The sequence below is a fragment of the Stegodyphus dumicola genome, chromosome X2 (assembly GCF_044657685.1).
Source record: "Stegodyphus dumicola isolate Sdum_Otavi_A_Nest chromosome X2, ASM4465768v1".
NCBI lineage: Eukaryota > Metazoa > Arthropoda > Arachnida > Araneae > Eresidae > Stegodyphus > Stegodyphus dumicola.
In genome coordinates this window covers 89,573,370-90,150,085 of record NC_140781.1, presented here as the reverse complement: position 1 = coordinate 90,150,085, position 576,716 = coordinate 89,573,370, and the positions used below count along the sequence as shown (strand labels likewise).

The 576,716-nt window shown below is 34.6% G+C and overlaps 2 protein-coding genes and 2 long non-coding RNA genes across 9 annotated transcripts in view; 3 read left to right on the top strand and 1 right to left on the bottom strand.

The window, feature by feature from the left end:
* The window catches only part of LOC146992817 (uncharacterized), a 13,502-nt gene extending 4,388 nt beyond the window's left edge, over positions 1-9,114 (bottom strand). The window contains exons 1-3 of the long non-coding RNA XR_015039104.1: positions 8,736-9,114; positions 4,479-4,596; positions 28-145 (exon numbers count right to left, since the gene is read on the bottom strand). This is a non-coding gene — a long non-coding RNA (uncharacterized LOC146992817). The remainder of the gene's footprint in view (positions 1-27; positions 146-4,478; positions 4,597-8,735) is intronic.
* An 85,331-nt stretch (positions 9,115-94,445) lies between these two features.
* Positions 94,446-96,430, top strand: LOC146992816 (uncharacterized). Its single transcript, XR_015038933.1, has 2 exons — positions 94,446-94,702; positions 95,565-96,430. It is a non-coding gene; the product is annotated as an uncharacterized LOC146992816 (long non-coding RNA).
* Positions 96,431-98,756: 2,326 nt separating this feature from the next.
* LOC118196228 (beta-1,4-mannosylglycolipid beta-1,3-N-acetylglucosaminyltransferase brn-like) lies at positions 98,757-143,018 on the top strand. Of its 2 annotated transcripts, none has more exons than XM_085809200.1 (4): positions 98,757-99,224; positions 109,938-115,311; positions 116,988-127,368; positions 140,857-143,018. In XM_085809200.1, the coding sequence occupies exon 2, from the start codon at positions 109,977-109,979 to the stop codon at positions 111,180-111,182; it is 1,206 nt and encodes a 401-aa protein (XP_085665326.1). In that variant the 5' UTR covers positions 98,757-99,224; positions 109,938-109,976; the 3' UTR covers positions 111,183-115,311; positions 116,988-127,368; positions 140,857-143,018. The 2 variants fall into 2 exon arrangements, with proteins under 2 accessions (XP_085665326.1, XP_085665325.1); XM_085809199.1 differs by lacking the exon at positions 98,757-99,224 and adding an exon at positions 108,796-108,900.
* A 76,057-nt stretch (positions 143,019-219,075) lies between these two features.
* On the top strand, positions 219,076-548,778 carry LOC118199650 (retinoic acid receptor RXR-alpha-B-like). Of its 5 annotated transcripts, none has more exons than XM_085809907.1 (8): positions 219,076-219,211; positions 483,952-484,091; positions 497,202-497,305; positions 503,015-503,172; positions 508,213-508,373; positions 516,820-516,982; positions 520,475-520,699; positions 542,929-548,778. In XM_085809907.1, exons 1-8 carry the CDS (start codon positions 219,193-219,195, stop codon positions 543,177-543,179), a joined length of 1,221 nt encoding a protein of 406 aa, XP_085666033.1. In that variant the 5' UTR covers positions 219,076-219,192; the 3' UTR covers positions 543,180-548,778. The 5 variants fall into 5 exon arrangements, with proteins under 5 accessions (XP_085666033.1, XP_085666032.1, XP_085666034.1 ...); XM_085809906.1 differs by lacking the exon at positions 219,076-219,211 and adding an exon at positions 259,152-259,430; XM_085809908.1 differs by lacking the exon at positions 219,076-219,211 and adding an exon at positions 330,133-330,160.
* Positions 548,779-576,716: the final 27,938 nt, after the last annotated feature.

Below are 576,716 nucleotides of genomic sequence, written 5' to 3'. Positions count from 1 at the left end.
ATAAAGTTGATATAAAACAAGAATTACCAGCCACAGATGTCTTTTTGCTCTGCATTATTTCTCCACTGTTTAATCATCGTTCTTTTTCTTTCACAGTAATCATGTTCTGCAATCCAAGAGTGCACAAAAATGATGACAAATTACACTAGAAGAGGCCACGGGGGAAAAAAGGAACCATTATATTTTAACTACTTTGATATTAAAGAATAATTAAACGAAATATATAATATTGTTTCTTAATATATAAAACTTCAAAAGTAGCCTTCTTTGTTTTGAACTCCAGCAATGTGCAACATTCTTACTAAAATCATGAATGGAGTTGATAGAAAAGCAAATGATTTTCCTAATACGACAGAAGTACAGTAAGCGAAAGGGGTTTTTAATGTATGGATATAACATGAATAACGAAAGAAAAAAAATTTACAGAGTTATTACGGATACACAGAATAAAAGGGATAATGATCTTCGAGAAGAGTAAATAATTTCAGTGCTGGTAGAAAGATGGCACCAAAAGACAATAAGCAGGCAATTTTAAATCACAAATAAAGAAAATAAACTTTACTGTTAGCTTTGAAGCAGGTGTTATATATTAAACTATCTTAATTCACACACAGAATTAGTCACATAACAGATCAAAATAGAGTAAGAATCAAACTCACAATATATTAACATTGAAAGAGCTACACATATATACTTTTAGAGATTTTTTTTAAAAAAGGGCACAAAAACACCATTCTAAAAACAGATTTCGAAGACCATCTTGGAAACAAAAGTCATATACCATAAAAGAAATATTTCATTCAGAATTTTAACGTGAGAACCGTTTCTAATTTTAAGTTCTTTACTTACGTACTCTCATCCACGAGAGAGGACAGCTTAGTCCGATGTACAAAAAATTATCCTGAAATATTACCAGGTCACTTTAATGAAATTATAGCAATATTTCACTCAGGGAAAGAACATATTGTTTAGCTGCCCGGGTTTGAGCTCAGCTTTAACACAGCACGCCAAAACACATCAAATGCCATTGAATGATAGAGCATTTTGAAATGTTGCAAAAAATTTAAATGCAATTTCGTGGAAGAGCTATTGCAATTACCTACATACTAAAATTTTGACCACAAATTCAAGAAAACTAAGATACTAATTTTTCTTTCGAAGGAATCAAAGTCATATACTAATGTAGGGATGCTCAACTTATTGTACTATAAATCCTAAACATAGGAATGACATTTTGTCAGCTATGTGAGATGTCCAATACCGAGAAATTCCGTAAATTGTAGAATAGAACCTGCGTCTGAAAATAGACGAAAGGTAAAACATAATTCAAATACTTTACTTTTAGCCTTGAAGTAGGTATTTTATATTAAACTGTCTTAATTCACATACAGAAGTAGTAATATAATAGCTCAAAATATTGTAAGAACCAAACACGCATTATATAAACATTAAAAATCTATATACATTTATTAGTGTTACGAGGGTTTATTCTGAAATATTATAAGGTCACTTTCAAAGAAACGATAGAAATTTTCACTCAGGGAAGGGACACTCTGTCTGGCTGCCCGGGTTCCATCCCAGCTTCTGTTACAAAAGTTTCATAGAAGAATTTTAAAAATCCAGAACTGAAACTTATGAAGAAATTATTGAACATACCTGGTTCTATGATTTAGCCATTCTTACAGACATAATAACTAAATCATAAACTTGAGGGGGGGAGAACTAAACTAAAGTCTTTGAATTAAAGTATATTACAAATTCATTTTAAGTCAAAATTAACTTTGTGAAAATATTTTACAAATATAAGGAACATACATTTTTACCATAATGTAATGTACGTTTTGCCACTTTGAAAATCTGGAGAACTGAAACACTCATTTGTAAAATCTCATCGAGCTTAAATTAGTTTCTAAATTAGATGTTTTGAGTGCATTTAAAATTAGGCCAACTACTTCATTCACTTCAAACCCATTGCATAATACTCTAGTATTTAAGACAAATGGTAAAAGATTGCAAATATGTGAAATAACAATTCTATTTATCTAGTAATCGAAATAACTTATTTTTATCCTAATTAAGATCAAGAATATCACAAAAAGCCAAGCCATTTGAATAGTCTTAGATAAAAAAAATCATGAACTATTAAACTTTTAAAAAGATAAATTCCTCTTTCCGATCTACTTAAAAATGTGAGAGAGGATTTTCAACAATGAACTTGTTAAAATCAATGTTTAGATACAGGATGACAAATCAACATCCCAACGACTGCAAGGATTTAGCCATAACATTGCATGTACCAAAGGGGAAAAAAACTCGCAGAAAAAATGCAGTGTTAAATTTCACATTAAAATATGATTTCCCTGTATTTAACTTTCATCTTGCTGAATTCTTTGTATATAATACAAAGATTATACCTTTTCTTTAACATATTATATCACACATTTTTATACTTTGTGTAATGCATTTATAACTGAAATATTAAAAGTTCACTAGATAATTGTAGCTAGCTAAAATTTTATAAACTCAAAATTGGCTCTCATTAAGTTAAATTTGCGCTTAACTGCACTAAGGGAAGGAATGCAATTTTATTTCTTTGTCTGTAATTGGTTTCATTTTCATATAAAAAGAGTTAAAAATAGGGTTATCTAATTTTGCTACCTAGGCAACAAAATTTAAACACACATTTTCATTAAAAATTGCAGAATAACAGATTTTGTTTCCCTGAAGACGTAACACCTTGCTATTCCAGCTATGATACAGACTGCATACTGTCAGAGAGAAATTCCTTTCTTACACAGGGAATCCATATACTTTAATGTGTTTTGACACAAGTACTGTTTATGACTAATCCATGGTCCAGGAGTAAAATACTTCATAGTAAATCCATCTAAATTTTTATTATTTCCGGTCATCTGTATAGACTGTTTATTTATCACGACTGAACTCCCAAACTGCATTCTACATACCTCATATGATTCTTCAAGTCACGTTTCGTAGCCTATCGTTTAGAACACAGCAGTTAATTACTGAGCGCAGACCTGTAAAGCGTGATTTCGCGTATAGCAGTACCTTAAAGCAATCCATTTCATTTGTCCACTGCTAGAATTTCATTCATATGTGGTTCAACATTCATCCATCAACACCGGAAAGAATTTATCTCCTACTTTAAACAGTTTCCATCGACTGAAAATGAAGTCCAAAAAATCTTACAAATCTCAAAAGCAAAGGATGCCCAAGAATTTTCACATATGGAAGATAGAGAAGTCAAACAATGAATCAGAAAATTACAAAAGAAGAATTGGGTGCTTATAAAACCCCTTGATAATAAAAGCGCTCATTACGAAGAAGAGCTTTTAACTGAAGAGAAGATGAAGGAATTGTTAAACAACAGAAAAGCAATGCCTGATCTTCTAGCGGAGATTGATGCAATTAAAGAAAAAACCGGACACTTTAAAAGAGCTACTGGGAAACATGTGCTCTTTACAGCAACACGGTTACAGTTGCATCAGTCATTCTTATAAGCAAGAGACATCAGCTTTTTCAAAAAAATAATTTTGTCATGTATTTGCCAAAGCAATGGAAAGAAGTGCAAAAGAAACTTTCAGAGTGCTTTACAAAACAAAGTTGAAAGTTAATCTGCAGAATCTTACTTCTATAATAATAAAACATCTCTGATTTGATTTCAAGATGAATTTTTATTTATCGAATCAATTTTAAATAGATCTTTGCAAATTGGTTCATAAAACTTCACAATATGCCAAAATAGTTCAGATTAAAGAAAACATATAATAAAGTATGCTTAAAACAACTAAAAAAAAGCACATTTTGAGCATCCCTTAAGAGAAGACAATTCGGTTCCACTAACTTTCTTTACGAGTACTCATTAAATTTTTATTTACATTTCTTTTTTGTCCAACATTTAACTTTCAATGGTTTTAAGATAAACAGCACCTGACAGAGAGACTCTAAATTTGGAAAAATCTGAAACCAAATTGGTTTATACACAGGCAGTGCAATTACACTGGCCTGTTGGGAACAGAAGACCCCGTTGGACAGGGAAAATATTAGGCCAGAGAGAGAGAGAGGAAAATGTTTAGCCTCCTCCTCGTAATGCAAAAGGAGGCCACTTGGGAGAACATTAAACTACAGCAGTAATTCTGAAACCACTACAAAGCAACAAAACTCTAATAATTCTCAGACTTCTGATAATTACAGTGTGATTAACAGTTCAACCTCACTTCGAATATTACAATACAATATAAAGAAAGAAACAATTCAGACACTTCAATATGGAATTCAAAACCAAAGAAATTAATGCATAAATGCTACCCTAAGCATTAAAATATAATGTGAAGCTTTTATGTAAAATAAATAACTAGTAAAACGCCAATGCAAAGCAAACATGTGAAAAGGGACGTACAAATTATAACATTAAAGCATTTCTAGTTAAAATAAAGTTGATATAAAACAAGAATTACCAGCCACAGATGTCTTTTTGCTCTGCATTATTTCTCCATTCTTTCCATCATCGTTCATTTTCTTTCACGGTATCATGTTCTGCAATCCAAGAGTGCAAGAAAATGATGACAAATTACACTAGAAGAGGCCACGGGGGAAAAAAGGAACCATTATATTTTAACTACTTTGATATTAAAGAATAATTAAACGAAATATATAATATTGTTTCTTAATATATAAAACTTCAAAAGTAGCCTTCTTTGTTTTGAACTCCAGCAATGTGCAACATTCTTACTAAAATCATGAATGGAGTTGATAGAAAAGCAAATGATTTTCCTAATACGACAGAAGTACAGTAAGCGAAAGGGGTTTTTAATGTATGGATATAACATGAATAACGAAAGAAAAAAAATTTACAGAGTTATTACGGATACACAGAATAAAAGGGATAATGATCTTCGAGAAGAGTAAATAATTTCAGTGCTGGTAGAAAGATGGCACCAAAAGACAATAAGCAGGCAATTTTAAATCACAAATAAAGAAAATAAACTTTACTGTTAGCTTTGAAGCAGGTGTTATATATTAAACTATCTTAATTCACACACAGAATTAGTCACATAACAGATCAAAATAGAGTAAGAATCAAACTCACAATATATTAACATTGAAAGAGCTACACATATATACTTTTAGAGATTTTTTTTAAAAAAGGGCACAAAAACACCATTCTAAAAACAGATTTCGAAGACCATCTTGGAAACAAAAGTCATATACCATAAAAGAAATATTTCATTCAGAATTTTAACGTGAGAACCGTTTCTAATTTTAAGCTCCTTACTTACGTACTCTCATCCACGAGAGAGGACAGCTTAGTCCGATGTACAAAAAATTATCCTGAAATATTACCAGGTCACTTTAATGAAATTATAGCAATATTTCACTCAGGGAAAGAACATATTGTTTAGCTGCCCGGGTTTGAGCTCAGCTTTAACACAGCACGCCAAAACACATCAAATGCCATTGAATGATAGAGCATTTTGAAATGTTGCAAAAAATTTAAATGCAATTTCGTGGAAGAGCTATTGCAATTACCTACATACTAAAATTTTGACCACAAATTCAAGAAAACTAAGATACTAATTTTTCTTTCGAAGGAATCAAAGTCATATACTAATGTAGGGATGCTCAACTTATTGTACTATAAATCCTAAACATAGGAATGACATTTTGTCAGCTATGTGAGATGTCCAATACCGAGAAATTCCGTAAATCGTAGAATAGAACCTGCGTCTGAAAATAGACGAAAGGTAAAACATAATTCAAATACTTTACTTTTAGCCTTGAAGTAGGTATTTTATATTAAACTGTCTTAATTCACATACAGAAGTAGTAATATAATAGCTCAAAATATTGTAAGAACCAAACACGCATTATATAAACATTAAAAATCTATATACATTTATTAGTGTTACGAGGGTTTATTCTGAAATATTATAAGGTCACTTTCAAAGAAACGATAGAAATTTTCACTCAGGGAAGGGACACTCTGTCAGGCTGCCCGGCTGTTACAAAAGTTTCATAGAAGAATTTTAAAAATCCAGAAACGAAACTTATGAAGAAATTATTGAACATACCTGGTTCTATGATTTAGCCATTCTTACAGGCATAATAACTAAATCTTAAACTTGAGGGGGGGGACAACTAATCTAAAGTCTTTGAATTAAAGGGTATTATAAATTCATTTTAAATCAAAATTAATTTTGTGAAAATATTTTACAAATATAAGGAATATACATTTTTACCATAAGGTAATGTACGTTTTGCCACTTTGAAAATCTGGAGAACTGAAACACTCATTTGTAAAATCTCATCGAGCTTAAATTAGTTTCTAAATTAGATGTTTTGAGTGCATTTAAAATTAGGCCAACAACTTCATTCACTTCAATCATGACTGCAGTAGATAGAAAAGCAAATGATTTTCCTAATACGACAGAAGTACAGAAAGAGTAAGGGGTTTTTAATGTAGGGGTACAACATGAATAATGAAAGAAACAAATGCAGACATTTATTACGGATACACAGAATAAAAGGGATAATGATCTTCGAGAAGAGTAAATAATTTCAGTGCTGGTAGAAAGACGGCACAAAAAGACAATAAGCAAGCAATTTTAAATCACAAATAAACAAAATAAACTTTACTGTTAGCTTTGAAGCAGGTGTTATATATTAAACTATCTTAATTCACACACAGAATTAGTGACATAACAGATCAAAATAGAGTAAGAATCAAAATTGCAATGTATTAACATTAATAGAGCTATACATATATACTTTTAAAGATTTTTTTTTTAAAAAAGGGCACAAAAACACCACTCTAAAAACAGATTTTGAAGAACATCTTGGAAACAAAAGTCATATACCATAAAAGAAATATTTCATTCAGAATTTTAACGTAAGAACCGTTTCTAATTTTAAGTTCTTTACTTAGGTACTCTCATCAATGAGAGAGGACAGCTTAGTCTGATGTACAAAAAATTATCCTGAAATATTACCAGGTCACTTGAATGAAATTATAGCAATATTTCACTCAGGGAAAGAACATATTGTTTAGCTGCCCGGGTTTGAGCTCAGCTTTAATACAGCAAGCCAAAACACATCAAATGCCATTGAATGATACAACATTTTAAAACGTTGCAAAAATTCTAAATGCAGTTTCATGCAAGAGTTATTACAATTAACGAAATCTGTAAATGTTGACCAAAAATTGAAGATAACTAAGTTACACTTTTTTCTTTCAAATGAATCAAAGTTACATGCCAATGTAGGAATGCTCAACCTATTGTACTATAGAACCTAAAAATTAGAATGAAATTTCGTCTGCTATCTAAGATGTCCAATATTGAGAAATTCCACAAATGGTAGAATAGAAGCTGTGTCTGAATACTGACAACAGGTAAAACATGAATTACAAAAAGTGTTTCTTTAAGCTTACAGTAGTTTGAAGCTCAAGTTTATATTTATAACAATAAGCCAGCCAACTATCATTATTATCACATCACGCAAGAAAAATGCTGACTTCGCAGACAATTTTAATGAACAGTGCATCTTACCCAGAAGCTATCACGCATAAAAATCGAAAACTCTCGCACCATACCATTTCATAATAGTCTGTTCAATGTACCGACATATGAACTTTATGCTGACTATGGAACTGTAATGCTACATTCTGAAGTTTTAGTAATGTATCAATGATGCTTAAATCTTCTGTTACAGACGCTTCATAAAATTTTTAGAATCTCGAAATGAGAAATTATTGGCCATACCTAGTTGTATGGTTTAGCAATTATTACATACCATGGAGTATAAAGCATTATACTCTGTGTTACATACATAATAACCAAAACAAATAAATAATCTTAAACTTCAGTAGGGCGGGTAATCTATTACTGAATTTTTTTAAAAAGTGGTAAATGCAATTTAAATAAAAATTAATTTTGTAGAAAATATGACATAATTTCGACAAATAAGAGGAATGTTAAGTTTTAACTATGAAGGAATGCAATTTTTTCCATTTCAGAAATTTGGAGAACTATATTAAGAAATATAAGAAAACTGAAACATTCTTAAAATCTTGTCGAGCTTAAAAATAATTCGGCAATTACATCTTTGAGTGTCTTGAAATTTAGGCAACTGCTTCATTTATTTTAAATTCATTTGATAATACTAATATTTTCAAAATATGGCAACTAATTGCAAAGGGGTGTGAAAAGTTCTTTCTGATCTAGAAATAGAAGTAATTAATTTTCAGTCTGATATACAATTAGAAACAAACGTATCACAAATTGCGTTTCTGCTACTTGTAGATCAGAAAAAATATCCACTGTTAAAGGAAACTTTTGAATAGATAAAACTTCTCTATATAAATTCAACATTCTGAAACTGGTTTTTCAACAATGAACTTGTTAAAATCAAAGTTCAGATACAGCTGGATAACAAAGAAGATAAGCCTTTTCATTTTTTTTAATGATTCAAAATTATACATTAATGTAAGGATACCCAACCCATAGTTCTGGAGACACAGGCACCTCTGGTCGGTCCCTAAATGGTATCTACGTATGCAATAAATTTATATCTTTCACTTGCTGAAATTAACAAATGCAAAGTAACTATTGGCAAAATGGAATCATAGAGGAAAGGGTTAACAGATATTTACAATATTTTCCACAGTTACCATCAGTAAACTAATCGACCAACTAAAGCAAAGAACATCTACCTACATTTCTGTTTCCTTGGTTGGTTCTACGGCTGGTAGTTTGCCATGTCCTATGAGGCAGCTGGCTGTAAATAAAAAAAATAACCGCTTTTGCGCTACTTAGAATAAATATAAAAAAAAACGAAAATGCGGGCTTTAGCCCAAAAAATAGTTATTAAACGAAATAATCGATTGCTTGCTAGTTGCGGTTGTTCTTCTTTGTGAAGCTTGGCCAAAATCCAAAGGAGCATTGTCCCTGAAGGACTATGTGATAAAACAACAGTACCTAGAGCCATCGAATTTTGAATGACGTAATCCTTCTACGAATACGGCATGTGGAAGACCAAATTTGAAATTTGAAATTTGTTTTATTATCGATTTCATATTTGTAAAACGTTAACGAATTTTTGAGTAACAAACTCAACGATTTAAAAGCGAGCAATGGCAACACTCTTCAGAGGAAAAAAAAAAATCCCTTAATTCTGCAACGCTATTGGCTGCTTAGAAATTCCAAAATTCATAAAATTTTGCTTGGATTACCATATTGAGCTTTTTATCAATTACTTGGCAAATAAAAAAATCCAAACCAAATTAATCGTGTTGCTCATTATCAGTCTAATAGTTGAGTCTAAGATTATTTTGAACTAAAATGATATAAACGTAACTTACAAAGCATAAAAGAGGTAATAAAATAAAGTAAACGAAAATTAAGGTTTAAGCAAGCAAATAACGAAAAATTGCATTCAAGTGTAATTAATTTTCAAAAATCTTGTTGTTTTTTCACATTTACATAAAATAAAGTTTTCGTTTTTTTTTTTTTTTTTTTTTTTTTTTTTTTAAGAAGTACATCTAGTAAAATATTCAAGTAGAATCTCATTTATCCAAATTATTGGGACAAAACCAATTCAGATAAAACATTTTTCCAAATCAACTATTATTAATATTATTTTCATAAAAATAGATATGCAAATAAATTATTGAACATGCTATTTTTGAATTTACTGACATTTCGAGTACATTTTTCGCAAATTAAATTTCAAATTTTTAAGCAACATTATCTTTGATAGCACTGTAGGAAATTTTAATTATTCTAATTTCAATTATTTTTAAATTTATGAAAAAAAGATGCCACATATATGATGAACAAAATGAAGTTAAGACTGCTCAATTAAAATGCATTAATACTTAGAAAAGAGTGCATTTTATAAAGGTGTGCTTAACAAAAGTCGTTAAAATTTTCAATGACCAAGTTCTGAAATCCTCTTCTTAATATATTGTTAACAGATACCTGAGAAGTATGCACAGTTGATTTCCAGATTAACAAATTTAAAAAAAAAAAAAAAAAAAAAAAAAACTCCAAATAATAAACAACTGGTTTCACTTATGAATTTTAACAATTAAAGGGGGTTGTTAGAACAATGTTCACTTCATTATCTCACCACCAGATGGCTGCACTATGCAGGAAGCAGTTTATTCACAGTTTCAAGGATGGCTTGCCTACTAGTGTGGAAATGTAGAAAATAATAATAAATTATAAAGGATTGATTAATTATAAAGTAAAAAATATTGTTTGATTGTAAATATTACAAATTAATGTGTAAAGTGTTTTTTGTAATTTTTCAGTTTGTTTAATGGTTTCAAGTTCCTAATTTTTTACTCTGTGTTTTCAACTGCAACTTTGAACTGAAGTAAGAGAGTGTCTCTGAGTGTGGAGTTTGAGGGCGTTGCGATAACTGACACAGGTGGTCGCACTTTTGTAGCGCTTCGGAAAAAACGTAAATTTTTGCAATAAATTCATATCACCTGGAGTAAATATACTTTCATTCCACCGCGTCTGGCATGAGGGGCTTATTTATAAACTTATAAATCTCCCTATGGATAGAAAGCTGATTCAGCTAATTATGTCTTTCATCACTAATAGGAAATTCACTGTGGCTATTGGAAAGGACATCTCCAGTTTACGCACCATGAATGCAGGCGTCCCACAGGGGTCCATTTTAGGGCCCGTCCTGTATTTATTTTATGTTCATGACTTCCCTAGGGCTCACATTGGCAGAAATTTCTTTCTTGGGTACTATGCCGACGATACGGCATTAGCCGTAAAGTCCGCAAACGCACACCATGCAACAAGAAATTACAGGAGCTTCTACCAGTGGTAGAAAAGTGGTGTACGACTTGGAGAATTGCTATTAATGCCAGCAAGTCGCAATTATTATTGATAAGGAGGAAAAATACACAGTTGACTATTAATAGCAAGCTCTTCTGATTCTCTGAAGAGATTCCTAGAGTTAGTAAGGCGAAATATTTAGGAGTAATGCTAAATGAAAGATTAAAATGGGGAGATCATATAACAGAGGTCATAAGAAAACTTTTCACTGTTGTAAATAGTCTCATCCCTATATTGGGTAATTATTTTAGCTTAGACCTCAGGAAAAAGAGGCTAGTATATATCACGCCAATTAGGCCATTGATGACTTATGCGTCGCCGGCCTGGTGCACGGCTACCAAAGAGGATATAAAAGGACTTCAAATCATGCAAAACAAAGTCTTAAGGCTTATCACCCATGCTCACTTTTTTGTGAGCAATGCTACACTGCACTGTGACTTAAAACTAGACACTCTAGAACAGCACCTGAATAAGATCAACAGGAAATTCTTCACGAAAGCTCTGAACTGTGACCATATGAGTAATTTTGATATCTTTACCTACGAAATATTGAATGAGGACGCCAAACTGCGCCCACTTGCGGCCCAACTTATCAGGGACCTGAACTTTTCCACCTAGTGCCCACCTGTAAATTATGTACCCAATGTGTTTATTAGCATTCTTAATTTTTTATCTTACTCATTTATTGTACTGTGTATTTCTTAAATTCACTAGTTTTATTCACATTCTACACTCATTTTATGACTCCCAGTTAGTCACGCCTTTACCGGGCCGGGTACTTGCTAGTGAGCTCTTGCGTTGCTGGTCTTCCTATTCTTTATCCGTCTTTGCTCCTCCTTACTGCGGACATTATGTGAAGATAGTTCTATGTTATCGTGCCCATCTGGCATAAATTTGATTGAGCCAGATAAACTACTGATCTCAGTGGTATTCTGGCTATAAGTTATCAGTCAGTTAAATATACTTTTTTCCTTTTCAGGATTGTCTTTTGTGCGGCAGGAAAGGTTTTAACCCCGATGATTGTTGGCTAATATACCTTACAACAGTGATTTCATAGCTGATATCGAAACTAAGGGCCAGTAAGTTGCTATTCTTTCAAACCAAATTAATTGCTCTATTAAATTAGTGGTTGTTATACCACCCTGACCAGTATTTGTAGAATTTTTTTTTTCCGTTTTTCGGCTTTTTTAGATTATTTTATCCTTTTATTTGTGTGGATTTTTAAATATGCCACACCCAAACAACGGGACCTGCTTATCAGTAACGCATCATTCATCAGCTCCCCTTCCAGGCCCCTCTAAATGCCTCACACTAGAAGAGAGGATTTTCTTGTGCAATTCTGGGATTTTTTTAAGTGAAAATAGGTCGACGTGTACATGGATAAAGTGTATGTGCAAATCTTAGAAACGCGGCAAGCAGTGGGCGATTCTGCACTTTCTCCCAATTTCGCATCTAATCTTCGTCATGATTAAGCACTTTTGTTCCATAAAAGTTCTAGCATAAGCGTAATTCGGCTAGCATATTGTTGGAAAAAAATGTTGAGTAATAAAAAAAACATGCCTTTACTTCGTGAAATTAAAATGGCGTCTAAAACAAAACTAGCAGGTTGCTGTAGCAGGGTTGGTCGCCAAATTTTAACCATAAAATCGCCAAGTTACCATAATCCAATGATTAACCAAAAATTGTTCTCTAAATGTCCTAAAGGCACTTGTTTCCAGAAAGCTATTTAAAAACAGACAATCTCGGAAACAAGGGCCATTGGGACTTAATAACAGGTCCAATTTTAAAATCAAATCAATATATTTGCTCTTATGTGAATAATTTTTAAACATAGAATATCACTACTTATAAATCACCTCCATATGAACGATCAAAATCCGAATGAATATTGACAGCTTCACAATCAGAAGACTGGAGACCATTCAATTATCAATTGCTTTCCTGTACAATAGTACAAAACCTACTGGTTTTGTACTATTTGATACAGGTTTCTGTAGTTTAACTTTTTTGTTTGGTGGTTTTTCATTTTTTACAAGTTTTGATACAGACAGAAACACACTTCCTTGTAATAGAATTAAAAAATAATCGGAGTGCACTGTAATCAATTTTATTTGTTACACAAAATGCAACAGAACATCCAGAATCAAATTCATCTATGATTAATAATGTGATTAAATGAAAATCATAAGGGTTCGTACCTGTTCAATAAGTGCTGTTCCGGTTTGACTAGAAACTTTCACTATGCCGATGTTCCGGTTTGATTAGAAACAAACTTTTCTCCGCCTCAGAATGGCAACAGTGAGAACTTGACTTTCGATTTGTTATGACGCAGCTAGAACGCTGCTCATGAGATGTAACATTAGATTCGATTCTATATTCTAGATTAGATTAATTTTAGTATTTTAATAAATCCTTTAAGCTAGATTGAGTATTTGATCATAGAATTGTAGCTGAACCACCGCTTGCAGAAATTTAGACGTGGCATTTAGATACGTCATTAGATTCATAGTTAGATGCGTAGGCAGCGACATTCGTGATTCGAATAGTGTACATTAGTGCGTACATAAACATTTTTTGATGCTATATGCCGGGAAGTCGGCTAAAATTCGAAAATATGGATTCGTAAGTATGGATTAGCACGGTGTGAAGTGTGCGAAGCCTGCAAAAAACAGGTAGGATAAGTTTTCTATTTTAAAGTAATTATGGAAGATCCTGTGGCTAAGCTTAAATCGAAACGCAAAGTATTAAGGACAGCAGTGTCCAAGGTACTAAAGAAAATTGAGACAGAATTAAGCAAAGATGACGTTAGTATAAATGTAATAGAAGAAACTTTAGACATATTAAACGAAAAGGCGAACATTCTCAGTGATTTAAACACTCAAATAGAACAGGAGTTGAAGGTCCCAGAGGATGAATTTGAACTTGAAGTTTCATCCGCTCTAGAATATGAAGAAAAAATCCAACTGTGGCAATTTAGAGGAAGAAAACAATTGAGAAAATTACACAAACTCGAAAATTCGGATCCTAATGAAACCGCTATAGATTCCAAACTTGAAAATAATAAAATTATTCGCCTTCCAAAATTGACTATCGCTAAATTTTTTGGTGATTCTAGTAATTGGCAGGAATTTTGGAGTCAATTCGAGGCAGCTATCCATAACAATGACTCATTATCGAAAGTAAGTAAGTTCAGTTACTTAAAGTCAGTACTAGGTGGGGTAGCTTATAATGCCGTTTCCGGACTCTCGCTTACAAATGAGAACTACGATTCAGCTATACAACTGTTAATTAACAGGTTTGGGAGAAAAAATTTGGTAATAAATGCTCACATGAATAAACTGTTAAATCTTTCCCCTGTTAGAAATGTAAGGGATATAGAAAATCTTAGGAATTTATATGATCAGTGTGAAACTCAAATTAGATTCTTAAAGTCAATGAACGTCGTATCAGAAACTTACGGTAGTTTACTTTGCCCATTATTGCTAAAATTAATTCCATCAGAGATAACATTAGAATACGGTCGCAGTAGAAACAATGATCAAACATGGAATGTTAACGAATTAATGGAATTTATTTGTAAAGAAATAGAAAGCCGCGAAAGAGCTACGCAGTTAAATTAAAGTAGAGAAACAAAAACAAAACACGGAGCGGAAATGATTCATAACTGGAGGCATAAATCAAACGATCGTCTCCACGCCGCTCACGATAATGTAAACAACAAGCGCAGTAAACAGTTTGTAAGAAGTTCGCCTAAAACGTATGAATATGTTGCTCCAGTCGCTAGCAGTAAATGCATATATTGTGACGAACTACACGATTCGGAGCGCTGCGAAATTAAAACCGTGGAGGAGCAAAGAAATATTTTAAAATCTCAAGCCCGATGTTTTTTGTGTTTAAAATCTCAGCATAAAATTAAGCAGTGTAAGGAAAGAAAAATGTACGAAATATGTAATAAAAAACACAATAGGTCTATTTGTTTCCAACTCGAAAGCAAATCGGAGAAAAAAAAGGTCGTGTCGACAATTCCATCCAGTAAAGAAGATGTTCAGATTAGTCAATTAAAAACCGAAACTTTCCGCAGTGCATTGCTACAAACGTGTACTGTGATGATACGTCCATTTTCTGAGAAGGATAATTTAGAACCAGTTCGTATTCTATTGGACAATGGATCGATGAGAAGTTTTATAATTCGGGACATTTCAGAGACGTGTAAATTACCTGTTATTCGAAAGAAGACTTTGTCCACATTTGCCTTTGGGGTTAACCAGGCAACAGAACAAACTTACAATGTTGTGAAAGTTAAACTAGAAAACAGAAGTAAACCATCCCTAAGTATAGAAATTAAAGCTTTGGAAACTAACCAAAATATGTGCAACTAATTTGCCTTTCCCTGATATCCCAGTTTCCAAAATTAACAAAGAGTTAATAGGATTACAATTAGCTGATTCTTGTCAATTCAGTGATAAAAATATTACTGTTTTGATCGGAGCAGATTACTATCATGAAGTAATAACTGGTAGACTTAAACGTTTTAAAAATAAACGTATAGCTTCCGAAACAATATTTGGATGGTGCCTTCAAGGCCGGACTGATTCTAACGGTAAATTGTTAAACATGGACATTATTGTTGACGACAAATTGGTCTCAACACATTTAAAGCAGTTTTGGGAATTAGAAACATTGGGAATAGAACAAGGGAAGGAAATTAGTAAAATAGACAATGACATTTTAGAGAAATTTAACAGAACAATCAAATTTAAAGAAAAGCGATATGAGGTTAAACTCCCTTGGAATGAACATTCGTCTGAATTAAAAACGAGTTACGTAAATGCAGAAGTTCGCTTTAATAAACTGGTTAAAAGGTTAAGAAATGATCCACTGCTTCATCAGCAGTATCACTCAGTTATAGAAATGAACAGAATGAAAAAAATGGATTAATGAACTGTCAGCTATTCAGGATGTAAAAATTCCGTGACATTACTTCCGAAAGACTAACTAGTCTGAATTGAGAGATATTCAAATGCATTGCTTTACCGACGCAAGTCAGAAGGTGTAGCCTTGGCTACTAATGTTTAAAATTAATTTATGACTAGGAACAGCATGAATTATAAACAAATAGCTAAGTTATTGCATTTTATTTTTCGGCTATCGAAATGCGACGCTACGAGCAACGTTTTGAAACCAAAACCTAGCAATCATGAATCAGAACTAGAACTAGTTGCCATTCAGCATAAAGAAATTTAAACATAAATATGAACTACTTATTGCCATTCAGCATAAAAGAAATATAAATATGAATATTAACAAAATATTAAAGTTAATTTTATAAAATAATTAAACACATGAACAAATATATGAAATAAAAAATAATTATTTCTCATGCAATAACAGGGCCACTACACTACTCCCCCACCAGTAACTAAGTTACGTTACGAAGATGGAGAAATAGGTAGTAACTAGTATTGCAGTGTTAACCACTATCAAAATAATTTAGTCAGTCCTTGAACCTAACAGGTAAACGTATAGTTCTGCCTATGCGAGAATGTTTTTGATTCACATGGGAATTTGAGTCCGGTCTCTGCAAGTTACTGTAGTCAGGTTGTATCAACTTGGAATTTTCCTCTGCTAAAATATATGCTGATTTCAAGCTATCCAGGGATACATTAACATGTTTTCCTTTTATGCTAATAGTAAAATATTTGTCCTTGCGATCAATAACAGGAAATGGTCCTTCATAAGGAGGTTCCAGAGGTTTTTTTACCCGATCTATTCTCTGAAACACATGAGAACAAGTTTTTAAGTCTTTATGTACAAATATCTGTTCAGATGAATTTTTACGAATTAGTCTCGGTCCGACAACTTCCATCTGTTCCTGGAGGTTATTAGCAAAAGTCTCGGATGCTCTCTGGATACTTGGTTCGCTGAAAAACTCTCCAGGAAGTCTGAGACTCTGGCCATAAACTACTTGCGCAATACAATGATTGGTATCTTCTTGAATAGCAGTACGCAAACCCAAAAGTACTGCTGGTAACGTGTCCGTCCAAGATATGTTGTTGTGGGCTTTTAATGCTGTTTTTAATGTTCGATGAAGGCGCTTAACTTTGCCATTACATGAGGGGTGGTAGGCAGTAGTGTGTTGTAAATTGATGCCACAGATTTTGGACAAAGCTCGTAATGTATCACTTTTAAGTTGGGATCCACGATCACTAATGAGTTTACTTGGCGTTCCGAAACGCGCAATCCAGTTGCTATAAAAGGCTCTTGCGACGTTCTCAGCGGAAATATTTTCTAAAGGAATTGCTTCCAACCAATTCGAAAATCTATCTATGCAAGTAAGACAATAAATATTCCCTTTAGATGGTGGAAGTGGTCCTATGAGATCGATATGGATGACAGAAAATCTTCCTGGTGGTACTTCAAACTCACCTAATTTTGTTTTGGTATGCCGACTGATTTTAGCTTTTTGGCAAGGAATGCAGGTTCTTGTCCACAACTGTACATCTTTTTTTATGTTAGGCCAAATGAATTTTGATGTCATTAATTTCATAGTCGATTTTATTCCTGGATGTGATAAACCATGAATTCGTTGAAAGACGTGTTTTCTGAAAGCCTGAGGAATATACGGCTGAATATGTTTAGTTGATGTATCACACCACAAATATTTCCCCGAAGGTAGAGAACATTGCTTGAAATTCAAGGAAGTAGTGGTTTGCAAACTCTTCAGTTCTTCATCTTGAGTTTGTTCATCAGCTATTTTATCATAATCTATCGATGAAATTTCATTAACTCTAGATAATGTATCCGCCACAATATTATTCTCACCTTTTACATATTTGATATCAGTCGAAAACTGGGAGATGTATTGAAGTTGGCGAGCCTGTCTAGGTGCTGCTTTGTCAAGTTTTTGACGAAAGCCGAATATTAAGGGCTTGTGATCTGTATAAATTGTAAATACTCTTCCTTCTAGATAATGCTTAAAGTGAAAAATATATGCTTAATAGTTCTCTATCATAGGTGCTATATTTTTGCTGATTATCACTTAATTTTTTAGAAAAAAAATGCTATTGGCTTCCACGAGGAGTTTTCATATTGTTGCAACACTGAGCCAATCGCCGTATCTGAAGCATCTGTAAATAACGCCAGAGGTAGTTCAGAATTGCGAAAAGACAACAGTGCCGTGTTCACCAGGTCATTCTTGCACGTTTCAAACTGTTTCTCAGCTTCTTCAGTCCATTCGATTTTACGCTTGTCCCCCTTTTTAGTTCCCTTGAGATACGCATGTAACAATGCTTGATTCTTCGCTGCATCCTTTATATAACGACGATAAAAGTTAAGTATTCCAAGAAAAGTTCTAAGTTCATGAATTGTTTCTGGTCGTTTGTAGTTAGTAATAGCTTGAACTCTTTCTGGCAAAGGACGGGAACCCTTAGGTGTAATAAGGTAGGCTAGAAACTCGATTTGTGGAACAGCAAATACAGATTTTGAAACATTAATTCTTAACCCAAATGTATGTAATTTTTCGAAAACTAATTTAAGGTGATTTTCGTGTTCTTCATGGGTACAGGATGCAATGAGTATATCGTCTAAATAAGGAAAAACGAATTCTAATCCTCTAAAGACTTCGTGAATAAATCTTTGGAACGTTGCAGGAGCATTTTTTAAACCGAAACTCATTACATTAAATTCGTATAAACCGAAAGGAGTGATGATAGCCGTTTTACATTTGTCTTCTTCTGCAATGGGAATTTGAAAATAAGCTTTGAATAAATCAATTTTAAAAAAAATATTTGTACCTCTTAAAATATGATGAAAATCTTCAATGCGAGGAATTGGGTATCGATCAGGTATCGTCTGCGCATTCAATCGTCGGTAGTCTCCGCAAGGAGGATATGAACCATCCTTTTTCGTAACAAGGTACAAGGGGCTTGACCACTGGGAGTTTGATGGACGAATTATTCCATTGTCAAGCATAAATTAAAATTCCTCTTTAGCTATAGCTAAGCGTTTTGGATCGAGCTGTCGTGCCTTTGAATAAACGGGTTGACCATCAGTCGTAATAAAATGTGTAACACCATGTTTAATTTGTGTAGGAAAAAGGTTAGGTTTAGAAATTTCGGGATATTTCGACCGTAAATCGAAAATTTTTATGGATTTATTTAATGTGGTTACTGAGTAATCACTGGAAATAGCAGCGACATCACACTGGACACAAAGCTGTGTTACGCCATCAATTAATTTTTTCTTATTTATATCGATAAGCAATTTATATTTGTGAAGAAAGTCAGCTCCTAAAATACCTTTTGTGACATTAGCAATTATGAATGGAAACTGAAAATCACGACGTAATCCCAAATCAAGAGTTAGCGTTTTTATGCCATAAGTGGAAATATCTGTGCCATTAGCTGCATACAGTTTGTATTCAGTTTTACATTTATTCTGTGAAGTAGCAGGAATTATGCTTACGTCAGCTCCGCTATCAATAAGAAAGTGCAAATTTGATCTTCGGTCACGAACGAATAAACGAAATTTGCGACAATCCTTCATATTTTCTGCAGCAGCGTTTGCCGCTGAACCTACTGCAGATTCGAGTTTTCCTGGTTTTTGGAATCGTTTTTTACCCAAGCACACGGAGGCTGGCATTTCTCTGGAATACATTTTGCTCCAAATCGAAAGTGATAGAAACAAAAGTTGCCAGTAGGGTCATATCGTTTACGAGATCGGCTTCGAGATCGTGAACGTGAATTACGTAAATCCGAGTCCCTGCGTCTTGAGCGAATGGTTATTTGATCAATTTTTTGTTCAAGAAAGGTAATTCTTTGCAACAAATCATTTGCGGGAACGGAAGGAGCATTAGCACTAAATACTTCTGGTTTCCGATTCATATCACTAATTTTATCTGCCATAGACGCTAATTGGTTACATCTTCATCACTAACTAATAATATATTTTTTATTGAGTCAGGTAGCTTCTCCAGCCATAAAGTTTTGATTAGATTTTTAGACACATCTGTAGTAGCAACTGATCTCAACTTCTGCAAAAGTTGGCTTGGTTTCATGTCTCCAAGTTCGATACCAGTAATCAAACGTTTAATCCGTACATTTTCACTTTCTTTGAATAAATGTAATAACCTAATTTTAGCATCCGAATATTTTGTGGCACTATCGTTCGTTACAATGTACCAAATATTTTCGACGAACTTAGGTTCAAACTGTGAAACTAAATAATTAAATTTCGTTTCTTCTGAAACGATATTATTAATTTTGAACTGAGCTTCAACTTGAAAAAACCATATTTCCGGTTTATCAGTCCAAAAAGGAGGTATTTTTACACTCACCTTATGAAGCTCCGGTGACTGCATCGTATCTTTCATAGCAGTTTCAGAAGAGTCATTTGTTGACATTTCGAAAATTAATCACCACGATGTAGCCTTGGCTACTAATGTTTAAAATTAATTTATGACTAGGAACAGCATGAATTATAAACAAATAGCTAAGTTATTGCATTTTATTTTTCGGCTATCGAAATGCGACGCTTCGAGCAACGTTTTGAAACCAAAACCTAGCAATCATGAATCAGAACTAGAACTAGTTGCCATTCAGCATAAAGAAATTTAAATATAAATAAACTAATTATTGCCATTCAGCACAAAAGAAATATAAATATGAATATTAACAAAATATTAAAGTAATTTTATAAAATAATTAAACACATGAACAAATATATGAAATAAAAAATAATTATTTCTCATGCAATAACTGGGCCACTACAAAGGCATATGGAGCTGTGATATATCTGCGATACGTCACGACGGACAGTGAAATAGGAAGTAGTTTTGTCATTTCCAAAACAAGAGTAGCTCCACTGAAGAAGCTGTCCCTTCCAAGATTAGAGCTGATGGGGGCGCTCATCGGAGCAAGATTAGCGTCGAATGTGAAAGAACAGTTAGAGAAAAGATTCCAGATGAATGTATATTTTTGGTCAGGCTCTTCTGTTACGTTACATTGGATAAAGGGCGATTTAAATAAATGGAAGCCATTCATCCAACATCGAGTAATGGAAATACGAGATAAAACATCCCCTGAGTCCTGGAATTATTGCTCTGGAGATGAAAATCCGGCTGATATGCTGACCAGAGGAACAAAGACAAATTCCACGAAAGGAATAACGTTGTCTGAACTACGAAATAGTGACATGTGGTGGCATGGACCTAAGTGGCTATTACAGAGCATCGATTCGTGGCCTAAACTTGCAGAATCAGTAAGAGATTTCAAGGATCCTGAAGAGCTTGAACTTCGAAGGGGAGCTGTAGTGAACTCAACAGTCACAGGTGAAAATTCCATTGAGAACGAATTCATTAAAATGTATTCGTCATTCAGCAAATTGATTAGAACTACTGCGTGGTGTTTAAGGTTTGCGAACAACTGTAGAACCAATCCATCATTAATAAAAAAAAGATTTTGAGTGCTTCTGAACTACAGAATGAACAACAAAAGTGCTAGTCAAATGTGTACAACATTCTGAACTTCAACCTGAAATTAAGTGCCTGCAATCAAAACGATCAGTTCCAAGTAATAGTAAGGTTTATTCCTTAAATGTACTTCTTGATGAAGATGATCTTTTACGAGTTGGTGGGAGACTACGTTTCTCCAATCTTTCAGAAGACCAGAAACATCAACTTCTTTTACCCAAAAGACATTATTTCACTGAATTACTCATATATTATTATCACAAAAAATCTCTTCATTCGGGCGTTCAAACAACACTTTCTCTTATTAGACAATTATACTGGATACCTTCCGGACAAGATAGAGTTAGACGCGTTATAAGTAAATGCATGACGTGCTTTCAAACAAGGAACCAAACCATAAACCAAACGATGGGAGACTTACCTAGAGATAGAGTTGTAATAACTAGACCATTCGAAAAAATAGGACTGGACTTTGCAGGTCCAGTTATCAGCATATAAGCAAAATGTACACTGCTAGGACAACAGCTTAAGTTTGGCCAATGACAATCCAGATAAGGGTCACCATTAACTCCGCCCACATGAGTGATGTCACATTGCTGACGTTTGTTTACATTCTGTTATTCGGCGTTAAGAAGTGCGTTGTGACGCGAAGGTGCGTGGTGAATTCTTCGACTCGCGTTTGTTTACTTCGGCGAAGTGCAACGTGTTAAAGTGCGGGTTTTCTTCCCGTATTGTGGTGTTTAATTTGTGCTTTAAATAAAGCTAGTAACAGAGTGTCTTGTTCTCCTGGTTTTGTTTTTTTTCAGTGAAGTTTCAGGTAGGAGAATTTTCCTTTTCATTTTCCTTTTGCGCTCTGACACAAGTGTGATGAAGCAGGATGGAATGGAGCTCTGACCTGGACTGTCAGTACAAACCGCCCATATCGTCAGAGCGTTTATTAAAAATTTGTCATGAAAAAGGAATAAGGAATTACACTGTTTTTCTTAAAGGTATAGAGAAGAATATTAACGTAAACAATCCTAAAATTTTGAAAGATGAGATATCTAGCAAAGTGGCTTTAGTTAAAAATATTGACTTCATTAAAATTATAAGAGATGGAAGGCTTCTAATAAATACCTCGGTGGCTGAATGTGCATGGCAAGTTTTAAACATATTTGAATTGCATAATGTTAAGGTCTCCTCGATGCTTGCCGTGTCTGAATTGACAAGCAAATTTCTTCTATCATCCATTCCAGTAGAAGTTGAGCTCTCTGAGCTAGGTAACGAGTTGAATCATAATAATGAGATTGAAGTATTGAATTTAAGAAGATTTTTAGCGAAAAGTTCTGACAGTAATAAGAAATCTTCAGAAAGAGTACTTGTTACGATTGCAGGACACCACTTGCCAGAATATGTAAAAATATGGTTGACAAGACATAGGATCACAAGGTTCTACGATAATCCAAGGCAATGTCCTCAATGTCTGAGGTTTGGTCACTGCATTAAAAGCTGCAGAGGATTAGTCAGATGCAGCAAATGTAGCGAAAATCACACCAGGGCACAGTGCCAAAGCGAGCAGATCAAGTGTGCATTGTGCAGTAACTCACATGAAGCATCCTCGAAGAATTGTCCCAAATACATCGAAGAGGACAATATTCTCAAATATAGTGCTGACCATCATGTTCCCGTAGTAGAAGCAAGGCAGGCTGTAGCAAGCAAAAATTCCTATGCGAAGTTGGCAGGAGCTCACGTGACTACTCCTGCAAAGGAAGATTTTCTGAAAGTCATGACTCCAATAATAGCTGCTCTGCAAGGATCTTTTGAAAGTGCGTTAAAACAGCAGGCTGACTACTTCGAAAAAATCTTAGCAGGATTGGATCAAAAATATGAAAGCATGTTCAGCAAGCTCGATACAAAGTAGAGCGAGATATCAGAATGCACTAGAGATAAGCATATTGGGAAAAGAGCTCTTGAGTCTGACAGTGACCTGGCCTTGGATAAGCATAATACGGAAGTAGAAGTAGCAAGAAGTAAGGGCAAGAAGCCCCATTCTAAATCGGAACCTATAACAAGGGAAGCCTGCATTCAAAGCACGTTTGACATGAGCATACCAAAAAAGTCTGGCCAAGGTTAGAAACCGAGACTATACTCATGAAATAATTATTTTTTTTCTTCCTGCTTCTCTTTTTGCTTCCTTTTCTCATCTAGTTCGATGGGACCTACGTTTTGTTCATGGAATGCAAGAAGTATCTCCAACAAAAGAAACTTTAGTATTAGCAGGAAAGAATTCTTCTGCGACGTGTTAATTATTCAGGAGACCTGGCTTTCTAATTTAGACGATTTTTGCTTACCCGAAAAAGTTATTTTTCGCAAAGATAGATTAAGCACCTACCAAGGCGGGGGTCTAATGATTGCCATCAAGAAACAGTGCGCAGGCTTATTTGTACAAGATAGCAGTTATGATTTAGCGGGAGGGGAAATTATGAGAGTAGATTTCCGTGCAAATAGTTACGATATTTCAGTGATCAATGTCTACCTTCCCAATGGCCAGTTCAGCGTGAAAGAGTGGGATAAAGTTCTGGCTACGTTGCCCGGCAAGTTTATTATTTTAGGAGACTTCAACTGTCACAACCCGGCTTGGGGGTCAAGCAGGCTGTCAACAGGGGGTAACGTGCTTTTGGAGTGGTGTAACAACAACAACCTTTGCATTCTAAATACAGGGAAGCCCACTCATGTAAGCCCTGGAGGAATTGAATCGTGCATTGACATCGCTTTGTGCTCTGCCGAGCTTTATGGACAATTGAAATGGGAAGTTTCTCCTGATTCCTTTAGCAGTGACCACTACCCTATAAAAATTAATTTTGCAAATGATAACAACGCCTCAGCTGCTGGCAACCAGAGAATAATCGTTCGCCATGACTGGAAGAAGTTCGCTACAGAAAGCAGTAACAGATTCAGGGCTTTGTGCCCTGAAGAAAGGAACCTGGAAAATTTCAACCGCATCTTGAGCGCCACGAAAAAGGAGAACCTCAAAAAAACTGAGATTCAACGCAAAAACAGCCCGTGGTGGGACACAGAATGTAACTTCATTCTTGACCAGAAAAGGAAATGTCTTAGACTCGCTAAAGCTCATGTTTCAAGAGCCTACGGGATCTCTTACAAGAAATGGAATGCTTACCTTAAGAGGGTCATTAATATTAAGAGAAGGCTTCATTGGGAAAAAATTTGTAGTCATTCCAGAAAAAACGGCAATTTATTTAGGATAGTTAAAAATATTCAGAATAACAAAAGTCAGGTCCAGTTCTCTAACAATATCTTAAAGTACCAGAATGGCCACGCCTGGTCACCTGAAGAGCAAAGTGTAGTTTTTGCTAAGTATTATTCAAGATTCACTATTCAAAAGTTCATTCCCCTGGATTTCAGTGACGAAGAGAGTAGCTGTATTAATAACCCGTTCTCAGGTTTTGAGCTCGATAAAGCTATCAGGAGCCTCAAAAACTCTGCTGCGGGACAAGATGACCTTACAAGATATGCTATTACAGTTTTAGCTGATGATTGCAAGTATGCACTCCTCGAGGCCTACAACAAGTCATGGAATCTGGGTCTTATCCCTAAGAATTGGAAAGAAGCTATTGTTATTCCGTTTTTGAAACCTGGGGGTGACAGTGCGCTGGTTTCTAGCTACAGACCTGTTTCTTTAACGCAAATTCTTGCCAAAGTCATGGAAAGGATGATTCTCAATAGATTACTTCCGAGGATCCAGCAAAGTAAAAGACACTCTAAAATGCATTACGGCTTTATTCCAAATAGAAGTTGCCTGGTCTTGCTTAACAAATTGTTCAGTAGTATCCTGCACCACAGGAAGCAAAGGAAAGTTGTTCAACTGGTGGCTCTTGATCTCAAAGCTGCATTTGATTCAGTTTGGCATGATGGCCTGCTCTATAAAATCATGCAATTCGGAGTTAAAGGGAATAGTATCCTGTGGATTGCCAATTTCTTAAACCAGAGAACTATTAGAGTAAAGTGGAGAGGGGTTCTTTCAAGAAGCTATGATATTATCAGCGGTGTTCCTCAGGGCTGCATTTTGTCTCCCATTTTTTTCACAATTTTCATGCACGATATCTATGAAATTATCCCGGCTAATGTTGACTGCTACGTGTATGCGGACGACATATTCCTCTACAGTGGAGATGTCTCACCCTCCAAGGTAGTCAGTAATTTGCAGCGTGCGCTGTTTAAAGTGCATAGATGGGCTAAAGAGTGGAACTTGTGCATTTCTCCAGAGAAAAGTAAATCGATTATTTTCGGCGGGACAAGGAGTAGTGAAGAGAATCTTTTGAAGCTTGATGGTGTTAGCATCCCTACGGAAGATCATATTAAAATTCTGGGCATGTGGTTTGACAGTAAATTGAGCTGGAACGTCCATGTTAATAAAATAGTACCGAAGCTGGAAAGAATGCTGAATGCTTTTAAATTTATCGCGAGCCCCAGGTGGGGTGCTAGAAAAGTGGATCTCGTCAATATTGCAAATGCTACAATAAGAGGAAGAATAGAATACGGCAGCTGTCTCCTTTTGTCTACCTCTCAACAAAATAAGAAAAAGCTCGAAATAGTTTATAATCACGCTTTAAGACTTGCTATAGGGGCGCCTATCAGCACTCCTCTCCCGCTGTTATATGTTGAAGCAGGGGTGTTTGCTTTAGATACAAGAAGATGCATCACCGCAATGAAGTTCCTAATAAAAAATATCACTCTGTCAGCAGCCTCTCCTATTGCGGATAATCTGAAAAATTGTTTGCAAAGCTGCAAGTACAAGTGGAGCAAATTACGGAAGCCCATTAGCCAGTGTGTTAAAGATAAGCTAAGCAATCTCGATCTAGATCTCAGTAATTGCATTACTTTTAACAATGAACTAGATTTTTCTGAAGAAGTTAAGTGCTGTTTCAAAACAAATGAGTATGAGTTCCAGAATAAAAATCTTTCGGATGTGGAGATACAGCAATTTTTCCGTTCCATTATTAATGATTATGTGAATCAAGGGTTTAAAATCTATGCTACAGACGCTTCCAAGTCCGATACAGGGGTTGGCATTGCGGCTGTAGATCGTACCACAGCAATAGTCAGTCAGCGCATTGACAATAGAAACTCCATCTTTTCAGCTGAGGCTTGGGCCATTTGTAAGCTTCTTGAGATACTGAATCCTCGAGATAAGATCGCTATCCTTACAGATAGCAATTCTGTCGTCAGCGCGTTGAGCTGTGTTCATAGGAGATCCAACTCTCTCATTCTTAAGCTCTTCGAGCGGATTAAGTCTTTTCATTACCTCACAGTAATCTGGGTTCCTGGCCATAAGGGCATAGGGTTCAATGAAAGAGTGGATAAAGTTGCGAAAAGAAGAAATATGAATAACTTGGGGGATATTTCAGCAGAGGATGCGTGTAGGTTCATCGAGAATACTATTAAGAAAGAGCAAGTCGACAGCTGGCGGACTTCTTACACCGGCCGCAGATTCAGCTACTGTAATGTTCACTGTGAGTGGAGTAAGGGTTTAAACATCGACAGGAAAATGGAAGTTGCAATCAGTAAAACAAGATTGCAAATGTTGGACACGACTCGACTGTTGCACAGGTATCGTAGAGCGAATTCGCCATTTTGTGACTCATGTTATACGATTGACAGTACTGAACATGCAATTATTCACTGCACAAAGTACGATAGCGCCAGAAACATTATGCTCAAGAAAATGAAAATCAGCAATATTGACCTCTTAGCTGATCTTTTAAATCACTGTAATAAGAAATCTTGGAGGTATTATTTTTTAGGCAAATTTGTCATCAAATACATCTTAAAGAATTCCTAAGCACTTTTAGTGTACGGGTTTGATTTTCGGACTGACGTTCCCCCCTGAATTGGAGGGAATGCGTCCTAGTGGTATAACTTGTAAATAATGCTATTTTGAGTTGGAGCATAAGGCGCCAAAGGGAAGCCAAGCTTCAAGAAGAAGAAGAAGAAGTGCGTTGTTTGAATGAAAAACATTTTTACTTTGCGACGTAAATTTGTTCTAGTGACACTATTTTTAAAATTTTCTTTAAAGTATTATTTCCTTACTGTTCCAGAAAGAATATAAATTTATGTCTCAAACATTAAAAAATTTCTCACTATATGCGTGAGTGTGTATACACACGCATGCTCACATACATATATTTTCAATATATAATTAATCATATGTGAATTATATCTATCAATATGTGTGTGTTTTATGCACATAAATATGAGTGAGTGTGTGTGTATGCGTGTATTCATTTTTCAGAATGTCAGATTTCCTAGCAAATAGTCTACAAAGCTTTTTTCTCTTAATTTTTCCCATCTTCATATTCAGTTTTTTTTTTAAATAATTAAGATTAATGTATTCATATTTAATATTTCTTCACAACTTGATTTATCAATTAAAAATGCATTTATTTAATTTTCGATAAAGTGAGATGTTAATTCCAGTAGTATATGATTTTTAATAGTAGAATAATTTCTTTAAAGAAGCTTTTGTTTGTTTTTATTTTTTAATTCCTTTATATGTGGTGTGGTGTATTTAATTATGGGAAAGCACACTAGGGCTATCTGCCTAAGGGGAGGGATGCCTTTCGTGGAGGACTTTCTAAGGGAAACTGGCTCGTATACACGTTAGACATGGGGAAAACCACGAAAACGCCCATGCAGCCAGCCCGTTCGCGGGATTCGAACCTCGGACCGAACTACCAGTGTTCAGCGTCTTTACCGCTCGGCCGCTGGTGGGCTTTAATTCCTTTATAAGAAAATTACTTAATAATATTAGAAATAATTAATCTGTTACTCCTTACACATGTCTGATATATGTTAAGAGAAAATTTTCATTCAATAGCTTTATAAATTTATTTTAAGCAGTATTTTAATTTAATGAGAACTACTGTTGATAAGTGAATTTCCATTGCTTTCTTTATACATTTAGTTTAAAATTCAGTTTTCAGTGCATGTAATTATTTTCCTTCGTGGCCCTCGAGCCCAACAGCGCGAGCGGTAAAGTCGCTGAAAATTGGTAGTTCGGTCCGAGGTTTGAATCCCGTGAGTGGGCTGGCAGCATGGGCGTTTTCGTGGTTTTCCTCATGTGTAACATGTATACGAGCCAGTTTCCCTTAGAAAGTCCTCCACGAAGGCATCCCTCCCCTTTGGCAGTTAGCCTTCGAGGCTTTCCTGTAATCAACTAACCTAACCTTCATGGCCCTCCCCACACAGCCCAACAGCGGCTGAGTGGTAAAGTGACTGGAACGCTGATAGTTTGATCTGAGTTTGATTTCAGTTGGACAGGCTGGCTACATGAGCACTTACCTGGTTTTCCTATGCGTAACATGGATATGAGAGTTTTCCCTTAGAAAATCCTCCACAAAGACATCCCTCCCACATAGACCTTGTATGCTTTCCATAATCAAACAAACTAAACCAACCCTCCAAGAAGAACAGCTCCTCAAAAGAAATTCTTCATATCTGTCAAGCAAATGACATTCGTTAATGTAATAAACTGTAATCATACATACTAAATCAAACTTGGAAGTTGTTATTAATTATGCTTACAAAGTACTTAATACCAGATTTTGTTGATTAATTTGCATTTTTAGAAATAGTTGAATAAATTTCTGACCTTTAATAAATACAGTGAACACTCTCTACGATGACCACCAGCAGTTCTACATGATTTTAATTTTGTGTAAATCTTGTCATTTCAAAAAGAAGATGTTCAGTACCAGAATTTGTATATTGAGGAGAAGTAGTGTTTCAGAAGTGATCACAAAGAAAAAGTTTATTGTGTTAAAATGATAATCTGTTCCTAACTTTTTTCAGGGTTTGATTTGGTTTATGTGATTTATAGCAATTTATAGCTTGAGGGCTATCTGCCTAAGCAGAGGGATGCCTTCATGAAGGACTTTCTAAGGGAAAACTGGCTCGTATACACGTTACACATGGGGAAAACCATGAAAACATCCATGCAGCCAGCCTGTTCGCGGGATTCGAACCTCAGACCGAACTACCAGTGTTCAGCGACTTAACCGCTTGACGCTGGTAGGCCCCTTTTTTTGTAGGGAAGGAAGTGTAGGACATAACATATCTAAATAGTCCATGTTAAGATTTAATCTAGGAAATGAATAATGTTGAAGCTGAAATTAAAATTATATAAATTTGAATATCATGTAGTGTTAATTTCAAATTTCGTTTCTTGTGATGTGATTTTTTTTTAATGTAAAGATCAGGCTCTAGTTTATTGATATATATATATAAACTTTAAATATAGTATGAAGTCTTATATTTGAGTATAATACTGAAAAAGGTTCGACATATGAGAAAATAAATATATGTTTTCTTCACATGTTATGGAATATTCATCCTTGACTTAAGGGAACATGAAGTTACACAGTTTTAAATTAAAGTTTACAGAAAAATGTATGATAGTCACAAGTTTGACAAAAGATCCTTTGCTCAAATGATAAAAGGCTTTGGGGAACATAGATGCTAATTAGAAATGTGTGCTAAATATGAGGCAATTGGCATCCACAAAATTGCAGTGTATTAATTTTAATACTGTTTTAGGTTCTTACATTATCTCTTTGACCGGCCAAGTAGCATGATTTAGTGCCCTTGATTTAGTGATTTTTTTGCCCTCGGTTTGGTTTGGTTTATTTAATTATGCAAAGCACTCGAGTGGTATCTGCTTAACAGGAGGGATGCTTGTATGGAAGACTTTCAAAGGGAAACTGGCTCTTAAACACATTACACTTGAGGAAAACCATGAAAGCACCCATGCATTCGGCAAAATTGGAACCCTGGGCTAAATATCTAGTATTCAGTGACTTTACCAGTCAGGTGCTGGTGGTCTGGCCTCGGTTCTATTAAACTAAAATTCATCTATATTTATAAACGGCCCATCAAAAAAATGCACACACTTTAATAATAAAAGAAAATTCGGTTAATCTTCGGATTATGGTAACTTGGTGAGAATTTGGCGACCAACTCTGCTACAGCAACCTGCTAGTTTTTTTTTTTTTTTTTTTAACTCAACATTTTTTTCCAACAATCTGCTAGCCGAATTACGCTTATGCTAGAACTTTTATGGAACAAAAGTGCTTAATCATGACGAAGATTAGGTGCGAAATTGGGAAAAAGTGCAGAATCGCTTGCCGCGTTTTTAAGAATTGCACATACACGGTATCCATGTACACGTCGACCTATTTTCACTTAAAAAAACATCCCAGAATTACACAAAAATGGCATTGACTTTATCCATGTACACTGCTAAAGTCCTAGCTAGTAACATTTATCACCTTACCAAAATGTCGCCAAACTACCTGTTACCATATTCTAAAGATTAGCCAAAAATTCTTGTGCTTTAGTATTGAACTTAATTATAATTAAATCATACATATCAGATGCTATGCTAGGTTTAATAAAAAATATTTATGAATATGTACCTGTACAGTTACTTAGATTGCTCAGTCACAGCGGTAGCCATTAACAGCTAGAGTTATAGCACAATACTGAGCAGCTATTTGAACAATGTTTAGTCGATGTGTCTGAGGCGACTGCTGCACATTCTGCCATAATTTTTTGATGAAGGACCTCTAGCCTAACCGATTTCTTGTACTACACAACATCCCTCAGAGTCCTCCAAATCCATTTTGATTCACTGTCATGTATTACAGTCAAAAGTCGTTAATTCGGACACCCATAATCCGGAATGATCTATAATCCGGACCTCAAAGCTACAAACTTTCTGCGCATGCGTCGCGTTCACGCATGCGCACAGGCGTTTACGAGAGCGCGTAAGACCCTTACGGCTGCGAATATGTTTGTGCGCATGCGCGTTTAATGTGTAACGGAGTTATACGCTAAGCTAAAGTTATCTAATTCAGTTAATGTTGCAGATTGCGTTGTTCCTTAATCTTCGAAATCGATCCGGCTTATTTTTTGCAGACTGTTAGAGCAATTTTATAAAAGTAAGCTTGAACTTTCGATTATGTCAAATAGAATTTCCGATATATATTTATTACAAAGCGAAAGTATATTTTGAAATCCGAAATCTGTTTATCAATTTCACGCTGCTCTGCGGCAGAGGGGGGGGCAGAAACGTCATTATTAGATTATGATAGATTAGAAAGATTATGTCAAATAGAATTTCCGATATATATTTACTAATATGTAATTTGTATCTACAAAGCGAAAGTATGTTTTGAAATCCGAAATCTGTTTATCAATTTCACGCCGCGGATTGGAAGTTGATCTGTCAGCACTATCCTTGTCTTCAGGGCAGATGACAAGGAGATTTTATTTTATTTGGTTTATAATTCCGTACTAAGTGTAGTATTTCATTTCGATGTACTCCGTCTTTGATATGATTTAAATCAAGTTCCTCGTCATTATAATTCTCTTCCGATAGTGAAGAAAGTGACCCAGAGGTTATTGAAAACGAAAACATTTCGATTGACAAATTAGTCGGTATTCTCAACACAGCAATTATAGGACTTGAACAGCGGAACTTTGTAACTAAACAAGAAATTATGTCTGTTTAATAGAATTAAAGAGAAAGTATTATCACATGAAACGAAGCAACTTACATTGAAAGAAATGTTTAATAAAGTAAACAAATAAATATTAAGCTTTTTCTTTTTGTAAATTTTGATACCCTTTAGATCATAATTGTTCTTTATTTCATAAATTACGGTTTCATATTTTTAATTTTGTAATTTCTGCATGCCATCTTACCAGATTTAAACTGATGATCTATAATCCGGAAAAATCGATAATCCGGAATCGCCGAAGTCCCGACGAGTCCGGATTAACGACATTTGACTGTACATATATTCGAGAGTACGAACATGTTAAGGAAATATCATACTACATATTATAAAGATAATTCAACTTAGAAACCAATATATAGATATCATCTATTAAAGTTTCTATGTATTTTTCTGACAGATCCTGTATGTGAAGTTGTACGTTTCATTAGTTTCACCTATTAATTTAGGTATTTATTGTACGGAATATCTATGAAACTGAACTGATAAATTTTCATATCTGTTCATTTGTTTGCTTTTCATATATTTTTTAATAGTTTTATTTTTTATGTTGCTTTACATGACGTCAATTTAAACATAAGAAAGCAGAGAAGAAAAGAAATTCACACTGAAACTAAATTTAAAATTAGTCTGAAGATTACTGATGTAAAATGAATAGTGTCTAATTTATCAAAATTACATAAGAGGGCAAATAAATAATTAGCATGTTCAGATATTTATTATAAGCAAAAATTTTATATTCTTAACAGTAAAAATGCACATATTACAATGCAATTAATTTATTACTTGCAACCACCCCAGTAGAACTCGTCAAATTTTTAAAATGTGTCAAACTCTAGCAACCATGCTCATAACAATCCTTTAATAGAACAATGTTGCCATTTTTGTATACATTCTTTGTGTTGTATTTCAAGTTTCAACATTTTTTATGAACAAATTGTGATATTTTTTGCCTTAATTTTAAAATATGCTCTTTGGAATTTATCAACAATGGAAAAAACTACAGTGGAAACTCTACAGGAATACAAAATTTCTAAAAGAAAGAAAAAGGAAATGCATTTGGTAGATAGCCGATGCTGCTGAAGTTTGTGTAATGCCGAGTCTCAGAAATTATTTAATTTTTTTTCCAAGCAAAAACAAACCGCTTGGGGAAAAGAATAGGGCAAACCAATTACAGAAAGATTTGGAGATGAACATGCTTTATTTCCTAATTTAATAATTAAAATTTATATTTCAAATTCTAAAGTATGTTTTCTTTTCATAATTTGATAATCTTAGCCAACTTATGATAGATATCAATAATTTGGGTATCTATTTAAGAAAAGTTGTGAAAACCATCAACTTGCACCCAATGAATAATTTTTACATTTTCACGTGTTAAATCCAAATTGAGCTAAGGTGGTTGTGTTAATCTGTAAGTATCATTAATTTTACAGGCAATACACTGTATTCTTTAATATACTGTAATATTTAGTTCGTGCTGAAATTATGTAGTGGCAATAATTTTACTTAAGAGAGAAATTTTTCAATATTACAAGTTTACATTTTGGTTAATTTTTTTATGTGATAAAAAGCAGCATGTTAAAATTTGGAGTTCTTAAATTTTGTAATAGTACTAAGTATTATATTTTAAACTACTCGATGACTAATCCAGAAATAAATAATTTAATTCTGTATACTCGAAGAAAATCATTTCTGACTAGCATAAAAATCAGAATTTTGAAACAGTAGTAGAAAAATCATTAAAAATACTTAGTTTTAAAACTCGAATGCAATAAAAACAGGTTAGCATGGAATGTCTGAATAAAAGATAACTTGTTATCATTATGTATATGTTACCGTGAAAGACCGAAATTGGAGAATGTCAACATTCACCAACTGCGTTGGTGAAAGATCGAATATTGCACTACATTCTTGTACTTTCAGACCCTCACCGGTGTATGTCGACAATCACAGATATGCTCTGGTGTAGGTCAAAAAGAGAGGAGTATATGTACATGCTGTCATTGCAAAAGGAAGTGTTCCATAAATAAATGCAGTTGTAAAAGCAAGGACCTCTTATGCAATTCAAAGGGTAATAATAGTTTATGTTGTTGCAATAAATAAGATTGGAATCACATAATTCATAAAGTTTTTAACTTCTATTATTTTCCTTTCTCATTTTGAATGTACTGTGTGTTTTAAGTTCTTATTTTAAGTCTCAAGTGCGTTTTTTCGAGACTGAATTACGGAAGAAAATATAATATTCTTATATGTTCAACATTCACCATTGGCACATGGTGAATGTCGACATTTACCGGTGTAAGTCAGAAATAAGAGTATTTGCAAAATATTTCGGACATACACCAAGCGACTATGTGAATGTTGACATTCACCGGTGAATGTCGACATTCTCCAGATTTCGGTGTTTCACCGTAACATATATACAGTCATTCTTATGTAAAATAAATGTTACACGATTTCTTAGACCCCTGCTTTTCAAACTTTATCTATTAATCTGAGAATTTGATTATTTCAGTGTAGTAAATAAATAAGTTTTAATAAATGTGTTATAGACGTCAATATGTTTGTTTTTTGTAACATATACTTTGAACATTTTAATTAAATAATTTTTCATCAATAATGTGTGCATATATTTTACTTATGATGAAGAGAAATTAACATTTAAAAAAGGAATTATAGACTGAAAGTATTTTGTAAAAGAAGATATTGGAAAAGGAAATTATTGCAATTCATAGAACTTGTAAATGAATAAATGTAATAATTAGTATCATATTGTTCTTATTTATTAAGAATGGATATTAAATTATTGATAATAGAATGGACTTATAAATGTGAAGCACTTATGCGAACAATAATACTAATTCATAACATTCTGATCTTGATTTCAGTACTTAATGTAAAGCATTATTGACAGCTTAGTGGAACTCATATTAAATAGTTACAGTGCAATCTTAAGTCCAATGTATTTATTACAAGATAATGAAATTATAGTCTCGATTTTAATTCAAAACTCTTTTCACAATCTTTAAAAGCCCAATTTTAACCGGTACTTTTCTGTTATCGGGACTGGATTCAGACATGTAATGTATGTATCCATGAGTGGTTTGGTTTTCATTTTAGTTTAGTATGGCAAAGTACACTAGGTCTATCTGCCTGTGGGAAGGGATGCCTTTGTGGAGGACTTTCTAAAGGAAACTGGCTGGTATACACTTTACAAATGGAGAAAACCACGAAAACGCGCATGAAGCCAAAGAATTTGCCTGGATTCGAATTCAGAGTTCAAAAGATTTTACCACTCTGCCACTGGTGCGCCTATGCACGTGTGTATAAGTGTGTGTGCATACACACACGTAACCATGAATACATCCATCCATCCATACAAAATCTGGTTCCGAAAATAAAATAGTACCTTTTAACCATATATCTTACAGTTTTAATTAATTTTATGTACTGTCATCAATAATACATCTTATTAGATACATCAATGCATCTTATTATCATTAATTTCTTACTAACCATTCAATTTCAATTGCCATGAGTTAATGCATGACTCATACATATATAATATATAAGTTGTTTCAATATCAAGATCACAATATAAGTTACATAGCATATTTACAATAATTATTTATTACTCATACATGTAATGTATAAAATCAGGCAATAAATTGTAAAAAAATACTTGCAATGAAATTGGAAATAAATGAAAATATAATAATCTGCATGTCATTACAATTTTTAAATGCACAAACTTCACAGTTACAAATACATACTAATGTAAGAAAATCAGGTTGATCTTTACAATATGGTAACTGGTAGTTTGGCGACATTTTGGAGGCGATAAAGGTTACTACCTGGGACTTTGGTAATAATGTGAGCAGTACTCAGTTCCGATTACGCATTATTTTGCGTGAGGGAAATGAGAGATCATGGGATATGTCATGTGATATTAATGGACGAATTACGGTTCTTTAATCGGAAAAGGGGGGAAATCGGGAAAAAATGTGGAAATTTTGTATTTAGCTTTATTCTGTGTTGTGTGAAACAGTGTTGTGTAATTTTTGGATCCCATGGCCCTAACTAAAGTGAATTCGAAATGGGTATTTAGACATTGTGATAAAGAGAAGTTTGCTTTTTATTTAGCGGAGGAAGTATGGAGGAAAAATTCCCAGAAAAAAATCTTTCAATAATTTTATTGAATGAATTAGAAAAGTGTATCCGCCACGTAATCAAGATTCTGAAGAAGATTAGGTAAGTTAGTATTTTTAATTATTTGAGGATATTATTTTTATGCATTGTTCTAAATGTAAGGTGGAAAGGAATTTGGTATTATTGGGAAATTGTTATTAGCAATGATTTAGTTTAAAGTAATTAGGATTGTAAGGTAATTTTTATTAATTTAATGTATGTGCTCATTTACATTTTAAGTAGTGTTTTTGAATTTAATTATATTTTAATGAAATGATAGTTATTTTGTGAATTTTATGTTTGTAGGAATTTGGTATACGTTTTAGTTGAAGTAAACGTGCATGGAAATAATTTAAATATCTGACACTAAGTATTTGTAATGGTTGCGGTATGAATTCGTTGGTGATGTGTATAATGTAATAGATGATTTAGAGGTAAAAGTTTTTGGATATTTTATTTATTTTATATGTGGAAATGTTCATATTTGGAAAGGGTAAATACTTTTTCGCGATCAGGTAATTTCATATATGTTCTTTTTACCGGGTTTAAAGATTGAGAAAATTGTCATGTATTTTCGTGAAGTTTTTCTAATTTATGAGAAAAAAGCAGTGTACATGGATATAGTGAAGAGTGTGCGCAATGCCATTTTTGTGCAATTCTGGGATGTTTTTTTAAGTAAAAATAAGTCGGCGTGTACATGGTTTATGTGTATGTGTTATTTTGAAAAACGCGTAAGGAGTATGGTATTGTGCACGTTTTCCCAATTTTGCAGTGAATATTTGTCATGATTAAGCAGTTTTGTTTGATAAAATTTCTAGCAAATGTGTAATTCGGCTAGTAGATTGTTGGAAGAAGTGTTCAGTAGATAAGAAGAAAAGAAACATGTCTTTACTTCGTGAAGACAAAATGGCGGCGGGGAAAAAAAAATAGAGGGTTGCTGTAGGAGAGTTGGTTGCCAAATTTTCGCCAAAAAATCGCCAAGTTATCATAATGTAAAGATCAACCGAAAATCAATATTAAATGCTTTTTCTCAAAAGAAAAAAAAAATTTGCCTGTTCAAGACATATTTTATCAAGTCCAACCATCAGTGGAATCCCAGGTAATCAGTCTTTAATATGACAAAATGTAAAATTTGAAATACAACTTTAAGTTATTTTTTTTAATCCATTCAGTTTTGGCTTATGTAAGTTTCACTGTATTTAACTAGATGTAAAGAACTGTAAAGACACATTCACACATTTCACTTGAAGGTATGTTTCCAGGAAATAAAAGTATACTTATTGGAATCAATTCAACTTTACACCTTAGAACACACTCTTGAAATAGCATAACATATCTTTCTAAATTCAGTTCTTGTTAAATTAGCATTCAGTTCAGAATTATTTAGCATTTGCAGTTTTATAACTAAATTAGATTTCAGTAGGTCTATTACACTAAGCACTTACAGTTATTCACTATTATTTTCTTAACATTTCAACAAAACAATGAACTTCCTTTCTAAGAATGCATACTGAACAATGAAAATTCTAAATATTATATATGCTTTATCAGAACTATAATGTCAGTTAATAGTGATTTTTTTTAAATTGAATTTGATTAATTCAAGCAATTCACTTGAAGGTATGTTTCCTGGAAATAAAAGTATACTTATTCAATTCAGCGTTACACCTTAGAACAGGTAATGATACCTCATTGTTAGGCATTTTCGATAGTCTTGAAATATCATTACTGGTAGTATATCTTACTAAATTTTGTTCAGCATCATTTAGCATTTGCAGTTTTATAGCTAAATTAGATTTCAGTAGGTCTATTACACTAAGCACTTACAGTTATTCAGTATTATTTTCTTTACATTTTAGAAAAACAATGAACTTCCTTTCTACGATTCCAAATATGATATATGCTTTACCAGAACCATAATTTGTCAGTTAATAGTGATTTAATCTTCACAGATAAGCATATCCAACAGTCTTGAAATATCAGAGCTGGTAGCATATCTTAAATATATTCAGTTCTTATTAAATAACATGTTCATCGTTTAACTTCAGTAGTTTCACAGCTAAATTACATTCCAGTATGTTCATTAGAGTGGACACACTTTTTCATCTTTTATACTCTTTACATTCTAATAATGAAATGAAGTTTATTTCTAAGAAAGCATATTGAATCCTGTAAAGCATATTGATTTCTTAATCAAAGCACAATTAATGCTGTAAATATTCAGATAGATATACGTGAAATGTATTTTAAGGATTTCTTGACACACACTATGTCAATTCATTGCAATAGTTACTGGTGGCATTTTGATTCAAAATATTTACTGCATTAATTACTGACACAAAATAGCACTTGGATTCACTAACTTAACATTAACTTCACTTGGTTTAATTCCCGCAGGTACATTTTATATAGTAGATGATTTAAGTCATTATCACTTAAAAGTTTCTGATTATCAATATGCAGAATAATTTGTAAACCACACTTTACATGCATCTTCCAGCTATCAGTAACTTCTATCTGACTAGACCTAATTTTGTATTGGAACAGTAGAATAATCCTTAATATTCCGAAACAAACATTAAATCGGTTATATACAGATATATACGCATATATATACACTTTTATTCCGAAAAACTAAATGTACATTCAAAAAACGCACTTCTTCTTCTTCTTCTTCTTGAAGTTTGGCTTCCCTTTGGCGCCTTATGCTCCAACTCAAAATAGAATTATTTACAAGTTATACCACTAGGACGCATTCCCTCCAATTCAGGGGGGAACGTCAGTCCGAAAATCAAACCCGTACACAAAAGTGCTTAAGAATTCTTTAAGATGTATTTGATGACAAATTTGCCTAAAAAATAATACCTCCAAGATTTCTTATTACAATGATTTAAAAGATCAGCTAAGAGGTCAATATTGCTGATTTTCATTTTCTTGAGCATAATGTTTCTGGCGCTATCGTACTTTGTGCAGTGAATAATTGCATGTTCAGTACTGTCAATCGTATAACATGAGTCTATGGTTGGATTTACTATATGTTTTACCACCAATCCTCGAATTCCATATCACAGATTTATGTTCCTACTGCATTGATATAAATATTAACGAGACATAGTGCACAATAAAAATTAAGCTTTATTTCGGAACTTCGCGCACACTGCCCGACAGCCTGCCTGTTTCGCTCTGCTCGCTACTCGTAAGAAACTTCTCCTCTAGGGTTGCCACACTTATCGGAGGGCGCAAGGCGCGCTCCTTATCGCCATCACCACAGAGTTTCCCCCCAGTTCCTTTAATGGCTATTCAAAGGAACGACATAGGTTATGAAATTATCTCAGAGGATCCGTACTGTCGGGTATTTTTTACATGATTACAAAATTAGAATATAAAATTAGAAAAGATCAAAATGCAATTCAATATATAACAAGGTATTGACACATATAATAAACATGAAATAACAAGAAATATGTTTTAAGATATGAATTTTAAAAAAATGTTTTAAATTGTTATTTAAGAAGCAAGTTTCTTAGGGAAGTGAACATGTCTTCCCGATCTGGTGACAGTTTGTGTCTTAGAGAGTTCGTTTGCAGATTTATTCTGCTGAACTGTCTTTAAGTCTTTATTTGTTTTCAGTTCAGGCAAATTAGAGTCCGAAAGCAAATAGGCTGGTTTCACACGGTCTATAGACACAGTAGATTTCAGACCGTTAATATCAATTGTGAAAGTTTTGTTCGTTCTAGAAAGGACTTTATGCGGACCTGTATATGGTTGGCACAGAGGTGGCTTTACTCGATCGACACGTAAGTATACATGCGTACATGACTTTAAGGTAGCACTTACGTAACACTTTTCTTGGCAATGTGCAGATGTTGCTATTGGATTCAATTTTTGCATTCTATGCCGAAGATTCGTGATAAATTGTGTGTCATACGGAGATATCTTAGATGACGTTATCATATCACTAGGCAGCTTGAGAGTTGTGCCGTACACCAGTTCAGCACAAGATGACTGTAGATCTTCCTTTACGGCTGTACGAATACCAAGCATAACAACTGGTAGTGTTTCGGTCCAGTTATTGGTTTCGTGAGCCTTGAGAGAAGATTTTAAATGTCGATGAAATCGTTCAACAATGCCGTTGGACATTGGATGATAGGCTGTTGTTGTGATTCTGTTCGTACCCAAAATGCGCGTAAATTCTGCAAAAAGTGCGGATCTCATTTGAGAACCTTGGTCTGTTGTTATGATCGATGGGCAGCCAAAACGAGATATCCAACAGTTGAAGATGGCTCTGCAAATGGTTTCCGTTTTCATATCCGGGATGGGAATGGCTTCAGGCCATCTGGAGAATCTATCTATGAGAGTTAAAAGGTACACGTTGTCTTCTGATGGAGGTAACGGTCCAACGATATCCATATGGATTTCTGAAAAACGTGCATCAGGAAGAGAGAATGTGCCCAGTGGTGCTTTAGTATGCCTAGTAATTTTCGATTTTTGGCAAGATTCACAGGATTTCACCCAATTTTTGATATGACGTTTCATATCGGGCCATACATAACGAGAACAAATAAGCTTCGTAGTAGCTGCAATTCCTGGATGTGACAGATTGTGCAGATGATTAAAGATGAGTCTGCGAAAGGAATTCGGAACAAATGGGCGAGGAATGTCCGTTGATATGTCACAAAGAATATTACCATCAGAATATTGGCACGGTTTAAATTCCAGTTTCAAAGATGATGTGTTGTTTTTGAGAAGGTTTTGTACCTCCGGATCATGCCGTTGAGCTTCCGAAAATTTTTTAAAATCCAAAAATGGAGATTTTGTTATGGAATCAATTTCGATTCTTGAAAGAGCGTCAGCAACGACGTTTTTTGAACCTTGCACATGCCTAATATCAGTAGAGTACTGAGAAATAAAATCTAAATGGCGCATTTGTCGAGGTGAACATTTATGAGGGTTCTGTTTAAAAGCGTATATTAACGGTTTTTGATCCGTATAAATTATAAAATTTCTACCCTCTAACATGTGTCGGAATTTCTTAATTGCAGAATAAATAGAAAATAATTCCCTATCGTACGCAGACCATTTCTGTTGACTTTTATTGAGTTTCATAGAGAAAAATGCTATAGGTTCCCATGTTTGTTGAGACAACTGCATAAGTGTGCCGCCTATTGCGACGTCTGAGGCATCTACCCAGATGCTTAGCTGGGCTCCGGCAATAGGGTGTCTCAAAAGGGTAGCCTGAGCAATGGCATTTTTGGCAGCAATAAAGGCTTGTTCAGCGTTCTCGTTCCAATTTAATTTAATTTAATTGTTCCAATTTAATCCAATTTAATTGGAAACGAAATTTGAAATTAACACTACATGATATTCAAATTTATATAATTTTAATTTCAGCTTCAACATTATTCATTTCCTAGATTAAATCTTAACATGGACTATTTAGATATGTTATGTCCTACACTTCCTTCCCTACAAAAAAAGGGGCCTACCAGCGTCAAGCGGTTAAGTCGCTGAACACTGGTAGTTCGGTCTGAGGTTCGAATCCCGCGAACAGGCTGGCTGCATGGATGTTTTCATGGTTTTCCCCATGTGTAACGTGTATACGAGCCAGTTTCCCTTAGAAAGTCCTTCATGAAGGCATCCCTCTGCTTAGGCAGATAGCCCTCAAGCTATAAATTGCTATAAATCACATAAACCAAATCAAACCCTGAAAAAAGTTAGGAACAGATTATCATTTTAACACAATAAACTTTTTCTTTGTGATCACTTCTGAAACACTACTTCTCCTCAATATACAAATTCTGGTACTGAACATCTTCTTTTTGAAATGACAAGATTTACACAAAATTAAAATCATGTAGAACTGCTGGTGGTCATCGTAGAGAGTGTTCACTGTATTTATTAAAGGTCAGAAATTTATTCAACTATTTCTAAAAATGCAAATTAATCAACAAAATCTGGTATTAAGTACTTTGTAAGCATAATTAATAACAACTTCCAAGTTTGATTTAGTATGTATGATTACAGTTTATTACATTAACGAATGTCATTTGCTTGACAGATATGAAGAATTTCTTTTGAGGAGCTGTTCTTCTTGGAGGGTTGGTTTAGTTTGTTTGATTATGGAAAGCATACAAGGTCTATGTGGGAGGGATGTCTTTGTGGAGGATTTTCTAAGGGAAAACTCTCATATCCATGTTACGCATAGGAAAACCAGGTAAGTGCTCATGTAGCCAGCCTGTCCAACTGAAATCAAACTCAGATCAAACTATCAGCGTTCCAGTCACTTTACCACTCAGCCGCTGTTGGGCTGTGTGGGGAGGGCCATGAAGGTTAGGTTAGTTGATTACAGGAAAGCCTCGAAGGCTAACTGCCAAAGGGGAGGGATGCCTTCGTGGAGGACTTTCTAAGGGAAACTGGCTCGTATACATGTTACACATGAGGAAAACCACGAAAACGCCCATGCTGCCAGCCCACTCACGGGATTCAAACCTCGGACCGAACTACCAATTTTCAGCGACTTTACCGCTCGCGCTGTTGGGCTCGAGGGCCACGAAGGAAAATAATTACATGCACTGAAAACTGAATTTTAAACTAAATGTATAAAGAAAGCAATGGAAATTCACTTATCAACAGTAGTTCTCATTAAATTAAAATACTGCTTAAAATAAATTTATAAAGCTATTGAATGAAAATTTTCTCTTAACATATATCAGACATGTGTAAGGAGTAACAGATTAATTATTTCTAATATTATTAAGTAATTTTCTTATAAAGGAATTAAAGCCCACCAGCGGCCGAGCGGTAAAGACGCTGAACACTGGTAGTTCGGTCCGAGGTTCGAATCCCGCGAACGGGCTGGCTGCATGGGCGTTTTCGTGGTTTTCCCCATGTCTAACGTGTATACGAGCCAGTTTCCCTTAGAAAGTCCTCCACGAAAGGCATCCCTCCCCTTAGGCAGATAGCCCTAGTGTGCTTTCCCATAATTAAATACACCACACCACATATAAAGGAATTAAAAAATAAAAACAAACAAAAGCTTCTTTAAAGAAATTATTCTACTATTAAAAATCATATACTACTGGAATTAACATCTCACTTTATCGAAAATTAAATAAATGCATTTTTAATTGATAAATCAAGTTGTGAAGAAATATTAAATATGAATACATTAATCTTAATTATTTAAAAAAAAAACTGAATATGAAGATGGGAAAAATTAAGAGAAAAAAGCTTTGTAGACTATTTGCTAGGAAATCTGACATTCTGAAAAATGAATACACGCATACACACACACTCACTCATATTTATGTGCATAAAACACACACATATTGATAGATATAATTCACATATGATTAATTATATATTGAAAATATATGTATGTGAGCATGCGTGTGTATACACACTCACGCATATAGTGAGAAATTTTTTAATGTTTGAGACATAAATTTATATTCTTTCTGGAACAGTAAGGAAATAATACTTTAAAGAAAATTTTAAAAATAGTGTCACTAGAACAAATTTACGTCGCAAAGTAAAAATGTTTTTCATTCAAACAACGCACTTCTTCTTCTTCTTCTTGAAGCTTGGCTTCCCTTTGGCGCCTTATGCTCCAACTCAAAATAGCATTATTTACAAGTTATACCACTAGGACGCATTCCCTCCAATTCAGGGGGGAACGTCAGTCCGAAAATCAAACCCGTACACTAAAAGTGCTTAGGAATTCTTTAAGATGTATTTGATGACAAATTTGCCTAAAAAATAATACCTCCAAGATTTCTTATTACAGTGATTTAAAAGATCAGCTAAGAGGTCAATATTGCTGATTTTCATTTTCTTGAGCATAATGTTTCTGGCGCTATCGTACTTTGTGCAGTGAATAATTGCATGTTCAGTACTGTCAATCGTATAACATGAGTCACAAAATGGCGAATTCGCTCTACGATACCTGTGCAACAGTCGAGTCGTGTCCAACATTTGCAATCTTGTTTTACTGATTGCAACTTCCATTTTCCTGTCGATGTTTAAACCCTTACTCCACTCACAGTGAACATTACAGTAGCTGAATCTGCGGCCGGTGTAAGAAGTCCGCCAGCTGTCGACTTGCTCTTTCTTAATAGTATTCTCGATGAACCTACACGCATCCTCTGCTGAAATATCCCCCAAGTTATTCATATTTCTTCTTTTCGCAACTTTATCCACTCTTTCATTGAACCCTATGCCCTTATGGCCAGGAACCCAGATTACTGTGAGGTAATGAAAAGACTTAATCCGCTCGAAGAGCTTAAGAATGAGAGAGTTGGATCTCCTATGAACACAGCTCAACGCGCTGACGACAGAATTGCTATCTGTAAGGATAGCGATCTTATCTCGAGGATTCAGTATCTCAAGAAGCTTACAAATGGCCCAAGCCTCAGCTGAAAAGATGGAGTTTCTATTGTCAATGCGCTGACTGACTATTGCTGTGGTACGATCTACAGCCGCAATGCCAACCCCTGTATCGGACTTGGAAGCGTCTGTAGCATAGATTTTAAACCCTTGATTCACATAATCATTAATAATGGAACGGAAAAATTGCTGTATCTCCACATCCGAAAGATTTTTATTCTGGAACTCATACTCATTTGTTTTGAAACAGCACTTAACTTCTTCAGAAAAATCTAGTTCATTGTTAAAAGTAATGCAATTACTGAGATCTAGATCGAGATTGCTTAGCTTATCTTTAACACACTGGCTAATGGGCTTCCGTAATTTGCTCCACTTGTACTTGCAGCTTTGCAAACAATTTTTCAGATTATCCGCAATAGGAGAGGCTGCTGACAGAGTGATATTTTTTATTAGGAACTTCATTGCGGTGATGCATCTTCTTGTATCTAAAGCAAACACCCCTGCTTCAACATATAACAGCGGGAGAGGAGTGCTGATAGGCGCCCCTATAGCAAGTCTTAAAGCGTGATTATAAACTATTTCGAGCTTTTTCTTATTTTGTTGAGAGGTAGACAAAAGGAGACAGCTGCCGTATTCTATTCTTCCTCTTATTGTAGCATTTGCAATATTGACGAGATCCACTTTTCTAGCACCCCACCTGGGGCTCGCGATAAATTTAAAAGCATTCAGCATTCTTTCCAGCTTCGGTACTATTTTATTAACATGGACGTTCCAGCTCAATTTACTGTCAAACCACATGCCCAGAATTTTAATATGATCTTCCGTAGGGATGCTAACACCATCAAGCTTCAAAAGATTCTCTTCACTACTCCTTGTCCCGCCGAAAATAATCGATTTACTTTTCTCTGGAGAAATGCACAAGTTCCACTCTTTAGCCCATCTATGCACTTTAAACAGCGCACGCTGCAAATTACTGACTACCTTGGAGGGTGAGACATCTCCACTGTAGAGGAATATGTCGTCCGCATACACGTAGCAGTCAACATTAGCCGGGATAATTTCATAGATATCGTGCATGAAAATTGTGAAAAAAATGGGAGACAAAATGCAGCCCTGAGGAACACCGCTGATAATATCATAGCTTCTTGAAAGAACCCCTCTCCACTTTACTCTAATAGTTCTCTGGTTTAAGAAATTGGCAATCCACAGGATACTATTCCCTTTAACTCCGAATTGCATGATTTTATAGAGCAGGCCATCATGCCAAACTGAATCAAATGCAGCTTTGAGATCAAGAGCCACCAGTTGAACAACTTTCCTTTGCTTCCTGTGGTGCAGGATACTACTGAACAATTTGTTAAGCAAGACCAGGCAACTTCTATTTGGAATAAAGCCGTAATGCATTTTAGAGTGTCTTTTACTTTGCTGGATCCTCGGAAGTAATCTATTGAGAATCATCCTTTCCATGACTTTGGTAAGAATTTGCGTTAAAGAAATAGGTCTGTAGCTAGAAACCAGCGCACTGTCACCCCCAGGTTTCAAAAACGGAATAACAATAGCTTCTTTCCAATTCTTAGGGATAAGACCCAGATTCCATGACTTGTTGTAGGCCTCGAGGAGTGCATACTTGCAATCATCAGCTAAAACTGTAATAGCATATCTTGTAAGGTCATCTTGTCCCGCAGCAGAGTTTTTGAGGCTCCTGATAGCTTTATCGAGCTCAAAACCTGAGAAGGGGTTATTAATACAGCTACTCTCTTCGTAACTGAAATCCAGGGGAATGAACTTTTGAATAGTGAATCTTGAATAATACTTAGCAAAAACTACACTTTGCTCTTCAGGTGACCAGGCGTGGCCATTCTGGTACTTTAAGATATTGTTAGAGAACTGGACCTGACTTTTGTTATTCTGAATATTTTTAACTATCCTAAATAAATTGCCGTTTTTTCTGGAATGACTACAAATTTTTTCCCAATGAAGCCTTCTCTTAATATTAATGACCCTCTTAAGGTAAGCATTCCATTTCTTGTAAGAGATCCAGTAGGCTCTTGAAAGATGAGCTTTAGCGAGTCTAAGACATTTCCTTTTCTGGCCAAGAATGAAGTTACATTCTTTGTCCCACCACGGGCTGTTTTTGCGTTGAATCTCAATTTTTTTGAGGTTCTCCTTTTTCGTGTCGCTCAAGATGCGGTTGAAATTTTCCAGGTTCCTTTCTTCAGGGCACAAAGCCCTGAATCTGTTACTGCTTTCTGTAGCGAACTTCTTCCAGTCATGGCGAACGATTATTCTCTGGTTGCCAGCAGCTGAGGCGTTGTTATCATTTGCAAAATTAATTTTTATAGGGTAGTGGTCACTGCTAAAGGAATCGGGAGAAACTTCCCATTTCAATTGTCCATAAAGCTCGGCAGAGCACAAAGCGATGTCAATGCACGATTCAATTCCTCCAGGGCTTACATGAGTGGGCTTCCCTGTATTTAGAATGCAAAGGTTGTTGTTGTTACACCACTCCAAAAGCACTTTACCCCCTGTTGACAGCCTGCTTGACCCCCAAGCCGGGTTGTGACAGTTGAAGTCTCCTAAAATAATAAACTTGCCGGGAACGTAGCCAGAACTTTATCCCACTCTTTCACGCTGAACTGGCCATTGGGAAGGTAGACATTGATCACTGAAATATCGTAACTATTTGCACGGAAATCTACTCTTATAATTTCCCCTCCCGCTAAATCATAACTGCTATCTTGTACAAATAAGCTTGCCCACTGTTTCTTGATGGCAATCATTAGACCCCCGCCTTGGTAGGTGCTTAATCTATCTTTGCGAAAAATAACTTTTTCGGGTAAGCAAAAATCGTCTAAATTAGAAAGCCAGGTGTCCTGAATAATTAACACGTCGCAGAAGAATTCTTTCCTGCTAATAATAAAGTTTCTTTTGTTGGAGATACTTCTTGCATTCCATGAACAAAACGTAGGTCCCATCGAACTAGATGAGAAAAGGAAGCAAAAAGAGAAGCAGGAAGAAAAAAAATAATTATTTCATGAGTATAGTCTCGGTTTCTAACCTTGGCCAGACTTTTTTGGTATGCTCATGTCAAACTTGCTTTGAATGCAGGCTTCCCTTGTTATAGGTTCCGATTTAGAATGGGGCTTCTTGCCCTTACTTCTTGCTACTTCTACTTCCGTATTATGCTTCTCCAAGTCCAGGTCACTGTCAGACTCAAGAGCTCTTTTCCCAATATGCTTATCTCTAGTGCATTCTGATATCTCGCTCTACTTTGTATCGAGCTTGCTGAACATGCTTTCATATTTTTGATCCAATCCTGCTAAGATTTTTTCGAAGTAGTCAGCCTGCTGTTTTAACGCACTTTCAAAAGATCCTTGCAGCGTAGCTATTATTGGAGTCATGACTTTCAGAAAATCTTCCTTTGCAGGAGTAGTCACGTGAGCTCCTGCCAGCTTCGCATAGGAATTTTTGCTTGCTACAGCCTGCCTTGCTTCTACTACGGGAACATGATGGTCAGCACTATATTTGAGAATATTGCCCTCTTCGATGTATTTGGGACAATTCTTCGAGGATGCTTCATGTGAGTTACTGCACAATGCACACTTGATCTGCTCGCTTTGGCACTGTGCCCTGGTGTGATTTTCGCTACATTTGCTGCATCTGACTAATCCTCTGCAGCTTTTAATCCCGTGACCAAACCTCAGACATTGAGGACATTGCCTTGGATTATCGTAGAACCTTGTGATCCTATGTCTTGTCAACCATATTTTTACATATTCTGGCAAGTAGTGTCTGCAATCGTAACAAGTACTCTTTCTGAAGGTTTCTTATTACTGTCAGAACGTTTCGCTAAAAATCTTAAATTCAATACTTCAATCTCATTATTATGATTCAACTCGTTAGCTAGCTCAGAGAGCTCAACTTCTACTGGAATGGATGATAGAAGAAATTTGCTTGTCAATTCAGACACGGCAAGCATCGAGGAGACCTTAACATTATGCAATTCAAATATGTTTAAAACTTGCCATGCACATTCAGCCACCGAGGTATTTATTAGAAGCCTTCCATCTCTTATAATTTTAATGAAGTCAATATTTTTAACTAAAGCCACTTTGCTAGATATCTCATCTTTCAAAATTTTAGGATTGTTTACGTTAATATTCTTCTCTATACCTTTAAGAAAAACAGTGTAATTCCTTATTCCTTTTTCATGACAAATTTTTAATAAACGCTCTGACGATATGGGCGGTTTGTACTGACAGTCCAGGTCAGAGCTCCATTCCATCCTGCTTCATCACACTTGTGTCAGAGCGCAAAAGGAAAATGTAAAGGAAAATTCTCCTACCTGAAACTTCACTGAAAAAAAAAACAAAACCAGGAGAACAAGACACTCTGTTACTAGCTTTATTTAAAGCACAAATTAAACACCACAATACGGGAAGAAAACCCGCACTTTAACACGTTGCACTTCGCCGAAGTAAACAAACGCGAGTCGAAGAATTCACCACGCAGCTTCGCGTTCTCTACCTCACCAAAACGCACTTTAAGTAACTCTGAAAACGCAAGTAACTCTGAACAGTAGAATGTAAACAAACGTCAGAAATATAACGTCACTCATATGGGCGGAGTTAATGAAACCCTCATCTGGACTGTCATTGGCCAAATTCAAGCCGTTGTCCTAGCAGTGTACATTCTTCGGAACTCTGCACCCTTCCAATCCGTTGTGTCAGATGCTCTGGTCACCATTGGGCACGTGAGTGTACCAAAGATGTACCTGCCACTTGCTGCAACTGCTGTGGAGATCATCCTGCTTCATATAAATCTTGTCCCCGCTACCCAGGTAACAAACGGGCTCGTGGTAAAAATTCCGCGCCTAAGACTAGGGCAGCTGCTCAGACAGCCCCCCCGCAGGGTTCTTCTAAGCCCCCAGCAACTGCTGAGACAAGACGTCCCATGCCTGCTCCCCCAAGCAACGTCAATTCACCATCTTATGCACAGATGGTGAAGAACACCACCGAGCACGGATTCAACTCCACGAATCCAAGACTGCCGGCTGCAGAAGCCCCAGCAGTGTCAGCCACAGCAGAGTGTAGCAATGATTCCGACGATGTCTTTTCATCTACACTAAAATGCTTAATTGAAATCTCCCGCGACCCAGCGGTAGACAAGCATATTCTGCTCCTTGCCTTCAAAAAAGCAATGCCTAAACTCAGGCAAGCAGATGCTTTAATGAGGGCATTTTATATTTATGAAAGCTATGTTGAGCTTTCAACCTAATTAGGCTTTTTCAGACCCATGACTTCTGTTTTTCAGTGATGAACCTCTAATAACGGCTTAAAATTCAATTTTATGAATAACAGTTCAAACACCACCAGAGAACTGACCATTTGCACATGAAATGCCAATGGATTAACATCGAAAATTCACGAAGTTCGTGATTTTGTAGTAGAGCACGATATTGACGTGTTTTTAGTCCAAGAGACTCACCTTACCCCAGGGAATACTCCCAAAATTGGGAATTATGACATTTATTGTACTGACAGGGTGTCACAGGGCAGAAATCCCTGTGGGGGCACTTGTATCTATGTGAAGCGTTCGTTAAAGCACCACATAATACCGTCCCCTGATTTAAATTTTTTGGAAGCGACAATCATCAAAATTTTCCTTCAAAATTCCTCCCCGCTGACAATAGTCTCAGCTTATCTACCTCCACTGTCTAGAGCACGTGGAAGGCCAGCTTTTCCTGTCAGTGATTTTGATAAACTTTTGAATATTTCAAATCACCTAATAATTGCTGGTGATCTAAATTCACGCCATGCCGCATGGTTTTGTTCTAATAGGAACAGGTATGGTATTAGTCTAAATTCATGGTGCCAGAGTAACCATGTACAGATCATAGCTCCTACCCTCCCGACTTTTTACCCTGTTAGAGGGTCCCCTGCAGTTCTTGATCTGGCTGCCTTTTATAATATATTTTTTCGGCACTACCCCGTTTTGATAACCCTAGATATTCAAAATCGATACTCAAAATTAGAGGAGCAAGTCTCAACAAATTGGGACGACTTTAGATTTATTTTGGAAAAAACTTCACTCCCTCCCATCAAAATTTCCAGCAATTCGGACTTTGACAGGCATATCAAAAATCTGGAGTCTTTACTGAAAGAAGCGAGAGCTGCGGCTTCAAAACCACGCAAACACCCAGGTGCTAGGCTCCCACCTGAGACTAAATTCAAAATTAAGCAGCGAAATTACTTGCGAAGAATTTGGCAAAGGTCACGAGATCTCAATATCCGTGCCCAATTTCGCAAGATACAGAACGAGATAAGGATCGAAACCCGCTTACTAAAACAAGTGGAGTGGAAAACATACATTGAGTCCCTAACGACTGAAGACAAATCGATTTGGCGCGCAGCCGCCCGATTACGCAAACATAAAACATACATTCCGCCCCTTCAAACGGCCGATGGCGCACAGATGGCCTACACTGACTCAGAAAAGGCGAATGTCATAGCTGACAGCCTTGCAACTCAATTCACAACAAACCACGACTCCTACTGTAACCGCCCGGTTACACAGGGGCGCATACAAGCACGGGTTAAAGATTTTTTAACACAACCTATCACAACTGAACTCAGGCCAACGGACCCTACTGAAGTCATGGTTTTCATAGATAAATTGAAACCTGACAAGGCACCTGGCATAGATTCTATTTCGAATCGCATGATCAAAAACTTCCCCCTATGTTTATGGTATGGATCACGGTACTCATAAATTTAATGCTCAGGAGAAGCTATTTCCCTGACTGCTGGAAAATTGCAGCAGTCGTCCCCATTCCAAAACCGGGACAAAAATTTAAACCTGCCCGTCAATTATAGACCCATAAGTCTGTTATCTTCTCTCTCTAAGATCTATGAATTTGTCTTACTTAATCGCCTGAATGAATTCTGTCGGGATCAAAATTTACTAATCCCGGAACAATTCGGCTTCCGACCTAAACACTCCACGGTACACCAGTTACTCCGTGTAGTGGAATTCATTCATGAAGGCTTTCGTAAGCGAGAGAAAACTGGAATTGTCTATCTGGACGTTGCCAAAGCCTTTGACAGGACTTGGCATGACGGGATTATTTACAAGTTCATGCGGCTTGGTTTTTCGGCCCATCTCATTAAAATTATTAACTCGTACTTGACCGGACGCAGTTTCCGCGTGCGAGTTAACCACGAATTCTCCTCTCCCCGCCCAATCTATGCTGGGGTGGCTCAAGGTAGCCTCCTCGCCCCTGCAATCTTTAACCTTTATGTAAATGATATTCTTAAGGCCCCAAATATCGATCTTGCGTTATACGCAGACGATACAGCCATCATTTCACAACACTCCAACACCCTCCAGGTAATCTCACAATTGCAGAGTTATCTTTCGACCTTAGAACTCTGGCTCGGTCTGTATAAAATCAAAATTAATGTCGCAAAATGTGCTGCCACTATGTTCATCCGAAGAAACATCCCAAGTTTACCTAATTTAATGCTCTTCGGTGAACCCATTCCCTGGGTCTCTTCTTACAAATATCTAGGTGTTTTACTAGACTCAAAATTAACTTGGCAGCCTCACATCCGCAAAATCATAGCGGGTGCGACAGCTGTAAAAATCGCCCTACGCCCCCTTTTAGCTAGTCATAGCGACCTGTCAACTGATAACAAAATCTTGCTCTACAAATCAATGATTAGGCCGGTTCTTACGTATGCGTGTCCCGTATGGGGCCCATGTGCACTGACTAACAGAAAACATGTCCAAATTTTTCAATCTAAAATGCTTCGGCAAATTATAAAAGCTCCGTGGTTTGTACGGAACGAAGAGATTCATAACGACCTCAAAATTATGCCCATTAATCGCTATATACAGCGACTTTCGGAAAAATTTTTCAAAAATATTCAACGTGTTGCAAATCCTGTGCTTCATATGCTACCCGTATACGATCCTGCTCTTGCTTCTTCCCGGAAAAGACCCAGAGCGGTTCTTAACAGGGAATATTCAGCTCTGCCATTTAAACGGGCTAGATATGAGCACACTGATAGCCACGTGAATAACTACCTCTCGTTCCTTAACCCCGCCCGCCTCTAAAGTTCTTTAATGCATACGGCATTAACTCGAGGAACCTCCTTTAACGTTTCTTTGATAAGAAACATCACAGTCAAATAGGACTGATTTAAAATACTTTAACCTATCAAATGAAATAAAACTGAAAAAGATTGTTAAATTATAGCTTCTCTCTTCCTTTAAAAAGGACTTTCTTAGGCGCTTAACAGCGTCCTTTTTGGCCTTTAAAAACCGCATTGAATAGCGGTCAAAAATGAAACTTCTCCCTCCCAGCTGATCACTGGCAGAACTACTTTTTCGACCTGTAAACAGGTTCCCCCTTCCCTCCCACCTCGAAGAACGCGCATCGGAATTCCCCTGCGTATTCTTCATCTGACGTATGCAAAGAAAATGATTATCAAGGTTCAAGGAAACATCACCTTTTATTTTTCTAGTCAAAATTTTTATGGCTGCCCCTATCTAAATTATTCTGGCCCTTTTTCGGCGCAAAATTAAGACCTTCTGAGTTTTTTGCCTTTTTTTTTGATTCAGTGTGAAGGCACTTACTCCAAGTCATTCGGCTTATCAAAATTTTACCCTATTTGACAATCCCCTCTTTCGGATGATTTAATTTCCTTTGAAGATGTGGAGGTAAAGGCGTAATTGGATGTGAACTCCGTAAATTACACTTCCTTGATCCTTGATCCTAGCAGTGTACATTTTGCTTATATGCCTCCCAGAGCAGGGAATTACGAAGGCACTATGAATTTCTCGTCGTTTGACCCAATTTCTAGTCCAAACGCATTTTTCCCCCTTCTGTAGCAGTAGCTAAGTTCAAAATTGTAGCTGTATCTATAGTAGCAATTTAAAATAGTCATCCATTATTTTGACTATTTGACAATATCGTAAGCTTTGTTTACAAATCGTAGACAGTGTGACGCTTTAGAGGGCGGGAACACTTCCTTTCGTAGTGATTGGCTGAGTGAATTCCTGTACTAACGAGAAAATCGTTCCGTGTGGACAGGCGAGCTTAAGGCTCCTCTAAAGCAAAGAATCTCTAAAGATTACCTTTTGTATGGCATGTGTTTTCCCCCCTTTTTAAGTTTACAGAAGAAAAGAATTAAGAAATTTATTTCATTTAAATTTTGTCTTCGTATGGCTCGCTGTTTAAATTAAAAGTAGAAATTGGACAGGATTTCTATAATTCGCCCAAAGTTCCAACTAACATCCTTTTGCTCATAAAAGTCCAGAAATGTATGAAAATAAAACATTTTGAGTTATTTCAAAGTAAAAAATTTACTATCTCCTCAAACTGCGCTGTTTAAATTCCACCCTGCGCTGATGTTTCACTGCATAGCCGTGGCTCTTCGGTACAGCGGCGCAGAGGCGAAACAGGTTTACATTGCGTCTATGGAAGCTTTCATTCTTCTCCTTAGAGATTCTTTGTCTAAAGCCTTAGGGGAGCTATCTCGCGTATTTCCAAACCCTACCCGTCACCTTTTACGTCACGAAAATATCGACTAGTTTCACCTGGCCAAGACGGCCTACCCCATTTTTGACTACAACGGCGCGCTTTCCAAAGAATTGTGCTGAATAGGTGCTTTAATTGTAAGATTTGAGCACTTTAAATTATTATGAGTGGAAACTTACGCAAAATCTTTAGTGAACGGTTATTGTTTATCGCCGTAGTGTATTTGAGGAAAGAGGAGAATAATTCACTGCTGATGTACATTAACAGTATGAAAAGTCTGGAAGGTGATACTCGGCAATAAATGTAATGCATTTATCGCAAAATTCAGCGACGACAGTAAAACAAACGAGATTGTTCGAAAAACTTATCCACATCTGAAACCACTATACAAAAATTGTATGTGTGCCAATACAGGAATTTTAATAAAAAAACACTTGCAGAAAACTTCAGATCAAGGAATATGAAAGAATTGGAGTGCTTCTATGTGAACTAAATAAAAACAAGAAGAATTTCAATAAAGTTCGTCTATAAAGATATATGAGGAACTTCATAATTATCGAAATACTTCATTGCTTTTGTGAAAAACTGAAATTTACTAAATTACCTAACTTTATAACATTAAATATCTTAGTAACTGTAGTATTATGCTCTGTTTTATGAAAGCTTAACTACTTTTTTCATTTGTTATACATTAAAATATTTTCTGATTTATTTATTAAATGTGTAATCAATTATCAGGATTACTAAATGTGTTAAGAATTTCCATACATGCTTGCGCAGTGTGATTGCATGTTTGTGTAATGAACTTTGATTTTCATGAACAAAAAAGAAATACAATCTCCAAATAAGTACTTTTTTGTTTTCCAGTTCCTGTGTTTAGCTGTAAAAGTAAATTCGCTTCAAGTATGTGTCTGTGCACTTTTGACGGTGTAAATACTGAAATGTGTGTACAGTAAAAACTCAAAAAATAGGAAAGCTCTTGAAATTTTGGGTAGTCAAGCATACAAAAAATGAAATACTGTAGAAAAGCAAGTGAATGGAAGAATAGACTACTAGTCTAAAATCATAAAAACAGTTCATCTTATTTGTATCAACTTGACTATCAAAAGCCAATATTTAATATGCATGATTTTGAAAAAAAATGTATGCTGCTGATCTTTGGAATATGATAACGGGTGATTTTTGCAATGGTTGTTAAGTGGATTAAGATTGCAAGTTGAGACTTTAAATATGAATAATAGTAATCTGAAAATTTGAAGTAGTAATTTTATATCCAACTATCTCTTCCAAATAACGTCCATGTTTTAAGTAATTAAAATATATATTTTAACCACTTGTTATTAATTTTATAAAGTAAATTCTATGATTTAAATTTTATTTACTTTCATCTATTTTAATGTTTGCCATTATAAATTTCACACTACTTTTTTAAGATTTCATAGTTGCTAATTAAACTTCCTTTACAATTTATTTAGTTATTTTATAGTACATACATATATATTTTATGTAAGAAAGGGATTTATGTGCATTAGATATACAGTAAAAATCATTTAATACAAAACTGAGGAGACTGAAATACTTTTTGTGGAATATTGAAAAAAAAAATATATTCAACAAAATTAAGTTTATTAGAGTACATTTTATTTGCAGTGATATGTATGTATTTAATAAAAATCCATGAAACGAAAAAGCATCCTCAAGAATTTAATAAAATTTAATACAAAATTTTCAAGATTTTTGAAAAACAAAATATTGAGTTTTGGGAAAATAATCTGATATTTTTCTTTGCATTGCCTTTTTTAGCATCAAATTAAAGCACCTCTCTTTCATTTCACACCCTGCTCAATTCTCGCCTGCGATGCGGGTGTTTTCTATATTTTGTTCTTTCCCAGAAAGGATATCTTTTCGTATTAAGCGATTTTTGTTTCGTGTGAAAAGAAACAAAATGCATGAAATTACATAGTACAGTCAAAAGTCGTTAATTCGGACTCGTCGGGACCTCGGCGATTCCGAATTATCGATTTTTCCGGATTATAGATCATCAGTTTAAATCTGGTAAGATGGCATGCAGAAATTGCAAAATTAAAAATATGAAACCGTAATTTATGAAATAAAGAACAATTATGATCTAAAGGGTATCAGGTTCAATGTTCCTTCTAATTTTCTTCGGGAACATACAAGGACCTGACTCGGAACAGAGAGCTTACTAAAGCTATGTTCACTAATTGTGGTAAGTAGACAGGATACAGACGAAGGGTATACAAAACCCTTTATTTTTCTCTATATACAATAACTTCCGTACTTCGGAATACAATGACCCGCCACTCGGGGTCTAACGTAAAAGTATAAAAATAAAACTAAACTCTCATTTAACTCTAGAATAATACACGTGGAAGATTGGCCTTATAATAACAGGAAGCGTATGTAGCACAGAGACTGTGAACACTACAATACGTTTAATTTATCAAGAGGATTAAAACCTCTGGCCTGGAAGGCAAACAGCAACTGCGTAACTTCTAAGGTAAGCGGCCTGCGTTGACTTACTGCTTCCTCTCTTTCGCTTGGCAAAAAGGCCACACTTAAATACTTGGCGTTCACCAGACAAACTTTGCATAAAATCCTTCACGCTTATAATTCTGGCCGGAAGTAGAAAATAAGAAGTGATAGTAAAGATTTAAAATAAAATAAACGTTAGTAAAACTTAAGATCCTTACATACTTCCCGCCAGAGTTAATTAGTTTGAAACTGAGGTCTAAAACGACCTTGTTGAAAACTTTTAGCTCTAGAATCTAACGCGAGGCCAACCTTTTACAAACACACTTCGCTAGAAACTAGAAATTTAAAAGAAAGAAATTTGTTACAATAGCAGCTCCCAGGATATACAACAATCTTTTTTTCATCTGTACTGCATCTAACCAGGAGCTTTTATTCAATTCTGGTTCCTTCCAGAGATCTGGAAGGAAAACTAGTTTAATGAAATGTTACACAATGACATGGCAAGTAACATATACAATTATACTGCTCTTAACATTCTTATTTCATTCATGACTATTTTAATTATCTCTCCCCGTGCTCTCTGACATGTGTTGTAAAAGAACACCAAACACGAATGTGTTTCTGTCTGCGTGTGCCACACTTCCTCCTACAATCAAAACACTAACGTGTTAAAATTCAACATAACGAGACCTCTTAACACACCCTAATTTCAACTCTAAACCCTGAGGTACTATTCTAAAAGTGGCTAACTCTAAAGTGTAGCGTCAGAGAGCCTAACTACATCATTCAACCTTTAACACATATTCGCCATGATTTAGTCTTTACAGTCACACGAATAACCAATTTTTAACATTACTTTCACTTTTACCATATCACGGTATTTCTTAACATTTAAAATAACAGAATATATCAACATGCCGTTAATTTTACAGATTTGAAAACATACATTAGTAGTACATTGTTAACTTCTATTCTTTTCAAAGCAAGTGCCAATTCTTTCTACATTGAAATAATACATTTCAAAAAGTCTTTCAGACTAAAACTTCTCTCTGGCTAGAATGTTTTAAATAAAATTTATACAATAACTTTTTACAATATTTAAGTCTTTACACAACGCTATTATACATCAACTTTAGTTTTACGCGCGAGTAATTGAAAAACATAATAAGAAAATCGGTCACAACTCATTTCTCGGCCTTTTGGCGATAAAGGTAGACCTCGCATGAGGTAAAACTTCTTGAAATCTGCCACTTGCAGTAAGAATGAAAGATTAACTTAAGTTTGCAAAGTAACATAAAATTTTACTTATCTTTGTAATATTCGGACATCCTTTTCTGGGCCCAGTCTTTAAAGGTACTGCAGATAGTAGCTTGATTTATCCTCCTTCTTGTACGGGCTCGCCCTTCAGTGCTTTCCTCTGGAAGCTTCCGTTTTTCACCACTTCGGCCACCCTTGAACACCTTCCTTTTCTCCTCTGCTTGTGGTCTTGGCCGTTTGATGGCAGCTGGTCTTGGCGGAACCGGGAAACTTCTGTCGTGTTCCTGCTTGGACCTCGTTGTTGGCCGTTCAAATTTTCCTTGTACTTTTTCCTCCGCCGCTGATGGCCCTTCCGCAGTTCGACGACTTTTGCTGCGGAGAGTTCTGTCGGATGAGTAGATCTTCCGTTTTAAAGCCGGGTCATAGTTGCCGTCATTTCTCCTGGTCCTCTTCACATACGTCGTCCTTCTCCCTTCTTCATTCTGGGGGTGTTCGTGAACTCTGTTTTCTGGACGGTGGAACGGCTTCTTTTTATTGTTACCTTCAATTTTTCCGCGGGGCAATTTTCTTTTCACTTGCTTCTGTCTCTCATTGGCTTGCCCTTGTACTTGTCGTTTTTCCACCTCTGGAACTTGTACCTGCGGTGTCTGCCGTGCCGGATCCTGCAAAAGATCTGAAAGGATTTGCATTTTATTACGATCGAAATAGGGCTTGATTTGATCAATGTTTGCGGAACAGGTTTCACCATTTCTCGCTTTTAACACTACAACAGCGTGAGTTATTTTTTCTATAACATATGGTCCTTCAAATCGTGGAAAAAATTTGGCAGTTTTATCTTCTGGTGCTGAAGAAAGTGAATGCTTAATTTTTAATACTTCATCCCCTACTTTATAAGTTACTCCCCGTCGTTTCAAGTCGTAATACAGTTTTTGTTTTCTCTGTGCTACTTCCGTATTCTTTTTTGCTTCTTTAATTAGTTTTTCTATATCACCCATTTTAAATTCTGGGGCTCTTTGTTGCACATAAAATAATTTATCTAACGGTGTTATAACCTTTCTGCCTAGAAATAACTCAGCAGGAGTTTTGCCCGTTGTATCATGTTTTGCGGTCCTAAGGGCGAAAGCAAATTCATTGACATAGTTATCCCAGCTTTTATGAAAATTTTTAACATAACTACGGATAATTTTCACTATATTTCTATTGACCCGTTCCGCTATATTTGATTGCGGCCGATACGGGACCATTTTTAAATGACGTATGCCCAGTTTTTGGCACATGTCTTCAAATATATTACTTACAAATTGAGGACCATTATCCGATATAACTTTTAGGGGCGCCCCGTATTTTTAAATATATTTATTTAAAATAGAATCGGTAACTAATTTCGCGGAGGCTCGTTTTAAGGGAACAATTTCGGTCCATTTACTAAAATGATCAACCATAACAAGGAGATAGCGACTTTTATTTAACTGACTTTTTGGGAAATGGCCCAATAAATCGATGCCAATTATTTCATTTGGAAATTCGGATTTAATACTATTTAGAAACCCGGCCGGGCGGAAATTAATATAATTAACTGCTTGACATGTTGGGCAGGACTGGATATACGCCCTTGTTAACTTTTGCAGTTCAGGAAAGTAGACTGCCTCGCGTACGCGTTGGATAGTTTTTCGAATACCAGCATGAGAAGCTAAAGGGCTGTCATGGAGCTCCTGCAGGATATTTAATCTAAGACTAGCTGGGATAACAGGTCGAAATTCGTTGTTGGAATTCGTAGTTTTTGTATAGAATAATAGACCATCTATTAGTTCGTAATGGGCCGCCCTATTTCTTATCGCCACACTATCTTGGTGTCTAAAATTTTCAGGATCCTTCAGATACTCATAAATGCTTCCAAACTCAGGATCCTTACCCAGTTCAGTTATTACAGTTTCTCGGGAATTTATTGTACATGCTGTGAGCATTGCCACCTTTACGGCATTACCTTGTTCGTCAATTTTAATTCTTGATAGGGCATCTGCTACGATATTTTCCTTTCCGGGGGTATGCTTGATTACCAGATTATATTCTTGCAGCTTGAGTACCCATCTTATTAACCTTGGGGATAAATTTTTCCCTGAGTACAATCTAGTTACCGCCGCATGATCAGAGTATACTGTTATCGGTGCCTTTCCAAAATAGACTCGGAACTTTTGCACTGCTAACAAAACTGCAAGTGCCTCTCTCTCGGTCGCGGAATAGTTTCTTTGTGTTTGATTTAAAGTTCGGCTAAAAAATGCCACGGGCTGCTGATTTTGCGAAAGTAGCGCTCCTACCGCATAATCCGAAGCATCCGCTGAAATTTCTAAATTTTCATCCTTTTCAGGAAATTTCAACACAGGGGCTTGCGTTAATGCTTGTTTTAATTTTTCGAAAGCACTATTGGCTTCGGCCGTCCACGAGAATCTTGCCTTTTTCCTTTTTAATTTTAACAATGGCTCAGCGATAGCCGCAAAATCTTTTATAAAGGACCTATAATATGAACAAAGTCCTAGAAAAGAAGAGAGCTTCTTTGCCGTGTTCGGAGTCGGATACTTTTGTACAGCGATTATTTTTGATTCATCTGTCTCGATCCCTTTTTGAGATATTTTGTAACCTAAATATTTTAATTCAGGGGCTGCAAATTTGCACTTTTCGACATTAACTTTTAGACCGGCCTCATTTAATAAAGAAAACACCTGTCTTAAATCCTGTACGTGTTGGTCGAGATTATCACTAGTAATAATGATATCGTCTAAATAGATAAATGTGGACTTTCCAAGAACAGGTCTTAACACAATGTCCATGCATCGCTGAAATGTTGCCGGGGCCCCTGAAAGGCCAAACGGCATACGCAAAAATGCATAAGTGCCAGACTTAGTTATAAAAGCAGTCTTAGGCACGTCCTCAGGCCTCACCCCTATTTGAAAATAACCAGTCGTTAAGTCTAAAGTCGTCATAAATTTGGTTGATTTTATGTTCCTTAAAATTTCTTCTATGATCGGTAACGGATATACCGAATATTTCGTTATGGAATTTAATTTACGGTAATCAATAGCGAATCTCTACCTTTTTGGATGCTCCAAAGGATAATCATTATTTTTCTTACATAAAACCACCGGGCTAGCATAACTACTTGAGATGGGCGTTATGATTTTTTTACGTAGCATATCGGTAATATGCCATTCTATAATTTTTTCCTTATTCTTATCATACCGGTATGGTTTTTGACGAACTGGCAATGCATCTCCGGTGTCAATACTATGGTTAGTAACCTGAGTAAATCCTGGAATATCACTAAATAACGAAGCAAATACACTTACCACTTGTCGGATTCTATCTTGCTCGTCATTAGGCAGGTGGTCAAGATTTACCATCGGCGGTTCAGCCTTTTCAGTACGAACTGGTCTCATTGTCAGCTTAAGGGACGCTTCATTAAAATCCAGTGTTGCTTGTCCGTCTGAAAGAAAATCTATCCCTAAGATTAAATGTGCTTGCAGATTCTTTACTATAAAAAACATCACCTTTATTTGTTCGTCCTTGATACGGATATACAAAGGTACTTTACCTACGCACTTACATTTTTCTCCTTGCGCCGCTAACACTGTTGTATTATCCGCATTATATATGTGGTATTTGCGAAAATACTTCCTAAAAAACTGTTCTGCCACACAGGAACACTGCGCGCCGGTATCCAGGAGTGCGGTGGCTGGTATATTATTCACCAAGACTTCAATCTTCGGAAGAGTCAAATTTTTCACCATTACTGTATTTAACTTGTAGGAAGAGGGGTTTTCGTGGCCTTCGGATTTCCGCACCCTCTCGTCAGCAGAAATCCGTTTTAGTTTAAATTATTTTTCCTTTCCGTGCTTTCCTTCTTTTTCCCCTGGCCTTGAGACTTTTTTCCTGGGTTGCTATTGAACTGTCGACGTTCGCCGGCTGTTTTTGAATGCTCGGGTTTCCTTGCCCACTGATTCGCTTTTTCTCCGTAGCCATGTGCTTGAGTTTGCTGTAGTCTTGGCGTACCAAATTGGTTTCGCTGTTCATATTGGCTTCTTCTTTCGACGTTCGCCGTTCTTCTACTTTCAAACTGGATTGCTAGCTCAAATAACTTTTCCAGTGTAGTCGGATTTCTTAATTCAATAAAGTCTTGCACTTGGGGCAGTAACCTCGGCAAAATCACTTGAATTATTTCAGGATCCGAATGGTTTCCATACAAGAGCTTGAAAACGTGAATTTTTCTTAAAATAAAGCTCGAGAGGATTTCGATTCTTTGTTGATATATGCTGAAAAGTTCCGTTTCTAATTTCGCACGATCCCTTACAACAGGGAAGGCTTTTAGTAGGGCAATCTTGAAATTTTCGTAAGTATAGGTGGGACTTCCTGCTTGACCCAAGAGACTTCTGCCTATACATTTGAACCAGTTAAGCGCTTGGCCCCTCAAAGCGCTGGTAGCTAAGGTAACTTTTTGAAACTCGTGCACGGGGTAGAGCATGAAGTGGTCATCCAATTTTTCCAAAAAACTGGTTACCGGTGAGTTTCCGTTAAACGTTGCTTCTGGTTTCATCGAAGCGCGCATGGTCTGGACGATGTAACCGAATCTTTCCAGGGCGGCAGCTGGCATTTCTGGATTCTGAGCCGTTTCTGCAGGCAGCACAGGTTCTTCTTGAAACTCGGCCATGGTTATTCTTCTTCGTTGGGCGCCACTATCAGGTTCAATGTTCCTTCTAACCTTCTTCGGGAACATACAAGGACCTGACTCGGAACAGAGAGCTTACTAAAGCTATGTTCACTAATTGTGGTAAGTAGACAGGATACAGACGAAGGGTATACAAAACCCTTTATTTTTCTCTATATACAATAACTTCCGTACTTCGGAATACAATGACCCGTCACTCGGGGTCTAACGTAAAAGTATAAAAATAAAACTAAACTCTCATTTAACTCTAGAATAATACACGTGGAAGATTGGCCTTATAATAACAGGAAGCGTATGTAGCACAGAGACTGTGAACACTACAATACGTTTAATTTATCAAGAGGATTAAAACCTCTGGCCTGGAAGGCAAACAGCAACTGCGTAACTTCTAAGGTAAGCGGCCTGCGTTGACTTACTGCTTCCTCTCTTTCTTGCTTGGCAAAAAGGCCACACTTAAATACTTGGCGTTCGCCAGACAAACTTTGCATAAAATCCTTCACGCTTATAATTCTGGCCGGAAGTAGAAAATAAGAAGTGATAGTAAAGATTTAAAATAAAATAAACGTTAGTAAAACTTAAGATCCTTACAAGGGTATCAAAATTTACAAAGAGAAAAAGCTTAATATTTATTTGTTTACTTTATTAAACATTTCTTTCAATGTAAGTTATTTAAGTTGCTTCGTTTCATGTGATAATACTGTCTCTTTAATTCTATTAAACAGACGTAATTTCTTGTTCAGTTACAAAGTTCCGCTGTTTAAGTCCTATAATTGCTGTGTCGAGAATACCGACTAATTTGTCAATAGAAATTTTTTCGTTTTCAATAACCTCTGTTACTTTCTTTGCTATCGGAAACGAATTATAATGACGAGGAATTTGATTTAAATCATATCAAAGACAGAGTACATCGAGATGAAATACTACATTTAGTAAGGAATTATAAGCCAAATAAAATAAAAACATCTGCCCTGAAGATAAGGATAGTGCTGACAGATCAACTTCCAATTCATTGTGTGCCGCGGCGTTACCCCTGCCGAGGAGCGTGAAATTGATAAACAGATTTCGGATTTCGAAGCATACTTTCGCTTTAGATCCTTTACATATTAGCAAATATATATCGGAAATTCTATTTGATATAATTGAAAGTTCAAGCTTACTTTTATAAAATTACTCTAACAGTCTGCAAAAAATAATAAGCCGGATCCAATTCGAAGATTAAGGAACAACGCAATCTGCAACATTAACTGAATTAGATAATTTTATCTTAGCTTATACCGTCCGTTATACATTAAACGCGCATGCATAAACGTTTTATGCGCATGCGCACACGCATATTCGCATCCGTAAAGGTCTTACGCGCACACGTAAACACCTATGCGGGTGCGACAATGCGACGCATGCGCAGAACGTTTGTAGCTTTGAGGTCCGGATTATGGGTGTCCGAAATAACGACTTTTGACTGTGGTTTGTCGGAACCGTTGCATTATTTCGTGTTAACTAATATTTCGTTTTAAACGTATTCCACTGTATACAGATGTGTTTGGACTATGTATATAGAAATTATTTTTTAAAAGGAAAATTTATAATCCTTCTAAAAATTGATCAGTAAATATATAAAGAAAGAAATTTAGAACCAATTTTTCACAAAGAATAAAAATTCAAATTGATAAAATCCTGTAAACGTAAAATATCAAATATTCTTTTTAGACTAGTACAATCTTTTTACATTGGAAAATATTTTTAATGATTTGACTTCCCCCACCCCCATTTTCCTTTGCAACTGCTGTTTGATAAGAGGTTCTAGTAAAGTTTTGTGTTAACATTATTCTGAACTTTCAAAGATTTTCCACTGTAGGATTTTAATTTTTTTTAACATTTTTAAGGACATGTTTTCATTTTTTTTAAGATTCTTTTTAGATTATAAAAATATTTTAAAATTGGAAGATATTTTTAATGATTTTCCTTCGCTTTGAGGAGGACCAGAATTTTCGGGTGAACTATTAAGATAAAAAAATATACTGAAATGTTTCATCAGCTGATTCTGGATACAGAAAAGCAAGGATTTTGTTTTAGAAGGGAAAATGTAATTAAATTTGACATACCTCCTCTTGACGATATTATTATGTTGAAGTTGGTTGGATTCCTCGTTTTTCTTGTTCTTTTATACTATTTTTTTTCCTTTTTATAATTCAGCTGAGAAACAAAACAGGCAAAAAAAATGGGTTGGCGTCAGGAAACTGATTGGTCTAAAGCAAAGCTTCTTAAACTTTTTTCCAGTCGTGACCCTTTTTTATGACGGATTTTTTTCATGACACCAAAATATTTACGAAAAGTTTGTGGGACCCCATGAGCATTGCGAAAACCCGACATGTGCATGAGTGAAACTGTCAATTTTTTCACTTGTACTGTAAGATAGTGTTGCAGTTTTAGGTCATTAACTTTAATTTCTAATTTTAAGACATAGAACAATGTGAAAATTTTTATTAAGTACCAGATGAAATGACAACGTCACGTGAAACAAGTAAAATGAACATTTATACTATAAAAAAAATGCAACGAAACATTTTTGTTTTTCTCTTTGTATTTGTCTTATCTTTATCTATTTTCAGATACATTGTGTAAAAATATTGGGTAATTGTAAAATTACTATATTAAGCTAAAGAAATACCAAAACTACTAAAATTTTTTGCGACTCGCTGCTATAGATGGGGGTTGCGATCCAGAGTTTAAGAAAGTCTGGTCTATAATAACGTTACAATATTTGACTTTGTTAGAACATTTGATAACTGAGGCCACAGCCAGTGTGGTTATGGCAGGTGAGGAAAATTTTGGAATTAGAAATATCAAGTAGCAACATTTTTGGAATTTAGAAGTGGAAAAGTTTTTTGTTTAGAATTTAGGACCCACAGAGATTGCATAGCACAGCAAAATGTACATGCTGAAGCTAGGACTTTAGTGCATGGTTATATTCTTATAAGGAGTGTATGCCTGAATGCAAAGATGCATTTTGAGTCATCATCACTAGGTCACCAGCCTACACAGCATTGTGTAATACGTCATTCATGTAAATAAGGAATAAAATTGATTGCACTTTAGTTAAATAACCTAACTCATTCCTTGTAAGTATTATGCGAGAGTACTGTAATTGTTGAATAAGAATACACTTGCTTTCTGTTCATCTGAAATGGGATAGATCTGATAGCATATTCTGGCAGAAGCTTGAAGGAACGGATCATTTTGTATTTAATTAGATAAACAAAATACACAAGCCATGGACATAACATATTAAACCGTAATTCACTTTTTACATTGTCACATAAGTCACACTTTCCCGTACTTTTGAAAATAATTTATTGCCTGCTGTTCTGTTGAAGACAAGTCTGAAATCTTTTTTTTTTTTTTTTTTTTTTTTTTTTTTGTTTTTTCAAAATGCAATTGATAACTTGTATTCTTTTTTACAAAATTTAAACCTGGGAGTCATGATCAAAATAAAAGATATATAGAATTTGAAGAGAATTTTGGATGTTTTTAAACATTTGCCAGGAATTTTAAATTAAACATTTCCATATTTTAATTTCGATTTTTATTGCTTTCCACTTGATTTGTGTGTTATACTTGATTTCCAAACAGCTCGAATTCAAAGCAATTGCATACGTGCAGCGAAGATGTAGTTTTTTTCGGCTATCTTAGTGTCTTGCATGCAAATTGTAATTGCAATACACATCATTTATAAACTATGTTTCTTATTTCTAATCAAATTTGTTGTCAAGTAAGCACATAACATTTCCTAAGTATTGAAAAATTTAGTAGTGTCTCGAAGGATAATAAAAACATTTTTTTTAGTTGCAATTTTGTTCATGATGGTTAAATGGCCCAAAATAGATACCCAATGTTTACAAGAGAAATGGGATGGATGGACCAACATCAAATAAAGAGAAAAACTATTAATGAAAATGCAAACAAAAATGCATCCACTGGCTCTCTTTCTACTTTAAAAAAAATTGAGTAAATATCAAGAAGAGTTTATTTTATACTATATTATTTACATGTTGTTCGATTCCCACGAACGGGCTGGCTGCATGGGTGTTTTCGTGGTTTTCCCCATGTGTAACGTGCATACGAGCCAGTTTCCCTTAGAAAGTCCTCCACGAAGGCATCCCTCCCCTTAGGCAGATAGCCCTAGTGTGCTTTGCCATTATTAAATACATCACACCATTATTTACATGTTGCATTATCAATGGGAAATGAACATCCATTGTGTGTTAAATGCAGTGAAAACTTAGCACATGGAAAGCATGAAACTGAAATTAAAACCACATTTAGGAACAGTAGCCGGTACAACTGATGCCAAACGGAATATATTCGCTGGGTTACCTTTTACGCCTCATTTTCAAAACAAGTCACAGCCATTTCTTATCAGACTGATTGTTTCTTTCAATACTGGCATACAATTACATACAGTCAAAAGTCGTTAATCCGGAATGATCTATAATCCGGACCTGAAAGCTACAAACTATGCGCATGCGCCAATGCATATCGTGTTCACGCATGCACGAAATACCTTTACGCATGCGCATAATACGTTTACACATGCACGTTTAATGTATAACAGACGGTATAAGCTAAGCTAAAATTATCTAATTATCTATTTCAGTTAATGTTACAGATTGCGTTGTTCCTTAATCTTCGCATTGGATCCAGCTTATTATTTTTTGCAGACTGTTATAGCAATTTTATAAAAGTAAGCTTGAACTTTCGATTATGTCAAATAGAATTTCCGATTCTGGAGCTGCCAGAGGATCTATCTACAAAGCAAAAGCATGTTTCGATCCATTAAACAAAAAGTGAAATTGCTGCAAAAAAAGGATAGAGGCATATCCTTTGTTTTTCTAACCATTCCGAAATCTGTTTATCAATTTCACGCTGCTCTGCGGGGGGGGGGAATAGCGGCGCACAATGAACTGGAAGTTGATCTGTCAGCACTATCCTTATCTTCAGAGCAGATGTTTTTATTTTATTCGGCTTATAATTCCTTACTAAATGTAGTATTTCATCTCGATGTACTCCGTCTTTGATATGATTTAAATCAAATTCCTCGTCATTATAAATATCACGAATATACATCAAAAAGTTTTCTGGTTGCAATTTTCTAATTTCGGCTATGCGTAATGTATGCTTTACGCATGCGCGCGTTCAAAGAAATGTTTAATAAAGTAAACAAATAAATATTAAGCTTTTTTGTAAATTTTATACCCTTTAGATCATAATTGCTCTTTATTTCACAAATGACGGTTTCATATTTTTAATTTTATAATTTCTGCATGCCATTTTACCAGATTTAAATTGATGATCTATAATCCGGAAAAACAGATAATCCGGAATCGCCGAAGTCCGGATTAAAAAGCACTGCTGTTTTACATAATTTCTGAGTAAGCTATTCGTACGAATTGAAATAATTCTTGCATTTAAACTTGTATTCAAAATTAAGATTTAAGTTGGAATTAATGTAGATAATTGCTGAGAGAATTAGATTTTTGTAATGTAGTTTACGTGAGATGAGGTCACGTGATTCGAACTGGCGAATCAGGATGTTGAACCATGAAAGCAAAGTAAATTCTTAACATCTTTTTACAAATTTATTGTCTTTATTTATTGGCTTTTTACAAAATTTTAAACCATATTAAAATATTTATGCCTTCAAAATAAAAAATTCTTAGAACTAACGTTTGTTAACATTTTTGGTACTATTCGGTTTCGACGCCGTAAAAAATCGCCAAAGTATTGTTGATGCCAATGCTGCCAAAAATAATTGCGGTAACCCTAATAATTGCGGCAAAAAATGAAGTATAATAGTAAATAACTATCTAAGATTGATGTTTTAATTTAGATGAAGGGTTAATTTCATATACTTTTCATTATTATAATTTATATGAAAAAGGCTAACATGACTGAATGGCAGCATAAGAGTAAATAACTATTTTAGATGATTATTATAATTTATATATGTGGCGTTCCGACAGATACTTCAACTTCTATTCATGAGATGGCGCCACGTGTAAAATCCAGTTATTAATCGGAGCAGCAAAGCGACGTCATTACTCACTCAGACTTCTCGTCAGACAACTGTACGCGACGGTAGCATGAACTGTGTTCCGAGCTCTGCGTTGATCTCTGCAGTGTAATTTAAATTGTAATTTAGTACTTAATATATTCTTTTGTTATAGGAGATTGTCTACTCTTATTTTCTTTAATTATATCATGCATTAAGCACCCACGACCACCAAAAGTGGTGACCTTTTGACTGAGCACGCTACTGACAATGGATTTTCAACGACCCTAAGCCACGTGTATCTAAGGCATTCTGAAGAACTGACTAAAAATAACAACGAATATAGACATTAAACGTATGCTACAACGTACCCTTTCAATTATTTCTAGAAGTATTGATATATAATGCTTGTGTTTTTTTCAAAGTCGTGCATATCATCGCAAGGAGCTTCAGCAAATCATCAATGTGATCTGTTCCGTTCCGCTGACTTCGCCAGTCGTGCAATAATTCTTCGATCATTCAACTTTTGTGACAAATGTGCTACATCAGTAAATTTTGTGCAACGTGCTACGGCAAAATTCTTCCCTCAGTGTTCGAAAGTAGTGAATTTTTTCCCATGTGCTACAGGAGTGATTTCCTTTTTTCCTTCGAAAGTGCCTTAGCAGTGTGAAGTGGTGATTTTGTGTGTGCGCAATACAAAATGAACGCATCATTTTTTTTCTCAAATAGGGGTTTCTTTTCAAATGCATTTCGGTAAAATATTATTTGTGTGTGTAATTGCTGACCCTGTCTTATTTGTGTGTGTATCGTTACGTAAATTTTTTCTGCATGGTTAAAATATTTATTGTTATCATGGTAAAATATAAATAGTGTATCCTCATGCTACGATATTTTTGCTGTTAAGTGTTTATTAATTAAAGTGAAAATTATCCATCAGTATGCCCGACGATATTCCACCAGAGCCACAAATCACACGCGTTGCGGTGAAGCCACCGCCTTTCTGGAAAAATAATCCTTCATTGTGGTTCGCTCAGATCGAAGCACAATTTTCTATCGCTCGCATTAGTGAGGATTCTACAAAATTCAACCATGTAGTTGCAGCAATTGAGTCTGATATTCTGAATTCAGTGCATGACTTAATTCTCAAACCACCTGATTGTGATAAATACTCCAAACTGAAACAGCGGCTCATTGAAATCTATTCAGAAAGTGAATCTTCAAAAATACGTACTTTACTACAAGGACTTGAACTTGGAGATCAGCGACCTTCATACTTGCTGTCACGAATGCGTGATCTGGCAGGAAGCCATTTTAGTGACGACTTGTTGAAGTCACTATGGCTTTCGCGTCTCCCTAATAACATACAAATAATTCTTGCTGCTTCCAATGAAGATCTAACCCGTTTAGCAGCAATGGCTGACAAAATTAATCAACTTGTTACTCCAGCTTATGTCAGTGCTGCTAATGCTGCACCTTCCAGTTCATCCCTCGAACAACAAGTGGCTGAATTGACCAAAAAAGTATCTGAACTCTTTACAAGTCTTCATGCTTCACGGAGATACAATCGATCAAATCAGGGCCCACGTAATAAATTTCGTGCCCGAAGCAGGAGTCGATCTCGTCACAATACTCGAACGCAGTACAAAGAACCCACAAGTGGCATATGTTTTTATCATATGAATTTTGGCGCTCAAGCTCGCAAGTGTGCCGCTCCATGCACTTTTGAGCAAGCGGGAAACTAAATGGGCGGTCTTCTGCTGGCCAACAGAATGTCCGCCACATCGACAGAATAGTACTGGCTGATCGTTCAACTCAGTTATGTTTTCTAGTAGATACTGGAGCTGACATATCAGAGCTCCCGAGAACTAAAACAAATGCTCACCAACTTAATAAACTTGTACTGTATGCAGCCAATGGTACCCAAATTGCAACCTATTGCACCAAACTATTGACACTTCATTTAAACTTGCGCCGGACTTTCAACTGGCCTTTTATTATTGCGGATGTAACTCAAGCAATTATTGGTGTCGACTTCTTGACACATTTCCACCTTCTAGTGGATGTCAAGAATAATTGCTTAATTGATGCTACAACCCAGCTGACATCACAGGGCCAAGCTTCTCACATATCGAACGTACCTACCAACATAAGTGTTGTATCGGGCAGCACACGGCTTCATCGGTTATTAGCAGAATTCCCTGACATTTTAAACCCATCCAAATCAGGTCAGCATACTCATCAGCCAGAAGTGTATCATCACATTGAAACACATGGCCCACCTGTATTTTCCAAGCCTCGTCGTCTTTCTCCAGAGATGCTAAAAGCTGCTCGCAAAGAATTTGAATTCATGCTAGCACAGGGAACCATTCGCCCATCTAAAAGTCCATGGGCCAGTCCACTTCACATGGTTAAAAAGTCTAATGGTGACTGGCGGCCTTGTGGAGATTATCGACGACTTAATGCCGTCACAGTCCCTGACAGATATCCAGTCCCACATATCCAAGACTGTACCCATCTTTTTCATAGAACAAACATATTTTCTACCCTCGATCTTGCCAGAGCATATCATCAGATCCCAGTGCATGCTGAAGATGTGCCCAAGACCGCAGTGACTACACCATTTGGTCTCTTTGAGTACTTATATATGCCATTTGGCCTTCGCAATGCTGGCCAAACATTTCAGCGTTTCATACATCAAGTACTGTCTGGCCTCGATTTCTGCATCCCATATTTTGATGATATCCTGGTTGCATCTACAGATGCGGAAGAACATTTTCAACATCTGCGTCAGATTTTCACTCGCCTTAAAGATCATGGATTAAAACTAAATCCATCCAAATGTGTACTTGGTCAACCCTTAGTTTCCTTTCTTGGATGTCTTATCACCCAGAATGGAGTTAAGCCTTTACCGGAAAGAGTTAAAGCAATTAACGACCTACCTCAGCCCAAAACCATCTTTGAACTGAAGCGTTTTCTAGCAATGTTAAATTTCTACCGACGCTTTCTGCCAAATGCCGCAAAAACACAAGCCTGCCTACATGAGTTTCTGAAGAATAGCAAAAAAAAAAAAAAAAACGATCAACGAGCTGTCCCTTGGACTGAATCTGCATCTGCAGCATTCGTGCAATGCAAACACGATCTGGCAAATGCAGCCACACTTTCTTATCACTCACCTAGTGATCAGCTCTCTATAATGGTAGATGCATCTGACACGGCCATAGGAGCAGTGCTTCAAGCCCATACCACTAAAGGACTTTCCCCAATGGCATTCTTCTCCAGAAAACTTACTACTGCAGAAAGGAAATACAGCACATATGACAGGGAGCTACTTGCTGTGTACTGTGCTGTTAAATACTTCCGGCACAACTTGGAAGGACACGACTTCATCATTTTCACCGATCATCGACCATTAACCTTCGCTTTTAGGAAAAACTCTGACTCATGTTCTCCTCGTCAGCTTCGACATCTGGATTTCATCGCCCAGTTTAGTACAGATATCAGATATGTCTCTGGTACTGATAATTGTGTCGCTGATGCCTTGTCTCGGGTAAACAATATCAACCTCACTACCCCAGATTTCTCTAAAATTGCAAAAGCTCAATTGCATGATGAGGAACTCAAGAACCTAATCTCAAATCCACAAACTTCCCTTCAGTTACAACCGCTGCACATTGATCCAACGCTTAAAATTTACTGTGACATAAAGAACAATAGAATACGTCCCTATATTCCTGTCAGTTTTAGACGTGAAGTGTTTAATGCCTTGCACAATTTGGCACATCCTGGAATCCGTGCCACCAAAAAGCTGATCGCAGACAGATTTGTCTGGCCAGCAATGAATCAAGACATCACAGAATGGACTCGTTCATGTATTAGATGTCAACGGTGTAAAGTATCCCGTCACACTCACAGCCCCATTCAACAATTTAACCTTCCAGCAAGACGCTTTGATCATGTGCACTTAGACTTGGTTGGCCCATTGCCTCCTTCAAATGGTTACGCTTACCTCCTCACTTGTATTGATCGGTACAGAAGATGGCCTGAAGCCATTCCTATTGAAAATATATCCGCTGAAACTGTAGCTCGAGCATTCATCTCCCAGTGGCTTTCAAGATTTGGCATGCCTACCACCATCACTACTGACCAAGGCCGACAATTTCAATGTCACTTGTTCGCATCCCTCACCTCTCTTCTTGGCATTCGCCATATTCGCCCAACACCATACCATCCATCTGGAAATGGGATGGTGGAACGCTTTCACCGATCTCTCAAACAAGGTCTGAAGTGCCACAGTAGCACACACTGGACAGAAGCCTTACCCCTAGTTTTGCTTGGTCTTCGCACAGCATTCAAAGAAGACATTGGTAGCACTTGTGCCGAAATGTTATATGGTGCAACCCTCCGTCTGCCAGGTGAATTCTTTCACCCAGAATCTACTCCAGTTATTGACCCTCCAACATTCCTTCAACGTTTACGTGAGACCATGAGCAATATCTCGCCAACCCCAGCATCTTCGCATAACCAGCAAGCTATTTTGTACATCCTGCGCTTGAGACATCTTCACATGTATTCGTGCGCAACGATGCAATTAAGCCAAATTTAACACCTTCATATGATGGTCCATTCAAAGTTGTCAAACGAACACCGAAACATTTCACCATCATCTGCAATGGCAAACAATCAGTGATTGGAATCGATCGTCTCAAACCAGCATTTCTAATGCAATATCCAACAACTTCCTCATCAACATCACTCCCGGAAGAAAGCTTATATCCCGTTAAAGAGCAACCTAAAACTACCAGATCTGGAAGAAAGGTTAAATTTAACCCAAAGTACTTATAACGTACAGATGGTACTTGGGGGAGGGAGTACTGTGGCGTTCCGACAGATACTTCAACTTCTATTCATGAGATGGCGCCACGTGTAAAATCCAGTTATTAATCGGAGCAGCAAAGCGACGTCATTACTCACTCAGACTTCTCGTCAGACAACTGTACGCGACGGTAGCATGAACTGTGTTCCGAGCTCTGCGTTGATCTCTGCAATGTAATTTAAATTGTAATTTAGTACTTAATATATTCTTTTGTTATAGGAGATTGTCTACTCTTATTTTCTTTAATTATATCATGCATTAAGCACACACGACCACCAAATATATAAATTGCTAAACATAACTGAATGGATGCGTACATCGCTATTTCGCTACTGACGCTAAAGGATAATTTCATCTCGTTGGTTGTTCAAACGTAATTTTCTATAATGAATGATGCCTTTTCTTTGAAAATACTCAGAATCGGAATTCAGAAGTGCAGAATCGCTCACTTATTTGTTTTTATTGTTATTTTACAAGGGTAAAAATAATTGAATTTTTGTCAATTTTATTTTACTTTTTAAATGAAAATAGGTCAATGTGTACATACATAAAGTCAAGGGGGTGTGCAGTGCCATTTTTGGGCAATTCTGGGATTTTTTTTAAGTGAAAATAGGTCGATGTGCAATTCTTAAAAACGCGTCAAGCAGTGAGTGATTCTGCACTTTACCCAAACTTCTATTGCCAACTTTTCATCATGGGCAATTCCCAAATTGTTAAATCCATAGGATATCAAAAAGGATTTAAAAATTAAACTAGTATTTCAATGGCATCTTAAGAAATACAAAACTATATAAACTTACACAATCTGAAACCAGCACATAAGCTAGATTTGATGCGCTGTTTAAATGGGTGCGTTTGCTAGATTTGGCGCTTTTGCACATACATTTTCGCTACAATTTTTTTGCGGCCCTCAAAACAGAAGAGTACAACATTTTTTATATGTATACTGTATGTTGTCGCCAACAAAGTCTGCTTGGTGCGATTTGTGCCGGCGAAACAGAAAAGTAGCTCAGAAACTAAACATAAAGATTTAGTAAATAAATCTGAAGAATTTTTTGTAAGGAATGAGCTGAGAGCATGAAAAATTAAAATGTATTTTTGGAAAAATATACAACAGTTCCTGAGAAGGCTTTACAGGTATCCTTAAAAGTTTCATATTTATTTGCAAAAAATTTAAAACCTTATACAATTGGAGAATCGCTCCTTCTTCCTTCAGCAATTAAAATGACATCATTTATGCAAGCAGAAAAATAGCAATGATTTAAAAACAATAGCATTATGAAAAGATATCGTTTCTCACCAAATTTCTGTCATATCAGACACTATAGAATACAAAATCCTGTCTTTACTATACAACTTGGTGAAACTACTGACATTACTAAAATGTCTCAATTCATTGTTTATCTGAGATACGTTTTTGAAGACAATGCAGTAGAATATTTTTTATGTTATAATATTTGGGAAGGAAAAACAACTGGAGAGAAAATATTTGAAATTATTAACAGATATTTTGAAACAAGTAATCTTACCTAGACACAGTTTGTACAGATGATGCTGCAGCATTAACAGGTAATTAATTATAAAGGACTAAGAGGGTTAATAATGAAAATTGCTACCCATATAATATTTCATCATTGTGAAGAATTGTACATGATATTGCAGGATTATTACTGCAATTAATTAGATTAAAAGGCAAGATCCTAAACAGTTGTCACTTTTTAATACGATGTAATGAGATAAGTGCTGTGTATGAGACATTATTACCGAAGTCAGTTGGCTTTCACACAGAAAAATACTGAATCATATTTTCGATTTGAGAAATATAGTTTACGTATTTTTGGAAGATGAGAAACATACATCAGCAAGTTCATTCATTAATAATGATTAGTTAGGAAAACTCAGTTTCATAACAAACATTTTAATAATGAGCACCAATATTGAAGCTTTTAAAACTAAGCTAATAGTTTGGCAAGGAGAATTGAACAAAAACAACAGAAACATGTTTTCAGAATTTACTAAAGAAAATAATACAGATTTCTTGTTTAAAACAACATATGATAAAATTGACAGAAAACTTTTTGAAAAATTTTCATATGAGGAATTAGGTTGGATCTGTGACCCAATTTTAAAATTTTTTTTATTTATTTATTTGGTATTTTCAATTCCAATGTATCTCTAAATGAAAAAGAACAATTAATTGATATTTTAAGTGACGGATTACTGTGTGTTCAAGTAAAGTCTCTAACTTGCAAAAAATTTTAGTTATCTATTGGAAACGAATATGCTGATTTAAAAGGAATGAAACTAAATTATTACGTTTCTCACATAAAATTGTATAATAAACCTTTAGCTTATATTTAAAACTTCCAAAAGGCTTATGTTATATTTTTCTGTTATATAAGCATTGAAAGCGGATTTCTCACTGAAATAGAAATAATTTTTCTATTGATTAACATGGAGAACGTTTTTATTGAAATACTTTCTTTTCTGTGCCATTTAATTGCATCTACTACAAATTAAAGATTAAAGAACTGTTTTTAAAACATTTTGAATTCTTTGTCATATTGATGTACGAAGCACTAGATTAGTGAGTTTTTATTACATTATTGATAAATATAGTTTTTAAGCAAACAAAAAGTTTTCAACGGAGTTAAATATTTGTCAAATATAAACGTGTTTTCAAAGCGTAAATAAATAAAAAGAGAACCCAGTTAGAACATTCATATCTCTAATTACTCTAACAAAATAATTTGCTTTAATTTAATCTTTATAATACAATATATTTTATAATGATAAGACAAAATACAATGTGAAAAGTTATGTGAAGATTACGATAGTATTCGTATAATCCTATAACCAGATAATAATATTAAAATAAATTTCATCTGAATGAAGTTCTCTTATTACAGAAACAGTTAAATTATGCAAGTACATAAACGAATGCACTTTCAAACTATATGCAAAGAATTCTTTGCTATACGTGTCATACTGTTTACAAAAGGAAGCCCAAGTTCTGTTTACGTTACTTTTCGCCTTGCAGCGCATGCTCAAGAATTACCATCCAGGCGAAACTAGTCGATTTTTCCATGACGTCAAAAATTCGAAAAGTGGGGTAGGGTAGAGCTACTTAGTAGCCTTAGGGTAGGGTAAGGCTTAGCGAAGGAGGTTAGAATAGTTCAAATGATCTTCATAAAATCCTATAAATGTAGAACAAGGATAATTTAAAATGTAAAAATTAACACGTTGACTGCCGCGTGCATTTTACGTGATTTGCGCATGACGCCAACTTGAAATTTTTATTATGCGATATATATTATGTCGAAATATTATCTACAGAGCATAATGTTATATAATTGTGCTTCATGCTGGGGGTCACCAGCGACCTCCAAACATCTGTAGACCATTTTTGTGATTTATAATTTAAATTTTTACGATTTATTATTCTTCAAACCATTATAGTAACAATGGTACTATTTAAAAATTTATCAGTATCAATATTTATTTTAATTATGTATTTTACTATTGGTCGCGTTGCCAATGGCACCCACGGCGCTGTAGCCAAGTCAAGTGCAGGTCACCGGTGACCCCCACGCCAGTCAACATGTTAAAATAAACCATCACAAGAAAAACCAAAAAGTAGTATAAAAGAACAAGAAAGGTGAGGAATCCAACCAACTTTAACATAATATCGTCAAGAGGAGGTATGTCGAATGTAATTACATTTCCCCTTCTAAAACAAAATCCTTGCTTTTCTGTATCCAGAATCAGCTGATGAACCATTTCAATATATTTTTTATCTTAATAGTTCACCAAAAAATTCTAGTCCTCCTCAAAGCGAAGGAAAATCATTGAAAATATCTTCCGATTTAAAAATATTTTTCTAGTCTAAAAAGAATCGAAAAAGAAAGAAAGAAAACATGCCCTTAAAAATGTAGAAAAAATTTAAAATCCTGCAGTGGAAAATCTTTTAAAGTTCAAAATAATTTTAACACAAAACTTCACTAGAACCTCTTATCAAACAGCAGTAGCAAAGGAAAATGGGGGGGGGAGTAAAATCATTAAAAATATCTTCCAATTTAAAAAGATTTTACTAGTCTAAACAGGATTTTATCAAGTTAATTTGAATTTCAATTTTTATTCTTTCTGAAAAATTGGTTCTAAATTTCTTTCTTTATATATTTACTGATCAATTTTTAGCAGCATAATGCACAAAAATTTTTGGAAGGATTATAAATTTTCCTTTTAAAAAATTATTTGTACATACATAGTCCAAACACATCTGTATACAGTGGAATACGTTTAATGTGAAAACGCTTAAGGCGAAATATCGGTTATAAATAATGCAACGGTCCCAACAAACTACTATGTATTTTCATGCAATTTCTTTCTCTTAACACGAAACAGAAATCGCTTAACACGAAAAGATAATTCTTTCTGGAAATGAACAAAATACAGAAAACACTGGCATCGCTGGCGAGATTTAAGCGGCGCGTGAAATGAAAGAGGTGGTTTCACATGTTTCATAGAAAAGAGGCTAATTTGGCTTTGAAATACCCTCGGAATAGCCTGTGACACGAGCCAGTTTTGTTTATCTACGGTACTTTCGCCTTCAACGTCTACAAACACCACACAAACATCTCATCTCTCATCAGTTAGCTATGGAATTCAGTGATGAGTACATGGCAGTGTGAGTAAAAATTAGCGAGTTTGGCTCATATGTTGCACTGCATAGAATTCAGCGACTCCAAGGATGAATGAAAATTATTTTCATTACATACAATTCTCAAAAGTATCAGATTCTTCGGCGCCGAAAGAAATGGAGAAATAGGATATTGAAACTGAGCTGACACTTAATGAAATGTTTGAGAAAGTTTATTAATGAACTGTCTACTGTACTATCGGAAGAATTCGTTGCAGTAGTTTATCATAATGTGTGTACAGCCTCAATTATGGCAGACAAAGTTATTTTGGAGTTTGTTCAAAGCTAAAAAATTATCATTGATGCAGATTCTGATGACGAAAATAAAATGAATAATGCAGTTCCTGTTCCCACCTCATCCGAAACGAGGAACATCATAAAAAGTATGGACAGTTATTCAGACGCACATTCCAATGGTGAAATGAATAACAAAATGTGTGACATTGAACAATTTGATGCTAAAAAAGACTGCAAAGAAAAATATCAGATTATTTTCCCAAAACTCAATAAATGTTTTGTTTTTCAAAAACTTGAAAATTTTGTATTAAATTCCATTAAGTTCTTGTGGATGTTTTAGTTTCATTGGTTTTTATTAAATACATGCATATATACATATCTATGTAAATAAAATGTACTCCAATAAGCTTAATTTTGTTGAAAATATGCTTTTTTTTTTCTTTTCAATATTCTTTAACACGAAAAAATATTTCAGTCCCCTCAGTTTTATGTTAAATGATTTTCACTGTATATCTGTTGCACATAAATCCCTTTCTTACATAAAATATAAATGTATGTATAGAATAACTAAATAAATTGTAAAGGAAGTTTAATTAGCAACTATGAAATCTTAAAAAAGTACATAGTATGAAATTTATAATGGCAAACATTAAAAATAGATGAAAGTAAATAAAATTTAAATTATAGAATGCACTTTATAAAATTAATAATAAGTGGTTAAAAATATATTTTTTAATTACTTCAAACATGGAAGTTATTTGGCAGAGATTGTTGGATATAAAATTACTACTTCAAATTTTCAGATTACTATTATTCATATTTAAAGTCTCAACTTGCAGTTCTTAATCCACATAAGAACCATTGTAAAAAGCACCCGTTATCATATTCCAAAGATCAGCAGCATACATTCTTTTCAAAATCGTGCATAATATTAAATATTGGCTTTTGATAGTCAAGTTGATACAAAAAAGATGAATTGTTTTTATGATTTTAGACTAGTAGTTTATTCTTCCATTCACTTATTACAATATTTCATTTTTTATATGCTCGGCTATCCAAAACTTCAAGAGCTTTCCGGATATTTTTTTGGTTGAGTTTTTACTATACATACATTTCAGCATTTACATCGTCACAAATGCACAGACACATACTTGAAGTGAATTTACTTTTACAGCTAAACACAGGAACTGGAAAACAAAAAAGTACTTATTCGGAGATTGTATTTCTTTTTCGTTCATGAAAATCAAAGTTCATTACACAAACATGCATTCACACTGCACAAGCATGTATGGAAATTCTTAATACATTTAGTAATCCTGATAATTGATTACGCATTTAGTAAATAAATCAGAAAATATTTTAATGTATAACAAATGAATAAAGTAGTTAAGCTTTTATAAAACAGAGCATAATACCACAGTTACAAAGATATTTAATGTTATAAAGTTAGGTAATTTAGTAAATTTCAGTTGTTCACCAAAGCAATGAAGTTCCTTGTATATCTTTATAAATGAACTTTATTGCTGTTTTAAGCAATTAAACAACTGTTCAAGTTATTTTAATAATTTTGAAATATATACACTTAAAGAAACAATAAAATGTATTAATCTATTTGTCAACCTTGATTTTGGCACGAAAGTCTGCAGAATGTTTCGTAGTTTTTAAGCACATAGAGGCACTGCAATTCTTTCTTATTCCTTGATCTGAAGTTTTCTGCAATTGTTTTTTTTTTTTTTTTTTTTTTTTTTTTTTTTTTAATATTTAAAATTTAAATCGCTGTATTGGCACACATACAATTTTTGTATAGTGGCTTCAGATGTGGATAAGTTTTTCGAACACTTTCGTTTGTTTTACTGGCGTCGCTGAATTTTGCGATGAAATGCAGCACATTTATTGCCTAGTGTCACTTTCCAGATTTTTCATTCTGTTAATGTATACATCAGCAGTGAATTATTCTCCTCTTTCCTCAAATACACTACGGCGATAAACAATAACCATTCACTAAAGATTTTGCGTAAATTCCCACTCATAATAATTTAAATTGCGAAAATCTCACAATTAGCACCTAAACACGCTATTCAGCAGCACAATTCTTTCGAAAGCGCGCCGTAGTAGTCAAAAGTGGGGTAGGCATCTTGCCAGGTGAAACTAGTCGATATTTCCGTGACGTCAAAAATTCGAAAAGTGGGGTAGGGTTTGGAAATACGCGGTAGGGTGGCTAAGGCAAAGAATCTCTAAGAAGAATCTCTAAGCATTCTTTATACCAGGCTAAGGCTCCTATATACCAGCAAGGTTCTTTAATATACTAAGGTTAGGCCAGGAACGGAAAAAGCGTGCCATTGGTTGCTGGTAGTGACGTCACCCGGGAGACAAGACGCATCGGCCGACGCGTCTGCTACATGATTTTGGTAATGGAAAAAATGTAAACTAAAGCAAAATGATCATTTTATATGTGGTAGATATACCGGAAATACCGGGTATATACTTTCCGATTAAGTATTTTGTTAAAAAAAATGTTTATTTTATGCACAGAATTCGTACGAATGCTGAAAATAATTGTAAACATTAAATTCTTTTCGTAAAGGAAAGCATTAGAAAATGAAAAACGATATTTAAGTTAATTAAGGGAAATAAATATTGTAAAGCAAGGTATTTTTCAATATTTTTCGTAGTATTGTTTGCACTAAATAAATCTTGTTGAACAGAACACATGATGGCATAACTGCTAAGACCATGGTAGAAACATAATCAAAAAGTATTATTCTATTTATTTTCATTGCCCATGCACTTTCCATGAGAAATATATGATCGTGATTTTCAGTTCAAATTACATATCTCAAGCAAAAATATATATAAAAAGATTTGACTTAACAAATTCATATTTAAATACCATAAAATTCTACAAATTTCTTAATATCCGTCATTATACTTTTAAATAGTATACTTATCACATTCTTTTTAAAGTGAAAAGTCACTTCATACTGATTCACTTCAGATTTTAGCAGAAGTGCGTATATTTTCAGTATAATCTAAAAGTACTCTTATAATCCCTTACACTCCCAAGATTTCTATATAACATTTATCCTGACGTGATTATTTGCTATAGTAAATAATCTTCGATATTGGCATCCTATTCTTCCTTTCATACATTAAAAATGGAACAATTAAAATACATTTTCTTACACATATACACACAATAATAATAATAATAAACTTGCCTTACATCTTAGTTTCGGCCCACCAGCGGCCGAGCGCTGAACACTGGGTAGTTCGGTTCGAATCCCGCGAACGGGCTGGCTGCATGGGTGTTTTCGTGATTTTCCTCATGCGTAACGTGTATACGAGCCAGTTTCCCTGAGAAAGTCCTCCACGAAGGCATCACACCTATTACGCAGATAGCCCTAGTGTGCTTTGCCATAATTAAATACACCACCACATCTTAATTTCAATTCAGTCTGTACACAAATATTTTTAATTACTAATGTATTTTTATTAGCTTGTTTCTTAAAATACTTTTGTTATACTCGAAATATGTGTTCAATATTGAATTATTTTTCTTTCTCTTATAATTAAAAACAAGTTATATGGAATCAAAATTAAAACATATGCAGCAGTTAAATAACACTGAACAGAATATCTTACTTTCTCTTTCGCTATTTGTATTCTAGCATTATACACAGATTTGTTTTCCTTCAGGTTCAAGCATGTGTAAGTTATATCAATAAAATTACATCACACATACCTGTATGCATCAGTTAAATAACACTGAAGGAAATATGTCACTCACTCATTCGATGTTTGCAGCATAGTGTGGTCGAGAAATTGTCCTTTCCTCACGGTGAGGCATGTATTAGTTTACTTAGTTCGCAAAGCTTAACCCAGACGCTGCTTCAATACATAGAGTTACGTTTGGGATGTAAAGAAAGTAACCAAAACATGTGAATGAAGTTGGATACGCAAATTTATTAACTAATCATTTAGGTACTCAGTATTGGTAAACATGACACTGAGTTTAAATATCTCACTACGATGTAAGTCTCATACACAAAATGAAGATTATGATAAAAAATGATTTAAAATGAGAAATTTTTCAATTTAAATGTAAAATAGCAGTAAAATGAAAAATAAATGTAAAATTACATCACAGTTATGTATGAAAACTACATAAATTCATTAAAAGAATAGTTATTTTATCTGATTGTAAAAAGTGTTTTCCGCCAAAAAAAGTATTAACGTGTATAATTCTGACACAACGCTATAGCACAATTTGCCACTTCCGCTTAGGTATAATAGCAAATTAACAACACAAATCAAATCAAACTGTTGATGCAACGAAAGTAAACAAACGCCAAGAACTAACTCTGTCACCCACATGACGTCATGCGTATGTGGCATAACTTTCTCCCTGCACTGCGCATTGCTCTTGGGCCCCCCCTGATATACCAGGCTGAATCATCAGGCATTCGCGCATGTTCCTAAAACGTACTCGCTGTACCTCCTGCTGTGAGAGCTGCTTCGCTGCTATTGGTTAGAAGAATTTAGACGTAACATAGAGCTTTCGACGTCATTTGTTTTGTCACGTGGTAAAGCTTCTCGTACTCCAGCCATACTTGTTCGGATTAGAGCGGTTATGTTTTAATCCTTTAAAAAAATCAGTTAAGTCAGAGGTTATTTTATGTACAACTGAATTAATTCATATGTTAGTATATATTTTCACTTTATGCAATACACTCTTGAGAAATACCGGATCATTACAAAGGAAGGAAAATGGGTTACTTGCTTGAGAGGGTTATATCCATATAGCATTTTGCTAATGGAATGTTGGAAAAACAATATTTAACATAGTTTATTAATCTTTTATCGTGATACAACCATATTTTTAAGAACAAGATTACAAAGTTTACAATTATACACCTAAATTTATCTCAGTTTTCACTCTGAGATGGAATCCCAGGAAAAATATTGTTAATGATGGACTAGATCAAAGTAGTTATATAGAGAAAGCACACGTGGGATCTTTGCCTTTACTGAATAACATTTGCCAGTCAATTTACAGCAAAATATATATGCCTACATTGCCTACTGTCCATTAAATTAAATATAACCTTTGAATCGCTCTTAATATTCTTGTTTTAAAAGTAACTTGTCAGTTAATTTTATCAGTAACTTTTAGTATGCATTAGGTAGTAAGGAATATACTTTTTAGACACATAAACATTGCTTGGATTATCCTAAATTTTCATTTATATTTTAAAATACACAGTGTCATTTCCATTATCTATTTCTACTTCATTACTTTTTTTTTTTTTTTTAAAAGATGGGGATGATCTAGTGTGACAAATTGCATTTTGAATGTATTTTAAATTTACCATTAATATTTTAAACTACATTTTGCACCAATATTTCTGTTTGCTCTCCCATTAAGGGAAACAAATATAATAATATAAGTTATTAAATTAAAATTCCTATATTTAAATTAAAATTCCTGTGTTTAATTCCATCTTTAACAACAGCCATAAAATATATGGAATTTACATTCTTACCACAGATGTGGTAAGTCATGAACTCATTGGCAACTTTGAAGAGCATTTGCAAACTTGTTGGTGAGTTAGGAGAGGGATGTTTGTTTGCATATCTTTAAATTTATTTCAACGATGCATCCACCACCACCTATTGTTTTACATTTTTCTTCTTCAATACAAGACACGCACAATTCTAGGCTTTTTTTCACCGTTGTTTTCCCTATAAATCTTTTTAATAAAAAAAAATAAAAAATAAAAAAAAAATTGCAAAATTTTGGCACCAGAATTCTAAAATGAGAAAGGAAAGAGAGGCATGTGATGCCTTTTATGTTGTATGCATGCAGAAAGCAACATCGGCAAAGATTTTACCAGAGACAACAGAAACTGCGGTATGTGGTCCACCCGAATGCTGAAGTACTGAAATTCCCATAGGAGGGATCATAATCTGCAACCACACTGGTGAAAATATCTGGAGAAGTGCTGTCTGGGAGAATGCTATGTGTATACTTGGGTTGCCATATAAATGATTTTTAGTGACATGTGTAGCCACATAAATTTTTCTTCGCATCATGGTTTAGACCATCAATACTTTTTCACAGCATTCTGGTGAGGTTCAGAAAATTAGAAAGTACCAAAATTCATCATTTTAGAATTATTTTGAGTAAGTTATACACTTTGTGAACTGTGATGAACAAAAATTAATAAGCTGTGCTTCCCTCAAACCAATTTCCTTTCTTCCACATAATGATTTATTTGCATATATCAGAACTTTACCATTGCAATATGCTTTTGGAATGATTATTATTTCAATCTATGAGATTTTTATTTTACCACCAAAGAAAATGCACAGACATCATTGCTGGGAAATAACTACCTCTAAAAATCTGACATGTATTAATAATAAATAGATACCTTTGTCACAATTTGAATTATCATTTTTAAAGCACATATGCTTTATATTTAATTATGTTAAAAAAAAAAAAAAAAAAAAAAAGCACTATCCTACTTGATCTGGTTTTCCTACCTGAGTTGGTGAATGAACTCACTACTTTGACTCATTGATTAAGATAACATAATCTGTATGTATGGCTGTTACAGTTATATTATTCTTCAGTTCAGAACTAAGTAAGTGCTACATAGCAATAGTTTTTTTTAAAGTGACCATTGTTTCAGCTAACTTTGGTAGAAAAAATAAGCAGCCCTTAGATGCTTTGCCATGTTCAAGTAACCTAACCAAACCCTCGTTAGAACATTATAAGTAACTACAGCTATAGTTGTGCATAGAACTTTGCAAATAGAAGGATAAATAATATAAATGAATTTTTTCCAGATGAATCTTAATACATCAACACCATCAAGGATCACATCCATGGTCTGCATCAAAAAAATGCCACGTTATGTCATGCATTATGCATCCCCATACAGGTCTGAAACCAAGTGTAATCGTATGGTCCATTACATTCCAGTTGCCTTCACGTTTAATGCTCATTGGTGGCCAGGGCAACCTGTATGAGTGCAATGGGCAGCAAGACATAGGAGCGTCAAAATTTTTAGAATTTTGGCAGGAACTGGAAGGCATAATTTGCAAGCAGCAGTTATTCTATTTAGGTGATAAAATATCTAGCTCTGGCTTCGCTAGCAGCCAAGCAGTAAAGTAGTTGAATACTGATAATTCGACCTGGGTTTACATTCTAGCGAACAGGTTGGCTGCACGTGTGTTTTCATAGTTTTCTGCATATATGAAATATGTATAAGCTAACTTCTCTTTGAAAGTACCTCTACCCTTAGCCAAGTTACTATACTGTAATCAAATAAATTAAACACCCCCCCCCCCAAAAAAAACAGCCTCCATGTTTAATGTGCAGTTGAACAGGCGCCATTGTTTAGGGCTACTGTAAATGATTTATCAGATTTAAAAATTCTAATATTGAAAATATTATGCATATTATAATGATTGAATCCAAGTAAAGAATGAGAAATTATCCAAATTTTCTTTACGTACAACAAATGTTTTGCTGTGTATGTTATGTGAGCACCAGCTACATTATGTACAAAAATACCATGTGAGCACCAGGTGCATTTTGTACATAACATATTAACAGTACATTATGTACAAAAATGCACTCTTTAATGTTTGCCCAATCGAAGACTTCAAATGTGATAGATGATGCAGTATGGAAACTCGTACAAAAAATGTGAAATCAATAGCCATTTGGAAGTGTGCTATGTGATCAACGTTCATAAAATGTATGTAGCATGCGAGGTAATTTTTTAGTTTCTAGTTCATTTCCAAAAATTGATTATTGTATGTATACCATTTATGAAAAAGGCAGTGTTTTTAAAATCTGATGAATCATTTATTATTATTCTGAGGTTTTCGAAGCTCACTGCTGTCTATCTTTAGAGGTTGTCTAGAACTAGTGATCAACAAGGAATGTATGGCACATAACAGAGAACAAATCCTAAATTCCCACCATTTTTTTTATTGATCTATTAATCCCTTGATCTATGATTTCATCAGATCTGTTATCTACTGAATATATCAGGCCTATGATTATAAAAAAACTAATGTACCACAGTCTACCCATGGCTACATCAGCTGAAAACTGGTAATAACTGAAATCTACTTTTCTCACATATTCTAGGTGCACATCCAGTATCTGTTTATCTTCATGCAATGGCTGTACGAGGTGGTATACTCCAAGTTTAACTGTTTTTTAAACCATGTACTTTAAGTCTAACTGATTTGTTTACACATGTACAGTTAAACCATGTATTAAAATTTATTTGTATAATAAATATGGCTTTATCTCCCGTCTTCAATAATGTTATGCTTTTAAGGGCCATCAGTGTTTTAAGATTACAACAGTTATTTATATTAATGTTAACCCCCCAAAATATTAAATCATTGTGGAAATCTACAAATTAGACAAACTGCAATTATCATTTTCTTCTAATATTTAATCTAAAGCAACGGTTCTCAACCTTTTGACTAACGCGTACCATCTAAACAAAAATTGAAAACCTTTAATATCACCACCACTCCTGAACAAAGCTCCCTATGTTGTTTAGATTCATCCACACTCATTCTGCAAATAAATTGAGGAAATTTTTATATTTTTCTCTATTAACAGTCAAATGGTAACTGCGTTAAGTGATAATATCAGTAGAACATATTCGCTGTACTGATGATTTTCATACTCTTTCTCAAATGTACACATAACTACTAATAATTTATTCATAGTAAATCATTAATAGAAAATTTTACTCTTTGATGAAACACATTTTACTTATCTTTTATGCACTTTTGTAACATACATGTTAAACGTCAGTTTACATATTTTCTAATTAATATTTTTTTCACTTAAATCATCATTTCCTAGAAACCGGTATTGCTGTTTGTTATTAATTTTTCATTAAAATGCTTTCATAAGTTTTTTTTCCCTTCTCAGAATTTTACTTCATGTAATGAATAAGCATTATTTCCATTAAGTTGGAAAATTTGGATCTAGGAAAATATAAAGTTTGTCCAGTTTTGTCTGACATCATTCTAAATCTCAAAACAAATCTATAGCACATTACTTTAGAGACAATTTTGATTAAAAAATCTGTGCAAAATAACATTAACAAGAGAAGTTATCCTAGCTGTATCTAAGCAAATGTTCTGTGATACATATTTATGTAGGTATAATATATTTATGATATATTTTATTATAAAGATTAAGAGTTTTACTAAACATACATCACTTAACCTAGCTTCATATTTAAAGACACAAAACATTTGTACACTGATCTCAGGCAGGTCATGGCTGGCTTGGTCTTTCATGTATTTTCTATTCAGTAAAGCAGGTATGAGACAAATATCATTTAGTAGCTTCCATGAGAGCATCTCTCAAGTAAAATACTGGTCAAAATTAATTAATTAGCTTTTAAAGGTACATTAAAAGCATGATGTTATGAAGAAGAGAAAAGTTTCACAAAGCAGAAAAAAAAATTTAAATTCCAAATTAGCAGGAAATCCAGCCTTAGTCCTACGAAGCTTTATTATAGCACTATTATATTTATTGTTTTAAACTCTAATTCATTTACTCAGAAAAACCATTCTATTAAGAAATTTTATATAACCATCAAAAATATATTGTTTTTATATGACTACTTCATTTTAGACAACATATTACTTTATGAAGCCAAATAATAGATATACAAGACTTAGTTGAATATCAATTGTGTAGATCTTTTGAAATTTTAATATATAATTAGGTGCTTTTATTAGTGTTGGAAACATGATTTTGTAAGTAATTATTTTCTTCTCAGAAGACATGCTGTATTTTTGTCTTAAATCTGGCTGGTATTTTCTAGGGAAGATAATCTTTTAGAAGACTTTTGCTTACATTTTTGTTTGATTTATCCCTTAGAAAATTTCATGAATATCATGATGTTGACTGAGCAATGCTACTAAGGCATTAGTTTTATATCATTATGCACAATGGCAAATGGTATGAGAGCGACTAAATGGCTAGTCAATAAGACAGTGATTATTTCTGGTGTTTTTTTATTAAACACGATCTGTAGCTTTCATAAGTATAATAAAATCTGAGATAGAGTTAGTAATTCATCATGAATCAACTTGACTGCTTTATGTAATCTTAAACAATGCCTAAGACCTATGGAAAAGCCACTTTAATAAGGGAGTGTACCAAGTGTCTTTCTAAATTTACAGCTGATATCACTCAAAACAGTTTTATGTATCTTATCATGCACATAAATTATGTCATGATGGAAAATATTTTCCCAACATGATGATAATGTAAGTCGAGCCTCCAGCAATGCACACTTCACATTATCAGATATACCCCATTAAATAGAGAGTTCCTGATTTCGAAGCAGAGAACCACTGTACACATATATAGCAATTCTGTAACTGTCTAGTAGTGGGTGGTTTTACTATACTTTACCTTGTTATAATGATGCTATTAATTATATCTTCAAAGATATCCCTAATTAATATATATTCAAATATTAATTTGATCCAAGACACTCTGATATTTATTAGTAACAAAGTGTCATACACATATTATGCGAATATAATTATTTTGGCTTTGTATATATTGTTAATGTTTACTTCAGGACAGTTTGGCTATGTTGTAATTGTAAGTCACTTTGTTTTTTATTTGCAATCTACTGGTGGTTGAGAAAAGTATAAAAGAAAATCATCTAATATGAATGTGTTGTCAACTTCATTGATCGCTGCATGAAGTCTTTAGGCGCTATCTATCCTGCATCAATAATTTTTTATACAGAAATATGCAATAGTTTTATAAACTATGTAAAGTACTTACTCTTGAAGTCTCTTAGATAACTGTTAATCAATAATACACTAATAGCCATTAAAATTGCTATAGCATGAAGGAAAGCAAATAATAATAATAAAAAAAATATTTGTTGTGCATAAATAGTATGGCATGAAGATAAAATGATTAAATTTGTAAGCAGCTTGGGGGTTTACAAGGGTGCGAAATCAGTCGAAACAACTGCTCCACCTGGCAGCTAAAAACAGCCCTTATCCAGTTAGGCACTGAGTAGAATTTCACTTGAATGACAGAAATCAGCATCTCATTCCATTCTGATTCAAGTCCATGCCACACTTCATCAATCGTATTAGATGGAGAGGGTTGCTAGGCCAGTCCTCAGCAAACCATGAGCAGGTATTTTCAATGGGTGACAGATCTGGAGATCGTATAGGCCAGGGCAGCAATCAAATGCACTGCATACCGAGGAAGGTCAGAACACAATGTGCAACATGTGGTCTTGAATTATCCTGTTAGAAGATTGCATTTGGCAGGCCTCAAAGATAGGGCACAACCCTTGGATGTAAGATGTCACAAATGTACCGATCTGGCATTCAAATTACCATCGATCCGAACTAAAGATGTGTGTGCCATGTGCTCAGTGGCTGCCTATACCATCACATTAGGGTTCCTATGCTGATACTGAATGCAACCAGGCGATGTGTGGTCTCCTTGGAGCCTCTAGACACTTATACGACCATCAGAATAATGCACACAGAAACGGGACTCGTCTGAAAAGACGACATTGTACCCCTCCTATATCCAGCTTTGTTGTTGGACACACCACAGTAGCCATCTTTCTCTGTGCTGCATTGTTAAGGAAAGCTAAAGTAATGGACACTGTGCTGATAGTCCATGCTGATGCAAACGTTGACACACCGTACGAGCAGATACTGGGCATGCTGCAAATATACCCGTTTTCTGACTAATGGTCTGTGATGTGGTTGTAAATTTGGAGGACTGACCTCACAATATGCCTGTCCTTTCGGGTATTAATCATGGTACGGCAATGAGATCCTGCATGCCGTTCAATATAATCTTCAGCATTCCATACATGCCATATTCGCTTAACAGTGGTTGGATGTCGACTAGTGGAACGGGCGATATCACAGAATGATAATCCACACACTCTATAGGCAACAATCCTGGCTCTATTGAATTCTGACCCTTGCTGGTAAGCATTTCTTCTTATTATTCAAGGCATACCATGATATTCTGAGCACATTCCAACCTTGCAAAGTGCTTTCCGAATGACAAATCCACTACACAACTTTTTGAAATTATTAATTCACCATGCCAAACTTTGCTTAGAAATACCATAATGACTGTTTCCAAGTTTTTGAATGCTTATTTTTTCCCTGTGATTCACATAAATTAGTATGCAACTGAATACCCACATCCAAAACTGAAACAATGTTTTTTGATACATTACTTGTGACAAAGTAGTGTTCTAGTTTGCCTTTTTGTACCTTTTTAAAAGACAGACGTCATCAGAAGTTGCTCAATATTTTTAAATAATCGAAAACAATATTCTTTTTCAGAATATCGATTATTACTGCAAATATTAACAGTCCTCCATTTTTTAATTTTAGTTCCAGAAAATATTAACATATCAATGAAATATTAAAAGATTAAACTGTTCTTCTGTCAAAAATTTTCAAAAATACAAAACCAATCTTGTTTTATTAAAAAATAAATAAAAAATCCCTTCATGCCAAGCCTCAACTCCCTCAAAATTGAATCTCTAATGTTAAATCAAAATTCTCTTACATTATATCACAACCTCTGATATTTGAAAATCTAAAGTACAATAATAAATACTTTTATGCTCCGGTAACGAAATTTCTTTTGCATAATTATATATTTTGTTTGCCGAAATTTGTCTTCCTAGTAAACATATCTTATGCCGTCCAAATAAAATACTTCAAGCATTATGTCTGAAAAGGTTTGTGTTCTATATTCTTTACCAGCTGTACCTTTTAGCGGTTTATTATTAATTCAGAATTGTGTATGCATACAAAATTTATTACGTCTTATACAGCAAACTACAAATTACACTTTCACAACAGTTCAGAATCCATGCAATCGGCTTGTCACGTGACCAAACAAGTGATGTTTTTTACGTAGCAAGTCGGTCAGCCAATAGTGATTCAGCATTGTCACAGCAGGGGGTACGGCCAACACCTCCTAGAACTAACTCAAGGCCACGGCGCGCAGTTCGTGACGTCACTGCAGTAGGGATACTTTCGTCCTCGCCAACTTTAAGGGTGCCTTCTTAAATATCCATTTGACAGGCTTATATAAAAACTGAAATTTTTATATTTAATTCTCATCGTTTATAAATCTGGAAAATACCTTGCTTTCATTAGAATGTGAAGAACCGAGATTTTTATTTTTAGAATGTTTTCGATACGAATAACTAGAAATTTTAATTCCATTAAAAGTTATTACTGATGTTACTAAATTTAATCGCTGAGAAACTCTTGTTAACGAAAGAAACTTCACACTTAATGAATCGGAATTTTATTTGTACGCAATAATTAAACAGAAAGACAATTTAAGACATGAAGGCAGGATATAGATCCTAAAAAATTGAGATAAATTCTAACTGATTTAAATTATGAAGCTAATTTACCTGGAATCATGTAGCAACATAAAATCATTAGTTGAAAACAAATATAATTAATCAGAGATATTTACTGGTCAAGGGTCGTATTAATTATACTTACAACAATTTATGCCTTGACTAATAAACATCTTTGATAAGTATAAGTAATATATCTTATTTTTGACATATGTTGCCGAATAATAATAAATACTCATGTTTGAAACAAATAACGCTAAGCTTGCAACGATTTAAATAAGTTTTTATAATTATTTGAGACATTAGGTGCACAGAGAGAATTGCATATTATTTTGCATTTTAAATGGCAAATATCAAATCTCTGATAGTGGTCTGATATAGATCTAAATAGCTAACCTCTGATCTTTACAGGGAAATTTTATAACATGGTTTAGCAGTATTGTGTGGAAGGCAAATGTAACTAATCCTAAACTGGGATATTGAACACAACAAATGAAAAACAGAACTAGCATTGCATTATTACTGCCGAATAAAATTACTAACATATAATGCCCTTAGAATGCACTAAATTATACATTACAATTCGAAACAATTTATACAGAAATACTTTAGATAATATGTATATGCTTATTTTCAATCAGTCAATGAAAAAGAGGAAGGATTGTTCCAATAGAGGAAAAGAAGAAAATCATCGAAATTGTCTTTGCAGTCAATTCAGAATTATTCAAAACTGTCTGTAAACGGGGAACGATAAATGTTGCTTTTTTTTTTTTTTTTTTTTTTTTCACAGACTGCATTTTATCAAATAAAAATGTATGGCATAATATTTCATAAAGACTACATTTCTATCTTTAGAAAGAATTTAAATTGTAGTCTTTATGAAAGATCATGCCATACATTTTTATTTCCATACGTATGTATATGCATGCGTATATATGTATGACAATATATTCGATTTCTTTGCAAAAAAAAAAAAAAAAAAAAATTGCTTCGACATACTGCTATACAAAATATACAATTTAAAATAATATATTTGGGGTGAAGAAAGAGAATTTTAGGATTTTTAACATATATATATATATATGAAGTAATTAAATTTAAAAATCAAAACACAATAAAAAATTTCATGAACTTTAACATATACACATAGAAAAGTTGCATTGATATTGCACTATACAAGTAAATGAAGAGGGAATACATAATGAATACCTTTGACAAAAAATAAATGAAACTCAGAATTTCGTAAATTTTAATGCGTGCAAATATATAGAAATGCATACATTCCCTGTAGCAGGTAAAAATTCATATTTTGGTTTGTTTATTCTACTAAAATAATATAAGTTAATGTTTATTCACGACTAATAGAAAGAAAATCATACTTATCTATTAATTGTATAAAGTGAAACAGGAACTAGTTTTGAAGAATAATGTCTAATTAGATAGAAAATTCTTTTGTCAAATAAAGTGTTGCATAAATTTAATTATTTACGTACAAAAAATACGAAACACTTGCATGCAAAGATTGTTATAATCGGATTTAATTATCTAAACTAGAATTAAATACAAGATTTTGTAAAACTTCATATTTAATGATTTATGTTATATTAAGTGAATTTTAAGAATATCAGGCATGAACTCACAAAAATTTAAATAGCGTATTTTTTCGCATTAACATCAGAAACAAAATTGGTATTAGTTACAGAGATATTATCAAGATTTTTCAAGGTCTTCGGATTTTAATAAATACGCTGTTCCTGTGACAAATGTATCGAGATATTTAAATGCAAGCATTTTGCAACATACAAAATGTATTTACCATTTTGAATTTTTATTAATCCTACATTTAATCTAATCCTACTTTTAAGTCACACATTTGTTTAATTTACTGAACTTGGTAAATGATGCTATTTACTACAAATTGACTAGCATGACGATAAAGAATGCCATCTGCTATAGATTGAACGATTAGCATGATGATAAACAGTACTATCTGCTATAAATTAAATTAATAGTATGATTAAGTCATCATACTTATATAATCACTATTAGACTTACAATAAGATTAAATATGTTTACTTTCTATAAATGTATGTACTCGCTTTAGTTTATGATAATTATAACATACTTAACACAGGAGCACTTTTTAAAGCACAGATAAGTGTAAACTTATTCATTAAAGAAAAAAAAAAAAAAAAAAAAAAAAAAAAACGCAACTTACCTTCGAAAATTTTTTTGGCTTGAAAATGCTTGTATGAATCGCCTTTATCCATTTATTTAAGAATTCTTTCTCTTTTGGAAAAGAGAAAACCTGTACATTTGGACCATTTGGATAGTTCCCTTTACAGTTAGGTACACAGCATGTGTAAACCATATCAAAAATTTGAAAAACAAATAATAAAGTGGAATACTTATAATATAGAAATATCTGAAAAAAGAAAGAAAATGTCGACTGTTCTTATGGAGGATTTCTGACCAAGTGACCGTCGAAACTGAGGAAATCCACCTACTACAGTCATGGATGGGGAGAGTTAAATGAAATACAATCCCTACTGACACTGACGTCACACCTCCTCCTGGGAAACGCGCCGTGGCCTTAAGTTAGTTCTAGGAGGTGTTGGTACGGCGAGTACGTTTTAGGAATATGCGGCATTCGCGCTCCCAAGTGGGAGATTTAATGGCGGCTGTGTAGTTACAGTGCAACAATTTTTTGTGTTTTTTTTTGTGTAAAATGGGCGGATGTACAGCTATTAATTGTTCAAATCATTCACGGAAAGGTCATACATTGGTAAAATTTCCTAAAAATGAAGAAAGAAGAAAAATATGGGTAAATAATTGCCGAAGAGACAATTGGAAACCTGGTCCAGGCGCTGAACTTTGCTTAGTAAGTATAATGTTAATTACGCCTTCATTTAGAGTTTATATCTTCTCTGATGTTTATAATGTGCAAGTAAAGTGAAATTCTTGTGTACAATAACCTGAGTATCTGCTAATTTCTGTAATAATAGCTATAATTAAATTAGTCTAGGGTTAATGTACCCGTCGCCAAACATCGCCAATGTAGATGTTTTGAATGTGGAAAAGAAATTTCTCTTCTAATATAAAGCGCGGATTTTATTTTCCTGTGCTAATTGTGGAATTTATACTAATGTAACATGAAAATCATAAGCATATTGAAATTTATTAAAAAATAATAATAATTTGGAAAGTCAAGATAAAATCTGAATGTTTGCTAAAGATATATGTAACATTATACTATAGTTGCAATATCGTTGGAATGATATATAATTTTTTTCTTTATTTTATAATCAATATTGTTAAAAAGTTAGATGAGTTGTTTATGCACGGTGCCCACTACTGTTTCTTGGTTAAAATAACTTCCAGAATTTTGACATTGACATCTGAAGTCAATAGGAGAATAAATTGAATAGTGTGAGATAAAATATATATAATCTGACTTCAATAATTGCAAGGATTGTGCAAGTTTATTTATAATCACAGTATTATACAATTTAGCAATGGAGTAAAGGTTTAGAATGAATGCAGAACATTCAAATTAGTATTTTCTTGTTTCTAATATATAGAAATATAGTCTATTTTCCAGTATAAAAGTTTTACTTAAAAGTATGGGAAAGCAGATTTGTTTCATGCATGATCTTTATAATACTGGTATGAAATGAATGAATTTTAATCTGTAAACAATTTTTTGTTAATATTGAAATGCGTTTCTTTGGGTACATTTTTAGGCACTTGTGGATCATGTCAGACAACATGCAGTAGAAAAAAGATGTCCGTGTGCATAAATTTTCCCATTGTGTTACTTCGTTTTATCTAAATTTCAAGGATACTTCTTTTCATTTTTATATGGCATGTTATCAGTATAAAGGCTAGTGAAAATAAATTGGTATGTGTATCTCTTTTTGAAGTGTAATGCTTAAATAAAAAGATGGTGTGTGTTTCTTCATTTAAACAAAATTTCAAGGATAGTATTTTTCAGTGTTTGTTATTTCTCAATGTAAAGGGTAACAAGGGGAAAAAAAAAACTGGTATGGTATATCTGTTTTTTAAGCATGATAATTTTATTTATTTCTTTAGTGATGCATATATAGAGAGAGAAGGTGTTTGGGCCAACTGAAGTTATAATAAATCTAATTTTACTAGATCTCTCCCTCCCCTCAGGTGTAGAAAATTTTCAAGTGCAGAAAGTTTATTTGCAGAATTAATTCATTTCTGATAAACTTATTATCATTAATTTTTTATATAACATGTTATTAAGTTACACATTTGACTACTGTGTAATAAAATTGTATTTAGGGCAAAAAAAATAACTATAATTTTGCATCTGGTGACTAATATCATATGCTTCTAAGAATATTACTTTAACTTTTTCCATAATTTTTGTATTTCAGGAACATGAAACTGTTATTTTGATATACTTAAATAATAAAAGTGTGTATCTGAATCAATTAATGGATACAAATATTTTACAGTTATTTTTAGAAGATATTTGCCATATCGCTTCTAATAATTCATAAAGTATGTTAAAATATAGGTAAATAATTTGGTGCAGAATTCAAATTTAGGGTTTAAAATATAGTGAATCATAAGACTAAATGATTTTTATTGTCATGATTTGCCTGGGCTTAAGAATGTACTTTTCGCCCGGTGGAAATTGTCATCAAACTGTCCTGAACAGGCTTTTTGTTGATAATAACTTCCAGGCTTATCAGTACCTCCTTTTGAGTGGAGGGTATGCAAATATAGTACCCAATTTAAATTACATTGTGATTGTAATAATATTGTGGTATTAAATAAGTGATTATAATTACACTTTAGGTAATTGCATTGTAATTATATTACATTGTATCTGTGAACTCTTAATTTCATTACTTTATGCAATTATGTTGTAAGTGCATAATCTAATTGCAATAATATAATCTATTCGCAATTACAAAATAATTATAAATGCAGTTACATCTTAAATAGAAGCCATTTTAATACTTTTAAATTTTCGCAAGATAACTTCCCATTAAGGTTCATTTGGAGGAAACTATGCAAATACTAAAAAAGAAGTTATGCAATTTACATATTTTGTACAGTACTTTCTTGTTATAATGCTGTTCAATATATCTTCAATACTTTTGTAAATTTAACGACATTCTTTGCAATCACTGTGGTGCTTTAAAAAGAAGTTTCTTAGTTATGCTTTCTAATAAGAATGGGTTTAAAATTAAGTGTTATGTATAATAACTAGCAGTTAAAAAAACTTGACTGCATGAAAATGCTGTTGCTGTGTAAAATAAAAAATAAGCTTTCTTTTATGCTTTGAAATGAATTACATGTGGTTAAGTCGTCCTTTTACAATTTAAGAATGTGGTTAACACACATTCTTAAATTGGACAGGTTTTATCTAAATTATTAGTATAAAATATATAAACTATGAATTATTTTGTAACATAACTCAAATTACAAAATTCATTCTATATATGTTCAAAGTTATTATCTTTTATGGAATAACTGTTTTTTAATTTAGGTAAAAATTGGATTTTTAGAAGTATTACAAATACAATGCAACACAAAGGTGATCTGATTGAAGAGGAAGGACTTTTTATTACGGTTTCTAGTTCGTATTTATATTACATTTGATGAAAAGCATCCAAAACACAGAATGCTGTACTTTCTTCTTCCATATATGTTATGAAATATTTCACACATTTAAAAGAAAGTGTTTCTTCAGAATCTTGCACAATTATTTCCATATACCTCAGACTTAAATGACAACATATTCTTAAGTTATTTTTTTAGTATGAATTTACAGTGTTTTTAAGGAAATTTTTGTTAAAATGTCATTTAGATAAATTTATTTGCACACTCTACGCTTTAACTATTTCCCCATTTGACACTATTGAAAGTTTTTATTCAATTTTAGTCTGCTAACGAAACTGAAACATCTAAAGAATAAGTTATTTTGAATATGTTTACAAAATATACACGAAATTTTTATTTAAGTGAAAACGTCTATATACTATTCGAGAATTAATAAATTATCCGAAAAGTTTATATGCGCTGAATGCCGCGCGTCTATAAAATAAATCATTAAAAAAACAACAGACATTCAGCCAGCGTGTGCGATAAACGCGCCAAAATTGGCAGCGCGTTCACTCCCTCGCCAAGAGAGAAAAGTTGGTGATTCAGCCTGGTTTAGAGGAGCCTTAACTAAGGCCCGTCTACACGTAGCGATTTTCTCGGCCGACAATATCTGAGATATTAAAGAACCTTGATCTGAGATAGCTCGCGTATTTCCAAACCCTACCCTAAGGCTATTATAAAGGGTTATAGCTAAATAAAGAACCAAAAAAAAAAAAAAAAAAAAAAATTTTAATGGAATTTTTTACTCTATTAAATCTATGAATCCCACAGTCATCTGAGCATTGAAGTAATTTTTATAGCAATCTGCACTTCATTCTAAAAGCATTATAATTTAAAGGTGTATATCTTGAATCAGTATTTAAAATCATAAAGTGTTTAGCAGCTTTTTCTGGAAACACACACAAAATAACATTTTTAACAAATTTGCTACAGTAATAGACGTTTGATTTCATGTGAACAAAATTCAAATAACATATTAAAAATAAAAAACAAAAATTAAAGATTAAACCTTATCCTAAATTAATGGAGGTTGAGGGAAAGCTCTTGTCAAAAAATACATTTTGAGATAAATAACATTATGCGTGTATTTAAAAGAAAAAATTGAAAATTCAATAAAGGAATTCAAAAAGAAAGCATTTTTAACAAAAAATACAAATTTGAAATATGATATGTGAAAATGTTTTAGAAACTTTTAAAATAACTTGAATCATACGAGAAATTTGGCAATTTAAAAAAAAAAATACGAGAAAGAATCTGTACTGCAGACAAAAGAAGGGGGAAAAGCCACACATCTTTATAGGAGTGCAGAAAAAAGCTGAAATTCGGATTCTCTAGAATGTTAAATTTTAGCGGACAGCGCTAAAGAGCCAAAGTTGCCGCTCCACACCTAAATTGCAACCCTAAAGCTTAGATTCAAAATGGCTGACGAGTCAGCCTGTATCTCTAGTAGGTCTACCAAAGAATCTCTAATTCTTTGCCTTAGCCTTAGTTATTCACACCGTCGGTGCGATTAGCCACTGCGCCGAAGTGACATATGAATTATTTTCCAACATTGTCAAAGAACTGAAGTGAAGAGACAGTTTACTGTCTTTTGATTAGTTCTGTAAAAGTAATGTCAAATTGTGTAACCTGTACACGGTACTTATCGTATTGATACTGCTTACTCCTTACTTACTTTCGGTGCAGTCGAGTAATAGTATGAATCATCGAGTCGCGTTGCGTATGACTTCAATCATATTTTGTACATATAGTGTAGTGTACGTATTATATAAATTTTGCCCGTTTACTGTACTTTGAACTATTTTCATCTTGTTATTTAGATCTATTTATGTTGACTATTATTAAATAGATAATAATGATTGCGGCGGCGGCGTTTGCAATACCGAAGCGCCTATTATTTAAAAAATTCAACTTCTATTAATAAAAATATTGTTAATTTATTTGTTTTTAAATAGTACACCCGCAGTAACACTGAACGCAACTGATAACCAATTAATTCAAACGACACTAAATTTGGTTGATGGTTGCTATTTAAATTTGTTTTATCATGCGCAAAACTACTTCCTGGTAGGTAACTTGGCTCTAGTGTAGAATCTAGGAGGCAGGATATGTTGTGGGGTGAAAAGGCATTGTCAGCGGAAGGAGTTCCAAACTTCAAGATAGTTCTCAGAATTTTGATTTTGACCGCCCGTAAACGAGGATTAATATTCAGACTCTATTATGTATATATTTTGAAATGTTTTTTAATTCGGAATTCTGGTATTTTTTAAATTTGAAAACATGTTATCTACACACGAAATTTTCTTTCCATCATTACTGTTATAAAATGAAAAGTAATGAAAACATCCATCATACCAAGCTATAGCAACCCTCATGTTATTAATTTGAGTGAAAGTATATAGAGATGTGCCAGTAAGTTTTTTTTTTTTTTTTTCATATGTATTACAGAAGGGCAGAATATTGCATGAACTGAAGTGATTTTTGTATCAAAAATTCTATTTTAGTTCCCTTCTGTAACATTTTTAACAGGGTCTGCCTATTAGTGATTCAGCTAAGTGTGCAACCATTGCATTAGTAACCTGATTTCAAATATAAATAAATATAAAAGTACTCATTTGATTCTGACAAGATTTGATATTTAGGGATAAAAATATGTTAGAACAATGCTATACCTAAATCAGTACTTTGTGATTATCTGCACCCCATCTTAAAATGTTGCCCATCAGGCTAAGACATAAAGCCATTTGCAAAAATGCCATCACACTAAGAATTACATAAAATAGCAACTAATTAAAAATGTAAGAAACATCCATGATAAAATACTGATTTATTTATTTATATAATTTTTTTGTGTTGCTCTTCCCATGTACACAGCAATCTGTTTCAGCTTAAAATGTCAGAGATTTGCAGAAACATAGGTAAAATTATATTTTAGGGTACCCCTTGGCGATTTTTGGTGGTACATGGATACTGAATTTGTGCAAGTCTTTGACTTGTTATTTTGGTTTGCGTAGCAGCGATTGGTGCTTGATGATGATTCTTCACACCCAGGATTTGGCGATTGGGTCCTCTAAAAATGCCAGTTGCCCTTTAAAAGGGGGAGTATATAAGGTATTTCTCCCGCCTTCTTAGCATGCTTTCGTAGTGTAGTGGTCTGCATGCTGGGCGTATATTACAGAGGTCCGTGGTTCAATTCCCGGCGAGGGCATTGCTCATTTTTCATCTTTCCTGCTTCGAAAAATACCTAATGTCTCTACAAGTTTTAGGAATGTTAATCAGAAGATTCAACTATGGAGGTGACAAAAAGAAGGAAATTATTGAAGAGTGCAATGTTGGCATGGATTTTTTTGCCAAAAATCGCTGCTACACGAAGCCAAAATAACAAGACAAAGAATTGCACAAACTTGGTATCCATGTACACATTGACCTATTTTCACTCAAAAAAATATCAGAGAATTGCATAGACTATGCTTTGCACACTTCCTTGAGTTTGTCCATGTACACATCAATATATTTTCACTTAAAAAGTCAAAGGAGCACCCAGTTCTGCAGTAGAGGCAAACAAAAAATACATAATCCCAATAAACTACATTTTAAACCAAACAATAAAATAACATAAAGGAAAAACTTGTTATGCATTTAAACATTACACAAAGCAAATAAAAAAGAAAAAACTTGTTATGCATTTAAACATTACACAAAGCAAATATCCACTTACCTCTGTGGCACACAAAATTCCTTAACAGCATCCAAAAACTTTCTGAAATTATCTGAAGTAGAATCCATGTATCGGCGTCGCCACATAGATTCACAAAAAATAAGAGTAAAAAATATCCTATGTATTCCAAACTGTTCGGAAAATGGCTACTAAGTAAACCTTCATATACACACCAGTCATTAAATGCACTTTTCCCCTTTCATTTCAAATCGTACTGAAATTTCAGATTAATCTTACTACATTTAGCCATTCTAACGTCTAAACAATGAAACAAGCAATGTACTTCCTAACCACACACACAGACTACAAAAGCCATTACAAAACATCCCATGATTCAAAATTCCCCAGAATAATGCAAACAATTATATCATAATAGGGTTTCCATAACATTCAATTACTTAGGTTACCATAAATGAAACAACTTGGCAAGAAACGAAACAACAGCTTCGCGATAATACAAGGGATACCGTAAAGTCAACTCTAACTGAAACACGGCATAACTTAGTACTATGTACATTATTTTCCCCATGTACACAGCATTCTGTTTTTGCTTAATAAAATTAAAGAATTCCATAAATTCAATGTCAGTGCACAAAATTTAATGCATTAACCGCTTGCCTAATTATCCCGAGTTATCTCAGGTTCGTATATATATTGTAGTTAATTATTATCCCGAGAAAACTCGGGTGAAGAAGAATTTGTTAATATGATTTCTTTTATCACGGTTTTACTCAGTCTGGAGGAAATGAAAGGAAATATTCAGCTTTGATTGGCAGTTTGCCAAATTTTGTTGGTTGCACGGTTCTTTTGGAGAGACTGGTCATATGTTTCCCTATTGTGTAGTATACGTTGACTTGTGGATTAGTAATGTATAAAGAAGGATGCATGCGTTGAAAAAATAAAATAATGGCAATGATGCAAGATAGCGAAAGCGATGATTTTTCAGATAGTGATTGTGAAGAGGTGGAAAAAATATCAAATCCAACGACACAGTGTACTCTGTGCTCCTGTGAAAGAAATTCCAATGGTAATCCAGGAAGAAAAGATACCAGTGTAGAATGTCAGGTATCACTCTGTGTTGTCCCTTGTTTCAAAAACTATCATACAAAAATCAATATTTAACTTTTTTCGTTTGCCCGGGATAGTAAATTAATATTAAAAATAAATGCTTTTACACTTTCAAAAAATAAAAAATTCAACTTAAAACCTACATATTTTGATGGTACTTACGTATTAAAGCAACCAGGCCAAAATTCGCATAAATTGCCAAATTTGGCGACCCTACTTACGGCAACCCTACGTGGTATACGTAGTTATGTAAAAAGAGCATGTGGAGATTCACAAAATTTTCCTGCATTTTCGTGCACATTTTTGTAATTTATGAGAAAATAGCAGTGTACATGGATAAAGTCAAGAGTGTGCGCAATGCCATTTTTGTGCAATTCTGGGATGTTTTTTTAAGTAAAAATAAGTCGACGTGTACATGGTTATGGCGAATACAGTTTTCAATCAGTGCTAAAAGCAATAGCCAAAAGATTTGCTCCGAAAAAATAATTCTGCAACTTATTAAAATTCGAAACCGGAAGGGTTTAATTGCTATTTTATATTTTAAAACAAAATAATATAAAAAAACTGTATTAAAAATTATCTGTAATTAATAAATGTACATTTTCTTTCTATTCATACTTTTTTACTCAAACTTAGAAATAGCGCCAACCTGGTTGCGATAATTCGTAAGTACCTTTGATTTGTTTTGTTTTGTTGTATTTAATAATAAAATTAAAAAAATGTGATGATTTTTTGCAATTTTTTTCAAAAAAATTTGTAAGGGAAGCGGTTAAATTCGTTCATTTACGAAGTACATCTTCATCAAAGGTGAAGGTTTGCATTCTCTACTGCTAGGCAAAATACCATATTTCTGTAGAAAAGCAATGCTTTCCTTTTCATCAATTAGCAGCCTCCACAGTCCCATTATGATTTCTTACAAGAAAAAAAAATCCATTTAGTACAACTAAAACAAGCACGAAGGGCCACTGCTCATCTACTGTGTGTGTGCGAATCATACTTGATAAGAGAAATTAAACTTAAATTTTTATTAGTTGGCCTGCTAGAGAATCTCTTTTTTGTTTCCATATTGTGCGTATTGCATATTCATAAAGTTAAGTAAGCAAAATCTATTTTACTTTACTGTAAAGAACATGAAAATAGTCTCTGTGCTCCAGTTTACCACAAAAAATTTCTACTATTAATAAGCATGTTTTCTGTCCTTTTATAGAATTTGTGCCTTTTCTTCTGTCAGTTTGACATTTCCTATTCATTCTAGGAATCGGAGCACAATGTTATGATTACCCAGTCCATCTTCCACTATTGGAACATTTTCTTTGTTATCATTCTCATGGTCTTGATCCTGAATTTCTTTTATTCTTTGCATTCTCGGTAATAGTTTCATTTAATGAGGTTTGAATTATTATTTTCAGTCAGCACTGATGGAGTCTTCAACTTCAGTGGAGTTCATACTGATAAACTGAAGCATGTTCTTAAGAAGTTCATAATTTCTCCAATTTCATATGTCTAGTATTCAAACCAGCTTTCCAGAAATAGTTCAGTATTATGATCATTGACATACTGCTTCACTCTTTATTGGCAAAATAAAAATTTTTCAAAACTGTTTGACTGTTCTAATATTGTCTGCTCTGATTCTAGGGCATATATTAATGAAGTATTTCATCCCTTCTATAATAGATTTTAAAAATGAGAATCTTTTTTTGATCCATGGGTTGAAAGACGTGTCACAGGCAGGAACTTGATTTAATGACATTTTCAACCTGAGAATGAGTATTTGTACAACAGAAGCAGAGTTTTTCTTTCCTTTACTCACACTTCTTAATCTCGCTGATAAAGTTCTTCTGGGGGGGGGAAGGATAACATCATCCTTTATTGTCGGACCACTAATTCATTGGTCATTGCTTGATGTTTTTAATATTTCTGAGATTCTTAAACTTTTCTGTTAGTAATAGTTTCTTCTACTATGACCCTGACATATTAGCACTTATCCAGAACATTACTCAGGTGTTCAGCTCTTGACCACCAACATACTTTTCTGCTTTAGAGCTATATGTTTTATCAGATGTTAGTTGATAAAATTTTCCAGCTTCAACACCCTTGAAGATATCATCAGACAAACTCAATCAGTTTAATTTCATATCCCAATATACAGTCTTTCCAGCATGTTTTGCCTTTTCTTCTATATAGCCAGCCATCTGTATGAACATTTGAACTCATGGTTCTTGTAATAGTTACTCATCTTTGGTCTTCAGCACTTCATGTTAAGAGGGAATCTTCAAGGTGCTTGAAGCATTGTGTGATCAAGTCTTTGAAGCATTAAATTTGTTCATAAATTCGTCCTTAAGCCTTTGAAGCATTATGTGATCAACATCTTCTTTATTAAATAACCATTTTTTGTTTAATCTTTCCTTTTCAAAGCATGCAGAATTTTTGTCCTTGTTTTTCAAGATTGTTGAATTATTGTCAACTCTTGGTTGATTTGCTTAAACTATACTTCTAACAAGCCATCTTCAATATCATTGAAAACATTGCCCTTACTTGCTTACAATTCCACCATTCACTTGTGGCAGTAAAACTAAAGATAATAGTAAACTGAAAGCTAAGCTAGTAGTCAAAGACTACACATATTAATTTAACATAGCAGTTTGATTGGAAACTTACACCTCCGTGATATTAACTTCAGCGGCAAGAATGTGAAGTTGAGATTTGGAATTCGTACAGCTGCTAGACATAACAACATGCACACTCAATTACAAAAACATGCTTTGACTACCCTTTTATCTAGTTCAGTTTAAATACTTTCTTGTTCACCCTAACTCATTTACATCGTGGTGATGAAATGCGAGAGAAATAAGAAAAGACAGAAAAAACTTGTTTGTTTCAACTGTAATGCATTTCTATTAGTGTGTAATTTTTTTAGTAGACTGTCTATGTTTTAACCAACTTAGATTGTAACATTTTCATAACTGTGGCTTGCGTTTTGACCTTATAATTGGAAAAGAGGTCAAGACCAACTTATTTCAATTCGTAAAAGAGGTTGGGTTGATCTTTAGATTATGGTAACTTGGCGAAAATTTGGCGACCAACTCTCCTACAGCAACCCTCCATTTTTTTTTTTTTTCCTGCCGCCATTTTGTCTTCACGAAGTAAAGACATGTTTCTTTTCTTTTTGTCTACTCAACACTTCTTCCGACAATCTACTAGCCGAATTACACTTATGCTAGAAATTTTATCTAACAAAACTGCTTAATCATGACAAATATTCACTGCAAAATTGGGGAAAAGTGCACAATACCATACTCCTTACGTGTTTTTCAAAATAACACATACACATAAACCATGTACACGTCGACTTATTTTTACTTAAAAAAACATCCCAGAATTGCACAAAAATGGCATTGCGCACACTCTTCACTATATCCATGTACACAGCTTTTTTCTCATAAATTAGAAAAATTTCACGAAAATACATGACAATTTTCTGAATCTTTAAACCCGGTAAAAGAACATATATGAAATTACCTGACCGCGAAAAAGTATTTACCCTTTCCAAATATGAACATTTCCACATATAAAATATATAAAATATCCAAAAACTTTTACCTCTAAATCATCTGCTATATTATAAACGTCACCAATGAATTCATACCGCAAGCATTACAAATACTTAGTATCAAATATTTAAATTATTTCCATGCACGTTTACTTCAACTAAAACGTATACCAAATTCCTACAAACATAAAATTCACAAAATAACTATCATTTAATTAAAATATCACTAAACCATGTACACGTCGACTTATTTTTACTTAAAAAAAAATCCCAGAATTGCACAAAAATGGCATTGCGCACACTCTTCACCATATCCATGTACACTCCTTTTTTCTCATAAATTAGAAAAATTTCACGAAAATGCATGACAATTTTCTGAATCTTTAAACCCGTTAAAAAGAACATATATGAAATTACCTAATTACGAAAAAGTATATACCCTTTCTAAATATGAACATTTCCACGTATAAAATAAATAAAATATCCAAAAACTTTTACCTCTAAATTATCTATTATATTATTAACGTCGCCAACGAATTCATACCGCAAACATTACAAATACTTAGTGTCAAATATTTAAATTATTTCCATGCACGTTTACTTCAACTAAAACGTAAACCAAATTCCTAAAAACATAAAATTCACAAAATAACTATTATTTAATTAAAATATAATTAAATTCAAAAACACTACTTAAAATATAAATAAGCACATACATTAAATTAATAAAAATTAGCTTACAATCCTAATTACTTTAAACTAAATCATTGCTAATAACAATTTTCCCAATAATACCAAATTACTTTACTTCCACTTACATTTAGAACAATGCATAAAAATAATATCCTCATATAATTAAAAATACTAACTTACCTAATCTTCTTCAGAATCTTGATTATGTGTCCGATAAACTTTTCTTATTTCCTCCGCTAAATAAAAAGCAAGCGTATGTGCGCCTGTTTTAGGATCTTTAAAACCATACTTATAGTTCACAGCAAGGTACCAGGTAAAATAAATAACTTAATAAAACATCTTTACTTCTATCACGCACAACCTTAAAGAAACACTTATTACTACCCCTTTCAATCCCACTAAATACCCATTTCGAATTCACTTTAGTTAGGACCATGGGATCCAAAAATTAACGAACGCTGTTTCACACAACACAGAATAAAGCCAAATACAAAATTTCCAGATTTTTTCCCGATTTCCCCCCTTTTCCGATTAAAGAACCGTAATTCGTCCATTAATATCACATGACATATCCCATGATCTCTCATTTCCCTCACACAAAATAATGCGTAATCAGAACTGAGTACTGCTCACATTATTACCAAAGTCCTAGGTAGTAACCTTTATCGCCTCCAAAATGTCGCCAAACTACCAGTTACCATATTCTAAAGATCAGCCAGAGGTTGGTATTTTGTTACTTAACTTGATTTAGTTTTTAAAGTAATATACTGATATTTTAATAATGTGAAATTTAATGTATTTCATCCATGTTTCACATTTGATATTATTATCTGGGTTTCATGTACTTGCTCATCTCAGCATTAATCATTATATTATTTCATTTGATTTTGTAACTGTCTTATTGTTTTTAAATTGTGTTTGTTGTGTACTTGTTTATGTGTATAACTTGTATTTGACAAATCATAACCTTCCAGAAAATCTACCATCACACTGTAACTGAAAATTTTAGGATACCTTTCTTATGTATACAAGTCAAAAACTTTGGTTCATTATAGTTAAACTCACTAAAAGTGGAATTGATGCTTATTAAAAAAAATTACAACAAATTTCGGTACTTTGGGATTGCCCCCGCCTTTTCAATGCTGGGCAGAAAGGGGAATGTTTTCAGTGTATGTTTGATATTACAATTAAGAATAGCCAACTCATGCAAGGGTAATCATGCATATGGATTTCTACTTTTTGTATTTAACCATCATTCCGCTGAATATAATATACCGGCTGTAAAAGTGTAAATATTGGCCATAATTTTTTTCTCTTTTTAATTGAATTTCCTGTTTCTCATAAAATGCTTCTTTATAAATAGAACAATATCTACAAGCCATAAAAATGAGTTTTCTTCCCCAAAGTCACCAATGAGTTGGCAACTTTTTGTTGGGGTGCGGGTAATTTAAAAGTACCCCTGTTTATCTTTTTGAAAGTATATGCTTGACTCAGTTATGTAAATAAAAGTGTTTTTTTTTTTTTTTAATACATGCTTCTCAAGCATATGTCAGGAATTGCTGTATCCATTGGTCCTGTTTAACCACTAAGAGTATTTTTTAGTGAAGCCATGTCAGACTTAGTATCGCAAGTGGGCCAAATAGTCATCAATGTACAAGAATGCAGGATACAAGAAACAAAAAGTCGTTTTCATAGTTAATGATGTAGTAAGTCAAAAAGTGGATCAATACATAAAATTTTACCTAATATTGTAGTTTGTAAAAAATGCAGGAGGAACTCGAGGAAATATGAATAGCAGGTTATGGATATTTGTAGTTTCTTTCTTGATACCTGGCATCTTTTACTGTAGCCAATTTTCAGATTCCTCCAGACATGCTCTCTCACACTTGAGATTTTCAGATCTCCCTGAGGACTTATTTCTTTTCATTACCAAGAAAAGTTGTTCCCACTGATACATATGTACCAACGAACATGGAAATCATGTACGATACAAATTTGCAGCTTTCTAAGAATCACTTAGGCAAATGTTTGTAAAATTTGGAGATACTCATTTCACTGAAATCGCTTTCGCTTGAGTCACATAGAATTTCTTCTAATTCCCTTTGTAAATGGGCTGACACTTTTTGAATTTTAGTTGAGGAAGTATTTCTGTAAAGGCAAAGTTCTGTAAAAATTTAAAAAAAGACTCTCTCAAGAGTCTTTTTAGCATTTGAGGTTGTATATACTCCTCAATCTTTGGTAGAATTTCAATTTTTATTAATAAATTATAATTATATATTTTTTGTTATTTTTAAGGTATTGAGAGAGGACTGCAGAACAATGAGGCAAGGTCACAGAACAATAAAACATTGAAATTGCTCAAGTGTTGAGAACATTTTAAACAATTAAACACAATGAATTTTAGGTATTGCTTGTTGTATTCATTGCAAAATAATATCATAAATTCGTATATTTTATTTATCACAAATGGTATTTTTCAGCAGTTCAAAAGATATTAATTTAAACTCATTTATATGATTAAAAATTTTCTGTGTAAAAAGACTACTAGGTTGATACATTCTTAAAGAAGAATATATTTTATAATTTCAATTTCATGCACTTAATATTTTTTATAATTTTTTTGGATACAAATTATTTGATCCCCTTTGTGAGGCCAAACAGCAACCAAGCGCTAAAGTCGCTGAACACTGGTAATTTGTTCAGGGTTCGAATCTTGGAAAATGGGCTGGCTGCATGGGCATTTTCCTGATTTTTCCCATGTGTAACGTGTATGTGAGCCAGTTTTCCTTGTAAAGTCCCTATAAAGGCGTCCCTTCCCTTAGCCAGGTATCTCTCAAGTGCTTTGCCGTAATTAAGTAAACCAACCCTTTTGTGAGACAGCATGGTCATCTCTGGTAAGATCACATCTATGCAAGTTACATTTATTTTGTATAGAATTCTTGTATATTATGCTAGGAATATAACAGGTAAAAAAAGCTCTAATATCTGTTTGGTGTATCTAAAATTTGCCATCAACAAAATTCAGCCTGTACTCACCTAATTCATTAAATTAAACCATTGTTTTATACTTCTTATAAATTTACAAAGATCAGTTCTATTTTCTTGTTAAGGAGGTAAGAGTAGCACACCGTGGATTAAAAGATGTCTCTTTCTCTCATTTTTATATGTATCTGATATTCTTAGTTCTTCATAAGCATTTAAATTTGCTTTGTCACTTAAATTTCAGTCTTTCTTCATTCTTGCATATGCATTTGGCAGTTTTGGGCTGAAAATTGTGATTCTTTGTAAACTGAGTGTATGTAGTATGTAATCATTCATTTGTTTAAAAATTTACTACTAATGTTCCCACTTTATAATATTATGTAAATTTTTTACACGTATGTGTGTGTGTGTCAATATATATATATATAATATATTTATCAGAACATTTTCATCTTTCAGGTATTCTATTGTTTGATTCGGGAGACATATTACAGAAAGATGCATATACTACCATCTTATTTTGGGCGATTTATTTACATGAAGAGTAAAATAAAATATTTAATTCTTGCATGTATAATAATCTTTGTGGTTGACTACTTTGGATTACTCCTGCATCTTCTTGAAATTGATTATAGTAGGTTCACATATCCATTAGATATTTCTATGGAGGAAACATTAGCAGAAATAAGAAGAAATAACAAATTTTTGTATCATCCTATTAATGAGTATAATTATAACTATAAAATAAAGAATGAGCAAAAGTGTTTACAATTGAAACATGATAAATATGATGATGTGCTTATATTATATATTATTAAATCAGCTTTACTTAACCAGAGGCGAAGAGATGGAATTCGCAAAACATGGGGCTGGGAAAACAGATTTTCTGATGTTACCATTCGCAGAATATTTATGCTTGGTGTGTCTGAGGATAAAGTTATTCAAGATGAAATTGATGAAGAGTATGTAAGGTTTAAAGATATAGTTCAGGCTGATTTTCTTGATACATATTACAACAATACAATAAAAACGATGCTAGCATTCAAATGGGTCATTCATAATTGCCCTAGAGCGCAGTTTATTGTATTTGCTGATGATGATATGTATATTTCAACAAAAAATTTGCTGAAATTCATACGTAATCCTTTTAATAAGCGTGTAGGCTTCAGGCGTAGGCGTAATGTGTTGGATAAATTTCTTCAAAATATGACACAGTCTGATAGGCTGATAACTCTTGACTTACTTCATAGAAGTCGTAATATAAATAAAAATTTTACTTTTCGAAAAATGTTTGAACTTGATCCTGTATTAAGTGCATTTGATGGAAGGCTTTTTGCTGGATATGTGTTTTCATCATCACCTATGAGACATAAATCAAGCAAATGGTTTGTAACATTAGCAGAATATCCATATTCAAAGTACCCTCCATATGTGACAGCTGGCACGTATGTATTATCTTATCCTGCATTAGAAGATATGTATTATACTAGTCTTTTTACAAAGCACTTCAAGTTTGATGATGTTTACCTTGGCATAATAGCAAAGAAATGCAATATAGTTCCTCTTCATAATGAGCATTTTTATTTTTGGAGAAAACCATACAGTAAAAATGCATATGCAAATGTAGTAGCATCACATGGATTTTCAGACCCAGAAGAACTGAAACAGATTTGGGAAGAACAGAGAAGTTTAGGTCATGCTTGAATGTTTAATTAACATCTTTCAATGCTCGTATATTTCGTAAAATATTTATCATGTTAAAGAAGTAATAAATGCATCATAGTTTTAAAATTAAGCATGTTCCTAAACTAGAGGAGAGAGCCTTCTAAAAGCAGCTTTTTGGTCTTTCATCTGTATGTTTGATTTATTTGTACAATCTTAACTGAAGTTTGATTAGTATATAGTTCCCTGAATTGATTTGCTTAATTACATGAATCATACTATTGCATAATTTACACATATGAGCTTTAATATGTATACACACACACTGTGTCCGAACAAGTCCTTGCTTGGCCTTTGCTTTTAGAACTGTTTGTCATAGAGATATACTTCCAGCTACAAAGGTGTTTTATATGATGCAAATATTCATGGTTTTCCTTTCTTAAATTTAAAAAAAAAAAAAAAAAATAAGTTTTGTAAAAATTACAAAATCTTAATTTTATATATTCTCACAGTCTCCTGGAAAATGTTAAAAGTCTATTTCTTTGTGATTTAGTAGTATATAACATTGTTTAATTTATAATTAACAATTATTTGGTGTGGATTGTGAAATGAAATGTTGATTGGGAACTGCAGCATATAAATCGGCAGGACCGTGCAGTTTTTGAGAATTCTATCTGGAACTAATATTATTCATTATGAGTGTGCAGACAACTCTGTGATCCTTGCGACATGGCTGCAACGATCACCTGACTTAAGCCCACTAGAAATTTTTCTCTGGCCTTTATGGAAGTTTATGAAAAGGAATCGATGGTCAGGTTCAGATTGTCATCTGAACTGTATACATTACAAAGTTCGAAATCCGGACTCGTTGGGACTTTGGCCATTCCGGATTTGGGATTTTTCCGGATATTAGATCATCACTTTAAATCTGGTGTAAGATGGCATGCAGAAATTATACAGTTAAAAATATGAAATCGTAATTTATGAAATAAAGAACAATTATGATCTAAAGGGTATCAAAATTTACAAAAAAAAAGCTTAATATTAATTATATATAAATAAGCTTAATATTATTATTAACCTTAATATAAACATTTCTTTCAATGTAAGTTGTTTAAGTTGCTTCCACAAGAAATTCAAAAAGTTTGTTTTTCTTTATCTTATGCCATATACAGTTGATTTTCCTCACATGATTTTGAGATGGATTGTAGATCCTTTAGCAGCTCCAGAATTGGAAACTCTTTTTGACATAATTGTCACACTTAAAAGCGGTGTAACAGCAGGGTGCCAGTGTCAAGGACCGTACCACTTGTCGAACATGTAGGTTGTTTCGAATGCTGTCATGAGTAACTAACATAAGGTATAATATTTTTTAATAAATTATGACCATATTTTTTAGTAATGGAATAATTAGATATTCTAGCAGAAATAAAGTGTGCGCCGAGTTCCAATAAAGACCTGAAAATGCCATCTGGGAGAGCTGAGACCCTGAGTCCTAGAGATACATATAATACATACAATACAGATAATGCGATACAACTGGTGCACATAAATCATAGCATAAGTCATAAAATACAGTACAGGTAAAGTAATTCAAATTAAACAATACGAGTATTAAGTATAGCCATAGGCCGTTTACAATTATTTGGGTCATTTGCATACTAATCGTAGACCCTTATAACAGGGTTGTTGATACTTGCGAGGTTAGCATAAAAATTCTAAGCAAGCCGGCAATAAAAATATTTCAGTTCTTTAATGCCTAATTCATCATGAAGTTTTTAATTTCGAACGTACCAGGGCGAGTTGCTGATCTGTCTTAGGACACAATTTTGCGCCTGCTGCAACTTTTTTCTATATGATTTGTATGAATATGCCCAAACCGGGCAGGCATAACATAGTATGGGACGCAATACTGTTTTATAAATAAACAACTTGTTATCTATTGAAAGTACACTGTTTCAAGAAATTAAGGGGTGAAGTGTAGCTTTACTAACTCGAAACGTTTTAAGGATAGATGTTATGAGTAGATACCATGAGAGAGTTTTACTGAGGATCACCCCAAGATAAAGGACTTGCTTGGCCCATGGGATATCTTCTACGTAAAGTTACAGGTTTTTATTGAATTTGTTCTTGGTAAAAAGGATTGCTTGAGTTCTTATCTACATTAACCTTGATCTTCCATTTTTTCAGTTAAGTCTCATGTATGTTTACGTAGTCTTGTAGTCGTTGTAGTGCTGGGCTAATGAATGCACTTTGTGAGAGGATCGCAGTGTCGTCTGCATACATTGCAAGTGTTATGTTCTGTGTGGTGGGAATGTCGTTTACGTAAATATTGAATAAAGTGGGTCCAAGCAGACTTCCCTGGGCGACCCCAGCAAATATTGCCCTACGTCTTGATAGTGTGTTTGACACGCGAACGACAAAGTGTTTACCGGTTAGGTAGGATTTGACTATGCTTGTGATGTAACCTGGAAAGCCCAGGTTGTGTACTTTGTAAATGAGTGCAACATAATTGAAAGTTCAAGCTTAGTTTTTATAAAATTGCCGTAATAATAACAGTCTAAAAAATAATAAGCTGGATCAAAGATCAAATTAGAAAATTAGAGAGCAGCGCAGTTTGAACTGAACATTAACTGAAATACTTTAGAACTAGTAAAGATAATTTTAGTCTAGTTTAATAGCGTTCATTATACATTATTGGCTTGTGTATCACAAGATTGGCGGTGAAAGCCAAGTTGTTTCGCTAAATTTTTTCTTGCTCCTATTGCATACTGAATTAAGCCTGAATTGTATTAGTTTAGTTATTTACTATACCTACGGTTATTTCTTGCACATGCTTAAAACTAATCTGAGTCTTGAATAAATAAACTCTGACATATACTTAGGGCTTTATCTAGGGCTGGCGCAAGATACCGCTTGGTGCAGTCTCTACGGGTCCTAAATTCTGCTACAAAGCGCCTTCCTAAGTTCTAAATGTTCACTGCAGCTAAACTTTGGATCCCAGTGCTTTCCCTAAATCATAAAAACTCCTCATCCCTTAATTTTGCCGCTTGGTGCTTCCCCAAATTAAAAAATTTTTGCCTTCCCTAAATTCTGCCATCCGGTGCTGACATATTCTGCTGGCGCTTCTGGGTTTATTGTGAATAAACATATCAGTTATTCTTAATTAAAGTAGCACTAAATGTAATCTTTTGGCATATGAGCTTCATTAACAAAATCTATTTTTAGCATATGAAAAGAAATTTTTGTTGAATTTTCCCTCGTCAACATTTCTTAGAGCATTTAAAAATCTATAATCATCGCCAAGCGTAATGTTAGCATAAAAGGTGCCATACTCTTGTTATTCAATTCCTAATATAAAAAAAAAAAGTTCAGTCATCGCTGCATGAGTTATTACTGAAGCTGTCATGTATTGATCAACATGCAGTGATGAAAGCAATTTATAATAAATAATAACTCAACAGGTCGCCGTCAGGGATGTAAAATAGGTGAATGTTTGGGTTTGAGATGTATGCCAAGCAGCTACTCAGCTACGGAGCCAAATTATTAATCTCATAAATTTATGCTTACATGATTGTTTTTCCATAACGAGGTATTTTATTTAGTGCGTAAGTAAAATTAAGAATCGGAATTTTTAAGTGAAAAATCTCTACATGTTTTATTATGGAAAGAAAAATCAAATGTGCATGCATAAAGCATTAAAAAAAAAAAAAATTGTTTGTGGCTGTAAGGTTCAGATTTTAGATCATTCCGGATAATGGACGTCCAGATTTTGGACTTTATACTGTATTAACTATGCGTGTGTGTAATACCAAATATATTAAGAGAGTTCAAAAGCGTTTTGTTTTAAGAACACAGTTCTTGGTAGTAGTTGAGCGCAGACATTTCAAACTAATATTAGTCAGTCGAGCATTGCAACCTTTATTATTTCACCTTAGAATTTGTCATTTTATGATTTCCTGTTGAATTGTAAGGATGGCTGTTTCTTAAAATTACCATTAACTGTTTTGCAGTTTTATGAATTAATAATTTTCCAGTTTTGTTATTGTGTACTACCAAATGCAGAGTATTATAAGACTGTTTTTTTTGTTTGTTTTGCAGTTATTGATGATGATTGTGGTATCTTATTTTATGATAGGCTGAGGGAGTTTTTCCCATCATTTTCTGAAATGTAAGTTTCGATTTTTGAGTATTAAAAAAAATCTTTGCTTCATTATTTTTTTCTTCCTTTTTGAAATAATAAATAGATTGATTCTTTCATTTAGAAAAATGTTTTGCAGTATACTTTTGCAATTTGCATTCTATACTAAAAGTTAAGCTCTGTCTAAAAATTTTTTATTGATCAAAGCTTTTTGAAATAGTCTGCATATCAGTGCTCATTGCTTAATCTATTAAAATCAAAGACTTTTTCCTAAACTCATTGCATCTGTATTGTTTCTTTCTATTCTTCTTTTAAAGAACTGTTTTGCAGTGGACTTTTGCCATTTGCACCACATGCTAAAAGTTAAGATCTCTTTAAAAATTTTGTATTGATCAAAGTTAGTTCGATAGTTTGCATATCAGTGCACATCACTTAATCTATTAAAATCAATGACTTTTTCCTAAACTCATTGCAATATTATTTTTCCTTCTTGTTACATAGAATATGCAGATTGATTCTTTCGTTTAGCGCACCATTCTTCAAACCAGGGGTGTGGTCATGAAAAACGTTTTGGGGTCACAAGGTTTCTGAAAACTGCATATCAGGGATCCAGACATAATATGAAATACTTATTCCTAAGAATTTGGGATCGCAATACAACTTGAGAACCTAAAAAGGGGTCGTGATTCTAAAAAGTTTGGGAATCTCTGATTTAGAGAACTAGTTCGCTGTTGACTTTTCCCATTTGCATTCTATGCTATAAATTAAAATCTCTTTAAAAATTTTACATTGATCAAAGCTTTCCACAAGAGTTTGCATATCAATGCTTGCCGCCAGAAACCTTTTTCTAAACTGCTATGTTATTTTTAGTTACATGTAAATTTAAATATTTCAATTTGTTGACAGCACATAAGAATTCTAAAAAATTGCCTGAAACTTTGAAATTAAATATCCCTATCAATTTTTATTATATGCAGGTTACATTTTGTAGATCATAAGTGGAACATTTTTCTAAATAATCATAAATGTAACATTTTTCTAAGTATAAAAATCGGAAGAGCATATAAAAGTAAATTTTTTTAAAATTTTTAAAAATTGATTTTTTAAAATTTAAAAATAGCAAAACATGAATATTTGCATAATTTAAAACGTGGTACTTACGTATTAACGCAACCACCATAGTAGAAGTCGCCAAATTTTCATAATGTGCCAAAATCTGTCAACTATGCTGATAACAATCAAGCAATGCCGCCATTTTCTTATGCTGTCTATTTTATTGTATTTCATTTTCCGGTGCTTTTCATAAACAAATCATAATACCTTTTTGCCTTAAACTTCATTGTAAAATATGAGCTTGGAGAATTTCCCAGCAATGAAAGAAACTGCTGTAAAATTTTTGCAAGAATACAGAATTTTTTTGAAATTTTTAGAGGAAAAACAATCAAATGCATTTCCTTGATATCCACTGTTCCAGAGGATTGCACAAAACCAAGGCTTCACAATTCTGTGTGTTTTTTTTTTATAATTTTTTTATTTATTTATTTTTATGTGAAACCAGATCACTATACTTCAAGAGGAGAAAAGTGCAAAAAATTTACAGAAAAAGTTGGAGGAGAAATTTTTTAATGTATAATGTAATTCTTATTTAATAATTCAAATTTATATTTTGAATTGCTAAAGTATGTTTTCTTTTTATATGTTGATAGTTTTTACCGACTTATGATAAACGTTGACAGTTTGGGAATCTTTCTAAGAAAAAGGCTCGAAAATCTCCAACTTGCATCTGATAAGTAACTTTTACCTTTTCTTCTGTAAAAAATAACATAATGCACTTATGTAGTTGTATGAATAGGTAAGTACCAAACATTTTTGTAATTCAAAGTATATAACTAGAGTCAACAGTTACGAAAATTAAGGCTGGGTAAGGACATTTGTAGATGCAGTGTATGTCCTTGAATATTACATAACTTTATAATCTATCAATGTTTTATGCATTACATAAAGCCATTATATTAGTACTTTAATAGCCATAATATTGTATGGATTTGTGATAACCTGAGTTGGTTAGGGATTTTGCAAAGGAAGTATCTTAACTTTTATGAAATGTTATGTTTTCCTGTATTGAATCATGTACCCTTCATTCATTCTGTAAAATTATGATAAGAGAGCATTAGAATTATGAAAGTAAATATAATAATTGTGGAATTATGAATGAATCACAAAGTAACAGCTTTGGATACTGCTTATCTTTTCATCTCTGTAAAATAAAACTATTTTAAAATACATTAATTTATTTAAGGAATTTGTTCATTAGTTCTATCTGGTGTTATGTGCTTATATTTTTATACTACATGATGCAAATTATCTGGACACCCCTAGGAAGTAAGAGATTTAACCATTGACATGGCACTGTATGCTCAAGTAGATATAAAAAGAGGTAGTAATGTTCAGACACATCATAGCAAATTTTAAAACCCGATATGGGTGAGAAACATAGCTTCAGAGAGTTGAAATAATCAGCTGCTTTTGTTATGGAAAATGCGTTTGTGAAATTTTGATAGTGTTAAAGATGACATATTCAGCTTTGCATGCTCTTACTACAAATTAAAAAGCTTCAGAAGTTACATCTGTTCAATCAAGACAAAGTCAAACACATAGTTTGACTGATAAAAGCCTTAGCTTTGTAGAGAAGTGAAATAAAACTGCATGGAATCAGCTAAAGACATTCTACAAATGCTGATGGTTGTAATATCAATAAAATGGCAATTCCTAGAAAGCTACAGAATTGAAGCTTTCATAAGAGAATAGCTGCACATAAACAGTGCAGCTAATGGCAGGTATCATATAGCTTGGTGTATAGCTGGATTAACTATTAAACAAAATAAGCATATGCTTAGGGTGTCAAGAGAAAGAGGGCACAGCAGAAATTTCTCATTGTTATTTTATTAGGAAATATATGATGTAAAACAGTTAATACTGCAGCTAAACTGAGAGGGGAATAATATTTTCGAAGTAATTCTTTCACTTTCTCCCAAATTTGTATTAATTAGCAAAGATTGGGTAAAAAGCTTATGGTAGTACTTTTAGGAAATTAGGAAGGACTTTATCCTTTGAAAAAACGGTGAAGTTGTTCCTCTTAGTTTGACTTTCAAAAGTTAAAACTTTTATGATTTTGATCCACATGCAGTATTTTCTGTTTTTTGCTAGTCAATAAGTTGTCAGGTATAGCTGTTAGAACAATGTTTCTCCGACCTGTTTTGTCCCATGCACCGCTTTCACTATTGCTGGAAGATCATCCTTTCTAAAGCTCAAAAAATACATTTATTTAGATTTAGATTATTTTCTAATGCCTTTTATAAATTAAATAGAAAAAAGAATAGAAAATGTTGATAAATACCAAAACTTGAAGTAGTTTTTTTTATATTCATAAACTAAAAATAAATACTTACAGCTGAATTAAAAGGCTGAATATATTCCGCCCCAGTTGAAAAATTGTCTTAGAACTTGAAAGTAGAACAACAAAGAAGTGAACAACCTTCAGTTTTGAACTGGAAGAAATAACAACTAAGAAACTGTTGTTGATTGTAATATTTATTTATTTATTCATTTTTTAGTTGCAATACTTTTAAATGACATAAGAAATGGCACTATGCTTGGATTTGTACTTTTGTGTGGTAAACCATTTCATTTAAGCTATTAAAGGCAGCAAAAATGCTTTAAAAATAATTTTTGAATTGTAAAATGATGAATTTAAATGTTAGTGCATCTAATGAAAGAATTTTGTGTCGCCGTTAATCTAGTATTTTAGATTATTTCAGTTTTTAAATAATAATGAAACAATAATGATTACTGGTATACAATAAAAGTTTAGGCTCAAGAAGCTTACTTTTTTCTTCATTAGTTCTGAATGATAATCTCTAGAATCATTTGTTATCTTTCTTCATGTTAGGAATTTTTAAAATGTCAGGCACAATTTTGCTGAATATTTTGGTGGTGTTACAGTATTTATTGTATTGATGTTATAATTCAACGCTCACCAGAGTTGTTTTTTTTCTTTCAATAGTTTCTGTTTAGAGCAAAGGTAAATTTTGATTCAGTTGATAATTGTGCACTGTGTGCATTTTTTTTAATAATTATATATACAAGGCTGATGGTCGCATCTTTTATTGGTGATAGAATATGGCAAATGTAACTAACTATTTAATGGAGAGTGAAAAGTCATTTTAATCATGGCTATTTATAAGAAATAATTTTTGGTGTTTCCAAGAATTGTTTAAACGAATGGCCAATAACTGCAACAAACATATCATAATGACGAAGGGATTCAAAGATGCCCTTCATGTCACATACTTCTGCAACAGTGGCGCTTACTTTGGTAACAGGGTGTTCAAGAGGCTCAATCAGTATCTCATGAATGAGATCCGTCATTCTTGTGATGTGTGTATTGCAGTTGCTGGTCATTCATTTCAACAATTCTTGTTAATGCCCATGATTAAAATTTTTCTTTTTCCATATTCTTCATACTTACTGAGTTTTCATGTTCATATTTTACATTACACTGTGCATTGTGTAACTTTTGCCCATGTTCTCTTTCACCTTATAGTTGTAACCATCAATCTTATTTCAGCCTTACTCACACACATGTTTGAATACAGCTGATGCCGAACTTTGGTAAGTCTGCTTTGAAAAAAAATCATTGAGCTGACCACAACACAAATAAAATTAGTTCTTTTACTTCTTTTTCCTCATTTTCAACTCTGCAGCAAAGAGGAAAATCTGACTCCCAGTGAATAAAAATCTACTTATAAATTCATAATTCTTTATTGAGTACTTTGTTGAATTTTACAGGGATGGTTAATTTACTACCACAAGCATTCTGGCATGATTTATTTGCAAATATAAATCAGTAGTACTGTTTATCAAGTTTACATGCATTTTGTATGTCTTGTACTGATGATATTCCTACACAGAAACCTTATGTACTTGTCCACTGCTGGCTCAATGGATAAGATCCATAAAGACTTGGCAGTTCGATCAGGCTTTAAATCCCAATGAACCAACAGGCAGCATAGGCGTTTTCATGGATTTCCCTATGTATAAAATGAATATGCACCAATTTTCCTTAGAAAACCCTTCATGAAACATTCTTCCCTTTAGGCACATACAAGGCAAAAATTGGTCCCTTTAGGCATTAAGGCAAAAATGTAGTCCCCATATTTTTGCCTTAATTAAACGTCTTATTTTAAACATATATTTACCATTGAAAATTATGCTATCTACAGCAATGCTAATAGTTTAACAAGTGAAGTATGAGACACAAAATGAAAATATAATAAATTAATATGTGATGCATAGTTTTGAAATTTATATCAGGTAGTAAAAATATGAACACAATCCTGATGCTAAACTTTAAAACTTTTAAAAATGGGGAGCCATTCATAAACCCTAAATCCTGGTAGCTGCGATTCCTTTGCTTTTTTTTTTTTTTTTTGAAATTGTTTATTTCTTTGCATTTGAATTGTAAGTTTTCGTGATAATTTCATTAGGATTTAGAAAAACGAAACTCCAGATATCAAAATTGAAGTTTAGGAAAGCATTTTTGGTTTAGACTTATTATTAAAATATAAGTAATGCAGAGGTTTATATTTAATATCATTGCATCATTTTGATGTTTCCAATATAAAATGTTGCATTTAAGTATATTTTGTCAGGAGGTAAAAATATACTTCAATAAAAAGAAATGATTTTTATATTGGTTTCTTAAACAAAATTAAATAGTGCTCAAAATATTTTTTTTTAATTTTTATTGTCAGCACAAAATAATTTAAATGATTGAAATATTTATGTTTTTGTATTTAAAAAAAATCAGTTTTTTGGAAGCTACGAAATTTTTATTTTTATTTTTTCCCAGTTTCGTGTACTTATATTTAGGAAAATTTTATGCTCATTATTAGAAATACAATACAAAAAGTATGGCTATTGTATAACAAAAATTATCGAAACATTAGAATGAAATATTTAATTTTAATATTGAAGATCACATTCAGGCACCGTACGCAGATTGACGTGTACCTAATTAACATTTGTACATGACCTAAAAATAAAATATCAGTTTAGAAAAGATTTTTTGATTTTAATATATTTAATCACGAGCATTGCTGTGCATATCATTGGGAAAAGTATTGATTGGTATAAACTTTTTTCGGCGAATTTTTTTACAGAAGTGCACAGAATTTGTGTTTCAGAATGCAGTAAGCAAGCTTGAGTATAAGCATATGCCAACTTGTAACATTACTTGCATAGATTAAAAAGTTTGGAGTAATACATTTTTTTGTGTGACTTAGGTTATGATACTAGAATAATAAAACTTCATTAAAGCATTAATGAAGTATTTTTAGCATTTGAGAACTTACAAATTATTTGTGTGAAAATTCTTTCAGTATACCAATTGTAACAAAATTATAAACGATTGTTAGATACCCTACTTTGTCAAATTTTATAATATTGTAAAACGCCAAAGCAAACGCAATAAAAGTAAGACGGCATGGTCAAAGAAATTCTTCGAAATTCAGTTGTGTTACCAATAACATCTTCGACAAACGAGTGTGGGAAACGGATACGGAATATATAAAGACGCTCGAATTTTTAGTACTACCAAAAAAAAAAAAAAAAAATTAACACTGTTGTTGAGACTTGCTATCATTTCTAATGGCAGAACTACCTGCCAGCATTTCTTTCTTGGCTGAGAAAATTCCCATTACCTTCAGCTTTTCGAGTATGTAATGGGGATTTTAATTTTTTGAACTAAAAATAGCTTTGCTACAGACACATGGGTCTATCCTGGATTTAGATGGTTACATTTATGAAAAGCTGAAGCATCTGTCCTGCAAATCATTGTCTGCCCTTCTAGCTGTGTACAGCCCACCGTGGAAACAGCATAACTTTTCTCAGTACATGGAAAAAAGCTGCTGTCATGCTCATAGTCAAAGTACAGAAATACCTGAAACATCCTTCGAAACATATGCTGATCGTACTAAGAAGTTGTGTTTCCATGCTTTGGGGAAAAGTGCAAACTGCTGCATTGGAGCATTCTTGCTACATTTCAGAGTAGTTTCCTTAGAGGTGGAATGAACACTAATGCTGAAGAAATGCTGCGTAAAGTGATCTTTCGGGAACTTCCATCTTTATCAAAAAAAAAAAAAACCTTTGCCAGGTTTTTTTTTTTTTTTTTTAATGTAAACTGTCACAATATATATATATAAAATAAAAGGAAGAAAAATTGTGGTGATACATATCAATAAAATTTGTTTCTACCTGTTTATGATTTCATCGTAAACTTGTGAAGAATTTCCTAAAAATATTCGAATATCCATAATTTTTACTGCTAAATATTTAATAATTATACATTAACTGAAATGTGTTTATAGAACAAAGGAAATGCAGAAAGATATTGCAGGTGATGTATTATGTGTCATAGGAACATGACAATAATAATAGTACAATTTCACTGAAGGGAAAAAAAAAAAAAAAAATGGCGTTTTAAAGTTTTCAGCGTTTTAAAAGGGAAATGGACATCTTTACAGTAAAATCATGGATGAAAGTTTTACTGTGACTCAACTTGGGAAGAAACTGGAAATTTATAGTGGAGGTGGGGTCCCTTTCTTCATTAAACAGCTGCGCTGAAGTGCGAAACGCTACCCCTCAAATGTACTTGTAAATTGGCGGATGACTCAGAACAGTAAACCGAAACTTGATCTTATTCTAATACCATTTCTGTAGTCTATGGCGAGAACAAACAGAAGTTTTTCTTTAAAACTAAATTTAAAAGTGATCTCAAATATAATTAATTCTTCATTATAAAGGTAAGTTATTGATTTGTAATATTACATAAACTAAATTCTTATAATTTTAAACTTGCTAAATATTCAATTCAGCTAAACTTTTAATCCATTTATCTGAAAAATCCAAACTTATCACCATTAACAATGCAAATGTCTACTAATATTAATAACGTATTGTTATATTAACATGAAATATTTTTATGATAAGTAAGAAATATAAATATAATATATGTGTTCGTACATTAAGAAACATAGTAACAGGCCAAAAATTAAAAACAAAATTTTTTAAACACGTCATGCGTTATAATGCAGGATCGATCAACCAATTAATCGGCTCGACAATCGAAAATCAATCTACTTGAATAAAGCTCAACATCTAAAAAGCGTTTCTATTAATATGCAAGATATACGAAACAAGTTTGAAGACATTATGAAAGAAGCTGAATTTATTGCAAATAAATGGGGCATAGAAACTAAATTTTAAAAAATAAAGAACCTAAAACACTCATTGTTAACAAATACGGAAATTATTAATAATATTTCAAAAATAAAGAAGACTTTGCTAATGCACTGCAAGTACAACTTTTGTTATTTATAAATACTTTCAGAACAGAAATCCAAAATTTGAAATCCGTTAAGGATTAAGCTAAATTAGCAATGTTAAAATATTACGGCATGACAAGCAGTTATTCGGGAGTGTGCAATTCACTTATATTGTATTTATCATTACCTGTAACCACAGCCACGAGTGACAGGCCATTTTCAATACTGAAACAAAAACGTATTTAAGAAACACTATGACACAAGATCTGTTCTCAAACCTATCACTATTGAGCGTTCAAGCTGAGATGACTGAGAAAAGGGATTTCCAAGTATTAATAAATAATTTTGCGCAAATGAAGGTTAGGAGACGCAAATTTTAAAATAATTTTTGTCTTTATGATGAAGTTTGGCTACCAATGTTATAAATTACATCTATTGAGGGAGGAAAAAATTAGAAAAGAAGAGCAGTACGGACTGAGGAAAATTAAATGGAAACAGTAAAAATGTTTAGCATTCATATTTTTTATAAAAATCATGTATTCCAGTAGTTTAGTGTACCAAAAGGTTTTTTTTAAAAAGGCAAGAAAACTTTACCATACATATTTTCTACAAAAACTGTATGTTCAAATAGTTTTCTTTATCAAGGTTATGATAAATATGTTTTATATTTATCAAATGTATTATTTACATTATAAGAGTTCTTATTTATTACTTGTATATTATTGCATAAATCATGTTCGTAAGTTGAGTAAATCACAGAGATACAGTAATGTAATAGCTTTTCTGTGCGTTTATCAATTATCTTGTCTGTCAGTTTATAATATAATTAATTATTTATAAGTTTGCTAAATTAAGCGGAAAAACTTAGATAGGCGCAGATTTTGTATAAAAATTTAAAACATTAGTATGTAAAACTTCTTGGATTTTATATAAAATTTCCTCAAATCTAGGTTTTCTTCCTTTTTTTTAATGCTATACGTCGACATGTTCCTTTTTTTATATACACTGACTACCAATTAGTATTTGGACACCTATGCAAATGACGATATCTGCGGTCCTAAGGTACGTCACGGACTCCGCCGGTATAAATCGTGTAGGAAACAGCATCGGCTTTAGTCGCATGCAAGATGCCTGGCAGTTCGGAGCTCTCTGATTTCGAGAGAGGTATAATTATCGGGTATCACAAATGTGGCCGATCCTTAAGGGACATATCTAGCGATCTGAAGTACCCAAAATCGACAATGGCCTATGTGATTAAGAAGTGGAAGGTGAGCGGTGATTGTCGGAATGTGCTCCGAGTCGGCAGACCAACGAAACTGGGAGATAGAGACGGACGAGTGCTGTCCAGAGAAATTCGGAAGAACCGCACCCAACCGATGGCCCTCATCCACAAGGAGTTTCAACAGGCATCCTGGAGTATTGTTTCAATGAATACCATCCGTAAGGAAGCACATCTGCTTAGTTTCCATGGTCGTGCTGCTGCCCATAAGCCTTTGATCACAAAGTCCAACCGCGCTGCTCGGTTAATGTGGTGCAAAGCACATCGAAATTGGACCGTAGATCAGTGGAAACGGGTTCTTTGGAGTGACGAATCAAGGTTCACCCTTTACCGTTCGGATGGCAGGGTCTGGGTGTGGCGTCTACCTGGAGAACGTCTCCTGCCAGAATGCATTGTGCCAACAGTCAAGTTCGGCGGAGGTGGAATTATGGTCTGGGTGTGTTTCTCCTGGTATGGGCTGGGACCGTTGGTCCCCATTCATGGTAAGCTCAACTCCGATGCCTACTTCACTATTTTGGATGACAATGTACTTCCTACGTTGTGGCAGTTTTACGGGTTGGACCCCTGTTACTTTCAGGACGACAGTGCCAGTTGTCATGTTTCGGGGTTAACCAAGGCTTGGTATGGTGCCAATGGAGTTCATCGAATGGACTGGTCTGCCCAGAGTACAGACCTGAACCCTATCGAGAACCTCTGGGACGAGTTGCATCGCCGAATTCAGGGGTGCACTACCCGTGCAAAATAGGTGAAGGAACTTCTATGTCTTCTCCAAGCCGAGTGGAAGAAAATACCACTAGCTGTCATACAAAGACTTGGGGAAAGTATGCCCCGGAGGGTCCACACTGTAATTACCTCTCGTGGAGGCTCTACCAACTATTGATTTTGAATAAAGTTAGTTTTTCTTTTCTATCACAGGTGTCCAAATACTTATTGGTAGTCAGTGTAGACTTATTCATTTATTATCAGTATGCATCTCAGTAAAAGGAGAGAAAAATCTGTTTCTCGCACTTACACAAAAAGTCTTTAAGTAACTAGATTAAAATCATATGACGTCAAATACCCAGACTAAAGCAAATTTGCATTTCACCAGTTGGTCAAGGGAAATTATTTTCCTTTTTATTCTTTCTTCAGGCCCACCAGCGGCCGAGCGGTAAAGTCGCTGAACACTGGTAGTTCGGTCCGAGGTTCGAATCCCATGAACGGGCTGGCTGCATAGGCGTTTTCGTGATTTTCCCCATGTGTAACGTGTATACGAGCCAGTTTCCCTTAGAAAGTCCTCGGCGAAGGCATCCCTTCCCTTAGGCAGGCAGCCTTAGTGTGCTTTGTCATAATTAAATAAACCAAACTATTCTTTCTTCATGCTACGTACCTTTTAACTGTTTCCTACGAACGTGCTTTTACTTTTTCACAATTGATCCAGATGTCATAAAAACATTGGCTCCTGGAATCCTTGATTTTTTTTAAACTTTTCGCGTTTTTTTAAATTTTTTATTTATTTATTTTTTATTTTTAAGCATATTAAATTTATTGGGAAAGGGGCCCAGGAAATTTTTTTGCATAGGGGGCCCAAGAGTTCTAGTTACGCCATTGCTTTGGTCCTAAAGACTGGTAGGAAAATGGTTGTATATTATCGAGAAAACTAACTTCGTTACTCATAAAAATTTTTAGAAATGCTTTGCATGTAATTAATTTATGTTTATTTTCAGCTGAGTAAAGTAAGAAATTATTTATGTAAAAATGTTTGAATTCTTAAATCTGTTGTGGCTTGAACGAATACAGAAATTTTAAGTACTGATCAATGCCATTTTATTTGTTTTTTGTTGTTTTGAGAATGGTAACAAAAAAGATTATTCAGTTTTGTTGTTTTTGGAATGGCAACAAAAAGATTATTCATGTTATTGTTCTAAGAATTGTTTACATTTGCTAAAAACGATAATAAAGATTATTTTTTATTTAAAATGTGGATTAACGTTATTTGAAGAAACGGAGTTGTTCACTTTCACGCCTGTCGAATTAATTTCTACCTTTTCGTTGCCCTGCGTTGGCAACACGCTTTTGAGATTTGTCGTTCGTAGAATTCGGTCGCTAAAAAGCGTAGCTGACCTGTAACTGTTGTAATTATTATTTTATGCTTATCTGTACTCCTGAATTATTACTAAATGTTTACGTGTGAATGTTATATCATTAAATGTCTTCAGTTCGATTTAAATACACCAAGATTCGTTGAATTTATTAAGGATAATTTAAACCGAAACTGCGTCATCCATGTCGGCGCCATTCTAATACGAGGTAAACAGGAGTTCTAATTATAAGGATTAATTTGGAGTCGGGAGCCAATAACTGGTGACTTGGAATTTTGATTTTAAAGTGAATATGTCTGAAGACGATAAAACTGTTAAAGATCCTGCACACCAACTGTGTAAGGTAAGTGTCAAAATTTCTCCATTTTGGTTGGATAGCCCAGATTTTTTTTTTTCCCTCCCCGTTGAGGCTCAGTTTAAGATAAATAAAATTGTTTCGGAAGAAAGGAAATTTAACTTCTTAGTATCACAGTTAGAACCCAAATATGTTGAGAACATCTGGGATATCGTAACAAGTAATTCCGCTACTAAATATTCAGAATCCAAAAGAAGGCTTCTGGATTTATTTAAGGAAAGCGAAAATACTCAAATTAAAAATCTTACGGGAATCGATTTAGACAACTTGAAATTGTCAGTTATTATAAAAATTAAAATCTGTTGCGATATCGGATGTGTACGAAAATTTAATTAAAACGCTATGGTTAGAAAACTTGCCGGATTCTATGCGTAATATAATACTTTGTAAGGATTATGTTAATTTTATTAACAGTTAAATTTTAAGTCAAAGTTCCTTTCCTGTCAAATTCTTAACTTCAACTTACTACCTCCGGCCAGAACGTAGTTTTTGGAATTTGCTGAATATTTAATGAGAAGAAGCGATAGTTAAACCACGAAGTTACTTACTGAGCAGGAGAGAGAGAAACAGAGTTTCTGAACTACGCGCGTCTGCCTTTTTGGCCGCTCTCTCTCTCAAAGCTGTTTTACGCTCGGCCGTACTCAGGCCCTTGCTAAGCTTCGTAGTAAAATAAGTTAAGGGGCCAACTCTCATTGAACCTTGATAGCTTTGGCTATACTTAGTTAGTTAATCTTGGTTTTAGTTTAATTCTTAGTCTTTTAAGTTCAAGTTCAAAGTGCGGACTTTATTTGTTCACTCCCAGGCGGAGTTTTGTTAAATCTTATAGAAATAATAAAGGGTTATTTACCCTTCTCTCTTGTTGTTTCCTGTCTTCGAGCTCTAGCGATTATTCGCTTATCAGTTCCTAGGTTCCTCACTTCCAACATTAACTTAGAATTTCAAGTGAGGGACCTTACAATTGGCGCCCGAAAATAATTCTAAACGGACCATGTCGTTAGAGTCCGGGAAGTTTACGTTGACCCCTTCGACCTTTCAGGTCCCTACAACATCCACGAATCCAGTAGAAGGGTTTGGAATCCTCGTGGAAACGCTGCATGCAGCCATGAAACCAACAGCCACTTTCGATGGCAAGGGCTCAGTCCTGACATTTTTGGAGCAACTAGACCTACATTTCGCCTTACACCCTGTGAATCAGCTACAAAATTGATCATCGCTACGACAGCCTTAAAAGGTCAAGCCCTTAGCTGGCAGAAGAGTATAGGAAAGTTCTTGTTGAGAGACCCAGGATCTGAATCATATAACTGGGAAAATTTTAAATCTGCATTAATAAAACCATTTCCAGTTGTTAAAGATCGTGCGAAGCTTGAATCAGAATTGTATAGTAAATACCAAGGCGGTTTCGAGGATTTGACACAGTTCATTTTAAGAAAAGTTCATATTTTTAATCTATTATACGGGAAAAGGCCCGATAAAGAAATGATCGAACTAATTCTACCGCGTCTTCTACCGTCAGCGCAAGATTTTCTCGAAGTGCGTAATCCGCAAACATTGGAAATTCTGTTCCAGCTTGCAATGAAATTTCAAAGTAGAAGAAACGCAGAGAAAGCGCGTGCAAGTCCGTTTGGCCAGTACTCAAGATTTACTCTCCAAAAGAAACCACAAGTTCAGTACAAGGCATATCGGCAGACGGGAAAAAGTGAAAAGTTTAATAGCAAGAGCGCAGATAAATCTAAGGGCGGTGGATATAAAAATCAGCGAAAAGAGGCGGCAGGAAACCAGACTTTAAACGCAAACCGGTGATCGAGAAGGGGCAACGGTCACCGAGTGGGACAGAAGACCTCTCAGAAATTTGTCTAAATACAGTCGTAGTACAAAATCTTGCTATGCCGGAGGTACAGATTTTGGTAAATAATGTACCAACCACTGCACTCCTGGACACATGGGGCACAGTGTTCATTCCTATCGGAAAATTTTTTCAAAAAACATTTTCGTCGTTACAGACTGTTTAAAGCCACGGGACAGAAAGTAATTGCCGCCCAAGGCAAACAGTGCGAATGTTTGGGGAAAACCGCACTGCATGTTCAGATTAAAAACGAGGTCCTAAAAATTAATTTTTTAGTCGTGAAAAATTTACTCACATCAGTGATATTGGGGATCGATTTTTTTACGCGCATCCGGCGCAAATCTTTAATTTTCAGAATTCTACGTTTCAGGTGCACATGGACCCGGTACAAGAAGGTGAAGTTTCCATGCCGGAATTGAAACTAGAACATTTGAATTTGGAAGAGAAAAAGAAAATTGAAGGATTGGTTAGAAAATTTAATTCTTTGTTTAACGAAAAACCTGGGTTTTGTCAGGTAGTTAGTCATTCCATAGACAGGGGGAATGCCCCTCCAGTCAGGTCAAAACCTTACCGGTACGATAAAGTAAAAGAAGAAATTTTGGAAACCCATATAAAAACTATGTTAAAGAATAAAATAATTGTACCAAGCACGAGCCCTTACGCAAGTCCGGTGGCCTTTGTAGAAAAAAGAACGGGCTACCGCCTGAACACCCGGACGCGTATAGGTTTGCAGTTGATTATCGTAAGTTAAACAGTATAACAAAATATCCCACATATCCCCTACCAATAATTGATGAAATCATCAGAAACATTCGCTCGACTAAATTAGTGACAACCCTAGACCTCACGTCGGGTTACTTTCAATTAGCCGTGAAGCCGGAGGATGTCCAGAAGATCGCGTTTATAACAAAGTCAGGCGTCTATGCCTTTTTAAGAATGCCCTTTGGTTTGAGCGGAGCGCCAGCTACGTTCCATAAAGCTATGGACATAGTCTTAAAGCCAGTTGTAGGTAAAAGTACAATAATGTATCTTGATATCATAGTTACCAGTGAAACATTAGAGGAACATTTGAAACATCTGGAAGAAGTTTTTTCTTTACTTAACGAGGCCGGTTTCAAAATAAATAAAAGTTTGCGGCGAAGGAATTACGATACCTCGGGTACAAAATCTCGAATAAGGGAATAGAGACTGATGATTCAAAAATTAAGGCAATTAAAAGTTATCCTCCCCCAAATACGGCTAAGAAATTGTCTTCATTTTTGGGCTTATGTTCGTATTATAGAATGTTCATAAAAGACTTTGCGAAAATAGTTGAGCCTCTTCTAGTGCTAAAAAGAAAGAAAAGTAGATTTTCTTGGACAGCCGAAGCGAACACCGCGTTTGAACATCTAAAGAATGCCCTAATCAATGCCCCAGTCCTTAAATTCCCAGAAGGCGAGCAAGGTCTAGAAATTTCAGCGGATGCATCCGATTATGCAGTTGGAGCGGTGCTCACCCAAAATGGGCAACTTATAGCTTTCTTTTCGAAAACCTTGAATGCTACGCAAAGGAACTATTCCGCTACTGAGGGAGAAACGCTCGCTGTGTTATTAGCAGTTCAGAAGTTTCGTGTCTACTTCGGAAGTTCACCGATAACGGTCTACTCATATCATGCGGCAGTGGGTCGCTTGTATTCAGGAAAAAATTTATCGCCTCGCTTGATACGTTGGACTTTAAAATTACAAGAGTTCAACTTAATTATAAAACACACTCCGGGAAAGAAAAACTTGGTCGCCGATGCCCTTTCGCGAATAAAAATTGATGAAGAGGGAAACACTATCAAGTGTGCCATGCTCACCTCAAGAGTTATTGAGTCCCGTGAAACAATAATCGAAGAATTAAAAAAAGGACCCAGAGTTTAAAGATATTTACGCATACTTGGAAGACCCTGAAAAATTTGAACATATAGATTTAATAGCTATTCGCAATAGGGCACAGCATTACGAAATAATCGACAAATTGTTATTTTACACAAAAGTAACTGATGAAAATCAGGAATACCGACCAGTAATCCCAGCGAGTCTACGTCTAAGTATCTTAGAGGAGTTGCACGATCTACCTTCTGCAGCAAATTTCGGGATACGAAAAACACTAAAGAGGGTACGCGAAGCGGTTTATTTTCCGCAATTACAGAAAGTTGTTACGGCGTATGTTAAGTCGTGTCATATGTGCCAATTAATAAACGATGTTAATTACAGCCCGGCCGGGTATTTAAAAAACATAAAGACCACTTTTCCAAACGAAATATTTGGAATAGATTTGCTAGGACCCTACCCTAGGACAAAAATAAATAAAAACAGATATCTTTAACAATCGTTGACTATTTTTCAAAATGGGTAGAAATAGTCCCTCTTAAACGAGCTTCAGCTAAAATAGTCGCAAATTCGTTCTTAAATAAATATATATTAAAATACGGTGCCCCACTAAAAGTAATATCAGATAACGGAAAACAGTTTGTTAGTAGTATATTTAAAAATTTGTGCACAGGACTTGGCATACGCCATCTAAAAATGGTACCATATAGATCGCAGTCGAATATAGCGGAATGCGTAAATAAGAATATTGTGAAAATTATCAGGGGATATGTAAGGCTACAAGCGCCATACCAGTAAGGCTACAAGCGCACAGAAAAGGAGAAAGTTAGCGCCGACAGATCAACGAGTCACAATCGATGAGGCTGCAAAAACTCAAGTGCCATCAACCACACGAGGGAGGCCTGCTAACAAGGTTCCAGGAAAGGAGAAAATTCAACGACGAATTAAAACTAAAAGTACAGCACAGTTTCCAGCATCAACAACTACAAGGCAGACCCAAGGAGGACTAGCGTGCAGACCGAAAAGCCAGAAAAGACCTGTAGACACAACCGTGCCGGAGCAACAAGTTAGAAGGGCCAAGAGAAGATGCAAAGACCCTGAAGGACGGAGAGCCCCACCGGAGTAAAAACGGAAATTGGCATTCCAGAATCCACAACCTGCCCGCAAGAGTCCCAGATTCCTACATAAAGGGGAAAAATGGAAAGCACTGGAACTAAATGGAACGGAACATCAAGAAGAAGAGTGGAGGTTATCAGGTTTTCTACATTTGATCAGTTCTGTAAAGACAGGATGCAGAAGTACAGAAAAAGATAAGTGAAAATTTCTTTGCTAATTTTTCCTTGAAGTTCAAATTATATCATATTGTTATAAGTTGCTAAATATGTTGAGAAAACTTAAATCGCAGATAGCGATATCTTGATTGTAAATGTTCGTAAGCATAGATTTTTATGTTAGTAATTTGGCGAGAAGCTACTAGCGTTAAATACTTTTTGTTAAGAACTCGCAAGTTGCGAGAAGTAAATTCTGAATAAATTTAGTCGGAAGACTATTGGAATACAAAAATATGTTAACGTAAAGTTAAGATTTCGTGTAAATTTTGGTAAAGTGTAATTAAGCAACTATGACTGTTGATGTAAAATGAATTCAAAAGTGATGTGTAAATATTTAAACGATCATGTTCATGTAGAAATGTTTGATCGTCGTGTTGAAATATCGTAAAGATTAAAAGTACATAGAAAATAAATTTTTATTTCTGTATATGGGAGTTACGGAAGAATGGAATATTGATATATATGTGTTTAATGTTAGGCTCTCCAGTTAACACGTTTAAAAGTAAAATATAAGCTTTTGCTTACTACAGTAGGAAACAGTTTTCGTGTAGGGAGTCTTGGCAGGTCTAGTGTGTCAAATTTAACAAAGTTAGGTGTTGTATAGCGGTATTTTGTTCGCGGTAACACAACATAGAAGACCCTAAGTACATTTCAGTACATTTGCTGGAGAGCATGGATGAAATAAATCTGTAGTATGAATAAAAGTGCATAAGGACCAAATGATGAATTAAAAGCGTAAAGCTAGGATTTAAAGTAAAGTTTTGTAAAATGCATTACTAATGACATTTCCTTCCAGATATGGAAGGATCAAGACCTGAAATAAGTCTAGCTGAATAAAGAATCTATATAGGAAGAAGATGTATGTCAAGATATAATGTCCAGAAAGGACACATTGTAAATTTTATTTTTCCTAGCTTTAGTCTAGCTTTTAGAATTGTTGTAAAGTTGGCCCTAAAAACGAAACTTTAAAGTCATTTAGTTAATGTAAAAGTTGGAAGAGTGTAGTTAATGTCAGTTTTCAGACTTTAAAGTCTTAAACAAGGTCGTTTTGAGACCTTATTTTTCGAGTATTTAAAGTCTGGTCGGAAGCTATGTAAGGATTATGTTAATTTTATTAAAAGTTAAATTTTAAGTTAAAGTTCCTTTCCTGTCAAATTCTTAACTTCAACTTACTACTTCCGTCCAGAACGTAGTTTTGGAATTTGCTGAATATTTAATGAGAAGAAGCGGTAGTTAAACCACGAAGTTACTTACTGAGCAGGAGAGAGAGAAACAGAGTTTCTGAACTACGCGCGTCTGCCTTTTTGGCCGCTCTCTCTCTCAAAGCTGTTTTACGCTCGGCCGTACTCAGGTCCTTGCTAAGCTTCGTAGTAAAATAAGTTAAGGGGCCAACTCTCATTGAACCTTGATAGCTTTGGCTATACTTAGTTAGTTAATCTTAGTTTAAGTTTAATTCTTAGTCTTTTAAGTTCAAGTCCAAAGTGCGGACTTTATTTGTTCACTCCCAGGCGGAGTTTTGTTAAATCTTATAGAAATAATAAAGGGTTATTTACCCTTCTCTCTTGTTGTTTCCTGTCTTCGAGCTCTAGCGATTATTCGCTTATCAGTTCCTAGGTTCCTCACTTCCAACAGTAACTTAGAATTTCAAGTGAGGGACCTTACAACTTGTTGGTGATCATGGCTGACAAAATTCAAGATATGACGCCTTCTAAAGAGATTTGTGGTGTATCAACAGCTAGTAATTTCTCGAATAAAGAACTCTTAATGAAAACTCAATCCCTTGAACAGCGAATTACCGAAATGATTGTTCATTATACAAAGAGACCACGATTTAAAAACAACGCTCGGTCCCGCAGACTATCTAGCAGTACTTCTAGGAAAAGATCCTAGAGGATGTAAAGGAATCGAGACAACATCGTTGTAGATACGTTATCTAGAATTGAAGACATTTCTTTGATCGACTATGACAAAATTGCAGATGAACAAATTATGGATAAAGAATTGCAAAATTTGAAGACATCAGCAATTTCCCTGAACTTCAAGCAGTATCCGCTACCTTCTGGGAAGGAAGGCTTTGTGGTGTGAAACTTCAACGAATAATATCAGACCATATATCCCTGATAGTTATCGCAAGAAAATGTTTCATCAAATGCATAATTAGCCCATCCTGGCATTAAGTCATCTGTAAAACTCTTATCGTCAAAATTTATTTGGCTAAGTATCCGTAAAGATGTACAGCTTTGGACTCGATCTTGCATTTCTTGCCAAAAAAGTAAAATTGATCGGCACACAAAATCAAGTGTCGGTGATTTTCAACTGCCCTCAGAAAGATTTTGTGACGTGCATATTGATCTCATTGGACCCCTACCACCATCAAATGGGAATATTTACTGTCTCACTTGCACTAACCGGTACTCTAACTGGATGGAAGAGATTCCACTTAACAACGTTTTAGCAGACACAGTTGCCAAAGCATTTTATTCTAACTGGATTTCAAGATTTGGAACGCCATGTCGCCTAGTCACAGATCGTGGAGCATAGTTTAGTTCAGAGTTGTTCAACAACCTATCAAAAATGTGTGGAATAAAATTGCAACATACAGCGGCTTACCACCCCCGAGCAAATGGGAAGATCGAGCGCCTCTATAGATCTCTCAAGACCGCACTTATAGCACACAATATCCTGGCCTGGAGCGAAACACTTCCAACTGTTCTTCATGGATTACGCACAGCTATGCAAGAAGACTGCATACACCATTGCTCAAATGGTTTATGGACAAAATATAGGATTACCCGGAGAATTTTTCCACGATAGCACAACTCCTACACCACCTGATATTTTTGTGAAACAGCGAAAAAAAAACTATGGAACAAATTGCACCAAGAAAAAATATTCGTCCCTAAAGACTTGAAAACAACATCACATGTGTTTATTCAGAAAGATAGAGTTAGAAAGCAATTAGAACCTTCTTACGATGGTCCTTTTTAAGTGAAACAGAAAAGAAAAATATTTTATAGTAAAAATCAGTCACAAAGATGTTACAGTGTCTATTGATAGATTAAAGCCTGCATATTTCTTGCAAACACTAGATGTTACTACGAACTAACCAACAACGTCAATAAGACAACCTGTCAAACCTCCAACAGACTTACCTCCTAAAATTAACAAGTTTCCTGCAAAACAGTTGCGTATAGGAAGGAGAATAAAACCCCTGTGCGATTTCGGGATTAGCATTTACATGTATCAATAATATTTTTTATAAATAGTGTTTTAAAGTTAATAATATACTCTACCGTAACTTAGTTGCTGGGAAGGGAGTACTGTTGTGGCTTAAACGTATACAGAAATTTTAAATACTGATTAATATCATTTTATTTGTTTTTTGCAGTTTTGAGAATGGCAACAAAAAGATTGTTCACTTTTGTTGTTCTTGGAATTGTTTACATTTGAGAAAAACGATAATAAAGATTATTTTTGATTTAAAATGTGGATTAACGTTATTTGAAGAAACGGAGTTCTAATTATAAAGATTAATTTGGAGTCAGGAGCCAATAAATACTAAAAGTATTTTGCATGCTTGAAATATTTGCTTTGAATGAAAGAGTAGTCTATGTTACTTATGAATTGTACTAAAAGAAAGTAAAGATTAATTTAGAATGAATGTAAAGTAAAATGTTAGGCTCTCCAGCCAAGTTAATTTTCACTAGTGTTAGCACCTCAGGCGGAGATTTGATTGTAGGGTGTCTGTCTAAGATCTAGTTGATTTAATTCTAACAAGGCCAACTTATACTCAAGGCCTGCCAGACTGAACGAAATTCCGTTTCCCAGTTTTTAGTGGCTTTCGCGAAATTTATCACTAGGTGGCGCTCGCATTCTGCTACACTTTTGCTATAATTTCACTATTTGTAACGTGGCTCGTTATTACCAAAAAGTGTATTTTATTAAAAAGTATCGCTGTTTACTGATAGTAACATATTGTTGCGTGCCATACTGCAATTCCGACCACAGGAAAACCAAAAATGTGTCTTTCCATAAATTTCCCGGAGAGGAATCTCTGTGAAAGAAAGATGGATCAAGATCATATCTCGAAAACGTAAAGTTACTGCTGTTTAACATTTAGCAAATGCAAGTAATGGAAAATTGAGTGTTGTTCAAAATATGTTATTTGTATTTAAATTTTTTAAAATTTCATTTGTTAACAAAATCCACTGTGATAAGCTGAAAGTGATAATTTTATTTGATTATTTCGCACGGTTCTACCTACAATCTTATAAATGTAGAAAGAAATAAACTTATGAAAATGACGAACTTTTCGAATTATAACTGCTACATACCTTAAAATTATCGGTAGTTTAAAATTTTATATTTTCATCAATTTATTAGTTTCTTTCAGTGTTCTAATTTATTTCCTAGTATCCTAGCCTTACATAATGACATACATTTAGGATTACTTAACTTTAAGAATAATTGAAAGTAATTGGATAAATTTGTCAAGTAAAACTGATTTATCGATATATATATATACCGCTAAATTTGTATATTCTTTTTCCGAAAAATTTATTGAAAGAGTAAAATTAAGTAATAAATGTATGTACGTGTTTCATTTACACATTCTAAAATGATGATCGAAAATAAGTATTCTGAATATGAAATATGAAATTATGTAACGTATACATAAAAAAGAATTTAAATAATTTGTGAGCTCATATGTTATCAAATTATATTTTATATATATATGCCTATGTATGCATACAAACACATACTGATAGGACTTTACAGTAAAGACAACGAGAAAAGTCTTTAGTTACAAGCATTTTTGCATAATTTTTATTTCTAAACCATTATTAAAGTTAGGTATACAAGTATATAATTTGTTGGAGCTGTGGTCGTATAATTGGCATCTCAAATTTTACATCCATCATCTGATAGTCATTAAGAAATTATATATTGTTTGGTGAGTATATTTTGGAATTTTAGATTTCTTTCAAAAGAACAATCATTAAACTTAATTTATAAAACTCTAAGTATTGTAGTTAAATTATCTTTTGACTAAAAGTTACCAGCGGCTAAAATATTTTTCATATTTCTCTTTTATGAAAAGCAGCATAAGTTTGTTTCAACTAAAATTACTGCTGCTCTTAATGAAAACTGCCATCTGGTGAATAACCTTGGTGCATATAATAGTGGTGGAACAAAAATGATATATAATATTTACCAAGTTACCAATATAAAGATGTCAATTTACTTGTAAAAATTTTAGGTTCTTTTAAATTTTGCTGTTTTGTTTAAATCTTTGATTTAAAAGAAAATTTAGATATTTTATTACATGCTTTCGATGATATCGAATTACTTGATATTCATTATTTTAAGTTTCAAAATTTTATATATGATTAATGTTATGTAGGTATGATATGCATATAGATTTGAACTAAATCGTGCATGTTTTCGGGTTGTATCTATTCTGTCAAAGATTTAAAACACATGCCTGTACATAATGAACAATACTTACATTAATCTCTTTAAATGAAATTAATTGTATTAATGTACTTATTAAAGTGAACAGCAGCTGTCTATTAATGTACTTTATTTAAATGAAATTATTGTAGTAACATTGATTCTATAGTGTTTGTGCATCTGATACTGTTATTTTCAAAACTTTGTGTGCAACTCTATTCTGATTAATGTGGAATAGGAATGGTATACATGGATTTCTATCAACTAACTGCATGTACTTAATGTATCAAGGTTTTAGATGGCACTCATGTGCATGTGTGTTTAATAGTGATAATATTGCTTTGTGAAATTCAGTAATTTTATTTCTTGTATACGTTATTCTTGATATTGAACTACATCAGTATCTCACACGACCAGCCATAAAATTTTGTGTGCGTCATTCTGATTAATGTGGTATGTGGGTAAAAATGCCTAGCTGTTGTATATATTTAAGGGCTATACTTAATAAGCTTGCTTTTTTCCTAACTTTATAATCATATATGATTAAAATTGCGTATATACCTCATTGCACTTAGTTCTAAAATTCCACGTTCTGCTTATTTAAATCTAAAATATTTGTGCATCTGACACTGTTATTTTCAAAACTTTGTGGGCTACTCTATTCTAATTAATGTGGAATAGGAATGGTATACATGGATTTATGTCAACTAGCTGCATGTACTTAATGTATCAAGGCTTTAGATGGCACTCATGTGTATGTGTGTTTAATAGTGATAATGTTGCTTTGAGAAATTCAGTAATTTTTTTTCATGTACACATTATTCTTGTATTACGACATCATTCTATTACTACATCAGTATTTCACACTACCAGACATAAAATATTATACACGTCATTCTGATTAATGTGGTATATTGGCAAAAATGCCTAGCTGCTGTATATTTAAGGGGTACATTTAATAAGCTTGCCTTTTTGCCTAACTTTATATGCCTCTTTATCTAAAATTATGTATATACCTCATTCTACTTAGTATTGTGGGTATGTGTGATGGATATATTATTTATATTCAGCCATTGAAAGTTTTCAAATTTTATCCTTGATATACAGAACTAAAATTTTTCTTAAGTATATATTATGAGAGTTATTATGTTGCTTTGTTGTGCTGTTAAAATATATTTTATAATGCATGTGTCTCTTTTTCTTTATAAAAAACTGAGATCAATAGCTTTCTCAAAAATTTCATTTTTCATTGGAAAAAATTCAAGATTTTCTAACACTGAAAATGTAAATTGCGGCATACACTTAATTAAATTTCTAATTTTTTAATGTTAACATTAATGAAATATAAAATACAAATGAAACTCGAAGAGAAACCCACTTGTGTAATATTAAAATTAACCAAAAAAGCAACTTTAGGTTGGAGTTTCATTCAAAATCTATGCCAAAATAAGATTGCTTTTTTTTTTTTTTTTTTTTTCACTAACAATTTTAATCTTGCTTTGAATATCTGCAATGTTGCAAATACTGCACAGAGGTCTAAATCAGCGTTATTTAAACGTATATTATTTAAGATTTCCTAAAACAGTTATTTGATAATAATTTTAAAAAATTCTTCAGTGCATAAAATTTAATCACTTTAAGTAATATTTTTACTCCTATGTCATGGAAACAGATGTACAAATTTTAGATCATGATCATGATCATAATGTATTAATATGTAATAGAGGCTACTAAATTATTTTTTGGCCCAGGACAACCGATAGAAATATTTTGAAAATTTTACACCGAAGTAGTATATGTTCTGAAGCTATCTGCTAACTTCTTACTATATAAATAATTGAAGAATAAGGTACCGTATTTATGCGAATCTAATGCGCATCCCCATTTTAAAACTTTAAATAATAAAAAAATTGTTTGTCGGCGAATGTAATGCGCACCAATAGTATGAGGAATTTATTGAATCTTTAGTTGCAAACAGTGCCAATTTCTGTTGCCGCCACAAGCGAATATTGCTCTCAGCTACGTTGAACTCTCTCCCTGCCTTTCTATTGCCATTTTTTTCACCATAAAGAATTACTTTACGTTTGAAAGTAGCGTCATATGACATTCTTCTCTGTTTGCCCTCCATTTCGTGACTACGTACTCTGCAGTTTGTATCCTCTATGCAATAATGTGTCAACGATAAATGTAACGGTAAATGTAGTCGAGAAATACAGTAATCCATTGTTACAATTTAAATTTGGTTGACGTCATCGGCGAACTTTGCACTCGAATCTAATGCGCCATCGAATCTAATGCGCACCCCAATTTTGAATACTTCATTTGGCCAAAAACGATGCGCATTAGATTCGCGTAAATACGGTATATGCTTTAAATTACTTTTAAATTAGAATAAATAGCTGTAATGCATACAATTCAGAATAGCGCATGTCTAGATGCAAGCAAGAATTAAAATCGAGGTCAAATAGCTGATGTTTATATATGGAAGAAAAAGTGGGTTAGCTTAAAATTTCATGTTTTTCTTCTAATTAAAAGTATTTTTATTAAAAAGAAACCAACAATATCTGACTATTACGGATTAATCGTTTTTAAACTTTGCCATATTACAAGACAGAATTCGTTTTTGGTGCATTTCCGCTCACTGTAAACACTGCAAAGTGTAGCAGAAGAGTAGCGCCATCTTGCGGTTAGTAGGAACATCACGAAGGCCACCGAAAACACAAAAGAATATTTTCACACTGGCAGGCCTTGAGTATAAGTTGGCTTTGATCCTAAACAAGTAAATGTGGGGAGTCAGTAAGTGTTGTACTCGTTGTACATAAAGCACGCTCGCATTTTACAGTACACAATGCTGGAGAGCAAGGAGGATTCTTAATGTGGGTAGAAAGATTGAAATGAGTAAATGTAGGAAAGGTTGAACTGTTTTAAAAAAAAATGTTGAAAGTGTGGTAGTGTAATCTATGTTTAAGCACATACTAAAATATTTTCTTTCCAGATACTTGGAAGGAGAGAGGACAAGAAATGCTAAAGAAGATATTGTAATTATGTGCCACATTGTCCATCTGTAAAACCTTAAATTTAGTTAAGATGTAGATTAAGATTGTGAAGATGAACTCACATGTAGATTTAGAATTTACACTCATGTCCATAAATTAAGGATAATGCAAAATCAGGGAAAAGAAGAGTTAGAAGCAAAACAAATTTGACTTATTTCTAAAGCTTATTTATTAAACAAAAGGTAAAGAGCCAAAAAAAAAAAAAAAAAAATGCTATATGTTTGATATTATTAAAAAAATTAGCGATTTTTTCTCTCTGGAGCAAATTACAAAAAACACCTATTTACAAAAAACCAATATTACATGGTTGGTATGATTGTTAATACATTGTATGTCTCCCAGACGATGCAATACAGTCCGTACAACGCCTAGGCATGCTGAGTATCAAATTATCGATCTGATCTTGGGGGATATTACACCACTCAAAAGGCAATGTTCTCCGAAGTTCCGGTAGACATGTAGGAGGAGGTTGACGGGCTGCAACTCGTCGGCCAAGCATGTCCAACATGTGCTCTACTGGATTCAAGTCCGGTGAGAATGCTGGCCAGTCCATACGGGTGATATCCTCCGATTGAAGGCATTCGCTTACGATGTTTGCACGGTGGGGACGGGCGTTGTCATCCATAAACAAAAATTGTGCGCCCGTGGCGCCCCGAAACAAACGTACATGTTGTTCCTGAATGACGACCCTATAGATTTGGCTTGTCATGGTTCCAATTTGAACATGCAGGTCAGTTATGGAACCCACAATAATTCCACTCCAAACGAGCACTCCTGCACCACCGTAACGGTGTCGTTCAATGATGTTTTCTTGGTGGTAACGGGTACCTGGAGCTCTCTATATGAAAGTCCGGCGAGAATCAGACTGCAAGCTAAACCTGGACTCGTCGGAAAACATCACACAAGCCCACTGTTGCGGTGTCCACAATGCATGCTCTCTACTCCAGGCTAACCGCAGGCGACAGTGAGTTGCAGTAAGTGGAACGCATCTGACAAGTCTACGAGCATATAGACCAATCTGCCCTAAGCGTCTGTACACGGTCTGTCTTGAAATTGTCGTACCAATGGCTGAAGAGAGCTGACGAGACAGGTCTGAGGCTGTGCTCCGCCTGTTTCTTTTGGCAGTAACTGCCAAATACCGGTCCTCATTTGGCGTTGAGACTCTGGGGCGACTTGTGCTGTAACGTCTACTCACATTACCATCATCTTGGAATCGTTGCCAAAGCCTGGAGATGACATTCTGGGCAATTCCAAGTTCATCTGATACTTCCAGTTGGGTGCGCCCACATTCAAGACGGCCGATAATTCTACCACGTAAAAAATCATCCAAATGCGTCCTTTGTGTCATAACTATTCGGTTATTGCACTGAAATGCTTATAAAGCGCCTGCGAACAATTTTACTTCTTTGCCTGTATTCCTTATATATCACTCTCTTACACTCTCGTCATTGTGACGTACCATTGGTGTCATCTGGTTACTTCCTGAAATTTGCATATGGTTCTTGAAGATGTGTGTAGTGATTTTATAGGTGATATATTTTTTTTAGAGTTCGATTTCCGCGTGACTCCGAATTATCCTTAATTTATGGACATGAGTGTAAATATCTTATCCAGGCCTTTTTATGCGAGAGTTAAATTCTGGCGAGGGAAGGTGTAGGGTTTTCCTTATTTTGCATAACAAATTTATTTGAAGTTTGATAGCTGTACTGAACTTCTCAACTTCGCCTCACATTCTCTCGCCAGGATGTAAATTTAAAGTTAAATGAAGTGCGTGTTTAAACGGGTGAATCTCTTAGTTTACTCAGAGCGTGTTTTCGCTAGCCAGCACACGTTACGTTGTTGTTTCGCTGTTACGCTCTTGGCCATATCAGATTTATCATCATACCTGTTAGGTTTTTGTAAGTCCACCTGTTAGGCGTAACTTAAGTGCTATCTAGCACTATTTATTTTGGGTTGGACTTAAATCATATTCTACGTTTTTAGTTAAATCATATTCTACGTTTTTAGTTTTCACCGCAAGTTTGACGGTGCCTATGTAACGCACGAAGACCGTGCCTTTCTATTAACTACTTTGAATTAATAAAGAGTTATTTTCACCCTTCTTCTGAGTTGGTAGTTTCTTCACGCCTGTACGAGAATTCGCCAGGTCATTTTAGGATCTAATCTAGTTTATGTTGAACTAGAGAGAACGACCCTATAACCTTTAGTATGCATAAGGTAGTTAGGAAAACATTTTTTAGACATAAACATTGCTTGTATTACCCTAAATTTTCATTTGTATTTTAAAATACACAGTGCCATTTCCATTATCTATTTCTGCTTCATTACCTTTAAAAAGAGAAAAGAAAAGAAAAAAAGATGGGGATTATCTTAAACTGTGACAAATTGTATTTTGAATGTATCTTAAATTTACCATTTAATATTTTAGACAACATTTTGTACAATATTTATGTTTGATGATGAATGCTCTTCCATTAATGGAAACATAGCAATAAGTTTTTGTGTTTAAACATATTAAGTTATTAAATTAAAATTCCTGTGTTTAATTAAATTTATGTTTTAATTCCATCTTTAACAACAGCTAAAAGATATATGAATTTAGATTCTTGCCACAGACCCACTGAAAAGTCATAAACTCATTGGCAACTTTGAAGAGCATTTACAAACTCACTGGCGCGTTAGGAGAGGAATGTTTGTTTGCATATCTTTAAATTTATTTCAACGATGCATCCACCACCGCCTATTGAATGTAAAAACATTGTCTTGTACGGAAAAAGAAGAATGTAAGAACATTCTGCTTTTCCCTACAAGACACGCATAATTGTACGCTTTTTTTCACCCTTTTTCTCCTTATAAATCTTTTCACTCAAATGCAAGAAATCAGAAAATTGCAGAATTTAGGCACTAGAATCCTAAAAGGAGAAAGGAAAGAGAAGCATATGATGCTTTTTATGCATGTAGAAAGCTACGTCGCCAAAGATTTCACCAGAGACAATTGAAACTGCAGTACGTCGTTCACCCCAATGCTAAAGGGCTGAAATTCCCATAGGATGGGTCATAATCTGCAACCACACTGGTGAAAATACATGTATCTGGTGAAGTGCAAAGTTGTCTGTTAGAATGCTATGTGTATACTTGGGTTGCCACATAAATCCTTTTTAGTGACAGGTGTAGCCACATAAATTCTTCTTCGTAACATGGTGTAGACCATCAGTACTTTTTCATAGCATTTTGGTGAGATTCAGATAGTTAGTACCGAAATTCATCATTTTAGAATTATTTAGAGTAAGTTATGCACTTTGTGAACTGTGATGGACAAAAATTAATATACTGTGCTTAACACAAACCAATCTCCTTTTTTCCACATAATGATTTATCTGCATATATCAGAACTTTACTAATATAGTATGCTTTAGGAATGATTACAATTTCATTCTCTGAGATTTTTGGTATCCAATAACATAGCAGACTGAAACTAGGAAAAACGAACAGTTTTCTGTTTTCATTATTTAGCAAATCAAAGTGACCCATATTTCTAAAATGAGAACATGGCTAACAAAAATGTAATATAAAATTAAATACACAATTAACAGGAGTCAGTTATGGTTATACATAACTGTTACAATCAAATATTTATTGGCACTTAACCACCAAAGAAAACATGCAGGCATCATTGCTGGGAAAGAGCTATCTCTGAAAATCTGAGATGTAATAGATAATCAATAGGTACACTGCGAAAAAAAAAAAAAAAAAAAGCACAATTATCGACAATATCTGTCGTTGTACTGGGCCGATTGACAAAATTCAACTTGCGTTTTTCATATCTCGAAAGCGCGACTTAGGATATGTATTAGATTTATATAATGGTTGGAAAGAAAATGAGTTGCCATACATTAAGAAGTTCGCCAAGTGAATTATTTTTGGTGCAAACGAAAAAAAATACGCCAAGATAAATTTGTGGATTTCTCCGTAAATTTCGCACTAAATTTTACAAAATATTTAGGCATAATTTGAATCGGAGAATGGAAAAAATTAGTATGTTATTTCAGAAAAAGTCCGATTTTGTGTCAAAATACCTATGTTAGAACAATGCTATATATAAATCTAATATAATGTATATCTTAAGTCGCGCTTTCGAGACATAAAAAGGCTTTTTTTTGGGGGGAGGAGGCGTTGTGTACCTTTGTCATAATTTGAATTATTATTTTTAAAGCACATTGATACTTTATTATTTTAAAAGGAAAAAAAAGCTGAACTCACTAGTTTGACTCATTGATTAAGATAACATACATCTGTATGTATGGCTGTTACAGTTATATTATTCTTCAGCTCAGAACTAGGGAAGTGCTACATAGCAACTAATTTTCATATATACTGTTCAATGTTATCTGCGTCAAGGAGTTTTTTAAAGTGACCATTTTGCTTCAGCTACCTTTGGTAGAAAAAATAAGCGGCCCTCGTGTGTTTTGCATAGAACTTTGAAAATAGAAGGATAAATAATATAAATTCATTTTTTCTAGATGAATCTTATTACATAACACCATCAAGGATCACATTCATGTCTGCATCAACAAAATGCCACATTATGTCATGCATTATGCATCCCCATACAGGTCTGAAACCAAGTGTAATCGTATGGTCCATTACATTCCAGTTGCCTTCACGTTTAATGCTCATCGGTGGCCAGGGCAACCTGTATGAGTGCAATGGGCAGCAAGACATAGGAGCGTCAAAATTTTTAGAATTTTGGCAGGAACTGGAAGGCATAATTTGCAAGCAGCAGTTATTGCATTAGGTGATAAAGTGTCTAGCTCTGGCTTCGCTAGCAGCCAAGCGGTAAAGTAGTTGAATACTGATAATTCAACCTGGGGGTTCAAATCCTGGCGAACGAGTTGGCTGCACGTGTGTTTTCGCAGTTTTCCCATGCATGAAATAGATATAAGCCAATTTCTCCATGAAAGTATCTACACCCATAGCCAAGTTACTATGCTGTAATCAAATAATTTTTTTAAAAAATGCCCTTATGTTTAATGTGCAGTTGAACAGTCACCACTGTTTAGGGCTACTGTAAATGATTTATCAGATTTAAAAATTCTAATATTGAAAGTATTACACATATTATAATGATTGAATTCAAGTAAAGAATGAGAAATTATCCAAATTTTCTTTACGTATAACAAATGTTTTGCTGTGTATATTATGTGAGCTCCGGGTATGTATAAAAATGTACTCCTTAGCGTTTGCCCAATGGAAGACTTCAAACGTGTTATATGATGCAGTCTGGAAACTCAGGGTACAAAAAATGTGAAATCAATAACCATTCGGAAGTGGTCTATGCCATCAATGAGACATACATAAAACATTTAATTTTTTAGTTTCTGGTTCATTTCCTTAAACTTATTATTGTATGGTTTACTACTAATAAAAAAGGCAGTGTTTTAAAATCTGATGAATCATTTATTATTGCTTTGAGGTTTTTGAAGCTCATTGCTATCATTATCTTGAGAGGTTGTTTAGAACTAGTGATCAATAAGCAATGTCTGGCACATAACAGAGAACAACTAAATTCCCACCATTTTTTTATTGATCTATTTTTCCCTTGATGTATGATTTCATCAGATCTGTTACTTACTGAATATACCAGGAAAACTAGCACACTACAAGCTACCCATGGCCTACACCAGCTAAACGCTGGTAATAAATGAAATCTCCTTTTCTCACATATTCCAGGTGCACATCCAGTATCTGTTTATCTTTATACAGCAGTTTTATGCAATAGCTGTATGAGGTAGTATATTCGAAGTCTAACTATTTTTTAAACCATGTACTTTAAATCTGATTTGTTTACACGTGTACAGTTTATCCATGTATTAAAAGTTATTTGTATAATGAATGTGGCTTTATCAACTCTCTTCTGTGATGTTACACTTTTAATGGCCGTCAGTATTTTATGATTACAGCAGTTATTATTATTAATGTTAACCAAAAAATGAAATCACCGTGGAAATCTACAAATTAGAAAAACTTCAATTATCGTTTTCTTCTAATATTTGATCTAAAGAAATGTCCCTGCATTGTTTAGATTCATCCACACTCATTCTGAAAACTAATTGAGGTAATTTTTACATATGTGTCTGTTAACAGCCAAATAGTAAGTGCGTTAAGTGTTAATATCAGTCGAACATGTTCGCTGCACTGATGCTTTTCTCAAATGTACACATAACTACTAATAATTTATTCATAGTAAATCGTTAATAGAAGGTTTTACTCTTTGATGAAAGACATTTTACCTCACTTGTCAGCTTTTATGCACTTTTGAAACATACATGTGCATGTCAATTTACATATTTCCTAATTAATATTTCTTTCACTTTATTCATCATTTCCTGAAAACTAGTATTGCTGTTTGATGTTTGTTATTAATTTTTCATAAAATTGTTATGATTTTGTTATAATTTTTTGTTATTAATTTTTCATTCAGAATTTTGTTTTCTTCTCAGAATTTTACTTCACATGATGATATAAATAAGCTTTATTTCCATCAAATTGGAAAATTTGGATGTAGGAAATTATAAATTTTGCCCAGTTTTGTCTGACGTAATTCTAAATCTCAAAACAGAGCTATAGCACATTACTTCAGAGACAACTTTGATTAAAAATCTGTGCAAAATAACATCAACAAGAGAAGTTATCCTAGCTGTATCTAATCAAATGTTCTATGATATACATTTATGTAGGTATAGTATATTTATGATATATTTTATTATAAATATAAAGATTAAGAGTTTTACTAAACATGCATCACTATTACCTAGCTCCATAGTTAAAGCCACAAAACATTTGTAAGCTGATCTCGGGCAAGTCCATGGCTGGCTTGGCCTTGCATGTATTTTCTAATTGGAAAAGCAAATATGAGGCTTAGCAAATATCATTTAGTAAGAGAGCATCTCTCAAGCAAAATACTTGTCAGAATGAAATAATTAACTTTTAAAGATACATTAAAAGTATGATCTTATGACGAAGAGAAAAGTTCCACAAAACAAAAAACAAAACAAAAAATTTCGAAGGTACAAATTAGCAGGAAATCCAGCCTTAGTCCTACCAAGCTTTATTACAGTTACACAACATATGGTTGCGTGCGTACGGGTTCGTAATAAATTGAATGCACAAATCCGATGAAAAGTCAAATTTAGTTTTGTCACAAGAAATAAAACAAAATGTTGAAATGTTTCCTCACAGATATTCGTACAATATCAAAATATCACACAGTAGTTATATTTTAAACTACTAAAACGTTAAATAGAACTGAATCCAAAGTACAGAGAAAGCTAATCCGATCTCACCGCGAATTCGCTACAAGTAATCAACAACAGTTATCTAAACAACTGAACTGAGATGTTTTCCTCCGGCTTTTAGAAGCTTTTTGATCATGCATAAGAAGAGTCTGGTATTTTCTCGAGGTTCCTGGAAAGCAAAAGAGTACAATTACGAGCTATTTATTTATTAAATTTTAAATGCGTGTGTTCCTGTATTTTACTTTTTCGGTGTAGCTTTCTCTTAAAACTCGTCACGCGCTGCATTGCACGGGGAAATAAAGAATTTTAATTACAATTCTACTAAACATAGCTAAATAGATACAGGAACCGTAACAATATTATTTTATGAAGCCAAATAATAGATACGTAAGACTATGTTGAACATCAATTGTGTAAATCATGTTTTGAAATTTTATATATAATTAGGTGCTTTATTAGTGTTGGAAACAAGATTTTGTAACTATTTTCTTTTCACAAGACATGCTGTATATTTGTCAAAAGCCTGGCTGGTATTTTCTAGGGAAGATAATCTTTTTAAAAGACGTTTGCTTACACTTCTGTTTGTTTTAGCCCTTACAAAATTTCATGAATATCATGATGTTCACTGAGCAATGCAGCTAAGGCATTAATTTTATATCATTACGCGCAATGGCAAATGGTGTGAGGACGACTAAATGGTTAGTCAATAAGACAATGATTATTTCTGGTGCTTTTTATTAAATCAGATCTGTAGCTTTCATAAGTATAATAAAATCTGAGATAGAGTTAATAATTCATCACAAATCAGCCTGACTGCTTTATGTAATCTTAAGCAATGCCTGAGAACTATAGAGCAGCCTCTTTAACAAGGAAGTGCTGAGTGTCTTTCTAATTTTACAACTAATATCACTCAAAACAGTTTTATGTACCTTATCATGCACATGAAGTATGTCATGATGCAAAATGTTTTCCCAAGATGATGAAAATATAAGTCGAGCCTCCAGCAATGGAATCTTCATATTATCAGATATACCCCATTAATAGACAGTTCCTAACTTTCCATGTCTTCGAAGCTTTGATGCTTCGATGCTTCGTCGGTATACTGGCCTGAAGCAGGTGATAGTGATCCCTACTCTTGCCAGTTATTGAAAGAGTCCCATTAGGGCCTGACTTTATAAGGTATTTCTCCCACTTCCCTAGCGTGCCTTCGTGGTGTAACGGTAGCATGCTGGTCAGGTATTCCAGAGGTCCGTGGTTAGATTCCTGGCGAAGGCGATTGCTCATTTTTCAGCTTGCCTGCTTCAAAAAAAAAAAAAAATGCCTAATTTCTCTACAACTTGTGATACAACCGTAAAGAATAGTCTCCAAAAGAGATAAGTACCTGACGGTCTTCGAAGCAGAAAATCATTGTGCACATATTTAGCGATCCTGTAACTGTCCAGTGGTGGGTTGTTTTACTATACTTCACTTTGTTGTAATAAACATACAAGATGCCATTAATTATATCTTCATAGATATCCCGGCCACTAGGATAATAAAAAACTGCATCTCCTTATCATAGTGTCGAAATTAATTTTCCATTTGCTAAAATATTACTTTGATCCAAGACACTGTGATATTTATTAGTAACAAAATGAAGTGCCATGCACATATTTCATGTGAATATAATTATTTTCGCTTGTCAATGTTTACTTCAGAACATTTTGACTATTTTGTAAGTCACTACGTTTTTTAATTGCAGACTACTGGTATTTGGAAAAAGTATAAAAGAAAATTATCTAATATGAATGTGTGATCAAGTCCATTGATGGCTGCATGAAGTCTTCAGGAGCTATCTACCCTGAATTAATAATTTTTATACAGAAAAATTCAATAGCTTTATGAACTTTGAACTATGTAAAGTACTCTTGAAGACTCTTAGATAAATGTTAATCAATAACACACTACTGGCCATTAAAATTGCAACACCATGAAGGAAAGCAAATACGAAAAGAAAAAAAAATATATTTATCGTATGTAAAACAGTATGGCATGAAGACAAAAAGATTAAATTTGTAATTTGTTTACAGGGTGTGAAATTAGTAGAAACAGCTGCCATACCTGGCAGTTAAAACGACTCTTATCCGGTTAGGCACTGAGTCGAACTCGGCTTGGATGACAGAAACGAGCAACTCATTCCATGCTGCTTCATGTCTATGCCACATTTCATCAAATGTATTAGCTGGAGAGGGGTGGTGGGCCAGTCCTCAGCAAACCATGACCAGGTGTTTTCAATGGGTGACAGATCTGGAGGCCGTACAGGCCAGGGCAGCAATTAAATACTCTGTGTATCGAGTAAAGTCAGAACACAACGTGCAATTTGTGGTCTTGCATTATCTTCTTGGAAGATTGCGTTTGACAGGCCTCAAAAATAGTGCACAACCACTGAATGTAAAATGTCAGAAATGTACCGATCTGCGTTCAAATTACCGTCGATCCGAACTAGAGATGTGCGTGCCGTGGATGGCTATCCAAACCATCACACTTGATGCAGGGTTCCTATGCTGATATCGAATGCAACCAGGTGACGTGCGGTCTCCTCGATGCTTCCAGCCTCTATCGAATTTCGACACTTGCTGGTAAGCATTTCTTCTTATTACTCGAGGCATAACACGATATTCTGAGCAAATTCAATTCTTACAAAGCGCTTTCCGAATGATAAATCCACTGCACAACGTTTTGAAATTATTAATTCATTATGCCAAACTCTTCCTAGAAATATCATAATGACTGTGTACAAGTTTTTGAATGCTTATTTTTTTCTGTTATTCGCATAACTTAGTATGCAACTGAATGCCCACTTTCAAAACTGAAACAATACTTTTTCATACGTTATTGGTGACAATGACAAAGTAACGTTCTAGTTTGTCTTTTTGTACCTTTTTAAAAGACGGACATCATCAAAACTTTCTCTATAGTTTTAAATAATCAAAAAGATATTCTTTTTCAGAATTTCAGTTATTACTGCGTAGAGACATTGGGTATATTTTTGAAGGATAAAAAACATGCAACGCCTTCGCCGGGAATCGAACCAAGGGCCTCTGGAATACCAGCCCCGCGTGCAAAACCATTACACCACGAAGGCGAGAGAAATACCTTATATACTTCCCCTTTAAAACGGCGACTGGGGTTTTTTAGGGGACCCAATCGCCAAATCCTGGGTGGGAAGAAATCATCATTCACCACTCTTTTTAGTTCGGGCGCCACTGTAGAGACATTAGGATTTCTTGGAGCAGGCATGGGGAAAAATGTGCAACGCCAGTAGATAGAAAATGGGCGTTCTGCATCAAGTGGATCAGGGGGCGTGGTCAATGACATCACAGAGGGCGGGGCCAAAGGCAACGTCATCACACTAGGAGGCGTGGTTTCGAGTGGAGTTGAGTTGTTGGTAGACTGCTGGTTGAGTTGTAGACCTCCTGCTTTTCATTTAAAGTTAGTTTTTTTAATTTGGCAACGGAGTCATGGCGTCCTCTAGGGATGAAAAATGAAAATAATCTGTTTAGGAATTGCTCATGGCGTCCTCTACGGACGAAAAAAGAAAATAATTTATTTTAGAAATTTCTATTTTTTTAAAAAAAATGTTCTATGATTCAAAATATAGAATTGAACTCTCAAACAAAATATCTCACCAGCTCAGTAGTTTGAAGATTTTGACCACTAAGCTGATGTGATACATTCAGATTCAGGTAAAAAAGCCTATTTAAGAAAATGGAATTTGAATCGACTCATCAATTTATTCTGATACTTTTATCCTTTCTAGTTTTTCATGAAACTTTAACTTATTTCTCAGGTTTTCTGTTTCATAATAACATATTCATTTACTGTCATATTTTTTTTAATACTTAACGTTTCTAATTTGTAATATTTTATTTAATTTCCACATACTATATTTTCATACCTTTCATAAATTTCAGAATACCTGATTTTTAACTTATACGTTATATTTCACAAACGTTCCCGCACATGCTGTTTATTTGTTACATTACTTAATTTTAGATGCAATTTCACACTTTTTTTAACGTTATAATGTTCAATATATTCTGAATTTTAACTTCATTTACTTTTTTTAAACCATTCTAGTATTCTATACACACTTTAACTTAGTGGTATGAAATTGTATTTAAAAAGAAACGTTTATTTTTCATGATCTTAGTTCTTTTACTAAATTTTCTACAGAATTTCTAATTTCTTTCACGTGTTTAACAATATCTTCCTTACATTACCGAATATTTTTAAAAAAAACTTAAGTCTATAACTGTTAATTGCTTTTCTTACGTTCATGATTTCCCTTCTGTGTTTATATTTCTTAATTCTAGCTTAATTTATTTATTATAATGTTTTTATTTCTGTCTCATCACTCGTAATTCCAACATTTTATCCCTTTTTATTCATTTTAACGATATGGATTGTTTTCATTTACTCCATATTCAAATATTTCCTTACAATTTTTATAATACTTGTTTTATTCCTAGATCATAATAGAACATCTACAGGTTTTACTCAGAAATTTCCATTCACAACTTTACAGTTTAATACCATTTATATCTAAATGTATTTCTTTCTCATATAGTTTTATGGTCTTCAAAGTTTCTAACATCATATTTAGTTTTAAATCCCGATTACCTTTAAGTGTGTTGATAATTTTCATTTCTAATTTTACAACCACGTTCAGTGTTTCATCCACACATACCAAAATATTTCTTACATTTTCTGATATTTAGTCTATGTCATATTTCAGTACTTCAAATGAATTTACACTGCTCACACTATTATTTTTTCATGTTTTAGCGACACTAACTATACTAATTTTACTATTTTTCCTGCACTAATTGCATCTATGTCAGCACTCATGATAAACTAGCAATTGTTTTGCATCACATGCATAAAGAAATTCTTAAAACCAACTTTTTCAATATCGTACTCAAATTACTGTTTTCCAGATAGGAATTACCAGTATCCTTTGGTTTTACTCTGTTACATCTTTTTAAATTTTAACATCTTACTTTTAATTCTAACATACATCTTTTAAACAGTTTTTTCTTTTAATGATAGCCTTACCTTATTTGTTCAAATTAATTCTTTCATTCACCTTCTTTACTACCTTTCAGTACCTTCATAATTCACTATGCAAACGCAATGTCTTTCACTGACATTCTGTTTAATAATACCACAAGTTTCCTTAATTGACAAAAAGCGAATTATTTCTCATTTCAAAATAGAACTACTATATTTTTGCACAAACATTTCCTTTATCCATTCAAGCCACCCCTTAACCTGCAACTGATGTAGCGATAGGAAAGGAGATACTTATCATATGCTCTTTCGACATTTGAGGTTTCTAGAACTTCTTTGACAAGTATATCAATACCATCAGAAAATATACTTAACACTTTTACCCAGTTTAAAGGCAACATACTGTTATAAGAATGGTTTTAGTTAAATTTATAACACAAATAAACGCATTTTGTGCTAAATAGGCATAAACATTTAGATTCACAGTATTTCTTTTTAATCCGATGTAAGACTTGAATTTCATTCATGATACGGATTGTCTCTTGATTTTTTTTTTTTTTTTTGTTGTTGTTTACCTTACACTAATAGGAAATTTTTATTTTACAAGTTCAGCTTTTAATGAAATAGAAATAAAAACTACGATACACCTGCTGATTTTAAGAAAAGGAACTTTGATATATTTCTGGAAATCTAAATGCTTTTAGAGTTTTCTTTCAATAACGTTGATTTTCATTACTTTACTAACTTCAATAATTCTCTTATTAGCTAATATGAATGAAAGAAGATTGTCAAAAATGTGACACAGTATAATTCTTACGAACATATGTACCTTTACCAGCATACAGATATTACCGATTGAAATGAAGAAAGATACAGATATTTTACTCCAATCTACATTAAATTTAAAAAAAATATTTAAACTTTCAAAGAATAAACGAAAACTCAATAGATATTGTCATGTTTGTATATATGAGATAAAAGTTTTATGAATGGTATTTAAAGTAATGCTTAGAACTTCATAAATGCGAACATTCACTATGTTAATACACATATCATCAGTTATTTACATTAATCAATGTAATATTAATCATTACATGTACTATATGCATATATATTTAAAGTTTAATTGTCTTACAATTGAATAATTAACTATTGAGAGAAAGAGGTTCATATCTTACACTATTTAATTCACATGGAACAAATTTTTCCATCAACCACATTGAACCAAGTTTATTAAATTCGCCAAAGCTCTTTTATTTCTGCATTTTCACACTCACGACACATTTTAAATGTAACTATTGATTACCATTTCAAACACCGATATCATAACTCAGTGTAAAACTACATCATAACTCATTTTTTCCCTACTAACTACAATTTTATATATTCAAGAAGTACATCTAAGACATGATCATTTTCTATGTTCTAGCAAATCGATTCAATTGCGAACATACTATTAAGACTTGCGATTTTAGAAGACTTGCATGTATTAACGATGTCAACGTTTCTTCGTTTTTATGATTCACATCAAATCATGTCGCATTCGAATGTGGTGTAAGAGATCACTTTTTCTTTTAAACACTTGTAAACAATGGATGCAATTTATAAGAAGAGAAGTATCATGCTGTTTCAAAACATCATCATCAGCATATTTCTGTTTCTTTTGACACCGGCAAAATTTAAAAAAAAAAAAAAAAAAAAAGGTTCGTGAGATTTTCTTCAAATTCTGTTTTACTTGAAAAAATGTCCGAACATTCAATACGATGTAAAGATTCATATTGTTTTAAATTCTTATGCTCACTAAATATTTTTTATCACGATTTACTCTTAAAAGTAACTTTATAAGTTTTCATATCCTTTTTACATGAAAAGAACTTGTGATTATTCACTACAAAATTCTAAGACGAGAAGCTTCGCGACTTTTCAAACTACAAACTTAAATTTCTTAGGACATTCACTACATCTGATGTTTCTTTCATGAGATTTCAAATATCTCTTCAGATTACTCGTATTCAAGAAACCTTACAAATATATCACATAAGTTCAGCGAATAATCGCTTCATAAACTCTTAAATTTTCATCACGAGTGAATCACTTGAAGCATATACTGCACTGTAAACATACAATACTTAAAAAAATTGTTATAAAAAATAAAAATACATTCATTTCACCAAGAAGCTTTTCTATTTAAATACATTTATTTATTTCCAAAGAACAAGTTTCTGTATTATACATAAAATATACTTAGAATTTTCTTTCATTAGTTAATATCAAATTAACAACAATATCCATTTACTGATATTTGATATACATGTTTGCTTTAAAATTAAAACTAAAATTTCAATATATTTCTATTAAAAAAAACAATTTAAATGCGAAGGTTGTATTGTAAATCATCCTTCACAAACAAGACATGATTGCATTATAATAAGTGTTGAGGATAGAATTAAATATATTGGGGAAGATATATTTTTATGTATTAATTTTAAAAATATAAGAGATTCTTTAAGGCAGAAAAAAATGTTTCATTTATTTTGTAATAGGTTTTTTGAATCGAAATGTTATGAAGATTAAAAAATGCACTAATATAAGTACAGCTATTCTATTTAAATTTCTGCCTTTGGTTGATGTTATGACTATTTTTTTCCTTATGTTTTTTTTAATAGAAATATATTGAAATTTTAGTTTTAATTTTAAAGCAAACATGTATATCAAATATCAGTAAATGGATATTGTTGTTAATTTGATATTAACTAATGAAAGAAAATTCTAAGTATATTTTATGTATAATACAGAAACTTGTTCTTTGGAAATAAATAAATGTATTTAAATAGAAAAGCTTCTTGGTGAAATGAATGTATTTTTATTTTTTATAACAATTTTTTTAAGTATTGTATGTTTACAGTGCAGTATATGCTTCAAGTGATTCACTCGTGTTGAAAATTTAAGAGTTTATGAAGCGATTATTCGCTGAACTTATGTGATATATTTGTAAGGTTTCTTGAATACGAGTAATCTCAAGAGATATTTGAAATCTCATGAAAGAAACATCAGATGTAGTGTATGTCCTAAGAAATTTAAGTTTGTAGTTTGAAAAGTCGCGAAGCTTCTCGTCTTAGAATTTTGTAGTGAATAATCACAAGTTCTTTTCATGTAAATAGGATATGAAAATTTATAAAGTTACTTTTAAGAGTAAATCGTGATAAAAAATATTTAGTGAGCATAAGAATTTAAAACAATATGAATCTTTACATCGTATTGAATGTTCGGACATTTTTTCAAGTAAAACAGAATTTGAAGAAAATGTCACGAACCTTTTTTTTTTTTTTTTTTTTAAAATTTTGCCGGTGTCAAAAGAAACAGAAATATGCTGATGATGATGTTTTGAAACAGCATGATACTTCTCTTCTTATAAATTGCATCCATTGTTTACAAGTGTTTAAAAGAAAAAGTGATCTCTTACACCACATTCGAATGCGACATGATTTGATGTGAATCATAAAAACGAAGAAACGTTGACATCGTTAATACATGCAAGTCTTCTAAAATCGCAAGTCTTAATAGTATGTTCGCAATTGAATCGATTTGCTAGAACATAGAAAATGATCATGTCTTAGATGTACTTCTTGAATATATAAAATTGTAGTTAGTAGGGAAAAAATGAGTTATGATGTAGTTTTACACTGAGTTATGATATCGGTGTTTGAAATGGCAATCAATAGTTACATTTAAAATGTGTCGTGAGTGTGAAAATGCAGAAATAAAAGAGCTTTGGCGAATTTAATAAACTTGGTTCAATGTGGTTGATGGAAAAATTTGTTCCATGTGAATTAAATAGTGTAAGATATGAACCTCTTTCTCTCAATAGTTAATTATTCAATTGTAAGACAATTAAACTTTAAATATATATGCATATAGTACATGTAATGATTAATATTACATTGATTAATGTAAATAACTGATGATATGTGTATTAACATAGTGAATGTTCGCATTTATGAAGTTCTAAGCATTACTTTAAATACCATTCATAAAACTTTTATCTCATATATACAAACATGACAATATCTATTGAGTTTTCGTTTATTCTTTGAAAGTTTAAATATTTTTTTTAAATTTAATGTAGATTGGAGTAAAATATCTGTATCTTTCTTCATTTCAATCGGTAATATCTGTATGCTGGTAAAGGTACATATGTTCGTAAGAATTATACTGTGTCACATTTTTGACAATCTTCTTTCATTCATATTAGCTAATAAGAGAATTATTGAAGTTAGTAAAGTAATGAAAATCAACGTTATTGAAAGAAAACTCTAAAAGCATTTAGATTTCCAGAAATATATCAAAGTTCCTTTTCTTAAAATCAGCAGGTGTATCGTAGTTTTTATTTCTATTTCATTAAAAGCTGAACTTGTAAAATAAAAATTTCCTATTAGTGTAAGGTAAACAACAACAAAAAAAAAAAAAAAATCAAGAGACAATCCGTATCATGAATGAAATTCAAGTCTTACATCGGATTAAAAAGAAATACTGTGAATCTAAATGTTTATGCCTATTTAGCACAAAATGCGTTTATTTGTGTTATAAATTTAACTAAAACCATTCTTATAACAGTATGTTGCCTTTAAACTGGGTAAAAGTGTTAAGTATATTTTCTGATGGTATTGATATACTTGTCAAAGAAGTTCTAGAAACCTCAAATGTCGAAAGAGCATATGATAAGTATCTCCTTTCCTATCGCTACATCAGTTGCAGGTTAAGGGGTGGCTTGAATGGATAAAGGAAATGTTTGTGCAAAAATATAGTAGTTCTATTTTGAAATGAGAAATAATTCGCTTTTTGTCAATTAAGGAAACTTGTGGTATTATTAAACAGAATGTCAGTGAAAGACATTGCGTTTGCATAGTGAATTATGAAGGTACTGAAAGGTAGTAAAGAAGGTGAATGAAAGAATTAATTTGAACAAATAAGGTAAGGCTATCATTAAAAGAAAAAACTGTTTAAAAGATGTGTGTTAGAATTAAAAGTAAGATGTTAAAATTTAAAAAGATGTAACAGAGTAAAACCAAAGGATACTGGTAATTCCTATCTGGAAAACAGTAATTTGAGTACGATATTGAAAAAGTTGGTTTTAAGAATTTCTTTATGCATGTGATGCAAAACAATTGCTAGTTTATCATGAGTGCTGACATAGATGCAATTAGTGCAGGAAAAATAGTAAAATTAGTATAGTTAGTGTCGCTAAAACATGAAAAAATAATAGTGTGAGCAGTGTAAATTCATTTGAAGTACTGAAATATGACATAGACTAAATATCAGAAAATGTAAGAAATATTTTGGTATGTGTGGATGAAACACTGAACGTGGTTGTAAAATTAGAAATGAAAATTATCAACACACTTAAAGGTAATCGGGATTTAAAACTAAATATGATGTTAGAAACTTTGAAGACCATAAAACTATATGAGAAAGAAATACATTTAGATATAAATGGTATTAAACTGTAAAGTTGTGAATGGAAATTTCTGAGTAAAACCTGTAGATGTTCTATTATGATCTAGGAATAAAACAAGTATTATAAAAATTGTAAGGAAATATTTGAATATGGAGTAAATGAAAACAATCCATATCGTTAAAATGAATAAAAAGGGATAAAATGTTGGAATTACGAGTGATGAGACAGAAATAAAAACATTATAATAAATAAATTAAGCTAGAATTAAGAAATATAAACACAGAAGGGAAATCATGAACGTAAGAAAAGCAATTAACAGTTATAGACTTAAGTTTTTTTTAAAAATATTCGGTAATGTAAGGAAGATATTGTTAAACACGTGAAAGAAATTAGAAATTCTGTAGAAAATTTAGTAAAAGAACTAAGATCATGAAAAATAAACGTTTCTTTTTAAATACAATTTCATACCACTAAGTTAAAGTGTGTATAGAATACTAGAATGGTTTAAAAAAAGTAAATGAAGTTAAAATTCAGAATATATTGAACATTATAACGTTAAAAAAAGTGTGAAATTGCATCTAAAATTAAGTAATGTAACAAATAAACAGCATGTGCGGGAACGTTTGTGAAATATAACGTATAAGTTAAAAATCAGGTATTCTGAAATTTATGAAAGGTATGAAAAAAATAGTATGTGGAAATTAAATAAAATATTACAAATTAGAAACGTTAAGTATTAAAAAAAATATGACAGTAAATGAATATGTTATTATGAAACAGAAAACCTGAGAAATAAGTTAAAGTTTCATGAAAAACTAGAAAGGATAAAAGTATCAGAATAAATTGATGAGTCGATTCAAATTCCATTTTCTTAAATAGGCTTTTTTACCTGAATCTGAATGTATCACATCAGCTTAGTGGTCAAAATCTTCAAACTACTGAGCTGGTGAGATATTTTGTTTGAGAGTTCAATTCTATATTTTGAATCATAGAACATTTTTTTTAAAAAAATAGAAATTTCTAAAATAAATTATTTTCTTTTTTCGTCCGTAGAGGACGCCATGAGCAATTCCTAAACAGATTATTTTCATTTTTCATCCCTAGAGGACGCCATGACTCCGTTGCCAAATTAAAAAAACTAACTTTAAATGAAAAGCAGGAGGTCTACAACTCAACCAGCAGTCTACCAACAACTCAACTCCACTCGAAACCACGCCTCCTAGTGTGATGACGTTGCCTTTGGCCCCGCCCTCTGTGATGTCATTGACCACGCCCCCTGATCCACTGATCCACCTGATGCAGAACGCCCATTTTCTATCTACTAACGCCTTCGCCGAGAATCGAACCACGGACCTCTGGAATGCCGGCCCAGTGTGCAGAATCCCTACCACTACACCAGGAAGGCACGCCAAGAAGGTGGGAGAAATACCTTATAACTGTAAATTTTAACAATCCTCCATTTTATAATTTTGGTTCCAGAAAATACTGACATACGAATGAACCGTTGAATTAAACCGTTCTTCTGCCGAAAACTTTCAAAAATACAATACCAGTCTTGTTTTATTATAAGATAAATAAAAAAATCCCTTCATGCAAAGCTGCAACGCCTCAAAAATTGAATATCTTTTGTTAAATTAAAAATCTCTTACGTTATTTCACAGCTTCCAATATTTGAAAATCTAAAGTACAATTATAAATACTTTTATGCTTCGGTAACGAAATTTCTTTTACGTTATTGTAAGTTTTGTTTGGCGAAATTTCTCTTTCTAGTAAATATCTCTTATGGCGTCCAAATAAAATAATTCAAGCGTTATGTCTGAAGAGCTTTGTGTTCTATACTCTTTAGCAGTTGTACCTTTTAATGGTTTATTATTAATTCGGAATTGTTTATGCATACAAAATTTATTACGCTTTATCCAGCAAACTACAAATTACATTTTACGCCGATTTCAAAACACTTTTTCACAATACATGCAATCGGCTTGTCACGTGACCAAATAAGTGGCATTATTACGTATTAAGCCCATCAGCCAATAGTGATTTAGCATTTTCTCAGCAGGGGGTACAGCGAATACGGGGGGCTTTCCAAATGCGGTCAAGAGCAAGAGACTGACGTTAATTACGGAAGGGGAAAGTAAACGGCTGTGTCAGGGATCATAAGGGGAGATATATTTTAAAAGAAAAGTGTTTTTAGGTCTCATTCAGTATCAGTATATCAGGAATAAAAACTTGAATGGAGCTAGAGTTCTCCTCTGTTCTTCACTGTAAGTCAGTAACGTGCAGTGGCGTAGCGAGGGGGGGGGCAAGGAGGTGCATGATGCCCCGGGCGCCACTAGTAGAGGGGCGCCAAATGGTCTCCAAACAAGATTTTTCGGAAAATTTCAGTTTTTATTTTGATCGATTTCTGGAAAATATATTTAAAATTAATAACCATTGTAATATAATTAATTATTTATTTTCTTGATTTATCTGATAAAATGTGTAATAAAATGTTTGCAGTACATCAAAACGTTCTTTCGGACCACTTTATTTCTCCAAAGTAGAGATATATTTTAATTGTTTTAAACGAAATGCACATATATCTCTCGTTTTTTATTTTAAAACGATAACACGACCTTGTCCCGCATTTCTCAAACATATCCAGCTTCCAAAATCCAATTCCATGATCTGGAAATGACATTTTGGAAAAATCCTAACTCTTCCGCTACAATGGATTGCGTTTGACTCTCCTGTAAACGACTGATGGCCTTCCTGGCTACCGATTCAACTATGTCATCTTTCTGAGACATCGTATATTCACTTCTACGAGGCATTCAACGCATGTCAATTGTTTTTAATCTCTTATTACAAAAGAAATACAGCAGGTCGCTCCTTACTCCTTATCTAAAACGCATAGTTTTCGACGTCAAAGACTAAATTTGCATATTCCCAACTTGGTAAACGTTATAATTTTCCTTCATAATCTCTTCTATTTCCTTTTGTTCAAAACGGCTGTCTATTATATGGTTATTTCATACTGAACCCACAATATCCCCTAATTGTTTTCAGCAGTGAATGTGACTGCATGACGTTACTCTGCAGAAGAAAAGAAAGAGAACTTAAAACTCCACTGCAGATCTATAGAGAAAATGTTTTTCCAAACCTAAAAGCAGCACTTCAAATACTACTTACTATTTCATTATCAAATGTTAACTAGGAATGTTCGTTCAGCAAATTAAAATAAATTTTCACATATTTACAATCAACGATGGGACAAGATCTCCTAAGTCATCTAGCATTTTTAAGTGTGGAAAGAGAAAAATTTGAGAGGATCGACTTTGATGAAGTAAATGATAAATTTACTTCATCCAAGATAAGAAAAATGTATACATAGTAATTAATTGTATTCATGTATTATACTATTGATAATAAATATAAGTGCTCGACCAAGTCGAGGTGCACGTGATTGAAGCGAAATGAGGGAAAATTAAAATTTTTACTTTGGCTGGTGATGTGTGTTACAATTTTGGATCTTTGGCACTCCAAGCACGAATGTGTCCAGTTGGCTATGTCCTTTTGCATGCTAGGCCATACGAAACTTTGCTGTATCAATTTCCTCGAAGCCTTGATGCCAGGATGTGACAGACGATGTAATTGACTAAAAATGGCATGGCAAAACCCGGAGGGAACATAAGGTCGAAATCTTGAATCCTGAACATCACAATAAAGTGATTTTCCAGGTGACAGCTGCATAGGCTGCAAGTTGAGATTGGTGGAAGATTTGCTTTTCAAGAGGGTTTGTAGTTCTGGATCCCGGTGTTGTTCATTCGCGAGGGCAGCAAAGTTATTGGCGAAGGAACGGCTAGTTCTCCAATACGAGACAAGGTGTCTGCAACAGTATTCTGCGAACCCTCAATATGACGGATATCTGTTGAAAATTGCCCTATGAAGTCTAGGTGACTCATTTGACGAGGAGAAGCTTTATCCGAACGCTGTTGAAAAGCATAGGTTAAGGGTGTGTGATCTGTGAAGATCATGAAAACGCGTCCCTCTAGCATATGTCGAAAATTTTTGACAGCTTCATAAATTCCTAATAATTCGCGATCGTAAGTGCTGTATCTGGTTTGTGCTAGTGAGAGGTTTTTAGAAAAATATGAAAGTGGTCTCCATAATTCTTGATCTTTCTGTTGCAAAACTGCTCCTATACCTGTTGTTGATGCGTCAACGTGTTGAAAAATTAGGTTATTTTTTGGAAGCAGAAGAGATGAAAAATATGAAACGCCTTCCCCGGGAATCGAACCGCGGACCTCTGGAGTACCGGCACAGCGTGCAGAACCACTACACCACGAACGTACGCTAGGAAAGCGAGAGAAGTACCTTATATACTCCCCTTTTTAAAGAGCGACTGGGGTTTTTAGGGAATCCAATCGTCAAATCCTGGGTGTTGAAAATTCTCAACCAACACTCCTTTTAGTTCGGGCGCCACTGTAGAGACATACTGATATTTGGAAGCAAGAGAGATTGAAAAATTAGCAACTGCCTTCGCCAGGAATTGAACCGCGGATCTCTGGAGTACCGGCACAGCGTGCAGAACCACTGCACCACGAAGGCACGCTAGGAAAGCGGGAGAAATACCTTATAAACGTAGAGTGATAATGGTTTAGGTGCGGAAGGATACTGCAAATTCGTTGCCGAAATTAACTCATTTTTGCATTATTGGAACGCTTCGCGAGATTCTGTGGTCCAGCTTATAACACGTTTATCGTTTTTCTTGCTTCCAACCAAAAAAAAAAAAAAAAAAAAAGAATTTAGAGGTGCTTGTATGGTTGCTGCATGAGATAAGAAACGTCGATAAAAATTGAGCATAGCAAGAAATCTTTTTAAGTCTTTCACTGTAGATGGTTCGGGCATATCGCGGATAGCGGTGACTCTATCTGTAAAGGGTCGAACGCCATCAGCGTAAATTTCATAATCAAAAAAGGATACTCCTGGTTGGCCAAAAACGCATTTGGAAGGATTGAGACTGACACCGTACCTTTGAAAACGTTAAAAAACTGTTCTCAAATGTGATAGGTGCTCTTTCTCTGAAGAGGAGGCGATTAAGACGTCATCTACATAAGGTACACAAACGTCGAGACCGTTTCACACCTGATTCATAAAGTGTTGGAACGTTTGAGCAGCATTGCATAAGCCGAAAGTCATGATCGGAAACTCAAATAATCCGAAAGGCGTAATAACCGCAGTTTTTGGAATATCAGCTGGATTAACGGGCACTTGGTGATACGCCCGCTCAAGATCAAGGGTTGCAAAAATAGCTTTTCCCTCTAAAATCTGCTTACAGTTTTGAATGTGCGGGACTGGGTAACGAACAGGAATTGTAGTTGCATTTAACCAGCAATAATCGCCACTTACCATTTCGTTTCCGAACTAGATTGAGCGGACTAGCCCATGAACTTTTTGAAGGACCCCAAATTCCTTGTTCCATCATGTATTGAAATTCCTCTTTGGCGGCTATGTCCGGAGGTAGGCGTCTTGGTTTAGCGGCAATTGGAGGTTCGGTAGTTATAATATAATGTAGTCATCGTACTTGGGTTCGGAAATACCCGTAACTGGGGGCGTGATTGTAGAGAATTCTCTGAGAAGTTGATGCCATGGAGAGTTATTCGAAATCAGTTTAATGCTCAAATCTTGACTATTGAGAATTACTCCCGGATAAGTTGAAGTTATTTGTGGAATCTATCAAACGGTGATTCTTAAGATCGACAAGCAAATAAAATTTTTGTAAAAATTCAGCGCCAGTAATAGGACTTGAAACAGTAGCAATAATGAATGGCCATTGGAAGTTGCGGCGCAATCCTAAATCGACAGATATCAGGCGTTCACCAAAAGTTTGAATAAGAGTTCCATTTGCTACATAAAGTTGTAACTTGGTAAGGCGCTTTTGTTCGTGAAAATGTGGTGGAACGATGGAAACATCAGCCCCGGTGTCTACAAGAAACCTTAAGCCCGAATTCTTCCCGATGATGAAAAGGCGTGCAAAATTCCGGCCGCTGTCGTTCACGACTTTGAGCAACGGCCCTTCTCGTTTCCCTGGTCGTTATAACAACACGGTGGGCGGCATTTGTTTGTCTTTATTTCCAAATTTGTGATGGTAAAAACAAATACCCGGAGGAGAGCTTTCATAACGTTTCCTCAGTGGGTTACGACGTGTATTTCGACCACGTGATGTGGAGCGGTTGCGCTGAAAATGTTCAGCTTGGATGGCTACTAACTTGAGCAACCTGTTTGGACAAATCATCAGTTTAAGCTTGTAACGCCATAATACCTGGACCAGGAGCCTGCACTGCGTGTATTTGCGCTGGAATAGCCAGCTCGTGAATTTTATCAGCGATTTCGGGAAGATTTTTAAGTGGCTCGCTACTGGCCGCTAAATTGGTTTGCATGTTAGATGGGAGTCTATTCATCCATAATGTTTTAAGAATGTTATCCGTCAGGTTACTGGCGGCTAAGTCTGACATTTTAGACAGCAATTGAGAAGTCCTCATTGATATGAGTACAACTATAAATCGTGCAACAGCTGCTTGATTTTAACTGTCTCGGATTCTTCATAACCAGAAATTAATTTTTAAAAAAAGATTTGTATTTGTCCGTCCCTGGTGGATTCAAAATTATTTCACGAGCTGATTGCAGTACCTCTGATTCTAACGCGGCGATCGCTGTATAAAATTGAGTTTCGTCGGCAGTAATGCGACTCAATTTAAACTGCGCATCCAATTGAATGAACCATAACGATGGGTCTCAGCGACAAAAAGGAGGTGGCTTAACTGCCACTCGCGCCAGTTGTGAACCAGCATCGTTTTCAACCACTTTAGATCAATCAAATATGCACAATAATAATATGTATAGAATATGCACAATAATAATATGTATAGAAAAATAATCAATATGTATATAGTGACACAGTTTCTTGGTACTTGAAATCAGAGAAATAGGCGGCTCAAATGCAACAGACGATACATATATCCGCTGAAATTATGACAGAAATATGTTGACTCACCGGAATGCGGCACAACGCTTGAAATTATAGGTGAAATATCTTACTTGCATCTCATCACACTGGATAACTTGCTGCTGCTCAGAATTTTGACATATAAACTTCATATTCGTGCAATATCGAAGGTTGCTATTCGTAATAAATACGGGTCCCCAATTATGGAAGTACAATTTTTTGAGACAGATCGTTAAATAATTATAACAATTGAATAGAAAAAATATTAATTTGTTTTTGGTTGCTATGGGTTACCAGACTGGCAGGGTTGAGTTGTAGTAGGCAAGTTGGAACATATCTATTTATCTATAATGTATATTAAACTTTTGTTTAAAAAATTGTACATTTAAAAACACTTATATAAATATGTAAAATAAATAACACCTTTTTAACTAACTCTAGATCATCGTATGTCTTATTTTTCCGCCGACACAGATGCATTTCCGAATCCAAGGCTAGTGTAGTTACATAGTGACTATTTTTAACATATTTTTGAGTATTTTATGGCAAATTCTGCATTTTATTATTATTTGCATTATTTTCTTATTACGAATATATTCTATACATTATCTTACTGAAAGTTTTTTTGGGGGGGCGCCAAAATGATTTTTTGCCCCGGGCGCCAGTTATGCTTGCTACGCCACTGTATAAAGTACTGTTTATTGAGTTAAAAGTGAAGATAATTGAAAGCTATAGTAACAGTTATATATATTTTATGTAAACTAAAACTTGCTTTTATTCTAATGCCATTTGTCTAGTCTATGCCGAGAACAAACAAAAGTTTTTCTTTAAAATTAAATTTAAAAGTGATCTCAAATATAATTAATTCTTCATTATAAAGGTAAGCTATTGATTTGTAATATTACATAAACTAAATTCTTATAATTTTAAACTTGCTAAATATTCAATTCAGCTAAACTTTTAATCCATTTATCTGAAAAATCCAAAATTATCACCATTAACAATGCAAATGTCTACTAATATTAATTTAATTAAATATTTTTATGATAAATATGAAATATAAATATAATCTATGTTTCCATACATTAAGAAACATCATAACAGGCCAAAATTAAAAACCAAATTTTTTAAACACATCCTGCGCTATAGTGCAGGATTGATCAACCAATCAATCGGCTCGACAATCGAAAATCAATCGACTTGAATGGAGGACATCAACATCTAAAAAAAGCGTTTCTATTAATATGCAAGATATGAGAAACCAGTTTTAAGACATTATGAAAGAAGCTGAGTTTATTGCAAATAAATGGGGCATAGAAACCAAATTTGAAAAATAAAAGAGAAATAAAGAACCTAAAACACTGTCATTGTTATGGAAATTATTAATAATGTTTCAAAAATACATAAAACATATAAAGAAGACTTGCACTGGAAGTACAACTTTTATTATTTATAAATACTTTCAGAACAGAAATCCAAAATTTGAAATCCGTTAAGGATTTAGTTAAATTAGCAATGGTAAAATATTATGACATGACAAGCAGTTATTCTAGAGTGTGCAATTCACTTATATTGTATTTATTATTACCTGTAACCACAGCCACGAGTGAGAGGTCATTTTCAATACTGAAAATAATAAAACATATTTAAGTAACAGTATGACACAAGATCGGTTGTCAAACCTTTCACTATTGAGTGTTGAAGCTGAGATGGCTGAGAAAATGGACGTCCAAGTATTGATAAATAATTTTGCGAAAATGAAGGTTAGGAGACGCAAATTAAAAGGACTTTTTTTCTTTTATGATGAATTTTGGCCACCGATGTTATCATTACACTTGTTGAGGGAGGAAAAAATTAGAGAAGAGTAGTACGGACTGAGGAAAATTAAAAGGAAACAGTAAAAAAACTTTAGCTTTCATATTTTTTATAAAAATCATGCATTCATGTAGTTTAGTGTACCAAGAGGTTTCTTAAAAAGACGGATAAAAACGTTACCATACATATTTTCTACAAAAATTGGATGCTCAAATAGTTTTCTTTATCAAGTTTATGATAAATATGTTTTATATGTAACAAATGTATCATTTACATTATAAAAGTTCTTATTTATTACTTGTATATTATTGCATAAATCATGTTCGTAAGCTGAGTAAATCACAGAGTACTATACATTAATATAATAGCTTTTCTGTACGTTTATCAATTATCTTATCTGTCAGTTTATAATATAATTAATTATTTATAAGTTTGCTAACTTAAACGAAAAAACTTAGATAGGCGCAGATTTTATATAAAAATTTAAAACATTAGTATGTAACACTTCTTGGATTTTATATAAAAATCTCTGCAAATCTAGGCTTTCTTCCTTTTCTTAATGCTATACGTCGGCATGTACCTTTTTTATATAGACTTATTCATTTATTATCAGTATGCATCTCAGTGAAAGGAAAGAAAAATCTGTCTCTCGCACTCACACAAAAAGTCTTAATAACTGAATTAAAATCATACCCAGACTAAAGCAAATTTTTATTGCACTAGTTGGTCAAGGGAAATTCTTTTCCTTTTTATTCTTTCTTCATGTTACGTACCTTTCAACTGGTTCCCTAAGAACGAGCTTTTATTTTTTAACAATTAATCCAGATGTGATAAAAATCATCATGAAAACATTGCCTCCTGGAATACTTGATTTTTTTAAGCACATTAAATTTATTGGGAAAGGGGCCCAGGAAAATTTTTTGCATGGAGGCCCAAGAGTTCTAGTTACGCCACAGCTTCAGAGTCCTAAGTATATGAAAACAACATATTTTTAAACAACATTTCATTCTGAATGGAATTAAATGCTATACTTTTCGCAGAACAGTTTTCTCAGAATGGTTTAATTTGAATGAAATATTTTCACACGTTTTCGTTAATTACATTAGAAAAAAAATTTAAGGTAATTCGATTATATTCGGTTGAGGTACAAAAATTAAGATCAAAGTTTATTGTATTATTAATATTAAAATTATACATTATTTATTTTCTATTTATAGAGCTTGTTCCTAAAATACTTTCTTAAATATGACATGATTTTTTGGCTTCTGAGGCATCTTTTAAATCGAATTCAGTATGACACAAGATCGAAAAATTTATGTCACTTTATAATTAATGCTCTATTCGGTTCATTTTGAATTAGAGAATTATTATAAATTAGCGAAATACTTTAAATAGTACTTAACTTTTTCTGAACATTTCTGAAAGGGAATAAAATAAGGATTTTTTTAAAGTATTATTTAAAACTTGTAACTGAGTTATTATAAAACGTAAGGGGAATAATTCTTTTAATTATACTTATCAGATATTTTTTTACCATTAATTTCAACAATACATATTCCAAACCTCTTTATTACTTTCTTAAGAGCGCATCTCATAGCATTTGCTTTACAATGCCTTTTAACAGATTGCTTTCCAGTACTAACAATTCTTGCTTAAATAGTTTTATAACATATTTGTCAACAGGATTTCAGTTTATGTTTACAATTCAAAATTAAGGTTGTAGGGTTTATATTTATTTTAACTAACATTTATTTTAAGTTTAAACTATCTTTCCTGTCAAGCCTTCCTTTCCCCTGGAATTGCCAATGCCAGAGTATGTAAATTTTAGTAGAACGCGCAAAGTATTCAAATTTTAAGCAGAAGTAATTTGAGTTAAATAGAAGGGAAACGAGTTCGAATGTGTGCTTTCTTGCTTCACGAGCGTGAAGTTGGCTAGATAGAAATTTTAGGAACCGCGCGTTTCGGCCAGTGTGCTTGCCTCGGCAGATAGTTGAATCTTTTAACTTAATATTCAGACGTTTGCTGAAATATCAGCTGTATCTTAGAACGCGGTGAGGTTAGTTACGTTTAGAGAGCCTCGTAGGTAGTTATTATTCATTTTTAGTTTCTTATTTTTATTTTACCGCCGGGTCGGCGTAATTTGCGAGCGTCAAGTGCACGCATCTGTAACTTCTAAAGTAGAATAAAAAGGGAGTTAAACCCTTCTTAAGAGTTTTGTGTACTTTCCAGTTCATAGCAGTCACTATTATTGTTACATGTAGGTTGGGGGCCGCGCAACACCACACTGGCGCCCGAACACTTGTCGAACTGAAATGGCCGAAAACTGGATGGAAGCTTCTGGACAAGTCCAACAACAAGAAATGGCAAGCCAATTGGAAGGATTTGGATACCTGGTCCAGACGATGAGAGCATCAATCAAGCCAAACGTCAATTTCGACGGAAAAAATTCGGTGGCGATACTCTTTGAAAGCCTCGAAAACCATTTCCAGCTCTACCCTGTGCCTGAAAGACAAAACGTTGCCATTGCCACATCTGCACTAAGAGGATGGTGGAAGAATATAGGTAAATTTTTATTAGGGGAATTCGGAGGCCAAACATATACCTCTGAAAATTTCAAAAAATCATTATTAAATGCCTTCCCCATAGTGAAAGACCGAGCAAAGCTAGAAGCCGAACTATATAGTTTTTATCAACGGAATATAGAAGAGTCGACGGACTTTATTCTGCGAAAAATTAAGCTGACGGATATGCTGTATGGGAAGAAACCCGACGCGGAGATTATTGAAATAATCTTACCAAGATTGCTACCTGCTGTTCAAGATTACTTCGAAATTAGAAACCCAAGCACATTTCAGGAACTCTTCGAGTTGGCGGTCAAGTTCCAAAATCGCAGAATAGCGGAAAAAGCTAGAGGGGCATCGTATTCTCAAGGTCTCCGTAGGCAATCTTCAAATGAGCAGACCAGAAACGCAAATCGTTCTTATGGGGGAAAGAGCTATCAAGCTAACTCATCGAATCCAAAAAGGAAATTTGAAAACAACCGTCCGCGTACCCAGAAGGCAGAAGTTGAAAGGAAAGCTTTAAACGAGTAGAGTGTCCTGTAAAAGCGAGGGTCCAGACCCCGGAAGTTTCGAAAAAACCCTCAAGAAGATACTTAAATACGGTTGTCGTAAAAAACTCACAATTACCGATTATACAAGTCCTGGTTGGCGATGTACCAGTAGAAGCCCTCATCGATACAGGGGCAGAAGGTAACTTTATGAGTGATACATTTTTTAAGAAGAATTTTAATAGGTTACGATTATTTGAAAATAAAAACACAGAAATCATATCAGCGCAAGGACAAACTTGTCAATGTATTGGCAAATTATCATTACAAATACAGATTAAAAACGAAAACCTTAAAGTATTAATTTTTGTAGTAAAAAATTTGCAAAGTACACTTATTTTAGGTATGGAGTTTTTAAAAGCCGCGAAGGCCAAACTGAATTTTCAGGAAAGTTCTATTGTGCTGGAGATGGATCGGGGGGTGGTGGAGCCAGTGGAACAACCGCAAGTCGACCTTAGCCATTTGAATGACCATGAAAGTCAAGCCATCCAGCAAGTGGTGAGTACTTTTTCGAATTTGTTTTCAGAACGGCCTGGTAACTGTCAAATTGTTACCATGATATACAGTTAACTCCCGACAAACCCTGTAGGACTAAACCTTACCGCTATGATAAACAGAAAGAACAAATCATTGAAGAACACATTCAGGAAATGTTAAAGAACCAAATAATAACGCCCATAAATAGTGAGTACGCAAGTCCAGTCGTACTATGTAGGAAAAAGAATGAGTTTCCTCCTTCGGATAAAAGGGTTTGGAGGTTTGCTATCGATTACAGAAAGCTTAATAGTGTTACTAAATTCCCAGTTTACCCTTTGCCGGTTATAGAGGAAATTATTAGAAAGATTAAGTCCACGAGATACATGACTACGTTGGACTTAACGTCTGGCTACTATCAAATAGCTATGAGACCCGAAGATATACATAAAACCGCGTTTATAACAAAATCGGGCACTTATGCATTTTTACGCATGCCCTTTGGGTTGTGTGGGGCCCCGTCACATTCCAGACAGCTATGGACATTGTTCTAAAGCCTGTCCTAGGAAAATCGACTTTAATCTATCTAGATGATATAATTATAACGAGTAGTACAATGGAACAACATATTAAAGACTTAGAAGAAGTTTTTAAATTATTAAAAGAGGCCGGTCTTACAATTAATGCATCAAAATGCAAGTTCGCAACTAAAGAACTTAAATATCTGGGATATAAAATTTCGCAAAAGGGTATAGAAACTCAGGATTCAAAAATAAAAGCCATCAAGAATTTCCCACCTCCTAACACCGCCAAGAAACTTTCTTCTTTCCTTGGGTTATGTTCTTATTATCGGTCGTTCATAAAAGATTTTGCTAATATTGTTGAATCCTTGTTAGTAATTAAAAGAAAGAAAAGTAAATTCACGTGGACAGCAGAAGCAAATACTGCATTTGAAAGGTTAAAAGAAGCGCTCATCAATGCCCCTGTTTTGAAATTCTCGAAGGGGGACGAAAATTTGGAAATTGCAGCAGATGCGTCGGACTATGCTGTAGGTTAGGTTCTCATGCAAAATGGCCATCCTTTGGCATTTTTTTTGTAAAACTTTGAGCCCTACGCAAAGGAATTATACAGCTACAGAGAGAGAAACATTAGCCGTATTAATGGCTGTACACAAATTTCGAGTTTATTTCGGCAAAGCGCCAGTAACAGTCTTTTCGAATCATGCGGCTGTTGGTAGACTTTACTCGGGGAAAAACCTAACGCCCAGGTTAATACGATGGGCTTTAAAACTTCAAGAGTATAACCTCAGAATTAAATATAAACCGGGTAAGGAAAACAATGTAGCTGACTCACTATCTCGTATAAAATTGGACGATGAAGGAAATGAACTCAAATGCACTGTGTTGACTTCAAAAATTTTAGATTCTAGAGAAACAATTATTGCTGAATTGAAAGCTGATCCTGAATTTGGAAATATCTATGCGTATTTGAAAGACCTCCGAAAACTTTGAACACACAGATATCGATTCAATAAGAAATAGAGCAGAAAACTATGAAATAATAGATAATTTATTATTTTATACGAAAACAACAAACGAAAATTTCGAATACAAACCAGTCATCCCAGCCTCGCTTCGATTAAGCATTTTGAAGGAATTACACGACGCGAAAACAGCGGGTCATTTAGGGGTCAGAAAGACTTTAAAAAGGGTACGCGAGGCGGTATACTTACCGCAATTATACAAAATAGTAACTGCGTATGTCAGGTCCTGCAATCAATGTCAGTTAACAAATGATATTAATTACAGCCCGGCTGGGTACTTAAATAGCATTCGCGCTACATTTCCGAATGAAATTTTAGGCATAGATCTTCTTGTTCCTTTCTCCCAGAGTGAGTTAAATAAAAATCGTTTTCTTTTAGTAATTGTAGATCATTTTTCAAAATGGACAGAAATTGTTCCACTTAAACGCGCGTCAGCCAAAGCAGTCGCAGATGCATTCTTACACAGATACATTTTAAAATACGGTGCACCGATAAAAGTCATTAGCGATAACGGTAAACAATTCGTTAGCCAAATATTTGAAAACATTTGCACTGGACTTGGCATACGCCATATCAAAATGGTTCCGTATACACCACAGGCAAACATAGCAGAAAGAATTAATAAAAATATTGTAAAAATAATTCGAAGTTATGTTAGCACACATCACAAGCGCTGGGATGGCTACATAAATGTGTTAGCTTATGCTTTAAGAACAGCAAATCACGATACTACGGGGAAAACTCCAGCAGAATTATTTTTAGGACGGAAATTAATTACGCCACTAGATAAATTATTCTTTGTGCAACAAAGAAAGCAAGAGTTCAAACAAAAAGATGTGCAAAAACTCATTGACCAGGCGATTAAAAGCTCGGATACGGCAAGAAAGAGACAAAAATTGTACTATGATAGAAAACGCCGTGAAGCAGATTTTAAAGTTGGAGATAAAGTGTTGAAGCGGAAATTTTCTTTATCAAGTGCCCCAAACAATTTTACTGCAAAGTTAGCTCCAAAATTTGAAGGCCCCTATGTAATTCAGGAAATCCAGGGAGTCGTATTGTACCTTAAGAACGAGAGAGGGGAAATCTGTAAAACAAGTCCCGACCAGGTGAAAAAATATTATAATCAAAATGATTTTGAAATCCTTTAAAGTTTCTTTCAGGACTCAAGCGTAAAAGAAGTGGAAGGTGCAGAAGTAACGTCACCCGCTCCACCACCCAAGAAGCAGAGAACTGAAGAGAAACCTAGCCCTTCTACAAGTCATGCGACGGTACCGAAAAGAAGAAAGGAAAACGTTCAGACTCCAGCATTTAAGAAATACAAGAAAGCAACGCCGCCGTGTAAAGAATCTCTGGTAAAGAAGAAAAGATCAGTTACAACGTATCGCAGTAGAAATTCTGCATCGAGGAAAACACTTCCAGGGCCAGATAGTCAGGAGCAAACAAGGCCACCGTTCACGAGAACGAAAAGACAGCAGGAGGAACGAAAAGATCACCACCAACAGAAGGAATTCAAGCACGATTCCAGACCGGACGACGCCAAGACAAGCCGTCCAGGGGCAAAACGGAAAAGACAGCAACCCGACGACTACCACTCCAAAAGGCCTGCATACAGAGGGCGAAAAAGAAAAATCAACATGGACGAAACTCGAAAAACACAAAGGAGACGACTGACTTCGATGAATTCCATAACGTGGGAGCAGTTCTGCCAGAAGAGGATGTCGGAGTTCCAATCATCGAAAACTCAAAGATAAGTTAAAATCTTCTATAAAATTTTTCTTTTGTTCCGAAATGGTATGCGTAAATACGAAGTTCTATGTTTTGACGGCAGTCAATTTGTCTCGGTTGAGACTTAGTTTTATTTTACTTTATTTAGCTAAGGCAAAAAGTATTATTTTCTTTAAGTATAAAATCTAAGAACAAGCAGTTCCTGCTGTTAATAATTCTGTTATGTTAAAGCCAAAATCTGGCCGAAAGTAAAATAACTTCGTATTCTTGTATTAATGAGAAATTTAGTTTCAGTGGCGCCAGCTTGGCGAAGAATGCGTGAAGTAAAAATTTATTTTTCTCTTATTCATTTTATGGTGAATTGTAAAAATCATATGTATTAGAATTTTGTAAATATACGTAAATACTTGAAAGTTATGTAAAAGTAGAATTTAGTCTAGAAGCATAAAATTTTAGATGCTAAAAGTAAATACTCGAAAGAAATGAATTAAAGTGTAAGTATTAAACAGCAGATAAAATCATGCTTTAGAGCGAAAGCCTGCATGTCTAAAGATGAATGAGGGGGAAGTTAGAATGAATGTGTTTTGTAGGGTTCTCCACCTACACTTGAATTTTAAGAATGTTAAAATAGAGAGTTTTAGAATGTCGAGTAAGGTGTGTCTATTTGGTCGTTGAATTCTAACAAATGATTGTGGTTAGGGGAAGTGTTGCAATACTAAAACACGAATATTCCCGTTTGACACCACACATGGTGGAGAGCCAGGGTAAAGTTAAATTCATGTTTGAATACTTGAATGAATGTGAATTAAGCAGTAATTAAAAAAAATAAAACGAACAAAATCTTTATTCAGTGTCAAGAAAGTGTAAATTATAATGTATTTAGAAAGATACTGATACTTATTCCTTCCAGATGCTGGAAGGAAGAGAACAGATTGATTGCTGAAGTCCAGGAAAGGTTGCTGTAAGAAGAGAGGGTAAAATGATTATCGACAGAAATTTATTCTAATTTGTGACAAAACAGTTTGTTTTATGTAAACGAGGCTCTTAAATCTTAGTTCAGAATATGGAAACTTTTCAACAGGTCGTTTCTAGGACCTGCTTCCAAGTTTACCAAATTCTGGCAGCGGCAAATGTGGGGTTTATATTTATTTTAACTAACATTTATTTTAAGTTTAAACTATCTTTCCTGTCAAACCTTACTTTTCCCTGGAATTGCCAATGCCAGAGTATGTAAATTTTAGTAGAACGCGCAAAGTATTCAAATTTTAAGCAGAAGTAATTTGAGTTAAATAAAAGGGAAACGAGTTCGAATGTGTGCTTTCTTGCTTCACGAGCGTGAAGGTGGCTAGGTAGAGATTTTAAGAACCGCGCGTTTCGGCCAGTGTGCTTGCCTCGGCAGATAGTTGAATCTTTTAACTTAATATTCAGAAGTTTGCTGAAATATCAGCTGTATCTTAGAACGCGGTGAGGTTAGTTACGTTTAGAGAGCCTCGTAGGTAGTAACTTGTTATTATTCATTTTTAGTTTCTTATTTTTATTTTACAACCGGGTCGGCGTAGTTTGTGAGCGTCAAGTGCACGCATCTGTAACTTCTAAAGTAGAATAAAAAGGGAGTTAAACCCTTCTTAAGAGTTTTGTGTACTTTCCAGTTCATAGCAGTCACTATTATTGTTGCGTGTAGGTTGGGGCCGCGCAACACCACAAGGTTATTCTTCATTTCAAATACATTTATAAATAATTTAATGAATATTTATGTATTTTGTTAAAGGCAGATACATGCTTTTTTCAAGCACATTATAACGTTGCGCGCCTCCAACTTGCACGCAACCAAGAGGTGACTGTGAAAACTTGTATAAAAGATAGAAGCTTGTGAAGGGTTTAAGTCCCTTTTTATTCAACGTAATAAATTACAATTGCGTTCTCTTGACGCTTACAGACGGTGCCAACTTGGCAGTCAAATAAAAATAATAACCTGAAAAGAAAATAAAGACAAGATTCTAACTACGAGGCTCTCTAAAATAACTAACTCACCGCGTTTTACAATACCGCTGCTAATTCAGCAGACTTGAAGCTCACTGGAACAATTTCCACTACTTCCCGCCAAGCACATAGGCCGCAACGCGGGGTTCAATTCTCGCTAACTACCTCCGCGCTCGCTAAGTAAGAAAATCTCTCACACCGAACTTGTTTCCTTCTATTTAAATCAGAATACTTCCGCTGATAATTTGAATCCTTGCGCGTTCTACTCAAATTTACATATTCTGGCATTGGCAGTTCCAGGGGAACGTAAGGCTTGACAGGAAAGATAGTTTAAACTTAAAATAAATGTTAGTTAAAATAAATATAAACCCTACATTTGCCGCTGCCAGAATTTGGAAAACTTGGAAGCAGGTCCTACAAACGACCTGTTGTAAGTTTATCTAATTCTGAACTAACTGGCGAGAACATCGTTTACACAAAAAAATCTTATGTAACAAATTGTATTCTGTTGCTCGTTTTAACTCTCTCTGCTTACAGCAAATTTTCCTGGACTTCATCAATCAATCTTGGTCTTTCCTTCCAGCATCTGGAAGGAATAAGTATCAGTATCTTTCTAAATACATTATAATTTACACTTTCTTGACACAATAAATTTTTGTTTTTAAACGATTCGTTTTTCTTAGTTATTGCTTAATTCACATTCATTCAATTTTTCAAGCATTAATTTAACTTTACCCTGGCTCTCCACCGTGTGTGGTGTCCAACGGGAATATTCGTGTTTTAGTCTTACAACACTTCCCCTAACCACCATGATTTGTTAGAATTCAACGACCAAATAGACACACCTTACTCGACATTCTACAACTCAATGAGCTACTTTAATAGTCTTAAAAATTCAAATGTAGGTGGAGAACCCTACAAAACACATTCATTCTAACTTCACCCTCATTCATCTTTAAACATGCAGGCTTTCGCTCTAAAGCATGACTTTATCTACAATTTACTACTTAAATTTTGACTTCATTGCTTTTAAGCATTCACTTTTAGCATCTACAATTTTATGCTTCTAGACTAAATTCTACTTTTACATAACATTCAAGTATTTACATACATTTACAAAAGTTTAATACATATGCTTTTTACAATTTACCATAAAATGAATAAGAGAAAATAAATTTTTACTTTACTCATTCTTCGCCAAGCTGGCGGCACTGAAACTAAAATTCTTATTAGTACAAGAATACGAAGTTATTTTTATCTTCGGCCAAATTTTGGCTTTAACATAACAGAATTAGTCTTTCGACCAACAGAAAATGCTTGTTTTTAGCTTTTACACTTGAAGAAAATAATACTTTTGCCTTAGCTAAATAAAGTAAAACAAAACTAAGTCTCAACCGAGACATATTGACTTTCCTCAAAACATAGAACTTCGTACTTATGCATAACATTTCGGAACAAAAGAGAAAAAAAATTTATGGAAGGTTTTAACTTATCTTTGTGTTTTCGATGCTTGAAACTCCGTCATCCGTTTTTGGCAGAATTGGTCCCAAGTTAGAGGTTTCATGGATGTTAATCTTCTCCTTACTGCCCTCCGAGTGTCGTCCACCTGACTTTTTCTTTTGCGTCCTCTACATGCTGGCCTCTTGACGGAGTAATCGTCTGGTTGTTGGCCTTTCCGTTTCTCCCTGGGACGGCTGATCTTGACGTCCTCCGGTCTGGAGTCCTTCTTGAATTTCTTCTGTTCCTCGTATTTTTGTGCCTCCTGTTGGCGTTTCAGTTTCCGGAACGGCGGCCTTGCTGGCACCTGACTCTGTGGCCGTGTGCGCGTTCTCCTTGATGTGTAATTTCTCCTGCCATCCTTTGTAGGTGGTGTTTTCGTCTTTACCACGGTTTCTTTACCCGGTTCATCTGTATTTTTGTTTTTCTTAAACGCCGGAGTTTGAAAATCATTTTTTCTTTTTGATACCGACGTCCGGGTTGTAGAAGTGAGAGGTCTCTCTTCAGTTCTCCGTTTCTTGGGTGGTGGAATAGTTGTTGCAGTCTCTGGCCCTTCTATTTCGTTTAGACTTGAGTCCTGCAAGAAACTTTTAAGGATTTCAAAATCATTTGGATTATAGTATTTTTTCACCTGGTCGGGACTTGCTTTACAGATTTCCCCTCTGTCGTTCTTAAGATATAATACTACCCCTTTGATTTCCTGAATTACATAGGGGCCTTCAAACTTTGGAGCTAACTTTGCCATAAAATTGTCTGGGGCACTTGATAAAGAAAATTTCCGCTTCAATACTTTATCCCCAACTTTAAAATCTGCTTCACGGCGTTTTCTATCATAATATAACTTTTGTCTATTTTTTGCCGTATCCGAGGTTTTAAGCGCCTGATCAATCAACTTTTGCACATCTTGTTGTTTAAACTCCTGCTCTCTTTGTTGCACAAAGAATAATTTATCTAAAGGCGCAATTAACTTTCTGCCTAAAAATAATTCTGCTGGAGTTTTTCCCGTAGTATCATGATGTGCCGTTCTTAAAGCATAAGCTAATTCATTTATGTAGCCATCCCAGCGCTTTTGATGTGTGCTCACGTAACTGCGAATTATTTTTACTATGTTTTTATTAACTCTTTCTGCTATGTTAGCCTGTGGTCTATACGGAACCATTTTGATATGGCGTATGCCACGTCCATTGCATATGTTTTCAAATACTTGACTAATGAATTGTTTTCCGTTATCGCTAATGACTTTTAACGGTGCACCGTATTTTAAAATGTATCTGTGTAAGAATGCATCTGCGACTGTTTTGGCTGACGCGCGTTTAAGTGGAACAATTTCTATCCATTTTGAAAAATGATCTACTATTACTAAAAGAAAACGATTTTTATTTAACTCGCTCTGGGGGAAGGGACCAAGGAGATCTATTCCTAAAATTTCATTCGGAAATGTAGCGCGAATGCTATTTAAGTACCCGGCCGGGCTCTAATTAATATCATTTATTAACTGACATTGATTGCAGGACCTGACATACGCCGTTACTATTTTGTATAATTGCGGGAAATATACCGCCTCGCGTACCCTTTTTATAGTCTTTCTGACCCCGAGGTGGCCCGCTGTTTTTTTTTCGTGCAACTCCCTCAAAATGCTTAATCGAAGCGAGGCTGGGATGACTGGCTTATACTCAAGATTTTCGTTTGTTGTTTTCGTATAGAATAATAAATTATCTATTATTTCATAGTTTTGTGCTCTATTTCTTATCGCATCGATATCTGTGTGCTCAAAGCTTTCGGGGTCTTTCAAATAAGCATAGATATTTCCAAATTCAGGATCAGCTTTCAGTTCAGTAATAAGCGTATCTCTAGAATCTAAAATTTTTGAAGTCAACACAGCGCATTTAAGTTCATTTCCTTCGTCGTCCAGTTTTATACGAGAAAGTGCGTCAGCTACTTTGTTTTCCTTACCCGGTTTATATTTTATTGTGATATTATATTCTTGGAGTTTTAAAGCCCATCTTATTAACCTGGGCGTTAGGTTTTTTCCCGAGTAAAGTCTACCAACAGCCGCATGATCCGAAAAGACTGTTACTGGCGATTTGCCGAAATAAACTCGAAATTTGTGTACAGCCATTAATACGGCTAATGTTTCTCTTTCTGTGGCTGTATAATTCCTTTGTGTCTGATTCAATGTTTTACTAAAAAATGCCAGCGGATGTTTATTTTGCATAAGAACCGCACCCACCGCATAGTCTGACGCATCTGCCGCAATTTCCAGGTTTTCGTCCCCCTCAGGGAATTTTAAAACAGGGGCGTTAATAAGCGCTTCTTTTAATCTTTCAAAAGCTGTGTTAGCTTCCGCTGTCCACGTAAATTTACTCTTTTTTCTTTTGATTACTAAGAGTGGTTCAACAATATTAGCGAAATCTTTTATGAAAGATCGATAGTAAGAACATAATCCAAGGAAAGACGAAAGTTTCTTGGCGGTGTTGGGCGGTGGGAAATTCTTAATAGCTTTTATTTTTGAATCTTGCGTTTCTATACCCTTTTGCGAAATTTTATAACCGAGATATTTAAGTTCTTTAGTTGCGAACTTGCATTTTGAGGCGTTAATTGTAAGACCGGCCTCTTTTAATAATTTAAAAACTTGTTCGAGGTCATTAATGTGTTGTTCCAACGTACTACTCGTTATAATTATATCATCTAGATAAATTAAAGTTGATTTTCCTAGGACAGGCTTTAGAACAATGTCCATAGCTCTCTGGAAAGTTGATGGGGCCCCATACAACCCAAAGGGCATGCGTAAAAATGCATAAGTGCCCGATTTTGTTATAAACGCGGTTTTGTGTATATCTTCGGGTCTCATAGCTATTTGATAGTAGCCAGACGTTAAATCCAAAGTACACATATATCTTGTCGATTTGATCTGTCTAATGATCTCGTCTATAACCGACAAAGGGTAAACTGGAAATTTAGTGATACTATTTAGTTTTCTATAATCGATAGCAAACCTCCAAGCCCTTTTATCTGATGGAGGAAACTCGTTCTTTTTCCTACATAGTACGACTGGACTCGCGTACTCACTATTTATGGGCGTTATTATTTTATTCTTTAACATCTCCTGAATATGTTCTTCGATGATTAAGTCTTTTTGTAGCGATACGGTTATACGGTCATAGCGATACGGTTTAGTCCTACAAGGTTTTTCGGCATTGAATTGAATCTTGTGAGTCACGATTTGACAGTTTCCTGGCTTTTCTGAAAACAAATGAGAAAAATTACTCACCACTTGCTGTATTGCTTTACTTTCCTGGTCATTCAAATGGCTAAGGTCCAATTCAGGTGTCTCCACAGGTTCCACCACCCTCTGGTCCATCTCCAGCACCACGGAACTATCTTGAAAATTCAGTTTGGCCCTCGCGGCCCTTAAAAAGTCCATACCTAAAATAAGAGAGTGTTGCAGGTGTTTCACCACAAAAATTAATACTTTGAGATTTTCCTCTTTTACCTGTACGTTTAATGATACTTTCCCGATGCAGTGACATGTTTTTCCTTGCGCCGCTATAATTTCCGTATTTCTGGTTTTAAATAGTCGTATCCTATAAAAATTCTTTTTGAAAAACTTTTCACTCATGAAATTTCCTTCTGCTCCTGTATCGATGAGGGCTTCTACTGGTACATCGCCAACCAGGACTTGTATAATTGGTAGCTGTGAGTTTTTTACGATGACTGTATTTAAATGTCTATTTGAGGGTTTTTTTAAAACTTCCGGGGTCTGGACTCTCCCTTTCACAGGCCCCTCTAGTCGTTTAAAGCTTTCCTTTCAATCTGTGTCTTCTGGGTACGCGGATGCTTATTTTCAAATTTTCTTTTTGGGCCTTGACCTTCGAGTTTCGATGCGTTAGCTTGATAGTTCTTTCCCCCATATGAGCGATTTCCACTTCTGGTTTCCTCCTTCCTTCGGGTACTTTGAGAATATGTTTCCCCTCTCGCTTTTTCCGCTATTCTGCGATTTTGAAACTTCACCGCCAATTCGAAAAGTTCCTGCAATGTGCTTGGGTTTCTAATTTCAAAGTAGTCTTGGACAGCGGGTAACAATCTTGGTAATATTATTTCAATAATCTCCGCATCGGGTTTTTTCCCATACAGCATATCCGTTAGCTTGATTTTTCGTAAAATAAAGTCCGTCAAATCTGCTGTATCCCGTTGATAGAAACTATATAGCTCGGCTTCCAGCCGTGCGCGATCTTTCACTATGGCGAAGGCCTTTACTAACGATTTTTTGAAATTTTCAAATGTATACGTCGGGCTTCCAAATTCACCTAGAAGAAATTTGCCTATATTTTTCCACCATAGCGCGGCCTGTCCTCTTAGTGCTGATGTGGCGATGGCAACTTTTTGTCTTTCAGGCACAGGGTAGAGCTGAAAGTGGTTTTCTATACCTTCTAAAAATACGGACACTGAATTTTTTCCGTCGAAATAGACGTTTGGCTTGATTGATGCTCTCAAAGTCTGGACCAGGTATCCAAATCCTTCTAACTGCGTTGTCATTTCTTGGTGTTGTCCAGTGGCTTACATCCAATTTTCGGCCATTTCAGTTCGATAAGTGTTCGGGCGCCAATATAACGTTGCGCGCCTCCAACTTGCACGCAACCAAGAGGTGACTGTGAAAACTTGTATAAAAGATAGAAGCTTGTGAAGGGTTTCAGTCCCTTTTTATTCAACGTAATAAATTACAATTGCGTTCTCTTGACGCTTACAGACGGTGCCAACTTGGCAGTCAAATAAAAATAATAACCTGAAAAGAAAATAAAGACAAGATTCTAACTACGAGGCTCTCTAAAATAACTAACTCACCGCGTTTTACAATACCGCTGCTAATTCAGCAGACTTGAAGCTCACTGGAACAATTTCCACTACTTCCCGCCAAGCACATAGGCCGCAACGCGGGGTTCTTCAATTCTCGCTTACTACCTCCGCGCTCGCTAAGAAAGAAAATCTCTCACACCGAACTTGTTTCCTTCTATTTAAATCAGAATACTTCCGCTGATAATTTGAATCCTTGCGCGTTCTACTCAAATTTACATATTCTGGCATTGGCAGTTCCAGGGGAAAGTAAGGCTTGACAGGAAAGATAGTTTAAACTTAAAATAAATGTTAGTTAAAATAAATATAAACCCTACAACATGAATAAATACCCATACATATTTCATATTTTTCATTTCCGGCATGTGCTAATCTTTAATTTCCATGCATTCACTATATTTTATTTTTAATTAACCCAAATAAGTAAAACGTGTAAGCCCAAGGGGATATATAAAACTAAAATGATGAGTTTAAAATGACCAACAGTAAAGCCTCTCCTCTAAAAAATTTTAAAAGGTGCATATTACAATAATATGTGGATGTGAAAAAAATTAATTTTATTTAAAACATTTTGGCATTTGGAACATAAAATAAAAGTAACGAATACTCTATCAAGGGTATCGAAAGACGTATACAATTTTAAAGCTATCGTAAGGTATTTTTCATTCTTTAAGCATAACATTTTTGTTAAAATTTATATTTTTGTAGTTCAACAGCTTAGAATTTTATAAAACAAATTCATAATCAAAATCGCTGTTGTTAGTTATCGAAAAATAACCAAGATGTGATTTTTGCGTAAATGTCACTAAACTATACAAATTGCTATTATCCATCACACTATGAATGTTTCTTTCATGCGAAAGTGTCCCTTTTTCGATTTGTATGGAACTATCGTGTGTCGAAATACAGTCAGAACACTGTCAAGGGAGCTTCTGAATGTAAACAAAGAACTCCGCATCTGGTGACCGAAGCTTCGAAGCAGTGCTTCACTTCTAGTGCCGGTTGGCCACTCCTTCCTTTCTTACCTCCATGGTGCTTGCAGAAGTTGGGGGTCTGTTGAGAATCGTTAAAAATCCCCCCATATTCTCGACCTTGAGAGGATTCAAGTTTCAGCAGAAAGGATAACGGCATTTCCTAGATGTGAGATAACTACCCAACTTGTATTGCTACTGTTTGGATTATACACATTCAAGGGAGAACTGCAAAAGGTAGACTTTTCTGAATTTAATTACTCCGAAGTCTTCAAGTAGTTCAGTTCACAACGTGAATTATTTTATTCTAAATGCAGACTCTAAAAAACAACATTCTAACGCAATTATCTAATCTTCAGCGTTGTTATAAATCTTTCTGTAATAGTAGGTACTGTTAAAATTCTGCTGACTTATTAATCTAATATTGGATTTATTAAGAGTGCATTAATTTATATTAATGATTCTTAATTAGTGTGCAATAATTTATCTTATATAATTTTATTTTGCTTATTATAACAACTAATAATATTTTTATTATTTTCATTATTGTTAATATATACAATATATTAATGAATGCATAATATCAATTGGTTTTGAATTTATCGTGATTAACTGTCTACTTATATGTCTAACCTTTTTTTTTTACTACAATTTTATTGTCTACCTGTAGTAGTAATTTGCTTATTGTATGTTGCTTATTATATGTATTGTTTGTTGCTATTTGTTATTCCAATTTTCTAATGTTATAGTGCGCTGCGGAAGGTTTTTTTCCCCCTTCTTTATTAGTGTTCATCTTCCTGCCATTAGCGCTAGTTCTTGTAAGCAAACGAAGTGTTCTCACCTAATACCGTAACTTCAGTGCTATATACTGTTCTTACATTTGCTTTGTGTTCCTCCGACTCTCATCATCGAACGAGTGAGCACTCTGTGCTAGGATTAGAACTTTAACAGGTTGAGAGACTCACTGAGTATTTTATTTTTAAGTTAATATTACTATTTCATGTTAAATGGGGTCAAGAGAAACCTCCCCAACTAGATCAATTAGGACTACCAGCTCGATGTGTGTGAGCCCAGTGAGATTAGAACATCCATCTTCCAGATTAGATAGGATTAACACTTTGACTCTGCACATCAAGTCACTTTTAGCAGAGTACAGAGGCCGTTCTAAACTAAAAATCGCAGACCACGAAGCGGTCTCCAATTATATCACAGAAATCCTGGCTATAGCTTCTAATCAGGAAATCTTAATTGCACGACAGGAGGGACAAATAATTCAACTAGAACGACAACTTAGTGCCAGTCTCTTCTCTCAAGCAAGAGAGCACAGTTTTAAGGTCCCGGAGCTACAAGAAAACCATCCTACAGGACAACAAGACCGCCGGAGTTACGCAACTGTGGCCGGTAAGATTCAGAAAAAGAAGCCCCCTTCCATACAAGCAACAGCCATTCCTAAGCAAAAGCCTTCTGAGCACGTTTTACTTATTAAGGGGAAAGATTCAGAGCGCACACCAGATAGTGTGAAAGCGCAAGTTCTAAACAACATCAAACCTCATAAGTTTGGCATCATCATACAGCAAGTGAGGGCTACGAGATCTAAAGAACTCTTGATTAGGTGCAAAGAGGCCACACACCTGCACAAACTTAAAAAAGTAATTGAAGAGTCCAGCGTGCTGACAGAGCACTTAGAACTAAGGATTCCCCGTCCGTTTAGGAGCTGTCTCATAGTATTTGGGGTACCCCGGGACATAACGGCAGACGAAATAAAAGCAGCATTTGAAGATCTTTTACCAGAAACGCGGTCGCCAGTTATCTTTCCAAAAGGCTCGAGACCTAGGGACAAAACTAGCTGTAATTGGATACTGGAAGTAACAGCAGATTTCAAAGACAGGCTTTTCGACCACAAGCGTGTTTATATTAGATTTACTTCGTGTCCGTTTAGAGAATACTTAAAAATAACCCGCTACTACAACTGCCAAACCTTTGGCCACCTAAGTAAAAATTGCAAATTCCCACCAGCCTGTACTAAGTGCGAAAAAGGTCATTTAACACAAGAGTGTACGGCAGAAGAGGAAAATTGTGCGAATTGTGTTCACTCCAATACGCATAATAGAACAGACTTTGACGCAAGTCATCCGGCAAGTTCTTCAAAATGTCCCGTGTACCGGCAGGAACTGCAACGAGGCAGCAAAACACAGCAACAACGGATGTAGGCAGTAACCAATTCCGTCAACAAATCACAGGACTTAGGTTTCTCCAAGCCAACCTGCAGAGAGCTAGATCTGCAACGCTTAACTTCATGGATATTATGACAAAGGAAAATGCGGATATCGCTCTCATACAAGAGCCGTACTTAGCACATAGTCATCTGCCAGGAAATCCACCCACAAGCAAGGCGTTCCAGTCAACCTCTCAACAGGCTGTCATAATCTATAATGGTCCGCTATCTCCCCTCCTTACCTCTCAGACGCAACACTCAGTTACCATCATTAAGCTAGAGACAACTACGGGACACCTTCAAATTACTAATGTGTACTTTCCACCAAGTGAGGAATTAGATCCACTATTAAAAGAAATCAGCACTGTCGTCAGAAAAGGGAACAACCAAATCTTATTAGCAGGTGATTTCAATGCTTCAAGTCCCTTATGAGGCGCGCGAGTGGAAAACGTAAGAGGCAAAATGGTTTTGGAATATGGAATGACAAACAGATTAAGCATCATAAACACGTCAGACTCACCACCCACCTTCCGCACTATAAGGGCGGAAGGTTGCCCGGATTTAACCATGGTTTCTTCACAATTAGCAAATCAGATGTCGGAATGGCATAATATGGACATTCCCTCTCTGAGCGACCACAGAATAATCAGCTATCTAATGAGCGCTCAGTTAACTTATACTCTGAAACAGAGGTTCAAGACAGCTTATGGAGGACATCAGAAGTTCCTTAATCTACTTCGTCCTTATGTAGATCAATTGATTTTCAACTTCCAAGCAAGCAACACCATAGACGGACTGCATGATGCCTACAGGCATTTAATTGGAACTCTAACAAGTGCAGCAAAACAAGCGCATGAGAAAAAAACACCCAGCCAGAAGAAAGAACTTTCCTGGTGGAATGACAAACTAAAGGCAAACAGAAGCAGACTTCGGGCGTTCAGAAGACTGGCACAGTCAGAAACAGATCCCATACAAAGGGACCAAAAAATGCATACGTACAAGAAGGCACTTGCGCAATACAAACTACAGATAATAAAGGCCAAATCCGACTCCTGGCAGGAACACTGTAGTAGAATACCGGAAATTTTTGGGAAAATACAAAAACTCGCCGCAGGTAAGGTCTTTAGACCGACTCAACTGACTGCGAATGTGGCCCCTGACGCACCAAATACAAGAAATATTCTTTCGGTAATACTGAAAACGGTTTTTCCTTCAGATGATCCCGCCAATGACTCAGAAATGCATACATTAATAAGGACGCAATTTCAGGAAAAATTCTGGTCTTCCAAAAATGGAGACTATCTTACACCAACAATAGAGGAGGTAGACTTAATCATAAATGGTTTGGCAAGGAAAAAGGCACCGGGGCCGGATGGCCTAGACAATATAATACTCAAGGAATTGCATAATGAATTTCCAGAGCTGATCCACTCAGCCTGCAAAGCATGCTGGAAAGTAGGACACTTTCCGAAAGATATGAAGCTGGCAGAGATCGCTCTGTTTCACAAAAAGGGAAAAGATCCCTCGGATCCGACCTCCTACCGCCCAGTAAGTCTCCTTCCCACAATTAGCAAAGTTCTAGAAAAGATCATTCTAATGAGACTAAATTATTTCCTGAATAAAAGTTCAGTAATTAATAAAAAACAGTATGGCTTCCGTGAAGGAATATCTACGGAACAGGCAGTAGCGGATCTCCTGAAAGTGCTGAAAAAGAACAGAGAGGAAGACAATCACTCAATAGTAATATCTATAGACATAAAGGGAGCCTTCGATAATGTCTGGTGGCCTGATGTAACAAAAGAATTAGATTCAATAAACTGCCCAATTCAGATCTTAAAGTGGATAAGGATTTATCTTGAAGACAGACAAGTTCAAGTAACTACAAACGATGGAATAATCCATCAAAAACTGGAGAGAGGCTGTCCACAGGGTTCCTGTCTAGGGTCAACCCTGTGGAACCTAGTAGCTAATTCAGCGTTCTAAATTTTTGAGATGGAGAGCGGAGTACATCTGCAAGCTTTTGCGGATGATTTCCTTCTAGTAACTTCGGGAAAAAAGAATATCGAGAAAATTACACAAAATGCACTAAATAGGTTCTTAGAGTGGGAACAAATACATAAACTTACGATCTCAGCAGAAAAAACTACCATGCTATTTATAGGGCGAAAAAGAGTAATGAAAAAAAATCCTACCATTAGAGTCAACGGTAGCTCAGTAAAATGCTCTTCAAACATAAAATACTTAGGATTCATCCTCAACAATAATCTCTCTTGGATTCCCAACTTAAAAGAACTCAGGAAAAGATGTATCGCACTCACCAACACAATTCTACGCACAACAAGACTGCAGTGGGGAGCACCACCATGGGTGCTTAAGAGGTGGTACCAAGCAATTACAGAAAGAATTATTCTCTACGGCGCAGCGATCTGGGGAAATACACTCAACGTAAGCATGCGTAGATTACTCCTGTCCATGCAAAGGCTGCAACTCTTGCTCATCTGCAAGGGCTACAGAACTACTTCAACGACAGCTCTGCAGGTTCTGGCAGGAATTCCTCCGCTAGACCTGCAAGCGGAAAGGGAGTCGTTAATTGCAAGAGTGTTAAGGCTAGGTGAGGACGGAGTTCTATGGGAATAGCACCACTTTGCTGAAGACTTTGAAAAACACAAGCCAGTGACGCAGGACATCCGGCTGAAACACATCTAAAAAAGTGTATTCTAGGCCACTATGTGACACCAAAAGATAATCACACAGCTATATTTACAGATGGCTCAAAAACCGAGACGGATACTGGCAGTGCCTTCTGCGTATTATAAGGTGATACAGTTGTGTATAAATGGAAAAGAAGACTTGGCAGTAGGAACTCAGTATTCCAAGCTGAGCTGGCAGCACTTAAAGCAGCGATTAATTATGTGAAGAGGAACAGACTTACCCAAATTACTATTTACAGTGATTCTGCCTCTAGCCTTGACGCAATCAAAGGTTACAAAAGCAGAAGCCAGTATGTCCAAGAACTTAGAAAAACCCTCCTCAGTCTTCTGCCATCAGAAAGGCCATGCCTCACGTGGGTTTCGGCTCACGTGGGCATTAAAGGCAATGAGGAAGCAGACACCCTGGCAAAAGAAGCGGCAAAGGAGGTCTCAAGAACAGAACTGTTAGATAAATTACCTAGGTCTCATCTCAAAAAGATCACTCTAAAACAACTGATATACAGATGGCAAGGCAGATGGGACCTAGCAGATACAGGAAGGAGAATATATATGTTCTTCTCAAAAACAACGCTAGAGTTAAATTGCAATAGTGGTAGTCAGACACAGTTTTATACAGGTCATGGCCCATTCCTGACCTATCTGCATAGATTCAGCCTGAGTGACACAGAAAGATGTCAATGTGGAGAGGTGAGGGATCCAGACCACTACGTCTTACACTGCACAAATACGGCGCAGTACCATATAAGAAAGCCAAGTCAAGCTTACTGGCCACAATGGGCGGCAAATATGAGAACAAACAAAACAGCAAATAAAAAGCTACAAGCGGTAATCAGCCATTGTCAGAGAAAGTATTCTCTAATACGACGATAAGTGTCCCCAAACAGAAATAATCAAGTGCTTAGCGCTCTGAATCATAAAATGTATAAATCACACTAAATCAATCTGATAAATATGCGGGGCACACACCTCGGACCTCTCAACCCAAGACTAACTTAGATAATTAGGACTATGGCAACAACCTACCTATATTCTTTAAAATGTTTACTTTTGCAATTAATATACAGGTCTAGGACTAGCAAAACCAGATTGAACCAGTAAAATCTTCAACAGCAATGAGTTTTTCCTACACTTACTAATCGTGTATTTAAATTACAAGTTCGTGATAAATAGGTTCAAGAAGGGCAAGGTCAACTTATGTTATCACCTCAAGTTTGTGAATGATATTATTATTGGTATGGCATTTTTGCCTTCTTAATTTTAATAAATGTTCAACTTTTTATGTAAATTTTAGTGAAGAGATATCTGTATTTATGTGATCAATTGCATATTTGAATCTCTTCCCTGGTGATCAGCATTACGTGCTTAATTATGTTTTTTATAAATTATGTGCATGTTCTAAGGTGATAAAAGTAACTATGGAATTAATGTAGGTAAGGTTCTCTTTGTAATTATGTATCAGCATTATGTATTCAAGTGTTTGGAATCAAAAATCAGTTTTACTGAGTATGGTGCTGTACTTTTCTGTGGTCAAGTCTGTATTTATTATTTCTCTGCATGTACTATGAAGGTCAGTTCGTACTTGGCTAGGATTTAGACTACATAGCATTACTTAATGATCAGTTTTTATGTATTATGTTTATCAGTTTTAGTTTTAGTTTTCATGTATTACGTATGCATTTTTAAGTGTTATGTATGCAGGCATTAGGGATCAGCTTTCTGTATTTCTGTACTCAGTATCATGTTAATCTCTCGCTTTAATATTCAGTTTTGTACTTATGTATGTATTATCCTGTCTGCAAGTACTCCGAAAGAAAATGTAGGTGAATGGTTCAATTTGTAAAACAACTACAATTTAAGTATGCGCAAAGAACTAAATTATGCAGGAATTTGTTATCTTAGTGATAACAGGTACACAATCTTTTAAATGTTCTTACATAAGAGTCAGGCACATGGAAAGTAATCTACGTTAAATTATGTTTGGGCGCTAGGATTTTTTTAATCATTTTTAATCTCTCTCCCCCCCCTTTTTTTTAAGTTTATTATGTGCAATAATTTAATAGGTTACGTCTTTCCTCCATGCAGAACCAACGATTTTACAAAAGCCCCATAAATATATGACAGGTTAATCAGGATTAGCACCCGCATGTAGACATTTAGCAAGTCCAGAAAATCTACGGCAGTTAATTTTTCAGGCAGAGTCCGCCTATCTTTACTTTATCTAACACAAGTTTCTGTCTATTCAAACAACGATTCTTAACAGTCTTTTGGTTGCTTCTTTGCTTAATTTTAAGTAGTCCATAACAGGATACTCTTTCCCCGTACAACAATATCCAAGCTTACATGTAGACTTTATGAGGCTCTTAGCCGTCTATTCGGCTGCGTTTCCGGAGCAGGGTGGAGCAGAGAGTAGATGGTTTCTGCCAGGAAGATATCACACTGTGAGGCTAAGACCAGGTCAGTGGTCTTCCTTGGTGGCACTCACTCACTCACTCACCCGTTTCGCTATATTTGATTGCGGCCGATACGGGACCATTTTTAAAAGACGTATGCCCAGTTTTGGCACATGTCTTCAAATATATTACTTACAAATTGAGGACCATTATCCGATATAACTTTTAGGGGCGCTCCGTATTTTAAAATATATTTATTTATCAGGTTTATCAAGTTATTTATTATTAAATAGAATCAGTAACTAATTTCGCAGAGGCTCGTTTTAACGGAACAATTTCGGTCCACTTACTAAAATGGTCAACCATAACAAGGAGAAAACGACTTTTATTTAACTGACTTTTCGGGAATGGGCCCAATAAATCGATGCCAATTATTTCATTTGGAAACTATGATCTAATGCTATTTAGAAATCCGGGCGCGCGGAAATTAACATAATTAACTGCTTGACATGTTGGGCAGGACTGGACATACGCCCTTGTTAACTTTTGCAGCTCAGGAAAATAAACAGCCTCGCGTACGCGTTGGATGGTTTCTCGAATACCACCATGAGATGCCAAAGGCGAAACATGCAACTCCTGCAGTATATTTAATCTAAGACCAGCTGAGATAACAGGTCGAAATTCGTTGTTGGAATTTGTAGTTTTTGCATAAAATAATAGACCAACTATTAGTTCGTAATAGGCCGCCCTATTTCTTATCGCCACAATATCTTGATGGCTAAATTTTTAGGATCTTTTAAATAATCATAAATATTTTAAAATTCCGGATCCTTACCCAGTTCGGTTATTACAGTTTCTCGGGAATGTATCGTATATGCTGTGAGCATTGCCACCTTTACAGTACTACTTTCTCCATCTATTTTTATTCTAGATAGGGCATCTGCTACGATATTTTCCTTTCCGGGGGTGTGTTTGATTACCAAATTGTACTCCTGTAACTTGATTGCCCATCTTATTAACCTTGGGGATAAGTTTTTCCCTGAGTATAATCTAGTTACCGCCGCATGATCAGAATACACTGTTACTAGCGCACTTCCAAAATAGACTCGGAATTTCTGCACTGCTAACAGAACAGCAAGTGCCTCTCTCTCAATCGCGGAATAATTTCTTTGAGTTTCATTTAAAGTTATACTAAAAAATGCCACGGGCTGCTGATTTTGGGAAAGTACTGCTCCTACCGCATAATCCGAAGCATCCGCTGAAATTTCTAAATTCTCGTCGTTCTCAGGAAATTTCGAAACAGGGGCTTGCGTTAACGCTTGTTTTAATTTTTCAAACGCCCTATTGGCTTCGGCGGTCCACGAGAATCTTGCCTTTTTCCTTTTTAATTTTTACAATGGTTCAATAGTTACAGTCTTTTATAAAGGACCTATAATATGAACAAAGTCCTAGAAAAAAAGACAACTTCTTCGCCGTATTTGGTGGCGGATACTTTTGAATGGCGATTATTTTTGATTCGTCCGTCTCGATTCCTTTCTGAGATATTTTATATCCCAAGTATTTTGATTCAGTGTCTGCAAATTTACACTTTTCAACATTAACTTTTAGACCGGTCTCATTTAATATTGAAAACACCTCTCTCAAATCTTTTATATGTTGATCCAAATTATCACTAGTAATAATGATATCGTCTAAATATATAAATGTGTTCTTTCCTAGAACAGGCCTTAACACAATGTCCATACATCGCTGAAATGTTGCCGGTGCCCCTGAAAGGCCAAACGGCATACGCAAGAATGCATAAGTGCCAGACTTGGTTATAAAAGCAGTCTTAGGCACATCTTCTGGTTTTACACCTATTTGAAAATAACCCGTCGTTAAATCTAACGTAGTCATGTATTTCGTAGAAGTTATGTTCCTGAAAATTTCTTCAATAATAGGTAACGGATATATAACGGAAATTTAGTAATGGTGTTTAATTTACGATAGTCAATTGTGAAACGCCAGCGTTTTAGATGTGTAACTGGATAATCATTATTTTTCTTACATAACACAACCGGGCTGGCATAACTACTTGAGGTGGGCGTTATGATCTTTTTACTTAACATATCTCGAATGTGCCATTCTATAATTTTTTCTTTAGTCTTATTATAACGATACGGCTTGTGGCGAACTGGCAGTGAATCTCCTGCGTCGATTTCATAGTTCGTAACTTGAATAAATCCGGGAATATCACTAAATAAAGAAGAAAATTCACTTACCACTTGGCGAATTTTTTCTTGCTCTCCCGTAGGCAGGTGGTGGAGATTTAATGTGGGCGGTTCTATTTTTCTTCCAGCACTGGTTTCATTGTCAGCTTAAGGGACGCTTGGTTAAAATCAAGCGTTGTTTCGGCCTCTGCAAGAAAATCTATCCCTAAAATGATATATGCTTGTAGATTTTTTACGATAAAAATCATAATTTTTACCTGCTCGTCCTTAATACGGATATAGAGTGGTATTTTACCTATGCATTTGCATCGTTCCCCCTGGGCAGCTAATACTGTCGTATTATCCGAATTATATATTCTATGTTTACGGAAGTATTTCCTAAAAAAATCTTCTGCCACACAGGAACACTGCGCGCCTGTATCCAGGAGTGCGGTGGCTGGAATATTGTTCACCAAAACTTCAATCTTTGGAAGAATCAAATTTTTCACAATAACTGTATTGAGCTTGAAGGAAGAGGGATTTTCTTGGCCTTCGGATTTCCGCACCTTCCCGTCAGCAGAAATCCGTTTTAGTTAAAATCTTCTTTCTTCTTTTCCATGCCTTCCTTTTTTTTCCGCTGGCCTTCAAACTTTTTTCCTGGCTTATTATTGAACTGTCGGCGTTCGCCGGTTGTTTTTGGATACTCGGCTTTCTTTGACCACAGATTCGACTTGCTTCCGTAGCCGTGCTCTTGCCTTTGCTGTGGTCTTGGAGCACCAAATTGGCTTCGTTGCTCGTGCTGGCGTCTTCTTTCAATGTCCGCCGTTCTTCTATTTTCAAACTGGATTGCGAGCTCAAATAACTTTTCCAATGTCGTTGGATTTCTTAATTCAATAAAGTCTTGTGCTTGGGGAAGTAACTTAGGCAAAATTACTTGGATTATTTCAGGATCTGGCCGGCTTCCATACAGAAGTTTAAAGACGTGTATTTTTCTTAAAATAAAGTTTGAGAGATTTTCGATTCGTTGCTGGTATGTGCTGAAGAGTTACGCTTCCAATTTGGCACGATTTCTTACGACAGGGAAGGCTTTTACTAACGCGGTCTTGAAATTTTCGTAAGTGCGACTTCCCACTTGACCCAAGAGGTTTCTTCCGATACATTTGAACCAATTATGCGCTTGGCCCCTCAAAGTGCTGGTAGCTAAGGTGACTATCTGGAACTCATGGACTGGATGTAGCATGAAGTGGTCATCCAATTTTTCCAAAACATTGGTCACCGGTGAGTTTCCGTCAAAGCTTGCTGTTGGTTTCATCGATGCACGCATGGTCTGGACGATGTAACCAAATCCTTCCAGGGCGGCAGCTGGCATTTCTAGATTCTGAGCCGCTGCTGCAGGCACCTCAGCTTCTTCTTGAAACTCGGCCATGGTTATTCTTCTTCGGACGCCACTGTCAGGACTTGTGTTTCTCTTGATTTGCTTTGGAAACATGATGTGTCCTGAATAGTAACAGGGAGCCTACTCAAGCTATGTTCAACAATGTGTGAAGTAGACAACACAAGTAGGAAGGGTATACGAAACCCTTTATTTTCAATACTTTACAGGTAATCCCGAACTTCGGGATACAGAGACCAACCACTTGTGGTCTGAACGTAAGAACATAAAACTACTAACTAAAACTCTAACTAAAAGCTAACTTTGAATTAGCATACAAATGCCTAGCACTAAGACTGGCCTTTATTTAAAAGGGTACGTATGTAGTACGCCTAGCTGCTGAAACTACAATACGTTTTCAAATATCAAGAGGGCTAAACCTCTGGCCTTAAAGGCAACCAGCAACTGAGTGAAAACTCGTAGAACTGCAGTGGCAAGATGCTTGCTTCCTAAATCTCCTTCTCTCTCTCTCTAACTCTTGGCAAAAAGCCACAACTTAAATACTTGGGCGTTAGCAAGACAATTTGCATAAACAAGTTAAAGCATTTAATTCTGGCCGGAAGTAGAAAATAAGAAGTGATAGTACAGTTTTAAAATAAAATAAATGTTAGTAAAACTTAGGATCCTTACAACCTCACCACTCGAACTCTGTCATCCAGACCACGATACACTTTAACAATTCTACCTAATTTCTAGCATAGCGGAGGTAGATTCTTGTTCTTAATAAGAACCATATCGCCCACTTTCAGATCTTGCTGCAACTTGCGCCACTTAGGTCTCTGCTGTAACCTAGACAAATACTCACTACTCCATCTCTTCCAGAAGTGTTGAAACAGAATTTGTAAGTTTTTCCACCGATCACTGCAATTCAGGGTTTCTTGAATCTGGTTAGGTTCTGGAAGAGCGCTTAAAGTCGCTCCTGTTAAAAAGTGTCCTGGTGTTATGGCCTCCAGATGATTGCAATCACTTGAAGCTGGTACCAAAGGTCAGAATTAAGACATGATTCAATTTGTGTTATTTATGTCAAAAATTCCTCGTATGTTAAAATAAGTGTTCCTAAACATCTTTTTAAGTGATGGTTCATGGACTTGATCCCCGCTTCCCAAAGACCTCGAAAATGAGGTGCGGAAGGTGAACTAAATAACCACTTAATATTCTCTAAATAAATATAACCCTGAAGCTGATGATCGAGTTGAACAGTAGAAAAGATTTCTTTAACTGTTTATTATCTCCTATAAAGTTCGTTGCACAATCAATATGAATTTAACACGGTTTGGCTACGAGCTATAAACCTCTTAACTGTCTAAATGAATGATTTTGGTGAAAGATCTGCAACTAATTCTAAATGTATTGCTCTGGTAGCAAAACAAATAAATAGATATACATAACACTTAAAAATATTAACTCCTCTACCAGAACGCTATTTGATGTTAAATGGTCCTTCAAAATCGACTGCTACACGAGAAAAATCATTACTTTGAGTAACTCTTGAAGCAGGTAGATCTACCATTAGCTGCGTTGCATTTTGCGCTCTAAATCTACGGCAGATAACACGTTGATTTAAACACTTTATAAGGTATTTCTCCCGCCTTCCTAGCGTGCCTTCGTGGTGTAGTGGTTCTGCGCGCTGGGCCGGTATTCCAGAGGTCCGTGGTTCGATTCCCGGCGAAGGCGATTGCTAATTTTTCATCTTGCCTGCTTCCAAAAAATACCTAATGTCTCTACAGTTATATAAGGTATTTCTCCCACTTTCCTAACGTGCCTTCGTGGTGTAGTGGTTCTGCACGCACGGCCGGTATCCAGTGGTCCGTTGCTCGATTCCCGGCGAAGGCAGTTGCTAATTTTTCATCTCTCTTGCTCCGAAAAAATCCTAATGTCTCTATAATGGCGCCCGAACTAAAAGGGTATTGAATGATGATTCTCCTCACCCAGGATTTGGCGATTGGGTCCCCTAAAAAACCCCAGTTGCCCTTTAAAAGAGGAAGTATATAAGGTATTTCTCAGGCCTTCCCAGCGTGCCTTCGTGGTGTAGTGTTTCTGCACGCTGGGCCGGTATTCCAGAGGTCCGTGGTTCGATTCCCGGTGTAGGCGATTGCTAATTTTTCATCTTGTCTGCTTCCAAAACATACCTAATGTCTCTACAACTTTCTAATATTTCTGGCACTCACAATCCAAAATCTATGTCGTATGATAGAAATAAGTAGTTGGATACCCGCGTGAAGATACGTTTCAGGATAATGCTTAGTAATCAAACGCGTAATATTATGATTCTTAGGTAAAATCATAGAATGTTTCTATTTATCTGAAACTGTATCGTTTCTGAGCCTTCCGCCTACAAGCAGTATCCGTGTGGAATCTAAGAAAGGATTTAAAGACATTAGCTTGCTTGATGTCTTCAAAGGTTTACCCGATTCTAAACAGAATAAATCTTCTGAAAATTCAAATTTTTGTACAATCCTTACAATCATAAAAGTAACTTCACAAAGTTCTTGGGTAGATACAAAACCCTTATACACTCTGCAGGTAATTTACTACAATTATTTTTAAATCTCATACACCACGCTAGCACTCTACATAACTTTAACTATGATGAAAACAATCGAAAATACACTAGCTTCTTCAAATTGAAAACATTTGAAATAGAACTCTTTTTCCAGTTCCCTTAACGTAACCTCATTCTCTAATTCTGTACTTAAATCTTGCTGTTCATGAATTATAACTTTGTTTAACCACTGCGGTCCCTTCATCCATAACTCGCATTGTAAGAATTCTGATGGAATATGACCTCTGGTCCCACAGTCTGCAGGATTTTCTTTTCCAGCGACATAATTCCATTAAATACCTGGAACAGCTTACTGAATCTTCGGAACCTGGTTTACTACAAAAGGTAGTTAATGGCGAGGCTCGGATAGAACCCATGCCAGTGTAACCCGTGAGTCTGTCCATGCTTAAATACTGTTAATTGGCAGTTTTATGCATGTAAGAGGTTGCTTAAAAGTAACGCAGTACACAATTCTAGTCTTGGAAGACACTAGGTTTTTAAGGAAGCAGCTCTGGTGTTTGATGTCAGAAGGTTAACTTTGACTGAAGAATCAGAGCTGATTGTTCTGAGATAGATGACTGCACAATAAGGTTTTTCTGAAGGTCACAAAAAGCATGAATTTCTATAATTATTGACTTAGGACTCAAGACATACCTAGGAATTTGTAAGCTTGATAGTAAGGGTAATTTTAAGTAGAAACTTTTCTATTTTCTGCTTATTCTCTTGTCAACGATTTCATTCCAACCAAGCAAAAAACTCCATAACTATTGTAATAATTTTTTCGCGTATATCATTGTTGGCGCTAACCATCCTATTGGATCAATGATTTTGGCTACCCTCTGATCAAATATTCCTCTTGGTGCACTCCTTATCATTTATGCATTCTGAAAAATGAATGTATCACTAAATGTAGCCAATTAATGCCCAATACCTTCACTTTCTTATCACTGGTTATTTCCAGAGAAGTACTGGGTTTTCGTAATTACTCAGGAATATTCTCCAAAACAGCTGATTTATTCTAAATTCCCTTCCTTAAGCGGAATCGACACCTTTCCATTATTTCAGTTAACTGCTGAATTAAGACTCTTCACTTTGTGTACCTGAAAGTAAATCATCTACATAAAAGTCGTGAAGGGCAATTTTTAATGCCAAAGGGAAACTGGTTTATTCATCTAATGCAAGTTGTTTCATTACTCTAATAGAACGCAATTGGTTACTAATCTGAATGTACTCAAATGCTCACCAAGACTATCCAGCCATAGAATTCGTTGCCAATTTCTATCTTTTGGGTAAACTCGAATTTGTCTGAATATCTTCTCTACATCGGCACATCCTGCAACTTCGTAAGTTCTGAACCGTAGAAGAATTGGAAACAGCTCTGTTGAACTCTTGGCCCAACTGTTATGACGTGGAGCAAAAACAATTTTACTTTACACCTGACTGCCACTGGCTCCGACATAGCAAATGTGAATACTTTACATCTAAAATTTTAAACACCATTCTAGAATTTTAAATGTTTATTTAATAGAATTCTATTCATATATTTGCAAGTTATACACCATAAACACAATAACAAAAATTTAAACTTATCTGCACCAGCGTGAATAAGCCTGGCATAATACTCTGAACTCGACGCAACTTTAGGAGGTAAAATACCGGAAATACAAACACAAGGTTTCATCCTTTCCAATGCAGCTAATTTTCTAAATAAATTTTACTAATATCCACAGCGGGACAGCGGATTCCATTTCATTCACCCAAAACTCAAATGATAACGCAAAAGTATCGCAAAAGAAACACGTCGACTCAAAATCAAAATATTAAAATCTATAGAATATCATCCGCTGTTGCCATTCCAGCAATGCCAAGTTTTTCTTCCTGCAGCTGTTGCCAGACTTATCCTCGCTGTATGATGAGAGGTACAACATCCTCCCACCCTGAGTTTCTCAAAATCAGACATTGCACAAAGTTTTCTAACATTACGAATAAAACAAAACAGTACTATGTATTAGGCTAGAAAACACATAAAAGAAACTCGGTTAACATACAATATATATGACAGATCATACTAAAATGAGATCAATAAAGAATAAATTTCTAATTAAAGTCATTGCTAAAGAGAAGAGGATATAAGTCCAAAACGTCTATATTGTACATTATTTCTATGAGCATGTCCTTGGTTTTAAGAGTCTACCGTATCTAGATCTGTTTTCAGTTGCCAGAGTTAGCACAGGATCACTGGTAGTTGAAACTTCTAGTGGATACAGTTTTTTGATTGGTCTTACCAAATATCCACTGCTTGTTTTTACCTGTACCAATCTCTGCTACTGAATATTTTTACAATTTTGCTTATTGGCCACATTACACGTTTTTTATTGTCTAGTTCTATGAGGACTACATCCCCCACCTTTAGGTTTTGACATGAAGCGCTTGCCTTCTGCACTAGTTGAGCCAGATATTCCTTGCGGAAGCGACTTCTCAGTTCTTGTCTCAACGTATTGCAGTAATTTACACGCACATTCAGTTTCTGGGAATCGATGTAATCCAGATCTGGTACCCCCACTTGTTTTATGTCTTGCCAAAACAGGGAAGGTGTCAGAGGTACGAGCCCTTCCGAATCATCATAGATGTATATTAAAGGACGGTTGTTTAATGTGGATTCAACATCACACAGGACGGTCAGTAACTCCTCGAAATTCACCGACGATCTCCCTAGAATTCGCACGAGAAGAGTCTTGGTGGAACGAACTAAGCGCTCCCATCATCCCCCCCACCACGCAGCCGTAGGGGAGGGTGAATTTCCATTTTATTGGAAAACACTCGTTTTCTGTGATTTTTCTCCAATCCAGGCATCTCAGAGCATTGTCTGCTCCGGTAAAATTGGTTCCGTTATCTGAATACATTGTCGCAGGACGGCCTCGTCTGGCAATGAACCGTCTCAGAACCTGTAGAAACGTTTCGGTACTCAGAGAGGTGACAGGCTACGGCGCAGGTGAACAAGACGATCCAAGCTTTACTCTTTGGTCTCAGAAGTAAAGGTCCACAAAGATCGACTCCAGTTGTTTCAAAGACTGCCGAATCTCTTATTCTGTCAAGGGGTAACTGGATCGGAGGGGTAGATAAAGCCTTAGCGGTAAATCTCCTACATACTACACATCGACTTACGCAAGATCTTATATTACGTTTCGACGGAAATGATCCAGTATCGCTCTCTTAACTTAGCAGCTAATATCTGCATTCCCGCATGACAGTTCTTTTCATGATACTCTCTTATGAGGCATTCGGTTAAGTAATGCTTGGACGGAAGCAACAGGGGATAAAGGAAGCAGAATTCATCATCACGTTCAATGATTTTAGTTTTCACTCTGAGGACTCCGTCGTTGTCTCTCACTACCAATAATCCATGGACGGAATCTCCTTTCTCTTGAAAGTGCTTCCTTTGCTCTAAACTCCACAAAAAATGTTTCGACGTTAGTTTTTTCTTCTTCTGTTAACCACTTAACAGTTTCGTTTTTCTGCCATATTATGTCCAAAAATAAGCACATTTTTTATAAACAATTTTGTATTAAAATCGATTGTATAAACTCAAATCCACAGTCAAAATTGTTACAAGTATTGCATTTATTAATTTATTTTAAATTTTTAATTAAGCGAAAAAATGGCATTTTTACTTAAAGTGGGTTTTTTAAGAACAACTAACTGAACTGTAAAGAACATTTTACAGGAATGGAAGCGAGAGAAAGAGCATGCAATATTTTAATACTTACATTTTATTTCAAAAATCAGCTTTTGTATGGTAAATTTTAAAGCATGGAGATAAACAAAGTCCAACATCACAATCAGGACAAAAATATCTTGTTTCTCTTCTGATCCGTTTTCCGCTCTCGTTCCGTTTTGAGCAACACACAAAGCATTGCCTCGTCGGTCTCAATTTCATTTCGATGGCAGGAATCACTTCTAAAAAGTGTCTTTCCGTCAATCGTAAAGGATTGGGCAAAATTCCTGGTCGTCCTATTCTTTCATTTACTGTTCCATGCCTTTCAATCAAGCGATCAACTAAATCTAGTCTAAAATTCAAATGGGTGTATTTTCCGCCGTGCTTCTGGTACAAAACAAAAGCATTCCACAGTGATATATCAAAAAGGTGGAAGAATATTTTTTTGTAGTATTTTTTTCCTCTCTTCTTTATGATGGGATAATTGGTAAGATGTTGATCTAGTCTGTCTACACCTCCCATTGTATTGTTATATTCCATTACTACTTGTGGTTTTTTTCTGACCTCATCATTGTGAGATGGCACTTCGATCATTTCGGGATTATGTATTGTAGATAAAAGACTTACAACCTTCTTATCCATCCATTTGATGATACACACTTTTCCTCTTTGGAAAGCACGGACTTCACCTTTTTTTAGTTTTTTTGATTGCAGTTCCTTTGGAACGTCTTTCCTGTTGAGTTTGAGTGTTCCATACATACCTGTTTGTTTGCTAAGAAGAATATCTGCCAGTTCTGGAGATGTGTAATAATTATCTGTCGTTAGGCAATATCCTTTATTCAATAGTGGCTGCATAAGTGTCATCACAACTTGAGATGACTTGCACAAATATTGGTAATTATTATCGAAAGGTGTGTCTTTTCCAGTGTATATAATAAGCTGATATACATAACCAGACTTTGACTCGCATAACATAAAACTTTTTATACCGAATCGTGATCTCTTTAGTGATATATATTGCTTCCAGTGCAGTCGTCCTTTGAAGAGCATCAAGCTCTCATCTATTGTTACATCTCTTTCAGGTGTCATGATTTCTTGATAACGTGCATTCAAGTGTTTTATTACAGGCCACAGTTTTTGTAATTTCGGACACTAATATGTTTTAGCATCAAATTTCGCATCATCGGAAAAATGTAAATATCGATGAATTAGGTGAAAACGACGGTAAGACATAATTTTTGAGAAAAATGGCGTTGAAGTTGAATGTCGCTTACTCCAATATAGTTCAATAGCAGGTTTTTTTACAATCCCTTGTAAAATATTCAATGCAAAAAACACTTGAATTTCGTTTTTTGATGTTGGTTCCCACTTTTTTGCTCTACTATTTCTTCGAAGATTACAGTTTCGAATACTTCGATCTGCATATTTGTTGGTTTCCGAAACTATCACTTCAAGTAGGTTATCATCGAAGAAAATATCAAGAAACTGTAAAGTTCCGTCATTTACATCAATATTCAAATGGATAGCAGGATTCGCTGTGAAAGGAAATCTTGGCGGTGGTGGAGGAGGATTATTGATATCAATTTCGCAAAAGTTCCGAACCTGAGTTAGGTTATCCGAACTTTCCGTTTCTTCGTCACTAGAGAAGTCCGATAACGAACTTTCACAACTGCCTGAATCATTTAGCGGAATTTCCGATTCACTGTCTGATCCAATATCATAATTATATTCTGTAATAAGCCGCTCACTATCACTCATTGTAACACAAAATGAGGAAAGAAAGTATTCGCAACGCGTGATACAGTAAACTAAATTTGCACTTTTTCCCGCGTAAAGCAGTAAAACCAGATGAAACCGGTTTACACTTATTTTGAAAGCCAGTCTTTACTGGACAACTAGAGCCATCTATTAGAAGCAATGGAAACTAAAAAAATGAGAAAAAGCCGGGCAAATCAGTGGATCGGCGTAAAAAAACATGCTGTCCGAGCGGCGCTCGGGCAAATCAGAAAAGTCCCCTTTCGCTGCACCCGAGCGGCGTTCGGGCAAAACTGGTAAGTAAAACTGGTAAACTGGTATCCGAAGAATACGAGGGCTTCTTTAAGAGTTTATTAGTAAAGCGTAGAACCCAGCAGAATACTCGAACTATTTTAGAAAAACTCGAAAAACGTTTGTACCACTCAGAATCTTCTAATTTTATACTCAAATTGACAATTACTCCCTTCTTAATTTCTGCTGCAACAGAATTTTCGTCTGGAGTAAACTCAAAGTCTGGCCATTCTTTCGGAGAGCTTTTCAGAAATTCGGGGCCCTCCCATATCTAGAATATCTCTTGTGAAATGCATTGCCGCAAATGTTCAGTCGTAAAGCCACGAGATGCCACATCTGCCGGATTCAAGTTCCCAGGGATATGTCTCCAACATTCCTGCTTCGAGAGTTTCCGAATCTCCTTTACTCTATTATTCACAAATACTCCCCAGTTTTCCTCTCGTTGTATGTAGCTAAGAGCCACAGTAGCGTCTGTCCAGTAATATATCGGGACATCGACTAAGCACAGGGTTTCAACAGTATACCTTGCCAAGCGTGCACCTAGAGCACGGTTAGCAACTCCAAACGCGGAATAGTTATTTTCTTTAAGGGCGATACCCGTGATTTTGCTATGACGAATTTCACGAAAACTTTGTCTTCTTCCTTACTTCGTAAGTAAATGACAGTTGCATAAGCAGCTTGACTGGATCGCAAAAGACGTGTAGAGTCCATGAATCCTTAATTCCATGAGCCATGCGACGAGGTAATTTAAGGCTGGAAAGACTAGGCAACCTTTCGTACCATCTCTCAAATCTTGTTTGAAGTTCATCCGGTAATGGCTTATCCCAGGTCGATTTTGTTGCCCAAGACTCTTGAAGAATTAATTTCGCAGGTAATATGACGGGCACAAAGAAACCTAGCGGGTCAAAAACAGCATGGCTTAGAGAGAATAGTCTCCTTTTTGATAAGTCTCTTTTAACGATTTCTCTTTGGACGGATATTGTAAGGCTGTCATCTCGTCGGTCCCACCGCAAGCCTAGAACTGCGGAGACTGGATCACTATCTTCAGCTGCTAGCTCTTGATCACCATATTGATTAAAAGTCCACATTCGAAGATCCATTTTGGCTTCTTCCATAATAGTAATCGACTGGCTCATAAAAACCTTTAGCTCATCGACTGACGTGACACAATTGTCAACATAAAATGATTTGGCAAGTTTATTCGCAACAGCTTTGAATTCAGGTGAAACGTGGGACAAATGAAATGAAATCACAGCTGCCAATAAATAGGGGCTACTAGTTAACCCAAAAACAACCCTCTTGTGACGAAACACTTCAATTCTATTATTTACCCACCACAAAAACTTTAAATAATTTTGATCCTCACGCTCTACCTCAATCTGTAAAAAGGCCCGCCTAATATCGGATGTTACACCAATTGCCTTTTCCCTAAACCGCATTAGAATGGCTGAGATTTCTTCTACAAGGTTTTGACCTTTTATCAAGCAATCATTTAGCGAAAGCGAACCAACGACTTTGCTCAACGCATCGAATACAGGCCTAATCTTGGTAGTGAGGCTACCTAATTTTATTACTGAATGGTGTGGTAAATAATGCCCTCCGTCATTCTTTACTGATTTTGGGACAATTTCTATGACATCTTCCGCTAGCCATTCGTTAAATACTGTACTATACTCATCAAATTTATTTAATTTTCTCGTAGTAGCAAAGAGCCTCTTTTCTGCAATATGCCAGTTAGAGGGAATATCAGGAGGGAATTTTATAGCCCAAGGTAAACTCACGCAATATCTACCATCCCCGGTTCTGCGAAGGCCCCTAAGAAACTGCTCTTTCGCTGCTTGATCTTCTGCGACCCTGGAAATGCTTTGCGCATCCTCTGCAATGCTGATAGTTTCTAACTTCCACATAAAGGAAGGTTCCATGTCTTGAATAAGAAGATTAGTTACTAACATAGATGGGGTACCCTCAAAACTTTGGATAATCGTTCTTTTCAATTCCCCGCACAGCGTCCATCCCAGTTTAGTATTTATGGCTGTCAAACCACACTCAAGCTGAATTACTTCACCAGTAAGTATTTGCCCATAAATATCACTCCCTATGAGGATTTGTATTTCCGGGTGACCCTCACCGACATCTGAAATCCAAATTCTGTGTCTTTTTAATTCCTTCAATAACGGTCCTTTAGGTATGCGTGGTATGCCTCCATAAATGGTATTTTGATCCAGAAAACTAAATTGGTACACCTTGGTTTTCCCAACCGGGCTTAGACCTATAGAATATATCTTGTGAATTTTTGACTCAGTCCTTGTTCCGCCAAATAACGCGTGAGTTAAAGTTTCAGAGGAAGTGCTTTTCAGATTTAAAGCTTCAGCTGTGGATTGTAAAACGTAAGATCGTTGGGATCCACAATCCAAGAGGCACCTGACCACCTTCTTTACAGTGCCTACAACTATTTCAACCATTAACGTCATAAGAGTGACTTCATTCATACATAAGGGAGAGGACATTGTACTTTGTAACATTACTGACTCGTTTCGGTTTTCCTTATTGTCAGCATTGTTTTCTGATACCTCCGGGCATAAAATTATAGGGTGAGATCGCCTACACAAATAGCATTGAATAAACTGTGGACACTTCTTCGCAAAATGCCCTGGTTTAAGACAGCGGAGGCAGCATTTTAATTCTCTTAATTTGTCTAATCTTTCCTTTAAGCTCATCGATCGAGCTGTAAAACATTCTTTGCTTTCGTGAGATTTTCCGCAAAAAACACATTTTTGTTCTGTGACAGCAACTAGACTTGCTGCGCTAGCGATTGGTTTTTTGGTCTTAACTTTTACATCTTTAGAATGTTCATTGCGCGAAGTAGAAGAAATTTCAAATCCAGACCTGGCTAGTTTAACTCTCTGCTCTCCTTCGACCTCTTTACGCAAAAATTCCAGGAGATTTGTGAGACGTAATCCTTCTTTACTGAACACAACGCTTCTCTGCCATACTCGAAGAATCTCAGCAGACAGACAAGACTCTACCATGGGATATAACCAGGAAACATTAGTATCCAGGGCTAAGCCTAAAGACGCTAGAGATCTGAGATGGGATTCGATGACATTTGTTAGAATATTTTTGAAGAAATATTTCAGCATTTTGCTTTATCTCTTGTCGAAAGAATAAATTTTTGTTAACTTTTTAACGTTAACTGTGTTTATTCCAGCCTTTTGTATTCAGTATGTCTATATCAAAACCAAGTGGTAGTAAAATTAAACGAAAAATCGCTGACGAACATAGAATATTCCAAGTAAAATGGGAATTAGAATATTTTTGCTGTGAAATAAAAGATAAAATAATCTGCTTGATATGTAATAATACTATTAATGTACCAAAGTTATATAATACTAAACGTCATTACGAACAACACAAATCGAAATATAATAATTACGAAGGATTACTGAGAGAAGAAAAGTTGAAAGAGCTCAAGTTAGGAGTGAAAAAGCAACAGTCCATGTTTAGTTAAGTATTGCAAGAAAGTGAAGCGGCGGTACATGCAAGCAACGTCTTGTTCGAGTTGATAGCTAAACATTCGAAGCCTTTTACTGACGGTGATTTTATCAAGGAATGCCTAATGAAAGCTGGAGAAATTGTTTGTGCTGGAAATGTGAAGGCTTTTCAATCAATTTCATTGTCTTGAAATACAGTTGCGGAAAGAGTTACTGATTTAGCCGCGAATTTAAGTGATCAGATCAAAGCAAAATCATCTAGTTTCGAAAGTTTCTCCATTGCCTGTGACGAGAGCACGGACTTTAGTGGCAAAGCTCAATTAGCAGTGTTTCTTCGTTCTTGTGACAAGAATTTTAACATTTTTGAGGAATTACTGGAACTAATACCGATGCCTGGTACTACCACAGGAGAAGATATATTTACTTGTGTTTTTGACTTCTGCAGAAATACAATCTACCTTTGGCAAAATTAAATTCTGTAGCTACAGATGGCGCTCCATCAATGACCGGGAAAAACAAGGGCTTGGTAGCATTACTAAGAAAAAAAACTTAGTGAAAGTCACGGTTCAAACATTCATCATATGCATTGTATTATACATTAAGAAGTTCTATGCACGAAAGTAATAAATATGGAGAATGTTTTGTCATATATAAAAAAAGTTATAAATTTTATAAGATCTCGAGGTTTAAATCAGCGTCAATTCACTGCTTTCTTAAGTGAGTTAGATAGTGAATATTCGGGTTTGTCCTACTATACCGAGGTACGTTGGTTATCTTGCTCCAAGATTCTCAAACAATTCTGGGATTTGAAAGAAGAAATATGTCAGTTTTTAAAAACGAAAAATCAAGACGTAAGTTTGTTTTACGATCCAATATGGATACAAGATTTATCTTTCTTGGTTGATATAACCAAACACTTAACCGATTTAAATTTATCGTTACAAGGAAAAGATCATATCATTACGAACATGTTTGACATAATTAAAGCATTCAAATGTCAACTAGTTCTTTGGGAAAAACAACTTAAAAATGAAGATTTGACGCACTTCCCGACGTGCAGCATGAACAAATCAAGTTTAGATGATACTTGTTCGTATCAAAAATACGCAGAAAAAATTGCAAATTTAACAACTGAATTTGAAACGAGGTTTAATGATTTTAGTTCCCTAAGACAATTTTTTTTCCTTCGATTTTTCTCAATAAGTATTGACTCAGTACCGAGCCATATGCAAATGGAGGTGATCGAGATTAAATGCAACTCAAATTTGAAAGCAAAATTCATTGAAGTGGGCGTGCCTGAGTTTTACAAATATTTACCAGCCAGGTTTAAAAATACTCGAAAATTCGCATATGAAATTATTTCCATGTTTAGTAGCACTTATCGGTGCGAGCAGTTATTTTCAGTCATGAAAGGTAATAAGTCTCCTATTAGAAACCGTATTAATGATGCTCACCTTGGGTCAGCGTTGAAAGTTATCACTGCAAACAAAATTTCTCCCGAAATAGGAAAGATAATAGCAGAGAAGAGATGTCAAGTATCAGGATGTAAACATTACATTTTTCTTGTTCTTTTCTATATAAATATATATATGTGTTTATTATTGTATTATTCGGAATAAATCTAAGTTTCTATGAATATTGATTTTTTTTTTTTTTTTTTTTTTCCGGCACGCCTAAAGTTAAAACCTTTTTTGTTTGGCCCAAGTGTACCTATGAGTTTAACATCCCTGTTCTACAATATAGGCAAACAAAAAATACACAATCTCAATAAATTACATTTTAAACCAAACAATAAAATAACATAAAAAAGGAAAAACATGTTATACATTTAAGCACTACCAAAAGCAAATATTCACTTACCATGATTTTCGGGTTCGCTTCGTACACTCGAAGCCACGTAAAATCAAAATATCAATCATACTCAAATGACTTTTTTCAAACCAGGTACTCTTTCTGATCGAACGCTTCACATAGTGACCATCTGAACCTTTCTTCCTACAAACCCATTCAAATCCATCTAAACGGTTTTTACGTTCGACTAGAAGCATATCCTTCCTACATACAGGACACTTATAATGACTACTAAGTAAACTTTCATTTACACACCAGTCAATTAAAGCTCTTTTTCCCTTTCGCTTCAAATCGTACAGAAACTTCAAATTAATCTTACTACATTCGGCCATTCTACCGTCTAAAGAATCAAACCAACATACACCACAAAAACGCTTACAAAGCATCCCATGATTCAAAATTTCCCAGAATCATGCACCCGATTACGTCACAATAGGGTTTTTATAACATTCAGCTACTCAGGCTACCATAAATGAAACAACAACTTGGCAGTAAATCAAACAACAACTTCGCCATAATACAAGGGGTACCTTAAAGTCTACTCTACCCAGAAACTGTTGTAGGGATCGGAATAAATGGAAATCCGAGGGTGTGATATCGGGCGAATATGGTGGGTGAGGCAGTATCTCCCACCCCAATTCATTATATTTTTCCAGTGTTCGTCTTGCACAGTGCTGTCTTGCATTGTCGTGTTGCAGAATGACGCCTTTTCCGTTGACAATCGCCGGATATTTTTCGATTAAAGATTGGTTCACTAGATCCAATTGTTCACAATAAAGGTCTACATTAACAGTTTTTCCAGATTTCAGCAATTCAAAATGAACAATTCCGCGAATACTCCACCAAACACCCAGAAGCGCCTTTTCGGGATGTAAACCCTTTGTAACCTATTAAAACTGCCTTTTGAGTTTGGATTATCGTATAGGACTTATTTTTTTGTCTCCACTAATCAAACGATCAAAAAACGGTTCTGTATGGTGCCGTTGAAGCAATACGTTGCATGTGATGGATAGGTTGGCTTTGTTCTTTTCGGACAGATTATGGGGGACTCAAATACATGCTTTGCTTATTTTTCCATTCTGCTTTAAATGTTCTTGGATGGTCGACCAAGGTTGGTTAAGAGTGTTTGACATGGATTTGCTTCCACTTCTGCCTTTAGCATGTTGTTGTCGACATGCCCAGAAACAACATTACTTTCCGGTCCCCTTATTATTTTTTGTTGGCTGCTCCTTTGACTTTTTAAGTGAATATAGTTCGATGTGTACATAGTCAAAGTCAAGGAGGTGCGCAATGCCTAGTTTGTGTAATTCTCTGATGTTTTTTCAAGTGAAAATAGGTCGATGAGTACATGGATACTGAGTTTGTGCAATTCTTTGTTTTGTTGCTTTGGCTTTGTGTGGCAGCGATTTTTGGCGCAAAAATCGCCGCTACACAAGCCAAAATAACAAGTCAAAGAATAGCACAAACTCGGTATCCATTCACTGCTAAAAATCGCTAATTTTCGCCAAGGGGTACCCGTAAATATATTTTTACCCTACGCCTAAAAATATATAAACAGATCCACTCTTGTAGAATGTTGGATCCGCATCATTATATTCCTCAATGTATTTCTTATCTAATGTAAGATGCAGTAATGTTCCAATAATTTTATTGATGATAAATACTGGTGTTGTAAACGACACTTTCGCTGGAAAAGGCGGGACGAAGTTTATTTGCGCAATTCTATTAGTCTTCGTATCCAACGATCCTACACAATTTGGTATTCACCAGATGAATCTAACACTATTTAATAACAGCCATGCATAACAAAACTTCACGTTGAATATTAAAGTCTGATACACAAGATTTAATTACTGGACTAGAACTCATGAAATTCTCCCCTGACTTAGCCGATCGAGTACGAGGGACTGTTCCGGAGAAAAATGGCTGAGTCCTCACCGATAACTCGTTTAAACTGTTCTTAACTCCTTCTACGTGCTTTTTGGCTCAGTTTGAGTTCTTTTTGAGATGAAGTAATATGTGATAATTTTTAAAATACTTTTTACATTTATGAATAGTTCTACACTCGAAAGCTTTATGATTTGAACCTAAACAATTAAAACACAGATTGTTTTTCGTGACAAAATTAACATGCTCCTGAACATTCAGATTTAAAAACTTATTGTATTTTAATACTGATACTGGCTTTACAATCCGTATACTGCGTGTGAATCTCTGAAGCCAATGAAGTTAACTTGTCTTTCCCAGTTTATTTTTTAACACTTTGTTTCTTACCCGCTTGCAGAGTTCTGGCATGAGATCTCAAAAATTCTAACACGTAATTCAGGGTTGGTATTTCCTCTCGCTTTAACGTTCTTTCCCACTATCCTGTTGTAGAAGAATCTAATTGTACTATTAACATCAAAATAGTATCCGCGAATTGTTCTACTTTGAATCCCCAAATTCTCAAATGAACATACACACAGGGGCGTAGCTAGAGGGGGGCAAGGGGAGCATCTGTCCCCGGGCGCAGAAACCAAGGGGCGCCAAACTGATGTTACGACGTTTTAGAATTAATTGTTTTCCATCCTTGGCAAGCAGTAGGCGGCGCGAAATCTTCAGTTGTCCGTGGGCGCTGAAAACCCTAGCTACGACTCTGCATACACATTCTCTCACGTTATCTACTACAGCTAATAACTGACTGGGATTTTCAGTTTGTAAATTTGATTAAAAATAGGATTTTATAGGATTTTTTTTTAACAATGATGAAAGTAATTCTCTCTTGTGTGAAAAATCATTGACACAGTAAATCCCATGCGATTTCAAAATTTCTATCACAAATAGTTAAAGCCTAAACAATCCTTAATGCATCTCCCTTTAAAGAACATTTCTTAAATATTGTAACTTTTGTGCACCTTTTAATTTGTCATTATCCACTATCGCCGTTTTAATTAAATCAAAAAATGATAACCATTCTTTAGCACTACCGCTAAATATAGGAAGAGTTAGCTTAGGTAAGCGAATGCACGCTGTTTCACAAGGCTCCAGACTGATATCTTTAACATTCTTAACCTTAACTCTGGTTAGCATTAAAAATAACTTATCAACAGTATCTTGCATATCTTGTTGTTCTTCAATAAAGACATCAATATCCATCTGTTCACAAACTAAAAACATTTTATTAAAAATTTCCGAAATTTCAGTCATTGCATTACTTAATTTGGATTTTAAAAGTTCTAACTGTGCGTAATCAGCATTCTTAACTCCCTGTTATTCTCTCTTTTAGTTTAATTAACTTAGCTACATGCTTTTTCGTCTTAAGTATTGAAAATTCCATTATCTAATAATAAAGATATAGAAATACACTTATTCACCAATTTTAATCCAGCTCCGGCTCCACGGACCAAAAAACATTATATGTTCCGTCGCTAATGACTATTGTACTATAATGTTGACTTACGATTATACTTTCAGTAGAACTCAAGAATTTATTGGCTTTTCAAACACCACGTTGGATGAGGAACGGCGACTCAAGAACACGGCAAGCCTTCTGCTTTACAAGTGCATCTAAAAGAACCTCTGCGGCGTTGGAACTCCAGTAACTCTTGAAGCTCCAAGCGCACGTTTAAAAACCCTAATTAATTTGCTTTTGCGCCGCGCCTCAGCTGAATGACTAAAAATAAAATTTTCATAACGACAAACAGGTTTTCTACATCCTTCTCTGGACTTTGTCGTAATTGAGGATAATTCCTCACACAGGCTTCTAGGTCTCGTTAGTTTACTCTACTCAACTCTACGAGATCTGATAAAGTTTATAATGATTTCTTCAGACTAATATTTGAAAAAGATGAAATCTTTGAAGAAATTCTCAAATTTTTATGGAGTGCTGCATGCGGGCCGAATGCATAATCTAAAAGCACCTAACGGGTCGAAATTGGAAGGAAAAATTTTGACAAAACAAATTTTTTTTACTAAGTAATTGTCAAGACATACTTAAATAGCAATAATAATAAAGAGAAAATTCCAATTTATATTGTTGCGGGCGTACGGTTTCGTTACGAAATGAATGCACAAGTCCGATGAAAAATGAACAAAATTTATTATTATCACAACAAAAAATGCTTAAATCTCCTCAGATATTCGTGCAGTATTACAATATCTCACAGTAGTTATCTTTTGACTACTCAAACGTTCAAAAGAACTAAATTCAAAACAGCTAAAGAAAGCTAATCCGCGAATTCGCTGCAGTCAACAAAAGCAGTTTTCTAAACAAACTCTTAAAACAACAACAAACTAACTAAAATAATCAAATTGACAGGTTTTCCTCCTTTTTATAAGATTTTTAAATCGCGCGCGAGAATTTTCTGAAACTTTCTCGAAATCTAAAAGAGATATTTATTAAATGTTAAATGCACGTGCTCTTGTATTTTTAATTTTCCGGCTTAGCTTTCCATTAACATTCGTCACGCGCTGCACTGAACGGGGAATAAAACAATTTAATTTATAATTCAACTAACATTAGCTATTTAAATACCAAATCCGTAACACTGCCCCCTTCCCAAGGACTGCACGTCCCGGGCAGTTCAATCCCTGGACAGGAAGCCAAACTTACAACTATAGCATAAATGCAATAATAAGCATTACATTACAATAACAAAAAAAAAAAAAAAAACATGAACAATAAATACAATCAAATACTAAATACAAATCAAATGCTATATTAAATACAAATAAAATCAAATACACATTTAGAAACAAAAAGGACTATGGTCTTACAACTATTTACAATTATTTACACTACGGACTATGACCATAGTAATGAGCTAACCTATCGCAATGAATGACTTTAGGTTTATTGTTCGAAGACTTACGAATCTGAATCACGACGTCATTCAGCCTGTTAAGGACTGTGTACGGGCCATCCCAAGGTGACTGTAATTTTGGACAAAATCCTTTCGTCGAGTCGGATTCCACAACCACACCTTGTCTCCTTCGTGGAATTGATGTTCACTAGCTCTTGTGTCGTATCGGGTCTTCATCTTCTCCGTCGCCAAGTTGACTCGCTCTCGTGCAAAGTTGTGCATCACTTCAAACCGGGCCTGGAGATCTTGAATATATTCCTCAGACGATGAAGGAGCATCCGGAGGGCGACCAAACAATAGATCAAAAGGCACACGAAGGTCACGACCGAAGAGCGTCTGTGATGGGGAATAGCCGGTATTATGTAACAATTATTGTATAGATGACATTGTCAATTTAGCATTGTAATATTACTATCATTGATTCAGTGAATGCCGCTGGCGGTGGATGGCATATTCTTTTCCGTCGCATGGACATATAACTCTGATTGGTGTAGAACCTTAGGTCGGAGGTCCATGCGACTACGTATCAGTCTCGTGGACAGCACTGCGGTAAGCCAGTAAAAACAGTGGTAATTTCGGTTGATCTTTACAATATGATAACTGGTAGTTTGGCGACATTTTGGAGGCGATAAAGGTTACTACCTGGGACTTTGGTAATAATGTGAGCAGTACTCAGTTCCGATTACGCATTATTTTGCGTGAGGGAAATGAGAGATCATGGGATATGTCATGTGATATTAATGGACGAATTACGGTTCTTTAATCGGAAAAGGGGGGAAATCGGGGAAAAAATGTGGAAATTTTGTATTTAGCTTTATTCTGTGTTGTGTGAAACAGTGTTGTGTAATTTTTGGATCTCATGGCCCTAAGTAAAGTGAATTCGAAATGGGTATTTAGGCATTGTGATAAAGAGAAATTTGCTTTTTATTTAGCGGAGGAAGTATGGAGGAAAAATTCGCAGAAAAAATCTTTCAATAATTTTATTGAATGAATTAGAAAAGTGTATCCGCCACGTAATCAAGATTCTGAAGAAGATTAGGTAAGTTAGTATTTTTAATTATATGAGGATATTATTTTTATGCATTGTTCTAAATGTAAGGTGGAAAGGAATTTGGTATTATTGGGAAAATTGTTATTAGCAATGATTTAGTTTAAAGTAATTAGGATTGTAAGGTAATTTTTATTAATTTAATGTATGTGCTCATTTATATTTTAAGTAGTGTTTTTGAATTTAATTATATTTTAATGAAATGATAGTTATTTTGTGAATTTTATGTTTGTAGGAATTTGGTATACGTTTAAGTTGAAATAAACGTGCATGGAAATAATTTAAATATTTGATACTAAGTATTTGTAATACTTGCGGTATGAATTCGTTGGTGACGTGTATAATGTAATAGATGATTTAGAGGTAAAAGTTTTTGGATATTTTATTTATTTTATATGTGGAAATGTTCATATTTGTAAAGGGTAAATACTTTTTCGCGATCAGGTAATTTCATATATGTTCTTTTTACCGGGTTTAAAGACAAAATGGCGGCAGGGGAAAAAAATAGAGGGTTGCTGTAGGAGAGTTGGTTGCCAAATTTTCGCCAAAAAATCGCCAAGTTACCATAATGTAAAGATCAACCGTAATTTCTTGTCCCCGTCCTGTTGGTTTCTGGAAACCACTAATGAGAGGTTATTAAGGATGGTTCGATTGAACCTCTCTACTATGCCGTCCGACTGGGGATGTAATGGCGTCGTTTGGGTTTTGTCAATGCCGAGTAGTTTGCAGAGTTCTTTGATTACTGCAGTCCTTGGGAAGGCGGCAGTGTTGTGGATTTGGTATTTAAATAGCTAATGTTAGTTGAGTTATAAATTAAATTGTTTTATTCCCCGTACAATGCAGCTCGTGACGAATATTAAAGGTAAGCTAAGCCGGAAAATTAAAAATACAAGAGCACATGCATTTAACATTTAATAAATATCTCTTTTTGATTTCGAGAAAGTTCCAGAAAATTCTCGCGCGCGATTTAAAAATCTTATAAAAAGGAGTAAAACCTCTCAATTCGATAATTTTAGTTAGTTTGTTGTTTTAAGAGTTTATTTTAAAAAACTGCTCTTGTTGACTGTAGAGAATTCGCGGATTAGCTTTCTTTAGCTGTTTTGTATTTAGTTCTCTTGAACGTTTGAGTAGTTAAAAGATAACTACTGTGAAATATTGTAATACTGCAGGAATATCTGAGGAGATTTAAGCATTTTTCTCGACCTCCTCGACTTCTGTGGTAAATAAACTGTCTTCACAATGACTAGAGCCATAATTTATTCGGTGGTAGGTTCAGCCTCGGCAGGGACTATACTGGTACTGTCTTGTCTGCCCCGTGGTTGTGGTGACATTACATTGTCAGATGTCGAAGGTTGTCCTTGGGGGAATGGGTTCTTCTGGGTCAACACTGAGGGACGGTTGATGTCTAACTGTGTGACTTTGTTTTTTTTCGATGGATGCTTTGCCGTACACCCTGTTCTTGCGTATTCATAATTGTGCCATGTGAAACATTTAAGTCCCTCTGGGTTGACGCCTCCTCGGATAGCCTCCAGGGGTTGGGGCGATTTAACCGTGTTAAGGCTGCCTTGATCTGGGAGCCCCTTCCTTCTAGTGTTCTGTCCTAAAATATAAAGGTTAGTACCTGCAAGAAATTTCTGTTTGATACACTTTGTAATTCAAACGTATTGACAGCTAAATATTAAACTTTCGAGACGGACATGTATTTAAAAGAATTTTTATATGTTGAATTAACCCTAAATAACTTATTTTTAACTTAAACAAATTATTTAACTTTTCCGAGTGAAACAAATCTTGAGCATAAATGAGAATAACCTATTCTCATTTTTTTATTTAGGAAATGTTTCTTTGATGCATACATCAAAAATACAAAGAATTTTATGCAAACGATTGAAGACTTCTCTATTTCTTACAATTTTCAGCTATAACACTTTGGGGCATTTCGATTTTGATAACAGAAAAATTACTTGAAACTATTTAGGTCGTACAGAAATGAATAACACAAATGCTGCCACAGAGCGGAATACAATTTATTAACAAAAAATGGGTAGCACATCAGTTAAAAATAATCCCCACCCAAATCAATACACTTCTGCCAACTGGCTAAGAGTTTTTGAATTTTTGCATCTAGTATCCAGGAGAATGCATTATCTAAAGAATTTGGAACTTTCTTCGTGGGGGATTTAGCTATTTCACTGTATGAGGTTTTAAGCTTCTTCTGAACAGGAGTTTCATCAGGTTTTGTCAGATCAGGAAAGTTCGATTTGGAATTTTCAGGAGCGGGAAGTGGTTGAGCTTTCTTCTTTTCGAATCTGTTTTTGTAGGCTTTGCAGCCACGATAGCTGCTGACGTGACTGTAGCCGCAAAAAGTACTGGGAGCGTTGTGCAAAAACCACGATTTGTCCCCCTTGACCAGTTTGGAAGTTACAATCGCGGGTGAGGAAAACCGCGTACGGGCGTAAAGTGTTATCACCTTCAAGAACTTCGTAATTAAAAACTTGAAAGTTATTTAAATGGTCACAGTTGAATGAACGGTCAAAGAAGTTAGCTTTCATCTTATGCAGAAATTCTTCAACATTTTCCAAGTTTAAGCCTCTATGTAAGGTGTCATTTCTTACATAAAAGTAGGCGTTGGTAATTGTACGAAAGAATTTATTCTAAATAATTTGCAACAGTGCGAGGTCCTTTTTTGAGGCAGTTGATCAGACCGGCGAGACATAACAATAGATGGGCCTTATCATAGTCGTGTAGATATGCCTTTTCTTATTTAGGTTGAGCTTTGAGTAGTTACCAAGTAGGGAATTTAGACTGCTATTAACAGCCAGGGCCTTCTTTTTAACATTCTGGATGTGATCAGTAAATGTCAGGGATTTATTAAAGACTACACCGAGATAAGTGGCCTTTTGCACAATAGGAATTTCTTCGTTGAAGAGGTACAATCTCTTAAAAAAAAAGGTATTCGGGTGACTACGTCTAATGACCAGCAACTGAGATTTATGCGCATTTATTGAAATTATCCAATTTTGACACCATTCTTCAAGGTTAGGCATGATATTTTGCAGTTTTTGAATTGCATGATCGGGCTTACGAGACTTAACGGCGAAAGCCGTATCATCGGCATAACAACCTAAAAAGTGGTTGTGATCTAAGTGCGATTTAAGTAAGTCAGAAACATAGAAGAGATAGATTACGGGCCCTAAATTAGATCCCTGGGGAACTCCAGCTCTGATATACTTCTTGTCTGAAGAATCATGACGGCGAAAGGGGCGGGAGCTGACTTATACCGTTCCTGTGGCCAGCGCCCTCTATGCATTCTGAGTACCTCACGCCCCCTTGTGTCTATTTCACCTGTTTTCCCTATCATATCGTGTAATAGTTTCGTTGTGAGAGCCGTTGTGTCAACCATATCTGTACGATCCAAGTATCTTTATCACGCATTATAGATGCTCATGTTCAATCTAGTTCTTTTCTTAGGTTTATTAATCTTTAACTGCAAGGGGTATTCTGTTCGAAAATAAATGCACTCCCAAACAAAACGAGTATTTTATTTCAAAAATTCCTAACTGAAGTTTTCCTTTCCCGGTTATCTTTCGACAAGCACCAAAAAAAAAGTTACTCAAATTTCCGTCTTCAAATGTTTGAATAAAATATAAAATCACACTGCAGATTAATTAGCTTCATTTGTAAATTTTTCTAGGGTATTACTCACGTTTGCTTTTAAGGCTGATGAAAGTAATGTAAATTTGAACTTCAAATCATTCATCTCCAAATCTCCAGTCATAGAATCTTAAGCTTTTCCTTCAAATTCTTGTCATAATAATGCTAATTATTTAGCGGAAGATGTATTAACGGGTCGTAAAAAATTCCTTCAGCGGTCGGAGACAGGGGTTTGAGACCACTGACTTAACGCGTGTTTTATGTATGTACGTATGTATATGTGTGTGTGAGAAAGAGAGACAGCCGACCAGATGGTATAGTGTTTAGTGACACTGACTGCCGTAACAAAGGGCCCAGATTCGAATTCCAGAGAATACATGGATGTTTTAAGCGTATAATGTCCGTGCAGCAAGGAAGTACTCAAAATACACAGTTTGGTAGTGTAAGATGGGTGGGAAGTTCTCAAAATTGTGGGGTGTTTTCCTCGAAATTGTGGCGAAAGTTCAACAGTTAGCTAGGTTCAGCAATACCTCAACCCAGGGTATAACGGCGAAGAAGTAACAATGGATCTTATTCAAATCATTTCTAGTATTCAGGGCGTTTTAATGAAAGCAAAAGTTATACTCAAAATATCTGAAAAACGATCAGAAAGCTAAAAAAAGTCTAAAAATCGAAGGATTTCAGCATGCCTAGGAATTGTGGTTGCAGTGATCCAAAAGGATGGCTTTGTGGAGGAGTTTCTAAGGGAAACCGGCTGTATTCATATTTTACTTGGGTAAAAAAAAAAAAAAAAATTGGAAGTGCCTGTGAATGCAGCCCATTCGCCTAGGGAACGGAAATTGAAAAATGAAGGTCAATTAAGTTTGAGTTCGGTTTTAATATTTTCTAGTACTTAGGCAAAATTACCATATTACCATGTCTATGTTATTTGAAAAAAAAAAAAAAAAAAAAAAAAAAAAAGAAATAAAAAACGTTTTTGGAAGAAAAATGAAAAAAAAAAAAAAAAAATCTACCTAATTTCTATTTCGATTAAACACTAAATTAAATTATACAATATTTTTCATTTCTTTAAATCCTCTAAAGAGTTACTCTTTCATCATATGCAGAGTCTTTTCGGAATTACTTTCCGGTTATACACATATTAATTAGGGCAGACAACCAAAAGTGTGGCGTAGTATCAAGCATTTGGCAAAGACCCAGTTTTTAACTTATGGATTACTTACAAGATGGCGCTACGTACCCAATTAATACGAAATTGTTCAAGTATGGAATGCGCTGGTGCGCTCGCCTTGCGCGGCTCCTTGCTCATTAGAATAAGCAGGTGAGCTAGGGATTTTGTCAACTTGGATCCAAAATTTAAGCTTCCACACCCCCACGTGAATTCAAAAAAAAGGGATGTCATCCCATGAAAGAAGTAAGCACTAACTTTCCTATTATCACTATATGTTTGGGTTATGAATATACGGTGTGGTTATGTCATGTTTCAAGTTCAGTGACCTAGAGTCATCTAATCTGATTCGAGATTTTTGCTACTAATCAAGTTTTTCTACTGAGCACGGGTCAAAGTGTCTTTCACGAGAGCGTTGGGATTGGACGGAATAAAAAAAATAAACAAAACCTACTTTGTATGTTTTTTTAAGTAGAAAGTGCGGGAAAGGAATAAATTACGTGCGTGTGTGTACTTCATTTTCTGGTGCATTGCGCCAGTGAAGCGTTTTAAAGGCACTAAATTGCGACTGATGTCTCATAGCATTTTCGTTGATCTTCACCTAAATATTTCATAACACCTCACGCGTAACTTGTCATCTTAACCTCTGAATGGTTAACAGATATTAACCAAATCGGTTCACATACGAATGGTTTGCTCTTACGACAGAAATATATTCGCTGGAGTGTTCTCGTGTGTATTTCGTATAATTTTTAAGAAGTGAGAGAAATTTATTTTAATATAAATTACAAATAAACGGCCCGCACATGATATAGAAATAAGAGAATTACAGAAAGGATGATTAGCATGTGTCAACTTAAGAAATCTATGATTGTTTACTTTATATATTCAACTGCTTATTTTTAAACACAAAATATAATTTGGTTACGTTTGCAGTCATTACTTTTTTCTGTCATTTGTATCTTTCGACTTCTTATAAAATACACGAAAAATTTCATATTACAAGTATTTTTTTTTTCCTTTAAAGTAATATGCATGACATTTAGTTTTTGAAGAAAAGTGAAAATGATCCTTTTAGGCAGCTTTGAATTCCATCTTGTACATCATAAAATTAAAGTGTAACAAAGCAATTAGAAGTTGAAATTTTTTATGTGGCATGGTTGTTTTCTCAAAAATGCAGATATTATGAACTTGTGGTTAAAAATCCATTTAGCATGTTGTCATAAGAACATGAATGATTTTGTTTTCGTGTGTAAGAGTTTATAAAGTATTCTTGCAGCACTTTCACCTCTAGATTTTCTGCCAACAATCTTACCTGATTATTTTCAAAGAACTTCTTATAAAGTTGCTTGAATGTAATTTTAATTTGAATAATTTAAACAAATACCTAGAAAAGTGTTAGATTTTTTTTTTTTTTCTTTTTTAATATCATTTTCCCAGTTTGTTCACAATAAATGGAAAAATAATGTGACAGCACCATTTGAGTTACTTCAATTTGTGCTTGTAGTTTTGGGAAAGGGAAGGACGTGCATTGCGGTAAAGTGCACCTTGCACCTCTCTGTCGTGAGGATTTTTGTGGTTTTGCTATCAACTATGGTTAAGAATTCTAAAAGACATTTCCTACCTGATCATGAGGACCTCACTCTTGTGTTACATAAATGTCCTAACAGACAAATAAACAAAAATATATGATACAGATGTTATGACAGAGCAGTAAACAAATATTTGACTTATTAAAATTTACTTTTTCATTTATGAATAAAAATGAGAATGTAGTCCAGAATACAACAAAAAAAAAAAAAAAAAAAAAAAAAAAAAAACGAGGCATTTTCAAGAGATTTGCGCAATCATCCACCTTCCTTTTCTTATACGCCCTCAAAACATAAAAGCCACAAAATTCAGGAAACGTTTGATAATGGTATGTGCTCATTGATATCGCCTGGAGTTACACTACTGTGCTTTGATGTATATTTCAGTCGTATTTCCATTCTTATAGTTCCTACTCTCTGAATAACTTGCCATTACGCACAATATGGCCAAGTTTTCAGGGATTTTGTCATCAGAGCTAAGGAATTGGCATTCCATCTTTTATTATTATTATTAGCCCAAAGGGCGTTAGCCCAGGAGGCCTATTAATTTCCTTTTGGCATACGCGTTGGTTCACTATAAACGGCGTTTCACTTTCCAGATTGTTGCCACCAAATATTAGAGCCCTGCATTATATTTAAAGATATTAAATAATGAAGAATCTGCATGAATATCTGTATGTTTCTCGCGCTCTGAGAAAACAACAGTACCTAAAGACATCAAATTTTGAATAATGTAGTCCTCCACTCGAATATGGGCATCTAGAAGTACAAACTTGGAATTTGTTTTACTATCTATTTCATGTTTTGTAAAACTTTAACGAATTTTTGATTAACAAACTTAACGATTTCAAAGCGAGAAATGGCCACACTGTACGGGAAAAAAAAAAAAAAAAAAAATTATCTCCGCGCCTGACTGTGTATTTGGAAATTCTAAAGATATACTCTTTTTAAATTATTTTGTGATATTGCTGTTGAACTGAATTTTATGGTTTAAATGCGAAGAACATTATATTTAATAAATAAAGGTAACACAGAAAACATTAAAAAAAAACCGCTCCTTTGGATGTAATATAAAATTTAAAAAGCTTTCGGATTTTTGGGGGGGGGGGATATTGTCTTTTCCCGACTCTCTTTCATACGTTTTCTTCAACATATTTCAGCAGTTTCATAAATCATCTGAATTTGTCCTTGTCAGTTTTTTCGATTCAAGTTGAGCTTTTGTATTTGGCAAATACAAACGTTATGTTTGTATTTACTAAATGAGAATGTTTTTTTAGTTAGATTAATTTTGAAATCCAGAACAAAAACTTCCATGGAGGAGTGAAAATGGCTCTTCGACTGTGAATTATGGTTTAAAACATATTATAGGTAGACGGTTTCAGAAAAGTTTCTTAAAAATAGGAACAAAACCTTGCTGTCACTATAAACTCGTAAGTGATGATATTAATTTTGACTTGCTTGAAAAAAGAATTATTACTCTCATTTTTGTAATTACATTTTATTAATAATGTAATAATGTAATTTTTTCCAAAGTTGCAGATGTTTACTTTTTATATTTATTAATATATGATATCTACGGCTAGTGTCCGCCATAAAAAGAAAAAAAATATGATATCTACTGCTTTTAGAAAATACATATTTATTCTTTTAATTAAAAAGAATTAGATTTTTACTAGCGTTTTTCCAATTTTTGTTCCATAATGTAGTTAGAAACACTTTGTATGCTACATGTTGAAAGCTTGTTTAAATGGTACATTATTCGTTACTTTAATTTTGTATTTTATCCTGAAAATGTGCAACTACTTCTGGTTGAAAAATCATCTGAGAATTAGAATTTGGTGATTTTTCTAGAGTATTTCTTTTCAGATTTGAATACAAATTGAAAGTATGAATTGTACGTGCTGGTTACGTTATTCCGTTTCTTCTAAAGATGTTAAGAAATCTTAAATAATCACATTTATTTTTAAGTTAAGACCACAAGAAAAACATTTAAGTTACAAAATGGACATGTTTAACAAATGCTAAAAAACGAAGGTTTAGCATTTAGTTTATCCGTTTTTTTTTTTTTTTTTTTTTTTTTTTTTTTTTTTTTTTTTGGAGGGTGGGGTGAGGGAACACAATTTAACATATATTATATATTATAGTTACCTACTTACCGAATAGGTATTCAAAGTTGTAAGAAAATATGAATATATTATTCTGTTTATAATAACACAAAACCGCATGTTAAACTCTGCCTTAAATGTAAATTCTAAAAAAAAAAAAAAAAAAAAAAAATAATAATAATAACTAAAAAAATAAATTATTATCTAAAAACGAATGTTTCAGTGTACTATATAGCCACTTATTGTACATATTTGCAATTAAAAGTTTATTGTTATAATGTGAGTGTTAAATATGTGTACTAGCTTTGCGTGACTTATGTAATTAAGTACTTTCTTTAATTTGGAACTAAAACATTTTGTTCTTTGTTTCAACTGGTGTTTCCTTGATTTTTGCCTTTTAAAAATCATTTTTACATAAATGTGTTTACCCGAAGGCATTAAAATGAATTTTCTATCAGCAGTTTTCGTATTTCGAAAAAATATTAATTAAGGGGAGTAGGTCTTATTAGCCTACCAACTGCGCGAGACTTGGGGACAATTCTCAACCTTTGCATCTTCCCATATTAACACTGGTACACTGGTGTGCAAAACTTAAGCAACAGCAGGGGCTTTTGCCATAACTCCACGAGAAATCAACTGAGAGAAATGAAATGCAGAAATGAAGGAGAGTATTATGTACGTAAAGGATGACGAAAGCATCGGAGCTGAAAATGGAATACAATGCATACGGTATGGAATCAAACAAAAACAAGCTTTATTGAACGCATAGTATCGTGACTCATGATTGTCTATCCAAGAGGAAGAACAACAAGCAGATGTTCCTTAATATGGGATATGCTTTCCCTCACTGCAATGGTTGCTTCGCACCGTCTCCGCATACTCAGAACCAGCTGGTGCAACATTTCTTGCGGTAGGAGTGCCCATTCCTCAATCAGCATCTGTTTGAGTTGTTGGGTGTTCTCCGGAGGATGTAAGCTTGCTGCAATGCGTCTCCCCAAAGCATCCCACACATGTTCGATGGGATTTAAATCTGGGGAGTACGCTGGCCAATCCATTCGAGTGATATCTTCACTTTCCAGTAGCTCCTCAACAGCAAGAATCCGATGTGGCCGTGCATTGTCATCCATAAAAATTAAGTCTGGGCCAATGGTACCTCGGAACAGACGCACATGGGGAAGAAGTACCTCCTCACAATAGCGATCCCAGGTTACAGACCCTCTGTCGAAAATGTGGAGCTCAGTTCGCCTGTTCAGCATAATGCCTTCTCAGACAAGAACCCCAGGACCACCGTTACGGTGTCTTTCCTGGATGTTACTGGGATAAAACCGGGTCCCGACCTCTCTTCAAATCAAAACGCGTTGAGAATCGCTTCAGGTACTGAACCGACTCTCATCCGTAAAGAGGACACGACTCCATTGATCAGTTGTCCAGTTTTTGTGCTCTCTGCACCACTGTAAACGGTGGCGTCGGTGGCCAACTTTCAACGGGAGGCAGTGTTCAGGACGGCGGGCGAATAGGCCCCCTTTGTGAAAGCGTGTGGCCACAGTAAACAGCGACACTTGTCGCCCCGTTGCTGTACAGAGTTGCTGAGCAATGGCGCTTGCTGACTGCTGTCGGCCTCTTTTCGCCTGGAGGACGATATATCGGTCATCCCCTGCAGTTGTCGTCCTCGGGTGGCCACCACCAACCTTTCTAACAGCTGTACTTGTGGTTTGGAACGTTTTCCAAGCGCGCGAAACGACACTTTTGTTGATTCCGAACTCTGCAGCTACACTGGTGACAGTACGCCCCTCCTCCAGCTTTCCAATCATTCTTCCATGTGTGAAGTCATCCAGGTGATTTCTTCTAGCCATATTTCACGAACTGATTCACTGGCACTTGCAGCGAATATGTTGAATTGCGTCTCCGTCCTTCCTTTTATTCTACTGTTGACACACATTTTGTGTACGCTCACGTCGCCTCTGACGTTTCGTTCCTGATATTTGCCTACGCATGACGTTTCTACTGACGTCTTCATTGTACTGATCTCCAGACCTCCTTTTCTGCAATTTCATGGCTATCTGCTAAATTTTTACATTGTTGCTTAAGTTTTGTACACCAGTTTAGTTTGGTCCGAGGTTCGAATCCCGACAAACAGGCTAGCTGCATGAGCGTTTTCATTGTTTTCCCTATGTGTATGTGTATACAAGCCAGTTTTCCCTAGAAAATGCTCACCGAAGACATCCCTTCTCTTAGGCAGATAACTCTCGAGTACCAGGCCATAATCAACTAAACAAAACCCAACCATCTTCCCACTGATTGGCGAAAAAAATCCCCTTTAAAGAAACTATTTCTTTATTTGTTGACATGCAGACACAAATAAACTGGCGCGAAAACCCGCCTGTTCCTGAAAAACTACATTGAGACATCTGAAATACATTTAAAGAAAGAAGCACTGAGCGAGTTGACAGCAGAGAAGCCAGAAAGTGAATACGACGTGACCAAAATGAAATCTCCATTCTGAGTGATTTGCTTTTGGTTTAGTTTTGTACTCATTGGTTAATAATCAATTTTGTTTCCCAAATTTGAAATCATTATTAGTCAAAGCTTTATGTAAGCTTTGCTTCATGAGCATACTGAAATGGCACAGTTTAGAGCGATTTATTATTAGCAGTTACTGTTTTTAGGATGTAAAGCTGAATAACCAAATTAAAATGGGGGTTAAGGGACCATCTGAAATTAAAATCTTTATTTTAGTTCCCCTATCTTTTTATCTTATATATATATATATATATATATATATAATGACTACTATTTAATCAATGTTGCATTTGCGCTTAATTATAATTGACTGAAGGAATAAATTAGTTTTAGGTTTGGTTATTATCTATTTAACCTCAGATTCTTGCAAATTAAATGTCTCACACATTTTTCGAAGCGACGTATATGTTACCGTGAAAGACCGAAATTGGAGAATGTCGACTTTCACCGGAGAATCTCAACATTCATCAAATACGTCGGTGAAAGATCGAATATTTCTTTACATTCTTGTACATTCGGACCCTCACCGGTGTATGTCGACAATCACAGATATGCTCTGGTGTAGGTCGAAAAGAGAGGAGTATATGTACACGCTGCCATTCCAAAAGGAAGTGTTCCACAAATAAATGCAGTTGTAAAAGCAAGGGCGTCTTGTGCAATTCGAAGTGTCATAATAGTTTAAGTTGTTGCAATAAGTAAGATTTGAATCACATAATTTGGTAAGTTTATAACTTCTATTATGTTCCTTTCTCATTTTGAATGTACTGTGTGTTTTAAGTTCTTATATTCTTAAGTTCTTATTCTGAGTCTCAAGTGCGTTTTTTCGCGAATGAATTACGGAGAAGGAAATATAATATTCTTATATGTTCAACATTCACCATTAGTACATGGTGAATGTCGACATTCACCGGTGTAAATCAGAAATAAGAGTATTTGGAAAATATTTCGGACATACACCAAGCGACTATGTGAATGTTAACATTCACCGGTGAAAGTCGACATTCTCCAGATTTCGGTGTTTCACCGTAACATATATATATAATAAACCTATTAATTATTGGATTTGAGAGGAGACACATATATTAATTTGTAGCACAGTGCATATTATTATTGTTTTTAGTGCATATTATTAGATAAATATTAGCAAATCTTCTTAGTTTAATAATTTTACTTTATTATTGGATTTTTAGGTAGAAGTATTCCTATTTCATTCTTTTAATTATATATGTGTATCAAGATTCATTTTTGATCTTTCAAATTAAAAATTTTTTCAAAATACAATTTTTAAATATGCTTATAAGTTACTTCATTTCAATAGAATTCTAACTACCTTTATCAAAGGAGATAGTATACTAAATAATCCATTAGTAAATAAATTTTATATATATATATATATAATTTGAGTACATTAGGAAAAATTTCTTAAAAAGGTAGGTGTGGGTTGTAAAAAAATTTTTAATTAAAAAAATTTATATATATATATGTAATGATAGCACACCATATTTGAATACTCCATGATATCTAATTTTTAGAATGATAAACTTGCAGATATTATTTTACAGAAATCCAACTAAGGAATAAATGTTCCATTGAGGTTAGTAGCACGTAATCCAATCCTGTCGACTGCGCCAAAATATCTATCTATCAAAATCTTTCAAATAATAAATTAATAATAGCCCTTTAACTTCGTTTTCATGTTAAAATAACAGCAATAAATTTGTCTTCCTGCAGTTCTGATGCCCACTTACCGATAAAATCTGGACATTAAACTGTAATATGATCTGAAATGGAATTCGTATAAAAGGTCAATTGCGTAACAGCTCCCTCTCTTCCGTCTTTTCTCTTGCTTCGCTTCGCTGCTTTGTATTGCCGCTAGCCTCGTAGAATTGACTTTTCTAAATTTAGTCCATTCCTTAAGAAATGTGAGCTGTACAAAATTGGGAGGTGCATAGCGCATCAACAGTGATAATGTGCATTATCCAAAAATAAAATTTTGTGTGGAATTTACCGTCATGTGTGTTCTTCGAGTGTAATCTTGCTAACTACGCAGCAAAGTCTTCAAGTTATGATGCAGTCCTCTCTGACCCAATCCGTTGCAACTCTCACCAAGTCATCTTATTTCAATAATAACGCAGTTTTATCACAATAATGGAGCACTTGTTTATTATATATATATATTATAGAACACATTCAATGTTACGACTTCGAGAACCTTTATACCACTTTACCTTTAGAAGAAATTCATAGTAGCCTACTTACTCTCCCCAATTTCTTTCCGCAGATTCTTAAATAGTTACTCTAGAAGAATGGAAACTTTTCCTCAATAGTGTTTTTTTTTAACAATTATTTGCAATTTGATAACACTATCTTTAAGCAAGTACAGGAAATTCCGATGGGCGGGAACTGCTCGACTGCAATCTGTGGGCTCTTCCTTTTCACTCAAGAGTTAAAATTTGTACGTTCACTTAATAATGAGAACATAAGTATTACCAACACATTTTTCGATACATTGATGATGTTATTGCCTTTAACAACTTTAACAAAGTAGAAAATGCTAATATTTACCCTACTTGCCTCATGCAATTGAAAATGATATACTTTACCTAGATCTTCAAATTCTAAATTACAATCTTGTTAAAATTTTTGACAAACGCAGAGATTTCAATTTTCATACACTAAAATTAACTAACTGGAATTCTAACATTTCTAAATTTCTAAAAGGGTCATTATCAATACTATTAATGCACAACTTCTTAGAATTAAAAGAATCTGTAATAACGCAGACCTCCTCCAAGAAGTACTCTACTTCATTAAAATCTTACAAAGCAATCTTATACCAAAAACAATCATTAAAAATTCCTTAAAAATGCTGGCATTTACCTTTTATTTTAGATTATTTGAATTGGGAAATTTTTTACATAAATCCCAAGGGAAGGTATATGATGGATGGCTAATTCACATGATCCTAATGTAAAAATAAAACATAGTTTCCTAATACTACCTCAATTTTTCTTTCTTAATTTGGCACAGAACTTCAGTTAAATTATTAAATTTATTATTTAATATCACTATTTTCTGGCCATGCTTACTCTTTTATTAATTTTAAGGGCCATTTTCGTTTTGAACTCGCTTGTTAGCCCTCTAGCGCGAAGAATTACGACTTTTTACTAACAATTTACTGATTTTTTCCAATTTCAACTGCTTTTGGCCAGATAAGCATTTGCTTGATTTTCGCCATTTTGTTTTTCGCCTTCACAAAATTTTTTCATGACCGAGTTTGAACAAGATGCCATTTTATAAGAATAGCATCCGTCTTCAACTTTCGAAAATCCCCCATTTATAAATTCAAGGTCTTTCCCCACTGGTCGTTACGTACCATTGGCTATTGCTTCTTTTCGTTTGTTTCCCCCCTTCAGCGTTGTCTCACCTAATTGGAGAGTTTGCTACTTTTCTTTTCTGGTAGCATTCCTTTGGAATTCTTCTAATTACGGCAACCTTTTATCAGCAGTTTTGCTCACTTTACTTTGGTCAGGACATTGCTATGGACGCAGGTATGTTTGTCTTATTCTTCTAATTTTTTTGCCTTTGGTCTTAGCAGGACCCATTTTGAGACGTTATTATTTTTCTTATGTTTCTTTTAATTCTTCTCTTAACAAAGTTTGTATTCTTCATGCTCAATGGTATCTCTCTTAAAATTGTGTAATTTTTGACTAATAGCTTTTTAGCTATTTATTTTAATTTGTACATTAGCCTTACTAGGCTTTCTTGTATATTTTTAACATACATAATAACTGAAACAAGCACACAACCCCCCACAATTAAAAAAATAATGAAAACAATGTAATAAATAGTTGAAAATTCTTGGGTCTTTTTCAAGGAGCAGCCGAAGAACTTCAAGGTCTCTGAATTACATCTGGATGATTATAAATTCTTAAAATAATTCAAAGGTAAATGCCAAACGAAAAATAAATTAATTTAAAATAATAATGTAAATCAATTTAAAAGATTTCTAACCGTAATGAAGAACGCGATTTCTTTTTTTTTTTTTTTTCTTTTTCTTTTTTTTTTTTTTTAAGTTTTAATATCTCATTAAGATATAATCTGCTCCAACGTAACCCTAAACCAAGGGTGGGCAATTGTATCGGCTCGGGGGTTACTTTGGGGTAGCGGAGGGCCGCACTTTTTAAAATGATTGCATTCATTAGTTAACTTTACATTTAAGAAAAGGCGTAAACTGTACTATAAAAATCAATAAATATAAATTAAATAAAATAGTGGCAATTTTATGTAATTTATTTATTATTCTAATTTTAATTTATTTATTACTTTGGTGTCGTTTCAGACTGTACTTAAATGTCGCTATCGTTTCATGACATAGTAAACGCACTGCTTTATTTCCTGTATTACCAAAGGAATATTTGTGTGTACATTCTTCATTAAACACATCACCGATTTTATATGTTTTAGGACGGTTCATGGTTTCACTAAAGTTGGGAATTTATATATTTATTGTTGCGAAGACAGAATTGAAATTAGCCAGATCAAACAGAAAAGCACTGCACTTCGTGTCTACACTATGCATGTATTGATGTGGCCGTCCTAGTGGAAAATACGATATGAATCTTCGGTTGCGCACAGGAAAGAAATCTCGGTTCAAGGCGGATTTTTTTATCTTGGCGGGCCACAAAAATCTATTAGCGTGCCGTATGTGGCTTGCGGGTAGCTCTTTGCCCACCCCTGCTCTAAACAAATAATACTGTAAAAACAAATAGTATAAGATAAGAATTTTCGAAATTAGAAACCAGAAAAACCATTGAGCACAATAATGAGCTAAAGAAATAGCTAAAATAAGTGATGAAGGGGGAAAAAAAAGAAAAAGGTTTCAAATCAAAAGTAAATCAATTTTTTAAGGAATTCAAAATTTAAGGAACCAAAAGCCAAAATTAAAAAACTTTAGCTAAAATTTCTTAAATTTAGTCAAAATTTAAAGAAACAAAACTGATTCACTTTAAAAGTAAATTAAATAAAGAATTTAAAGATAATTTTGCAAAAATAAGAAGGTTTCAGACTGAGGAAAAATTATACAAAAGAAGGGAAGGTTTATAGGCTAAAATTAGAAATATTTTTAATGGAAATAGGCTTAAAATTGGTAGCAAGAATCAATTAAATATTAAACTAAATCAATTAACCAATTAAAAAATAATTAAAAAATAATAAAAACGAGAAAAAGTAAACCTGATTAAAGTTGTTCCAAAAACCTCATGGTGAATGCTGTGGGAGACTGCCAAGAATACTGCAATAGGTATGAATTTAACACGCTTTTTCAGTGGTGAGCATGAATTCCCTTGTCGTATTGCCCTAGCAAGAGCATTTATTATTAGTTTGCAGAACTCCTTTCGTAACTCATCAAAATTTACAAATATAAGTGTAAATAAAAATGTAAAATTATCCATATAAAAATGTATATATTTTGTTTAAGGTGGTTTCATTCTTCATTTGGAAATTGATCTACTAGGATAAAAGAGCACACCCTACATCAATGATTATATTTTGAATATTGATTATAGCCTATTACGCACTGTTTATACTTTTTTTAAGAAGGCCATAAAAGTTTGTAATATTATGCGCTCACCTTTCTGCGAGTTTGTTCTCTAAATGACTTTTCTTTAATACACTCTTAGACAAAAAAAAAAAAAAAAAAAAAAAAAAAAAGACGCACCAAAATGCAAAATGGAGTTATCCGAATGGGACGAAAATCGGTAGACGTAATGTATATGTACAGAAAAACAAATGATTAGAGTTTGAGAAAAATTGGATGATTTATTGAAGTGGTAGAGCTTCACAAAGTGAAAAAGTCAGTAACGCGTTTGTCCATTTCTGGCCCTTATGCAAGCAATTATTCGGCTTGGCATCGATTGATAGAGGTTGTGGATGTCCTTCTGAGGGATATCGTGCCAAATTCTGTCCAACTGGCGCGTTAGATCGTCAACATCCCGAGCTGGTTGGAGGGCCCTGCCTATAATGCTCCAAACGTGCTCAGTAGGAGAGAAATCCGGTGGCCTGGCTGGCCAAGGTAATGTTCAGCAAGTACTAAGGCAAGCAGTAGAAATATGTGCATTGTGGGGGCGGGCATTATCTTGCTGAAATGTAAGCCCAGGCTGGCGTGACATGAAGGGCAACACAACGGGCCTTAGAACTTCGTCGACTTACCGCTGTGCTGTAAGGTTGCGACGGATGACAACCAAAGGGGTCCTACTATGAAATGAAAATGCGCCCCAGACCATCACTCTAGGTTGTCGGCCTGTCTGCCGGAAGACAGTCAGGTTGGTATCACACCGCTGTCCGGGGCGTCTCCAGACTCGATTTCGCTGGTCATCGGGCTCAGTTCAAAGCGGAACTCTTCACTGAAGACTATTCTACTCCAGTCAGTAACAATCCAGTCCGAATGACCCCAACACTACTGCAAACGGGCTTGACGTTGTACAGAGGTCAATGGTAGTCGACGCAAGGGGCCCCGTGATCTCAGCCCCCTTTCTGTAAGCCGTCTATGAATGGTTCTTGCGGTCACTGAAGCACTAGTTGCACGTACAATCCATGATAATGATGCATCTGGGGCTGTGAGTGCCGTTCTGACGATTGCTCGCTCTTCACGTTCTGTCGTTTCTCTAAGCCTACCGCTTCCTTCTTGACGCTATGTGCGGCCATGGTTCACCCATTCTTGCCAACATCGTCTAATAGTGGCATCGCTCCTGCTCAAATGTTGAGCTATTCGCCGATAAGACCAACCGGCTTCTTTGAGCCCAACTACACGACCTCTCTCAAATTCTGACATCTGCGCATATCGTTCGCGCACCTGTATGCGAAGCATAGTTACTGTCTACCAGAGTGCACGGAATGAAATTCGTGAAGAATTTATGACCTGGAATCGTAATTTCTCCTCTTAAATATCCTGCCAGTTGCGCAGATCAGATGCGCTGTAGCGACAACCGTTCATTCATTGGCAGCCAAAATGTAAAATTCTGGATTTTCCATCGAAACTGTGTCCAATTTGCTTTATATCTTCTCGGTGCGTCGTTGTTTTTTTTTTTTTTTTTTTTTTTTTTTCCCTGTCTAAGAGTGTATTTTGGTAACTGAATTGGCAGTTATTTTAGAATTTTCCGTGGAGACAACACAAAATCTAGAAGTTTATTATTTCTATCTCTAGTTTGCAATTAAAAAAAATTAATGTAAGTAACATAATTGCGTTATGATTTGGTGCATTTGTAAATGTTGTTATGAGATCAAGCTTTATGAGATTTAGAGATGAACTAAAATCTGTTATGAGAAATACTTTAGCTACTTTACGTAAAAGATCACCTTTTGTAAAGGTGATCTTTTATGTAAAGGCGCAAATATATTTTTTATAATCGTTTCAGTTTTTCTGTGAGTGGAAGTTAACTTTGGCTCGAATATTGTACGAATAATTTTATAAGTATAATCCATACCTTGAAATGTTTGATTATGAATTACAGTATGATACGCAAAGATTGTCTCTAGAATTCCTGATCTCTTTCCTTAGATCCCAGTACCCTTTTACAATTAAAAATTGCTTAATTTTGTTGAGAAAGCGTTAATAATATTCGATTGAAACAGTTAATAATAAGAGTAATAATCATAAGTGTTAATAATATTTTAATAACTCGTAAGTTAATTTGAATTAAGAGTTGAAAACTCGAGTTAAAAGTTTAAAGTTATTAGAATTAAGAGTTAATATCTCGTAAGCGTGAATAATGTTCGATTGTATGTATCTGACGAAGGATGTTTCTTTGTATTATTCTTAGCTCTCGACCCAGTCGAGAAGATATCATAGTGAATATTGCTTTCAGCATTTTTTTTTTTTTTTTTTTTTTTTTTAATGTTAGGATATTCGTATTTTAGTTCATCTTTAAATATAGAGAGTCCTTTCTTCAGTAACGATATTTGAAGGAAGCAATTAATAATTAAGATTATTTTTTTATAATTAATACACATCCTCAGTTAAAAAAATATTAATACAATAGGCGCCGCTTAATGTGATCACATTTGACCACCATTATTTTGGTAACATTAAAGGATGTGAAAAAATATGCTTCAAAATAGTAATGGAACTTAACTAAATTAATATAAATACATCAAGAATCATATAAATAAGTATTTTCACAGCATTGTAATTAAGAAAGTTTGTTTATGAACTGTTCATAATGCCTTTAACGCAAAAGTTCATTTATGAACTGTTCATAATGTTTCTGAATATTATTTGCCCGATGTTAGTCTTCATAGTCCATCATTAGAAGAGAATATGACAATTTGATATTTTAAATTAAGCAGAAAAGCAACTTAAGTGTGACGTAGATGTTTTCATAGATTTTTTTTTCCTCTTGAAGAAGAATGACTTTGTGTCTGATCGTCCTCAAAATCGATAGAGTTATTCAAAATCTACGTCAAACTAAGATTGCTTTTTTGCCTGATTTTAAATGGTTACTTAAAATCGAAACCAAGCTGTATGACGACATTTCTATATTTCTTGGCACTTTTTTGTTATCAGTTTTGTCTTATTCAAAGAATTTATCTGTTATATGGAAATTTTATTTTATATAAAAGAATTTATAATGTTAACCGAATTGATAATGTTAACCGAATTCTTGATTTAACCAAGAAGAGAAGCTAGCAATTTCTTGCCTTGATGTAATTTTAAAAATTGTATGTCCATTTCGAGACATTTTCGGAGATATTTTTCAATTCGGAACAAACAATTAAAATCGGGGACAATTTCGTATATTCCAGCACTTCTGCTCCCTTTACTGCACAAAGAATGTACTGCAAACAAAATCCTCAACTTGAAAGCGGCCGTTATCTTGTTTTTGTGTGAAAGGTTTCTAATGGCAGGAAAATAGCAATGTTTGTAGCAGCTTTATCGTGGCGTTATTTTCCACTATTAGTTTCACAAATTTTAAGAGATTTAAAAAAATATCGCTAATTTTAGATTTTTTCGCAAATGTCGGATAAATTCACTAATTTCGGTTTTTTCTATTGTGTTTTAATTTCTATTATAATTGCTGGATAATATTTAAATAATTTTTATGCTGTTTTCCTTTAGAATTTCTGCAAATGTACGCTGCAAAGTGATCCTGCTCCAAAATCCAAAGTGGAAGACTGAACTTTGAAATATCCGAGTTTTGATGGATTTGTGAAATACGACAAAAAGTTGTTACTGGAAGTTAATAAAGACGCTCGCCATTACCTGTCAGTGACGAGAAACAAACACGATGCCGAATAATCCTTAAAGTAAATAATAAATAAAAAATGTTAACATGTTACTTAATAACGAAAATCTGTACATGTAAAGTAGACTGTATAAAGACACTGTCCAGCTGAATGGTAATCTTGATCTAAATTAACGGTATTGAGTAGGTTTTCAGAATTTGATTAGCTTATAAATAGAAATTTCTATTGAAAATGTATAGCATGTTTTTTTAATTACATATTGGTTGTTTGTGTTATTGTTTCGCTTCGGGTATACACTCTTCTCGCTCAAAAATGTTAATTTATATCATCGACTGCAATATTTTTTGCGAAATTATTAGAGTAAATCTTTGACCGCGAGAGATTCGGGAGTTTCAGCATACACCATACAAGTGCCTCGCGAATTTTGCCCTTTTTTTCGCTCACAATAAAATTGCTGTTCTAGTAATCATATTTACGTCCGTGATTACTATGCAATGATAGCAATTATAGTGGGCCATTCTCGAAGTATCGGTCCCGAAAATGCGTTTTCTATGTGCTTCCAAAATATCTTCGAACTGACAAGTAAATGAAAAATGTCGCTAACCTGGCGACAAAGTCATGCTATTAAAGGCCCGGTAGATTTCAGTAGTTCATTCTTTATTCTCCTTATATTATATTTACGGTTGCAATGTCTATTTACTTAGCTCACACATGCTACAAAATAATGAAATAAACTCTACATTGTCATTTACATCGCCAAGATAACGATCCAGGCGTGAACGTCGCACGGAATTTGGGCATCGTCTTTTCGGAGAAATTCATATCTGTCATAGGTTCGAGATGGTAGATCAGCCAGTATCTGATGCCATGTTGAACTTAAACAAACTGTTACAATTCTTAAAATTATTTAGTTTTAGAAAGAAGTATATTCATTATCATAGTAATACATATTATATATACAAGCAAATATATATACAAAAATACGTTATGCACGCATGTCTATAAAAGTGCATTTAAAGTTTGTACGAATCAATAATATAATGAGAGTGCACACACACATACACTCGTACATAGAGGTGAACTCAAGTAAGCATAAGGAGTAATAAGTTTCACTGCCACTCACTCCATCCATATACAACTAGATACACATAAAGTGTGTGTTACACTTATGAAAAATACATATACAAATAAATACACTGCGCACACATATTGCAACAAAAAATGAAAAATGCATACATGCTAATAAATATACTAGGCACCAAATTCTAAATTACAATAAAAAAAATACGCACGCACATTCTAGATAGCAGTAAAAAAATGGCGGAATAAAAAGAAATCATATGAACTGAAGTATCATATATATAGAATGCAAAGGGAAAATCACAATGTCCGCCGAAAACAACGCGGAAAAAACATCGCAGACGAAAACGTCGAGGAGGAAAAAAACGCAATGCGAAAACATCGTGGGAGACATCCCTGTCAAAAATAAAGCGGTTCAAAAACATCGCACTTTAAAAAAAAATCATCGTAGAAAATGTGGCGAAAAACAGAATAGCTAAATCATCGCATGACGATAATATAGCAGGCGTGAGTTTTTCAGGCCTAAGTTGTAAGCTTAAAAGTTGTTTTATAAGTTGTAAATAAAAAATTTTTTCGAATACAAACCGAAAGAAACTTAATAATATTTTTAAATGACTTGAATGAAAGAAATGTTGAAATATAAAGAATCCTCTTCAAAGCGACTATTTACGATTTCATATATTGGTCGTCTTAGAAAGATAGTTGCCAAGAGGGCTGAGTAAAAGGCGAAAGATTAGCTCGTATTATGAAGAGAAAGTGTAGTTATATATTATTTCTGAAAATAATCTGCGTTTAAATTTTAGAGGTATAATTTTGAGTCTTCTGGATGAATGCTGTATAAAAACGAATCAGTTTCCATTAATATTACCGTACCCAAGTGGCCACAAGTGGCAGAGGGGTAAATACGCGTAATTCTGTAATACGGGTAGTTTGACATAGCGAACGTACTGCCTGCTTCAGATTTTTGTTGTTTTCCTAATATACGGATGTGAGCCAGATCCTGAGATAATTCTCCACAAAGGCACCCCTCTCTTTAGGCAGATAGCTCTTTTGCCATAATCTAATAAATACAAATCCAAAGCTGAAATATTATGCAGCTATCGCCTGGCATGTTTCCTGATAATGATCCAAACGATTAACTGCAGGTTGTACATATAAAAATGTTGATGACACTTTAAGAAGACGGATAAACTGAAACAAAACGAGACTTAATTTTTACTAAAAGAATATCGCATCAACAAAGGTGAACGAATATAATTTTACGATTTACTATTTAATTAAACAGTTTTGATATAGATAATCTCATGCATTAACTTGTCTTCCCTTTTCTAATTTTTCTTGCGTATATTTGTTATCAAAAACATCCAATAAATATAAAGCTCTATAAAAGAGCTTAATTTAATAATGATTTTTAATAGTTAAGTACATAAATTTGAAATTTTGTTAACTGATGTAGCATTAAGTTTTCTACTCATGTTTAGTTTGTGAGTACGTAAATTTCCTTCTTGCTTTTTTAGCAAAAAAATTATTAATTAATCCTCATGCAGTTAGTAATCTTTCTTTTCCTAATTCTTTTAGGTTATATGTTTCATTAAAAGCTGCTAATACAAAACTTTATAAAAGAGATTAATTAAGTAATGACTTTTAATAGTCAAGTGGATAAATTTAAAATTCAGTTAATTGCTATACGTTGCATTTATTTTCTACTCATTTTCAGTTTTTGAATACTTAAGTTCCCTTCTTGCTTTTTTAGAAGAAAAACAAATTATTAATTAATCCAGAAATATGAAATGTAGAGACTAAAATATTTCTTATTCCCTGCTAGCACAGCAAAGCATTATGCGAATATACACTCATGTCCAAAATTATCTTTACATACCCAAAAATGATGATATTGAATGAAATATCGAATCAATGTGATCCGTATTTGCAGGGAATGTGTGAAAACCAAGCCTAATTAGCATTATCCAATCAAAAGTAATCAAACGGCTTGTGATATGCAAATCTAGGCGTTACGTCATCCAAAGGTGAATCAAGCGCTTTGCGCAAACTGAATATTTGAGTGAATTTCTGCAACATAGCGTTTAATTTCAGTGTGTAGGGACTCAAAGCGGTTTGTTATGGCTTCGAAGTATCATTTGGAAGAATCTGCTAAGTGGCGAATTATCGGCCGTTTAGAAGCAGGGCAGGTAATCATGGAAACAGCCACATGTCTGAATATTTCAAGACAGACAGTCTCTAAGCTATGGAAACAGTTTCAAAATGATGGAAGTGTTGTAAGGATGCCTGGACAAGGTCGGAAACGAATGACAACTGCTTCTGAAGATCGGTATCTGGCATTAACTGCCCGTCGTAACAGAAAGGCTACTGCTCGCCAGTTAAGTTCAGAGCTTGCAGCCGCCACTGGAACTGTTGCATCACGGCAAACAATATACAGAACGCTTAATGAAAAAGGCCTTTATGCCAGAAAGCCAAGGGTATATGTTTTACTGTCTTCACAGAATAAGAGGGATCGCTTTAATTGGTGTAAAGAACATCAAAACTGGACTGAACATCAATGGTCCCATGTTCTCTTTACTGATGAGTCACGGTTTTGTTTAACTGGTGATTCTAAACGTGTTTATATCTGGAGGGAGTCAGGAACACGAAATGATCTCTCGAACATTGTGGAACGTGACCGTTTCGGTAGTGGAGGTGTGATGGTATGGGGTGGAATAATGATCGATGGACGTACGCCCCTACACGTGTTCAGCAGCGGATCTGTGACAGGCCAGATATATCGGGATGAGGTCTTAGATCCTTATGTAAGACTTTTCAGGGGTGCATATGGACCTGACTTTTTATTTATGGATGATAATGCCCGTCCACATCGAGCAAACCTCGTTGATGAATTCCTTGAAAGTGAAGACATTAAGCGAATACCCTGGCCACCAAACTCTCCTGACCTTAACCCGATAGAGAACTTATGGGACTACCTTGGAAGAGCAATTGCACGTATACATCCTCCTCCTAGAGATGTAAATGCTCTGAAGACGGCATTGCTGGAAGAGTGGAGATTAATTCCCCAAACTGTGGTTAACAACGTTATTTCCAGCCTTAAAACACGTTGTGATATGTGTGTACAAGTCAGGGGAGATCATATTCCATATTAAATTCGTAAGACTTAATTCTTTTTCTGAATCATTCCTTTTTTTTTTCTTAACTCTCTTTGTCACACTTTATTACCATTTTTATTGTTTCATGCTACAATTTTATATCATATGAGGTGATCTTCAATTTTTTCTTTTGCATTTATGTGTCATCATGTTATGTATGATTCCACGAAAATTCATTAAATTATAAGTCATAGTCTCTGAGAAATCCGTGAATTTATGCATGTAAACATAATTTTGGACATGAGTGTATTTACAATTTTTAAAGCCTGAAAAAGCACATGCTTGCGATAGTATCCTCATGCGGTGATTTGTTAGATACTTTATTTTTTACCACGATATTTTTTACGGCGATGCTTTAAAAATGCGATGTTTCTGAGCCACTTTATTTTAGACAACGATGTCGTAGACCACAATGTTTTAAGAACTGCGATATTTCCGCGTTGCTTTCCTTTCTCCAATGATGCTTTCGCCTTGCTTTGTTTTCTTCGCGATGTTTTTGCCACCATGTAACCCAAATCATTAGTGTGGCATGATGCAGTCAATTTAAATTTTTGAATTTAAAATTAAAATGGAGCATATCAGTGCCCGTCAGAGCTGTTGGTCACCGGTCATCCGAGTCGGTCTATAGACCACCAGTGTGGAGCCATGAGCAAAATCAGAGAAATTTTAAAATAAAGGGAAAGACACGGGTACAAAGCAGTTGGAGATCGAAAATTCATTGGTGTGGGGCACTCCAGTATATTTAACTACATTGCTAAAATTAAATTATACCGACCGATACAGTTGATCGTAATCGAAGTATATTGGTGAAAGCCAAATCCATAGTCACTGATGAGTGGATGATAGGTACTTGGTAGCGTGTAACGTAGCTCCAGAATTTTCGTAAATACTGACGTCAAAAAGGTGATAAATGTATTTGCATATCGAATAAAATTTAGGGAATGATTTCGGTAAAACTACTCTAAGGCATTTACTAGAAATGTGTACATGAGAAACTATGTTTTACATTTTAACATTGCTATATTTATCTTTTGTACTATATAAAGGTGCTTGTGAACTTCAGTGAACTGCAGGTATGTAGAAACGTCAACAAGTTATCAGTTTTTCTTTTTAGAGGAACTTTATAAATGAGATACTTACTCATCATACGTATCTTAAGTTACAACGTAACTTTGTTTTTATTATGCGTTAAAATAGAACTCAGTAAAAAGCATCTAACGCCTGTACGGGGCAAACAATGACTGCTATGAGAGAATGGGAGAAATAGTGCACATCCTATGGAAAGGCCTTCGTGTGCGACGATATTTGGGAAAAATAGTTTAAAACCTTTTTTATGGCTTTAGAAATGATAAAATTGATGTTAATAATAACCTGCTTTTAGGAAAGACCAAATAAATTTAAGAATGATGATCTACGAGAACGTTTTTGTGAAGACTCCGCTCAAACACCAAAGACTTAAAAACGAATATTAAGGCTGTAAAAAGGGTGAGACGAGTGACGCATCTACCTCAGAAAAGACGCCGAATTAGCCGAAAAAAAATTAGGAATTTGTTCTAAAAAGAAATCAAGATTCTTGACTTTCAACTTTGAAATACACCCAGAAGCATTATTTTAAAATATGGTGTTTAAAGTAAAATAACTTTATTATCACCTTTCGGTATAATTTAAAACTGCACATCCCTGACATAAGGTTTTATTCTTAGCGCCATGCCTCGACTGTCTGCTTTCTATAATCGCTTTTCTTAGCCATCCGCTCGGTCAGCATGGCGCCTCTGAGTTTCCTTTTGACTCATCGTAATAAACAAAAATATTGTCTAAGTATGAATTAACTGATTTACTTTATTACTTTCACTTATAAATATCTTACGCGTCTGCAGTCAGGTTTCTTTAAATATATTTTTATGGCATAATATTTTCATAACGCACTGTGCACACGATTTTCTAACTCGAAAATTTATTGTTGGAGCTAACGCAGTGTGGTTGATGTAAGTTTACGGTAATTAATTGCCTGGATCAGTAATAATTACTAATCTCATTAATTCTGTACCTATCATTTCTTGCCTTGTACTGTAGCTTTTTATTACAATTTTCATTTTAAGAAACAGTACATATTGATCCAGCTTATGCCATTCATCTGTAAAGTTTCACAAGGATCATCATTAACTTAACGTAAACGATTCAAGCAGCTACATATAGTTCAGTGCAAAAAGTTTACTGGAGAGGCGTCAGGAAATGAAACAGGGGATGTTCGGAAAATTGAGTATACGGCATATCCTTTTCTTGCTATATTATTGGAATGACCTTTGCCGAGTATGACCTTTGCTGAGGAGAATATCTTTGTCCTGTTGTATCCATATTTAATTTACTTTGGGAATTTTACGGGTGGCTACACTTACTATAATTGCTGAAGCATTTATAGTTATTGCAGATCGGCACCCTTTGTTTACAGTATGTCGGACCTGAAATACAGTGGAGGAGGGTTTATGTTTTCTCATTTATTGAGTTACTTTATTGTTTACAAGTAGGAACAAAATATAATGCTCGGTATAAGTGAAATTTTAAAAAATTAATTCGAGGCGTATGTATAATCTCAAGTTATAGTATAAAAGGATATATTTTTAAAAGTGTGGTTTGGCTAAAATTTTAAGAAGCAGAGTTTTGGAAATATTAGAATGAGAAAAAAGATGAAAAAAAAGACTGAAATAAAGTTTTCGATTCAGGAAAATTGAAAGAATATATTATATTTCAGCTCATACAAATCATTTATATTTTACTTTATTTGATGGACTGATTTTTGTTTCAGTGCCGAGGAGTTTATCATTTAATTCCATTGTAAATTGTGTGGTAAACCCCCACTACTAGGAATCATTATCATTGTATAGCAATCATTCTTTCGTTATTTCATCAACAAAACTGAACTTTTTTCATATACGAAGATAATTATTACTTTTTCTCCTCTCTGGAAAGAAATATTTAATTGTTTTGGTCAGTAATTATTAAATAAAAATTCATAATTTTTTTTTCTTGAAGTCTTTTCATCTTATGCATTATTGTATCTTGTCATCCATTCAAGTTATTACCTAGATCTTTTTATATTACACACTGTAAAGACATTCGGTATTTTGGAAGCAGGAAAGATAAAAAATTAACAACGCCTTCGTCGGGAATCGAACCGCGGACATCAGGAACCGCGGCCCAGTGTGCAAACCACTACACCACAAAGGCACGCTAAGAAGGCGGAAGAAACACCTTATAACTCAAAGAGAATTAACTCACATTGAGAATTTGCAGTTAATTTGATTTGATATAACAAAATTCTGTTATGGCAATAAAATGATACATTGTATATTAAGAGTGTATATATTTCCTTCTTTCGGTGTTTCGGTGTTCTTCGGTGTATGGAAATGATGTACTTTGACTTTTGAATTTAACCCTTGGGAGTCACACGAGGACTATCTGCCTAACGCATACACACAAGTTATAATACTAATTTGCAAATGTACATGAAATCATGCTTTAAATCAGTTTGTTATGGCAGAGTTCTCGAAGGTTATCTATCTACTTAGAAGGATGCCTTCGTGGAGAACTGTGTAAGGGAAACTGGCTCATAGTCTGATTAATAGTTTGTAAAAATAATCAAAAGACCTCATGAAACCAGCCCGTTTGCTGGGGTTTTAACACAGGTCTAACTAATAGTATTCAGTGAACGTATCCGCTCGGTCATTGGAGGGCCCTAATCTTCTAGAGGAATGAAAAATTACAACGCTTGGTATTTTGTGGCGTCATATAGAATTTCAAAGGTGACCAGAGCAATAAAAGTCTTGCCTTTCTCTTAAAACACGACTTAAACAGTGAAGTGTGGGTCACGTTATAAGGTATTTCTCTCGCCTTCTTAGCATGCCTTCGTGGTGTAGGGGTCAGCACGCTCGACGCGAATTCGAGAGGTCCGTGGTTTGAGTCTCGGCGAGGGCATTGCTCATTTTTCACGACTCCTGCTTCGAAATAACCTAATGTCTCAACAGTGGCACTCGAACTAAAAGTTGGTGGATGACAGTTTTCCACCACCAAAATTTGGTGATTGGGTCCCCTAATCCCTAGTCCCCTTTAGAAGGGGGCAGCACATAAGGTATTTCTCCCGCCTTCTTAGCATGCCTTTGTGGGGTAGTGGTCAACACGCTCGACGCGAATTCGAGAGGTCCTTGTTTCGAGTCCCGGCGAGGGCATTGCTCATTTTTTTATCTCACATGCTTCGAAATAACCTCTAATGTCTTTTCAACGTTGCAGATTTTTGCTGGTGATCGGCTTTCCAGTTGGAAGAACTTGTTGCAGTGCTGTTGGCTTACTTGTTGCAGTGCTGTATTTCTAACATACCATAGTCCATTCTCACTCGGTTTTGTTTTAAATTTTCGGTTCATTTCTTTAATTGAAAAAATACAGCGGCTAATTGAAACCGCAAAATTTGAAACAACAAATATTGCGAAACAATTGTATTGAGCTGTGGCAAATGTGCTCAAATATTTGCACGCTGGGCTTTCGACAAGATCAGAAATTTTAAAAATATTTCCAAAATCACGGGATTCTTATCAGCTTAAATCAGGAGCGGAGAACTTGTTATTGTTGAGAATATTATTGCCAGTTAAAGTAATTTTAAAAACTGTATTAAACCTGAAGCAAATGACGGGTAGAAAGCAAGTTACTTAAATAATCTCTTCAAGCAAGCTGATGATTTTTAATGCTAAGTAAAATTCAAGGTTCGCAACTTTGCTTTAAAATTTGCAGTATACACCGTGCTTAAAAATTTGCAGTTTACACAAAAGTCCTTACCTAGTATTTATTTTGTCATACTTCGAGTTACAAAAATTTCAAATGAAGCAAATATTCATGTTTTGTCATTTGAAAATTTAAAAAAAAAAAAATCAATTTTGTAAAAATTACGAAATTTGATTTTTTATACGTTACCGTGGTTTTCCTACTTTCTATTTCCCTACTTTTTATTTGTAGGATGAACATTCTATTCTTAGGATATTTTCCTTTAATATTTTATACCTCGTTCCATATATATATATATATATAATTTAATGATTTCATATATAACTATTAAGTACATAATCAAAAATTGCATCAATAATATATTTTTCAGTGCTGTTAACTTTCATCCTTAAGAATTTTCTGCAATCTAGCTTATGTTATTCTGTTCACAAGTTCCGAATAAAAGCAATTAAATGTTTAGATGGCGTTAGAAAATTAACCAAAAAGCAGCGTCCCGCAACGAATTTGCAATTTGAAAAACGGTCCTTAGACGTGAAAAGGTTGAAAGCCATTTTAGTTAAGATTATTTCTCAGATACTCGGATATTTCGTGTTCCTGTAACATAGCATTCGAAATACAGAAATCAAATATTTACAATACAAATTCACTGATGTAACAAACATGTATCTTTCTGTTCCTATGCCTTTAAAAAAAGATATACTTGACGTACAGTTTATCTTTCAATAATCCATTTTCATGACACAAAATTGCATTCATTTTTTTTAATGCAGTATTTTCCATTTTATAAAAAAGAATGGAGATAAGTGAGATGTTTAATCGGCCCCAACATTTTTCTTCAAATCCGTCGAATAGAGTCTCTCCTTTCTCTAAACGTACCCGTTTCCGCTCCCCCCTTTGGTAATTTACGACTGGACCGCAACTGAGCAGTATTCGGTCTTACCCTGAGTATAGAGGTTAAAAAAGCGAAACAGAACCACGCTACTATTGGACTAAATCTTTATTGTTTATTAGAGTATAAATCCTTAGTAGACGTATAATGAGCTGGACTAAATATAGTTTTTCTAACTGTGATGACTATTAAACAAGGATAATTTAAAAACAGAAGAACATTAGAAAGTTAATATAAAAAATCAAACTCATTTACACAGACGCCGTGAACCCATAGCAACAACACGCCAATATGATTGCTTCTTTTTGACTATTGGAATGTATTTCAGAATCTGTTCGCTAGAAAGTAGAGCTAATTAAGTCAGAGTCAAGATACCCAGTTTTACCCCTGTAGCCAGTCTTAACCCACTTTGCGCTGTATTTATTAAAATTTCATACAAATTATAATAAATAGAGCATAAAAACTGTGACTCCTGTACGACGAAAATTGCCCGAGATATTTCATTTTAAAGTTGGAAATCATATTCAGGGGATGTACACTCGAAAAAAAAGGGGGGTGGGGACAGTTCTATATCTCCCGTTCTATTGGGCCGATTGACGAAATTCATATTGCGTTCTTCATGTCTCGAAAACGCGACTTAAGATATATATTAGATTTATATATAGCACTATTCTAACATAGGTATTTTGACACAAAATCGGACTTTTTCTGAAATAACACACATATTTTTTTACATATTTCAATTCTACGACTCAAATTATGCCTAAATATTAAATTTTGTAAAATTTGGTGTGAAATTTACGGAGAAATTAAAAAATGTATGTTGGCGCTTTTTTTCAATTAGCGCTAAGAATAGTTCAATTGGCGAAATTCTTAATATATGGCAGCCTATTTTCATTTCCCTTTTTACATCGTGCGTGAGCGGAAAAAGTCAGAACCGTTCCTTCTTTCAAATAATGTTCTTTATATTATATTTTTAATTATAATTGTTATTATAAGTCCAAAGGGGCTTTGTTCCTGAACGATTATTGTTTTCGTTTTGCGATTTTGCGTTGAATCACTATAAATGTCTGTTTCGCTTTTCAAACTGTTGCCACCAAATGTTAGAGTCCTGCATTATATTTGAAGAAATTAAATAATGAAAAATCTGCATAAATGTATGTATATTTCTCGCATTGTGGTAAAACAACGGTACATAGAGCCATCGAAATTTGAACAACGTAATCCTCCTACGAATATGAGCATGTGGAAGACCAAATTTGAAATTTAGAATTTGTTTTATTATCGTTTTCATATTTTGTAAAACTTTAACGAATTTTTGAGTAACAAACTCAACGATTTAAAAGCGAGCAATGACAACACTTTACGGAGGGGGGGGGGGGACATTTTTATCTCCAGCGGGCGCGGAACTGTGTATCGATCGGAAATTCTAAAGATATGATCATTTTAAAATTATTTTGTGACATTGCTACTGAACTGAATTTTATCGTTTAAGTACAAAGAACATGATATTTAATAAATAAAGATGACACACAAAACGTTAAAGAAACGCCCCTTTGAACGTAATTTAAAATCTGAAACCTTTCAGATTTTATTTTTTAAGTAATATTTTTTTTTTTTTTTTCCGAATTTCATTTTAATTGAGCTCACCAGCGGCCGAGCGTTAAAGACGCTGAACACTGGTCGCTCGTACCGAGGTTCGAATCTCGCGAACGAGCTGGCAGCATGGGCGTTTTCGTGGATTTCCCCTATGTGTAACGTGTATACGAGCCAGTTTCCCTTAGAAAGTCCTCCACGAAGGCATCCCTCACTTTAGGCAGATAGCCCTCATGTGCTTTGCCATAATTTAATAATCTAATCCAATCCAATGATTTTAATTGTTTAAGTTGCATGTTTTCTTTCAAATAACTCTTTTAAAATTTTCTATTTAATCATTCGAACTGCGTAGTTTAAATATAAGGTGCATCGTTTATTTATTTATTTTATTTTTTCACGTGGTTTTCTTTATACTATATTTTTTAGTTATAGTTATTATTTTAGGTAATTTTTTAATTTTTAGACTTTTATTTTAATTGTTTGTGTTGCATTGTCTCTTCGGATAATTGTTTTAAAATTTTCTATTTATTCATTCGAACTGAGCATTTTAAATATATTTATTAATATAAATTTTCCAGAATTTGATTTTATTTATTTGAATTGCGTTTGTTTCGGAAGAATACTTTGTGACCCAGACTACGGTACATTTTAAAACTGCATATATTAAAAGAGAAAATACAGTAAAGCACAGTTAACACGCCTTTTAATGTTCCGTTCAAAAAATATATATAAATAAGAGAGATGTATAACCGGCATTTTAACTTAGGATGACTTGCACACATTGCTTTAAACAGTGTTATCATCCTATATTTAGTTTCTTTGTATGTTATTCATATTTTAGTTAAATATTTTATTTGAAATCGCAAGAATCAAATATCATAAGATTAAAAAAGTTTTAAATTTTAAAAAAAATACTAAATTCTATGCAAAAATTTATTTTTTCTTCTTAATAAAGAATGGCTTGCTCGTTTTCTTCAGGTAGTCTGCAAGCATATTAAAAAGCATCCAACTTTTCGAAACATCTTGGTATTTCTGACATTCATTTAAAAACAAAGTTATCGCCTTCCATTTCATAAAGGCCCACAAACGGCCGAGCTGTAAAGTTGCTGAACACTGGTAGTTCGCTCCGGGGTTCGAATCCCGGCAAAGGGGCTGGTTGCATGGGGGTTTTCGTGGTTTCCCTCATGTGTAATATGTATACCAGCTGGTTTCCCTTAGAAAGTTCTTCACGAAGGTATCCTTCCTTTTAGGCAGATAGCCCTGCTTTGCTGTAACTTAAGAATCCAATTCAATCCATTTCATCAGTATTTAGTTAGAGCCTTTAAGAATCTTTAGAGGCTAAGCATTTTGAAGGCATGAGATGAAAGGAAAGACTGGTTTCATCAAGAGGGAAAACGTCTTTAGATAATATCCATAAACGTTTTAGAGATGTTAGGATTTTTTGGAAGCAAGAGATTTAAAAATGAACAGTGCTCTCGCGGGGAATCGAACTACGGACCTCTCGAATACACACGGAGCGTGCAGACCACTACACCACGAAGACACGCTAAGAAGGCGGGAGTAATGCCTTATAACGTCACTGGATAAGTTCCTGAATCTTCAAATAATTCGACTGAGAAATCATGGGATCGAAAACTAGTCGCTCTTCAATTTAATCTGCAATGATATGGTTTTTGGTTTTTCCATTAGAACAAACTCAATTGCTGCTATTTGCTGGTGTGCACGTTCAGGTGTTTTCTCTTTGAACACCCAACTTCATTGAAGTAGATTCCCCTTTAAATTTTTGCTTCCCCCCTCCCATAATTTCCTTCTTTCCTTCTACATTTGTTTTCAGTGCTGACACAAGAAAATTAAGATTTTTCGATTGTTACACTTCCATAAATTTTGTATTCTTGTCAGATTTTTTAAAATATCAGTTGCATCAAATGCGTTTCAGCTGAAGACAGCTTTTCATTTTCTAGACATTTTAACTTTAAATAAAGTTTAAAGCAAAGTCCAGAGGATAAATATTTGAATTATCATTCTTTCCATCATTTAGCTATAAAGTTGCACATATTTTGCAGAGATTTATTCTCCCATCAATAAAATTCCGAGTTCCATACTCTAGGACCCCATTCCGGATATGAATTCCTGGGGTATTTATAGGATTCCTTGCCAGTGTGGTTTAATTTACATTTGCCAAACTAAGAGAGCCTTAAAATTTTGCGTCAAGGAACATGAGGCATATGTTAGAAAAAAGGAAACACAGAAGTCTTCTGTTGCCCAACATTTGTTGGTCCGAAAATCACACTTTGAATTTTTCTGCTGCCAAAATTGTTCAAAAATCATCTTCCATTGGAGAACTGGATTTTCTAGAGGCATTTCACATTCAAAAAAATGTTTCTGTTCTATTTAACGATCCTAATTCCAATCCATCTTTGCCTTCGGCCTTTTAAGAAATTATGTTTGAGTTCTGGTTTCATCAACAGATGGCGTCACTAACTTATATTCTGTCCAGGCTTTCTTATCTTATCTAATCATTATATCCTATCTCATTCATTTGCGCTTTTGCAGCTGAGGGTGGTGGTTCGGTAAAACCATCGAAACTAGTCCTGTGAAAATTTGAAAATATAACGCTGATTTTTGTTGTTTGACTCCTGAATTAGTATTTGTTCAGTGTGTTATTGTGTCTTAATTAAAAGATTTTTGTTAAATGAGAAAGAAATAAACCACTCCTGCAGTGCTTATCCTGTACCACTGAGTGGCTGGATTCTTATATCGGGTGCAAACAATCTACATCATATTATTATTTAGAGTTTTTAAGCCTAATAATTTCTACATTAAAAAACATGTTTTTTATATAATATACAACACAAAAGAAAATTACTACTTAAAACATTCTTTCTTAGAGGATTAATGTAAAAATTCAATAATAATTTTTTTAAGCTGGAACAGGACCCAAACTCTCAACGTCCTGTTTGCTTAAAAATCATTGTGAAAATAAACATCAAACGAACTTTCTCAGTTTTAGACAATTCAATTTAAATGAAGTAAAGTAGCAGACGATAACACAGCAAAGGTAAAAATTGACTCTTACGAATATTTAAAAAAAAGGAAGAAAGAAAGAAATTTTTTTAAAAAGTTAAAAATTTGAATAATATCATCTGTAATTTAAAAAAAGTACTTTTTCTTATAGTATTAATAAATATTTATTACGCATCATTGAGGGAAAATTTTCACGTAACTAATTCTCCATAAATATTTATTTGAACACTGGTAGTTCGCTCTGGGAAATTTAGGGTTAAAAATAGAAAAATTTAGGGAATTCGCTCTGGGAAATTTAGGGTTAAAAATAGCTGTGGCAATTCACTGTAACAAAATCCATAAACCACATTTGGCGTTATTATCGCTCAAAAAAAAAAATGCCAAATTTCAAAACGCGAAAACATGTAAATTCGTGTATATCTTACAGAATTTTGAATAAAAAATTAATTTTTTTGCAGGTATGCTTAAAAATACACCTACTTTAAGATGGCGGCAAAAATTTTATAGGTTATAATTCAAAATGCTTTTCGAAAAATTTATAAAAATTACTTAAAAATACAAATTTTAAAAATAAATCATAAAAAATGGGTGAATTTTATTTGGAAGGAACTTAAATTTCGAAATGCGTAAGGAAGACTCAAAAACGTTTCACAAAAAAGAGATATTAATAAATATATACCAAATTCAATTAACAGTGAGGATCTAAAATTTTGAGAGCTAATTTTTTTATAAACTATCCATGCGATTTTCACAAAACTTAGCAGTCTGGCATAATTTAAGTAGTAGAATCGAAATATGTAAAAAAATTGGTATGTTATTTCAGGAAAAGTCGAATTTTTTGACAAAATACCTATGTTAGAATAGTGCTCTATGTAAATCTAATATATATCGCTTTCGCGCTTTAAGTCGCGCTTTCGAGACATGAAGAACGCAATTTGAATTTCGTCAATCGGCCCAGTAGAACGAGAAATATAGAACTGTCCCCCTCCCTTTTTTTTTCCCGCAGTGTACATACTTAAAGATAGAAATGTTTGCATTTGCACATAACTAGAAATAATATACTAGCTTAAATAGGTTTCTAATGCCAATAGATCAAGTGACGAGCATTACTATGAAGATGAGATTTCTGTGCTTGCAGCGCTATATGCTATTCGAAAAGTATACACTTTTTTTTTTTTTAATAGGTTCGTGTTCTAGCTAGCAACGTTATTTTCAGGAATTAAAAATTTTGAATATTTTTAGTTTAATGAATTTTTTGTATAAGTAATGATTCTAAAGTAATAAAACACCGAAACTTGAAAAGTTATAAGATTCGCATAAAAATTCTTTCCGCATGCCAATGGTAACAATAAATCGCAAAAGAATGTCATTGAATGGTATTAAGGGGTAAAAAAATCAGTCTCGAGTTATTCTCTATTTTAAACTTAGATATCCCGGTCATATTTTGTCTTTTATTTTTCATAATGAGTATAAAATTTTCCTAAATATGAGTAGAAGGACAGGAATGCCGTATAAAAAATTGGATTTTTTAATTTTTATAAAACTGACAGTTTTTAATTTAACTTATGCCGTGTATAGAGAAGGCAGTTATTTTTTTATTTTTATTTATTTATTTATTTATTTATTTATTTATTTTTTTGGTTATCTAACTTAATTCTTGCTTGAACTGAAGAAACATAACTAGATTTTTAATCCCTTTCTGCCTCGTAGAATTAACTCTCCGCTATCGGGAAAATATGTTTTTTTTTTTTTTTTTTTTTTTTTTTTTTCTTTTCAAGTGACATCTCAGAACTAAACACAGTTTCTTTGTTTACTACTAAGATTATTGATGAGTTCTTTCTTTTCAATATTTCTGCACTTTTTATATTACTATGCATTGATTCAAAGAATACGTGGTACTTTCTCACTGTCTGCGTTTCCAGTTCCGACGTTCGGTAGAACGGCCATGTTTCTGGCATATTTTCTGGTATACACGCGACAAAATCTAACAAACCATGCGCTTTCCACGCACGGCCATTGGCTGAAAAGTATGAAACAGCTGCAAAATTGTAAAAATTGGCCATATAGATTTTTTTTTTTTTTTTTTTTTGTAAAATTTTTATCTTTCTCATAAAATGCTTTATTTTGTTATTGTTTATGAACAGAGCAGTGCTTATGAGGCGTAATGATAGGCAAATAAACGTTTTTTCACCAAATTACAAGCACGAAATTGAGCTAGCGATCTTCGTTAGGGTGGGGGGGGGGGGGTAACCAGAAAGTAATAAATCTTTTTAGCTATGTCAAAATGAGTTATTTGCATGAAACAAATATTGGACTGAATACAGCTGTCTGTTTAAGGAGAGGGATGCTTTCGTGGGGAACTTTCTAATGAAAACTGGTTCGTATTAACGTTACACATGGTAAAAACCACGAAAACTAAACATGCAACCGACCCGTTTGCCTTAGCTCGAACCCGGGTAGAATTCCCAACATACAGTGCTGGCTTCTAGCGCAAACGAATGGGCTGGCTGCATAGTTAGTTTCTCCCATGTGCAACGTGAATACGAGCCAGTTTTTTGGAGAAAGTCTTCCACAATGGCACTCCACTCCTTAGGCAGATAGCCGTCGTGTGCTCTGCCAAATAAAAAAAAAAAAAATAATAATGATAATAATAATTAAAAAAAAACTAAACTAACATAACCCAGTAGTTAGTTATTTTTAACAGATCGGTCACTGGTGGGGTGCTGTTGAGTGTATAAGACGCTAAACGTTGGTATTTCAACCGGGGCTGAAAATCTAATGAACGATCTGGCTGCATGGTGTTTCCGTGAGAAACGATGAATGGGGTCATCACCGGCCGGAGATTGTTTTGGATTTATTTAAAATATTATATTTTTGGTTTGCATAGTCATAAATAAAATAAGGAATTATAATGTGATAAAATTTTCAACTGTAAATTTGATTTTTATGGTTACTGTAAAATGTACTATGCTAAAAGGGTATATCTTCATTCTAAACTGTCCGTATCTAATGGCAGTCCGTGTAGGTGGCAGAAGTTTATGCTATTCAGTTTATCTTATTCGTCACGACGACAGAAGCTCCACTGTATGTTCTACCACTATTTGCCTTCCTACAATAAAGTGCCTATTTCGTTACAATAAATTGCATTGTAATAACTAATTTACCAGGTCAGTCTAGTAATGAAGGAACTTGCTATAAATAGCTTTATTAAATGAATGAAATACAATCCTAAATGTTTTTCTATTTTCATAGCTGAAAAATCCCCAATTCGTTTGGCAGAACAACGCATGTGAAAACTCTGAACAAAGCTGAAGGGTATTATGGTTTCGTTTATTTAATTATGGCAAAGCACGCGTGGGCTATCTGCCTAAGGAGGAGAGATGCCTGCGTTGAGGACTTTCTAAGAGAAACTGTGAGAAAACGAACCTCAAGATTCTAAACTTTTAATTACGTTCTTCCTTTACTGAATTTAATTTGGAGTTTTTTTAATAAATATAGATATATTTTTTAAATCTAGACTTAAATTTGTTTTCTATTAACGACATATTTCAAATTTTGCTTTAATAAAAAACTTGGGTAATTTTCCTTTAACGGGGCGCTACTTATGGCCAAACATAAATGTTAGAGCGAAATTTAACTGGATGATGGGAACAATAACGACACTTAAAGCCACATTAAAAAATAAATAAATATAAGAAAATAACTTGTAACAACAGTAAATGTATCGTATAATATAATACATATATTAATATAATATATGTAATGCTTAATTTGCGCACTGCCGAATTTGTGGCATTCTCTGATGTCTTTTTAAGCAAAAACAGATTGCTGTGTACATGGAGAGAACAAATGCAGTCCTCTGATTTAATTTAGTTTGATGGCGTGGCCCTGACCCACGTAGCCAAATCGATTTTAGCCGTACGGTCTTTACGGGCTTAGCTTGTGTAGTAAGAAATGAAGGCCAGCTATGCTTCCTGTATATATTACTCTTGTATAGCATAGGAGAACTTGGATGCAGGAAACGACTAACAAAAAAGGTAAAAGGTAAAGTAACCAAAAATGTTTAGAGTTATACAATTCTCTAATGTATTTTGGAACTCAAGTAGATCGTTGATCGCGTTTGTTTGTGGCTTATCCCACCCAGTCCACAGTAACATCAGATCAGGTCTTTGACATCAGAGCAAGCTCACGAATTCATTGTAGCAAGGGGTCGAAATTGCGCCTGTCGTTGGCAAGAGCCTTGATCACCGTCTAGGTGACAGTACGGCTTTGCTTAGTTCCGTCCCCAATTTTGATGGAGATAACCCCGGGTCCGAGGTTCTTCCACCCCCCCTCTTTACTTACCACCAACCTCTCGAGAAGACTTTCGGCTCGCCGCATATTTAGAGTGCCCCCATGCCGCTCACACTATACAAACATCTATGCCTTTTCCGGGATTCGAACCCAAGCCCTTTGGTACGGAAGTCAGCGTCGCTAATCCCTATCCCGGTTAGGTGGCTCGTTGTTCGTTGTACGCAAATAGATCGACAGTACATGGAAAGAAATGTTGTTCTCCCAATGTCCACAGTAATCTGTTTTCGCTAAAAAAAATCAGAGAATTGCCCAAATCCTGAATCGCGCACATAAAAATATTGCTAGTTCTTCATAGCGTGATATACTCGTAAATAGGCTACCATATTTGTACTATGACACACATTTGGCGACTGGTGCCTCGTGGATAGAAAATTATATTTGAAAATTAAATAAGATTTCGTTTAGATCTTCTGATTATGCAGAAGAATTCATATTTTAAGTTCTCTTATAGGAAGGAATTGAGAAATGTTAGAAACTTCTAGGATTCGAATTGGAAAAAAAAAAAAAAAGTTTGGCTTCGTGCTTTCGTTGCAATATATTTAATAATGCCAAGTAAATTTTTACTGCAAGTTGAGTCCTTTGTGATTACTGTAAAGCAGGTATCAACAGTTTACAACATGCTGAACGTTTGAATAAAATATGAAAGCGAAATTTAGACAATCTTAATAAAAACGTACTCAAAGTTTCCCTTACTCATTTGTGTGTTACAACACCTAGTGTCTTTAAAAAATGGGATTCATTCATTCTCGTAATGTCTTTTTAAAAAAAAAAAAAAAAAAAAACGAGGGAACTGAGTGTATTACGATAATAACGCGGAAATTTTTGTTCTCATTCTGAAATTCGCTTTTAATCTTAATGATAAGTTAAATATATTCAGTGTTTTTTTAAATATTAGGCAAATGAATAAAAAGTTAAACCAAAAACGTCACGGACACACACACACACACACACACACACACAAAAAAAAAAAAAAAAAAAAAAAAAAAACCCAAAGACAACCTTCGGTATCAAACCATGTAGCGTCTCACAACCAAGGGAGAGACAAGACAGAACCATATGGTCCCTGCCGAGCCTGAACCTACCACCGTGTAAGTGATGCTTCTCGTTACTGTGGAGACTGTTAATTTTCCCCCAGAAGTCGAGTCTGTCGATAGATATTGGCCTAGTCAGAACGCCGGGATTGCTCCCAGTCGCTGACCCGAGGGAAATGTTCCACAGAGCTCTGACCCTCAGTATGTCTTTTTCAAGCCCACCAGCAGCCGAGCGGTAAAAGCCGTTGAATACTGGTAGTTTGGTCCGGGGTCTGAGGCCAGACGAGCGGGCTAGCTGCTTTGACATTTTGATGGTTTTCCGCATGTGTAACGTGGGTACGAGCAAGTTTTCCCTAAAAAATGCTTCACGGGCCTTTCTGTGTAATGCCTAATGGCGTGCCCGTGTTAAATAATAGATAAATATGCCTTTTCCGTTCCTTTTTGTTGTTGTTGGATCAGGGGAATTTGAACATTTAAGCAACTGCAGAAAGGGCTGGTGCTTTATTGCGCTTGGGGTTTCGCTTATATTTTGACCAAGATGTCAAGAAGACAGTGCGCAAAAAAACATTTCTTAAAGAAAAACTGGGGGGGACGCAAGTTAACTTATTATGAATGCAAAGCTTGCAACGTAGGGCACCGAACGATGTTTTGAAATTTATCATAAGCTTCAAAATTTTTAAACAATATTTAGTAATTTTTTTAATTTTTATCTTATATTTTGTTATATTCAGATTTCTAATATTTTCCCTATATTTTGAATACTGGTATGAAAGTTTAAAACATTTTTGTCATATATCTACAGATGGAAAAATAAATGAATAAGGTATATTTTTATATTGGCTAAAAAACTACTAAACAAGCACAAAAAAGGGACTAGACGCTAAAAGGACTTTATAAATGAGAATAGTTCATTCATTTCGTTCTATTTATGAAATTTGTTTAGACATATCACGCATTTTACTAGCAATTTGTTCAGATTTTTAAAATGTCAATCCCCCCCCCAAGTTAAAAGTTGTTATATGTCCCTAACAGTGTACATATAACAACTTTTTTTCTTTCTATTAAAATGAAACCATTTTCTTTAAATTCACATTTTTTTTTCTTTTAAATATCACGAAAATTTCATTACAGTATTTTCAGATACTATCAATGACAATAAACTGTAAACTTCAGTTGTATGTAGTCGTAATAATGATTTTAAATGAAATTAGACTTAACGGGATCCTGAGCGTACACTTAGAGCGCGCGAGCCTAGTGGTTTCTCCTTTCGGCGGTCCTGAACAAATTGAGAATTACGAAGAAAAGGTAAAATGTCACACACATATCTGTCCCAAATTGAAATAATTCTTAGTAGAGCAGATAAGAGACTTAAAACAGTTTCTATCGGAAACTCTTCCAAGAAGGCCCCTTAGGCAGATGGATATTGTGTGCTTTGCCATATTTAAATAACCCAGCCTAGTTTTCGAGTAAGAGGAGAAATGGAGGAAAAAATATTCTTTCATTTTCTGGATCAAGCTGTGTTGAATACGTAATGTACCAGCGAAACTACCTTAGTAAAAGTCACCAAATTTTTGAAATTGGAGAAACTCTGGCAGCCATACGCATAAATTTTTTCGTTTAAAAAAGCATTTTTGGGTGCGTTCTTTTTATTTTATTTTAAGTTCTAACAATTTTTATAGACTAAACGTCTTACACTCAATCAGTTAGTCTTACAATCAATTTCAAAATACGAACTTGTAGGTTTTAGTTGCAGTGGAAGAAACGGAGATAAAATTTTTGCAGGAATACAATACTTTGAGTAACATCGCTAAAAGGAACAACAACTTTCAACTTATTTTTATAGCTATCGTTACGAAACTTCCACCAAAGTAAATGAAACAAAAACCCTCATTTAAATAGATTTGTTGACTAGTTTTTCAAGATGAATACTTAATTAAAACGTAAAATATATACCAACTAAATAATTCTTTTAAAATAGTGAATCATCTTTTTTTTTTTTTTTTTTTTTTTTTTTTTTTTTTTTTCCCCTTTTCGTGTGCGTGTGTGTGTGTGTATATATTACTATTAGAAAATCTGATATAAAATTCAGAACGGATTTAATAAACGAAACGGTTAAAATTTATAATTCTCATTTTCAGAGTATGAAGTCGTTCTTTTAAAGCATCAACAAGTTGATTATTCATGCCCACCCCTTTTTCCCTTTCCTCTCCTTTAAATTTTACAACCTACAGAGAAAAAAGAATAACCTAGCAGCGCATCTAAACAAATAATAAAAAATTTTGCAGCTAGAAAAAAAGTTTAGTTAAGAAATGCATAGACCAACATTGTAAAATATCTTTTTTTATAAGGCAGAAGCTTAAACTAATTTTGATCATACTCGTGAAAGCTTTCGTGCCGAGATGACATGTATGAAGGAAGTAAAAGGTTTGGTTCATTTGATTATGGCAAAGGACGCTAGGGCTTTCTGCATAAGAGGAGAAATGCGTTCGTAAAAGAATGCGCAAACGACGAAAACGCCGATGCAGCCAGCCCGTTCGCCTGGAATCGAGCCCAGGTCGAACTACCAGCGTTCAGCAAACTTACCGCTGTTGGACCGTGGGTAAGTAAATGGAAAAATGTGTGAGTCTAAGATAATTTCATGCCGCTAAAAAGCATTAAAATTCACGAGAAGTAATAATATCAACTGATTCGGTATTTTATGAATAACAAAATGGAAGAAATAAAAAAAAAAAAAAAAAAAAAAGAATGTACAATTTTTTAAAGATTTTTATGAAAAGTGTACTACGATTAAGAGGCTAAGTTACAAAAAGTAAAACCAACTAATGCACCCAACCGGTATATAGTGGTTAGCGACGCTGACTGCCGTGCTGAAGGGCCCGGGCTCGAATCCCGGAGAAAGCATGAACGTTTTTAAATGTATAGTGTCGGTACGGCATGGCGGCCCTAAAACCGAAAGCCCTCTCATGTGGTTTGTTGGAAGGGGAGAAGGGTGGGAGAATCCAGACCCGTCCCCCCGGGGGTGGTCTCCATCAAACTTGGGGTGGAACTGAGCTAAATTGCACTGTCACCTGAAAGGTGCTCAAGGCTGTTGCCAACGGCAGGCGTACTCTAGCGCTCCTTGCACAAGGAATTTCGTGGGCTTGGGCTGACTGCGTCAGACAAGTCAGCATAGGCAACAACAGCAACAGAAGCAACTAATAACTGTGAATCACTGAAATGTAGTATCTCAAAGTTTTCCCCCTATTTCTTTGTATTAATGTTTACTTTTATTTAATTAATTACTGCGGGGTGCACGAGCGGCCATGTGGCTAAGTGGAGGGAGGCCATCCTTAAGGGAAATTGGTTCGTATTCGTGTTCCACATAGGAAAGACCACGAAAATCGCCACGCACGCAACACTTTCGCCGGGATCCAAACACTGGTCGAACTGTCAGTATTCAGGAGTTTTATTCATTCGGCCTTGTTGGATCTGTATGACTGTTAGTTTTGTTCTGCTTTCTTTTCTTCCTCAAAATTCGTATTTTTGTTATTTTGTTAGAACAATGCAATTTTATTTTCTGTGCCAAAAGTTTGAGGAGGAAAGCTAGAATATTTTCGGTCTGTTATGATAAATACTCATTTTCTGTTTGTCGTAGTCTAACTTCAAAGAATGGAACAAATTTAATTGTATTTAAGTTTCACACCATCGTCCAATTAGCATAGTGGTTAGGGGGGACGACGAGCCGATTGCGATACCGAAGGGCCCAGGTTTAAACCTCGGTGAGGGCATGGTTGTAATTGTTCGTCCCTTCATAGTAGACAACGGTGGCCGCCTATTATGAGTCTCCACAATAAAATGACACCACGTTTGGCCTTAGGAGTGGCCAATAATTGTCGAATAAGCAAGTGCCCGCCATTAGGGGGAAAAATAAGTTTAACCCTTCGTTTGTCGATTGGATTCGATCACTTGGATTACTGTAAAGCACTACGAATTAGGTTAGGTAGGTTATTTTAATATGGGGAAGCACACAAGGGCAGCCTAAGGGGAGGTCTGCCTTTGTAGAATATTTTCTATGTGAAACTGTCTCATATTCACGTTACACATGGGAAAACCAACCATGCAGCTAGCTCGTTCGCCTGGAATCGAACCCGGGGAGTAATCTCAGTATCCAGCAGTCTTTAACCACTCTGCCGCCGGTGATATAAGAGATGCCTTCACAGAGAACTTTTTAAGAGAAACTAGCTCATACTGACATTACACACTGAAAAAAAACTACAGAAACTTCCACCCAGCCAGTACGTTCACCAGCATTTGAACCCGGTCGAATAACCAGTTTTCAGCGATTTTACCGCTCGGCGGGTGGTAAGCTGTCTCGCCAATCGAAGTCATTGCAAAAATTGGAATTACACTGTTCGCTAAAAATATGGGCATCTCAACATTTAATGATGCACAATTAGGACACGGAGGGAACATTTGAAATGTAAACTCCTCGTTCTAAACGGACACTGCGAATTTTAATTGGTAAAATTTGATCAAACAAGAAGAGAGAAACGGAAGCTTTAGGAAACTGTATCATTAAAGCATTCTTTTCTTGTCAAAAAGCCATTTTCAGGTTTTTAATTTGTATCATCTGGAGATTGTATTCTGAAATCTAGTAGCACGTGCAGACCGATGTGTGCGTCAGTCATTTTGATGACGTCGGCTTGCCTGTAAGTTGAACGGCCAATGTGACCTTTTTCCCGATTATTTCACTTCAATGTACCGTACTCGAAATGTTATTTACTTTAGCATCGTCTGCTTCTTTCGGTAGTTCGCTTCAAGGACGCGCGAGGGAATAAGCTTCTATTTCGGCGTTTTCGAATTTTTTTTAATTCTATTTAGCAATCGGTCGCTTATCTCTTGTTAACGGTGCTCATCGCAGCAAAGGAGGAGACTTGAGCAGTATGTTTCAACTCTAATCGCCCTCTGGTCATCCCCGCCCCGCTGTTCATTTTTCTTCCTTTAGTTGTCGCGTCCGAGATTGTACTCTTGGTTCCGCATTGTTAGGCGCTGCTGCTGGCTTTAGAAATGGATCCCAACTTTTACTATTATCCCAACCAATTCCCGATTCCAGAGCAGTTTCCGTATCAAGGTAGGAAATTTATCTTTTTTTTTTCGTGCCTAATTTAAGACCTTGTGATATAGGTTGAAAAGATAAACATAAAAGCCTGATGATGTTATGGATCAGTGGAGGGTTAAAGTTTGAATGAAAATATGGAAATTGGAGTATGTAAAAAGCGTAACAATGGAGTAAAAAAAAAAAGAAGAAAGAAAGGGGAAACCAAACGAGAGAAGCTAAAACATTGGTGAATTTTGAAAAGAGCGAGATAAACTCTGAGCAAATAAACATGCATTCTTTAAACTTGAACGAGAAAGATTCGGAAAAAGAGTGCGAGATGTTAAAGAATTGTATGGTTAATTTACTTTCTGATTTTATTTAATATTTTGGGTTTTATTTGTTATTTAGCAGTTTCTTCTTTATTTTTTATTTCGTATTTTGGTTTATATTTTTATATCTTGATATAAAACTTGCTACTTATGAAAATACTGATGGTCAAAACAAGTTTTGAATTTTATTTTTTATTTCATATTTTGTATATCTTGTTTTGGCCTTTATTTTTTGATTTAATGCTTTAATTTATATTTTCTATTTCATATTTTGGTTTATATTTTTTCTTTATATTTTGGTTTATACTTTTTCTTTAACATTCTTTCGTTAATTTTTTAAAAATTATTATTATTATTTTCTTTTTTTTTTCATGCGCCGTTTTTATTTGTTCATTTCATTCTTAGATTAACTCTCCATAATGAAACCTGTTTTCATATTTACACTTGATCTTGCAAACTATCTCTTGCGTGACTGCAGTCTTAGAGACAGTCAAAGTTTATTAAACTTCTCTGAGGCTTGTCATTATTTCCGATTAGCGGTTTTTGGTCTACGGCAATGAAATAGAAGAAACAATATATTACTAAGCAAACGTTTAGGTCAATTTTTTTATTGTAATATTAAGAATGTACGTTGTGGATAGTTATGGACCTTAGTTTAAGTTTTTTTTTACTAGTAATTGAAGTTAGTTATGGTCAATTTACACAATATTTTGTATCGGATTTCATTTATCTTGCACTTTATTCCGATACTTTCATGAACAAAATGATAGGAACGGAAGAGAGTTTCTGATTACGAGATATTTTATTCTTGCTCTGTCTCATCAGATTGTTTTCTAGTTGTTTAGTGTTGTATAATTCTTTTAGTTTACATATTTTGTGTCACATTTTCGAGTAACCTCTTCTGGATTAAGACAGGTATAATTCAAATTTCATACCTTTCCTGTACCTGATTAAATATGTGTATTTCCAGGCTTGCAAAGTCTAGTTCTGAAATGGAATTTTCTTAATTATTAGACTGAGATGAAGGTTCTTTCTCCAAATATTTGTAGAAAATTTTTAATAGTCTTGCATAGTTATAATCTTCCGTCTTTGTTTTTTACCCTTTGTTATTCATTTCCTGCTTATAAGATGTTACATTTTTAATGTTGAAACCACATATTCAAAATTAGTGGGGGAGGAATAAAATGGAAATGAAATAACTGAAGGGAAACTTTTGTGAGGAAATGAAGTAGAGGTGTCAAGAATTTTTTTTAATGAAATTAAATGTATGTTTTCTTCATAATATAAATTGTTCTGGTAATATTTTTTTTTCATTTTTTTTAACGAACAATACAAATGCCTTGCTGTCATCTTTGAAAGTGTTCTCTTTCCATTTAAGGTAGAATTTTTATAGAATCCTGTTTGTTGCAATTTCCTCTTGAAAATTTAAATCCCATAAAGGAAATATTTGTTTAAATGTAATCATAGGCAGAAAATGTCACAGATATGGACACACATTGGGACAATTTAAGTGTTTTACTTCTGTTAATTTAAGGAGTTGCTTTGGATTTTCATCTGCTTACTTTTTTTTAAACTTATATTCTCTAATAATTGCCAGTTATATATCAAGTAAAACAAGCTGCGTTATAGTTAAATAATGCAAGTAATACAGTAAGTGGATTTCAAACAGCATTTATTAACGTATGCTTTTTCATTTTTCAAAACTTTTCCTCTGTTTTTTTTAATATATATAATTATTATTTATTTTTTTCTTTTATTGGTTAAAATGGGAATGAATGTCATTTTTGGAAGATAGAAACGACAAACAGATGAAAAGAAATGAGAAAGTTTCGGTTTTCAGTTCAAAGCCATTTCAAGGACGAGCATTTTTGTTATAACATCGGAGTATTTTTTTTTTTTTTTTTCCCTTAATATAAATCTCGTATGTTTTCATTCAGTGATTTTGCACGCTCTTTCTGGTGTAGTATCAGCTTCAATAAACATTGTCTATTGTCTGCTGTAACAATTATTTCTTGTTCTTGCCGTTTCGTAGATTGTTCTGTGATCGTGATATCACGTTTAAAAAAAAGAAAAAAAAAACTAAGTAGCGTAAATTGGATACTAGTCGAATTATTTCACCTGCCCGTATTGTAGTAATTAATTGGTGCTATAGCAGAATCTTTGAGTAATTTGTATTACATTTGGACCCTGTTTTAAAATGAAAGATGGAAAATAGCATTAATCGATCTTTTGTAATTTTTATGTTAAAGTAATGCTGAAGTTTATCCTTTATGGCTTAGATAAGAATCGTTTGCATGGATTAACAAAAACTGCATTTTTTCCCCCTTCTAATTTTCTGAATCAAGGTTATTGCTGGGATTTTTTTAATAACTGCGGAATAAACAAAGCACTTGTTGAAACGAGGTACCTACGAAGCGTTGTCTGTGAACACCTCCAATTCGACATAAAGGAAAGAAAGTGGGGCGGGTTTATTGTATGTTTCCATCATTATCTTGCCTTCCCTATACAGGGGGGGGGGGTAAGTTCTTAAACGATGGATTCATTGTATTTTTCGTATTCTATTCATCATAAATTTCATAGCTTGAATTTAATCCAGTGCTATCAAAAGCAATCACACAAATGGTTTATCTGCCTATCTTTCGCGTGGTGTGGAATTTCAGCAATGATAATTTTTTAAATTTGAGTACATAGATACCCATGAGTTTAACTAAGAGTAGAACGATAATCTAATTATGTGCTTTTAAAAATCAATCTTGAATTGATGGTGGTTTCATAGAAACAGTCAATCTTAAGTTTATTTCATATCAATCTACGGGGAAAAAATGAACAACAGTCTAGAGATAATTTTGCCTAATTTTGTATCCTATTAACCTTTGCGGTCGTATGTCTACTCTCAGCCACCAAAGCTTTTTTACCATTGCAGTCGTATGTCTACTATCAGCCACCAAAACTTTTTTACCGTTCCAGTCATATGTCTGCTTTCAGCCACCACAGCAAAGAACCACACTGACACTGATCTTATATTATATTAAGTCGACAAGCTTCACGATCTTGCTTATTATGTATTACTGTTCGTTCAACGAAAATTGATCCCGACCAGCATGATACATACGTATAAATTTACTAATACCACTGCAAAGGGTTAAAAGTGGTCTTCTGTTCCATCTTTTTCTTCGTGCGTAGGGTCTCGTGTAGGTATTTAGTTAGCAATTATTTTGTTAGAATAGTCCGCATTAACAATGGAACCATCCCTTTCTTCCTCTAATCGGTAACATATCATGGGCGTCCGCAGGATGAGGCAAATGGGGCACTTGCTTCCACCCCCCCCCCGGGAATCCAGTAAAAATGTGTTTTTATATCGATGAAATACTATAAACTGTAATTTATTTGTGAACACTTAAAATTAAATAAAAGTTTATTGATGCAATTATTTATCTTCAATATTCGCTCCCCCTCCCTCCCCTCCTTTCTGAAACTTTTCTGCTGTTGCCTATGGATTGGATTGGATTGGATTATTCAGTTTTGGCAAAGCACACGAGGGCTATCTGCCTAAAGGGAGGGATGCCTTTCGTGGAGGACTTTCCAAGGGAAACTGGCTCGTATACACGTTACACATGGGGAAAACCACGAAAACGCCCATGCAGCCAGCCCGTTCGCGGGATTCGAACCTCGGACCGAACTACCAGTGTTCAGCGTCTTTACCGCTCGGCCGCTGGTGGGCCTGTTGCCTATGGAACATACTGAGAAATGCTGTTAAGACAAGATTAGATCATTTCTTTCAACGGCAATTTATTCTTAAAACAGATAGCCTGAACGTCAGTATTCTGCAAAGCATTTATACCCTGTCCAATAGTGTCTTAGGTAGGAAACATCTGTTTCTAAAGATATCCATGTACTTGCTTTCAATAGTTCGTTTAGTAAAGTTTGTAATAATATAAATATTGTTATCTTTTATGTAACTGCAGTCGATAATTTCTGTGTCTGCTTCCAGTTTGTAACGACTTGAGGGAGGAATCCAAATCGTGTCTTACACGGATCACATCCTTCCTCTTGCTTGGTAAAGATATCAGTTCAAAATCCTGTAAGCGTGCTTTTGCTTTTGATGGATTCCAATCGACAGTGAGTAATAGTTATTCGAAATCAGCTATCAGAAGGAGCAGTTTCTATTTAATTAGTGCTTGGGAGCAAAATATGATCCTAGAATATCAAATGAACAGAATCATTTTGCGTTATAGTCAGATATGCTCACAATTAGCTTTTTTTTTTAAAAAAAGAAAGAATGTTATGGAGAACATGTATTATGTGGGGAATATAAAGTCTTCTGCTTTTAACCCGAATTCATACAGTCGATGCATGTTTCAGTCTGTTTCGTCGTTTTGTATATTGTATTTTAATGCATATAAAGGAATCTTACTCAACATTCGCATGATTTCGAAAATAATTTTGCTATGTTAATTTTTCAGCTGTTAAAATGCATCCCTAAGCTAAAAAGAGATTCTGTTCGAATTTCAACCGTTTCTTAATTTCCAATAATGCTCTAGTTCCTAACTAATGGAGCGGATGTCTAATAAATGTGTAAAATATCCTTTAAACAGTGAAGTAAGCGAATATCAGAAACATTTTTATCCCTCTGTCTGCTTCTTTAATTTTTTAAATAGCATTCTCTTGGATGTCGTAATTTCTTCACTTACGTGTTTTTAGCCGACGGATGTTCATGTGACCTTTTTTTAAATAATGTTGCAATGACAGAAGAATCATGCCTGGCTTGCGGACATATTAGATTGTAACAGTGTGTAATATATCTAGTCCAGAGGTCGACAAACTTGTTCAGGTGACCGAGTACTGGAAAGTCTGGATTTTTTCCCCCGCTAATATTACGAAATACATCTACATTTTTATAGACCTAAGATTTAGAAAAATCAGATGAAAGCTAAGCGGTTTAAATCTGACTGCTAACGTGACGCATGCAGGATGCTAATACCATGTATAAACGTTATAATAAAATCACTCCATCGACATGGTGCTTGTCCTGCGGAGCAGACAGTCTGAGTTTCCCAAGGCAAATTAGTTCATCACACTGCAAGGACTTCATTTGCTGCATCACTTCTTTTCGTGAAACTGAGGCTTTTTACATTAAAATTAATCACGACTTACTCTGACCATATATATATATATATATATATATATATATATATATATCAAGCAAAGCAGTAATAACAATTTTGGTCAAGAAAACATCTTGCGCAATATGCTGCAAAATAAGTAAAAAATAAAAATTGTAGAAAGCTCGCCTAAAAGCAAGAGCGAAGACCTTAAAAAGGGGTAAGAAGTATCTATCTATTTCAAAATCAGCATTTTTATTAAAATACCCACGAGGGCTGTCTACCTAAGCAAATGGATGCTTCTATGGAGGATTTTCTAAAATAAACTGGTTGTATTTGCAGGGCCCAATTTAAGAAGGTTTAGAGCAAAACTTGTTAGAGAGGGGATCCCTTTCTAGTTTTTACAACGTAGTAAATGTCACTGATGCAAATTATGTATTATGTAAAGCACGTTTCATGTAATGTGTTTGATAAAATAAACTTATATTTTAATATTTTTCATTCAAAGTAAGTGCTGTTTAAAGTATAATCTTTTACATTTTAAACCAGGATGTTTTATTATTATTATCATTATATTAAAATTGGAAAAAAGAAGAGCCTAAAGAATTCTTATTGATTTTACTACAAATCTGAATGAAATTGTACAGATATGTCCAAATTAGCTTTGTTAAGTTGTTTATCAATTCAGGAAATAAATATACGAATGAAAATTTTGTCTTTGAAACTTGGGGAAACTATGGGTCATTTAGAGGTAATTATGTCCTGAATATCTTAAAAATTAATTTAGAATTAATTAGAAATCAAGCCATCTCACCCATTATAAATTAGAATTTAATTATATATACTTTTAAATGAAAAAAGATTAACTATATTTTACTGTGTATTTCTCGGCTGTTTTAAAGGCCGAGGGCCTGATTTTCAAAAGAAGACATAAAAAACTAAAATACGAAGTTTAACATTTCATTCTTGCTTTATTATTTTTTCTCATTTTGTGTATTTTTAAAAATCTAGAATTATACCTTAAATAATATAGAAGGATCTGGAGACTCGGAATATATACTCCATTTGCCCTTGTGAAAATCAGGTCCTGCATATTCACAGTAAAATTTATTGAACACTTTAAGATTGAATCCCTGAATATTAAACTGTTTAAAATAGACGGATAACTTTTAAAGAGGAAGAAGTATTTTTGAGAGGAATTCTAATATAAATAATTGTGACTCTGGAAGAGAAGCTTCTTCATTTTTGCCCAATTTGAAAACCGTAAACAGCTGTGTCACTTTAATTTGTGGATTTAAAACTAAAATGAAAAGAACTGCATTTTAAATACTTATAAATTTCCATTTTCCGCGTCCCGTTTTCGTTTTACTGCCTAGCAACTGCTTCGTTTCCATATGGTTTAAAATCTCTAATTTATTATCTGTGTGGTTTGTCATTTGCCAGTTCTGAGCGGTGTTGCCATTCGACGAGGCGTAATATCGCTGTCTTTTAAATTGAAATTATGCATTGCTTAACAAAGAGTGAGAATTAAAAGCAGTGTACAGGAATACTTTGCACTTCCTAATTAATTTGTTTTTAACAGTAAAAGCGAAATTTAAAGAGAAAGGTGTAATTATTACTACGGATTTTGCCACTGAGATGGCCAATGTCAAGGCGGTGAAACTTTAGGAAATATAAAAGGTTCATTCTGCATTGGGTAGAAATTAGAGAACTTAGATTTTTTTTTTTTTTTTTTTTTTTAAAGTTTAACCGTCCTGTCTAATACACTCATGTCCATAAATTAAGGATAATGCAAAATCAGGCAAAGGAAGAGTTAGAAGCAAAACAAATTTGACTTACTTGTAAAGCTTATTTATTAAACAAAAGGTAAAGAGCAAAAAAAGATGCTATATGTTTGATATTATTAAAAAAATTAGCGATTTTTTCTCCCTGGAGCAAATTACAAAAAACCAATATTACATGGTTGGTATGATTGTTAATACATTGTATGTCTCCCAGACGATGCAATATAGTCCGTACAACGCCTAGGCAAGCTGAGTATCAAATTATCGATCTGATCTTGGGGGATATTACACCACTCAAAAAGCAATGCTCTCCGAAGTTCCGGTAGACATGTAGAGGAGGTTGACGGGCTGCAACTCGTCGGCCAAGCATATTCCACACGTGCTCTACTGGATTCAAGTCCGGTGAGAATGCTGGCCAGTCTATACGGGTGATATCTTCCGATTGAAGGCATTCGCTTACGATGTTTGCACGGTGAGGACGGGCGTTGTCATCCATAAACACAAATTGTGCGCCCATGGCGCCCCGAAACAAACGTACATGTTGTTCCAGAATGACGTCCCGATAGATTTGGCTTGTCATGGTTCCAATTTGAACATGCAGGTCAGTTCTGGAACCCAGACTAATTCCACCCCAAATGAGCACTCCTGCACCACCTTAACGGTGTCGTTCAATGATGTTTTCTTGGTGGTAACGGGTACCTGGAGCTCTCCATATGAAAGTCCGGCGAGAATCAGACTGCAAGCGAAACCTGGACTCGTCGGTAAACATCACACAAGCCCACTGTTGCGGTGTCCACAATGCATGCTCTCTACTCCAGGCTAACCGCAGGCGACAGTGAGTTGCAGTAAGTGGAACGCATCTGACAAGTCTACGAGCATATAGACCAATTTGCCCTAAGCGTCTGTACACGGTCTGACTTGAAATTGTCGTACCAGTGGCTGAAGAGAGCTGACGAGACAGGTCTGAGGCTGTGCTCCGCCTGTTTCTTTTGGCAGTAACTGCCAAATACCGGTCCTCATTCGGCGTTGTAACTCTGGGGCGACCTGTGCTGTAACGTCTACTCACATTACCAACATCTTGGAATCGTTGCCAAAGCCTGGAGATGACACTCTGGGCAATTCCAAGTTCGTCTGATACTTCCAGTTGGGTACGCCCACATTCCAGACGGTCGATAATTCTACCACGTAAAAAATCATCCAAATGCGTACTTTGTGTCCTAACTATTCGGTTATTGCACTGAAATGCTTATAAAGCGCCTGCGAACAATTTTACTTCTTTGCCTGTATTTCTTATATATCACTCTCTTACACTCTCATCATTGTGACGTACCATCTGTGTCATCTGGTTACTTCCTGAAATTTGCATATGATTCTTGAAGATGTGTGTAGTAATTTTACAAGTGATATATATATTTTAGAGTTCGATTTCCGCGTGACTCCGAATTATCCTTAATTTATGGACATGAGTGTAGTTGCATTAATTTCCATTTTTAAAAGATGAATTCATTATTCCGAGGTGTTTCGTAAAGTATGACTGTACGTATCTGTACGTACTGTAAATACAGTAACTGAATTTTCAATATAATTAATTCATATCTTAGATATTAGAAAAGGCGAAGAGAAAAAATATGTGTGGTGAGGACGTACTCAGCTGATCAATCTTGATTAATATTTAGTAATTTTTTTTTTAATCCAAAACATTGCTTACAGTGAAGTTTTTATCTTATTTTGTGCGTTGATTTACTTTATGCTCATTGTTGCGCAAAGTTTGGGTTATGTTATAAAATAAAACAATGAAAAAATTGATCAACCTTCGTTTAATCTTTATTTCATTTAATTAGTTTATTATTTAATTAAATGAATTTATTATTTAATTTCGTTTAATCTTATCGACAAGTATAAAAATGTATATACAAATTTAAAAGTTAGATTTATTCTGTGCCTTTTAATTTAATCAGAAGGACTTCTGCCTTTAACCCGTCTCAACAGAGATCGAGATATCCCAGGACAGATTTCGTTTGAATTAAGTTTTTCTTTCATAAATTGTCGAAGGATATTTGCTTTAAGGAATGCATTTCGTGTAGGGTTTTCTAAGAGAAACTGACTCCTGATCATCTGGACGTCACAAAAAAGAAAAGTAGATCTGAAATTCAAACTTTTAACGTCTCACTTGAAGATCTGTTAAGGATGTTTTATGCCCTCGCTGAGTATCACAGGTTAGCAATCTCCTCTTGGACTCATTCCTGCTAACACGATTTTTATTCCCCCCCCCTTGCGTTTTCAGCTTTATTATTAAGCATCGCTTTCTTTGCACTTATGCCACATAAAATTCAAGAGCAAAATTATAAAGTATTTTAAAACAGGATGTCTTTAGAATTCCCGATAAAATATTAGCAGTTGCCATGCTTTATATATATATATATATATATATATATATATATTCGCCATATTATTTCTTTGAAAATTCGTCGCTCGAGCGACCAGCCGCCTAAAAGAGTTATCGTGAAAAATGGCAAAAGTATATAATGCATTTAATGAGTCCACCTAGTGTTATTTCATTAAAATATTCAATTTTACATCTCATGATTTAAATGCATTTAAATCAATCAGATTACAATTATAAAAAAGGTATTTTTAAGAACTGTGCTTATTGCTTTTCAATCGCTTCGTTTGCTACTCAATAACAGAAAGATTAAACTTAAAGGTTAAATACCTTACGCTTTACTGAATGGCAACACGCTAGTGCGTGGAGATAGTAATTATTCTATTTGAGACAGTGGGCAACACATTACTTTCAAATAGCCGAATTTGTGGATTAAAACTGAAAGATAAATATCATACATTTTGCCGAGGGTCCAACAGTCCGGCGCGCTAAAGATAAAAATGTTCTACTTCGAACACCACTTCTCGCCTTCAGATCGCTGAGTTTGTTTTATAAGAATTCGTTAAATTTGTACAAAATATGAAATAAATCAAAAACAAATTCGAAATTCAAAATTTGGGCTTCGAGGTGCCCATGTTCAAGTGGAGGATTATATGCATTAAAAATTCCGTGGTTCTAGATGCCTTCGCTTTTCCACAGTGCGAGGAACATACATACATACAAATTCTTCATTTTTTAATATTTAAAATTTTTTTAAACAGTATACCGTGATAACATTAGGTGGCAACATCTTGAAAACTGAATCGGTCGCGAAAGTGTTACGAAGAAAAAGTGAATTTCGAGGAGACTAACAGCATCTCTAGTGGGTGCTTAACTAAAATTAAAAAAATAAAAAAAAATAAATAAATAAAAATAAAAAAAATAAAAAAAGGAAGTGATTTTAGTGGTGGCATGAAATAAAAAAATCTCTGAAGAATTTGACCAGTAGATCACTTAGAGAAAAAAACAGTAAAAACAACAACAAATCTGAAAGGTTTCCGATTTTAAATTACGTCCAAAGGGGCGTTTTTTTAAGGTTTTGTGTGTTACCTTTATTTATTAAATATCATGTTCTTTGCACTTACACCTTAAAATTCAATTCAACAGCAATGTCGCAAAATAATTTTAAAATGAGCCTATCTTTAGAATTTCCGATACACAGTTCCGCGCGCTAGAGATAAAAAGATTCACCCCTCACCCGTAGAGTGGTACCATGGTTCGCTTTTAAATCCTTGAGTTTGTTACTCAAAAATTCGTTAAAGTTTTACAAAGTATGAAATCTATAATAAAACAAATTCCAAATTTTAAATTTGTCTTCCACATGCCCATATTCGTCGGAGGATTACGTCATTCAAAATTCGATGGTTCTATGTAACGCCGTTTTATCACCATGCGAGAAATATACATACATTTATGCAGAATTTTCATTATTTAATTTCTTCAAATATAATGCAGGACTCTAACATTTGGTGGCAACAGTTTGAAAAGTGATTCGCCGTTTATAGCGATTCAACGCAAAATCGCAAAACGAAAACAATAGTCCTTCAGAAACAAAGCCCCTTTGGACTAAAAAGAAAAACCTCTTTCAAGCAGCTAGCTCATTCTTTCACTGAGAAACAGAATCACGGCTGTGGTTTTAATTCAGACATTAGCCCACTGATTTCTCATACTAGGGTTATGAGAAAAAAAAAATTAAACTTAACGTTAGCATTCGAACTGAAATGGGAGTCAGATTTGGTCAAATAAAGCTAATGGCTTTCCCCAGTAACCCTTTTAGTAGGGACAATGTTAAGAATTTTACATTTTCCCTACTAAAAGGGTGACTAAAAGGTCAAATTCCGCCATGCATACTCTAGTGGTGTAAATAGTTAGCATATTCAACTGGCAACTGGAAGATCTGTGTGGTTCGAGTCCCGACAAAGGAATGGTTAAATTCTTTAGTTTCTCAATTGAGATATTTATTATCAGATATTTATTAAAACAGGTCACGACAGAATACGGAGCAATCTATCCAGGGTTAAGTCCCGAGTCTATCGGTATTCATTGATCTTATTTTTCTTAGTTACTGGAGGGTGAAGTTTGTTTCCTAGCCTTTACAGGGGACACTTGCGCCTATTTGCAACTAGCTCTCTTAGCCTTATGGTGAAAAACATTCCTTTGGATGAAAAGCCTACAGAAGCTGGGAAACAAAACTATGACCAGCACTGGATGCAGTTCTAACAATTCAGAACAACGATGTATTGCTTGCTTTCATAGCAGTCTTACTAAAGATATAAAACTAAGAAACATTCGAGTAGAGACACTTAAAATTGGGACAGAGAAATGCAGAGTGAAAAAGTATAGAATGCATTTACCAGACCAAAAGGACACATATATGACTACTCCTACATTGTATCCCCTTTTATCTGTCACCAGCTCCTTCATAGAATTTTCGTACGACGTATTTTACGTGCTTTTACTCTGCTTAGTCACAATGATCACAAACGTTTCCATAACATGGGAGATGCTGATGGGGAGGTTTACCTCTTACGTTGTAACAGCATAAGTTTGATTACCTGATTATATATTGAAAAGCATTTCTATCGGAAGAACGCTATTTTAAAAACAATTCTGAATTCGCTAGATCGTAAGTTTAGAAGTAAATCTCAAGTTAGTATTTCATTTTTAATTCTTAAACCGTTGTATTAAAAATGCAATAATTTCTATAATATTTATAGACTTCAGTACTCGATCAACATTGTTAATTCAACAATAGATGAACACGCTGAATTTAAATGTTTTTCTTATCTCTTAGCCTGACATATCTTTTGCAACTAACAGTCGCGAATGTTACGCTCTGCCTGTTGTTAATAATCCATTATGTATTAACCATTCTTCTTTCTTTTCGCCCCTAAAGCTATTGGTGAGTTTCTAGATGACACACGTGTTTGCAGTCTGAATTTGCATGTTTTAATGGTCTACAAGCGAAAAGCTGTATTTATATATCTACTTTCGCTTACATGTTTCTAGTTACATATCTTTGCTGATGCCTGTTGTTCGACGAAACGTCTCATTTGCATAAGTTTGCGATGCAGTCAGTAGGTCATTAGGTAGTCATTAGGTCAGTAGGTCATTAAGTTTGCGATGCAGTCAGTAGTCAGTAGGTAACGTATGAAAAATAGTCTAATGGCCTAGTTACTTTGAATAAAATATCCGCAAAATGTAAAACATTGCTTTCTTTAAATATTGCGCATTTTGAGACCTCTTCAGGAATTCTAGCTCACGTAGTGCCTTTCTACATGTGAAGTCCACCCAAAGAGATTTATATACACTTTAACTGACAAAATCTCTATGATGTGATGTGATGTGGGTTAATATTAAATTTATTAAAATATCATGAGGTGAATACAAGCTATTTTTAACCTCTACAAGTACAGAATATATTCAAAATGGTAGTTGTTAGTAGCCAGATACTTATTGGCAACGGCGAAACATTTCTCGAAGTTTTCCAAATGTGCACATGAGGATTACTGCTCATGCCGTTTTTCTTCAGTAAGGTACACACCCGTGTAGCCGATTTTCTACAATGCACGACATACTTGTCCCCCACAGATAAACGTCTGAAACCGTTAAATCAGTTGAACGTGATGAGCACTCATATGCCGTTTCTCTTATCCTGTGCCTTTGCAAATTTTTATCCAGGTAAGTTACACTTATACTGCTAATCTCTTTACACACGTGCACATTGTATTGCAGATTTCTGGTGCGAACAATTTCGAGCACCTTATAGTTGATGAAACAGGACTCGTTGTTCTACTGTGCCGAGTCTTCCCATGTGCACCACACAAATGGTATCTCGATATTTAGTTTACAGCCATTTAAGTAACGATTTCTGGTGAGAGGAAATCGTGTTACATATCGCCAGAGCCGTGCCTAGATATTTGTTCACTTGAGGCAAAGACATAATGGTTGCAAAAACAAACTACAAAGAGATAATGGTTGCAAAACTACAAAACTGTGCCTATATCAGTCAAGCAACTGAATCGGACTAAATAATGTTGCACGGGATAGCTCCATAAACATGTCAAGACTTGTCTCTTGCCGATAGCATTGCCTATAAAATTTACGAATTGAATTAGAGTTCAATTCCTAGAACCTTGAAAAACATCCTACCTTTTTGATCAACAAATTCATGATCTGTTTGAGAGATCATGTGTTTGAATGTTATGCTTGACCTAATGAAAATCTCGTATGTTTTTTTTATTATTTTTTTTATTTGCTGAAACGTTTTTTGCGCCTAGCAACAGTAATTGGTAACGTTGAATGTATTTTTGACACTGATTTCAGACTGGATACTAATGAACTAAACTGTATTCATAAATTATTTTTAAAGGATCTACGCTACTAGATGCTTTAGAGGTGCCTGCTTTAGGTGCCCGTGAGAAAAACCACTCATTTCTGCCTGACATGCAAGAATTCGTTTACAGTGGTGTCGGGAAAGAAGCACTGGATATCTGAGGATAGGAAACGGGTAATGTGGTTAGATGAATCACGCTACACCTTATTTTACACTGATGGAAGGCGTCGAATTTGGCGAGAATCCCATGAAGCCATGAATCCATCTTGCCTTGCTCGCACTGTGCAAGGGTCTGGTGGGAGTATCATAATATGGGGCATGTTCTGCTGGCATGAACGTGGTGCCCTGGTGTTCCTCAAGGGTAAACAAACGGATACCTAGACATATTGGCAGATCAAGTGCACCCTGCAATGCTGCATTTTTACCCTGATGGCGACGGATACTTCACGAATGATAATGCAACTATGCATCGTGCCAGAAGTGCTCAAATTTGGTTCGCTAAACATCAGTCTGACCTCCAAACCTTCCCTGGCCACCGCATAGCCTGGATCTTAACCCCATAAAAAGTGTATGGAATATGATGGAAAGACGTATCCGACAGCACTCTCCTCTTCCATCTAATTTACAAGATCTGAAAAGCTGCATAGCCAATGCATGGACGTAACGCACTCCAGAAAGGAGTGCATTACATTCTGATATTCTGGAGTGCATGGACATAAATGCACTCCAGAAGCATGTAGACCTAATGCCCAAACGAATCAGAGCAGCTTTCCGTGCAAAAGATGGTCCAATAAAACATTGATTTTTGGTTTTTATTTCATTGGCTAGTGTGTGTAATCAGTGTGTGATCAACAAATAATCCCTTTCAATATGATTGAGGAAAACTTGTAACTTTCATTTTAAAAGATATTCCTGGCCCTGGAAATTTTACTTTACTATTAATAACTATTTCTGTTCTTTTTGTTTTTTTATATTCTTTGTCCACAAGTGGCAGACTGGGTAATATAGTTGCAGCTTGTATAAATAGTACGGTTCCTGGTTGCGTGTAGTTCCTAGACATTTCGTATGTAGTTTCTAGACATTTCGTATGTAGTTTCTAGACATTTCCCAACTTGAATATTCGCTTAGAATATCCTTTTTAAAAGCATCCCTTCTACAGCAGGTAGCTTCGCACACTTTACTATAATTGATTAATCAGTGAACCAATCTTTAACATTCGTAAACGGCTTTCATCACTCAGCTGAATTTTTATTGCAAGGCATTCTTATTTGAGCTCAAGCCGAATTTTATGTGGTAGCTAACTCTAATTTAAATATAGCCAATAATGGATCGGCTGTCAGATAATATTTTTATATCTGCAGTGCAAGCACAGTCATAAAATTAATGAGATTTAATGATACATCATCCTAGTCTCATAAGTTAGTTCAGGGTTCAGCGTTAAATTTCGCGAATATGATAGCGCCTCGCAGCAATATGCTATATTACCCCATCAGATTTGATTGTATTTTATATTTTTATTTCAGTTTTTATTAACCAATAACTATTTGTCTCTCTTTCTTAACGTTTCAATCTTTCCGAAACTAAATTTCGTAAATTTTTTTTATCAAGAATCGTATCTTTTGAAGTTGATTTTCTTAGTGGTTATCTTAGAGTCAACGAAACGTAACGTAACTGCACTTTGTAAAACTTTATATTAATATCAGTTAGCGAGAGCAGTTTGTCTTGAAAAGTCAAACTTTAACTTCCTTCTTTATTTCTTAGATGCTAAATAATTCATTTTATCTTTTCATTATAAACAGTAGAATAATCCAAAAAATGCAAGCTTTATGTATTTATTTCCAGCCTTTACAAAGAATGACCTAAACTAATACTCCGATTCGCTTAATACATCCAATAATATGTTAATTGCTTCAGAAATAACCATAAATAATCGCAAACCATGCATCTTGTCAACGGTACATTTTAGACTAAAAACACTGATATTGCGGTACATTTTTAATTTTCAAACTGTATTGTTTAGATTCTCGATGCTAATCTAATGGACCTTTATGCTTTAAGCTTGCTGAGGAAACTCTTAAGTTGTTATATCATTGTACGTTTTCAGTTAGATGACTTCGTAAAGTATGGTGAAGTAAAAGCAAAAAAAGCTATATTTCAAATTAAAAGGAAATAGTAAAAGGTTAAAAATTTCGGCAGCATAGTGTTTTCTGGATAAGTTTAGTTTATGAAAGCTCAGTATGTTAGCGTAAACAAGCGAACATTAAATTCAGTGCCTTTAGTTCAATATGTTCAAATAATATGTTTTTATATTAGGAAACAGTATATACCATACTGGGAAAGTTCAGCACTTTTGAAAATAAATTAATGTCATAATTCTTTTAATTCATCTGGATGGTTTATAATGTTAAATTCTTTTGGTACTTTTTGATGTATTCCAAAGTTGAAAGGTAATGATCGTAATTTCTTTTTTTAAATGAATTTCGAAATTTCCTTATCTAATTCTAGTTATTCACCTGAGACAAGTACTTTAAAACTTACTTAGTTAGTACTTAACTTCTAGTTCACCTGAGGCAAGTAAGGCACTTGTTCCGGCTTATCCTTGTCCCGGCTGTGCATATTGCCTCCATCCTTCGATCCAACTTAAAAGTCAACAGATATCATTTGTTAAACTGCATATACACTTTTTTGTGGATAGTCTTTCTGTATTGTCGGTTATTGGCGTAATGAGATCTCCTGCGTAGTAATTTCTGTAAGTTTACGAAGATGAATGCATGTAGAGAACAAAAGAATATGCGTAGCCGTTTTCTTATCCAGCTTTTTGTCCATTTGTTCCGAACAGTTACATATTTGGCATGAAATCGTTTCTTCAGATTGTAGTACTATTATATATATACTCACTGTGCAGAAAATTCCATTTATCTGAACTAAATCAGAGCCAATCCATATGGTCGCAAAATCCCGGGTATTTGGCCTACCACCAATTTATAAGTGCCCCCTGCTCCAGATACATCACAGACACTAATTTCCGCTTCTTACCTGGGGCTCTGACTTTCGCCAATTAGCGTGGAAGTTTCTCTCTATAATGACAGATAGCAGTGAAGGTTAAATCTCCCCAGAAATAGTCTAAAGTTACTTCAACTTCTGTGTCTAAATCTGTTTTGCTTTTGTATTATGATATCGTGGTTTCATATACGTTTTGAAGTTCGGCAGTTTTCTTACTCGAATGCATTAATACCCGTATATTATCCATATATTCATGAAAACATTTTGACTGTGTGAAGTATATTAAATGTATAACTTCTCTTTGAAGGAACCTTCAAAAATTTCAAATATCCCCAATGGGCAATATTCTCAATAAATGAATCAAAGTATATTTTTGGAGAATTTGCGAGCCGAGGGCGTTGGTACATTAAAAGCGTAATATTTTGGCTAGAATGCTTAGGTTAACCATTAGGAGAATATTTTATTCATTACGTTTAATGTCAGAGTTCGTTACCGTCTCAGTAAATGGCAGTGCTCTGTATATATGTAAGCACTTTTAATGCTGCATGGTTTGCAAATTTTTACCGCATTAATTACGGCTGTGATGTTAAAGCTGATCTAGAATGTTCTTTCAAAAATTTTAGTTGCAAGTTGTGTCTTGCTTTTTGATTGATTTCAAACTTAATAAAACTTGTAGTGATTTCTGAGTTTTATTGAAAGTATTTAAAGTGTTATTAAGAAGTAATATTCTCACGTATGCGAGTAACATTTAAAAACTTGAAACATGTTTCCCAAAGTTCTGTTATAGGTCTAATATTCGGAGTTTTGTATTTTTATAGGTTTGGTATTAGTGCGTAGCCGTGCTGATTGACATTCCAGCTTTGCACTGAATAGGTAGAGGTAAAAGTGGGGGGGGGGCACCAGAATTTCACCATTTGGTGGTACAGGTATAATCGTACCTTACTAAATGTGCAGCTCCTGCCCTAATTTTGATAGAGAACACCATGAGGCGTGGATTCGTCAATCTCTCACTCCTGTTTCCGTGCGACCAAACCAATGGAGAGGAATTTCGGTTCGTGAATATTTTATGTTCCCCCATGCAGCGCAGAGAGAATACACTTACAAATACCCATGCCTTCTTCGGGATTCGAACCCGAGCTAATCTGAATGGCAGACAGGTTTGCTAACCGTTATATCGATTAGGGTGGCTTCACGCACTGAATTACCATCTGCCTTAAAAATATCTTAGAGTAATGGAAGATTTTGTTTTAGGGAAATTGTCTCTTAAGCCTGCTGCATGTTTAGCTGGCCCATTTAGTCATCATTTTTATAGGCTTATTATCATACGCTAATCATATTGATCGTTTAATATAAACTGCGAATGCTTTTTCACTAACGAAGGATACTGAATGAAAGTTTGCAAGGGAACACAAGACGTTTCCTTGTCACTGTATTCAGACCGACTCAGGTCTTGATAGAACGTGCAGTTCTGTTACGGGCACCAGGGCTAGGTCCTGCCCCGGAGTATTAGTTTTATGATATACTATCAGTTAATAGTATAGACTGACAAGGAGGCATAACTTAGATGATTCCAAATACGCGGTCCTAGTTGCGGACGCCAGAGCGAAGGCCCAATCCTGTGTATCTGAGCGTAAAATGGAAAACGCACATAATTTTGGCACGTAGAGCATAAGCTCACTCCGAAAAAAGAGAACCGTTTTCGATGTCGGAAATTTGTGAGGCTTACACTTCATTCTAAATACGACTGAGGAAAACAATAATCTACTTTGACAGCATATGAGGAGTCCTGCTTTAGGAGATGTGCCTCTATCAGTGGAAAAGTACGCCTCCTAAAGTAGGAATTCTTTGTGTTGTATTATAGAGGAGCGATCCTCACGCCGGATTGCGGTCAAAGGAATCATCCTTGTATTGCGAGGAAAATCGCAGACAAGCCCACATACACAGCCTGTTCAGGTGGGAACTGAATCGCGCTTGAGATAACTAGTATTTAGAACAGCTCAGATACGAATGGAAAGAAAACAGTTATTTTTATGGTTTGAAGAATAATTGTGATAGCTTATCATTAGCATCACCCTCATGCAAAAGAACCCTTTTCGCTTACGTCATCTAAAGCCATTCTTGTATTTACGTTAATGTATGGGCTAGCACAAAAATAGCGAACTATTTCTCTTCAAGAAATGATTGTTAAGTAATTGTGTTCATAATTAGGATTGCAGTATTAAAATAATCACTCAAAACCTTGTGAATCTACCAAAAACGAAACATCAAAGTTTTGTACAAATTATAAATCATTTTGCAAGTTGTTCGTTTAAGTTTTTCCTCCCCCTCCTCCAATATTAGAGAAAATTTATTAGTGGCTAATGATTAAAATTGACAACATCCCAGGAGAATATTCTGCAACTGGAAGCGCATGGACATTTACGGAACATTATGTGATTTATAATAATAAGTAACTCTTTATGGACTTTTTTTTCTTCTTCTTCTTCGTCTTTCATAAGTACAGGGGTTGGACAAAAGTATGGAAACACCTTTAAAAAAACATGTTTCTTTGCTTAATATGGTGTAGGAAACCCGTTGGCATCCAAAACAGCTTGCAGTCTTCTCGGAATGGATAAATACAGTTCCTGTATGTTTGCCAAGGGAATATTATACCATTCTTCCTGCAAAACGGTGGCAAGTTCACATAACGATGTTGGCGGTGGATAACGAGAACGCACTTTCCGTTCCAATGTAGACCACAAAGGTTCGATAATATTCAGGTCTGGTGACTGTGGTGGCCAGGGGAGATGGGACAACTCATCCTCGTGCTCAGAAAACCAGTCCTGGACAATGTGAGCTGTGTGAACAGGGGCTTTGTCGTCTTGGAAGACACCATCACCATCGAGGAACAAAGTTTGTACCATGGGATGAACTTGATCGGCCAAAATGTTCACATAAGTCTTGGCAGTCATGTGCCCTGACACAGTTATCATGGGGCTAGCAGAGAACCACGATATGGCTGCCCAAACCATAACAGAACCCACGCCATGTTTCACTCTTGGCAACAAGCAGTCTGTATTATAGGCTTGAGATAGCGTTCTCCAGACGTAAACTCGGCCAGAAGTGGGAAACAATGTGAAAGAAGACTCGTCAGACCATATTACTCGCTTCCACTGCTCTATAGTCCAGGCTTTATGACTTAAACACCACCTTTTCCTGTTACGGGCATTAGCATCACTGATGAGTGGCTTCTCAATTGCAGCACGGCCAGCAATTCCCTGTTTATGAAGCTCCCTTCTAATTGTTTTGGTACTCACAGGGTTCGGTAACACAACATTCATTTCAGCAGTAACTTTTGCAGCTGTTGTCTTCTTATTTTTCGTCACAATTGCCCTTAATGATCGTCTGTCACGATCACTCAGGACACACTTTCGTCCGCGCTGTGATTTAGCAGATGATGTTTTTCCGCTTTTCAAATATGCGGAATAAATCTTCGATACAGTACCTCTTGAAACACTAAACACCTCGGCTACCTTGCTTACGGAAGCACCTACCATACGTGCTCCAACAATTTGCCCACGTTCGAAGTCTGTTAACTCTGACATAATGCAATGACAACCTCACATAACAGTACTCCGACAACAACTGAACTGTTTAGCACATTTACGAAGTTGTATAGGTGGCGTCAGTAGTCAAAAACGCCAGCGCCACCTACATATTTCATTAAAATCAATCTTTCTTTTCAAACATGCATTTCACAAGGTGTTTCCATATTTTTGTCCATCCACTGTAACTTCTTATGGAGGGTGGGGTCAAATCTTACGCGGTTAAAATACAACACTTTTAATTTTCCTTGCACATTTTTCCTATTTCATCCGCAAGTAAATCTCTAGAGTCATTAGATTTTTGTCGGAACAAGTAAAAGGAAAAATGAGCAGTGCTGTCGTCAAAATTTGAACTCCGGACCTCCCGACTGCTAGCTAGATTTGCTTTCTAATTCCAACACGAAGGTACAACGAAATGACTAGATTTTTCTGATGCCATTCCAGGACAAATAAAATTTTCCTGACTTAAAAAAGTGGTTTGTTTTCCCCTCCCCTTCAGCTGTCTACATCTTGTGATGCAACTTTCCAAAGACAATTCACAGTTCCAAATGATTCTGATCTTATCTGAAGGTGGTTCTTAAAGCATATGACTAATGGTGATGTCCTTTATCGATGTTAAAGCGTGTTCTCTTGTTTATTTATGCTCTTAAAAATACTTTGAGAAATTGATGTCTACTGGAGAGGTTTCATAATGTTTATATCGAAGGAAACGTTTTGTTGTTGTATTTTTTCGAGTGAACGAAGTTCAGTTATGTCGTAGAGTTAAAAGAAACACGAATCCTCTGAAAACTGGGGGCGGGGGGGGGACCCTGTCCATTTCGCTTAGTTTCAGTTATACTCGTGTAAGTCTTCAATTTTACAGACGTTATGCGCCTATCAAAATACTATATTTCATTGAATAGTTTAACATATTTCGTCAAAATATTTTCTTTAAAAATTCAGCTTTCTTATATATATTGTTTCATTCTGCAATATCTTCAGACAGTAATCCGTTTAAAATTCGGTAGCTGGATCACCTTTGGATCTGAACTTCACTATTCATTTTTCCAAATACGAAATGTGAGTGATGTAAAAGCCTAAACATTTTTCATAAACAGTTCTTTGTATGGATGATTCTGTCAAAAACCGTTCTTTATTGGGTGTTTAAAGTATAATCTAAAACAGTTATTTTATTATTGAATACCTTTCTGATCTCACAAAGTTATTTCCATGACTGTGTGAAGTGATACTAATAAGTTCGGCTATTTAAAAAATTCAGAGATCATTTACCAAATCCAGGAATTTTTCCTGGAGATATTCTGAAGCGGAACGCTTATCTAAAATACTCGATGGTCCACGTCAGGTGAGCCATTGTGGATTATTCGTGGGACATAATATACTACTAATAAAAATATAATATAGATACAAATATATGCTAATTATAAAAAAATCTGATGTGTACACCACATGATTTCCTTGTACGGAATATTAAATTATACGCATTTTTTCCTGCATTTCATTTAAACTTATTGAACTGAATTAAATCTACTTCGTCGATAGCGCATAAACCACAATAGAATAAATGCACTCTTTAAAATTCACTATATTTTTTAACCATAACGACACTCTAGTGCTAGATTCAGTTAACAGCGTTACATCTCATTCATTTTATAGTTCAGAATGCAAATAAATTATATCATCTGTTGAATTATCTAATCCTTGCCACATGTTCTATTCAAATACTATAATAAATCTAAAACGATGTGTAAATTAATCTAAAACGATAAGAAATTAAACAAATAAAAAAGAAATTTTTTTTCACAGATGTTTCAGCGCCGCTTACTTAATGCGTATGCGCGACTGGTAAATATTTCTCTCTGTCCGAGACAGATTCTCGACAATATTTGCTGCTAATACGAAATACTTATTTCTTCGACTTTCATTAGAGATATATTTCTCATTCAATTATTTCAGTTCTCACTTCGCGGCAAGGCAAAAGTATATAAAAACTCAAAATATCTTCCTTAAAATTTGAAAGATATAGAAAAACATAAAACACCAAATACACTTAAAACAGTTAAAAAAATTAACAATTAAAATTAGAGTTCTGCGCAAAAACAAGCAATTGGGCCAGCAGGCAAGAAAGCAGATTTTTCGTTTCACAAAACCAGAAGTTTCCTTTTGATATTTGGTCCCACTCGGCAAAAAGACACAAAGGTGCAGAAACTACTCTCACTATTCTGTTAAGTTTCAAATGTAAACAAATATGGCTGCTATCTGCTATGGTAAGGGAAAAAAAGGCTTAGCCACACTTAAACATCCGTTTGGGGGGGGGAGTCCTTTATTTTATACTTACGTACAGATGTCGCGCAAAAACATCGTTAAATTGAATTCGATAGCTGTCAAAATGGATATTTTCCTTGAAATATGATACCCAAAAATTTTCATGATTACAATACTTCCTTTACTTCGTGCAAGGAAGTAAAAATAGTAATTATAATAAAAAATTTAAAAAAAAAAAGCATTTCTTATTTTTAGCAATCATTGATCTACATAATTTAATTTGTGGGATTAAAATGAGAGCACAGTAGACATTCTGCTGCAATCGAAGTTCGAAATAGAGTTTAAAAAACTAAAAATCGCTCGTTATTTAAAAAAAAATATAAATATATTACAATATGGGTAGGATTATGGTACATATTTTTCCTATAACATTATAAGTTAAGCCAAAAGTTGCTACTATAATACCGTCGCTGTATACAACTACCATGGATCATTAAAAAAAAGGCATCATACGAAATAGCTGTACCCTAGTTACCTCGAATAAACGAGTTCTCCTGTACTACGAATCGTGACAACTAATTCTATGTGTCTGCGAAGTATCATCTAGTAATGACGTATTATAAAGGATGATCAAGACGTATCTGTTTAGTAGCTCGCGTGTATCAAGTGCTCCATGTTCGGGGGAGCCAAAAGAACCTGATAGCTCTTCAGTGACTCCCGACTAAAATGCTGTGGACGATAATTCGTCACCAGCTGGAATTGCCCAACTCGTTCTTCTCTCCCCTTTTACCCTTTAAGCGGGGAAGAATATAAAGAATTATTGCCATTTCCGTCGTAGTGTAATTGGTATTACGTCCGATTATAGATCGGGAGATCCCGAGTTCGAATTCCGGCCAGGGCATAGCTGATTTCGCACGTTTTTTGTGCTCCAGAAAAATCTAATTGAGTGGAGCTTGGCTGAAATGTGCTGGACAATAAAACCACTTTAATTTGGCGACCTAGGTATTGTTTCCGTATCTTCAGTCGCTGTTCGAGGAGAATCTAAGACATTTTCACCTCCCCCACAGCGCACTTTTGTCATGCAACTGGTAGTACGTCCGGCTTGCAATCGAAAGATCCTGAAGTCGAATACCAAGGGTATAACTAATTTTTCCTGTGTCCCGCTCTAAAACAAAGGTAATAGCTCAAAAATTTCATGTAAAAGCCGTAGTCGATGCGTGTTATTAGCACTTAGAATTTTTTAACATATTAATTTGCTATCATCAGTATATTAGTTAGTGATATTCCAAATTTATATTGTAATACATTGGGGGTACACTCAGACCCTCCTGGCCGCGAAGTGGCCTCATGGTCAAAAAAAGAGTGACCCCAAAAAGAACATCAAATACAAAATACATAATACAAAATATAAATAAGATACAAATACTACTCAAATACAAAACAAAAATACGGGAAAACATATAAAAAGCCTTTACAAACATACAAAAAAAAAAAAAAAAAAAAAAATTAACACAAAGGCCAGCATCAGATCAGAATTCCAATTACACCTGGATTCGCATTAATAAATTTAAGGACATCTTGTGCAAAAGATATAAAAGCTTTAATATGAAAATTATCATTATATATCAAAATTATCATTATCAATTTTGTAAAGCTTCCTCTGGTCGGCGAAAATAGGACAGTCCTCCACAAAATGTTTCGCGTCTCCAATTGCATTACAAGAAACGCAAAGTTCATTATTTTATAAGTTGAATCTCTTAAAATAATAGGGAAATCTCCCATGGCCAGTAAGGATTTAGTTTAAATCAGTATTGCTAAAAATAGCCATTTTGTTAGAAATTCTGATAGTTTTCATGTATCCTTTAATTTTTGCAAATTTATATTGTATTAAAAGAAATCCTAGCTTCAGTTTAACCTATTTTATCAAAGTAGTTTTTGTAGAAAAGCAAAACGAATCAGTTATGTTACTTTGATGTAGTATTCTAATAGCGCGCACAGTTAACAGCAGCTGATCCTATGCTATCGTCCGGGATGTTGGCCGGTTTCTCAAAATAGGAGGAAATTTGGTTTTTTTATTTATTTATTTTTACTTTTTAAAATGTGGCCGAGCGTACTATCAGAGGTCTTCGAAGTCAAGATGTGCAAAAACTCGTAAATACCCAAGAGTTCTGATTTCCAAGAAGATAGCCGCTGTCCCGACTTGAACTTTTCGCCCTTATCTTAGATCCAGATTTTCGCAATAGAATGGAATATGGCGAAATGCCGCAAAACATTCTAAAAGAATTAAGAGACGCATCCGAAGGGCATTGATCCTCAATCGATATAGTCACTACTTCTGTACTCAAGGACATATCCCTCCCTGCTGTGCTTTCTTTCCTCCCTGATCTATATTTGGAACATGCCCTTTTCTACATTTTGCGCAACTTGCCGCTGAACTTTATCGACGAATATCTTTCCCTTAATGGCAAGTGGGAGGGTGTTCATTTTACTTAGATCATTTGTGTGAAGCTCATTTTTCTCAAATCTTAGGTTTTTCATTTTTATTTTTATCAGCTATCGACGATGATTGAAAAATGTTTCTGTTTTCATGTTCGAATATCTGTATCGTGGAATGGGATGCCGTGTAACTCAAGTTGGTACTTTTTTTTTTTTAAATATTTGATTTAGAAGGCATGGAAATGAACCCTGTCATGTTACTACCAATTAACCTTATCGGTTTCATCCTGTGCTTAAAATCGCGCCATTTCATCCTCCGATAGTACCACTCCCCTTATCAACAACTCCTGTTGACAATTTCCGATTGTCTTTCCTGTGTGTCCTCTGCGTAGGGGCATTGCTGAGACAATGAACTTAGGCTTTCATTTAATAATTTTGCTAGACACAACTTTGATTAATTTTGTACCGGACATGGGTGAAAGGGTTATGTTCCATTTCAGGATTTCCCACATGACATATTTTTGAAAATCTTTCCATTTCAGGCTTTCTTGATAGGTTAGGTAAGAGGAATTACGATTTCAACCTCTTAATTCAAGGTCAACGTAAAATCCGAAAACGTGATTCGAGGTTACGTAATTGTGAAATATGTATGAAATGATGTCGTAATGACTCCTTGTCCCTTCATCTTCAGACAAAATTTCGATACAGCATTAGTGTCACACAATGAAGATAGTAAATACAATAAACATCGAAATATCCCTTATTTGATAACAATTCGATGCTACCTTGGAATAGGATCGTTTTGATTTTTAATAAATAATCGCGGTGAAAATTTAGCGCCTTAAATGGAAGCGAGAAATGAGAACCTTTTAGGATTGTCTTAGCATTAAATCTAATTTAAGAATATCGAAAGACTCAAGAAATCGTCAGTGATATTGCTATCACAATTTCTTGTAAATTACTTTACTAATTGTTTAAAAAATATGCTTTTCCACGGTAAAGAGAATGTTGAGCCATGGAAAATATTTACTTCAGCCGGAAGGAGGACACATCTTTCATTTGTACACAATACAGTAATTCTACTTGGCAAATGGTCTGAAAAAAATTATTTCTATGTATATGGCTCAACATTCTCCTTCCCCTGGAAAAGCATATTTTTTAAACAATTAGTAAATTAATTTACAAGAAATTGTGATAGCAATATCACTGACGATTTCTTGAGTCTTTCGATATTCTTAAATTAGATTTAATGCTAAGACAATCCTAAAAGGTTCTCATTTCTCGCTTTCATTTAAGGCGCTAAATTCTCACCGCGATTATTCATTAAAAATCAAAACGATCCTATTTAAATTTAAAAAAAAAAAATTCCCGATTGTTTCCGGGACTATTTATTTCAGAGTTATTTAAAAATATGTGAATTTTATTTTGGAAATCCTGCTTCGAAAGCAAACAGTGTGAAGGATTTTCCCTCCTTTTTTCCCGCTGGTAAATATTCATTGGGCAATAAATAGACTTAATTTAATGTATGGTCAATGAATTTAGTGTGATACGCACTCAATACTCCACTCCCCTTATCAACAACTCCTGTTGACAATTTCCGATTGTCTTTCCTGTGTGTCCTCTGCGTAGGGGCATTGCTGAGACAATGAACTTAGGCTTTCATTTAATAATTTTGCTAGACACAACTTTGATTAATTTTGTACCGGACATGGATGAAAGGGTTATGTTCCATTTCAGGATTTCCCACGTGACATATTTTTGAAAATCTTTCCATTTCAGGCTTTCTTGATAGGTTAGGTAAGAGGAATTACGATTTCAACCTCTTATTTCAAGGTCAACGTAAAATCCGAAAACGTGATTCGAGGTTACGTTTAAGCTATGATGTGGTTTGACTTCTTTGACAATTATTTGGGAAAGAAAAGAATTTGCTTATGATATCAAAGAAAGACTGAAATGGCACGATTTTTGATGCTCTGGCTACGAACACCTGCAGAAGGAAAGAACAAAAATAAAATAATAATAATAATAATAATAAACCGAAGTAGCATGATTTTTACTGTCATCTCTAGAAAGCCTGAAGTGGGAAATACTGAAATAGGAAAACACGGGTGAAAGCAAATAAGCCCCAATTTACGCAGTTTAGCTATTCATATCTCTAACTGCTACATAAAGTAACTACGAAAAAAAGGATTGCATTGCCTATGCGATTTTGGATATAATCGCCAAGAAATATAAATAAAATTATGTGAGTGTAATTGAGCAATATAAATAGTGTTATTTAGTTATTAATTTCTAAATTCAGTTTCATATGTATATCAGATTTTTAGCCTCGTATTTCATTTCTAAGGGATGCTACGAGGAGATAGTCTAATTTTATTTCCTTCTAAGTAGGCAGTAGATATTTGCCTAGGTTTTTATGGGCAGCAGTAAAATTTACAGTGTCATTTAAATGGGGAAGGGAGCACCTTTTCTAAATAGTGCTGCTACGTACTTGGTAAGTTTCTTTATTTGTCATTTATTGCATTTTTACAATATTTGTTAAGCACAACTATTGAACAAAAGGATTTTTCTTTTTCTCCCCACCTGGAAGGAAATGAAGTCATTGTGGCATCCTTAGGCCAGGGGTTTATGTTGACAGCCGGCAGGGGGTCGAAAGGAGTGGCGAGCAGTGAGAAAGGGGCGAACGTGGGTTTCGAGCAGTGAAGACAGGGCGTAGCAATGGCGCGGATGGAAGCAAAATGTTGGCTTGCATTGCTCGGTCGTATTAAAGATGTAGTTAGTGAGAATCAGAATAGTGAATTGGACGTAAAATAATACTTACAGACAACCGAGCAAGTTAGCCAACATCCGTATACAGATTGGCTACGCAAATGTAAAAAGATTGGCTCCAGTATTTGTTTTTCAGATTAAAGTCAGCCTGAAAGTGTCTCATTTTAATTTTGTAAGATGCACAGAAATTCCGTATTAGGTAGGAAACTATACAAAGTGTGTAATGATTTGTGATCACAGTTTCGTTGTTCATTTTTTGTGGATTCGTAAGTGTAATCTAACCTGCACTTATAAATAAAAGAATTTATCATCATATCTGGTAAGTCATGATTTCTATTTTCAATTAATAAACCCAGGAAAAAATCAGAAGTTACCAGAGTTATAAACTGTTTCTGTAATTGTTTTGGCTCTTAATTTATGTTATTTTTGCCGCTGTTTTATAGTTTATTAGTATTAAATTTTTGTGTGAAGATAATTTTTGAGTTCTTGGAATATCATAATGGTAGCTAGCATTCTTTTTGAATGATAAAAAATGTTCTAATATAGTATTAGGATGATTCTTTCTATTTGATTTATATAACTTTTGTACCATGCTTCTTCTCAGTTTTCATCATGATAAATAAAAAAACATAATCTCTAGGGCAAATGTAATGAATACAAAAGCAACAAGTATATTTACTTACACTGTTGCCTGAACTCCTTTTCCCTTTATGTTCTCCGGCTTCTGCAATGTCTGCAACTTCAGAATCAGTATTCCAATGCTTCAAAGAAACTATTACGAAAAAAGTCTTTCAGTAGGAGGTTCAAACTATGTTTATACTCAAATTTTTATTCTTTTTTTTTTTTTTTTTGTTGGATGGCTAGAAATATTTATATAAGGCAGGAAAAGCTGTTATTTCTCCGGTTTGATGTCTTTTCATCGGATGAAAGATCAAGCAAAAGGAAAAATTTGTTTTTTCAGCCGAAAATTTTTCCTCCACAGAGAACGGGAAAAAGAAAGGGCACAAGTAAATAAACCCTTCTCATTTAGCCAAATCTTCGCAACTCTCCCTGCCTTATTCGTGCCTTAATTTTTTCTTAAGCCCGCTATTTCAAATTGCTTACATTTGCGACCGTTTACCAAACTTAACATATTAATTAACAACTTTAGCTCCTACAGAGCAGACTACGTGCATTTTCTCCGTATTTCAAACGAAGTTACCAAGTTTACAAATCAATCTATATAGATCTTACAGTGTTTAAAAACTAAATTGGTAAATAAATTTGAATTGAAAAGGCTAAAATGTTATTCTTCGTAATTTTGATTTAAAGAAAGAAATGTTCTGACAAAGTAAGGCAATGTTAAGTAAAATAGTGGATTTATAATTAACGCCTTTTCTTAATAAGTATTAAAAGTAATTACTTTATTCACCTAGCGTGGCATTTCTTTCTTCGACATACTATTTAAAAATCGGTAACACATCAATAAAGCTGTCATAATTTATTGCTATTTATTGAAATTTCATAGCATGCATTATAAAATTACTTCATTAATATCTGTTATGATTTCTGATTGTTATTAAAATACGAAAATACAAGCATAACATATAAGCCAAATGGCTACATTTTGATATTTTAGTTGAATCTCATACCTAATGTTTCCACTTTAACAACGGAAAATGCAGATGGGTTAAAGAATAGCTAAGGCTTTTAAAAGCATTGGAAAAAAAAGAGATCTTAAACTGAACAATAACATGCGAGATTATTTGGAAGCTTGACCGCCCCCAACTTATTTTTCACGAAAAAGGGAAAGAATATATAAAATGTAAATGTGTATTAAAGACTCATTTAATCAATTCTGCTAAGTATTCTAACACTAGGAGAAAGCCACTTAAAGAACTGTGTAGTAAAATTTAAAAAAAAAAAAAAAAAAAAAAAAAGTATGTTTCTAAGGAATAAGACATATCTTTGTTCATATATTGCAAAAGCAGTGTTTCTGAAATGGTATTTCAGTTTATTAAAATGTTCAGAATTTTAAAAAATGCGAACTAGATGGCTGCATGCGCGAATTCTTACTTTTCGCCATGAGTGACATGAATGAAAGCCAGTTTTCCTTAAAAGGTCTTTCACGAAGGCATCATTCCCTTTAGGTAGATAGTCTTGAGTGCTTTGCCACAAGCTGTTAAACAAACTGAATCCTGTGGAAAGTAAATTCGGTTTATTCTTCAAAATTACACTATATAATTCAGTTTGCATAATCATTTTTATTACTTTTAGTATCTTTATAACTATGTATTAATATTGAACGTAATATCCATGTTTAAAGTGAAAACTGAAATATGAGAGTGAGTTAAATGATAAAAAATGTGTACGGCTGGATATTTCGATTTATTTTTAAATGATAATCAGAAGTCGTCTTTCATATTGGTGAAATAATTTTTAGAATTTCTTGTATAAATTTTTATTTCATCAAATTAAAATCTAGCTACAGAAGATTTGTCGTTATTTACTGTTTTTTGAAATATGTCAAAAATAGAAATTTCATGCAAGCTGAACAAACCGATTACTTTTAATAAATATTAGGAATACGAGTTTACATACAGCAATACCTCACATAGTTCTGCCTCCATTACTTCGGATTAAAAATTTCAAGAAAACCTAAATTTTGTTTGAGCTAAGTAAAAATGAATTCTAAAACACTAGTACTGAAAGTTATATTTAATGCGTAAGTTATCAAATTTTTCCCATTATATTATCAAGGCTCTTTTAGTAAGATTTCAAAATTATGCGATACAATGATCATATTTTAATTTTTATTTCTGAGGTTCCTCATTATTAATGTATGTACTGTATTAATTAATTAATTACATACAATATCAATGTATGTATTGTTGTAACCTGGAGTCAGACCATTCGATCGTGAACTCTGACAGCAGTTGAACAGTTATCATTACTATCACTATTAACAGTTGAACAAGTATAAAAAAAAATACCGGAATGCTTGAAACTTTGTCTTAGTGTAGCTTTGCATTTTTCTGAAAAGCTGAACGTAGTTTACATTTCACCAAACGATAAATTCATTGCTACAAAGAAATGTCTGAAGAGAAAAACCAAATAAAAAACATCTGCAGACATCGATATTGCAACTTTTAAGCAATAAGAAATGAATTTGGAGAAAAAAATAAGTTTAAAAAAATTAATTTCTAATAAAGGTATTTAAATTTGTAAATCATGAGTTTCCAACCCCCCTTTGGAAGATAGAAAGAATGGGAAAAAATTTTTTGTAGAACCTATTACAATTTTTTGTATGCTTTTAGTTTCTCAGTTAATCCGATTTCGAACAGTCCGGGATAATGGTGGAACCCGGACTCTTCGAAATCGACCCAAGGTAATGCTGTATTTTAGTTTTAAGTGAATCTGAAAGATTATTATGTTCTATTTAAGATTACATTAGAGTTTATTTTGAATCAGTCTCATATCCATATAACTTGTATTTCACCATTGTTGGGTGATTTCAAGCCTGAAGTAGTTTAGCAAAACTAAAGGTTTTTTTTTTTTTTTTTTTTTTTTTTTTCATTTCAGTTTTAAGTAATAATTTATTTTAGACACGATCAAATTCATATGAATTGAACTTCACTGCTGTTGAGTAATTTCATTTAAGGCAAATGGAGAAAATACCCATAAACTGCTCTATCGAAGAAAGGAATGCTGGAATTAATACACCATGTTTAGCAGGTTATCGCCAAATGTGAAAAACATCGGACATTCGGGGACAATTAGCTGATGACAGGCATCCCCAACTTTTCTGTATAGAGCACATTCTAGAATATCGGTGGGGTGGCGGGCGCATTTATTCTTTCAATGTAAAATTTGCAGGTTGACATAGCTAATAATATACATAATATGCAAAAATGATATTCCAAAAATATAATTTTAAGACATAAAAATTATTGATTGCATTCTTACGTCAAATAAATAATTACTAAATGGTACCGATAAATATTTACAAAGTCTTTGACTTACAATTCGTTAGTTTAAAAATTCTTCATAAAGTATAATTCATCAATTGTGTATTGTCAGTGTTGTATTTGGCATTGCATTTCATAGGCCATTGCATCGTAATTAGGAAAGTATGATGATATTCTTGCTTGTAAGAAATCATCAAGATGTTTATCTGTAAGTAGAGATCTGTTTTGTGATTCTGTGTTATTCATTGTTGAAAGGAATTATATTTGATTTTTTAATTTTTAACGAATAAGAGGGCCAAAATGAAATTTTTTTCGGGACAGCGAGAACATAACTTGAAAGTGGAACAATCCCTAGCTAACTGGAACGTCTAGTAAGCCCATTTAAAATGATAAATATATAGTTTTAGACCAATATTTTTTCAAACACGTACGTTTATATACCTCATATTAATATCACTTATATAAATTACGTAAACAAATTTTATGTAACATTTTACTGAAAATTCAATTTTACATAACTTTTTTATCGTGGGCGCTCAGTGGCGGGCGCAATGGTGTTCGCGGGCATAGATTTGAGGACATATGGCTTATGGTTAAGTCCACTGTTCTTTTTCGGCTGAACTTCCGCCGACTGAAAATAGACGTCACCAATTCTCCTTCACCTCCATTTAAATGAGTATGGGGGCAGTTGTTAAATCCGAGGATAATAATAACTCTCGAATATTCCGTCTCTTAACTACAATTATTAATACTTTTCTAATGATTAGCCATTGCATATTTTCTGAGCAAATACAGTAACAGTAATTCGTTCAAAAGTCCATCATTAATAATTAAGAAGATTTCTTTATAAACTTTTCTGTAAAAATTATTTCTGGTCATTTTAGAGCTTATACGGAAGAAACTCCGCTCACTGTGCCGATAAATGAGCACAGATGATTTCAGGAATTCGAATCTAGGTATTTCCACGACGAAGTTTTTTTTTTTTTTTTTTTTTTTTTTTTTCCTTTTTCAAATTTGTGTTGCTTTTTAAATTATAGTGAGTTAGTTCACGTAAAAGTTCCCCCCCTCGCACTCTGTTATATATTTCTGCTTTCATTTTAGCTATGCCCACTAGTAGCCAAATGGTTAAAATGGCTAAATATTGGCAGTTCAATCGAATCCTGGCGAAAGGACTGGTAGCATGGGTTTTTTTTTCTAGTTATGCCCATTGTAAGGCAGATACCTCTATGTGCTAAGCTGTTTTCAAATAAAAAACAAACTGTCTCATCTACAGTAAGAATACAGATATTTAGAAGGTTGGTTCGGTTACGTCAAGTTATCAGTCTGTCTTGCTAATCAGCACTTTGAGCCGTGCCGTTGCGAACTACTGGAAGTTGGTGGACAGTTTTGCTGTATTGTATAAAGGTAGAAATGAAACCGAGGCTTGATAGGCGATCCTTTTGGTACTTTGATTTAAAATCGTTAACACTGGACTACTGCTTCCTTTGAAACATTCTTTTGTAGTAAAGTTGCAGTTTACTGAACTATTTTTTAAAATTGACACATGCAATGATATCCGCTGATTCGAACTATCGATCTTCCGACTGCTAGATGATGTGCTACTAGTTACACCACATGAGCATGCACGAGGAAGTTCAACCGTTCCTTACATTCTTTCCCCACTTAACTAGGAAGTCAGTAATAAAATCCAACCGGCCAAATCCAGGCGACAAACGATCGTTTACCATAATTAAACGCCACTCAGCAGTGCGCCATAATTGGGCGCCACTGCAGAGTTAGTAACTTTTTTTTGCTGGGGGAGGGGAAGGAGGGTAACTTTTTTTGCCGGGGGGGGGGAAATGTGAAAAATTCAGTATGCTATCTCCAAGATTTGAGCCACACATCTTCCGATTTGCAATCGGACTTACTTCCAGTAAAATCATGAGAGCATACACGTAGAAAAGTGGTAATTCCGTATATACCAATATATTGATGCGATGCTGGAAAAACGTTTTCCGATAACAGCAATTGTCTTCATTTCAAATCTCCTCATAATTAGTGTAATATACTCGTAATATTCTTTTTGAACCTACATTTCACAATTTTATTGTAGGAGAGCCGGCGTCAGAAAGAAAACGTTTTGGGTTTGAAAGTTTGAAAATGGCTAACTGGTTCTTAATTAAAGGACGGTCTTGACTAATTATTTGATTGGCTATTAATATGTCAAACTTTACTGTTTCATCATGATTTTTTTCAGATACTTCTAACTTGAAAAAAAAAAACAGTAAAAAATGCTTCAATTAATAATATTTTTAACTAAATGAGTATTTTCATGCGATGCCATACTGTATATTTCAACATATTTGTAATGCATCTTCTTTCTTTGTTTGCTTAGTTGATTATGCTAAAGCACGAGAAAACTATTTGCCTACGGGAAGAGAGGCCTTCATGGAGGACTTTATTAAGGAATTTATTGGTCGGTATTTTGTTACTCGTAGCAAAATCTACGAAGACATTCGTACAGTTAGCCAGTTTACCATCATTCGAATCCATTGTTCCGCGCTGCGCATCATCTTTGCTTTGAGTAGTGGACCTAGTTGAATAAAAAATTTATGTCTGCAACATATCTCTGCTTCACCTGTTGGCGTATGAAATTTATGTGAAATTTTTCTGAACGACAGAGTGCTAGTGTAAGTGTGAGAAAACTCATTCAATCCCATACATATCTATAGTATCAATGATTAGTAATATAATGCGACAGTAGTGTTTTCTAGAGAAAAATATCCCATCAGATTTTACCAATCAGTTTTTTGCCTTAATAAATTACAAACTGTTGTATGATCGTTTATTTATTTATTAGCATTTGAAACACGAAATTAGGCTGAAAACAAAGCTGTACGGAATGTTGCGACGTAAGTAATAAATTTAGTTTCTTTGGCTGTCACTCATTTCCACTCTTCCTTAAATTTCACATAACCTTCACTCGGGTGCCTCAATTAAAATCAGCGTTTGAGGTCAAGCCATTTGTTCCACCTGTTCATCACTCGATGTTCCATTTCCATGGTTTAAAACAGGATGAAAAAAATGTTTTGTTGTGAGGGATTAGTACGTAAACAATAAATATTTATGCCACACATCACTCTTTGTTTGTATTACCAATTTTGAAACACAACATTGCATATTATTGTTAAAGAAAAGACTAGAAGAATTTTAAATGTAGAATAAGTTTTATAATTTTTCCGCTAGCTGTTGTGAAGTTGATGTGATTTTTCGATACATCTTTGCACATTCCATCGTGTCGTCAAAATCTTGCCGTCATCCTATTTCTTCTTGCTTAGAGTTGCCTCTACTGACTACTTTCCCGTTCTCTCCTCGTCTCAAGATGTGACTTTTTGAAACGAGGATCATTTTGATCAATACGCCTCTCATTATAAACAAATTTTAATTCTAAAACCATGGACAAACGTGAAGTTCAATCCTGTTTGTAGTTCCTACAGACTTGCCTCTTGATATTTTCAACCCACCAGCGGCCGATCGGTAAAGTCGCTGAACACTGGTAGTTTGGTCCGAGGTATGAATCCCGCGAACGGGCTGGTTGCATGCGCGTTTTCGTAATTTTTCCCGTGTGTAATTTCTTTACGAACCAGTTTCCCTTAGAAAGCCCTCCACGAATAAATCCCTTTCCTTAGACAGATAGTCCCTGAGGCGTTGCCGTAATCATATAAACCAAACCAAAACTTTGATATTTTAATGTGTGTCTACGCTTAAACTTGGCCATGACCTCGAGCAATCAAACGTGATCATCCAGCGTTAATATTCGAAAGCAGAAATTTTGCTCTCCGGGGGTCATATATGCAAGGACGGAACACCCTGGGCTTCTGATCAAAGAAGACTTCCGGAGAACCTTAAGTTAAGTATATATAACTATAAGTAGTAACCGGAGGTTTTCGTGCGGCGAAAGGAAGCCGCCGCATAAGTCATTTCCGCCATATGGATCACGTGACATCCGGATGTGGCGTCGCCATCTTGGATTTTCCCGGAAGTTGCGTAGACGTTTGAATGCCGTCATATTTGATAATTTTTATTTTTTGCAGCAACGACAATATTTTTTCAATTTTATTTTGTGACAACCACGAATTTTTTTTCGTTTTAGTGGCAACGACCTCTTGAACTACGTGTTTAAGACGACCTCACTACCACCTCACCGTCTGAAAAATGACCTGACCGCCATTTAGCCAGTCACCATTCATATGAAATAAAGAGTTTCTACCCAATACAGAGCTATCCAGAAAAACATTCATTTCCTTCTTTCATTCAGGTCCACCAGCGGCCGAGCGGCCACCATTCAGGTCCACCAGCGGAAAATCGCTGAACACTGATAGTTCGGTCCGAGGTTCTAATCCCGCGAACGGGCTGGCTGCATGGGCGTTTTCGGGGTTTTCCCCATGTGTAACTTGTATACGAGCCAGTTCTCCTTAGAAAGTCCTCCACGAAGGCATCCCTCCCCTTAGGCAGATAGCCCTCGAGGCTTTGCTATAATCACACACACACCTTCTTTCATTCAACATTTCTTTTCTTACTTTCGCCTTGAGTGTACACACTTTTTTGCTTGGACTATCGACTATCATTATTAGATTTTTATTGCGATTCTTCGCCGCTTCTAGCATGAATCCAGCACAGCACCAGAATCTGTGTATATGCGAGTTATTTAGAAACTCGGATATAATTTCCCTGTTATTACTAAACATATATACATTTTTCCTTTAAAAAATCACGTTAAATCAAAAATCCAGAAATGGCTGCAAACCTAGGATTCTTATTCTTTGCACAGTCTCTGAGGTACAAATTTGCCAGGAACAAAGTAATCGTAGAAGGCTTAAACTACCAATTTCAGTTTAATTTAGTGGATATGCTATCCCTGGCCTCTTTTAATGATGGGTACAAATATTTGTTGACCTGTATAGATATCTTTTCCAAATACGTTTGGGCTATCCCTTTCAGAAATAAAACATCTGGGTCTAACTAATCTGCAAGATATTTTCGGAATGTACACTCGAATCTTTACAAACAGATGCAGAGAAAGAGTTTACCAATAAGCAAGTTCAAGATTTTTTTAAAAGGAAAAACATTCACATTTCAGGACACATAATGCAACCAAAGCTTCTGTCGTGGAATGATTTTATCGAACCCATAATAAAACTAAAATACAGAAATAGTTTACCGAAATGAATACACGAAGGTGTCTCATACTCCGAAAAAGCCTTATAGTTCTAAGGGTTCCCTGAGTTGACAAAGTTTGAAGACCACTGTTTTGGGGCATGCAAGGCCTAAAAAGATCAACAGCCAAAATATTCCAGTAATAGAGTGCTCTGCAACGCATATTCCATTCCAACTGGAAATACGAGTTTCATTCAAAGCATTATTTTCATAGGTCAAACGCCTAATCGTATTGTGGTGGCACGTGTCGATAATGATGTCTTTAACGGAAATTATAAAAAGTTTCCTTTTGAATTCAGATAGTATGAACTTTATTGACGGCCAACCAGTACCTCATAATCCTCTTCAACGTAATTTGGAGAAAAATCACTTTGTACGAACTTACCAGAATTTATTTATGAATGCAGATGACAGAGGACTTTCACCTTTCAAGATCGGAATTTTCAAAGAGATATTCCTTATTTCGCTTCGATTTGTCAGCTGACCTCTGTAATAGCTCTCATTTAAAGCTGGTTCGACATAGCAGCCTAAGATTAGAAATAAAATTTGGTTGTAAATGTACAACAAACTGTTTCCTTATTAGAGTACGCCGAATTTGAAATCAATAATGTTCAAATTATTCTATATGATTGTGGAAACTGATGAATTCATCAAATCTTATCTCGACACTCTATTTCTTTGAGATAGCGGGTGTTTTCCCTTCTGACTAAATTCTTGTGATTGAAAGTGCTCCCTGTGCTGTTGTCCTCAATACTGATAAACATGGTGAAAAAAGACCTTACTGGTTAGCTGTCAACATTGGAGATAAACAGACTCTTGAATTTGTTGAAAATTTACATGTTCTATTATAACGGTAAACGCTTTGAAAATATCAGTCGTAACTTTTTTCTCAAGGCAAAAATTCAAATTTCTGCAGTTTAAATGATGTTCTTAGAGAAAAGCCACTTATGATTCTGATGAATTTTCCATGACACAGCTAAATGAATATTTTTCCAATTCAGTTTTGGATAATTCCGGATGCATCTTATCAGGTTCAATGTTCCTTCTTACCTTCTTCGGGAACATGCAAGGACCTGACTCGGAACAGAGAGCTTACTAAAGCTATGTTCACTAATTGTGGGAAGTAGACAGGATACACAAAAAGGGTATATAAAACCCTTTATTTTCTCTATTTACAATAACTTCCGTACTTCGGAATACACCGACCCGTTACTTGGGGTCTAACGTAAAAATATAAAAATAGAACTAAACTTTAATTTAACTTTAAAATAATAAACGTGGAAGATTGGCCTTATATTAACAGGAAGCGTATGTAGTACAGAGAACTGTTTAAAATTTATCAAGAGGATTAAAACCTCTGGCCTGGAAGGCAACAAGCAACTGCGTAACTTCTAAGGTAAGCGGCCTGCTTCGACTCACTGCTTCCTCTCTCTCGCTTGGCAAAAAGCCACCACTTAAATACTTGGCGTTCGCCAGACAAACTTTGCATAAAAACCTTAACGCTTATAATTCTGGCCGGAAGTAGAAAATAAGAAGTGATAGTAAAGATTTAAAATAAAATAAACGTTAGTAAAACTTAAGATCCTTACATACTTCCCGCCAGAGTTAATTAGTTTGAAACTGAGGTCTAAAACGACCTTGTTGAAAACTTTTAGCTCTAGAATCTAACGTGAGGCCAATCTTTTACAAATATTTTTTGCTAGAAACTAGAAATTTAAAAGAAAGAAATTTGTTTTTACAATAGCAGCTCCCAGGATACACAATTTTTTTTTTTCCATCTGTACTGCATCCAAACAGGAGCTCTTATTCAAATCTGGTTCCTTCCAGAGATCTGGAAGGAAAACTAGTTTAATGAAATGTTATACAATGAAATGGCAAGTAACATGTATAATTATATTTCACTTAACATTCTTATTTCATTCATGACTATTTTAATTATCTCTCCCCGTGCTCTCTGACATGTGTTGTAAAAGAACACCAAACACGAATGTGTTTCTGTCTACGTGTTCCACACTTCCTCCTACAATCAAAACACTAACGTGTTAAAATTCAACATAACAAGACCTCTTAACACACCCTAATTCAAACTCTAAACCCTGAGGTACTATTCTAAAAGTGGCTAACTCTAAAGTGTAGCGTCAGAGAGCCTAACTACATCATTCAACCTTTAACACATATTCACCATGATCTAGTCTTTTTACAGTCACACGAATAAAAAAAAATTTTAACATTCACTTTTACCATATCACGGTATTTCTTAACATTTAAAATAACAGTTCACATTGTATATAAGAACATATCAACATGCCGTTAATTTTACACATTTGAAGACATACATTAGTAGTACATTGTTAACTTCTATTCTTTTCAAAGCAAGTGCCAATTCTTTCTACATTGAAATACTACATTTCAAAAAGTCTTTCAGACTAAAACTTCTTTCTTGCTAGAATGTTTTAAATAAAATTTATACAATAACTTTTTACAATATTTAAGTCTTTACACAACGCTATTATACATCAACTTTAGTTTTACGCGCGAGTAATTGAAAAACATAATATCATAATCGGTAACAACTCATTTCTCGCCCTTTTGGCGATAAAGGTAGACCTCGCATGAGGTAAAACTTCTTGAAATCTGCCACTTGCAGTAAGAATGAAAGATTAACTTAAGTTTGCAAAGTAACATAAAATTTTACTTATCTTTGTGATATTCGGACATCCTTTTCTGGGCCATTCCTTAAAGGTATTGCAGACAGTTGTTTGATTTATCCTCCTTCTTGCACGGGCTCGCCCTTCAGTGCCTTCCTCTGGAAGCTTCCTTTTTTCACCAGTTCGGTCACCCTTGAATACCTTCTTTTTCTCCTCTGCTTGTGGTCTTGGCCGTTTGATGGCAGCTGGTCTTGGCGGAACCGGGAAAGTTCTTTCGTGTTCCTGCTTGGACCTCGTTGCTGGCCGTTCAAATTTTCTTTGTAACTTTTCCTCCGCCGCTGATGGCCCTTCCGCAGTTCGGTGACATTTGCTGCGGAGAGTCCTGTCGGATGAGTAGATCTTCCATTTTAGAGCCGGGTTATAGTTGCCGTCATTTCTCCTAGTTCTCTTCACATACGTCGTCCTTCTCCCTTCTTCATTCTGGGGGTGTTCGTGAACTCTCTTTTCTGGACGGTGGAACGGCTTCTTTTTCTTCCTACCTTCAATTTTTCCGCGGGGAAATTTTCTTTTCACTTGCTCCTGCCTCTTAATGGCTTGCCCTTGTACTTGTCGTTTTTCCACCTCTGGAGCTTGTGCCTGCGGTGTCTGTCGTGCCGGATCCTGCAAAAGATCTGAAAATTTTTGCATTTTATTACGATCGAAGTAGGGTTTGATTTGATCAATATTTGCGGAGCAGGTTTCACCATTTCTGGCTTGTAACACTACTACAGCGTGAGTTATTTTTTCTATAACATATGGTCCTTCAAATCGTGGAAAAAATTTGGCAGTCTTATCTTCTGGTGCTGAAGAAAGTGAATGCTTAATTTTTAAAACTTCATCCCCTACTTTATAAGTTACTCCCCGTCGTTTCAAATCATAATAGAGCTTCTGTTTTCTTTGTGCTGCTTCCGTATTCTTTTTTGCTTCCTTAATTAGTTTTTCTATATCACCCATTTTAAATTCTGGGGCTTTTTGTTGCACATAAAATAATTTATCTAACGGCGTTATAATCTTTCTGCCTAGAAATAACTCAGCAGGAGTTTAGCCCGTTGTATCATGTTTTGCGGTCCTAAGGGCGAAAGCAAATTCATTGACATAGTTATCCCAGCTTTTATGAAAATTTTTAACATAACTACGGATAATTTTCACTATATTTCTATTGACCCGTTCCGCTATATTTGATTGCGGCCGATACGGAACCATTTTTAAATGACGTATGCCCAGTTTTTGGCACATGTCTTCAAATATATTACTTACAAATTGAGGACCATTATCCGATATAACTTTTAGGGGCGCCCCGTATTTTAAAATATATTTATTTAAAATAGAATCAGTAACTAATTTCGCGGAGGCTCGTTTTAAGGGAACAATTTCGGTCCATTTACTAAAATGATCAACCATAACAAGGAGATAGCGACTTTTGTTTAACTGACTTTTTGGGAAAGGGCCCAATAAATCGATGCCAATTATTTCATTTGGAAATTCGGATTTAATACTATTTAGAAACCCGGCCGGGTGGAAATTAATATAATTAACTACTTGACATGTTGGGCAGGACTGGACATACGCCCTTGTTAACTTTTGCAGTTCAGGAAAGTAGACTGCCTCGCGTACGCGTTGGATAGTTTTTCGAATACCAGCATGAGAAGCTGAAGGGCTGTCATGGAGCTCCTGCAGGATATTTAATCTAAGACTAGCTGGGATAACAGGTCGAAATTCGCTGTTGGAATTCGTAGTTTTTGTATAGAATAATAGACCATCTATTAGTTCGTAATGGGCCGCCCTATTTCTTATCGCCACAATATCTTGGTGGCTAAAATTTTCAGGATCCTTCAAATACTCATAAATGCTTCCAAACTCAGGATCCTTCCCCAGTTCGGTTATTACAGTTTCTCGGGAATTTATTGTACATGCTGTGAGCATTGCCACCTTTACGGTATTACCTTGTTCATCTATTTTAATTCTTGATAGGGCATCTGCTACGATATTTTCCTTTCCGGGGCTATGCTTGATTACCAGATTATATTCTTGCAGCTTGAGTGCCCGTCTTATTAACCTTGGGGATAAATTTTTCCCTGAGTTCAATCTAGTTACCGCCGCATGATCAGAGTACACTGTTATCGGTGCCTTTCCAAAATAGACTCGGAACTTTTGCACTGCTAACAGAACTGCAAGTGCCTCTCTCTCGGTCGCGGAATAGTTTCTTTGTGTTTGATTTAAAGTTCGGCTAAAAAATGCCACGGGCTGCTGATTTTGTGAAAGTAGCGCTCCTACCGCATAATCCGAAGCATCCGCTGAAATTTCTAAATTCTCATCCTTTTCAGGAAATTTCAACACAGGGGCTTGCGTTAATGCTTGTTTTAATTTTTCGAAAGCACTATTGGCTTCGGCCGTCCACGAGAATCTTGCCTTTTTCCTTTTTAATTTTAACAATGGCTCAGCGATAGCTGCAAAATCTTTTATAAAGGACCTATAATATGAACAAAGTCCTAGAAAAGAAGGGAGCTTCTTTGCCGTGTTTGGAGTCGGATACTTTTGTACAGCGATTATTTTTGATTCGTCTGTCTCGATTCCTTTTTGAGATATTTTGTAACCTAAATATTTTAATTCAGGGGCTGCAAATTTGCACTTTTCGACATTAACTTTTAGACCGGCCTCATTTAATAAAGAAAACACCTGTCTTAAATCCTGTACATGTTGGTCGAGATTATCACTAGTAATAATGATATCGTCTAAATAGATAAATGTGGACTTTCCAAGAACAGGTCTTAACACAATGTCCATGCATCGCTGAAATGTTGCCGGGGCCCCTGAAAGGCCAAACGGCATACGCAAAAATGCATAAGTGCCAGACTTGGTTATAAAAGCAGTCTTAGGCACGTCCTCAGGCCTAACCCCTATTTGAAAATAACCAGTCGTTAAGTCTAAAGTCGTCATAAATTTGGTTGATTTTATGTTCCTTAGAATTTCTTCAATGATCGGTAACGGATATACCGGATATTTAGTTATGGAGTTTAATTTACGGTAATCAATAGCGAATCTCCACCTTTTTGGATGCGTCAAAGGATAGTCATTATTTTTCTTACATAAAACCACGGGGCTAGCATAACTACTTGAGATGGGCGTTATGATCTTTTTTACGTAGCATATCGGTAATATGCCATTCTATAATTTTTTCCTTATTCTTATCATACCGGTATGGTTTTTGACGAACTGGCATTGAATCTCCGGTGTCAATACTATGGTTAGTAACCTGAGTAAATCCTGGAATATCACTAAATAACGAAGAAAATTCACTTACCACTTGTCGGATTCTTCCTTGCTCGTCATTAGGCAGGTGGTCAAGTTTTAACATCGGCGGTTCAGCCTTTTCTGCACGAACTGGTTTCATTGTCAGCTTAAGGGACGCTTCATTAAAATCCAGTGTTGCTTGTGCTTCTGAAAGAAAATCTATTCCTAAAATTATATGTGCTTGCAGATTCTTTACTATAAAAAACATCACCTTTACTTGTTCGTCCTTGATACGGACATATAGCGGTACTTTACCTATACACTTACATAGTTCTCCTTGCGCCGCTCACACTGTCGTATTATCCGAATTATATATGCGGTATTTCCGAATATACTACCTAAAAAAATCTTCTGCCACACAGGAACTCTGCGCGCCTGTATCCAGGAGTGCGGTGGCTGGGATATTATTCACCAACACTTCAATCTTCAGAAGAGTCAAATTTTTCACCATTACTGTATTTAACTTGAAGGAAGAGGGGTTTTCGTGGCCTTCGGATTTCCGCACCCTCCCGTCAGCAGAAATCCGTTTTAGTTTAAATTATTTTTCATTTCCGTGCTTTCCTTCTTTTTCCACTGGCCTTGAGACTTTTTTCCTGGGTTGCTATTGAACTGTCGACGTTCGCCGGCTGTTTTTGAATGCTCGGGTTTCCTTGCCCACTGATTCGCTTTGCCTCCGTAGCCGTGTGCTTGAGTTTGCTGTAGTCTTGGCGTACCAAATTGGTTTCGCTGTTGATATTGGCGTCTTCTTTCGACGTCCGCCGTTCTTCTACTTTCAAACTGGATTGCTAGCTCAAATAACTTTTCCAGTGTAGTCGGATTTCTTAATTCAATAAAGTCTTGCACTTGGGGCAGTAACCTCGGCAAAATCACTTGAATTATTTCAGGATCCGGACGGTTTCCATACAAGAGTTTGAAGACGTGAATTTTTCTTAAAATAAAGCTTGAGAGATTTTCTATTCTTTGCTGATATATACTAAAAAGTTCCGTTTCTAATTTCGCACGATCCCTTACAACAGGGAAGGCTTTTAGTAGGGAAGTCTTGAAATTCTCGTAAGTATAGGTGGGACTTCCTGCTTGACCCAAGAGACTTCTGCCTATACATTTGAACCAGTTAAGCCCTTGGCCCCTCAAAGCGCTGGTAGCTAAGGTAACTTTTTGAAATTCGTGCACGGGGTAGAGCATGAAGTGGTCATCCAATTTTTCCAAAAAACTGGTTACCGGTGAGTTTCCATTAAATGTTGCTTCTGGTTTCATCGAAGCGCGCATGGTCTGGACGATGTAACCAAATCCTTCCAGGGCGGCAGCTGGCATTTCTGGATTCTGAGCCGTTTCTGCAGGCAGCACAGGTTCTTCTTGAAACTCGGCCATGGTTATTCTTCTTCGTTGGGCGCCACTATCAGAGTCAATGTTCCTTCTTACCTTCTTCGGGAACATGCAAGGACCTGACTCGGAACAGAGAGCTTACTAAAGCTATGTTCACTAATTGTGGGAAGTAGACAGGATACACAAGAAGGGTATATAAAACCCTTTATTTTCTCTATTTACAATAACTTCTGTACTTCGGAATACACCGACCCGCTACTTGGGGTCTAACGTAAAAATATAAAAATAGAACTAAACTTTAATTTAACTTTAAAATAATAAACGTGGAAGATTGGCCTTATATTAACAGGAAGCGTATGTAGTACAGAGAACTTTTTAAAATTTATCAAGAGGATTAAAACCTCTGGCCTGGAAGGCAACAAGCAACTGCGTAACTTCTAAGGTAAGCGGCCTGCTTCGACTCACTGCTTCCTCTCTCTCGCTTGGCAAAAAGCCACCACTTAAATACTTGGCGTTCGCCAGACAAACTTTGCATAAAAACCTTAACGCTTATAATTCTGGCCGGAAGTAGAAAATAAGAAGTGATAGTAAAGATTTAAAATAAAATAAACGTTAGTAAAACTTAAGATCCTTACAAGCTGAATAATTTCAGTTTTAAGGCAATTTGTTGCTTCAGTGTTATTCGTCATGTGACCTGCCAATTATGATTCGAATTTATTACATAACTATGTATGTATAATATTGATTTTTAATTTTAGCTTAAAAGAAATATATTTTTGCATGAGCTATCAAAAATCCTCCAGTAACCTACCAGTAGTTCACAAATTTTGGCTGTCCTTGTTCTAGATATTAATTAACATAGCCTGAACAGATAAAATTTTATCATACATGTATCAGGGATAAAGAAATTAACCATAATAATGAAGACGAATGTGGATTTAATTCGATATATAATTTAAAACTGAATTTTCATTAAAGTGTCATATTTGTGATCAGGTTGTCTACATTTGAAGAAGATTGGATTTTGATTAATTGCTGAGACAAGAAAACTATCAGCTTAGAAGTAGGGTTGTCTTATGGATTGCTTTTTACAGAAAATTGACTCTTTATATATATGTGTGTGTGTAAGGTAAAAAATATGAAAGCAAACTTCTAAATTTAATTCACTATAACCTTTGTTACTTTTTATTGCATTTGAGAACTTCATCTATCTGTCCTAAAAATAGCGCTTTAGTCTAAACTGCGTCATTCAGATTAATCATGCGATCTTACATAACCCTTAATGCAGATGCCTCTTGACCAATCACCAAATTGCAAACCAAAACGTTTCTCTTCGAGTGCTTCCATCTTGCATAACTATGCACTTCAGCTTTATTCTTTACTGTGCTAAGATGTAATTCCGCTGGCTTGCTTTCTATCCCAACAATATTAAAAATGTAAATATTCTATGGGAAGGCACGACTGGAGTGCCAAATGATTGTGGCCACAAATATAAACTGCCGCGATTGCCAAGTTCTTTAGATACTACGCAATCAAAATTCTTCTTCAACATGGATCTAAGCACGCATCGACACTGTTCCGGCTTTTCCTTGTGCTCTTTATTATTTCAATTAGTCGACAGGATTGGATTATGTGCTACTAATCTCAATGGAACATTTATGTCAACTAATCTCACATCGTTTAACAAGTGGATAAAATGAAAAAGAAAAATACTCATCTGAATTCCTAATCAGGCCAAGGTCACTGTAACGTCGAAATATGATGTATCAAGTATGAAAGTGATTTAACGGCCTCATCAAAAGTGGCACTGAAGTGTGATTAATTTCTTCGGTTAAATTTATTCAAGTTGTTTCAATCCATAAAATTAAGTGGCGATATTCCGAAAATGTGTTTTGATGTTACGTGATAAGTTTTTTGTGTTTTTCTCCAACTGCATCATTATAAATAACTTACTCAATAATTGGTTATATTTTTGAAATCTGAAAGTATGGTGTTTTCTTACAAAATGATTTTAATTCGATGAATAAAAAAAAAAAAAATAAATTACAAAAATATCAAATCAAAATAGATAAGTTTGATTATATAAGATTTTATTCAGATAATGGATAATCTAAGATTTTATTCAGGGAAGATTTTTAAATTTTATTGTTATTAGTAGTTATAAGTTTTGTCAAAATGTTTTGATATAATGTTAAAAATTTTGGATTTATTTTGTTGACAAGATAAGAATTTGAAATTATTTCGTAATTAAGATTATTGTTTAAAAATTTGAATATTAAGAATTTTATAATTATTTTGAGAAGGATGTCTTTGTGAAATATAAATGAAATAATTATTAAATGGGAGAATGCTAAATATTGTTAAAATTAATATACAAATACCAAAAATTAAAAAAATTGAATAATCGTATTAAAATTTATATGAGACTTTAATTAAGAGTAAATTGTTTTAAAATTTGTTTGGAATTATGGTATGTATGTTAAATATGAAGTATGAGAGAGTATTGGTTCAGAAACAGAGGCTTGTTTTACCTCTGCATAATTGTTCCTTTTACCCTCTTCATGTAATATAATATAAACTTTGAAGGCTCCCACTTTATTTAATTTATTATATAGAATTTTTATTTTTTCATATAATCGAGTGTGATTTTTTTTTTTTTTTTTAATAATTTTGTGGTGTTCCAACCTTTTATCTAACAGCTAAATGTGTAGGAACCTCGTGAACAGTTAAGCGAATAATCGTTTTGGCCCAGGAACAGAGACGTAAACTCAAGAAAGGTTAATTACCCTTTATTTCTCAAAATAAGAATTGAACAGTCGGCTCCTTTCTCAGAGCGTACAGCAAAGCCTCCACCTGGGCTTAAACTCAAAGTAAATAAAAAATAAGACTTAACTAATAAATATAGCCGAAGTTATCAAAATTCTAAGTAGTTGGCCCTAAATATCGAATAAACTAACAAAGCTATTAAGGACCTATAAAAATTCCCAGCTTAGTAACAGCTAGAGAGAGAGACGTAGCCAAAAGGGGAACGCGCGCTAGTCAGAAAATCTGAGGCTCTCTCCCGAAGTCAGTGGAACTTAAATACCACTCTTACTCATTTACATTTAACGCAACTCTAAAAACACATTCTGGTAGGAAATTGTAAGCTGAAATTAGGAAAGACAGGTAAGTTGCTTTAACTAAAATTAACTGTTAGAAACTCAGGATGAACTTTACAAATTTCTCATTAAATTATCTGTTTTAAGTGGGATCTCTGGTTTATTGCCGCAAATTAGCATCAGCATGACTGATTCCTTTTCTCCTTAGTCTTCCTTGCTTTAGAAGTTGAATCAATGAAAATGTGTTTAAATAGAAACAAGGAACTTTTTTTTTTATTTAACCTGGAATATTATCCTTCAATGTGATTATTAATTCTAGATTTATCATTTGAGAAGTGATTCCACATACTCCTGCAAAAGAAAATAGTTAAAACTTAGAAATAAAATTACACTTCATTTATAATATTTTTCATCTAGAATACTTGTGCCATTTTTCGATTAATGTAAACAATTTTAATTAATAAAATATATTTCTGATGCTATAAATTCTTAATAGTACAACCGTTCTGAAAGATACTGTAGAGAGAGAAAGGGAAAAAAAAAAAAAAATATTTATTACGTGATCCGCCATTAAGCACTACCCGGAAAGGAAGCCATGCCCCGTGGAGGTCTATTTAAGGGAAATTGGCTCGTGTCCACTATTTGCCGAAACTTCAAACCCTGAACCTAACTACCAATGTTTTGCGGCTTTAGCTCGGCCGTTGGTGGAGCTAATAAGTATATGTAAACAAGAGAATTTTCTTAAATTCAGTAAATTATTCTTAATGAGAACTGACTGAATATTAAGCAATATATTTTCTCCCATCTAGCATGTGGACTGACTTTAGGAGGACAGCGTGGGAACTGGTGAAAAGACACTCCTCCACATGTGATAAGAAAGGAAAGACAAAATAAGCGAAACGTTATTTGATATAAACCCTTTATAAATATTGATAATACGGAAAGTATGCCATTTTCATTTTATGAAAGTTAATTGCAGTGAACTCTGTTTAAGTGACTGACTAATTTTCTTGACGATTTTGATCTTCTGTGAAGTAGTCATCTTTGAAAAGATGGCTGCCGGAGATGGCGATTATCGATGCGGGATGGCTTTGCCCTATTTAAGACTTTTGACATAGTAAAAGAAAAATACTAAAACAGAAGTGTCATATGAGTTTAAAGATTAAAAAAAGTATGAATTAAGTGCGAAGATAAAAGAGTGAATATTGTAACAATAAAAGAGTAGACACTTTCTGTTTTATTGTAACATTACTCACTCTTTATTAATTTATTTTTTATTTATTTATTTATTTTTTTAAAGGACTACGCTTTAAATAAAGCAATTCAAACTGAAGCATGACTTCGCAGAAAGACTATTCTGATAACACGTAAAATATGAAGCAATGCTGAAATTTTTTAAGTTAGCAAAATATTCCAGGTGGAAAATAGTCTAACGTGGTGTCACGAAAGTACTCCTATCCGTACGTACTGTAAAGAAACTGTCCTGGAAATGAGTCATTTCTTTCCATTACAGGCCGCTTATAATGAATCTTATTTGTATCTGACAAGTCTTAAGATTTGTAGATATAAAGTACATATACATTACCACATTTCACTGCGCAAATAATATTAGTAGAGAAAGTTTGAGTGATAATTTTGTAACTTTCATTTCTGGCTTGTCCCCACCAGTGGCCAAATGGACGTTAAATACTCGGACCAGTAACCACTGAAAACAGGAAGTTCGAACTAGTTTCGATCCCAGGTGAATAGCCTGGCTGCATAGTGGATTTTCTCGGCTTCGCTCATATGTAATGAGAATATGAGCCAGATTCCGCTAGAAAGTCCTCCACGCAGCCCTCCGCTTAGAGCCCTTGCGTATTTTGCCGTATTCGAATAACCAAACCCAGTTGGCATGAGTATGTTATTCAGAGAGAAACGGCAAATAATGATACCGAGAGGCGGTGAATGACAGACTTTGTAACTTCCATTCAGAGTTTCTTGACCAAGATATCCGGATATTTCGATGATCGATAGAATTAAGCAGTTTATGGCGCTTATAAAATCAATCGCTTCTTTTCTCACAAGAAGCTTTTAGTTAAAATTATTTCCATTTCGACAATTGTTTAATTGTTCAGCATCGTGTCATGCTTTAACTTTTAATCTCTGCTAGACGTTTACATCATCTCCCTTTATCGATTCGATTTTTTGAAAATATTTATTTGTTGCAACTCGTACTTTATTAAGGCGAAAGAATTGGTATAGTTAGTTCTTTATAATACGGTTGTTCAGGGCACAGTTTTAGAACAGTCGAAATAAATTGAATATTGTACATCCGCGACATAACAATATTTAATTAAAAAAGTTTTAACTTCTATAACAACATGCCATTCGATTTAGAATAGGGATTTTAGTGAGAAAAGAGAATCTTTTCAGTCCACTTTGTGCTGTGTTCTGTTCATAAAGACCAATCACACAAAACTGACATTTAATTGAAATGAAAAACATATTTGTAAGCTCAATTTTTTACTGTTCAGTGAAGGAGAGAGAGAGGTAAGACACACATTCAATGGCACTGCCCGTTATATTACTCTCGTTTTCAATGTCGCCGAATAGAAAACTATTAGGGCAACAAGAAGAATTACGGCCTGCTGACCAGCTCTTGCCATTTGTGGATCTTCACGTGAAATTTTATATTCTCAATCTCTGGCTCTACTTTTTTCTTCTCATATTAGCATTATTATGATCATTATTTGAAGAACTGGTTCTTCGGTAGCGTTTGGGGTGACCTTGGAAAAAGATAATGATCCTAACTTAGTGACCCAACTGGTTTTTTCAACTCGTTCAACGATGCGAGGAAAGACTTCCACTTTATTACCCGCTGCATTTTTCGAAGCCAGAGGCCATGAGTATCTATTGCCATAGAAACTGACAATGCAGCTGCGCTGCATTTGGACGAAACTGGAATTGAGCTGAAGAGCGATAGATGGCGCTGTATGCTTATTTCTTTAACATCCTTGTATCGTTAACTCTTTATCTTCAACAACTTCAACCCAATTAATTAAAATTCGCACGAGTGGAATTCTACTGATTAGAAGTATGTGTAATATTAACATTTATTATAACCTATAAAGTTTTTTTAAGTCGCGAAAATAATGGTATGATAGTTTGTTTTTGCAAGAACAGGTGAAAAACCGTTTCAGCTAGAGGGCGTCTTTCATGCTCTTTAGGAAAATAGTCATTAAATGTTTATTTAACCCAGAATTGGAATTATAGGATCGTGTTTGCCGCTATCGCTATCCTCCTTCCCCCAAACGATCTAAGGGGCTTCAAAAACAAGAATTAATATTTCAAAAACAGTAAACATACCCTCTGACTTAGAACAAGAGGGCCCTCAGAATTTGAAATAAGTTTATACTGCACGCTTCATGAATCCGCCTCTGGTTTAACCCTAGCTTTCTAATTTTGCAACGCAACGGATTTCTTTATGGAAATTACATATTAGATAATCACCACTTTAAAGTAAATTTATTGCTAAATAATAAACATTTTTCATTATCCTGTAATAATGTTTGGAATCATTGGCAACGTATAAATTTTTCAAGGGAAAAAATCGATTCATTAGGATGCATGAAGAGACAAATTAAGCAGTGAGGCAAGTGAACTCAAAGATTTAGTAATCTAGTATTAAATTAATTTTTTGACAGCTTGCGAATTGTGGATCCCGGACAGCTGTCTTTAACCAACCCCTTAACATACGTGTGTATTCGGCTCTGCTCTAAAAAGATCATAAAATCGAGAATGGGAATTACATTAAAAAGTGCAATTTCCCTTTGTTAGAGATCCGAAGCAATCACTAATTTTTGTTTATTTTTAATAACTAAAAATATTATATTTTATAGATCCTGTTTGTTTTATGATTATTTTGTTTATTTTATAACTACAGTTCAGTAAAATTCCATAGCGATCCCATAGACTTAATCCTGTATTTTTAGCACTTGTAACGTATGTAAAACGCAAGCAATCAAATAATTAAATTCCCCAACTCCCCCCCACACATACACACACTTTCTCAAATAAACCCATTGTCTTCATTTTATTTGACGCAATTAGCAAATCAAAATCTGGTTAGTGAAGAAATGAACAAGATATACTGTAGAAGTTTTTAGCTCAAACGAAAAGTTCTGAATTATGTTATTGCACGAATGCTAATATTTTCTGCCCCTTCGGCACCATTTATCAATGCAATCACTGTTGTGAAGAAAGAAAGTTAGCAGTTCCGTCAATACGTGTAAACCATATTGCCGACTTCTCTTGTAGCGGCAGTATAACATTTCTCAGACGTAGGCTTAGAGAATTTCTTCATTCGTCCTTTGTATATTTTCGCTTTAACAACTGTAACGAAAACGGCTATTTTTAGATAATAAACGTTCATTTTGATTGTTATTTCATTTAGCGGCCACTGTTATAAATTGCTGAATATGCGAGGTGTTAATGCTTTCTTTCTTGCGTCTAATAGATAAAATAACGGGAGAAAATTATATTTTATTATTCCTGATTGTTTCTAGTGATGACTTTCTGGCCAGAAGATGAAACGGCTGGGAAAGAAATTGGTAGAGAGATGAAGTCAGAGTATGAACCCACATGACTTTGAGCAAAGAACGAAATGAGAGGAGGCGGTAAAATAACCAGCTAATGTTATCAAGACATAACTGCCTTTTCTCCTAGTTTTTCATCACATCTCACGGTAGATCACCCCACCTCCCGGTTTAAAATTTTTAGCCTTTACTAAGGAAAATGCTTCTCAGCAATAAATGAAATTCATTGAATTAGTAAAATTTAAATTGGGCAAATTTCATTCCTCCAGCTCTAATGATTTTCAAAATAATTCTTTGTATGAAATTTTGTTTTATCTGAATTATATTTTTCTTATTACATTTTATTGATTATATTAAATTTCATTTGATATAAGTTTTCTTAATCTACTGTAAACATCTGTAGATTTTTATATGAAGATTCAAGTAATATTTAATCAGCTAATATTTGTATTTAATTTTTTTTAACTTTAATATATGGTACAGTTTTCAATACAGTTTTTCAGTTCTTTGTTTACTAATTTTATTTTCATCGTATTTAAAAGTACTTTGATAAATAAAATCTTTCCTTCTCTAGTCCCAGTTTTCTGAGTATAGAAGTGTAAGAAAATTTTAAAATAAAATTAATCAAAGAACATAAAATTAAGGATGTCCAGTTAATGCTAATATAGTTTACATTAGAAATCAATTACCTGAAGCGAGCATTATAAAGCGAATTGAAGTAAGTTTCGAGTTCCTCTGAAATGGTGTCGCGGCTTAGCGTGAAAATCTGCCGGTTTTTAAGATTTCAGAGTTGGCAGTTGAGTGATGTGATACTTGCGCACGTGGCAATTCTGCGTCAGTGGCATTTGTGCACATCATCCTTGCGGGAACCGGGTATTTTCAAACGGGTGTAACCAGTTATGGTTACGGACAACAAGTGACACTTCCGTACACCCTGTCAGAAGAATCAGTCTTACAATTTATTGACATGATTTTTCTTAACTAGTATTCATTCTTGTTCTGATGATAGACTTCTCACAACTATAATTTTCTTGCTTGTTTATGATTTCTCCGAAACCATCGATCAGAATTTCGAAAAACTTTGACCAATTGTGTACACGGCAAGTGAGTTTAAAATGAGCAACTACTTATGTCTCTCGCCTAAAATTTTTAGAAATTATCTTTCATCATGTTAAAAAATAATCGATTTTGCAGTTAAAGAAAATAAAAATGTTGCTTTTTAAGAAAATATAATAAAAAATTACTATAATTAAATTTATTAATTCTGTTATTTTTAACGTAGGTAATTTTAATTCTACATTATTTTCAATTTAGAGGGGGGGAAATACTAGTTTGTATATAAAATGCTGCGCGCACTTCATATTCCAATATTATGTGGAAGCCAAAAAAAAAGGTATTTTTTAAAACATTTTAATGTTTGAAATATAAAATCAAAGTAGCAAATAAATATCGTAGCAAATAATAAGGGTATCGAAATAAGTATACAAACTTTTGCGCTTATAAACCAATTATAAAGATACTGAGCTTTAAAATGAGTTGTATTTTAAGGACGTTTTCACATTTTAAACGTACCCGTATATACGAGCCGGTTTCCCTTAGAAAGTCCTCCACGAAGGCATCCCTCTCCTGAGGCAGATAGCTTTCGAGTGCTTTACCATTCAAAACAAAGGGCTGGCTGCATGGGCGTTTTCGTGGTTTTCCCCATGTGTAACGTGTATACGAGCCAGTTTCCCTTAGAAAGTCCTCCACGAAGGCATCCCCCCCCTTAGGCAGATAGCCCTCGAGGCTTTGCCATAATAACACACACACACACATTCAAAACAAAACAAACCAAGCAAATATTCTTTACACGTTGAAACATATATAATATAAGCATTTTTCTAAAATATATATTTGTGTAGTTCAATTGCTTAAAATTTTGTAAAGCAAATTAATAATCGAAGTCGCTGTTATTAGTTATCGAAAGATAATCAGAAAGATGTGGCTTTATGCGAAACTGCCACTAAACTATACAAACTACTAATTACCCATCCAGCAACGAATGTTTATTGTGCGCTAATGTTCCTGCTTTTCGATTTGTGCACAAGTGCTGCTAACCGGCAGCTATGCAACGATGTAACTGTGTGCCACTATGACCTGTAACAGCTCTTGTAAATCGAACTATGTATACATTAAATAATTATTTTACATACAACTAAATTTACAGAGCCATTCGTCGTTAACATCTCTCCATCTTACATCGGGGAAAAATACGAAAACGTCCATGCTTGCAAACCCGTTCGCATGGAACTGTCGAATTAACAATGAACGGCACTACTCTCTAAATGAGCAAAAATTTCCGGACTGAAGAGTGATAAACTGCCATTAAAATATTACATTTTAATTTTAATAATAATACTGAAAAGCGGTTTTACCTGAAATGTGTGAATTCTTCGAGCAGAAGTGTATCCATCGAATGCTTTGTCGTAATTGTATAGTCTTACGATGAACTTCTTTTGTCTGCATCTTAGTAATTACAGCTTTATTGGATTTTGAAAGATGCTATTTTTTCTTCAAGTTTAGGTTACTTTTACATGAAGAAGTCAGCATTTTTCGCATATTTTGTTAAGCCGGTTACTTTTGGTTAAATTTATGAACCTGTTCTTTCTTTTCTCCCTTCTCCAAGTGTAACGTAAATGTTAGCTGGATCCCTTTAAAAAGTATCTCACGTAGGTTGTCATCCCAAGGTAGATAACCTCTGCGTGCTTTGCCTTAATTAACTACCTGTGCTTATCTCCTTTCGTTTTCAGCCTACTTAATTCTGAATTTGAACATTTCGAGATTGAAAATCCTGTCATCATCCTGCGGTCATTGCACTAGCAGAAATTTGAGTGACTCAAAAAATTTAAATCTTAATGTATAGTTACAGGCTCGTATCGAATCCAGAATTGTGGTGAGAACATTCAAACCGATTAACCAACACTGATTTTCTTTTGCAGCTGTTAACGCTTGATTCGATAATAAATGATTTCATTAAATTTTTTCCCGTGTCTTTTCCTTAACATGATTTTTTTAACATCGCTATAAGAATAGTTTAGCCATCGTAACTTTTAGCTAAGTTGACCATCCAGTATGTTGTAATATCTGAGGGAGACCAGTGGGGAGGTAAGAATTTGTGCTATTTAGTGCGAGATTAATAGGAATACTTAGAGATAGTACTAAAAGGTGAAGAATCGGTACTTTTCCGTTTCGCCGGCGCAAACCTCGCCATTTCCCTTTCTCCGGCGCAAATCTCGCCAAGCAGACCTTATTGGCGACAACACACAGTATACACATAAAAAAAATGTTAAAAAATGTTAATTCTAAGAATTTTAAACATTTTTTTTTTTTTTATTTTGGAGGCATAAACATTTTAATATCGTTTAGAATTTTTTCAAATGGGTCTTTTGTGTCCTTTCGCCACATAAATTCGGCGAGGTAACTTTCCAGATGATGCCGAGCAGTTCCTCTGTGTTTCTTATTCCGCCATTTTGCGCTTCCCATAGTCTTTCATTTCCCCATAGTCTTTCAATGTCTTGCGTGTGCGTTCCAGTTTCCGGATCTACAAAATTGTATTTATGGTTCACTTTGAAATGTTCGAAACTTTCCTCTTCCAGTTTTTCAGGGCAATACGATTTCCATGAATCGGAATATATTGTAGTTCCTTTTTCGATGTTTTCATTTATTGCCTCTAATATAATACTCATGGATCGGTTTGGCACCATCACAAGGAAACATTCGTTTGTTTCACGACAAACTCCACCAAAGATCCACTGTTGTGGTAAAATCCGTCCCGCGTTGTTTTTGCGCTTCGTGGACATACTTTCATCCACTTCAACGATCATAACAGGGCCTCCTATTTTGCGTTGTTGACGTGGAAGTAAAGATTCCACACAGACCTCTCGCATGTAGTTATTCCAATCCACAACTGTTCCGTGACTGATTTCCAACTGCTTTTCACACCATTTAACTGAAGTTAATTCTTCACTCCAACCATAAATGAATCTTAAACACTTCAAGAAACTCAATCTCGATGATTCAAACCATGTGCCTTTCCGTATACTTCTTTTACTGCGGCAAGTTGAAAGGTTGCAACGCCACTGAATTTCGTCTCCGAAATATAATTTCATTTCATGATTATTTTCACAAATAGCAATGTTAGGCAAAACGCCTTTCGCTTGAAAGAATCTGACGGATTCTTCCTCTGTCCTGGGCAAATCCCAAATTTTCATTGGTTTTTCATCCATTTTTGACATATTTGTAAAAGACGTTAATTTTAGAATTTAAAGACGTTAAATTAAAGATTTACTATGCTTTCATGGTATAACCTCTTGATTCGCAGTTTAATATCACGTGATCCCAAACGATCTCATCTCACGTAAAATACGCTACAAAAATCTGATTCTCTCAGGAGTTATCTACATTAATTTCAAGTTAAATCTCAGTATGGAATACGAGTTTAAATGCAAGAATTATTTCAATATTATAATTAAAAAAATTCTATGTAACTGTATGCCAATATTGAAAAAAAAAAAGGTAAATCTGATAATAAATCTCAGCGACTTGTTTTGAAAAATTGCCGTGAAAGGTTATCAGCCAAGATATTCGCTTTGGCATCAGTTCTACCATTTTCGGCGACTTTATCGCTTGCGCCGGCGAAATGGGAAATTGCGCCGGCCAAACGGAAAAGTACCGAAGAATCTTGTATGTACCATGAATATACAGTGGGTACAAAAAGTATTTGCACACATACATTTTTGTTCACAATTTATAAGAAAATGCATTAAGAAATACAAAAATTGGCATTTAAAAAATAGAATAAGCTTATTCATTTAAATTAATTACAAAAAATACAATAATATTAATAAAAAACATTTTTTGCAACAATATTAAAATAGCTTATGTCAAAAAAAGTATTTGCACACTCAACTCAACTTTAGCAAATTTGCATTTTTATTCTATTATTTGACAGTCATCCCGCAGTAAATAACATACGTAAGACGACTATAAAAGGAGGTATTGTCGAAACGATATCAGTTGATTGTCGATTCAAATTGTAATGGCACCTAAGAAATCTGAATTGCCGATTTCGTTGCGAGAAAAAATTTCTTCTCTACGTGAAAATGGCCTATGTTATCAATAAATAGGTAAAAAAGTAAATGTTTGCTTCTCTACTATTTGGTATGTTATAAAATGTTATAAAGAAAGAGGATCTACATCAAATAATTTGCGCTCTGGACGCCCAAAGAAACTTTCACTGCGAATGAAGCCGAAAAATCATAAGAGAAGCATCAAAAAACCATTTGTTAGTGCAATTACTTTAGCCAATGATGTCGCTTCAACATCTGGAGTTCAAATCTGTGCCCAAAGTTTTCGAAATGTCCTGCACGATGCACACATTTATGGGAGATCACCAAGGGAAAAACCTCTCATAACTGAACGAAACAGACTGAAGAGACTTGCATTCGCTAAGGAATATATCAATAAGACAATTGATTTCTGGAAAAATGTCATATTCTCCGACGAGAGTAAGTTCAATATCTTTAAATCAGATGGCAGGAAATTAGTTTGGAGAAAACCTTGTACTGCTTTTCATACCAAAAACGTGTTACCTACAGTTAAACATGGAAGAGGTTCTGTTACGATTTGGGGGTGCATGGCTAGCAAAGGAGTTGGTAATTTGTGTTTCATTGATGGGAATATGACAGCTCGAACCTATATAGATGTGTTGCGAGATAATTTGCCACAAAGTGCAATAAAATTGGGTATCAGTAATTCGTACTATTTTGAGCAAGACAATGATCCTAAGCACACTGCCGGTATAACACGTATGTGGTTGCTTTATAATGTACCCAGAAAACTTGCCACTCCACCACAATCACCAGACTTAAATCCTTTGGAAAATTTGTGGAGTTCTTTGGATTTAAAAATAAGAAAAAGGAAGATTTCAAGCAAATCTGCCCTTGAACAAGCCCTTATTGAAGAGTGGTCGAATACTGACCCTACTGTTACAGAAAATTTAATTAAATCAATGCCAGCAAGATTACAAGCAGTAATAGATGCTAAAGGCATGCATACTAAATATTAGTTATTTGAAATTTGCTTATATATTTTATTTCTTTTGTATTCATGCAGGTATGCAAATACTTTTTTGATACGAGATGTTTTAATTTTGTTACAAAAAAGCATTGTTATTTATATTATTGTAATTTTTCTGTTTGTTTTGGATGATTAAACTTATTCTGATTTGGCAATACCATTTTTTTTTATTTCTTAATGCTTCTTTTTATGAATTGCAAACAAAAATGTAGGTGTGCAAATACTTTTTTTACCCACAGTATGTTGGCAGTGGAATGGCTAGTTAAAGTACGGGAGGAAGAAATTTAGTTAGCATGACTTAATTAGGGAGAAAGAAATTTAGTTAGCCAGGTTAATATATAATCACGTAGAAAAGGGATAAATACTTCGGTTACGAATGTGCAAAGCTCAAAAAAAATATTAATGATAATAAATAATTATAATAAGTAAATTGAACAATTAATCTGCTCATCACTGTCAACCGCTGTTTTATAGCTCTGTTAATTATCTTTTTTCTACTAATTAATCTGTATTTAACGTTCGAAGTCACATCTGGACTATTGTAACAACATTAGTTTGATTTATTTGATTATGGCAAATCATTCGAGGGCTATCTGCCTCGCGGGAGCGATGGTTTGGTAGAGGACTTTCTAAAGAGAACCTTGGCTCGTGTACATGTTACACATGGCGAAAACCACGAAACCGTCCATATAGCCTGCCCGTTCTCAGGATCTGAACTTCCTGAACCACTAGTGTTCAGCGACTTTACAGCTCGGCGGCTGGTGGGCCTGTAAGAACTCTCGCTTCAGCTGGAGATTATTTTGAGATTTTAATATGTAGTCTGTAATTTATTTTTAATATTTATGATTCTTGATAGCAGAATCACGTTTTGGTCTAGCTTGAACCAACCTTAATAGACTTACATCTGTAACAACGAGTATTACAGATACACAGATCTAGCATGAAATGTAGTTTTTAAATAATGTCTTAAAATATGTGTGAATCATTTGAGCCTTCGCTTTCATACATCTGCTTTGGATAAATACTTCTACGCAGCAACTTTTATAGGAAGAGCACCATGTTTTGACTTTCGTGGAAGTTTTATAGTAGACAAAAATGTACGGAAGAGTTACATGGCTATTGTCTACGCCATTTTCTGTTTTCGTGTTGATCGAAATTTTAATATTCTGGATTGAGAGAAATAAGTTATTGAAAGTAAAAGGGAAGGTCAAGGTCAACTGCAGTTGAGAATCCTTTCTGTCGTTTACTTCTACTTCAGCATGCAAAGGAATGTGGTACGCTGATTGATTCGGACGTCGTTTGCCTTGAATTCGTCTCTGGAGGCAAGCAGTTCTTTTTTGCATTTATGCATTACTTAACTATTTTTGTTATATAGAAAAGCGCGGGAAAATGCTTGAGTGGGAAACTATAAACAACTATACCATCTAGCAATTTCCTTCGAGTATGTTTGTGTTGCGCAGCGACGACGTGAAAATTTGCTATTCGGTTTCTACGAAAATGTACAAATACTTCGGTGTTGGAAAATTAGCAGAGAAAGATTAAATCTTTCTTGAGCAAAAAAATATTCATATGCATCGCAAAACATACTTTAAAAAGTGTTACTCTGCATTTTATGTGATGAACAGTTTCTTATTCATGATGGCTGGTAATGGCGCGTTAGCCATGTGGTTGGTTCGCTCAATGGCGTGAAACCTTGCTTTTAAACTGAAACAAGTCAAACTTATGAATTACAAGTATTTCGTAATCTTCATAATGTTTCGCTGGGCCGAATCAAAATTGTAATGCTTATAGAGACTTGATTGAATATAAACTTGAATTGTGATGCTTGTAGAGAAATGCGATGTGTAGCATCTTCATATTAATTATTAAACACTGAATAACGTATTTTCAAGATAGTCTGCGTAAAATATTCTACCGTCTAGTGTTTATCCCTTTTTAAACTGAAACTAATGTTGCTAATTCCATGCCTACGAGTGGCTGAGCTAAAGCCGCTGAACACAGGTAGTTCGGTTCGGGGTTCGAATCCCAGCGAACGAACTTTTTTGTAGTTTTTCCCATGTATAACATGTATACGAGCTAGTCTTCCCTAGAGAGACCTCGACGAAGGCATTCCTCTCGTTAGGCAGGCAGCCTTCGAAGGATTTTTTTTTTTCCAATGGCAGATTGTGAACAATTACAAATGTAACCCAGTCCAATAATCTTTACAAGGCCGGATGTGGCGTTCTCTTTATTATGGAGGCACCTAATAGGTGGGCCACCATCGCCTTTCCTATGAAAGGACGGACAGTTACAACCATGCCTTCTCCGGGATTCGAACCCAGGCCCTCCGGCATATCTATACCTGGGTCAGAAGCCAACTCAGCGGTTTACCTACCTTCTCTGACCACCATACCGACTGGGCGGCGCCTTCGAATGATTTGCCATAATAAAATAGGCCAAACTAATAAGCCAAACTAATTCCACGTCCAGGCTGTCGATGACTTCATAAATAATCATTGCAGTGTCAAGGGGGTAAGGCTGTCTGTGGCAATAAGCGGTGAGCGTTAAGTGGTAATAATACGAATTTACTGATGAGCTCTATACCATTTATTGTCCAGAGAACTTAAGGTCTGTCACTCCCCCCCTTTTTTTTTTCTTTTTCTTTCTTTCCTTTTTTTTTTTTTTTTTTTTTTTTTTTTTTTTTTTCCGAACACTTGAGAGAATTTCTGGATCAAAACATTCCGTGCCTTGTCTACAGATCTCGTAGCAACACTTTGTTCGCCATTTGAGTTTTAACTCTATCGGCGGAACGGGCTGTACCCGCTTACTAGTTCGGGTATAGAATATGCTGTTATTTTTAAGAGCTTAAAGGTTTTGAAATGAAATGTGCTCATTCCTTTCTAAAACGTCCAAAGCGTAGTCCATCCAATTAAGAATGTCTAAACAAATGTCATTTTCCTTGAGTCCAGCCCAGGTGGCTGGACTGGAGCACTAGTCTTGCATTACTAGATGGGAACGATTATTAACACGTTGAGCGCCAAGCGTATTTCTTAGGCAATCCCGTTCAGGCCACGCGCGCCGCTTAAAAGCGCTGGCATTGTAGGGCCAGCGATTCTTATCGCAGTAGAAGATAGTGTACGTTTGGAACGTGATTCCTATAGGCATTCAACACGTTACGCGCTAAGTCTGTTTTGTAAATAGTTACATTCTATGCAAAGATATTACGAAGCAGAAAATTAGCATTACTAAAGTCCGGAAAGAATTAGCGCTATCCCTTACAAGTTGTGGAAAAGAAAATATTCCATCGAACAGAAATGCAAGAATATCTAAAAAAACGACAACATAAACTCCAAAGAAAACCGGGAAAAGATTCTGGAGTACGGAAATATTGTAAATTATGTTATGATAAAAATGCAACTGTAGCTGGTAGAGTAATGGCCAGAAAAAAAGTCTACGACAGTTGTCACATTTTGTAGTAGCTGTAATGGAGAACCGTTTTTATACTTACAGTGTTTCAATGAAATCCATTAGTCCTGTAATGAATCAAAATTAAGTAAATTTTAAATAATTTTTCTGTAATTCCACAAAACAGTGTAAATTGTATAGTTATATGTCATGTTACACGCTGTCAGCCAGCGGCGGTCGACGCGGCCTAAACGGAAAGTCTAGTGTCAGCCACAGATGGCTGACGCGGTCTAAACGGAAAGTCTAGCGTCAGCCACAGATGGCTGACATGGCGCTCAACGTGTTAATTCTCGGTGAATGTTTACTTTCTCCTTTTTAGAAGAATGCAAATTGCTGCTTTAAAATGGAATCTAAATATCTTCATGAAATTTGTCAACCAGCATGCTAGGAACCATTTGTCAATGCATTAGCTCTTATCGATACAGTGAATAGCCTTCAGTAATATGACATCTTAGCCGAGCTAATGATTTTTTAGTCTTCTTTTCAAAAATCCTAAAAATGCGACGATCGCTGTAACTTTACTAAAAAGAAAAATTTAATATTCTGCTCAAACTGGCATCAAACAGCATTTAAAAAAAAATTAAGAGATATTCTGCTCAAAGTTGCATCAAACAGCATTTTAATCTCCGAGAGTGAGCTGCATTTAATAGTTTATAATAAAAGGTTGAAATATTTCTCGGAACATAACAGAATATTTAGTACCACATTTTTATGCAGCACCACAGAAGGATGGATGATTGTCTTTTAGTTGATAACAGTATTCTGTCCAAGCTCATGTCCAATAGTGGGGAAGATTCTGTAGCAACGTATGTTATAAATAAATAAATAACACAAAAAAGGCAAAACCTAGAAGTCTAAATTTAAAGCATTATTACCCACCGACATTGCTATAGCCGGAGGTATATGGTTTTTGTTGTTTACATTGCTGTGTGAAAAAAATGCCTTCCCTTGTCGGTGTTGTCATTGACTCTTGTCGATATTGTTAGGGACTTTAATTTCTGATATTAAGAAAGGTCAAGGAACGTTAAAAAATAATGTTTTCGAAAACTCTCGACATTAAACTAATGTGAAAGTAACGTTTTATTGGCATATGGAGGTTAAGAGCTTTCTATTTCTATTATTGGACCAAGCGAGTGCTTCTCAAGATACATTCGAAAAATCCAAATGCAAGAAGCTTAAGTCGCAAATATCGCAATTATCGTTTCTTTAAAATTAAACGATGTGATTTATGTTTTTTTAAGATTTGCTTTATTGTAATTTTTAAATGTTTTATGAGAATAACTTGCTGGCATTTTTTACGTGGAAAGAGTTATTTCTACCGTTTTCAAAGACTTCACGATTTCTAGCAACTTGAGAATTTTTTTTTTTTTTTTTTCCCTCTCTCTCTCTTTTTTTTTTTTTTTTTTTCTTTTTCCTATTCTGCTTTTCTTTCTCTCTCTCTCTCTCTCTCTCTCTCTTTTTTTTTTTTTTTTTTTTTTATTTTGCGTGTGTGTTTGTGGGAATTGTGAGTGTTTTTCTAAGGAAATTCACTAATGTCCAAAAGTAATTTATTTAGGCGTGAGAACAACTGTGACAGTGATTGATAATGGAAAACATTTAGAAAACAATGCTTTTGAAGTGTGTAGTTCACACGAAGAGTTACCACCGAACATGCCTAAAACTGAGTAAATAAAAACAGAGAGAAAGAACAAGAACAAACAACGGGCGCTAAGAGAGATAAAAGGCCTCAATCTAAAATTTGCTGTAGAACCTAGAATTATTTTCGTTTAACTTTTAATCCCTTAGAACCGAATCAGCCAAGCATAAAATTAAACACAAATGATTTTCCGAACACTAAAAAACAATAATGATAAAAATAACAAAAACGATTTAAGAATTCGAGAAAGTATATTCTTCTGCCAAACTCTCACTGTAATCTATAATTTTGAATCGGAATTTTCTGAGCGATTCGGTATGCGTAAAGCGTCAAAGCTTAAAAATCAATGTATAACGATGAGATCTTTTTACTTATGCACTCTTTTAATGTGCCGTCGCCGGAGAACAAATTTCACACAGATTTGGTTCGTTTTAAAACAGTGAATTGCTAGTGTGTGTTGGAGTTTGAAAAAAGAAGTATTTTGAATGAAGCAATTTTTAACTTTTTCTGTTATTGTACGAAGTAAAGGAACTAATGTAATCGCCAAAATTTTCGGGTATCATATTTCGACTGAAGTATCCATTTTTACCATTCCTGAATCTATTTTTTTGTGACGTATGGTTTGTTTAATTGATTAAGAAGTTAAAAAAAAGCACATGAGTGTTAAAGAATATAGCACCTTTTTTATTGCTTTATATGTCCCATTTCAAAATTGTGCATCTCGACACATTCTAAAATTGAAAGTTAACATTTGTAATTTATTTTTTAAAGATGCTTCTAAAATTTTGCAGCTAATTTGGAGACTCTCTTAGCCAATCACCTGAGGCGAATGCCTCACTTACCTCACCGATCTGTGCACATATTATTTTTATGTGGATCTCTTCGTTACATTGTTTGTGGCACTTGTAACTCTTTTTGCACTGGAACTTTACTTATGACATTGAACGGTATATACTTTCCCTATTATTACATAGCTAAAACACGTCTACCGGGTGCTTTTAACCTACCTTGGCATTGTCTATTGTTCTCGTCTCATTACCATTGCGTAACCAGTTGGGCGTTTCCTAAGCTCGCTTCTCTGCTGTACCAGTTTGCGCCAGCTCCTGCTGTAGGTTATTTTTCAAAACATTTTTAGCGGGCGCTGGAAGATAGATTGCTGATGTTTCCACAAAACACTTCCAGCGACGTCTCAAATTTATTTGGTTTTGGAAGCAATAACATCCAGCTACTTCTCATTACTTGCACATCGTATTGTTTTCAAAATTCTGTCAGATCCCATCAGCGTTTCTATATATATTTATAATTCGAGAAATTTCTTATTGCCAGCTAGCTTGCAGAAAATGGAATTTTCTCTCTTTATTTTTACCACTTTAAAACCTGTTTGTTGCAAAAGTTTGAGAAATAATTGAATAAGTTGAGAAATATAAAATAACTATTAACGGGCACGATGCATTTTGCTATTACCAAACAGTCTGGAGGTTATTCTTCTGGATTTTCCTGTTAGAATGACAAAAATGAGAAAATCAATATGAATGTTTTAAGGTTGGTAAATGTACACGAATTCACGATTTAGAAAACTAAATACTTCATTTAGAGAGAAGCTGAAATAATTTACTTCTGTTCTTTCCGTTCATCAAGAAAAGGTTCATTTCTCGTCAAAGGAAACTGAATGCCAATTTTTAAACAGTTTTCGCTCTTTTGATTGACTAATTAGAGTTTATTTAAATTTTAAGCGACAAATATTTAAGCATTCACATACTACGCGATCAGATACTTGTTTTTGCGGTACGAAAATGCTTACAGATTCGTTGAGCATGAAATGTTGTATGCGCTTTTGGAAATGATGTTTCGAAATGTACAAAGCAAAATCCTGTAAGTGTTCAGTAAAACTATTCTGTATATTAGTTTTCTTAAAATTCACCGCAACTATCTGCGAATACTATATACTGTTTGTTTTGTGTTTGGCTTATCCCATCCGATCGACAGTAACATCAAACCAGGTCTTTGATCTCAAAGCAAGCCTATGAAATTCATCGTGGCAAGGGGTCAAGACTGCGCCTGTCATTGGCAAGGGCCTTGAGCACCATATAGATGGCAATATGACTTTGCTCATTTCCGCCCCCAGTTCTGAAGGAGAGCACGTCCGGAGGAGGGGAGATGGGTCTCCCACACACGTTCGCTACTATCAACCTCTTGAGAGGACTTTTGTCTCGTCACATATTTAGAGTGCCCCATGCCGCCCAGACACTGTACATTTACAAATATCCATGCCTTCTCCGGGATTCGAACTCTAGCCCTTCGGTACGGCAATCAGCATCGCTAACCGCTATCCCGGTTGAGCGACTCAAATACTATACTACATATTATTAGGAAAGCAACTCGACGATTTTTCATACAGATGGCCACAGTCAGCGTTTCCCAGTCCAACTCTAGTGTTCGGCGAAGTTCTAGTGTTTCTCTTCGGAATTCTGAGAGAATTTTGATGAACAGGTTAAATGCTCGTCTAATCATAGGAAATACAAATAACCACCCACATATTACCCTATACATCAGTGATTTACACACATTTAAGCCAATATGTCTAAGCTAATATACGTTGCTCATCATGTTTATGTAAGTGTTTTCCAAGACCCGAGAGATAATTAAATGATTTCTTAAGGATACAAAGTCTAAATGCTGGTTGCAGGGTGAAAAGCAGAAGACGCTACGCATACTGAGGGGTTGATTATGGTTGCGGAATAGTAACGAAGATACACTAAAAAATTCTCTAAAAAACACTTTTTGAGAAAGTTCGAAATCATGAAATAAATTGGAAAATAATTTGTTTTAGCCATTTTTCTTATCTTGAGTGTGAGACGAAATATTCTTTTCCAGATTTTAAAAGTATTGTATAATTGAACATGTATAACTGAATAATAAATTGAAACAGAAATTGTAAAGCTAACAAGTAATGAGACGTAAGACCTATTTGGTCTTTAAAATTTTTGCGCAGAATGCTGCAAAAAAAAAAAAAAAAAAAAAAAAAAAAAAAAAAAAAAAAATATGAAATACCATCTTTATTTGTCCCTGTCTTTATGAGCTGAAATTTGTCATATTATGAAAATAGGCTTAATAGGTTTTTTGTGCCGTACAAATAAGTTGAACTTTGTATCTTTCAGTTAAGCTGAAATGGCCACTGCTTTTCGTTGTGTGTGTAATTTTTCGATTATCCGAAGTATTATCGATGCGCATTACTTCGAATAATCGGGATTTTATTAGAGTATGTTGCGGTAAGCGGACTGAATTAGAATTCTTCCAAGAGGAGCTGTATTGTCCGGGAAGGTTTGATTTATTTGAATACAGCAAAGAACTCGAGAGCTATCTGCCTAAAGAGAGAGATGCCTTCGTGGAGGACTTTCTAAAGGAAACTCTACACATGGGGAAAACCGCGAAAACGCCCGTGCAACGAGCCCGTTCCCTGGCATTCAAGCCCGGACTGAACTACTAGTGTTCAGCGCCTTTACCGCTCGACCGCTGGTGGGCTGTTGTTCGGAAAGAAATGACGAAATTTAACTTCTCAGATGCTATAGTCAGATGGAGGTAAAATTGGTTGAAAATTATTAGTTCAAATCATGGGAAGAAAAGGAATCTTTGCAAGTACACGAAGCGTATATATTGTATTGTTTCAAAATCGAGGTCTTCATGTACAGCAGAGTTTCTTAAACTGTAGGTCGCGGGACCTGCAGCAAGGGTCGCCAAAAATTTTAGCAGTTTTGATATTTCTTTAACTTATAATAATTTTACAAGTACCAATTATTTTTACACAATGTATCTGAGAGATAAAGATAAGACAATACAAACAAAGTAAAAACGAAAACGTTTTGACGCACTCTTTTTATAATATAAACGTTCATTTTCCGTGACGCTGTCATTTCGTGTGTTACTTATTTAACATTTTCACATTGTTCTATGTCTAAAAATTAGAAATTTAAATTAATGACCTAAAACTGCAGTAGTATATTACAGTACAAGTGAAAAAATTGACAGTTTCACTCACGCGTATGTCGAATTTGCGCAATACTTATGGGGTCCCACAAAATTTTTGTAAATATTGTAGGGTCCTGGGGGTTGCGAAAAAATTTCAGTGATAAAAAGGGGTCGCGACTGAAAAAAGTTTAAGAAACCCTGATATACAGTATAGCTCTAGTTTTTTCCGTACTTCCTGGGATTATACTTATTCGGAAAATTATCCGATAACCTGAATAATTCTGTCGTCTTTCTCTCCTCCTTCTGTAGACAAACACTATTTACGAATACATAGCAGTAATAGCACAATGAGATAATTTTATTCAATTATATTTTTCCATTCCTAACAGGCCCACCAGCGGCCGAGCGGTAAAGTTCTGGAATAAATTACAAGATACATAACAAAAATTAAGATTTGAATAAAACCCCTACTAAAATTTCTCTGAACCAACCTAAAATACTATTATGAAAATTGGAAAGATAATACATGAAACCTTCATTCGTGTAAACAGAGCAATCAGAATTTCTGACTTCTTTTTACGAAGTGTAGGAAGTACTGTAATCTTGAAAAATTTCGGATATAATATTTCAACGAAAATATCCATTTTATACCGCTGCCGAATCCATTTGAATGATTCTTTTATTCGTGACAGTTGTACGTACGGACAGAACAGAGGACTCTTTCCCCCCCCCTCCAAAACGGATTGTAGGAGAGAATTTTCGTGATGCCTGTACGTACATATGTAGGTATCTCGCATAACTCAAAAACAAGTAGCCTCAAAACGCTGGAAATTTTGTATATGGGACTGTGATAACATGTAGTTGTGCACCTCTTTTTGGTTGCAATCGGCTGTGTCAAAAGTATATATTATATATATATATATATATATCTGTTACGCGACTCAGTAGCTCAGTTTTTTATTTTTATATATTGGCAAATTGTGCATTTTTTGCTGACTTTGTGCTTTTATATATTGGCAAATTGTGACTGAATTATGCAGATGCAATAGTTGTAGAATTATCATCAATTTAAAAGTTGTTTAAATGCTACTGAGCCTAAAGAAGTCGTCATCAGTTTACATTTTAAACTCTTGTTTTGTTAGAAGATGTTTTAAATTTTTATGTATTTCTATTTTGCCGCGAAGGGAGAACCGAATTGATTGAATGCGAAATATATCTCTGACGAAATTCCATGAAATAAGTTTAAATTAAATGTGTGTAATTTAATAAGACATGAGAGGAAGTTGTGTGCCCACACGAGATTTTTTATATAGAGTGTTACTGTACTTCAATCATTGTAAATTTTGAAACGGTTGTATAATGTTTATAACATGTTTTATAAAGAACATGCATGATACGCAAAGCATTTCTAGATTGACTATTATATAAAATAGTTAATGTGTATGTAATTTGTTACTTTAAATTTTATATAATTATTTTAAAGAAACCCCTGGCGGGCCGGATCATTACTGCTTGCGGGCCAGAGTTTGGAGACACTTGCGTTAAGTAAATGACATGCTTATTGATTTATAATATTTTTTTTTTTTTTTTTTTTTTTTTTTGTAAATCAGTAAATATGATATGCACACTAAGTTAATTTCTTAGCATAAAATATGCCTATACTATACTACTTTGTTTTTGTACTGTTTTTAAAGCAACAAAAAATCTCAAAAAACATTCATACAATAACAGGTTAGGTTAATTGATTAAGGCTAAGCAACTCGAGGACTATTTGCCTATAGGGAAGAATGCCTTTGTTTAGGGCTTTTTAGTGAAAACTGGCTCGTATCCACGTAACATATAAGAAAACCCATGAAAACTCCCATGCTGTCTGCTTGTTCGGCCGGCATTCGAACCCGAGTCGAAGTACCAGTGTTCAGTGACAATACCGATCGGCCTGTGCTGGGTCATACGTTAACAGAAGGCCTCCATTTTTAATAAAGGCCAAGAGATCCGCATAATTGGAGTTCCGAGTAACTGAAACTCGGATAATTAAAGTTCCATTATGTATTATTATTAACGAAAAAAAAAAAAATAGATTATTTGGATTATGGCAAAGAATGCCAAACTACTTACTTTACTACTACTAACTTCCAAAAAGATAACCCTTGCCTAAGGAAAGGGTTACCCTTTTGGAAGAGTTTAAAGGAAGTTTCAGAGAAACTAATGGGCCGATTTTACTGAAATTTGGTATGGATATACATTTACAACAGAGAAAGAAGTATACCGTTCAAAAGTCATTTTATGTACGCACGGTTATCAGTAAAACACACAGAGGAGGAATGTCCAAAATCTACGTCGTGAAATTGAACTGAAAATGAGACTTATATGAGGTACATATAAGCCAGGTAGATCGCGCAGCGTGACGGCATGCTGGACAGTAGGCTGTTGAAGAGTCTCTTTGGCAGTCGATCCCACTCCTGCAGCATGACAGTTTTCCACTCCGGGAGAAGAATGGAGAGATGAAATTGCGCTCCCAAGAGCATCCCAGACATGCTCCATAGGGTTAAGGTCAGGGGATCTGGCCGGCCAATTAATGCAATGAATATCGTCACTTTCAGGTAATCTCCGACCAACTGAGCCCTATGTTGATGAGCGCTGTCGTCCATTAACAGGAACCAAGGACCAAATGCGCTCCTGATAAGTCGAACATAGATTCCAAGTTTCTCTTATTGACGCGATTGTAATCGAACATAGAGCTTTAAGATGTCAACTTTATACCTCATAGCAGTCAGGCAGCCTTTGTCGAACACATGCAGGAGCGTGCCGCCGTTTACTATAAAGCCTCCCAAACCGTTACACTTCAGCCACCGTGATGATCCTTTTCTCTGATGAAGAACGGACGGTATAGTGTTCCAGGCTGTCTCTAGATACAGGTAAGCCGGGAATAAAGCAACGTAAAATCGGTTGCTGCCCCTTAAAATATACCAAAGAGTTTTTAACTGTTTATTTTTTGTATTATTATGTACAGGGTGTCCATAATTAAACTTGAAATTTGAGAGCAATCTGTAGCAAAAACTATGGAGCAGAACTGCATGAAAATTGGGTTATGGCAGAATGAAATGATGGGAATTTTATCGCGGAAAAAAAAAAAAAAAATGAGTTTCAAAACCACCACTAGATGGCGTTGTGCAGTGAAGCACATCAATATTGGCACATGCAAATGTGGTAATCGTAGTAATCCTGTGCGTGAACAACAACCCTATAAAGATGCGATAGGCGAACCGCAGTCATACTCTTTCCTGCTCTTTCGATTTGGTAGTGCTGGCATGAGGTGTTGCTGTTGATTAAAGAAATTGTTCTTTCTGTCTACGGCGTTGCTTTTCTTGCGATTTTGTGAAGTAAGGGAAAACGACATTGCTCTCACTACTGAAGCTGATCCTGAGTTGCTGTCGTCTCTTCTTGATGTTCACGATAAGTATGTTTTCTTTATTCTTTTCGCCATTAGGTTAAAAAGTTAGGATTCATGCATATCATGGACAAGGAGGCGATTGAAAACCGTATCAAATCTGTGTGTGATCAGAAATCTGGAAGTTACCTGCGATAACTTAGAAAAACTTAAGCAACTTATGCTTTCTGAGTTTCATGCTTATCAAAATTCATTTAATCCAAATAATGCGACTGAAGTTCACTTAGCCCACGTCAATGCTATGGAAAAGGATATACAAATCTTAGAATTATACATTAATGAAATGAAACAAAAAGAAACCCTAAATAATCCAACAGAGGAAACAAATCAATCTGATATTACTGCTAGTCAAAAATCTAGAATCAAAAAGAAAACCACAATAGATAAAGAAGGATACATAACCCCTAGAAAAGCTCATAAAAGAACTCTATCAAATTCCGAAATTGAAGAACCAGCTCAAAAAAATAAATTCGAGGAACTAAACCCTGAAGACAATATGGAAGCAGAGGAAGGTGAATTTATTACACCCAACAAAAAAGCAGGACACATTCCCCCTATAGTCTTAGCAGACTTCAAGGGGGTTTGGGATAAGATGAAAGAAGATTTTGAAGAGCAATTAAATATAAAAAAATATCGTGGAAACCTAAGGGGAGGTACACTGACCATAAGAGTTTATGACTCAGACCACTACCGCACAGTTACTGAATACCTAACTAAACTACTTATTCCTTTTCATACTTATAAACTCAACAGTGAAAAGCCTATCAAGGCAATAATTAAAAAACTTCCAAAAACAGCTAATATGGAACTAATCAAAAACGAAATTGCCCAAGAAGGTATCCCAATTCAAAAAATTCGACAAGTAATTCACACTATTGAAGGAAAGAAAGTTCATCTTCCTGTTTTTATAGCAGAATGTACTAGAAATAAAGAAGGTAAAAGAATATATGATCTAAAGAAACTCAGAGGTCTGGATGTCTTCATCGAGCCTTTTAAAGCTCGCCCTGGACCCGTGCAGTGCCATAAGTGCCAAAGGTACGGGCACACACGGGACAAATGTCACTATAAACCTCGCTGTTTAAAATGTGCAGAGCCTCATGAAACATTCACTTGTAAACAAACAAAAAATGACAACAAACTCCCTGTCTGTGCCCTCTGTGGGCAAAATCACGTTTCTTCCTTCAAAGGTTGCAGGTCCTTATAATGTTCAGAAGCAAATCGAAGAATCTAAAGCTTTCAAAGAAGAAAAGAAAAAAGAACAATTTAAATTTAACAAAAAGGATTTTCCTTCACTCCCTGAGAACAAACCAAAAAATGCATGGAATACTTCCAAGGAAAATGAAAACACAAGTAAAACAGAAGACACAAACTCAAACCCACTTAGCTTTTTTGACTGGATAAAAATCCAATTCACTCAAGTTAAAAGAATTCTTTCAGAAATTTAAAACAGCAAAAACAATATTAGACAAACTAGAGGTCGGTATGGCGGCCTTCGAATATTTCTCAAATCTAAACTATGAATTTTAATCAAACTCATAGTCAAATAAATTTTATCTCAGCTACAAATAGCTTCTTAAAGATTTGTTACTATAATGCAAACGGCATCAGATACCAACAAGTGGAAATTTCAAATTTTCTTACTAGACATAACATTGATGTTATGCTAGTAGAAACCCATCTCCGCTCTTGCGACAAATTTAAAATACAAGGCTACCGCATCTACAGAAAAGACAGAAGACATAATAGAGGGGGAGGAAACGCAATTCTCATTAAAAACCATATCAAAACAGCCAAATATGATTTAAATCCCGCTTGTACTATAGAAAATGCTGCAGTACTTATCTATAGTGGTTTTAGAGAACCTTTTCTTTTTATCTCCGTATACAATCCCCCCTCCAGCACTCTTGATCTCAATAATCTGAAACTACTTACTGAAAATAACTACCCCACCTTAATAGCAGGTGATTTAAATGCTAAACATTCCTCTTGGAACTGTAGAGTCACAAATAGAAATGGAGAAAATTTAAGCAACTCCCAATCACCCAACGCACTATACGCACAACGGACTAGGGGATATTTTAGATATAGTTTTGATGAAAAACCTTCCTAATATTCCTAATCTTGATGTTCTCCCAGAACTTTCGTCTGACCATCTCCCTATAGTCTTCAACTTCTATGGATTTTATCCCCCCTCTCCCTAAAGCTCATACAAAAGTTAATTGGTATATGGTTACCGAACGGCTAAATTCTGTTGACAGCAGAGCCACACTTCGTTACGACTGCGATATTGAGCTGGAAATCACCAGATTAAACTCCAAAATTCAAAACGCTATCAATAATGCTACCTATACAGTCAAGAATAAAAATCCCTATGACATCCCAGAAGAAATTAAATCCCTTATACAAGAAAGAAATAGACTTAGAAAAGATGGCATATTACTCACAATCCTACTGAAAAACGTCATATTAATTATCTAAACAGAAAAATAAAAGAAGACATCGCCACCCATCGATCAAATTCGTGGGATAATTTCCTAGAAAACATGGATCTTTACCCAAACTCTGTTTGGAAAGTAGCTAAATCACTCAGAAATCTTTCACCCAATCAAATTCACCCCTGTATCACATGGGCAAAATTTCACCCCTGTATCACATGGGCAAAATTCACCACTCCGAAGACTCCATAGCTGAAATTCATGCAAAAGAATTAGAAAACATTTTTAAACAACATGAAAATAAAAATTCTGATCACGAAAAAGATATTAATTACTCTGTCAATAGCATCCTCAACAGTCCCAGCATTAATTTTTTTATGCCTGCATCTCCAAACGAAGTTCAGCAAATTATTAAAAAATTAAAGAAGCGCAAAGCTAAAGGATATGACATGATTTCTAATGAAGCGTTGCAAGCTTTACCTAGAAGATGCATAGTCTTAATTACAAATATTTTTAATGCTTGTATTAGACTCAGCTACTTTCCATCGCAGTGGAAACATTCGATCATTGTTACAATCCCGAAACCAGGAAAAGATCCAAAGCTAGCAAATAATTACAGACCCATCAATCTTCTGCCAGCGCTTGGAAAAGTTTTCGAACGAGTACTTAGTGCTCGGCTCACCAATCATCTAGAACGCCTTAATCTAATAGACAAGCATCAATTTGGATTCCGCAAAGGCCACAATACCACACATCAAATATTAAATTTAGTTGAATTTATTGCCCAAGAATTTACAAAAAAGAACGGAGTAGCGGCATGCTTCCTCGATTTCGAAAAAGCTTTCGATCGAGTGTGGCATGCTGGCTTACTTCATAAGCTATCTAACTTCCTTTTACCAAACAGCTTTATTAAGCTTATGCATTCTTATTTTAAACATCGTACTTTTCAAGTGCGCTGTGGTGAAGCAATCTCTTCAAAAAAAGTGATTTACAGTGGAGTAGCTCAAGGCAGTGTTTTAGGACCGAAGCTTTTTACAATATTCATAAATGATATGCCTCTACCTTTTCATTCTAATATACTCAAATATGCCCACGACACAGTCATCCTCACCAGTTCACGAAGTCCAAATAATGCTTTAGAGAAACTTCAGCTCCAAGTCAACATTATTAACAAATTTTGTCAAGACTGGAAAATCAAACTTAATACTGATAAATGCTGCGTAGTTCTCTTTCGCAGATACAGAAAAAATATCCCAGTGAATATAAATATCCGACTCAATAACCAAGATATTCCTGTTGCCAACTCCTATAAATATTTAGGTGTCTATATTGACAAAACCCTAAATTTCAAAGATCATATTCAATATGTTACAAATAAGGCTAACGCTGCTTTCATTGCTCTCTACTCATTAATTGGAAGAAACTCTAAGTTAAGCCTCCGTACCAAGAAAAATATCTACATCTCACTTATTCGACCAATAATCCTCTATGCAGTTCCAGCCTGGGCTACTGCCCGAAAAATAGACAGACAAAAATTAAATGTACTCCAAAACAAAATCTTACGTAGCATAGTGAACGCACCCCGGTTCGTGCGAAATTCTCAAATTCACAAAGACCTGGATATCAATCCAATTCACGACCAAATCCTAATTTCTGCACACAACTTCTTTGAAGATATGAGAAATTCTCCCTATGAAGCTATTAAATCGCTTACAGACTATGACCCTACTATTGAGAACGTAGTGAAAAGACCTCGAACAATCCACCACAATTCTAAGTGGTGGTAGTGTATATAATGTATTTAAAAAAAAAAAAAAAAAAAAAAATAATTACTATTCCTTTGCAGTTACTATTCAAGAAAGATGAACTTTGCAAAATTAGGACTTTATTTTTCATCGATGAATTCTTCGTTTTACTACTTATTTAACCAAGATGTTTACTTTTTATTTTTAATAATTCGTATCGTGTGTTTTAAAATCAAAGTTCGTGGTAACACCAAGTGCTTACTCTCACTCATTAGCCCTAGTGAGCTACATGATCTCATTTTCACCTTTTACAGTTTCCTATTCATTTAATGATTATATCGCAAGTTTAGAAGATTTTCAAGTGTCTCAAAAGACATAAGACTCTTAAATTCACAAATAGATGTTGCTTTTACTATGTTCGAACTTTATTTATTGCCAAAAACTACAAAAACTTCATTTTTCGAACTCTGACTCCTCGACCAATCTAAATGCCGGACGCTGATCACGTGCTCCTGCTCTTCTTGACTCACGCAGAAGCTTAGAATTTCATTTCGCTTCTCGCCACCATTTACGTATATAATCACCCATGCTATGCCATGATATGCAACTTAGCAAAACTTATTTTATGAGTTCTCTCATTTATTGATCTCGCCTTCGGGCGCGGTGTATTTTAAATACACCTCTTAAATTTTTAACTTTATGGCCTATGGTAAAATGATAATATACTGGTAAGAGCTCCTAGTAGCTAAAGCCAGCAGTAAAGATATGATCCAAGATCCAAGAAAGCAGTCATACTCGTTTCCAAGTCAAGGAAGATGATGTGGACCCTCCAGGAACGTGCTTTAATGCTGAAAATTGTTTTACCAAAACGGAGACTCTGCTACCGAAATTTCGGTCCTTGAAGCAGTTACGAAAAGGCAGTAGCGTAGCTAGGGTAGGGCAAGGGAGGACATCTGTCCCCGGGCGCAGCATCTATGGGGTGCCAAATTGATGTTTCAAAATTTTAGAATGAAATGTTTTTCATTCTTGGCATGCAGACGAGGGCGCAATACCTTCAGTTGTCCCTTGACGCTGAAAACCCTAGCTACGGCTCTGCGAAAAATTCCACTTATAGTCAAGGACTAACAAACATGATTAGGAAATTTAAAGCAGCGGAAATATTGGGTATTCAGCCAGGAAGGGGACAAAACTGTGTTGCAGCACAGGTAGTGGGTGCTTTGCGGTTTCTTGCGCGAGTTGAGCTCCAGGATGAATAGGCATGGAACATTTTGTGGACCGACGAGGCCCACTTTCATATGGAAAGTGCGGTTAACACGCACAATTGCCGTATTTGGGCTGCTATGAAAGCACATCAATCCCTACAAATTCCATTACACTCTTCGCATGTAACGGTTTGGTGCGGATTTACTTCAACCTTCATTATGGGTTCGTTTTTTTTTTTTCCGAAGAGCACAGTGCTGCAGGGCCTGTGATATGCACCGTCACCGGTCAACGATACGCTTCATTGTTATAGCAATCCGTTATTCAGGCTCCTCAGGCAAGGCGATCCACACATCGCCCGTTGTGTGAAACAAGTGCTCCGCCATTTCGTTGACGACAGAATCATTAGACGGCAATTTCCTATAACTTGGCCTCCTAGATCCCCCGATTTGATGGTATGGTGTATTTAATTATGGCAAAGCACACCAGAGCTATCTGCCTAAGGGGAGGGATGCCTTCGTGGAGGACTTTCTAAGGGACACTGGCTCGTATACACGCTACACATGGGGAAAAACCACGAAAACACCCATGCAGCTAGCCCGTTCGCGGGATTCGAAACTCGGACCGAACTACCAGTATTCAGCGACTTTACCGCTCGGCCGCTGGTGGGCCCCCCGACTTGAATCCTTGCGACTTTTGGCTGTGGGGATACCTCAAGGCCATGGTCTACCGTGATCCCATCACATCTCTATCCAATCTTAAAGAAAGTATAGAACGCTAGGTGCGTAAAATTCCCCGGTTCATGCTGCTTTCAATAGTCGAACTTGCGATTTTGCGCTTCCAGATGGTAGCAGACAATTGTGGACATTATATCGAGCATGTTTTGTAAACTTTTGTAGATTATTTATATGTTCTCAATAAAGCTATGATACGCCACCTAGAGGTGGTTTTTCGAACTCTTTTTTTTTTTATTTTTTATTTTCGATAAAATTCCCATCATTTCATTCTGCCATTACCCAATTTTTATGCGCTTCCGCTGTATAGTTTTTGTTACAGACTGCTCGCAAATTTTCAAGTTTAATTATGGACACCCTGTATATATTGTTGTTATGTGTAAGCAATAATTTTAACTCAAAAAAATGCAATTTTCACTGGACGGTCAAAGTATAAGTAGTGAAACTTTTGACGCCTGGGATTAATGTTAATAAGTTTGCAGTTGAGGATTTATGTTAGCATTTCGGGAAGGTGGTATACTAGTAAGTAATAGCATAAATAACTAGTAAGTAACGTTGTGCGCATATTTTAATAGAAATTTATACGTAAAAAATTATGAAATTCTGGAAACTTGTTGAACACCGTTATTTTGATTTCTATCCATAAACCAATGAAATTCACGAAACTTATTCAATACTGTTATATTTGATAGATAAAGGTTAGGATTTAAATTAGACTGTGGCTTTAAAAATTATACCATAGTATATACAGATAAATTTTCATGCTGTAGACCACTTTTAAATGTAATTTTTTCTCACCGAAATTCTTTATCAGTAATATGGGCGCCTTTGCTATTTTGTGAATCCACTTCTCGTCATATTTCAGAAATCCAGCGGAACTTAAGATTAATGAAATCTTCTAGCTTGGATTTTAAAGCAGGATTATGCTTCAGTGTACGTTTGGCCGAAATTCTAGCTAGAAAATAGCATAAAATACATAAGTAAATAATTTTTTTTTTTTTTTTTTTAAATCTGAAAGCTTTCAGATTTTACATTATGCCCAAAGGGGCGTTTTTTAAATGTTTTGTGTGTTACCTTTATTTATTGAATATCATGTTCTTCGCACTTAAACCTTAAAATTCAATTCAATAGCAATATCGCAAAATAGTTTTAAAATCAGCATATCTTTAGAAGTTCCGATATACAGTCTCGCGCGCTGGAGATAATTTTTTTTTTTTTTTTTTTTTCTTTTTCCCGTACAGTGTTGCCATCCTCGCTTTGAAATCGTTGAGTTTGTTAATCAAAAATTATTTTTTAATGTCTGGCAAAATGTGAAACAGATAATAAAACAAATTCCAAATTAGGGCTTCCAGATGCCCATATTCGGTGGAGAATTAAGTTATTCAAAATTTGATGGCTCTAGGTACCCGTTGTTTGAGAATGGGGCTATTCGCAGTCCGACCGTTTCACAGTCGAGACATATTTTTCTTTACACGATTGTATTATATCTTGCCATATTATATTCATTTGATTTAGTTTAATAATTTAACTATTAAACATTTTGTATAAAATAATGTACAAGATGTTTTTCTGTAAAATTTTATACAAATACATCATTACACATATTAATTTTAAGAGAGTAGTGTGCTGACAAGATTCCAATGTAATTCCGTTTCCCTCTCAGATTTCATAAAAACGTGTTTCCTGCTTGTGTGAGTGATTTCTCTGAACTAGCTGATTAAAATTTCAAGCAATTTTGACGAATCGTATAAATATTGCACCCGCATAATTTTAAAATCGATAATATAACTTCTGTTATATCAGAGGTTTTACCCCAGTTCTCTTTCATACTGACATAATTTTCCAACGAACTATGTCTAATTTCTTTATACCTCATACTTGTAAACAAATATATATATTATAAGCAACCTTTATTAAGTATACAAAAGGTAAATTATTAAATTAAATAAATTTAATACGAGCATAATACGGCGAAATATAATACAGTCATGTAAAGAAAATATGTCCTGACGGCGAATCGGCCACGGTGAAATGGCGACGGCGAAGAGTCCTAGACTCCTGTTGTTTTATCACAGTGCGAGAAACATACATACAGTCATGCAGATTCTTTATTATTTTAATTTCTTTAACTATAATACACGGTTGTAATAGTTGGTAGCAACAGTTTGAAAAGTGAATCGACGCAAAGCGCCGAAACGAAATTAATAACCCTTCTGGGCTAACGCCCTTTGGGCTAATTATTTAAAATATATAAGTAATCTAACAGTTATAATGGAAATTTAAAAGCCAAACTTAGCCGAAGCAGAAACTAATTCATGAAAGCTTATAAATTAAAGTAACACTCACTACTACCAAAGTTTTTACTTGATTATATATTAAATTATATAATCATAGATAGAATCGAAGCAGGTATAGGATAAAATGTGCAGTACCGCCGACGGGATTCGAACAGGCTTTCTAACGTGCTTTTCAATAACACCCGAAGGCATGCGGTAAGGAAATACTTAAGGATGCAGACGATAGTATATGGCTAAGTGCAGCTAGTAAAGAATTTTGAAGAGTTCATAATGAACTTGTATAAAGTTACTGAAATATATTTCCAAGTATTATTAAGGATAATGCTTTCCGGTTAGTAATTTATGATTTATTTTATTTTATGATTATCATATAAAAAGTTTAAGGTATTAAAAATGATGTTAATTCAAAGCAGTTTTCAAGGTTTCAGATTTTAATTTTCTGCGCTGTTGTTCTTTCGAACTTGTACACGATACAGGTGAATGAGGGTCTAACGAAAAAAGAAAAGAAAAATCATTCTTGTTCACCGGGCACTTTATTATTCTGTTTTCGCGATTTTATGGACTATTGGTCATGTGGAATAAGCTATCCGTCTTATTTTTTTGCTCAGTCAACTCAGATTTTCTTTTTCGAAATTTTCAGTTGTGATTTTTCCCATGCAGCTGAATCTTTGTTTTCTTAGTGAGGTGTCTCTTAACACTTTTTTTATTGCATTTCTTCAATTGTTTATTTAACATTTCCGAATCAAATGCATTCATTTTCGAATCTTTCATTATTCAATGTCATATATTTCGTTGTTTAAACATTCGTGTTTGTTTTGTAATTCCTCTATGCTTTAGTTTTTTATCAATTGATTCGATTCAAAAAAAAGTCACTGAACTTTCGTACATAGTTTAATCGCTTGAACTGCCTCTTTTCAGTTAAACTTCTCGCATTCTTCCAGTTAAATTTTTCGCACTGTGTAATTAATCTTACTCGTCTGAAATGCAATTTGGATGTTCAACAAAAATTCTAATGTGTCGCTTCCTTAACATTACTTACAACTTTGTAACACAAATCTGCTCACATCAAGTCTCTAGTCACTCAGATTCTAAATACCTTTAACTTGTATGGGATTACGAGGTACTCGAGTGTCTTTAACCTAACAGCTTTACGTTCAACCAACGGCCGAGTGGTAAATTTGCTAAACATTGGTAGTTCGACCTTTCCAGTCCCGGCCTGGCTGGTTGCATGCGTGTTTTCGCGGTTTTCCCCGTATGCAACGTGGCTACGAGCTAGTTTTCCTTGGGTATTGTATGATACAGTATATTTAATTACAGCAAAGCACTCGAGGGCTGTCTGCCTGAGGGATGACTTCGTGAAGGATTTTCTAAGGGATATTGGGTCGTATGCACGTTGCACATGGGAAGAACCACGAAAACGCCCATGCCAGTCCATTCGCCAGGATTCGAACACCGGATCGAACTACCAGTGTTCAGCGACTTTACCGCTCGGATGTTGGTCGTCAGTTTTCCTTCAGCAGCTCTTAACGAAGGCATCTCTTCCTTTAGGCAGAAAGCTTTAGGCTTTTCCTCGTATGCTGTCCCATAATCAAATAAACCAAACTAAATCAAACTTAACATCTTTATCTACTATTCTTTTGGATATCTTTTATATCTCGGTGCTTTTATCATTTTCAGAGAAAATGTTCTGTATTTTACCATAAAATAAAATTACCAAGCATGAACTCAATATGTATTTAAAAATATTCATAAAATGTGTAAATTTATTTAGGAGCTTATAGAATCGTATATATATATATATATATATATATATATATTTGTTTTCAGAATTTAAATCGTACTATTCAAAAGTTAATTCATCCTATAATTCTTCAGTTTTCAAACAGAATTTTTTTTTTTTCAACTAATGAAGAAAAATAAAGGATCGAGACTTTTCTTCAAAATAATCTTTATATTTTATTTTGTATTTCTTACCTTTTGTACCAAATATTTTGAGGCTTAGTGTCCAGATAAAAATTTCGTAATCAAAGAAGAAAATTAAGGTTTAAATAAATACAGTTTTCGCATATTAAAAAAATTAAGCACAAAATGTTTTGCCTAAACTTTACGAATGAGCAGAATCATTGTGAGATAGCTTATTGTTGCAAACAGCCGTAAATAAACGCATTATATAGTAGCGCTGAAGAAGTTAATTCCCTGTGGACAAAGGAACAGTAAATACTAACCATTTTCTTGGATAACTCCACTAATTTTATTGATATCGCTGCTCACTGAAACAAGGTGCACCATTTTAATAAGATAATAACAGGCGCTGTAGTCACATTATCCGTTGACGTGGCTGGACATATGGATTATTTCACACTAACTTGCCATACATGCATATTCCAATATCGCAGCTCGCACTCAAAGTTTTGGAACATTAGGGTTGCATTTTGATGGCGTTATTGTTATCCAAGAGAGCAAGGCAAATTAAACTTCGTGTTGAAAATGTATAATGAAATGCAGATGCTTTCCAATTATTCTGATTAGCTGTCATAATTTGAAAACAGCAGAAGTCAAAAATGCATCTAGTCGATATTCCCCACTGTAATTTTGTCCGACGATATTACGCTATTTTTGTGCGCATACCAAAGAAAACTAATAAATAGCTCGGTATATAGAACTGCAGTTGTACTGTATATAGTATAGACACTTCGAAGAATATAGTGGCTAATAAAGGCTAACTACTACTTTGTTGGACTGCGTTGGAATTCCGGTTAAGGTGTGGCATTTATGTTTAAGTTTACCAACGAAATGATAGCTCAATTTCTTTTCTTTTTGCCTCTTTTCGCCTCAAAGTTCGCTCATCCCTCAAAGTTCGCGCATCATCAAAGTTGCACACAGTTTGACTATAAAGTATAGAATTTTATGGTGGTGGGGTGGTGGTGTGGTGTATTTAATTATGGCAAAGCACACTAGGGCTATCTGCCTAAAGGGAGGGATGCCTTTCGTGGAGGACTTTCTAAGGGAAACTGGCTCGTATACACGTTACACATGGGGAAAACCACGAAAACACCCATGCAGCCAGCCCGTTCGCGGGATTCGAAGCTCGGACCGAACTACCAGTGTTCAGCGACTTTACCGCTCGGCCGCTGGTGGGCAGAATTTTATGAATATGAGAGTTTTAGCTTGTTATCATGCCATCCTGTTCTTGCTGGCTTTATTTTAGGCCGAAGTTAGATCCTGCTTGAAGACTATATGTTCGAAAAGTCAATCGTGGTCTACGTAATCTTGTAGTCTTTGCATAGATTAGCTTTAAATTGTTGAATTTATATCCTTCGTAAAAGGAAGCTTTGTATTGAAACCAGGTCCAGGTTGGCTGGTAATTTTATACTGCCTATTTTAATTTAAGCACTTGTTAGTGGTGAGGTTGTCTGTTTGCTTGATGGTGAGTGATTCTGGTGATGATAATTCACCTATAAATTAGACGTGACACCTTACTGAAGTTATAATTAAACTAGTTAAGCAGTTGAAACCCACGCATATATTTATAGAAACTCTGATATTTGTAACTGTGGTGGATTGGATTCGATTATATTTATTAGATTACGGCAAAGCAATGCTTGTGACTGAGTGTCTTTGGCGAAAAGGATCATTTAAAATTTCTTGAATCCAAAAGTCTTTAAAACTAATTAGCGCTAGGGAAAGAAGGGCGCGATATCCTTTTTTCTGCAGTGTTATCAACAGCTGTAGTTCAGTGTTCCTAACAACTGCTTATCTGTATTCTCTACCAATGCCAGTATTTTATATATTGCCATTCGTTATTCATACTAAGGTGTTCCTCACATTTGACTTCATATAATTTGTGATTGTTACTTCATATATTTTTAGAACTAGATTTCTGTACAAAATTGAGAATTTGCACATTTCTGAAAAACTAATGGACAGATTTTAATGAAATTTGAAATGAATATACATTTATGAAAGAGAAGGAGACTTACCATTCAAAAATCATTTTATTTACGCGTTATTGTCAGTAAAACTCATACTGCAGGGATGTTCAAAATTCAGCTTTTGATATCGAACTGAAAATGAGTCTAATATGGGGTAAGGTCTCCTCTTATAGTCAGGCAGTTGAAGAACCCTATGGCAGCGTATGCCCCTCCTGCAGCAAGGCAGTTTTCAACTTCTGAATGGTTCTTGGAGAGGGATACCGAGATGTAATTGCCCTTCCAAGAGCATCCCAGTCATGTTGCATAGGGTTAAGGTCAGGAGATCTGGCTGGTCAACCCATGCGGCGATATATTCTCACTTTCAGCTAATCGCCGACCAACTGAGCCGTATGCAGAAGAGCGTTGTCGTCCATTAACAGGAACCGAGGACCAACTGCGCCATTGAAAAGTATGACATAGGGCTGGCTGTAAGATCTCTCTATACCCCATAACTGTCAAGAAGCCTTTGTCAAACACATGAAGGGGGCCAAACAGAGGGTCTTCTAGCATACAGGCGTATCTCATGAAGCTTTAGGACAACTGTAGACCGTGAAACTTAGGTTCCAGTGGCAGCATGCAGCTCACGCGAGAACTGTAGCAGTCCTTTGTTCCCGCTCTGAAAATGCCAAATAACAATCCCCATTCGTTGTTGTGGATCTTCGTCGATCTTGTGTAGGTCTTCTCGATATGGATTCAGGGTCTTGAAACTGTTTCCGCAAACTGCAGACGACACTGGGCGTTACATTGAGCACTATAGCCACCTATGCTTGAGATTGGCCTGCTTTCAATCTACCGAGAATTCTTCATCTCATTGCCATATCTATACTTTTACGGCTACTCATTTTACATAACACTTTATAAAAGTTACCCAACTCTTGCGAGAAATACGGCGAATATCAGGGAAAATTGCTTGCACGCAAAATCGTCGAAAACCCCTTGTATGCTTATATCCCCCTCCACAATCGCAGCTCCGCAGACATGAACATGTGCTCTTCCGTATTCGACTCTGAATATTTGCATAATTCTTTGGCAGCATATTTAATAGCTTTGCTTCAATACTTCTCATAAAAATTGACAAAATTTGCACGTGTATCCGTAGCAATGTTTATTGTATCAAACCTCACTGCACAAACATCGCAATTTTGTGTTGGTGGTCATTTTTCGCAAATTAAAATTCATATATATCCAGACCCTTGAAATCGCATGTAATCTTTTTTTTCCGTTAAGTTTTTTAGCATTGCGATTAATGCCATTTATCTTGTCATCTTAGCCTTCAGCTTGTTTGGCATTAATTGATCTTTCCGCCGCGATTGATCATGCAGTGTTAACCAGTAGGCCAACTATTTATTTGGCATGAAAACAACTACAGACTCAAAAGAAGCTTTAAACAAACCTTTTTATTTAAAACTTTAAACAAGTGCGTAACTGGTGCTTACAGATTGATCTTCGCAGCTTGCGAAATTTGTCATGATATAAAACATGAATTAAGATTTGAGAGAAATTAACTCTGGAAATTCAAAATGTGCCCGGTCAAAGCACTGCTTCGTGTACTGTTGCTTTTATCGAAAGAGATTGTGCTATGTCTACCGAGCGTTGGCTGTTCTGAATCACATTAACACGAGTAACTCAGCTAGCTAATGCTAGCGCCGGATAAAGTGATTCTCAGTGCTGGGCGAGGAAATAGCACGATGGTCAACATCGCTTCCAAAGTTCCCTCTCTCTATCCAGCTTTCAGGTACTCTGTTCTTATATGCACATATCTCATTTACATGCTGGTGAGAACTGGCTGACTGAAAGAAGTGATTGCATAGTTAATATAATAAGGTAACTGTTTTAATTAACCTGAACCTTGCAAATGGACACAAAATAAATTCCAGCATTATCTGGCGAGCAGTAATCATAATTATAAATTGGGATAATGGAATGGCTATTTTCTGCGAAACTTTTATGTAAGTTATGCACTATGGATAGTGACAGCGCTTAGCTGGGAAACACACAGTTCTTCATGAATTTAGTTGGTCCAAACATATCACGGACTGTCGTCTCAGGATATGGTTTTGGGAGTTTTATAGTTTTTTTTTTTTTTTTTTTTTTTTTTTGGTATGGCACGATTATGCCAATACAGGGCTGGCAAAGCATAAATGAACAGTGAACGAGTAAATTATTATCAGAATTTTGAAATATTTATGTAGGGATTCATTTCTGACAAACTTAGTGTTCCCTTCACTTTCTCCGAAGAAAATGTTTTGGAAGATCTATAGCTTGTTAAGGTCTGTTTTGGTCTCCAAGCTGGCAACGCGTAAGTGAGGATGGTCCGGATGATAGTAGTATAGATGTGCTTTTTGCATGCAAGCTCCTAAGCAGAGGAACTATCAAAAAGGCATTTGATCTTAGAAGCCATTCCTATCACTTTACCGATGGACCATCACTAGGTTAAAAAGCTCTCAGTTCATGGTGAGATGGTGTCAATGACAAAAGGTCAAATTATCACCAGTGGATTCATGTGATATGAGACGAGATATCAGAACATGAGATATCACTGCAACTAATTTGGAAATTCTTAAAGTGATATTTGTTGGTTCTAAGACTGCATTTTATGAAATTTCTGCAAAATATACGGCATCTTCTTTCTTTTCTTCTCGCAATGGTAGAGAATTATTTAATATACTAAAGAAAATAGAGTAAAACTAACTAGTGGCAGCTGTTATGTAAATTTTAAGAGGTCGTTTGTTCATTTACAGCAACAGGTTGCACACATAAAAAATTGCGGGAAATTTTATCCCAGGATAAAAGAAAAAGAAAGAACGAAGATAGACTAAATAAAACGCTAATGACAGCATCTGTGAAGCAATGTTCCATGAAGTTAAAAGATCTTTGTACAAAACATTCTGGTGTATAAAAACTCTAGCAATCAAGCCACCACCGTAAGAAACATTGAAGTATGTTTGTAATCTCGTGTGAGGTATCTGATATTGTGTATGATAACTTATATTTTCAGTTGAGCCTCAGATAGTCTGAAAATTTGTTAAATTTCAAAATATTTTCTTGGCTTTTGTGATACTTAATATATAGTGAATCCTCCTAAAGGCAATCTCTTCGGAAACCTTTTTTGAGGGGGAGGAGACAAGGTGATCGTTTTGGAGAAGCCGCAATGATCAGTTATAACGGTTATCAGTTTGCATAATGGGTTCGCCTTACTCAAAATTTTTGGAGTCTGCTGACGTGAAATACAGAAATAGAAATATTCTATATCGGTTTATTAATAGCGTTATATTAATAAAACAATGAATCAGTCAGAAAGATAAGTAGCAAATAATCTAGCAAAAATAAATGGATTTACTTTCTGTTGATTTTTCTAAAATACTGTAAATGAATAATATTTTTAAATACAAAAGAGAGGTTAGCAAAGTCAATAGAACGAAGCAAAAACTTTGTGTTGTAAATTTTTTTTAAGCAATTCCAGAAATACTCGCTATTTATTAAAATAATCATTCATTCCTCTCTGAAACAGACCGCCGGCAGTATCTTTGGTAACTTGTAGTCGTGTTTCTAAACTCAAAAATTTTAATTTTGATTTCCAAACATTTTAATGTAAGGTTAATTGGTTAAGATTTTTTTAATGTGCATAGATACATTGAACTTTAAATCAAGACTATCGATTTCAATAATATCAAAAAATTAAATTAATTACTTTTGCTTCCATTTCACCACTGATTTGTATTGCAGTACCCGCTAGAAGAGAAAAATACGAGAAAATAAAATGTAAGGAATACTTAGAGTAAGACAAAGCAAGAGAAGGCCTGCTTTAGGGAAGAGATACTTTCGTGGAGGTGGAGGGCCTTTTTTAAGATTTTGTTGGTTTGATTATGTCAAAAAACGTAAGGGTTGTCTCCCTGAAATGAGGGATGTCTTTGTAGAGGACTTTCTAAGGAAAACTGTCTCATATCTATGTTACACATAGAGAAAATCGTGAAAACTGCCAAGCAGCCAGCCCGTTCGCTGGGATTTGAACCCGTGTCGAACTACTAGTGTTTACCAATTAATCCGAAGCAAGCCTATATTATAAAAAATGTGACGCTGAATGTTTAGCCTTCGCATCCTTTGCCGTGTTCACTTAAACACACGAGTAAAGAAATAACTTTCAATTAATCATTAACTACTTTCAGGATACAAAATTAATTTTGCTGTTATAATAAGGACAAGGATACAATTCTTTGATTTAATGGTGTACCTAAAGTACACTGCCCCCCCCCAAAAAGGGGGGACAGTTCTCTCCCGTTCTAGAGGGCCGATTAACGAAAATCAAATTGCGTTTTTCATGTCTCGAAAGCTCGACTTAGGTATATATTAGATTTATATATAGCATTTTTCTAATATTGGTATTTTGACACAAAATTGGACTTTTTCTGAAGTGACATGCCAATTTTTTTCCATATTTCGACTGTACGACTCAAGTTATGTCTAAATATTAAATTTTGTAAAATTTGGTGCGAAATTTACGCAGAAATTCAAAAATTTCTTTCGACGCATTTTTTTTCAGTTTTCGCCAAGAATAATTCACTTGGCGAACTTCTTAATTTATGACAACCTCTTTTCCTTTCCCTTTTTTTTATTGTTCACTAGAGGAAAAAAGATAATGTTCATAATTTCAAATAATTTTAACAAAGTGCGTAAGCCACATTTGCCGTTATTATCGCTTTTAACGAATATGCCAAAATGTAAATTCATGTATATCTTAAGAAATTTTAAATGAAAATCTCCTTTAAGATGATGTTAAAAATCTTATAGGTTATAATGCAGAAATTGTTTCGAAAAATTTATAAAAAATATTTACAAATACTAATTTTACAACTAAACCATAAAAAAATCGGCGAATTTTATTTGGAATGAACCTGAATTTCGAAATGTGGAAGGAAGAATCAAATAAGTTTAATAAAAAAAGAGATATTAATAAATATATGCCAAATTCAATTAACATGGAGGAGCTCAAGTTTTGAGAGGTAATTTTTTAAAAACTACTCGTGCGAGTTTTACAAAACTTGGCACTTTGGCGTAATTTGAGTCGTAGAAATGAAATATGGGAAAAGAAAAAGTTATGCTATTTCAGAGAAAGTCCGATTTTGTTTCAAAATACCTATGCTAGAACAATGCTATATATAAATTTAATATATATCCCAAGTCGCGCATGAAAAACGAAAATTCTACGAGAAATGGGTTCATATTCATTTTATACACAAGGAAAACCATGAAAAACATCCATGCAACCATCCCATACGCCTGGAATCGAATCCAAGTCAAACTACCAGCATTCAGCTGTTCACTAACTTAGGTGATAGGTCTCTGGGAGTATTTTGACCGCACTGCCATTATGGAATTAATAAACGATTGTTAAAAAAAGTAGGAATCGGCATTACGAACTGAAGAGCTGGCTGGAACGCGCTCCTACCGCGATGGAGAAGTTAACAAAAAACGACATAATTACTTCATATCTAGTGAGATTTACTCATTGTTACAACATTTATTAAGATGCAGAGTACTGAGATTCGAACGAATGTTCTTATTTCAACGATTAATTGCTGTATCTATGATGAGTTAAATATTAAATCATTAGTAGAATTTAAGCGAATTAATATTATTTTATTTATTGATTGAGCTTATCGTTACAGCTCTGATTTTATAATTTGCTTGTGTGTTATAACAAATACATACAGAAAAGGATGAAAAAAAGTATTTCTAAAACCTTAACCAAATTATAACAGTGCATTGCTTTTCAAAAGTTTAACCTATAATTAAATGATCCGTTTGTACTATTTAATAATATTTTGATCCTTTGGGATGGGAGCAAGTTTTATTAACGTTTATGCAATTGACGCAATCTATAAAAGATTTCTGACACCGTATATTATGCATCTCAGCTATATCATCTTCCTCTGAATCTACTTCAGCTATATGATCTTCCTCTGAATCTGCTGCTTTACACTTTATACCACATTTAAAACGAAATAAGTAAAATGATAAAATTATGGACTTAACCTTCATAAGAATCCTATCTAGTGTCTGTCGATTCGCTGCGTAGAATCGTCATTGCATAGAATTGGCATGACGTGGCGTCAACTCTGTTTGCAGTGGCACAGGATCGACACATGCGACTGACACGATGAACAAAAATTGTTAATAATAATAATAATATAGTCTTTCCATCTCCTAAATTATGTCTCACCACGGGCTTCCCTGTATAAGACAAGGAAAGTTCAGAGCAGTGGTGGGGCAAGGGAGAACATCTGTCCCCGGGTGCAGCATACAGGCGGCTCCAAATTAATGCTACGAAATTTTTTAATGAAATGTTTTCCATTCTTGATATCCCGCGAACGGGCTGGCTGCATGGGTGTTTTCGTGGTTTTCCCCATGTGTAACGTGTATACGAGCCAGTTTCCCTTAAAAAGTCCTCAACGAAGACATCCCTCCCCTTAGGCAGGTAGCCCTAGTGTGCTTTGCCATAATTAAATACACCACACCAACACATCATTCTTGGCACACAGAAAGAGGCGCAAATTCTTCAGTTGTCCCCGGGCGCTGGAATTTTAGATACGCCACTGATTCAGAGTCACAAGGGGAGTTAAATCTTAGATACAGATACGATAGTATCTCATTCGACTGCTTGCTCCTGAGCGTGAAGGTGCTCGTCCCCTCGCTCTGCGTTTTCGCTGTTCTGCAGTATTAACCTCTCGTTTTTCTGAGTTTGACTATTGTGACTGAGAAACTGCTGTGCTTTCTCGATTGTGCATTCAGGTCAGCATGCAAACCACTATGTTTAGTATGCTGTAAAACGACCTGCTTTTACCCTGTGCTTTTTAAGCATAGACTTTCTGCATTTCACTACTTCATCAACCGGCATCATGGAACGTTTCCTGGACTTCATTGCAGCTGAGATTACTCAGCTGGAACTCCGTCAAGAAGACAAAGGTTTCCTTACCCCTGAAGAAACAAGAGACCTGAATTTGTTCAAAAAATTCCGAGCTCTTGCTGACCAGGAATTTGTGAACCCCAGAACACAGGACGACCGTGCTGAGACCAAAACTGATGACAACCCTGGCTTCCCGCCTCTCCCAAAGATCAACGCTCGAGGTGCTGAGAGTTCCACCAGGTCGGATGAGGACTTAACAAAATACAAGGCTTTAGATGTCAGCTCTGACTCCGATGGAGAACCCAAAGGAGACAGAACCAGACGCACCAGAAAACCTGCGAAAAAAGCTGTTGCACCCCTGGCTGCTGCAACTGCTCCTGAAATTCCAAAGACTCACCCTGTTGCTGATCTCACTCCGCAACAGAATATGGACACAGACCCCGCCCCAGTGCAGACACCTCCAACCAATCAGAACGCTCCGTTCAACAGTGCGAGAAAACTACCGCCGATTATAATCAAAGGCAACAGATTCACATGGAATGACTTAAAAACGCTGTTTAATAATAAGAATTTTTCTCTGCACGATTTCTATGGAGAAAACATGAAGGACGGAATCAAGATTAAAGTGAAACTGCCCACCATTTATCGGGAAATGGTAAAAGTGCTAGAAGAAAAAGGCATCAGGTATCACTGCTATGCGCTTCCCGAATCTAAACATCTAAAAGCTGTGATACGTAACCTCCCGTCTTACATGGACCCTGAGGAAATTATGATGGATCTAAAAGAACATGGACTCGACGTCGTGCGGGTCAACCAACTCACTATCAGGCGTAACGGAGAAGTTATTAAGCTTCCCCTGTTTCTCGTTACTCTCACCCGCAAGGAAAAAAAACAAGGAGATACACCAGTTAAAATTTGTGCTGGGAATGAAGATTAGTGTTGAGAGATACCGTGGCCGTAAGGGACCCTTGCAGTGTTATCGCTGTCAAGGGTTCCATCACGCCCAATCGCACTGCAATCACGAACCACGTTGTGTTCGTTGCGGTGAACCTCATGAATCATTTAACTGTGACAAGGATAAGGCAACTCCGCCTAAATGTGCCAATTGTCATGAGATAGGTCATACAGCTAACTACAGATTATGTGTGCGTTTTCCAAAACCAAAAACCACTCCGGCTGTGAAAACGTTCTCTGATCGGGTAGTGCATAATAAAACTTATGCACAAGCTTTAAACACCGGCCTCGCTCCTGAATTTCTAACTGAAGCAAAACAAGTTGCAGCTGAGCTACGTATGCTTGTCTCTGCTCTAAAAGAAACTGGATTTATTCTGATGGCAAAATCAAACGTATCTCAAGATCATACTCCTGCAGCCCCTGTTAATGGCTAATTACATGAAAAAGTGTACTCCCGTACAAATAATGATATGGAATGCCTGCGGGCTACCCACCAAAATTACTGAACTGCACCATTTTTTAAGTGAGCATGATATTGACATTGCAATCATATCAGAGACTCATGCAAAACCATGCCAACGCCTGAGAATTGCAAATTATAATTCATACCGCTGTGATAGACTTTCACACAGAGGTGGCGGTGTGGCAATATATGTGAAACGCAATTATGCATCTTGTCTTATATCTGATTCAAGAAATTTTAATTGTGAGCAAACTACTGTGTGTGTCACTCTTCCTGTGTATAATAACATCAATTTTTGTGCTGTGTATAACCCTCCAACGAATAGACTATGTGATAATTTTCTAAATAGCATTCTACCGGATGACATACCTACCCTTGCTGCCGGGGACTTTAATGCTAAGCATATAGACTGGAACTGTCGTCGGAGACAAACCTAAATGGTAAAATTCTCCATGAATATATTTTACAGCATTCGGTGGCGCTACATGCCCCACCAGAATACACGCGGCTTCATAATAGAATTGAATTTTCTGATATACTAGACATTGCAGTCACTACAACGACTATCCCCGTTGCAATGGAAGTATTTCATGAATTGTTCTCTGACCACCTCCCCGTAATCGCAACATTAGGAGTGACAAAAACTTCTGAGTTCTCTACTAAGCGAATTACGAATTGGAATCTCTTCAGCAATATTATGAAAAATTCACCTCCTCGACTGCAAAATCTCAATACCAAACAAGGCATAAACAGCGTAATTAATGCTTTAAGTGAAAGCATTCAAGGTGCAATTAAGGAAGCCAGTACTGAAATTACTAATCGTGATAAGGCTTTCAGACTGCCCCTTAAAATACGACAGCTTATGAGAGAGCGAAATAGACTCAGGAAATGCTATCATTTAACGTGGGACCCGGCACTTAAACGTGAAATAAATCGTAAAAATAAGCAAATTCAGAAGGCCATTAAAACCTTCAAAGAAGAACTATGGGATGATAAAATGTTAAATCTGGATTCTAGAGAAGGTACGTTCTGGTCTTTAATCAAAAATTTTAAAACTACCTTCACAAGTAATCGACCCCTCTATGACAGAGGTAATATTGCCATCTCCAATCAGGAAAAGGCAGAAATCTTCGCAGCACACCTCCAAGAACAGTTCTCGCCAAATGATTGGCCAAATGACTCTCATTTCGAATTAAAGACCCTCCTACGAGTGAGGGATTGGTTCAACGCCCCTTCAGTCAGACTTCCGATTAAATATGCCACTCCTACTGAAACGACTAATGTTATCAAACACCTGAGACAAAAGAAATCTCCAGGAATTGATGAAATCAGCAATACACCAATTAAACATTTGCCGCCTAACATCATTTGCAGCCTGACAAGTATTTTTAATGCTTGTCTTGCTCTTTCCTACTTTCCAACTCCTTGGAAAATTGCTAAAATTATTTTACTACTTAAACCGGCCAAAGATCACACCCGACCAGACGGATATCGTCCTATTAGTCTACTGCCGGGCTTAGGCAAAATTTTTGAGAGAATTATCCTGAATAGACTGAAACCATATTTTCAGCATCTTCCGCCGGAACAATTTGGGTTCCGTGCTCACCTCTCAACAACGAAGCAACTTGTCCGAATAACCGAATTCGCTGGTGCAGCTCTGCACTGCAAACTTAATGTTGCTATACTCATGCTAGACGTGGCGAAAGCATTCGACCGCGTCTGGCATGAGGGCTTAATTGCTAAATTAATTGACCTTCAACTGGACAGAGAACTCATTCTGCTAATCCATTCTTTTATCAGGAATCGGACATTCAGAGTCTCGGTAAAAAATGAATTATCCAGCACTAAAATAATGACTAGCGGTGTTCCACAGGGTTCTGTGACTGGCCCTATACTCTATCTATTCTACGTTTCAGACTTTCCGAGATTACATTTAAATCATAATTCTATGTTAGCCTGTTATGCAGACGACACTGCCTTGGCAGTGAAGTCTGCTAACATCAATCATACTATTCGGAAACTCCAAGACACTATTCCCTTCATAGAACAATGGTGTGGATATTGCAAGATACGAATTAACGCTCAAAAATCGCAGCTCCTACTCATAAGGAAAAGGGAGAAAAATGTTCCGATCAGGCAAAGTGTTTATCTTTTTAACGAGGCTGTGCCTATCGTGAAACAAGCCAAATATCTGGGCATCACCATCAACGACAAGCTCACATGGCAGCATCACATCCAACAAAGCAGGGATAAAGCGATTAAAGTCATGAAATGTTTATATCCCATGATAGGGAAATATTCAAAACTTTCGTTGGACAAGAAACGACTTATTTATCTAGCCACAATCCGACCCATCATGACGTACGCTTCGCCAGCATGGACTACCGCTACGAAGGGTGAAATCCAAAAATTACAAGTTGTGCAAAACCAATTTTTAAGAATTATCACAAATGCACACCCGTATGTGAAGAACAAACGTCTCCATGAAGATTTAAAAATGGATACAATAGTGGAATATTTAAGAACTAACACGGCATTTTATGACGCCGCTAAGGAGTGCCAACATATGGACATTTTCAACCTATTTCACTATGAAATTTTACACGAGGACAGGCACCTCCGTCCATATGCCGCTTTTCTACTCAGTGGAAACCAGGATTTTCCAACATAATTTGTGTTTTTAAGTATGTAGTACTCTGAAAAACTTATTTGATTATAATGATGTTTAGAAATCTTAGCCGGATGATCATGTGACACACACAGCCACGCCCACAAGATATTACTTACATTTTTCCTGTATATACTATTATACTTTTTGGAATCGTATTTTATTTTCTGCATTTATGACTGCAACACACACCTTTTATGAACTGATTTAGTACTATTTTATGTATAACTATTGTAAAACTTCAGATTTACAGCGCTACGATGCTTGGATACCTCATCGCCAACCAGATGTCTTATCGCTCATCACGTGACATTGGTCACACCCCCTGCATCTGCTATCCTGTCTCCACGAGAACTACGTTCGGCATTTCCTTACCTGTAGCGCTCCTAGAAGCACCAAATTTCGATAGCCGGAACACAACCTGCAATTTCGCAGGGTAATCGCGGCAAATAAAGCAAGTTGGAGTTGGCAGATACGATATTCGGTCAACCTCAACTCGTCGCACGGCAGGAACAACTTAACAGGCTTATCCATTCAACGTCAGGTGAGGCTAGAAGAAACTTTTCCAAGAAGCCGAGGCTACAATTGGAAGGTTTCTTGGCGAAACAGGCTTTGTTGAAAGTTGTGTCCCGCCCAACTACGCAGGGCTTTTCGATGCTGAAATGAAAATGTTTCATTTGAAACATTGTCCCTTATATGATATCCCCAAAGAACTAGATTTTTGCAAACGTCAAACAAACGGATATCCCGAAAATAAAAATTCTGGGAAATGTTTCGATGGGCTGTTGAGGGTGGCTTGTAGATGTGATACCGATTCAACACACCACGTAAGGTATGGTGGTGATATTCGAGCACGGAAAAACTAGTCCAGTGTGCTAGCCATTCAGAGGTTTGCCGATTAGGAACTCGATTCTTGTGTACCAGTATACTTCCAGAGTTGAGTCTGTCAAAGAACAGGTCTCAGCCAATGGCAATAAACGTCCGGGGGGAAGTGAGATAATGATGTAATAATGAGTAAAAGGATTAATACGTGGTAGACTACATAGAATCGTGACCGGCACACCGTCGACGTGGCGTGCGATCGACACGGGCACACACCGACATTGCATCGCATTAACTCCGGAATGCGATCAACTCTGGCCATACAAATGCCATTGGTATGTCATAGATGAGGCTTATGATTAAAACGGGAGGGAAAGAATTTCATTAAATTGTAACTTTTTCGTTTAGTTGGCCTGCACTGAATCGACACAGGAAAAGGATGGAAACCGTTTTGAGCTGTCGCGTCCATCACGTGCCGGCAGAGATCGTGCACAGTCAGTTTTCAGCTATATTCTCAAATTTTCTGCAGCCGACGTAGATTGCAGTTATTATGTATGTTTCTTTCCTTTTATTTTAATTTTACGTAGATGGTAAAAACAATATTTGAAAATAATAGGCAGTATTTTTATTTAAAAATAGTAGCAAAATATTTTTTTGATTTGTTTTTAAGTTGGATTGGAGCAAAGTTTAGTTAGTGGCATTAGAAAATCTTACAACTCGTATTTCGTTCACGTTTCACACAACGCATGAGTAAATATTTCTTGGTATGAAAGAAATGCAACGTGATGCAGTTAACATGCGGTTCTGTTTTTTCAAGTGCGTATCTGCATCATATTCTTAAAGGCTAACGCACTTTTTTTTACCATACAAGTCTTTCCGGTCCTGCTGGCAAGCTAAGATGTCATGCCACGTGTTTATGTAATTTTTTCTCTTCCTTTTCGTGGAAGGGAAAATGCGAGTCCAGCCTTGAACTTGTCGGTCTTCTTTTTAATTATATTTTCCCTTTGAATATGTTTTTTTAATTGTGCATTCACGTTCGGGTCAGTGTGTCAATCCTTCGTTGTCCCACTAACGGTTGCTGAAGCTAGGACTACAGTTATTCTCCGAGTTTTCCTTCTACTTTGTAAAAATGTGGATTTTACTTTTATGTATCATCAGCGAATTATTAGAAGCAGTTCTATGAACAGAATTTGAATATTGTGCAGTGATCACAAGCAGCGCAGCGTATAACCTAATCATTCGTATTAGAAGGTAGAATTTGCTTTTTTTCTCTTCCTCTGTGTCTATTAAAATTCTAACAGAGTTGGACCCTTAACGCTAACTGACTGCAAAACTATCAAAGGCCTAAAGTACGGCCAAACGTAATAATAGCTAAAAAGAGAGAGAGAGTAGCCTAAAAAGGCGGAGGCGTGCAGCCAGAATATCTGGTAGCTATCTCACTAAGACAGTAGAACTTCGTGGTTAAATACCGCTCTTCCTCATTAGCATTCAGACGTGACTCTAAAACTACGTTCTCGCCGGAAGTGGTAAGTTGAATTTAAGAATCGATAGGAAAGGAAGTTTAACTCAAAATTTAACTGTTAATAAAATTAACATAATCCTTACAACTTGATATTTAACTTTTCTTATTCATTTCATTTGTCCAAAAGTTTGAGGCCCCACAGCCGAGTCGTTAAGCCCACAAAATGTTGGTAGCCCGACCCGGGTCCGAAACAAGGCGAATTAGATGTCGGCATGGTTGGTTTTCCCCATGTGTAACGTGAATAGGAGCCAGTTTGCTTTAGAAAGTCCTTATGAGAAGCACACCTTCTCATAAAAGCCTATCGCCTACATGCTTTTAAACAGTTAACTTCTTTAGAATAACTTATCTGCTGTAATTTATACAAAGAAATATACCTGTCTTTCTTCATCTTTGGCGCAGATCTTAATGCGTTACTAACCAGCTGTTGGAAACATCTGTAGTAGGGTTACGAAGATGCTAAATACGTTTTTCTTGTATAATTTAACCTAGAAGAAGTTCCTCCCCCCCCAAAAAAAAAAAAATTGCTTGTTTTTCACCTTGTAAAGAAAAACCTTAAGTTCTACCAAAGTATTACTTGTCCAGAAGCGTATCATTGTGTGGTAAAAGCTTTAGACACATAGCCTGCTCTTCTTTGCCGTAATTAATCAAGACTAGTATGTCAACCCTGCATGAAATTTCGTTTCAGAAATTATAACCTAAATTTTAGATAGGCAATCTCTCTCTGTATATAGGCCCACCAGCGGTCTAGCGGTAGAGTCGTTCAACACTGGTAGTTCGGTCCGAGGTGTAACGTGTTTACAAGCCAGTTTCCTTTATAAAGTTCTAGATGAAGACATCCCTTCACTTAGGCAGATAGCCCTCGAGGCTTTGCTCCCATCACATAAACCAAACGAAAACCTCTCTGTATATAATTTTTTAAATTTCTTTATATTTTACTTTTAAAAACAAAAGAGAAAAATAATTTTTACGACATTTTAAAATATAAACTTAAATGTTATACTTTAAGAATAAAGAAAGCAGAGTATTGCATTAAAAATAGGGATGCAAAAAGGAGAACAAAGATTTAACTTTCACAGAGCGTACAAATAGCCACTTAACATTTTATAACAAAAGTACAGGTGAAAGGTCAGGCGAATAATTAATTTAGATAGCCGTTTCGTTTTGTAATTTGTCGCGAAAATGTCTCTGAATAGAGAAAAATATCGAAATTGTTAATATCTTGTACTTTTGTTGAAATACTGATTGTGCAAATGCAGAATTACACATAAGCATTTTGTTTTATAGAAAACGGCATCTTCACTCGTCGATATTTTATACATTAAAAGAATTAGATTTTAATCAGTGATCCCAATTTATTAAATAACTTCAGTATAAATATTTTGCATGTGCTTGTGAACTTTCATTTTGAAAAGTTTTCAGTTTGATTTTGAGGTTTAAAAACGTAAACCTGTAATGTTACTTCAATAATTAAGTTCTCGGAAATCATATACCTTCACCGACACTTTCTAATTCAATATGTAATTTAGTCGTCATCTTAAAGACTGTCATTTTCGAGTTGTACATACGACATCAGTGAAGAAGAAGCTAATTAAGTAATATTACTCTACGTGATATACTGAAAGAAAAATTACAATATTCGGCTTAAAATCAACATGCATATCAGCCCTTATTATCATACGGCCGGCCGTATTTGATAATAGTAGTTAAAAAAAAAAGAGAAGAGAAAGAGAATAAATTTGTTCAGTAGAAGGCAACGGCAGAAATATAACCATGAGTAAAGTAAAGGCAACAGTATCGGTGAGTATGGGGAACCCTCCGGGCGAAATTGTCGATGCTATGAAGGCCAGCTGCTCTTAAGTCTGCAACTGCTGAACCTAAGGGATTTCCACGTTAAACCGTCTCACAAGATTGTATATGAATTACAGTGCAGCATCCAACCAGTCGGACAGCTTGCTATCTTGCAAGAGGTTGCATCGCAATTTTATGACGGCTTATCTTGACGTCTGTTTGGTTAAAAAAATGGACTTGCAAGTTATTAGATAAGTGTGGAGTAAAACCCCATTTATTGCGCAATTAATTGTGGCAGAGCCATTTTAGATAATGGTAATTATTTTCAGCTGCTAGGTAGAAATAAATTCCTGTAACGTTTTAAAGCAAAATAATATATTACATCACATTTACCTGTTTCATGTAAAATAGTGAGTTGGCTGATTCCCCTTCCTTTCTGTTTCTGTCCTTGTCTGTACCAATGCACCTGCTGTGTAATAGTATATCCCTTTGACGCGCGCGATATTATTTTTATAATTTTTTACACTAAAAACTCTAGAAATTGAATATTATGATCCTAGAGACAAATAATGTATGAATTTTAAAAAATCTACTCTTGCCCATTGTTCTGTGGGCGGTGGTCGCACTGTGAAACCACCGCGCGTCTAGGACTTGGAAACTTATTGAGGTAGTAGGGAAAAAAAACTTACCTTTCTCCGTACGCCTTTCCAATAAATGACGAAATTTACGAATTTTAAAAAAATGCATGTAAGAATTGCATTATATGTAATTTTTTTACATTATTTTACAAAGTAAATCGGCAGGAAAAATTAAAAAATAAACATTTATGTAATTTTTCTATAGCAGTGAAAATACAAGTATCCACATTATAAGGACGTTTGGCTAAATGGATAAGAAACTCAGTAAAAGAAGGATTAAAAAAAAAAAAAAAAAAAAAAGACTCAGTTTTTTTTAATATCAAAGAACAAATTTTTTTTGTGACACTGTTAAGAGCATATTTTGTCATTTTGGTACATGCCATATACCTACATTGCATGTTTTTCGCACATGTATCTTCTGTGAGGTTTCTTCCTTCTGCTACAAAATGTACGTATACTGCCTGGATCTAAATTTCACTGTTATACTCGTATGTTCAGCGTTATTTAGTTTCTTTTCATCTAGCACAGGAATTTTGTGGTTTTTTTATGTTAATGGGCTTGGTCTTTTTGACTTTGGTACGGATCATTCGTTTCCCATTCATATATATTTTATTCGTATTTCGTTCCAAAATATTCAGAAAATATTTCTTATTTAAATAAAACTTTACGCGATTTTTATTTTTAATTATAGCAAAGTATATTTACATTAAATTTAAGCCACATGAAATAATTTATAAAATCTCAATACTAGCTTCGGGAGCAAGTGGGCTGAGGTCAGAGAAAAATCTCTGGAAAAGAAAGACTTTTTACTGAGCAGGTGCATGTATTGTTTAGTAATAAAATAACTCTGTGATTTCAAAACCCCTTACCTATATCCGGGTAAAAATAAACATTCCTGTTTGAGAAGCAAGCAAACGCCATTGTAAAGAGCAGTGGTTTCAAGGCGCGACCAGAGCCTCTAGAGCATTGTCAGCATTGTGACACAATGTTCTAGTGGTGCAGTGGTCGCGCCCTGAAACCACAAAGCAAATACCATACATATAAAGGGTTTTCTTTATATATGCAGCTTAATTATTGCTATTTGTTATTGTTTATGATAGAAATCATGATGTGCGATGAATAACGTTTTAAATTTAAAGTTGTTTATATTAATAAAAGGAAGTTATTTTGTTTCATTGAAAACGAATTTTAAAAGGCATCCGATTTGAAGTACTAAGACCTAAAACATGTATGATTCTGCAGTCATTTTGTGTTATGTAGAGGTAAAAGATCAGTAATCAATTGATTTTCACTCAAAAATTTCGGAAAGAAGAGGAGAAAAAAATTCGAAAATTGGTGGTTTCAGGGCGCGACCACCGCGCGTCAAAGGAATATAGGAAATCTAAACAAAAATTTCTTGGACAAAAATCACGAAGTTTACAATTTCCGAAAACTTCTGGAATACCATGAACATGAAAGATTGGACTGACACTGCGCACCGGCTACCATAAAGTGATAAAAGTTCACTTGAATGTTCTGCTAAATTTTCCTTATAATTTACGGGTGCCATATTTCTGTAAACGGGTCAGGCGGTAGCTGAATTGATAAAACCGCTCAAGTCTAATACTTCCACCCTAGTATGGATCCCGGCGAATGGCTCGTGCGTTACGATAACTGATTAAGACAACCCACCAACAGAGGTTTCAAGTATCAAGTTCTAGCTGTTCTTAAAAGATTATCATATTTTTTTTTTCTGTTTTATTATATATGTAATAGGAAACAAAATTATTAAACTTTGGACCAATTGGCTCTTTAAATTCATAATTTTAATTAAACACATCCCTTCTTCAAGGATACGCTTTGCAGCATTTCCCTGCTGTTTCTGTGCACTGCGAAATCTTAAGCTCAGTCGCTGCTGAGAATTAAAACAGACTTTTCGAAATATAAATACCACTGCATTTATTACATATTACTTTTTCGCCTGTTTCCTCTGCCTAGGTAAGACGAGTCTCTTCTCCAAGTTTCTTCTTCTACTTCTTTTTTTATTATCTAAATATAAATTGCGTATATAGAAATTGCGGGGCGCGTTTAGCATCTCTAGTGTGGTATCGGTTTCAGCAAATTGTATATCTGAAGAATTTTTCCTGTTCATAATAAAAGTGATGTTTTAACGATAAAAGCCAGCTGTGATTTTTTTTCCTCCAGTCATCAGTGCGGCAGTTTTTCTCGACCATGACTAAAGAATGGTTTCATAAAATGCAAAATGCCAAATCTGCACGACTGCTTAGAAATCATATTTTATGCTGCGTCAGTGACTTCCAAATTACTATAGTAAATTTGAGTCGACTAGATAACATTGCCTGTTGGGAAGCTTATATATAAAGTTTCACCCTTCTATCTGCGCATTAAATATCTCCATACTATTACAATATATTCATTTTATGGTTTCATAGAGTATTTTTAAAATCAAAACAAGCATAGAGGGCAGAGAAATATTTCGAGAATTAACTTGGATGAAACTTAAAGACTGAATCCTAAATTCTACTCAGAAAATTAAAAATGTGGCAGCTTCGGGCCTGTACGAAATTTTTGTACACTGGAAACTGCAACAATCTTTTTACTGGACATCATTTAATTAAACTAGTCTTTTCCAAAGTTTTAAGCCCACCACAGCGGTACCAGCGTTGAGCACTGGTAATTCGACCCGGGTTCATATCCTGGTGAAGGTGGTACATGGCCGTTTCCTTGGTTTTCTCCATGTGTAATAGAAGTATGAGACAATTTCCCTTAAAAACGTCTTCTACGAATGCATTCTTCCTTTAGGAAGATAGCCTTTGTCTATAATCTAAATAATCCAATTCAAAGTTTTGAATAAAAATATTTAGGCTAGTATTAGAATAAAGTGAAATGCGCAAAGATTCGAATCATGAAAATCAAATACTTATGGGATTCGAAAGTTCCATCCCTAGTAAATACCTATTGGTATAATAAGACGACCGTAATTAATAGGATTTTCTATTACGTAGAACTCTGGTACCAGTTACTTCGAATAACTGGAGTTTTACTTTGAACTTATTCTGAATGTCCTAATTTCATGGGCTGCATTCAAGTACCTGAGCTGCTACACTGTGGTTAACGCACTTTCGCAGGTATCTGCTTATGTAGCGCGAATTTCTTATTCCTCTAACGTTCGCGCCTCATACGTTACAATCGTCTACTAATTACTTAATAGCAGAGCAGGAGCGCAATTGCGAGTTCTTCAAGGTTGCTTTTTCTTGGGCCTACAGAAGAACGAAGTTCAGGGTAATTCGTCTACGTCGAAGGTCGAGAGACTCGCCCCTCGAGACGATTATGCAGATTAGATAGATGCACGTGTTTTCGTCCCGAATTGTCAAGTCGAGATTCAGTATTCGTCGCACATCGCAATTCTGTAGTTGTTGATGTTCCTCTCTCCCCTGCTGAGCAAGAGATACTTGACACCTGAAAGAAAGAAAAGTTCTTTCGTAAATAAAAAGGACAGAGGACATGGTATTTGCTTTTTAGAAAGCTAAAGGAAATGTTTTTCTTTTAATAAGCTGAAAAATATTGAATCGCGCAAAACTTAGGATCTTTGTATAGTTTGCAGGACATTGTCAAGAGCAACATTAGAGCTCTAAACAGAAATTTCCACTGAGAAGCTTATACTTTATTATCTGAATTCCCAAATTAGGATTTATGGTCTGAGGGGAGTCATCATTATTGCGCAATACAAAAAGTGAGAATTTTAGCTGATTTTTGAGTTTTAATAACTCCAGTTGTTTTGGTCATACATTCGTATATGAAATTTTCAGTGTGTCATCCCTATACATAGATGATTATATTTCTTGATTTATTTTACATAATAGTGTATAAGATTTTATTTTATAAAGAAAAAAAACTAGCTGTATTTTCCGAAAATTTAAAATTTGCACTGAAGCACTACGCGCAAACTGACAGTAATACAAATTTAGTTACAGTAATAAGTTTTATAATTTTGTAATGAACTATCATTAGGTATGATTCTTCACCTATTTAAATTTTAAAATATCAAAGAATATTAACACCATTACAATAAGATCTTATAAAACAGAAAAAGCATTAAATTTTTTTTAAGTAAAATTATATAAATACTTAAAAAATAATTTTTCAAAGAAAAAGGTAGGTGCATTTCTTCAGCAATATCATCATGTACTTACCCTGAAATTTTTAAATCAATAGCTATGATAGATTTTTTTTTAAAGAGTGCACGCAAGTATGAAAATCACCATTTTGAGAAAAATGGTTTTAAAGTTTCAAAATTTTTAATATATATTCTCTCAGATAATACTAAAACAGTTTAAAACTGCTCAGCTGCAAACACCATACCCTCCTGTTCTTCAATAGCTGTTACTGCAACAGGTTTGGCTTTTTTATTGCTCTGGAAACATCTATTGTAGACCGTCTCTGCCTTTATTTCGGCTGACTGAATACGATGTTGATTAGTGTTTGCTGCAGTTATGACTGCATTATTACCAATTCGGTATCCAAGTTCATTCATAGTATGTAATAGCTCATTGACCATCGTTATATATAATAACTGCCTCAATCACTGCTGTCTTAACAATATTATAACCACACCCGAAATTTTTAGGACACAATTTCCAAATCAAAGCATTCAACGATTCATTTGGATTCTGTGTCTGTCCTCCTAAACACCTTTGTTAGTAATAATCGCATGCTAAGATCTTTAAATATATCTTTGGTAGCATCTACTACAGGTGGTGGAATTGAACAATTTCAGATTTTCACTTGCACTCGCTCTTTGATATATACGCCACGAATCCTCCCCTGTTGGGCAAAAATTGTGAGTAGGTTCTACGTCGGTTGAATGTCTTTGGTAAAATATTGCCCACACTGCCTTTTGCATATCGTTTACAGAATCGCAATGTTTTCTAATAGCATTTCCAAACCAATTTGCAATTGAAAAGGCGACCTTTTGCACTGAGAGTTTTACTGTCACCAAGTTTCTTCATTTCTTGCTTTCGCTTTCGTAATCTAGTGCCCATTCTTTTCTGAATCTGTCCGACGCATTCAATTTTACCAATATATATGACGTTAACAGTAAAAATTAAAGCAATCTACGAGTGAACATTCGTAAGCAACTGCGTGTACAAATGTAAACAAAGGTCAAGTGATGATTTAAATGCCCGATCTGGCAATATTTACCTCAGAATCGTTTTCTTTATTTCATAATTTTTAAAGTTCTAATTCGAATATCTTAACGCCGCTTGTTTTAACAGACTCAGAAATGTCTACTGCTTCTAAAAATAAAAAATAAATAAATAAATAAATAAATAAAAAATAAAATAAATAAAATGAATAAATAAATAAAATAAAATTCGTTTTTTTGAATGTGTAAAGGTGTTGACTCCCCTTAATTAATTTGAAAATGTCGGCTATTTGACATATTATCTATATATAGGGTTACTAGATTTTAGGAATAAGAATTCAAAATCAAGGGCATTCGCGGGGAGGGGAGGAACTGGGTACCTGACCCCGCTGGAATCGAATTAAGAACGTGCTTCTGTGTTGATGCATGAAAAAAAAAATGTATAATATATATATATGTTTTTGTATTGATGCAGCACTGTATTCTATACTCTACTTGTGTATCTTCAAATTAAAAAAATAAAGAAAAATTTATTGATGCAGATATTTGTCTCCGAATTCTGCCCCCCCCCACCTGACAATTTGTTGCGACTGCCCATGTTCAGGACATTTTATGAAAAATCAGTTTCAATCTAACATGTGTGTTTATACAAGCGTATATAATAGATGAAAGGAATTTTAAAAGAAAATCACACAGGAAAGAGCAACAAAATATTCAAGCTACTGAAAAGCAGATTACATAACTTTTGATCTTCGAAATTCTTCTTTTATCTTCTGTGAAGCTGATGCGGATGGCTAGGAATTTTGTTTCTCTTCTACTCTTGCAATTTTTTTATTAGATAATATCTTCCTTAGAAACGCTTTGTTGGATTTTTATATGTTCATTAAAATCGCTGCCTGAATCTTGGAATTCGTTTTCATGTTTATAATTTCCTTTGCTGTTAATTCCTGTAATCGATCTCTTTCTAAAGACTAAATGTTCTACATAGTTGAAAAAAGTCTTTTCCTTTGCAGTGGATGTATTAAGCAATGAAATTGATTAACTAGATTGATAGTTCCTCACATTTAACTGTCTCTGAAACAACAGTTCTCCATCTTGTACACAGTCTTGGATGTAACTGCAGATCTTGAATGTCTGGTAACTCTGCCTATACCAATTTGCATTTGAATTGCATCATCGCTGCTTACACTGAAATTAAATAAAATATTATGTCTTTCATTACTGTAATATCTCTTTACACATTGCAGTAATAATTTATGTATAAGGTTCAAAACCGATAGAGTTTGTACATATTGCCTGCCTTTCCGATTGCTTTCGTAATAGACAGCTTAAGTGTAGTTAATATTGCAGGTCTCATTCATGAATGACTGAAATGAAATAATGATACCTGGAAAAGATTATATCGTGAGATCATTTTTGCTGATGTTACCTGTCGTTGCACTTACTGTACTAATGAGAAATAAAGAAAAAACTAGTGGCAACAATAGAGCGATAAACTGCGATGCGGCTATCATTTCTTCACGCCTAAAAATGGAACAGCGGGATTGCCCTGCGAAACGGTGACCTAAATGCCTTGAAAAAGGATTGCAAAGGCGTTGCTTCTGCCTTATTTCCATTCCAACTAGTTGCTATTTGTTTTGTTTTATGCAGCCTTCTTTTCTGTATTTTTCTTCCAACACGTGCGACATTGATAATCAGCTTTTCCGTATAGGTTGCGGAATGACTCCGTGTAGTTCGTCTGAGCTCCGATTAAGAGCGAATTAGATTCTTATGGATGCACAAAAGACAGCATTCAAAACTGCATCTATAAATACTGAGGTGTGAAATGAACGTTTTACTATAAAAAGGCGGTTTATTTTACCGAAAGAAAATTCGTATTTCATTTGATGCGCTTGTTTTAGTTTTTTACTACTCTTGACAGCAGATAATCTTTTGACCAAATTTAGTGCCTTCAGCAGTAAAATTTGAGGTTCGGTTGCAGATGTGTCCGCCAGCAGGAAACGGCGATTAAAGGAGTAATTACATTCTGATATCAAATTATGTCTCAGACAGACGTTATGAGATTTGTTATTCAACGATATAAATCTGTTGAAAAGTTTGTTGGGAAATCATTTTCTTAAGTGTTAATTCTTGACTTGTATGGCTCAAACCATATGCTTCTAATTTCCAGAATTTCTCAAATCAAGATAACAAATTATACGACAGTATTTTCAGCAAGCGGAACAAAACAGTTTTGCAAATACAAAATTTAACTTTTTATATGATCCCCGTAGAGCAAAATATATAAATTGCTAAATGCTCGTTGTGTTTTCATAACTTAAAATTCAAAACATTCAACTCATTTACGTCTGAAATTTAGGGAGATGTTTATATCCATAGTTTCTGAGGCCAGCTACAAAGTTAATACTGAGTAAAGTGAGTATCATTCACATAAAAGCCAGCTGGCTATTTAGAATAATTTTAATGCCGATTTTACCATTAGTAAAAGATGCGCGTTTACTCTAAAAATCTAGGTTTTACATTTTTGTTTCTCTGCTCTCAGTATCCGAAGTTCATCGTTCAGAATAACAGCTGAAACCGGATTTTCTATACTTAGTATGTTAATAAGAAACTTGTCTCAATTTTTTTTCCGTAACAATTAGCATACAAGATTTACCGGAAAAAATCGTTAATTGCCAAAACGAACGATTTTTGCTTTATAGGTTCTCCCTAAATATCATAGAAAATTACTGAGTTCTGTTGAAAAGTTATTAAAATCAGTAAATTATTCTGTTGTGTTTTCGAATCCCAGCGAAAAGCCTGGCTGCCTAGTCGTTTTCGTGGTTTCCCCACGTGTAACATGTATGCAAGCCTGTTTGTTTTAGAAAGTCCGCCCTCCAGCGGCCGAGCGCTAAAGTCGCTGAACACTGTAGTTCGGTTCGAGGTTCGAATCTCGCGAACAGGCTGGCTGGAGGGTGGTTTTTCCCCCATGTGTAACGTGTATACGAGCCAGTTTCCCTTAGAAAGACCTCCACGAAGGCATCTCTCCCCTTAGGCAGATAGCCCTCGAGGCTTTGCCGTCATCCCATAAACCAAACACTTAAAAAATTTTCCACGAAGACATCCCTTCCCTTAGTCAGATAGCTCTCGAATGCTTTGCCATAACCAACGAAAGGGAAAGCGAAGCTTCTATTATATCTCTGCGAATTTAACATGTAAGGGAGTGAAAATTTTTATATGTAACTTACGAAGGCTCTTTTCACGAATGCATTGTTTTACACAAGCATAAAGTAAAATTTAAATTTTATTTTGACGAAGTCTTTCAGTCATTTAAAAAAGTTTTGTGGTTAGAAGTGTATATTTAGGATTACTGTTAAAAAAAGTAAAGTCTGTCTCTGAAGATTCTATGCAAGATGGCTGATAAAAGTATTCATTTACAGTAAAATGTTTAATGAGAAGTCAAAAATAGTCTTAAAGCTGTTTTATCGCGGGAAATGACGGATATAAAGACTGCTTACAGGAATGACACTTTGATCTAACTGCTTCAAGGACGTAACACAGCAATATACCTGAAAAGACGTGATCAGAATCACTTTATGAATATGTCACCCAGTGCAGCAGAGTCTGTAGAGCAGTTTTGCTTTTTCTGTCAACCCAGTCCAGTATAGCAGAGTATACAATTACTGATCACAGATTGCTTTATCCGGTCATTTTACGTTTCATCTTAAAATTAAATTCGTTTTGGAACATGTATCAGAAACATTCAACCATTTGGTTTGAGTTATTTGGATTATGTTCGGGAACTCGAGAGCTATCCGCGTAAAAGGAGGGGTGCCTTCGTGGATAGATTGCGATTATTTAGATTACGGAAAAGTATTCGATGGATGTCTGCCTAAGGAAAGAGATGCTGTTATGAAAGACTTTAAAGAAAACTAACTCGTAAATCCTCGTACAGCCAGCGCCGAGACTTCAATCCGAATCGAACTACCTGTGCTCTTCAATCTTACCACTTGGCATCTTTGCCGGGAACTTGCACACGAGACCTTCATCCCCTTTCCTGCTGAACGCAGAAGCTACATTAGTACATACTTTGATACTTTTGTAACATACTGGTTCACAGCAGGAGATATCCTTTCCCGCGCTTACCAAACGGGCCTGGCAGGCCTCCCAAACAGGCTTGGCGGAGTTGAAAAACATCAGTTACGTTCAATGGTACATGAGAGGTATGTCTTTCTTTTATACAATATCTACAGAACTGCGGATTCCGGATGTCAGTTAATTAGCGCATGCGTGCCTGAATACATAAAATCTTTTTAGAGGACCACACATTTAGCACTCATCTTTTGAGCATTCTTATTGTGCTGACTGGCCGATACTTTTTGAAATGCTAATGTGACATAAAAAATATATAATTCAAAATTCTAACTTGAATTTGCAATAGCCCCTTAACTGTTCATTTTTATTTGGGTATTTCTCCTTTCTGTTCTAAAAATAGTAATCCTATAATAAACCTCTTTGGACTGCGTTATTTCTAGATTAACCCATCTCATATGACTTTAACATAGCGCTGGTGACGTTTTGCAAACCGAGACTCAACCAGCCAATATTAATTTTAGAGCGCTATTAATCGGTCAATCAAATGTTATGGAAATCGAAACTCATTTTACTCTGCATTAAGACTTAGACTTTGTCCTGACCACGGCACTAGCTTTTCTGCTCTTCGGCTTAGCTAGACTGCTATTGCTTGCTGTCTCAAAAAGGTTTTAAAAAAAAAAATTCTATTAAAAGGCCTCCGTATTGCGGCCAATTTATTTACGCTGACTTCGTGGCTTTTTCATTCATTATTAAGAAATATTTTAAATAACGCCTTGAATTTTGTGAAAATGCAATGAAACTGGAAATTTTATTGGTAATTATAGCATGTCCAGCATTTAAAATCTTCTAGACTCTATAGGTATCAAAAACAAATAAAAAGTCTCTTTTAATAGTTTTGAAATGGAGGGATCTGTGTCAAATTATTTTGTGCAGTCATGAGTTTTCAAATGCCGCCAATCATAAAAGCAGGGATTTGGGGAATTTTAAAAATTTCTTTCTCCTGTTTCATTAATCGCGGGAAGGTGGCGAATGTCGTTATTATCTTTTCCTTATCCGAATCGGTAATGTTTTGATAGAATCGGGTAAAAGACGTTTTGCTGTACTATATATTTAAGCCTACGACAAGTTTAGGAATGATCAGGTTTGTTACAAGCATGTTGGTGTTGAATTATTTTTTAACTTGGCTAACAGACTAATAAACTAAATAAACCATTTTTCTAAGGGACTTTTTCATTTCTTTTCTTTTCTTCCTTCATCTATCGGGTTTTCCACACTCAACTTAACACTATGCTGCAGCTCGTTCCGCCTGAACAAAATTTCACGGATGAAAAACACTGCTTTCTCTCCACTTTCAATTCGTCTAACATAAATAAGACTCGGTCCCCACATGCCATATTATTCGTTCCAGTCTTTTTTTTATGTCTTGGTTCATATTTTAAGTGAAAAAAGCTATTTCTGTATTTCAGAATTCGTGCCATCCTAAACATTATTGAACGGCTGTATAAGTTAACAAATACTATCTTTATTTTTATTCATTTTTCTTGCTTTCGATATTCACGAATTTATTGCCAGCAAAGCGGCCACATTCTTTTTGTGAAATGAAGGATGATTCAGTTTTATCTAGACTTTCTCATATACATGTTGCAAACAGTTATTACGTCCAAACCACTTTTCCTCTGTATTTTAACCACAGTAAATGAGCTACAAAGTAATAAAAATGGCGCTTTAAAATATTTTAATATTATTTTTGATCTTTAATTATTAAATATTTTACCGATGAAGTTTGTCTTTTATGAAAATTTACTTTTTATCTTGGAAAATATGAAATTTAATATTATTTTTAAATGAATGTTACAAAATATTAGTGAAGTATTGTAAGGAACTTTGCAAGAATTTTGTATTAATTAATCCATTTTATTATGATATGGAGCGGTACTGTTGTTAGTTCTCAAGAAACTGTAAACGAGATGCAAGTATTTAAGACAGAGTTTCTAAAAGTTTAGAGAGAAAGAGCCATTGGCAGCGAAGCTGATAGTTTACTAAGACATTTTTTCAGCACTCTAACAACAACGTTAAAAAACCTTTTAACGTAATTTCCAACTTTGAATGTGATTGAACTAAACTGTATTCGTGAATTCTCTTAGATCTTACATCTGCTTTAGGGTCCGAGTCTTAACCTTATAGCGTCCCTACCTGTTAAACTGCATAGATTTTAAAAATACATATTTCTAATAAAATTTCTGCAGCATTTGTATCCTTCCGATACGTAGGTTTAAGTTACAAGCTTCTGCTATGAGCTCGTCTAAATCTAATACCATTTGTATTTCACCAACAAGAAACTTATGATCAGAAGCGCATAAAAAATACTTTATTATAATAGCTTATGATAAAATAAGTGATAAAGAAAATTTTTGCGAAATGAAATTAAAGTATAAAAATCAAGAAAATGAATTAGAATAACTAAAAATGCTGCAGAAATATACAATAGCGTTCTTAATTTAAAATAAATAAATAAAGTTTTTTCGTTTTTTTACAAAAATACTAAATTAAATTTAAAATTGTAATATACTGGATTGAAAAAGGGAGGAACATCATCTCCTGATTTTATTACATTGCATCTAGCCCAACTGTATTTTAATATGAATTGCAGTCTCACTGTATGAGTTGCCACAGTTACTTCATTTCTCTCAAAATCTTTTAATTTTTCTTAACTCACGGATTAGCATTTAACTTCTTTATATCGCGTTGATTATTATACTACTTTATAAATGAAGAAGCTGAACGCAGTAATTAGTAAAAATAAACTCACCTAATCGCTATCTGCAGTTTTGTTGGAGCTTGATCCATCTTTAAGCGCTGCTGTTATGGAGGTGAACGCACTAGAAACTGTTACATTAATACTATAACTCATTACACTAACGCAAAGTGAACATAAATTCAGTGCCCACCAGCAGCTGAGCGGTTAAGTCGCTAAAGAGTGGTAGTTCCACCTGGGTTTGAATCCAAACGAACGGGCTGGCTTCATGGGGTTTTTTGAGGATTTCCCCGTGTGTAACGTGAATATAAGCAAGTTTCTGTTAGAAAGTTTCCTCCGCGAAGGCATCCCTCTCCTTAGGCATATATCCCTCGTTTGCTTTGCCGTATTCAACAAATTTAATACTGAAACCCTTTGGCTGCTGTAAAATTATCTTAACATATTTCCTGCCGTTGGTTCGAATTCTTCAAATACTATGGACTTATCCATCTTGGTTTTCTGTTTCTTTACGTTAAGTCAACAAATTGTCATTTTATCTTATCAGTCGCCATCTTACTCACCACAGACTGAATGGATAAGTCTGCTGAATACTGGCAGTCCGACAAAGGTTCAAATACCGGCCAATGTTCTCTGCGGGAATGTTTTTGTGGAATTCCCCCATGCTGAAAGTAAATGTCATTCGGTTTCTTTAATAAGCTGTCCATGATGATATTCCTCCCCTTAAATAGATAGCCCTCGTGTGCTTTGTGCGGTATTAATAAAAAAAAAAATAAATAAAAAAAAAAAAAAAAAAAACACCCTTTCCTTCCTAGAGATATTGCTGGTCTCGAAATTTCATCCTGGGACTATAGATCAAGTTCTACACTTCTATATGTTATTTAAAATTGGCACTTCGAGGCACTTGCCTTTCAAATAGGCACTTGAAGGCCATTGTTTTAAAATAGACGCCAACCGTTCCCATTTGCGATCGTAACACATCTTGTCATCACTGCCCAGCTTAGGAATAATATGAATCGAGTAGAAACATTTTGAAAACAGAAAGTTTTTCTCTTTCTTACATCATCATTATTAAAAAAAAAAAAAAAAAAAAAAAAAAAAAAAAAAAAAAACGTGTTGCAAATGTGCATCGAATGAGAAAATAGTAATAATAATAAAACCAGGCTTCTTACAAATGACGATTATTGGTGTCTAGTTAAACATCATTTCAGATTTGTTTGAACGCATTTATTTCAGTGTGATAAAATTCTGGGATTACGTTAAAACGTGCACTCAGTTCTTTTATTACATAAATTATTTGTGTAAATCAGGCGTTAGTTTTTATTTTTTATTTTTATTTATTTATTTTTCCCAGTAAACATCATTTCAGATTTTTTTTGATACATTTAATATTTCAGTGCGATTAAATTCTGAGATTACTTTAAAATGTGCATTCAGTCATTTTATTACATAAATTATTTGTGTAAATCAGACGTTAGTTTTATTTATTAATTTTTTTTATATCAAAAGGCATTAAATCTTTTCCCTTTTTCTTTACCTCCCTTAATGTATCTAAACATATTTCGAAATAATTATACTGTTAGAATTTTTTTAAGACTCTTTTAATGTTCTTATCCAGAAATTAGCCTTACATCATCTTTCGTTTAATTTGCGAAAATTAGAATAGAAATTCGTGTTTTTTGAAGCATCGAAAAAAACTATTACATTTTATTATTTAAAAAACGCTCTTCATATATCAAACGGAAATCTTAATTAAAAATTATTATTTTACTTTTGTGGAATTAAGAATCATAATCTCAAAATTAATACCACTCTTTGAAAAACAAAATCATGACGGTGTAATTACCTTTAATTCAAAAACGTAATTAATATGCATACACCTTGTATCATTAAATGAGGTGATTTATATTTAAAGAAATTCTTTCCTTATTTCTTTTTAACATATTCTTAGTTAAGCTTAACGCTATTGAATGGATGAATACTTGAAATTTATGCTAATTATAAACAATAAATCGCATGAATGATTCGAATGCGTGTTAATAATAGTCACAATAGCATCTAATGGCTTTCGTAATTGTTTTTTGCTAAAAATTAAGTCCAAGGTTCCCGCAGATGTTTGGGTTTACCTTGGATGTAATTAGGTGAAAAGCTGGATTAAGCTAAATAATGTAAGCTGTTTATTCTCATACAAAAGCGTCGCGTTGGTGATAGGCCTTGATTATTTGTCTCAGAACTTAACTTACGGATTATGAGTCAAATTGGTTTTGGAATCTATCTAGTTCCCAGTTTACCACAGCACGCAGGATTGATTTTGCTCTGACTGGAATTTTGAAACCGATAATATCTGACTGGTGAATTTCTTTGAAACACGATTTAACATTTCTGTCATAAAAAATAATTTAATCTTTCCGCTTCTTGCTTCCTTACAACATTTTGAAGATTTATATAAGTGATTTCATCGTCTTTTATACGCAGTATTTCAGGCATTTGTGAGTTTATCAACCACTGCTTTTCGAGTAATTCAGTATTTAACTGAATTTCTCCAGTGGAACAGAAAGGCTGATATGCATGCAGCTCTTTTATAGCAACTTATATTCAGCAAGGCTGGATATTATATGTTTATATGAATCCGAATTTTTTTAAAATATTCAGTTTTATTACCGTTTGTTATTCGTACCTGCTTAAAGGCCGAGATGAACTTCATACTGAATTGAAGGCTTGTTGCTGTTACAAAATTAGATATCAAAGTGTTAGCCGGCATAGCCGAGGGGCATAATGGGAGGAGAGTGGGGTGGACTGGCCCGGCCCGGCCCTGTGATCGGTGGGGGGCTCTGAAGAAGCTTATATAAAAAAGAACAAAGCTAAAAAGTGGTGTACGTTGAAAATGTTTATTGTAGAAATGGATTTCCAAGAATCTGGCCCTAACTTGTATTTGGTACTAAAGACTCTTTTTGACAATGTGTGTTTCAGTTGCTTCTTGCGAGGGAAACTTTTTGATATTGGAGTTGATTAAAAGCTATTTTTTTGTCAACAGTGATCCAAGTAAGACTTAACGGTTTGGCAGTCCTTTCCATCGAAAATGCAGTAGCTAAAAACATACATTTTATATGCATACAAAATATAAAACATTTTTCAGACTTCAGATAAAATAAAAAAAAAAAAAAAAAAAAACAGTTTTAGCGCCCCCTCTTTTTTTTTCCTTCTTGAGAGAAAAGTTAAATTGATTTTTTTTTAAAAAAATCAACAGAAATGGTACATTAATAAGCTTATGAAATATGTGTTTGTCTGCTAGATGAATGTTGTTTTTTTCTTTAGTTTTAACTTTTTTTTCCCCAAATTATTTAAATTATACTTAAATAAATGTTTATTATCGGGCTTCGAGAGCTATAGGTCTGCCACTGGTGTTAACATTAAAATTTAGTAGAAGAAAAAGTTTACAGTGAGCAAACAGCACACTAGTCATAATGCAAGAAAAGATTAGAGCAGATTTTATGCAAAATTTGTGCAGTTATTTGAGCAGACCTAACGCACAGACATCCACTGAAACGGCAAACGAGGATATCTGAAAATGAAATATGTCATATTAACCAGTTTCTTGCACCATATTTCGTATAAAACTTATCTTGTGCCATTTTTCGCTACAAAGTCTGCCATTAAATGAGTTGTGTAGTTCAAATTTTACCTTTTTATATTTGTATTCGAATTCCTGTAACTGTCCGGTTGGTTTCATTTACTGTTGTTCATGGAATAGCCATAATTACTGCTAGACGATTAAGCGAATAGATACCTTAGTTTAATTAGCTGTCAAGACTGGATTGTAAAAAGATAAAGACATGCCCTTCTTTTCCTAAATTGTTTAACATCAAAGAAATCTAAAAAGTACGTACAGTTTTGAATTTTGTTGTGAAGGAAGCTATTTTACCTTTCCATCTATTTTAAGATATTAGTATTATTTATTATTAGCGATCGCAAAATACTGATTTTTGCCATTACCGAACACCCTCCCCCCCTCAAAAATATCCTTAATATCGGCAAGTATTGGTAATAATAAACATTGTTCTGAAAAAATAACTAATAAAAATTAGGATAAGAGTTTATCTTTATTAGTACTTGTCAAAACAAAAATTCAAAAGTAAGTTCGAAAAAAAATTAGTAATACCCGGTAATAACTCAAGTTCTTTGGAAATTATTGAAACCAAAAACTTATTTGTTCCATCAGTAGCCGAGTGAATAAAGCCATTGAATACTGCAATCCGAACCCAGCGCAAATTTTGGTGTGTCTGAGAATGAATCGACATTTTCGTGATTTTTTTTTTTTTTTTTTTTTTTTTTTTTTTGTCTGACGTGAATATGAACCAGTTTTTCCTTAGGAAGTCTCTCACGAAATCATTCCTTCCATTAGGAAAATAACCCTCGTATGCTTTATCATACTAAATTAAACAAACATAATATAATTGTTATCTGTTTCTTTAACTCCTCTGCCCCCCCCCTCAATCTCATTTTCTCTTTCTTTCTTTATTCAATATACTTGAAATGCGGGAAATTTTAACTATAAGATGAATATATTAACAGAATCTGAAAAGAATAGAAAAAGAAAGGCTAGTAAATTGGACTGTCAATAATCAATTGATAAAACAAATTTTCAAAAAATATTTTACCGTGGTCGAAATAAACAAAAGGATAGTTATTTTAATTTCATAACTAGAATGCAGACAGGAAAATTAAATGAGTAAGTTTCCAGTTTTTAAATTCTAACTGGTTAAAATTTAATGACATTGGATTTAATTATTTTAACAGAAGCAGCTTATATTTTAATATTTAAATGTCTAAATGATGCAAATACTCCAAAAACTTCACAGAAATATCCTCAGTGTATTTTCTCTTTCCTGACTGCGTGCTTTCATAGTGGAATTGGAACCGCATCTGGCTAGTAATCGGAAGGTCCTTTAAATCTCGAGAAAAGTAAAAGAACATTTTTCATGTTCGGAAAACCAAATGATTTCACGTAGTTTTTAAAACTAACATATGCAGTGTCAATAGTTCTGGTCATTAATGTGAATTAGGTCTTTTAGGAATGATTCAGAAATTGAGTATTTCAAAATGTATGATAATTCGAAAATTTCATTAATAATTTTTATTGTAGTTATTTTTTCATAACACTTGTCAGTTGTTGTTGGGGGGAAATAAGCTTCAGCAATATTATTTAAAAATATACAAAATCTCGTTTTAGTTTTTTTTTTTTTTTTTTTTTTTTTTTTTTTAAAGCCACTTTCAAACACAGCTATATCTTCTGTGAAACACAAATTAAGTAAAAACATTATTGCCGATTCTGCTTCTTTAAAAGCAATAAAAATTAAATAAAAAAAATTGGGAATTAATGCAATACATTTTATATTATTTCAGTGTTATGTGCTATTTATCACAAAAGTAATTTTTACTGTTTTCATTTAAAAATTAAATCATGTGTTTTATTCGTCTGAATTTATAAAGTTACGTTTAAAAATATTGTAAGAATTGTGGTTTTATTATGCTATAAAAATTATAATATTTTAATATATTATGGTCATTTTTATTTAATATGAAAATGTACATTTATAACTGATTGCGTATGGGGGCGCACATTTTATCTCTTTGCCTCAAGGTGGAAAAAAAAAAACTCTCTCTCCTGGTACAGCTATAGTAGAGCTATTAGATTATTCGGAACGAAAAATGTGGGAAAACTGCTATACCTTCACAATATGAGCTAATTTTCGGATTGCTAACGGAAAGTGTTATCAGTTACACCAGGAAAACTTATAAGGAGGAAAACGATAATTCCTTGTAAGTGGAATAGCTCCTTTAAGGGCTTTTCTAACATCAAAAGTTTCCGTTCAAAGAATGCTCATTATGATAAGTTTAAGTCTGCTTTGAAGAAAAGCTGCCATTGATAGTCGTTCTACGCCGTTGGCATAGAGACAATTATCCCACTGAGGAACCATGTTAAAGTTTCCTTTCTAATAACGCTCCTAGCTTTCGTCTGCTGCATTAGAATTTTCGGTACATTCCTCTTAACTTCATCTTTGGACTCGAACCGACAATCTTTAGTGTCACTTTCTGAGGACCGAAGATGAAACAATTATAAGAGATTTAAATTTAAAACTAGGATCTGCCATATAAAAGCGTCCAACTTCTGCATTATGAATCATGGCAACATAAAGGCGCACAATGTCGATCAGTAGAAGATCGATGTTTTTGAATTTTTCTTCGAAAGGTTAGAATTAGAGAAACGATCCGAGGTTTAAGTCCTTGTCCTGAAGCTAGAAGGGGAGCAGGTGAAAGAGCTAGAGAATAATGCACATTAGTTTACTCTAGATGCATTTTGTAGGTATGATGAAACCAATTATATGTATTTTATAGGTATTTACTTTAGATGCAATTATATACGTCTTAACCTGAGCTCGGTGCGCTGATGGGGTTATCACATATAGAGACAATATGAGAAACATGTTTCTGCCAACAGTTTGAACAGGTTTCTAGCCGAAACGATTCCGCACAGCGATTTGTCGCGCGTACGTACCCGGGACATTTTGCGAGGCTGCGGAAAATATTTCGCTTTCAGCTCTCTCTCGTATAGGAGAGGAAGGATAGAATCATGGAGGTAGGATCTCCATGGGTAGAATATACTTTTGGGAGGTCTTGGCTTTGGTTAACCGATCAGATTTACTGGAAGGGAAGACTTCAGGAAATGTTTCTTTTGACGCGTAGTTGGGGGGGGGGTGTAGTTAGCAGGTTTGACAGCGGTTTTACACGGTCGGCCACTGCGCTATGGAATAGGAACTTTTGATCGCGCAATGTATATTCTTGCAGCGCAGAGTTCAGAGCTTGCAGAGCAGGGTTTCTCAACAAGGGGGAGGAATGCGGTCAGCCTTATATTTAGTTGCTAAGTATTTAGTTTAAATTTATGAATACAGAAAACTAGTTTTATTCACGTTTTGGTATTTATCAACATTTTCTATACATTTTGTTGCTTAATTTTTAAAACGTGCTAAAAAGTGTATTATGAATGTATATATTTTTCGAGATTTGGAAAGGAGGGGAAAATCTTCTGGCAATGGTAAAACGTGTGCATGTGCAAAACAAGTTCAGAACCACTAAGAATCATTAGGATTTTTTTTTTCCTCTCTCCTGCATACCCTCCCTTGAAAAATCAAACCCCACACAGGAACCGAATCTGAAACCTTCTAATTTCAGCTGGATGTATTGATCACTAGATCACAAAGAGACCCATGAGAAATGCTTTGCGTTCCTTACAAAATTAGCTTCAAAAATGTATATTCAAAATGATTGAAAAAACAAATATTTTTTCAGTTAGCAATACCTTAAAATACTCTTAATAAAAGGACTGTAGTTTAATAAGTGTTCAAACGGAAAAGAAGTCTTAAGCACCAGTTTATTCATTTGCTTTACTTTGAAATATTTAAAGTAAAACACAATGGTCCTTCGAGATAATATTACATGGAATTTAATTGCTGAATAGTTTAAACGAAAACATTAAAGGCCTTTTCTTTTCTTTCTTTCTTTTAAATACTCTTTGAGATAGTTTAACGGTTGAATGACTTGCTAAATCTTCAAGGATAACTGTGAGTTATCGAACCACTAAATATTCTAAGATCTTCGTTGTTATCAAAGAGACGACTAAGTTTAAAGAGAAATACGAGGAAAACGGCACAGAACTGGAATCTAAAAATCAAACTAAATGAATGAGTTAAGTCTGTAAGGAAAAAAGAAGAGTTTTTAGGCACGTGGATAAATTAGTTTCTCGCAATAAGATGTATTATTCTCATAATAATGTAAAGTGTCAAGTTAAAATCAGACAAAATCTGAAAAATAACATGTTATGTGTAGTGAAATAGTTCGCTTATAGTTTAGTTTTACTGCACAGATTAAATAATTTTCATGCGCCAAGTTACGCGATTAATCCACATATAATCTCTGTATAGTAAAATTTCCGATTAGTAAAACATTCACTATGGCTTTTTTGTTAAAAACAAAATTGCATAACTTTAGAAGAACTCTTAAATACACTCTTAAATATTATCAATGGATATTTTAACTAGAAAACAAAGGAACCGACTATGAATTTAATAGTCAATGGGCTTAGCAAAGACGAAAGTGCTAATCGCCGAAACAACAGCTTTTGTTTTGCAGCTGATCCTTAAATTTGCTTTGAAGAGCTTGAATTGAATACATAATGGGTATGAGAAAACTGTCAGTAAATGCGTTCGCAAATGTCTGCGAAATTTGCACATAAAAATATCGAAATTTTTTACTTTACTTATTAAATTAGATTAATTTATTTATTATTAAATTACAAGGGCAAGGTTTTAGAAATATATTTTTATCAGAGGAGACTGGGAACAGTAATTCCCTTTCTAATTTTTTAATTTTTTCTGAGCTGCAAATTGACATATTTAAGAGGTTATTAGCTTAGTTATTGATCTGTTTCTTCCTTACGGAATATGATATATTTTATTCAGCAGCAATAAAATAGATTAAAACCGATATTTTATTCATTTAGTATAGGAATTTTGCATCCAAATATCAAGATACATTTTTTTAGTTAAAAATTTTAACAAATTTTAAGTACATCTCTTATTATTTATTAAATAAGCAATGATTATTATAATTTTTGTTCCTTTATGACTGTAAACATCCTCTTTGCTTAAATCTTAGTCTTGCTAAGCTGCATACAAATTATGAATACAGTTTTATAAATAAATCTAAAATTTAATCTGTAGAAAATTATTAATTGAAAATACAACTTTACTTTTTTAAAAGTCAGATGCATACAATCGCACCTATAAATATAATGAACGAAACATTAATAAAAAATGGCGACAATAATAATTAATACAAATTTTTGCTGAAAATTTTATTTATATCTTTTCTGATACCGAATGTTTCTTTCTAACTGATCTACGTAACAAATGTAATATTCCTATTTGATGAAAATCTGTTATAATAAAATCATTCACCTTAATTTCATTAACATTCCATCAGTTATGTTGATCCACATTAAAACTTCATCGTTAAACATTATATCTCTTGTGAGGTTTTAAATCTGCATTACTAATCAGTCTCATTTCATGTAAAATGTGCTGCGAATTCATGTAAAAACAAAATAATTTTGTTTTTATTATATAAAATACGTTGATGAGGATGCTTGATCCCTAGTACTCGTAGATTAGTTCAGTAAAATACCTCCATTGTATGTTTAAAACAAATATCCTTTTTTGATAGTAAATAAGCAATGCGAATTTACTACAGTAATTATAAAAATATATCAAAAATCTGCATTCCAAAATGACATGTATTTAAATTAGATTGCAAGTTATACCATCGATATATTTACTTGAACTAGAAAATAAACTTGTTAGATTTAGAAAATCACTTCTGATGCTAAAAATGGCTAAAAATGAACGTTTGTTGCCAGTTTTTGAGGAAGAACAACATAAAATGTATTGAGAAATTTCATTTTCCTGATATTTTGTTCAGGGATTACGTATCGTTAGTGATGAAACATCTCCTGTCCGCCCTTTTGTGTACCGTGACTTCTCGATATGCGTGTTGTTTTCATGCATGATTCTGATAAATAACAACTTACTGTGTATTTTTAAATGCCTTCTGAAGAAGGACGAGATGCTGAAAGCTGGTGCCGTGAGAAAAATTTCCCAAACTGAATTTTTTTGAAGTGAAATGCATCACTGTTTGGAAAGATATGCATGCATGAATGCACTTTTCCCATATTGTTTACGAAGGCAATCAAATGGTACCAAAAAAAAAGTCTGATTGATGACCAACTGCAAGATTTCCCATATTATTTACGAAGGCAATCAAATGGTACGAAAGAAAAAGTCTGATTGATGACCAACTGCAAGACTTGTTAAAAACATCAACAAATCGCATCATCAAACGTCCACATTATTTTTATTAACTCGAATTGCATCGTAAGTCTTAAATTTAAGGACAAATATTTGGCTGTAAAGTTTAGGCAAAATATTTTATTCTTTTTTTGTTACCTGCGTTTGAAATGCTTCTAAAGTAAGACATGGGAAGTGTCATTGAAAGCGCTTAGGCTGCAGCTTGCAATTGCTTTTATTAAGGTAATATCGTGAGGTTAAAAATTTTGCATCTTAGCCCTTTTGCTCCAGTTTCTCGGATTAGAGAACTAGAGTCATTTTTCCTCATCTTCTGAAGACATTTCTTCCACAATCGTCTTTTGTGGTTGCTCCTGAAATTTTTGCAGTTCTTTCTTGTTGAGCTCATTATTATGGTTGTCTGATAACTACTATATGTCTTTGTTGTTTCCCATGGTTTTGCTATTACGGATAACGAAAAAGTGTAACAGCGCTTAAGGTATCTGCCTGCAACTCAGTTTGGTTACAATTTCCTCCAGTTTGATTTCATGGTTCTTTAGTAGGTCCCTTGCTGCCAAGCCTTCATTAATAAGAATTAACAAAAGTTAAGCAAATTAAAATATTAAATTGCTGTCCCTCATGTGACGGTTTGGTTTGTTTGTATTTCAACAAATATCTCTTGTTAAATCCCATGAATTAGGTATATAAAATGCTTCTGTATACAATTTTAAATGTACAGTTATTAACTTATTAATTAGTACAGACAAAAAGTAAGAAATTTAGAATCAATTTTGTAATTTTTGAGGTTTTTGTTTTTCACTTTTCTTTAATGTGTCCGACTTTTGGTTAATTTTCCATAGTTATAGAAATACCAGTAAATTTTGAAATACCAGTAAATTTTGAAATTTACTGGTATTGAATTTCACTTCTTTTGGGTCTTTGTGGAATTAGTTCTAAATTTCTTACTTTTTGTCTATACTGATTAAATTTCAGTAGCATATTGCTCGGAAATAACTGGGATAGTTTTGTTTTTAAATAAAAAAAAAATGTGATACTGTTATTACGTTATTTATACTCATGGTAGAAAAGTTAAAATAAAAAATATAATTCTATTATTTTTTACTTAGGTCATTTTAATTCAACATTATGTTTCTGTTTTGTGAAAAAAAAATCAACTAAAAACTAATTTGTTTTTATAATGCTGCGTGCAGTACTTATTACAAAATTACATGAATGATCAAAAAATTATTTAAAATATTAATACTGGAATATTAAGTAAACTAGAAAATTCATTATTAAGGATGTTAAAATAAGTATACTAAATTTCGCGCTCATAAACGAATTATAAAGATATTGAGCTTTAAAATGTGTTGTATTTTGGGAATATTTTGACATTTTAAAAGTACCCGACGCTTTAAGGCATTTTTATTATTCTTTACACGTTAACACATATATAATCTATGCATATTTCTAAAATCTATATTTGTGCAATTCAGTTACTTAAAATTTTGTAAAGCAGATTAATAATCGAAGTTGCTGTTCCAAGTTATCGAAAGATAATCAAGAAGATGTGGTTTTGTGCGAACTGCTGCTAAACTATACAAACTACTATTACACATATAGCAGTGCATGTTTCTTGTGCACGCCACTAAACCTTTACTATTAAATCCGCAAATAAGAAACTACTAATATGGAACAGAAATATATGTTCACCCAATGTAAAATTTGCGCATTTTTATCGTGATGATATATGATTAATTCTGAGATAACATGATTTTAAAAGTGGTTCTAAAAATGCATTTTTAAATGTGAGTAGACTGATGTAATTATGACGTCATGACTTTTCCTTGATTATCGCGCAAACAATTTTGCATGTGGTTTGAATTCAATGTTCTGTTGCAGACTACGCATCAGTAAATTAACGCCTAGATTATAACTGTATAAATTGGAAGTGATAAGTGCCATAAGGCTGGGATCATGATCTTTGCACTAGAATCTAAATATTTACTGAATTATGAGCCAACATTCTCACCCTTAACCTTAGTTGCAGAAGATTTTCGTAGTTTTTCCCATCCCACATGATATAAAGTGATGTAGTTGTTGATTTAAATAGGCACAGTTTAAACCCTTTTCATGTATTAAATATTTTGTTTTCAAAGTAATATTTTTACAGTGTGTGTTTAAGCTATAAAGGAGATAGGTAACTGATAAATGCAAACATAAATTTTAGCATTTCATAATATACGTCATGTTTAAAATTGAGCCTCGATTTAACGATAGTTTTCAGTAGTCCTGTTGACAGTCATTGAGTCGGGTTAAGGTATTTCAATAATGGAAATACAAAGTGCAGTCAAATCGTAAGATGGAAAGACCGTGCATATTGTATGTGTATTTCCGTTCAAATTTGAAAAGATAAAATGCATTACAGTAAATATATCTCAAATCACTAGGGAAGGGAATTATGTTAAGTAAATACATTATGTTTAATTTATCATTAACTGAAAAATATGAATATTTTCAAAAATTGTTTCGGTTATTGACAACTTCAGATAAATGAAAAAAAAAAAAAATATTACGAAGCGCACAACAAATATTTTGTAAATCGCAAATGTGTAATGAGCTCTATGTTGCTATTCAAATAATCCAATCCTTGATAATTTGAAACATATAGTTTTTTTTTTTTTTTTTTTTTTTTTTTTGGTAAACGAGGTTCTTTAGACGTAGGATACAGACTTAAATGTAAACCGCATTCGGCTTTCTGTGGTATTTATTTTTAATAATAGTATTACAAAAGAAAGCCCTCGCCACTGCCCCCATAGCACAAAACATCCTCAGGATGTCCTATTTAAGTCGCAATATCCCGGGACATACTTAGGATGTCCTAAGGAGGTTGATTTTCAGATGTCCTGAGGAGGTCGTAATTTAACATCCTGAGGATGTCTTATTTAAGTCGCTATGTCCCGGGATATGACAGGATGTCCTGAAGATGTTGATTCTCAGATGTCCTGAGGAGTTCACCAATTTCACATCCTGAGGACATTCATTCTGCATTGTCCGGAGGACTTTCGTTGTCAAACATTTTGAGGATATTTGTTCTCAAATTTACCAGTTTTAATTTTTTGACATTGCACATCTGAAACTTGCGCATTATTTTATTTTCCATATGTATTTTACTAAGTTGTTTCTAAATGCTGTACATTAAAAATATTGATATGATTGATGATTTATTCTTGTTATTTTGTTATTAATTTTAACTTCTATTTTTTCTGACGTTTTTAAAAATTTATTTAGTTATGGAAAAGATTTTTTTCAATGGATTAGCATTTTCTAGAATATTTGCAAAATTCTAAATAACATATTTTTTTTATAAAAAATGTATAAATTACATGTATAATTACTTACAGATTACAAACCCTACTACAAATATAGGTAAAATTAGATATATATATATTTAATTACGGAAACGATTTTTTTTTTAAAATTTGGGTATAGAGACATTAGGTATTTTTTTGGAAGCAGGAAACATGAAAAATTAGCAACTGCCTTCGCCGGGAATCGAAGGACGGACCTCTGGAATACCGGCCCGGTGTGCAGAACCACTACACCACGAAGACACGCTAGGTGTGGTGGTGGTGTATTTAATTATGGCAAAGCACACTAGGGCTATCTGCCTAAGGGGAGGGATGTCTTCGTGGAAGACTTTCTAAGGGAAAGTGGCTCGTATACACGTTACACGTGGGGAAAACCACGAAAACACCCATGCAGCCAGCCCGTTCGCGGGATTCGAACCTCGGATCGCACTACCAGGGTTCAGCGACTTTACCGCTCGGCCGAAGACACGCTAGGAAAGCGGGAGAAATACCTTATATTACTTCTCTTTTTAAAGGCCGACTTTTTTAAGGGGATTCAATCACTAAATCCTGGGTGTGGATATACCTCATCCAACACCTTTTTAGTTCGGGCGCCACTGTAGAGACATTAGAATTTTTTTGGGAAGCCGTAGAGATGAAAAATTAGCAACCGCCTTCGCCGTGAATCGAACCACGGACCTCTGAAATACCGGCCCAGCGTGCAGAACTATTACACCACGAAGGCACGCTAGGAAAGCGGGAGAAATACCTCATAAGGAAAATTTTTTCCCTCTAATTACAGGACAGAAAATGTTTTTCAATCGCGCGATCTGTTATTGATATTGAATTACAGTCGTGCGATAATTTCGCAGTAAAGATACATCTCTGATAACTATCCAAGATTCTAGAAACTTTGGTCTTATATAGAGATGGTCGTCTTATAGAAATAATGCTTAATATCAATATTTATTTATAATCTCAGAACTATTGGTCACTTTCAGAAGTGGTCGTTTGAGAGGCGATATTCTATATATTTATTTACTGATACTCTCAGATTCCAAAATTTGTTTATATTCTCAGAAACATTGGATGGAAGGTGGTCGTCCCATACATGCAAAATTTTACATTTCATTAAAAATGAATTCGGCGTTATTTAACTATTTCCCTATTAATTAATTAATTAGATAAAGAAAAAATTAGGAAATAGTACTGTTTATTACGTAATAATGTAGGAAGTTCTACAGAACTATATTCTTTCGCGTCATTTCACATTGTATCCGGCAAACTACTAGTTCCTCGTATTCTTCCGCAAATCCGTAAACATCTGTCTGATTTGAAACGAAATCCAAAATGGCTGCGCCATGAGGTTAACTTGTATGGATATTTTTTGTTGCATGAAAGGTAAGTTCAATTGCAATACTTGTATGTTTACTTTTTTTGCTTTTCGAATTTATGTCATTTTGACAGTTAAATGTTTCACAGCTTTATGAATTGTTACCATTCTGTCGTGAATTACGTGTATCTCAATGGCTGGCTGTCTTTTCAAATATCTAATTTGCCCTGCTATCCAAATGTTTATGACTGAATATTTTTTAGTCTAGTTTATGCATTCAGTTTCAAAATAATATGTGTGATCAGATTGCTTATTATTTTATTGCAGCAATAAATTTATATTAAATAGTTTGAACAATTGTATAAAAATAAGAGTTTGCATTGTTTTGTCCAAAATATGTATGGTTGAAACATTATCTTAATCTAGTTTGTAATTCAAGTTTTTTTGGGGGTACTGTTCTGTTATTGGGACCAGAATCGGAAATGTATGAACCTGTGTTCGTAAGTATGTGCATAGATGTGTATATGTAGACACACAAACATACAAATATACAAGCATACATAAATACATTTCTGAACGCGGACCTGATAACAGAACAGTACCTTTTTTTAATCTTTTTTGAATATTTTATAAAAGGATTAAGCATTTTTCAAACTGCATATCATTTTAAGATTCGACTTGCAGGAAGACAAAATATGATCATTCAATCAAATGCTTATGAATGCTTTTATCATTTTCTCATAAATATTGTTTGCATTTTTATTGTATTTTAGATACTTTAGTTATGTAAAGTGAACATGAGAATATTAGGAAAGCTGAAGAATATGAATAGCTACCATAATACATGCATTTTTTCATCGAGCCCATTGTTTTAGAAACCAATGCACCATTATTATATGCTGGCTTATTTTATAGTTATATGCAGTTTAATTTTATGTTCATGTTACTGTAGTATTGTCATTATAGTAAAAGTATTGATAATTTTTGTTGAATCTTGCAAGTTGCCTAACATTCAGAATTATTACTACCGAATTTTACTGATAGGTTTTTTCGAGTTGACATAATCTGTCTGATAAATAAAATAAACTGGTGTTTAAATTATATGCATTTCTCTTAATGTTTCATTGAAAGTGAGATGGAAATATAAATGCTATCCAGAAAAGTGAATTCTTTTTGCCTGAAATAACAAATTGTGCTAAATGATTAATGTTTATATCATTTTAGAAATGTCAATATTAAAGTTTCTCCTCCTTCTCTTCTTTGAGTTTGAAATAATTTATAATAAAATAATATATGCATAAGTGTAATTAATGTAAAGTGTCCTTCTCTTCTTTGAGTTTGAAATAATTTATAATAAAATAATATATGCATAAGTGTAATTAATGTAAAGTGTCATTCAATAATATAATTTATTTTTACTGATATTTTTATATTTCTTATCTGGGTTTTCTTAGGTGTTAGAAGGAGGAAAAGACTGTAATGTTTTAATTAAGGAAATAATTAAAACATTACAGTTTTTTAAATAACACAGTTACAGTAATGTTTATTGAAGCAATCAGTACTGTGTGATTGCCAGTGATTGAATAATGTTAAAATGCATTGTTCATAAGGAAATCTTTGTGTTATAGATTTTATTTTGACACAAGCTGAAATTTGAATTATTAGGAAGCACTTTGAAAACCCGAATTATTTCCTGAATCATTAATCAGGCCAATATATAACATACAAATTTTCATACAAAATTATTTCTTTGAGCATATTATAAAGAGCCCATTTAATTTTATTATTTGTACAAATTTTAGACAAAAGTAGCATGTAACAGTTAAAGATTTATTGAAGCCTACTTGTTACTTGTGGTAACAAAGAAGTGTGAAAGATATTGCCACATTAGCGAACATGACGATCATTGATGCTTAGTTTAGAAATTTAATAATATATTGAGAAATGCTGGGAACTTTCAGAAGTAGACATTTTGGAAATGATGGGCTTGATAAGAAATTTGCATGGTTTTATTATTTATTCTTTAGTTAAGAATGGATTTTAGATGTTCATGTGAAAGAATTCTCTTTAATTATATGTGAAAGAATTGTTAAAGTTTGGCATTTAAAAAAAATGAATTAATAATATGCAATTATCTTTTTATTATACATATATTACTATATATTTCTAATGCGCTATGTAAATGTCAGTGCTAAACAATTGAGATACTATTTTCGGGGCAATCTTTTCTTATACATGAAAAATTCTGATACTTTCTTATCATCTGCCCTCACAGCTTCAACTTATGCTAAAACAGCAAGAGTATGCACACAATAATAGCAAACTATGAATATGCATACCACACACATGTATTTACATGCTTTATATTTAATCTTTATTTCTGAATAGTATTCCATTGGATGAAAAATATGTGAATATTGACCCAATATATATATTTTTGTGTGTGTGCATCCTAAAATTTCTTGTTTCTTATAAAGTGCTTATTTGAATTACTACTTGTGAACAGAGCAGTAGATATGAACCGTAAATTAACCATTTTGCCAATTTTCACAGCTTTGCAGATAGTCAGAAAGCACCAAAATTTGTAATAATGTTAAGTTTAAATGATGTTCTATACTTTTGTGTTAATTTTTCTATTCTATTAATTCTATTACTGTGTTATCAAACTTTCTGCAGGAATTTCAACTGGTTAAGATGTTATTACCATGTGGAGAAGAATTTGGTTTTCAAGCTAGAAAAAATTGCAGCTGAAGGATTTTGTAGAAGGTCAGTCAAACTGGTTTTAGTTAATTATAATTTAATTTTGGGTGAAGAATTCTCAAATTTATTTATCATAAGTGTCTAAAGGTCTTCTAAATTAAATTCTGCTTGTTTTTGAAATTTTTCATGACATTCATTCTTTGATTACTATTTTTTTTTTTTTTTTTTTTTTTTTTAAATTTACTAACTTATGTCCAGGCACATAATGTTGCATTTAATGCCATACCTTAAATATTGTAAAATGTTAAAATAATACATTTCACTTAAAAATGTGGTTGTGACAGTAAATTTTCTGTTACATTTAATCATATCTATAAACATTGGTATACATCATTTTTCAATAATCTGTATATTATTTTGTGCATTTCTTTTACATCCAAGATCTGGCATATGACTTGCTTTTCAAACTGATAACATGGTGTAATAATGTAATCTAATGGTTAAAGTTTACTATGGAACGGGCCAAATTTAATAAATTATTCTTTGATAGAAATTTATTCATGTGTTCAGTGTGTCTCTTCTCTTTAAATTGCTAAAGTAAATTTTATGTACTTGCATTTAGGAATTTTGACTGTATCAGAGTAATTTTCAGTTATTATAACATGCAAAGGAAAAAATTCATTCATAGCTCCGTATTTAAAATTAGTTAATTAAAGTCATTAATAAAGAGGGACGTTTTGTTGTTTTTAATGTCGATAGAGTTTAATTCAAAAATATGCCACATTAAGGGTTACTTTTTAACCTAATTTAAAATTTTCATTACTTTAACATGTCCAATAATTGTTATTTTAACTCCGATATTGTAATAATATCAAAATTCCTTACTTTTTGATAGGTAATCCAAATGTAAAACAAGAAAAGAAAAAATTAAAATCTAGAAGTATATTTATTTCATACCTCTAACAAATAAAAACAATGCAAGCACTTTTTACTGTCTATCTGCATAGTGTGGCATGTCTCGTAAGACTGAGATTTGTATGGTCAAATCCATGTTTCAGTTAAAGGAAAATGCATGCACAGTTTTCTGATTTTCCCTTCGATTAAGGATTCTGTATATACTAGCATAAGAAATATATTAGTTAATGCAGTGTTATACATCAATATTTATAGGCAATTATTGTGGCTATGTTTATTATAATTTTGTTCACTGTAATGGCTGGAGTGCCTAAACCATCATGCTGTGTAAACAAAACTCAAATCTTCATCTCTGCATACTGCTCCACTAGTGTTTAAACCACTGAAATGGTGATTATGGTAGAACATCTTTGGTAAAAATTTACTCTACTGTAACCCTTGGCGAATCGTTTCTTTTTTTTTTATATCAAGATCGTCACCTGAGAGGATCGGCACCAATTTCAAGGTGGCTGCTACACAAAACCAAAATAAGAAGTCAAAGACATACACAAACTCTGTGTCCATGTACACATCGACCTATTAAAACAAACTGCACAAACTGGGCATTGTGCACTGCCTTAACTTTGTCCATGTACACATTGATCTATTTTCACTCTAAGAAAATCAGAAAGTTAAAAATATCATAGTTACCAGAAAAAATTCACCACTGTCTTAACATACAGACAACCAAAAATACACAAACAGAGAGGAATAAGTTACCAAAAATACATATTTCCTAACATAAAAACATTAAACAACAAATCTTCTAACAAAAATTAACACACGGAGACAAAAAAATAAATGAAACGTCATTTTTTTCACGTACCTTTTTTTTCACATGCATATGTTTAGGCTTCCCACCACCATCCTCCAGGTAAGCAATTCAATTCAATTTTTCATCTCTTAGTCACCTCAGACATACTGAAACGATGGTACCCACACCAAAATAATAAATAGCATGTTCAAAATACAAGACCATACCACTTCCGTGCAACCAAACACAGCAATTGAAAAGAATGGTAAGAACCAAAAACCTGGGACCGTACAAAAGGTTTACTATTAAAAAAAGTAGCTCAAAACTAAATTTATCACAACACGTTGGCAATATTTGAAATAACTCCTTTTTATTGACAAAAAAAAAGTTTTTTTTTTTTTCCTAAAGGCTACTTTCGCCAACATTATCAACATTAGGGTTACTGAAAAACTTATTTGACGCAATGGGCTTCCACATTTCACAAACAACCACTTTGCGATTTTTTTTCAGACAGAAACCAAGGTGTACCATACAGTAAAGATTAGCCACATCTTCATTTACTACTGTTACAAGTACTTCTTTGGTAAATTTCTGCGGTTAAATTCAAAAGTTTAAAATTGCATTAACAGGATCAGATTCAGAGTCATAGCTAGGGTTTTCAGCGCTCAGGGACAACTGAAGATTTCGCGCCCCCTACTGCTTGCCAAGGATGGAAAACATTTAATTCTAAAATGTTCTAACATCAGTTTGGCGCCCCTTGGATTCTGCACCTGGGGACAGATGCCCCTCCTTCCCCCTCTAGCTACGCCCCTGATCAGATTTTATTTTCTGCACGTAGCTAACAATTACATATGTGTTGTCAGATAAATGTTACCAGATGCAGTTAATTATTTTTTACTTGCCAATCTCATGATACAAGTTTTTTTGGCTCCTGCAAGACTTTACTTTGTGTTGCAAAATAAATTCATTCTCACTCTTTTTGGACTTGCCTACACATTAAATTTAAAATAGTTTTATGAATAGGTAAGATGTGATTATCATAATTTTGTTTCTCTCTTTATCTTGGCAACTTTATATGTTGATTCAGTATCCAGGTTACCTACCAGTGGCTGATTGATAAAACTGCTCATATGTTCAGCTGGTGGTTTGAGTTTATTTTCTGACATAAAAAATTTTAAAAGGCATCCCCCATGTTTATTTTACTATAATCGAAAAATCAAATAATTGCTACTCTGTTTATAGGTATTAAATGTTAAAATATTTTAAATGCTTCCTTTAATTTGCATTGTAATAGTCATTTGTTTAAATTTAATTATGAATTATATTCACATATAGTAATTGTGAGTGTTTTTTTATTTTAGGTGCTGTGAAAGGCAATGACAGAGATCCAATTTATCAAGAGTTCTTATATACATAAGAATACATGGATATAAGATTGTTTTTCATGAATTCAAATAAAATGTGATAAATTGGATTAATAAAAACTATTTTGAATTTTGAAAAGTGTTTTTCCTCTGTTAATCATAATATAGTGCCATAAATTTCTGAATGTGTTTAGTTTTCATCCAAATAAATAGCTTTACAAAAATTTGTCATATTAATAGATATTGCATAATTTAGCATTATTATAAATATTAATTATAGCAGATTTAGCTGAACTACCATTTTAGTCTCTCTGCAGATGAAGTCACAAAGGTAAGTAGTTAGATATTTTTCTGTATTCCCCATTAAGTAATTTTATCTGGTAAATTACCATTACTTATATACTAAAGGTGAAAGAATAAGCTTTCCTTAAAGATACAAAAATTTGCAGATATTTCAAAAAATTGGTATACGTAAAAAAGTTCTTAAATTGCCACATATGCGAAACTGAAAATGTTATATATTAAATAGTTCAGAAATATAAATATTTTCACTATTTTTTAACTATAATTCACTGCATTTGTTATATATAATCACAATTTAAGGTAGCAGTGCTTTTCTCACTGTGATTTCTCATGTATTTTGATTCATAAATACACGTACATAAATCCACGTATTTTGATTTCTCTTTTGAGACTGAATAAAAAATGAACTAAACATTCTCATTGACATTGAGAGTTGAATAAAAGCTCACCTCAAAATAAAATGAATTAATAAATTTATGGAAAATTTTACATAGCATATATTGAGCAGAAAGAGTAAACTTAATATACTTAATGGAATTAATAATTGGTAGAGTTGATTGCAGAATAAAATGCCTTAATTGCATGGTAAACAGTAGATCTTTTGAAGTTTTTCTATGTTGCCTAAAATGCAGATTTAAATTTTTGATATTGATTGTCATATAAATGGCAATTACTGTTTTATTTTGCTCTGAAATGAATGGTTAGTAATAAAATTCTGGATGAGACAACCTTTAACATGCGCTAGAATTTACAAAGTTTAATTTGGTGCTGATTTCAACAGGTAAATTTCATTTTACTGAATTTTGCGTAAAATAATACGAATGAACCATTGCAAATTATTTTCAGAACTTTTTTTTTTAATCTAAAAGGGCTATTAGTTTTGAAATGTGACTTCATATCGTCAGTCGTAAACTTGTTTCGCATTTCATTCAAGTCTTGCCATTTGGCAAAATTTAACATATTTATCTTTAAAATCTAATATATTATTGACTAACAAGCCAAGCTATTTAAAAGCATTACACACAGTTCTTAACAATGCTTTTTTAAATTTTTAATCTGATTGATTTAAAATGCATTTAATTCATGATATATCTAATTGAAAACATTTTAATATTTCTACATAATTACATGATATATTTCTTCAGTTTTCAAATATATAGAAGATATATAACTTTCTGGTGTCAGTATCTTATAAAATGTTTTGCTATTACCACTGCCCCATCTGTATTGATAATCTATGCATTCATAAACTTTTAGCCTCTTTGAGTGACTGCTAAAATCTGAGGCCTTTCAGATTTTTTTTTTTAATTGTGTGAGCAGAAAGAGAATTTTAGAAGAGCTTCTTGAGTTACTTTTTGAATGATATAAAGAATTGTTAACATAATGTCAAATTTTTACAACTAAATATTAAATATATAAAAAAGCCTGCAGCATTCTCATGTTACAAAAACATATTTATTTATTCTGAGGCTAGGAATTGATTTAGTTTTAAAAATACAATTTATTCCTTTTAACAATTTCCCAACAGTGTCATCAAAACACTATAAATTCCTTACATGTTTTAAAGAAAGATGATTCATTAATGTAAAGATTATTAAATGGCTAATTTTATTATTCAATTTTTAATACAAATTAATTGAAATTAGAAACTGATTTTGTAAAACAATTTAATTATGAATAATTCAATTTGGGGGCTATTGGATGTTTAAAAATGATCAAAAGATTTTTAATATCTTAAAAATAAAAGCAAAATTTTCAGTTTTAATATTTTGTATTAATAATTCATTTTAATTTCCTTGCTCAGTTTTAATATATTCACAAATTCAGATTTAAAAACAAAATAAGTTGTATAAATATTTTCAACATTTCTGATTTTTCCATAGTAACCATAGGAGAAGGATTTGAGACTATCTGTGTAAAAAAAAGTAGGTTTTAGATCATCACACCTTCACATACTTTCACTGGAATTTTCCTCTGTATATATACTGGGATGTGACACTAAGCAGTTGAGAGTATGTATTTAAGAGGTTAAAGGGATATTGTCACTAGTGTTTCAAATCCTGATAACATCCCATACGCTGTCGGTGGGACGTAGATAGGATGTCCTAAGGATATACTGGGATGTGACATTAAGCGCTCAGGAGGATGAGTTTAGGAGGAAATTGGGATATTACGGGATGTCCTGAGGATGTAGTAAGTAGGAGTTCATAATCCTAATAACATCCCGCACGCTGTCGATGGGACTTGGTTAGGATGTCCTGAGGATATCCCGGGATGTGACATTAAGCACTCGGGAGGAGGTGTTTAGGAGGTTCGCGGGATGTCCTGAGGATGTGCGCATATCCCGCGAGCAACATCCTTGGGATATCCCAAGGATGTTTTTGTGCTATGTGGGTGCTTCCTTATTTGTAAAGGGACGTAAGCTTAAGCTCCTTATCAGAAAGCTGTGCTTGTATTCTCTGTTGACATTTGCCCCAAAATTAATAAGGGGTTTCTCTTGGAATTTGGCTTTAAAAATAGTATCTCTCGAATGTTGACCAACCGCTTTTTTTTTTTTTTTTTTCCTTGTTTAATAATTTGTTTACTAAGAATTGTTCTTCTAAGGGATTTGCAGTCCAGTGCTTGTCTTCTCCTTCTTCTTGAGAAATGCTTTTAGGAAGATTTTAGCTTTTTCAAATGTTAAACTACTTTTTTTTTTTTTTTTTTTTTTTTTCTCCCTGCCGTAGAATAGCAGGTACTTGTTCTGAGATAGAAAAGTTTGAAATGTTACTTCATACACCATTTTCAAAAATTTTAATTAAATTTTCAGTTCATGACTTCCAGAAATCCAGTCCTTAAATTTGGAGACTTAGGTTTGTCTGAAATGTTAAAGATTACTTTAGAATTATTCTGACAAATTTATATTGCTTATTTCTTGAAAAATATCTGGTAGGTATGCAAGAGCTGAATTTAATTACAGATGTATCAGTCTGGGAGGAAATTGGAAAGGGAAATCTTACACGTGATTTGACCCTCCTACACATTATCCCTGGGTAAACATGAATTTTTCTAACACGTGTAACCAATTATAGATAACAAGTGACACTTCCGCACACCTTTATCAGAAACAATCATCAATCGGCCTTATTTTTTTTTATTTAATGTTTAAAGTATTGAAATTAAAATTTTTGACTAAAATAATGCAAAATAGACTAAAACCAAAATAGTTATGTGATATTATTTTCATGCGCAGGATTATCCTGATGTGATAAATCGCGTTAAAAAAGGTGCTATGTTGCTGAAAACATTGAACTCTGCTTTCTTTTATACATAGAAGGGAGTGTAAAAACACAGATTGTGTTATAAATGAGATGAAGGAATATTTTCAGATTAGATTCATTCGGGAGTAAAAATACACTGGTGAAATAAATTAAGAGAATTTGCATATTTGATCTACGATCTCTCTTGTTCCTACTGGACAGATTTTAATAAAATTTGGTGTGAACATAGGTTTATATAATACAAACAAAATAAACATTCAGCAGTTATAATAGACACACATGTTCATGTGTAACACTCATGGGAGTCTGAAGGTCTGAAACAGCGGTTGCAGAAGACACAAAAGAAAAGGGTTAATAAGGGGTATGGTCCCCTCTTACAACCGTACAGCCTGATGTCATACTGGAAATAAGGCAGTTTATCAGTGCCTGCGGCAATTGGTCTCATTCATTCAGCAACGCTGTTTTCAGTTCCTGGATAAGAAGGGGTGTTGCGAGTTGCAATTGCCCTCCCCAGAGCTTTCCAGGCATGCTCTACAGGGTTGAAGTTTAAAGACCTGGCTGAGCAATCCATTTGGCGAATATCCTCACTCTCGAGAAATTCGTCGACCAGAAGAGTTCTATGTGGCCTCGCGTTATCATCCTGTAAGATGAACTCGGGGCCCACTGCAGCCGGAAAAGGCGAACATAGGGTTCCAAGTCCTCATCCCTATACTTCACACCAGTCGCACAGCCTTTGTCAGAGACGCGGTGATGTGTGCGGCCATCCAACATGATGCCTGCCCAGATCATTACACCGCCACCGCCATAATTGTTGATTTCGCGGACATTGGAGGGTAGGTAGCAGGTCTCTGACTCTCTCCATACTAAAGTACGGCGAGAATCGGTGTTTAGGCTGAAACGCGACTCGTCGGTGAACAGAACGGTCGCCCATTGCTCCGTACTCCAATCACTATGCTGCCTGCACCATGCTAATCGGACTCTCTTGTCCATACACGTGAGCGGGACGCAAACAGCCCTCTCTCATTCAGTCTTTTGGAACAGTCAGCCTTGTTACACGGGTTCCTGTGGCTGCATACAGGTCCTGAGAGAGCTCAGTTGCTGTTGCCCCTCTGTTACGCCTCGCTAAAATGGACAAATAGCGTTCTTCTCTGGCCGTTGTGGCTCTTTGACAACCTTGCCCAGGCTTTCTCTCGAAAGATCCAGTATCCTGGAACTGTTCCCATAGGTTACACAAGACGATGGGCGTTAAATTAAACTCTCTGCATATCTGGACTTGTGATTGGCCTGCCTCTAGCCTCCCCACAATTCGCCACATCATTCCATCATCTGAACGGTGGTGGTTACTCATTTTTACTGTTCCGATGTGAATTTAACCTAATGCTGCAAGATAACACCAAGAAATTCGCCCCTCCACCCGCTTATAAAGCCAGTTTTTCTGCTGGCTTCGCTTACACACACGTGTATGCTTACGTATTTGCCGTACAAGATTTGCATTTTTATCTAGAAGCAGTGGTTTTACTTTCAGTTCCGTTCTTTTCCTGCAATTCGATAAAATATGCAAATTCTCTTAATTTATTTCACCAGTGTATTTAACTCTTATGTCTGAGGCTGAGTTGGGACTAAAATTGCTAAGGCTGAGTTGGAAACGGGCTGAATCGGCATTAAGTCGCGTAGATACTTAATTCTGCCTTGAATATGGCACCGACATGGTGGTAACATCATGGCTTCTCAAGACAGCTATTGCCTTCAGCCATGTTTGTAGAGGGGCACCAAAAATTTTAATGATATCTCTGATAATTTTTCAATCCTATGTGGGCCCACCAGCGGCCAAGCGGCTGAACACTCGTAGTTCGGTCCGAGGTTCGGATCCCGCGAACGAACTGGCTGCATATGCGTTTTCGTGGTTTTCCACATGTGTAACGTGTATACGAGCCAGTTTGCCGTAGAAAGTCCTTTACGAATACATCCCTCCCCTTAGGCAGATAGCCCTAGTGTGCTTTGCCATAATTAAATAAACCAATCGATCCTATGTGTATGGACTTTTTAGCTTAATTAAGTATCCCCTCTTATTAACATTTTAATATCTATGAAGCTCCTGGAAAATTTTGCTTTCGCTTAGTTTTGCTGAAAAGTTATTACTTGACCAAAACTGTCTCAGTCTGAAAGAATAGCTTAAGTCTGAATTTCTTAAAGTAGAACCGTAGGTCTACGACTAATCTTTCAAGAGGTACTTTATTTAACCATACATGCGTCCCTTTCGCACATAATTGATTCCTGAAGTTGTGTGCGAATGTTGATTGTTTGAAAGTAGAGCGAGGTTTAAAAACCAGAGGGGGGAATTTTAAAATATCTATTTTTCAATAATATTATAATTTATAAATATAATATTAGTATTTATAAAGTTAATGAGGCGTGCTTAAGCGCTTTCATGTATTTTCTTTATAAACTTGTCAAAGTTAACTGAATATCACCCATTATCCTTTTCTTCCCCACTTTCATTGTGTATTTCATTTTCTTGTTGCTTTTTAAGTATTCATTTGATAGAGATACTCAGTGAGATTCAATCAACTCATTAACATCTTCGTTGCTGATATCCAAATTTAGTACATTCATTAAGCTAACTATTTCAACTGTGATAGTTTTCGGAGTTTCTTCAAAATTTATAAAATCATTATCATTTGACGGCATTGTTTCCATGAATCTTTCATTGTTGACTCCTTTTACCAGGCCACGAGTCTCCAATATTGTGTATTGTGTTCCCTATATTACAGTCTTCAAAAAATCTCTTAATGTAGGCCTACCTTTTCTGTCAGTTGCCTTGATGGCTTGATTCATTATTGTCCTCATATAACATCATTTAAACATTGCTATCACTGTTTCATCCATGGGCTGTATGAAACCGGCGCAACGTTAATTTCCGGGTATAAATTTCTGCATAGATTTTGAGTGTCCTGTAGAGCATCGCCTAAGATTAATAATGCTTTAAACTGTAAATTTTTGTCTTTACATTACTGCTTACCTTCCGTTCAGGAATAAAAAGAAAACTAATCTTTAAATATTAACGCAGTAACCAGCCCGGCAGCTTGTCTTTCTACTTTCTAGAATTTCGTACACTATGCATCATTAATATGCTCATTAACATTTATTGCTGATGTGATCGCATGGACTGTTTCTCGATGGAGGTCGGTTTTCGAACCCGGGAACTCCGGTGATGCACCACACTTATCAACGTAAGTAGGCGCGACTGCATGGAAGCGAACAGTTTTTAAAGTATCGACAAAAATATTTAAAAAACTGAATTTCTAAAAATGTGCAAAATAGCGGATTGTGCGAAAGTCGAGAGGCCTCCTGTATAATCTTTTTGAAATACCTTATGTAGTGTTAGATACCTGATGTGTAAAACTTTTTATATTTTGCTCAAAGTCAATCGAAGATGATGCGGTTTGCTTCCTTTCCCGCCTGAAATTATTTCCCGCCTGCAATTTGACAATGTAACTGTGTCCCGCCTCTCTGTCTAGCGTCGCTATTGTCTTTAACGAAAGTGAGTGTCTCTCCAACGGTGTTCATCCGGAGAGATCACGAACATTCGTGACCAAGTTTATTGCTAGTGGATCTCCCGCTGTATACGTAAGTTGGGAAAAGCATTTTAAGCACTGAAGGTCATGAATGTCCTTGAGAAAATGAGTTCTTTGTTCGTTGTTCAGCTCTGCGCTCCTAAATGGATGTTGGATGGCTAACGGCATTGTAACGTGACATTAATCCTGATGGGAAACTTTTTTAAATTTTTATTTATTTATTTATTTTTAGTTGAAAAGTATATTTAAGAGTTGAGTGTTTCGTATTAAAATGTTTATGCATTCATACGTTTGAGATGAAGCTCCCAAAATTACTCAAGAGGTCTTAATTGAAATCCCCCCCTTCTCCTCCCTCAGGGTAGAAAGTGTACTACTTCACAAAAATTAAATAGCGTTATGTCACGGATTCTCTCGATGCATTTTCTGTCAATGTATTTCAAGCTGATTTGTCTCGATGCATTTCAAACAGATTTTCTCTCATTGGATTTTAAGCATTTCAAACTGATGTGTCTCGATGCATTTCAGACGGATTTCTCTCAACGGATTTCTAGCATTTCAAACTGATATTACGGAGGAGACTATTTGCCGAGCGGAACATGAAGTAATTTACCTTCCGGTAAGGGAAAACTGGTTAGCTGCATGGAGTTCCCGATATTTACCCGTATACTTAATTAACGCTAGTAAAAGCCAGTTTCTTTTAAAAAGTTCACCAGAAAGGCACCCTATCTCACAACCCTCGAATTCCTTACCTGTTGTTAATCAGTAACTTGCAGTGTTTGAAGCTAAAACTATTTACATATTTAAATTAGTTGTTTTTCAGATTTTACTCATTTATTTTGAATAGTAGTACATGTAGTACCTGAAATAAAATGCTTCGGCCCAAAAGTAATATATTATTAGTTTGTATGGTTTTTATTTTAATTAACTTGTTCATTTTATCACAGTGGTTCTCAGCATATTTTGACTCATGCACCCCATTCATCATTCCTAGAAGATCGTTCCCCCACTTTCCAAAACTACAAAAATACACATCTACATTTATGTAGATTTAAATGATTTTTTAACGTGTTTTATAAAAAGTACAGAAATTGTTGATAAATACTTAAACTTTAATAAAAGTAGTTTTTTATGTTTATAAACTAAAATTAAATGCTGATCGCATTCCACCCTTGAAACTATGAAATTCCCTTCTTCCCTAGGGGTGAATTGCTCCTTGGTTGGGAACCCCTGTCTTATCATTTTGGCTTATATATACTTTCGTGTTACATTTCGCTTCTACCAAAATGTAAGTTAATTTAAAGCTTAAATAAGCGTCAAATTTAAAAGTTTATCAGAGAGCGTTTGTCAGCTTAGAGTAGCTGCTCTAAGCTAATCTGCTTTAGATTCTGTTGTTGCAATTAGCATATCAACTAAATTTAACTTTCTGTGATTCTCTGCGAGTGATTAGTCACGTAAGAGCGAAGGTTTACGGTGTGACTTTCTAATATTTCTGTGCTGTCTTTTAGTGTTAACTTGAAATTTGTATTAAAAACTATTTGTATACTTGCAATCTAGCGGAGTTGTGTGCAAGTTAAACTTAGTTCTTAATTTTCAGTTCATTTAACAGTCAGTCAAGCTGTTATTTTTTTAATAAATATTTTTATTTGGATTTTACTTTGGTTGTGATGTATCTCTCTCAGGAGTTGGACAGGATGAAAAGTCGTTCGCCAGTCTTTCACGGTTACTAAGTGGTTAATTGGTACTTTAAAATTAGTAATATAACTGTATAAATTATTAGCCAGAATAAATGGATGTTTATGATCACTTCCAATTTCTTTTAAAAGTGGAGACTTTAAAAAGAAAGTAAAATAAAATAAAAATTTAAAATTTAAGCTGTAGACTGCTGGCAGTTCCCTGTTGGGCAGAACCCTTATTATTATTATTATTATTATTATTTTTTATTTATTACGTGCTCCATCCTTAGGCACTACACGGAGAGGGAGGGATGCCCTGTTGAGGTCTTTCGAAGGGACATTGGCTCATATACACGTTGGTTGGATGGGGAAAACACATGGGGAAAACCACGAAAACGCCCATGCAGCCAGCCCATTCGCCGGGACTGGAACTCGGAACGAACTACCAGTGTTCAGCGGCTTTTACCGCTCGGCTCCTCGTGGCCTGCAGAACCCATAAAGATAAATTGAGAATTTAAAATGAGGCATAAAACAGCTTTAGTTTGGAATACGTTTTGAATAACTCTATCGATATCAAGGGCGATCAGACACTTCTTTAGGACCAGTCCCTTCGAAATCGACATAATTTTATTCAAAATGTATGCCAGACTGAAATAACTTTGCGTAATTTTAAATTTCACATTACCTCCCCCCCCCCAATCAGAAATTTAGAAGTTAAGTTCTGTACATAAGCTTCTTTTTTCTGTTTAGTAGGTTTTTCTCTACAGTATTCATAGTTCATTACCTAATTTCTAAAATACTACTACTAGAAATGCTAAGATTATATTCTTCGGAAGACTCTGTGCTTTCTTATATGTTTAGTGTTGTCAGGTTAGATAAGAATACAGCTGGAAGATGTAGAAGTCTTTCCACAGTTAGATTTTATAATGTATTAAAGTCTACGTACAAATTTTTTTAATCTAGAATATTTTTGTAATATATGAAATGGATTTCGGACAGTGCAAAATGCATACCAATATTTATTATATGAACATATAAATATGCACATTTGTCGATCCTGTATTTTTGGTAGTTTTAGTCTGAAAAGATAGTATTGTCTTAAAGTAAAGATAGTATTGACTCTGTGGTTGTAGAAGTTAAAGCGTAAAGAGAGAATTCTATTCAGTTTTCATATGAGAAAACATCAGGATAGAAAAGCAAATTAAGTAAATGTTTAAAGAAAACGTAAGAAGGCAGTGCGACTGTAAGTAAACAGTATAATAGTAGGGAAATAAAGCAAACGACTGCAGCAGTAAAATCTCACGAACCGAATCTGGCAGAACTTCTTCATTTTAAAAGAACAAAGATAGGAAAGAAAAATGCTACTGTTTTTGGTGTAGGGCCAAAGATTGCTTATTTTATTTTCTGCATCTATGAAGCACAGAGAAATTCTAACTAATCACGTGCAATTGATCTGGTACAATATTCTTATTCATGTCACTAATTTAATTCAAGTGAAAGGCACGCAAACTTATAAATGAAATGCTATGTGTTATTGAAGAGTCTAGGTAAATGCATTTGAAACAAGCTATTTCAAAAGTAAATAAATTGGTTATATGTTTACGTGATATTGTTCAATTCACTGACACAATGTAGAAATTATTAAAATTAGTACTATTTATTTAAGAAAAGAACTAAGTGTCCTTACTAAAAATCACTTCTTTTTAAAAAATTACGCTTGTTCTCTATTGGCAATGAATAATTATATAATTTTGAAAAATATTAATGTATAAAATATATTACATAAGTCCCTGTATATGATATAATTTTGAAATAAAATGATTACTGGTAATAACTTATGTAGTAATGCAATTTTAAAGGGTACCACGTCAGGGGGTTCACTTGGTCCAACTTGCAGGGGGCTCCAAAATTACTCAAACCAGCCCTGCGTAGGATATTGTCTTTGTAGCCTATGTTCTACAATGTGTACCATTAAGTGGCTATTTATTTGTGATCCGCTCCATTCGCTTCTTCGGGTGGTATGTACCAACCTGGATATCTGATGTCAACCTCGGTTATGGAATCATGTACCAGAGGCTACCGTTTGCTGTATGAATGCGGACATATCCATCGGTGACCTTACAGAAATCCCTGATATGGTACAGAAAGAATCGGTTGCGTTGCGCAGATAATGCAACCAAGATCAAAGCTAAAAGGTTTACTTATTTTCGTCCCTTGGGATCATTAGAGGTAGAAAAAGAGAGAAGCCCAAACTGGTTTTTCGCATACACTCCCTTGAGTGACTCGCCTCTCTTGCTTACCAAAACATTCAGTGACTTGCCATTAGGTTTTGACATATTTGGATGCAAACATTTTGTAATTTTACGTCGTAAATATAAGTACAAATGTATATATATACTTTTTATAAAATATTTCAGACTCCTAAGTATGTGAAAGAATATATTTTTAAACAACGTTTCATCCTGAACGGAATCAGTGCTCTACTTTTTCCATGCTCAGAACAGTTTTGAGTGAAATATTTTCACAAATTTTCACTAATTACATTAGAGGTTTGAGCCGTTTCTAAAATCAAAATTCTTAGTCAATCTATAATTATTGTTCTGTTTGGTTCATTGCAAATTAGAGAAGCTTTTATTTTAATAGTTAAGTACGTTAAATATTGCTGCTGATTTCCATGTACTTAATACTGTGTGAGTATTTCTGAAAAGGATTAAAAAAAAAGGTGTTAATTAATATTATTTAAAAGTTTTAATTGAATTATTATAAAATGTAAGGAAATTATTCTTTTAATACGTATTAAAATAAATTTAACTCTTGATTTCAACAACACACATTCTAAAAATTACACTTTACTTCTTTCTTAAGTATGCATTGCATAGATTGTGCTTTACAACACCTTTTAATAGATTGTTTGCCAGTATAAACAATTCTTGCTTAAATAGTTTTATAAATATATTTGTCAACCTAACTTCAGTTTATGTTTATAATTAAATGTTAAGGTCATTATATAATTAGGTAATATTTTTATTCATTATAAATTTAGATGTTAGATTTCTTCACACTAACATTCACAAGAGTTTATTAATGAATAAATCCTTCATTTTCAAATATATTTATAAATACTTTAATAAATATTTATGTATTTAATTAAAGGCAAGTGCACGCTTTTTACATGTCTATGCATAAATACTCATACGTATGTAATATTTTTTATTTTCGGGATGTGCAAATCCATATTTTCTGGTCATTCACTATATTTTTCGAGTAAAGTAATTTACAATAATTTAACATATATCAGAATATTTACATAATACGTATGTATAAATATAAACTGAATGAAAATTACTTGCATTATTTTTGATACTCATTAAAAAAAAATCAGTTTTCCTTCAAAAGTCCTCCACGAAGGCATCTCTCCCCTTAAGCAGATAGCCCCTTATTTAAAAACTTAGCCTAACCTATGTGCCGAATTACAAATATTTTAACATACATAATTTTATATTTACATTTAGCCATCAAGTTGCAAACTTTTGACTTGAAACACGTTTTTGGATACATTCGTTATCAAATTCAAATTTTGTAGTAAATGTATTTCTCTATAAATTCTAGTAAATATATTTCTAGCAAATATTTATGCATACACTTTTACACAAATAGGTTACAAATGATAGAAAAGTTGTCTTATTAGCATATCCATCTGCATATTTATTAATTTTAACAAGGATTTTGGGATAATTTCGTTTTTAATTTAAGATATATAAATTCAAAGCGATTATTTTTCAATTGCATAAAAATAAAGTTAATGAGTTTAAAATGAGCAACTATTATGCCTTTCCCCTAAACATTTTTAAAAAGTGTGCATTTTAATATTATGCGGATGATAAAAAATTTATTTTATTTAAAACGTTTTGATATTTGTAACATAAAATAAAAGTACGAGATACACTGTTCATGGGTATCGAAAAAGGTATACAGTTTTTTACACTTATGCCAGCTAGTTATAAGAAAGCTGAGCTTTAAACTGTGTCATATTTTTGAGATATTTTGACATTTTAAAGGTAGTTAAGGTATTTATCATTCTTTACACATAACATAAACATTTTGCTAAAATCTGTATTTGTACAGTCCAGTAGCACAGAAATTTTATAAAGCAAATTCGTAATCAAAATTGCTATTGCAAGTTATGAATCGGACTTAATGAAAAAACTAAATGCATACAAAAAATGTTAATAGGTTCCAAAAAGTCTTCTTTTTCTCCCTGTTTCTCAACAAATAAAATTTATAAATTCAAATTTCTTTATTATGAATAACTTTTTAAAACGCATATTTATCGCAATTTACATCTTATTGTCTAAAAATTTCAATATCTGCAGATGTTTCTTTGGCCTTTTCACTTCAGTCGTTTCTCTATATCAACAACATACTGTATCGTTTATCGTTCGGCAATATGTAAAGCTATGTTCAGCTTTGGAATCCATTCCCATTATATGTTTGACAAAGGTTCAATCATTCCAGTAATTTTTTATAATTGTTCGGATTTAATGATGGTAGCTGTTCAACGCTTGTCCAGCTACAGCTCTTGAAGTTCAAGAACGAAAGGCCTGAGCATAGGTATATACATAAGCAACGGGGAATCGCAGAAAAAACTGAAATATGCATATTATCGCAATATGAATTAAAATTTTAATCTGTTCTGAAATTTTTATTTGTTTTTAAAATTGTAATTTATTTTGAAAATACTTACTAATCGAAGCCAGACTATGCAAGGTGTTACTGTACATAGATTTGTAAAGCCCTCCTTTTCTAATATTTATAAAAAGTAATGAGTTTTGTTCAACTAGTTAGAAATTTCTGTTTCTGAAACATTATTTAAAAAATAAAAAAAAGATAAACAGCGACAAAGCTTCTAAATTTTATTTTTAGAGTATGGTAACTAGATTTTTAATTTGATGAAATGACACTTTATACAGGGCATTTTAAGAGTTATTTTATGGTACGTGTAAGGACTTGTGTAATGACTGATCACTAGGCTCACTGTCATATTTGATGTTCCCACTTTAAACATAGAAACTACATTCAGTATTAGAAAGTGATTAAAGTTATGAAGGCATTGAAAAATAAAAAGAAAAGATTATGCAAATTGAATTATAACGTGATTTCATTTAGAAGAAGGATCCGAATTTTTTCCCCGGGAATAGCTTATATAAAAAAAAGGTACAGTAAAAAAACTTGCTTATTTAATTATGAAAAATATTCGAATACAGTGAGAAAGGCTACTCTAAAGGGTGTGAAGTAAGCGTATTAAATGTTCTGTCTTAATAAAAAGTACGTTCTAATGGACATACGATTGCGTAAGTTTCAAGCAGAACAGGAGTGACGTTTTATGTTTACTTGTGGTAGGAACAACGTTTTCGATGCAACATTTCGATTTATTAAAATATTCATCATTTTAGAAAATGTGAGGATCGACATCGGAGCATATATGAGGCTGAAAAGCTAAAATTATTGAGGAGAAGCATACTAAGGTATATTTGGAAATATTTTTTTTGTGGGGAGGCATGAAACGGCTATAACGAGAATGAATACTATTAAAGGTGAAAAAAGGGGAATTGGACAAGGAGCTCAAAGACAGTTTTTCACATTCAAACTTTTATTTAAATTTTAGCTGCACCATTGTCGATGGTACAATTAAATCAATTAAAATTAACCATACCAATTAAAATTAACTATATTTTATGAACAATAAGATGAAACCGAAAATTTTGAAAATTATCTGTAAACTAAAACGAACTAGCAGAGTTGCGCTGCTTTAATTAATAGTGTGTCTAACAGAGACTAATTCCTCTTGGGGAAAAGTGGCATATATCCATCCTACGCTTCTACAAAGGCAATGTACGTAACATAGCTCGAGATACCTATTTTAGATAGTTCTTTCTCCTTAGCAGCATATATCACGGGTGGCCAAACTTCGTGTTTCTAACAGCCACAATTTAGAATTCAGAAATATTAGCATAGTTATAAAGAGACGCAACTACATAATTGTATATTGCCGCAACTAGATAAATTTTAAAAGCAAACCAAGAGTTTGTGATTAAGAAACATTTCAAATAGTTTCAAAGCATTTAATAGCTCTTTAATTAATGTTGCTGTTTATAAACAAAAATAAATCATTATTATTGCTATTATTCTGCATTGAGAGAAGTACGTTTCTATGCTGTACAGATTTTTAACTTTTTTAACTCTGCACTGAAAATATTTTATTTGGTTAAATCAAGTATTTCGTATGAATTTCCGTTTTTATCTGTTTATAACTGCATAATTGACGACTGCTTTTAAAAAGAGTAAACGGAATTCAAAAAGTGATGTTATAATCTTTATAATAACAAAAATAGCTTTTAACTCAAGTTAAGAATCTTGATCTGTTCTGAAAAGTAGAACAGCAGAATTAGAGAAAGAAAAGTAGACCAGGGGCAATGACAGCGCTTGGTAAAGAAAAATTGCTTACAGAAAATAGGTTTAAAATGCTATCAGTTTAGCATTAAAAAAAATAATAATTTTTCAGTTAGAAGTATGGTGACAGAAATACAGAGGGTTAGCCACACCTAACCCTAAATCATTTGATTAATTCATAACGTACACAAATTCGATTATCAGATACAGTTTGTTTCGCACACTGTAATCTGTAACTATATACGTTCATGATGTCATTCAACGAGATATATTGGTTGAGTGTATTCCCAATGTATATGTCTTTTATACTGTCTCGATAGTTAATGTATATTCTAGAAAAAATTTCTCCAAAGTCCACAAATGAAATTTTCTGTCTTTCATTTATTACTTCGACAATTTATTTGTGCTTTACGGAATTGGAAATTATTATACGCATAATAATGTTATCAAAAAATTAGGTTATTGATATAAACAAGTTTCGTAGCGCGAAGCTATTTTCGTTTAATTTTAATTATGTGTTTCATAAATAAAACTACTGCTTAGTACGGAGTGAGTCGCATGCCGCTGTCCCGTTTGCTGAATTATAAAATTTCCGATCACACTGCAGTAAATTATGATCAAAACTTATCAGTTCCTCCCATTTTCGGTTTATATGTTTAATAGCTTATGGCAAAGCACTATCTGCCTAGAGGGAGTATGCCTCAATAGGGGATCTTTTAAGGGAAACTGGCTTACATTCACGCTACACATGGAGAAAAATAAGATGAAGCAGCTGATTGGGAGCCTTGCATTTTCTGAAATGATGAAAATTTTAATAAACTGAAATGCATTTTTTGAATTATTACTCTTGCAAAATGTGTAGATAAATAAGCCAATCTTATTCCTACTTTTTTTTTTTTTTTTTTTTTTGCATACGTACATTTTAAATATAATTTCCTTTTCCCGAGATAAATGAGTTCTAATCAGTCTTCGAAAGTTCAGTTTTAGAAACCTTTTTTTAAAACTGTTTTCAGTGTCTTTGAAGCTTTAACTGTTTATTAATACTGATTGCAATACCTAACGCTGAAATATTAAATATGAGAGTAAAATAAAAAGTCAGAATGCAACCATTTGCCATACACGTTACGCTTGTTGCTTCATTTCATTTTTAAATAATAATTAGAAGTCTTGACACATATCAGTAAAATAATTTTTATATTTTCTGGTATGAAATAAATTTTATATTTTCTGCTATAAATAACTGTAAATTCAAATGAAAGTACCGTCTTCCACTATTGTCTAACTTTTTTTTACATAGTATGTCGAAGACAGAACTATCGGGCTAGCCGAATAAGTACGAAGTTATTTATAAATCCATACATTTTAGTTTTTTTTTTTTAAAGTTAATTTGTGTGAATTTTTTTTAAATCAAAATTACAAAGAACAACATTTTTAGTCTTTCCAATTTAAATTTATTTCAGTACTATTCTAACGATAAGATCCGAATAAATTTTATTGTACACTGAGTAATTTCGTTTAAAATATGATCGAATGGAGAAAACGCAAGTAATCGACTCTGTGGAAGTTAATGCTATTAATTAATACGTTTATTTTGGCAAATGGTAGCCAAATGTAAGCCAGCTGGAGATATCGGAGTTAAGAAAAAGTTAATCCTCGAACAAGGCGGGCAAAGTTACGAGGTCTCGGCTAAAAATGGGGGAAGCGTTTATTTACTTATAACTTGCTTCCTTCGCTGGTGTATTAGTTTACACTGATGTTGGCACCTAGGCTGTGAAAGCCTCATCCTGAGTCGAATACGTTGAGGAACAACATATCGTTTCTTAGTAGCATAAAATTAATATGAGAGGAGAAAAAAATCAGAAAATAAAATGAGCTTTATCTCACATCCTTACGAACTCTTTCTCAACACACCTTATGAACTTTGCTATACTGGTACACTCCCGCCTCGGTATTAATTTTATGCTACTAAGCGACGATATGATGTTCATCAACGTATCAAACGTATTCGACCCAGGATGAGGCTTTCACAGGTAATGAGCAATGTTCTCGCCAATTTTCAAACCTGGACCTCTCGAATACGCACCGAGTGTGCTTACCGTTACACCACGAAGGCACGCAACTTGTTTCGTTTTGCCTTCTGTGTGTGGGGGCGGGAAGAAATTCCGTCTCAAAGTTCACGATTTTCCTTTTCAGCTAATCGTCCACCGAATGCAAGGACACGAAAACTAAGTAAGATTTTGAATAAGTATGTGAACTTTATTAGTAGTCTAGACTTCTGAGTAAATTATATTCATATGAAATAGGAATTTCGATTAATTTAGCAAAATTCGGGTAGGTGTGCTTCAGATGAGAGCAGACGTCTCTTTATTGTTTTCAAGTCTTGAATCGCAGACGTCTCTTCATTTGTTTTTAAGTTTCCGTTGTGAAGAAAATAACATGTTCAGTTAAAGTTTTAGAAATGCTTTACTTTGTTTAAATTCTGTTAAGGAATATTCCAGACACATATGTTAAGAGTTTCGTAGACATTATTACGTTTGCATTTACAAACTTTTTCTCAATATAGTCTTCTGTGCACACATTGAATGCATTTCCTAAAATTATCTATTTAAATGCTTTGATCCTGATTAATTAAAAGTGACAAGGAAATTCCCGGTTGAGTGATCGTTTTAAATAGTAAATTGATTAAATTTATATTTCTTTTTAAGGTCCTAAAGGTGAGGATTTTTTAAGGCTTCTTTCTTCTCAGTAGTGGGACAAATTCGAATAATAAAAGGTAAAACAAACTATCAATTTATTTACTTTCAGTAAAGCTGTCTGAATATTAATAGTAATATAAATCAGAAATTCTCTTCAAGCTGCACCTCTCAGTAACGAGGGTAATTTATCAAATCTCGCAAAATTTGATCTTCTGTATAATAGGCCTTCGTGTGCTGTGCGCAAATAGAAAAATCTAGATCTAACCTAATAATGAAAATTCGTCCATTAATTCTAGATTACTGTCATAGGGCAACAGTGGTGGTACTTGCTCCTTCCCACTTTTGTTCAGCATCCTAGAGTATGGATCGAGATATCGCAGCTCTTTTCCTCTTCCATCAGGCTATCGAGAAATTTTAAGTGCTTCTATTCCACATAGACGCTGCTATTCAAATTGTTCTTTCAGCTTGCATTTGACCATAACATCAGTCAAATAGATGGTTAGTTAATTCATGATAGCGAGATAAATTTAATACAGTGGTACTTCGGTATACGTCATTAATCTGTTTCAGATCCTTGGACTTATTCCAAACAAATTGTTCCAGTAAGAAATGAAGGGAAAATAATTCATCTTTCTTATAAAAAAGTCCGGCATACGCAAGCCATCTTCATTGATCCTATCATTTTTTTTCGTTGCTTCATTCTTCCCATTAACTTTCTCAAAATTCAGTGTTAACAAATTTACAAAAAATTGTGAAAAAGCACAAAACCACTTGAAAATTCAGAGTTATGATGCGTGTTGTGTACTGTATAGTAATAAAAGGCGTACTGAAGCTCATGGGCAATCACAACATGGTCTCGAAAGAGGTAAACAATAGTAGTCAACGTAATCGTAATTCCGTCGTATTCTAAACACATATCGTATCGTATACAAAAACTTTCGCATCTAAAAAACAGGACATATACCAGGTTGGATGTATTTAAAAGGAGATGTATACCAAGGTACTAGTGTGTACCAAATTGATCCTAACAGTGCCCAAATGACCAAGACCGTGAAACACTCGCAGTTAATGCTGAAATCAGTTCCAGGTGGCTAACCAGGTTAGCGTTTCTCTCATTTGAAATTTAAATTCGAGCCACTATCTCTTAAAATGTTCTGTACAAAGGAGTCCTTCCTAGACCCCTTTGTGCCCTCTGCTATGAATATTTAACCTGACCTTTTTATGATTAAGCATTTATTTGTTACTGTCTTGGGATGATATTTTTGGTACAAAACAAAGGAAAACTTGCATTACATACAGGGAAAATCATAAAAACTCTATTTAGTCAGCATATCATATAATTGGAAATGAAATATAAAGGACAGTGCAGGAGTTAAGAGGTTTTATCCCTCATGTATTGCTGTACTCTGATATTCAGACATGAACATGGACTCTGATATTCAGACATGAACTAGTCATTATAAAGCTTCAAACTGTTGTTGTTATGTATGTTTATTTGCTAATTATCAATACTTTGTTTTCTGATAACTGCTCCCATCATTTGTTCATGGTTCGGATTAGTTTCAAAGTGCATTTATTCCAAAGAGATGGGTGAACTTGAAGCTTAAAGCTTTCCATTATTATTGTTCATTAATTTAAGATCGCTAAACCATAAACTTAGAGATAAATCTCAGTCTTCATTGTCTTTCAAGAACTGCTGCTAAGAATAAATTGTCCGGAGATATTAAAGATAAAAATGGAGAAAAACACGCCACCGTATCTTTCTTTGGGCAGTTTTCATACCGTTACTTATCTCCGCTTTCCGCCTTGTCTTGAACTTTCAAAGGAAATATCAAGTGACGTTATAAAAGAAAAGAAAACATAAATGAATAATAATACCAATAATTAAAAAGAAAAAAAGCAGATTGTGTTAAACATTGACCTTAGCATAACATTGAGTTGCGTAATTAATCGGAGAGGAAGCAGAATGTTTTGACCTTGGGTACTTGTCCGCCAAATCAGAAGAAAATGGCTGAAGTTTTAACCTTGGTAATGCGGCACTTTCTCGACGTACTTTCGCAAACTCAGGTGTTATGAAGGGGCATTGCGAACTTATGCGTTGTATTCGGTTTAAGACTTCGGCGAGTTTCCTTATGAGGATTATGTTATAAGCGTTCATATGAAATTAAAACTCGTCATCGTTATCGCTTAAATCTACTACACACAGCTAGGAGAATGCAGAGATAATTAAACGTTATTAAACTTCTCTAAACTTGCAGAATATACTCCCAAAAGATTCCATATCTCGCTCGCGCTGTTTTCCAATGTTATTTCTCATTAACACCTTCGTTTTATTTTACAGGTATACCCTGAATTACTCCATGCTGGGTTCTAGTGACAATAATGAAGAGAATAATGCAGTAAAGGGAGTCGCATGAATATTTTGATTTCCTAATTCACATGAAACTTATGTTTACATTCTATACTCCATAATCTAATAAATGGACAATTACAATTCATTATTTAGCTTATTGCTATGTAATTTTGTTGTAAAAGTTTGCAAATAATACCAGGATTACTATAATATAACGGCCTTTTGTGATTCTCCTCCTACCTTGCCACAACCATCCATCTGAAGATGAAAATTGCTTTCTATGTGCAACGCATATATCATGTTAGAAACAGGATTGGATTGGATTACTGAATTACAGCAAAACACCCAAGGGCTAAGGGCAGGCGTGTCTTCTTGGAGATCTTTGAAATGGAAAATGGCTCGTATTTACATTCAAGAAGTCCACGAAAACTCTAATGCAACCAGTCCGTTCGCCGAAAAACGAACCCTGGTCGAACTACTAGTGTTCACCGATTTTACCGCTTGGCCAGTAGTGAGCCTTTCATGTAAGATCATGGCCGGCTGTCAGCCTAAGAGGAGGCAAAGCCTTCGTGGAGGACTTTCAAAGGGAAATTCAATTATATAGGAGCAATTCAATACCGTATTCACATTATATAGGAGCAAATCATAAATACACTCATGCACCAATCCTTTCGCCCGGATTTGAACTCGGATGGTTTTGGTTTGGATTGGTTATGTTCATTATAGCAAAAGACTCAAGAGCTATCAACCTGAAGATAGGGATACCTTCGTAGACGTCTTTCTAAGGGAAACTAGCTCGTATACACGTCGAACTCTGATGGAACTACCAGTGATCAGCAATATTATCCGCTGCGCCGCTAGTTAGCAAAAGAGTTCAGTATTTTCATCATATTTTAGCTTTGCCCTTTTCTACTACCTTATTCGATCATTTATTAATTTTTATTTGTTCTTACAGCTTTTCAAAACGTGATAAAGGCCATAACCGAAAATTTGTACACATAATATTGTAAACATATTTTACGATTTAGTAAAAACAACCTTGCTATTTGTATGAGTAAAATAATATAACTTGCAGTAACTATGCCTTGTATGCAGTTACTGCAGGCTTTGCATGAATAAAACATTTCTTTGTGAACAGTATATTTAGTAAGTTTTCCCTTTATTTTCCTTTATATTGTTACGAAATGTACAGGCGCGGTAAGATGGCTTCCCCGCAAAGCAGTTTTAGGGTTGCCATAAAATAGCAAGGAAGGCATGGTTGCCAGATTTGGCGAGAAATCGCCCATTTGGCGACAAAATTGGCGATATACCATGGACGGTTGGAGAACCTTCTGGAACGAATTCGCACCGGTTTAGCCCAGAATGTTCTCGAACACAAGCCGAATGCTATATAAACCCTGCTGGTACGCAGTCAGTGTTTGTGCCTCGCATAGAGTGCGAGATAGTTAGTATCGAGTATATGTCTCGTCTAGCGAGTCAATCGCTGCGGAGTCGATCGAGTTGACAGCCGGGCAGCGAGTGCCGAGTGGGTCGTCGAGTGCACCGAAAGTGTCTCGTAGTGTATCGCGGTTAGTGCATCGTCGAGAGAGCGTATTGAAACGCCTGAACTTAAGAGTCGGGAGCCGTGCTCTGTGTGTCGTCAAGTGCATCGCAAGTTGTAGCGTGGAGAGTCTCGAGAGTACGTGGAGTTCCGAGAACGACCAAGTAGAGTCGGGAGCTGTACTCTAGTGCTTTGCCGTGAAGCTGTCTCCACCGTGATAGCCTGATAACCTGGAGGCTGTGTTGCTGATCGTGTCAGCGTGTTTATAGTAGTTCATCGACGACTGTAAAAAAAAACGTTTTTTGGAGCTGTACTGACAATACTGGCCAATAAAGTGTGTTTCGATACTTCATCAAGTAGTATTGTCATTATTCACTCCAAATTCATACGAACGTAACAATATGCGCATTTTGAATGACTTTTGGAACAAAGGTAGGATATCTTGTAGCTTAAAAAGTTGACTGACGTGATAGACAAAAACTGAGGTTATTTTTGGATGCAGAGGCCAAAAAACAAGTGACAGATCTAAGACAGTGAAATTGCTGTTTGCCAGTGTAATTAATATACAGCCATGAGATATAGTTTCTTTCGGGGGGGTGTCCACAGCACGTATATTTCTTATGTAATGCTATTGAATAAATTTCATTTTTCTTTTTATATTACAATTATTGTTTACATATTATACTACAGATCATTGTTACTATCGCACATTTGAATACTTCATATTTTGGTGGGGAAAATTGCGGCCTTTCCTTTCCATTTGTGTTTTCTTAAAGAAGCACCGGTTTCCATCGCCTCAGAAAATGGGGGTTCATCAAAAATTTTTACCACTGTTGGCTGAGTAGATAAGAACGCGGGGCACTGGTAGTTCGACATGAGGTGCGATTCCAGGCGAACGTATTGGCTGGCTGCATGCACGTTTTCGCTCTTTTCTCTATGTGTAACATAAATACAAGCCAGTTACCTTCAGAAAGTCATCCATCGTCTTAGGCAGATAACCCTCATGGCATTGTCATATTCAAATAATCTAACCTAATTCCCAAAATAACCACCGCTCTTTCACAAGAGAAGACTTAAGTCATTTGACTGACACAAAAGCTATTTGAACCCATGTTTTACAAGGAAGGCTTTCATTTTCAAATCATTCCTATAGGAAGCCGATACTCAAGTTGTCATCCTCATATTCACTGAGAAAAGCAACAGCATGCTCCGTATATATCAGGGATTCCCTCCGGGGTCGGTATTGACGCCTGTGGGACAATGAAATTTTAAAGGCATTTATTAATTTTATTGAAAAGCATTTATTATTGAAAAATTGATAAATAATTGTTTATTAAGCTAAAGCGGTATCATGTAAGAGGGAGGAAATTGTATAATATATATGGAAGGAAAGTAATACAAAAAAATTATTTTATATATTGTGACGAAGTTTTGAATATATGTAAATAATTTTAGTGAACTTATGTTTGAAATTGTGGTATTTTTCTGTGTAGTGTTACGTGGAATCATTGAAAGAGACGAATGTCTGCCGAAAAAATAAATTACAGGGGGCAAGTTTATTTAACGTTGAGTAAATAACCATCTTGCTAAATTTTCGAGATATCGCCAAGCTGGCGACGGTTTTGGTTGTTGCCAAATCTAGCGAGAAATCACCAAAAGTCCCCAAACTTGGCGACGATTTGGCAACATTTTGGTCCGGTCCATGTATAACTGTAATTGGTATTTTGATTGAGTAAATGTAATTAATCTATATATGTAACTGTAACCGTATCCTGCCTTCAGTAAATTCGAGAAGTTGAAGGTAGTAGAGATTTCTTGCCGGCCGAGGGAAAACTGTATAAAACTGGAGAGAGTATCAGATTCTCATTCGTTAGTTCAGAGCGACTTCGGAGTATTGAGATATCTGCGAGAGCTTTGCCTTTTAGATGCACTTTGCATTGCGTTGTGTTTAACATTCTTATTAGTCTGGAGTGTAACTACTCAAGAGCATAATGAGAAGAGCTGTACGAGTGCTTTTGTGGAAAGTTTCAGAACTGGGAAGAGTTTCTTTTGGTAACAACAAATTTTACAAATAAAACAAATAAATATTACGAACCCGTACGCACGCAACAGTATTATAAAAACCAATATTGTTTTAAAGATATTTAAAAGATTTTACTGTTCGTATTCAAAATCTGAATGTCGTAGCATTGCTTTTGGAATCGCTGGACTGTGGTATATTTAATCATCGTATAATGATGCAAGAAGAGTTGATTGCATTGAAGGAGGGATCTACAAGCACAAGTCTTATTCAAAACATGTGCACACGCGCAGGTTTGGAATTTAAAAGTCATTTGTAAGAAATGTCCCAAATTAAAAGTTGCTATCGAAATCAGCTTCATTGAGTTTTCCCTATTCTTGCCTTGTAGAAGCAGGCTTTAGTCAAATTAATAATTTAATGTGGGAAACAAGAAATAGGCTGAATGTTTTTGAACGAGTTGATTTAAGAATTAAGTGAAGAAGTTTGTCAAATATTAAAAGGATTGCATCAATACATCAAGCGCAGCCACCGCATTAATTAAGATCGAACTTTTGTGCAATTAGAATCTGTGATTTGTTTCTGAAAATTGTTCATATTTCATGAAACACAAATGTAATAAACCATATTTTTCAAAACTTTTGTTCATATTCATAATATAATTAAGTTATTTATGTGCGTTTATTTATATTGTGTGCTGTATATTATGGAGAAAAATGCTATGGAGGTCGATGAAGAAAACCTTTCGTTCAAAAGGGGTGGATGCAAGAAAAGGGTGAGGATTAAATGAACAATAAATTCGAACTAAGTAGTTCATCTGGTTATAGTGCAAAATTAAGCTCTGCTTTCAGTTTTAGCTCTACTCTCAGTACCTTAAGTACACACGTTTAATTTCCCGTCCCTTTCACGTGCAAAAAATACAATTTTTATTTTACATTGATATTTAATGTTTTGAAGTCTTTTTGTAATAAGTGACCAACAAGTTTCGCTTTCTACGCTCAGCATTCTTAGTGCAAATAAGGATTCTCAGTAAGGCTGAAGCAGGCAGTCGTGTAACGAGCAGAAACTGATATTATACATTTTATCTATTTCATATTTCTTCAACGTGTCAACTATTGTTTGAGAGCAAGTATAAGAGTATAACAGCACGTAAAAAAATGCCGAAAAACATAACTACTGAGTTTTTGAGTCAATAGTTTTCGAAAAAGTCTGCAAATAACTCTTCCTTGTTTATCAGATATTTCAGTCTTTCTTACAGTTTGCGTAAGATAGTGCATACTTACGTGTCAAAGTATCTCTTGAAGGAAGATAATCTGAACCAGGCACGTAGGCGCGTTGTTTATTTAACAATCGAGCACAGCTGGGGATCTAATTTATGCAGCGTAACATTGGTTTTTAAATAAATTTTCACCGTATTCTTCGCCAGTTCTTCTTTCTGCATTCTGTCACGTTTTTGCGTTTGAAAACTTCCGACAGATGTAGTCTACTGCTTAATTCCATAGAGGACTCATTTTTCTTGGTTAAATGACTAGCATTTATCAGAGCTTAAACTGCGCCGAAGCCCAACCCCGGTACGTCTCAGTTTCTGTGCAAGTCGTAATTCTAACTGAAGCGCACCGGGACCCTAAATATGAGAGCAGACTCTTCTTTTAACTGAACCATAATTTCGGTAGAAAATGTTTTTGATTTGACAAATTTTATTTTGATAATAAGTAAGCTTTAAAATCGATTCCCCCCATCCCTAAAGATCTTGCGGACCTAGAATAATATCGCCAAGCGATCATGGTCAGAAAGTGTTGGAATCTTCTCGATTGTTTTCGTGCCTCTACATTTCTCCGTTAAAATTTCCTTCCATATTCTTCTGTTTCCAGCATTACCTCTATTCCCATTAGTGGCGCTTTAACCATTTTACCTTTTTTTCACTAGTGCGCTGGGGGGGGGGGAAATGATTTTTTTGTTTCTATCATCTCTTAAAATAATATATTATACCTGTAGTATTCAAACTATGGGTCGATGAAAATTTATAATGGGGTCGCAAGGTAGATTAAAAATCCTAAAAATTCTGAATTGCTGGTATATAACTAACGGGTCGACGCTCTGACTGTGGTCGCGAAGTTGTTTTTTTTTTTCGGGGGGGAGAATTTGCATTTTTATGGGGTCGCAGTACCATAAAGTTTGAATACCACTGCGTTATACTACATGGTCAAAACTTTCCAGTTGGGCAATTTCTTAGTTTTTGAATGAAATTGTAATTGCATCTGGAGCCCCATATAAGAAGAGGTCTTATATTTTATTTTATTATTTAACTATTTATTATTAATTTAATAATTACCAACTTTTTACTTATTTATTAACACTTTATTTAATTTTAATTATTAGTTATTTTATTTATTTATTTTCGTTCATTTTTTCTTGACACCTTCCATCTGACTCTGGTACTTCTAATTTTAGAAATTAAGCTCTGCCATTAGTCGTGTTTTCATTAGAGCAGCGATTCGCAAACGTTTTGACTGGTGGAGCCTTTTTCAGAATCAACTTATCTAGCGGAGCTATTTAGCTTGCAAGTTCTGTATTTTACAAGATAATGATGTTTAAGAATAGTATTACAGGGGTTTTAAAAACCCACAAATAGTAAGGGAATGTGAAGTAAGGACACATCTAAATAGTTGTCCAAAATTAAATTATATTTACATGAAATTAAATTATATTTATAAAGTTTTCTTAATTTATCATAAAATTTCAATTTTTCCTAAGCCTGATAATGTCAGACAGAATTGGCATACAGAAAGGTTGTTCCACATTTCAGCACATCTAAGGAATTTGTGTTTCAATAGATATTTTACATTATTGCTGAGAGCATCATTAAAGTCATTATAATAAATGCAGTTCTTTAATTATCATTGCATGCAATTCAATTCAGCGGCCGAGCGGTAAAGTCACAGAACACTGGTAGTTCGGTTCGAATTTCGAATCCTGCGAACGGGCTGGCTGTATGGCCGTTTTCCTGGTTTTCCTCATGTGTAACGTGTACACGATCCAGTTTCCCTTAGAAAGTCCTTTGCGAAGGCATCCCTCCCCGTAGGCAGATAGCCCTCGAGAGCTTTGCCGTAAACAAATACGCACACACGAATACGTATTCGATCGTTACTTTTTGTTAAAAATTTTCATTATTCGTTACAGAATGCAGTTGCAGTTTAGTTTTACTGTTATACAACTACAGTGCACTATAGGCCTAAATTAAAACAAAACACACACAGAAAGGGTTAATGAGACACCTCACGCGTGGTTGCATTTTTGTGCAAAGTTTTCTTATTTTAGGCTTAGTTGTTAATAATTTCAGGCGAATGTCTTGTTTTGTGGCGGATTCTCTGTACAGTAACTGTACAGACAGAGAATCTTGTTTTATAAGGATCTGTAGCTGAGAAAGAAAACAGCATTAATTTTGCTTTCTCGGACAGAATTTTGAATTCGTCTCGTATACAAGCAAAACTCCAGTAGACTTTGGTTTTGAAACGCCGTTTTTAGTTTGCTGGGAGATGTTAAATGTATGAGGACCTCGTGTTTAAACACATCGAATACTTGCTCACATTCCTTGAAGCACCTTCTTTTGAGCTGTCGAAAAAGAAAGTTCAAACGACTCTTTCAGAGCTACGAGATGAGTCTGAATATTCTTCTGGATTTTTTCTTGAATCTTGAAGCCACTTTCTTCTAAGAAGGATTTTGTAACAGATATACAATCGTTATCTTCCATTTCCACGCACTCCAGTTAATACATAAGTTTCCTCTAAAAAGGAAGACACTTTGGCGTTTGCATTAAAAAAATGTGGCATTTTGTTCTAGCAATGATAGATACATTCCATTCACTTTGCTGCAAAGTTTGACCAATATACCATATTACGCACCCAGACTTTATTAGTTTGAACCATTTCAGTGCAGTATTATGGTCCATTAAGATACTACAATCTGTGCATAGGGTTTCATCAAATATGTCAACGCTTTTTCCTGATACAATCATCTTACTTCACTCTGCAGCAGGAGTGAGTGATGGTGGTTTACTATTCACACATTAGTCTGTAGAGTTTTTTTCAAGAAGTCACGGTTTTATACAATTTATTATTTTCACCATTATATTTATTAATGAACACTTACTAGCTGTACAGCTGAACCTCACAGAGAAATAAAACGCACAGCAAACTCCCGGAAGAATCACTAAGACGTCACAATATTATCGCTAAACACTGACTGTGAAATGACTCCAAATAGACTAGTCACCTGTATTTATATGGGCGTAAGTTTCGAGAATCTTCTGGAATATACGGTTCCAAGTAATAGCCAAGCATGATCTGCTAGAGGAAGCAGGAAACTCAACGTGGCGAATGTCTGTGTTCAGAATGCGATTTCTAAATTTCTTATTTTGATTTCATTTGTATTCCTTATTATGTTGTTATTATTGGGGAGTGCTTAGGGAGCCCTGAGACTCGCTGGGTTAGAGTATTTGTTTTTCTGCTCTTCTAAAGTAATATTACAATATTTACACATAACGATATATACTTAAGTACAAATGCTTGTGTGCAAACTGCATTATTCTGTCAATAATTTTCTTTTTATAGCGACCCATATTGTTAAATGTTATGGTTACCAAAATCAGATACCTATATAGAAAGTAATATGAAAGACACGCGTACAGTATGTGACACGACTGAACTGGCTGAGTAAGACGACTGTCGCAGAGCGAGTGAATAGGTTTCGATATACTGACGTCGATGGACGTCGAGCGTCACGAGAATTGAACAAATTATCTTTAAAAACTCCTTTTCATCAATTTTCGTTAAAAATATTAATAAAGAATATATCGCATTCAATTACTAATAATGTTAAATTTCGCATTTATTCACATGTATTTCGTAAGTACAAATATTGCGTGTTGCCAACTACACTGCTCAAAACAATTAAAGGATATTGCAGTTTTAGGTAGATCTTGTAGCTGGGAAACTTTTTAGCTGATTGATACATGGTCGACAGACGTAGTAGGTTATATGAGAATAAATTACACATGTTTGGCAGAAAAAAATGCATTTTATTGCGCCTTTGTGTACAAAAGGAAAAAAACAATTTGTACATATGAGAAAAAAAGAATAAGAAAAGGTGTTTTCTTCAAAGGAAATCATTTTCAGTAGGGAGTGGGGTTTCTATGGACGGCCAGCATCATTGAACACCTTTGAGGCATGGAGTCAATGAGGCTATTAATCACGAGTTGGGGTATTCTGTCCCATTCTTCCAGAGCTCTTTCCAGTTCTTGGAGAGTTTGTGGGGGTGGTTGGCGGCCAGCAACTCGTCTTCCTAGAGCGTCCCAAACGTGCTCTATTGGATTCATGTCTGGAGAACACGCTGGCCATTCCATTCGTACGATTCCTTCCTCGAAAAGGAAATCCTCCACCAGGTTAGCACGATGTGGCCTGCAGTTATCGTCCATTAAAATGAAGTCATCTCCGATTGCTGCAGCGTAAGGGACTACAATAGGTCTGAGGATCTCATCCCCGTATCGGCGACCAGTCAGAGGTCCATCTCGAATGATGTAGAGGTCTATGCGCCCGTCAGTGGAGATGCCACCATACACCAACACTCCCCCACCGTCAAATCTGACAATTTCGTGTACGAATGCAGAATTATTCCTACTGCCACAGTCCCTCCAGATGAAAATACGCCTATTATCAGGATGAACAGAAAAGTGGGACTCGTCAGAAAAAAGAACATTGTTCCATTCATTTCTCCTCCAGTTCACATGCTCTGTTACCCACTCCCTGCGATCGCGACGATGCCTTGATGTTAGTCTAACACATACCATCGGTCGGCGAGCATACAGACCTACACCATGGAGCCGGTTTCGGACAGTCTGAGTTGAAACCGTGGTGCCAGTAGCCGAGCGAAGGTGTTGTTGGAGAAGAGTAGCATTCATATTTCGGTGTCTCCGAGCCGTTAACACTAAATAATGATCTTCATTGGGCATTGTTGCCCGTCTACGACCTTACCCTGGTCTTCATCCTGCACTTCCAGTTTCCAAAAAACGGTTCCAGATCCTGGAAATCACACTTTGTGACACTCCAATGGCTTGCGCTACTTCGGCTTGAGTTTGACCCCCTTCTAACCTACCAACAACTCTCTAAGCTTCTGAATCGGTTAAATGACTTCGCTGAGACATCGTACTCATTGAAACAAAACAGTCACTGAATGCCAATCATCCTTGTCTTCATTGTCTTTTATTCAGTTGAAAGTCAAATTTCATTCGCTGCCGCTGAAGCGACGTTTTTGACGTCGAACTCAAAATTAGCATACTGCGCAGTTTGAAAATCAGAAAAATTTGCATTTGTAATTCTCTTCTTCCATTTTCGGCAAAAAAAATTTCGCTTATATCTTTATTTTATATAAAACTTACAATATCCTTTAATTGTTTTGAGCAGTTTATAAGTTATCGTATTCCCAAGCGTATCAAATAACTATAAGTTATCATATACGCTTTCATATTGAGAAGTCAATAAGCAGTATGGAACCACTGACAAATTAAACTTCATATCAAATCTCTAAAACGAAGCATACAATTCACCAAACTTGTCACTGTGAGACTTTATGTTAGTAGGGTTGACTACAAATGATACTTTTTTTTTTGGTTACTAAAATATAGCTCATCATTTCTTCTTTGGGAATTTAAAAGTAATTTATTTAAGGCCGTTTAATTATCCCGGGGTATATCCGGGAGCTAAAAAAATTTACTAGAAACAAAAAAAGCAATAAAAATACTCCCCCCCAGACAAATGAGATCTCGTCCATGGAAGTAGGAAGTCCTCTCTTACCTCCATGATCTCGTCGAGGGGGGGGGACTTGGTTTCTTGTCATATTCGGTTTCGGTGCAAGTCTGAACTGGTTTCTCTTGAAACCGTAGGTCCCCTAGTGGAAACCGATTCAGCCAAACAATTTCTAAGGAGTTAAATCTTCTCTATTCTAGAAGTCCTTTAGTTCAACTTTTCTTTTATTAATTTTTGGAAAGCTCTATTGCAAGAAAGAGAGAGAGACAGAAAATACGGCATTGTTATTTCTGCAACAGCAATAACAATTGAAATGCGATTTGATTGCATCTCAGCGGGGACAACTAAAGATACCAGTTTACTTCTGAACTACGTTCTTTAACGCTTCTAAATCAATGACCTCTTAAAACTGATACCTGACCTCTGTGCTGTGGGGAGGGACGGAGAGACGCGCGTTTTTATCAGCGGAAGAAGCAACATGTGATGCAACTCTCAACAGTTAACGCTAAACAGAAAATTGCACGTGCAGACGTTTTGTCAACGCAAAGTTTGTCAACGCAATTACAACCCAGATTTCGGGATGTTGATCTCTTAGTTAATTCTTCGTCTTTGAACTAACAGGAAGGAAAGAGGTCCACAGAATTATTTTTGAAAATTTTATTGAACAGCATGCTGAGGAAATGCTACGCTGAGCCACTAGCTACCGAGCTGTTAATACCTTTGAATAGCGTTAGTTCGACCCCCGGCAAACGGGCTTGGCTGCATGTTTAGTTTTCGTGCTTTTCTAACCTAAACACTGGTAGTTCGACCTGGATTCGAATCACTGAGAACGGATTAGCGGCATAGGTGTTTTTGTGGTTCTCCATGTGTAACGTAAATTCGAGCCAATTTTCCCTTAGAAAGGTCTCCACGAAAGCAACCCTTACGCATAGTCCACGGTCCTCGTGTTGTTTGCTGTATTCAAATAAACAGGCAGGCAATGTTGATTTTGAAAACGAAAACCATACGGGTAATTTTCAATGGATATGATTGCTTAATTCAGTGAACAGAAAATGAGTTGTTAAGTTTAAAAAAAAAAAAAAAGTGTGTGTTTATGTGAAGTTGTTTTGCGGTATGACAGTATTCGAAATTAAATTGAAATTCCTGAAATTAAGAGAAACAATTTAATCGATTGTATAGCAAAGCAGCAAAAAATGTACTACATTCATTCCAATTTTTGCAGCTGACTTTCTGGGTGTATTTCCAGATTTTGGGAAATACCGGCTGCATATTAATGTACTTACAATTCCACTCCATCAAATTTCCGTGCGAATATGTGAATGGAATTCTTAAGAGTTTTTATCAGATGCGCAATAAGTGGTTTTATCTACAGGAACGTTGCTTTCGCAAAGAGATGACACGAACGGTATGTGCCCATGCTAGCATAATTCACGCAAAATAAGAAATAAGAAGTCAAACGTCATGCAAACATCTTAAATATACTTTGCAGAATCAACTGTCACGTCTATGGAGCTAATTGTAGAGGCATTGGTATGCAAGAAACAAACTCACTATCAACACGTTGAACAAAGGAGCTCTAGAACGTAATGCCAGTGTCCATATTAAAAATGGTATATTCGTATTTTTTTCCCCTTATAAACATGTTTTGAATTGTAAGACGCAGATGTAATTTTGTAAGACGCAGATATAATTTTGTAAGACGTAGTAAAATAGCATACTACGTCTTATACAGTCGTTAGTAAATATTAGATTCTGTATGAGGCCTCTGGCAAATTTTTACGACCGGTTCATCCCTTGGTAGATCTTTGTAGGGCCATACGGTTGGAGAGCTGGGACTCATCATTATTATTTTGATTATGGAACAATGTGTGGCAAAGAAAAGAAAAAGTGTGCCATGCTATATGGGAAGGAATGCCTTTGTGGAGGACTTTGTAAAGAAAACGGCACGCATTCACAATAAACACGAGGAAAATGATCGTGCATCCTGTCCGTTTAAGCGCGAAGATTAGAGTGAATTGGATTATTTGATTGTGATAAAACATATAACGGGAGGAATGCTCTCATTGAGGACTTACTAAGTGAAGTGGGCTCACATTCACGTAATACCTAGCAAAAACCACGAAAACGCCTATGCAGCTAGCACATACGGTGTCGGTGTGTGTGGTCGGCCTAAAATATTTGACATCTGTGGTTTAAATAATGCATTTATAAGTAAATTGTGTGTGACCGAATTTTTCTATTCTAATCAATGAAGAATTAATTTTTTTAATGAAAGATTATCTATGTATATTAATGTCTGGTTTTAAGTTCAAGTATAGCTACGGAGGATATTTTTGAGAAATAATTTTCTTATAAATAAAGGGGGAAAATAGCTTAAGATTCCTCCCCACAACGTTTTTTACATTTGTTTTCTTTTGCTTACAGTAGCGTTACTGTTACTTTGATCTCAACAAATTAACCTTCATAGCAAATCTCTAAAACGAAGCATACATTTCACGTTCATTTCACAAACTTGTCACTGTACGGCTTTATGTTAGTAGGGCTGACTACGAATGATCTTTTTTTTTTTTTTTTTTTGTTACTAAATTATGGCACATTATATCCCCTTTGTGAATTTAAAACTAATTTATTTAAGGCAGTTTTATTATCCCGAGATATATCCGGAAAGTAAAAAAATTACTGGACACAAAAAACAATAAAAATAGTTCCCCCCCCCCCCAGGTAAATGAGATCTCGTCGAGTGGGGGACTTAGTTTCATGTCATATTCGGTTTCCGTGCATGTCTAAAGCGGTTTTTCTTGTAACCCTAGGTCCCCTAGTGGAAACCGATTCAGCCAAACAATTTCTAAGGAGTTAAATCTTCTGTATTATAGAAGTCTTTTAGTTCAACTTTTCTTTTATAAATTTTTGGAAAGCTCTATTCGAAGAAAGAGAGAGAGACCGAAAATACGGCATTGTTATTTCTGCAACAGGAATAACAATTGAAATGGGATTTGATTGCATCTCAGCGGGGACAACTAAAGATACCAGTTTACTTCTGAACTGCATTCTTTAACGCCTCTAAATCAATGACCTCTTCGAACTACCTGACCTCTGTGCTGTGGAGAGGGACGGAGAGACGCGCGTTTTTATCAGCGGAAGAAGCAACATGTGATGCAACTCTCAACAGTTAACGCTAAACAGAAAATTGCACGTGCAGACGTTTTGTCGCAAAGTTGTGCGGACGCAAAGTTTGTCAACGCAATTACAACACAGATTTCGGGATGCTGATCTCTTAGTTAATTCTTCGTCTTTGAACTAACAGGAAGGAAAGAGGTCCACAGAATTATTTTTGAAAATTTTATTGAACAGTATGCTGAGGAAATGCTACGCTGAGCCACTAGCTACCGAGCTGTTAATACCTTTGAATAGTGGTAGTTCGACCCCCGGCAAACGGGCTTGATTGCATGGTTAGTTTTCGTGCTTTTCTAACCTAAACAGTGGTAGTTCGACCTGGATTCGAATCACTGAGAACGGATTAGCGGCGTGGTGTATTTAATTATGGCAAAGCACACTAGGGCTATCTGCCTAAGGGGAGCGATGCCTTCGTGGAGGACTTTCTAAGGGAAACTGGCTCGTATACACGTTACACATGGGGAAAACCACGAAAACACCCATGCAGCCAGCCCGTTCGCGGGATTCGAACGGATTAGCGGCATAGGTGTTTTTGTGGTTATTCTCCATGTGTAACGTAAATTCGAGCCAATTTTGCCTTAGAAAGGTCTCCACGAAAGCAACCCTTACGCATAGTAAACTGTCCTCGTGTCGTTTGCTCTATTCAAATAAACAGGCCGGCGATGTTGATTTTGAAAACGAAAACCGTACGGGTAATTTTCAATGGATGTGATTGCTTAATTCAGTGAACAGAAAATGAGTCGTTAAGGTAAAAAAAAAAAAAAAAAAAAAAAAAAGTGTGTGTTTATGTGAAGTTGTTTTGCGGTATGACAGCATTCGAAATTAAATTGAAATTGCTCAGATTAAGTGAAACAATTGAATTGATTGTAAAACTTTTAGCAAAGCAGCAAAAAATGTGGGACAGTCATTCCAATTTTTGCAGCTGACTTTCTGAATGTATTTCCTGATTTCAGGAAACACCGTCTGCATTTTAATATACGAGGGCTATCCAGAAAGTAGATTACGTTTTGGAATAAAAAAATAAACAAAGTATAGGAAACAAATTTTATTATATACAGATGAAAGCCACACTCAAATACTACTTTTCTACATAGTCACCATACAAATTAAGGCATTTATCGTAGCGATGTACGAGCTTGGAAATTCCTTCGTCGAAAAATTCGGCCGCCTGCGCCTTCAACCACTTCGTTACCTCTTCTTGCCTTCCATCTTGCACAAAACTTGTGGTAACCAAGCTTTTCGCTGATGATTTCGTGCAACAAACTTCGCGAAATTTGTGGAAAACTCAAAGAAAGTTCCGTTATTGTGAAATTTCGATTTTCACGGACTTTAGCATCGACTTTTTCGAGAAGTTCGGCGGTCACTATGCTGGGTCTCCCACTTCGATCTTCGTCGTGAACATTGGTTCGGCCATTTTGAAATCTTATGACCCACTGATGCACTCCACCTTCAGTGATAATGTTGTCCCCATACACTTCACGAAGCTGCCGATAGATTTCTATCGGTTTACAGTTTTTTGCAGTCAGAAACCTTATTACTGAGCGCACCTCGCAGCTCGCGGGATTTTCAATTAACGCAGACATTTCAAACCGTCACAGTATCTGAACGGAGCACAGCACGAACCTCTCACTAGCACGGCTAGATGCAGACTGAGCTGCGCAACGCTCTGACCCCAAGATGGCCGCGCTAGCCCCGCCCCTAGCGGACACAGACGGAAACGTAATCTACTTCCTGGATGGCCCTCGTACTTACAATTCCACTCCATCAAATTTCCGTGCGAATATGTGAACGGAATTCTTAAGAGTTTTTATTAGATGTGCATTAAGTGTTTTTATTTACAAGAACATTATCGTTCGTGCCATACGTGTTTACGAAAGCATGTACACATGCTAGCATAATTAACGCAAAATAGGAAGTCAAACGTCATACAAACATCTTAAATATACTTTCGAGAATCAACTGTCACGTTTATCGAACTAATTGTAGAGGCATTGGTATGCAAGAAACAAACTCAGTATCAATACCTTGAACAAAGGAGCTCTAGAAGGTAGTGCCAATGTCCATATTAAAAATGGTATGTTCGTATATTTTCCCCCTATAAACATGTTTTGAATTGTAAGACGCAGATATAATTTTGTAAGACGCAGATGTAATTTTGTAAGACGTAGTAAAATAGCATACTACGTCTTATGTAGTCATTAGTAAATATTAGATTCTATATGAGGTCTTTGGCATATTTTTAACGACTGGTTCGTCCCTTGGTAGATCTTTGTAGGGCCATACGATTGGAGAGCTGTGACTCATTATTTTGATTATGGAAGTATGTGTGGCTAAGTGTATAGCATGGAAAAGTATACCATGCTATATGGGAAGGAGTGCGTTTGTGGAGGACTTTGTAAAGAAAACTGCGCGCATTCACGATAAACACGAAGAAAATGATCGTGCATCCAGTCCGTTTAAGCGCGAAGATTAGAGTGAATTGGATTATTTGATTGTGATAAAACATATAACGGGAGGAATGCTTTCATGGAGGACTTACTAAGTGAAGAGGGCTCACATTCACGTAACATATGGCAAAAACCACGAAAACGCCTATGCAACTAGCACATACGATGTGTGGTCGGCCCAAAATGTTTGACATCGTGGTTTATAAGTAAATTGTGTGTGATTGAATTTTTCTAATCGATGAAGAATTAATTTTTTAATGAGAGATATTAATGAATGTATATTAATGTCTCGTTTTAAGTTCAAGTATAGCTACGGAAGATATTTTCGAGAAATAATTTTCTTATAAGGGGGAAAAATAGCTTAAGATTCCTCCCACCCCTTTTTTTACATTTGTTTTCTTTTGCTTACACTAGCGTTACTGTTACTTTGATTTCATTAAAAATTCTTGCCAATGCTTCCTTGGAAAAGTTGTATTTGCTGTAAATTTTTTTTAATCACGCAAATTTTGATTTAGACGGATTTCCATTGGACGTAACTTGAAGAAGCTAATCGTGGAATGCCAAATAATTTATGTGTTTCAGTTTCTTAGTATTTTAACATAAAAAAGTGTGGGGGGCTGACAGTCCGTGTGTTCTGCTGTATCAATTATTCGTATTTAAAAGAATTATAATTGGTACCGAAATATCTATTGAATGCGTATTTTTATCAAAAAATAATGAGTACTTAAGAAACGTCTATAATCAGCACTCAAAATCATTTGAGAATTTCGAAGGTATGTTTCAGCCGGAATTTCCTCTATGAAACCGGCTCTTAAATTTTATTTCTTAAGTAAAAACTATTTTTTTATTTCTTGAATCCTAAGAACAAGATCAAGCGCGCGCCACTTTCGTGTGTTTCCCTTTGTTGATTACAGTTGGACTTTCGCCAACTTTTAGTGGAGTCGTGGCTACCTTTTTGGCTTCGCATTGCCTTTATGGCTTTCTTTTAGTATTGCGTATGACAATGAACTTCACTGACGTGTGTCGCTGCTCCATAGTTTTCCTCGTATACTATTGTATACACGCTGTCTCTCTCTTTCTATTTTCTTCGGACTTCAGTGACTGAGATTAATTAATCCGTTAACAAACACCTTACTGAGCATATTTGCGTTATTTTTCTATTTAAAATAGAATTACATATATAACATGTAGTAATTATTAGTGCAAAGGTGCTTTTAACTATTGTTTTCGTTTTGCGATTTTGCGTTAAATCACTATAAATGTCCATTTCACTTTTCAAACTGTTGCCACCAAATGTTAGAGTCCTGCATTGTATTTGAAGAAATTAAATAATGAAAAATCTGCATAAATGTATGTATATTTCTCGCATTGTGGTAAAACAGCGGTACATAGAGCCATCGAATTTTGAATGACGTAATCCTCCTAAGAATATGGGCATGTGGAGGACCAAATTTGAAATTTGGAATTTGTTTTATTATCGATTTCATATTTTGTAAAACTTTAACGAATATTTGATTAACAAACTCAAGGATTTCAAAGCGAGCAATGGCAACACTCTACGGGGAAAGAAAAAACCTTTTTATCTTCAGCGCGCGAACTGTGTATCGGAAATTCTAAAGATATGCTCATTTTAAAATTATTTTGCGACATTGCTGTTAAACTGAATTTTATGGTTTAAGTACAAAGAACATGATATTTAATAACTAAAGGTAACACACAAAACTTTAAAAAAACTCCCCTTTGGACGTAATTTAAATCTGAAACCTTTCAGTTTTTTTTTTTTAAGTAAATTTTTATGTAATATAATTACATTAAGGTTAATTAATGTACACTGCTGGCCACCCAAATTGCAACACCAAGAGACAAGAGATATCACAACAAAATTTATTTAGATAACATGTTGACCAAGTATCAAATGATTAAATTTATAGACTTCTGTGAAGTGTAGTTCCTTCCAGAATCAGTAGCCAGAGTAGCCGCCATTGTTGGAGATCACTGCTGTCACACGCCTCGGCATTGGTTCAAAGAGACTTTGGATGTGTTCTTGGGGTACAGCAGACCAAGCAGCTTCCACACGTTGCCAAAGTTAATCTCGGTCAATCGTTCAGCAACCATGGACCACATGTTTTCTATCGGGGAAAGATCCGGAGAGCGAGCCGGCCAGGGAAGCAATTCAATCTGGCTATTGACGAAGAATCCTTGGACAGTGCGTGCCACGTGTGGTCGCGCTTTATCCTGTTGAAATATGGCTGTGGGCAAGCCCTGAAGGTAAGGATTGGCTCCAACACCTCGAAGATGTAGCGCTGGCTGTTTAAAGTACCGGCAATGCGTACTAGAGGAGTGCGAGAGTGATATGCGCACGATGTTCCTGTCATCACGTGAAGTGGTGCACTGAGGTGGATGCGATCGAACATGTTACGTCGGTCCGTCGAACCCTCCTGCATCCAACGGTCACATATCCGCATTACAGTTGTTTGGTTTCGTCCAACACGACTACCGATTTCCTTGAAAGATAATCCACACTCTCCGTAGGCCACTATCCTTTCTCTGTCGAACTCGGATACTTGATCAAACGATGATCGCTGTTTACTACGAGGCATAATTAATCGGTTTTTTTAATTTGTATTTATTTTTTTTATTTGAAAAAACTACAAGAAAAAAACAATTGCCGAACTTGAAATCGTCGAAAACTCCAAGCCTTAAATAGCGCTTTGAAGCGGCGCCACAGGCGCGTGTGATGTGGGTCTGCGCTGAAATTCTAATCATTTGCATATCTCACCTCCGCTAATGCATGTTGTAAATTTCATGTTATTTGCATGCTTCCTTCAGGATGTTGCATTTACGGTGGCCAGCAGTGTATGTAGATTACTATGAATCTTAATTTTTTAAAACTAAAGCATTAAAAAAATCGTAAATTTTCGTAGCACGTGTTAATCCTATTTTTAATGCTAATTCGTTTTAATGCTACTCATAATGCTAATTCGTAGCAGTGTCAACTTATTAATGACCAGCCTCTTAGCGTACTGCTTTTTATGATATGCCGTATTAGTGCTTTTTAACCGTTTTGAAACTTACGACATTTCTTCTGAAGAATCAAAACTGAGAATAAATAAATAACAGTGAACAAAATATAAATAAATAAAATACATCAATAAAAATAATAAATCAAATCAAAATGAGTAAATAAAAATAAATAAATAAATACATAATATCATTCTGAAAAATAAATTTCAATTTTAGTAATATTTAAAAAATAAATGCGCTTTCTCTTTAAAAGCACCAATTACGGTGGTGGTCCATTACTAATATATATTTCTGATTAATAATAAATCTATTTAAATTTTTAACGTAAATTTTTTCGATTTGATTAAAATCGTTCTTCAAAAAGTGTTTAAAAATTTATTTGGAAGATACACAGGGTTTATTTCTATGGACTACACTTTTTATTAGGATATCACAAATGGCTTTCAAATTATGCTGAAAACAATTTCTTGGGGGAAGATGGTGATTAAGTAAACGCTGCTGAAATTTCCAGTTTTTTATTTCTCAACCAATGGTATTAAGACTACTGGAATACTAGTAGCTGGACCCGGGATCGAACTGAGGCCTGCGAACTGGCTACAAGTAAGGCAAGAACAAGTAAAGCAGTTATTGAAAAAAAAAAAAAAAAAGAAAAGAAAAGAAAAAAAGAAAGGCGTGTGTTCAACAGTTGTACAGTGGTTCATTATTAGGTGCAGTTGGCCGACCAGTGGTCCAGTTCGAATCCAGGTCAATGGCCCGGCTGCGTGGTTGACTTTCGTGCTTTTCCTCATGTGGAACGTGAATATGAGGCAGTTTCTCTTAGAAAGGTCTTCCACGAAAGCATACCCTTTCTTAGGCAGATAGCTCACGTGCTTTACAGTATTCATATAACCTAACCTAACCAATGTTTTACTGCTTTATCGAAAGTATCCGTTTCATTTTCGTTAATATGTGTGTTTTTTAACTTAGAATCGGTCCGGCAGCATGAATATTTTTGTGGTTTTTCACATGTGTGACGTCCGTTAAGTACTCCTGTACGAAATTTTCTCTTCTGTTAAGGCAGATAGCCTTTTTTATACTTTGCCATAACACAATAAATTCATCGAAACCAGGACTATTTTATCAGATTCTCTTACTGCATTTTCATACTTACTGTATAAATTTTTAATGAAGTTTTCCAATCATTTTAATAAAGTGTGGCCTTTAAGAGGGTGTATGTAATAAAATGGCTTTCAGTATCAGGTATTAAGCAATGATCTGTTTTTAACAATTGATTTTTTTTTTCCTCCCTTCTGCAGGTTAGGTTTCTATGCTTTCTTTCATCTGTCCATAACAATATTTTACCAGTAAAATAATGCTTTAATGGGGAATTGCGTACCATGAACGGTACTATTTCTAGACAAAATAAAATCTTTTGACTTATTCTTAGCATTAAAAGATGTAAATTCTGAAAGCAATTGCTTAATTAAAAATTTAAAAAAAAAAAAAAAAATAGAGGGTCTTTTGTCTCATAAGAACTGTGAAGCCATGTACCTTTGATCCACTTCTATTCCTACTTGAAAGAGAAATGGGTAAAAAGTATGTCGGACCTAGCTTTTGGTAAAAGAATATACCATAAGAGAAGAGAACATGCCAACCCCCCCGATAAAGACGTTTTGCATTTACATACATGAATACAGGATTTCTCTTATGAGAAACTCTTATGAGTTTCTCAGTAGCCTTCCTTTCCTAATTTTCCTTGAAATTGAATTAGCACAGAAAAGCATTATATTTATATAGCGACAAGCGGTAAATTTTAGGTTCAAAATGATAATGAGTGAGCTGGACCCTATCTTGATGGTTCGGAATTAAGGCCTAAGAAAATTCTGTTTTTTATTATACGTATACTGCTTTTAAAGGTAACCTGTTAACACTGTGTAGCCTGTTGACACTGCATTCAAAGGTAACCTCTTCTTCATGACAGAAGTGTTTACTACATTTGTTTCGTCTCCGCTTTCATTTGCAAAAAAAAAAAAAAGGGGGGGGATTTTTGGTCTTACACAAGAATTACCAGAAGTCTGGCAAACTTTTCTTTCCATAGGATAACAGTTGCCATTAATAAACTACTTTAATTTTGTGGAGAAAAGAATTTAAAAAACAATCTCACTTTCATTCTGCTTTTTTTTTTTTTTTTTTTTTTTTTTTTAATTAGCCCTGTGAGTCTCATGACCAACTTTAAGGTCACGAGATCTTAATGTCACTTGGCACATATTAGTTCATAATTAAAGCTATTTCGCTTTCTTACTTTCTTTGATAATGTAAATGTCATCTTAATGAATGTAAATTTATGAAAATAGAGCCTAAAATAAGTAATTACACGAATTTCGCTACAAAATGCTGTTTAAATACACGTTTTCATGGTAGATCCGAAATCCCGCACCGCTCAGTGGGTTAAAAAAGGAGAGCTATTTAACTGTCAACCGTAATCTTGTGAGGTAGCAGTTTTACCGGTGATTTCGACTGCTGTAATTTGCAAGTGAAATCAAGCTTCCTTAATACTTACACTTTGTTTTTGTATTAAAAAAAAACTCTTTTATTTTCGAGTGGCGTTACTCTGCTGTGAGGGAGTTGTTGCTGTTATTGGTGGAGCTTTTCAACACAAATCACGCTTTCGTAGAAAGTCCTCCATGAAAGAACTTTAAAAATTATTATATGTGACAGTTTTCTTTGTTGAATGCCTTTGCCTTCTTTAGTAACACAAGAGCTGTTTCATCTTTGATAACAGCCACTTGTTCACTGAGTAGATAACATCATACGTATTAACAGCTCCTTCGCATTATATTTAAGGCTCAAATAGCTAATTGTGTAATTCCATTCTATAAATATTTAATGCAAGCCAATTCCATTGCTTAAAGACCCAGCAGGGGATCAAATATCAACCATAGAGAATGGGCAGTAGTTTCTTCTGTCTGCCGACACGTGTAGGAAAACACTCTAGTTTCACATTCATGGTTTCTATCTCGAATGTATGTACGCTATAATATTCCCTGAAATAAATCCCTCACGAATGTAGGTTTCCCATAGCACACTTTGTGTTAATTACTACTTACTTTTCCCAAAATAATATTCCTTTCCCCCTCCCAATAATGTCGGCTTAGTATCTTCGTTAAAAATTTTCCGTGCTATTTTATGATATACAAGCAGCTTAGCACATAGGTGAGTTTTCTTCCGAAATCAGTGTAGTATTAAAAATCATCCGGAAGTATAAACAAGAATTAGCACAAAAATTTGCTTAAAACTGTTACGTACACCTTTTTTTACGTGTTTAGTTTTGTGAATATTTTCGACGACGTTCATAAAAGCGAGAGGGTTCAAAATATATTCCAAGCTGTATACTTAACCTTTTCTTTCTGGTGTGGTGTATTGAGAATACGGCAAAGCACACTAGGGCTATCTGCCTTACGGGAGGGATGGATGCCTTCGTGGAGGACTTTCTAAGGGAACTGGCTCATATACACGTTACACATGGGGAAAACCACCCTTTTCTTTCTTAATGCTATTATTGTATTCAACGATATAACAATATGCTTTGCTCGCAATTTTGATTTCATTTCCCGAAATTAATATAGTGTACCTTATAACGTTGCGCGCCTCCAACTTGCACGCAACCAAGAGGTGACTGTGAAAACTTGTATAAAAGATAGAAGCTTGTGAAGGGTTTAAGTCCCTTTTTATTCAACGTAATAAATTACAATTGCGTTCTCTTGACGCTTACAGACGGTGCCAACTTGGCAGTCAAATAAAAATAATAACCTGAAAAGAAAATAAAGACAAGATTCTAACTACGAGGCTCTCTAAAATAACTAACTCACCGCGTTTTACAATACCGCTGCTAATTCAGCAGACTTGAAGCTCACTGGAACAATTTCCACTACTTCCCGCCAAGCACATAGGCCGCAACGCGGGGTTCAATTCTCGCTAACTACCTCCGCGCTCGCTAAGTAAGAAAATCTCTCACACCGAACTTGTTTCCTTCTATTTAAATCAGAATACTTCCGCTGATAATTTGAATCCTTGCGCGTTCTACTCAAATTTACATATTCTGGCATTGGCAGTTCCAGGGGAAAGTAAGGCTTGACAGGAAAGATAGTTTAAACTTAAAATAAATGTTAGTTAAAATAAATATAAACCCTACATTTGCCGCTGCCAGAATTTGGAAAACTTGGAAGCAGGTCCTACAAACGACCTGTTGTAAGTTTATCTAATTCTGAACTGACTGGCGAGAACCTCGTTTACACAAAAAAATCTTATGTAACAAATTGTATTCTGTTGCTCGTTTTAACTCTCTCTGCTTACAGCAAATTTTCCTGGACTTCATCAATCAATCTTGGTCTTTCCTTCCAGCATCTGGAAGGAATAAGTATCAGTATCTTTCTAAATACATTATAATTTACACTTTCTTGACACAATAAATTTTTGTTTTTAAACGATTCGTTTTTCTTAGTTATTGCTTAATTCACATTCATTCAATTTTTCAAGCATTAATTTAACTTTACCCTGGCTCTCCACCGTGTGTGGTGTCAAACGGGAATATTCGTGTTTTAGTCTTACAACACTTCCCCTAACCACCATGATTTGTTAGAATTCAACGACCAAATAGACACACCTTACTCGACATTCTATAACTCAATGAGCTACTTTAATAGTCTTAAAAATTCAAATGTAGGTGGAGAACCCTACAAAACACATTCATTCTAACTTCACCCTCATTCATCTTTAAACATGCAGGCTTTCGCTCTAAAGCATGACTTTATCTACAATTTACTACTTAAATTTTGACTTCATTGCTTTTAAGCATTCACTTTTAGCATCTACAATTTTATGCTTCTAGACTAAATTCTACTTTTACATAACATTCAAGTATTTACATACATTTACAAAAGTTTAATACATATGCTTTTTACAATTTACCATAAAATGAATAAGAGAAAATAAATTTTTACTTTACTCATTCTTCGCCAAGCTGGCGGCACTGAAACTAAAATTCTTATTAGTACAAGAATACGAAGTTATTTTTATCTTCGGCCAAATTTTGGCTTTAACATAACAGAATTAGTCTTTCGACCAACAGAAAATGCTTGTTTTCAGCTTTTACACTTAAAGAAAATAATACTTTTGCCTTAGCTAAATAAAGTAAAACAAAACTAAGTCTCAACCGAGACATATTGACTTTCCTCAAAACATAGAACTTCGTACTTATGCATAACATTTCGGAACAAAAGAGAGAAAAAAAATTTATGGAAGGTTTTAACTTATCTTTGTGTTTTCGATGCTTGAAACTCCGTCATCCGTTTTTGGCAGAATTGGTCCCAAGTTAGAGGTTTCATGGATGTTAATCTTCTCCTTACTGCCCTCCGAGTGTCGTCCACCTGACTTTTTCTTTTGCGTCCTCTACATGCTGGCCTCTTGACGGAGTAATCGTCTGGTTGTTGGCCTTTCCGTTTCTCCCTGGGACGGCTGATCTTGACGTCCTCCGGTCTGGAGTCCTTCTTGAATTTCTTCTGTTCCTCGTATTTTTGTGCCTCCTGTTGGCGTTTCAGTTTCCGGAACGGCGGCCTTGCTGGCACCTGATTCTGTGGCCGTGTGCGCGTTCTCCTTGATGTGTAATTTCTCCTGCTATCCTTTGTAGGTGGTGTTTACCACGGTACTTTACCACGGTTTCTTTACCCGGTGCATCTGTATTTTTGTTTTTCTTAAACGCCGGAGTTTGAAAATTATTTTTTCTTTTTGATACCGACGTCCGGGTTGTAGAAGTGCTAGGTCTCTCTTCAGTTCTCTGTTTCTTGGGTGGTGGAATAGTTGTTGTAGTCTCTGGATCTTCTACTTCGTTTAGACTTGAGTCCTGCAAGAAACTTTTAAGGATTTCAAAATCATTTGGATTATAGTATTTTTTCACCTGGTCGGGACTTGCTTTACAGATTTCCCCTCTCTCGTTCTTAAGATATAAGACTACTCCTTTGATTTCCTGAATTACATAGGGACCTTCAAACGTTGGAGCCAGCTTTGCCATGAAATTGTCTGGGGCACTTGATAAAGAGAATTTTCGCTTCAATACTTTATCCCCAACTTTAAAATCTGCTTCACGGCGTTTTCTATCGTAATATAGTTTCTGCCTATTTCTTGCCGTATCCGAGCTTTTAAGTGCCTGATCAATTAGCTTTTGCACATCTTTTTGTTTAAACTCCTGCTCTCTTTGTTGCACAAAGAATAATTTATCTAAAGGCGTAATTAATTTTCGGCCTAAGAATAATTCTGCTGTAGTTTTTCCCGTAGTATCATGATGTGCCGTTCTTAAAGCATAAGCTAATTCATTTATGTAGCCATCCCAGCGCTTGTGATGTGTGCTCACGTAACTGCGAATTATTTTTACTATGTTTTTATTAACTCTTTCTGCTATGTTAGCCTGTGGTCTATACGGAACCATTTTGATATGGCGTATGCCAAGTCCATTGCATATGTTTTCAAATATTTGACTAATGAATTGTTTTCCGTTATCGCTAATGACTTTTATCGGTGCACCGTATTTTAAAATGTATCTGTGTAAGAATGCATCTGCGACTGTTTTGGCTGACGCGCGTTTAAGTGGAACAATTTCTATCCATTTTGAAAAATGATCTACTATTACTAAAAGAAAACGATTTTTATTTAACTCGCTCTGGGGAAAGGGACCAAGAAGATCTATGCCTAAAATTTCATTCGGAAATGTAGCGCGAATGCTATTTAAGTACCCGGCCGGGCTGTAATTAATATCATTTATTAACTGACATTGATTGCAGGACCTGACATACGCCGTTATTATTTTGTATAATTGCGGGAAGTATACCGCCTCGCGTACCCTTTTTATAGTCTTTCTGACCCCTAGGTGGCCCGCTGTTTTTTCTTGGTGCAACTCCTTCAAAATGCTTAATCGAAGCGAGGCTGGGATGACTGGCTTATACTCAAGATTTTCGTTTGTTGTTTTCGTATAGAATAATAAATTATCTATTATTTCATAGTTTTTTGCTCTATTTCTTATCGCATCGATATCTGTATGCTCAAAGCTTTCGGGGTCTTTCAAATAAGCATAGATATTTCCAAATTCAGGATCAGCTTTCAGTTCAGTAATAACCGTATCTCTAGAATCTAAAATTTTTGAAGTCAACATAGCGCATTTAAGTTCATTTCCTTCATCGTCCAGTTTTATACGAGAAAGTGCGTCAGCTACATTGTTTTCCTTACCCGGTTTATATTTTATTGTGATATTATATTCTTGGAGTTTAAAAGCCGATCTTATTAACCTGGGCGTTAGGTTTTTTCCCGAGGAAAGTCTACCAACAGCCGCATGATCCGAAAAGACTGTTACTGGCGATTTGCCGCAATAAACTCGAAATTTGTGTACAGCCATTAATACGGCTAATGTTTCTCTTTCTGTAGCTGTATAATTCCTTTGTGTCTGATTCAATGTTTTACTAAAAAATGCCAGCGGATGGTTATTTTGCATAAGAACCGCACCCACCGCATAGTCTGACGCATCTGCTGCAATTTCCAGGTTTTCGTCCCCCTCAGGGAATTTTAAAACAGGGGCATTAATAAGCGCTTCTTTTAATCTTTCAAAAGCTGTGTTAGCTTCCGCTGTCCACGTAAATTTACTCTTTTTTCTTTTGATTACTAAGAGTGGTTCAACAATATTAGCGAAATCTTTTATGAAAGATCGATAGTAAGAACATAATCCAAGGAAAGACGAAAGTTTCTTGGCGGTGTTGGGCGGTGGGAAATTCTTAATAGCTTTTATTTTTGAATCTTGCGTTTCTATACCCTTTTGCGAAATTTTATAACCGAGATATTTAAGTTCTTTAGTTGCGAACTTGCATTTTGAGGCGTTAATTGTAAGACCGGCCTCTTTTAATAATTTAAAAACTTGTTCTAGATCATTAATGTGTTGTTCCAACGTACTACTCGTTATAATTATATCATCTAGATAAATTAAAGTTGATTTTCCTAGGACAGGCTTTAGAACAATGTCCATAGCTCTCTGGAATGTTGATGGGGCCCCACACAACCCAAAAGGCATGCGTAAAAATGCATAAGTGCCCGATTTTGTTATAAACGCGGTTTTATGTATATCTTCGGGTCTCATAGCTATTTGATAGTAGCCAGACGTTAAGTCCAAAGTAGACATATATCTTGTCGATTTGATCTGTCTAATGATCTCGTCTATAACCGGCAAAGGGTAAACTGGAAATTTGGTAATACTATTTAGTTTTCTGTAATCAATAGCAAACCTCCAAGCCCTTTTATCCGAAGGAGGAAACTCGTTCTTTTTCCTACATAGTACGACTGGACTCGCGTACTCACTATTTATGGGCGTTATTATTTTATTCTTTAACATCTCCTGAATATGTTCTTCGATGATTAGGTCTTTATTTTATTTATTTATCATAACGATACGGTTTAGTCCTACAAGGTTTTTCGGCATTTAATTGAATCTTGTGAGTTACTATCTGGCAGTTTCCTGGTTTTTCTGAAAACAAATGAGAAAAATTACTCACCACTTGCTGTATTGCTTTACTTTCATGGTCCTTCAGATGGCTAAGATCCAATTGCGGTGTCTCCACAGGTTCCACCACCCTCTGGTCCATCTCCAACACCACGGAACTATCTTGAAAATTTAATTTTGCCCTCGCGGCCCTTAAAAAGTCCATACCTAAAATAAGAGAGTGTTGCAGGTCTTTGACCACAAAAATTAATACTTTGAGATTTTCCTCTTTTACCTGTAAGTTTAATGATAATTTCCCGATGCAGTGACATGTTTTTCCTTGCACTGCTATAATTTCCGTATTTCTGGTTTTAAATAATCGTATCCTATAAAAATTCTTTTTGAAGAAATTTTCACTCATAAAATTTCCTTCTGCTCCTGTATCGATGAGGGCTTCTACTGGTACATCGCCAACCAGGACTTGTATAATTGGTAGCTGTGAGTTTTTTACGATGACGGTGTTTAAATGTCTATTTGAGGGTTTTTTGAAAACTTCCGGGGTCTGGACCCTCCCTTTCACAGGCCCCTCTACTCGTTTAAAGCTTTCCTTTCAACTTCTGCCTTCTGGATACGCGGACGGTTTTATTCAAATTTCCTTTTTGGGCCTTGACCTTCGAGGTTCGATGAGTTAGCTTAATAGCTCTTTCCCCCATGAGAGCGGTTTGCCTTTCTGGTCTGGTCATTTGAAGATTGCCTTCGGGTACTTTGAGAATACGATGCCCCTCTAACTTTTTCCGCTATTCTGCGATTTTGAAACTTCACCGCCAATTCGAAGAGCTCCTGCAATGTGCTTGGGTTTCTAATTTCGAAGTAGTCTTGAACAGCAGGTAACAATCTTGGTAATATTATTTCAATTATCTCCGCATCGGGTTTCTTTCCATACAGCATATCCGTTAGCTTGACTTTTCGTAAAATAAAGTCCGTCAATTGTGCTGTATCAGGTTGATAGAAACTATATAGTTCGGCTTCCAGCCGTGCGCGATCTTTCACTATGGGGAAGGCCTTTACTAACGATTTTTTGAAATTTTCAAATATATATCGGGCTTCCAAATTCCCCTAATAAAAATTTGCCTATGTTTTTCCACCATAGCGCGGCCTGTCCTCTTAGTGCTGATGTGGCGATGGCAACTTTTTGTCTTTCAGGCACAGGGTAGAGCTGAAAGTGGTTTTCTAGACCTTCTATAAATACCGACACCGAATTTTTTCCGTCGAAATAGACGTTTGGCCTGATTGACGCTCTCAAAGTCTGGACCAGGTATCCAAATCCTTCTAACTGACTTGTCATTTCTTGGTGTTGTCCAGCGGCTTCCATCCAGTTTTCGGCCATTTCAGTTCGATAATTGTTCGGGCGCCAATATAACGTTGCGCGCCTCCAACTTGCACGCAACCAAGAGGTGACTGTGAAAACTTGTATAAAAGATAGAGCCTTGTGAAGGGTTTAAGTCCCTTTTTATTCAACGTAATAAATTACAATTGCGTGCTCTTGACGCTCACAGACTGTGCCAACTTGGCAGTCAAATAAAAATAATAACCTGAAAAGAAAGTAAAGACAAGATTCTAACTACGAGGCTCTCTAAAATAACTAACTCACCGCGTTTTACAATACCGCTGCTAATTCAGCAGACTTGAAGCTCACTGGAACGATTACCACTACTTCCCGCCAAGCACATAGGCTGCAACGCGGGGTTCTTCAATTCTCGCTTACTACCTCCGCGCTCGTGCAGTAAGAATATCACACCGAACTCATTTCCTTCTATTTAAATCATAATACTTCCGCTGATAATTTGAATCCTTGCGCGTTCTACTAAAATTTACATATTCTGGCATTGGCAGTTCCAGGGGAAAGTAAGGCTTGACAGGAAAGATAGTTTAAACTTAAAGTAAATGTTAGTTAAAATAAATATAAACCCTACAACCTAATGAACTAAGTTTGGGAAAGATTAATAAAATAATTATTATAGATCATATACTTGTCGTCTATTCCATGATTTTGATTCATCGTGTTGTTACATTATGTGTGTTTTCTTTTTGTAGAAGGTAGCATTGTGGAGGAGGGGGCACTCTATGAATGCTAATGGAAAAGTAGCGCTAATGTCTCTTTTTATAAAGCAAAATTTTCCTCTTTCGGAACATAAGAATGCTTTTTTTTTTTTTTTTTTTTCCCCCCCCAGCGTACGGGTCGTTCACATGTTAGAACAATCCATAGGCACGTAGACACGAAATTGCGCAATGTCCTCCAAGTTAATGTAACAGAAACGGTGACATTGTAATTTCCTCTTCTGAAATTTACGGCCTTGAAAATGCTGCGCGTTGGCTGCTTGGCGCTCTTTTCGCCTTTTGTGTCCTGCAACCCTATTACTCACTCACGGTTTTCAAAGCTACTTCGCGCACTGTTGAAAACATTCGCGAGATGAAATGTCGCCCGTCAGAAGGCGATCATCATGCCTCTGTGCGAACTCACGTGAGGCCATGTTGGCAGTCGGTCTACAATATGGATAACCGACGAGATGATACCACTGACTTGAGTTGAAAAATTCTCGGATTTTGATCGAAGCGGTTGTCGCTTCAGTTTCGTTTTCTCAAAGGAAGTTTTCTCTCGCGCGCCTTCCTAAAACTGTTTATTTTGGAAAACACGGAGGTTAGCGTTTCGCGTATTTGGAGTGGTTTAATTTTTTTAGTAAGAGTTATACCTCATCATTTTGTAAACATAAGAATCCCGGTTAAAGGGAAATAACTTTTGTTTGCATTTGATCGTAGTGTCTGTGATCAATGGACCTTTTTTTGTTTATAAAGGACTTAAGTGTATGAATTATTTTAGATCTGTGATATAGTTAGGGATGAGTGTTTACCCGGTGAAAAAGTAAAACTCCCCATAAAATTTTTAGATGTTATTGTTTTGTTATTTCTTGTTAGCTTATTCAGTAAGAAATACTGTATAAACGTTTTAATGTAATACTCTGTCTTCCTGAATCTTAATTTCATACAACGTTTACTTCAATCTTGTGTTGAATATATCCATTGATCTTAATATTGTGATATTTAAATTGGAATAAGGACGTATCATTCTCATAAGACAAATAATTTGTGAAATAATTTAAGTATATTTAGAAACTGAGACGAGCTTTTAGCTTGTATATAATCGAGTAAATGCAAAGGGAATCGCCAGAGATAATGATGCATCACAAGAAAGAACGACCAAAACTATCCGTTACAGCACTATTGTACGGATCTCAAACTGCTGGTCTACCGTGGTTGCAGTCTCCTGGAGCTCAGAGTGAGTATTGGATTTGAAAAACCTCTCTTTAAATTAACCTAAATTTTCTGCTTTTCATTATTCATCCGAACATTTTCTGATTGCTTTAATATTGACTATCCTTTTATGAAATTACATTTATTGTTTTAGCGAATTATTCGAAGATTATTACGTTTATCATATTGCTAAAATTTACTTGTATATTTAAACTGCATAAATATTCCTTGAATACTTTTAATTTATTTAGACTATATTGCTTTTATAACAGGTAAAATTTTTGTCTAATCTGATTTCGTTGTGATTCTGTCGTTAAGTTTTCACGATTTGCCGACATATAATTAAATCCACAGACTTCATTTATATAATTTGGTTGTACTTAGCTCTTTGCTAAGAACGGTGCCGATTTTCATATTAGCTATTTCTTATAAAGGGCTCCATATCTCAAATAGCTTAGGGCCCAATCAAGTGTAAATCCGGCCCTAGCTAAGACACTTTTTTTTTTTTTCCAAAATAAAAAGATGTGCCCAAAAGTAAATTTCGGCCCACTAGCGGCCAAGCGGTAAAATCACTGAACACTGGTAATTCGGTTCGAATCCCGCGAACGGGCTGGTTGCATGGGCGTTTTCGTGGTTTTTCCCATGTGTAACGTGTATACGAACCAGTTTCCCTTAGAAAATCCTCCACGAAGGAATCCTTCCCCTTAGGGCAGATAGCCCTAGTGTGCTTTGCTGTATTCTCAATAAACCAAATATCAAAACCAACCAAAAGTAAATTTCATACAAGGCCATGGCTCAATTGCATACCTTTATATTTGATCTGATTTATCCCAGCATGGAATGTCATTTCCGAGTCCATTTCTAAAGTGTTTTGCAGCGGAAATTAACATTGCATGAAATAGTGATTTTAGATATTCGCAGTAGGTGGTTGTAATGCATAACACTCTGAATGAAGGCAGTACTTACAAAAATATACTCGAACGCCACAAGAGTAAAGTTTTTCTTTAGCATGGCAGTCAACAGCTTCAAAAGAATGTTTGCTCCGAGGTTATAGTGATCAACTCGCCCGCGCTATTGTAAAACTGATGTGTCCACCGCCCAAGTACAAAGTTTCAAATTCTGAGTTTTTTTTTTTTTCTTCACTGTTTCGTTCTGAAAAATATAAACTATTAAGCAAACACTCGTAGGTCTTTTTAAGTACTTTAATGAAGAAACGTCACCCATTCTCATACCTGTTTTTTTAATTAAATTTATTTATTTAATTATCCTGATTTGTATGTTCCACGATCTGGGATATAAAAAGTTTTTTTTTTTTTTTTTTTTTTTTTTTTTTTTTTTTTTAACTTGATATTTATTGAGAAAATTTCCACTTACCGTGATTAATTGTTCGAATTCTATTATTGGAAAATGACGAAGTATAAGCTGCTTAACTTCGTTAACTTAGCGATTTTTAAAGTATATAATTTTTTAAGACTTTTTTTTTTTTTTTTTTCCCTGCAATCTCTGTGTTGCCTAATTTTTAAATACAAGATTTCAAATTGTCCTATTACGATACCGTCTGGCTTGTGTTTTCTGTTACGTCCGTATTCTGTATATTATTATTGTTAACTGGTCATTAAAATGAATGTTTTTTCAATAAGAGAAGCACCTTCCAGTAAAGCCAACGCCTATCTCATCTAACTGAAATAATAAAGATTATTTCTATTGATATCTCAGTACTTTTCGTTATCAATAAAAGAAACTGAGGCTGATATTATCGACTTTGTTTAAGTCCTTTTAGTCTGTGATAGTTACAGCGATCTCCAAACTACTTTTATTGTTCACTCCTAAGACGAAAATAATTATTAAGTTGTACGTCATGTAATATAATATAATGTAATATGTATATGTAAGTGTGTAGTCAAAAATTAGATTATTTAGTATTTATTTTTAAGCAATATCATGCATTTAAATTAAACTACAAATTTTACATTTTGAATTAGAATTTAATATGAGCAACGTGGTAATATTGGAAAAATCTTGTTTGATGGCCCTTTGTTAATGCAGTTCGAACTTTAATTTATTTCTATATTTGGTTTTAAAGGTTAGCATTGCAGAAAACGCTACTTCCTACAGGTATGTAGAATCAAACGGTAAGATTGCACTCGTTGCTGTACTTGTAAATCTGGATATTCGATTTTCAATCTCGTCCACTAATATGAAGAGATTTTCCTTTAAGTTCGGATTGTATCGTTGTTTTTTCTCTCAGGTCAATTTACTGTTCTTGAGCTGCTATTGGAAAGACTATTTTGTCGTTTTCAGCAAATGGGTTCACGACCCATTGAAATTCTGTTTAATGTTAGGAAGATCTGTAAATTAGTACAAAATTCCGTCTTCAAACTTTTTAAATGTGTAGATTTTAATTTTTCCCCCATTTACTTCATTACAAATCACACAATGATGGAAACATATTTAAAAATCCCTTTTCTAAATTTTCGTCTAACGGTTGTACACTCACAAGTGATCGCGAGCCTTCTAGTTTGGCATACACCCAAGTATCACTTTGCGTGCCTTTGGGGGTACATGTACCCCACTTTGGAGACCACTGTCATAGTACACAGAGCATTTTCTCTTCTTAATTTACTTGTACCTCGTTTTGTATTATCGAAAATGACATTCCTACAACTGTTCTGGTTGGAATTCAGTGTAATTTGTAAATTAGTACAAAATTCCGTCTTCAAACTTTTTAAATGTGTAGATTTATGAAATATACGATACATTTGTAAGAAATATATGATAAATGATAATCTACAATAAGAAAATACGAATTTTGGTAAAAGTTTTATAATTTTGGTAAAAGTTAAAGTTTCCAGAAAACTTATACTTGTGAAATATTTAATGTGTGTGATTTTTTTTTTTTAAATTGAAAATGTGTGGCGTTTTATCAAATAATATAAATTTACCCTAAGAATTCGGAAAGCGATTATTTAAAATGCCTCATTAAAAATGTGTAAAAAGTTAGCTGACGCATGATAATATATAATTTTAATTAGTATTGAAATTACTTCTACAATAAAAAGTTACTACTATAAAATTAACTACAGCTGTTAATTACAATAACTTGTAAAAATTTATATAATGCTATAATATTTTTATACTCAGTAATGTTTCGTTCAAATTAATTTTATTTTTTCTTATTATGTTTATTTATGCACCGAAAAAGTTTCGAATGAAAGAAATCAGTGGACTTTGTGTGTTACGCTGAACTAAAAATTTTGCAAAGATTGCTAAGAATGATTATTTGCCTCTTCGACAATTTTTCTGCTGTAAAGTTGCAGAACACTGTTAGTTCGACCTGGGTTCGATTCCAGGCGAACGGACTAGCGTGCTGAATGAACATATTATAGTTTCCTCCATGTTACACATGGATACGAGTATGTTTCCCTTAGAATGTCTTCCACGAAGACATCCCTCCCTTTATGCAGAGAGCTGCAGCGTGCTTTGCCATAATCAAATCGATTCAAAAGAAAATCGATCATTTTTTACTGGCTCGATTCGCTTTTGGTTCGTGAGCGTAAGTGGTAGAAAGCATCTCACTCTAACATAACATGTAGCCCAACAATGTCTGAGTGAATGAGACAGCTAATCATTGGTAGTTCGTGCTGGATTAGGTTCGAATGGGTTGACTGCGCGTTGTAATCTTCCCATATGTACTGTGAGTTTGCCATTTTGGATTATAAAAGCTGGCTAGAAAAGTATCCGTGCTAAGCTTTAGTAGTAAGTTAATATACTTAATTAATTATGTTATGGTCCAGCCCTCTCGTACTATGCCATAATGAATTAACTAACCTAATCAGTTATAAAAGGAATTAACACATTTTATTAGGATGTAGAGACATTAGGTTAATTGGAAGCAAGAGAGATTGAAAAATGAGCAATCGCCTTCGCCGGAAATCGAACCACGGAACTCTGAAATAACGGCTTAGAGTGCTGACCACTACATCACGAAGGCACGCTAGGAAAGCGGGAAAAATACCTTATAAGCAGTTTCAAAGTGCTAAAAATTAAATTTTTAAACGTACTTAAAAATAATCACAGGGAATGTTCAAAATTCTGATGAACGTCTGTCATTTTTCTCTGTGTGGTCTTTCAGTTTAAAGTTTTTTTTGGTAAATATTTTAAAACTTATTAAACTAGTTTTTAAATTGTAAAACAATTAGTAAATTATTTGTTATTTTTAATTTGTAAAATATAAATTATTTTAATTATGTTATAATTTATAAATATTCATCTTAATAGTCAGTTAATTATTTTAATCTCATCAAATTATCTTAATGTCAGTAATTTTTTTTTAATTTATAAATATTCATCTGCTTTTTTAAGCCATAAATTTAGTCTTCCAAGGATCAGAAATGCCGATGTAAACCGATGATTAAAATAGTAATGTTAGTAAGTGGCGTAAAAGATACCCGGTGCTGAGCTATCTGAGATTACCTGTCTGCTAAGCAGCGCGTTAGCAAACTTAATAAAAGTTTTTAAAACTGATAAATTATCTAATAAATATGAAAACCACTTTAGAAAAAGTGTGCGTTCCAAAAGATAAAAGTTCATTGCTCTTGCATCGTAGTTTATGCAGCGGACGTAACATGTTGCCTCAAGTAGCCTCCCTTTTATCCAAGTCTTAAAAAAAAAACCTTGTTTAGGCCTCTCGGGCTGGGTTTTAATGATAAATAAAAGGAATTCCATCGCGTCAGTTTGTTGCCTCAGGTTATCACGTCCGCTGTCGCTGATAAAAGTGGTTGCGACAAAGTGAAGCTAGATAGCCGCTCTCGAAAAATTTATGAACCTGTAGAAAGTAAGAGGCTAGATTGTAGGATGGCATTGTAACCTTGCTGTGATTGGCCCTCAGAGGTCAAAGAGGGATAAGGGATGCAAGGTCACGTTCACATCAACTGTGGCCATCTTTCAAAAGGTGTGTGTGTGGGGGGGGAATGGCAGATTATGTACGTTCAGGGTGATTATCTACGTAATTATGAATTTTTAGGGATGGAAGGATGAAACCATTTTTTAACTTGATGTTTTAACAAAAAAAATGAAGTGAAAAATGTCTTTATATAGGGAAAAAATTTGATAGAAGACATTGGTAAACCATAATGCGTATGATCCAGTTAAGATGAAATAGCATCTCCGTATGTAATGTAAATAACAATACATGTAAATAACTATGCACTAAGACAGTTTTGATTGATCATCTCACGTCCAGTTTTTAACCGAAGTTCACCAGTAACATCGGTACTTTGTTTCAGATTCGATTCCCGGTGACTTTTTTAGAGTATGCAAAACACCATAGAGCTGTAGCCAAGAGGAGATGCCTTCGCAGGTTTTCTGAGGGGAATTGGCTAGCGTTCACTTTACCCATACCGCCTGCTCGTTCGCCGGGATTTTAATCACTCGACTGTTGATGAGCGCGACTGTAGGGACTTTGGGGTGAAAAATATCTTTGGTTTATTTGATTACGGCAAAGCACATTAGAGCTATCTACCTAAGGGGACGGATGTCTTCGTCTCTTCGTTTTATTTTTTATTTTTCATTATTTATTTATTTATTTTTTATTTCATTTCATTTTAATGTTCCAACAGTTTCATTTATCTACGCAATGCTGATGGACGGGAGCTTTAAAGACTTGCTTATTACACCTTCCGCCTTAGAAAAGACATTTATTCTTACATTTCTGCTTTTGGAAGCATCAGTTGTTGAACTTTTCAAGGACAGTCTTTTCTCAATATGATTTGTGTACACTATTAATACCAGAACTCATTTATCTCAAAAGGTCCTCTCAAGTGGTTGATGGTAAGAAAAGAGGGGCGGGAGAACCTCGGACCACCCCCCGGGGTGTTCTCCCTCAAAATTGGGGTGGAAATTTTAACAGTTAGCTAGGTTCAGCAATACCTCAATTACCTGTGGTACTACGGAGGTGCTGGCCTAGCTTCTACCTGTACCTGTCTTCGGGGAACTCTTTCTAAAGGAAACTAGCTCGTATACACGTTACACATGGAAAATGCTCATACAGCCAGACCGTTCGCCTGGAATAGAACCCAGATTGGAACCACCAGAACTTAACCGCTCATGGCCCTGAAATTACGTACATTAATTAATTTCCTTTTGATTCGTTATTAATCAAAAGAAAATTAAATATATAGACTTAATTCCATTTCTTGAAATTAAAATCAGTATTCTCTGAGAAAACACTGCATTTTTAGAAATGTGTACATGTGTGATAAAAGAATGAGTAAACGGTTATTGATATTTTTTGTAAATAATAGCACATTTAAGAAACATACTTTTTCTGTCGTATCTTTCTTTCTGCCTGCGATTTTAGCTGTTTTATTTCATTTATTTAAAATTTGTAGTACTGTTTTCTGTTCCGCTATATCAAGTTCATCTTGCGTTTGCTTAAAATTTTTGCATGCCGTTACTGGTGTAGGCATTTCACGTTATGACCTTTCGCTAACATCAACCACTCGAAGCATATTTAAATAATACTGAGTTAATAGTTCTTTAGGCGCTATCGCATATCTGTCCGTTTCGAACGAACAATTGTTTCAAACAGGTTTTCTATTTATCATTGTAAGAAAGAAGCGCGATTTTTTCCTCCCTTCCTCCAAAAGTACGTTTTCACGCAATCAACATCGAATCGAAGAGCCCGAATGGAAGTTTATTAGTAGTCTCTGTGTTTGTAATAGAGAACCAGATTATGTAGCGACCCCAGAGTGATCCATGGTGATTGGCTGTTGTGTATCATGTGACAAAGCAGCAAAATTGCACTAAACAGTTGTTCATCGTAAATGTTTTGAATGTATGATACGGCCCTAAAGAGGACGCGCCATGTCGTATAAAATTGTATGTAGTTTGAATGTTTGATATAGAATATAAATGATCTTTTAAAAGTCAAAACTTTTTAATTCCATCTTACTGCGCGTCATAGGTATTGATTGCAACGAGACAAGCAACTTGCTTTTGTTGTACCCTGCTTACTTTCTGACCTCATTTGTTTGCTGCAGCTTAAACCGGAAGATCCACGAAGTTGCGTCATTGATGAAATGTATTTCAAGTTCAGCTCTCTTTCCCGAATGCCTGTTTCCCCAATTTCAAGATTTGTGCAACATCCAGTCAAACCCTGACATTGACTTTCGCGGCTCAGCGCAGCGTGCCACATATTATTGTTGCAATATCATAAATCTAACAAAGCTGCATGCTAAACAAAGGAGAACGAAAGCAGTAAAATAGAAAAATATCCGAGCGTGGTTGTTATGTGACAATGTCCGCGAGCAGCTCTTGCGCAAGACGCTGTTGTTATGTTCGTCCAATCCCATAGGCTGACCTTGAGACTTAGTAGAAAGCGCTTTGTAGTGCTTTGGAAGTGTAGGTGCAAGCCAACGCATTTTTTAAAATTTGTTTTATAAAACTTTCGATTTTTTGTGAAGAATTTATAAACCAGAGGGGGCGTATGAATTGTTTCATAAATGGGAGAGCTTTGAATGACACGTACACTGAATAGGTGACAACACATTCTTGGTCGGGCGCGGGGTATAGGTGTACGTGTCAGGCAGTGCCAAGTTTGCTGTGTTTCAGAAACATCACTTTCTGAATTAATGGAGGTGAAAAGTTTATCCGTAAATAAAAACTGGGAAAATTAATGCTAGAAAAATTTTTCATATTAAAATACGTGTTGTTGTAGCCTGTTTTGATTTCCTTATACGTGTTTGTTAGCTTTTATTCTTCATCATTTAGTCTCTTAAAAGTCGGTTTTTTTTTTAATTGCAAATATTGATGGAATGCCGTCTGACAATTTAATTGCCATGAATTGATAGTTAATTTCTCGAATATTATCCATGAAAGCTGTAATGTGCTGCAGAAGCTAAGCTTTGTTCTGAAAAGCTAACTCCAAAGGATTTCTTCAGAAAGTATTCATAGTTAGAAAAGCCAATGGTATTATGTTACACTGGTGCCTTTAGATCGGAATACTTTTCAGCCCCCAGAGTTTCTGAAGTCTTTTTTTATTTTTTTTATTTTTTTTTTTTTTTTGGAAACCTTCAAATAATATTCACATTTCGTAGAAAATATTATATTTTGTTTTCAATTTTAGTTTATTTGTTTTCTTTTAAAGATAACGTACCTTTTATGATTGGTTTGGGCCAAAAAATAGCTAAAGGTTCTACTCATTTTTACTAAAAATATGAAAAATGAAATTAAAATTTATATTCAGAAAACTTGACATGGAAAGTTACGTTCATGCAAAAACAGTAACTCATCTATAAACAAACCAGCGCGCGCGCACACACATATACACACGCGAACCGAAAGGGGGAGGTGTCGTGTATAATACATAGTATAAGCACAACGAAATTAGCTAATTTCTGCACTAATTTATTTATTTACTAATAATGATAAAATGCATAATCAAGTTAAATTAGTCAAATTTAGCAAATAAAGATAAATTAGTAAAATTGCAAACACAAAATTAAATGCAAAAAGACAAAAATACATATATTTACTGATTATCTTTTAGCTTTATCAATTAGCTTATTACTTTTTCCTGCAGTATCCATGGGGATTTCTTTCTTTAGGTTTTAGGGAACCGTGCCTGCGAAAAACATCCAATGAGATATAGAAAACTTGTTGGTAATTTTAACCAAACTTGTTGGTTTCATTTTCTTTGAAATAACTAAAATACGAACTGCGAGCATTGCTGATTAAACTGTAAATAATTTATATATGCTTAGAAACAGAGGGAAAGGAATTTAAACCTTAAAAGTGTCGGAGGGGGAAGAGAACCTATTGAGATTAATTTATGTAAAAGCACCGTCCTCCGAAACCTGCAGAATCATAGCAAACCAAAAGAACTATACAATTTATAGGCCAGTGTGCTCTAGAATGCTCTGTGTAGAGGGAGGATTTTTATTTTAATATTTCACGAAAGAAATGACCGATAGCAGTTTACCAATACCATTCTGTTACAGATTTTAGCAAAATAGGCTGTTGCTAGACGCAGTATGCTTTATTTAAATAAATAAACACAGTGGAAAAATTTATTTAAATAAAATATCAGTAAAACCGTACTTTGATTTTACAAAAACAGTTTCTACAATGATATATATATATATATATATAAAAGAAGATATAAATATTAGGAACTACTCAAAATAAGAGTTTTCATTGCCTTTGATTAAATATCATGGAAATACAAAGTCATAGCAGTTTGGGGGGGGGAGGAAAGAAATAAAAAAGTACTTATGCTTGAGTGTTCGAAAATGATCACCGCCACTTTAGAGCTAATGAATAACTTTCTAAAGAATTAAACTGTATAAAACAATTTTAAAAGAAAATAATTATAAAAATAACGCACCTATTCTCATTTCTTGTACTAAATATATTTAATATTTACCGTGTTATCCTTGTGTTCATGAAGCTATGTATTGTTATGATTTGAAAAATGAAAATCTAGTTCCCTGCGAAACAGCAGGAACTCACGAAATTGTCAGTTTGCCTGGTTATAAGGAGTGGTCGTCAACATACTTTACGTATTATAGAGGCTGATTACATATTCCTTTAGAACGATTTTAAAAATTAAAAACAGGAAAACGTTTTGTATCAATTATTTGATAATAACTCATTATTTTAAACCTAAATAATTCTCCGGTTATATAAATTATTATCTGATATAGTTTTCGTAAATAATGTTGACACATCTTGTAATTCTGAATAAATCATGAACTTATTTGAAAAACTTATAAAAACTATCGATTTAGTATTACAAAAACGAAAGTAAGATTTACTAATTTGGTTTCATAAACTCTAAATGTTATGACCTAAATTATTTTCCATTTTTTTTGGGGGGGGAGGAATAATAAAATGTCTATTTCTTTTTTAGGGGGGGGAGTATCAAATATTATTTACAATTTTCTGAACTGTTCCTTCCTTACTTCAGATATTATTTATAACCTGTTTGTTAATTTTTAAGCTATATTAGTTGTTTTATTTTGTCTACTGTTAACAGATGTTTACTCAATAGTTTGAAACACGAGTTTATGTAAATCTTCAGGTGTGTGTAGATTACATCATCGGTCCTTAATTTTGAGACGGCAGCTTTGATCTATATTCCTCTTCCCCATTTTCGTGCATTGTTTGCTTTTTTTCATGGACACTAGCACGCGATATGGGTGATTCTCCGTTCGTCTCTTTCTGCGTGCTAGTTTGCTTAATGCGTGATTTTTGTGGTTATGCAAGCAAGATACTTATTTCCTTAAGCAGACAAGCACGAAAGGTAGTCTGATGTAAAATCACGGTGTGTTTGTTTCCGCGTGGATGATCAGTTTTGAACGTTGCTTCAAATACGCATTTTGGTTGTCTGCGACTCCGAGGATCATTTTCATTGGAGTCGAAAAAAAGGAATATTGGAATGACCTAGAACGATTTTAACCGTAGATTTTTTATGTTATTCTTTTTATCTTTTAAAACTATTTCTATTCTGGCCGTTGTAAAATCCTGATAAAAAAGGAAGGACTTTTTCGAGAAAATTGTGATTTATAAAAAAAATTAAGGGAAAAACATTTTTAGGAATGAATAAGAGCTGAGATTTTACTTATCTTCTTTCCAGTGTTTGTGAAATACTATAGTACCTCTGGAACGTCAACCAAGTTATGACATACCTTGTTTGTAGAAAATATTGTCTAATATTTTAAAAACAATAATATGTTAATACTTAAATATATTAATATTTATAAAACAGTGATTTTAAAAGAATTAGGTAACAATGGAGACGTTATTTCCCGTCACCCTTAAGTCATAACGTACTTGATGTTATAGAAAAAGTATCAAGAGAAATATAAAGCTTTGCAGCATTTCACTTACATTGAAAAGTATACCCTTATATTTACAAATACTTTTCACTTACACTGAAGTTATGTATTATAAATTCTTAAATTGCATTAAATATTTCAGTGAAATAAAAACACCTTTAAACAGCTAACTAAACTTCCAATGTTGTTTTCCATCTTAGCGTTTGATAGCTCGTACTTTGCCAGTGACCTGTTGGCTTTTAACATAATGCCCCGTTTTCTGAACTCAACGTGTTGATAAAGATGAGAAGCTGATTATTATTTAGCTAGGAGTTTTTAAACACTGACCTTGGCTTTAACTTTCGAACATTTAGTTCTAGATCCATACTTTCGGTTTCAGAAATATTGCTTATTGCGTCGTCCTACAGTAGCCTAGCGGCTGGGTGTGTAAGACCACTGAACATAGGTAATTTTACTCGGGGTTGAATCCGGCAAACGATGCTGTCTGCGTGGATGTTTTCGTAGTTTTCTTCATGTGTAATTGTGAGACAATTTTCCAGAGAAAATCATTCACGAAGGCATCCCTTCTCTTAGGAAAATAGCTCCCGGGTATTTTGCCTTATGCATCCTTAACTTTTTTTTAGATCTTAAATCGTGGTGGAATATGTTATAAAGAGTAAGTGAAATTTATCAGGTATATATATATACTTACTCCGGTACTAATATTAATAAATGTCAACAATATTAGTGAGGGACCGAGTCCGTTGGCTTGAACCTCGAGAATGTTGGCAATTGATTGGATGTACTGCCATCTGCCGGATGCAAGAGTAATTAATTCCTTCTCAGAAACGACTACATTGGTCAGTGACACCATCTATCGGGAGCGAGAATAATTAATTCAGGTTAATAATTTGTTTTAAGTAGGTCGTAATGATTAATATTTTTAATTTATTTCCAAATTATGTCATGGCAACCTTCAACCGATCTGGTGGATCTAAGGTGTCGGAGTACACCAGTTAACAATGAATCAATTAAATAAACATATTTTTTCCTTTCTTTAAAATTTTCTCATGTTATTTTTATTTTTATTTTTTTGCCTTAGTTATGCAGTTTTTTATGCGCGGTGAAAGGATTGATTTTCCTTTTGCACGATTTAAAAAAGTTTTCTTTAAACGAACCTGATAAACACTCTACCGTTAGGTTTGGATCTTTTCAACATTTATCCTGACGTTGTCATCGGCAATTGTATTAGTCTTCAAAAAGTCAATTATACTATTGGCACTTAAACTTTTTTTGCTGGCGGCCCACATAACACGGATGGCCTAAATATATTGTCTCTTTTGTTTGAAAAGGAACAAGTTCATTGAAGCGCTATTACGATGTGCGAATCATTCTTGATCTTCGCCACAGGCTGTTTTAAGTAGGCGATATGCAACTAAACTCAGCATGTGTTACGGTTTCTCACTTCTATGTTATCAATAATTTTTTTGTTTTCCCCCACGTTCAGTAGGTTTAATTTTCATTCATTATTTTTTTTCTTTCTAAGTTACTGCAATAAAAGATCGCGTATTTTGTTATTATGTTGGGTACATTTTAGCACGGTTGTTAAATATGCCGTGCTTTTTGGTTTATGAAAGAGAATTTATTTGCTAAAAAGGTGAAGTGACACTTTTCGCGCATGGAAAGTTCCGTATAAGTGGCATTTGCGCACATCATTCTCACGGGAACATGAAATTTTCTAACAGGTCTATAGACAACGTGTAACACTTCCGCAAAGCATGCTAGAAACACTCATTCAGCCTTATGATTTATTGGCATGATTATTCATAAATAGTGCCCATTCTTGCTGTGAGTGTTTCTTGTATATTGTTAGTCCTCCCCACACCGACTTCTTTTTAGAACATTTGCATAAAATGAATTTCGCCCTTATTGAAACATAAAAAGGCAATCTATAACCATTGTCGTTATGTATACAATACTGTTTAAATATATAATTATACATGCTTTCAAACTTTTAATTTATATATTTCATTATTAAGAAAATAATTTGCATTTACATGATTTGAAAGTATATATATTTTTAAGTAAAAATTTCTCATAACTATAATTTTCTCAGATTTCTCAGAAATCATTGGTCAGACCAAAAAAGAACATATAATGCTATATAATAATGTGCGCAGTACATATTAGAGTGTTATGTGGATGATAAAAAAGATATTTTATTTTAAATATTTTAATATTTGGAATATGTATAAAATAAAAGTGGTAAATACGTTATTAAGGATATCGAAATAAATATATGAAATTTAGAGCTCGTATACCAGTTATAAAGATATTGAGCTTTAAAATGAGTTGTATTTTGGAGACTTTTTCACATTTTAAAGGTATAGTTCGACCGTCTCAAACGAAACCTTGGCTGGCATTCTGCCAAAACACTCGTCCAAAAGGGACGTTATTACTTGCTGCGACGTGAAAGGTCACGTGAACACTCCGGAAAGAGAGAATTTATATGAATAGGAAGAATAGAGAGAATTTTGAAAATAGGGCAGAAGTCCCCATCTTTCCACCCTATTTTCAAAATAACTCGCTCCGAATGGTGCATGCGTGTTTGCGCTCACGGTCGAACTATACCTGACTTCTTAAGGTATTTATCATTCTTTACATGTTAACACGTACATAACATAAACATTTTGCTAAAATCTATATTTGTGCGACTCTAACTTATAATTTTTTAAAGCAAAGTAATAACCCAAGTCGAGTTCCTAGTTATCGAAAGGTAATCAAGAAGCAGTGGCGTAGCGGGGAGGGGGGGGCAGGGGGGTGTATGATGCCCCGGGCGCCGCTCGCAGAAGGGCGCCAAATGGTCTCCAAGCAAGATTTTTATCATATCACTGTGTTTTTTTCGGGGGAGGGGCGCCAAAAAGGTATTTTGCTCCGGGTTCCAGTTATGCTCGCTACTCCACTGTCAAGATATGGTTTCGTGCGGAATTGCCACCAAAAATTATACAAACTTCTATTACCCATCCAGCAATGAATGTTTAAGGTGGAATACATGCGTTTTATTTACGCCTTAGATATTATTAAAAATACAGCTAAAAAAAATCTGAAAGCTTTCGGATTTTACATTACACCCAGAGGGGCGTTTTTTTAATGTTTTGTGGGTTGCCTTTATTTATTAAATACAGAGTCGTAGCTAGGGTTTTCAGCGCCCAGGGACAACTGAAGATTTCGCGCCCCCTACTGCTTGCCAAGGAAGGAAAACATTTAATTTAAAATGTCATAACATCAGTTTGGCGCCCCTTGGATTCTGCGCCCGGGGACAGATGCCCCTCCTTGCCCCCCTCTAGCTACGCCCCTGATTAAATATCTTGTTCTTTGCACTTAAACCATAAAAATTTAGTTCAACAGCAATATCGCAAAATAATTTTAAAATGAGCATAGCTTTAGAATTTCCGATACATAGTCTCTCGTGGGCTGTAGATATTTTTTTTTTTCCTTTGTTACAACGTTGCCATTGCTCGCTTTGAAATCCTTGAGTTTGTTAATCAAAAATTCGTTGAAGTTTTGCAAAATATGAAATGGATAATATAACAAATTCCAAATTTGGGCTTCCAGATGCCCATATTCGGGTAGAAACGTACATTACTCAAAATTTGATGGTTCTAGGTATCGTCGTTTTATCCCATTGCGAGAAACATACATGCATTTATGCAGATTCTTCATTATTTAATTTCTTTAAATATAATACAGGGCTATAATATTTGGTGGCAACAGTTTGAAAAGTGAACCGACATTTAAAGTTTCCAACGCAAAATGCCCAAACGAAATTAATGGCTCTTCTGGGCTAACGCCCATTGGGCTAAGAACCACATATTGTTAACAGTATAACTGAATCTTTTTACTTATAACTTAACTTTTTAAATATTTTTGTGCATTGAACATGTGTTAAAAAGCGTCTAGTACTTTTTTTTTTTTTTTTTTGTTTTGTGTGTGTGTGTGTTGGGTTATTTTTAGTTTAGCAGTTGAACATACTTTGTTCAATTTTTATTTTTCCGTGAACTTTAAAGTTCGAATCAGCAGGTTTCAATTTTCATTCCATTTGGTCTTCCATCTGTTTAAATGCTAACACGTATGGTTCGTAGGCGTTCAATAAGAACTGACACCGCTACATCATTGTCCTTGCTGTGTGTATTATTGCGTATACCACCTGCTAACAGCCAATTCAAGAACAAAACTACATTCAAGCCAAAAGTGATTCAGCGCGATCCAACTTTAGCTGCAAGCACACGATCTGTTGCAAAGTTAAACGACCGTTCTTTTTGTGGCGACGAATTTGTTTCTATGGTTACCATCGAAGAGGACTGGCCTACTTTTTCATTTCAAGGTCATGGCTTACCTCCCCTCTCCCCAGAATTTAAGGTTTGCTTTCTTTACAACAGAACGCTAAAATTATCTCCCACCTAGCTGCTACTGATTTGACTTTCTGTGTTTATTTATATGATAGAGAAGCGTTTGACCTTAGATTTTGATGTTGTTGAACATTACTTTGTGCAGCTGTAAACTTCGTTTCCTTGCTGTGTTACCCGCTTGTTCTTAATAGTAGTGTAAGAAACTGCAGTCATAAATGCTGTTGCATAATTTTTGTGAAAATCTGAATTCACCAATCCTGTTTCGGGTGTGATTTTGTTATTTTATTCCAATCTAATCACTAAAACTGTTAGCTTAATATGAAGGTAAAAGTGTGACTTAATATTCAGTATCTGAAACTATATTTAATTGTGCACTTCATAAATTTTGTACATAATAAGAAACGTCATAAATTCTGTACATAATAAGCATCTAGATTGTATACAAATTTATGGAACCAAAAAACTGAAGTGAAATCTTAAAAAGAAAATTCTCAATTAAGTTAAAATCGTTAAATTGGATGCAACGAAAATAATTAATGATTTATGCCATTTTGCTGGGCAGATTTTTCCTCAGTTGTAAACATTATCCTTGCGATCTAGCCTATTCAAAAACGGGTGACATTTTCCGGCGAGGCTGTTCAAAATAATATAAAAAATTTTTAAGCTTGTTTTGTAGCATTGTCATGAGAATGGCAGTTTTATCCTATGCTTATCGTGTTATCACGAGTTTTATGTACATAACAATGTTTAACTAAGCCATGATTCATAATGTCACTTAGCATAGTCGGGGGAATCGTGTTGTAAAGGTTAACAACTCGGCTCTGTTTTTTATATGTATAAAAGTCGTCAAGTTATATTGGTTAAATGTATTTTAAAGTGCATCTTTTAGAGAGAGATTATACAGTACTGTTTTTTTATGATTTTATGGATTAAGATATTTTTGTTATGTGCATGTGGAAGATTTAATTTATGTGAGTGCATAAGATAAATATCTGCAAATCAATATTGTAACTTTAATTCGTAATATCCCCTTAGCTATCTATTTTAATTTGAATATTTCCCTTCCCTGATCTAAAAATAGTAAATTTTGTAATAACTAGCTTTGTCATCTCAAAATTAATTAATGTCATGTGATTCTTGCATAACGCTTACGAGGCTGATATTTACGTAACGCTTCAGCCAATGACGATTTTAAATTTGGGAAACGAAACTTAAATTTAATTAATCGAAATAAAATTTAACCAAAAAAAAATCATTCTTAACAGCGAATTATCTCAGACACATTGCATTCTTTCTTTTTCTTCCGTCTGGCCTACCTGCTTGTTTTCTGTCGCTGCACTTTCTTTGCTCTAGATTGCGCCCGCTGCATTATGTAATTCAAGAATTCAAGTTAAGAATGTACTTCTCAAGAATTTAAAAATTAAAAAGTATATACTAAACTGGCCAGTACGATTGCGACTACTACTTTATATATATATCTACATGTCTTCAATATTGAAATCATTTCACATACATTGCTGAAGCTAACGTTATATTTATATATACACACAAATATGAGGTTTTACGCAATAAAATTGCTAGGCTGCTGCCAGTACGAGGAGCATTACTCCTGCCTTAGGCCCCTACGTTTTTGTTGCACAATTACCGCACCCACATATTAAGCTGTATCTAGAATAAGGGAAATCATTTTTGTGTTACTGCTGCCACAACAAACACCAACAATTAACGTTCAGGCGCGACTCCAAAAATCAACACGCAGTGTTGCAATCTTGAGACAAATATCACTGTGGGACATCTGTCACCCACGCGCTTAATCTAGCGTTAAAAATACTGAAACAAGGTGTGATTATGATTATTTAATCCCACTTTTTTTCAATGCACACTTTTTTTTTTATTGTTTCAGCATATTTCCTCAACTATTTTTGAAGTTACGATCAAAATGCTATTAAATTTGTCAGTATGGCTTTCTTGATGTGCCTGAAGTATGGTGTTCAGTTCAGCTCAAGCTGATTTCTTTCATTTCCCCAAACTAAAACAGTCATACACTAATTGACTAGTTTATTCATGAAATGCTGCCTATCAACGTCGGTTTCAGTCAGCCAGTGGCAGCCAAATCCTAAAATCATAAGTACTTGAGTCTAAGAACCTCTTACTTGCTTACCTCGTAAGAATATGTCGTAAGCAGTGTTATTATTCAGGGGGAACTGGCTTCTGTGTTCTCGTAGGTGTAGTTCTGGGCGATGAATAAGTCCTCTGTATCAGACGATTGAAAAACTACCTGGTCGAAACTTTCTCCACAATTTCTTTAGAACCATCTATTCCGAGAATGTGATTCTCGTCTTTGTCGCATTCTAGAATATATCATTCAAACACACGACCACGGAATACGAAATTATCTCGCTAAACAATTACGATCATTTTTCGACCTATATTGTTGATTTCTCTAATTCGCAGCAAAACATGATGTCACATGCATGAATCCATGACTAGGGTACTTTACACCTGAGTTTGCCGACCTTCAGAATTGGGCCTATCATTCCAGGGGCGTAGCTAGAGGGGGGCAAGGGGGGCATCTGTCTCCGGGCGCAGAATCCAAGGGGCGCCAAACTGATGTTACGACATTTTAGAATTAAATGTTTTCCTACCTTGGCAAGCAGTAGGGGGCGCGAAATCTTCAGTTGTCCCTGGGCGCTGAAAACCCTAGCTACGACTCTGTATCATTCGCTTATTCAAGTCAGCCTGCAGGAAAGGAAAAACAGTTTAACATTTATAGTAGGTTTTTGACATTAACATTAGAAGAATAAAAACAGCATTCCTTGAGTTTTATTGTAAAATCTTGTATATATGTGAAGACTCATTTTTTGACATGATTTGATCTCTTTGCTAGTCACTACTTTTTGATTTTTTAAATTATAGCATACTAGTGGTTAACTCATGTTATAAAGACCAGAAAATGTTTTCCTAACCTTTGACATCCACTAGTACAAAAATACTCTTATTGTTCCACTAGAACCTCGAACAATAAGAGTATTTTTGTAGCTGATGTCTTCTAAACGTAACATAACTTCTCTTTATATATGATCTGAGGCTAACCGCAAGCTATCGATAATTGGCTGTCTTTCCTGGCGCAGCGTCAAATTGATTCACATAGCATCAAAACTGTAGCTGGAGTTTTCAGCGCCCCCTTCTGTTTGCCAAGAAAGGAAAACATTTTATTTTAAAATTCCGTGACATCAGTTTAATGCCACCTGGATTTTGCGACAGGGGACAGATGTTCCCCCATGCTCCATCCCTCCAGGTACGTCACTGCATTAAATTGCACTTTCCAAGATACAAAGGATGAAATTCTGTCTCATATGTTGTGTATTCGTATAGCCATAAGGGAACAGAAACCCACGTCTTCCTCTCTGAGAATATAACAAATTAAGTGCTAACAAACCTGAACTAGATTTTGTTCTCTGAAGGAAAGAATCTCGCTTTCCTCCGCAGGAATTAGATTTGATGGAAGAGAGAGAGAGAAGTCATTTCTGTGTTTGACCAGCTTTGTGTCTAGTTTAAAAGTGCATTCTATATACCAAAACTAAGTCTTCAGTTTTGTTGCATCCGAAACGAAATTATTTTAGTGCCATATTTGTGATACCTAGTTTAGACATTTGTAATCAGCCAATAAAAAATGTCACCTCTCAAGATAAAGATTAGACACTTAGTCCATAGTCTTCAGTCTATTCTCCTTTAGGTGCAGTAGAACTTCAATTTTTTTGAGCTTCCGATATCCGAACTCCAGGTACCTGGACTGCTTAGTTTTCTACCACACGTTCTAAATTTTTTCGTTGATAAATCAATAATATAAAAAGTTGATGAGGTGCAATATTTATTTTTAAGAGGTATTTAAATTACACTCCTTGCAAAATTAAGAGAATTTGCGCATCATGTCGAATTTCTGAAAAACTAATAGACGTATTGTAATGAAATTTGGTATGAATATACATATATAAGAAAGAGAGAGACGTACCATTCAGAAGTCATTTTACGCGCGCATGCTTATCAGTAAAGCTCATAGTTCAGGGATGTCCCAAATCCACTGGACTGAAAATGAATCCAATATGGGGTATGTTCTCCTCATATAGCCAGGCAGGTCGCGCAGCGTAACAGCATGCTGGACAGGAGGCAGTTGAAGAGTCCCTGTGGCAGTCGATCCCACTCCTGCACTAGGCAGTTTTCAACTTCGGGATAGTTCTCGAAGGGGGATGGCGAGATAAAATTGTCCTTCCAAAAGTATGCCAGGTATGCTATATAGGATTAAGGTTAGAAGATCTGGGTGGGCAATCCATGCGGCGAATATCCTCAATTTCAGGTAAACGTCGACCAACTGAGCCCTATATAGATGAGCGTTATCGTCCATTAACAGGAACCCAGGTTCCTCTGCGTCCCTGAGAAGTCGAACATAGGGCTCTAAGACCTCTCTGTATACTTCATAGCAGTCAGGGAGCCTTTTCCAAACATATGCAAGGACGTGCAACTCTCCTTCTAAACCATTATACCTCCACCACCGTAATGATTCTTTTCTCTGGTGAGGAAGGGACGGTATCGTGTTCCAAGCTCTCCCCAGATACAGATACGCCGGAAATCAGTGTCCAGGCTGAATCTCGACGCGTCTGTGAGAATCACGGTGCTTCATTGAAGTCTGGTCCAAGGCGCATATTGTCTGTAACATGCTAAACGCGCTGTCTTGTGTACTGCAGTGAGTGGGACGTAAACAGCGGGTCTTCTGGCATACAGCCTATCTCATGATGCCTTCGTGTAATTGTAGACCGTGAAATTCGGTTTCCAGTGGCAGCATTCAGCTTACGTGAGAGCTGTGAATCTGTTGCAGTCCTGTGTCGCCGTGTTGAAAGTTGCAAATAACGATCCTCATTTGTCATTGTGGATCTTAGTTGACCTTGTCCAAGTCTTCTCATTATGGATCAGTGTCCTGAACATGTTTTCACAAATCATTTGCAGACGGTACTGGCGTTACGTTGAGCTCTGTAGCCACCTGCGCTTGTGATTGGTCTGCCGACAATCTGCCGACAATTCTCAATCTCATTCCTTCATCCCTATGTTCGTGGCTACTCATTTTTTCAGTTACCTTATAAAATTATCAAACTTTTGTGTGAAACACGCCGAATAACGTATAGGATTGCGAGCACACAAATCGCCGAAAACCTCTTGTGTGCTTTTATATCTTCTCCACAATCACAACTGAGCTCCGTATACATGCACTTATGTACTCGAATCTGAATATTTGCATAATTTTTCGACGGGATAATTAGTACTTTTTGTAAAAAGAGGCATAATTTGCAAATTCCGTTAATTTTGCACACGAGTGTGTTTAGATAAATGCTGATTGGTTTACAATTTAGTGATTAACATTTTTTCGTTGATTTAAATAATATGAAAAGGTAATGTATTATTTTTGCATTATTTTTCTAGGAAGCGTTAATTTGATTTAGATAAACGTGCGTCTTATATGTATGATACACATGTAAATCTAATAATATTTTCTATATACGATTTAAATATTAACGGAGTAGCAGTTACGCGGTGTATTTAGGCCCACTGTTCTTTGTTTACTGCAAATGACAGTTTTCATTAAAAAATCATAAATATAATACAAACAGTTAACGCAGGAACTTGCTTAGATGTATATTGTTAATTTTATTACAATATAGTAATTTTAATTTTATTACAATAATTGTTAATTTATTGTTAATTTTATTACAATATTTAATTTTATTACAATATATTTTAGATGTATATTGTTAATTTTATGTATGATAAAAAATAACTTTGTTTACGAACTAAAATCAAATGAAAACTAGTTTAGAAGTAAAAAATAGTTTCTTTGTTTTATTTTGGTATAGTGAAAGATAAGATTGTATGTTTAACTTACGGATCTCCAGGTTTGCGCAATTACTGACTGCGAAGTTATCGTTTTTTGTTTGCGGACTTTTCTTTTTGCCAAACCGATCTCGTATGCTTCCCCTCCCCCCCTCAAATTTAATATTGTAACGTGCTGGCAAGTGAAATAATGTAACTGTCTTATTTTTCCAAGCTTAAGCCTGATGGTAAATATTGGAGCGTTTAAAAGTTGCGTGATTTTTCATAATTTGCCATGATTTTTTAGTTAATTTTTTATTATTTAAATTTTTCCTTTTCGTTAAAAAAATTCCGTTGTTTATATTATTTCATGATACAATTATCGACTTTTAAAAAATAAGAAAGGAATAATTAGCATTTCTTTTATTTCATAATTTATGAAACTTTTGCATTGTGCGTTGGATTCTTTCATTGTTGTCATGAAATCTATTTTTGAAACCACTATTCATATAGATCTGAAAGATTTTGCGTAGTAGTAAAAACCTTGTAGTGTAAAAATGTAATATTATCAAATTGATTCCTAACGAATGTCGGAAGCACCCTATTCAGGAAAGTGTGAGATGCGCTACACTTCTCACGTGTTCAACGTTAGAAGCAGAATGCGAATGAAAAATAAATTTGTATTATTGCGTAAAAGTAAGCTTGTAATATGTATGTGGAGATTTAATTAATATTGTGTCATGCGAAAAGTTCTGTGGTTTTTCAAATCAGACTTCATTATCTTCCAAGTATTTTGTTACTTCTGATAAGGAGTGATCTTGATTCAAGCGGATAATTTAAATGCGGTCTTTTCTGCTCATGTTGCTTAATTCTTACATGCATTGTTATGTAATTTTTTTCTCAATATAGTGCTGAAAACGAATAACCCTGAAATTCATTTTAATCATGTTATGCTTTTTTTATTTAAATTTTAAAAATATGCTATTCAGACTGCTTTTAAAGTCTGTGCTGCATGTGAACAAAGTGCTGTTTCTGATGACATAGTTTGAAAGGCGGTTTGAGAAGCTTAAGCTTGGAAATTTCAACTTCGAAGATGATATTCGTTCTTGATAACCATCCAATGTAAACAAGAACTATTAAAAGGAGTTATCACTAAAAATGCGCGTTTTACAGTTCGAGAACTATCACACAGTCAGAATGTTCCAAAAAGTACAGTACATGATCATTTGAAGAAGCTCTGGTATGTAAATTGCTACGATGTATATGTACCCTATAAGTTAACCAAAGCAAAATATGCTTGCTCGAGATTTGGCATGTGGTTCTTTGCTGAAACAAAATAATAAAGCTCCTTTTTTGAAATGGCTCATTACTGAAGTTCAGACGAGGATAGTATACAATAATGTTACAAGACATCTTCATGGGGCAAATGAAATTCCTTATAACGCAGAGGGGGGGGGCTGCATCTCTAAAAAAGTAATGCTTTGTGTATGGTACGACTACAAAGGAATACCGTTCCCAAATGGCAGCTTTAAAAGCAGAAATCGAAACAAAGCGCTCAGAACTGACCAATTTTTGAGGTGCTCTCATCCAACATGAGAATGCTCGATTCCACATTGCGATGAATGTCAGACAGAAACTTACTCAATATAGCTAATATGTTTTATGTCACCTCTCTGTAGAACGTGCCCTGTCCGATTTTCATCTCTTCAGATCACTTCAAAATTCTCTAAACGGCCTGGAGTTCACTTTTTGAGGAATGCCAAACAGCACCTCGGTAACTTCTTTGCAAACAAAAACCTAACAACTTCTTTTAAAAAGAAATTTTCCAGCTGCCAAGAGAGATGGCAAAAAGTCTTAGAACAAAATAGTACTTATGTGCTTTAAATGTTTTTTTGTACTGCTTCATTTGTATTTATCATAAAAAAACCGCGGAACTTTCCGGATGACCCAATAAAAATAATTACATTACCCTTCATTTCCCATCATAAGGAGCAGAGTGTTTTTCTGTTAGTACTTATGATGTATTATTGAGTATTGCTCCCCTCCATAAAAAACTGTAGTTTTTAATACACCTATAATTTTTTCCCTTATAAAGTCCCTGGAAATTTTATTTCTGTGAACTGTTCTAGAATATAAGTTAAAGCGAAATTATAGAAAGATCGAGTAATAGGTTATTTTCATTATTCGACCCGAGGATTTTCTCATTCTTCTTTATCATCTTATTTTTTATTAGCTTGTTTCGGCATTTTATTTAAACTCAATTAGATCTGGTTATTAAATTGAAAAATAATGCGATTAATTGTTACTTCACTTGCATTTTTTGTGTTGTCATGGGATATTCATGCAACAGTTGTCTGTTTAGCAGAATGTGTGATCAACAACATCGCATCACTGATTAAAAAAAAAAAAAAAAAAAAAAAAAAAAAAAAAAATGTTTTTGTTTTGCTGCTGTGTTGAGAAGTATTAGCCATTGAAAAGGCTCAGGGTAAGGTAAAAGAGATTTAAATATTTCAAAGATGAAAATTTCTTTGAAATATTTTTAAAATATTTCTTGAAAAGCTACAAAGAAAGGCAATTTTTTACCGTTTTCCATTTTAAATTCAGAGATATGAAAATGTCTTGAATGATATCATTGATAAAATCTGTTTTCTTTTATACTTCTTAAAGCTATAAAGAAAACTCAAAGAAAATCTGAAGTAATTTACCTACAGTAAGTTGTATGGTCTCGAACAAAGGAAAGTTGATATATTTCTGATAATTTTTAATCTGATAAAGTTTATTTCGTATTATACGTTTCGCAAAACGCTACAAAATGTCTGCTTTCATTTAAACAAAGAATCTGTAAATTCCGGAATTTATGTATCTAACCATCCAATCTAATTTACTTTTATTTGATTTTGTTTTGTCGGTGTTCGTCCTGAAGTGTCCAGAATGCTGCACGTATGAAAAAGAAGAGACGTTAAGTGAAACGCATTAATATTTATGAATCAGAATGCAATAAAAAATAAAATAAACTGATAATTATGGGCACTGCTATGGGACGAGGCACTGGTTTGTAAATAAAGGTAAGAGCTAGCGACTAATGAGAATTGGAAGGGAGGGCCAATTACCACCTATTGGAAGCATGGAGGTAAGAATAACCTTATTTCCTACCTCCATGATTAGAAGGGCAGTATTTCAACTTCATCCTTGCAGCCGATATGGGAATACAGTGGGGAACAGACACCCTTAACCCCTCTGACTGCTCAATTTGCGGACCGAAATCACTTCCAAAATTGTGTGTGTGTGTGTTTTTTTCGTATTTTAAATCTATATATATTGGAGAATTGAAAAATGCACTTTTTCTTTCTAGAAAATATTTTTCATATAGATTTTTATCATGAGAAACTAAGTTGCCAGAAAAACCAATTTCAGATGTTATCACCAAAAAAAAAAAAAAAAAAAAATTTTTAAAGAAATTTCAGTCGAATTACAGTTAATTTCTATTTATTGCATAATATAAAAAAGTAAAATGTATAAAATTTAAGAAAATATAAAACGCTGAGGGAAAAATACCTTAGAAATGCAGTTTAGTATGACAGAGTTCAAGGCAAAGTCCAACTTCACAGTTTTTGCACCAGATTCAATAAATCTAATTAATAATTCAATAATTTAATTAAATAATTAAGATAATCGCTGAACGTTTTCTAGCAGCCATTTCTGTATGAAAAAAGCGGCAAAAAAGTGAAGTTTGAGGGCTAATACCACGTGCCTTCAAATACCGCAATTTAATGGACGACTAACGATATCTGTTGGCCAAAACGTAAACTAAACGCCTAATACTGTATATAATTTATTTCAATGCTTAAATGGGGAAAAAACGAGATGCGCTGCTCATTAAAGGAAGAAAAACATATGCCCGCGGAATAAGCAAATTTTGCTACATTTGAGTTGCCCGTGGAAATCGCGGGATGATCAGCCAGAGGGTTAAAGGGTGTCGAAAAGGAGGAAATGTGGGCTAAATACATCTAAAAAAGTCGATACCGACACAAGCTAAACTGAATACGTGTTTATAGAAGAGCAGCCCAACCTCTAAAGTGATTTACCGTTGACACTGCCAAAACCTTCAGTAACTAAAGTGTTTCGTATGCGGAAGGGGGAGAAAAATGGATTATCACAGAAGTGTAGATTTTGCAAATTGCCTGTTGAACTAGAAATAGGTTGTATCTTTATGCTAATCAAGTAAATCCAGTGGTATTTTTTGACGAAAGTGTTTCGTATTTTCGCAGAAGTAACTATTTTTTAAACTGTTTATTCTTTATTGAAATAAAATGATAAACTAGAAAATAAAATAACCTTTTGAATATTGACATAAATGCATATTTGGCCTGCGAAGAAAAAGGAAATACAGTTTTCCGGATGGGCTTATGATTATAGTTACGCCGGGTAATTAGAGTTGTGCTATGCATTCTATTTCAAATGACAAGTGTAAAGAGTACCAAAAGGAAATTTATTGTAATTGTAGTTGGCCGAACTCCAGCATGCTGTTAAATACTAGACAAAAACAGAGGAAACTTTAAAATCGAGGTCAAAATCTTTTCGTCTGAATCTTTTGACATCACAACCTGCAAGAGAGCAAATGCTGCTTTTCCAAGGTTAGAATGTGTGTTGTGACATGGTGTGTTGCTTCGAGGCAAAGGCCAGGGTTACTTTCCGTTTCTTAACAGCATAATTATTGTACTCGTACCTTACAGAAATGGAATTACAAGTAGACTGAAGATGACGCAGCAGAAGCCGCTTTTAATTAATGTATACGAGTTACTTTTGCTGAAGAGATATAACCCACTCCAGTTTAAAGAATGAGTTACTTCTATAAAACGAGTCAGGTAGCAGCTAGAGTCAGACGTGTGCGCTGAAATCAGTAACGAGTCAGAAGAATACAACGAGCTATATTCTCATTGCGTTAATCAGTTTAGTGATAATCATGCAATGTGGAGTTTCAGTCTTAGCTAGACCAAAAAGGAATATATGCAGGGTTAGTAAAGCTTAAGATTTTCTAAGCCTGCTCAGAAATTTTACTCCAGATAGATTTTGTGCTGATTCTAGACCGTAGACAGCTCGTAATTATATAATTCTGATTGTAAGTTAATAAAATATTTTAAGAAATAATAATAATAATTGATAAGAAGCGAGATAATAGTGTTTGATGATGTTTAGGTCTTATGCTTTTCCTTGATTATGCTACTTCTGTTCATTTTTAGTTCTATGTTTGTTGACAAGTTGCTTACCAGTACCTAAAAGGGAGTAAGTAAACTAGCTAATTGAAATATTGGCGATGATTTCGTGTATAAAAAAGATAAGTGAGGATTAACTGTACTTCGTGGAAGTCATCCTTAATTCATGGGGCAGACAGACATCTTGCGCAGGGTCTGATTGCCTTCTATGTTCACAAGGCCAAGGCCTAGCGTCTCAGATTGTAGGAGTCATAAAATCATTCTTTTACCTCACTTAAAAGCAATGAAAATCGTTTTTGCCACCCCCCTGAATAGAACATAGAACTAAAAATGAACAGAAGTAGCATAATCAAGGAAAAGCATAAGACCTAAACATCATCAAACACTATTATCTCGCTTCTTATCAATTATTATTATTATTTCTTAAAATATTTTATTAACTTACAATCAGAATTATGTAATTACGAGCTGTCTACGGTCTAGAATCAGCACAAAATCTATCTGGAGTAAAATTTCTGAGCAGGCTTAGAAAATCTTAAGCTTTACTAACCCTGCATATATTATTTTTTGGTCTAGCTAAGACTGAAACTCCACATTGCATGATGATCACTAAACTGATTAACGCAATGAGAATATAGCTCGTTGTATTCTTGAAAGAACTATACCTCGGTGTACTTAGGTCTCAGACTGTCTTGCTTTGGGCAGTGGTCGTGTTCTGTGTGTCTATTATGAGAATTACTCTCGCTAGTATGTCAAACTGGTGGCGGTCCTTATTTAAACGTGCCTTATACATTTCAAGTAAGGGGGAGTCAGGTGAAAGATTTATTATTGTTCTGTTTTCTACGGAAAAGTTAAATCAGTGTTATAATGAGTATTTTACCAAAAGCAAAGAGTGCGTATCACCAGTTCGTCATTAAGTGAATTGATATGGCAACTGCTTCCCCTCCTACTAAGTCACCCTGCAAAAAATAATTAGGGCTCGTTTACAGACAGCTGTAGACATTCTGTCGGGAGATGTTCTTATGGTAGACAAACATTTATATCACTGAGAACATGTTTTACTGTGTCAGAATGACACATGTCAGTGAGTGGTCTGTAATAAAAATTTCGTCATAATATCCTTTTTTCGCAGTTTGATTTTTAAACAAGAATTTTCCAAGGTTTAATCATCAGATGCTTCTTTTGAGTTTTTAAATGTGTAATTTTGGACCTAATTCATTTTAATATTAGTAGTTTCCAGCTCTTAATTAAAAAAAAATCATTATTGTTCACCAAATGTAGTTCTCAAGTTCTTTTATTAACATTTCTTCTAATATGCGAATTTATAAATGACGTTTTCTATTTGGTTTGGTATAAAAGAACCTTCTGAAGTGCAATAAGCCGGAATTTAACGAACCAGAAAAGAAATTTCGAGTTATCGAAAATTTATTTGAATGATATTTTCAGCAGATTACTCATAAAAGGTATCACTGCTTCGTTGTAGATATGCATACATATAACAAAGTAAGACATAATATATTACGTTGTCATTAATGATGAAAATTATTTCTATGCATTAAAAATGCGAAAGCGTGATTAAAAACAAGAAATTAAAATTCAGTAAGCGTTATATGCACATTAGATAAAACTACTGAGTACAGTGATACTGCTATGAAATTATGGTATTGATGCAGAGTTAGAAGACGTATCTTCAGCTGAAAGAAGGTACGCTGTATTAACTTTCATTACTATAAAAGTTTATGAAATGTTTTCTCTGCGTTTGGCAATATGTTTCATTCTTTCAACAGGTATAGGTAGAAGCTAGGCACCTCTGTAGTACTACAGGTAATTGAGGTATTGCTGAACCTACCTAACTGTTAAGTTTCCGCCCCAGTTTTGAAGAAGAATACGCTGGGGGGGGCGCAGTCCGAGAGTCATACACACATGTTCTACCATTAACCTCTCGAGAGGGCTAATTTAATTTGAGTTTAATGAGGGAGGCCGTTTAATATGAGTGCACCCCATGCCGCACGAATAATATACGCGTACAAACATCCATGCCATTCGCGGGCCAAACATTCGAGCCCGCGCCCATCGGTTTTGCAGTTAGTGTCACCAACCACTATACGAGGTGGGCGATGTTGAGCATTGTAGCTAGACAAATAAAACAGAGAAGAGATTGTCCTTGAAAACTTGGGTAGTTGAGGCACCCAAAAGTCAAAATGTTCATTCAAATGCCCTTCTAAGGAAGAAGGTGTGAAGTCCTTTGAAGCTCTGCTTATCAGCATTGCATTATGGAGTTTGTGAATTGCCGGAAGTGATCCTGGTACTTACGTATTATCGCAACCAGGTTGACGCGATTTGTAAGTTTGAGTAAAAAAGTATGAATAGAAAGAAAATGTACATTTATTAATTACAAATAATTTTTAATACAGTTTTTTATATTATTGTGTTTTAAAATATAAAATAGCAATTAAACCCTTCCGGTTTCGAATTTGAATAAGTTGCAGAATTATTTTTTCGGCGGAAATCTTTTGGCTATTGCTTTTAGCACTGATTGAAAACCGTCTTCGCCATTAACAGCTTGAGCTTGGCGCCATATAAATTCGATAAGGTATGAGTCAAGATGTTTGTTGCGCCATTTGGCTGAGCCCCACATGCGCTCTACATGTTGTGTGTGAACGCCCGTGTTGGGATCCACAAAGTTATATTTGTGATTAACAGTTCCAGCATTTTCGAACTCACTTGTATTGTATCCTTTCCAGCAATCCGAATAAATGATGCTTCCTTCCTTGATATTTTCGCAAATTTTTTCCATCAGGGTAACGGCGTTTCTGTTAAGTACAGTAACCAAAAAAGTCTTTTTCTTTTCTCGGTAAATTCCGCCGAAAACCCATTGCTGTGGTAGTACACGCCGAGTGTTATTTTTTCTTTTTACAAATAAATTCTTTTTACAAAACTACGTATAACACGTAGGGTTGCCGTAAGTAGGGTCGCCAAATTTGGCAATTTATGCGAATTTTGGTCTGGTTGCGTTAATACGTAAGTACCGTGATCCTTTGTGCCAATAATAAAGGGGGGACGATTTGGACCCAATTGCATATTCCAAAGAAAGTAAATTGTTGAAACATTATATTATGAAAGTGAAATTCATACATTTAAACTAAACTTATACAGAAACAGTGACGTTGGATTTGACAAATGTCCAGTGAGTCTCCGGATAGACGAATGTTTCTGATCTTGGTCCTAAGATGTGTATTCTTTATTGCATATTTTCTAAAGGGAATTAGATTATCGCGATGCTTTATTAAATGCATGCAGAAATATTTCGTTGAAACATTAATGGGTTTTTCAGTGTCATTACGGTCTTCCTAAGATAATCACTGACGTATGTCGCAAACGGTTGGCAGTCCTTAACATGCCGGTAAATCTAAATATCATATATATTTGGGGGGTGGAAAATGTTCTAGAAATACAACGATTAATGCAGGACCTACTTGGAGCTCTTGTTATGACGGGAGGACTCTTAAATGACCGTGGTTAGGATTGCCGAGTGTTTGGCGACGGTTTGTGACATACGTTAGGAATTTATCGATAACTTTTGCTTCGTTTAAATAACGTGGTCGTGGAAATAAGAATGTACGCATTAATGTGAACAGTGTCGCGAATAAGTTAAAATATATCTATCAAATGTTTTGAAACTTAGGATAAAAGAGCAAAAGGGTAAATAGCTCAGTTTCGTTGTGTTAGTTGTGCTCCATTCCTATTAGAAATATGGGTTGCAATTTCGAACTAATAATGAGGTTTTTTTTTTTTTTTTAAATAGTATATTTTTAAATATTCACAAGAGCTGCTTGCAGGCTTGACTAAATGACCAGAAAACTATCTGAGAAGATATTTCGAAAATTAAGGATTTTATAAAGTAGGGTCGGAGCATATAACCTCAGTGTTTTGAGAATATCTCGACTTACCTAGAAAGAAATGTAAGGAAACTAGTTTCAACATCATTAAAAAAAAAAGTTTGATTATGGTGAGGGCTATCTGCCTAATGAGAAGGTTGGCTTTGTGGAGGCCTTTCTAAGGAGAAATGACTTATATACACGCTACGCATGGAGAAAGCTACGGAAACGCCCATGCAGCCAATCCCGTTCGCCGAATTCGAACCTTGGACCGTACTACCAGTGTTCGACTTTATCCCTCGGCCGCTGGCGGGGGTGGGGAAGACAGATTACTCAGAAGAGTAATAAACATTTAGTGCATGTAGTTTATGAAAACATTCTTTTCGATTTATCGAAACTGGGGCAATCATAGTTTGGCTGTAATACATAAATTATTCACAGAATTCACGTAAATTATTCGCAAAGAACTGATGATATGCATTAAAAAAGAATGACATTTGTGTTAAAACTGACGAATCTGCCCTTTTCTAAGGGTAAAAAATTTTCGTTTAAAACTAAAATACATATTTTTTAAATTAACTTATATGGTAAAATCGAAGTTTGTAGTAATTTTCACTAATAAATTAAGACCTACGTAAAATTTCTTTGAATCCGTAGCAGATTCAATTCACCAAACTTGTCCATATATTTTTCTTTATCAGTTTCTTTCAAAAGAAATTATGTACAGAAATTCTTTTAGTTACTCTACGTAACCGTAAAATGTTAAGTAAATACTGGATTTTTGAAGCAGTAAGCAGTCCTATATTTTTTACAAAATTGGAGTGAATGTTCCGTGAAGAAATGTTGTTTTTACGTTCATGTACGTATATTAATTTTATTCATATTTTATATACGCTGACTAAAGAGCAGTTCAGAATGGGGTTTATCTGAGCTAACGGACACATCTGACATAGTCGATCCATCTCCAAAACAGCTCAGATAAACCCCAATTTGAACGGCCCTTAACGTGTGAATAAATTATTATACTACGATTTCGGATGTCTTATTTCTATTTCTATCATTTTTTAATATACGAAGTAGTTTTTACTTTTAAGAGAACTTTTGTAGGTTATCTTAAACGTAGTGGTGCTGTTATAGTAACGGCAACTGTTATCTTTATTTTACTCTCGAAAACATTGTTGCAGAGAGAGGTACATATTAGTTGTGCTATAATACGTACTAGTGCCCCCTTTCTAAAGTACTGAAATTAAGCCTTTTTTTATGATCTTAATCTGACTCTTGAGAACTTTGGCAGTACGGCTAGTTTCAGAAATTCATCGTTCGCGAATATTTGTTTGAAAACAATTAAGATGGTTTGAAATTTATTTATGAAATAAAATCTTCCCAATGTCGTATAAACGGAAGTCCAGAAAATACAAGGGCTTCTTACAGTTTAATCCGTATCATAATTATTGATATATCTAAGCTACTCGCTGCAATTTTAAGCGTTAAGAGGCTGTCTGGCCATCTGCGTACTGCGCATGTACGTGATTAACTTTTTCGAAGTTTCTATGTAAAATGTTACGAGACGCCAAGTGAGAAAAGAACAGATTATTGATAATTTCTTCATCAGTCCGATGACCTGAATATGTTGACCTACTTTTAACTAACCCTTATTATCGATCCAATTTTTGACTTATTTCTCTTCACCAGTCATTATTAATGTTTTCAGAATCCTGAAATAAGATTTTCTTTTCTTTTAGAATGCGGTCTTGGAGAAATCATAAATGATTCGTTTTAAGTTCTTTATATGTCTAATTATTTATATTTTTAGTTCTTGATATTGCGTTTAATGACTCGTTCTGGGGTTAAAAAAAAAAAAAAAAAAGTCGCCGTGGTACCATACTTATTACATTGTTAATGTAACTGTAGTGCTTGCTGCTTAAATTGCTAACAAGATTTCTAGTTAAAATTTTGCTCATTTCTCCCCCTTCTTCCCCTTATTATTATTCGCCTTTGCTATTATTGACATTGTTCTGTTTCAATTCTTGTTTTACTGTTCCAAAGTTTAAGAAAAGTAAACTGAGGTTCTTAATTCGCTAGTGGAAAATAATTGTATGTAGTAAATCATCTCTTCATCCTAAAATTTTAACTCCCTTTTCCCCCCCTCCGCCCATAAAGTAATTACGTTATGTAAGTGACATCTTTTCCTCCAAATACTTTACGCCTCAAATTCGCTATTATAATATGAAAAAGTACTTGAAAACGTTTATAAATTGAAAAATCATAAAGAGACGTAAGAGTAGCACATAACCGATCATAAAGAGTAGCACGTAACGTTGTAAGGAAATAATAATAAAAAACAGATACCTCCGTTTAATTATTATTACTGGAATCATCAACGAAATAATAATAATAAACAGATACATCTGTTTAATTATCATTACTAGAATCATCATCATTAACTTTAAGATAATTATTAATCGATTAAGATCTTATATTTTCTCCGTTATTCGAAGCCTATTATGATTAATGGACTAAGATATAATAGTCATCTCATTGCTAAACATACTTCTATTTGCAGTGTTCAAAATCCCTATTTCATTTGTTGATGATTCCGTTATAATTTCCCGTGCCCTAAAAAAGCGGTATAAATTTAAAAGGCTTTCGTAAATTTAATATTAAAGTTGCATAATTCTCTTACTTTAGGAATGTTTATAGAGGGATTTTTTTAAAATGCACGAGTTAAACGCATCTCTCCATTCCCCAAATTTTTTTCATATACTTTCTGGGTAAATTGAATAATGAGAACAGAATTCAACTGAGAGATCTTTAAAACAATTAAATGCATAATTCTCGGGGCTTAATTCACCAGTCATTATTTCTCAGCTGTTCAATGAAATTGCAATTCCAGTCGGCGTTACAAGTAAGATGAGTAAGAGATTTAAATATGTATATGTCTTTAAGTTAATTTATTACTTTATATATTTATTTACATTTTATTTAATGTTTATTAATAAATTATTTATTACTTTATTTATTAATTTTTCACCTTCCTTGACGGCCGACACTTCTAACTTTAAAAATTAAAGTCTAGTAATTCTGTAGAATCATGTAAACATCGTAGAACCGAACACCGCAAGGGGAAATGTCGTTATTATTTATCGTTGAAGGCAACTTGATGTGTTTGATTCCTGCTAGAACAGAGAGAAAACATCTTTTCTATTTCATCTGCTTTCACCTTTTTTTTTTTTTTTTTTTTCATTTTCTTTCTTAATTGCATTTCTTCATTGGTAATCATTTTAAGTTCTTGTCAGGATGGCTGCGTCGTCGTATATTGCCTTGCGAATTCAGATTAAGTATTTTCTTCCGGTGGCTCCATCTGGTTGCGTGTAGAACCAACCACTGTCTATTTGTTGTTGTTCTATTGCCTATCAGATCCATGCAACAATATAAACTTGCTGTTGGAATGTCTGAATCTGTTCTCTGTCTTCGTCTTGGAAGTATTTTTTTTCAATGTTTTATGGTTTCCAAGAGGATCCACTGGCTATCCTTTACTCTGCTCTCGCTATCGTCGATTTCTTCATTATTCGTAATTTTCCACCAAGAATTTATTACCGGTAGAAAAGTTCACAAATTATGAAACAATTCAGTGCTGTGGGCTTTTTTTTTTTCTTGGCGTAAGTTTTATTCTTTATTAGTTTTATTGATACGATATTTAGTAATTTTACAATTTACTAATTTTACCAAGTTTTCCACTTTGAAGCATTTGTTGAAAAATTTTTACAAGTGAAAAAAAAATCATGAAAGCTTTATGGTTAAATTTCTTCAGCGTTTGAAAAAAAAAAAAAAAAAGTGGTGGGAGTAAAGTAAAGGACACTTTCTTTCACGAAACAATTGAGATTGAATCAAATGAAGTTTTCTGCATTATATCCACCATGTGTTCTCATTTGGCCTTGACTGAAAATGACTGTAGGATTTTAGTAGGAGGGATTTGGCATGTTCCCAGAGCGATCCCGTGTTTTTGACCTGCAACGAGCAGACGATCTGTAATACGTTATAATGTGGCTCGCGAATCCTCTTGCGTTGTCCTTGAGTTGTCACTCCTATGCACTGAGCGAAGGAATCGAGCTTTACGGCAGAATGCTGTATTTTTCTACTTTATCGCTCATCTCCCTGCTTTTTATTTTGCAATTTATCTCCCAATCCCCTCAACTTTCTAACCACTCAGTCAGATCTCTACAGATGGTTTAAATGTCATTCTTAAAACGAAGGCTTTGATAATACGTCCTGTAAAAGAAGACGGATTGAATGAAATGCGTTTGCAGATTCATACCTTTAAAACTTTTATGTTTGTAGAGATGTGCAAACTAGCAGCGGCCAGGCAGTTAAGAGCTGGTGTTTTGCCTCGATTATTAAATATGAATTTAGTATGAAAATCATTAAATATAAAGTTTTGATCTCCAAAAACAAATCTTCTTGCTGTATTTGTGAACCTGAAATTTTGGAAAATCGCAAAACAGTGCGACGTCGCCAAATATAGTTATATATAAAGTTACATATATTTTTGACATTGCAGTTAATAGTATATTACTTATAAAAACACGTTTAGTTAGAATTATAAAATTAGGTACTTCGCTTTTTGCAAATTATTCATTGCTTACAGGGTTATATGAAAACGAATTGTTGCCGTGTTTGAATTAGCATTTTATTTTCAAACTGAAGTTATTTTCAAATCTCACATTGGTACTTTAATTCAGTTTGAAAAGTATAAGTCAGGGGTTCCCAACCCTATGCCCGCGAGCACTGTGGTGCCCGCCGATCGTTTAACATGTGCCTGCGGCTCTGCGATCACAATAAAAATGCTGTATTTTTCAATAAAATTCTATGGGAAATTTTTCTCATTTTTAATGAAATAAAAATTGCGTCTAACACAAATATCAGCACAAAGCGAAATGCGACCGATCTCTCTCTCTCTCTTTTTATGTGCATGTATTTATTAATTTTATCCAATTATAAATTTACCTTGAAAAAGTAATGGTGCCCGCTGTCCAACAGATATTCTAGAATGCGCTCTTAGGGACAAAAAGGTTGGGAACCCCTGGTATAAGCTGTTATAAAATGTGTTTATTTGTTGATAATTTCTTAACCGTTTCATTTATTTATGCTATATATTTAATTCATATATAGCATGATTGTTACATGAAATTTATATGGTTTGTGTATGGCGAACAATATTGCTACGATTCGAGATATATTCCTCTGTTAAAATTCAGCGGTCGAGCGGTAAAGAAGCTGAACACTGGTAGTTCGGTGCGAGGTTCGAATCCCGCGAACGGGCTGGCTGCATGGGTGTTTTCGTGGTTTTCCCCATGTGTAACGTGTATACGAGCCAGTTTCCCTTAGAAAGTCCTCCACGAAGGCATCCCTTTCTTTAGGCAGATAGCCCTCGTGTGCTTTGCCATAATTAAATAATCCAATCCTCTGTTAAATTGATTTCCGCATTTTCAGACATGAATTAGCTTTGTTTCTGTTGAGTCTTATATAGTTCATACTGACAAAAATGACTATAGAATCATGCCTTCATATTCACAGATTTGGTGCTACCTGTCTACCTCAGGTAAATCTCCAGACGGTAAATCTACAGCTGTCTGTTATCGTAGGAACGAGCCCTAATTTATTTTTCTCAGGAGTATTTTAAAAAAAGAATTTGCCAACTTGGCGCACTTAGTGATGAACGGGCGATATATGCTTTTTTAATTTCTGGTAAAGTAAAATACTGGCTATAACTTTGTTTTATATTTTCCACCAGCAACATTCACCCAAAACAAATTTACAATAAAAACTTTCACCTCATCCACCCCTATTTGAAATTTAAGTACTTACATATTATCCCATCGTTCGTGAAAGTTGGCGGAGATCCCCGCCAAAGTTGCATCAACCGTTCCCACGGAATTCTGAAAATTCTACGGAAACTGACTCCCTCTTTATTTAATAAATATGCAGTGTTTCGACCCGCTTCTTTTTTGCGCTACGTAAAAAGGCTTATGTCGATTTCTGCTATTTTGTTAAGCCCTACAATTTTACCAGAAGCTCTGTTTTACCAGAGCTCTATGAGTGCAAACCTCTCCCGTAGGAAATTGTTGCATTCTATTACTGTTTTTTCGGCAATAAGCTAACCTTATTGTGTCCTATAATGTTCAGCTAGCCTTATCGTATCCATTAATACACACTTTTTTTTTTCGTTTTAATGTAGGATCTCTTAACATTGAAATTAAGCCATTGCTTGCTGTTTACTAGAAGGCAAGTCCCAAATATTAATACTTTTTTTAAGAATGCAATGAAAAATACATCAGTAGCAGTTAATTTGTATCCTTGTTCATTTAAAAAAAAGTGGCTGACGGTTTCACGGTCGAGGGTATGATACATAAGCACGGAAATAAGTAAAATCTGTTTGTACAACAATCGCCTTCAGGTAGACACATGGCTGTCATGATGGACTGTATTCATGGTTTCATTTACTTGCTGTCTAATCGAGCGGGAAGGAGGGGAAACGTCATTCTAATTTCGAAGTGCATCCGAGTGAGAACATGGTGAAATACAGAAGGTAAGATGTATCCAGGCCCCCACCCCGTCTCCTTTAAAATAATGTGCATGTCATGCTTGTCGGGATGGCAGAGACGGGACGCAATACTACATTATTGGAAAATGAATCCTTTATTATATATCTATAAGATCTAGTATATTTACTTACAGACTTTAGCAACAAGGTATATGCTAAATTTACAGGTCCATGTGAAATTGTTGAAAGAGAGCGTACTGTCATGCTTGTCGGGATGGCAGAGACGTGACATGGAAAATGAATCCTTTATTATTTCATTTGAATTTAATATAGAAGCACGACTTTTATGTACAAATATTTACATGACGTTGATATTATATGATTTATGAAAATAATTCCAATGAAACACAGTTGTTTAATACCTTACAAAATAATCAGCCGCTGGCTAAAATCAAAACTCGAACTCAGGCGTAAACGCCCTACCACACTTTCTGTAGACAGCTCTCGTCTGCCTCACTTGCTGGATTTTTACCGCGAGGCAGGCAGCTAGCTGATTGGCTGACCGTAGCCAGATACATGACAGTGGAACATCGACGATCGTTTCAATGTAACCAAATACGGGCGATAGAATTGGTCTTACGTTTGTTCGCTGCTAACATATCTTATGTCAGATTCGCGAATTTCTTTTCTGACATCTTGCTCAGTGAATGTAAACTCCGCTTAATATGATCGCGATTTATGTTATCGTTCCTAAGTAGCTAATTGCGGAAGTCCCGCCTTTTTGCAATTCGGTGCTGCCCAACCAGTATAATGGTTAGCGTTGTTGACTGCCGTGCCGAAGGGCCCAGGTTCGAATCCAGAAAAAGCATGGATGTTTGTAAATGTATTGTGTCGGTGCGGCATGGCGGCACTCTAAATATGCGGCGAGCCGAAAGTCCTCTCGTGTGGTTTGGTGAGGGCAGAACTGAGCTAAATCGCACTGTCACCTGAATGGTGCTCAAGGCTGTTGCCAACGGCAAGCGTATTGTAGCGCTCCTTGCTAGCAGGAATTTCGTGGGCTTGGCTGACTACGTCAGACAAGTGAGCATTAGCAGCAGCAACAACAAAAGCAATTCGGTTAATATTATCAAACTATTATAAAATACATTTTTAAACTAAAGTCGCCGAATAAAAGATAAATTTGACAAATACGGTTACAATACATTATAAAAATTGGTAAGTTACAAAAAAGTACTAGAAGTTAGGATTTAAGTCGCCAGAAAGCTTGGTTTCGATTTTAGTTGAAATTGGGAGGGGCTTAGTTTGATAATGGATTTCAGTAATTTTATCAATTGTAAGGAGCTCGTACACTGGTTCCTCTTCTTCAAAAACGAAAAAAAAAAAAAATATGAGCTTGATTTTGTTTTCCTGGGGGTAGGGGATTCTCGAAAACATCTACGCCAAACTAAGGGTACTTTTTTTATTCAATTTTAGATTTTACATTAGCAATTTCTCTTCCAATTAGGGATACTTTCCGAGAAAATTGCTGGTCAAATAATCCTTCAAAACTCCGTTCATAAATGAAATTTTGCATTAAAAACATTATGATGAGTTAACTTTTGCATTTTGCTGTTTAAAATGCTGTGAAAAATGCCTATTAATGTATATGTTTCTAGTTATATTAAGTTAAATTCCATGACAATTTTGAAGGATATTTTTTCTTATCGTTAAATATTATCATTCGGTGAATGTTATCAAAATAGCCGTGGACAAATGTAATTACAATTAAGCGGAGCCTACTGTACTGGTAAGGGATATACTATCAGTGGTCATAGATTATTTGACTGTCTTTCATCTTCATTTGACTAATCCTTCTTTGCCTGATCTCTGCTCCGAATTATGTTTAGTGCTATACAAACAATATTATTCATAGTTAAAAGAATTATTTTTATTTCTACCCTTCCCTTGAAAGAGTATATTATAGTCTTAGAGTACAGGCAATATATTTCTCGTGACTGCTCTTTTAAGGATAATGCTAAAATATCAAAATTCCTGCTTTCATACGGAGGAGACAAAGTATAACTGCTGTGTACAGACTTTTATTTAATACGTAATATACAAGTATACTTTATTCGTATATTCGTATTTTATTTGAAGGCCTACCAGAGACCGAGCTGATAAAATTGGTTAACAGTGTTAGTTGGACCAGGGTTCCATATCCGGCGAACGGGCCGGATGTTTGGCATTTTTCATGGTTTTCCCTTTGTGTATTGAATTACGAGCCAATTTCTCTTAGAAAGTCTTGTCACGAAGGCCTTAGTGAGTGTTGCCATGCTCTAATACAGTGGTTCTCAACCTTTATTGTCTCATGCATCCCTTTCAGCACTGCTAGATGATCATCCCGTCTCCTTTCCAAAAACTGGAAAAATACATATTTATTTATTTAAATTTAGATTATTTTAAATGTGTTTTTATAAATTAAACAAGGAAAAGTATATAAAATGTTGATAACTATCAAAACTTCGGTAAAAGTAATTTTTTATGTTCATAAACTAAATATTTAACAGGTAAATTAAAGGCTGACCGCACCCCCTCCGAAACTATAACCCCCCCGATTGAGAACCTCTGCTGTTATAACTCCAATCTTTACTTTGTTTAATGTTGGCTATACCTCACAGTGCGTAATTTAGCAACTAAATTTGATCCGATTATCACGTTTAATATGGCGTTCGACATAATTCACGGGTTGTTGTTGGCGTTTAGGCACTTTTATGTGTTGACCGCATTGTTGGCATTTAGGCACTTTAATGTGTTTTCTTGTGCGAACTGTTATCAAAGTGTGAGTAAATACGGATTGAAAACAAAAATGTTAATTATCCTAAGTAATGAATTTAATGTAAATTAATGAAGCTCATGATACGTGCCGATTAAAATCTATAGCTATCATCTTGGGGGCGAGATAGCCCTTCTGAAATAGCAGAAAACTTTTAAAAATTAGAATCTGTGAGGAAACGTTTTCAGCCCATTTCTTGTTTTAACTTAAAATGAATTTCGGTTTTGCCCCCATTCCCTTCCCTCTCTGAAAGACAGGTAGCCCTCGAGTTGCTTTGCTTTACTAAATAACTTAACCTAACTCCTTTTGAAAAACTGTTATTTGTGTTACTTACACATTTCACTAATATGGTGTGGAAAACAAACGTACCGTTTTGCTCAGTTTTATCAATGTCAAAGTGGTAGTTTGGTTAAGAGAAAAGATCACTGTGGCAAAATTCCGATAATCCGGCATTGTCGGGGGTTTCAGCGGAGTAGTGACTGAGGATTCGTGAAGTGAAATTGTATAATGCCAAAAAAAAAATTTTTTTTTTCCATTTTATTGTATATATTCAAAAACGAATAAAAATTTTAAAACCAATCTTACAAACATTTAAGGCAGTAAACCCTTGCCGAGCGCGGATTTGCGGAACGTGATTATCAACAATTTTAAAGGATTTCCATCGACTGAAAAGGGAACATTGCAAAAGCCAGCTGGCGGCGAAGGAGTTTCAGATACAGAAGAAACAGAAATGAAAGATATTATCGATAAATGACGAATGAAGAATTGGATAATCCTATCACACCAGCCGATAGTGAAAATAGAGATACTGAAGGAAAAGTTTTAGCTCCTTTAACTTTAAAGACGTTGTTAAAAAAGGGCACGTGACTTGCCTGATTTTGCAATGGATATTGAACCAAACGATGAAAGAAGAGAAGACGTTATGAGAGGCACTGAAAAAACTCTGCGCTTCTTCCCATGGAACTTTTTAAAGAGTTATGTCATTTATTGTCCCAAGTAAAATGAACGCAACCCACTCATTCGGGAAGAGTTTACTGTAAATAAAACTAAATAGTGACCATTAAGTTCATAGTGTAATTGTGTATTATAGTGTCACTATATTGGTATTGTAACCAAACATTTTTTATTTTGAAGTCTTCAATATTGCCAGCGCATGAAGTCTTCTCAAATAAAATTCGAATAACCGCTGACTTTATAAATTTCACTGTTTAAAAATTAATTAACAATTAAAAAAACACTCTAAGAACATCAGTCTTCATTATTTATTCAAAATTATAGTTTTAAGTTTTTTCCTCCCATCCCCATGAACTTTACAAATTTATGTAACATTTCAGCAAGAAATTTGGTTGAATCTTTCATTTTTCATTTGTCGTTTCACATTTCTTCTGCTTCCTGTGGATTTAACACATTTTGGATTACGTTCGGAGAAAAATTTCTAACTCTTTTCAATAACTTGGTTGTGGTTATTGAATCGTCAAAATTTTCGCCGCCTTGGAGTTTTTGGCCATAATTTTGGTTAAGTTTTTTGTGGCATTTCATTGTTATATGTTTCCAAGCAATAGTAGCTGCGAAAATTACTTTAGCTTTTGTGAATTGTTAAAGTAATATTTCCTTTGTATTCCCATGCCAGTATTTCTACCAAGCTTTGTAAACATTTTTTTATCAGAGTCGTAGCTAGGGTTTTCAGCGCCGAGGGACAAATGAAGATTTCGCGCCCCCTACTGCTTGCCAAGGATGGAAAACATTTAATTCTAAGATGTCGTAACATCAGTTTGGCGCCCCTTGGATTCTGCGCCCGGCGACAGATGTCCCCCCTTGCCCCCCTCTAGCTACGCCCCTGTTTTTTATGAAGCAGTAAATTTATAAACAAGTTTTGTAAACACAAGTACTGTAAATGTATGTGAACTGCAACCTAAGAACCCACATTTTTACTGCCTCATATTCTGTTTACTTTTGTTTTAGTCTCCTAAAAAGAAAAAAAAAAAAAAAAAAATATTAGGGGACATCGAAAAGAATACTTTTCTTAAGATGTGAAATTGTCTGGATCAAGCTCGGTTACTTACTCAGACTAATCGGCATAGAATTGTTATCAATAAAATGTTTATTCGTTACATACAATGAATTTTAATAAATTAGCACAGTCAAATTATCAGACTCAAACCTTTGCAAATGTCCGAGCTAAACTCCTTCGCTGAAATCTCCGTAATTAATGTTAATTTGCAGTTATTATTAAAAATGGCTTACCGTATTCTTTTGTAAAAATATCACTTGCTTAAACCTCAGCCTCGTGTCAGCCAGTTTTATTTGTTAAAGATGTGTCAAATTTAGAGACTTAATTTTGTCGCGAATATGCTTGTAGAATAAGTCAATTTTGTATCTTCTTTGTGTAATATATTTAAACATCAAATGCATCATGCTAGTACAAGGGTTAAAAAGTATTACTGTGATAAACAGATGTGTTTGTTGGTTCATTAATGCAGTGATAAAACAATGGTGGAAATTTAATGGTTTATAAATAGCTTACTTAGGAAATAATAGTCTTTACATTATAAAAAAATTCAGTATGAAAAAAATTTTTCGTTAATTGCACTGTGCCTGATCTTTCTTTAGAAAATTTACCTGATCTTTATTATCTTATTTCTTAATTCTTCAGCTCTGTTAATTTATATTAATTCTGTCATGTTTTATTTACTAGGTCCGACAGTTCTGAACAACACGACTTCTATTTCAAATGGTTCAGGTGGAACTACTGTGACAAGCGGAGCTTTACCACCTGTGACTAATAGCCTTTCACAGTCCGCCTATCCAGGGATTTTACCGTCTAATTATGCAACAGTAAGTGTAAATAATGTATATTTTCTAGCTTCATACTGTTATTACTATTATGTATTATGCTACTATTATTATTACGTAATAGTATTTTGCTTTTTAGGTGCAGTAAAATTGACGCAGTTGATTTAAAAATGTTGAAATATAGTTTTTATAATATAAAATTGCCCTAGATAAAAGCTAGAACAAATCAGAAAATCTTAATAATAATCCTGTTTTAATTTTTATCTCCTAAATAGAAAAGCTTTTTTTTTTTTTTTTTTTTTTATAAATCTTCCTTTTCCATTAGAAATTCAGCTGGTAACGTTTTTCATTTCATTTTTATTTTTTATGTATTCTTAATAACAAATATGAGTAATTAAAAAATTGTACATCGAAAAGGCAGATCGGAATAGTCTATTTAATGGTCTAAACACGAGAATAGTTTATTTAATACGCAGATGGGGAAAGTCTATTTTAGCGGTTCTCAACCTTTTGACTAACGCGTACCATCTAAATAAAAATTGAAAACCTTTAGTACCACCACTACAAAGTACTACTACTACCACCACCACCACTCTTGAACAAAGGTCAGATCGCATAAATTTACGAGTGTTAGAAAAAAACTAAATCAGTATGTTGGGGTTTTAATTTTTAAATTTAATAGTTACAAATATTTTGCTTCTTTGCGTACCACCTATTTTTCTCTTGCGTACCATCGGTTGAGAACATCGGTTGATAGACCAGGGGTGGTCACAGCGTGGCTTGCCAGCCACGTTTGGCTCTCACATGCGAGAAATGCAGCTCTTATGTAGGTAAAATACGTGTACGAAATATGGTGAACTAAAACTACTCGATATTCAAAAGAAAGTAATTAATTACTTTAATTTAATTTTACAGAGTTATCAAACGTTCCTTTCCATCTGAAACTTGTTTTACTACTTTTAAAATGATGTTAATATGGACTTGTGGCTTTTGGAAAATCTAGTTACGGTTCTCGAATTTTCATGAATTCCAACATGCGCTTCTTTTTTTTTATATAAAAGTTTGGTCACCCCTCGTCTGAGTAGTTATAATAATAAATATATTTGCTTCTGTTAAGCGTATTTTTGGAATCTAAATGAAGAGAATCGTTTGATAAGGTCCAACATGGGAGATACTCTGGTTATACTACTAGAAATCATACCCAAACCCTGTTTGAAGTGATACAAACAAGCACTGGTAAGCTAATATCCAAATATTTTGTATTTCAGTTCATCTTCCAACAGCATAATATTTAAAGGTGCTGTTATATATTATGCGTTATTTAAAAATTAATTTGGTATAGAATTCGAATCATTGTACACTACAGAAATGAATTATGAGTTTAAGAAATTAATTTATACGCAAAAGTGCGCTTTAGTATTGAGCAGTTTTGGTTGCTCAGATAAATACTAAGCTACAGTTTGATGAATATCGGTAAGGCGTTTCAAGTTTCCGTACGCAGTGCTCACAGTTTAAAAGAGATTCTTAACGGTATGTTATTTAAACTGTGTATTATGTAGCTAACTTACACAGAAGCAAAGAATAATGTATTTAAATTCTTAAACACATAAACTCTTTATTACCCTCCAAAAAAGGCAGGGATTGTATTTCATTATTTTAGTTTTTTAGGATTTTAATAAAGAGAATCTAAATATTTCTTGAAAAGCTAGTGACAGACTCATGGATTCAGTTTAAGAAATGATGCAAATAAATTATGACTCGGGCGATAATTTTGGTCACATGACATTTTTAGCCAAAATGTGCAAAAATTAAAAATTTTTATGTGGCCCTCGCAGAAGAAGAAAAGAAAAAGTAATGTCTGTTGGCTTTGAGAAATGTTTTTCATAGCCGAATGAGATATATTCCGCCAAGCAAGAGGAGGAACATCGAATTACATGCTTTGAATAATAACTGTGGTAAGGACTGTATTTATTACAGAAATACGGCATTTCCTCGCATGTTTGTTTTTCCTTCAAGTTTCTGAGCGCCAGGTTCTGAAAATTAAAATATATATATATATATATATATTCGCGTAATTTTTTTCTTAACTGCATTCAAAAAACGAGCTCCCGTAAATTTTACAAATGATTCGTAAACGTATTGATTGTTTTCATCATATTAAGGAAGGGAAACCGTCGCAAACTAGCTGCAAAAGTCACACCAAACCTTTTGCTTCTAACTGTAGAATTTTATACCAGCTTAACACAAGAACCGACCAATAACAGCGAATCAAACATGAAGTGACATTTAGACTACGATTCCGCTGAGTTAGCTGGCACATTCACCTTCTCTAATCATCTACAGCTGATATGAGGCTTAATGAGTAGCAGAGACAACAATAAGAAAACGAGTTTAAAGTTACAGGAAAGTAGAAATAAAGATATCTTATTAGGTATTGTAATGTTAATATTATTATGTATTCTTGGAAGATAGATTTCCTTTAATGGAGTAATAATATTCTGCTAGTTACCTATAGTTTATCCACGACTATTATTCGTTTGTTATGTTTATACTGTAACCGTGTCTTTCGGAGATTAAATTATTCGCATAATCTTCCTCTCTGATTTTCGGAGGAGGGGGGGAATACGGTATTTAGTAGATACATTATGACATTGACTTGATTTTTTTTAATTCAGATTTTTTTTTTTTTAAGTAATAGGCGTACAGTATGATACCCTCCGCAGACCATGAGACCGATTATTATTGGCCAGGAGGGTTGCAGCACACTCGTATATTACATTACCCTCCCCAGAGCATTTCTTTTACTTCAATGTAAATGAAAAAGATCATTAGGGCAATATTTGCTCTGAAGTGAAGCATATCTTTTACTTTGCTGCTGCATAACAGCAACGTGAAAGTAGAAACAAACTTTCATTTCTAATCAGTTTAAAGAACTTTCACGATTTGCTTTTTTGTACATTGAATAAACAGCAGTTTGCGAATAGCTACTCGAGTGTTTTTTTTTTTTTTTTTTAAGGGGGAGGCAAAAAAAGAAAACACTATAAAGAATCGATAGATTGCAGCAGTTCTCGGTTCCCCCCCCTCTTTAACTAAAGAGATTAAATTAAAAACTGGAATTTCTACAGTTTAAAATATCAGTCAGAAATTTATTTTGTCCTGTTAGTAAGAAATCGGGCTGTGAATTAATGTAAATATTGTACAATATTATTCGAAGTCACAGTTACGTGGTTTATTATTTTACTTTGCGCGTTATATGATTGTAATTAATTTGCATCAAATTACATGCTTTGAATAATAACTGTGGTAAGGACTGTATTTATTACAGAAATACGGTATTTCCTCGCATGTTTTTCCTTCAAGTTTTTTTAGCGCCAGGTAATTCAAAAAATGCTGATAGACAAAACATAACTTCGCCTATATATTAGAATTAGTTTATAATAATTTGTGTTAAATACATTAAAAATTCACATCTCTCTTAAAAAATTTGCATTTAATATACAATTCTGCTCACAGACAATGCAGTTGCTGTATATGCACAAAGGCAGTTATTGTTTTATTCTTTGGTTCAGAAAAAGGCAGAGAACGGAGTTCGATATTCTTTACCTCTTCTTAGCTCTGCTTTATAATTATGAATTGAATCGTGAAATGAAGAATTTGTTTAATTTTATGAAGCCATCGCAACGGAATAACTCTGTTTGATGTCTCACATAGAATTTAATACAATTTTGAAAATTTTGATGTGAATGAAAACTGCATTCTTGATTACATACTTCTTTTCTAAACAAGTGGTCCCTTGGATTTCTTTAACAAATCCACAAATATCTGTGTGCAACGTTAGATCTTGACTTACGCGCTTTTCGCCGGTCCCACCTATCGTGTAACTACCTAGCATTATTGCAATAATTTTTTTTTCATAGACAACTTTCTAATAGAAACTATCTCGTATTCCTATTAGACATGTGCAAAACCAGAAAAACGCCTTTGAAGCAGCTTACTCACTAGGAGTAGGACACAAGATGAACTATTAGTATTTTGAGGGTTTAGGCTGTGAGCTGATAGTGGGCTCAGAATAACTTACAGTATCATTATAGTTCAAATGCTTGTAAAAAACAAAACCTGCTATACAAAATTGGAATGCTGATCATGTAGTGTACCTTAACATAGAAATACAAAGTGAAAAAAGATTCCCCCCAATAAGCGTTTAAGACATTAAACACACAGTATTATTATACTAGTAATTTTTATACATTATTCCATTTTATTATAGTACAAACAGTTAAGAAATTAAAAAATTAATGCAAATTTTGTTAAAATTTACAGCTTAAGCATAAGATTTTAAAATATGAATTGTTAGACTAATGAATAATTAAATATATTCCGTTTCCGTTTTCTTATTTACATCTAAACGTAAAATACTTTAATTTTGGAAATATTTTCCTTATTTCAAATTGTGTATGAAAAATCAAGATGCAAATTTCAATATTACGTTGGGGGATCTTAAAGTTCTAACAGTCATCACGAAAAATTAGGTACAGTGATGATTTGTTGTCACCAGGGTGTTGGCACGTCCTTGCAGTCTATGCAGGTGCAAAGATTCCCATGCTGTGGTGTTCTTGGCAAGTCATCAAAGCAGAGAAGTCAAGATGATTGATGCCCCGGGGAAGTGGTGCTTGTGGTGATTTGATTTTGTATTTGAAGGGGAACAACGCCAAAGAAATCCGCGCAGTATTAGTTTCTGTGTGTGGGGTGAATGTTTCATCCTTCAAGACAGTCTCTATGTGACGACGACTTTAACTCTGCGATAGCTCTTAAGCGCCGTTCCCACTGGGGTTTATCTGAGCTAGCGGAGTCAGTTCGATGTGCCGACTAGCTCCGCTGTGCCCGCAGTTAAGATTTTTCAACTTGCTGCCCTATGGATTTAAACTGGTTTTGGAGATGGGTCGACTACGTTAGTTGTGTTCGTTAGCTCAGATAAACCCCAGTGGGAACGACCCTTTAATGGTCGTCCCTCCAACAGTGACACAGACCGCCTAGAAGTGGAGGCCATGATCTTGGAAGACTGCTTCTGTGCGGATGAACAGATGACGTACAAGATCTACATAAGTCGTGGCACCGTTTGCTGCATCTTGCATGAGGTTTTTCACGTATCAAATGTCGTCACGTGGTGGACGTTACAACTCTTCGCGCTACTTTGTAAACAGTGTCGGTGAGACGCAGGTACTGAGACTGTGTTTCATTATCGGGCTGACGAATACGATTTTTTCAGCCGCTTTATAATCATGGGTGAAATATCCCAGAACTGATAGTTTTGGGATTTGAATCGACTATGAAATACCAGAGCGAGCAGTTTCACCAGGTCGCCCCTTTTTAAGAAAGCTAAGGTACAATCATGCGGGAACATCATGTTCAGTCAATGAGAGTCAAAGAGTTTTGCTGAGTAACTTCGTCTGGAAAGGCTAAATGTTTAAACATTTGCAGAGACTTCTTGAAATGTGATATGCCCATAGTGCCAAGAAGTGCGGATAATTAACCAAAGATGTTCATTTGTTGCAGAACAGTGACGTCTCTGGTATTGCAGATCTGAATTTGCGGGTAGTCTTAGCTATGAAATACTGCCTAACGAAATGTCATATGACCTTGTGCCAAGTGATTTCTTCCTTTTCGCGCACCTAAAGAGTCCACTGCGGAGGTCTCATTTCTAGAATGATGTGGAGACTATCTTTCCCGTAGAGCTCCTCATCCGCGAAGTAAAAGTTTTTTTTTTTTTTTTTTAACCAGGATTACTAAAAGGTCATCCATGCGCAGGAAGAATGTATAGCCTAGATGACCTATTCGTGGAGAAAAGTTGACCATACCACGACTGCTCTGATCGACGGTTCTCTTCTCTAATCGTGATTGTAAAGACTTTGTATGACCGCATCTCATAAGTTATAAGGACTTCCCTGTATTGGTTAGTAATCTCTTTTTCATGAAGTGGAAGAACGAAAGGTATTTGTACAATCCGTGCTTTACAAGGTTATCGTTTGAATACAGATGAAGCAAAGTGCGTTTTTTCGTAGCAGTGTTGCTTAAGCAATCGTAAACCCCAATATATTATTTGTAATCAGAATATGAGGAAGTAAAAAAGCAGTTCAAAACTTCTGACAAAACAATAATTGACGAACATTGTCCACGATAATAAAAGTTAAAATTATCAAAATAAGAAATGGTGAAGATTAAAAAAAAAAAAAATAAATAAACTACGAACGGGAATGAATGAGTTAGTACAAATGTATTAACAACCAAAACATAAGGAAGGACATAGCAGTGTATGCGAAAATTTTAACAGCCGTTCTCAGAAACATATAATTGAAAAAAATAGGAATACAGCGTAGACTTGTTGAAAATTATCACGTGTTTAAAAATATATATAGAACAGTATGACTTTATGAAATCTCATTTGTAGCAGAATTTATATTTGTAATAATATATATGATTGAATATTAAAGTAACTATGTAAGTAGTAACAAAGTAACTATTAACGTCTGCTTATTTTCTTATGCATATTCCCTTAAGACCCACAAATCAAATCTCGTGGTTAATATCACTTTTCTGTTATTCGTATGGATCAGTTTATTTATTTACATTAGACACCAGTGATTATGCTCACACTTTGGGAAACTCATTTCTAGTCCATAGAAACTGTAATATTAATATATCATAACCTTTAAACAGTAACAGTAAGATTTGCCTGTTTTACTGGTAACTTAGATAAACCAGTGATGTGTATAGGATTTTCGTAGGGCGAGGATCGGAAAGTTAAAGTGAAGATTTGTAATTTATGAGCAGAATATGAGTAATTTATGTGAGCACATTAAGTAAAATAATATGATTATATTAGTATAATAACATGATTATATTTTTAATAAATATGTATTTTCTATTAAAATACTCTTTAAATGCTTACAGTTTATGAAATAATTATAGAAACTGAAATAGTTACAAAAATAGTAGCATTAAAATGAATTAATTTTTTGAATTAAATTAATTCCTAGGTAATTTTATTTATAAAATTAATGAAGTAGCTGAAAAAATGAAAGTTATTAATCAGCGACTTACAAAGCATAATATTAATTGTTTATTTTTCAAATTATTTATACCAAGACTTAGCATAATATTAATTGTTTATTTTTCAAATTATTTATACCAAGACTTAGCATAATATTAATTGTTTATTTTTCAAATTATTTATGCATTTAATTATTGACATGATTATTTGGGGTTTTCTTCTCTTTACAAAACAGAATCAAGTTCCTTTGCTATACTAACTGATTTATTAAAAATTTATGAATTGTTTTAGATGAATGTCCTGATAAATGAATAAGAAATGTTCATTTAATGAAAATTCAATTGTTGCATTCCATCTGCATATCTGTTCCATTGGCTGAAGACGGGCGTTGGCTAAAGAAGAAGAAAGCTAGATTCTGCTATATGACTTAAAGGTATCGCCAACAAAAGAGGGGTCTTCCCCAAGGTGCTGCCTTTATTATTTATTGCACACTCTAACGTCAGGATTTGATAAATGAACTGAAAAAAAGATCCCGAGTATCGATATTTTGTGCTAAGCTGAATGTAACAATCGGGCCACCAACAGCAATGTACGTGCCGTGGTGCAAACGCTAAACCTGGCACTTGAACGTCTTAATGGTGCACATTAAACGACATGATTGTTAGCAAAGACAAGACCACAGTACGCTATTCATTCTCTCAACAACAACAACCCCAAAAAAATCAGATTGTCCTTGAGTATGATGGCTCGCTAATAGCTGCAGAGCCTACCGCCGAATGCCTGGGACTAGGATGAACTGGACGCTAGGATGAATTGGGCTCAACACATCCATGATATAGCCACCGAGGCGATATGCATATTGAAAAGACTCACAGGGACCAAATGCGGTGCAGTGCAGGACGTCCTTGCGACCACCTATAAGGTATACATTAAGCCGCTCCTGGAATACGGATGCGAAGCCATTGCCGCAGTAAAAAGAAAAACTGCGCTAAAGATAAGTAAGTCTTCACGAACACTTCGATCAAAATAAGTCTATACGAATAATCTTCAGTGATACGATATCCACTCCAGTCCCCCTCCCGTGAATGTTGGGCACAAAGAACCTTTTGAAAGCCGCTGAGACAAGGCAACGATGAAGTACTCCGAGAGAAGCCGAGATCAGCTATGAAACATCTGAGAAACCGTTTTCGAACTTTCTCCCCAGCATAAATGAACGAAAGAGTGTATCCATACGTTCTTGAAAGCAGTTGCACTAGAAATAATCACTGCAAAATACCCTGGGCAAGAATGGATTCGTATGTATACAGATGGGTCAGCTATCAGCCAGAACAGTGGTGCTGGCTTTTACCCTCTCCATGTCAAAGGAACTTTCCCTGTTGGCAAATCGGTGACAAACTTCGACGGGGAGGTAATGGGTATAAGGGAGGCACCAAGTGCCCTTTAACACCTCGACATCAAACGAAGATAGTCTTCCTCTCGGACTCAATGGCTGCAGTACAAACAAATCGTCAGGGCAGAACCCCCTGAAGTATTTTGTTAGGATGATTATTTAATCGCAGTCGATTTCCATTGTAAGTGTTTCATTCTCAGTGTTGGATCTATCGGAACTTCGTGTAACCTCGCTTTGCCTTTCTCTCCTTCTTTGCCTTGATAAGGCGAGTTAATATCAGTATTTTGATCAGTGTCATAGGCATAATAAGTTCCATGGACGGGATCACAGGAAAACTCACGCTTCTCAAGTTCTAAGATGAGCTTATTCTTTTTCTGTGTGCTAGTTCAACTTATCTGGCTTAGCCCAATTTCATGATCTCTCGAGGTTCAACAGTAGTGGATGATGTCTGATGAACGATCGCAGTCGTTCATGTTTGATCAAGATTTTGTGGACATGGAGCGATATCCAGGGTTCGTACGTAATCAAAAATCCTTTGGTTTTGGGAAACGATTTTTGGTCCGTAAAAGTCCTTAATTTGAGTCAAAATCAGGAAAGGTCCTTAATTTTACGAGTGCCATTTTGAGTGTTAACATTTTTGAGGAATATTTTTGTGCTAATTCATTCACAATATTTGATGGGTTATCATTTGAATTATTTCCTACTTCTTAATACTGTAGAGACATTAGGTTATTTGGCAGCAGGAGACATGAAAAATGAGCAATGCCCTCACTGGGACTCGAACCACGGACGTCTCTAAAATGCGCCGAGCGTGCTGACCACTACACCACGAAGGTATGCTAAGAAGGCGGGAGAAATACTTTTTATACTCCCCCTTTTAAAGGGCGACTGGGGACTAGGGAACCCAATCACCAAATCCTGGTGGTGGAGAATCATCATCCACCACCGTTTTTAGTTCGGGCGCCACTGTAGAGACATTAAGTATTTTTTAAATGCAGAAGACATGAAAAATGAGCAATGCCCTCGCCGGGACTCGAACCAAGGACCTCTCGAATACTTGGTAAGCGTGCTGACCACGAAGGCATGCTAAGAAAGGCGAGAGAAATACCTTATAATATAAACGGTGTGATTCCCAAATATTTGGGCACTAGGCCCTGTTTGTATTCAAACATTAATATTTCGAAATTATTTCGTTTTTGAGAACGATACATCAAAATAACTTTTCCTTTATGAGATATTTCTTTTATTATGTGGTGCTAAATTTAGCATCAGCTTAATATTTTGGTGATTTCAAGATTTTTTTTTTGTATACAAAATTTTTTATCCGGAAATTGGCGCATTTTCGATTTTTTAAACAAACGTAATGAAATTGATATATGTCTTTAAAATAATGATAATCTATTAAAATTGTCATTAATAAATAGCATTAAAATAAAACAGTTTTATTTTCTCATGTCATATTTTAAAATGGCAGTACTTTCCATTTTAACGTTTCCCTTTCCCTGAAGAACACTTGGTCGCGAATCCTAAAAGAAGGGGCAGAGAACCCTCTTCTCGCCTCAGCCGGAAGAAGGGAGCGGACTTTGCCCCTGGTTGCAGGTGGGAGTAAGAAGAGATTGAGATGTGGAAGAGAAAAGAGCGGACGCTGGTTTGCGCGCTCTACTGTAGTGAAAATGTATTTTAAAGTTTTTCTAAAATGCAATCTGTACATAGTTGTTTATATAAGCAAATATTTAGCCTAGAAAGGTCTTGTTTATTTGACGAAGTTACGATTATATTACACCATTTTGGCGTCTTGAAAATATTTTGATTCTGAAAAATAAACAAAATAATAAATTCCATAAAAAGCAGTTTACGAAACACTTCTTAACCACAACAACCCCACCCCAAAAAATGCCTAATTATTTAAAAAATAATTTTATCTGCCATCTTTTATATTTTTTCGTAAGAGTCCCCCCTCCCCTCCTCTTGTACTTGTTTCGGAATATTCAGTTGTTTGTCAGTTTTCTTTTAAAAATTCACTTAACACTTTTCTTTTTTGAAAATTTATTCAAAAATCTGGCTTTTTGCTCTTACAGAATAGGATACTTTTTAGACTTGGTGCTTTGGAAGGATTTGAAAGCAAGATTTATAGAAAAATGTGACAAAATGAGAAATGTTTTCTTGGCATTAACATGTAATGAATGAGTTTTTATGGGAAATTTATTATGAATTTTTTATTTTCTGGAGAATTTTTGTCAGAACAGTGAAAACAAGGTGTTTGAATTTTCCTACCTAAAAGAACCTAAAAAGATTTTTCTTTTAACATGTTTTTCTTCACGTTATTTTCTCATCTTTTCACTAGATACAAAGCGGAAAATTACAAAACTGGTTATAATCTTGTCATGTAGATAGTCATCTGTAGAAAAGAAATTTTATATTAATAAAAATATTGAAAACTGACATTTTATAAGATTCTTCTTATATATCTCACTGCACAGTACACAAGGGTAGGCATTTTGCAACCTGGTGCAATCTATCAGTTTTGAATTGGTCCTGAATTGGGTCCTCCCTAGTGTCTATCCTAAATTCTAAAAACTTTGCTCCACCCTAATGTTTAAATTTTGTTGCTAAGTAACTTCTAAAATTCTACCACAACGGTTCTGGCACCCGCCCTGACCTTATATCATTTTACATTTATCCTCTGTACTCGTATTATTAAAAGAAATAAAATTAATGGTGTCTTCTATATGTTCTAAATACATGCACTTCTTTAGAATAACAAAAATTTCCAATTAAATCAGAAATCGCACAAAAGAAGAGGAAACTTATTGAGAAACAATTAGATTACGTAAAGAAGATTATTCTTCAAAGGTATATTGTTAAAGAATTAACAAATTAGGAGAAGCAGCAACTAATAGCAGCATTGATTTGGTTATTGAAACAAATAAACTTTGAAGACAAATTAGGAGAAGAAGCAGAAACTAGTGAGAGCATTGATTTGGTTATTGAAATGAATAAACTTAAAAAAGACACTAAAGAGAAAAATGATATAAATTAGCTAAAATGTCTGGAAAAACCCCAAACATGCATAAATATTTTGTTGTGAGTTGTTGCTGTGAAGCATATATCTTTTATAGATTTTTATGTATAATTATCCTAGTATTGTTTTAAAATGAATATCATAAATTACATGCATAATTATGCTACATATTAGATTATGCTAAATAATATTATATCCTACTTAGAGATGTATTCTTATTTATTTTTAGACTGGTATTACAAAAGTTAAGTTCAGGTATAGGAAATTGCTTCCATTTATTACATTCCTTGTGGCTGATAAGTCTTTATTACATTCCTTGTGATGATAAGTCCTTAAATTTTTTTCATTAATGGTCTTTTAATGTCCTTAATTTCTATATGCAGAAATGTGTATGAACTTGGGATATCAGTTGGAAAGTCCTCGTGCAGCATCGGGAAGTTAAAACAGACAGCAAAAACTTTAGAGCTTTGAACAAATGCATACATTGCGCAGGAACGTGAGTTCTCATATGACACGCTCCAAAATAGTGGATTTGTTAAAAGTGCCCTAAATCAGGCTACTGGTGGAGCACTATGCAAAGAAGAGTAACTTTTTTAATCATTCGCTCTCTTGCAAGATTTAAAACTTGCAGACTCTTTCCTGCTGTCGAAAGTGAAATCTTGTATTTATAGGTAATTATTTTTAGTTTTTTAAAAAAAGAAACCTAACTAGAAAATTGAAGAGTATTCCAATAATTGATTTCAGCAGATTACTTCAGAAACACCCAAATATGTGAAGAAAATTGTAGCAGTACAGGAATTGGATGTAGAAGGTTAAACAGTGACCAAAATCGAGGCTTGGATTAACTATTAATATACGCAGTTATATTAATCAAAACGGTCCTTAGATATTCAGGAAAGGGGACAAAAAAGTTTCAGTTGCCGGCTCTGCTGTAAAATACGTGGTACAGTTAAACCAAAAAAAAGTTACCATATCATGATATATAAGTAACATATATAAATATGTAGCTTATACAAAATCACAAAGCTGATTGATAATCCTTGTTATATGCTCAATTATTGGGAGATGCTATAATTTATGCAAGTATACTAATGCAGCTGTGCAATCTTTATAATTAGCTCCTAATGTGCTTATTGACAGAGGTGCAAAACAACAATTACAGCAGTGGTTATATATCTAAGGAAAAATATCTTGCAGGGTCATTAGGTTTTCTGATGCTGAAGACATGAAAAATATGCAATGCCTTCACCGGGATTCGAACTCTGGACCTGCTAAATACATCTCAAGGTTATTTCCAGTTACACCCATGAAAGCATATGGAAAGGATGAAGAAAATATCTTATATACTCCCCCTTTCAAAGGGTGATTGGTGAGGGGAACCAGTCACCAAATCCAGTTGAATTATCATCAACTACCTTTTAGTTTGGGTACCACTGTAGAGTCATTAGGTTTTTTGATGCTAGAGATGTGAAAAATGTGCAGTGCCCTGGTCTGTATTCGAACACTGAACCTCCCGAATACATGTCATGTGTGTTTCTAGTTATGCCATGAAGGCATGGAGAAGTTTTACAATTACCTTGTAATCATAAATGTGATTTAATGAGAATTATACATCTACAGTTTTATTTTATTTGGAAAGTAATAATTTTTTCTGTGTTTGTAATCATATTCCCAATTTTCTTTTCTTTCCAGCCACAGTCTCCACGGTATCCACCCAACCATCCCTTAAGTGGATCAAAGCATCTCTGTTCGATTTGTGGAGACCGAGCATCTGGTAAACATTATGGTGTATATAGGTATGTCATTTCCTGCTTTAAATTTCCATAATGCATGCCATTGTAAAATAAACAGTGTTACATGTTCCACTGGCACAGAATATGTCACAGCACAAAATATGTCACAGAATATGTCAAACATTACTCCTAATATTTCTTTCAATCCTCTTCCAAATTCATACATATCAGATCTTGTTTGGCTCAGTTACACGGAAGGATATAAAATAATCATCATCTACTGTGTTGTATTTGTTGCAACAATCAAGTAGTCATATACAACAATTGAGTTTCTGTTTCATCATATTTTGTGCTTTTAAATAATGTTTGAGGTTGGAAACTTATTAAGTAATGGCAAAATGAAATTTCCTTATACAAGTATTCGATGAAAAGAGATGAAAAGATAATAAGTATCTGTTCAGTAGCTAAAAAATAGATATCACAAGAACAATTTTGGTAAAGAAGCTCAAAAGAGAAAATTAGCTACACAAAGGCCAATGTACCTCAACAGATCTAGAAAATGGCATTATTCTGTGGATAAAAAAAGTTATGTCAAATGCAGAGTTTTTGTTTCAAAGGAAGCATGTAAACATTATGTAGCAAAACTTTTAGAAGAAAGGTGTGTATACTTTCTTAGGAGGAGATAATTTTCAAGAAAGATGATTATTTTGAGACATTTTTGTAAGGCAACTTTGATATCAAAATGTAGACAGGCCAAAATAAAATGACAACCATACAGGAAGAGTCACAAAAATTAGAAATAACGGGTTTCTAGAGACTGGCACTTACTTAAAATATAAGAAACTTGAAGTTACTTAACTTAATCCATGGAAGTCTTACTGAATGTGATTTCTTTCTTTTCAAGTCTTAAGACAGAAAAGGATTGTGCTGAAAAAAGGTTAAGAAAATGCATACCATTGCAAGAGTAATGAAACTTTTGATTTGACTGCTCTTTTAGCAACTAGTGCAGTTGTTGAACATGTGTGTTGTAGCTTATAAGAGGGAGCATAGTGAAAATGACTAAATCTTTTGGGAATGTTCAAAGAAGATCAGTTGAACTTGGCGAGAATTCAGTGCACCTGCTGTCATAGGATACTTTCATTGCTCGACTATTCAAAAGTGCACCGTGTCCTTTGAAAAGAACTTTTATTTGGTTAAAAGTGGATGGTAACAAAATAAGGAAACAAGGCCAGAGAAACTTCCTATAGTTGCAACTTCCTCGCAAATACTTTAATATTGTAAGAAGAAACGAGGCATTAAAAATACAAAAGGTTAGAGCAAAAGAGAAAAAAATGGTAAATAAGAAAACTGATATAAAAGTTTATCTGAATCTTCCACCTTCCTTTCATTTGAAACTTCACCCTCTGAAAATGGGGGCAATTCATTTCATTTGGGGAAGAAATTGATTATGTAGGTATGCTATAAATAAGACCTTAAGCATTGGTACAAAAAATTTATCCCGAAAGCAAGTGAATTGCAAAAGGAACAATTTGTATTTACATCATTCTGAAAAGGAAAACAAAATTCACTGAAGTTTAGTGTTCATAAATTAAAAGATTGAATAATAGGTATTCAAGAAATGTTCAAGTCAGTAAGTAATATCAGATAATAATGACTTCATTATAATTTAAAATGGCATATATGACTGTTTCAGATACTGCAGTGGTTCTGCAACTGAAATTCAGAAGAACAGGTTGCCACCTAATATAATATTTTCATTAAAAACTTATGTTTGTCACTTAATGTAATATTTTCACAAGAAACTGATGTTTAAAGTGAAATTAAAACTCTTTCAGCTCTGTAAATTTTCTCTTTTAAGCATTTTTTAAATTACAAACCTTTTTATTATTTTGCTTATGTTTTAAAAATTGTATTAATGATGGTATATATGGCAAAACGTAGCTTAAACGTTTTTATTATCTAATATATTTGGGCGATTTGCTTCAGATAGGCTTATTGGGTCAGAAGTTAAAATATGCCTACTCTTGGAGCATTAAAACCATTTACATAAATTGAACTTTCAGCCCAAGAAACACACACACGTTTTTTTTTAGGTTAAAAGTTCTATTAGTATGCTAAATAGGCCTTAAAACTACTAAAGATCTGAATTTTTTTGTATAAATTCATAGCAGTATGCCTGTATTTAAAAAAAAACACATATTTACACCAAAATTATTAAAAGTATCAGTGAACATTTATCGAATTCTCTTCAGTATCCTGTTAGTACTATATACTAGTACATTTACCCTATTTTAAGTTCTTTTAATGGAGAAAATAGGTAATATTTATAAACTAAATTTATAAATAAACTGTAATGGAGGGTCTGTATATTGTAAGAAAATGCAGCTTCCAAAAAATTGTTTGACAAATGTGAGCACATTATGAAAGGTTTAAGTAAAATTTTATAGCCATAACATACTAGTGGAAAGTAGTAGTATTTTTTAGTTTTCAGCAGTAATATTCAAGTCAATAGAAAAGTAAATTTACAATTTTCATAAAAGTTCCTGTTCATGTCGCTATAACAGCAATAGAGCTACCATTTAAAGAAAAATTACTACAGTCAAAAGTCATTAATCCGGACTCGTCGGGACTTCGCGATTCCGGATAATCGGTTTTTCCGGATTATAGATCATCAGTTTAAATCTGGTAAGATGGCATGCAGAAATTATAAAATTAAAAATATGAAACCGTAATTTATGAAATAAAGAACAATTATGATCTAAAGGGTATCAAAATTTACAAAAAAAAAAAAAAAAAAAAAGGCTTAATATTTATTTGTTTACTTTATTAAACATTTCTTTTAATGTAAGTTGTTTAAGTTACTTCGTTTTATGTGATAATACTTTCTCTTTAATTCTATAAACAGACATAATTTCTTGTTCAGTTACAAAGTTCCGCTGTTCAAGTCGCATAATTGCTATGTCGAGAATACCGACTAATTTATCAATCGAAATTTTTTCGTTTTCAATAACCTCTGTGTCACTTTCTTTACTATCGGAATCAACACTTTTATAAAAACGAGGAATTTGATTTATATCATACCAAAAACGGAGTACATCGAGATGAAATACTACGTTTTGTAAGGAATTATAAGCCAAATAAAATAAAAACATCTGCCCTGAAGATAAGGATAGTGCTGACAGATCAACTTCCAATTCATTGTGGCCGCGGCATCCCCCCCATCCCCCCCGCAGAGCAGCGTAAAATTGATAAACATATTTCGGAATGGTTAGAGAATCAAAAAATATGCCTTTATCCATTTTTTGCAGCAATTTCACTTTTTGTTTGATGTACTTCGAAACATACTTTCGCTTTGTAGATCCTTTACATATTAGTAAATATATATCGGAAATTCTATTTGACATAATCGAAAGTTCAAGCTTACTTTTATAAAATTGCTCTAACAGTCTGTAAAAAAAAATAAGCCGGATCCAATTCGAAGATTAAGGAACAACGCAATCTGCAACATTAAATGATTTTTAATTTAATGGGAGATAATTTTAACTTAGCTTATACTGTCCATTATACATTAAACGCGCATGCGTAAACGTATTATGTGCATGCGCACACGCATATTCGCAACCGTAAAGGCAGAAAGTTTGTAGCTTTGAGGTCCGGATTATGGGTGTCGGAATTAACGACTTTTAACTATATTTTTTAGTACGAGTTTTTTTTTAAATCTGTTAATTTTTTTATAATTGATCAAACGTATTATTCGGTTTTTTTTTTAATCATTCACACCTCTGGTTTCAACATTCTGCTGTTGAAATAAGTTATTGCTAGAACTGCCATAGTTTCAGCTTATATTTTAGTACGCACACAACAAAAGCCAGCTCACGCATGTGCATATTGCACATGTATTTGTGTATACATGGATTTTCACACTTTATATTTAATTGCTGTTTCATTGATCTGCAGCTAAACAGTAGCCACCAGTTATAAAAATATAATTATTGATCATATAGACTTTTTTTTCTGTCATGTTCTTAAAATATACAGGATGTCCCACTCGAAAGATTCCCTGGGAAAAAGTGTGAGAAAAATCTCACAACAGAAGGAAATGAAACCACATTTTTATATAACATACTTTTATGTTTGAGAAATGAAAGTGCATTAGAAGCGGTGCTGGCAAACCTGTATATGCAGTTCAACATGGTGTTGCATTTTCATGTATTTTGCTCCCAGATTACACATGGTGGAGTGATGAAGTGTGACACCACTTGTCAGGATATGTGAACTAACGAAACACATGTTTAGGGAGTAGTGATAACCAGCATGCAGCTATTGAGGAACCCTTTCATTCACACAAGATGAGTGTCTTTTGTGCATTACCACAGCGGCGCATCATCAGGCCAATTGTTTTACATTATTGTCACCAGTCAAGTGTACCAGGCACTTTTTCATGAATTTGGGAACTAGTTGGATGATGAGGAGCTTGGCTTACCAGCAAGATGGAGCAACATGCCACACATCTCTAGTGAATATGAGCACAGTGGAATCACTCCTTTTTTCCAGACTTGATCTTCCTTGAGTTTTTCCAATGGTGTCATCTTAAATGTAATGCGTACAAGCACATCGATGATTTGCATCATTAACATTAACACTGGAGTCAGAGCCCTTGCCCTGGAGACTTGAGCCTCCCTTTCAAAGTTTAGAACTGATTCCAGGGGCCATACTGAGAGGGCACCACCCCTCATGGTCGCTGCAGAGGGAGCAAAAATTTCCCTAGAGAATTTCATCGAATTGATACGATGGGCGTTCGTCACGAAGAGATCCACAGGGTTGATCTCAACTCAGACTACTAAAAAAACAACGCTTATTTTCCTGCGAGCGAGGTCACTCCCTCTCACAGTACTAATTAAAAGTTACAAAAGTCAGACATTGCCGTCCCTCCACACCGATCGAGCGGAACCAATCCCCCTCAGACAGCCTTCAATATATGACCCTGTAACATCCCCACAGCCAAGTTTGCAGACAAGACAGTACCATATGGTCCCTGCCAAGCCTGAACCACCACCGAATAAACGGTGGCTCTAGTCTATACTTTGAAGACTGTTTATTTGCTCAAAGAATCGAAGCTGTCTGAACACAAGTCCAGCCAGTTGTCAGGAAGAACCTCGGGTTTCCTCCCACAAGTGGTCGGTTCCAGAAATTCCACCCAGTCGATCTCAAGGGTAATTTGTCTAGCACCATTAGCCTATGCTAGCCGAGGCTGACATAGTTTTCAGCAGGCCCCACGAGGAGGCTGATGCTGAACTGAGGGAAATGAGGCAAGCCTCCATCCCTCAGTGCTTGCACCCTTGAATCATACCCCGGCTCTCCTACCACCAGCAGTCATTTCCGAAGACTTGTCCTCAGGTACGGGCACCGCCCGCCATGATTTGCATCAGAACATCCGTTGTGAAATCCAAGGAGTGATGCCTAATACTTGCAGCAACATTCGCAAACATGCAGCCCCATGTTTAACTGTGTGTACAGGTAGGAGGAGATCACTTCCAGCTCCTCTTCTAATGCACTTTCATTTTTCAAACTCGAAGGTATGTCATATAAAAATTTGGTTTTGTTTCCTTTCGTTATAAGATTTTTATCACACTTTTCGCAGAGCCACTTTCTAGTGAGACAGCCTGCATAAATGCTTCCTTTTATCATTGTTACTTGTAGATGTTAAGTGATTTAAACCTATTTTCAGTTTTTTTTTTAAACTTTTCTTTATAAATATATTTTTCTCTACAGTTGTGAAGGCTGCAAAGGCTTTTTCAAGAGGACAGTACGTAAAGATCTATCTTATGCCTGTCGTGAAGATCGTAACTGTATTATTGATAAGCGACAAAGGAATCGTTGTCAATATTGTCGTTATCAAAAATGTTTAGCTATGGGAATGAAACGGGAAGGTAATTTAAAATTTTTAATTAAGATGGGTTCCTTTTCATAAATTTGTATTTTTTGTAACATATGTAATGAATCATTTGTAAAGATATTTGCATATCATTTAACTCTGGAATGCATATATTGTTAAATAAAGGTAAAAATATATTGATAGTTTTAATTTTTTAAAAATTTTTACTACCAAAAACTAGTTTTAGCTTTTGAATGTAAAATTGTGATTTTTATAATTGTGATATTATCTCATCCACAGACAGGCTTACTGTGGATGTTGCTGGTGTTTCCCTTTCTGTATAACTTTAAAATTATGAAACTAGATCTTGTCTATCACTAGATTTCAAATATTAAATAGGTATGCTTCCATTAAAGCATATAATTCAGTTATGTCATAGAAAGCCTAGTTTATTTCATGAAATAATAGTTAAAGTATGTAATAAACTAATAATTGTACACTTGTTATTTAATACAATAAATAATGAAACTGAATTAAGCAGTACACAAAATGTTATTTATATAAAGACAAAATAAAATGTTTTGTTACAACAAGTATTAGTAAAATAGCACTTAGAGTTGTGTAGAATGTTATATCTAAAGGAAATACATTTTTTGTTGGACTATTGTGTTTTATGTGACCATTTTTTAAATCCGTTACTGGTACCTAACTTTTGATTTGTAGCAACTGACCGGAGTGATTTCTCTGTATTCGAAACTTCTTTGATCTTGATTAGTTATTACTCACAGATGCTGAACTGGGTTGGGGAATATATATTTATGTGGCTGTTTCTTGTTCTCATTTATGAAATCCCTTCTTAGGTTAATTTGATGATAACATTAAAACAGATCTGGCGTCACCTTCTCTGAGAATTTCAGGTACTGGGATATGGTTTGTAAGCTCTACAGTGGCTTCAAAATAAGATTTAGCATTAATTTCATCTTAGCTTCAATTTTTTAACATTCTTTAGGGTTTTGTCTTTTCTTGCAGGTATTCTGTTCTTTAAAACACAGTTTGTTAATCTTTTGTACAGCTTCCAAAACACAGTCTCCCTTAGCTAATACTAATGAGTAGAATGAATTATATTGGAAATTTTATATTTTAATGGGGAGTAGATCGCCATTCTATGAAATAACTAGTTAAAATGTGGAGTTATTAATTTATTACACACTTGAACTGACTTGATCATTTATTTCATGAAATAACTAGGTATTCTTTGAAACAATGGATTCCATACTTTAAAGGCAACAAATACATATAAAATAATGAATAATAAAGCCCTTAAAATATAACATAGAATACAGAATTTCCCAGTTTCCAATGCAAAAATAATTCTCTGAGTTATGTTGGAAAATTATTGGTAACATTGCAGTTGAAATACCTGGTGTTAAGAAAATCATTGCAAGATCCAAATGGCAAATTTTGTGCTTTTATGTATAGTTAATTATGTATTAAGGGGTAATTAGTGGAAGAAATAGCTAAATTTCTTCTCAAGGGGATGATTAACTTTGTGTGATACTTTTGAAAATAATTATATTGTTATGTAAAATCCTCTCTCACTGGGTCCAGATTAAGGCTTATAGAGACCTAAACACTTAAATATTTTGGTGCCCCCCGCATAATGCATTTAAAGTATAATACCAGTTTTTTTCAAATTTCTTCCTTTTCAGCCTTGGTTTAGCTACACCATACATTCCATGATAAAACCAACAACGATAATTTTTTGTGGTGTCCCTTTTCCTCGAGTTTCAAGGACCCTTTTATGGTGTCTCCTATCCTTGATGCCGTAAGCATGGGCTTATTTTGCCTAATGGTTAATCCAGATCTGAATGTTAGTAAGAGGCCAGTGGAAAAGATCACAAAAGGTACTTATAATCCTGAAGTATATTGCATCTATAATAAAAGGAAATGTGTTTTTATTTGGTTCCAATGACAGTGCACTTTTCAAATATTTGTTATCGTAACTTATACCAAAAGGTATCTTTGCAAAACACATTGTCTGATCACACATACACAAGCACAAGTAAATGTGAATGGGAATCGTTTAATGCACATACAACTCATTTTATTGTCATCCATTTGGCATCCTATCATTATCATTTGGGCATCCAATCATCCTATTAGCTATCGTACTATCCTGAAGAAGTTAACTATAACCATTTGGTCTAACCATAAATCATATAATATACATATGTTTAAACATTGCTGTGGAGTTTGATAGTATAAAAAAGTTGACTGGGTCTTCTTAGCGTTCCAGTTGAATAAAACTACGTACCTTGTTTTTTGTTTCTGGGCAGAAAAGTCTGAACTTTTTGTCCTCTTCCCACCCCCTTCCGCACTACTGAATTTTTGCACTGTGATTGACTATTTAATTGTTTCCCATCTGAAGCCAATGATCTGTGCAAATAGATTATCATATTATTTCATCTCAGGAAAAGAAATCTGGATATGATACAACTATATTGTCTCAAAACTATCAGAGCTCCCAAAAATTCAGGCCATGGAAACATCATATGCATTATTGAAGCTAATCAAGACTTGACTAGAACAAAGCCTGTATTCCATTGCTCAGGATCTAGTTTTCAAGGAAGCTGTATCCTTTCAAGTTTGATTCCGAAAATATGTGTACTTGCATTTACATCGGATTTCAGATCTTTGCAATAAGCAGGGCATGTCTTTCAACCTACAAATCGAAGGCGATTCCAAAATCTGAGGCTTTCCATTCAAGATTATTTCTTTGAATCCCACAGTAACTGTAAATGTGGCATTTTCTGATGGATTCCCCACCCCAAGATTACGTACAAAGTTGATTTTGGCATTTGAAATTATGTTGGACCTAAAGTTTTATGTTGTTCGACCCCCCCTTTTTTTTTCCTGCCTGAATGGGTTTGGTCATAAGCGAAATTAATAAAGTTTTTCTCTAAAAAAAAAAAACAGTGTAAGAAATGACTGAGGAAGATGTTGAACTGTAGCATTCAAATTGATAAAAATAGATAAAATTATGGTAGATTAAAACTATTATCATGCCTAAATATGGTTTGAGCCAAACAATTCTTTACACAGTTTTTTCACATGATGTATAACAACCAGCTATTGCCAACCATCATAGTTATCATGTAAATAAAAGTGGACACTCTGTAGTAAAGTCAAAATGAAGTTTGATTGGTTTAGCAAAGAACAATTTGGAACTCTTAGCCAATGTGGAGGGGAAATTACGATAGAAAAGTTCTTTCAAATATCTGCTTGTCACAGTTAGTAAAGTATATGATACCATTTTAATATAACCATTAGAAAGCTGAAGGATTGAGCATTGTTAACAGACATACTGAGAAACAAATTTCATGGACTTTTCTGAAAAAAAATCATGATGCTGTATAATGTAATGAAAAGTGAAAAAAAATTCTTTTTACCTGAGCCATATTCAATGACTTAAATTTTTTTGCGACACATAACTGAGAGTATGCTTCAAAGTACAACATAGAAATGGCAAACTGTATTATTCTTCTGTTCTTCATGGTGGGAATTGGAAAATCATCTTATAAACGAGAAATCTGTAACTGAGAGATTATTGGATATGTTTTCTTTATTGAATTAGTATTGATAGTGGCATACATATAATCCAGGAGCATTATCTAGGAGTATTTTCTATGTTCCCGATTGCATTGTAAACTCCTTATTTTACAGTCAGTGCATCTTTTAAGAAACTTAAATGACATTATTCTGAATATAGAAAAACTAAACAGGCAGTTGTAAAATGGGGTATTCAAAAGAGGTATAAATATCAAAAAGTAACTTTAGAAAGTGAGTGATATGTCGAGAAAAAGGTAATCCAAATATATAAATATGATTAATGAAATGCAAACTTTGAACCCTAAAAAATATCAGATTGATTTCCACATCAAGAAAATAAGTTCAATCAATATGTATGGAAATTTAGGCTGGTATTTTACGATTTAATGTTTGTAATCAAAGTGTGTTCTTAAATTTCCTCTAGCCTATATTTATTCAGAAAATACTGTTATGGGCAAAACTTATTTTCTTTGGCTTATGCATTAATTTATTGTTAAAACTTTTTCTTTTTGGGGAGGAGGAGATATGCATAATCAACAGTCATTCTATTCAAAATACTGCATTAAAAGAGTGACTTAAATAAATTTTCTTCTTGAAATACTGATTATTTACACATAGAATAAAAGAGTAATTAATAATGTAACTATAATGGCAAATAAAGTGGTTAATGAAATATTGATCAATGTAAGCATTTATTCATTTAGTTTTTGGAAGTTGAATTTCTTATTTTCTAATAAAAATGATGATTGCCTCTTGCATTTGATGCTGAGGAAAAACAGGTAGAATGTGAGCCATTAAGTCATGAACAGGAGCTTTTTGTTTTTTCAAAGTAGTCAAATGTGAAGGTGTCTTTTGTCAAATTCTCACATGTTTTGTTTTAAATTAACCTTTTTGTTTGCCTTTTATGTGTACATTTTGATATGAAAATTACAAATTCTAGAGCAAAATTTTAATTTAAAAGTTAAAATTATTACTTACTACTCTTACTACTTAAAATTTCAGTGAAATTTTTTAATTTTTAATTAAAAATGGAGCTTAAAATTATTAAATTTTTCATGTGAATTTTATGATTTTTGAACTTCTGGGTAATAGAGAACTCTAACAGTAGTTAAAGTTGGTTAAATGTCTTCTTGTCTTGTAGATCTAATTTACTGGCAGAGTCTTTAAATGTAAACATTTATTCTAAAAATTATAAATAAGTACTAAACATTTTTTATATATAAGGAAAAAAAAACATTGTTATTAGGATTTTGAAATTTTAAATGCATTTCATTTCATTCTTATTTTCTTTCATAATTAATTTTGTTATTAACTAAAAAACCAATAAAAAATTTCAAATAAAAGTCTTGCAGTAAAAATTTCGAAGAACTATTTTAAATGTAAAACGTGTATGCATTTTGTACTTAGGGTTGGATAGAAACTTCTTTGGAAGTATATATTCAAACCCTAAACACTGTTGCAAGTATTATAATTTTGGTTGACATAGTTATATGCCGTGCAGCTGTCCAAGAAGAAAGACAGAGAACAAAAGAAAGAAATGAAAATGAAGTGGAAAGTACAAGCAGTTCTCAAAATGATATGTCCATAGATCGTATTCTAGAAGCAGAACTGAGAGTTGAACCAAAAACTGAAGATATAGATGCCAGTGTAAGTATTATATTGAATAACTGTGAATATTTATTCATTATATGCATGATGTATGGATTGTTTTATCAGTAGGATGCCTATATTTAAGAATATTCATTATATATGTATTCAAAATAAAGTAATTAAATGTAAATTAAATGAATTATATATATATATATTTACAGAAGAAAGGAGGTTTGAAACCTAGTAAAAATCGTTAAAAACATTTGTAGTTTCCTATCAAAATTCCAGAAACACTATGTAATATGAGTGATAAAGTAAATTTTAAAATATTTAAAAAAACCCTATCCAAACTACGGAAAAATGAAAAATATGTACAATTTTTTTTTGTTCTTAATCTCTGTTCAAAGCTTCAAACATTTAATGGAATTACTCATTTATTGCGAACAGGCTAGGCAAAAATTCACATTATGTGACATTAATGTCTAAAATCCTCTAGGTGAAGTGCATTGGTGATACAGATAAATGCTAAGTGATGTAGATAAATGTAATCCATTTTCAACAAAACACATCTCTAGTACAAGTAGCTTTTAGGCATAGCACAATCCATACATAGGCAGTCATCTATGGCACCATCTAAATTGTTCTGTCGACCGACAACTATAGAAAGACACATTTTGCTTTGAATTGTTAATTAGTTTATATGGAGTACCAACGATACTTATTGCATAGGTTGCCAAAAATGCTGCAGCCAGAGTTCCAGCCAGAGAGCCAGAGCTCTGGATTGTTCCTGAGAATATCTATAATGTAAAGTTATTAGGTAACTGTAATCTCAATGAAAAGCACATTTATGATGCTAATAATAAATAGCATTATAGTGGCAGTTATGTGACAATAATAAAACAGTGTAATAATTTAATATTAATAATACTCTTGTATTGCAGTAAGATACAGAAAATATTGTGTTTGTTCTTTTAATTCAGACAAGTATTATATAAATCAAATAAATAAATAAAATTATAATTAATGAATAATTAAAGTTTTAAATATAACAAAATAAAATATTAAATCATAAAAATTAAATGAAATAATGAAACAGGGCCCACCAGCAGCTGAGTGGTAAAGTCGCTGAACACTGGTAGTTTGGTCCGAGGTTCGAATCCCGTAAATGGGCTTGCTGCCATGGGTATTCTCATGGTTTTCTCCATTTTTCCCATGGTTTGTGTAATATGTATACCGGCCAATTTCCCTTAGAAAGTCCTCCATGAAGGCATCCCTTCTTATAAGCACATGCCCTTGAGACTTTGCCATAATCACATAAGCCAAACTGAAATAATGAAACAAGTGAATGAAAGAAACGATAGGCTACATGAAAGATAATTCTTTTAAACAGCATTTGTTATGGTTAAATGAAATTGCTTCTTTATTTCAACTTCTATTTAAAGCTACCTTAACTGGATAAGTACAGCTTGCAAGTACAGTAGATTCTCGCAAACTTGATTTCTGATTACTTGCCATTCCATGTAAATTGATTATCACTTTTTTAAATCACTTATTATCTTCTGGTCAAGCAGAGCATTATCATCAAAATAACGTATTGATCTGGTTATAATTTTTAATATTGTCTGTTAAATGCAAGCAGTATATGTACATTTTAATTTGTGTTGTAATTATGAGAGTGAATCAAATATAAACGAGCATTTTGCTTAAACAAAATTTATTTTATAGGAAACATATATGTTTCTACAAATTATTTTTCTAAATAATCTCCTCATTTTATTCCGTTCTTGCAGACTGAAGTTAAACAGGTATATAACCAGTTGCACACAAATGTTTCTACTTGATTATGTGTCTCAAATCGCTTGCTTCCAAGTTCTTCTTTGAAGTGTCCAAACATGTAAAAATCCCATGGGGATGATTTATTTATTTATTTTAATTCCACCTGCTCACCTATTTTAATTCACCTCTCAATGGGCACTACAGGTCAGTCATGTTATCCCGATCGTTGCACCAGCAACCTTTTTCTGGTTGTTTATCTTTTCAACCTTATTATTAATAAACAGATTTAACATTAATGTATTATTTTTGTTGGGTGCTCCAACTTAGTGTTTTGGGTATGTTAGTAGAAAATTAGAAAAAAAGGGCTAGTTTACAGATATTTACATATATACACATGAATGAAAGCTTGTTGCTTGTATGTTTCGTCAGGTGCATAGACCTGGTTATCTGCTATATAACCAGATCTAGTGGAGCCTAGTCTTATATGGTGATAAGTCTGGACTTAAAGGTGGATGATCAAGCATTTTCCAGTGCATTTCCACCAGTTTCTGCTGTATTACACCTGTCTACTGGGGCTTGGCATTGTGAAGGATCAACTCCTAGTAAATGGGACAGTCTCTTCTTTTGCATTGATACTGAAGCCTAACTTGATCTAAGAGACTGTGGTAGTAGTAGGTTGTGTTGATGGTCTCATGTCTGTGTAAGAAATTGACCAGTAGGACCCCTACAGTCTCAAAAAACCATAGCCAACACTTTCCTCGCCCAAATAAAATTTTGGCTTTCATAGGGTTTCCTTCATCATTTCTTCTGCATTCCATCCCTCCACCCTTTGACTGGGGAAGAGGGTGTAATGATGCACCCAGGTCTTGTCACATGTGACAATTTTATGCAAAAAAAGCTTCCCCTTCTTCTTCAAAACGAGTTTGAAGCAATTGAGAAATGCGAACTCGTGCAGCTTTTTTATCATCATTCAGCAAGTTTGGAGCCCAATGAGCTGAGATTTTTTTTCTGAAGCCCAATTGCTTTCTGATGACTGATTGGACACTTCCATAGCTGGCACCAAGTTCTTTTGATATTTCAAGCACTGTGTAGCATTAATTCCGTCCGATAAACTAACAAACATGTGCAATGTTTTCATTAGTCATACTGGTGCAAAGATGATGTGGATGGCTTTGGTTTGCAACATGTTCATGACTTGAATTTATTGCACCAAACCTTCACTCTTAACCATGAAGGGGTAGCTTCCCTGAAATAGGCATGCATTCAGCAGTAAATTTTGGCTGGTTTCACATTTTCACAGATGAGGAACTTTATGCATTGCTCTACAGAGAGGGGCACACTTCTCTCACTCATTGTAAGGGCTACTAAATAAAGCAAGGGGCAAGCTGGCTGGTGTGGTTTCCTTATTCTCAGCAACCTCATCTAACAGTTTCAACTGCAAATAACCATCCAAACTCTCAGCCAATAAAGGCTCGTTCATATTTGATTGCTTACATACACTACAGATTTATGTGTAGAATCTGCATGGCTTCCTGTTCTGTTAAATATCTGTTCTGGTACTCTCTCTCTTTTCTTTCATGACAATAATTCTTGGAACTGTGTTAAGAATTTAGTAAGAGGTTTTGTGCCTTTTCATGGAAATTCTAATCTACCACATTCCCTCTCTCCGTCAGATTCATTCTGAGTACAATTTCTCTGTTTACATCTAGGCTTACAAGTGTTATGTTGTATTATCTATGCAAGTGGAAATGTTCAACAAGAAGGAAATGAAATTGAATGTCTTAAAGAGACTGAACAGTATTAATAAAACTGCCATGGAATTTAGGTGCTAGACGAGCTACTTAAAAATAGGATTGGGGGGAAAAAAGGTTCTGAGATTAAAGCTTTTTTGTATATGAAAAGAGAAAAAGAATATGTAGTTTATTGGAAAGCAAAGTTTGAAAGTTGGCAAATGCAAGAAAGTAAGTGAAGTGCTTTATTTGTGATTTAGGCAACTAAAAGGGAACGGAACACTTGTTTAAGGAAATTTATTTAGAGAAAGTTCTCAAATTCTATGAGGAATTTTAATACTTGCAGGAAATCAAAGCTGTCCTTTTTGAAAGGGTAGTCTGGAAGTTCAGGTGATCTGTCTTTGTTTGTAATTTCTCTAGAAGCAAATTTTGGAAATAATCGATTCTCTTGCAAAAACTAAAAGAAATAATAAAATAAACATAAAAAGCAAGCATGTAATGAGTCTGGATTAAGATGGAAAGATGCCGTACGTAGACCATAAATGTGAACAGAAACCCTGAAGTGCAGACCCTTTGATGCCCAATAAACACTTCACTAATGGCATTGCAAAATGTAAAGTCATGAAAGGAAATTCATCTCCAAATCAGTGAGAATATATGGTGATGATACTATGCAAACAGAAAATGTACATCATTCCTCTTCAGGAAGTATAATTTGGCAGTTAGGGAAAGTTTATCAGACAGTATGTGGACATGTCCACGCACAACAAGTTATTCCAACAAGAAGTGCTACAAGATGGTTCTCTTGTCCAGGTAGTGCATTCTTTGGGCAAGCAAGAAAATATTCTTTCCATTTCACTAATTTCAGATTATGCATCTGCGACTTCTATCATTAATGTCATCCACAGGCTTAGGAAAATGGGGCAGTACTTAGTTTTTCAGTTCAGGTAGGTGGACTCTTGCAGGTGTGCATGTTCAGCCAGTAGATGCCCTGATTTATGCATTAGCCCAACTAAATTAGATTACGAAAGATGTTAGTACCTGCATGGGGTCATGTATGTAAATTTTGCATAAATTGAGAGCTCACCTGTATGATACAACATCAGCATGAGGTTACTGCTGAGATATTATCAGAAACTGGCATGACTAGTACAACTTCATGATAAATGCACTGTATGTACAGAAAGATTTAGTGACTAATATTAGAGACAAAACTGGATCACATTGTTTAATTAAACTAATACAACACTACTGAACAGTTGCAAACCCCTCATGACAAAAAGAGATTCTTCATCATTTACCGTGGTCCCTCATCATCTGTTCAGGGATTTAGATCACTTGCCTCGTAGGATGTGTTCTATGATTTAACCTTACCTGGACAAATATGTTTGAAGCTGCTGTAAACCATAGTACTTGATTACCTGGTAAATGACATATTGTTTTCTACCTGCTTTTAGTGTGATTCCAGTGTGATAGATTCCCACCATATTAGCTGGCAACCATGAAAAGCTTTTTTGTGAGATAATATTGGATATGGAGGTATTGTGGAATGGCCACTGAAGTCACTTGACTTAATCCCATTGGACTTCTCGTGCAGTTACAGGAAGGATTTGGTATACAGCTTGCCATGTCATGATGTTAACAACCTACAAATGTACATTATCCTGACATGCAGTAACATATTGGAGATCAAGAAGACGTTCTAGCTCCCGATCAGAGCTGGATTAACTGTTAAGTAATGGCAAATAAGCGCGCGGTTAGGGCATCAGAGAAAAGGACTCAAGGAAAGTAGGCACGCAAAAATACCTCGTTACCAGTTTAACTATAGCATTATTGCATATGATGCACCTAAACCAAGACAGAAAGAGTAGGAATGGGAGAGAAGGCATTAATTATACTGTAAATGTATGTGCTGCAACAAGATATTTCAGTCATTAAGGCCTCTTAAATTCTTGATCTCCAGCCTATGGTGGACACATCGAATATAATTATTAATATTGATATTTCATATTTCTAGAAATCATTTTGTGTTTTTCTACTTTATAATGCCCTGCTGCTGCTCTGTAAATTTCTTACTAGAGTAAATTATACCTTGCTTGTCTATGTTAGTTTTATTGGTACATTTGCATCCGCTTTGTAGTATGACAGACACGATTAATGACAGATTTATGCGGCTGATTGAATATCAGCAGATCTGTGTTTTAGAGCTTCTGTTCAGGTTATTGGTATATATGGGGCATCATTTCATGATAAACAGGTGATGCTGTACACATTTATTACTGATTTTGTTTTGCTTTCTTTTACAGCTTTCGTGATAGGATCTTTTAATTTCCAAAATTCATTTCTAGAAGTGCTGCAATCAGTCTGATAGTATAGAACTTAACTGCTTTTGTGTAGGTGAACACAATTCTAGCTTTCTGTATTTAAAAGTTATTTCAGTGTTTAAGAATTTCGCTGTACACCCTGTATGTATATTTCATGAATAAGAGTCAGATTAAGAATGATTCTAATGAATCAGATGCTATAATTGTTGGTTTTTTTCCATGGGTTAATTAATGAGAATATATTGTACATTTTAGTGGCTTATCATAATGCAGTTTCAGATTGATCCAGTAGGTCCTGTTCATCAGCTGGAGCCGAGCAGTACAATTACTGAACATAGGAAGTTCAATCCGTGTTCTAATTCTGGCAAATGGGGCTGGATGCATGGAAGTTTTTGTGGTTTTCTTTGTATGCAACTTCAATATACGCCAGGTTTCCTCAAAAAGGTCCTCCACTAATGTGTATCTCACCCTTAGTCAGGCAGTCCTAGAGTGCTTTGGCATAACCTAAATAATCCAATCTTCAGTCATCCCCCATCTTAAAACAAAGTTCATTCATTCTTTGTACAGGGTAATTTCTTTTGCATTATACAAATATACTTTATTGCTAATATCCTTATATGTGTTGTCTTTGTATTAAGCATAAATGAATCTCTTCACATTTAAGAAATGAACCATGTATAGCACAAAATCCAGAATCATCGGGACTTCGTCAGTTCCAGAAATTTCTGGATTTTAGATCATCAGTGAGATAGATCATCTAGTGAGATGAGATGTAGACATGGTAACATTTAGATTTGGTGTATTGTTTAGGTAAGATAGAAAATGTTAATTTGCCGTAGGACCATCACCATAGCAGCCTTATCAGATTTCAGAATTTAAGGGTCACCAGAACTTTAGAATTTAGAGGATCATCAAGCAGCAAAAATTAAGGAGAATTTAGTAGCGCTGGGCAGTAAAATTTAGGAAGGTACTGAGCAGCAGAATTTAGGACATACAGAGATTGCACCAGGTGGTAAAATGCATAGCATCAGCTCTCCCTCCCCATAACCACTTAAGGGCCAAAAGTGTGATCCTGGCAAATATCAATCACCATTTATTAATTCACTGTTATTGGATCGTGGTGTGACTCCCTAGTTAGCAAATGTTTTAAAGTTGCAGGCAGAAGTCTGAATCAGTCTAGAGAAAAATCGCATTTAGGGCACACATGCTTTCTTTTGTTATATTCTCTGTTCCTAGACCTTGTGGGTTTTTTTATTTCATTTTATTTACTTTGCTTTTTAATTTTTTAACAGCCGGATATTAGATCATTCTGGATACTGGACGTTAAAGCTTTTTTAGACTCGTATACATATCTATTAAATGTGCCTAATTTTTTTTTTTTGTGTGTGTGGGGAGAAGGTGGATAAATTATGTTATGCAGTCAAAAGTCGTTAATTCGGACACCCATAATCCGGAATGATCTATAATCCGGACCTCAAAGCTACAAACTTTCTGCGCATGCGTCGCGTTCACGCATGCGCACAGGCGTTTACGAGAGCGCGTAAGACCCTTACGGCTGCGAATATGTTTGTGCGCATGCGCGTTTAAATTGTAACGGAGTTATACGCTAAGCTAAAGTTATCTAATTCAGTTAATGTTGCTGATTGCGTTGTTCCTTAATCTTCGAATTGGATCCGGCTTATTATTTTTTGCAGACTGTTAGAGCAATTTTATAAAAGTAAGCTTGAACTTTCGATTATGTCAAATAGAATTTCCGATATATATTTACTACAAAGCGAAAGTATGTTTTGAAATCCGAAATCTGTTTATCAATTTCACGCTGCTCTGCGGCAGAGGGGGGGGGCAGAAACGTCATTATTAGATTATGATAGATTAGAAAGATTATGTCAAATAGAATTTCCGATATATATTTACTAATATGTAATTTGTATCTACAAAGCGAAAGTATGTTTTGAGATCCGAAATCTATTTATCAATTTCACGCGGCGGATTGGAAGTTGATCTGTCAGCACTATCCTTATCTTCAGGGCAGATGTTTTTATTTTCTTTGGTTTATAATTCCATACTAAGTGTAGTATTTCATTCTGTCTTTGATATGATTTAAATCAAGTTCCTCGTCATTATAATTCGCTTCCGATAGTGAAGAAAGTGACCCAGAGGTTATTGAAAACGAAAACATTTCGATTGACAAATTAGTCCGTATTCTCAACACAGCAATTATAGGACTTGAGCAGCGGAACTTTGTAACTAAACAAGAAATTATGTCTGTTTAATAGAATTAAAGAGAAAGTATTATCACATGAAACGAAGCAACTTACATTGAAGGAAATGTTTAATAAAGTAAACAAATAAATATTAAGCTTTTTCTTTTTGTAAATTTTGATACCCTTTAGATCATAATTCTTTATTTCATAAATTACGGTTTCATATTTTTAATTTTGTAATTTCTGCATGCCATCTTACCAGATTTAAACTGATGATCTATAATCCGGAAAAATCGATAATCCGGAATCGCCGAAGTCCCGACGAGGCCGGATTAACGACTTTTGACTGTATATATTTTTTTCTTTTTTTCCTTCCAAAATGTGCTTATCTTTTGTATGGTAATCCTTATGTATAGATAGAAGCTGTGAACTATAAAAATTAAAATGAAAAATGTACCCTTATTTTCAGTGGTTTGTTAAACAAGAATGCCCAATGTCACCTCAAAAAGATCCAGTAATTAACATATGTCAGGCAGCTGACAGGCAACTTTATCAGCTTGTGGAATGGGCTAAGCATATCCCGCATTTTACAGAGCTACCTCTTGAAGACCAAATGGTTTTGTTGAAAGCAGGTAATTATAATTCTCATGTAAAAAGTACATCTTACATTTATAGCTTATATATATAATCTAATAATTTGATTTCAGAATCTAGATTTCTGTTGATTTGTACTTGGAAATTTTGTGTCCTGCTTTGTGATTGGTTGAGTATTAATTTAAGATCTAAGTAAATTATATGAGAAGAATTTAATATTATGTGCGTTTTGTTACTTGATTTAATATTTCAAATTCAATTAATGTACTTTCTGCTGTTTTATTATGGTTTTGCAATAATTAATATCAGAGGTAAGCTATGAAAATTTAAAGAAGGGGTCACATGTTATTCTATAAAAATAAAATACAAGATTCTGAGAAAGTATTTTACAGTTTATGAAACAGAAAATAAAAATAATTATTAATAAACAAGAAAAGAATATTAAATTTGAAGGAAATCATTAAAATGTGAAAAAAATGTTAAAAATTTGCAACATATGTGATATGATAATTCCTACATAGTGTCGGATCATCAATGCCAGGTCTTTTAAAAATTCCAAATTTAGAAGTTAGTTTTTTGAAACCTTGTATTTGTGATTCAGTATATAATGATTGCCTTGCATAGCTGGATAATTCTTCCATATAGCAAAAGCCATTCATAAACTATGTCTTGATTCAAACCTAAAGCTGATTTTTAATATTTTAGTACCTAGATCTTTAACATCTTCATTTAATTCTTTCTGATTCAGAGAATATTGGTGGTAAAAAGTATATAATTTATGAAGTAATATCTGAAGATGATTTGTTTCATGAATTTTTCTTTTCAAATCTAGTGCTAATTGTAAACAATATTAAATTACAAATTTTGGAAATTTTTGTAGAAGTTTGATTACAGTTCCAGATTTTCTTCCTAACATTCATCCTAGCTTCATCAGAACAAAGTGCAATTAAATATATTTTTAATAAATCTATATGAATTTAAGCTATTATTATATTCAGCAGTAGTGCTGTTTAACCACAAACTTAAAGAACAGATGGCTAGCAAATAGTACACAAATTTAACCCGGGAGGACGTGCGCTGTATTATGTAACACGAGAACGCGCATGGGGTGTCAACACACCCCAAGCAATTAAATGATGTACAAATTAAACATATTATTACAATGGAGTAAAAGAATGCATTCTATATTAATAACAATATTTATTATATAAAATAGCTTAAAATTAATAACAAATATTTTTTTTAGATGCCTAGCATCATTGATTTCTATTAGAAATGTTTGTTTTTTATTTGTGCATGCAAATATAATCCAAATTATGCAGAATTATTACATGAACAACGAGTTATATAATTAATATTGAAATCAATTAGACCCAAGAAGCATTAGATATTTTGTAATATATATATGAAGCATCTATTTCACAATGCTCTTGACGTATGTTTTTTACTCTTCATACATATAGTTTTTGATTTTCTGTCGTTTTCCTTTGAGCACATGTAACATCTCCTGTATTATATATTTTTTTCTTTTTTGTGGTTCATCGAATCATTTTCTGTAAGAAATTCGCCAATTCATAACTGGTATACCAATTGTCTGTGGTAAAGTTTCTTCCAGATTTGTATATTGGAGCTAGGATGCGCTTTGCTATTTCACTAGAACTGCTGACTTTCTTGTATGGCCCATCTGGCTGCTGACATGCGTAACTTTCCATGTTGAAAGCGTAGAAGGTTCTAGAATCAACCATAGCATATATCATACCATATCTTGCAGGTTTTTTTTAGGTATATACTGCCGAAAGGAGCATCGTCCTCGAAAAGGTTCTAGCTTTTCGTTCAAAGTCATGTATTCCCCTACATGATATAATTTCTGTCAATTCTTGACAAAATTTTCAAATAAATCTCTTATTGGAGATAATTTTTATCCTTTCCTATAAAATAGTTTGATCACAAGGAATGTCTTTTGAAGAGTCGCACTCTTCTTCTGATTCAGACTCATGATCACTAAATATAGCTTCATTATCTGAATCTTCTAATTCTTCTACAAAACCTTCATTTGACGAAACCACCTCTAATAATTTTTGAAGTCTTTTCATCTCTTTATCACATGTCAAATGAGGAAAAGATCGAACAGAGCGACTTGCACACGCCATGGCTCACACTAAAAAATAGTAACACGAAAGCGCGCGTGGGGTGTTTGCACACCCCAAACTATTATTTAAACAACAATAAATGCTCGGAATTTTCCCTTTCCCTTCTAGACGTATAGAACATGATCTTGAAGGTAGCTACTGATGGACCTAAGCATTTCGGATTATAGGGGGAGATTGGCAGCGAACTTTTTTGAGCGTGCACGCGCGTCTTCCCGGGTTAACAAAGGTTCGTGCAAGATGGTCAGTGCTAGGCACTTTGCTGCCTGATGTAAACTCTGATACCCCTAAATTTTACTGCACATAGATTCTACTGTCCAGTACCTTCCCTAAATTCTAAAAAAGTAACCATTCCTAAATTTTGTTCTTTGGTGCTTCTCTAAATGCAAAGAATTTTGACCCCTTAAATTCGGCCACCCTGTGCAGTTGCACAGGCTCTGGTGTCAGTCCTGCATGCAAGTCCATACTGGTCACAACTAGTTAACACTTTTCATTTTTTAATTATGCATCTGTATGCTGCATTTTATAAATTAGTTCTATAAGCAGAATGTATTATTATTTGTATTTTGTTTGGCTGAATGTAATACTTAATACAGTTTGTATAGTTTTTTTTTTTTTTTTTGGTTGTTGTCGTGATATTTTGTTTTGTATAGTTAATTTTTACCCTTAAATCCTGTGGTTTTGAAATTAAATTGCATATTATTATTTTCATTATATGGCTGAACTGCTGATATGCTCGCTTATTTTGTTGAGTAATGGAAATTCATTCATCATCTGCTTTTGCAGCATAAGCTCTGAAACAGTTTTCAGCCCATTTTAATCACTTCTTTATCAGATATTATTCCAATGTTAAGTTGGTTGTCATTAAGTTTAAAAGCATTTTAGTTTTTAGAATGATATACAAGACTTTTGACTCTGGTAATGATAGATTTGTTCAAAACATTTTTTTTTTTAAATGCTGTAAATTGCTTGTATATCAAAGGAAAAGAGAAAAATTCTTGTTTCTCTCTTTCTTGTTAATTAGAAATACGGTAATCATATTTTGTTATTGAAATTAACACCAAAAGGGAATGAATTTCGCTATTTATTGTGTTACGTTTTGTGTATATGTAATTGATGTTTTGTTTTTCAGTGTTTTTATATTCGTTAGCTGTGAAATTTTCTTTAGTTTAAACATAAGTGGAAAATTTTTGCAGAATGTGATGTAGATGCGTAAATTATTACTATTGTTTTCTATCACATATGGATATCATAAAATTTTGTAGTCTTACATATTTTTGGGAACATTTGGGCAGTAGTTTTTATACCAGCATACCAGCAAAAACTGGAATTATATTTTTACTTATTCAGTTTCTGAAATCAGTCTGACATCTTGTTTTGCAGGCTGGAATGAATTATTAATTGCTGCTTTTTCACATCGATCTGTAGCTGTTAAAGATGGTATAGTGTTAGCAACTGGACTAGTTGTTCACAGAAATAGTGCCCATAGTGCAGGAGTTGGTACAATATTTGATAGAGTTCTCTCAGAGTTAGTTGCTAAAATGCGTGAAATGAAAATGGACAAGACAGAACTTGGATGCCTTCGAGCAATTGTGCTCTATAATCCAGGTATAAATTTTTCTTTATTATAATTATGTTACCAATGTGTTAGATTATTTACTTTGTAGCTCTGTATGATATACTTAAAACTGAGCATTGATAAGAGAGTGTGCTAGAACCTGTTGTAGTGTGGCCAACAATCAAGACCTGGATTTCTATTTCTCGGTTAAATAAATTTAATGATATATAAAACTATGTACAGTAAATACATTTAAGAAAACTTTAAAATACATCTTTTCTACAGGTTGGTTGGTTTGGGTTTTTGGCACAAAACCCATAGGGGTATATTGTGCCAAACAAAAGGTTGTGTATTTTCAAAGCTGAAAATAATAAAGACCAAAAACACGTGTACTATTCAGTATATACTTGCAAATAGAAATTTAAGACAAAGTTACTTATAGGTATAAAATAGCTCTAAAGTCTAATAAAACCTGCAATAAAATCAAACACATGAAATTCTTTTACAAAATACTAGGATATGAAAAACCATGAAATGCAGATAGAAAACTCTATAGTAAAAGGATAAGTTTTGATAATAACTAGATTCCAGGTAGACCTTTCAGAAACACAAATTGAATTCAAGGCATTCAAATAACGCGGTAAAAATTTGTAGCTTTTAAAAATTAAAAATGTTATGATGGGTTTTTTCACCAACTAAATCTTTTGCTGAAATCTCACAAATATTAAAATATAAATTTTGAAAGCAATTAAAAATTGGACAATCAATTAAAATATGTTTACTGGTTAATTAGTACTGCATTCAGCATATACTGGTTCAGTTTCGCTCATCAGTAGTTAGCCTTGTCACGCCAGGCTGCAAGTTAGCCTTGTGTGACTAATTCTTAGTTGGGTCAGAAGGACCTGCTCCTTTCGGTTTAGGTTACATTTCTAGTGTTTTATTTTAGGTTTTATATTTTGTAATTTCTTGGTTAACTGCGCATCACAAAGCTTCTGCCATTTCATCAAAATTTTTCTCCCAATCAGAATGTTTATATCTGAATCTGGGTGGGCTGGATGTCCCACAGGTGTATTTTGCAGCAATATCCGCCAATTCATCCCTTTTATATCAACACGACTTGGTACCCAGCAATAAAGGATATGGTAACCTTTGGCCTTGATGCTCATATTGAGCTTCAGCACTTCTACGATTAATGGATTTGTGTTTAGCACACTTAATGAATCTTTTTAAGTAATGAAATTTTTCCTATGTTGTTTACCTATGAAAGATAGAGCTAATCTTAAAGCAACAATCTCCGCAGTAAAGATAGTACAAGCAAGATGAAGTTTTCTTCCCTCAATAGTATTCTCGCACCAGAAGGCAGAGCCGATGTGATCCTGGGACTTAGATCCATCTGTATATAGTGCAACGTAGTGATTGAAAACTTGTTTATGTTCATGGAAAATCTGCTTCTACATGGCATTACTGGTGTTATCTTAAGCTAAGTTGGAAAATATGTTTAGAAGCTCAATGTGTGCATCTTTCCAAAGTGGTATTTCCAAATACTTTACCGCTTGGACTTTCACCTTTTCCAAGTCATGTTCTTGCATCCACTGTCGGTGGCATAAATTAAAGGCAAGAATACAAAAAGGACACATGTAGTAGAGCAAATAGAACTGGCTATCACGCATTAGCGGTTGGCTGGATGATCAGGATGTGATACAGTTTTGAAGTAATATTGAAGAGTTGCTTATGCTTCAGCTGGAGTAAGTGGCTCGAAATGTTCTAAAAACAAACTCTGCACAGGAGATGTTCTGAAAGCTCCTGAACAAATTCTCAGGACTTGGTGGTGAACAAAATCAATCTTCTTTATCACAGAAGGCCATGCCAATCCATAGGCCACCAGTCTGTAATCAAGTTTGGAGCGAATAAGAGCTCTGTAAATTCGGAGCATGAAAGTTTTATCTGTATCCCAGGAGGTATTTGATAATACTTTCAAAATGTTTAAGTACTTTTTCCTTAAGTATGTGATATGGGAAAGAAAGGTGCATTTATTTTAACATTAAAAAGGGTTACACTTAGTACACAGCCCTATGGCACTCCCTCTTTTTGATAAAATGATTTAGACAGCACAGAACCCATTTTTAAGTGAAACAGCCTCTTTCATGAGATTCTGAATGAAAATTGAAAGTTTTCCGTGATAGCTTTCTAACTTTTCTTTCCCAAACTCATTTACTCAGTGTACTGGAGATGAGGCAAGAAACATACTTCTTCCATGAATCCCTCTGGCTCTGTCTCCAGATTTTCCATGTGTTTGCTTTAGTCTCATAAGCAATGAAATTTGCAGTGGTTGAATAGCAGCAAAACATGCTCCATGCTTTCCTTTGCTTCCGGTGTGTTTCTTGACATTCGGCATTCCACCAGGGTTTAGGATATTTTGTGTGCCCTGCTGATGACTGAAGTATAGAGATTTCAGCTGCTTGCCTAATAGTTTTGGTAATTTCTTCTACTTCATCATCAATCTTCTCATTTTGGACTATTTCTGTTGTCAGCACTGCTAGGAAAGAGAAATAATCCCAATCTGCTCTTCTAAAAATAAATTGTCGTGTTCTAGGAGTAGGACCTGCATTACCCCCACTAGTGAGACAATAAGTGGAAAATGGTGACTATTGTATAGATTCTTTTCAACATTGAATGAGTAACATGGTAAGAGAAAAGGCGAGCAAATTACTAAGTCAATGGCCAGGCCCACGCCTTTAATAGGTGCAGGGTCGAGCGGCGCAAGACGGTGCCGAGTCAAAAAGGCGGTGTGCACTCATTAAAACGAACAGTTCGTCTTCCTGCCTACCAACAGGAAAATTCTTGTCTTATATGAATGCATCCCCTCTGGGGGTCGACTCGGGTAAAACCTGGGAAGCTAGTGATTAGGATTTGAACCTGGACAGTCTCGGCCACAGGTGTTTAAAATCAGTCTTCAATAGACTGGAGTCATCGCTGGCGATGGCTGGTTCAGGCTTGACAGGGACCATATGGTACTGCCTTGTCCATTCCGTTGGTTGTGGTGGAGCTATATAGTCAGATATTCATGGTTGTCCAATGTGAAAGACTTCTGTTGGTGGAGATGGCGGATTCAGCGAGCTTTTAAACTGCTTGAGGTTTCCAGTGGTTGCCTGGAGCCTCAAAACTGCATATTCATATCCGTCCTTTGTTTCTCCCTCGGGATGCCTAAAGTCCATATCTATATCAGGTCAGATTAGTGGCCTGGTCTGTCTAGCAGTGTTTAAGTGACTTCGTTCTGCTGTCTGGGGTTAGGCCCCTGTTGATGGCAGATGTCTTTACCATCCCTTCAGAACGGGGACGTGGAATGTGAGTTCCTGAGAATTTGTCGACTCAGCTTTGTCTTAGCTCATCGGCTCGACTGATAGGTTAGCAGCTTCTTGGATCGGCAGTTACATATTGTGTTAAACATACGTTAACCTTTTAATTCAGAAAAGCAACGAATTGAGCATAAATACTCGAAAACTGTGTATCTCTTGTGTTTGAACCATTTTCGTATCCTTGGCCGTGTAAATTACTAATATCTAAAACATTTTCTTGTTAAGTCTTTAATGATACTCGTGAGCTACACCTCCATGAGTGTGTTCGCTGTTCATCTTATCTCTCTTCACCATAGAGTATCTCCAAAGCTTTACCTCATATTCGGGTTTAAGGAAAGTTTCTTGAACCGCAAAACAGACAGAATGAAACTTATCAATCAAGACTTTTATGTCGACAAGACTCTGCTGAAAGTTACGACAAGATATTAGGGAAGCCATTGTGAATGTTTATTTTTCTGCAATTCTTCTTTCATTGTGCTTGGAAGAAGATGTTGAGGGAGTGTTAGATCCTCCTCAGTCTCCATGTCGTCTGAATCTAAAGACCAACAACTCATTCGATCTGGTGAGCTGCGATTTCCTTTTGACATCTTTGTTGGGATTGGCATCAGTTTTCTTTGCACTATGTGTTGTGGTTTCTATTGTTGTAGCTGAGGGTTTATGATTATAATTTGATTATTTGATGCTTTTGTTTGCATTGTGCTTGGAATTTTGAAGGGGGCACTTATAACAGTCTGGGTTCCTACAGAATTAGTTAATTTTTACCATATCCGTGTACAAGGTTTTCAATTTACACTAGCAGGTACAATGAAGTGCCTCCGGTTTGGATCTGAAGCAGAAGCCAAAGGAGTGTGTTAGGTCAGTACCTTGCTTCTCAACTACTAGGACCCTCCTTTCAATCTGCATGGGTCACAATGCATGGCAAACATGTAGGTGTTTTCTCTCCTTCAGAAACTAGAAACAAAGGGATGTAACAGCTTCTCACTTTGAGTCTCAACTTTCAAAAAGGAAAATCACAAGGAAGGAAAGAAAGGGAAAAGAAACAGATAAGGAGAGCTGAAAAGAAAGGAGGAGAGAACACTAGGGCTCCAGGACCCTGAACCCTGTCTCACCAGTAGGGTGATCCTTTGAACGGCTAGGGTGCCTCGGGATTGCCAACACTCATAGTCACAAAAGTGAGCCCTTTAGGGGTCTTTTATACAGTGGAGCGAATAAAGCCCCATGCTCATGTTCTTCCCATTAAAATTGTAATCTCCTTTTCTATTTTCACCTACCACTGGGGGAAGAATGTCCTTTGTATCAGAGAGGAGGAGAGGTTTCTGTTCCCTTTCTGAGGTCAGCACAAAGTTCTCACCTATGCAATTGAGAAGAAAAGAAGCATTACAATGTTATGCATCCTAAAATTGTAAGCAGTTGGAAAACATTTATCAAATACCTGTAAATTGGTGCTTAATCAGAACAACAAGTAAACAGTGAGTAAATTAAGACTTCATCATGGTTATACTGGAAAAAACTGCAGATTACTTTCCCCACTTAAATCATCATAGTAAGCTAAAATAATCTTCAATAATAATGCATAAATAAATAAGCAGAATAATAGGTGCAAAAATCACAAAACTACTTAAGAAGTGGTATTACAATTTGCTTTTCATAGAATAACTTCATTAAGGAAGATAAATTGCAATAAATTCGAGTGAAATATAAAGGAAGTTGAATGGTATTCTGGAAACATGCAAGTACACTAAGCATAAATTATAAAGTAAGTAAACCTTCTAAACAAAAATCATTTTGTTCAGGCATCTGTCTATAAATTTCTGTATTTTTTATGATAAACACAAATGAAACAGTACAAAAATTTTATTGAATCATATGAGCACCATTTTATTTTATCACTTTTAGCTAACCTCTCCAGAAAAAGGGGAAATTCATTTTTTAAATAAGTCATTAGGTGTATTTGTAAAGCAGGTACTAAGGTGCTATTTTACAGTTTCTAAGAAGTCAACCCCAAGCTGTTCAGAGAATTTCCAAGTCACATGAAGGGATGAAAATTCGAGCATGCAAGGTCTTGTGAATGTAGGAGGTGAAACAAAGTATCATAGTCATACTCGGTAAATCTTTGTCATGAACAAAGTTAACATTTTGAAGACTGGATCTGCACACTTTGCTTCAATTTCCGCTTTTAAAATTGTCATTAGGGAACAGTATTTTTTCAAATTTATTTTTAATTTGGTGGCAGCTATTTATAATACACTGTAACGTCGTAGAACTTCCAGGATGGAAATAGCTAAGATAAGTTGTTTGTTTAGATTTATTTAAAATCTTAACATATCCATTCTTGGTTAATCTCAGAGTTGAAATAGTATTAAAAAAAGTAACATTACAGTATTATTACAGAAACGCCTGAGCACATCTTACTTTCTCGACATTTCGCAAACAGAAGCCTCATTTTCTTACTCTTAAAAAATAAGAAGTGTGAAAAAGGGTGGTGTCCTTAACGAGTCTTTTTTGATCACTTTCCCTGGCCCCACATCAGGTCTTAAATGGGTACTAGAGTTCATTCCCAAGAGTATAGGAAGTTTACTAAGGATGCACATGTTGTCACAACTTCTTCTACCCCCCAGAGGACTGTCATAGAAATTCAGCATATCTTTGCTTAATTACCATTGCTTGAGACACATAAAGTCAGCCAAAAATTAATATAAAACACAACTGTTTACACTGTGCTGGGTTAAGTCTCAAGAATTAAAACTGAAGCTTTACATTTAGGCAATGTAGTAAAAAACATAATACAATTTCTAATGACTAAGCTCAGTTAGAGTCAGACAAAATAGAATTTTGCAGTTTTCTGCTAACAAGTATTATACAATATACATTCTTAAATTATTATATAGATGTATACAAGTTTGCACAGACATGAAAAAATGAAGATAAAGAGAAATACAAAGTCTGTCCAGAAAGTACTGAGACAGAATTTTTTGCACCAGGCAGAAAGGCAAAGGGTCAGAGTTTGTGGACGGTATGCATGATGGGGGCTGTCAGCTACAAAGTCTGGCAGAAGTCAGTTGGCTGTGAGCCTTTATAGTACACAGATCGCTCGGGAAGCAGATATGTATTTAAAAGTGGTGTTAGATTTTTCAGAATGCACCAGAATGTCGAGCAGCAATATGCCATAAGTTTTTTGTTAAACTAAAGAAATCAGCTGCTGAGGTGCTTGCCATGTTACAAGAAGCCTACAGGAAGGATTCTTTGTCCAAGGCTCAAGTGTTAGGTGGCAGAAAGCCTTCAAAGACAGAACAGAGGCGTCGATGATGAACAAGGCGTTAGGCGTCCATCAAGTTCTCGAACTTCAGACAACATGGCTAAAATTAAAGCATTTTTGGATTCTGATCATTGGATGAGTATTCAAATAATTGCTAAGACACTGGGACTTACAAAATCAATTGTGCATCAAATCATCAGGGAAGAACTACAAATGCAGAAAATTTGTACCCTGCTGGTTCCAAGGATTTTGATCGATGGACAGAAAGAAAACTGTGAGTCGATTTTACATTAATTGCTGGAGTGTGTAACAAATCATCCTAACTTTTTTAATGAGTGATTACCGGTGACAAAGCGTGTGTTTTTCAGTATGACAACAAAATAAAGACACAGATGGCAGATTGGCACATGCCCTGATATCCTTGTTGAAAGAAGGCTCAAGTGAGCAAATCAAAGTCCACACTTATTGCCTTTTTTGATACCAACTGAATAATGCACAAAGAGTTTGTGCCACCTGGACAGATAGTTAATGCAGATTTTATAAGGAAGTGTTTCAAAGATTGAGGAATCGAATGACGAGCATCTGCCCAGAGCTCACAAATAATTGGATTCTCCACTATGATCATGCACCAGTACACACATCCTTCAAAGTTGTCCGTTTTCTATTTCCTAGGTTAAGATCCGGGTTAATAGGTAATTATGTTGACAGTCTAGAGAACTTGCAGAAAAACATAATGCATTTCTGAACAGCATTCCAGTTGAAGACTTCAGGGTGGGCATCAGTGGGTGGCAGAGTCATTGGTAATGGTGTTATTAATGCAGGTAGAGGCTATTTTGAATCATATCAATTATCTGTAAAATTATCTTCAAATAAACCAATTTTATGGGATCAGTTGCATTACTTTCTGGACAGGGCCTATAAAATCTCAAGTTTTCTGGCTTTTCACTTCGGCATTCTTATTGACTGGCATTAGTGCATAACCAGGTGAGCTGTCCATCTGTATAATAGTGAAATTTTGTGATACCGAAAACAATGCTGGCACATTCATTTCAGTTGTGCAATACCTTTTTTCTATCTCTGAAAAATTATTGTTCAGAAATGTAATAGGATGTTCTTCTCCCTCGCTAGAGAGTTGTGTTAGTAAAACTCCCATGCCATGTCAGATGCATCGTTTTGTAGAATAAAGGGAAGAGTAAAATCAGGTGCATATACAACTGGGTGATTAGTTAATTTCTTTTTCAATTCAGTGAAAGCCCTGTCACTCTTTGGAGTCCACAGAATATCATCCTTTGCTGTTTTACCTTTTAAATACCAGTCAGCTGAGTGGCAATTGCTGTTTGTATTGGAATATTGGAGTGGTTTGTATTGGTTTGTATTAGAATCATTTTTGGAATATAACTGCTATAGTAAGCCTCTAATCCCAGAAATCCCTTATATCCAGTTTTAGTTTTTGGTGTTGGGAAATCTCTTTAGTCTTAACATCCGACAATTTCTGGTACCCATGACCTGCAACATGGCCCAAAGTAATGGACATGTTTTTGAGCAAACAGATATTCAAGCTTAATGATCAAATTTGCTCTACTTGCACATTTCAGGACAATTTGCAGATGCTTGAGATGATATTCCCAGGTTTTTTTGGGGGAGGGGAAAAAAAAAGCCACATCATCCAGATATGGAGGTGCAAATTCCTTACATCCTTTTAATATTTCTTGCGTCATCTTAAAAAAATGAGCATTTTTTAAACCAAAACTGTAAACAAACATAATGTGCAAAAACATGTTACAAATATTACATGGCATCCTTGAGCATTAGAGCTTAAGGGTATCTTCCCATATCTCTTAACTAAATCTATAACTGTGATTTATTTTACTGAACTTCTTGTACCTGTTCCTTGATGTTGAGTAAAAGTTACAACTGATTACACGTATCTTCGTTTAAACAACAGTAATCCTTACAGTTTTGGGAATCTTAATTTGGAGCTTCCTCGAGTATCATTGGAGAAGTGTAGTCAGATAACTTACCTCAAAAATTTTAATTTAGCATTCGTTGATTTTTTTTAATCTCATTTTTGGTTGTGACAGTAAATATGGCTTGGATCCTACTGGTTGGTTTATTGCTGATAATATCATGCTTTACGAGATATGTCATTCCTGGCTAATTAGGAAAACTGCGAATGTAATGATATCTGTAATTGATATCTTTGTGGAGGTTCTAATTGTTCTTCCAAATTACTGCTTTTAATAACCTCAGAATAATTGTAAATGTTTGGATTGGTATCAATATAAGGGAAATCTATTTCATTATTAGTCTGGTCACAGCCATTTTCACTACAAGAAAAATAATTGATTGCCTCAGGTCTCTTATAATATGGCTTCAATATATTGATATGGTAAATTTAGGATTTTTTTCATTCCTGCTAAGGTTACAATGTAATATGTATCGGATTCTTTGTTTTCAATTTTACCCAGTTCCGTCCAATGAACCGAAAGTTTGTTTGCTTTGGAAGGGACAAAAATTAACACAAGATCATCTTTCTTAAACTCTCGTTTTATGACATTTTTATCGTGCCATTTTTTTTTTTTTTTCATTTGAGTTGTTATCTTACATTTTTCTCAACTGCCTACTCTTGGCATTTCTTTAGATAATTTATGAGTATATAAACATACTTGGTTACCAGTTGTTCCTCTTCTGGTATATCTGTCCAATGTTCATATAACAACATTTCTCGGGTACACAATTATTTTTTTCCATGGACAAGTTCCGTAGGTGTGAAACCTGTGCTTTTATGAATCACTGTTCTTAAGGCTACAAAAGCCTATGGTAATACCTGCTCCCAGTCAGAATCTACCTCCAAGCATAAAACTCATAGTATTCATGTAATATGTTTTATGGTTCGATGAATTCTGCCCACTGCATTAAACTGGGGGTGGTGTACTGAACTATGATGAATTTTAATACTGGAACATTCCAAAAATTCAGTTATCGAAGTGCTCATAAATGATTAATTACACCGAATTTCTTCAGAAAATCCAATTCTGCTGAACAGATTAAACAACACATACATTATCATGTAATCAGAAGCGATGTCTTCTACTGGAATAGCCTCTGGATACTTGGAGGCTAAACAAAGTGTTGTTAGTATATATTTCTTTCCCCTTGGCATGGTTGGCAAAGGCCCGCATGTATCCATGTTTATTTTTGAAAATACTTCTGATATCAAGGGGACTAATTTTAGAGGTGCTTTTTTTTTTCTGTCATTAGGTTTCCCCACTTTCTGACAAGGATCACAAGTATGAATATAATTTCTATTTCATGATAACATTTGGGCCAAAAAGAAATATCTCACAAGATTATCCTTGGACTTGGTTACCTCCAGATCTCTGAACACCTGTTCATGACATAAACTTAATATCTGTGTTGGAAAGTTTCAGGCATTACCAGTAATTTTTGTATATTCCCTAAACAGTTTTCTTGACATTTATAAGGCAGCCTCTTTTCTATTTTGTAAACATCTTTTAAAGAACTATTTTGAGTGTCAAATTCTGCTAGGACAAAAAGCAGCTTTAAATCTTCGCTCTCTTGTTATTGAAAGAAGTGGAGGAAGGTCATTTACCTCTGCATTGGGCAGGAGCAATTTTGCATCACCCTACTCTTCTTTTGTTCACTGGGAAGCGTAACTCGCATCATTAATGAGGAGCAACATTTTCTGCAAGGCCCTTCTGTTGTCATCCTTACATATTTTAAGGCATGTTTATGTATTTTCAGTTTCGTTATTGACCAACTGATGGTGTTTCTGAGCCTGCATCTCTACATCATTATTTTTATTTATCTAATTTTGCCATCTGGACTAAGTTTAAACCTTTTAAGCAGTGCCCCTTTTATGTAAGCATAGTCATAAGCCTGCTGTTCTGGCTGTTGCATAATCAGCTGAACTATATCAGTTGGCAAAAGTGTTAAGAAAGCAGAACTCGAACATGACTAAATACAAACTAATATTCTTCTCTTCGGATTTTTTAAAAAAAATTTTGGATCACTTTTTAGAGATTGAAAAGGCTTTTTCTAGGCACACTTTCTTCATTCCCACTAGTTAATAGATTTTTTCCCGTTAGTGGCCTGCAATTTCATTTTGATTATTTGGAATTCTCTCCTAATTGTATCCTGCATCTCTTCCTCATCTCTTTTAATTAAGGCTCAGCAGTAAAGTACTAAAGTTGCTGAATACTGGTAGTTCAGTCCGAGGTTTGAATCCCGCGAATGAGCTGGTTGCATGGTTGTTTTCAATGGTTTTCTCCACGTGTAACATGTATGCAAGCCAGTTTATTGTAGTTTCCATACTTCCTTTTTCCTCCACAAAGGCATCCCTACCTTTAGGCAGATAACCATTGAGTGCTTTGCTGTAATCAAATAAACCAAGTTAAACCTTTAATTCTTTTCTTTCTCTATTCCTCTTCTCTTTTTATTGTATCCTGTTCTTTTTTTTCCCCCTCTCAAGTCTCACTGAAGTGATGTTTTCCAACAGATTTTTCGGAAGTTCCTCATCTTCGTTTCTCATAATCCACTGTCTTAGATCCATTATTCTAAGCTCAGATCTGACCTTTTTCCCTAGCACTTCAGCCAAGGTTTTAGGATCCTTTTTTCTGACTTTTGCTAAATGCCATAAATTAAATCAGAATCTAACAACTGTGTGTATATATACACAGTACAAAGTCCGTAATCCGGACTCGTCGGGACTTTGACGATTCCGGATTATAGATCATCAGTTTCAATCTGGTAAGATGGCATGCAGAAATTATACAATTAAAAATATGAAGCCATAATTTTTGAAATGAGCAATTATGATCTAAAGGGTATCAAAATTTACAAAAAAAAGCTTAATATTTATTTGTTTACTTTATTAAACATTTCTTTCAATCTAAGTTCTTTAAGTTGCTTCGTTTTTTTGTGTTAATACTTTCTCTTTAATTCTATAAACAGTCATAATTTCTTGTTCAATTACAAAGTTCCACTGTTTAAGTCCTGTAATTGCTGTGTTGAGAATACTGACTAACTCGTCAATCGAAATTTTTTCGTTTTCAGTAACCTCTCTGTCACTTTCTTCACCATCGGAAGCAGTATTTTCTGGATCTAGAACCATACTACAGATTTCGTCGTCCTTTAATTGATTGATGATTGGGGCATTGTCGTTGCAATGAAAAACTTCTGTTATATCATCTTCATTTATTACTGCTTCTCCACATTTCGTTACAAAATCCAATAACTGGAAAATTTCATCAAATTTGCGGCTATCATATTCATCGTCCTCACTATGAAATACGGTAGCTGGCCATAAATTATGCCAACCATCCAGTGTCATACTCCTCGCATAATTTTGAGATGGATATGCCTTTATCCATTTTTTGCAGCAATTCCACTTTTTGTTTGATGGACATCGAAACATGCTTTCGCTTTGTAGATCCTTTGGCAGCTCCAGAATTGGAAACTCTTTTTGACATAATCGAAAGTTCAAGCTTAATTTTTATAAAATTGCTCTAACAGTCTGCAAAAAAAAAAAAAAAAAAAAAAAAAAAAAAAAAAAAAAAAGCCGGATCCAATTAGAAGATTAAAGAACAACGCAATCTGCAACATTAACTGAAATGCCTTAGAATCAGTAAAGATAATTTTAGCCTACCTTATACCATCCGCTGTGCATTAAACACGCACGCATAAACGCATTACACGCATGCATAAAGCATACAAAATAAAGTTTGTGGCTTTGAGGTCTGAATTATAGATCATTCCGGATAATGGACGTCCAGATTTGTACTGTATTTACATACATATATTTTTTTTTAACATGAAGCAAAATCTAACCCTTAATGTTTTTCACAACAAATTCACTTGATCCAAATCACAAATTCGAGACAATTTGTTCTATAATTTGCACATAATGCAATCATTTGTAATTAATTGGTCATTTAGGATTCATTATGATACAATACATTTTACATTCAGATCATCAAAATTGTGTACATATATTAAAGTACAAGATTCATAGGTAAATTCAAAAATATATAAAAATTCTGATAACTAAATATCAATACAGTACAAAGTCCGTAATCCGGACTCCATTATCCAGAATGATCTATAATCCGGACCTCAAAGCCACAAACTTACGCATGAACGTAATGCATTTACGCATGCGCGTAAAGCCAGTAAAGCATTTACCCATGCACGCTTCTGATAGTGAAGAAAGTAACAGAGAACATTATAGAAAACGAAAAAATTTTGATTGACAAGTTAGTCGGTATTCTCAACACAGCAATTACAGGACTTGAACAGTGGAACTTTATAACTGAACAAGAAATTATGTCTGTTTATAGAATTAAAGAGAAAATATTAGCACAAAAAAGGAAGCAATTTAAACAACTTGCATTGAAAGAAATGTTTACTAAAGTAAACAAATAATTATTAAGTTTTTTTTTTTTTTTTTTTTGTAAATTTTGATAATTTCTGCATGCCATCTTACCAGATCTATAATCCAGAAAAACCCCTAATCCGGAATCGCCGAAGTCCTGACGAGTCTGGATTACGGACTTTGTACTGTATATAACAACAGTTTAAACATACACTAGATAAGATACTAAGAATTTCTAATGTTTTCCTTTAAAACGTTTTCAATTCTTATACAATCTAATGTTTTATACTGCAGAATAGAAAATTCTAATATTTAAAACATTCAAGATAACTTGGAAATAATATTGTTCTGAAATGCCCAGCTGCAGTAAGATAACTTCCGCACAAAGTGGAGTTAGGGTTGTCAGAGAGTGGCAGGGAAAGACAGGGTTTCCAGATTTGGTTTGAAATTGCCCATGTGGCGACAAAATGGCGATATGCCATAGATGGAGTGGGAACATTTTAGAACGCATTATTAATGGGTTTCCTTAGGAATGTTCTCGAAGGTAGGTGAAAACTGTATTTACCCTGCCTGTACGCAAAGTAATAGTGTAGTAGAGTATACGTTCAGTAGTAATGTCTTCGAGTTCAGAGATTAGCTTGATAGTGATCGACTGAGTTGGAAGCTGTATTTTAGTGATTTGCTGTGATGCTGTTTTATCCGTTCTAGCCTAAAGGCTGTGTTGCTAATTGTTTCAGTGTGTTTGTCATAGTTTTTTGATGACTGTTATGTGTCTTTGGAACTGCCTGCTGTAATACTGATGAATTAATTGTTTTGATTGTTCTACAAGTGTTGTCATTAGTCACTCCAAATCCATGAACTTGTAGAACACAATGGTATGTCAGAATACCAGGTACAATTTAGAACCTGCAGAATTATAATAATTCTCTCTTATACATTCAACTATATAAGCTTAACTGCAGCAGAACTATTAGCATTTCAGATATTAAAAGATCTATAAACACAGATTTCAATACTAAAATACATGCTTCCTTGCTTGAAATGCAAAACCAATGCAACACGTTTCTTTAAGCTTTACAGAAAACAGTTACTTCTATAAAATAAATTACAGAAATAAGTGAAACTAAATTGCTTCACTGCCTCAGTATAAAAATTCCAAGGTTCTTATCTGCGTAGATTTATAGGCATAGCACCTTAATTGAAGCCTGGAATCTCTAGATGTAAATCGCAACTTAAAATTTTTAGGTACACTTTAAAGTACTTCTCCCAACATGCATGCTTTTTGGACATTGATGGCCCCACACTCAAAGTTGCTGCTGATTTCTGTTGTCTGATGGTCTACTACTCAAAAAGAATGAAATTTGTACTCTTCCATTTACGGAGATATTTTCAGACACTGGCAAACTCACAAAACTTAACATGTGCTGAATTTCAAAGCCTGACGGTCCTTTTCTTTACATGGACTGATGCCTGCTATTTTTCCAGAGTAAAACACACGAGTTCTCGTTTGATGACCAAACTAAAACTGCTTTCATGAATTTAATACTGTAGTGCTACTACTAATAAATTAAAAACTGTAACGTTGCGAAGCTTATGGGATGGAAATAACTGAGACTGGTTGTCCTTTAGATTTATTTTAAAACTTAATGTATGTGTTCTTGGTTAATCTCAGAGTTGAATAGGATAAAAAAAGTAACATTACAGCATTATTACAAAAAAGGGAAAGTAACAGCTTTCGTGACACCTGAGCATGTCTTACTCTCTCTGCATTTCATCTCGGCATCCATGAACTTTTAATAAACGAGAGACCCTTTCTCTTGGCTCTCTCAGCCTTGTTTTCTTTCTCTTACAAATTGAGAAGTGGATATACCGCCAAAGGGGATGTCCTTAATAAGTCTTTCTTGATTCTTTTTACCTGCTCTACATCAGGACTTAAGTGGGTGCTAGGGCTTGTTCCCGGAAGAATAGGAAGTTCACTAATGAACACGCATGTTGTCACAACACAGTTCCTTTATACAGTACCATACACAAAACATTACTTTTTTTAGATACAGCACCCTCTCACTGCAACTAAAGGAAGTTTATTTGGCTTGCTGTATGATCTTTTTCTTGTAACATTATTGTATAATATCACTGTCTCATCTTAAGTAAGGAGCCATTTCAAAAAAGGAACTTCATTATTTTGTTTCAGCAAAGAATTGTGTACCAAAATTTGAAAGAATATTCTCTCTCTTAAAGTATTGAGTACCCATACATGGCAGTGGCTTACATATCTGGTCTTCTTCAAATGATCATGTATTGTACTTTTTGGAATGTATACTCTGTCTGATAGTTCCTGAACGGTATAATATGAATTTTCGGAAATAGCTTTTACAGGTCCCTGTGTACAGAGGATAGCCATCTAAGAGTGTCCATTATCTTCGAGGCTCAAATTTCCACACATAAATTTTTCAAACCACCTTTGAACTGTTCATCAGAAATAGCATTTTGTCTATATACAGCCTAAATTTTGTGAGTAGTCAGACTAGCATTTTTTTTCCTTTTTTAAAATGAAGAGCATAATATTATGAAAATGAACTTTAAGATTCACCATTCTTAACACTGCACTGGGAGAACAAACACAGACAGACACACACACACACACACACACCAAAAAAAAAAAAAAAAAAAAAAAAAAAAAAGACGCTGCTGTATAAGCTAGAATTGCAGAGCATGAGCAGAAAAGGTTGTATTTAGACTACTGCTTAAGTCAAGGTCACACATTCTTTATCAGCAGTAACAAAATAATTAGGAGAAAATGTACTTTAGTTTGAAAATTGCAGAACAACCCAGTATTATAAACTTGGTATAATAAAAGACTGACAAAATTACTGTAAATTAAAATCAATTCTTAATTTTGTTTGGTAAAAGTTTACAATTGGGTGCCCCTTGTTTATTGGCGATTCTTTTTTGATGCCAAGATCGGCACCAGGAAGTCACAATTTCAAGATGGCCACTACACAAAACTAAAATAAGAAGTCGAAGAATTGCATAAGATCTGTGTCCATGTACACATCGATCTGTTTTTACTTAAGAAAACATCCTAAAATTGCACAAACTAGGCATTGCGCACTGCCTTAAATATGTCCATGTACACATCAATCTGTTTTCATTTAAATAAAATCGGGAAGCTAAAACAAAGTTAAGACTATCGTGATAACCAGAAGTGACGTTTCATCGCCAAAATTTTAAAAAAAAAAAAAAAATGTCGCCAATCGAAGGGGCCCCCAATTCTACACTGAAGCCTTTTGTTTTTATGCTTGCAATAGTATGAGAAGTAGTTTTCATGATTTGTTGAAAATAAAGCTCATCATTGGATAACTGGGACTCTTAAAATATTTTGTCTTTTAGAAATTTGTGTGGTATGTGTATTGATGAAGCCAGTCTGGATGTTACACAGATCTTTCTGGAATAATTACTTTAAATGTATTGAACTTATTTGTTAGGAAACTCCTAACACATTTATAAAAAGGAAAAAAAAAGCATTTATAGGCTTATCAAAACCTCTTGCAGAAAATGAGAGAAAGCATGTTATACATTAATAGGAAATCACCATCAGTATTTAACTTCTGTGCTCCAACATGCACTATTTTTATTTTAGAAACTGTGATAACTTCTTCGAATTTCAGACATAATCGTTTACAAGTGGAAGGAAAACTGATTTCAGAAACTCTGAATTCGTTTTAAATAAGTTAGTTTAGCCTTCAAATATGATTCTTTTGTCAGCACTGGGCATTTTTATATTTTTTATAGAATTCAGAAACAAGTGAGAACATCTAATGAACCTTAAATACATATTAAGAAATTTAGGGACTTCAAGAAAGGAAAATTAAGGTTTTTGACTATTATATCAACTTGGAAATAGATTTATGAACATCAAAAAGCAGAATACTGCATGTGTAAGAAGTCTATTGATACATATATTTAACCTTTGAAGTATGCCAAGAGGTTTAGAGATACTAACATCTTGCATAATTCCGGACTTGCATATTGTTTCTATCTTTCCCCAAACATTACAGCTAGTAACTTGCTATTGATAGAAATTATGCATGTTTACATGGTGAATTCTGGCAGTAAAGTATGCTAGGATAAAGGAATATTTTGGGTCATACAAAAATATGTCTATCATGCAGCACCATATTCATCCATATCATAACTTAGCTCATCAGTTTACAAGATGAATTATTTGTTCAAGCAACAGAACTTTTCCACCAAAATCTTCCACTAATTTTACACCAATTTTGTCAAGAATGTCCACAATTGCACTTATTTTGTCTATAGGCGAAGTTTGCTTCTTCATAGTTTTGAGGCCTTCTATAATAACAGTCCATATTGTTTTTAATGAACTCAAATTAAATAATTCTGAAAAGGTGGAGCTTGTGGTTGGAGTTTCGGATAAGTTGGAGTCATTATTTTCAGGATTCGGAGAATCTGTTTCTTCGTTGAGAGGTGGAAAGCTGTTGTCTTGTAAATTCCAAGGATTTTTGGTTGGTGGATTGCTCGGTGTAAACTTCTGATTTGTTTGCAGTCTGGCTGGACACTTGGAAAAGTTAGCTGGACAGTTTTAGGCTCATGATTTCCACCGCAATGCACACAAATCCAGTCACGAGTACATAAAAGTGAGCTGTGGAAGTATTTGCTGGCAACGATAACATTGTGGAGGGCCAGACTTCCGTTTTAAGGCCTCAGCAGTGACATTCATATATCCGATGTTCTTGATGTGATAAATCTTTCCTAATGTGGCATTGTCTTAGGGAAGTGAATAAAGCGGCATTGTCTTAGGGAGGTGAAGTAAGAAAAGCGGCATTGGCTTATTGTCCTTTCTGTTTCTCATGATAGTGATATGATTTTATGGTAAAGCCTTGGTTTGTTAGTTCTTGGACAATATAATTGGGTTTCATGGTCACTGGCAGATTATGACTTTAATCACTTTTTCTTCACGCAGAAGAAATGTATTTGCTTTAAGATTTGTTTCTTCTATGATTTTGCGAATAAAGCGGTGAGAGTCAGCATCTGGAGGTTCAATTTGTAGTTTATTTCCTTTAAGAGTGCCCATTATCTTTCTTCCAGTTTGATTACTTAAATTTGCAAGAAATTCGTCAGCTTTAACAATATTATCCACTATTTATGGGTGGAACTCCATTCTTTTGGGTTTCATTTTCAGAGAATTCGAAAATTTACATGTATATTCAAAACTGTGCCAAACTAAGTGTCCCCCCCCGCTTAGCTTTAAAAAGCCGTTATTATAATTATCTTATTTTTAAAGCAGGAGAGATGAAAAATAAGCAATGCCTTCGCCGGGAATCTAACCACGGAACTCTGGAATACACACCCAGCGTGCAGACCACCACACCACGAAGGCATGCTAGGAAGGCGGAAGAAATGCCTTATAAAAATATAAATTAAAGAATCTTGTACATTGGTAAAACATAGAGGAATATCTTTGAATGTCATTAAATGGAAATAAAAACAACCACCTCCTGAATTATAAATTCAAACAGCCCCCATCCTAATTTATTTTTTAACTGTTCCCTCAAGGAGGGCAATAAATTCAAAAAAAATTATAAGTTTAAAAAAAAAATTAGAATTACTTACCTATATCAATTTTTGTTGTAGGAACATTGAATTTTTTGCATTTTATTTCTTAGTATAAAATTTTACTAAACACAATGATACAACTATAGGGACAAGGAGGAATGTTTGAAAAGTTACATTAGGAAGTTAGTTCTGGATTCAAAATCATACTATACATTTTGCCATCCGTTAATTGATTGATAATTTGTTATTGTCATCCCAATGAAAACTTCTATTATATCATCTATTTCATTATCACTTACTTCTCTGTATTTCTTCACAGGCTTCATTAACTGAAAAATTTTGCCTTTTGCTTGTGATATCTGAAAATCTTCAAAGAGGCAGCTGTCATCATCATCACTATGAACTATGGTAGCTGGCCATAAATTTTGTTACACCTTTCAAAAAATATCTCCAGACATGTTTTCCTATGACCTTAACGTTCCATCCAGATATGATATTAAAGTATTTCAAACATTCTTGAATAGTCTTGCCGCTAGTCAGAAAATTTAGCATCAGTTTTAAAAAGGCTACTTTATATTTGAGCACTCTGATATACATTGGCCGAATGGACCCACAAACGGCCAAGTGGTTAAGTCGCTGAATACTGATAGTTCGACTTGGGTGTGATTGTAGATGAAAGGGCTGGCTGAATGGGCGTTTTTGTTGTTTTCCCGTTGTGAAACGTAGATGTGCGCCAATTCCCCTTATAAAGTCCCTTCCATTAGGCTAGCGTGCTTTGCCGTAATCAGATAACCTAAGCCTAACCCTGAGTGCTGGATAATTTGCAAGAAGGAATAAAACGAACGATCGTTTAGTTAAACTTTAAATCAGCTGAACAGTTTTCTATAATCAAGACAACCAATATGAAACATCACCGAGCCGCAGATATGGAATGATTTTCAAGCCACTTGTTCAATAATGTTTGGTTCATCCATGCTGTTTTAGTTGCACGATAGTTGACATGGAAAGTTGTAACTCTTTTTAAATGCCCGAGGTTGTGTGTTTTTCCCGATTACATTTGGTTTGATTTATTCAATTACAGCGAAGCATGCGAGGGCTATCTCTCTAAGGGAAGGAATAGGAATGCCTTTTTGGAAGACCACCTAAGGGAAACTGGCTCGTATACACATTACGCAAGAGAAAAACAGCGAAAATGCCCACGCAGCCGTTCTCTGGGATTGGAACTCCGGACGGAACTACCAGTTTTCAGTGACTTCACCTTTCGGCCGCTGGCGGGCTTTTCCCATGTGTGCATTTGCACAAGGTAAAATCGTTAATCTTGCACTGGAATCTTTGGCAACACTTGCAGTCATTTCTGCAGATGTCGCGGAGGTATTTCGGGCCACATATTGCCAGAAAAGAGCAGTTTCATCAGTATTATGAACTTGTTCTGGAGATTACTCTTCATTGTTAATGAGTTCGTTGGATTGGATTGGATTATTTAATTATGGCAAAGCACACAAGGGCTATCTGCCTAAAGGGAGGGATGCCTTCGTGGAGGACTTTCTAAGGAAAACTGGCTCGTATACACGTTACACACGGGGAAAACCACGAAAACGTCCATGCAGCCAGCCCGTTCGCAGTTCGTTGAATTCATCTCCAAATTATTCAGCTGCTTCAGTATCAGCTGAAGCATTATTCCCTGAAATTTGTACCTGCATTACACTATGGTGGCATTCAGTTTTCAGGAACTTCCCTCCCTTTAAGGGCTTTGGAGGTCCGGTTATTGAATGTTCGGATTTTGATTTTTGTACTGTAATTCTTTTGACTTGGTGGTTTATTGTTTTTAATTCATTCTATGTTACTTTAATTGATAATTACTTTCAATTAATTTTGCTTTCTGGTTGTTGCCAGACAAAGTTGATGGCATTTCTTTCTTATAAATTTTTCTGAAGAGATCGATATCTATATCGATACACGGCCTGCTTCAAATACAGAAAGTTTCAATTCAAAGTTATGTTTTTCTGAGGCAGGATATTTGCTTATGCTTCGAGAAATGATGATGATCAACGATGCCATTAGTCCATATTTATATGTAGCTTTCAGTAAGGTTTTTGATTTGTCTGTTTTGTTTCTGTATAGCCATGCCTCAAACGTGGGTATTTTAAGTCAGGAAAGGAGGTGCCGAATTTTTTAGAGTTACTCATAATTCACACTTTAGTTAACCCAGCAGCGCTAAACCAAATAAATATATGGTGTGCTAGCCTACTCACAGGATAATAAACAAAGCAATAAACCAACTACATAAAAACACCAGCGAGTGGTGATGAAAACTGAGTGCACATGTGCTATGATCGCAAGATTGCCAGTTGCCATCTTTTATTTTAATTTAAATAAATTATTATGTTTGTTAGAAATTAATTTTGATAAATTATTTTAACACATACGCATTTTACAATGCCTTAAAAATTGTAACGTAGCCAAAAGTAGCGCAGGGAAATGATGGAGTAGCAAAAAAATTCGCAAAATCGTGCAGATTCAAGTTTTAGTAGCATAGGTTTGTCAAAAGTAGCAAATTTGCGAAAAATTGCACGATCTGGCAACACTGGGCAACCACAAAATTTATATGTTTTATTGGACATTGAATTCTATTCTTATCGTAGGGAATTCTGTTCTGTTTATTCTCTGTTCTTAGAGCATATTTTAGGAAAGCATCTATAAATTTTAAGAAAATTGGTCTGTTTATATGATTAGATGGCATCTACAAAGTCTGAAATTATGGATTTCATCTGTACTGTTTGTGAAAAAAAATTTAAAACTAGGCATGGCTATAAGGGCCATCTTCGTACTCGTACAGGTGAAAAGCCATATGAATGTGATAAATGTTGTAAAACTTTGACATGGAGAGAAGGTTACAAATCTCATATGGCTTGTCACCATAGCAGTGAGAAATTATTCTCCTGCTGTGGGTGTCAAAAAACATTTAAAGATAAAAGTTATTTTAAAAAACATTTAGTCGTCCATTCTAAAAACAAATCCCATACGTGTCCTGTATGTGAAACATTTTTATCACCTGTCTGCTCTGATTATAAACTATATTTATGTCATATATGTGAAAAAAACTTCAAATGTAATGAAGAACTGAATAAACATATGATAATCCATTTAGCAGACAGACAATTTAAATGTGATTCATGCTACAAAACATTTGAAAAAAAAAAAAAAAAAAAAAACTCTCAACAACCACCTACTTACTCATTCTACTGAAAAACCACATATATGTGATGAATGCCACAAAGCATTTAAACTCAAGCATCATTTAAAGCGACATTTGCAACTTCACTTAAATCTAAACCGCAAGAAAGATTACAATTGTGATTTGTGTTGTAATCATATTATGAAAAAAGTAGTCTCCAGATACATGTCTGTTCGCACATGAAGAGTATTTTTAGTGTGTTTTGCCACAAGTGCACAATAGTGCAGTGAAATTCAAAACTAAGGATTTGATGTTGAGGGCCATCTCATGTGAACTATAGATAACCATACTGTGCTAGTAATAAAGTGTTTGTTGAAAATTTTAATAGTAATGAAACCATTTGTTAAAAGCCTGTAGAAATAAGTAAAATCTTACTTTTAGTACTGAAGTTAATGTATATTTTTATATTTCAGTATGTCTATCTTTAAAAAGTATGTAACATTCCTTGATTATTTTTGTAGAGGTGAAAGGTTTAAAATGTAATCAGCAAATAGAAAATTTGAGAGAAAAAGTTTATGCGTCTTTGGAGGACTACTGTAAACAGAATTACCCTGATCAACCAGGAAGATTTGCAAAACTTTTGCTTCGCTTGCCCGCCTTACGAAGCATAGGACTCAAGTGTTTGGAACATTTATTTTTCTTCAAACTGATTGGAGACACTCCTATTGATAATTTTTTAATGTCTATGTTAGAAGCGCCCATTGATCCATGATTGCTCTTTTAATTTCTATTTTAGATTTTCTTTATATTGTAATAGGCTCCAGAACTTTTCTATGGTAGCCACAGTTGTGTTTCTATTTGTCATACAAGGTAAACACTGTGCAACAGAACTAAAACAAAAATGTTAATTGCAATCATTATATTAAAAAATTGTTTTCAACAGTATTTATTATAGTATTTTTGGATCTGAAATGATTATCTTGTTAACTTTTTAGTAATAGTCTAATGTTTAAAAAATTGTTACTAATGTATATTTGGAGTTTTTCAAAATTTTTATTTTGTTTTCTGTATGGGTAACTTTTACAAACTTTGTGTCATGTACATACACAAAGCTGGTGTTAAATGCACTAGATCTGCTTATTTTAATATTTTCAGAATATTTTGTATTGTTAAAGTTTTTTTACTGACTCATAAGTTCTGTAAAATGCTTGTCACTGATTTCATGTAGTCATTTACATGTATTAGTTCTTCTTTGTGTATGTATGTTTCTTTTCATGAAGTATATAAAAATTATGTTTGTTGTATGTGTTTCAAAGTGCTGCATTTCTATTTGATATCCTTGTGTAATAACAATATAATTTATTCACATTACCAGAAAAATTGCACTTTTATGTAACATAAGCATTTTTTAGTGTTCATTATTGTAAGTATAATTTGTTTTCTGTATAATTTGTGACTGACTTTTTTGAAGCATATTTCTTAAACTCTGAAATTACAGAATACTGAATAAATTTGTTAATATTCAGTCAGGATTTTTCGTTAAAGTATTTTTAAAATTTGAATCTCATTTTTAGTTTCTAAAGGCATTTATTATGTATGAATCTCATGTTTTACTTAATGTAGGTTATCTTAGATCTGAATCTCATTTTTAATGAGTTCTCTCATTCTTAAAAATGATAAAAATTTATGTGTAGTTGAAACTTAATGTTTTTTTTAATACCAGAAAAGTCCTTCCTTTTCAGCAGCTTTAAACTGCTTATGATGCTTTCAAAGATATCATTTTTTAAAAATATGTTTTAGTTGTTACTAATTATGTGGACTGATTTCCTTGACTAAGAATTCATAACTTCAACTGCCAACTAACAGTAGGCAAGTATGACTTACTGATTGATATTAAATATTTACACACTAGTTTATTAGGATGGATAGTCATATCTCATGTTTTGAATGTGCAGAATTGATGTGTTTTTATTTGAATGCAATCTGATATTTGTAAAGCATTTTAAGGATGAATTTCATAAACGTTATAGCTTTTTGATAACAAAAGGGTCATTTAACAGCATAACTTTGGATGTTTTTAGTGCACATTTCTGCTTTATATGTTTAATAATAGTGAAGGGCTATTTCATGAATGAAGTCTACTGTGCTACTCTCCATGACATTCCTTTCCTTTCACATTTTAAATTAATATATGTTAATTCTTATTATATATTATAATAAATTTAGAATTATTCCTTTTGTAAATGATATTCTGTTTATCAACTCTTAATTAAAAGTAAGCCCTTATACTAAAACTTTAGCAGCAATAGATGAAATAGATGTGCCAACATATCATTTTTCTAGTGTATTTGGTATACGTAGTAAGATATTATATTTTGTTTATAGCATTGCACAATGAAATTTAAGTAATCTTAGTAATAAATTTGAAATTTAAAAAAATCGCTTTTCCCGCACGAGAACCTTACACTTAAATCAGGCTTAGAAATACTCGGTCTTATTGCCGCAACAGTTTTGAATTTAAGAATTCCTGCATTATCAGCTTTAATATAAGCATGTTATTTGGTTTGCTGTGCATAGCACTTGGGTATTTAGAATTCCATTTCATCAGATTTAATATTAAGAAGTGGATTTCAGTTGTGAAAGACAGATGATTAAATTTTCTGCCACAAGGAATTTTCCATGTGGTAACTTTGTTCACTGCCAATTAAGCGATAGACCTTTCATCATGGATGTTGCTATTGATTTTTTAAGTATATATATATATATATATATATATATAAGATAAAAAATATGTGAATCAAAATTATAATTTAAACTAATGGTAAAACATTAATTCTCCCTCTATTCTAAAAATCGCAATAACTTCTCTGGATTGCATCATTTCTAGATAATTCTATAGCATGCGCAGCTCTGATGACATAATAATTGGGAACTGAAACTACCATTGTAAACCAAAACTTTTCTCTTCGCATGCTTCCATCTTTCTTAACTATGCACTTCAGCTTCTGTGTCTGCTTTGCTTGGATGTAATTTTGCTATGCTGCTTGCTATTGCAATAATATCAAAAATGTAAATGTTCTTGAATAGGCACAACTCGAGTGCCAAGTGAACTGTGGCCAGAAATATCAATTGCAAATAAAAATAAAAGTAAAACTGCCTCGACTGCCAAGTTTTTTAGACACTGACAAAGTCAACACATAATCATACTACCAATCAGAACTCTTCAATATTGCATAACTACGCATCAACAGTGCTCCGTCTTTTCTTGTGCTTTTATTATACCATATATATATATATATTTGAAGCAATTAATGTTGCCATTTTAGCAGTCTTTGTAAATATTTATCACTATATAATGAGATGTTCTTTTTAACAATGTACTTTGAAATATAATTCTGTTACATAAATATCTGAGATGCTAATAATAAATATTCATATTTTGGAAAATTTGTAAATGTCGTTAAGAATTTGAAATTTCTGTTCTTTATAATTTCCTTTTCTAGATTCTGTACTTAATTACATTTTTCATTTAATTCTGTATGCTAATTATTTATTTTTCTTTGTATATTGTTATGCATATTAATATTTGTATATATCATACACATTTGATAACATTGTTCCAGAAGAAAATATGGATTTTAAGGGGTACAGATTTTGAGCAATCGTTTTTTATAAGTTTATACTTCTGTGTTTTTCTGAAAAAAGTGCATTGAATATTTTCTAATATAATATGCAGTTGCTATTATTATTATTTTGACAGTATTTAAATTACATGGGTAATCAGAAAATTTTGAAGCATAAAAGTATTTTGCACTTTGCTTTTGCTCTTTACTGCACTTTCAGTTATTCTGCAGAATTTAAAATATAATAAATTCATTTATTGTAATTTTTATTATATACTTAATTTACTTTGAAATTTCACTGAAATATCTTTTAAAATTAATACCAGAGGTGTATGTAATGCTATTAACTGTCTGTGACTTAAAGGTATTATCTATGTTATTAAAAAAGAAGTAAATCTTACCTGCTTGATAAAAAAAATAAAATAAAAATAAAAATAAAAAAAAAGTAAAATTTTTTTTTATGTATTTTGAAAGATTTTGCATAAAAATTGTTTTACAGTTTTGTTTCTTTTGAAAATATTGTACATTTATTTAAATATTTTGTATATAAATTTTCTCCTGTGACCTTTATTTAAATAATTTTTTATTTGTAGCTTTCAAATGAATTTATAAAAAGCTAAATGAAGTTCCTCTATGTATGAAGTACTAATTATTAATGTAACTTTCTATCTGCATCCTCTTCAGGAAGATGTATCAAAAGAGGTTTGAGGTACCTCTATGTGTGAAGCTGCACATATATAAAATGTATGTCAAAAAGTTCTATGTATTTTATGGCTTTATATTATTTGCATGGAAATGAAGAAGAGAAATGGAGAAACATATTTAATGTTTACATTTAGTAAGATAAATTTTTATCTATTAAATATTATGGTAACTCTGTATACTGCCATTTTGTTGTTCACTTAAATTGTGTAATTCCTCTATTTATGTAGTTTTGATCAAATTATGTACAAGAATGGTTAAAGCTAAAATTTTATTTTTTAAAATTAGTAACATTTCAGCAGCTTTTGTCTTGAGTGAATTTAGCTTTTATTGTTTGTACAGTTATTTAGGATGTTTTCATTAGTCCTTAACGCTTTTGCTTTTAAGTCTTTTTTAGTATATAGCTGGTATTTTGAATGGTGATGTTGCTAATTGCAGTGTTGATTTTGTATTTATACATAATTGAAAAATATTACATAGTGCAATCAAACATGTATCTACAATTGAATGTTAAAAGTGCTTGATATGTATAGTTTTGGAAAGAGTATTTCCATATACTTGAAGACATATTTGCTCTTAGTATAGTTATAAGGTGTTATGCTTCTTTTTTTCTTGGCTGAGCATAAATATTTTCATATTATTTCAGTTAACACTAATAGTATAAATCGCTTCCATTTCTTAACAGAATTATAACACTTAACAACAGAATTTTAAAAATGAAAATGGAGTCAGCTTTCACATTTAATTAAATGTTTGTTGCAGTTAAGAAAAAAATAGGGACTTCATGCATAACTTTTTATGAGTGTTTAAGTAGACAGATTTTTGTGCAGTTTTTTTAATATATGTAATAATTAAGTACTATACCAGTAGTCTTCAAAATATCTTAAATAAATGATGATGATAAATGATCTTATAATAGAAATGTTCAATTTTATTAACTATCTCATTTTTATAATGTTATTGTTTGACTATCTAAATTAATCATGTAAATATGCTACATCGTATCATATTTTTTTTTTCTGAAAGGAAGTAAGTATAAGGAAAAAATTATTTCAGAAGTATTGTGAATATTTCTCTTTACATTCCTGTAAATGTGTGAGTATAAATATTTTGGATGTGAAATGAATTTTTATTTTTTTATATTGGTGATTTATCTTATTTTTACATGAGTGTAAATTCTGTAGCAGTATACTGAAAAATGTGAAATATATGCTCAGCAAAGGGAAGCATAGCTAGTAAATAACTTGGTGAATACCACAAAGATGCTGTGATAAAGTTCTCTGGTTGAAGTATTAAAGGTTTGGAATGTTTATGAAAGGTTGTTCAAGACATATATTTCAGAGTGATTATTTTATTGATGATATTTGTTTGTGTTATGCTAGAAAATATACCATATTACCTGTATAAAACCGGTACAGTTATATTCTGTGAAAATTGTTGATGATCATTTATATGAGTGTAAGCAATCAAAGCATGACATAACGGTTTATTAATGTTGTATTTTAGGAATTAATTAGCTGTTGGACACTGAATTTAATTTTAGTAAAATTATTTACATGTTAAAATGTATAAAATTTTGTAGAGGGTTTTGACTTTTATTTTTTAATTTGCTGTTTATCATTCTTGTCACTCATCTGCAGGGTTGGCGCCAGAGCTAGTGTAACCTGTGCTGCTGCACTGGGCAGCAGAATTTAGGGGCGTTAAAAATTTTAGTATTAAGTGTAGCATCAAGCAAAATTTAGGGATGACAAAATTTTTATAATATAGGACATGCACTTGTCAGCAGATTTTTTGAAATATATAGTAATATCAGGCAGCAGAATTTAGGACCTGCAAAGATTGCATTGGGTAGCAAAATGCCTTGCACCAGCCCTGTTCATATGTTTACCATATTTTGAAATCTATTTATATAACATCAGTGTTTCTTTTGAAATCAACATGAACTTATATATCATGGAAAGTTTTTTTATGCATTACTTCTTGTTTGTAATTCATGACCGATATGTACTTATTCATGTAATAAACAAAATTGTTGTTTAAATACAATTTTAAAACTTATTCTGAAATCAGTTTTAATGGTTACCGAATGTATGTGATTGCAATCATATTCTTTTCTGGTGATATAATACATTATTCAGATGAGACTGGAACATAACTAAAACTAGGAGGGCAATGAAGTTTCTGAGTTAATTTAATGTGTCATCTGGGCTAATTTTAGAATGGTTAATGTGATTGCTTTTATAACATTCATTGCATTTCTGTGTACTCTTCATTGTTTAGTAGTATACAGCTAACAAAATGCTAGCATAGCATTTTGCAGTTGAGAGTTATGGTTAAAAATGTAATTATCATTACAAATTATCTTCTGATTATTCTTCAGTTTTTAAAAATATTTTCAATACTGAATTAAAAAAAAGAATCCTATTGAATTAGATAGATTTGATATGGCTGCTATGTGTAAAAATGTGCAAGTTCTATTAGTGGTATCAACTTCGGTAATTTGATTTTAAACTCAAAGAACTGGTTAAGAGCTGGAACTTCCATGTAAAATTACTTTAAAAACTAATTTGTTTAAAATGAAAGTATTTCTTGTAAAAAAACTTTCTTGAAAAATGCGTGAGCCTTAGTTATATATTAAGAAAGAAATGCAAGGATATTTTATAAAAAAAAGAAATTTCAATGTTAAAGAAAGATTACAGCTTGTAATTTATAATGCCTTGGCTGAGAATTTAAAATTAGTGTGAAGAAAGAATATTTTCTTCTGTATGCAGCAGGTCTAATTAGTGGTAGGGTTCAAGTAACTCAAGAACCGGTTCACTGTTTGAGCAAGTGATAATTTAACTAAATAAGTAATATAATTTTATTTCAACATCTGATTTGCTGAACATAAAGAATTTTAGGACAGTTTTGTCAAACTGGCTGAATTCCACAATTGGGGTTGTAGTGAAGATGTGTTAAGAAATCATGATCCAAAAATTATTTGATTTCATCCTGAAAATATCTGTACCTCAGAAAAACAATTTCTGGTTTTTGCAATCTTCTTCCCTTTCTGTATATTAATTCATCATCTTTTGTAGCCATTTATTAAAAAATCCTGAACATTTTTTAATTCAAGACAGTGATTTTGAAATACTGGACCTTGCAACAAATCCAGAGCTCTCCAGGTCAATCTCAGATGTTTGGTAACTTTAATAGGCTTACATCATTAGAAATGTCTTAATTATTTCTGAAGTGCAAAAATGTGAGACTATAGAAAAGTTGTTACAAAAGATAATTTTAAACTAAAGAATTTATTTAGAATATTGTCAAATCATTGATGTGTTTCAATGTAAAGTAATAATGTTAAAACTATTTTGGAATAGATCAGAATAATAGTATTAATGAATTTTGATAAAAGAAATAATTTTGTCAAATTGGGCTACCTTTCAGTCGTTTTCATAGAAACTAAGTGACATTGACATTCAAATTCAGCATAAGTGCTTATTATAAGTGCAGAAATTCATGCCCTTATGACGCGCAGCAGTAGTGTTTTGAGCTTGTTGCACTCAGAGTATTTAAATACTAGCTGTGCTTATTTCACTTTTAAGTACTTCAAGAGACTTGAATTTTTATTGCAAATCTATGTATGCATAAAACCTACTGTTAGTGAGGTGCTTTTGTGGACCCACCCTCCAGATCAAGCATGTTGCAATCATTAATGATTAACAGTTAATGCAGGGTTATTCAGAATAACAATTATTTAACAATTTCAGACTATTTATTTTAGTTTAAAGGCACAGAGTGACAATGCATTAAAAAAAAAAAAAAAAAAAAAAACTGGTTCGTATTCTACTTTCAGGTGTTTTATATGACTTGTTAAGTAACACAAAACAGTGTCCAGATGGCAATCAAAATCTTAACCATACTTAACCATTCCAAATAGGGAAAAAGAACTTCAGTGGTCATATCCACTGGGCTGCGTAATTTCAGTCTTATATTTGCAACACAAAAGATGTTGTGTAACTTGCAGTTAATATAATCTGAAAATAATTTCCAGTTTGACACCATTATTTAGCTCATGTATTAGCACAGAGTATTTTTATAAACATTGTAAATTGGAGAGTGAACCACTTGCACCTACTATAAGTTGCTTGAATCTTTGTACGTTTCCATGGTTTGTCAGTTTCTAGAACTTAAAGACAGGCATCCATGGACTTACCCTCCATTGAACTTTTAAAGCAAAGAACGTATAATGGGCAAGAAGGAAAGCTTCCATGGATGCAGTATCAATTGTTTCACATCGAGGATATCAACCTGATTTAATGACAAAATCCGCAAATGTTATATTTTAATGTAACTAAATATATTAAATGTATTATATGTTATTTTCTTTAAATTCTCTATATTATTTCTGTATATAACCTTACTCCCTCTTTTCATAATACTATACAATTTTTTTCTTATGCATGTCACTTTTTGATACATTATGTGGACATAAAAGCATTTTAAACGTTTTAATGGTATTTTCTAAGTGTTAAAATTATCAGTGCAAAAACAAAAAATCAACATTTTTGATATTTAAAGTAATCTAAAATTTATTGCAAAATTAATCTTAAGCACTGAATTCCAAATTTAAGCATGTAATGCAAGTTAGCAGTTTTTGAAAGTGTAGTTGTATTTAAGCTGCTGAAAATCACTACAGATGCAGGTGGCAGAGTGCAAGTATCATGTCATGCAATTGACTGTCTGAATAAATGTTGACATTCTGAATAATTTTAAGGAGGTTCATTTAAATGATGATACAAAATGTTTTAACTTTTATAAGATAATTTTTAACGATATTCATGTTTCTATGGCTGAAAGAAGATGAATGATAGATATTGAGTGCTGGCATGTGCTGTCAGATGCATTGACGCAGGACAGTCGGTCAAAAGATGTCACTCTTTTATTTCGTGTTCAGCATTTGGTAATTTCTCAAATGTCGAAACAATTCCAGACATGTCAAATAGTTGTCCGGAGACCAGTTTCCAGTTAGAAAGAGATATCGCCCTTTCTGAACACAGGTACATTCCTATTGTCCAAGTAAAATCAACAAGTACTTTCCACAACTGTTGCATCCATGGTTACAGCATCACCTGGTAAACCAGTACTGTACACTGTAGGCCTTACATGAAGGGATTGCATGTCTGAGTACCAAGTGCTTGTATTCGTTTAACCATCTAGTCCTAAGGGGCAAAATTAAAGTAGTGTCATCAGTTTCTCAATTATATTGTCTTACATTGACCCAATGCCCTGTTCACGAATGTGTCCATATTTACAGCCCAGTCAGATGATAACTGTATAAGGATCTGAAGATCATTGAGACATACGAAATCAGGCCCAGAACATTACGAGTTCAGAGGTAGTAGCATCATGGTGTAGGCTGAAATTTTAATGGGATGTCAACACCCAGTTGCATTCTAAAGACGGTTCTGTGATCATTGCGCAGTATCGGGATAAAGTCCTACACCTCACTGTCAGACTCTGAGTCCTCATTTATTAATGCTTATGCCCATCCCCATTAAGCTGACATCATTATTTATGAGTACCTGGTGAGTCGGCATTTCTCAGAGTGATCCCACTGTGAATCATATCGGAGGACGTTTTTTAAGTCTGATAGTGAAATGTGCTTCAAACTTTGCCATTCACTTAATTATATAATACTTCCTTAACGAAGGCGTCTTCCTCGAAAGTATTTTGAATCTTCAACATTGTATAACGGCCTGTTGAAAAAACGCGATCGAAGTTCGATCTTCTTTTTCTTCTTGAAGCTTGGCTTCCCTTTGGCACCTTATGCTCCAACTCAAAATAAAGTTATTTACAAGTTAAGCCACAAGGACGCATTCCCTCCAATGAAGTTCGATCAGTTGCTGGAACTTAAACCGTTTATTGACCGTGACTGCCATTCATTTTATGATTGTTTAAAGTATAAGTCTGATTAATGCCTATTTTTTTCATTCAACAATAATAAAATACTAATGTAAATTAGACATTTTTTACTAATACCTGCTGTGTGCCATAATTGACAATTTATAATCTGCTATGTGCACAAATGACTCTTAATTTGGTAATAAAATAATGTATATGTATTTAATTTAAATTAGTTTCCAAAAATCTGCTTCATATAAAATTTTACAGGAGAACGCTTTTTTTCGGTATCTCAAAGTTATACTTTTTGCACATAGCAGATATTGGTTTCGCAACGACGATATAATAAGTTTTATAAATACAGTGGTACGTCAGTATATATACCCTTTGAAATATGTCCTATTTTTACGGAAAAACTTTTGTTTGGAATACGACTTGAGTTCAGCGAATCACGACTGCGGGCGCTATGCTTGTTTACTGCTTTCGAGACAGTGCTGAAACTGCCCATGAGAGTCAGTGTGCCTACTGCTCCAAATCAGGAAACTAACCATGCTATAACTTTGAATTTTCGACTGATTTTGAGTTTTTTTTCCCCCACACACTTTCTTTGTTTTGTTAATTCATTAATAATGAATTTGAGGAAAGTTAATGAGAAAAGTCAAGCAATGAAGAAAATTATTAAGATCAGCATGGAGGTTTAAAAAAAAAGAGTGCTGAAAAGCATGAAGGTGGCATGAGTATCCAAGATTTGTCTATTACATACTGTATGCTAATTGCGATGGTGTCTACGCTTTTGGAAAATAAAGATTAAATATCTTGTAGAGAAGGGATGAAATTGATTACCAAGTAAAGATTAGAAACAACTGAGCATGTTGAAAAATGACTTTTGATCTGCGTAGCAGAAAAACATTTTATTTGTAGTATCGTGCAGTGCTTCTTCTTTTTTTTTTTTTTAACGGTTTATATTTCTCCTACTACATTTTTATTTAAGTCTTAAACTGTGTTATAATAACTAAGCTTTTTAGAAGAACAGATGTATTACTTATTATCTCCTTATTTCTTATTGGAAGCGTTCGTTTAGTATACACCCAAGGATCTGGAATAGATTAATGACGTATACCGAGGAACCACTGTAATTAATACATTATTAAATCATATCTTCAAAAATGAGAATTAAAATCAGCAGATCTCATGCAGTAGTTTCAGAAAATTTAATAAAATGAAACAGTCTTTTTTTTAATAAAAAGCAAATGCTTTAAACGCTAGTTATAATTTTCATTTCCAATATAAAGCAGATAAATATATCTCGGATATTTATAATTTATGAAATTGCTTGTCACCCACACAAGTGCATAGAGATTGGTAGCATACTGGTATCAAATTCCTGACAAATTTGGAGCGAATTTATCCGAGCTGCGTCTAAAGTTAACGACAGAGACTTAAAAGAAGGTTTTAAAATAAACCTTTTTATTAAATCAGAACTTGAATATAAACTCACGACTCGTGCTTAAAATCAACCACCGCTTGTGGTGGTGAAATTTAAAGTAACAGTCATCAAGATTTAAAACTAATTCTAGTAGCTAAGGGCTATATTATTGATTTAACGCAAAGTTGGCTGTAACTTCTCACAGGCTTAGCAATTTAAATGACGGCAGCAATAAAACCGAATAATGAAATATTATCTGAGTTAGCACAAACCTAGTAACATGGCCTCGAGAGGCTGAAACACGCTGTGTCTTAAAATCCGAAAATCTCGCCTTAAATACCCTCAAACCTTACATTCGGGTAGTAAAATGGAGAAGTGGCAGTAAAAAACTAAATCATCATAACTGGTTAAATTAACATATTGGTAAAAATATATTTACGGGTGCCCTTCGCGATTTTTGGCGCTACAGGGATACATCGACCTATTTTCACTTAAAAAAAATCAAAGAAATACATAAACTAGGCATTGCGCACTCCCTTGACTCTGTCCATGTACACATCGATCTATATTCACTTAAAAAGTTAAAGGAGCAGCCAACAAAAAATATATAATCTCAATAAACTACATTTTAAATCAAGCAAAGAAATAACATAAAAGAGGAAATTTATCTGAGCACTACACAAAGAAAATAACCACTTAGCTTATTTACGAATTTACGTGTCTTCAGTCAAACAAAATTCCTTAGCAGCATCCAAAAACTTCCTAAAATTATCTGAACTAGAATCTGTATACTGGCGTCGCCACATAAATTCACAAAATTAAGAGTAAAAATTATCCTCCGTAGTGCGGCTATCGTTCGAAGTTCGACCATACGCATTTCCTTCCTACAAACAGGACACTTAATAATGGCTACTAAGTAAACCTTCATTTACACACCAGTCAATTAATGCTTTATTCCCTTTCGTTCTAAATCGTTCAGAAACTTCAAATTAATCTTACCACATTCAGCCGTTTTACAGTGTAAACCCCAAAATAACAATGTACTTATCCAAAATCCGATTTTTTCCATGATTCAGATTGACCGCAATTACGTCATAATAGGGTTTCCATAACATTCAACTGCTCAGGTTATCATAAATGAAACAACAACTTGGAGATAAATGAAACGACAACTTAGCGACAATCCAAGGGGCACCCTTAAATCTTCTCTAACCAACATCTTTACATCACAAAATATAAAAGATGGTTAAATCTATTCTACAATACAAACTTTTCTCAAGCTTGGACTAAAATCAAAATCTCATTTTTGTACTAAACTTAAAATCATTCAGGTAATGCACAGTTAAACTAATCTAAAATGTCCTCGCTTCAAGCAAAAGCTTAAAATAAATAGCAACTGTTGTACTTTAAACGTAAGCTAAAAGCTGAATACTTGGAGAAATTAAATTTCACTTATCTTTTGCTTTGATAGTAGTCGTTTATTCGTTTGTCCAGGAAGTTACTTTCCGATGGGGCTTCTGCTTGCTTTCCACATGCACTGGCATTTTTCTCTCCTGGGGACACTCCCGTGTACGTGTTGCTATTCTGATCGGCTCGTGGGAATTTTGCAGATGCCAACCGCTTTTTTGTTGTTGGCGCCGGTATTGGAAATCTCTGTTCATTTGCCTGCGAGTTTATCGGCTGGACGCGTTGACGTGCCGTCGGAAACCTCGTATGGCTCTTTTGAAATTTTTTGCATTGCAGCGTTCATCATCCAGTGTTCGGTAACCATGCTTTTCCCCGTCGCTGCCAGCCTCTCGCGGCACCTGATTACTCATTTGCTCCCTAGATCTGCTGGATCCTTATAACTTTTCTCTCTTCCTGGAATTTTTTCTTTTAAGTTGCCTGAACCCCGTATATCCATCAGTAAGCTTTCTATTTTGACTGGTCACATTTTGGTCTTTTTCCTCTTTTGCCTTTTCCGGCCTCCTTTTTTTTTCGGTTCGGGACTTACATTCTGGAAGTTGATGTTAATTCTGTTGCTTTCTAGATGACCATTCACTGTTTAGTTTTGGTTATTCCTGCAAAACATCCTTCAATAAGGCATATCAGTGTGCTTATAATAGCGCCTTAGTGGATTCCCATTTGCCTTTAGAGATTCTCTATTTGGAGTTTTTAAATCAAACTAAGTCTCTCTTACCCGCTCAATCAAAAAGGGTTCTTCGAATGTAGGGCAAGACTTCCTCACTTTAGAATGAGGGGCGCATGAAAGAGAATGCTAATTTTCAAGACTTTATCTCCCACCTTAAAATCAAACTCGTGCCTTATCATAATAAAATGTTTGCTTCGCTCTAGCCATATTGAATGCTCCACCGTCTCATCCACTAGTTTCTGGATGTCTACCATCTTAAAATGCCTAGACCTCTTTTGAATAAAAAAAAAAAAAAAAAAAAAAAAAAAAAAAAAAAAAATTATCAAAGTGCGTAATTAACTTTTTGCCAAGAAATAATTCAGCTGACGTCTTTCCGGTAGAATCATGCTTAGCCGTCCTCCAGGCTATTGCAAGTTTATTAACGTAACTATCTCAGCGTTTGTGATAATTTTTTCCGGATAAGGTTCGGAGAACAGCCTTGGTTGCGCCAATTTGGCTCCTTTAAGGATATGGGCGACATTTCATTATGCCAACGGAAGTAAATATCATGTGGGGAATATATGGGGAAAAACGGGATTAAGATGTGCTTATATTTGTTTCGTATCTGATTGCTAATTTTGTTCTGCTATGTTGCTAAATTAGCATTAAAAGTCGAGTAATGTGCGTCTATTACGAAAACGCAGGGCAATTACTTTTCGATCTGATTTTATATATGTATTAATATATCACATTCCTGCTCATATGGTCAACATATGTATCAGATAACTAGCTACTTTTTACACTTATTTCTGGATGTGTATTATTTTATAACTTTTTCTGCTTTGAAAACCCAAGTATTGAAACATTATGTGTATGCTTGTGAAAATATTATTTCAGATATTCTCTTATAACTAACTATACTACAATCTCATATTATTCAGTTCTCATATAACTACGATAGAAATATGCTTCTATTATTTACTTTAAAAATGCGTATTTGATAGCCTTCCACATAGTAGCCATTCTAGAATTAGCTCTGTAATGTTATATAATGTTAATTGTCTTATGCATTATTTTGTCTAAATATTCATTTTCATAAAGAATATATAATCAATGTAGAGAATGCGAGTTCAATATATTTTAAAGACAGAGGTAATAAACAAAAAATAAAAGGGAGACTACACATGCAACCAGATAAAAGTGACCATATTCTAAGGAAGTTAATAAACTCAAAATGATGTGAAAGTATAGCCCATGCCACAAAATTCGCTTAAGTATTATTTCTGAGTGGTAAAGCGGAACATATATATCTGAGTGCATTTTTTATATCTAAAATAAAATCTGTTATAAGTTGCTGATGAAAAAGTAAGAAAACTGTTTTTATGGATAGAAATTTATGTAGCTGAATATTGAAAGTCTGATACTTTATCGACACTGAAATAGCAATTTATATATTGTATGAAAGTGAAAAAAAGTGTTGTTTTTTGAAATCTTCAAAAATCTGAATAATTTTCAGAACATATTCTTAAAACAAATTAAGAATATACTGTTTCTTAGAAGTTATTTTTTTATAATTATATGCCATATACTTTATGTACAGACATGGCCAAACTGAGACTTGGAATTCATAATTTACTCACGTTGTATTCATAATTTACTCACGTTGTAATTTACTCATTTAACAAGCAACTCACGTTGTTTTCGTTTGTTCACGTTGTGTGAAACATAATTGTCATTTGAAACAGAATTTGTGTGTCTTTTTAATAATTACTAATTTAATGTTTTGAAATCACATTGTGTGTATAATAATTTCAAACTATGCCTTATTTGCTAATCTCTGATAAGTAAAAACAAAAGTCAAACAGTGCCATATCTGTAACTACCATGTTGATATTACTCTTGAAATGTGTAGTGGTCATCAGCGTAGCAGAAAAGATAAATGTTTTTTATCCTGGTAGCACCTGCATTCATAATGTACCTCAAATCATACTGAATGCCCTATAAATATCTGTACTGTGATTTGCATTAGGAAATACAAAACATATCTAATGATCCAAATTTCCAACGAATTAGTTGTGATGTGATGCAGTAGTGAGGTTTGATCCCTATATTGATCCTGAAGTGGGCTGAAGGCCCACGCAATAGCAAAAAACTAACTATACTTTTCTATAACCCCAATAGTTTGACAGCTTACAGTCTCATTCCCCTCTTTTTTTTTCCATGCTTTTTACCATTACCATGAGGAGAATGTATAGATTAAGAGTCGAGTAAAAATCCATAGTACTGTATTTTCAAATTACTGCTTTATTTTTACATTATTGTAAACAGCAGTACGTCTCTTCTTTTATTTTCAGTTTACTGCTATTAGAAGATGTTTTTAAATATAACCGAAAAAGAAAAATTGAAAATCTGAAGGAAAAACTTTATTTATTAGCTATAAAAAGTAAAGTATAGAAAAGTTTACAATTCGTACATCCAAGGAATATGCTTCCTCAGATACTGAGCAAAAGCAGTAACAGTTATTTTGGTACTGTTCTATTATCAAGGGACTGGATTCAGAAATGTATGAACGTGTGTTGGTATGTATGTGCTTATATGTGTATTTGTATGCACACATATATTTTTACTTATGCATACAATGAGCACATACATGCATACATATATTTCTGAACTCGATCCCGATAACAGAATAGTACCGCTATTTCTTTATTCGTGTAAGTAGGCATTATTGTTAAAATAAGAAACCCGTGGCAATTTACTTAAAATATTTCTTTTTTATTGAAAAGCTTTGCTAATTTTGAAACATGATAAACACCTAATTGTGTTTCTTGAATATTTCTGAATTGTAACATGCAGTTCTTACTGACATGAAACAGAATTAGCTAATACAGGAATATAACTGCCTATGAAAATATTCTTAAATCTTTGTGAAACTTGTCCAGTCCTTATGAATCAACATGTGCAAAAGATCATTAAACACCAACAGGTGATTTCTGGAGTTGGTTGCATTGTATGATTTTTACTGTTTTCAACTATTCTTAATTTTTAGTATCTACTCAACATTTTGTGAATTTATAAGTTCTAAGGAATAAAACATTTGTGAATTTATTTTTCTTTTTAGTCAAACTAAAGTTGTAATCTGGAAAATGATAATACAGTGAAGAGGTTTTGAGAACATAAATGTTACAGTAGCATGACTAATCTGAGAATACAAAGGAAGTACAGTACTTATGGCCTTCCCTTTCACAAAAAACACAAAAATACTTCCTACATACACATTTTAGAAGAATATTTATGATGGTAATGTATTCTTGAATGAAGATTAAAAGGATATTACTTTGATTCATCAATTATAAAAGTATCTGAAAGGCATGGCTTTAATTATAATAAATACTATAACATAGATGTATTAAAAATAATAAAACAACCTATTCTGCCCTATGCATCTCTTTCGCCATTGCTAGAAAATCCTTCCCCCCTCTGCAACTCTTAAAAAATGCATATACATTTATTTAGATTCAGACTATGTTTCAACTTGTTTTATAAATTAAACAACAAAAGTGTAGAAAATGTTGATAAGTGCCAAAACTTGAACAAAAGTAGATTTTGATATTCATGAACTAAAACTAAATACTTAACATATAAATAAAAGGCTGACCATGTTCTTCCCCAGCCCCTTGGTTGAAAATCCCTGTTGTAGAAGATATATCAAGATAGGAGAGGAAAGAAAATTTTTAAGAAGTAACATATTTTTCAAATCAAGTTGAATGTTTACCTCACAAAAGCATTCAAGGGATGGCTGCTATGAAATATATACCTGGCTAAAGGGTTTTTTCTAAGGATTATTAATATGTATGTATGTTAATTTTTTCGCCACTGGGAAGTGAATGTTTTATCAAGTGAATGTACTATTTTGAAAAATATTTTAGCTAATGGAGATCAATTTCATAAAATATTTAGAAAGTTTCAATTAGGCATTAGCAGTTGTTACCTGTTATATACAGTAATGAAATTATATTACTGGATATTCAATAATGATTATTAACTTGTTTAATTATGAGTACATATTCAGTGTATGCGACACCATAAATACTGGATCAAAGTATCACTAATAACAATCATGGTAATACAGTAAATTTTAATTTCTCTTGAAATCTATATCTCAGTAATCTATATTTGTAACATGTAATACATTGTAGCATTTAATGGTGTTAAAATTAACCAGCTCTATTTTCTAAGTATAATGATGTTGGTATCGTTATAAAGAACTCGATTTAAAATATTGGAGGCCATCTGATGTTTTGAATATGTCACTAATGCATGTTAATGATATTATTCATGTAAATAATGTACAGTACATTCTCATATAAAGTATTTTGTGAAATAATACCCTTATATTATTTAACAATTTTAATTTGTTGTTATTTAAAGAAAAATATATGTCACCTTTTTGAATGTTTTATTTTTATGGTTTCAGTTTATTATCTACTGTATTAAATATAAACTTACACATTTTTATTAAATCTGAAAGAAACAGAAAATGTGAAGTACTTTAAAATACATACTGAATTTGTGCTAAACTTTTATCAAGTTACAGATATGTGACAGTTTAATGCAATTAAATTGTTTATCAATTCAACAATGAAGTCTATGAATAAAATATAAAATTAAAAAACTTTTTTTCAACTGTGAAAGAAATAATTTTGTCTAATGAATCTTCCTTTAGTATTTATATATTAAAACCAACTTAAAAATTAATTTTGAATTGTTTAAGAAATCATGTTATTTTGCTTTTCATAATTTATTATATAAAGGTTTAAATGAATAAGATGGCAGTTCTTTTTATATTTTATATCTCTATAATTAAATAGTCATCAATTAAAATTTTGAAAAATGCTTAAGTAAGTAGAATATTTTAACAAAAATGGTCAATTGAAAAAGGGACATTGATATAGTTTTGATTAGTCTTTGTTCAAAAATATCACTGCCCTGCAAATGTACGAGATAAAAATACAAATTCTGATATAAAGTTGAAATACAAATTTTGACATTTCATACCTACTTCTTGTAGTTTTTCTAAATAGCCCACCAGCGACGAAGTGAATAAGAAAGCTGAATATTGTTAGTTTGACTCGTGTTAAAATCCCAATGAGCAGGCTGACTGCATGAGTGTTTGGATGGCTTTCCATATGAAACATAAATACAAACCAGTTTCCTCTAGAAAGTCCTCTCCTTGATCAGATATTCTCATGTGTTTTGCTTTAATAAATTAATCTGACCTAACCCTGATTATCAGTATACCCCTATAAGCCCCGTTCACATGCAACGCTCCTTCGCACAGCTGCCGTTAGCAAGGGGAGAAAAAGGAGACATGAAAGAGTTTCGTCTTTAGGACCCGTTCAGAAGACCACCGTCCTCCTTCCCCTTTACACCTAAAGCCTCTGTGAACAATCACGTCTCCGATTTGGCAGATTTCTAATACTGTCTACACATTTTTAACGTGGTTTACTGTTGTTAATTTTGTAATCTGTACTTTCGCAACTGGTACCTGAACTTTCGTAATGGTTCCTGAAAAATATATGCTTTTTAATTATTATTATTATTTTATAAGCTGTTATTTAGTTCACTCTTGGTGCTTGTCGCTATGGTTAAAAGATGGTAATGGATTTTTAAACTGCTTCCCGATAAGATATAGAACTCAAACTTTGTACATACACTGCTTGTGGATGTGGTGTCACGCTTTTGTTTTTTAGAGGATTAGATTTTTTTTTTTCAAATTTAAAGTTGAAACGACTTTTTGCAAATATTAACAGATAAACTGAGAATCTCAGAATATTATAGTTTGCACCATAACACACTGTGAAAGAAAAAAGAAATTAAATGAAATTTTAGCGTAATTTTTTTAAAAAATATTTTGGGAGAATTTTTGAAAATCGTTCTAGACTTTTTGATGCCCATTAATTTTAAAATTTCATATCTAAAAATATATTGGTTACAAACTTCCGACATTTTCAAAGTTTATAAAACAAACTTTTCGCATTTAAAAAAATGATAAAGGAAATTAATTGGATGATTTTGTACTTTTTTGAAAGATATGCAATGAAGCAGAATGGAAAATATTAGTTTTTCTTGGGCATCAATTCGAAACATCGGTTTCAAAGTAATAATCTCATTATACCACACTATTTTTATGACATTATTTACGCTATATAAGTTGTTATTGTTACCAGTTGTTAGTTCAGCGTGAGATTGGAGATATTTCTGAGTTAACTTTCTCTTAAGATGCGTTTTGCATTCCGTTGTGTTTAACGTTCTTTAGATTGAAGCATAACTACTGATTATACTTAGTGATATGCTAAACACTTGTACGAGTATTTCTGTGGAAAATTCCAGAACTTTGAAGTGTTTATGTTGATAAAATAAACTTAATTAAGCTATCATCGGATTTGAGTGCAATGACAATCATTTACGTACTATTATCAACCTATTACAAACCCGCACGCACGCAACAATATTATAATTAATTAATGTATTAAAATTGTTTTGAACGTGTTTTACAAAACAAAAACAGGTAAAGAAAAATTCTGCTTGCGTTTTATTAGTTTTTGCAATTTTTCTGGCCACATAAGGTTTTAAAAAAAGGATTGTAATTTATGTTTATATTTACCAATTGAATAAATAGCACTAGGTTTGATTTATATACATATGTGTATATTGAAATTCAGTAATAAAATTTTAAAGATTTGAAATGATTAAATGTCTATTTAGACAGTTTGAATTCTCTAAACTGCAAATGCAAACTGAGAAACTTTTGCACTGTTTTCAATAAATCTTTTTACTCCTAAAACATATACACGTATGGATTAAATTTTTTATTATTTTTACTGCTTATATAAAATTATATACTTTATAGAAACAAGGATGGATTTTGCAAAATACTTTCGGAAATGAAATGAAAATGTGACTGAGATCATATTTGTTTTAAAGATTTTAGATAAAAGTGTATTTTTTTTTCTCAGAAACTAATTCATTAATTGCAAAATCATTCCTTGAAGTTATTACGAACACTCTAATAAATACAATAAAAAAACTGGGGGGGGGAGACATTGAAAATTATAGGAGAAGAAAGACATTTTAATTGTAAAATTTTTCTTCAAAAATTTTAATTAAAAAAAATGCTAGCAAAAACTTTTTTTCAGCTTAAAATTATTTTGTCTCACAAAACCATTTAATAATATTCATAATTTTTAAATGGATGATTCATAATTATTAAGTAGATGAAAATGCTTAAATTAAAGAAAAAATCATTCAAAAGGTACCGAGTCCCTTTTTGCGTTGAAGCCGATATGCACTTGTTTTAACTTTAGTTTTAATTTGAACGATATTTCTGGATTACCTAGCATCAGATAACCTTGTCTGTATTTGCCTATAATTTCCGTATCTTGTACAGTTCTATCTAATTTTTTTTGGGGGGGGGGATCCCCAGACATCTATCAGCGCGATTGTTTCGCTGACAGTCCAGCGAGCAGTAACTAAAATTAAGTGAACCGCGCAGTATAGTACGGGAAATCTCCCCATTTGCCCTGCTCCCGAGAGGTAAGGAACATTCAACCAAGTTCTACCTCGAATTCGGCGAGGCAGTTAATGCTTGTCCCATGTGAACGGGACACGTTGGAAGAACCGGTTTTTGCTACCGGTCGAATCTGCTCTTGTGAACGGGGCTATAGAGACTGAAATCTCAAGCATACCTGAATTCTGTAGATGTTTGTGTCCTCCATACTATAAACAAACATCCACCAGTAGCGAAATCCCTAAATATGGATGCTTCAAATCCTTGTAAATGGGCTGGCTGCGTAAGAGTTTTTGTGGTTTTAGACATGTTTAACGTAATACAAGCCAGCTTCTGCAGATAACCCTCATGTGCTGTGCAATATACACTCATGTCTTATAAATTAAGAATAATTCGAACTCTAAAATAAATATATCACCTGTAAAATCACTACACACATCTTCAAGAATCATATGCAAATTTCAGGAAGTAACCAGATGACACCTATGGTACGTCATAATGACGAGAGTGTAAGAGAGTGATATATAAGGAATACAGGCAAAGAAGTAAAATTGTTCGCAGGCGCTTTATAAGCATTTCAGTACAATAACCGAATACACTGACTACCAATAAGTATTTGGACACCTATGCAAATGACTATATCTGCGGTCCTAAGGTACGTCACGGACTCCGCCGGTATATATCGTGTAGGAAACAGCATCGGCTTTATGACAATGACATCGGCTTTAGTCGCATGCAAGATGCCTCGCAGTTCGGAGCTCTCTGATTTCGAGAAAGGTATAATTATCGGGTATCACAAATGTGGCCGATCCTTAAGGGACATATCTAGGGATCTGAAGTACCCAAAATCGACAGTGGCCTATGTGATTAAGAAGTGGAAGGTGAGCGGTGATTGTCGGAATGTGCCCCGAGTCGGCAGACCAACGAAACTGGGAGATAGAGACCGACGAGTGCTGTCCTGAGAAATTCGGAAGAACCGCACCCAACCGATGGCCCTCATCCGCGAGGAGTTTCAACAGGCATCCGGGAGTATTGTTTCAATGAATACCATCCGTAAGGAAGCACATCTGCTTGGTTTTCATGGTCGTGCTGCTGCCCATAAATAAGCCTTTGATCATAAAGTCCAATCGCGCTGCTCGATTAATGTGGTGCAAAGCACATCGAAATTGGACCGTAGATCAGTGGAAACGGGTTCTTTGGAGTGACGAATCAAGGTTCACCCTTTACCGTTCGGATGGCAGGGTCTGGGTGTGGCGTCTTCCCGGAGAACGTCTCCTGCCAGAATGCATTGTGCCAACAGTCAAGTTCGGCGGAGGTGGAATTATGGTCTGGGGGTGTTTCTCCTGGTATGGGCTGGGACCGTTGGTCCCCATTCATGGTAAGCTCAACTCCGATGCCTACTGCACTATTTTGGATGACAATGTGCTTCCTACGTTGTGGCAGTTTTACGGTTGGACTTCTGTTACTTTCAGGACGACAATGCCAGTTGTCATGTTTCGACGTTAACCAAGGCTTGATATGGTGCCAATGGAGTTCATCGAATCGACTGGCCTGCCCAGAGTCCATACCTGAACCTTATCGAGAACCTCTGGGACGAGTTGCATCGCCGAATTCAGGGGTGCACTACCCGTGCGAAATCTTTGAAGGAACTTCTATGTCTTCTCCAAGCCGAGTGGAAGAAACTACCACTAGCTGTCATACAAAGACTCGTGGAAAGTATGCCCCGGAGGGTCCACACTGTAATTACCTCTCGTGGAGGCTCTACCAACTATTGATTTTGAATAAAGTTAGTTTTTCTTTTCTATCACAGGTGTCCAAATATTTATTGGTAGTCAGTGTAGTTATGACACAAAGGACGCGTTTGGATGATTTTTTACGTGGTAGAATTATCGGCCGTCTGGAATGTGGACGTACCCAACTGGAAGAATCAGACGAACTTTGAATTGCCCAGAGTGTCATCTCCAGGCTTTGGCAACGATTCCAAGATGATCTTTATGTGAGTAGACGTTACAGCACAGGTCGCCCCAGAGTTACAACGCCGAATGAGGACCGGTATTTGGCAGTTACTGCCAAAAGAAACAGGCGGAGCACAGCCTCAGACCTGTCTCGTCAGCTCTCTTCAGCCACTGGTACGACAATTTCAAGGCAGACCGTGTACAGACGCTTAGGGCAGATTGGTCTCAGTGCTCGTAGACCTGTCAGATACGTTCCACTTACTGCAACTCACTGTCGCCTGCGGTTAGCCTGGAGTAGAGAGCATTAATTGTGGAAACCGCAACAGTAGGCTTGTGTGATGTTTTCCGACGAGTCCAGGTTTCGCTTGCAGTCTGATTCTCGCCGGACTTTCATATGGAGAGCTCCAGGTACCCGTTACCACCAAGGAAACATCATTGAACGACACCGTTACGGTGGTGCAGGAGTGCTCGTTTGGGGTTGAATTATTCTGGTTTCCAGAACTGACCTGCATGTTCAAATTTTAACCATGACAAGCCAAATCTATCGGGACGTCATTCTGGAACAACATGTACGTTTGTTTCGGGGCGCCATGGGCGCACAATTTGTGTTTATGGATGACAACGCCCGTCCTCACCGTGTAAACATCGTAAGCGAATGCCTTCAATCGGAGGATATCACCCGTATGGACTGGCCAGCATTCTCACCGGACTTGAATCCAGTAGAGCACGTGTGGGATATGCTTGGCCGACGAGTTGCAACCTCTTCCTACATGTCTACCGGAACTTCGGAGAACATTGCCTTTTGAGTGGTGTAATATCCCCCAAGATCAAGTCGATAAGTTGATACTCAGCATGCCTAGGCGTTGTACGGACTGTATTGTATCGTCTGGGAGACCATGTAATATTGTTTTTTTGTAAATAGGTTTTTTTTTTGTAATTTGCTCCAGGGAGAAAAAATCGCTAATTTTTTTAATAATATCAAACATATAGCATCTTTTTTGCTCTTTACCTTTTGTTTAATAAATAAGCTTTACAAATAAATCAAATTTGTTTTGCTTCTAACTCTACCTTTGCCTGATTTTGCATTATCCTTAATTTATGGACATGAGTGTAAATAATCTAACCTAATTTAGTAAAAAAATATCTATTAAAAATATCTATATTAGCTTTGCCATATAACTGTGGCTCAAGTCTTTGGTATTTATAAGGAATTATCACCTATTTTTTTTTTAGAATTAAAACTATTCTGCCTCTTTTAATTATTGCCTGTATGTATGTGTGTGTGTCATGCCTTCAGACATAACATGAACATTTTGATTTTGTATTCTATCACATGCAGAACAACAAAGTTCTTTAATACAGTCAAAAGTCGTTAATCCGGACTCGTCGGGACTTCGGCAATTCCGGATTATCGATTTTTCCGGATTATAGATCATCAGTTTATGTCTGGTAAGGTAGCATGCAGAAATTATAAAATTAAAAATATGAAACCGTAATTTATGAAATAAAGAACAATTATGATCTAAAGGGTATCACAATTTACAAAAAAAAAAAAAAAAAAAAGCTTAATATTTTTTTGTTTACTTTATTAAACATTTCTTTCAATGTAAGTTGTTTAAGTTGCTTCGTTTTATGTGATAATACTTTCTCTTTAATTCTATAAACAAACATAATTTCTTCTTCAGTTACAAAGTTCCGCTGTTGAAGTCCTATAATTGCTGTGTCGAGAATACCGACTAATTTGTCAATCGAAATTTTTTCGTTTTCAATAACCTCTGTGTCACTTTCTTCACTAACGGAAGCGAATTATAATGACGAGGAATTTGATTTAAATCATATCAAAGACGGAGTATATCGAGATGAAATACTACATTTAGTAAGGAATTATAAGCCAAATAAAATAAAAACATCTGCTCTGAAGATAAGGATAGTGCTGACAAATCAACTTTCAATTCATTGCACGGCGCGGCGATTTCCCCCCCTCCCGCCGCAGAGCAGCGTGAAATTGATAAACAGATTTCGGAATGGTTAGATAAACAAAGGATTGTGCCTTTATCCATTTTTTGCAGCAATTCCACTTTTTGTTTAATGGACTTCGAAACATACTTTCGCTTTGTAGATCCTTTACATATTAGTAAATATATATCGGAATTTCTATTTGGCATAATCGAAAGTTCAAGCTTACTTTTATAAAATTGCTCTAACAGTCTGCAAAAAATAATAAGCCGGATCCAATTCGAAGATTAAAGAACAACGCAATATGCAACATTAACTGAAATAGATAATTAGATAATTTTAGCTTATACCGTCCGTTATACATTAAACGCGCATGCGTAAACGTATTATGCGCATGTGCACACTGCATATTTGCAGCTGTAAAGGTCTTACGCGCATGCGTCAACGCGACGGATGCGCAGAAAGTTTGTAGCTTTGAGGCCCGGATTATAGATCATTCCGGATTATGGGTGTCCGACTTAACGACTTTTGACTGTATTATCAAAATACACTGAAAATCTTGTGTCATTATCAAACTAAATTTAGTGACAGTTTTCACACAAATTGAAAAATTTTTGTTATTACTAGGTAGATTCTTTAAACAATCTCTGAAAACAATACATTGTCACTTGGGAAATGTGGTGTTATGTAGTTTACTGCCATATGAATATTTTTTCGGAATTTTGCTTTATTTTAATCTTTGCTTATTTATTATTAATCTTTGCTTTATTTTCTCATATAACAGCATTAGTGCTATGGGTTAAACAATTTTTATTGCTTGCATATTGAAATCTTGCTTTCATGTTTGAAATCATACACACTGGAAAGGAATGGAACATAGGAAACACACTGATATGGCATAAAATCCATAAATGTGATTAACAACTGCATCTGTAATATATACAGCCTACCATGGAATCTGGTGGGTAAGACTGCTCAACATTGATAGTTAGACAAGCTTCAAATTATGGTGAACAAATTCGCTCCGTGGATGCTTCCGTGGTTTTCCCTATATATAACATGAACAGAGGCAGTTCTTCGTAGAAAGTTATCCATGAAGGCATCTTTTTTCCTTCACAGCCCAGCAGGTAAGACAGCTGAGCACTGATAGTTCAGTCCAAGTTCAATTCCCAGGGAACAGATTGGCTGCATGCATGTTTTCATAGATTCTCCCTTGCATAACAGGAGTACAAGACAGTTTCCGTCAGAAAGCCCTCCTTAACAGCATTATTCCATCAAGGAATATACACTAGCATACTTTTCTATAACTTAATAAATCCAAATCTCTTTAGGCAGACAGTTTGTTTCTGAAATCTGAACTATAGATATTAAAGTCTTTTTCCGCATATATATTTAAAAAATACCTCAGAAAATAGAATATTAATTTTTTAATGTTTCTTGTATATTGTTAAGTGTATATTTAGAGATTGATAGATAAAAACTATGTAAATCAAGATTATAATTAAAATTTGTTTTGCCCTTATCTCATCATTTTAATTAAGGTATTTTCAGTTTCTGTACTAAAAATAGTAACTGCTTATAATAAACATCTCTGGACTGCGTCATTCCTCTATTAATCATGTCAAGTGACTTCCTACATACACATTTCTAGTACTGTCTGTCTAGTCTGTCTACATAATGCTGGTGATGTTTTGTAATTCGAAACTTAACCAGCCAATATTATTTTAGAGCGCTATTTATCAATCAGTCAAACAACGTCGAAACTAATTCACTCTGAATTAAGATTTTATACTGACCACAAAAAAAAAAAAAAAAAAAAAAAAAAAAAAAAAAAAAAACTATATAAATCATTTTGGATTCTCCCACTCGCCACTATTTTTTATATTGCTCTTAATTTTTAGCTTTGAAAACTTCCTGTACTAACAGCATTTATAAGAATTTTCGGGAATACAGGAGAGGTTGTAAATAAATTTAGGTATATCTCATTATGTTTCCGTTAATAATCATTTTTAATATTATTTGAGGACTATTAAGTTTAAAAACACTCTTTAATTTTATGGCAATAAATCTTTTCACATATTCTATCATATAGAAGTTTCATTCATAACATCCCAACTGGAAAAGGCAGTTGTAGGTTAAGTTAATTGGTCCATTCCCGAAAGTACATTGTGTATTGCTGAGTCTTGTTAACTAATAAGCTGCATCTCAGTTTTTAATGGAAGATGGCTTTGCGGGTGTTCCGAGGGTCTCCCAACTTTTATTCCTCTACTATCAGCTTCTCGAGAGAATTTCGGCTGACCTTGTATTTTGAGCGCTCGCTTGCTTCACTCATGAAGAAAGCATGGATGATTGTAAATTTATAATAGCTTCACATTATAAGCTGACAAACATCCATGCACATGGTGGCTTATAATGTGAAGATATTATAAGTTTAACAAAAGCTACGCCTTCTTCGGGATTCGAACCCAGACCCTTCACTACAGCATTCAACGTCATTAACCATTATACCGGCTGGGCAGCCTTGTACATACCAACAGCATAGAAACACCAAATTCATACATAACCAAGTGTTTGGATTTAATTCCTTAAAATACACTATAGGTCGAACTAGGGATCTGGTGGCCTTTTTGCATGCACGCACTGCGCACTTAACAGAACTGGACCTGAATACGAGATAAATTCTGATATAAAGATGCAAATATTGACGGTTCAAAAAATTAGATTGTAGTACAGATTCATAAGAAGATAACAAATACGGTGCTGTTCATTAAAATTTCTATACCAGGAAGTAAAGCAAATAACAGAATCATATTTATCGTATGTATTGTATTTATTAATATAATGAGAGGAAGATATGATTAAATTAACAAATGGTTTGGCGTTCATAACATGCGGAATTCAGTACACAAAGCTGACACATCTGGCAGCCAGTAACATCTGTAATCCGGTTGAACATCTAATTGAACTAAGCTGATACAGGTACTTCATTCCATGCAGCTTTAGTTCTATTTTCTGGCGAGTGATGGCATGGCAATCTCCCGACAACACATGATAAGATGCTCTCAATGAGTGAGAGGCCTGGAGAATGTGCTGATCAGGACAACACTCGGAAACATTCTGTCTCAAAGAACTTCAGGGCAGCACAGGCAGCATAAGTTCGTGCATCATCTTGTTGAAAGATGGCGTCAAGCAGGCCTTGAAGACAGGGCACGGGCATTAAGACATCACAAATGTAACGACATTTGCCCACATTACCGGTTATGGGAACAAGAAGGGACCAGAATGAAGGTGGAATGGCACCTCATGCCAACACGCCAGGTGCTGAGCCCGTATGAATTTCACGAATGCAAACTGGTGTAAAGAATGCTCCTGAACTCTCTACTAGAAAGACCTATGATGTTCTCGACTAGAGAGAACTTCGTTAGCGGACTCCTCACACTACGAGGACTGTAATTCATTTTAACACCTATTTTAAAGAACTGTGAATGGCAACGACTTAACTGAGTAATACGCATGCGTAAAGAGATGAGATTTCTGTGAGACGCCTGTCAGAGAAGAGTTTGGGAGGCTCCGCCAGCGAGCTGAGGTGTGGAGACTAAATTTATCTAGTGATGACGAGTGCTATCTTCGTTAACGTCTCTGATCGTGTCACCAACTCGGATATCTACTATAGTTTTCTAAATGTATTAATTAAATGTTGTATCTGTGTTATGTTGTGTGAATAAAAGTGATGGATCACCACTACCAGTGTTGATACTGAAGCATCTACGACGTCACAGACGAAAGAAAATAAAAATTGAAGGTTCCACCGAGATTTGTGTGACAAGAGACCAGGTATGTGTTCTCCACAATATTCATTTCCAGGCCTGAAATGTATAATGTAGTTATTTATTACTTATTCGGGAAATCAATTCCCAAAGCAGAAGTAGCACGTCAGTGCATAGTACGAGTTTAAACACTCAATGTGTTTGGTTTATATATCTAACAAGATATTTTCCTTTTGTAGTATATTCGGGAAAACATTTTCCCATTAACACGTAGCACTTCAGTGCATTTTATAGCACGTCAGTGCATAAAAGTTTTTAAAACAATCAAAGTGTTGCATTTATATATGTAACGAGATATTTTTCCTTTGTATGATAATGGGAAAAATCCATTCCCGTAAATAAACAGCACATCAGTGTATTTATGTTTAACGTTTCGTTATAAATTGGTGTGATAGAATCTGAACTGTTTATTTTGTGTATATGTGAAAGCACATCAGTGCAATATTGCAATTTTCATTTCTAAGTCATTAGAAGAAAATTTATATTAAATTCTTGTGAAAGAAATAAGTTGTTGAAGATATTAAAAACTTGTTACTTTGGTTTTCTCATGAAAGCACACCAGTGCTGTATTTTAATATGATGTGTTTTTTCTGATAAGTAGAATGTTAAATTTTTATCATTTCATGGTGTAAAAATTAAAGCTTTGAGCAGTAAAGAAATATTCTAATAGTGTTCTGATTTAAACCTGCGCCTATCGATTTACGTAGTATATGCGTTGGCCATGTGGTTGCCAACGGAAGTAGCTGTCATGAAAACGATAGTTAATTAAAGGTGTTTATATTTATTGGCGCCACACTGGGTTTTTTCTGTCTGGCTGTACTAAATGAAAAGAACTTGTTATTTTTTTATACGAAGTATTCAGTAAGGTTGTTTACTCGATTTATGTTTGAATGGAAATAAATCCACAGTGATTAATGCTTTTATTAATCTTTTATTTTTATTTGCCTAATTTTGTAAGAAAGAAGAAAAGTTAGTGTTTTTTATATCTGTGATATACTTTTATGTGTATTATTTGTGAATAACTATTTGAGTTATTTGTTTTGAACAATTACTTTTGTGAAAATGGCATTTCTGGGGAAAGCTAAGAAAAGGGATCTATTCCTTGTCGCTTCAGAACTTGGGGAAATAGCTTTAGAAGATATGAAAGTGATAGATTTAAAACAATTAATAACGAATAGTAAAAATTATGAGGAAGAATTTGTTAAAAATTTGTTAGAAAGTATTATGACTGATAGGATAGAAAAGGAAAACTTAGAGAAGCAAACAAGAGCGAATGAATTACAGCTAGAACAGGAAGCGAGGGAGAGGGAATTTAAGATACTACAGCAAAATAAAGAAATTGAAAAGCAACAGTTAGAACTAGAATGCCTTAAAGCAAAACAGAACACTGAATCTGCTAAACCTGGAGTTGAAACAGTATTTAATCAGAATTTTCAGAAACTTATGCCCAAGTTTAATTTAAAAACTGATGATATTAGTTTATTTTTAGAACTTTTTGAGAGGCAAGCTAAAGTTTTAAAATTGCCCACGGATCAATGGGTGTCATATCTCATTGGTGTCCTTCCGGTTGAGGTAAATAATATAATTGCTAGGGAGCCTGAAGAGCAGGCTAGAGATTACCAACATATTAAAGAATTACTACTTAAAAGATTTAAATTAAGTGCGGAGAAGTTTCGGCAACTTCTTGTTAAGACTCAGAAAAATCCGGATTCTACGTGGTACGATTTTTATCACGAAATTAAGACATTTTTAGATGGGTGGCTTAAGGGATTAAAAATCGAAACATTTGAGCAACTCAAGGACTTAAAGTTGGTAGATCAGATTAAAAGGCGCACGCCTAATGAGTTTAAGGAACATTTTATAGGTGAATGGGCTACGATCACTTCACCAAAACAGTTGGTGGGTAAAATAGAGGAATTTGAAGATGCGAAAAAGACGATGGTTGGGAAAACGAAATTGGGTGAATTTAAAACGAAAATATCAGGTAGACAAATGGGTGTTTTTCAGTCCACTGGTAACGTTTTCAAAAATAGAAAAAACCCTCAGGGCACACAATTTAAAAAAGATGATGATGCACGCAATCTTGGGAAAAAGTCGGACTCGAATTTTGATAGGAGAAAAAGACTCCAGTGCTATGAATGTGGATCTTTTGACCATTTACGTCCTCAGTGCCCTAAATTTAAAACCCAAAAGGCAGATTTGTATCGGATAAGCGGGAGATCAGAGAAGAATCTGTTAGATGCCTATACATTAAATGGAAAAGTAAATGGTTTTGAAGTACCTATTCTAAGAGATACAGGAGCAACGGTAGATATTATTTGTCAGAAATATGTAGACATAGATCGAATGAAGGGAGAACACGTGTGGGTTCGACATTTGTTGGATGATCATATGACTTGTTTACCTGTTGCTGAAGTAGATATTGAATGCGATTTGGGTACAGTAACCACCAAAGCACTGTTATAGGAGACCACTTCGACCAAGGACGATATATATTAGGCAACCAGACAGCGGCTCTTCTCAGAGGAACTGAGAAAAATTATTCGTCGTATGTCGGTAATGTTAATGCGGTCGTTACTCGATCTCAAGCACGACAATTAAAGGAAGCGGAAAATTTAAGTGAGACGAATCAAAATTCTGAGCAGAATGAGTTAGAATTGGAAGAGGAGGACGATGCTCATGAGAGGTCTGAAAACAGAGAGATATTACCTCCTGTCAACCTTTGTGTCCCCACAAGTCCTGCGATTTAAATAGACTCAAGTACTTTTATTGATGAACAACAAAAAAGTAAAGAACTTGCGCCTTTATTAGAACTAGTAAAAAGCGGAAGTAAAACAAGTTATGGGATTAAAAATGGGATTTTAGTAAAAAAGAAGGTAAATAAGTTAGGAGGAGAAGAACATTTAATTGTTGTTCCAGAAAACCTCAGAGAGCAAATTAAAGCAATTCGTCATGAAGGAACTTCAGGTCACTGGTTCTGAAAACAAAAGACCGGTTACTAAGACATTTTTTCTGGCCAAATTGTTATAAAGACATTGAGGAATTCCTTAAAACATGCGACTCCTGTCAACATGTAGGAAAAGCAAGTGACAAAAAGAAAGCACCGTTGATAATAGTACCTGTGATATCTGAAGTTTTTAGTAAGGTTAATGTAGATGCTTGCGGGCCTATGCCTACATCTACTGAAGGTAATAAATATCTTATTACAGTTATGTGCTTAGCATCTAAATATCCTGACGCCGTCCCGGTACCGGATATAACGTCGAAATCTGTTGTAAGTGCACTCTTGCAGGTATTTAGTCGGATGGGTTTTCCAAGGGAGGTTCAAACTGATCAAGGAAAATCTTTCATGAGTCGCTTAACCGTTGAATTTTTGAAGAGGTTTGGTATAAAAATTTCCAGAAGTTCGGTTTACCACCCCCAGAGCAATCCTGTAGAACGGTTCCATAGGTCAATAAAAAGGGTCTTAAAGGTATTATGTATTGAAGCTGCCCCAAATTGGGAAGTACAATTACCTGCCGCTCTCTTTGCCCTGCGAACAGTAACGCATGATAGTACAGGATTTAGTCCAGCTGAATTAGTGTACGGGACCAACCTCAGAACACCTGTCGCATTATTGTATGAGAAATGGTTAGATCCTCAGGAAAAAGAAGATACCGTAATAGAATATGTTTTCGAATTAATCAATAGGTTAAAGAAATGTAGAGAATTAGCTACAGAGAAAATGGAAGAGGTGAGAGATAAAAGGAAGAAATGGTATGACAAAAATACCGTGAAAAGGGAATTCCAGCCAGGAGATTCTGTATTAGTATTAGCATTGAACCAACCCCATAAACTCGCTCCTCAATGGAAAGGGCCGGGGAAAAGATTATCAGAAACAAACTATGTGGTTAGTTTTGAAGGGAATCAAGAAGGGAATAAAGTGTATCACATCAATATGTTAAAACCTTATCATAAGAGACCTGAACTTTTGAATATGGTGCTCCTTGACGACGAGGAGATAGTTGAACCCTCGGAATTAGAGGAGGATTTTCCTTATTTGTTAACCGACCCCAATGTGTTTGATTTTAATGAAATAATAGCAAAAGGTAAACTTAAAGAAAGACTTAGAGATGAACAAATCCTGCAGTTGGAAAAGTTGTTGGTAAAGTTTTCTGCTATATTTTCGAATATTCCAGGGAAAACAAATTTAGTCGAACATGATATCGAACTAATCAGTGACAAACGCGTACAGCATAAGCCTTATAGAATGACAAATCGACAGAACGAAATTCTTAAAATCGAGATTGAAAAAATGTTAAAATACAAGATTATTGAACCAGGACCCTCTGAGTATACTTCACCCATGATCCTTGTTGAAGTACCAGGTAGGGATCCTAGGCCGTGTATTGATTACAGAAAGTTAAACGAAATAATGCGTACTGAGTTCTATCCGATCCCCAATATAGAGCAACGTGTTGAAACTGTTGCAGCAGCCAAATTTATCATCTTGATAGACTTAACTAAAGGTTATTGGCAAATTCCGCTCACCCCTAGGGCTCAGAAAATTGCTGCATTTGCTACAAATTTTGGCGTATATAGGCCTTTGCGAATGCCATTTGGGCTTAAAAATGCTCCTTATTATTTCAGTAAAATGATGAGCGAAATATTGTGCGGATGTGCGAAATATGCTACCCCTTATTTAGATGATATTGCTATTTTTTCTGAAACGTGGGAGGAACATTTACAACATTTACATGAAATTTTAGAAAGAATAAGAAAAGCCAATTTAACTATTAAACCCTCTAAGTGCAAGTTTGCACAAGAAGTGCAATATCTCGGTCACATAGTAGGTCGAGGAAAACGTTCTCCAGCAGAACTAAAAATAGAAGCGGTTCAAAACTTTCCTGTTCCCACAACTAAAACTGAGATTAGAGCTTTCTTAGGGTTAGCTGGATACTACAGACAATATATACCTATGTTTTCTGCTATAGGCGCACCTTTGACAGATTTGTTAAAAGGGAATAACAAAAGGGGTAAAATTGTTTGGAATGATGAATGTAATGAATCATTCAAATCGTTACAAGAAAAGCTATCTAGTAGGCCTGTGCTACATGCACCCGATTTTTCTAAACCATTTACACTACAGACAGACGCATCAGATCAAGGATATGGTGTTGTTTTAGCCCAGAAGGATGATAAAGGAAAAGAACATCCCATATTGTATATCAGTAAAAAATGTACTGATAGTGAGCGGAAGTATTCCACCACTGAA

Excerpts from the sequence above, each read along its gene's own strand:
- LOC118196228 (XM_085809200.1), top strand. The coding sequence starts at position 109,977 with ATGCATATACTACCATCTTATTTTGGGCGATTTATTTACATGAAGAGT.
- LOC118199650 (XM_035371546.2), top strand. The coding sequence starts at position 441,626 with ATGCAAAGGGAATCGCCAGAGATAATGATGCATCACAAGAAAGAACGA. Across the intron at positions 484,092-497,201 it reads TACCGTCTAATTATGCAACA|CCACAGTCTCCACGGTATCC; the intron begins GTAAGTGTAAAT and ends TTTTCTTTCCAG. Across the intron at positions 508,374-516,819 it reads CTGAAGATATAGATGCCAGT|TGGTTTGTTAAACAAGAATG; the intron begins GTAAGTATTATA and ends CCTTATTTTCAG.